The 576,716-nt window shown below is 38.4% G+C and overlaps 2 long non-coding RNA genes and 1 pseudogene across 4 annotated transcripts; 2 read left to right on the top strand and 1 right to left on the bottom strand.

The window, feature by feature from the left end:
• Positions 1-122,959: 122,959 nt before the first annotated feature.
• Positions 122,960-507,389, bottom strand: LOC309636256. 2 transcript variants are annotated; one of them, XR_014249327.1, is made up of 6 exons: positions 507,186-507,389; positions 476,310-476,413; positions 398,667-398,816; positions 349,285-349,358; positions 264,845-264,917; positions 131,498-135,775 (listed from the first exon to the last, which is right to left on the bottom strand). It is a non-coding gene; the product is annotated as an uncharacterized lncRNA (long non-coding RNA). The 2 variants fall into 2 exon arrangements; XR_014249326.1 differs by lacking the exons at positions 349,285-349,358; positions 398,667-398,816 and adding an exon at positions 122,960-123,306 and having other exon boundaries at positions 135,531-135,775.
• Positions 216,530-218,468, top strand: LOC309636244 (heterogeneous nuclear ribonucleoprotein C pseudogene; annotated as a pseudogene). Its single transcript has one exon. The product of its transcript is annotated as a heterogeneous nuclear ribonucleoprotein C pseudogene (transcript).
• LOC309636264 lies at positions 482,227-490,265 on the top strand. The gene is made up of 2 exons (XR_014249342.1): positions 482,227-489,028; positions 489,331-490,265. It is a non-coding gene; the product is annotated as an uncharacterized lncRNA (long non-coding RNA).
• Positions 507,390-576,716: the final 69,327 nt, after the last annotated feature.

Below are 576,716 nucleotides of genomic sequence, written 5' to 3'. Positions count from 1 at the left end.
TCGCGGTGCGCGGGCCTCTCACTGTCGCGGCCTCTCTTGTTGCGGAGCACAGGCTCCAGACGCGCAGGCTCAGTAGTTGTGGCTCACGGGCCTAGTTGCTCCGCGGCATGTGGGATCTTCCCAGACCAGGGCTCGAACCCGTGTTCCCTGCATTAGCAGGCAGACTCTCAACCACTGCGCCACCAGGGAAGCCCTGGCAAGTATCCTTTTGCAATAGCTACACAGGTTTGAGTAACTGAAAGGACTCACAAGATTCCATAGAGCCTATTCATGGAAGGCAAAAGTACAGTAGTAGAAGGAAGAAAGTGCAGGCACATATCAGGGTCCCAAGAGACTTCTAGGTGCAATTTCCCAGGGTCATTTCTTAGTTACAAAGGATGCATTTTGCTTCCAGATTATGAACCTCCAAGAGGTGTGTGAAAAATCTTGGTTGCAGGAATGCTAAGGCCAAACGTGCTGTTGAAGCAGTTACACCAGATGTAAATTATCCATAGATAAGCTGGCCCTGAGTGTAAGCTGAGGAGTTTTGAACTTTAAATAGTCATCATAAGTCAGTAGCCCACAGGTTCCTGGCTGAGTCAGTACCACACTGCCAGCTGTCCTGGGAGGTAAGCATAAAGTTATCCCAGTCTAGCTGTAAGATCATTTCGTCTTACACTTCTTATAACTATAAACCCACGTTAAGAAATAGCACTTTTCAGAAACATCAGGGCAGGTCCTCAAAAAATTTAAACACTGAATTACCATATGATCTAGAAATTGCACTTCTGGATCTATATCCAAAAGAATTGAAAATGGGGACTTGAACAGATATTTATACACCAGTATTCATAGCATCATTATTCACAATAGTCAAAAGGTAGAAGCAACCCAAGTGTTCATCACAGATGAATGAATAAACAAAAAGTGGTGTATACACGCACACATACACACACAGGAATATTATTCCATCTTTAAAAGAATAAAATTATGATAGATGCTACAACATGGATGAACCGTGAAGACACTGTGCTTAGTGAAATAATCCAGACATTAAAGGATGATTGCACTTATATGAGGTACCTAAAATAGTCAGATTCTTAGAGACTGAATGTAGAACGGTGGTTACCAGGGCCTGGAGGAAGGAAACATGGTGAAGTTATTGTTTAATGAGTACAGAGTTTCAGTTTGGAGTGATAAATTCTGGAGATGGATCCTGGTGATGGCTTCACGGCAGTGTGAATATACTTAATGTTACTGAACCGTGTGCTTAAAAATGGTTAAAGTCCTTGAAGTTCTTTCTTCTTTCTGAAAGTGACCAAGATGCAAACAAAAGGAAGGGTTGACTTGCTTTCAGTGCTACCTGCCTTTAAGGTGGCCATGATACACTTACGTTGTTTACTTTTTGTCTAAATTGAACAGGGTAACGAGGGGGTTATATACATTACAGTTTGTCCACTAAACGGATGCTGTGTAGTTGTTAAAAACGGTGCTAGGATCCCTGTCAGAGACATGGAAATATTAGACCACAAAATATTAAGTGACAAAAGCAAGGTACAAAACTGTATACACAGTAGTAGTTCATATTTATCAGGAAATATATGATAATGAATTAGGAAAAGGTACACACGAACAGATTGACACTAACCATCCCTACATCAGAGTTCTTTCGACTGTAGCTACGTAACAATAATGAAAACTTCTGTTTCCAGTGGGGGCATGATGAGCATTTTTAACTTACATCTCCATGACTATCTGTAATCTCCAAGTTTTCCTTATTAAATGTATTTTGCTTAATTTTTAAAAGTGCAGGGGGCTTCCCTGGTGGCGCAGTGGTTGAGAATCTGCCTGCCAATGCAGGGGACACGGGTTCGAGCCCTGGTCTGGGAAGATCCCACATGCCGCGGAGCAGCTGGGCCCGTGAGCCACAGTTACTGAGCCTGCGCGTCTGGAGCCTGTGCTCCGCAACAAGAGAGGCCGCGATAGTGAGAGGCCCACGCACCGCGATGAAGAGTGGCCCCCGCTTGCCACAACTAGAGAAAGCCCTCGCACAGAAACGAAGACCCAACACAGACATAACTAAATAAATAAATTAATTAAAAGTGCAAAAAATGAAAAGGGGGCAGCCGTAAACAGGCTTCTTTGTAATTATAGCATTCTTTGTAATGGTTTAAAAATAGCAATATCTAAAAATCTGACGGTAGGGGGAAAAGTTAAATAAAATCTGGTGTATTCATCAAAAAATGGTTAAAAGGATAAATTTTATGTATATTTTACTGAAAAAAAAAGGGACTAGTACTTTTCCAGCCACCTCAGAGAGCTTTCCATGTGCTTTGACACAATTTTAAACCCTTTGCCCCCCAAAATGAATCACAGTACTGACATTTACAGTAACTAGTAACTTAAGATTTCTTTAAGTGTGCATCCCTAGATTCTACTTTAGTCTTGACCATTTTATAAAAATCAGTGTCTATTAATTTTTTTCAGTCTATAACTGTATTTTCCTTATGTATTTGTTGAAGAACCTGGGGCATTTGACTTATAGAGTTTCCTTCAGTCTGATTTTTTTCTGTTTGAATAATTATGATTCAATTAATCAACATTTCTCCCTGTAGGAGCTGGATAAAGATAGAATAGCTGTATTATTAGCAACGTTGTTTGCCACAGATTGACAAATAGCCTTTGTAGTGAGAGAAACTGTTAATGAACTCTAAATTAATGACAAGTGCATTATACTTTTAGGCTTCAATCATGTGGTGATTCTTGTAACTGGGCACGGGCTTCCAGGGTGGCTATAAATTATGACTATAGGTTCTTACAGGACATATTGTTTCCTGTAGGGCATAAGGCTTTTAGGGCAGGCCACCTTTTGTATTTGACCAAGATGAATCTTTTACTCCCATATCTTACTGTCACTTTGGGGGGCTGTGTGGAATGCTGTATGAATTGCTGTCAGGACTACTGTCATTGATGTGGAATGTTTGACATTGTCCTGCTGACAGAACCTGTTACCAGGTGTGGCCCATGGTTGTCTTGTGAATGAATGTGAAATTGGACCTAAAAATATTCCCTGGTCTGCATGGCACCCATTCTCCTATCCTATTTTTAAGTTGATTGAAAATGCTTGTGTATGAACATATACAGCATTTGAAATTGTAAATATCAGAGCCCTAATATTGTTACATGTTTTAAATTTCTATGACATATTTATTCTTACTTTTTGCTTTGTTTTCACTATACATCTAATCGCTTTAATGATCCAAATGCAGTATTAATAGAGGGTTGTTTATATTAATATTTCTTCAGATAGTTTTATTCAAAATATAGTGACCTTGAACATGCCACTCTAGTGTAAGAATGTTTTTGTAGAGAGTATTTTTATAGACATAAACATAAGGTGACTTCTATTACTTCTAAAGGATAATTTTAGGGAAAAATCTCTCTTAAGCTTTGACATATAGTAATATACTTTAAAATATTTCTTTGAATAATTAGAAAGGGTTAATTTTTTCCCTAGAAAATAAGAGATTAATTAAAAGGTAATCTCATTATTCACTAAAGAGAATATGTATGTTGCTTTTAGAAAGTAAATATTGAAATGCCTTTTATACATCAGTAAAAATCTGTGGAATCTTCACCTCCAACTTTTGTTCTATGGTTCCGACATGCACTATAAATGTGAAATAGCTTCCCTCAAAAGTATATTTTTATCTGTGATCTAAAATATTAGATATAAATACAAGACATGATGGAAGATTAATTATAATGACTTGTTTCAGATTTGTGACAGTACAGAAATGTGTAGATATTAAACTTAATTTAAAAATCACAGAGTTCATTTTGTTTTCATAACTGATTAAGTTAGCAAGAGTTTTACTTAACTCTCTCCTTCAGTGTTTTTCTTGATATGAAAAGATTTGGATCTCACTGTATCTTTAGACAATTGTGATCTTCTGGGAAGGACTGGAAAATACATTTGTTTGCCTACAACAGGAGGATAGGCAGACATAAGGGAAGTTATGGCAGTTTTTATTGGTTCACCAGTGCTGTACATATATTGTTCTTATTAACTTGATTGGTATGGGGGTAGTGGAAGCAGGGAACACTTATAAAAGGACACCAAATATAGAAAGTGACAATGTTATTTTATAAACTGTGTTGTGAAAATAGTGTAACTGCTTCAATCACCCAGGTGTAGAAATGCCTGTACACTGGGCCATAAAGAGAAATGGAGCATATTGAAGAACTCTGTTTTCAAGTTTGGACAGCATTGATGTTGGGCAGAGATCTTTAATAAACACTTGAAGGAAGAATGTTTTCATCAGAAGAAACTTTGCATCCTGTGATGGTTTTAGTTATTCATTCAATGAGACTTTTTTAAGGCACTGATACTATATACAGTGTTAGGTACTAAGGCAATTACAAAGATGAATCGTTTTCCATAATGGCTATACCAATTTACATTCCCACCAACAGTGTACTATACTGAACACTGGAAATTTGCTAAGAGGGTAGATTTCAGGTCCTCTCATCACACACACAAGGTAACTATGTGAGGGGAAGATAATATCAATTAGGTCGACTATAGTGATCATTTCACTATGTGTATCAAATCATCATGTTCTACACCTTAAATATATACAATTTTTATCTGGAAAATTAATAAAAGATCTAATTGACAAGAAGAGGAATTGGACCTAATCTTCACCACTGAATGGTTACTGTTGAAGGAGCACAAATGAACAAGGGACTTTCAATCACAGCTGAGGAACTGATTTTTTAAAATTAATTTTTATTGGAGTAGAGTTGCTTTACAATGTTGTGTTAGTTTCAGGTGTACAGCAAAGTGAATCGGTTACACATATACATATATGTACTCCTTTTCAGATTCTTTTCCCATATAGGTCATTACAGAGTATTGAGTAGAGTTCCCTGTGCTATACAGTAGGTTCTTATTAGTTGTTCATTTTATATATAGTCGTGTGTATATGTCAATCCCAATCTCCCAATTTATCCCTCCCCCCACCCACGCTTTCCCCCTTGGTAACCATAAGTTTGTTTTCTACATCTGTGGCTCTATTTCTGTTTTGTACATAGGTTCATTTGTACCATTATTTTAGATTCCACATATAAGTGATATCATATGATATTTGTCTTTGTCTGACTTACTTCACTCAGAATGACAGTCTCTAGGTCCATCCATGTCACTGCAAATGGCATTATTTCATTATTTTTTATGGCCGAGTAATATTCTGTTGTATATATATGGCACATCTTCTTTATCAATTCCTCTGTCAAGGAACATTTGTGAGGAATTCATTAGTCCAGTTTATTAGGAAGCCTTCTGGGAAGAGGTGTCATTTGGGCTCATTAATAAAGTCTCAGGTAAATAATACACATTGATTCTATCCATTATTTCCAGACATCCCTAAAAAAAACCTCATACAGCTGTTACCAAGAATAAAATCTTTTGCAACATCTAATTCTTTTAACCCCCATGGATCTTTGTAAACAAAGAATCTCCTTCAGGTATTAGGTATTCATTTGTCAACAAAAGTTTCATTAACCACCTAACATGTTGCAGGCACCATTAAAGGTACTGGAATTACACCTTGGACCACAATAAATATTCTGTCTCCATGAAACTTATATTCTAGTGGGAGAGACAGATAATCAACCAAGAAGAAAATACATCATAATGTAATTTCAGATTCTCATAAATACTGTGAACAAGAGAAGACAGAGTAAAGAGTTGGGATCTACTTTAGCTAGGGTGATCAGGGAACCCCGTCTGAAGAGAAGGCATTTGTGAGTAAAACTGAATGGTGAGGAGACAAGGCACCTGAGGATGTGGGAAAGAATATTCCCCAGTGCACCACATATTAAAGGGTGTACTTATGCCGACTTACTTTATACTTTTGTGCTGATAGTTTTGAACTTTTAACTTTGGAATCAATTAACTTTAAAACTAGATAATTCATTAAAAAAGTTTCCTCCAAAGTCTTCCTTTTCTGGACTGGCACCTCTTCTACAAACAAAGGCAATTCTCTTTTGTACTAATTACTCTCTGTCTCTTAATCACTGACTAATTACCTCTGTTTGAAACAGAATTTTTCAGTGTTTGTGGAGAAGTCAGTAGGAGTGTTCTCTGAATTATAGATGCTGTTTTTTTTAGTGTATAACGTGCAACAGAAGAATTCAAGAAATGTCTGCCTTTCTTTTGTCCTAACTCGAGTATTTTGACAATTTTGCTTTTTATTTCTCATTTTGACTGATTCCATAATGAAACCACTAGAATAATTACATTAAAATAATTCACCTTAATTTGAAGCATGAGAGGCTAACATTGTATTTAGAATTAATGGTGACTATGTGATTTTCACAAGTTAGAAAACCAAGCTATCTGGGGAAGGGGAAATCTGATCTACAGCAGAAGAAAATGAAGAGAAATAGACAGGATTCTGTGAGTGTATTTTTTTTTTTTTTTTTTTTCTTTTTAGAGGGAGGAATTGGAGGTTGACAATGATGGGTTTTTTAAAAAAAATGTTTATATTTAATCAGGGCTTTTCCATTTGCAAGGTAAAGATGTGAATGCTCTGGATAAACAGATACCTAACCAGTAAATTATATGTAATACTTAAAATATAGATATATAAGGATTGATGATTGAAAAGAATATTAAATAGACTCAAATATGAGCAAAACACATAGCCATAGCCGTAATGATAAAATTATGAAATAATACAAATCTATGAATGAAAAAAATGTGTGGAATCATATTTTTTTTTAAATGTTTCTAATAATGAGCTTATCTTCCTTTCCTGCATCTTACAGTCTTAGAAGACTTTTTGGATTTGCAGTAGCACTAGGCTAGATCAAGACTGAAATTCTGATAGGCTGATCTGTGGGGTTATTAAAAACCACCCCTAAATCCTTTGCATTTTCTAGGAGACAAGCCAACAATAGTACCTTAGAAAAATTGAAAACTGCTAAATAAGGTGGAAGCTTCAAGAGTCCTTAAAAGAGCTACCCTGTTATATTCCCAGGACTTTCATATGATGTTTCATGAACGTTGTTCATATTTGTGATTCATTTATAAAAATCTATTTTTGATGGAAGAGAGATCCCAGAAAACAGCATTTGTTGTGGAATAATTGGGATTTAGAAGCAAATTTCCTCAAATAAGGAAAACAGTATGGCACAGCGGGTCCTACTCAGTATCATAGTTTGGAATGTTCCCTGGAAATAAACTGGGCAGCTGTGCTTAACTGTACCTTGGCCACTCCTGTTACATATGATTTAATAAGTTCCTGACCAAGTTATAGCTCATTTCTATTTTGGGGAGAGGAGAAGTTTCTGGTATATAAAAACACATACTGTCATTAGTCTCTGCCTGTTAGAAATGTTCTTGTCAGCAAACAATAGAAAAATCTGACAACAAGAAAGGGGTTATTTTCCCCACACAATGAGTAATCTGGGTGATAGAGTACAAGACTCAACCAGTGGTTCATTGATGTGTTTAGGGATCCAGGATCTTTCTATCTTTCTGCTTCTCCATCCTAGATTAAAAAAAGAAAGAAAGAAAGAAAGAAAAGAAAAAAAAATGCTAACTTGGAATTCAGAGACTTGTGGAGTCTTGGAGTGAACATTCTTGGGATTTTTGAGACTATGGTAAGACAAAAGAAGGAGGAGATTCTGGAAAAACACTTGTCTTCCTGCTAGTTGAATTCAAGAGGGCATGTTGCTTTGATATCTGAGGTATTACTAGAAATGTGGCATATTTCTGCTTGTAGATGGGTAAATCCCAGAGCATTCTGTTTCACCTGTACAGTTCATTCCCTTTTAAAATTAGTGGGTTTTTTATACCTAACAAAGAAAAAAAAATTTAAATAGGGTAAGAAACAGTCCCATTGGCAGGATTCTAACATGCAAAATGTCCCTGAAGTTTCTTGTTTTCTTGCTTTCTTCCTCTTTACCTCCACCTCCTGCTAAAACACACTTTCTGTAAAAACTTGAAAATAGAAAGCAAAAACTGCAATTACAAATCATGCAACTGAAGTTGATTACTTATAAATATGAACTTGGGATCACTGTATGGACTGCTACATTTGATTATTTATCACCTATTATTAAATAAACCGAGACAGAAAAAAAAAATTGTGTTTTTACTTAGTCTTCCATCTTTCACTAATTTTCCCTTCATATCAAAGATGTTGACATTTTTCATATGTAATGGTTATATTCCTAGAGAAGTAAAGAGAACTGCTTTAATATCGTTTCAAAAGAAGTAGAGCCAAGCACGGTGCTGTTAATATTGGCTAACATCCATTAGCACTATCATATTCCACATATTACAGTAACATGTACTTTCACGTGATCCGTGTACCAACTCTCAGAAACATATGTTATCGTTACAGTTGCTTTATAGATGAGAAAACGTAGGTTTTGAGAGACAATAGAATATGCCTTAATTATAAATCTGCCAAGGTACAGATTTGAACCCCGGCGTCTGTTCACAGAGCTCTGCCTTCTGATGTGGATGGTTAGTGTCATGCTTGTTAGATAGTTTTCCCTCTACTGCTGATACTAGTGCCCCATCTCCAGCAATTTGTAGCACACATGAGTTTCATTCTCTTTCTGTAAACCAGGGTAATTATTAGGCTCTCCATTTGCATAGCATTTTAGTTTCTACTCAGCAGCTTGTTATTTGAAATTTGTATTAACTTAATTACTACACCATTGAGTCATCCCAGTTCTTGTGTTTTATAGACAGAATGATGGATCACAAGAGCTATGCTTAGATTTAAAACATTTTACTGAGTTTTAAAGTCAGTGTTTCATATGCGATAGATACACTGCAACAGTATCTTTTATTTTTATTTTTTCCTCTTTTGCAAATACAACCAGAACAAAGATAAGGAGAGCTTTAGGTACTGCCTCAGTATAACTTTGTTACTGGGTTGTTAATTGTTTTAGTTCAAGTTGCTCTAACGAATTATCATAAACTGGATGGGTTAGGCGACAAATTTTATTTCTTGCAGTTCTAGAGGCCAGGAAGTCCAAGATCAAGGTGCCAGCAGATTTGGTGTCTAGTGAGACCTGCTTCCTGGATCCTGGGTAGATGGTGTCCTCACAAAGCAAAAAGAGAGCTAGAGAGCTCACTGGGGTCTCTATTATAAGGGCACTAATCTCATTCATCAGGGATCCACCCTCATGACTTAATTACTTCCCAAAGGCCCCACCTCCTTATACCATCACTTTGGGGATTAGGATTTCAAAATATGAATTTAGGGGAGGTTATAACTATTTAGTCCGTAACATTAGTTTTAGGGTTTCTTTAGAAAGATGGGTATTTTATTTGTAACAGTGTGATACCCAAAAAAATTAGAGTTTCATTCTTGGGACTTGGTGTATTTCTTTCAGCTAAAATTCCTATTTTTCCCTTGGCTTGAGTTACAGAGGCATAGTATTGCAATAGAAAAATATCAAGTATATAATATATGAGAAGCAGCTAGCCCAGTGGATGAGTGAACAAGTGCCAGGGTAGGGAGATTGCCTTGGTTTGATAATTGCTCAGTTTAATGGTTGCATCACCTTGGGCAAGTTTTTTAATTGCCTTGTATCTTTGACTGAGTCATTTGTAAAACAGATAAAAATGATATCTATCAAATGGATTTATGCAAAAATTAAATTATTTAATCGATGCAGAATATTTGGAGGAGCATCAGGCACAAAGTAATTGTACAATAAATGCTATCTATTATATGGAGAAAACCCAAATGTTGGCCTCTCGATAAAATTAGCCTTCCTGCCCTCTAGAGGCTTCTTGAGGTCATGTCTTAAAACAGGAGGAAATGATAGCCTTCCTGTTGGTTTATATTTTACCATGTATCCTTATGTTTCTCTTGTCCACTAATTTACTTGTCAGGAATAGTACTTACAATCCACAGTTCTCAAAGTCTTGCCTGAAATGTTCTTGGACTGCGTTCCTGTCAGAGTACAATGTGCTGGATCAAAACAAAAATCTTTCTAAGGCAAGTTGAATGAAGGGAGTGCTAGAATTCAGGCACTCTGTCTCATGCTCTCATATTGTCTTCTTCCTGCACATCTACATCTGCTTCATTCTTCTTTTTTAGTGAACTGTTTTTCTCTGGGCCTGGGGTCCCATGACAGAGGGTAGATTGTTACCAATGATTCCCGAGTTTACATGCCATATTCTGGACACGTGGTGTAACTGTAATTTTGTCTCTTACCTCAGTTCCAAATCCCCACAGGAGGCACTGATTGGCACAGCTTGGTCAGGAGCCCAATCAACTGGGTCAGGAGACGGACTCACATTGCAAAAATAAACAAAAAAACAAACAAATAAATAGTCTTCCTTGGTGGAAAGATTCAGTTTCTTTTCGGAGTTCAAGCTGAAAACAGATCTACATTGTGCAGCACCATGACACTTTCTGAATAATGTGGAAGGACAGGGACATTGCTATTTAATCAGTTTGAACCCAGTGTTTCTATGTAACACTATCAAACATCCATGCCCTGCTTTTTCCACTTTACCCTATTGAGCAGCTCAGGGGAGGCCCTATTTAATCATTGTTATGCTGAACACTGTTAGAGCAATGCAAGCATTCTCAACAGAGTTTTCCCTTGTTCAATTCCGATTGACCAGGAGATACATTTCCAGGACTGTCCTGGTGTTTATTGCTTTAGTTTATAATTGGATTATGACCTGCAGTTATGGACATATGATCGCTTGAGGATTCATTTCAGGAGTCCCAGTTGGAGGTGGATGGCTGCAAATCTCCAGGTATTATGAATGGCATATTCTACTCTATAGTCTTCTGTTGTTCTGTTATTCATTGGTGGTCACTGACTTTCTATTGATAGGAGAAATTCATGCTGCATGCTGGTCTTGTTGTTCTCTTTGGAAGAAAATGAGCACTCTTCATCATAAGATCAAGGTTAGTTTTTCATGGTCTGCTGGTCACATAGGTTGTCTTAGGTTGTTTCCTGTGACAGGTAGATTTAGTGAATTAATCAAGTACGAAGGAAAGAAGTAATCTGCAATACTTTGCTTGGATTTATAAAAGAATCAGGCTATTAAATACGAATTAACTCAATCATATTAAAATTCTATATTGGTAAATTTCCAACAATATGAAAGTCAATCATTTTTAAAACATACCATACCAATTTTTAAAAAATTAAAACATTTTTAAAAATATTTTTTCCCTTACAAAATCCTCTAGTTATCTGTGACCTCTTCTCAATCCCATTCCTCTCTTTGCTTACCCACTGGTCATGGCCCATGTGAACACACTTTCACGAATGTGATGTTTTATACCTTTACAGTTAGGGAAGTGATGTCATATTCATTGCATTCTTTGCAAGTTGTCTTTCTTTTATTTACTTTTTCAGTAACATTAAGCTTTTGAAATTAATCCGTGTTCATACATGTAGCTCTAGTTCAAGCATTTTGATTGCTATATAGTTTTCAATTGTGTCACAATTTATCCACTCTCTAATTGATAGACATTTAGTTTGTTTTCAGTCATTTCATATCTTCCTTTAAAAAACTGAGTACAATCAGTATAAAAAAAAGCATGAACAATTGTAGACACCTATGTAACCATCACTCAGATCAAGATGTAGAATATTTTTAACTGCTCAAAAGATCCTGTCATGTGTTTTTCTGGTCAGCACTCCCCCCACTCACTCACCCAGAGCAAACACGTTCTGATTTTTATCACTGTGTATTATTATTTTTTTCTATTTTAGGAATTCATGTAAGTGAATTATACTGTATGTATTCTCTGGTTTCTGGCTTCTTTTGTTAAAAATGTTTTAGACATTCATCTGTGTTACCATGTGGTATGATTCTACCGTACTTTCTTTATATCCATTCTCCTGTTGATAGACATTGGGTCGTTTCCAGTTTGGGGCTACTGGGGCCATTTTTATTTGATTATTAGTGTGTTTGTTTTTGATTTGTAGAATTATTGATATATTCTGGATCTAACTGCTTTCTCACACATATGCAAGGGGAATATTTTTCCCATTATGTGGTTTCTATGTATTTTCTAATGTGATTTCTTGATAAGCAGATCTTTTTCATGAATTCCAATTTATATATATATATATATATATATATATTTTTTTTTTTTTTTTTTTTTTTTTTTTCCTGATTAGTGCTTTTTGAGTTTGTTTCAAGAAATCTTTGTTTACATCAGGGTACTTTACTATTCTCAGAAAGCCTCAGATATTAGTAAAGTCCTCATAAAGTAGAGTTTGTAGGGAATTATGGTATTTTATCACTGCATCAGTAACTAGCTTCTTTTATTTTTTAATTTAATAAGTCTAGTTAGAGGTTTATAAATTTTAATAATTTTAACAAAACACCGCGATTGTTTTCACTGACGTTTCTCCATTATTTGTCTATTTTGTTGATTAACTAAACAATTCATTCCTACTATTTCCTTTGTCTTACTTATTTTGTTTTCTGTTCTTTTTTGGGGGGGGCTGCGTTGGGTCTTCATTGCTGTGCATGGGCTTTCTCTAGTTGTGGTGAGCAGGGGCTACTCTTCATTGCAGTGCGCGGGCTTCTCATAGCAGTGGCTTCTCTTGTTGCAGAGCATGGGCTCTAGGCATGCAGGCTTCAGTAGTTGTGGCAGGGGGCTCAGTAGTTTTGGTTCACAGACCCTAGAGCACAGGCTCTGTGCGCACAGGCTTAAGTTCCTCCGCGGCATGTGGGATCTTCCTGGACCAGGGATGGAACCTGTGTCCCCTGCATTGGCAGGTGGATTCTCAGCCACTGCACCACCAGGGAAGTCCCCTACTTACTTTGGTTTTAATTTGCTTCTCTCTAGTTTCTTGAAGTAGGAGCTTACATAGTAAATATTTACCTCTTTGGTCTTTTGTAAGTCTAAAAATGTATGTATTAAAAAGCTACATATTTCCCCCTAAGAACTTCATTAGCTGCATTCCACAAATTTTATGCTGTATTTTATTATTATTCAATTTAAAACATTTTTTAATGCTTTGTGTGTCTTCTTTTATTTATGAGTTATTTAGAAAGCTGTGGTTTAACTTCCAAATATTTGGAATTGTCTAGATATCTTATTGTTATTGATATCTAATACAGCTGTGATCAGAGAATATACACTGTATGATTTTAATATCTTAATAACTATTGACAGTATTTTATAGCTGAATATATAGTTTACCTTGGTGAATGTTTAATGAGCACTTGAAGTATGCATTGTGCAGTTGGTTATGTGTAGTGATCTATAAAAGATAATTAGTTCTAGTGCTCTAGTTAATGACAGTGTTGTCCAAATCTTTATTCTTATTGATTTTTTAAGGTATATTTATTTTATCAATTACTGAAATATATGTGCTGAAATCTCCAACTATAACTGTGGAGCTATCTACTTTTTTTAATTCTGTCAATTTTTGCTTCATATATTTGAAGTTCTGTTAGGTGCATACACATTTAGTCTTACCATGTGTTCTAGACGGATTGATTCTCCTACTATTATAAAATGTGCCTTTCTATGTCTATATCTTTATCTTAAAGTCTGTTTTGTCTTATATTAATATTACTAAGCCAGTTTTCTTCCACTTACTCTTTGCATTGTATATGTTTTTCTGCCTTCATCTTTTCAACCTGTTAAAGTCCAAATTCAGAGTATTCTTATTTTAAAACACACTTTCTAATCTAGTCTGATAGTCTTAGACTTTTAATGAGAATGTTTATTCCATTTACATTTGGTATAATTGATGTATCCATTTCAACTCCACCAGCTTGGTATTGGTTGTATATTTATCCTATTCTTTGTTTTTCTGTTCTGCTTCTTTTTGCTATTCTATTCTGTGTATTCTGCATTTTCTTGGATGTTTTGAGTACTAGTAATATGTTATTTTGTTTTCTGTATTGCTTTTTAACAATACCTCTTTGCGTATGTGTTATTTTTAAGATGTTGCTTGTATCTTTAAGTCAAAGCAGTCTACCATTAAATAATAATACACTAATGCATAAACAGCTTAGAACCTTAGAGTAGTAAGTTTCACTTACTATTTTTTCTTCTTATGTAAATAAAACCATTTGGTTTTATTTATCTTCAGACTGAAGTGGTTTTTTTAAAACCATTTTTTTAGTACAGGTCTACTGAACATGAATTCTCTCAGTTTTGTCATTCTGAGATTTTCTTTATTTCACCTTAATTTTGGAATGATATTGTCAGTGGATATAAAATTTTAGATTGACATTTTTTTCTTCTAACACTTTGAAAATTTATTTTCATTGTCTTGTCTTCTTGCCTCCATTCTTTTGGATAAATAAGTCATTGTTCATACTATTTTTCCCTTGCAGATAATATGCCATTTTCCTCTGGGTATTTTAAGTTCTACATTTTATCTTTTGTTTATGTTGTTTTTATTATCATGTACTTAAGTGAGGTTTTCTTTTTATTTGCTTTGATTAGGGTTTGCTGAGATTTTTGGATTTGAGGGTGGATACCATGTATCAATTTTTTAAAGTTGATAGACATTATCTCTTCAAATATTTCTTCTGTCACATTCTCTCTTCCTTATGCTATCTTAACTAAAAATATGTTGTTAGATTGTTTAATTTTAGGCAACAGATCTCATATCTGTATTTGATATAGCAAAAAGTAAATGACAGTAGAGATTGAAATAAATTGTATTTACCTCCAGAAAGAAGTGCACTCCTTGTATAAGTCAGGCTGCTAGACTAAAGGCTAATAAAAGATGATCTGTAGTTTAACAGCTTCTTTTAAAGGTTTGGTTTTATTTATTTCACCATTGGTTTCAAATGTTTTAAAAGTGGGATCAGGATTTTCCCATACAGAAGCTTTAGGTTCTAAGCACTGCTGAGATTCCAGAGATTGGCTTGTTCTTAACAGAGAAACTGCCAATTTTTTTGAAACTGTGGGATATCTCTCCATGTGTTGTAGCCCAGATGCCAGGTTTTTCATTTGCTGGGAGATTCTCTTTGCTTTCCCATCGTGTTCCCTTCTTTCTCCATCTCAGTGGTCTCTTTAGCACTGTTGCCACTACCTCTACATTGAGCAGGTAGTGGCCCTGTAGTCTGTAGAAACCTCAGATGCCTAACAGCAGTTTTCCTTGGTTCACTTGTCCTGTCCTAACTCTTATAGTTGAAAGCCTGGGTTTTCTCAAGGAGTTTCTCTCAAGTAGTTTCTCAGGGAGTTTCTACCAGTTCTTGGGGTGTAGCCTCTTCCACTCAGCAAAATTATTTTGAGACATCCATATTATTACATGTGTAAATGTTTTTTTATTTTTACTTATTGATTAGTATTCTGTTGTACAGAAACACCAAATTTTGTCTATACACTCTTCTGTTGCTGGAAATTTGTGTTGTCTCCAGTTTTTGATGACCACAAATAAATAAATCTGCTCTGAACATTTGTATACATATCTTTTATATCTTTGTGTAGACGTGTTGTCATTTTCTCCAATGGATACACACACACACACATACACACAAATGATGTTGAATGATGTTGAACATCTTTTCATGTGCTTATTTGCTTACTGTTTCCTTGGTAAAGTATCTTTTACTCTTTTTATCATTATTTTACATTTTCTAATTATACTGGGTTTTAGAAATTATTATATATTCTGGAAAAAAGTAATTTGGCAGATATGTGATTGGAAAATATTTTCTTCAAATTTGTTGAAGAACAAATTGTCTTAATTGTCTTAAGAGTTTGTGTTCACAAAGAGAAGTTCTTATTTTTGATTAGGTTCAATTTTTCAACTTTTTCCTTTATGGATTATACTTCAGTTGTCATATATAGGAAATTTTGGCTTATCGAAAGGTCACAATGATCTTCTCCAATATTTTCTTTCAGGAATGTTATAGTTTGGGCTATTGCATTTAGGTCTATGATTGATTTTGAATTAACTTGTGTATCTGGTGTGAGATATGGACTGAAGGTTACATTTTTGCATATTGATACCCAATTATTCCAGTACCATATGTTGAAAAGATAATCCTTTCTCCTCTTAAGTACCTTTGTACCTCTATCAAAGATCATTTGACCATATATTTGTGGTTTTATTTCTGGACTCTCTATTCTGTTCTATTTATTTATTCCTCCATCTTTACACCAATATCATACTAGTTTGATTAAAATTTATAATAGTCTTTCAACTCAGTTTTGTCTTTGGTGTTTTGGCTATTTTGGGTCCTTTCCATATAAATTTTAAATTTCCATATATTAAGTTTAGAATTAGCTTCTCAATTTCTAGGGGGGGGAAAAAAAACCCTAATGGAATGTTGACTGGGATTTCATTGTATTCATAGATGTGGAGAACTGACACCTGAACAATATTGAGTATTCTTAGCCATGAACGCATTATAGCACTCAGTTTCTTTATGTCTTCTTTAACTTCTCTTAGAAATGTTCTGTAATTTTCACTGTACAGGTCTTATATATTTTATAAGATTTTTCTTTATTTATTCAATGATTTTTTTATTCTATTGTAGACAGTAATATTTTCCACATTTTGATTTCTAATTGTTCATTGTATATAGAAATAAAATTGATTTTCATGTATTGATCTTGTATTCTCTCACATTGCTAGACTTATTGATTATTTCTTATGGCTTTTTGTAGATTCTTTAGAGTTTTCTGACCATAATGTTGTATGCCATAAATTTTATTTTTACTTCTTTTCAAGTTCAGTGGCTTTTATTGCTTTTTCTTTGTTCATTGCTTTAGTTAAGACCTTCTGTGCCATGATACATAGAATTAGTGAGAGTAGACACTTTTGCCTAGTGCTTGACTATAGGGAGAAGAATTCAGACATTCATGTTTAGGTGTGATATTAGCAATGTTTTTCATAATTGCTTTGTGTCATGTTGAGGAAGTTCCCTTTTACTCACAGTTTACTAAAAGTTTTTATCATGAATTGACATTGAATTTGTCTCAGGATTTTTATGTACATACTGAGATAACCATGTGCTTTTTCTTCTTCAGTCAGTTGATATTATAAATTACTACCTTGATTGATTTTCAAATGTTGAACCAACCTTTTGTTCCTGGAATAAACCCCACTTTGTCATTAGGTATTATAGTTTTAGATGCTTTTGGATTCCATTTGTTAATATTTTGAGAAATTTTACACCTATTCATGAGATGTATGATCTGTTGTTTTCCTTTCTCTCAGTGTCTTTTCCTGGTTTTGATCTTAGGTTAATTGTGGCCACATGAAATGAGTAGGGAAGTGTTCCGTGTTCCGTGTTCCTTTCACTTCAGTATTGTCTACTCAATTGTGTAGAATTAGTATTGATTCCTCTTAATGAATGTTTGGTAGAATTTGTCAGTGAAGTTGTTCTGAATTTTTTATGGTTAAAAGTTTTTACTTACAAAGTCTATTTCTTTCCAGTTTATCCAGTACTCTGGATGCTTTTAAGATTTTTTCTTCATTCTAAGAATTTTTCTCACTCATTATAAGGAACGTCTTTATGTTGTTCCTTATGTGATTTTCTTCATATTTCTTGGAGTTCATCAAACTGCTTCAATATATGGATTTATTGTTTTCATCAAATTTGAAAAACTTTAGCCCACTAATACAAAGATTATTTCTCTTTCTTCTCCTCCTTTTTCCTCGTATGAGGACTTCAGTAATTCAAACATTATGTCACTTGCAGAATTTATCCCACAATACACTAATGAGCTGTTCATTTTAAAGTCTTCTGTTTCATATTTGGATAGTTTACTTAGCTATGTCTTCTGACAACAAGGAACTTTGATTGATGGTACTATTATTCTTCACTAAGATGAAGAGGATAAAAAACTCAGTGTTTTGAGTTCCTAACTGCTTCAATCTCTTCAAGAATGAATGACTATACATTTTCAGGAGTGAATGACTACACATTTATTTATGCTAGGCCCAATGCTATTAATTCATTTAAATTTAATGCATCAGGAAAGAGGTTATCACAGGAAGAGCCCATTCATTCAACAGTTATTTATTGTATGTTTATTGTGTGTGAAACCTTAGGACAGGTGATTTGTGATAGACAAAAAGTGTATAATGCATCATCCTTGCTCTGTAGGAACTTATATTTAAGAAAGGGAAAAATAAATATATGTTTCAGAGGAATACACAGCAGAATGCTAAGATGTCCCTTAAGATTTCCCATCCTTTTGGTATATATGCTTTGCATAACACCTAGAATTGTTAAGTAAGTGCATTTTGCTCCCATGATTAGATTATATAATATGGTGCAGTTGAACTTAAGATGGAGTACTTACCAGGTGGGCTTGATATAATCACATGACCCCTTTAAAAGCAGCTAATTTTCTCCAACTAGTGAGAGACAAGGAGGTCAGAGATATTAGAAGAGTGAGATAGATTTGACATGAAAGAGATTCTCTTTTGCTGAGATGAAGGGGGCTGTCGTATAGGGATGTGAGTGCAGCCTCTGGAATCTGCAAGTGCTCCTGGCTAACAGACAGCAAGAAAATGAGATCTTTGGTACTAAAAATGCTGGGAACTAGACTCTAGCAGTAACGTGAATGAACTTGGAAGTGGACCCTGAGCCCCAGGCCATACCTTGACTGCCGCCTAAGCAGAGAATTCAGCCACACTGTACTGGACTTCTGACCTATAGAACTGTGACTTATGTGTGAGCGTTGTTTTGAGCTGCTAAATTCATGGTCATTTGTTATTTAGTAATAGAAAACTGTGCAGGTGGTAAATATTGAATGTCATATGAAATTAAAATGACAACTGTAAAATAGAGATTACTTTTGGCTGGAGATAATCAGGGAAGGCTTTATAGTATATATGAAAATGAGTGAGTTTTGAGATTGGCAGGGGATTAGGAAATGAAAATAAAATCTAGGCAAAAGGACTAGCATAGAAAGAGTCAGAAAAATGAAAATACATTTTTATTAGAGAAGATTGTTTTCACAAAACTTAAAAATGAGAAGACTTGGAATGAAGTTTCTCAGTGTGGTCTAGGGCCAGTTTTGTTAGAATCACTTAAAATATTTGCTAAAGTATAGATTCCCATGATCTTCACCAGACCAATTTAATGAGAATCTCTGATTCTGAGTTTTTTAAACCTCTCCAAGGTAATTCTTAGACTTTTTAAAATTTGTTTTCAATTAAGAACCTAAACTATCAGAGTGAGAATTTGGGGAAGATCTTTTTGTTTGTTTGTTCACACTTTTCTGTTCTTGATTTGTTTTCTTTTCCTCTTCTTTTTTTTTTAAATGTGAAGTTGATGTGATCAAAGGGTACTGTAAAAGTTCTGAAGTTTGTAGTTTAGACAATTGGAAGAGGAAGACAATGAACAGGTGAAAATTATAGTCTTCTGTAATAGTAAAATTAAATTGATAACAGTCTAAACATAGTGGCAGTAGAAATGGAAAGAGTAAGATACCTGTCAGCAAAATTATAGAAGAAGTATTAATAGGACTTGATGGCTAATTTGATGTTTGCCTACATGATGAGAAGAGAAAGTAAAGGAGGAGAAGCAAAATTCCTCAAGGTACAACTTTGGTGCAGTTAAGGTTAGACTGCATAGGATTGAGTGAATGAGGATTTGGTGTTTGGGAAATAAGGACTGCAACAAGATTGGAATGCAAATCGATTTTTGTTGTTTTAGAAACAGTAAATGAATTGACTGGATTTTATTTTACTCAGTTTTATTTTGGGGAGAAATGATCTTTGAAATGCTAATTCTGTGTTTCCATCATTTGTGTGTGTGTGCGTGTGTGTATTTATTGCCCCTGATAAGTATCCAAATTATTATTCATTATTTTCTTAGTGTTAACTTCAGACTTGGAACGCACACTGTAAATGTTGATTACGTGACAAAAACACTTAATCTGACTGGAATTTTTTATGGCATCAGCAATCATTTTCACATTAATTAAGTTGTTTGAAAGAAATCTCTCTTACCTTAAGGTCAATAATTAATCAATACTGTATTACATTGAGAGAGTCCTAATGGTAAAGTCTATCTTTTATTTGCTTTCTTTAGTTAGGTAAATGGGAGAATAGATGAGAGAATTGTGAGTAAAACTGAAGATATTCATTTGACATATTGATGTGTCATGTGCTGTCATATGAATTAACCAAAATTTCAATATATTTCTGCTTTTTAATGTAATTTTCTAAATGATAATCTTTAAGGAGAAACTTCTTCATCCTGCATTACTCCCCGCTGATTAATAAATATATTTTATAATTCAAGACCTGTCTGGTCAGCCACCACTGTGCTTTGGTCTACATTCTACACCTGAGGAAGCTGATCTAAACAGAGAGCTGCTCTTGCTTTTAAATGAGATGTGTGTACCAGATGTTTATGCCAGATTTACAGTCTCTATGTAAGAAGAATGGAAGGAAGGAAGGGAGGGAGAGAGAGTGAAGGAAGGGAGGGGGGGATAACAAAGGAAAAAAAGTGATTTCACATGTGCAGGCTACTACAGAAAGTACTTCTGAACTAGGTAAGAGGTCATGATGGCCACTGGTCTGGTGCTGGAGATTCAGTCCCTGTGTTTATAAGGCTAACGTTGGTGTCAGTAGCTAGGGAGTATAGAAAAGCCTGTTACTGTAAAATGCACACACAGATTGTTTCACATGAGCCTTTGAGGTGACATCAAATTGGCCCCCTAATTAAATTTCTGTGTCATTGAAGTGTATACATCTATGTCTTTTTCAATCTGTTTCAATATTAATGGTCTCTATGCAGAGCTCCATGGAGACAGAAATTACCAACAGAATAAATTAATAAATTCCAAAATTCACACACATGCAAAATCAGGAGTTACTGTATTTAACACTGAGGATATTCTATAAACCATTATTTTACAAATCTCTAAGGTTATTTGGTTATTTTTCTGATAATGTATTTTATTCTTCAACATTGTGTCAAAATCTAAAAAAAAATAAAAATCCTTTCCACAGCCCCTTATCAAAACCACCCTCAGGTTTTGTCAGTTTTTTATGTAAATGTTTCTCCCTAATCTTATTCTTTACCTGGACCGCTCTCATACTTCCAGCACATCCACCCTTCACTGCCTTCTACCAGTTCTCTGTACCACAGAGTATATTCTTTGAAACAAAAATCAAAGCATGTCACCCCCTCTGTTTCTGACCTTTTAATAGATTTTCGTTGCTCTTGAGATGAAAATAAAAAATATTGTATTTCCTTATAAGGAATTTCATGAATTTCTTCTGAATGCAGTTGTTGCATGGTATATCAAACTAGCCTTCAGGGTCCATCCTTGGACCAGGTCAGCATTGCTTGTTGGACGCCTCATGCTAACTCCTGTCCTGTGACCTATGTGCATGCCCAATGGCCTGGTGTCCTGCAGAGTTTTCTTTCTGACTCCATTTTACTCCCATCCCCCAAAACACACACATGCACAGACACACATCTAGTTAAACACTATTCATACATGTTTCATAGAACAGGTAAAATCCCCCTATCACAAGTTACCTTCACCAATTCTTCTATGCTAGTCATATCCCTGTTTATAGAACCCTGTCTTTAAGTCTTATCACAGTTTTTAAGACTTAAATGATTATTTGATTTTGTCTCCTCTTCCATTAGACAGTATACTCCATGAAGATGAAAAGAATGCCTGCTTTTCTCAATATTTTATTAGGAGCACATAATATAGGGTCTCACATAATTATCAGTTGACAGACGAATAAATGAGTAATTAATTCTGGCCATGGATTACTTTTCAGTAATGTAAGTAAGACTTGTCTTAATAAAATAAAATATATACTATCTTAAATCAAGGATATATATGTATGTATAAATATATATACTCTAATGTTGTCCTACATTTTAGTTCTTATTGTGTATTTACCTATCTATGAAGTAATTAATTATTTGTGCACTTCCTCTTTCCATAATGAAATGAAATCGCTACATTTCTGTTTTAAAAGTTTCTTATTTGTATCATAGTACACCAGATTTATTCAACTCTCTATAAGAAATATGAGGGCATGAATTTTTCATGTTTTGATGTAGCCCTTATACAGTTGGGAGTAAGTGTTCTGCAGAAGGATGAAGAAGAAAATGTAATTATGGGGATAGAAAAAAAGAAAGAAACTAGATCAGAAATGGTGGTCTCTGTTGCATTTCCTGGAAAATAGATGGTTGCAGCATTCAGGGAAACTCAGAACTAGTCTGGAGCAACTGTCTCATTTTACAGATGAAATTTTGGTGTAGAGATGTTAAGTGACAAGTTTACAGAGTGATCTAATGCAGAAACTAACTTCCAGATTTAATGCTTTCTCCACTCTACCAATTTAACAACCTGAAAAAAGTTGGTGACAGCACAAAAATAACAAAGACCTAACCAATTTATGAATTCCTTTATGGTAACAAAACAATAATGAATTCCTGAGGAATCAGCTTCACATCTCATCATTGGCAAGGCCTTGGTTTAGTGGGCTATAACAACATTACTTATTGGGAGTTAATAATAGAGTAGCGTTAGTAATAAGAACAATAATAATGAGTTAATAATAAAGAGTTAATCATAATATGTAGTTTCTTATGTGCTTTTAAATAAGCCATTATATATTTATTGAACTTCATCTTTCTTTTCAAACATTCGGGGTTAATTAAACATATATAAGCTAACATTCTGTTCACTACTAATTTTATTTTTTTAAAAAAACCTGAGGCTTTCTCACCATGCTATAAAGGAGATAAAATGAGAATGGTTTGGTTAGAAATTAGCAGAGTCCTTCATGATTTGCTTTTAAATGAAGATTAAGGAGGAAAATGAACACACAATTTTCTCACTAAGACTGTTACAATTAGCAAGAAGTTATATTCATGAGATGCGTGGAGGAATGCCGAGTCACTTCTCACTTAGGTAGGAACCTTGACATCAGCAGTCAGATGTATTACTGCTCGTGGAAGAATACTCTTCTACGGGATTCAGAGCTATAACTCTAGATACATGCTAGACACCAAGTATTTTCAGTTTTCACATACATTCCTGTTAGGGCAAAGACACAGCAAACTCATGCCACATTCATTGAAATAAAATGTCCCCTGCAACCAGGAAATACTAACAAGACTTGTAAAAACAAAAACTGGTCTATGATAAGTTAGGTTTTATGTGTTTTCAGCCATTAACATCTTGAGCTGGTTAAAGAAATCGGTGCCCAAAGTTATAACTAAAAATGGAGCTTGGATGGTGTGTGAATTATTGCAAACATATTTTTGTTTGGAAAAACACGTATCAAGAATTAAGCACCTTAATATATGAGAAACTAGGTGATGCACTATCACTCTGTGGGTAAGGATACTTGGTTAATCTAACACTTAAAACACAAAAAAGATCACAAGAGAAAGCCATTAAAAGCAGCCGATAATTGGTCACTAGTGAATTCAGCTAAGTGTTAGCTGCTCAAGTCAGCTTTAATTATTTTATTCCTTTAGTCAAAATGTAAGTTTATGTAACTAACTTTATTGAAACATGTTTTGAACTCTTAGTAGACTATGTACCTATGTACTGAGATAATTATTTGGGGGGATCTGACATTTTCTTTACCAAGGCCTCCTTATTTGAATTAAATCTGTCCAGAAAGATTGTTTTCCTATGGATTATTTCTCTAGAAAAATATCTTTTTCTAATGAGATATCTGGACACTTGTATTCTCATTAAGTATAAGATAGTGTCATACTACACCAGGAATTGCCCATACTGGAGGCTTTGTTGAATATCCAGAAAAATATGAATAAAAACAAGGTAGTTTTGACCACATGCATGTGCATTTAATGGGGAAAATAATAAGCATAATTAAGAATGTCTAAATTTAAGGTGAAGATTCCTTTAGTACTTTTTAAAAACACCCTTTAATAATGTTAGTGACAACACACTAGTTTGAGTTTATAAACTCATCCTTTATATTTTCATTTCAGGACCTAGTGTTAATAGGATGTACCATCATTATGTCCTTATTTACTGCCATCTTCGAGTAAAACATTTTGCCCTGTATGGAAAGTTATTTCCATATCATTTTAACTGTTGGCATAAAATATATTTGGATTGGAAAGATTAGGGTATTAAGCTAGCTGGGATGCATTGAAGAGTTTTCTATTCTATGAGCAAACTTCTCTTGTCTGAAGACCTTTTGAAATTCCATCTTGATTGCCTCAGGAAAAAAAGGCTTTTTCCATTATATCTCACCAATAGCTTATTATCTGTCCTAAATATCTCATGTTTGAGCAAATGTGAACCATACTTTTTGAGGTTTCTAGCTTAAGAAAGAATACCAGGAAGCAAAGACAAACAAACAAATGAAAATAAATGCCTAAGATCTATAAATAAAGCCTCGACTAGGTTAACCGGGTAGAATATAAAATGGAATACAGAAAAGGCAACTAAGGAAACTGTCAACGTAGATTTAGCACCTGGCCTCAACTGTTTAGTTGCCTGTACGTCACAGAGTAAATAAACCACTCTACTCTTCTGTGAGCTTATGCTAGGAGCTTCACTGACTTATTTAAAATAGACTCTAAAGTACATATCATAAGCATACAAAGACTTAATTCATGCTTTTTGGGTTAATGATGCTTATATAAAATCGAGTCTTTGAGAAAACAAGAGAAACTTTCCTAAATATTAATGGATTAATTTAACATCCTTGATATGTTTACAAATAATAATAACTTTTATTGAATATTTACTACCAGGCACTACAGAAACCACCCCATTAATTCTTACCATAAGATTACATGGTGATAAATACTCTTATTTTTCTACTTTATGATGAGGAAACTGTGTAGAAGCAGTACCTGCTCCATGGTATATTGGCTGGGACTGTGGATATGATAAATTTTACTCCTGTGATTAGGTTATATTGTGTGGCAAACTGACTTTGAGAAATGGAGATTCTTTAACTTCCCTCAACTATTGCTTTTATGAAAAAGTTTCCATTCTCCTCACCATTACTTTGTAAGCATTTAGATTATTTTACCTCTATTTTTGGAGAACGCAATATGTGTTCGGCATTGTGACAGTAGAATGGAGTGAACACAAAAGGCTGCTAACAGCAGAGCTATGGGTTTAGTGTACTGTGACACTTAAGCCAAACAAACAATCTAATGTGTTGAGTCTCCCTAGGGGTCTAAATCATTTTAGTAATATCTCAGCTTTTCCTTTCTGAAAGTTGTTGTCCTTTCTAGAAATTTAACAACTGTAGTAGAAATATTTTAATGATTAAGTCCCCTGGTGTGATTGCTGCTTTATACATTTTTAATAGGAGAAGAATGTCTCTCAAGGGGCAACTGTATTGATGGTGAAATTACTGGTGAAATTACTTGAGAAAAATTGGTGGTGCATATGGTCATATGGATGTGAGAAATCTAAAGAGGACAAAATGCAATAATTATATATCTATAAATGTTCCCTGTCAAAAGATAAAGGAACAAAATAAAATAAAAAAGATGATAATAATTAACAAACTTTAACATTTTTACTCTGTAGAAGGGAGAAATAGCCTGGCTTCCAAATGAGGAGATTCATGAACATAATGACATATTAAAAGGAAGGACTCTTAACTTTTTATATCTTCTTTGGACAAGAACATGAAGAAGAGGAATCTGTATAATTAAAACATAATAAAAGCCTTGCCAACTGTCTATTGTAAGAGATAGGTTAAAGAATAGTTGGAATATTTAAGCATATGAAAATTTAAAAACGATAATCATAGGAAAACCACAATGAAGTGACTTAATCATTTGTAATTGCTTTTAAAAGACTATGCAAAACTAAAGAGCTAGTAAAAACTTACAGGGTACGTCACTGAGTCCATAAAAGGTGCAAACTAAGCAAAATTACCTTATTTTTCTGCTAGCAAAGTGATAATCGAATAAAATTTATGAAAAGGAGTATCTAGAAATATAATGTAAATAAAACATTGTATAGAATTATTTAAAGTGTATATTTTACAGGTTAATCATGTCTCATTTGATTTTTAATTTTATTTATACTCAATTAGGACATAATTTGTCTCATGATGCACTTGACAAACTAATTGAATTAAACTACAATGGGATTATTATAATGTCTATAACTTAATGACTATTTGAATTACCTCTTTAATTTTCTCATTATTTAAATCTTAGCTAAATTATTTAAAATATTTTAATTTCTTATGTTTATTTAATAACTGTTTTCATCATTAAAAGATTACTAATGGAAAATAAAATATTTCTGATACTTAGACCTTATACAGTGACCCAGATATGGTTTAGGACACATGTTAATATAAACCATTCTAATCTACAGCAACTATACTCTTTTAAAGTTTGAACCACAGTATGGACTCATAAATGCAACTGTTTTACAGTTTTTGTTATCTTTTGTTTTCTTTCTGAAAAGTCTTTTAATATCATATCTATAATGATATTCAAGTAAATTTGACAAACAAGTATAAAGACTTCAGCACTATGATAGTGAAAAAGATAACTATATATCCAACAAGAGAGGACTGACTTAATAAACTATGTTGTAGTCAACTAAAGAACATGCAGTCATTAAACATGCAATCATTATTTTATAGAAAACTTGGAAATATATTAATAATTTATTGCTGTGAGAAAAGAAGCTTATCACAAAACAAATATACTATTGTGTGTGCATATATAACTATCATTATGTATATGTGTTGCTAAAAGACAATTCAAACAAAATCTAACAAAGGCACATGTAAAAATTATTAAAAATCAATTTACAAGTTTAAAAAAATACATGGTAAAAAGAAATATGAAAGATTTTTAGATTAAAAATTTGACCTGTAGTGACTAACTCTCTTTATTTTAAATGTCCTACTTTTTGATTCCAAATTTTCTAAGATCTCTAAATAATTCATTTTGAAAGAAAAAAGATAAAATATTCAGAAATTATTAATTTTGTAGGTAAAAAAGTATCCAGTTTATTAAAGGGAAGAATCATTTAATCATTATCACTTAATATATCTTAATCAAAATAAAGACTAGTGTCATTCTGCTTCTTGATGCTAAATATTTACTAATGTTTTATAAGTTTGTCCTAACTTTTGAGCAATGGGCTCAAGCTATCATTTACATAGAACTTTTTTGAAGCCAACTATATTTTTTTCTCATAATACACTTTCATAATTATTCTCATTTTATTGACATATAATTTACATGTAATAAAATTTCCCCTTTTTAGTATAATATATGGTCCTATGAGTTTGGTAAATGTATACAGCCATGCAGCCACAGCACAATCAAGATATAGATCCCATCACTTTCCCAAATTCCTTCCTATCCCTTTGCAGTGAGCACCTCCCCCCTTTCCCAGTCCCTTTCAGTCAGTGATCTGTTTTGTGTTCCTATAGTTTTATATTTTCCAGAATGTCATATGAATGGAATTATAGCATATGTAGCATTTTGAATCTACTTTTATTAAATATAATTTTTTGAGGCCAACTGTGTTGTTGCCTGTATCAGTACTTCATTCGTTTTTATTTCAGTGTAGTGTTCCATTACATGGATTTCCAGTTTGTTTATTGAGTCTCAGGTTGAAGGGCATCTGAGTAGTTTCCAGTCTTTTGTTATTATGAACAAGGCCATTGTAAATATTTTTGTACAGGTGTGTGTGTAAACATAGGTTTTCATTTCACTTGAGTAAATATTCAGGATTGAGGGTGCTGAGTCATTGGTAAGGGTATGCTTAACTTTATAAGAAAATTCCAAACTGTTTTCCAAAGTTGCTGTACAGTTTTATTTTTATTTCTATTTCCACCAATAGTGCATGAGAGTTCCAGTTGCTCGGCATCTTTGCCAGCTCTTGGTATTATCAGTTTATTCTTTCCTTTACTATAAGCCATTCTAATAGGTATGCAGTGATACCTTATTGCAGTTTTAATTTGTGCTTCCCTAATGACTAATGATTTTGATCATGCAGTTAACTTTTTTTTTCTAAGATAAGGCCTAGAAGGAACATCTTTTTTGTTTGTTTGTTTTTGTTTAATTCTCATGTATTTTGATTGTCACTTTTGTTTTTTGGTTTTTTTTTTTGACCACGCCATGAGGCATGGAGTATCTTAGTTCCCCAACCAGGGATCAAACCCGTGTTCCCTGCATTGGGAGTGCAGAGTCTTAACCACTGGACCGGCCAGGGAAGTCCCGCAATTGACTTTTAAAGCCTAAATGAAAATATTTTGAACATCACTGATTTTCATTTTAGGAATTAATTTTGTTCTGCATTTTCCCTTCCATTTTTCCCCACTCGAGAGGTTTGGTTTTATACTTTATTACTTCAAGGAAGGTATTTGATTGGGCTGAAAGCAGAAGGTAATTTTGAAAATTTACTGGCTTTCTTGCCCCAAAATTAAGCTTCTTGAGAAGAATAGGGTTTGAGAAAGAAAAGTATTTCTTCCACTTTAGAGGATTTCTCCAGGATAGGGAAAAGAGAGTTTTGTGGTATCCTGAACAGTGATGACTGTACCACTTCCCCAGAAAACATACATAGAAGATGCTTGGTTTGAAAGAAGATTGTTTCTGTGATATATTTAGAGAGCTGGTTCCATGAGTACCAGGCTTCTCAATTTTGTAAAAGATTCCAGTTTTCACAGCTTGGCATAAGTTTCTGAGCCGCTGGATCTAAAGGCACCAATATAACTTGGACCAGTGTCCTCAGCTGTACCCTGGTGACATGTATACCTGGATGACTAAGGGAAAAAAAGCCTCCTTCTCAGTGACTTGGTAATCTTTGAGATTCCAGAATCTTGACAAGACCTAGTGGGTATGGATGTGGGTGTGCTACATGAAAGAATCTTGTCGAATTTTCCATTGACTTGGAGATAAAAAAATTAAGTTTATGTATAGAAAAAAAGGTTCTTTCTAACTTGCAACTCTATACCATAATTTATAACCAAAAATATGTTATCAGTAACTAACTTATTCTTACTCTAGACAATTGTCTCAATTTTTTTCTTCCGCAGAGAAATGTGCTGATAAATTTGCTGAAATGCAGTCACAACAATATGAGCCAGGCATCCATAAATTTTTTGAAGATTATGCTTAGCATTGGTTTATTTAACATCATCTTAAATATACCTTCCTCTCCCAGTGTCAGATTTGAAACTACCAGAAATATTCACAAGAGCCAAAGACTTAAAGTGGTAGTTTCTGGTACTTAGTATGCATCTCAAAACAGTTGTTAATTATCAAAGCATGAATATTTTAGATCATGAAGATAGCTATTGAGTATAAGAAACCTTTCTGTTTTGACAGTATACATGTTTACTTTACTCTGATGAAACAGAAGTCATGCTTCTTAAATTAAAAAAAAAAAACTCTACAATATTATATTTATGCCAGCTATCCTTAAAGTATTCAACCTATGTATGAATAATAAGGTTTTTTATTGAAATTTTCACAGAATTTTGAGGAATACTTTGCATCCTAGCCTTTTACCTTACTATTTTATAAACTATAATTTTTAAATGAAAAATGTTTTAATGAAAACTTTAATTTTGCTGCAAACCTAAAACTGCTTTAAAAAGATCTATTTTAAAAAATGTCTTTGATAAATATAGAAAATGTTTCTAAATATGAATTGGATTTTACTGATAATTCATTTTGTCATTGCATGCTAATTGTTACATCAGTGCCACCTTTTATGTTATGATGCATGTATAACATTTCCACATGTAATATCCTTTTGTAGTATAATAACATGCAAACTTAAAGTTTTTACACTTACAGCAAGGTGAGTGATCAAAGTGGATCTTTATTTAACACAAATATTACTTGGACACAATAAACAAACACTGAAATGATAGATTCTATATGAATTTTGATATCTTTCTATTACAAGAGAAATATCTTATTGGAGTTTTCAACTGCCAGATCATAAGCAGGTGTCAGAGTGGCCACATAGAATAATGTAAAGAACTTGGTAAAATAAAAGATTTCTGCTCCCAGTACTTAGTAGTTGTGAGTTAGCAGGACTGGGGTTGAGGCAGGAGATAGATGGGCCCTAGGCTGAGCAGCTGCAGCTGGTCTCCTGCTGATGCTTCCAGATGGGATACCAGGAGGAGCATTGGGCCCTGATTGGGTGCATTCTTGTGCATTTCCCGGCCTGACACATGCTCAGAGAAGGCCCTTAGTCTAGGGGAAGGACAAAAGGAGGGAGAAGATGCCAGCTGGAATCCATCTTGGCTGATGCGTGCTCACACCAGGACCAAATGTGGAGATGATTGGCCAGAGACACCCCAGAAAACTGCCCCTATGTAAGCAATCTAAGCCACCCCTACTGGGTGCAACTCACTCTGAGCTCACCTGTGTGCTCTTTGACACGTATTTTGTTTTTTCCACACGTACTTTGCTTCTAATAAGCGCTTTTATCTTTTTCACAATTTTGGTCTCTTTGCTGAATTGTTTCTTCAAAGAAGACAAGAACTGAGGTCCTTCTTCCATCTTTCCACTGCCAAAATCAGTGTGAGTAATAAGAATCCCTATTTTAATAACTCTTCAGAGTTTTTAAACTCTTCAGATGATGTTAATAAATTACCTCTGTCTACTTTCTAGTCTGTATTTGTAAAGAATGCTTTAAATTAGGTAGGTTCCCAAAGGTATTTGTGATATAGAACCTACCTTGGGGGAAACCCTAAACAAAGTAAACTGTACTTTTTGCACTTGAAAATAGAACTTGTTCTTTTTTCTTTTTTATAAAAGATCAAACTTTCCTACATTTATTTGCTAGAAATTAGCTTCCTGAAAAGGTCTCTTAACTGCTTCTGAGAGTTTCACAGGTTTTGTTGATCATGTGCTACTGAACAGGTCTCTTTGGGTGTTCTCTTCAGGCTTTCCTTTTCTGTCTTACCGTCTCACAGCCACTACTGCTTCTGTGTCAGTGACTGACATTGGAGCCTTACGTTGGCTCTCCTATGGACTCTGGCTTTATTGGTTTTATCTTAGTGCTTGTTATTCAAACAGCTCTCTAGAAGACCTCACACTGCTGTCCCAGACTCTGACTTCCCCAGAGCCTCACTACTTCCATGTTGATGGTGCTTCCTCTTCTTCATCAGCACAAATCAGTGGAAGCTTGGAGCAATTGCCTGCTCCTTGCATCTCTTCAGATGGTCAGGAGCAGAAATTCTACCCTCTTGAGAATTGCTCCAGGTCTCTACCTGTCTGAGAGATCCTTCCAAAACCTACGTAGGGCATAAACTCTTCCCAGGAACATTAGCTTTGGGGATATCTATTCCTTTAGACAAAACCCCACTAATTTGACCCTGTATACTTTGTCCCAAGTCTGAGTCAATCGATCGTGACTGTGGACACCTTGTTATCCAGTAATCCAGTAATAAGGGGAAAAACACACTAAACAATGTAATATTATTTTAGTGGAAATGGCTTTAATACATTAAAGTTAATAAAAGGCTTTCAAAGAGATATTTCAGATTTAATGTAGAGTAATATATTCCAGATTTAATATGTAGTGTATATTAATGTAATGAATGTATATTAAGAACCAGAAAGAAATTATTAAAATGTGGGAATGAATGAATTAGCTGAGGAGTTCCCTGTCCTTATGGTGATGCTATGGTAAACAATAAAGTCCCTCTTAAAAATAAAATGAGAAGATGATGAAGACTGGTTTGTGATTTGAAGCATATGTATTTCAGAAGACAAGCAGGACTGTCTAAAACGCTTCATTAATGTAATTTGCTTTATGAATTTAGTAGTTCTGCAGGTTCCTTCTACTGGAAAAAGCTGATATGATAGTTGCCAAAGGTGCTAGATTTCAGATCTTGCTGTTTCCCCCACATCTGCATTGGTATCTCCCATTACATGGCACAGGAAGAGCTATAGTTCGTAACACATAATGCCTGTTGTCAGCACAGAATCTGCTTTGAAATTTCAGGAAGTCCTCTAGTCCCTTGTTATGGATTGAATGTTTGCATCCCCTCAGATTTATATATTGAAATCCTATCCCCCAATATTTGCAGATGGGGCTTTGGGGAGTTAATTTGGGTTAGATGAGATTAGGAGGATAGTGCCCTCATGATGGGATAGTTCCCTCCTAAGAAGAGAAACTAGAGAGCTTACTCTTTCTCTCCAAGTGCAGGAATTAAGAAAAGGCCATGTGAACCCAAAGCAAAAAAAAAAAAAAAATTTGCAAGCTAGGAAGAAAGACCTTAACAGAAACTTAACTCTGCCAGACCTTGATTCTGGACTTTCCAGTCTCTAGGACTGTGCAAAAAGTATATATATATATATATATATAATTTTTTTTTTTTTCTGAAATCCGATTTCAGAAAATATACTGGGAAGATGATAGTATAAATTTGGAGTTAAGTTGTTTTTTTTTTTTTTTTTTTAATTAATTTATTTATTTTTGGCTGTGTTGGGTCTTCGTTTCTGTGCGAGGGCTTTCTCTAGTTGTGGCGAGCGGGAGCCACTCTTCATCGCGGTGCACGGGCCTCCCACCATCGCGGCCTCTCTTGTTGCGGAGCATGGGCTCCAGATGCGCAGGCTCAGTAATTGTGGCTCACGGGCCCAGTTGCTCCGTGGCATGTGGGATCTTCCCAGACCAGGGCTCGAACCCGTGTCTCCTGCATTGGCAGGCAGATTCTCAACCACTGTGCCACCAGGGAAGCCCTGGAGTTAAGTTTTATTGTGTGAAGAACTGGAAAGAAAATCATAGGCAGATATTATTTAAGTAGAATTAAAACGAATCCAAAATCCTTCTACAAGACTAGAAATAAATCTTTAAAATGCTACTCTTATCTTTATGTTAGTAAGTTAGCCCCCAATTCACTATCTACTTTAGTATTTTAATGATACTTTAATAGTGCAATAACTGTTCTCCTTAATCATTTAAAACACAGTTGAGCAATTATTTAAATTGACTTCCTATTTGTAAACTTACTTTTTAAAAGATAATTGCAAATTACAGAATGATTAAAGAACTCAACAATATGCCTCAAGAAAGTTAAAAACATGGTGTCTTGGAAGGAAAAATGCAAAGAGAAAAAATCTTGATGCTTTTATCTTATTTCAAATATACATACTGCAGAATTCATAAAGATTATTTTGATAATGGGTTTAGATTAATTTTTTGCCTCCAGGAATTTTCAGTTGTTAATCTACTCCAATAGTGCTACATTGAAAAATGTTTTATTTTTAAAGAAAATTTGAAAGTGTTGACTGAAAATATTATCTGCTTCAGGAGAATGTATAAAAGTAAAACAATACCACTTTGATTGTAAAAGAATAATAAGACAATTCAGTTTTTTCCACATCAAACATCAAAACTGTCAAAGACAAAATATTACTTATTCAAATAAGGAGTTATTTGACAAACCTTATTTAAAAGGTATTTTTGATGATGTTTATTTCTTTTAGCTATTTTTATATGCTTGAACAAATGTATGCTCATGGAGCTTAATGTTACAAATTTACTTCTGTAAGAAAAAGACTTATTGAAAGGGAGTAATTATCAGAAACATGGGCTTTGGGTTAGAACTGAGATCTAATTTTGTCACACCACTCACTAGCTTGAGTCTCAGGATAACTTGTATAACCTCTCCAAGGCTTATTATCCTTAAATGACACAGTGTTGTAAGCACTGCATTGGGTAATGTATTAAAACACTTAACACAATATTTTACAAATAGCAAGCATTAGATTAGTTAGCTATTAGAATAGTTCATTTTAGGTATCTTCATTAGACAATTATGTTCTTCATGACAAGAAAATTATCTTTCTGGACAAAAAAAAGACTTTGATGAGCAGAAAAGACACTTGAAATAGTGCTCTAAAAGCTTCCCTCAAAAGAGCTAGAGTCATATGGAAAGTGAAGGTGTAACATCTGGGAAGGTGGGAGGAGCCTTGGTGCAGACCTTCCCTCTTTCTCCACCTGCCCCACTCGGCCCACCTTCTTTCCTTGTGCCCTATCTTCTCAAATCAGTACATCAAGAGCAGAAATATGGAAGTTTGAACAAACCCCTGGTGTATTTTTAAACTTGTCAACTTAACATGGATGTGACCACTTCTGCCCACTTGTAAAGACAAATTCAAAAACTTGTCCTAAGTCAGTGGCCGTTGAGTTAGCTTATTTTCCAAAGGTTATGGGAGATATTTCATTTTAAGAACTTAATAAAAGAAAGTGAATAAGGAAATATTCATATTTTCATCCTGCATATTAATAACCTTCTCTTTACTAAAGATACTTGAGACAGTTAAGTATTCATGGGTCTGATATATATTTTGGTCCCTAGGAATTTATTTCATTTGTTCTCTGGTATTTTTCACCCAAGATTCAATGTTTTTGACTAGTGAGGTTTAAAGCATTTGAATAATAATTTAAATTAAATTTATTTCCAGTGTTAACTGTTGCCATCATGCATTTTATTGCACTTGCAAACATATTTTCTTTTATTCTAAGTAAACATAATGGTCTTGTCTGTAATCTCTTCCTACCTTGGTTGTATGGCCCATGATGCAAGAAGCCTGCTTCAATAGGTGAGTGATTCTTCTACTTCAGAAACTTATTTTCACACAGAGACAGACTTGGTGCCATTTTAATTAATTAATGAATTTATTCAACCATCAACATTTTAATAATGGATTTTGCAGAGCATCATATGCCTGTCTGAAATTTTCTTTGTCAGATACATAATTTTACCTCAAAAGTGTGTATAGTTACATGTTAGGTGCCTAATTTCTTCATACACAACAGAATTAGAGGATTTACTTAACCTCTCTAAATTTCAGATTTTCTACTTGTAATAAAGAACAAATTTTGTCTGTCATGTAGGGGTTTTTACAAGGATTCAATGAGATAATGCATAGCATTTATAACTCTTTATGTAATACTTGACATATAGCAAACTCAGTAATTACGTTTAGTTAATTACCGTTATCTTAGTGTTAAGCGCCCATATCTGGGTGGCACTGAAACTTACATGTTCAAATAGGCTAAATCTTTAGGATCCTTATCTGTCAGTTCCAACATTTGAATCATTCTGGAGTCTAGTTCTGTTGACCACTTTTTCCTTGAATGTGAGTCCAATTTTCCTGTTTCTTTTCATGTCTGGCAATTTTTTATTGTACACTGGACATTGTATAGTCCATCGTAGGGAGTCTGGATTGGGTTATTCTGTACTTAGTATTGAATTATACCTGGCAGATAGTTAATTTATTGATAGATCCTTTTGTTCTTGCTGGCTCAGTTTTATTCTTTGTTAAGGTAAGGTCTGTTTTGGTTTTGAATTTGGGTTTTTTTGCATTATTTATTTTTTTTTTATTGGAGTATAATTGCTTTACAGAAAATTACAGACCAATATCACTGATGAACATATACACAAAAATCCTCAACAAAATACTAGCAAACAGAATCCAACAACACATTAAAAGGATCATACACCATGATCAAGTGGGATTTATCCCAGGAATGCAAGGATTCTTCAATATATCCAAATCAATCAATGTGATAAACCATATTAAGAAATTAAAGAATAAAAACCATGTGGTCATCTCAATAGATGCAGAGAAAGCTTTTGACAAAATTCAACACCCATTTAAGATAAAAACTCTCCAGAAAATGGGCATAGAGGGAACCTATCTCAACATAATAAAGACCATATAGTACAAACCCACAGCAAACATCATTCTCAATGGTGAAAAATTGAATTTGTTCTTAGAGTATATCCCTCACCATAGAGCATGATACTTACTCTTAAGGCTTGGCCTTTCTGAGGTCTCAGCTGAATTCTCAGTGAGGTCTCTCAGCTCTGGCTGGGCTGGAAATCCAGTTGTCTCTCAGCAGTGAATTCTAGTATTAGCTCTCAGTCCAGTAATAGAAGACCTCTCAGCCCAATGAAGTCTGGCCCTGGGCGTGTGCAAATCAGTCCTGGCCAAGAGCTCATTGTTAATGCTCATTCAGAAAATGCTCACACCCTCCCACCCCCGAATGAGAAGCTTCCAGTTCTCAGTTACACAAATTGCAGTTACTTAATTAGCTTGGAACTCTGATCTCTTCCTCCTCAGATCAGTGAGAACCACTGCTTCACTTGGGCTTCTACTAACTGCTCTCTAGAAAGAAGTGCTATTAGGAAAGAAACTGGAATGACCTTGGGTGATCATGAAACTCATCTTTTATACTGTCTTCTTCTCAAAAATCACAGTCATACCCTGCTTGCTTTTTAATATGAAAAAAGTTGACTCATTTTTTTCCCCAGCTTTATGGTTCTTTAAGAGGCAGAGAAGATGCAGTGCCAATTATTTAGTCATGGTTAGAAGCAGAAATTACATCTATGCATAGCTTTAAATAAATCATACTATTGAAACTGACATTATGACTTGTTTGAAAATTTATTCCATTTACAAATATTAATTGGCTCTCAAAATGTCTTAGAACAACTTGTTAAAGCCTCGGTAACCATTTAAGGTCTTGCTCTTACTTTTTTCTAACTTTCTAGTGAGGTATATTTCAGAGTTAGAGAGATTATAAAATGTATCATTCAATCTAGGACTCTTTTGAATGTGAAAGAGTGAAGTATTAAAATTGATATCAGAGTTACCTAGGGCAAACCATATGGTCACATCAATTAGCATCCAAAGTTTTAATATAAACTTCTTACTATATACTTGAATCTAAGTATTTCTCCAGTACCAGGTATGTTTATCCCAGAGTTTATAGAAATTCTACCAGGAATATAAAGATTTATACCACCAAAACTAAACTCTTCATTTACCTCACACCTACCCCCTACTAGAATAAACTGTCTTTTCTCTTGTTATTTCCTATTTCAGTGAGTGATCTCACTATTCATCTAGCCATCAAAATAAACTTTTCTAGAAATAATATTACATTATTTATTTCCTTATTCTCATACCTCCGCTTGGTATTCATGTTCTGTTAATTCTACAATCTAAAGATTTGAACTTTCTCTTCCCAAAGATCCTGTTATAGTCCTTAAACAAAGTCTATTTGGACTGCTCATGTGGTCTCTTAGTTGATATCTCAGTGTCCAGTTTGTAATTTTTTTGTTTCTTTTTTTTTGTTTTTTTAGAGGAGTCTTTCTCAAACATTAGTTCTATGCTTGCATCTCTTTAATGGCTTGGAATTACCTACTAAAGAATATACACATTTCTGGCTTCACAGACATGATTCTGCTTGACTTTGCTGTCTTCTTCATCTTAAATTTTTCCCTGTGACCCCTTGAATCCAACATATCAGCTATAATAAAACCTACTTCTTTATCGCTTGCTACTTTTTTATGGACTGTATTATCCTCACCCGTCAGGTACCCTTCTACATTCTTGTATTTGTACATCTAGTTCAAATAATATTTTCCCTGGGAAGCTTTTCCTGACTCATTCTAACGCAATTACCTCCCAAAGTGTATTGATAGTACTCCTTCCCTTTACAAAACTCCACACCATGCAAACTTCTATCATATTACCTACATACTATTTTAATGTTTTTTTTTTTCCTCTTACTAACCTATAAGACCTGTAAGGATAGGTTCTGTATGGCTCTCATATTTGTAATACCAAAAATTGTCAATTTTATCTAGCATATATTGACTTTAACATATTTGTTGAATGATTTCACATGTATGTTTAAAATGCAGAGTAGGCTTCTGGATTTATTTCAGATACTCAGTTGAGATTTTGGGGGTTTACATTTATAATTTAGTAGGCCTAAGACTATATATTTCACGTTATTAGTGGAACCAGCCATCATTCTGGGAAATCATTTATTTGTTCATCAAATATTTATTAAGCAATTACTGTTTTATTTTACAAGCACCACACTGTGTTTTGGGAATTTAAATTAAAAATTATGTAGTCTTCACTCTTAAGAAGTATCTAATATTAGAGACAAGTAACTTATTCTATTTTACTTAATGCCATATGTGATAGAGTGAAGCATAGGGGGTTACATGTGTGAGTGGAAAATCCAAATCAAACTGGGCTGAATCCTGAATTGAATTTTGAAAGAGTCAGATGAAGAGTAGAACATAGTAAAAAAAAATATCTTATGAATGTGTATGGAGGAAAATATAGTCTATACCTACTAAGGCAAGTATACCTATGTACCTATATATGTATTAAGTGAAAGCAAATGGCAGTTTCATATTACAACATTTTTAGTGCATATCATCTTATGAGAGTTAGTAGAGTCCCACGTAACCCAATGAAATGTAAAGTAGCATCAACTTAAAAATTACTGCTTATTTTGCTTTTAGGACAATTAGCCAGAAGTAAATCACTTTTCAGTATAATCGATTCTTCTCAGAATTCATTAGTATTTGCAGGAAGAAGAAACAGTAAAAGTAGTACATGGAAGCTAAACATACCTGCCACATAAAACAAAAACAAGACCAAAAAAATCTCCACACGTACCAAAGTATTATCTTTAGGCTTTCCCTAAGCAGAAAATGGCAGGAGAATCAAGAAGTTCTCTCTACCTTTACTGGGCATTATCCCTTCCACATGTTGAGAGTAATCAGAGCTACTTGGAAGTGAAATAGGGTTTTATGTCTGGGAAAGGATGCTTCTTATAAAAATTGGTTTAAAATCTAGACAGTATAGTATTCAACGAATTGTAGAACTGGATGAGACCTTATCAATCATTTAACGTAGCGTTTCTCAATCATGCCTAATCATAAATATTACCTGCGTCACTGATTAAAATTATGGCTACGTGGCATCTCCTCTGGAATTTAAGTTGTCATATTTGGGACGGTGCCCAGAACTTTGTGTTTTAGAACAACCTGGGTCAGTGTTTCCTAAATTTCTATGGTGATAAAATCATTTGGGATTCTCATTAACCATACAAATTTCCAAGAGCCTGAAACTCATAACATCAGAACCTCTAGGGGAGCAGGCTGTGAAGCTGCATGTTTAACAAGATTCCTAGGTTTTTATTATCAGAGAAGTTTGGGAAACATTAATATATTTAATTGGTTTATTTTATAATCTGAACAAATTGAGAGGGTTAGGGTAACACTATGAAGGAGTGGGAAAAAATCAGCATTTTATTAAGGGAGATATTTTGATTCTTATTATTTTTTTAAGATTAAGAAAATCAGCCTTAAGAGAGTTAACCAGCTTGCTAGAATAATGAAAACTAGAAAATAATGGAGTGAGAATTTGCACCCAGCCGGCCTGGTTTTGTGTTACTTATTCTTTCATAATATATCATCCTATGATGGACTTAAAAGGCATATGTTCAAAATTTTTGTTACTAATAATGTAGTACTGAATTATAATCATTATGACACTCACCATGAAACAAAGACATAGGTCTTGAGTGGGAGAAAAAGCAGGTAAAATCAGAGCTAGCAGACTGGAAATTGTGCATAAAATACTATTTGAAGGTGTGAGGAGTAAGGAGTATATTATCTTATGTTTCTCCTTCTTCCCATAAGGAAAAGGAAACTTCTTCCTCTGTACCATTCTCCATTCCATGCTTACTAGTTCCTTTTCTAGATAGGAGATGTGACACCAGTATGATTGGTCAAAGTTTGAGACATTTTATGAGCCACTTTTCACAATTGAATTGTATTTCTGCAAGGAAAGGAACTGCAAATGCGGGATATCTGTTCCAGCATGTTGTCCTCCTGCTGATTGATCAGGTAAATGGGATATTCAACCCCACAGACTCAGACTTTTTAGTCTAAATGAAAGGAGTTAGATGACTGTCTTGGTTTGTTCAGGCTGCTATAAGAGAAATACCACAGAATGGGTAGCTTAAACAATACACATTTATTTCTCACAGTTCTGGAGGCTGGGAAGTCCAAGATCAAGGCATTGGCAGGTTAGTTGTCTCCTGAGGACCAGCTTGTTTTCTTACTGTGTCCTTATATTGGCAGAAGGGGTCAGAGAGCTCTCTGGGGTCTCCTTTATAAGGGCATTGATCCCATTCATCAGGGCTTCCCTTCATGACCCAATCACCTGCCAAAGGCCTGATCACACTGAGATGTTAGGACTTCAACATAAAAATGTTTGACACAAACATTCAATCCACAACAATGACTCTGTAACCACTGGCATTTATGCCAGCACTACTCAATTGGGTTATATATATATGACATAGCTTTATCTGTATACCCCCATGTGGTATACAAATAATATAATTTTCTGAGTGCATTATAGGAGAAAATTTGTATTTGAAAATATCCAGTGATAGAAAAGTTATTGCTTCATGGAACTGTAATTCGTTTTTCAGAGAGCTTAGGCTGTTGAAAAAGTCTTTCTTTATAATATACTGAAATCTGTCTTGGCTTCCAACTTGAGCACCAGTTTTATTTTCTAGAATGTCTGTCAAATTACAGTTCTTAGCTATTAAAGCGAACATTATTAAACACATGTCATGTGTCAACATTATGCTAAAAAAATAAATGCTCATATATCACTTAATCTTTGTAACATCCTTCAGTGCATGATTTATTATTACATTTGTTCAGATAAATACACACTAAGAAATAAAGAAACTTTCTCATTGCTGTATAGCTATTAAGTGACAGATTTAGTTCTGAAACCCATGCTGGTCTAAAGTAAAGTTGTGCCCACCAAAATGGCAATTTCATGTGGTTAAATTTATTTTTACATGGACTTTTTTTATTAGGCTTAAAAAAATGCCTCATTAGAAACTAAAGATATACATTTCAAAGTGTTAAACATTCTGACTTAGCTATTAAAGCTACATGGTGAATATACACACACAAACACACACATAAATATACATTATGTAAATACTATATACACAGACATATAGATACTATATACATAGTATAGCGTACAGTATAATATATGGTATCTATATTATGTATGTAGTGTAGTATATAGGATATACTATACACTATATATAGTATAATATGTGGTTTCTATATAGTGTATATTTATTTATATATATACACACACAATTACATATATACTATCTACTATACTATATGTACTATTACATTATACTACATATATACTGCACATATGAATATACTATATAGATACTGTTTTATACACACACACACAATAAAAATGGGAAAATGGGAAAAGTAGCATTGTTAATTATGACTTTGCAAAATATATATATATATTTGGCCATATATATAATTTCTACCGGCTATCCAGGAAGTAGATGTCTTCGTCACTTCTTTATTCTTTTCTAAAAAAGATATATGGTGATTTTTCTGAATAAGAGAGTACTCATTATATATTCTTACTTGACTTAGTAATAGACTCTCCTATTTCTTCCTCATCTCTTCCATCAAGTACATTATATAAATGGAATCATATAGTATTTGTCTTTTTGTGGCTAGAATATTTCACTTAGAATAATGTCCTCAAGACTCACCCATGTTGTAGTGTATGTCAGAATCTTCTTCCTTTTTAAGGCTGAAAAATATTCTCTTGTTATGTATATACCACTTTGCTTATCCATCCATACATCAACAGACACTTGGGTTGCTTTGTGAATACATTTTAGCTTTTGTGAATAATGCTGTGATAAGCACGAGGATACAAATTCCTCTTCAAGACCCTGCTTTCAATTTTGGGGGGTATATACCCATAAGTGGAATTGCTGGATCATATGGAAATTGTATTTTTAATATTTTTAGAAACTGCCATGCTGTTTTCCACAGTCTCTATACCATTTTACATTACCACTACCAGTGACAAGGTTCCAGTTTCTCTTTATCTTCAATAATACTTGCTATTTCCTGTTTTGATTTGTTTCACAGTAGCCACCCTAATAGGTATGAAGTGGTATCTCATTGTAGTTGTGATGTGCACTTTTCTAATTAGTCATACTGATCACCTTTTCATGTACTTATTGGCCATTTGTACATCTTCTTTGGAGAAATATCTATTCAAGTCCATTGCTCATTTATTAATTGGATTGTTTATTAATTGGTGTTGAATTTTAGGAGTTCTCTGTATATGCTAGATATTAATACTTTTTCAGATATATGATTTGCAAATATTTTCTCCTATTCTGTGGGATGCATTTTCATTCTGTTGACAGTAGAAAAATTTACTTTTCATGTAAAAAATTTTTTAATTTTCATGAAGTCTAATTTGTCTATTTTTTGTCTTCTGTTGCTTGTGCCTTTGGTGTTGTATTCGAAATATCATTGCCATATCCAATGCTGTGAAGCTCTTGTGCTGTTTTCTTTTAAGAGTTTTATACTTTAGGTCTTACATTTAGGTCCTTGAATCATTTTGAGTTAATTTTTGTATGTGATGTTAGGTAAGGATCCAGCTTCATTCCTTTGTATGTGGATATCCAGTTTTCCGGCACCATTTGTTGATAAGGCTGTCCTTTCCCCGTTGAATGATCTTGAAACCCTTGTTGAAAATCATTTGACCGTATATGCAAGGGTTAATTTCTGGGTTCTCTGTTTAATTTCCATTGGTCTATATGTCTGTTTTTGTCCCAGGAACACAATGTTTTGATTACTCAAGCTTTATAGTAAGTTTTGAAATCAGTAAGTGTGAGTCCTCCAGCTTTATTCTTCTTTATGAATTTTAGATGGGTTTTTCTATTTCTGCAAAAAAAATGTCTTTGGGATTTTCATAGGGATTGTGTTTAAATTATAGAAAGATTTGGGTAGTCTTATAAGATTTCCAGGCCATGTACATGGAATATGTTTCCATTTATTTATGTCTCCTTTAATTTCTTTCAGCAATGTTTTATAGTTTTCTTTCACCTTCTCAAGTTAATTACTAACTATTTTATTCTTTTTAATGCTATTATAAATGGAATTGTTTTCTTAATTTCCTTTTTGGATTATTGATTGTTAGTGTATGAACATACAATTAATTTTTGTCTGTTGGCTTTGTATGGTGCTACTTTGCTGAATTCATTTATTAGTTCTAACAATTATTTTTGTGTGTGTGGAATCTTTGGTTTTATAAATGTGAAAGTATATCTTCTGTGAACAGAGATAATTTTACTTCTTTCTTTCCAGTTTGGATGACTTTTGTTTCTTTTTCTTGCCTAATTGCTTTGGTTAAAAGTTCTAGTACTATGTTAAATAAAAGTGACAAAAACAGGCATGCATGCCTTGTTCTCAATTTTAGAGAAAAAGCATTCCGTCTTTCAGCATTGAGTATGATGCTTGCTTTGCGCTTTTCATATATGGCTTGTGTTATGTTGAGGTGGTTCCTTCTATTCCTCCTTTGTTGAGTGTTTTATCATGAAAGGATATAAAATTTTGTCAAATGCTTTTTCTGCATCAATTGAGATGATTGTGTGTGTGGTTCTTTTTCTTCATTCTGTTAATGTGGTGTATTACATTGATTGATTTTTGTATACTGAACCATACTTGCATTCCTGTAATAAAACCCACTTGATCATGGTGTATAATTCTTTTAATATACTGCTGAATGCGGCTTGTTATTACATGATTAAGGATTTTTGCATCATTGTTCATGAGGATTATTGCTCTGTAGTTTAATTTCTTTCTTTCTTTTTTTCTGTAGTGTCTTTGTCTTTGATATCAGGATAATACTGGTCTCAAAAAATGAGTTAGGAAGTACTCTCTCCTCTTCAATTTTTGGAAAAGTTTGAGAAGTATTGATGTTCATTAAATGTTTGGTAGTATTCATCAGTGAAACCATCATGTCTAGGGCTTTTCTTTGTAGAGAGATTTTTTGATCACTGATTCAATATTTTTTCTAGTTGTAGATACATTCAGATTTCTACTCAGATCTATCCAGATCTATTTCTGTTTCTTCATGGTTTAGTCTTGGTATTTTTTGTGTCTCTTAGGTTATCAGATTTGTTGCATGCAGTTGTTCATAGTACTCTCTTATAATCCTTTTTATTTCTGTAGAATTGGTAATCATGTACCCAATCACTTTCATTTCTGATTTTGGTAATTTGAATCATCTTTCTTTTTTTCTGAGTCTATTCAGCTAAATGTTTCTTAATTTTGTTGATTTTTTTAAAAAACTAACTTGTGGTTTCAATTATTTTCTCTATTGTTTTACTATTCTCTATTTTATTTACTCTAATCTTTACTATTTATTTCTTTCTGTAGCTTTGGGTTTAATGTTTTCTTTTTTCTTGTTCCGTAAGTTATAAAGCTATGTTGTTGAGTTGATATATTTCTCGTTTTTTAATGTAAGTGTGTACAGCTATAAATTTTACCCCTTAGCAACTGCTTTTGCTGCATCTCTTATTTTGGTATGTTGTGTTTTTTTTTCATTTTCATTCATTTCTAAGTATTTTCTAATTTTCCTTGTGATTTCTTCTTTGATCCACTGGTTGTTTAAGAGCTTGTCCTTAAATTTCAAAAAATTTGTGAATTTTCCAGCTTTCCTTCTGTTACTGATTTCTGATGAAGACAATACATGAATGATGTTTATCTTTTCAAATCTATAGACACTTAATTTGTGCCCTGACATACAGTCTATCCTAGAAAATGTCTCACATGCACCCAAGAAGAATGTGTATTCTGTTTTTGTTGGGTAGAGTGTTCTATGTACGTCTCTTAGATTTAGTTGATTTATTGTGTTGTTGAAGTCCTGTACTTCCTTACTTGTCTTCTGTCTAGTTATTTTACCCAGTATTGAGAGTGGGGTATTGAAGTCTCTAACTATTTTTAGATAACTGTCAATGTCTCTTTTCAATTCTGTTCATTTTTGCTCCATATATTCTGATGGTCTGTTTTTAGGTCTGTAATATTTATACTTGTTTTATCTTCTTGCCATATTGAATCTTTTATTAATATATAATCTTCTTTGTTTTATAAACTTTTTTGATTTAAAGTCTATTTTTTCTGCTCTCTTCTGGTTATTTGTATGGAATGTGTCTTCACATCTTTTCACTTTTAACCTATTTGTGTCTTTGGATCTAAAGTGCTCTTATAGAGGGCATATTGTCAAATCATGTTTTCTTTTTATCCATCCTACCAATATTTGTCTTTTGATTGGAGAGTTTAATTGATTTACCTTTAAAGTAATCACTGATAAGGAAAGACTTAATTCTGTTATTTTGCTGGATGTTTTCCATATATCTTATAGGTTTTGTGTCCTTCATTTCCTGCATTACTATCTTCATCTGTGTTTAGTTCATTATAAAAAAATATTTAAATTTATTCATTTCGTTTTGTCTATATTCTATAAATATTTTCTTTTGTGGTACATGGGGATTACATTTAACATCCTAAAGTTATAACACTCTCATTGGAATTGATACCAAATTAATTTCAATAGTACACAAAATACTCTGCTGTTTTACAGCTTCAACCCCATCTTTGTTCAGTGTTGATATCACACAATTACAGCTTTATATATTCTATGCCCTAAAACATAAATTAATTATCTTAAATGCATTGATCTCTTAAATTATGTAGAAACAAAATGTAGAGTTACAAACTAATGTTACAATAATCCTGGCTTTCAGAATAATTTTTTTTTTTTTTTTTTACTGTGTTAGTCTCTTAAATCATATACAAAATGAAAGGTGGAGTTACATTCCATTGTCACAATACTACTAGCTTTCATAATTGCCCATATATTTAACTTCACTGAGATCTTTATTTCTTTATACAGCTTCAAATTACTGTCTAGCATTTTAACCTGAAGGACTCCCTTTAGCATTTCTTGCAAGGCAGGTCTAATGGTAACAAAGTCCCTCAACATCTGTTTGTCTTGGAATGTCTTAATTTCACCCTCACTTTCAAAGGAGAGTTTTTCTGGATATGGAGTTTTTGTTTACTAGTTTTTTGGTTTTTTGTTCTTCCTTTTAGTATTTTGAATATATTGGCCCACTGCTCTATGGCCTCCAAAGTTTCCGATAGAAAATCTGCTGATAATCTTATTGAGGATCACTTATAAGTGTTATGTCATTTCTCTCGTTGCTTTCAAGATTTTCTCATTGTCTTTCGAAAGTCTGATTTTAATATATATTGGTGTGAGTCTCTTTGGAGTTTGTTGAACTTCTTGAATGTTTATATTCATGCCTTTCGTAAAATTTGGGAAACTTTTAGCTATTATTTCTTCAGTTATTCTCTGTGTTCCTTTCTCTCTCTCTCCTCTTTCTGGGACTCCTACAATATGTATATTAGCCTAGTTGATGATGTCCCACAAGTTCCTTAAGCTCTGCTCACATTTCATCAATCTTTTTTCTTTCTGTTCCTCAGACTTGATAATTTCTATTGTTTTATCTTTGAGTTCACTGATTCTTTCATATGCCTGCTTGAAATCTTAAATCCTCTAGTGTATTTTTTTATTTCAGTTATTGTACTTTTCAGCCTCAGAATTTCTTTTTGGTTTCCTTTTAGGTTTTTTATCTCTTTGTTAATATTTTCATTATTTTCAAATATTATTTTCTTGACTTTCTGCATATCTTTCTTTAGTTCTTTGAGATCTTTATTATATCTGTTTTAAAGTCTTTGTCTAGTAGATTGCCATCAGGTTTTTTCTAGGGATGATTTCTGCTGATTTTTTTCCTTTGATTGGACTGTACTTTCCTGTTTCTTTGTATGCTTCATAACTTTTTGTTGAAACTTGATATTTGCACCTAATAGCATGATAACTCTGGAAATCTGATTCTCCCCTGTCACCAGCGTTTTCTGTTATTTGTTGTTGTTGTTGTTTTTAATTGTTGTAGGCTATCTCTGTGCCAAGTATCAGCCTAAGGGGTAAATTTCTCAGGCCTTTTCTGAGCCTGAACCTTTCTCTGGGCATAGAGAATGGCTCTCTAATGTCCTTCATAAATGTGGTTGCTTTTCAATGCCATAGTCTTTAATGTCTCCCTTCAAAAAGGAGAAAAAAGATAAAAATAAAGGGGGGAATATGGGCACCAGCCCTTTAAAAGTCCTGGAATTCACTTCAACCAAAGTAGAGTGGCTCTCAGTGATGTGGGGAGGCACAACCGTAATGACTGCCCACCTCTTTTTCTGCACTTCTAAGATCAGAAGCAGAAATCATTGATTACAACACATCTTTTTTTTATAAATCTTTGTTTCTTTTCCCATTTAGTTTATTACAGAATATTAAGTAGAGCTACCTATACTATACAGTAGGTCCTTATTGGTTATCTATTTTAAATATAGTAGTGTGTATATGTCAATCCAAACTCCCTATTTATCCGCCCGCCCGCACCAACTTTCCCCTTTGGTAACCATAAGTTTGTTTTTGAAGTCTGTGAGTCTGTTTCTGTTTTGTAAATAAGTCCATTTGCATCATTTTCTTTAGATTCCACATATAAGCCATAACATATGATATTTGTCTGATTTACTTCACTTAGTATGATAATCTCCAGGTCCATCCACGTTGCTGCAAATGGCAGTATTTCATTCCTTTTTATGGCTGAGTAATATTCCATTGTATATGTACCACATCTTCTTTATCCATTCATCTGTTGATGGACATTTAGGTTACTTCCATGTCTTAGCTATTGTAAACATTGCTGCAATGAACACTGGGGTGCATGTATCCCTTTGAACCATGGTTTTCTCTGGATATATTCCCAGAAGTGGGATTGCTGGATAATATGGTAGCTCTATTTTTAGTTTTTTTTTAAGGAACCTCCATACTGTTCTCCATAGTGGTTGTACCAATTTAAATTCCCACCAACAGTGTAGGGGGGTTCCCTTTTATCCACAGCTTCTCCAGCATTTATTGTTTGTAGACATTTTGGTGATGGTCATTCTGACTGGTATAAGATGATACCTCATTGTAGTTTTGATGTTCATTTCTCTAATAATTAGCAACATTGAGCATCTTTTCATGTGCCTCTTGGCTATCTGTATATCTTCTTTGGAGAAATGTCTTTTTAGGTCTTCTGCCCATTTTTTGATTGGCTTGTTTGTTTTTTGGATATTGAGCTGCATGAGCTGTTTGTAAATTTTGGAGATTAATCCCTTGTCAGTTGTATCATTTGCAAATATTTTCTCCCATTCTGTGGGATAGAAACCATAAACAAAAAGAAACAACACAGGTCTTTGATATTTGGAGCTCAGGATCCTTTTTGCCCACCTTGGCTGACCCAAGCTGCATGCAACCTGCTCCTAGAATGTGTGTATTGCCTCCTGCCATTGGCCTGGGGATGGAGGATGGGTAGATGCTACTATGCTAACAGCTGAAATTGACTAAAATTAATTTCAATTTACCACTGGGTTTCCCCCTGGAAGCTACAAGCCTTCAGTACACTCCGGAATTACAAAGTAGTTACATCAAAGAGATTTTGTCACTGTAATTGTTGTCTAGGTGTGAAAACAAGATTCCTAGTGCTTCCTATTCTACCTTCTTCGCAGAATCCTCTCTATCTTACTGCTTTTTAAGTAAGAGGTTTATCTACAATATATTATACTTGTAATTATAAGGTACCACTGAAATAATGAGTAAATCTGTGTTTAGTCTCTGTTTTCCTTTTTAAAAAAACATTTCTGTCTGATGATCTCTTTTAATTATCCCAAATTCACAGTGATTGAAGTACATCTTTCACATTGATTGAAGTATGCTGTAATGTCCAAAATAATTACAGAACACACAGCAAACAGTTAAATTGATGTAATGTGAATATCTTGTGATGTAATGTGGATATCTGTAATGTGGGTTTTCTTTCATATTACCAAGTTTTGTATCTTCTCTAATCTTGGGTATGGTAATTTTCTCTCAAGCAATAAAAACATCCTATTGTGGATATTTAGAATCAGCCCAAAAGAATTGATAGGTTCTAATATTCATTTCAGGAAATGTTTCCCAATAATAAAATACTATTATTATGATGTGAATTTAAAAAAAAAAAAACATTGTTACTCCTTCTGTTGAATCACTACTATTGAGAAAATCAATACTAACTTACAATTTTCTAACATAGTCAAGACTGAGTTTTCTGGTGATTAAATGTAGAGATATTTCTTACCTAGACTCACAAATAGAAAGAAATGCCAGTGGAAGAAATTTATAGCAGAAAAAAATTGGAATATCTAATATGGTAGATATTAGCATATGGTACATGTGATCACATGTACATACAATCTACTACTGGATGTTAGTATAAGTGTCTTCTGTTTCGTTGGGGTGTTTTGGTTTGTTATTTTAATTTTTTTTTTATTTTTAGGAATCCTTTCAAAATTATTATATTGTGTCTACTGTTGCTACAAAATTGTGTGTTTGTGTGTGTTGGCTGCTATTATTAATTAAGGACTATTTCAAGCATTTATTAAACAATAAGGAAATGATGTTTTGATATAGCAAAAGGTTATTAAAAATATTTTTCTTTTTCATACTCTTTGCCAATTAGACAAGTTTGTGTAGGGTTTAATCTCACAATTTTTCTATTTTCTAGGAAAAGTACAATACAGTTTTATATATTGGGCATGGGTAAGAGAGACAAATTTATGAGACTTAGGTTGGGGCTTATATAAGCGCATGGAATTTTAGAACTAAGAGATGTCAAATTCAATCCCTTTATTTTAAAGAGAAAAAATTCTGAGGCTTAGAGAGCTGAAGAGAATTGTTCTCTTATATTCAAGGTTAGGCAGTTATTAAGGCTTAAGCTGGATCTCAGAGAAAGATAGGATTTAATAACATTGGATAAGAAAAGAATATTTCAGAGATATGGAAGCCTGTGAAAAAAGGATAATGAGTATGATGTTTTTACTGGTGCCAATAGGGATAACTATAGGTAAAGGTTATAGGCAGGAAGACACTTTGAATATAAGCCTGAGAATTTATATAATTACAGAACACACAACAAACAGTTAAATTGATGTAATGTGGATAACTATCATTTGGTTTTCCTTTCCTCCTGAGATCTAGATAAAATTGCCTTCAAATACTCTCCGACTTCTTTATTGCCATGGGAAGCCCAGAGTCCACAGCAAGATTTCTGCACATACCTTGAAGGCTGAATTTCATATTATTCTCCTCGACTCTGTACTCTGGATTCCCTTTGAATTAGTTTGGGTTGTGGGTTGTCTTGCCATACATATCTCTGTGTATTGTTGTTTCCTCAGTTTCCACAAACCTACCTGCACGTTGGGAGCTTCAATTCGCTGCACCCCAAGTCTCTTTTCCAAAGGAATCCATTGGGTCATTTTTCACTGTTTCTTTAAGGACAAATATTTTCCCGTGTACATCAATTTAGATAGTATTTTGTTATTCATTCAAAAGGGATCAGGTACTCTACATAGTTCTGCATCTTGCAGTTTTCCTGTAATATCATACAGTGAAGTATTTTGTTATCAGTATACACCAAGCCGTTTAATCTGAAAATATTTTGCATATTACTCTATCTTATGTATATAGCTCAGTTTATTTACTGGGACTATATTACTGGGCAAGAGCCTTCCTGTGTGCTTATACATATGAATCCAAGTATACTTTGTATTTTTCTCTAAGTAAGTTTTTATAATTGTATCTTTAAGGTGAATTCTTGGCAGTATGGTGCTTGTTCAAAGACATTCTTATTTTTTTGACAATGCATTGTCACTAAGTTTTTAAAATTTGCACTAATTCTTTTTTTTTTTTTAAAGAAATTCATGTTCTTTTATTTATTTATTTATGACTGTGTTGAGTCTTCGTTTCTGTGCGAGGGCTTTCTCTAGTTGCGGCGAGCGGGAGCCACTCTTCATCGCGGTGCGCGGGCCTCTCACCATCGCGACCTCTCTTGTTGCGGAGCACAGGCTCCAGATGCGCAGGCTCAGTAATTGTGGCTCATGGGCCCAGTTGCTCCGTGGCATGTGGGATCCACCCAGACCAGGGCTCGAACCCGTGTCCCCTGCATTGGCAGGCAGACTCTCAACCACTGCGCCACCAGGGAAGCCCTGCACTAATTCTTGACTCCACTAAATGTGCATGAGTGCAAGCTTACACTTGAGTGATGGAAATGAGTATCATTTCAGCGCTTAGGTGAAAATAATATTCAATTTTTTGACCATTTGTATTTCTTTTTCTGTATAGTATCCCTTGTTCTATCCTTTTCCTGTTTCATAATTTGGTTATACTTTTCTAATTCATTGTATGAGTCTTTTGAAATTAGGGATGTAATCCTATTTCTGCCATATCTTTTAAAAATATTTTTCCCAGTCTAGCTCTTATATTTAGATCTTTGATCCATTTTGAGTTAATTTTTGTGTATGGTGTGATCCTTATTTATTTTTAAATGCTGACTTCTCATCAGCTGACAGTTATAATGTGCATTTTCCTATTCGTTTTCTGCTATATTGAGTTATTCTTGCATTTCTGTGATTTATGTTTTATAAATTTTATTGATTACATATTGTGATGTTTATGTATTTAAGACAGCGATGTTTGGATTAAATCCTTTATTAAGATAAAGTGAACCTTTTTGTGCCTTTTAACATTTCACACAAATTAAAGTTTGGTATTAATACCATAACTTTGTCTGAAATCTGTTAGTATTTGTCTGGCAAGTGTCCTTTCAGTATTTTCTTGTTTATTTTTTCTCAGTCACCTACCTTATACATATCTCTTTTATCAAATAAATTCCTTTTTTTCCCTTTCTTTTTATTTTTGTGATTATCTGTGCCTCTCTTTCTTTAACTGAGAATATTTGATAAGTCTTTATTGTTGCAACAGTAAACCAAGGGTCTCCAGAGAAACAGAATCCATAGGAGATATAAAAATATATAGATATTGCAGATATAGATATCACATATATGGAGATATATTATAGGAATTCACTCAAGTGATTATGGACACCAAGTCCCACAATTTGCTTTCTACAAGATGGAGAAAGCTTGTAATTCAGAGTCTGAAGGCCTGAGTACCAGGAGAGCAAATATGTAATTCCCAGTCTAAGTCCAAAGTCCCGTGAACCAGTAGTACTAATATCTGAGGGCAGGAGAAGATGGATGTCTCAGTTCAAGCAAAGAGCAAATCTGCCTTTCCTCTGCCTTTTGTTCTATTCAGGCCCTCAGTGAATTGGATGATGCCCATCTGAATTGGTGAAGGCATCTTCTTTACTCAGTCTACTGATCCAAATGCTAATTTCTTCTGGAAACATTCTCACAGACATACCCAGAAATAATGTTTTACCAACTCTCTGAGCATTTCTTAGCCCAATCAAGTTGAGACGTAAAATTAACCAACACATTGGGTGTTAATTCTGTCACCACGTACTTTATCATTTTAAAATTTACTTTTTTTCTTTGTTTTTTCACTTTGATTATGATTTGATTCCTTGATTTATTTACGTGATTTACCTTCTGGTAATATGAATTTGGCTATTTTAATTATTTTAATTGCTATCTTTTTAACTTTATAAAAACTAACTTTATATTTTACTTAACCCAGTTGATGAGCATCTTTAATGCTCATCTATTTACAACTTTGAAAAATAGAAGTTAAAACACTAATATTTCCTATTACCTCCATTACTTCCTCAACCTTCCATTTTTGTTGGTTATTTTCTTCCTTATTAAAAGTTAGCTGGTTATTATAATTATGACATTAAATCATATACTTAAATCTTTTTTTTTTTTTGGTTTATCCACCCTAATCATCCTTATCTCTTGTAAGTGTTGGTTTCCCACCCAGTATCCATTCTACTGTCTCCATTTCCTCCCTCCCTCTGCTTCCTAACAGATCTGTTTTGTACAAGTGTTTACCTTGCCCCACATAGCAATGTGGCACAGGGGATGCTGTGTCTGCACTCAGGTATTGAACCTTCTTAGTCTATATATGCCAATCAGCAAATGCCTTTCCTTTTGATGGCAATTATTAGCATAACAGTGAGCACGTGAGTTATGTCACCCCAATTTCATTGAAAGAAAGAAAGAATACTTCGTGGTTGTAGGAAAGATTTGCTCTGACTCTAGACTGTCAATGTGAGGGAGAAAAAGGGGAGTGTACATGACTTGGATTGCTACTAGAAAGCTGCTTACAATTAAAAGAAGTAGACTTAGAATTAAGCCAAAGCTGAAGATTGTGAAATAGAGAGACAAAAAGATGCTGGGTCTTTGATGACATTATTGAGGTGCTGATTGTACCGTGTTTGGAGGATTCACTAACTCTGGAATTCTAGGCATGTGAGGCAGTTAATATCCTCCTTATTTGAATGAATTTTTATGAGGCTTTGTGAAAGTCAATATGAGCATAATGAAATAAAATTATATTTATTCACATTCTTCTTCACCTTTACCTCTCAATTTAATTACATTTTAATTCTTACATTATTAAGATTTTAAACTTCAAATCTATCATTATGCTTCTTACTTCTCATAGATGTTTAGCCATAGATTTTCTTGCACATAAATTTGATGCTTACTCCCTGCTGACATTTTCCTTTTCATTTGACTGATGGAATTTCTTCCTTGAGTAGTGTTTTCAGCTTTGTTTTGTTTTTGTTTGTTTGTTTTTTAAATGAAGAAATGCTCATAGTTGCTGTACTCCTAAGAGCTTATGCCACTTTTATATTTGAATAAAATATTTATTGGAAAATTTGTCTTTTCCTTAGCACTATATAGTCATTGCTTCATTGTCATCTGGAATAACCTTGGGCTTCAAATTGTTCCTCAAATATAGAGATGCCCCTTAAGAAGACTTCACTTACTTGGGATTTTCTTCCTCTTTCCTCTTTTCCAGTGGAAGCTTCTACTTTCTTAAAGAATGAGGAAATGTGCATGAAAGGTCATTTTGGTGCGTATGTTAAAAGCTAAGAGTTAAGGCAGGGATGTCCATCAGTAATTCAGTATGTCTTGTGGCCTCCTGCCCACCTCAGTTATTTTCTCATCTGTTTCCTGTGTGGTTATATTTCTGTTTAACATTGGAGATAATGAGACAATGTTCTTACTGTTTTTCATCCCTTACTTTCCTCTAAGCAGGGAATTCTCAGTGTGTCTAATAAATACTAGCACTTGGTTTGTTTTGTTTTTTTAAAGTGGGGTTTCTTCTTCTATTGAAATTTCAGTGTGTTCTCCTCCTGCTGTTCTTTGTATAATTCTTCGAGAAAGAAATTACTGGTCAATTATTCAGGATTGTTTATTCTAACTTTTTAGTGTTCTTGTGAAGAATGTATATAGTACTATGTGAAGCTATGTCAAATTGAGCCTTGTCAAGCCACACAAAATCTCCAAGAACTATTTTATTCATTTACTTGTTGACCAGTTCCCTTTACCTCATGATTCTTGGTGTTTAATTCTTAATCATGTCAGCTGTTAGGCTTAGAAGAGTGGTGTTGGGACCTGGCTCTACTCTGTTGTCTCAAATGACAACATTAGGATTTTATAAGGAGACCAAATGTTTTGTTGAAATAACTATTCTAGCTCTGTGGAAAGAGGAAGGTATGCATCATATATGCATTTGTGCTAAAGGGTATGCAGTGGATTCTAATAAAAAAGTTTTGTTCATTTTCTCTAAAAAATTTGTGAGAATACTCAGCTGAAATGCCTGAGGAAATAGTACTTATTTTCAGCTTCTCTGGATTGTATTTCTTTTTTTATGTTCTAGAAAAGGAGAAATCTTAAATACATCATGTTTTCTTTTTTCCATGCTGGCCTTTTAGGATTATCTGCTTCCTTCTTTTTATTTTTTATCATTACTGTCATGGCAAAATTGAAATAGAAGCAAAATAACCAAGCACAATGTGTAATGTATCTAGAATGTTTAGATAATCATAGCCATAATAAATTTTGAGTGCTTAATATTGATCAGATACTATGTTCACTGATGGGTCTATTTTACATTCTTTAGTCGTCACAAAAACTCTGTAATATACAGTTATTTATGTTTCTCTTCCTAACACACAGACTATGGATTAGCAGTTTGGAACCTTGTCTGAGATAAGCAAAAATAGTTAATAGGAGAGTCATGATTTGACTCTAAGGCCATATGATTGACCCCAAACAAACAAAAGTCAAAAGAGCTGAGAAGTACTCTGGGGTAAAACATGAAAAAATAACGATTGTCTAAGAATTAAAATCCTTTTTCCCACTAGCATTTCATAGGTCTGAATAATGTGTTTGACTTAGCTACAGAGTGGGTCATGAAATCCAAATAAGTCAATCTGGGAAGCTTGGGATGGCCCATGGGGCTTTAGGAAGAAGGGTTGCATTTAATTGAGTGAGGCTGAGGGGATTTTTCTCCCTATCACCCAAGACAATGTGCGAATTTTTCTTGGGACGAGCCTAGGGAAAGGAACAAGCTATGACACTAATGAAATTTCGTGTGGTGTAGGAGCAGATGGCAATCAGCTTGTGCTGTAGAATTCTGAGAAAGCTTGGAGAGTGAATGGAAAAATGAGTGCAGCCAGAACATTGATAAGCACACTCCCAAAGGAATGAAGCGTGTGTGTCTGGGTGATACTAACGGCTTATGTAGTTCAGCTTCTGCCTCACTATGCATTCTATACCCACAATATTTATGTCAATAATTATTTTAGGTTCACTAAAATTTCTAAATATGATTTTATAATTTTTTCTGTAAATCAGATATTTAAAAGAATAGTCATTTGTAAGTGATGTGGTGGAAATGTACCACGTATAATTAATGCACAAAACCAATTACCTGGCCAAATTCATGTCAATAAATGCATTCAGCCAAGTGTTACGTAACTCTTAGTAAAAAATACTTAATTTTCGCCTCTGCAAATGCCCTAAATCCCCACTTGAAATACAGATATAACCAACTCATTTTAAAGGAAACTGTTTTCCTCTAATGTGTTTGGCACTTCCTGGCTGCCGGCATTACATATGCTTCTGGGAAAGTTTATGCCTCTCTCCTTAGACACTGCGTTAACCGTGCTTCAAATTTCTGTTAATTTGATGTTTTAACATCTGTCCTATACGCATATGATGGACACTCCTTGTTCTGGCCAAACCAGTAATATAACTGAATCACTTTGCTTTGTCCTCTTGCATTCCTCGTTGCCCCTCCGCACTCCCCGGCCCCCCGGCTCCCTTAGGTGTGCTTTTCTAATACAAACCAATCAACCCAGAGCCCACACACCAACCACTTCCTTTATTGAGCTCTCACTGGACCACAATCCAACCATCCTACTAATTACCCCAGGGCCTGTATCAGACAATCAGAGACAGTGCTATGTCCCAGAGCCTACAATAAAAGTTCTTGCCCAAGTTTCCTCCTTCTTCTCCTCCGGATGGACCTCAGTGCTTCCTGGTTTCCACTCCCCACCCGCCGCCCACCCTGGTACAGGGCGCTCCCTCTTCTTGGGTACTGTGAGTAACAAACTATGTTTTCAGTGGAAGTGTTTCCGAATCTGCTGTCCTTACTATACCTTAAATTTTCTATTAATATGCTATATTTTAAAACAGCCATGTAGTAGCTTTTTCCTCTAGACTCTCAGACATTTTTTGACTTATCTCTGTACTTTCTGCCTTGTTGGCATTTGTCTAACACATTGTAGTGAAAAGTAGAGTATGTGAACTCCATTTTGGGGGAAAACCCACACTTTTAATTGAAATTGTTATTAGTTGTAGGTTTACACAAAGTTGTGAAGAATGATACAGTGAGATCCCAGAAATCATAATCCAGTTTTCTCTAGTGGTACCATTGTGCAAAACTGTAATACAGTAGCACAGACAGTATTGACATTGATGCAGCACTCTGATATTATTTTCATTTTGTAAACACATATTTTGTGATCCTTGTCCTAGATAAAAGCAGATATCTCAATATGGATAACATGGCACTTCCTGTGAAAACAGCCACTCCCTTCACAAATGTACTTACGAACATTTTTGCAGAAGATGAGAAATATTTGTGTTTAGCGTTTGTATGTTTAATGTCTTGGCCAAAATGCACTTCTGTAATTATGGCTGAATCACAGTTGTTACTATAATATCATTGACTATTGGGATTAAATGGTCAATATGTGAATTGAACTACAATATAGAAGGGCTTAAATTTTCAAAACTGAATTCAGACATGGTTTAAATTTGTAAATTGACATTGGGGACCAATTCCAATTTTAGATATTTGTTCCCACCATCTGAATTCTTTAATTTTCAGTAAAGTGTTTAGAGATCTTAATTGAATGTCTGATTGAATCTAAACTTACTGCTGCCATAGAATTACTATTCCATGTTGCCTGTAATTCCAGGAGGAGAAGACTGATACTTAGTGAAAAAATAGAAGAAAACTCCATTTAGTGCTTTTACCCAAACTATACTCAGACTTCAGTGCTAAAAAACAAATTCCTCCTTGCTCAGAGACTTTGGGTTTTCAGTATTGTACCCTTAAACTTTGCTGCTTCTTTTCCTTTTGGGTGACTCACTCACAGTGTAGTTGGCATATCTGGTCTCACAGATTTAAGAAAATGGAAATTATCCCCATTTTAAATTGTTCTCCTTTTGGCTTAACGTAAGATATAACAATGTAAGTAAAAAATGTAAATCTACAAGCTGACATTTCCTCATGATATCAATTTTTAAAGATTATTTGTTAAAATGAGTTTTTCTTTGGTTTATATGGAACTAGCACAGGACTATCAACACTAGCAGTACTTTCCTTCCAAAAGCTGTGATAATTGCCTTTTTTCTACACTGAATGACAAATGAAAATCTATATATACTTTTTCCGTATGGCTTTCTGAGCATCTGCTTTCAAAGGTACTGAAGATATAAATTGAATATATGTAATTTTGGTGAACCGTATGCATTTTGGTAGTCTGATGTACTTATCGTTCTACTCAAAAGCTAGATCAAGGTTTTCTTTTTTTTAGTACTACCTTTGAACAGAATTGGTTATTAGCATTGTTAAATGTAAAGAAAGCAGTATCTTTCGGAAAAACAAGTAGCTAACATTATTTATCCTTCAAAGTAAATAAATACCTTGGGAAATATTCTCTTTCTGGAAAGGTTTAAAGTCAGAAAGTGCCATGTTTTACAGAGTGAAGTAAGTCAGAAAGAGAAAAACAAATACCGTATGCTAACACATATATATGGAATCTAAAAAAAAAAAAAAAAAGGTTCTGAAGAACCTAGGGGCAGGACAGGAATAAAGACACAGACATAGAGAATGAACTTGAGGACACGGGGAGGGGGAAGGGTAAGCTGGGATGAAGTGAGAGAGTGGCATGGACATATATACACTACCAAATGTAAAATAGATAGCTAGTGGGAAGCAGCCACATAGCACAGGGAGATCAGCTCAGTGCTTTGTGACCACCTAGAGGGGTGGGATAGAGAGGGTGGGAGGGAGACACAAGAGGGAGGAGATATGGGGATATATGTATATGTATAGCTGACTCACTTTGTTATACAGCAGAAACTAACACACCATTGTAAAGCAATTATACTCCAATAAAGATGTTAAAAAATAAAATAAATTTTAAAAATACTAATCACAAAATAGTCAATACTCAAAGAAAAATGTAAAAATGCAGAGAAATAGGAAAAAGAAAAAGCACTTCTTAGTTGCATCATCCAAATATAACTGTTTTCAAAAGAGTAAAAAAAAAAAAAAAAAAAAAGAAAGTGCCATGTTTTAGGTGGTTACTTCCTCTGAACTCAACCTACTATACTATTTCAGTCCCCTAGTTTTGTTTTGTGTTTTAGCCTCTTTGGGGAGTTGATAGAAACAACATCTGTAGAACCTACACATCCAAAGCCACACCTTGTAACATGCCTCATGGAAATTACCCCTGACCCGACAACACCCTGGTGCAAATCTGACTAGTGTATGTTTAATTTAGTGCCTCCTGTCAATTCAAGTGAAATGTTTTCTTAGACACATTAAGTTTGTGCAGAGGTTTTATATTACATTCATGTTGCAACTTTTCACAGTTTAGATCTTATTTATATACTGTCTTTATGCTGATAAAATTATTTTTCTATTAGGTGCTTAGAGTACTAAATATGTTCATTCATTTTCATTTAAATTAAAAAGAAATATACATTATATATATTACAATATAGTAGATATATATATATATAAATCTACTACCTACTCAGAAATTTCCTAGCTGCTACACTAGACTTCTGTGTGCTGAGCATATCTTTTGAAGTTAGTGAGCTCCTCCATATTAGTAGTTAGCTGAATTTTTTTCATGGTTAGAATATTTTGTGTAACGCTGAAAATGCCATTAAGCCACTTAGTGTTTTAAATGGAGTCATCTTAATGGATGCCTTTCAGAATATTAAAATAACTTCCCTGTTTTTGTAAAATCTTGGGTTGGGGAAGCACAATTGAATTGAGTTGTTCAAGTCATTTTAAAAGTCATTGAATGTGGATCATTTTGGCAGACAGGACAGCTTGAAATTGAACTGAAAATAAATCCCTGTTACTTGAAAGCAAGATGTTTGGTAAGTATGAGAGAACTCCTTTGTCCTAGATAAAAAGAAAGCTATATCCACCATTGAAAGTATGCTCTTCATTTAGTTCCTTTCCAAAAGGGCTAAATGGATTTAAATAGCCCAAAGTATTGCATACATTTGGAGAAGACTGCAGAGATCATGCTGATCTAATTAGCAAAATTGCATGCTTTTTATATGCCATTTTCCTTTTTATTAGCCACTTGGAAGTAATATATTATCAAAGGAAAACTCACTTTTCTTTTTTATGTAGTACTCTTCTCCTATGTTCACTAGCTCCACTGCCACAGTTCTATAATAAGCTTTTTTAATAAGGACGAGTCCCTTAATTCTTCGCTCCAGTTCACTTTCCTGGATAAAGGAGATAGCACCCCACCCTACTATTTAGTAAATTACTACTCTAAGAAACTGAATGCCACCCTAGAGCATTAAACCTCAAAGACTTAATGCACTTTCAAAGAACTAACAAAGAGTTATCTGCACACTGGAACCTTCAGGCAAGCTGAGAAAAAGATAACTAATGAAAATGCTCATAAAACACTTATATTGTAAAGTATTAGGATACTTTTATGCAGTGTTAAGTGATAACACACTCAGAGTGTTTTGGGTAATTTTACTTAAACATAAAACTTTGAAACAGTTATCTAAGACTGTTTCATTTTGACCCCTTGTTTTGGGACACTGCTTAGCACTGCTGGTGAACCATCTGTGTAATGAGCACTCTAGATCAATGGTGAGTCACGCCGATCAGATTCAACTGCCCCCTGGCACCTTTGCTTTTTTTTTGTCTCTAAATAAGTCCATTTCAAAATTTTCATATAGACTGTACTAAAACTCCTTTTACTCTCTTCCCAAATCACACTTAACAGAAAATGAGCTCACCACCTGCACTACTGAGCCTAGAGGCATCTTTCAAGTATCACACATCCTTTCTTACTTTCTTCATCTCCTTAAAAAAAGGTGTCCTGCCTTCTTTTGAAGAATAATTTGTTTTCTTCTTGGCAGTGTCCCCTCTGGTCTTTACTGGATCCTCGCTGTATCCAATATCCACTTAAAACAATTTTGACATTCGTTGCAATACCTCTCTTATGGATTTTTATCTTCCATGTAAAATATTCTCACCAAATTATTACTGAAAAACACTTCTTCATTGTGACTGTCCTCCTCACTGCACTGTGTCAGAGTTACTGCCTTCATTATGTCTCCAGTAAACAGACAAATAACCATAATTAACATGGAAGTTTCAGGTTATGGCGCACATGTGCAATCTTAATAGTGACTTAGCCTAATCCATAAATGTCATTCTTCTCATTTAGATGACATAAAGCTAGGGTAATTTCCCATTGCTGAATCTTATTAGCCAGGTGTTGTTGAATAGATAAACGAATGAATTAACAATAAACAGGTCGTGGTTTCATGAGATTTGGTCTTGTGTCATGACCACACCAAAGGAGAAAGTTTTAGCAGGTATTCCAAACCGGAGTAAGCTAGATGCATGGAGTTATTTTTGTTTATTACATTTGGTAAGTAACTTGTTCATAAAGAGCAGAGAAATTGGGTGGGTTTATTTCTCTATCATTGCAGAAATTTCCAGGTATCACTATAGAGGTCCCCTAAGAGAGCTTACCTTGTTATAGGGTGCCACTCACAGAAGTGTATATATACTTGGGATCCTATATCTAGGAGGCTATATTTCAAGTCAGCTTCAACTTAAATATTATTTTTAGACCAACTTTGCCTCACATGCAAAGTCAGCCTCTGAAATTCTGTCCTTTACTTCTGCTTAGTTTGGACTTGTAGAGCTATAAGGGCAGGAAGGGGAACTTTAAGACTCACTCATTTCGGTAGGTTGATTGCAAAAATGTCCCCAACTCTTCAACTCTTCCTCTATCTAAACCATTTCCAATGTGACTGCAGATTTTTCCATCAAGAGGTAGACTCTATCACTTCAACCGATGAATTGGGCTGATTTGTTGACTTCTTTGACCAATACAGTCTGGAATAAGTGACGACGTGCTAGGTTTGGAATACCCTTAAGAGCCCTTGCACTTCTTTACTTGTTCTCTTAAAATCATGCCATTATCATGTGAAAATCCCAGGTGGCCAGGGCCATCCGAGAAAAACCTATAGGCTGTGGATTTCGTGGATGACTTCCCCTCAATGAATATTTCTAAAGTTTAATTTTATTATCTCTGAAAATAATCTTTTTTTTTTTTTTAAACATCTTATTGAAGTATAATTGCCTTACAATGGTGTGTTAGCTTCTGCTTTATAACAAAGTTAATCAGTTATACATATACAATATGTTCCCATATCTCTTCCCTCTTGCATCTCCCTCCCTCCCACCCTCCCCATCCCACCCCTCTAGGTGGTCACAAAGCACCAAGCTGATCTCCCTGTGCTATGCGGCTGCTTCCCACTAGCTATCTATTTTACATTTGGTAGTGTATATATGTCCATGACACTCTCTCACCCTGTCACATCTCACCCCACCCCCTCCCCATATCCTCAAGTCCATTCTCTAGTAGGTCTGTGTCTTTATTCCCGTCTTGCCACTAGGTTCTTCATGGCTTTTTTTTCCCTTAGATTCCATATATATGTGTTAGCATACTGTATTTGTTTTTCTCTTTCTGACTTACTTCACTCTGTATGACAGACTCTAACTCCATCCACCTCATTACAAATACCTCCATTTCATTTCTTTTTATGGCTGAGTAATATTCCATTGTATATATGTGCCACATCTTCTTTATCCATTCATCTGTCGATGGACATTTAGGTTGCTTCCATGTCCTGGCTATTGTAAATAGAGCTGCAATGAACATTTTGGTACATGACTCTTTTTGAACTATGGTTTTCTCAGGGTATATGCCCAGTAGTGGGATTGCTGGATCGTATGGTAGTTCTATTTGTAGTTTTTTAAGGAACCTCCATACTGTTCTCCATAGTGGCTGTATCAATTTACATTCCCACCAACAGTGCAGGAGAGTTCCCTTTCCTCCACACCCTCTCCAGCATTTATTGTTTCTAGATTTTTTGATGATGGCCATTCTGACCGGTGTGAGATGATATCTCATTGTAGTTTTGATTTGCATTTCTCTAATGATTAATGATGTTGAGCATTCTTTCATGTGTCTGTAGGCCATCTGTATATCTTCTTTGGAGAAATGTCTATTTAGGTCTTCTGCCCATTTTTGGATTGGGTTGTTCGTTTTTCTGTTATTGAGCTGCATGAGCTGCTTGTAAATCTTGGAGATTAATCCTTTGTCAGTTGCTTCATTTGCAAATATTTTCTCCCATTCTGATGGTTGTCTTTTGGTCTTGTTTATGGTTTCCTTTGCTGTGCAAAAGCTTTTAAGTTTCATTAGGTCCCATTTGTTTATTTGTGTTCTTATTTCCATTTCTCTGGGAGCTGGGTCAAAAAGAATCTTGCTGTGATGTATGTCATAGAGTGTTCTGCCTATGTTTTCCTCTAAGAGTTTGATAGTGTCTGGTCTTACACTTAGGTCTTTAATCCATTTTGAGTTTATTTTTGTGCATGGTGTCAGGGAGTGTTCTAATTTCATACTTTTACATGTATCTGTCCAATTTTCCCAGCACCACTTATTGAAGAGGCTGTCTTTTCTCCACTGTATATGCTTGCCTCCTTTATCAAAGATAAGGTGACCATATGTGCGTGGGTTTATCTCTGGGCTTTCTATCCTGTTCCATTGATCTATATTTCTGTTTTTGTGCCAGTACCAAGCTGTCTTGATTACTGTAGCTTTGTAATATAGTCTGAAGTCAGGGAGCCTGATTCCCCCAGCTCCATTTTTTGTTCTCAAGATTGCTTTGGCTATTCGGGGTCTTTTGTGTTTCCATACAAATTGTGAAATTTTTTGTTCTAGTTCTGTGAAAAATGCCAGTGGTAGTTTGATAGGGATTGCATTGAATCTGTAGATTGCTTTGGGTAGTAGAGTCATTTTCACAATGTTGATTCTTCCAATCCAGGAACATGGTATATCTTTCCATCTATTTGTATCATCTTTAATTTCTTTCATCAGTGTCTTATAATTTTCTGCATACAGGTCTTTTGTCTCCTTAGGTAGGTTTATTCCTAGATATTTTATTCTTTTTGTTGCAATGGTAAACGGGAGTGTTTTCTTAATTTCACTTTCAGATTTTTCGTCATTAGTGTATAGAAATGCAAGAGATTTCTGTGCATTAATTTTGTATCCTGCTACTTTCCCAAATTCATTGATTAGCTCTAGGAGTTTTCTGGTAGCATCTTTAGGATTCTCTATGTATAGTATCATGTCATCTGCAAACAGTGACAGCTTTACTTCTTCTTTTCCGATTTGGATTCCTTTTATTTCTTTTTCTTCTCTGATTGCTGTGGCTAACACTTCCAAAACTATGTTGAATAATAGTGGTGAGAGTGGGCAACCTTGTGTTGTTCCTGATCTTAGTGGAAATGGTTTCAGTGTTTCACCATTGAGGACAATGTTGGCTGTGGGTTTGTCATATATGGCCTTTATTATGTTGAGGAAAGTTCCCTCTATGCCTACTTTCTGCAGGGCTTTTATCATAAATGGGTGTTGAATTTTGTCGAAAGCTTTCTCTGCATCTATTGAGATGATCATATGGTTTTTCTCCTTCAATTTGTTAATATGGTGTATCACATTGATTGATTTACGTATATTGAAGAATCCTTGCATTCCTGGGATAAACCCCACTTGATCATTGTGTATGATCCTTTTAATGTGCTGTTGGATTCTGTTTGCGAGTATTTTGTTGAGGATTTTTGCATCTATGTTCATCAGTGATATTGGCCTGTAGTTTTCTTTCTTTGTGACATCTTTGTCTGGTTTTGGTATCAGGGTGATGGTGGCCTCGTAGAATGAGTTTGGGAGTGTTCCTCCCTCTGCAATATTTTGGAAGAGTTTGAGAAGGATAGGTGTTAGCTCTTCTCTAAATGTTTGATAGAATTCACCTGTGAAGCCATCTGGTCCTGGGCTTTTGTTTGTTGGAAGGTTTTTAATCACAGTTTCAATTTCAGTGCTTGTGATTGGTCTGTTCATATTTTCTATTTCTTCCTGGTTCAGTCTCGGCAGTTTGTGCATTTCTAAGAATCTGTCCATTTCTTCCAGGTTGTCCATTTTATTGGCGTAGAGTTGCTTGTAGTAATCTCTCATGATCTTTTGTATTTCTGCAGTGTCAGTGGTTACTTCTCCTTTTTCATTTCTAATTCTATTGATTTGAGTCTTCTCCCTTTTTCTCTTGATGAGTCTGGCTAATGGTTTATCAATTTTGTTTATCTTCTCAAAGAACCAGCTTTTAGTTTTATTGATATTTGCTATTGTTTCCTTCATTTCTTTTTCATTTATTTCTGCCCTGATCTTTATGATTTCTTTCCTTCTGCTAGCTTTGAGGTTTTTTTGTTCTTCTTTCTCTAATTGCTTTAGGTGCAAGGTTAGGTTCTTTATTCGAGATGTTTCCTGTTTCTTGAGGTAGGCTTGTATTGCTATAAACTTCCCTCTTAGCACTGCTTTTGCTGCGTCCCATAGGTTTTGGGTCGTCGTATCTCCATTGTCATTTGTTTCTAGGTATTTTTTGATTTCCCCTTTGATTTCTTCAGTGATCACTTCGTTATTAAGTAGTGTATTGTGTAGCCTCCATGTGTTTGTATTTTTTACACATCTTTTCCTGTAATTGATATCTAGTCTCATAGCGTTGTGGTCGGAAAAGATACTTGATACGATTTCAATTTTCTTAAATTTACCAAGGCTTGATTTGTGACCCAAGATATGATCTATCCTGGAGAATGTTCCATGCGCACTTGAGAAAAATGTGTATTCTGTTGTTTTTGGGTGGAATGTCCTATAAATATCAATTAAGTCCATCTTGTTTAATGTATCATTTAAAGCTTGTGTTTCCTTATTTATTTTCATTTTGGATGATCTGTCCATTGGTGAAAGTGGGGTGTTAAAGTCCCCTACTATGATTGTGTTGCTGTCGATTTCCCCTTTTATGGCTGTTAGTATTTGCCTTATGTATTGAGGTGCTCCTATGTTGGGTGCATAAATATTTACAATTGTTATACCTTCCTCTTGGATCGATCCCTTGATCATTATATAGTGTCCTTCTTTGTCTCTTATAATATTCTTTATTTTAAAGTCTATTTTGTCTGATATGAGAATTGCTACTCCAGCTTTCTTTTGATTTCCATTTGCATGGAATATCTTTTTCCATCCCCTGACTTTCAGTCTGTATGTGTCTCTAGGTCTGAAGTGAGTCTCTTGTAGACAGCATATATATGGGTCTTGTTTTTGTATCCATTCAGCCAGCCTGTGTCTTTTGGTGGGAGCATTTAATCCATTTACATTCAAGGTAATTATCGATATGTATGTTCCTATTCCCATTTTCTTAAATGTTTTGGGTTTGTTATTGTAGGTGTTTTCCTTCTCTTGTGTTTCTTGCCTAGAGAAGTTCCTTTAGCATTTGTTGTAAAGCTGGTTTGGTGGTGCTGAACTCTCTCAGCTTTTGCTTGTCTGTAAAGGTTTTAATTTCTCCATCACATCTGAATGAGATCCTTGCTGGGTAGAGTAATCTTGGTTGTAGGTTTTTCTCCTTCATCACTTTAAGTATATCCTGCCACTCCCTTCTGGCTTGCAGAGTTTCTGCTGAAAGATCAGATGTTAACCTTATGGGGATTCCCTTGTGTGTTATTTGTTGTTTTTCCCTTGCTGCTTTTAATATGTTTTCTTTATATTTAATTTTTGACAGTTTGATTAATATGTGTCTTGGCGTGTTTCTCCTTGGGTTTATCCTGTATGGGACTCTCTGTGCTTCCAGGACTTGATTAACTATTTCCTTTCCCATATTAGGGAAGTTTTCAACTATAATCTCCTCAAATATTTTCTCAGTCCCTTTCTTTTTCTCTTCTTCTTCTGGGACCCCTATAATTCGAATGTTGGTGCGTTTAATGTTGTCCCAGAGGTCTCTGAGACTGTCCTCAGTTCTTTTCATTCTTTTTTCTTTATCCTGCTCTGCAGTAGTTATTTCCACCATTTTATCTTCCAGGTCACTTATCCTTTCTTCTGCCTCAGTTATTCTGCTATTGATCCCATCTAGAGTATTTTTAATTTCATTTATTGTGTTTTTCATTGTTGCTTGGTTCCTCTTTAGTTCTTCTACATCCTTGTTAAATGTTTCTTGCATTTTGTCTATTCTATTTCCAAGATTTTGGATCATCCTTACTATCATTATTCTGAATTCTTTTTCAGGTAGACTACCTATTTCCTCTTCATTTGTTAGGTCTGGTGTGTTTTGACCCTGCTCCTTCATCTGCTGTGTGTTTTTCTGTCGTCTCATTTTGCTTATCTTACTGTGTTTGGGGTCTCCTTTTCACAGGCTGCAGGTTCGTAGTTCCCGTTGTTTTTGGTATCTGTCCCCAGTGGGTAAGGTTGGTTCAGTGGGTTGTGTAGGCTTCCTGGTGGAGGGGACAATTGCCTGTGTTTTGGTGGATGAGGTTGAATCTTGTCTTTCTGGTGGGCACGTCCATGTCTGGTGGTGTGTTTTGGGGTGTCTGTGGCCTTATTATGATTTTAGACAGCCTCTCTGCTAATGGATGGGGCTGTGTTCCTGTCTTGCTAGTTGTTTGGCATAGGGTGTCCAGCCCTGTAGCTTGCTGGTCGTTGAGTGAAGCTGGGTCTTGATATTGAGATGGAGATCTCTGAGAGATTTTTGCCGTTTGGTATTATGTGGAGCTGGTAGGTCTCTTGTGGACCAGTGTCCTGAAGTTGGCTCTCCCACCTCAGAGGCACAGCCCTGATGCCTGGCTGGAGCACCAAGAGCCTTTCATCCACACAGCTCAGAATATAAGGGAGAAAAAAAGAGAAAGAAAAAAAGAGGATAAAATAAAATAAAATAAAGCTATTATAATAAAAAATAAGAAAAAAATTATTAAGAGTAAATGTATTCAGAAAAAATTTTTTTTTAATTTTTAAAAATAGATTTATTAATTTTTTATAGTAAAAAAAGAAAAAAATTTTTAAGAAAAAAATTTATTAAGAAAAAAATTTTAATTTTTTAAAATAAAAAATATGAAAAAACTTATTAAAAATTTTTTTAATTTCTAAAAATAGAAAATACAGAAAAAATTATTAAGAAAACATATATTAGGAAAAAAAATTTTTTTTAAGTAAAAAAAAAAAAAAATGGACGGACCTAACCCTTGGACTGATGGTGAAAGCAAAGCTATACAGACAAAATCTCACCCAGAAGCATACACATATACACTCACAAAAAAAGGAAAAGGGGAAATTAATATATCCTGCTCCTAAAGTCCACCTTTTGAATTTGGGATGATTCGTTGTCTATTCAGGTATTCAACAGATGCAGGCACATCAAGTTGTTTGTGGAGCTTTAATCCGCTGCTTCTGAGGCTGCTGGGAGAGATTTCCCTTTCTCTTCTTTGTTCATACAGCTCCCGGCGTTCAGCTTTGGATTTGGACCCGCCTCTGCATGTACGTCGCCTGAGGCCGTCCGTTCCCCGCCCAGACAGAATGGGGTTAAAGGAGCAGCTGCTTCGGGGGCTCTGGCTCACTCAGGCCGGGGGAGGGAGCGGTACGGAGGAGGCGGGGCGAGCCTGCGGCGTCAGAGGTGTCCTGATGTTGCAGCAGCCTGAGGCGCGCCATGTGTTCTCCCGGGGAAGTTGTCCCCGGATCACGGGAGCCTGGCAGTGGCGAGCTGCACTGGCTCCCGGGAGGGGCAGTGTGGAGAGTGACCTGTGCTCGCACACAGGCTTCTTGGTGGCGGCAGCAGCAGCCTTAGCGTTTCCTACCAGTCTCTGGGGTCCGCGCTGTTAGCCGCAGCTCGCGCCCGCCTCTGGAGTTCGTCTAGGCGGCGCTCTGAATCCCCTCTCCTTGCGCGCCGCGAAACAAAGAGGCAAGAAAAAGTCTCTTGCCTCTCCGGCGGCTGCAGACCTCCTCTCCGGCTCCCTCCCGGCTCGCCGCGGCAGGCCAACCCCTTCAGGCTGTGTTCACACCGCCAACCCCAGTCCTCTCCCTGCGATCCGACCGAAGCCCGCGCCTCAGCTCCCAGCCCCGCCTGCCCCAGCGGGTGAGCAGACAAGCCTCTCGGGCTGGTGAGAGCTGCTCGGCGCTGAGCCTCTGTGCGGGAATCTCTCCGTTTTTCCCTCTGCGCTCCTGTTGCTGTGGGATCCGCGCTGATAGCCGCGGCTTGCACCTGTCTCTGGATTTCGTTTAGGCAGCGCTCTGAATCCCCTCTCCTTGTGCGCCGCGAAACAAAGAGGCAAGAAAAAGTCTCTTGCCTCTTCGGCAGCTGCAGACATTTTCCCGGACTCCCTCCCGGCTAGCACCAAAGCCTGAGCCTCAGCTCCCAGCTCCCGCCCGCCCCGGTGGGTGAGCAGACAAGCCTCTCGGGCTGGTGAGTGCTGGTTGGCGCCAAGCCTCTGTGCGGGAATCTCTCCGCTTTGCCCTCCGCACCCCTGTGGCTGCGCTCTCCTCCATGGCTCCGAAGCTTCCCCCCTCTGCCACCCGCAATCTCTGCCCGCAAAGGGGCTTCCTAGTGCCTTGAAACCTTTCCTCCTTCGCGGCTCCCTCCCACTGGCGCAGGTCCCGTCCCTATTCTTTTGTCTCTGTTATTTCTTTTTTCTTTTACCCTACCCAAGTACGTGGGGATTTTCTTGCCTTTTGGGAGGTCTGACGTCTTCTGCCAGCGTTCAGTGGGTGTTCTGTAGGAGCAGTTCCACGTGTAGATGTATTTCTACTGTATCTGTGGGAAGGAAGGTGATCTCCGCGTCTTACTCTTCCGCCATCTTGCCCCTACTCCTATTTTGGCTTCTTCTGCACCTTATTTGGGAACTTCGTACCCTTGGAAAGTCACTTTACCTCTCCGGGACTAATTTTCCTAGATTTCATCTTCAGAGAGAAGTGGTTTCCCCTGTCATCAACTCTGTAATTTCCAGGCTCTTACAAGGTTTTGTATTATCTGTTGTGCACCTGGCTCAAAACAAAAAGCGAGCCAGACCAAAAAGTCAAGGAACGCTGAGAGTCGAGGGAGGAGACGCCCTCACAGGCAAACTTCTGATGTGAAAATAATCTTAATGGACTTTGGTGATTAAAAAGTTTTAAAACATAAGCACTAGCCACCTAGTGGGCATTCAGCAATAATTCATGTTATGCGATGTTGCATTTTCCATTCCTATCTGAACATTTCATGTTCCAGTCCATTATTCAGTTCTGCTAAACTCAGCAAAACACGTATTGAATGCCATTGGCTGCTTCTGGGCTGAGTTCTGAGATTCCAAATATAAATTATACACAAAGCTTGTGCTCAAGAACCTTACAACCTTTAACGCAAACTATTAATTAGGTCACTGTACTGGCTACTTCACCAGGAGTATCTCGGTTTCCTTTTATTGCCAACCCTCCACTCTCTTCTCCTGTATTGTCACAAAACTATATGATCAAAAGACTAAACTGACCCAATCAATCCTCTATTAATAACAATAAAATAACAAAGAAGACAGTACTGATCTCTTGGACTTCCCTGGTGGCACAGTAGTTAAGAATCCACCTGACAGTGCAGGGAACACGGGTTCAAGCCCTGGTCCGGGAGGATCCCACATGCCGCAGAGCAACTAAGCCCATGCACCACAACTACTGAGCCTGTGCTCTAGAGCCCGCGAGCCACAACTACTGAGCCTGCATGCCACAACTACTGAAGCCCACATGCCTAGAGCCCGTGCTCTGCAACAAGAGAAGCCACCATGATGAGAAGCCCGCTCGCTGCAACTAGAGAAAGCCCGCGTGCAGCAAAGAAGACCCAACACAGCCATAAATAAATAAATAAATAAATAAATAAATTAGTTTAAAAAAAATACTGATCTCTTATTTGTTTTATGTTTCTAAAGATTAGTTTCCAAATTTCTCCCAACAGACATGGTCTTTCACAGTCTTCTAAACTATCCTCTCTTCTCTAAATCTTGGTTCCTCATCAGTAAAAGACATAAAATCTTTATACATTTCATAATTAAATATGATCAAGCTTTGAAATCACTTAGAATGTCTTATATAAGTGTTCACTAAAATGTAGGTATTTTTATTTCTATTCTAATTCTATTTGTATTATTTATCTCACCACCACTGCTATTAGTACTACTTCAGCTGACATTATTATTTGTTAATAAGGTCTTCTTTCCTCCTTAAAATTGAACTCGCCATAATCTTAACAAGTTATGCTCTTTAATGCAATCTTAAATTTTTTCACATCCTCTGAAAATGCTTTCCAACCCTTTTTCTACCTTGTGCTTTCTATTTGTTCATATTCAAGAATCAGTTCAAATATTACTTCCTTGGTGAAATGTTACTGCATTCCTTGAGGTAGAGCTAGATTTTTTTTATCTTTTATGACCCCATGGCTGTTACACTCTTATCTCTAAACATCATTTACCAGGCTATACTGAAATTTGCTTAGTTTCATATATTTGTTTGTATATATTTTAAGGACATGTACTTTTTCTCAATAATTGTATTTCCCTCTGGTCTAGGACATAATATTTATTCAACAAATACTGTGATATTTAATTAACATTGCACATTTGAGGATTATTCTAAAAAAGCACCAATGTTCTTCTATTAGTATTTTGATTAGGTTTTCTTTTTTTTTTTTCCCCCTAATTGTACATAGCAATTTCACATATATCTCATTCCTGGGTCTCCTCTATTTTAAGGAGGCACATACTCATAAAATAAATCCAAAATTATAAAATATCTCTGCTTTCTAATAGTTCAAACAAAGAACACATTCCATTAGAAATAATTCCTATTTATGTTTTAAGACTTTAAAGTGGCACATTCAATTTATTTCCTTAAAATATTGTTTTTGTGTTAATAGGCAAGTATTCATTTATTACTATGACTTTGAAATTTCCAGATTTTTAATGTAAGGGATAAACAAATATGATTAATGTACGTGACACATTCTTTGGATATAAATATCTAGTTTAGTTTTTATTTTTTAATATTTATTCATTTATTTTTGGCTGCGTTTGGTCTTAGTCGCAATACGTGGTATCTTTTGCTGTGGCGCATGGGCTTAGTTGCCCTGCGGCATGTGGGATCTTGGTTCCCCAACCAGGAATCAAACCCGCGTCCCCTGCATTGGAAGGATTCTTAACCACTGGACCACCAGGGAAGTCCCTGGTTTGGTTTTTTAGTAGGCATAGACCAAGATGGCCTTAATGTTCCCCACAGCTTGACTAAACTTCAGACTAGCTTCTCCTTGATTGTAGGCCACTGACCTCCCTCTTCTGATAGCACTTACTTTTAAAAAAACTTGCAATTATAAATTCTTTCTCTGCCCCTTTGAGATTTAAATATTCCTCCAGCCTCTTGCCAGGACTATAACCCAGGAATGAATGTCTCATGGATCTGGGGGCCATCTTTTTGAAATACAATCATCAAGAAAGATAGGGCTGCTATCTCCCACTATCTATGGGAGGATAGAAAATTAATTTCAATAAAAGCAAATTAACAAACACAGATGACCCAATCACATTGACCAACCTCCCCTAGTACTTTTCCACTAGCTCCGCCCAGTGGTTACAAACTTTCCCACCTTTTGTTTCAGTGGAGTTGGCTTTTATCTCTCTCCCCTATTATAATACTTTTGACTACTATTGCAGTAGTCTTGAATCGTCATCCTTACCTGTTTAACCTGTCTGGTGCAATTTTACTTTGATAACATTTTTCACGCATTATAAAAAAGGATATTTTAGACTTCTGTTTCACAGTGTGGTTGTACTAGTTTCCTATTGTTGCTGTAACAAATTACCACAAACTTATTGGCTTTAAACAACACAAATTTATTCTCTTATAGTTCTGAAGGTCAGAAGTCTGAAATCAGTTTGAATGAACTAAAGTCAAGGTGTTGGCAGGGATGGTTCCTTCTAGAGGATCTGTGAAGAATACCTCCTTCATTCCCTTTTCCAGCTTTTAGCACTGCTTTCCCTACATTTCTTGGCTCTGGCCCCTTCCATTTGTAAACACAGCAGCATACTATCTGCAAATCTCATTCAGCTTCCATCATTGCATTGCCTCTCCTCTCTGATCTCCTTCCTGGATCCACCTGAAAAATCCAGCATAATCTCCCCATCTCAAGATCATTAACTCAGTCATACCTGCAACACCTGTTTTTTGAGTATTTCTGGGAAAACTCATTATATAAGTAAGAGCCAGTAATATTACAAATTCAGACTTTGCTTTGTGTATTGCTCGAACACTTGCACCTGTACCTAGAAGACAAATGCACAGGTGCAAGTGTCTTTTGTGTTACCTAGGATTTTGTAATTTAGAAAATAAGCGTCTATGCTGTGTATCACCTGGGCTTGTAAAGGTTTTAGGATAAGATTACTTTCTTTTTACATGACATTGTTTGGAAATATCGATAAGAAGGGTGTTGAAATTGCAGATTACAGTTATATTTTTAACTGTCCCATCTTAATACTTACTGAGTACCTGAACGCTATTGTAATGGAGGTTGGAGTTGATAGAGCTCAGCATTTAAATTATAACCAATTTTACAACTTTTTGTTTAATTTTATACATGCCAAAGTAAAAGAAATTTTTCTAAATGAAAAGGGATTTTTGTTAAACAGTGCTTTATAATGTAAGTGCAGTAATGTGAGTCCTCTACTAAAACACTGCAGGGGCACCCCATGAAACTCAGAATAAAAGGCAAAGTTCTAAAACTACCCTACAAGGGACTTCCCTGGCGGTCCGGTGGTTAAGACTCTGTGCTTCCACTGCAGGGGGCGCAGGTTCTATCCCTGGTCAGGGAACTAAGATCCCACATGCCTCATGGCATGGCAATCAATCAATCAATCAATAAAAAAATTAAAAAAATTAAAAAATAATTAAAAAATAAAAAAAAAATTTAAAATAAAAAATAAATATAAATAAATAATAAGATAAAAATATGCTACAAGGACCTGTGTGACCTGTGCATTAACTATTCCAAGCCCACACCACTCTTGTTCTTCCCACATGCCAGGCATGTTCCTGCCTTGGGATATTTGTTCTTGCTCTCTCTACCAGAAGTCTTTCCCCAGATAGCCTCATGGCTCACTGATTCTCCCCTATTAAGTCCTTGTCAAAAATCACTTTCTTAATGAAGTCTTCCCTGATTGGACTGCATTATTTAAATTTCCACCTCACTCCCATGTTATTTACTTATTAATATATTTACATATTTACTTACATACATCTTTATTTGTTTACTTAAATGAAGTAAATTGTTCACAGTTCATCTTGTGAAATGCACAAATCTTAAATATTTCCCAGTGAAGATACACAATATATCCATCACCTGGAAATATCCTTGTTCCTCCTACCAATCAGTTACACCTCCTTCCTGCCACTGTTCTCATTTCAACCACTGTAAATTAAATTTCCCTTTTCTTGAGCTTCATGAAATAGGACCTACAGAACGTACTCTTCTGTGTCTGTTTTTTTTGTTGCTGTTGTTGTTGTTCAACATAATATTTTTGAAATATTCACCCACGTAGTCTCATATATCTGTAGGTAGTTCCTATTTATTGCTGAGAAGTATTGCATTGCATAATACTTCTACACAGTTTATCTGTTCTTGTTGTTGATTGGGTTATGGGTTATCTCCAGTTTGATGAAGTTATAGATTGTTTCCAGTTTGGGACTATTTTTAATAAAGCTCTGAAAAACACTTTTGTGTAGTCTTTTTGTAGAAATTGTTTTTGTTTCTCTTGTGTAAATACCTGTAGTAGTCACAATTCTCCAGAGAAACAAAACCAACAAGATGTGTATTTATAGAGAGAGAGGTTTGTTTTAAGGAATTGGCTCACATGATTACGGAGGCTTGGCACACTCAAAGTCTGATGCTGTAGGCCAGGAGGCCAGAGACTCAGGGAGGAGTTGCAGTTCAAATTCAAAATCAGTTTGCTGGTAGAATTCCTTCCTGCTCAGGAGAGGTCAGTCTTTGTTCTCTTAAGGCCTTCAGCTGATTGAATGAGGCCCAGTCACATCATAAAGGACAATATGCTTTATCAAAGTCCTCCACTTTCAATGTTATTATCATCCCAAAACAAAACAAAAACAAACAGACACCTTCACAGAAATATCCCGAATAATATTTGACTAAATATCTGGGCACCATGGCCCAGCCAAATTGATACATAAAATTATCCATCACAAATAGTTTTATTTCTTTCTTTCCAATCTTTATACTTTTCATTTTATTTTTTGTTACCTAGTTGCATAGATAGGGCCTTCAACCTAATATTGAATGAAAGAAGTGAGATCAGATATCCATGCTCCATTCTCTATTGTAGAAGGAAAATAATCAATGTTTTTCCATTACATATTACATTAGCAATATGCTTTTCACAGATACCCTTTATTATATTGCAGATGTAATCCTAATTTGCTGAGACTTTTTTAAAAATAATCAGTGGATATTAAATTTTGCCAAATGCTTTTTTTCCCACTGAGATGATTATATAATTTTTCTTCTTTATTCTGTTAATGTAGTGAATTGCACTGACTGATTCCAAATGTTAAAACAACTTTGCATTCCTGCACTAGACCCCAGTTGGACACCATGTATTATCTTTTTTTATACATTGCTGAATTTAATTTGTAGATGTTTTGTTTTGGCATTTATGTTGATTAACGACATTGCTCTGCAATTTTGTTTTTGTTTTTTGTAATAATTTTGAGTTAGATAATGTTCCCCCTCCTGTAGTTTTTCAGGAATGAGCCCTTTGTGATCCGATGTACCCCTCAGAATCCTCCTTTCTTTGTTGAGGAACTGAGCCAATGTAAGAAAATTGGATCTTCTCCCTAAGAATATGAAATTGGGCCTCAGAGAATAAAGAATATCGTCAGGCTCCTCAATAAGTGCTGGGAACATAAAGAATCTATATTTGTACCACTGGGGAACCCACCAGTCAGAAATGCAGATAGAATTAGAAACAAATGACTCTGAAACGGAGAGAGAGAGGGAGATGGAGAAGTTGGATACTTTCTAGTTTCAAGGATAGGTTCCTCCTGAAGAACTGTACTTTTTCTCCTTGGATTTCATAAAATTCCCCTAAAGCTTATCATAAACTTTCTTTTGTAGGAGTTTAGGGGTGGGAGAACACTACCCAAATGACCTTTGGTTGCCATTTATATATTTCTTTTCATGTCTTTTTAAAAATTGGGTTTGAATTTGGAAAATATAATTTGAAGAGTTTGAAGAAAATCCGAGGGAAGAGGAGAGGCTGGAAATAGAAATAGTGAGACTGACAAGCATTCTGGCTCTTTACAGTAATTTATTAATATTCCATTTCTTTAATCAAATAGCTCACTCATTTGATATTGTTAGGAAAGCATGGTGAAATTTTATTCACATCACTATATTATGTGCAGAGTGTGCTTTTTTATATGATACATATAAATTCAATATAACCTTTGTGTTTCATAAGTATATTTTTGTCCCTAATGGAATCTTATAACAAAATTCTTTAAGGAGCTCTGAGACTTCTGGGTATTCAAACAGATTAGGTTTAAATTAACTTAGGAATTGATTTCCACCTCAAGCAGTGTTTTACTAAATGCAAAAGTATAGATTGGACCACTTGTTCAAGGAAGAATCTTCAAATTGATAGGTCTAAATTTTACCCTTGAACACAGTTTCAACTTACAGTGTCTATACATGAAAACCTCTGCCACACCTAATTCAGTGGCAAATGCAATTACAAAGAAATTCTAAGGGAATTTCTTCACCAGCTAACAGTCAAATAGTGAAAACAGCCTCTTACTCTGGTGGCTGCTTACCACCCACATCACCTGGAACGGGTGAGGATTTGGTAAAAGAAGAAAGATTTTCTTTTTTATATCCCAGGAGAGAATCCCTAGAAAAGAATTTGAAAAAAACTGAATTGGGGGTATTTATATGTTTGAATCATGGTGGGTCTGTTCACTGTTCACTTTGCTTTCATGAATAAATGACATCTCAGTTTAGCATTGTTTCAGCAGAAAACTTATTCTAAGTCAACTTCCTTTATTTTTCTGTACACTCTTTGTACACAATTTTATATTCTCCTATGGCATTAATAGCCTCTGTCATCATAAGGACTATTGGACTGTTTAGTTTTGGATAAAAAATATATATGTATACATACATATATATATAGAGAGAGAGAGAGAAAGATTTTCTTTTGAACTTTCTTTGGAAACTAGTACTTTTTATATAATATTTTCAAAAATTCCACATATTGGTATAAAAATGCATAGAATATAATTTTCAGTCTTCTTTCTAGAATTTACTTTTTAGAAAAAATGAATGGGTAAAATGGTTGCCAGTGGATGTTCCCTAAGGGAATAATTGTTTAATCCATTTTCACTGTTGAATTTAGATGTATACTGAATATTATTTTAAAAAATCTTTTGGCTTTTCCTTAAAATTCTTTCTACTCCATATTTGAGCCCTTTTCTTGGAAGAGGGGCTGGTTACTGGGAGTTTGGATTGAAGGGCAATGGGACTTGGGGATTCTAATTCCTCTTCTCATCAAGTACAAGCAAAATATCCACTCTCTTATTTTCTTTTTTTCAGAATGAAAATGGGAGATAAGGGGTTGCATGTACCTTTTATTGGAGTGTCATACACCACACCTACTAGAGAAAAGGCTCCATCCTCTTGCCAATTTATCAGAATGCCAGCTAGGCTGAGATTGGGAATGTTTCTGGCTATGATGTCTCTGGGAAGCCTAGACACAGATGAGACACAGCTTATGTAGGGACCTTTGGTAATAGGGAAGCACAGCAGAACATTCCCAGAGGGTTGAAATTGCAGGAAGACATATGACTGGTCCCTATTTGAACTCTGGTCCATTTCCCACCCAGAAGGAATTAAGACTCTGCCTAGGTTTCTGTTTCGTCCTCCACCATGAGATGAAAAATGTGAGCGCTTTAAGTCAGAAAACAAAGATATCATATATCGAAAATTTTATTTCTTTCATCAGATAATTGTATCCTTAACGCAAGTCCCAGGGAAATTTAACATTTAAAAAATATAGATTTCAGTTCTTCACAGACCACACAAATCTTCCATACGAGTTTGTTCTTTTGGTGTGGGGGGGTAACTTTTATTTTGAACTAATTTTAAGCTTATAGAAAAGCTGCAAACATTACACAGAAAATTTTCAGTTACTGAGCATTCAGCATCCACTAATGTTAACATCTTACATAACATAATATTGTCAAACTTGGAAATTAACATTCTTTATTCAAATTTTACCAGCTTTTCCACTACTGTCTTTTTTCTGTTCCAGAAGCCTAAGATATTGTGTTGCATTTAGGGGTTTTTTTGGTAATTATTAATAAAATTTAGTTTTTACAGCAGTTGTAGGTTCACAGCAAAATCGTGTTGAGAGTACAGAGAGTTCCCATATATTCCATCCCCACGCATGCACAACCTCCCCCATTATCAATATCCCACATCAGAGTGTACATTTGTTACAACCTATGCACCTACATTGACACATCATTATCATCCAAAGTCCATAGTTTACATTAGGTCTCACTCTTGGTGTTCTACATTCTATGAATTTGGACAAATGTATAGTGACATGTATTGTACAGCATAGTTTCATTGCCCTAAAAAATCCTCTGTACTCTGCGTATTCATCCCTCTTTCCCCCTTAACTGCTGGCAACCTCTAATCTTTTTGCTATCTTCATAGCTTTTTTTCCATATCATATTCTTGGAATCATAAATTCTGTAACATTTTCAGATTGGCTTCTTTCACTCAATAATATGCATTCATGTTTCTTCCATGTCTTTTCATAGTTTGATAGCTCATCTCTTTTTAGTGATGAACAACATTCCATTGTCTGTATATACCACAGTTTATTAATCCATTCACCTACTGTAGGATATCTTGGGTACGTTCATGTTTTGGCATTTATGAATACAGCGGCTATGAACATTCACAGCAGGTTTTTGTGTGGATACGAGTTTTCAGTTCATTTACATAAATACCAAGGTGTGTGATTGCTGGATTATATGACACAAGTGTGTTCAGTTTTGTTAATAATTGCCACACTGTCTTCCAATGTGTCTGTACTATTTTGCATTCCCACCATCAGTGAATGAGGGTTCCTGTTGCTCCACATCCTTACCAGCATTTGGTGGTGTAGGTGTTACAGATTTTGGCTGTTCCAACAGGTGTGTAGTATTGCATTTAGTTTTTATTTCTCCTTAGTGTCCTCCAATTTTTAATAGTTGCTCAATCTTTCATTTTATTAATGATCTTAAAACCTTTGGAGAATTATTTTGTAGAATGTCCCTCAATTTGAATTTGTCTGATGTTTTCTCATGATTGGAATGAGATGAATTTATGCTGTTTTGACCAGAAGATCACAGAAAAACATTTGCATCCCTTTCAGTGCATTTATCAAAGAGTACGTGAGGTCAATATGATGGTCTTATTACTTGGAATGTTAAACTTGATCAATTGGTTATGTTGGCGTCTGCTGAGTTTCTCAACTATAAATTACTAAATTAATCTTCGTAGTAAAGAAATATATTTTAGGAGAATACTTTGAGGCTATTCAAGCCATGTTTCTCTTCAAACTCCTACCTAGATTTAGCATATCTATGTAGATGTATGAGTTAAACCCCAATATTATCAGTATTTATTTTGTTGATCAAATTGTTCAAGCTTTGGCCCATTATGAACTTCTTCAGGTTGACTCCTATGTTCTTTAAATAAACCCCTATCATTTTCTTTTAACCACACAATTATTTTTTGGCAGAATGACTTGTGCTGGCTCTTCTTATTTCAGTCTTTCACATTTCCTTATTGGTAATAGTGTGGAAGACAGATTGTCTGAGGAATGACAAGTATGTTTTTGTCCTGAGCAATTGTATGAATCTGAGGGGGCTTTTATTTTTACCTTACTCCTTTCATTTTTTTTTCCTGGGGAGGTGTGAGTGTAGAAAAGATTGAGAATTAAGAATTCATTTGTGGACATTGGGAATCCTTAATTTTAACTGACTGTTGAACAGTCAAAGTTGTTAAGCAGGAAGTACATTATTAATCAAATTCTCAGGAGATGTTAGGGCTGTAGATAAACCTTAGAATTATAAGCATATAAATGGTTCTAATTGTAGGACCAGATGACATCACTTAGGGAGGGAGTATTGATAGAAGAAAAGCATTGTGGATTAGGCACAGGGCAATCCAATATTTAGGAACCAGGGAGAGTAAGAGAAGGAGACAGCAAAGGATGCTGAGAAGGAGTTACACATGAAATGGGATTAAAATGAAGGATGCTTGATGTACCAGAGGCAAAGGAAGAAAGGATCTCAACAGAGAATGATTAGCTTATTTTGTCATATGCAGTTGAAATGCCCAGTAAAATGAAGGTCAGGAAGAGAGTACTGGATTTAAAAAGGTGGTGTTCATATAACCAGGATAATATACTGCAGAGCTGATTTCAACTTATTTTTACCTCTTTATGCTATCATTTTGATGGCCTGCTTCTTGAAAAGATACATAATTATATTTTTACTTTTAGCCCATTTTCTAATGGGCTCGGGGGTGTGCTGATAAGAAAACCACACCCTTGCCTCCTGGGTCTACTTTTGACAAATGTGTTTCCTGAAACCTTGCAAAGTGTTAAGTCTGCTCTTGAACATCTCCATAAACCAGATCCAATTTTCCTGCACTGGATAGCCTTTTTTCATAGGTTTTGCTTTATGCTTGTTTCAATTTCCTAGTTTCATTGAAGATTCAGCTTCCTTTTTTTTCCTCTATTTTTTTTTTTTTTTAAAGTAGGCTTCAAAGAAAAGACAGTGGCAGAGACAGCTTTTGTTTTGTTTATTGTGTCTCCACCCATATGTTAGACAAGTTACATTAAAACAAAGCTCTGTATTGTTTGTTTTGTTCCTGATTATAACACATTCCCTGAAACAGGACCTGGAACTTAGAAGTAGAAGGCCAATAAATATTTTTTTAAATGAATTAAAGAATACTTTTCTGAAAGTTCAGTTAATTTTAAACCATTTAAAAATTCCATTATCTCTAGTTACTTTAAAAAGAAAAAAGAAAACTGATATTCTTTCAAATATATGGAGTTAATTTTATTGTTTTAATTTTTAAATTCTGTTTGCTCTATAAAATATTTTTCTCGGTTTTGGTTTCTGTTTTGATTTGGTACATTTCTTTCAAGGAATTTTTTTTCCTAGATGTTTGGTGATTCAAGGCTGTCTGCGAATCTTTACGTTTAAGTTGTCCTAATCATCCATCTACCTTTTGTTTTTGTATTCTATTGGGGATTATGGGATAGATGAAGATATGCTATTTGGATGGATTTTTCTGGTTGCTTTCCTCCTAGAATGTGTGTGTCCTTCTATAACTCTTCCTTATCTCTTCAGTTACAGAGCCAGTATTCGATTATTTAATCTAAAGGCAAATACCTCTGCTTCCAGTTACTCAGACTAAATGAGGAATGTGGTGGTAGTCAACACTCTTCATTGCTCTGATTTGTTGATGAATTAATCAGCTTAATGAACACTCTTAGGCCTTTTAATCTGAGCTTGGAGTTTCACTGAACTCCTCCTAATTTTTTATTCCATTCAAGTAGAATTTCTATGCTCATTGTGTTTTATCTGTCTTCCAGAGTGTTAAGATGCATTTTCTCATAGGTGCTAATAACAAGTAGAAATAATGTTTCACAGCTAGTGACAGATATTAGAAACAACAGTGGTCGAAACAAGGTAGAAGTTGGAAATCTCTCACAAAGTCCGGTGTCTAGGAGTCCAGAATACATGTGGGACTTCCACAGTGTTACCAGTCTCAGGCTCCTCCTATCTTTCTGGTCCACTCTGCTTCACTGCACTTCTCAAGGTCCAGTGGTACAATGGAACTCCAACCATCATGCCTAGATTGCAGGCACGAAATGGGGAGGGCAGGAAGAGCGCTTGCAAATTGTCTGTTCCTCTCTTAAGTCTCACCTTATAACTTCCCTTATGATTCATTGACTACAATTAGCTGTAAGATGTTATAATCTACTCTTAAAAATTCAATAACCTATGGGCATTTTTTCTGTTCTATTGTGATATCTCGACTATGCATTTCAATTTAGTCATCACCTGTGATTCATTGTAAAGCATTCCCTATTCTGAAACATACCCCTGCCCTGAGTAAATGTGCTTGGACCTTATCAATTACATAGGCTTGTGCTCATATCCTATTTCTTGAAGTGGATTTCAGGACTCAAAGAGCAATTATACATATAACTTTTACAGATAAGGACCCTGTAAACATAGTCCACCCCATTCTATGTGACATGAAATTAGTCCCTAATGTATTGGGGCCTAATTAATGATATGCACAGCGTGAAAGGAAAGTGAAATTCAAATATCCAGGTCCTAGGAATGTGGACCTGATATCACAACAGGTAAAATGGTAATTTTATGATAGTATTGGAGAATATAGTGGGCAAACAAAGAGGATAATATCTGACAACATGAAGCACAGTCTTTTGATATCCCAAATTTACTTAGTGACAAATGTGGAATTCAAAATGGATATTTTTATAATGTAGCCTAGGGAATGATAAAAGAAACAAAAGAAAATTGCACATAGGACTGTATCATGTTCATCCTCCGCCTGATATTTTTTAATATACCACATGATGTGACAGGTCAGAGGATTTGTTAGTAACACGTGTTATTTCTAAGAGCTTTATAATATACTTTATTATTTTTTAATTTAATTTTTTTTTGTATTAGAGTATAGTTGATTTACAATGTTGTATTAATTTCAGGTGTATAGCAAAGTGATTTAGTTATACATATACATATATCCATTCTTTTTCAGATTCTTTTCCCATATAGGTTATTACAGAATATTGAGTTCCCTGTTCTATACAGTAGGTCCTTGTTGATTACCTATGTTATATATAGTAATGTGTATATGTTAATCCCAAACTCCTAATTTATCCCTCCCCACACCTTTCCCCTTTGGTAACCATAAGTTTGTTTTCAAAGTCTGTGAGTCTGTTTCCATTTTGTAAATAAGTTCATTTGTGTAATTTTTCAGATTCCACATATAAGTGATATCATATGATCTTTGTCTTTCTCTGTCTGATTTACTTCACTTAGTATGATAATCTCTAGGTCCATCCATGTTGCTGCAAATGGCATTATTACATTCTTTTTTATGGCTGAGTAATATTCCATTGTATATATGTACCACACCTTCTTTATCCATTCCTCTCTTGATGGAAATTTAGGTTGCTTCCATGTCCTGGCTATTGTAAATAATGCTACAATGAACACTAGGTGCATGTATCTTTTTGAATTATGTTTTTCTCCAGATATATGCCCAGGATTGGGATTGCTGGATCATATGGTGGCTCTTTTTTTAGTTTTTTAAGGATACAGTCACTGTTCTCCATAGTGACTGTATCAATTTACATTCCCACCAACAGTGCAAGAGAGTTCCCTTTTCTCCACACCCTCTCCAGCATTTATTGTTTGTAGATTTTTTGATGATGGCTATTCTGACCAGTGTAAGGTGATAACATTGTAGTTTTGATTTGCATTTCTCTAATAATTAATGATGTTGAGCATCTTTTCATGTGCCTCTTGGCCATCTGTATGTCTTCTATGGAGAAATGTCTATTTAGTTCTTCTGCCCATTTTTTGATTGGGTTGTTTGTTTTTTTTGACACTGAGCTGCATGAGCTGTTTGTATATTTTGGAGATTAATCGCTTGTCAGTTGCTTCATTTGCAAATATTTTCTCCCATTCTGAGGGTTGTCTTTTTGTCTTGTTTATGGTTTCCTTTGCTATGAAAAAGCTTTTAAGTTTAATTAGGTCCCATTTGTTTATTTTTGTTTTTATTTTCATTACTCTAGGAGGTGGGTCCAAAAAGATCTTCCTGTGATTTATGTCAGAGAGTGTTATGTCTATGTTTTCTTCTAAGAGTTTTATAGTATCTGGTTTTACATTTAGGTCTTTAATCCATTTTGGATTTATTTTTGTATAATATATTTTAATATCTTATAGGGAAAGGCACCCATATTCTCCTTTCTATTTTATTTTCCTCAAATTTAGTTGATATTTAGTTGATATATTTATTCTTCCAATAAAATGTTAAACTTTTCAGCTTCAAAGTAAAAGATATAAGGAAATGTTGGGTTTTGATGAAGCTCCATAAATATCATTGCTAATGGGGAAAACACATGAAGCAGATAAAGTTAAAAATATCATCTTTATTACAGGTAAAGCCTAAATGGAAAGACATGGCTCAATGTTATAAAATAATGGGTTTCCTAAATCTAGGTTCCAGATTTAGACTTACCTAGGCAGTCATTGATGGTGCTAGAATACTAGAAGTGCCCCAAGGCACAGCAAATATGCTGTTTTGCTTATTGCAGATAACACACCAGACAGGATACTCTTTAGGCAAACAGATTCCAAAGAAAGAGAAGGGGAATCTGTGGAGGCTATTTTTGCCCATTTCTTTAGCCTAAATTCACTCAAAAGAAAATGTAGTCCTCCTTCCATGGATAAGTGAGGTGGTGAATGGATAGCAAGCATGTTAAACTAATGAATATTCCTTCCACATTGAAGGACAGAAACTATGGTTTCTCTTCTAACAGCTGGAATAAAAAATAGATGTGTGCTGTATTTATATGTTAATTTGAGATGACTTTATTTCTATCCTGTTTTTCTATCAAATGAAATTATATCTCTTAATTTAGTTAAGTTCAGTGACCTTAAAAATGAGCTAGAACATGTTAAACCATTTGGGCCTGCCATCTATTTTGAGTTTCACTTTTTGAGAAATTTTGATTCTTTTATGATTAATAATGGTTTAGATTTTTTTTATTCCTCTTGAATCATTTATAAGTAAGGTTTTCCTAAACATTTCCATTCCATCCTGATAGTAAAATCTATTGGTATACAGTTGTACATAACATTTTCCATAATTCCTTTATTCTCTTCCACATCTAGATGCTATAGACTTTATTCCATTTTGAATTCCCAGTGTTTAGACCCTGGCACATGGTAGGAACTGAATAAATATGTATTGATTATATTTGCTTTCAGAACTGTATTCCAGCATCAGTTGCAGGGAATGACACAAATTTGATCTATATGTTTTGGCACTGGCAGAGTTCTCATAAAGGAAACATAAGATTTCACAGGGATTATTTATCCTACATTGTATAACTGCCAAGTACTATTGTTAAAGGCAAAAATAATTTTAGGAACAGGGATATTATATGAGAAAATGGAATTTAATAATAAAACATTTATGAAACCAATGCAATTGTGACAATACAAATAATTTATTTTGCTGTCTACTTCTTATACTGGGGACAAGTATTGAAGATAGACACTCATTGCATTTAGAACATTTTTCTCTCTATCTTCCATTAAGAATATTAAAGTAAAAGTCACCTAATATGTTATCTCAAATACACAAGTTGTTTTGTGAAATTGTAAACTATATTTACTAGGTAGGAGAGTATTTTTTCATTTTTCCCCTCCCCCTTTTTTCTTTTTGAATCTTTATTTTACTATCCACTCCTTCTTATAAACTATAATTTGGTATTCCAGGTGGTAGAAGATCAGGTTGGGAAGTGATGTAGTTAAGGTATTAGAGTGATAAAAAAGTAGAGGTAGAGAAAGGAAGTGAAAAAGCAAAATTTAGTCTTAAAAAAAAATCCCAGATAATTCAAATTTAAGCACAAAGTTTCTCCCATAAACAGATCAGTATGAAGGGCTGATCCTAAAGTACAACAGACCTGGGAGTATAGATAATATCCATAATTAACTTTAACATGGTCCAGTTATTAAGTTATTGTATCAGTATTTCAGCTCCAAACTCACCTTTTACTCTCTGCTTTCTGAGATTGGAGCTGGGGCTCTTCAATCCACATTTCCACGTGATTTGTTGGCTCTAGGTAAAACTCTACTAATAGGATAGTGGGGTGACTGCAAGGCTGGAGGAAGGAGATGGGACTTGCTTCTTCCTGTCTGTTTCCTGTGGATTACTGTTTGCCTGTGATTCCCATGAATGTCACACATCAGCAGTGCTTCTTTAGTGCAGCAACAGGGATCCTTCCCTTGGCAGTAGCTGAATTCAGGTTGCCGGTTTTCCAACAACCTCAAAGCCAGCCTCATTGTTCCCCACTCCAAGAAACCTGAACCAGTCACGAAATACTTTGCTTTCAGAGTTCTGAGTTCCAGTTGTATGGGGCCCCCTCTCCACATTCTAATAATTCCAGTCTTTTCTCTTTGTTCTCTTGACCATAGGAGTGGTTGCTGCTTCCTGCAGTGGCTACCTCCAGGACACCTTGCATTCCTTTTTCCCTTTCACAAAGCAACAGCTTTATATGCAGTTAATAATATTTATCTTAAATTCTCCCTGTTTATGTGATTGGTATGATTTCTATCCTCTTAGTGGACCCTGACTGATAGAAACACTGATCCAGCTGTCAAGAGAATTTATCTATTTGTCTTTATCATATAATGAGCTATCCTGTTCTGAAGAGTATGTGATTTCAAAGTCACGTTAAGCAGAGCTCTAACTAGGGTCCACCATCTCCTAGTAACTGACTGGGGATTTGTGACTTATGACATTTGGGGAGAGTTATTTTAATCTTTCTAAGCTTCAGTCTCCTCAACTGAAAATAACACCTACTCACAGGTTTGTAAGGATTAAAAGATAATGTTTGCAAATCATGTAGGATGTGCTCAATAAATGATGCAGATGATGATTATGATAAAAGTAGTGATAAAGGCACAGTGATAAGTTTCAGTTATTCAGCAGTGAAAGTTTTATACTTAGTTCACCTGCCTTATTTTAAGGCCTAAAATTCTGAAATCTAGACATATCAAGTGATACATCACAGTTAAAAAATTAGTGACAAATATTAAACTACTGATTATAGCTAAGGACTTTGAACATGCTCACCTACTAGAATCTCCAAAATAACGTGTCATTTCATTTAAATTTATCATTCCTTAGTGGACTCCTAACAGATAACACTGTTAAGTTAAACACCAACTGACTGAATATCAAGGATTGTGAAATTATATAGGAGAGTAACAGTCAGTGATGAAATTTATATATATATATATTTTTTTAAACATCTTTATTGAAGTATAATTGCCTTACAATGGTGTGTTAGCTTCTGCTTTATAACAAAGTTAATCAGTTATACATATACAATATGTTCCCATATCTCTTCCCTCTTGCATCTCCCTCCCTCCCACCCTCCCCATCCCACCCCTCTAGGTGGTCACAAAGCACCGAGCTGATCTCCCTGTGCTATGCGGCTGCTTCCCACTAGCTACCTATTTTACATTTGGTAGTGTATATATGTCCATGACACTCTCTCGCCCTGTCACATCTCACCCCACCCCCTCCCCATATCCTCAAGTCCATTCTCTAGTAGGTCTGTGTCTTTATTCCCGTCTTGCCACTAGGTTCTTCATGGCCTTTTTTTTTTTTTTTTTTCCTTAGATTCCGTATATATGTGTTAGCATACTGTATTTGTTTTTCTCTTTCTGACTTACTTCACTCTGTATGACAGACTCTAACTCCATCCACCTCATTACAAATACCTCCATTTCATTTCTTTTTATGGCTGAGTAATATTCCATTGTATATATGTGCCACATCTTCTTTATCCATTCATCTGTCGATGGACATTTAGGTTGCTTCCATGTCCTGGCTATTGTAAATAGAGCTGCAATGAACATTTTGGTACAAGACTCTTTTTGACCTATGGTTTTCTCAGGGTATATGCCCAGTAGTGGGATTGCTGGATCGTATGGTAGTTCTATTTGTAGTTTTTAAAGGAACCTCCATACTGTTCTCCATAGTGGCTGTATCAATTTACATTCCCACCAACAGTGCAAGAGAGTTCCCTTTCCTCCACACCCTCTCCAGCATTTATTGTTTCTAGATTTTTTGATGATGGCCATTCTGACCGGTGTGAGATGATATCTCATTGTAGTTTTGATTTGCATTTCTCTAATGATTAATGATGTTGAGCATTCTTTCATGTGTCTGTTGGCCATCTGTATATCTTCTTTGGAGAAATGTCTATTTAGGTCTTCTGCCCATTTTTGGATTGGGTTGTTCGTTTTTCTGTTATTGAGCTGCATGAGCTGCTTGTAAATCTTGGAGATTAATCCTTTGTCAGTTGCTTCATTTGCAAATATTTTCTCCCATTCTGATGGTTGTCTTTTGGTCTTGTTTATGGTTTCCTTTGCTGTGCAAAAGCTTTTAAGTTTCATTAGGTCCCATTTGTTTATTTGTGTTCTTATTTCCATTTCTCTGGGAGCTGGGTCAAAAAGAATCTTGCTGTGATGTATGTCATAGAGTGTTCTGCCTATGTTTTCCTCTAAGAGTTTGATAGTGTCTGGTCTTACACTTAGGTCTTTAATCCATTTTGAGTTTATTTTTGTGCATGGTGTCAGGGAGTGTTCTAATTTCATACTTTTACATGTATCTGTCCAATTTTCCCAGCACCACTTATTGAAGAGGCTGTCTTTTCTCCACTGTATATGCTTGCCTCCTTTATCAAAGATAAGGTGACCATATGTGCGTGGGTTTATCTCTGGGCTTTCTATCCTGTTCCATTGATCTATATTTCTGTTTTTGTGCCAGTACCAAGCTGTCTTGATTACTGTAGCTTTGTAATATAGTCTGAAGTCAGGGAGCCTGATTCCCCCAGCTCCATTTTTCGTTCTCAAGATTGCTTTGGCTATTCGGGGTCTTTTGTGTTTCCATACAAATTGTGAAATTTTTTGTTCTAGTTCTGTGAAAAATGCCAGTGGTAGTTTGATAGGGATTGCATTGAATCTGTAGATTGCTTTGGGTAGTAGAGTCATTTTCACAATGTTGATTCTTCCAATCCAGGAACATGGTATATCTTTCCATCTATTTGTATCATCTTTAATTTCTTTCATCAATGTCTTATAATTTTCTGCATACAGGTCCTTTGTCTCCTTAGGTAGGTTTATTCCTAGATATTTTATTCTTTTTGTTGCAATGGTAAACGGGAGTGTTTTCTTAATTTCACTTTCAGATTTTTCGTCATTAGTGTATAGAAATGCAAGAGATTTCTGTGCATTAATTTTGTATCCTGCTACTTTCCCAAATTCATTGATTAGCTCTAGGAGTTTTCTGGTAGCATCTTTAGGATTCTCTATGTATAGTATCATGTCATCTGCAAACAGTGACAGCTTTACTTCTTCTTTTCCGATTTGGATTCCTTTTATTTCTTTTTCTTCTCTGATTGCTGTGGCTAACACTTCCAAAACTATGTTGAATAATAGTGGTGAGAGTGGGCAACCTTGTCTTGTTCCTGATCTTAGTGGAAATGGTTTCAGTTTTTCTCCATTGAGGACAATGTTGGCTGTGGGTTTGTCATATATGGCCTTTATTATGTTGAGGAAAGTTCCCTCTATGCCTACTTTCTGCAGGGCTTTTATCATAAATGGGTGTTGAATTTTGTCGAAAGCTTTCTCTGCATCTATTGAGATGATCATATGGTTTTTCTCCTTCAATTTGTTAATATGGTGTATCACATTGATTGATTTACGTATATTGAAGAATCCTTGCATTCCTGGGATGAAATTTATATATTAAAAAAAAGTTTGCATTAAGAATAAGAAAAATTGGGCTTCCCTGGTGGCACAGTGGTTGGGAATCTGCCTGCCAATGCAGGGGACACGGGTTCGAGCCCTGGTCTGGGAGGATTCCACATGCCGCGGAGCAACTGAGCCCGTGAGCCACAACTACTGAGCCTGCGCGTCTGGAGCCTGTGCTCCGCAACAAGAGAGGCCGCGACAGTGAGAGGCCCGCGCACTGCGATGAAGAGTGGCCCCCGCTCGCCGCAACTGGAGAGAGCCCTCACACAGAAACGAAGACCCAACACAGCCAAAAATAAAAAAAAAAAAGAATAAGAAAAATTAGCCAAGAGGAAGCTTACATTCATATATAGTATGCAGATAATTCCTTCTTCAGAGAAACAGTAGGGTATGTTGTTTAGGTCATGGACTTGGCGTCAGTCGGCCTGGGCTCAGATCTAGACAATACCTTTGATAGACAACACCTATCAATCTAGACAATATCAATGTAAACTTGGACAATTTACTTGACTTCACTGTGTCTCAGTTCCCTTGTTTATAAAATAAGGGTAATAATTCCTAACTCATAGGTTTAAATGAACTATTACAAATAAAGCACTTAGAACATTGTTTTTCATGTTTGAAAAAAGTTTGCATTTTATGAACTTTAACATTCACATAGGAATATGTCACCAGAAAGATTTCAAGTTCTTACCCTTCTTTTTTGTGCTATAAAAAAGTGTAACTTTAGTTTACAGGCACTTCAGGTAATTACTTTGACTACATGTAATTTATAAAACACAAGGCTACTACCTGAAAAGCCATTGCCACTTTCCTACTATCTCCTAGCCTCACACTGTAATAACTCTGAATTATATGGGATTGTAATTATATGTGATGTTTTCATCCATAAATAAATTTTGTGGTGTAATTAAAACACATATTCAGGCTGAATTAGGGTATGAGGAATTGGCTGGTCCATTAACTTGGCCTGGTGCAAACTATTTCTTATCCTTTTTCCTTGAGATTTTTTTATGTAATGCCCTTTGGCTAAGAAGTAATCATCTCTCATAAAGAGGATATTGATCACAAATATGCTTCCACTGTGAAGAAAATACAAATGAAAACTTAGTGAATGGTGAGCTACATCATGGGGAGAATGCAACCAATTGCTTTGGCCACCAAAAATGAATTTGAACTAAATACTAACTTCTCTTTGGGAAGGTAGTTGATCTTAGCTTAATCACAAAAAGGAAAACAGTGATAAAAGAGGGGGAAGAAAAGAGCTGAGATGAGTTTTTCCAAAGCACAGAAGTAGGTAAAGTTGATTGATAGCTAGTGCTACTCTCAGTGTAAGTCTCCATCAGTATAATTAAATTAAAATGAAGAGTTGCTTTGGAATTTTCTCATCACTCCTCAAAATCACAAGGGAGTCTATTAACAAAGCTGCTTTCTTATACACCAGAAAGTTCAAGCGAATTGAAACAAATAAGGCCAGAATCATAAGAGCCAGACTATCTGGCTCTTTTGTCTTCATTATATTTCATCAAGTCTTTGATACAAAGCATGTGAGTAACAAAAGAAAGGCCACATTTCACATGAGTAAGAACTCTCAGGGTTTTTATTTGAGTTTGGATTTAACTAAAGAAATTTACATGTCAGTTCGAAATTAAACTCCCTATATTCATTCAAAAAACACTGTTCGAACACCTACTATGTTCTAGGCTAGGTACTATGGGTAGAGAATAAGACAAGAACTTTAGAATATTTGTATATTTTTAAATGAGGCCAGTTAAATTTCTTAGAAATATATGAATCTTTGCCCTTGGATATAATAAAACTATCTGTAGAAGAATAGAACTTGGAAATAAAGCAAAATGACAATATATGAGAAAAATTTATGGATATTCAATGACTATCACTAGTGTTAGTCAATGGTGGGGTGAAAGCTTCAGAAAAGTAATGTGATTTTAGAATGAGTTAAAATATCTAGAGCATATGGATAATAGTCATCTCACTGTACACTATGGGCTGAGAACACGTCCATGTTATCCATTCAATTCTATGCTTCACACTTTAAGAAGAATCATGTCAGTATATAATGTATATAATTACAACCATCATAACTGAGAAAAACTTAAGAGATTTGTGAGTGGTAAAAATGTGCGTTCTAATATTCTTGGCCTATATGGAAGAGGAATGGAGCTTTATTGGCTCGTGAGGGCAGATAAGGAACAATGCGGGGAAAGTTATAGATAGTAATGAATGTCAAGCTTTGGTATCATTTTCAGGATTGAGGCAACACTTCACCTGCTGGGAGTGATGGTGGCTCCTAGGTAGTTGTCCTCAGCTAAAGAGCTTCTTCTTGTCCAAGGACATGTACCCTCCCTGGGGAGGGCTCAAATCTAATGGCTGGTTGATGAGGGAAAGAAGAATTCTACCATCTTCCTCTGATCAAGGCAGGACCATTTAAAAGTGCCAGGTGCAGGCCTCCACTAGGGATCAACTCTTGCCACCATGATTAAACTACCCCCACTTACTTCAATTCCCCAGAAGCATTGATTTAGCATCTTGCCATAAATCTGTACACAGATCTTTATTTTGGAGTTTATTTCTGGGAATCCATCTTAAGACATAGATTTGGGTTCAACATTAGGGAGAGATTTGCCACAGAATTACCTAAAATACAGTGTTCTCTTGGTATCCGAGGGGGATTTGTTCCAGGATCCACACCCCCACCCATGCATCCTCAAGGATACCAAAATCCATGGATGCTCAAGTCCCTTTTATAAAATGGTGAAGTATTTGCATATAACCTGCGTAAATCTTCCCATATACTTTTCATTATCTTTAGATTACTTATAATACCTAATACAATATAAACGTTATGTAAATAGCTGCTGGCTCATGGCAAATCCAGGTTTTGCTTTTTGAAACTTTCTTTGCTTTTCCTGAATATTTTAGATCCACTGTTTTGACTTAGAGTATGTGCAACCTGTGGATGGGGAGGGATGATTGTAATAAGGACTACCTCTGGAAGTTGTAAGTTCTCCATTTTTGGAGACAGTCAAGCAGAGGCAAGGTGACCCTGAGCTGGACTTGGTGAAGAGGAAATACTTGTTTCATGAGGAGTCTGAGTAAACAGTTTTAAAAGCTGCCTTTAACTCTGTGTAATATGATTCTAAAATCATAGAGCCATTCTCTTTATACAATCTATGTCTAGGGTGCTTGCTTCACTTAGGCCCAGGTTACCTATTAGAGAAGATAATTCTTTACATATCTCGGTTCCCACTTGACTTCTAGAAAAACATATAATTTATAGGTTGGCCCGATGTTCCCTAAATTCACAGCACAATGCTACAGAAAGAAAATCAATTAAAAACATATAAGGGAAAAACTCAACAGTAAGAAAACAACCTGATTAAAAAGTGGGCCAAAGACCTTAACTGACACCTCACCAAAGATATACAGATGAAAATTAACCATATTGAAAAGATGATTCACATCAAATGTCATCACAGAAATGCAAATTAAAATAAGAACGAAATACCACAACACACCTGTTAGAACGGCCAAAATTCAGAACACTGACAACACCGAATGCTGACTAGGATGTACAATGATGGGAACTCTCATTTACTGCTGGAGAAATGCAAAATGGTACAGCCACCTTGGAAGATAGTCTGGCAGTTTCTTACGAAGCTAAATATACCCTTACCATATGATCCAGCAATTGTGTTCCTTGATATTTACCCAAAGAAGTTGAAAACTTATGTCTACATAAACACTGCAGCTTTATTCATAACTGCCAAAACTTGGAAGCAACTAAGATGTCCTTGAGTAGGTGAATGAATAAATAAACTATGGCACATCCAGACAATGGAATATTATTCTGTGCTAAAACAGAAAGGAGCGATAAACCCATGAAAAGACAAGGAGGAAACATAAGTGCATATTACTAAGTGAAAGAAGCCAATTTTAAAAAGCTATGTACTGTATGATTCGAATTGTATAACATTCTGGAAAAGGTGAAATTATGGAGAGAGTAAAAGGATCAGTGATTGTTGAGTGCTGTTGATCGTGGAGGAGGCTTTTTATGTGTAGGGGCAGCAGGTATATGGGAAATCTCTCTTTCTTCTCAATAATGCTGTGGATCTAAAACTGCTCTAAAAAATAAAGTCTATTAAGAACAAAAAAATACATCAGGGACAACTATTTGGTTATCCTAATCTTTTGAATTATATCCCAAGTTGTAAATAATCAACATTAGGAGACCCATAAGACTTCTTGTGTTGAGTTTACTGCTTCAACCTCACCTTTAATGGGAAATTCTCTAGTGAGAATCTTAGTTTCCTTTTGCTGCCCAGAATTTGAACCCCTTCTCATGTATAGTGATTTCAATTTATGAAACAGAGCTTGATTCCTACTTTTGAAGATATTTTAAAATGACCGATACTTGCTTTCTCAACTTCCTTTGTAGTAATATGATCATTTGGCCCCGCACCACAAATCGGATTCATCAACCCCAGACTTTGATCTAAAGCACCAGGAAGAGCCAGGCAACATGCCTATGGAAAACAGCCCCATGGAAAAACTAATTGTTCCTAGTTCTATCCAAACCCCTCTTGCTGTGTCCTAACCTATAACTAGAAACAAATCCATGGTCCAGGTATATCTCAAGAAGCAAACCTAGAAAGAACAGATCTCCCAGATCTTCCCCATTCCCAGTTACAAGATTTTACTAATTTAAAATGTGGAAAAACTTAGAGAGTACTTGTATTCATGAATTTTGATGTGTTAGACCAAGGAAGCAGCAAAGTTGAAAAGAAAGTGCATTTATCAGAAATTCTGGTTTCAATGTGCTAGCTCAGATATCTTCAAGTGGTTCTCTTTATTTTCAGTTGTTTTTTTCAAAACATGGACACAAAGGTGCCCATGAAAAATAAATTTGAAATTAAAAAAAAATCCTAATATGCTGTCAAAGGCCCAATCTTAATTGATCGTACTAATTATATTAATTAGCTGGTGTTTCCAGTTGAAACTTCTCATCAAGGTGGGGATTTAGGTACTTGTTAATATACATGCATTCCATTAAATCAGAATTAAATTTCCAGCGATTCTGAAAACAATTGCCTTAGTGAGGATTCTAGAGTTTATAGGAAAGTTAATATGTCTCATCCAAAGCAAAGTTTAGGCTGTACTGTGTTGTATCTGCTAATCATATCGAGTCATATTCCTTGGATTTTCAGAGGCACCACATATCACATTGGTAGCTTTGGTTGTTCATCAATTGACCTGAATGCCTGAGTGGGGTCTAGCAAAAGAAGGCTCTACTGGTCGTCTAGTCCACAGGACAAGCTTCTCTGCTGTGTGTCTTTCAGAATACAACTGATTCAATGGTAGTCACAGTATTTGTGGTAGATCTGGTTGTTCCATAGTGTCTTGTTGCAATTTAACAGCAGTGGCCTCTAGAAATGTGGAATAATGGCAGAGTCATACTCTTTTTGCTCAACTGTGAGGTGTTTTTTGTTTGTTTTATTTAATTTTATATTTCTATTATTGTTGCTATTGCCCCTATTAGAGACTGAAAACTTGATTATGGGACACAGTTCAACAGGCAACATGGACAAATTCTATTAGCCCCTCTAATCCCTAAAGTTGAGCATTCCCAGACAGCTCCATCATCAGGCACAGTGATTTTTAGGAGACAAAGCCCCTCTATGTCCTGAAGGGACGAGCAAGTTGCAAGAACAGGTGGCTTATACTCCTAACATATTTATATCTGACCCACATTTGAAGACTTGGGAGTTCCCTCTGAACGTTTGTCTGAGGAAGAGTGTTGAAACCTCCTTTACACATAGCTCTACACAGCACTTTGGCACCAGCCCTGGAAGAGAGGAGAGAGACATCCAAGCCCCACACAGTGGTGGCCCTGAAGAATGGTGGGAAAGGGAAATCTTTCTCGGGATCAGACCTTGAAATGGTGCTTTTTTTAAAAAAAAAAAAAAAAAAGAGAGAGAGAGAGATTTGGTCCAAATTATGGATTTACAATATTTTGTGACCAGTTATGGAATTGAAGAATGAAACACTTGTTTTACCTTTCTTCTGCTTCAAATTATACACATGTATTTAACTAATTTCCTCTCATTCTTTATCTTTCACGTGAGGTGTGTTGTCGGTTATAAAACTTAAATTTTAGCTCACATATCACAGCCTATTTTTGAGAGATTATTACATTCTTGGGTGAATTCATGGTATTACCGAGAGTTCCTGAATGTGGAGCTAGAGGCAGTCACAAACTGGATGTTGAATTGATCCTTTGGGGAAGGGGTAAGAGCATTTTTTTTTTTTTTTTTTGCATTATGTGAGATAGTTGAATCATGCTAGGTGGAATTTTTAAGTCCCAAGGTAGAAAGAATGGAGTACCGGGGAGTCAAAAGAGTATACTCTAGTGGGAATTCATTATTCTTTCTGGCTTTTTAGCTCTAATCTCATTATTTGGGGGTGTTCTCACCTTTTAACATATAGTCTGCTTTCCATCATGTCAGGCTGACATGCATGACATCTACTTTCCCAGCCTAGCTTGCAATTAAGACACAGGCAGTTAATCAAGTTTCTGACAATCGGATCCACTCTCCCAATTCTATTTTGAGAGGTAGTGAGGGGATAAAATAAGTTCCTTGTAGAACTCATTTTGGGCAGAAGGTGACGGCAGAGGTTGCAGCTACATCCAATTTGCTGGATCTGCAGTAATGTCGTAGACTGTCACTGGGTCCTGTGTCCATGTGGTAGATTGGGAGGTGCAGCCTGAAGTTTCTGATCACCAGTGATGGTGGCAATCATGTCTTCACTGGACTAGTTCTGCAGTGAGGGTTGAGGCAGTGTTTTTTTTTTTTTTTTTTTTTGAGGCAGTGTTTTTGTCCATGCAGACTCCAAGCCTGTTTATCTGTCCTTCCTAATAAATTTACTTTACATATATACAGCTTAAATTTCCCCGGGTATGTTTCAATTGTTTTCCATTTAGATCTCTGATTAGTATTCCACCAAATATTTGGAACAAACCTATAGGCATAATCTGAGGGTCATTGGTTAGCCTGTGTTACGATAAGTAAAGCAGCCTACAGTATAATGATATGAAAACTCTAGCCCAACAATTCTTTGGTGAATCCAGGAATATACACTAAGGGATGTTCTCTCCTATTCTTGTCTGGTTTCTCTCGGAAACTAGTAGTTCTATGTGAAGACATGGGTCTTTCATACAAATAAGTCCCCTTGTATGCACCGGTGAAGGAGACCAGTACTGCTATCACCTTCTTAGCAAAGAATCTCTTGATTCCTTTCTCTCTGACTAGGTGAGGTCCTTTTGTCACGTGCTTCCTTGGAACTACATTTCTCTTTCCCTGATTGTGATCATATTTGTAGCTTATTTTTAAATTTTTCTGTTTTCGTCCACCAGAATGTACAATACATGAGGGCAGAAATCTTATCTGTGGTATCTTCAGTGTCTAAAGCAAGGTCTTGCACAGAGTAGGTATGAAATAAATAGCTGCTGAGTAAATGAATAAGTGAATCTATATTTGAATTAATGTATCTCTGTTAAAGGAAAATAAAAATATTAAGAAAAAAAGATGAGGATGGAACTAACAATGAAATGAGTTCAAAAACAAATGATGAGAAAAATATAGTAGGAAAAAATATAGTAGGGCATAAAAAAACACTCTTGAAAGTACCAGATGTTATGGGGGCTGATGCTATGGACCCTATGTTCTCTATTTCAGCATCTGTCTGCTCTTAAAACTAGTCTAGCACTGAGTAGATAGAAAAATAGTTACACTGGTTGCTGCAAGAAATGAATTATTTTCATATCTAACTCTTATAATGGAAAAAAGATATAATGGATTTATGCAAAAATAGATACAGTTGGTTATGAAATGACATGTTATCTTGTAATTACTCCATCCTGTGGATGGGCTGAATATAAGAAATGTAATTGCAGTGAGATACAGAGAATGATATTACTTCTTTCTTGTTCAGCATTGCCTTTGAAGATATGTATGTGTTGCTAACAAATGACTGACTCTGGACCTGAACAATGAAAGCCACAGAATGAACGACATACCTGAGCAAGTCACACTATCAGGTACATTTATTCCATTTTCTTTTGATCACTCTGCTGTGTAATTAATGGATAAAGCTCTTAAAGCATGGGGCATAAAAATGGAAAATATTTTATGTGTATCCTAGCTTTACATGATCTCTCCCTTTTCAGAAAAATTGAGATAAAACAAAACACCCCATGTAGATTTCTTAACTTATTTAAAGCAATAGAATTGATGTTTTTCAGGAAAATCACATTTTATTTTATAATAGACTGTGATTTGGCAAATGGCTAAATCCTTCACATTTCTCAAGTAATCATTAAAAATAGGGCTGTGGCTGCCCGTATTTACTGTATGATGGAAGAGACAAACTCAAGAATGGTGATGGAAACAATAATATCCAAGAATTTTCTTCCCCCTCTTCATCCAAGGCAGGTACTTATAGAATACTTCCTATGCATATTTAGCTCTATGTGATATTTTAAAGCTCTGAAAATTTTATCTGCTACCCTGCACACTCAGTGACCCTAATATTGTTGATAAGTGCACAAGGCTGACCTTGCATGAGACTTTTCCAGTTGGGAGAAGCTTTGTCATGTTTCTATATTCAGTGCCATATTTGAAATACAAAACTTCCAAATAATTATAGAGACAATTGGAGAAAAATTCACTAATATTTAAGATCATCACTAGACAAATGTATTTAAAAATTTTACAATTTAGAGAAAATAACATTTGTTTTTCTCAAAACAAAGTCTTTCAATTACTTTGATAGTTGTATCTAGTTCTTAGACAAACAAAAGACCCTGTGCTTTTCACTTGAATAGGCCAACTCTACAATGAAGACTTGACAGTACCCTTTCTTTTCTTAGAGGCAGTGTTTACAGTACTATTTCTGGAGATGAAATCATATGTGTTAACTTCTATTTGAAGATATGCTTGAATTGAAAGTACAGAGAAGTAGAAGCTTCATTTTCTGTTTCTCAAGGATAGGATGTCTCAGTTTTCTTATTTAATTTCTGAAATTGAGATACATTTTTCAATCAGTATGTACATTTAATGTGGCAGAAGTTGTTTCTTTCTAAAACTATTATTAGATCAATAGCGTATTTTATAATTGAGGGTGTTTTAGAATCAAGGAAATGTGGTATATAGATAGCAGCCAAAAATGTACCTCATAGGGCTTCCCTGATGGCGCAGTGGTTGGGAGTCCGCCTGCCGGTTCAGGGGACATGGGTTCGGGCCCTGGTCCGGGGGGGATCTCGCGTGCTGCGGAGCGGCTGGGCCCGTGCGCCACGGCTGCTGAGCCTGCGTGCGCTCTGGAGCCCGCGGGCCGCAACTGCTGGGCCCGCGCGCCTGGAGCCTGTGCTCCGCGGCAGGAGAGGCCACCGCGGTGAGGGGCCCGAGCACCGCGGCAAGGAGTGGACCCCTCTCGCTGTGACTGGAGAGGGCCCTCGCGCAGCTGTGAGGACCCAACACAGCCAAAGATAAATAAAATAAACTTATTTTTAAAAAAATGTACCTCATATAATTGGATGATTAACCTGAAATGTTCTTTCACTCATATAATCACTTTTACTTCTGGGTTAAAGATCAATACTTAACATGGAAGGCTTATAGGGGAGTCTGAAAATCTCTGAGAATTTCACTTTCTATTCTGCTTGTGGTTAAACCTGATGGGGGTCAGGCTAGCGCACTATTGTTTGCACCATTTGTCCAAAACCAGACCCCCCCTTCCCCACTCCATCTGCATTAAATCCTGGCTTTATTCTTGATCTTCTTATGACCTGGTTCTTTTTCATGTTGTCTAAACTAATGACTTTGGAATATTAATCTTGAACTAATACCGCTGATTTCAGAATTACTGATATATCTGTTCTCCCTAGTATATAGACATCAGCTTTTCAAAGCACTATCATTAGCGTATCTGTAAAGTTTTAAAATCTGCAGTTGTGCTGGGTAGAGGTGACTCCTATCCAGCTTCAGTTCCTTACAATGCACTCTTCATCTTACTCTCTTAAGGCAAGTCCCAGGCCTTCTTGGGCTTACTGTGTTGTAAGCATATGTTTAAATTAGAGTTTAATAATAAATATTGAAAGCCCACTATTTTATTCCCCTACTAGGATCCCAAAGGCTGGCAGCCAAATATATACCTCCCTTCACTTTCCCCTCAAGTAGAAAGTTGGAGAAATCTCCCTTTGGAAACATTACCAATCCTCTAAAAAAGACTTAATGAGAGTAATACTGGGGGGTTCTTAGTGAGGTGGACCAGGTCTGGTCCTGTTAGAGTGAAGATCATAGGTATGAAAGGAGCCTATTCAAACTTAAATATGAACGAATACCCAATGATTGCTGAATTGAGGAAAGCACTTGTAATAAAAATCAGAGACATAAGCAGACAAAGAGAAAAAGATCAACTAAAATAAAAGAGACTATACCATCAGTAATATAGTCAGAAAGATAAAGGATGATATTGGCTGCATGACATTATAACAAGATGGTAGGGAGAAAAGGCCCATCCTGCAAATAAAAAAAAGAAGTTCTTGGAAATTAAATACATGAGAGCAGAAAATAAAAGCTCAATATAGTGTTTAAAGAGAAAAGTAAAGATATATCTTAAGATGAAAATATAATTAACAATAGAAAACAGAAAAGATAAGAAAATTAGAGGACCTATAGCATAGACCCAACTTCCAAATAAGAATTCCAGGAAGAGTGGTGTAATACAAATATTATCCAATTATTAATTGAAATAAATTTCTAGAGGAAGAATAATTTCCAAGTTGATAGGGCCCATTTCAATGTCTTTTAAAAATAATTAACATATATCTACAAGTAGGTATATGTTAATTACTGCATGCATTTATTAATGAAATTTTAAAACACTGAAGAAAGAGTTGCCTAAATTTCTGAAAAGGGAAAATGAAAAGATCAAGAAAAAGCAAAGCATCAGATTTCTCAACAGCAGAACTGGAAGCCAGAAGTCAATAAAAATGTTTTCAAATTTTAAGAGCATCTCTATTTTTTTAGTTCCACAGTCTCTGAGTACCTTTCTTTTTTTTTTTTTTTTTTCTTAAAGAGAATCTCATTTCTAATTAAAATGCTTTGCCCAGTCACTTTTCAAAAAGTCAAACATGAGATAGAATGAGATTGTTTTCAGACATGCAAGATCTCAACAAATTTTATAATTTAATCTCAACTTCTAATACACCTTTCGCAGGAAGCAAATGAGAAACATTCCACATCAAAAGTTGGAATAAACCAGAGAGAGAGAGAGACTCAAGCAACTAAGGAACTAGAATCCAATACTAGAAAGAGGTGAGGTGACATTTACATAGCCCACGGTGAAATGTGATCGGCCTGCCCCAGAGAAACCTATTCAGATTGGAGTAAGTCAGAAAGCTCTATTGGAGATTTCATTAAAAAATAGAGTTGACTGAAGAGAATGAGTCGGGTGATATTAAGAGGAGTTTTATAACACTGAGGGGACATAGTTCAGAATTGTTACTAAGTACGTGGAGAACAAAATAAATGCATAAAACAAAAGTATTATCTCTAGAAAAAACAACATGTGGAGGAAAGAAAGCAATCATAATATAGTGCATTTCTACATGGTTTGGATGTGAGTAGCACTCACATCACCATATTTCTGTAACTATTATGACAGATTTGGGTACTGCGTACTTGGAGCTCTATCAATGCTACTCAAATGTGATAAAAGGACTAATGCTCACCTGTGAGTTGGTTGTCATAAATTTGTAATAAGAACAAAAATTGAAGAGTAAGCACTGAAAAACTATTTATCAAGTTGACATTTCTGTGAGATCGTATTTGTGATCAGTGGATTTGTCTCACTGAATGGGGTATAGACTAGTCCAAGTGTGGTTAACTTGCCTGGTGAGTTACTTGTGACGTGTAATGCGTTTTAGTCATGCACAATAGGACTAGGAGACAAAACGTGATATTTTAAGGTTAGTTTTTCAAGAACAATTCAGTAAAAATAAGAGGAAAATGTGTGGCTATTTATTTTAAAGGTGACTCAAATTGTTATCAAACATATATTTTTTTGAAGCATGTAATTTTTTTTTAGATTTTTTTTGATGTGGACCATTTTGTAAAGTCTTTACTGAATTGGTTACAGTATTGCTTCTGTTTTATATTTTGGTGTTTTGGCTGCGAGGCATGTGGGATCTTAGCTCCCTGACCAGGGATTGAACCTGCACCCCCTGCATTGGAAGGCGAAGTCTTAACCACTGGACCACCAGGGAAGTCCCATATCAAACATATTTTAAAATTTGTAGTTTACCATTATTGGATAAATTAAGGAATCAAATTCTAACCCTAATTTGCAGATGGTAAATTTACAAGAATTTTTTTTTTGGTCAGGAAATGATACATCTTTTATTTCAGTAATAATATATCAAATGGTAATAATAGAAGTTATTTCAAGGAATGAAGAAGAAATTTTAACCCTAATTCACACATGGTAAAAGAAGAGTCACTGGACTTTTTCTGCCAAGAAATGACAACCCTTTTCTCTCAACAGTATATTAAACAATGATAATGAAATTTTCCTCAAAGAAATGAAGACCAAAAGAGGTCAAACTAGTTTACTCGGAACTATTATCCCTCATACATTAAATTTATTTTGTAGCTATAATTGGTGATGAAGTGATTAAAAGAAAAAAAAAATTGTGTTATTTGCCCAGATGAATTAGCTACTGAAGCAATTAAACCATCAAAACTTAAGTGGCGTTTACATACACAGCATAAAGAAATACATCCAAGCCCACAAGAATTCTTTGAAAGAAAGAGTATGAAATAAAAAGCTGACAGTAGCAGATGTTCAGTATTTCACATATAAACATTACTGCTTTGCAGGCATTGTATAATATAGCACTTCAGTTTCATAAGAATAAAAACACCATATACAGTTACTGAGAAGTTAATGAACAATGGTCTCAAAGCATTTATCTGGAAATGTTTCTATGGCAAAGCAGGTGACTCAAGTACCACTTTACAATAAAACTATAACTTGACATATTCAAAAATTGGCTGATGATATAGAATATCAACGTATAGGAAATAAAAGCTAGCAAAGTATTTTTACTTTGTTTAGAACTTATGCAGTTTAAACATTACAGTGATTTAATTGAAGAACCTTTTTCAGATCAATTGCTGACAAACATAATGAGCCCTGAATTGTGTAAAACTATGACATATAACATTGTGAACAAATGTAGTTTGGAATTTGAGTTGTGCGTAGGGGTATGTTCTGTGGGGTAGTCATCAGAATAAGAAGCCTGTGCCAGAATATAAATCGATGCACTACTTCTTCACGGAGAAAAGTATTGCAGAAAAAAAAAAAGTCAGTTGTCAACTACACTGTTGGTTTAGATGTGAATTATTTAAAAACTATGTGTTATATTTTAAAATATTCTTTTAATTATATGTAGTATGTTAGGTGATCATAAACAACTGGTATTACGTGTAGAAATATGTTGGTTAATTGAGAAATATGTTATATTGAGAATGTTTAAAATTTGGAACAAACTCTAAATGATTCTTCAAAACAAACTAGTTTTATCACAACTTTATAATGAAGTAAATTAGACAGCCAGACTTGCTTATCAGCCTGATATACCTGGTATTTAAAATTATTTCTTACTTTCATGAAATGGAGAAAACATATTTTCAATAACAGAAAAATCAAGAGCACCTACAAAAGTTAATATAGATTAGTATCTATAGATTGTTATAACACATTTCATAATTTAACAACAATTATAAATTAAGTGACTGAACACTGCAAACAGGTTGTCAATGAATATTTTAACCATTTGATATATAGTTTTGACTTTATTTTCCATCAAAAGGAAATCCATACATAGGAGATTCATGGATCCAGATTTCATTTCTTACATTGAAAGATTATTTTTTATTTTGTTTTTTTAAATTGAAGTAAAATTGACTTACAATGTTATGAGTTTCAGATGTACAACATAGCGATTCAATATTTTTATATATCACAAAGTGATCACCATGACAAGTCTAGTTACCAACAGTCAACATACAAACTTACTACAATATTATTGACTGTATTCCTTATGCTGTGTGTGGAATACCATGACTTATTTATTTTATATCTTGAAGGTTGTGCCTCTTAAGCCCCTTCACCTATTTCACCCATACCCCTACCTCCATTGGCCACCACCAGTTGTTATGTCTCCCAGAGGTAAGCCCTGGGGTTCAAAGCCAGATCTAAAGGGGACTTATCTTCCAAGTGCTGGTGCCCAGGGCTGGGGTCCCCACTGTGGGACTTAAAATCCTCACTTTTTAGGTAGGACCTCTGCATTTATGATGTACTGTCTGGTTTATAGGTCCCTGTGCCAAGGATATGGATCCTAATTAGATATTGTCTGTGCCCCTCCTACCCATCTTGATGTGTTTTTTTCTTCATATCCCTAGTTGTAGAAGACCCGTTTTGATAGTCTTCAGGTTGTTGTCAGAGAGAGTTTTTCTATATGTAGTTGTAGTTTTGATGTGTCTGTGGGAGAAGGTAAGCTCAGGATCTTCCTACTCTGCCCTCTTGATCCCTCCCTTCCACTGAAAGATAATTTAAATTGAACTATACAATAAACTTTATAAGATAAATTAGTGAAACTGGCTACTAATGAGAACTGAAGATAAATGTTTAAAATATCACCTGCATCATTTTGGATGAAAGTTAAAGATGAATATACTGAGCTTGCTTAAAGTTTTTAAAAATGTTTTCTTCCACTTCTATTAACCTACTTCTGCGAGACTGGTCATGAAAGCATCATTAAAACTAAACATAGATCTATTTAACTATATTAGCCTATACAAATAATGTCATCAATCCAGCCTAATTAAATAAATTAACATGTAGAAATCCAGATCCACTGTCACATCAAAAACTTAAAATATTGATATACACATTCTTAACTCAAGATGTGTATAGATATTTAATATGAGGAATTACTTTTAGTTCAAAATTTTTATGTACTTACAATAGAGGAATAATAAAAATTATAAATGTAATAGTGACTATATTAATCACCTATACATACACTTTTGATAAACAATACATGCACTGCTTATAATTATTTTCTTTCTCCCTGTGTTTTGCCTATCCTGGCTACATTTTTTAAACTGTAATTTTATGACTACTGAATCTGATAAAACAGTTAGAACATATATTATGTACGTTTTTATTTTTTATTTCACTTTTATGGTAATTTTTATTAAATTTTTACAAAATTATTGGTACCTGATGAACTGGAAGTAAAAATAACTGGCCCTTCACCACCAATAGTTTGAGAAGCACTGGGCTTCATTAATCAACCTTTCTGAGCTTCCATTTACACATTTATATAGTGAATATAACAATGCCTGTTTTTCAAGATGTAATTATGACAGCAGGAGGGAGACATAGAGTAAACTAAAGAATTTTTAGGCTGTTTTTTTTTTTTTTTTTTTTTTTCTTTACAGAGTCCAGTCCCTCTAATGCAGACACTTTTTTCCATAACCAATCTTTGTAGCTGGTCAAATAGATTCTATTACCAATGGCTTTTCCTTGATTGTCCTCCCATATAACACTCAAAACAAGGGAATCACTTCTTTATTGATATTCTAAATGTATTTTTTTCATATTAATTTAAAGTAATAGTTGCCGTTTTGACCATTTTCTAAATGCAAAATACTATAATAAATTTTGGGCGTATAATTTCATTTAATTCTTAAATTACTCCAATGAAATGCACATATTATATCACCATTTGTTAGGCAAAAATCCCTGATAATCAGAGTGATTAAGCAATTTGCCCAAAGTTGCACAGCTAGAGAAAAAAAAATAAAATTTGAATGCACATTGGTCTGACTCTAAAATTGTAATATTGTTTCATATAGTCTTCAACTTATTATCTTTAACATGTGATATAGTGGTCAGTATTATTGTTAAAGAGATACCTATAAAATACATGAATCATTCAATGAATGCAGGAATGAATACATATGATTTGAAGTAGTAGGAATTTTAGCTTTGTTTACGTATAAATATTTAAATCAAAATTGATTTTTCAATGTTATTTTCTCAAAATTAGTTTTGTTTTCATTAGGTTTCATGAACACAGAAAATTATTAACTCAAAATAAATACATATAAAGCCACAGTTAATTGAGCAATCCTGTTTTTAAAGTTCATTACTTCATGATAACATGTATGGATAAAGAAAAAATGAGAGTTTTGTAATTTGGTGGGGATGAAAATAAAAGTTATTGCAATATTCATTTAGGAGACTTTGACTTTATAATTGGAGATACTGAACCTGATGACTCTGGTCCCAATTCAGATACTTTTTCTATAAATGTGAGGGCATACACTTTATCTTGTTCATTATTGTATCCTGCATAGTGTCTAGTGTAAGGACAATTGCAAATTAAAAATAGCTTAATTCTCCCTGTTGAAAATAAGAAAAGAGATTGCTCCTCTCTCCGTTTTCTTAAAGCATTTCTTAAAGCACACTAGTTCTGTGCCCCTAAGTCAGAGGAACTGATCTAGAACCACACAATCAAAACAAATACAGATCAAATGCAAACAAAATAGTCATTTTTCTTCTCACAACCTATTTCTGAAAATATTTGTTCTAATGCTGTTTTGTCATTTAACTTTTCTAACCATTCCTGATTCTCTATGCTTCTGATACTTTACCTTATTTTCTAGTACATGACCTTGATCTGACACCTGATTCTTCTCCTATAGTGTTGGCGTTTGTTTCTCTCATTGAATAGCAGTCACGCTTGCTGTTTGGATTATATCTGTTTTCTACTGTCAGACCACCTACCCACTGGAGTAAAGATCTGTTTTGAGCCCTAGAATGTGAGTACTCTTGCAAAATTTCCAAATAAGAATCAGAAGAGCATTTTCAATAATAATTATAATTATTTATTAAGAAATAAGGAAATTTAGACTTAAATGTAAAGTCTCCCAGTTCTTGAGCAGTAAAATGATAGCTAGAAAGCAGGCTTTTCACAAGTAAAATCAATTCTTTAATTTATTTGCTTTTCAGTTTTAACTGGAAGGCATAATGTAGTTTGCAGAAGCAGACAAATATTTAGATTAAATATATATACCTTTCTAAATAGAACTTGGGCCAACTATCCCCTAAAGAGTAGGCTTGCTTATTTTCATTTAAAAAAACTTGAGTTCCTTAATAACAAAACTGAAGAAAATAAAACAAAATCACCTCTAGACACAAGTAGAAAATCAAAACAATGAAATAAGTATTAACAGAAAATATCTTTTGTGACCTTCTTCCCTCCCTCACAAGATTTATCATTAGTTTTGGAATATTTTGTTGCTACTATTTGTAGAGAGGCAGCCCTTGGCTTATGAAATAGACTTTAACTACTATAATCACAGTTTTTTTAGATTTCCTGGAAGAGCTAATTTTTTGAAAGAGATAATTGACATAGAATGCTTATTAATTGATTTTTGCTAAGTGAAGATGCTAAAAATATACGTTTAAAAAATCTGTCTTCTGTCGTAATTTTTTAAAGAAAGGACATCTCTACCACACAAACAAAAAACATAGTCTCAGTATGTAGCAGACACGTCTAATTTGGTTTAACTGTATAAAAATTTAACTATATTGTCCTTGTTTTTCAGATTAAAAAAAAAAAAAAATTAGGTCAATGAAAACTTCATCATGGGCTCCGTATAGCCCGAACAAGTAACCATCATTTCTTTCATAAACTACTCCAGTTCCTTTTCACTGATTTCCTTAGATCCCTGTTCTAAGTTATCCATTGAGACACAGCTTTAGATAACAAGCAATAAACTGGATTATCTATTTTCAATCCATAATATTAAGAAAAAAGACACTAACATAATGTTTTAGAAATGTGTTAGGGAAAAGGTAAATCGTTCCATTTCAGCAGACTATCTGGGCATAAAGGCATAGTGAGAAATAAAGCTAACAGATAAGAGCCAAGATAAGAATTTGTTCAGAGTCAATAGGAAATCTCACAAGTTTGGGGACAAAACATGCAGAGAGAACTGGAACAATAGCCAAGGAACACAACAGGATTTAGGAAGGTTGTGCTAAACATTTGTTATTTCTGACTGTCCAAAATCTAAACTCCTTCCGCTCTATTTTGGGGAATACCCCTCCTTCCACTGTGACGTTGAAGAGGCTAGGTTCTCTTTGGTCTGACTGCTCTAACAGCTATTTCTTGGCCACACGACATAACTTTGGCATATCCCAGCCAGAACTTTCACTCCTGAACAAGCACTCAAAGACAAAAGGACTGTTACTATTCATTGTAGAATAACTTTACAAGTTGTAACCACAAAATCAAATGGAGTTATGCAAAATTATGTCAATGTAAAAATTCCTTAGAGCTAGGAAGAGTCAAATACATACAGACACAACTGGATTAGTGAGTAATATTAGGGATAATTTTACTACAGTTGGATGATTTATGTGTCTTGAACCCAAGGATATGTATTCAAAGCTTACCCCCTTTGAAGAGATGGGATTTCTTGTTTATGATGTTTATAATAGGATTTGGTGTGCTCCTCCTTGTTAAGGGCAATATCTAGACCACTGACCTAGCTGGGGGTCTTTCTATCTGTTAGGAAACCAATGAAGTGGATGGGAACATCAACCTGTTTAACATAGAAGACAAAGATTTATCTTCCCCTAGTTGGTAAACATATGTTAAGTATGAGGGATATAAAATCATTGTTAGAATGATAAATCGAAATTATAGCATTATTTATTGTGTTAAGGAATAATCCATATATTTGATACTTTAAATATTTTCATGATTAAGAAAATGTGTCGTACCAAAGTGTCTAGAAAAATATATTTCTGATTTTAACTTAAAATCAATAACTGAGTGATTTAGACTTGTAGTTTTATATTTAAGTTGTTCTAAATTTATAAACAGCATTGAAACATTTAAGAAAACCTAATCAGCTTATTTATAAGTTCAGTATAAATGATTTATAAGATGTACTTTAGTGCTTGGAAAGATTTAGTTTGGTAGTCAAACAATTTAAATAATTAAAAAGAAATCAGATATATTAAATTTATGCATCATTTTATAATGTTAATTGGGTTTACTTAATTAAGTTTCACAATGAGACCAAACATTAAAGTCTCCTTAAAATTGGGTATTAAAATTCCCTTGATTTATAAGTAAAGTAATTCAATGTTTAAGTCAAAGTTTAGTTTTACCAAAAAAAACTAGATAAAAATTTTAACTTAAAAATTGAATAGTATTTTAAAATATGTGTCTAACTACTGTTTTCAGTGCACAAAACCCAACTTCAAGTACATCAGGCAGCACACACTGAACTCATTCACAGCAGCTGTGGTACCAGTGTCCTTTTACCACCTCATCTGGAACCAAGACACATCAATTTGCTTATTCAATATTTTCCATGGGAAATCCAGTCAAATTTAACAATCAGTGATTTTTTAAAGCAGAAATGGAGAGGTCCTGTTATTTACTGTGCCATCTTCTATCTTTTTAAGTCTCCTCACTTTGGTTTTTATGGTCTTTATTTTATACTCTGGTCTTTTCTATAGCCCACTTGTTAGTAATTTGATGACTCAGAATATTTCATTTTATTTTGGGAGCACAGGGGCAGACATTTGAGTTAATTGTACTTTTTACTTCAAGGCAAATTATCATCACTGCCCCATGCATGGTCCTTTTTGGTTTCATTTGTTAGTCAGAAATAGAAATTGAAAATGGTAGAGTCATATGCCATCTTTGAAAATTATGAGTGCATTTTAAAGTGGAGATTGAAATTAACAAATATAAAACCTCTTCTAATTTGGCTTTTGGACCTCCTGATATCACCTCCCTAGAATGCTATCAGTAAGTTACTTGACTCAGCACACAACTGACCCTGGTCAAAATAAGGAAGCAACACATTGAAAGAGCTTCTATTATTATTTTATCAGAACATGCACAGATAAAGAAACTGATAAAGGTTAGTTTGAATTTTTCTTTGCTATCACTAATATGTTGAGTATTGATTAGGTGTGTGTACTGTAAATGTATTATTGTGCATGAAACTAATTGGGGGGTATTTTGAGGGGCATTTATTACTCTTTTTATTTTCATCATTTTTTATTGAAGTATAGTTAATTTACAATGCTGTGTTTCAGGTGTACAGCAAAGTGATTCAGTTTTAAATATATATGTGTATATATATATATATATATATATATATATATATATATATATATATATATATATATTCTTTTTCAGATTCTTTTACATTATAGGTTATTACAGATATTGAATAAAGTTCCCTGTGCTATAGAGCAAGTCCTTGTTGTTTATTTTATATATAGTAGTGTGTATATGTTAATTCCAAACTCCTAATTTATCCCTCCTTCCCCCTTTGGTAACCATAAGTTTGTTTTCTATGTCTGTTGGTCTATTTCTGTTTTGTATATAATTTCATATGTATACTTTATTTTTAGATTGCACATATAAGTGGTATCATATGATATTTGTCCTTCTGTGGCTGACTTACTTCACTTAGTATGATAATCTCTAGGTGCATCTATGTTGCCACAAATGGCATTATTTCATTCTTTTTTATGACTAATATTCCATTGTATATATGTAGCATATTTTCTTTATCCATTCCTCTGTCAATGTAAATTTAGGTTGCTTCCATGTTTTGACTATTATAAATAGTGCTGCTATGAACATTGGGGTGCAGAAATTTAGAGTTTTATTCTAATATATGCCCTGGAGTGGGATTGCAGTATCATAAGGTAACTCTATTTTTTGTTTTTTAAGGAAGCTCCATGCTGTTCTCTATAGTGGCGGCATCAATTTACATTCCCACCAACAGTGTAGGAGGGTTCATTTTTCTCCACACCCTCTCCAGCAATTATTATTTGTGGACTTGTTAATGATGGCCATTCTGACCAGTATGAGGTGATACCTCATTGTAGTTTCAATTTGCATTTTCTAATATTTAGGGATATTGAGCATCTTTTCACGTGCCTGTTGGCCATCTGTATGTCTTCTTTGGAGAAATGTATATTTAGGTCTTCTGCCCATTTTTTGATTGGGTTGTTTGTTTTTTTGACATAGAGCTGCATGGGCTGTTTGTATATTTTGCAGATTAATCCCCTGTCAGTAGCATCATTTGCAAATATTTTCTCCCAGTCTGTAGGCTGTCTTTTCATCTTGTTTATGGTTTCCATTGCTGCACAAAACCTTTTAAGTTTTTTTAGGTCCCATTTGTTTATTTTGTTTTTATTTCCATTACTCTAGGAAATGGAGCCAAAAAGATATTGCTGCGATTTATGTCAGAGAGTGTTCTGCCTATGTTTTCCTCTAGGAGTTTTATAGTATCTGGTCTTACATTCAGCTCTTTATTCCATTTTGAGTTTATTTTTCATATATGGCATTAGAGAATGTTCTAATTTCATTCTTTTGCATGTGGCTATCCAGTTTTCCCAGCACCACTTATTGAAGAGACTGTTTTATCTGCATTGTATATTCTTGCCTCCTTTGTCATAGATTAATTGACCATAAGTGTGTGGGTTTATTTCTACACTTTCTATCTAGTTCTATTGATCTATATGTCTGTTTTTGTTCCAGTACCATACTGTTTTGTTTACTGTAGCTTCGTAATATTGTCTGAAGCCAGGAAGCCTGATTCCTACAGCTCTGTTCTTCTTGCTCAAGATTGCTTTGGCTATTCAGGATCTTTTATATTTTCATACAAATTAAAAAAATTTTTGTTCTAGTTCTGTGAAAAATGCTATTGGTAATTTGTTAGGGATTGCACTGAATCTGCAGATTGCCTTGGGTAGTATGATCATTTTAACAATATTGATTCTTCCAATCCAAGAACATGGTATACCTTTCCATCTGTTTGTGTTGTCTTCAATTTCCTTCATCAGCTTCTTAAAATTTTTGGAGTACAGGTCTTTTGCCTCCTTAGGTAGATATATTCCTAGGTATTTTATTCTTTTTGATGCAATGGTAAATGGGATTGTTTCCTTAATTTCTCTTTCTATTTCATTGCTAGTGTACAGAAATGCAACAAATTTCTGTATATTAATTTTGTATCCAGCAACTTGACCAAATTCATTGATGAGATCTACGATTGTCTATGTATAGCATCATGTCATCTACAAACAGTGACAGTTTTACTTCTTCTTTTCCAATTTGAATTCCTTTTATTTCTTTTCTCTTGTCTGATTGCTTTGTCTAGGACTTCCAAAACTATATTGAATGAAGTGGCAAGAGTGGGCATCCTTGTCTTGTTCCTGATCTTAGAAGAAAGGTTTTCAGCTTTTCACCATTGAGTATGATGTTAGCTGTGGGTTTGTCATATATGGCCTTCCTTATGGTAAAGTATGTTCGCTCTTTGCCCACTTTCTGAAGAGTTTTTATTGTAAACGGATGTTGAATTTTCTCAAAAGCTTTTTCTGCATCTATTGAGATGATCATATGATTTTTATTCTTCAATTTGTTAATGTGGTGTATCACATTGATTGATTTGTGTATATTGAAGAATCCTTGCATCCCTGGGATAAATCTCACTTGATCATGGTGTATGTTCCTTTTAATGTATTGTTGGAGTCAGTTTGCTGGTATTTTGTTGAGGATTTTTGCATGTATGTTCATCAGTGATATTGGCCTGTAATTTTCTTTTCTGTGATATCTTTGTCTGGTTTTGGTATCAGGGTAATGGTGGCCTAATAGAATGGTTTGGAAGTGTTCCTTCATCTGCAAATTTGGGGAATAGTGTTTTTGAAGGATAGTTGTTAACTATTCTCTAAATGTTTGATAGAATTCACCTCTGAAGCCACCAGATCCTGGATTTTGTTTGTTGGGAGTTTTTAAATTATTAATTCAATTTCAGTACTGGTAATTGGTCTGTTCATATTTTCTATATCTTTCTTGGTCAGTCGTGGGAAATTGTACCTTGCTAAGAATTTGTCCATTTCTTTTATTGGCATATATTTGCTAATAGTAGTCTGTTATGATCCTTTGTATTTCTGTGGAGTCAGTTACAGCTTCTTTTTCATTTCTGATTTTACTGATTCAGGCCCTCTCCCTTTTTTTCTTGATGAGTCTGGCTAAAGGCTTATCAATTTTGTTTATCTTTTCAAAGAACTAGCTTTTAGTTTCATTGATCTTTTCTATTGTTTTCTTCATCTCTATTTCATTTATTTCAGCTCTGACCTTTATGATTTCTTTCCTTCTACTAACTTTGGGTTTTGTTTTTCTTCTTTCTCTAGTTGCTTTAGGCATATGGTTAGGTTTTTTATTTGAGATTTTTCTTGTTTCCTGGGGTAAGCTTGTATCGCTATAAACTTCCCTCTTAGAACTGCTTTTGCTGTGTCCCATAGGTTTTGGATCATCATATTTTTGTTGTCATTTGTCCCTAGGTATTTTTTGATTTCCTCTTTATTCAGTGATCCATTGGTTGTTTAGTAGCATACTGTTTAGCCTCCATGTGTTTGTATTTTTGTTTTTTTTACTTCTGGTGTCTGCCCCCTGGTGGGTGACACTGGTCTAGAGGCTTGTGCAGGCTTCCTGGCAGGAGGGGCCATTGCCTGTCCACTTGTGGGTGGAGGTGGGTCTTGGCCATCTGGTGGGCAGGGCCATGTTTAGGGGCATGTCTAGAGGTGACTGTGGCTCAGGAACTCTTTAGGCAGCCTGTCTGCTGATGGGTGGGGCTGTGTCCCCACCCGCTTTGTTGTTTGGCCTGAGGTGTCCACCAGCACAGGAGCCTGAAGGCTCTTCAGTGGGGCCAGGTCTTGGGCCAAGATTTCAGCCTCCAGAAGAGGCCATGAAGATGAATGCTCCCCAGTATGTCTGCCACCAGTGTTCATGTCCCCAGAGTGAGCCACAGCTGCCCGCACCTGCCCCCCACCCCAGGAGACCCTCCAAGACCAGCAGGTAGGTCTGGCCCAGGATCCTATGAAATTACTGCTTTTGCCCTTGGTCCTGGGGTGCATGAGATTTTGCATGCACCCTTTAAGAGTGAAGTCTCTATCTCCCCCAATCCTGTGGCACTCCTTGCTGGCCTTCCAAGCCAAATGCTTTGGGGGCTCCTCTTCCTGGTGCCAGACCCACGGGCTGGGCCTGATGTGAGACTCAGAAGCCTCATTCCTTTATGTCTTTAGTTGTAGAAGATCTTTTCTGGTAGTTTCCAGTCCTTTTTTTTTTTTTTTTTTGGCTGAGTTGGGTCTTCGTTGCTGTGCACGGTTTTCTCTAAGTTGCAGTGAGCGGGTGCTACTCTTCGTTGTGGTGTGCGACCTTCTCATTGCAGTGGCTTCTCTTGTTGCTGAGCATGGGCTCTAGGCACACGGGCTTCAGCTGTTGTGGCACGTGGGCTCAGTAGTTGTGGCTCATGGGCTCTAGAGCGCAGGCTCAGTAGTTGTGGCACATGGGATTAGTTGCTCTGCAGCATGTGGGATCTTCCTGGACCAGGGATCAAACCTGGTCCCCCTTGTCCCCAGGGATTGAACCTGGTCCCCCCATCCCCTGCATTGGCAGGCAGATTCTTAACCACTGTGCAACCAGGGAAGTCCCTCCAGTCTTTTTTATCAATGGTTTTTCTGTAGTTATTTGTGATTTGGGTGTGCTCATGAGAGGAGGTGAGCTTAGGGTCCTTCTACTTCGCCATCTTGGTCACTCTCTGTTACTCTTTTTCTTTACTAAATTGATGGCTTAATACATTAAGCCTCCTATATACAAATGAGTTCCATTCCAAGAGCACATTTGTAAGTTCAATTTGTTCGTAAGTCCAATTTGTTCGTAAGTCCAACAAATTTAGCCTAGGTACCCAACTAACACAATTGGCTATATAGTACTGTACTGTACTAGGTTTATAATACTTTGCACACAAATAATACATAAAAAGCAAACAAATACAAAAGATAAAGAAAACATTTTTAATCTTATAGTACTGAACCTTGAAAAGTAAAGTAGTACAGTACAACAGCTGGCATACAGAGGCTGGCACTGAGTGAACAGGCAAGAAGAGTTACTGACTGGAGGAGGGAGAGGAGGTGGGAGATGGTAGAGCTGAAGGATCATCAGCAGTAGGAGACAGAGGGCAAGCTGAAATTTCATTTACACCTGACATTGATGGAAATGCACGTTCGCATCTTTGAAAGTTTGCATCTTAAAGGTTCATACGTAGGGGACTTAACTGTAGTAGATAATTTGCATCTAGATTATTTTATAGGTTTTAGCTTACTATTTCTCACATAAATTTTATAATTCTTGCTAGTAATACCTAGCTCTTACTATGTCATTGAAAGTTGTCTCTTTCTTCATTTCCATTCTACAAATGAATACTTAATTAGAAAGTTTTAGAAAGCTGTACTTAATGTGAATAAATAGTCCTCTATATGTTATCTCCTAAAGTGCACAGGTCCAATCCCAAGTTATTTATATCTGTGCAAATGCTAGATGATTATATTGTCTCCATTGAGCTGTGTCCATATTATCCCATTATTCTCTGTTTTTCTACTCTTCTGTATGAAAATGGGACACATTTATTATCTTTCACTATTAGGTTTTCTAGAGAAACATTTATAATAATTTGCAATTTTTAAAAAGGAAGCTATAGAATACACAGTATTGGTATCATTAGCTTTTGAAATATTAATAAAGGTAATTAAGATGAAATATGAGTAGCATTTGTAAATTACTTTATAGTTTTCAAAACCTGTACATATATTAATAAATAAGCAACTATATATATTACAAATGTGAAATAAAATAATTTCAAATGCAAGTAACAAAATCTCAGCTCATAGAAGCATAAATAAGAAAGGGCAATTATTGGAAAGATACTGACTTAGCTTCCAGAAATGAAAAAAAGCCTCAGAAACTAAGGCTTTTCTGGGGAATCACAGGACCCAAAACAATCATTAAGTGTCAGAACTGTCTCTCTATAAAGCCCTGTCTGCAGTTAATGTATATGTTCCTAGGGTTATTGTTACTCAGATTTCTTTATTTGCTACATCTTCCTTCTCTGCTGATTGGTTTATGGTGGCTCTCTGATCACAGAAGGAAAACTCAATGATTTGAATCTACAGTTGATCAACTAGTCTAGAACTTACCTTGTATAACCTTTAGTTTTGATTTTCCTATTATAAATTTATTATTATGCTAGGCTCAACAATAGCACAAAAGCCTCAAAATGTAGCTTAAGAATTATATAATCTTAGTTTTAGTTACTCTAAACCTGTGAACTGATTAATTGGTTGCCAGACCAAAATAAAGAATTGATCAATCTGTAATAACTTGAAAGTCATTTATATGTATCTGTAACTATGTACAGAATTAGGATATGAAGGCAAGCATTTCTCTCTCTGAAGTCATCATACCACCTCTTGTATTGATACAGTCTCAGACCCTCTCTCTTTGTTGCCTCAATACCTGTTATTAAACATTTCCATGAAAGAATATATGTTAATAAAACTACTTGGTTCATGATTATGTTCATTCAGTTCTACTGAATATTACATATTCACTATTACATTTGCTAAATTAAAACATTTTTTCACTTCATATTCAATTTATCACATTTTCTTTTCACAGATGAATTCTAAGCTTGTTATGGTAATAAATATGAGTACTGGTGATACAGGGAATGGTGTGTTTTGTTCACACTAAGGAAGTTTCCAGAAGGTGAGATATCATAAGTTGAATTTTCATAAACTAGATAACATTTATTTCATATTTCTTTGCCCTTTAGTCTTCATTTGGGGAAAAATTCTGAAATCTCATCCTATATCACCGTACTAACAGGATAAAAAAAAATAATTTTAAGAAATCATCTTTGGCTTAAAAAAGGGGGATCCAAGTCTGGGGAGAGGTTATACAGAGTGTGTTGATGACCATGGAAATCAATGTAAGAAGATCCAAGGATAAGAGAGCAACTACAGGGATGTGAAACCATATATAAAGCCACTTCTCTCTCTCCAGTCTTTTTGATGAATGCTCTTGTTTGGTCTAGATTCTTTTTCATTTTTTATCTTTCCTAGCTGATTGATGCAGCTACATAGATAGGTATTCGTGATTTTTAAATATTCCATAACACTAATTTATTATATTGACTTATGATCATTTGCTGTCTTTCTCCACTGTATTCAACTTTGGTTCACCATAGGTCCTTCAGATCTCATAATTGGGCAGTCCTTTGACTTTTGAAGGCTTCTAATCCTCTATTAAACTTTCGGTGGGTTATTGTGTTGTTTATCTGGGAAGTGAGGATCCAGGAGATGACTTGGTTAGCAGATATTTGACCCTGTCCAAAATGTCCATAAGACATTTGGTCCACACCAAAATGTTCTTGAAGTTTGGTTCTGTCCAAAACGTACATAAGACATTTAGTCCATGCCGAATGGTTTCAGAAAGGACCAAATATCAAGGACCTTTTGTCATGGACCAAAATCCCAAAAAGGATGGCTTTTACAATCATAAACCTATTTCTCTGCAATGACTCAGATTACTTCATCATTTATTACTAAAACTTCTTTGATGTAAAGAAGAGATTGGGCTTTTGAATTGAATATATATATATATATATATATATATATATATATATATATATATATATATATATATATATATAATAGAGGGGAATTTTAGAGATCCACTAAACTTTAGAGATCAGCTAAATAGATCCCTATTTTAGGGGTGTACATGTAGCCTGCATGTACATCCTATGTACAGACTATGTTAACAGTAGTTTGAGGCTCAGAGAGGCACAATGTGGTTGTCAAGGATGATATAGTTAAGTAGAAAGAAAGCCAGGATTAACTTTCAGAACTCCCAGGTCCCAATCCAGGACTCTTTTCACTTCTCTCTCCCTCTCTTTCTCTTTCTCTCTCTTTCTCCCCCTCCCTGACTTGAGGGATGGGAATTTGGTGCCTAGAGGCAGCAAGAAAATTGAGCACAGGTGTGTAGAACAGGATAGAAATTTTGAGACAGATTTTCTTTTCTGAAATTACCCACAAATTCTATTAAGTAAATTCTCAGTAGGATTCTTCCCTAAGACACATTATTAAAAGAAGAAGGAGCAGTGCTGTTCAAAAAACCTTTGCTCATTGCATGGTGAGTCAGTGATTTATCCCAAAGTTAATTTTTACATTCTTGTCAGGTATTTAGAAATGAGAAGAGACATTTGAAGATTATTGGAATAAACTGAATAGGGTTTATTATATTTTTTCTGCTAATTGTCAAGCACAGTCTACTGTTGGCTATCCTAAGAGCCTTATTTTGAGAATAGGCTACGTCATTTTGAGTGTACTGGGAGAAAAAAGCAAGCAAAAGATCATGCAAAAATCAATAGTTCCTTTTTTGTGTCATCTTATTTATGAGCAAGATACACATTAGAGATCAACCAAAGCAGAAATAAGATCAGTAGGTTTGCAAATTTTAATTGGGCCTTCTTTGGCTACTGCCAAAGAATACTGGTGTCCAGTCTTTTTGAAGTCAAGTGAACAAACTGTACATTTTTAGGAGGGTAGTAACTTGTCTTCCTCAGGATTGATTTTCCCCAAGCATTTTTTTTAACCTATTGAGTTTAACAGTGTGATTTATAACCGGGGTAACTTTTTATGCATTGGGTTGGTCCTCATTTCTCTTTAGAACTGGAAAAGGAAATGAGCAGATTCCTTTGTTAAGAATGGTTAATTCAATCTCACCAATATTTTTTTTTTCTATATTTCATGCTATTCTGAATCAGTACTACTCTGTGCCTATAAATAGATTTATTTTATTTATTGAGACCCTGCCCTTTTGATCTTTAGCCAAGTCCAAAATACTGACTTAGGAAGAGTTTCAGAGGCTTTGGTTGGGAAATTCTGATAATAAGAAATTGGCATTTTTAAAAAGCAACTCTACTCACCAGGATTTCCCTAGATTCTTTATATACATTATTTCAATTGATCTGGGGGGGGGGGTACCTCCCTGGGAGGTAGCTATCTTCATCTGCAGGTGTTTTACAAATGATGGGTCACTGGTAGTAAGAGGCTATGCTGACATTTAAATACACGTGTGTGTGATAACAAGGCCTATAACCTTTCCATTTTAGTAAAATTATCTAAAGTGTGTTACCTAATATGTTAATAAGTTTAACATGAAAAATGGGTTTCTATATTCCAATAAGGCTGGGCTGGAATAATCAGTTATAACGGTCTTTTTACTACTGGCCTCCTCAAAGCATTTATTTACTTGTAGTCAAAGCAAGTGTATTGTCAGGGTCTAGGTGTGCACTATTTCACAAATTTACTTGACCCCCAGAACTCTAGGAGGGACTTTTTTAGAAGTTGTCCTCCCTACTATACTTTGGAAAATACATTAGGGAAACTACGTAAGGGAGCCTCTTGGCCCCATGATTATCTCCCCCAGGCATGACAGATGTTCTCAATAGACACTGAAGCAATGCAAGTTTTTGTTTTTGTTTTTTAAGTTTTTTTTTTTTTTTGATTCAAATCATTGTCTTTACCATGTGCTGATCCATGACAATAATGTTTCTTTTTTTTTAAACTTTTAATTTTATTTTGGAGTATAGTTGATTAACAATGCTGTGCTAGCCTCAGGTGTTGAGCAAAGTGATTCAGCCACATACATACATGCATCCATTCTTTTTCAAACTCTCCTGCCATCTAGGTGCAATGCAAGTTTTTTGAATGGTTCCTCAGTACCAATCTACAAATCTCATGTACTGTGCATACAGGGATAGAATCTTTGTCATGAAACTCTCCTCGTAAAAGGTTTGTTCACAAGCTATGAGGAAAAGTTGTAATAAAACTACTTGTTTGTTTCTTAGCTATTATGAGCTGTATTTGATAAATTGGCCAAAGAAGGAAGTAATAGTCCTGAAATTATTGACCAGGGTTTTGATATTATAGACTAGGGTAATAAAGTCTAACCGAATGTCATTGAACTTAACTAATATGTTGCTAAAAAATAAATCTATAATTTTTAACATCCACATTTTAACGGTGCCAACCACAACAAGAAATAATCATTAGAAAAAAATCTCCATTCAATGTGCTCCATGGTGTTGCCTCATACATACTCAGAAATGTGCCCTTCATGTTCTTCCACTAAAGTTGGCTTATCCTGTAATCACACTACTGCCTCTGCTGCTAATTTCTCATAATGCTGCTTCTCTGCTGGGCACAGGTGTTCTCCTCTGGCAATCACTGATGCTCCCCACTTCCTCAGATTCCCTTACTGACCACCTCTCTGGGTAACTCTCAGATTAATACTACTGTACAAGACAGCTGAATTCTAACCAACAGGTTATTTGAATCACTTCCACATTTAAAAATCAGGACAAATTAAGCCCCAGAAAGGAATATATCCCCTTTTTGCTTGATTAATGTTGCCCCCAGTCCTCATTTTCTACCTTTATTATCTTCTTCCAAGAATGATGGATTGTGAAAAACTCTTCATTTAAGATGTGCGATGTGGTTTGACTCTATGAACCTGCCAAGGCGATAGGAGTAGACTAGCTTCTGGACTAATCCAACATTCAGGTTAGTCTTACCATCATGTGTAGGACATTAACAGTGTGGCTCAAATAAGAAAACACTAACACCACTACAAGATAGTTTTGCTTTTTAATGGTTTCTCTTCCACTGTGAACAGAAATTATCAGTTTTACATTACTTTTCCTGCAGTTTTAAGGGTGTCTGTTCTTAAACTCCTGTGTGTAAAAGCTTTAAAAAACTGCTTAAATAATAACACACACATATGGAAACAAGTTTCCTACAACTCAAGAAGAAGCCATGACACAGCAAAGGGATGTCTTAAACTACATACAAAGAGAAAAAAGAAGAAAAAAATTACTTCCCCAAGGCTGAATTTGAATACACAATGTTGTCTTTAAGAACTACCTATCCTTCTTATTAAACAAAAGTAAATTCTTAGGTTCCACTGACAGGGATTCTGATTTAGGAAGCACGAAGTGCTCTTTGGGGAACTGCATTTTCATGTATCACCAAGTAACTTTGAAACTGGAGATCAAGAAATCAAAGTTTAGAAAATGTGGTCTTAAAGTCAATTTCTGGAGTCCTGGATATGTTCTTAAGTAAAAGTAACAGTATTAAGGAGACCATGTAACTTTTTAATCTGAAGCACTGCTATTCAGATGACTTCACTACATTTAGGCAGGCACTCTCCACAAACAATGGATTGGTACTTGTTTCATTCACATAAGCATTTGAAGTGCCTATTCTGCTGTTTCTACAGTTTTTCCATTTTCAAAAATTAATTAACTAATGAGAAAAAAACTCTCTTCACAAATAAACCAAAAAAAAGCATTTTTAGAAAAACAGTGCTGTAATTAGAGCACTTTTATGGTATCTTAGTTGCTATGCCAACCTCACTTCTCTTTGTCATCCAGTCCATACTAAACGCATTGGTGCCAGTTTCCCACTTCAACCTCTTTGTTGGCATCCTCCATCTCAAACATTCTTAGTGAAACAGTGGCCCCACACTAAAAACAGTCTTCATTATAGCTTCTACTGATATATCCAACAATGCTTCTCGCTTTTCTCTTATATGAAAAATTCACTTTAAACAAACTGTTCTACTAATTTTCCCTTTAACGTTTCATACACATTTCTAACTATGTGTCTTTTCCTTTGCCATTTTCTGCCTGAAATATACTCCTTTTATTTAAGTTCAACCCTTCATTCAAAAGTCATTGAAAGTCTCAATATTTCTGTCTAAATATCTTTCACTGTTGATTTTTTCTTATGATTTCTTAGTTGAATTGTTTGTGTCAGCCACTTAGCATGTAGCTGATGTCATTTTATGCTGCCATTTATCATATATAAACATAAGTATATATTATGCATTCTAAATATAGGTACTATCTTCTTATCCATATTCAGTCTGTTTATTTGAGGGTAAAGTTATGCCAAACCCTTTATTTCCTTTCCTTATGCATTTTTGTATGCCAAGTACCTTTGCATAGAGTAGAAAAATGCTGTGCATTGAAAAAAATATATGAATGCGTTAATGTATGATTATAATGATTATAGAAAGGAATATGTTTTCTCTTAAATATAATACTTAGATAATATAATTCCCTTTATGGAAAAATAACATATTTTTACTTGGATGAAGACTGAATGATGATCGTTCCTAAAATCAACATAATCATCAGTGTCTTCACAGCCCAGTTGGAGATTTATAAAGGAACTATTTGTTTCAACAGCAAATGTTTTCCACTTGAGAAGTGTTAGCAGATCCTGAGGCATAAACATACACATTGGAAGCATGAAAGAAGTTTTGTCTGCAGTTTGTGTGTTACAACTGTGGGAGTTGTTATGGCAGATGACACTTTGGCTTAACAAAAGCTGTTAAATTTGCTTGGATCCACTGCAAAATTTGGCTATGTATACAATTCATTTTTATTCATATGGGGCTCTTTGGTACATTTTGAGACAGACCTTTTCTATGTGAACCACTGTAACCCACACTGAGCCAGATACATGAACTTTTAACATTCCTTGGAATATACCGAATTGGTTTCAAAATAGATCTGATTGACTTTCACTAAGCTATAGCCATTGTTCTCTAGACTGGAGTTCTGTTAGGAAGAGTACCAACAAAGTTATTCAGAGAGCAGTTACAGTGTAGTCAGATGAGCACTGATGGTAAAATACAAAGTTTGCTTTCAGTGGAACAAAGTAGCCTACAAATAGATCTATCACATGCAAGAATTTGTTATACGCTACAGGAGGCAACAGAGAACAGAAGAATTATTCTTTAAATGGCCTTGGGACAGTCTATTGGCAGTGTTGAGAAAAAATACGTTGTATAGTACAAGATACATTTTACATGGATGGTGGATGTGTGTATGGAACTACTAAAAATTATCTTCTGAAAATTTGAAAAGAGAACATCTTTCTAAATTCTGAAGAAATAAGAGACCAAAATGTAAGAGATTTGACTAAGTTAAAATAATTTGTGAAGGACAAAATGTAATAAATGCAAGTAACAAATATGTGCAATAATATTGACACTTGTTATATAAGAGCTTTACTCAATTTAAGTCCTTAAGACCTCTCTCTCTTTTTTGTTTTTAAAGGAATTCCTTTATTTATTTAGTTAGTTATTTAGTTATTTATTTTTGGCTGTGTTGGGTCTTCGTTTCTGTACAAGGGCTTTCTCTAGTTGCAGCAAGCGGGGGCCACTCTTCATCGCGGTACACGGGCTTCTCACTATCGCGGCCTCTCTTGTTGCAGAGCACAAGCTCCAGACGCGCAGGCTCAATAGTTGTGGCTCACGAGCCTAGTTGCTCCGCGGCATGTGGGATCTTCCCAGACCAGGGCTCGAACCCGTGTCCTCTGCATTGGCAGGCAGATTCTCAACCACTGCGCCACCAGGGAAGCCCTATATTTAAATTAATATAAAAACTACAATATAGCTTCTCTTTAAGAAAAAGTCAAAAAAATCACACATTTGATCCTTTCCTTAGATAAAGGAATTACATTAGACTAAAGGAAGAGTGTAAAGCAAATCTCTTGGACCTGAAAATACAAGGTCAAGGTTTGTTCCTACACGATGTTGTTAAGTATTTACTTTTGCTCCTAAGGAATGCCAGGAGATGCAGAGTCCAGGACATTGTAGGGGAGGAAAATTTGCCACTCTAAAATGTGTCTCTTTGCCATTGGATTATATTGAGCTGAAAACAATCAAGGCCCCAAAGACTCGGGAAGAATCTTTGACCTTCCTGTTAACTGCCAAAAAAACAATTAGATTAGAGTGCCTGTTCCCAGAATAGATCCATTACCAGAGACTTGTGAAAAGAACATGGGCCAGATTGGGGGGGGGGGGGGCGGGGAGCGGGCGGTGGGGTGGAAATTCAGCAGGGCCTGGAGATCAGAGCGCACTCTGTCCCATTGTCTCTGCGTGGCCTAGCAAACATACCAAACATTTGCTTTTCCATGTCCAGATGAATTGCCTTCCTCCCTTTGAAGTCCCAAACCACTACCCTAATATCCTCTTTTGTTTTTAGTTGAAAATCGTATGTAAGGTGAGGGCTTTGGCCATTTTGGCGAGTTACTCACTTTTCCTGGGTCTCTCCCTTTTATATAGATGTTATTAAACTTTTGTTTAATTTTCTTCTGTTAATCTGTGTCATGTCAACTTAATTCTTAGGCAGGAGTGAAGAACCTAGAAGGGTAGAAGGAAAATTTCTTTATCCCTGACATTTGGTATAGTCACAGGATTCAACTTTACCATCTGAACACTATCCATCCCAAGAATGCTGCAGTTAAGAGATCCAGGGAAACTGACAAAAGCTGGCGGAAAGTCAAGGTTCTTACCACGTCAGTCAGTCTCCCATATCTTTGCCTTCAGGATCAGTTTGAAATAAGAATGGTAAGAGTACCTTTTTCTATTTTCCAAAATTAGATTAGCAGGAGAAAATATTTTTGGAGCTAGTTCATTGGACTCAGCGATTCTTGGGAAATTTGGTAGAGTACTCTTAGTTTGTTGGTTCTTTTCCTCCCAGAGATGCTTATTCTTTTTGTCTGTGTTCTTTTATGTCATTTTTCATAAGGAGGAAAGCCACTGGTCTAATTAGGTTTTCCTTTCATTGTGTTCTATGTCTTGAGAATTTGGCTTGTTGACCAGTAAGAAAACTGTCTGTGGTCTCAGCCATCGGGAAAGTGGACGTAACAGTGTGCTTTTGGCAGCCCTTCGAATAGACTGGGATTATGAGCAGCTGTATCCAGTTGGTCAGAAGCACAAGTAACAACCTAGGCTTGTGACTGTCATCTCTTTGTCAGACTGGGCCAGCTCTCAGGGAAATTTGTCATAAGGAGTCCCAGTTCATAGGAGCCTTTGTCATTTCAACCTTTGCTGCTTTGCTAGTCCCCTTTTGCAAGGGAGGCCTTTACTTTCTTAGACTATTTTTGGGTGTGAACTTTCTGGATCTTGTGAGGGCTGCATCCTTTTAACTCTCATGGGATGCCACTTTCATCCATGCTTAAACCATAAAAAGGTTTATTGGTTTGAGTCACTGTTATGATCCTACTAATTTTTTTTTAACATCTTTATTGGAGTATAATTGCTTTACAATGGTGTGTTAGTTTCTGCTTTATAACAAAGTGAATCAGCTATATATATACATATGTTCCCATATCTCTTCCCTCTTGCGTCTGACTTTGGGTTTTTTTTTTTTCTTTCTTTCTTTCTCTACTTGCTTTAGGTGTAAGTTTAGCTTGTTTATTTGAGATGTTTCTTGTTTCTTAAGGTAGGATGGTATTGCTATAAACTTCCCTCCTAGAACTGCTTTTGCTGCATCCCATAGGTTTTGGGTCGTCGTGTTTTCATTGTCATTTGTTTCTAGGTATTTTTTGATTTCCTCTTTGATTTCTTCAGTGATCTCTTGGTTATTAAGTAGTGAATTGTTTAGCCTCCATGTGTTTGTATTTTTTACAGATTTTTTTCCTGTAATTGATATCTAGTCTCATAGCATTGTGGTTGGAAAAGATACTTGACACAATTTCAATTTTCTTAAATTTACCAAGGCTTGATTTGTGACCCAAGATATGATCTATCCTGGAGAATGTTCCATGAGCACTTGAGAAGAATGTGTATTCTGTTGTTTTTGGATGGAATGTCCTATAAATATCAATTAAGTCCATCTTGTTTAATGTATCATTTAAAGCTTGTGTTTCCTTATTTATTTTCACTTTGCATGATCTGTCCATTGGTGAAAGTGGGGTGTTAAAGTCCCCTACTATAATTGTGTTACTGTCTATTTCCCCTTTTATGGCTGTTAGTATTTGCCTTATGTATTGAGGTGCTCCTATGTTGGGTGCATAAATATTTACAATTGTTATATCTTCTTCTTGGATCAATCCCTTGATCATTATGTAGTGTCCTTCTTTGTCTCTTCTAATAGTCTTTATTTTAAAGTCTATTTTGTCTGAATAGAGGATTGCTACTCCAGCTTTCTTTTGATTTCCATTTGCATGGAATATCTTTTTCCATCCCCTCACTTTCAGTCTGTATGTGTCCCTAGGTCTGAAGTGGGTCTCTTGTAGACAGCATATATGTCTTGTAGACAGGTCTTCTTTTTGTATCCATTCAGCCAGTCTATGTCTTTTGGTTGGAGCATTTAATCCATTTACATTTAAGGTAATTATTGATATGTATGTTCCTATTACCATTTTCTTAATTGTTTTGGGTTTGTTATTGTAGGTCTTTTCCTTCTCTTGTGTTTCCTGCCTAGAGAAGTTCCTTTAGCATTTGTTGTAAAGCTGATTTGGTGGTGCTGAATTCTCTTAGCTTTTGCTTGTCTGTAAAGGTTTTAATTTCTCCATCAAATCTGAATGAGATCCTTGCTGGGTAGAGTAATCTTGGTTGTAGGTTTTTCTCCTTCATCACTTTAAATATGTCCTGCCACTCCCTTCTGGCTTGCAGAGTTTCTGCTGAAAGATCAGCTGTTAAACTTATGGGGATTCCTTTTTGTGTTATTTGTTGTTTTTCCCTTGCTGCTTTTAATATTTGTTCTTTGTATTCAATTTTTGATAGTTTGATTAATATGTGTCTTGGCGTGTTTCTCCTTGGATTTATCCTGTATGGGACTCTCTGTGCTTCCTGGACTTGATTAACTATTTCCTTTCCCATATTAGGGAAGTTTTTCAACTATAATCTCTTCAAATATTTTCTCAGTCCCTTTCTTTTTCTCTTCTTCTTCTGGGACCCCTATAATTCGAATGTTGGTGTGTTTAATGTTGTCCCAGAGGTCTCTGAGACTGTCCTCCATTCTTTTCATTCTTTTTTCTTTATTCTGCTCTGCAGTACTTATTTCCACTATTTTATTTTCCAGGTCACTTATCCATTCTTCTGCCTCCGTTATTCTGGTATTGATCCCTTCTAGAGAATTTTTAATTTCATTTATTATGTTTTTCATCATTGTTTGTTTGCTCTTTAGTTCTTCTAGGTCCTTGTTAAACGTTTCTTGTATTTTCTCTATTCTGTTTCCAAGATTTTGGATCATCTTTACTATCATTATTCTGAATTCTTTTTCAGGTAGACTGCCTATTTCCTCTTCATTTGTTAGGTCTGGTGGGTTTTTACCTTGCTCCTTCATCTGCTGTGTGTTTCTGTGTCTTCTCATTTTGCTTAACTTACTGTGTTTGGGGTCTCCTTTTTGCAGGCTGCAGGTTCGTAGTTCCCATTGTTTTTGGTGTCTGCCCCCAGTGGCTGAGATTGGTTCAGTGCCTTGTGTAGGCTTCCTGGAGGAGGGGCTAGTGCCTGTGTTCTGGTGGGTGAGGCTGGATCTTGTCTTTCTGGTGGACAGGTCCATGTCTGGTGGTGTGTTTTGGGGTGTCTGTGGCCTTACTATGATTTTAGGCAGCCTCTCTGCTAATGGGTGGGGTTGTGTTCCTGTCTTGCTAGTTGTTTGGCATAGGGTGTCCAGCACTGTAGCTTGCTGGTCGTTGAGTGAAGCTGGGTCTTGTCATTGAGATGGAGATCTCTGGGAGATGTTCGCTGTTTGATATTACGTGGAGCTGGGAGGTCTCTTGTGGACCAATGTCCTGAAGTTGGCTCTCCCACCTCAGAGGCACAGCCCTGATGCCTGGCTGGAGCACCAAGAGCCTTTCATCCACACAGCTCAGAATAAAAGGGAGAAAAAATACAGAGAAAGAAAGAAAGAGGATAAAATAAAATAAAATAATGTAAAATAAAACAAAATAAAATTATTAAAATAAAAAATAATTATTATGAAAAAATTTTTTTAAGTAAAAAAAAAAACGGATGGACAGAACCCTAGGACAAATGGTAAAAGCAAAGCTATACAGACAAAATCACACACAGAAACATACACCTACACACTCACAAAAAGAGAAAAAGGGGAAAAAAATATATCTTTGCTCCCAAAGTCCACCTCCTCAATTTGGTATGATTTGTTGTCTATTCAGGTATTCCACAGATGCAGGGTACATCAAGTTGACTGTGGAGATTTAATCCGCTGCTCCTGAGGATGCTGGGAGAGATTTCCCTTTCTTTTCTTTGTTCGCACAGCTCCCAGGGTTCAGCTTTGGATTTGGACCCGCCTCTGCGTGTAGGTCGCCTGAGGGCGTCTGTTCTTCACTCACACAGGACGGGGTTAAAGGAGCAGCTGCTTCGGGGGCTCTGGCTCACTCAGGTGGGGGGGAGGGAGGGGTACAGAGGAGGCGGGGCGAGCCTGCAGCGGCAGAGGCCAGCGTGACGTTGCACCAGCCTGAGGCGTGCCGTGCATTCTCCCTGGGAAGTTGTCCCTGGATCACTGGACCCTGGCAGTGGCGGGCTGCACCAGCTCCCAGGAGGGGAGGTGTGGATAGTGACCTGTGCTCGCACACAGGCTTCTTGGTGGTGGCAGCAGCAGCCTTAGCATCTCATGCTAGTCTCTGGGGTCCGTGCTGATAGCCGCGGCTCGCGCCTGTCTCTGGAGCTCGTTTAAGCGGCGCTCTGAATCCCCTCTCCTTGCGCGCCACGAAACAGAGAGGCAAGAAAAAGTCTCTCGCCTCTTCGGCAGCTCCAGACCTTTTCCCGGACTCCCTCCCGGCTAGCTGTGGTGCGCTAACCCCTTCAGGCTGTGTTCACGCAGCCAACCCCAGTCCTCTCCCTGCGAACTGACCGAAGCCCGAGCCTCAGCTCCCAGCCCCCGCCCGTCCCGGCGGCTGAGCAGACAAGCCTCTCGGGCTGGTGAGTGCTGCTCAGCGCCGAGCCTCTGTGAGGGAATCATTCCGCTTTGCCCTCCGCACCCCTGTGGCTGCGCTTTCCTCCGTGGCTCCGAAGCTTCCCCCCTCCGCCACCCTCAGTCTCCGCCCGCGAAGGGGCTTCCTAGTGTGTGGAAACCTTTCCTCCTTCACAGCTCCCTCCCACTGGTGCAGGTCCCGTCCCTATTCTTTTGTCTCTGTTTTTTCTTTTTTCTTTTGCCCTACCCAGGTACGTGGGGAGTTTCTTGCCTTTCGGGAGGTCTGACGTCTTCTGCCAGCGTTCAGTATGTGTTCTATAGGAGCAGTTTCACATGTAGATATATTTCTGATGTATGTGTGGGGAGGAAGGTGATCTCTGCGTCTTACTCTTCCGCCATCTTGAAGCTCCAATCCTACTAATTAATGACCAGATGATGCAGCCTTTGAATTGGAAAAACTTCTAAATTGGTAAATTTTTAGAGAGCTGTCATCATAAACAACTGATTTATTGGTATCTATTGAGAAACCAAACTAAAAAGTGGATACAAAGAAATATAAATGCTAACCTTAAGAATTCCTTCAATAAGGAAAAAAAAAATAATGGTTTGGGAAGCCTTACCAAATAGTGGCTTCAGGTTCCCTTCATGGGTCTTACAGATGCTAATAAAAATATTACATTAACTAACAAGATAATGGGAACAAGCTGGGGGGAAAATCAGGAAACTCTTCCCAACAAGGTGGAAATTTTTTAAAGGATTATCAAGAAATAAGATAAATAAAGCGAATATTGAAGGAGACAGAACAAAGAGGAATCATAAAGGGAAGTCATGGGACTCATCCCCAGCAGGGTAGAAATTTTTGGATGGTTAGTAAGAAATGGGATGAATAAAATGGACGTTCATAGAGTTAAAGCAAAGGTTTTGGTACAGCACTACCTATGGTTGGCTGGGCCAAAGTTACTCCCTATTGGTCCCCCAACCTTAGAGGGCCCCAAATAACTCTGCTCTATTTACCCCAGTTTGGAGAAATTTTAAAAGCTGGAAGGCAAAAATTACTGTGAGAAATCTGACCAGCAATTGCTTATGGCAACAGTTAGGCTGATTAATGAAGTTAAAGATTGACAGAAGGGCCTGGATCCCTTGACTTAATCCCTCCCTCACTGGGGACCCAAGGCCTTTTACATAGTAGTGGATAAAATGGCCAGGGGTTGGAGAGAAGTTTCTGGGACTCCTTGATGTGGGAACCCCATGAGCTGAGGTACCAAAACACATTGGAGGAAACTTGACATGGGCTACAATTAAATTGAGAAAACATAAAAGTGCAAGGGTTGATAGGATTATAAAGGTTGGAATGCTATGTGAAGAGGTTTATATCAACAGTTGCCTGAGGGTTTATGGGAATGGATGCTCTGTCTGTCTGGGAACACTTACCCTACCCAGTACTGTAAGACAGAGACTTGTTGGTGTGGTCCTAGTGGAAGGTCTTCCTCCCAATTGATGGATTTGAGGTAAAAGTTTATAAGAAAATTGGTATATTTGAATGGGTTTTAGGTAGGTGGTTGCATCTCTTTTTGCCTGATTATATTGTGGGGATGGACTTTGTGTCTCACTGGGGAATGTTTCCCCTGCCTGGTATTATAAGACAGGACACACATATCCACCCTTCAGACAGTGTTCACTGAACATGCTAAAGGGAACCAATAGGATTGCCTGAGCCCACTCAGTGTGAGGTGGAATCTGGGGTCTGGTATTGGGGCAATAGTGGAGGCTTTTTGCCCCTCAGGGGAATTGGTCTGGGGTTAAACTGTGCATTCACCACAACTTCTGCAGACTTTTTGAAGGTGTGATGCATTGAAACCTGAAGTTCTAGAACACAGAAATCTTTTGATTCCCATTTTAGTTGGAAATCTTCTCCCTGATATAAAGAATCAAAATAAAGAAAATGTAGTTGGATGGGTGGATCAGCCTTTTGATATCATTTAGTCAGCAGCCCAGTTCTTTCCCGAATTGAAAACAACTGTCTTTGTCTCACAAATCTCTACAAAATCAGGAATGTAAAACACAGTGCACAGTCTCCTGGGGCAGAGTTTGGCTAACTCAGTCAGTAGAACCTAAAAATCAAAGAAAAAAAGAAGGGAGAAGGATTTTTCCAAAATCTAACTCATAGCCTCCTTAAGATTATTTCTCAAGGGCAAATATAAATCTCTAAAGTCTTTTCCACAAACAGTAAAATTCCTTAGCCATCTGAGCAGATAATCTTAACTTATTCTGACTGTTCTTTATAAACTAGTGAGTTTTATATTTTTATACCTGATTCATGACTACAGTTTTAAAGTGAAAGCTAGGGGATCTCTGGTTTTGTGTGTTTGTATGTCCATGTGTGTATGTTATAGATAGGGTATTTTCTACTTTTGGAAGCTATTGTAAAATTGATTTGTAAAGGAGCTCTATTTACTTGGCTAAAACAAACAAGCACTTATATAAAAATTCTCAAAAGTATAATAGAAATTAGCCTTAATGTTTTTCAATTTCATATGATCTAGGATTAATCTTTAGTAAATAAAAGCAAATTTAATGCTATTGGTTTAATTAAGATAGGCATGTCTTTAGAATTATCAGCATTAAATATAAAACGTCTGTCCTACCTAGATTTACCAAAAGTCAAATAAGTTTTTGTTATTTCTGTTACAAAATTTGTCAGCAAGAAAAATAGCTTGGGATGATGGCTGACTTTGCTTAATATTTCATGAAGCTTTCATGGTTATTCTAAACATAGTTTTTGGGAACAAGTGACTTATTTTTATTTTTTAAAAATTTTATTGGCATATAGTTGAGTTACGATGTTGTACTAGTTTCAGGTGTACAACAAAGTGATTCAGTTATACATATACATATATTCATTCTTTTTCAGATTTTTTACCCATATACGTTATTACAGAATATTGAGTAGAGTTTCCTGTGCTATACAGTGGGTCCTTGTTGATTATCTGTTTTATATATAGTAGTGTGTAGTGTGTATATGTTAATCTCAAACTCCTAATTTATCCCTCCACCCCATGTTTTCCTTTTGGTAACCCTAAGTTTGTTTTCAAAGTCTGTGAGTCTGTTCCTTTTTATAAATAAGTTCATTGGTATCTTGTTTTTAGAGTCCATATATAAATGATAATATATGATATTTGTCTTTGTCTGTCTGACTTCACTGAGTGTGATAATATCTAGGTCTACCCATGTTGCTGCAAATGGCATTATTTCTTTCTTTTTTATGGCTGAGTAATAGTCCATTGTATATATGTACCACATCTTCTTTATCCATTCCTCTGTTGATGGACATTTAGGTTGGTTCCATGTTCTGGCTATTGTAAATAGTGCTGCAGTGAACATTGGGGTGCATGTATCTTTTTGAATTATGTTTTTCTACAGATATACGCCCAGGAGTGGGATTGCTGGATCATATGGTAGCTCTATTTTTAGTTTTTTAAAAGAACCTCCATACTGTTTTCCATAGTGGCTGTACCAATTTACATCCCCAACAACAACAGTGTAGGAGGGTTCCCTTTTCTCCACACCCTCTCCAGCATTTATTGATGATGGCCATTTTGACTGGTGTGAAGTGATATCTCATTGTAGTTTTGATTTGTATTTCTCTGATAATCAGCAATGTTGAGCATCTTTTTTTTTTTTTTTTTTAAATATTACTTTATTTATTTATTTATTTTTATTTTATGGCTGTGTTGGGTCTTCGTTTCTGTGTGAGGGTTTTCTCTAGTTGCGGCAAGTGGGGGCCACTCTTCATCGCGGTGCGCGGACCTCTCACCATCGTGGCCTCTCTTGTTGCGGAGCACAGGCTCCAGACGCGCAGGCTCAGCAATTGTGGCTCACGGGCCTAGTTGCTCCGCGGCATGTGGGATCTTCCCAGACCACGGCTCAAACCCGTGTCCCCTGCATTGGCAGACAGATTTCCAACCACTGCGCCATCAGGGAAGCCCCTGTTGAGCATCTTTTCATGTGCCTGTTGGCCATCTGCATGTCTTCTTTGGAGAAATGTCTGTTTAGATCTTCTGCCTACTTTTTGATTTGGGTTGTTTGGGGTTTTTTTTGACATAGAGCTGTGTGAGCTGTTTGTAGATTTTTGTAGATTAATCCTTTGTGGTCCCTTCGTTTGCAAATATTTTCTCCCATTCTGAGGGTTGTCTTTTCATTTTGTTTATGATTTCCTTTGCTGTGCAAAAGCTCTTAAGTTTAATTAGGTCCCACTTGTTTATTTTTGTTTTTATTTTCATTACTCTAGGAGTTGGATAGAAAAAGATCTTTCTGCGATTTATGCCAAAAATGTTTTGCCTATGTTTTCCTTTAAGAGTTTTATAGTGTCTGGCCTTACTTTTAGGTCTATTGATCCATTTTGAGTCTATTTTTGTGTATGGTGTTAGAGAACATTCTAATTTCATTCTTTTACTTGTAGCTGTCTAGTTTTCCCAGCACCACTTACTGAAGAGACTGTCTTTTCTCCATTGTATATTCTTGCTTCCTTTGGCTGGAATCTGTTAAAAAATGGAAGAAAACACTAGGCAGAGCTGGATATAAGCTGGAGATTTTAGGAACATGGATTTTAAAACATGAAGAAACAGAAGTAGTATTAGGACATCTTCACTGGAAAATCCACAAAGACAACTGAATAATTCATGAAGAGAGACTAGAGATAAATCTGGCTACATGCATTAAATAATCTCAATGCCACATAAAAGGTACCCCACGAACTAAAATTTTGAGAGCTCTCTCTGAGCACAAATTAACAAAAAGGGGTGGGGGTAATGGTGGAAGAAACACAAAACCAAGGTGAAGAGAAGACAATTGTATGAATCTGTACTAACAGTGCCATAGTGTCCAGAAGATTCACTAAAACCAGTCATTCATTTATTATACATTTTAAGGTGACAAGCATTGTGCTGGGCACTGGAAACACAATGTTTGACACAGCTGACAACCCCTGCTCTCAGCGAGCTTATAGCCTCCTGAGACTGACCAATATAAATAGGCCTACACATAAACATATAATCATAAATTTGTGATAAATACTGTGAAGAAAAAAACACAGGAAGCCTAGCACAAGGAGGCCATGACCTAGAATGGGGCCTCAGGGGAGAATTTTCCTGAGGCAGAGTTAACGTGTGGTGTGTATGTGTCTGTGTGTGTGTATATAGAAAGGATCCCCTAGACTGAGAGCAACATATGAAAAAGTTCTGAAATGGAAAAGTCTACAGCCCATTCAAGAAACAGCAGTGCCAGCTAAAGCAGGAAGATGGCAGGCCAGTAGGAGATGGGCAGGGGCTAGATCATGGAAAGCTCACTAGGTCATGTGATGGATTTCGGTCTTTCTCTACTGAGGTGATTTAAGCAGGAAAGTCAGTCACATGACCAGATCTGCATTTTTAAAACTCACACGGGCTACAATATGGAGAACACAGAAACAAGGCAGAGGAAAGAAAATCAGTTGTAACATGGTTGTAATAGTCCAGGCAGGAGATGATGACATTTGGGACCATGATAGTGCAGTGTCATTGGAGCAGAAAGGAGAGACTGAGAGATATTTAAGGAACAAAATCACCACATCTTAGTGGTTTAGTGATGGATTTGATGAAGGCGGTGAGGGAAAGGTTGATCAGTGATGCTATCTGAACCAACTTATATCTTTTCCTTTTGAGGGGGAGAGTGCATAGGGGATTCTTATGAGTTTTAAGTCTCTCTTATTCTATAACAGTCCCCCTTCCTTTTCTCTGCCATTTATATGTTAGTAAAGCTGAGTCTTTTGACCTATAGAGTATCAAGTATCTCATATTCTCATTTGACTGATTACTTCCTTGTACTATTGATTACCTTTTTCCTATAGCCACTGGGTTTCCTGTAAAATGATATACAGTAAGTCCCCTACATATGAACCTTCAAGTTGTGAACTTTCAAAGATGTGAACGTGCATTCGTTCACACGTCTAATGCATGTGTCTGGCATACACTGTCACGTGCATGCATCCTCTACAAGTGGTTGTACTTTTTTGTGTACTTTACCGTACAGTACTGTATAGAGTACAGTATCTTTATTTAAAGCCCAGGATGTTCGGAAGCAAGCGTAAAACAGCGGTGATGTAGCTGGCACTACTGTACTTTTCAAGGTTCTGTACTGTAAGATTAAAAATGTTTTCTTTATCTTTTGTTTGTTTTTTATGTATTATTTGTGTGAAAAGTATTATAAACCTAGTACAGTACAGTACTATATAGCCGATTGTGTTAGTTGGGTACCTAGGCTAACTTTGTTGGACTTATGAACAAATTGGACTTGCAAATGTGCTCATTGCACTTGTTTGTATGTACGGGATTTACTGTAGCTTTGAAGGCTCCATTGATTCTGGTTCAAGTTATTTTTTCCTTTTGACTAGACTACTTCATGGGTTGCACGGGACACTTACTATTACATCACATCCTGATACAACAACGTACCACTCAGAGCGCCTTTAGTGATGCTGGGATTGGGAGTGTAAGTGGGGTCAGCACGACCCTCCCATTATGAAGTTCCTCTTTCATCTTTTTAATGGTTCTAGCATCCATTGATGGTGGTCACCTCAATCTCTCCAAAACTGACTTAGATAAAAGAGAATAAAGAGATTCTCTTTTATCTAAGCACACAGACATTTTAGCAAAACATGAGTTGGACTCCATCACCCAAGGTTTTCTAATTTTCCTCCAGCTGTTTTGGGTACATCTTCTCAGTGGCTGATTTAATGCTTCTGACTCAAAATGTAAATATCAAAGTCCTATCTTCTGTCCCTTTTCTTTTCTCTCTGGTAGATTGTATCCACTCCTTGCAAACTTCTATCTGTGCAAAAATCTCATACAATCAGAACTGTAGCCTCCATCTGAGTGGCAATGTTCAGTTGCCAACTGGTCCCTTGCTCTGCCATAAATCACACTTGTCACCTTAATTTCCAAACCACCTTCAGACCCCTCTCTTTCGGTCAAGGATATCATGATTCTCTCAATCACCACTGACTCTTCCTCCCCGCCCCACCCACTGTCTACATCAGTAAGTTGACGACTCTGTGCAATCTCCCTCCAACATATCATTCTCATTTTTCTCTTTCCAAATTGCTGCCACCCCTCTAGCACAGTTCATTATCTCTTGCCTAAACTATTGCAAATAGCTTTTCAATGGCTCTACCAGCTTCAAGGCTCTGCCATGTGCACTCCACCCTGAAAGCAGGGCTGGAAAATGCTCCTGCAAAAACATCTGGAGTCATGTCATTCCCCTGCTCAAACAGCTTCACTTGCTGCCCACTAGCTACCCAAAGAAATACAAGCTGTTCAGGCCACATTCACTCTGTCTCATCTGCCTCTCCAGACATTGTTCCACCTGTGTGTTACCCAGGCCTGCACCCCTGGAAAGCTGGTCCCTGAGCCTCCTCCCAGGAGTCATGCCTACAGTCAGTCCTTCCTTCCTGATGCCCAAACCATCCTCGATTACCAGCAACCTACTCATTTTTTTTCTTCCTCACTAAGTGACATATATATTTTTATTGCCAGTTATTTGAATCACAAAGGTGTTATAATATTTTTGTAACAAGTTCCCCTTCCCTCCTCTATTTCTACCACCCTATGGGAATAACATTGTGTTTTCTTCCATAATTGTTCTTTAACCTACATAAAAATAGACGTACCTTGTTTTTTCTTGCCACCTGCCTGCTTGAGTTGGGACGTCAGTCTCCTCCTGCCCTTGGACTGGGCTTTACACCATCAGTTATACTGGTTCTCAGGCCTTTGGACAGGGACTGGAATTACACCACTGGCTTTCCTGGGTCTCCAGTTTGCAGATGGCAGATGATGTGATTCTTAGTTCCTTAATCACTCATTTTTTCTGGGCACTTAAAGCATTTTTCAATATGAGGAATATATAATCATGGTTCTAAAGATGGAGAGGAAGAAATATATAAACTTAGTCAGCCAATCTGAACAGAAAGCATTTGCTTACATGGAAACTTGACGGTTCTCATCTTACCCAATTTTAATTATTTTGAAATTGTCTGAATCTATAGAACCTAAACATGATCATAGCTTTTTATTTTGATTTCCATTGGTGAAACATATTTCAGGGGCAAATTCTATTTCCATCCCTTTTCATTATTAACATTCTTATAGATTTCCTCAGCCAGATTATTTCTTTCTTTATTTTAAATTGAAAGTCAAAGTTTCTATTCTGTTTTCCTTAGACAATTAATGCATTTTTCAACAACTAAAACTGAAAATACAAATGTGTGAAAATAAAAAGCTAACTCTCCTTTTTCTATGTCCATCCTTAAGTAAACCAGTGTTACTGACTTGGCAAATAGTTATTTGCATTTTCCTTAAATTTATAAAAACATGCAAAAATATACAGGGCCCTACAGTTTTATTCTTCTATGCATTTCTTGGACAAGCTGGAGCTTTAATCACTTAAAATACCTTTTTAGTTCAGTAGATAGAAGGCATTATTTTTTTATACTGAGCTATAATTGACATATAACATTATATTAGTTTCTAGTGTACAACATAATGACTCATCACTTGATCATTTGTATAGACTGCAGAACGATCACCGTAATTAGCCTAGTCAACCTCTGTCATCACACGCAACTACAGGATTGTTTCTTCTTCTGATGAGAACTTTAAGATTTACCATCTTAGTGACTTTCAAATCTGCGAGAGCATTATTAACTATAGTTGTAATGCTGTATATTACATCCCCATGACATTTCGTGAGAAGACATTATTTAAAATTATAACACAGTATCTCACCATAATATTCCATATTTCTGTAATATACTCAGCCATTATTAATAAATACTGGTTGTTTAGATGAATTTTATAATTATTTTCATGATTAAATAAACATTCTTTTATATGTAAAAAATATATGCACAAAGATATAATGATGAATAATTTGGTTTATAAAGGTATATTATATATACATAAAATATACATATATATTATTCTGCAACTAGCTTTTCTCATACAATTCACATAGACTCCTTTTACCTCAGTATATAGAGATTTGCTTCCTTCATATCAATAACAGCCTCAGATTCGACATTATAAGTAGTCCTTATTCTGTCATTCCCATAGATGACCATTCAGTTTGATCCCTTTTTAACTATTACACACAAGGCGGAAATAAGTATCATTGTATGTAAACCTTTATAACTTATTACTTTTTTTTCAAATCCATTCTCAGAAATGGATTCCTGGGTTGAAAGGCACTCACAATTTAAATTCTAATAGGAGACAGCTAGATTACTTTCCAAAAGTAATAATGTACTCTTATGCCAACAGTATATGAAGGGAATTATTTATTTCTCCACACCTTTTCTAATTACAATGTGTTAATTTTTTCATTTCTGTCAAATTATTACTTGAAAATTGATATCTCTGAAGTTTAGCATTCCATGCCCATTCTCTAAGACCCCATCTAAAATACCACATCCTTTATGAATCCTTTCTTCTCTCATCCTAGATATCCTCCCTTTCCTCTGGAACTTTTGTAGCATATGTTTTGTCCTTCTGTGGAACTTTTCATATTACACTTTATGCTGAATTGAGTTTTCTCATTTTACATGTCTACCACAATGTAGCTCAAAAAGGAGAGGTCACGTATCTTACCTATTCTTGTAACTTCCTTAACATTAGCACAGAAGCAGTGCATAGAAGATGCTCCACTTTCTGCCTCACAGGATCCAGCTGATCAGTCAAGGGAAATGGGAGCTCAAGGCTAGGAAATAGAAGTATATGACTCTGTGTCCTCTTGGAGGAAACTGCAAGCAGATTGCTGCCAAATTCTATCACCGACAAAACAGTTAAACAAAACAGATATACCATGTTTACTTATCAAAGCTACTGCTTGAACATCCAGGGTAGGTGAAGCCAACTGACAAGAGTATGACAGCATCACGATATTTATAAGCCAGAACTGTGGGCAGAAGCAAATCCAAAAGGAAGCACGACAACAACATGTAAGAAAAGCACTTTTTAAAAAATTTTGTAGGTACCTTATTTTAAAGTGAATTCAGATAGAAGGCTTACCAGTGGGTAAAAGATAAAAAAGAAAGATTATAGCTCAGCATACAAATGAACAACTAAAAGGCAACAGAGCTAACATGAATTGACTAAGGCTATGGACCAGTTGCCTTGCATACATTATCCCATTGCACACACACACATCCCTGTGCAGTAGATATTATTATTATCATCCACATGTCATATACGGGATTTAACTTTCCCGAGGTCATAGATGGTACTTATAAGGGAACTGAGTAGAAGACCCAGATCTGTTTGAGTCTAGGCTGTAATAACATCCCACCTGTAGAGGTACTAACACAGAGACCAGATGATTCTTTGTCAGTGGTGCCATAGAAACCATATTTTTATTAAGGGCAAACAATGGAAGGATGGGGCTTCCTTGATGGCACAGCGGTTAAGAATCCGCCTGCCCATGCAGGGGACACATGTTCGAGCCCTGGTCCAGGAAGATCCCACATGCCGCAGGGCAGCTAAGCCCGTGCACCTCAATTACTGAGCCTGCGCTCTAGAGCCTGCAAGCCACAACTACTGAGCCCATGCACCTAGACCCCATGCTCTGCAACAAGAAAAGCCACTGCAATGAGAAGCCTGCTCACCACAACTACAGAAAGCCCACGCGCAGCAACGAAGACCCAACGCAGCCAGAAAAAAGGATGACACCTAAACCTGTCCATAGAACTTATTATGCTATCAGAGAAGTAAGAATCTCCTCAGAGTCAAAAACCCAGAAGAAAAAAACAAACAAGCAGTGTTCTACTTACTGTTACTTCATAGGGACAAAGAAAGGCCCAAAGATGACGTAAGTTCATTTTTAAAATACATAAACCATACAAATATAAAGTAATGAGTAACAAAGTATACCTACCAAGTGCAAACAGCACAGTCACTTAAAACTGTGATAAAGTTCAATTTCTAAATATTTTCTTGGCTGACTGCACCTAGTCTTCTGAACCAGGGCCACCTGTCATGCAGTACAAGTGTTAAATGCCACATTAGCACTTCTTGCTCGTTGCTCAGAGCCTCAACAACTTCCTTTAAGTTCATCCAGCCTAATTCTCATTTTCCAAAGTTACCAATGTCTGGACTTCTCTTAAATATCGGCCTCTTAGTTTTCTCTCACTTTCTTCTTGAGACAAGGAGACACTGATAAAGACATCTGAATTCAATCTCTTTTAACGGGATTGAATCAGTGAAGGCCCTTCTCTGGGCAGATAGTGCCCATGAACTCTGCAGCCCAATCATGAAAGAGATTAAAATTTGTGAGATAACGAGCTATGATTCACAAAGATTCAAATTCAAATTCTCAAGCTTACTACTGTAGAACCCTGAGTAACATATTTAACCTACTTGATCCTCAGTTTTGACAGGACCAAAATGATATTGTTGGTTTCATTTGTTGTAACTCATTTGAAATAGACTTTATACTACTGAATGGATGGATCACAATGCATCAGAACAAGTTAAATCTTTCTATGTCTGGTCTGTCATTGCAATACCATATAATATTTTTCTCTATTTTAATTATACTCCTGTTTCTTGTAGTCTGATTTCTTCTGAGCCTTAGCCTCTGATCCAGGCTAACCCACTAAGTCATTGCAAGGCAATAATTTTAGAAGCGTCTTCAGGTAAACAATAGGCAGCACTCCTCTGGTATTTATACTTATGAAATCATGTTGTTGGTATATTAATCTCTCTGATTTTCCTTAAAGTGGTTAAATTAGACCACTTCCTTTATGCCACATGTGTAGGAACATTTTTGCTTTCCCTAGTCTAATAAAATTTGACTCCATCATCAAATGGAAAGCATAAGTCAATGATCAGAAGCAAGCATGTTATTATATTTTAGTTCAATTAGTGAATCTTACAGAGTAGAAGGGAGGGATGGAGGAGAGAAGGAACACCATAGTAAGCACTATGTCATCATGTAGCTCCTCACAGGGATTCCCAGAGGTCATTATTATAAGAAAATGTCAATTCAGAGAGGTTAATTATTCAGTCACACAGCAAATACCTGTCTGTTCTAGATCTTGAATTAATGTATAAATCAGGAAAAGGCATTAAGAAGCTGTCTACTCAAGAAATACACATATCAGTGGAGGTCCCTTAGCTTTTGCTTTAGCTTAGAAAATATTCAATGCAGGGAAACACTAAGCAAGTCCGAGCTGAGGAGAAAGCAGAAATATCTGAAAACCACAAGGGGGAGATCTCAAGTGAGTAGAAGAGAACAAACAGGTACAGAGAGAGAGAAAGAGAGGAGAGAGTGTGCATGTAAACTGGAAGCGGAAATCCAAGGGCCAAAAAAGAAAGAGCCACAGACAATGTAGGTTCATATCTTACAAGTGGGAGAAGACGCTCGGAACTCTAAAAGTCAAAGTCTAAAATTATGACAGCCAAGAGGAATCTAAGGAGAATGACTACTAGATGTAATGTGGTTAGGACCTAGAACAGAAAAAAGACATTAGGAAAAAACTAAGGAATTCTGAATAATGTATGGACTTAATGATAATAGATCGATTTTGTTCATCAGTTGCGACAAATGTACCATATTAATGCAAGATGTTAATATTAGGGGAAACTGGATGCAGGGTATATGGGAACTCTCTGTACTACCCTCACAATTTTTCTTTAAACCCCAAAGTATTCTAAAATAAAATGTTTATTTTTTTTTTAAAGTCAACAGTTTAGAAACAGATTTTTTTTTAATGGTAATCTTGTCCCAAGGAAAATCCTAGAAGCATAGACCCAAGCTCCCAACTCTACCCTCAGGAGGAATAAGGACCCTTAGGGACCACACATTAGTACAAGTCTTGACCCACTGAGGTATGTTTTTATTCCACATATAAATATAATCTACCAGTTAAGGTATTAAAAATACCCTGTGCCTTTTAAAAAATACACATTTTCTTAAAGGTAGAAAAAATTTTAAACTTAGCCTTGTTTAACGCTATGAAGGCAAGAAATCAAACAACCTTCTGTTTATTTAAACAAATTGCCTGGAAAATACAGTCTTAATCAGGTAATACCAATTAAGTGTCTCCTTAAGCATACTAAAATTCTGTAGCTAGAGAAAGACAAGAACATCAGACCAAAAGTAATTAGCATTTTACACTCTGTAGATGGATGACGTTGCCTCCAAAGGAAAAAAAATAAAAGGAGCTCAGTGCCACTATTATTAATTTATTTAAAAAAAGAAAACTGTAATACCACTAAGCAGAAAAGGGTCCAGTGGTAACAGAATCACTGTGCACATAGTTCACTAACCAGTTACTAAATAATACCCAAGCTACTTAACAAAGGACCCTAAAATACAAGTATAAGGAGAGAATATCCCCACATTCCATTTGGAATATCAACTTTAGCCTGCTCTTTTTCCACACCTGGAAATGTATTTCTGTCCTTCTGTAACAATCTTGCATCTCCCATCAGGCAGCTGAGCCTGAAATATTTGAAAGGGATCCAAGGCCTACTGTGGCCATTTGAGTTCACGTTAAAATCAGGACACTTTCAAAGGGATTCTACTGAATGTCAGGTTTGAGTCAAGGTTTTAATTTCACAGTAGATTTAACTGAAGAGATTTAATTTTACCAAATTAAAAATGCATGCTTGACAACAACCCCCAAGCCCTCCAGGAGTGAAGTCAGAGAAAGTTTGATCCGAGCCTCAACGAGAAAGAAAAAGGCAATGACACCAGATGCCCTAGTTTAAAACCTCTGAGGCTCAGAATGGAGGAAAATGGGAGAATTAACACTCTGTGAAAAGGATGCCATTCTTGCTGACTGGAGTCAATTTTTTTCAATCGAAGGGCATCCATCTGCCCTCAACTCACTCCTCCACGGTCCACTTTTACACCTGAGTAACACAAATTGTGTCCAACCAACTCCCAGCAATGGAGAGTAAGAGATTGGTGGCTAATACTAGTCATCAATAATATGCTAGTGTCTTCCATGACTGTGAGCATGGGTGAAATAGTAAAGGAATGCAAACCACCTGCAAAAACATAATCACGTAAAGGAAAGGAGAAGGGAGAGGAAGCAAGGGAATAGGTATCAGCTGGTGAGAAAAGCTGAGTAGAGAAGAGAGTTGTGACTAATATTAATACATCACTACCATGTAGCAGACGCTGTGATAGACTGTTGTATACATTAGCTCGTCCTCACAATGATCCTACAGTATAGATACCATTTAAATTGTAAAATGGAAAAACTGAGGGTCACTGGGGTTTAAGTAGCTTGCCCTAGAAACATTCTGAATTTCTAGGCATAAGACAAAATCCAAGGTTCTTTTAACTCTCTGGGCCTTTGTTTTTTCCACTTTATTATCCTGACTGTCCAAGGGAGAAAGTTAGTACCTGGGTAATGTAATTCATAAAGTGAGTTTCCAAAATTTCACATTTGTGCATAAACCTTAATTATCCATCTAGGTTGTCAACTCCTTAAGACAAGGACCAACAAGTTCATGTGCTTTTAAGGAAAATAATATTTTACACTTACATAAACTCAATGAATCAAAGAATACACTTCCATAAAAATTTGAGTTTGAAGGTGCTGAAGTAAGGCATTCCACCAATAAAATAAAGCCAAATAATAGTGATCTGTTACACAGTAAAAAGTTGATCTATCAGTCTGCAGATCTGTACACTTATGATAGTACATTTTACTGCATGTAAATTATAAATCAACTAAAATAATAAATAAATAGTAAAGAAAAAATGGGCAGTGATTTCCACTTCTGATTATACTGGATGTGGCAGACTTACACTCTTCTTAAGAACAACTAAAAATTCAGCTAATACTTGAAAATTCTTTAAAGAAATTGGATTGCTACTGAGAAAATGAAACTTCAGAGGTCAAAATCCAGGAGAGAATAAACTCAGCGAGATGAATCAAGTATTTTGTGTCCAGCCTCTCTCCTCATGGCATACATATTTTCTTGGTTATGGGGAGAGGTTGAGAAACCAAGAAGACGGTGGCAGCTATGAAATCATCAGAGAATTCAGAAGCTTTCAGAGCTGAAGAGATAAAAACTACAGATTTGGCTGCTGATCTAGGCAGGACTGGAGGGACCAAGTTTTCCTAAAGAAGGAAGATGCATAGAAATAAGACCAACAGTGTATTTTCCCTCAGTATATTTGCTAAATACTTAAGCTACCACAGGGCAAGAGGCTGGAAAGCCAATAAGTAGTAGCTGAAAAACAAGAGGCGCTCAAGGTTGTGGAGAAAGAGAACACTGGGCTCACCTCCCCTCATGAACACACCAAAACTGCAACCACATATAGACAGAGCAACTCCTGCTGAAATCAAAACAGCTGGGAACTAGAACAGCTTTTCTACAACCAAGGCTAAAAAGATCCACACACAGTCCGGTAAAAAGGGAGGAGAAGCAATCTGGTGGAGACCCACATCCCTAGCAGGGGACACAGAAGAGGAGGGGGTTATCACAGGCTCGGGGGACCTCCCTGGGGAATGAGGGGTTCAAGCCATATATTAGGCACACAGCACCAGGGTCTGACGCCAGGAAGGTTAGACCCCTGAGCTGGTTTGAAAACCCGTGCAGCTTACCGGAGGGCTGTAAGAAACTGAGACTCTGCTCTTCAAGATGAGAGCACAGCGTGGAGGCAGGGGACTGAACACTGCCTGAGGCTCTGGCTGGCTTGCCAGGACCCTCCTAGCGCAACCCCCAGCCCTCACCAGGCTCCTGCTCCAAAGCCTCTTGCTCGGCACTGCTCCCCACTGAGATGGAGCCTGCCCTGGCCAATAACAGTGTGTGGACCCCAGCCCTGCCTCTGCCCAGGGCCAAGGCAGCCATTGCCAGCACACACTGTGGTGCACACACTTGAAAGGGAGCAAGGCTAGCCCCAGGTTGGAGACCCCCCCAGTCCCTGGGCACACTCAGAAGGGAGCAAAGCTAGACACGGTGGAGACTTCTATCAGCCAGAGTGTGGGTCTCCGTGTGCACTTGGGAGGGAGTGGGGCCAGCTCAATCATGTGGCACCACCCCTTAAGCCCTAATCCACCCTTCTGACCAAGGCGTGTGTGCCCCAGAAGAAAAAGTGAAACCAGCACAGAAATGCAGCCCAAAGTCCTCAGGCCCCAGGCACATCCCAAACCAATGTGGAGACTGCCATCACACTCTGGAGAAACCCGACTACCTCAGGGCTCCGGTTCCAGCCCCTCAGGCCCCAACCTCACCCCTGATAGGGCAGTAACGGTCACTGAGCATAGGAGCAGCCCTGGCTCACATCTGGCTCTGGCTCTAGTCCCTCCAACTTCAGCCATACCTGCCACAAAGGCAGTGGCTGACAGCAAACCCCAGAAGATGCAGCCCATGCTCACTTCAGATCAGCTCTGCCACCAAAGTCACTGGCAGACTGCATAGGGACCCTCCCACAAAAACACACCCTTTCAAGACCAGGATCGATAACTATTCCATGTAATTTAATTGAGACAGAGAAAGTTAAACAAAAACATAAAAGAGAGGACTATGTTTCCAAAAAAAAACCAGGAAAAAAACCCTGAGAAAAACCATAATGAAACAGAAATAATTTACCTGACAGGAAGTTCAAAGCAATAGTAATAAGAATGCTAACTGATCTAGGGAAAAGAATACAGGAACACAGTGAGAATTTTAACAAAGAACTAGAAAATCAAAACCACAATGAGATATCACCTCACACCTGTCTGAATGGCTTATCATCAAAAAGACAACAAATAATAAATGTTGGTGAGGATGTGGAGAAAAGACCCTGGTTCACTGTTGGTAGGAATGGAATTTGGTATGCCACTATTGAAAACAGTATAGAGCTCCCTTTAAAAATAAAAAATGTGACTACCATATGATCCAGCAATTCCACTCCTGGGTATATATCCAACTAAACCAAAAACACTAATGTGAAAACATAAATGCACCTCAATGTTCACAGCATTAGCTACAATAGCCAAGATATGTAAACAATTTAAGTGCCACCGACAGATGACTGCATAAAGAAGATGTGGTATATCTATACAATGGAATATTACTCAGCCACAAAAAAGAATGAAATTTCACCATTTGCCACAACACAGATGGACCTGGACGGTATTATACTAAGTGGAGTAAGTCAGAGAAAGACAAATACTGTATGTTTTAACTTATATGTGGAATCTAAAAATAAAACAAAGGAATGAATATAACAAAACAGAAACAGACTCATAGATACAGAGGGAGAGGGGTGGTAGGGAGGGACAAGGTAGGGGAAGGGGATTAAAAAGTATAAACTACTAGATATAAATAAGGTACTAGGATGTAATGTACCACACAGGGAATATTATCAATACTGTATAATAACTTTAAATGGTGTATAATCTATAAAAATATCTAATTACTCCACTGTATGCTTGAAACTAATATTACATTGTAAATCAACTATAATTCAATCAAAAAGTTAATTAAAAATATAGATAGAAATACCTGAAAACAGAGTAGAGTATTTGCAGTCTTATGGTGCATAAAACTAGAAATTGGACCCTAATACCCACCAGCAAATATGGTTTCATAAAGTAACACTATATAGCAATGAGAATTTGATCCATGCAATATTATGGATGAATCTTACAAACATAATGTTGAGACAGAGAAGGTAGTTACAAAAAAAGTACATATATTTCCATTTATATAAACTTAAAGAATAGGCAGATTTTGGTCACCTAATCTATGAAAAGGGAGGCAAGAATATACAATGGAGAAAAGACAGTCTCTTCAATGAGTGGTGCTGGGAAAACTGGACAGCTATATGATATGTAAAAGAATGAAATTAGAACACTCCCTAACACCATACACAAAAATAAACTCAAAGTGGATTAAACTCCTAAATGTAAGGCCGGATACTATAAAACTCTTAGAGGAAAACACAGGCAGAACACTCTCTGACATAAATCGCAGCAAGATCTTTTTTGACCCACCTCCTAGAGTAATGAAAATAAAAATAAAAATAAACAAATGGGACCTAATGAAACTTAAAAGCTTTTGCACAGCAAAGGAAACCATAAACAAGACAAAAAGACAACCCTCAGAATGGGAGAAAATATTTGCAAATGAAGCGACCAACAAATTATTAATCTCCAAAATATACAAACAGCTCATGCAGCTCAATATCAAAAAAAAAAAAAAAAAGACAACCCAATCAAAAAGTGGGCAGAAAAAAAAAAAAAAAGTGAGCAGAAGATCTAAATAGACATTTCTCCAAAGATATATGGATTGCTAACAAACACATGAAAGGATGCTCAACGTCACTAAGTATTAGAGGAATGCAAATCAATGCATTACAATTAGGTATCGCCTCACACCAGTCAGAATGGTCATCATCAAAAAATCTACAAATGATAAATGCTGGAGAGGGTGGGGAGAAAAGGGAACCCTCATACACTTGGTTTGAATGTAAATTGATACAGCCACTATGGAGAACAGTATGAAGGTTCCTTAAAAAACTAAAAATAAAACTACCATATGATCCACCAATCCCACTCCTGGGCATATATCTGGAGAAAACCATAATTCGAAAAGATACATACACCCCAATGTCCACTGCAGCACTATTTACAATAGCCAGGACATGGAAGCAACCTAAATGTCCATTGACGGATGAATGGATAAAGAAGATGTGGTACAGATATACAATGGAAATTACTCAGCCATAAAAAGAGTAAAATAATGCCATCTGCAGCAACATGGATGGACCTAGAGATTGTCATACTGAGAACATCAAAGACAAATATCATACGATATCACTTATATGTGGAATCATAAAAAATGGTACAAATGAACATATTTACAAAACAGAAATAGAGTCACAGCTGTAGAAAACAACTTATGATTATCAGGTGGGGAAGATGAATTGGGAGACTGGGATTGACATATACACACTACTATATATAAGAAAGTAACTAATAAGGACCTACTGTATAGCACAGGCAACACTAATCAATACACTGTAATGGCCTATATGGGAAAAGAATCTAAAAAATAGTAGATATATGTATATATATAACTGATTCACTTTGCTGTACAGCAGAAGCTAATACAACATTGGAAATCAACTATACTCCAATGAAGATTTAAAAAACAAATAAATAAAAAGAATAGGAAGATTTTATTGTGATAGAAATCAAGACTTTTTATCTTTGGTAGAGTAGTGACTAAGAGGGTAAAGAGAGGCAGCTTTCTAGGTGCTAGTAAATTTCAGTTTTCAATATGGGTATGTTCATTTGAGAAAATTCAATGAAGTGTATACCTATGATTTATGTACTTCTATTAATATTTTAAAGAAATAAAATTTACTTTCACACAAGAAATCTTATATATCTACTACCTTTTCCTTTACCTGTTAACAGAAACTAAAAGATGACAAAATGAATGTACATGTAATATATACATTTTTAAACTTAGAAATACAATGTTTTTAAAATACGTTAGGCACTTAAAAGTGCAGAGATCTGAATACACATAGTATAGTCATATTTTCAGCCAGATAATGAAGTACTGGTGAGAATGCTAGATTTCATTAATAAACATTTTATAATGTCCTGCAAAGAATACCATGAAATTAAAATATTCCTATATCTGAACTCTGTACAATTTTCAATGTGCTTTCACATTTAGATATCATTTAAAGTTATCTCATTATCTCATTTAATGAGATAGCTCACTTAAAGATATTTCATTAATATCTCCATGAAAAAGGCAGAACAGAATTTTTTTCTCCATTTGACAAATGAAAAAAATAAATAATCTAGCCTCAGAGGAGTTCATCTGTTCATGTTTACATGTCTATTACATGGCTGAAGTGAATATCTATTGTTTTGGCCTGCTTGGGATCTTTCCCCTGTGTTTTAGTATCAGTACCCCCTTTCTCTTTGTCATTTTGGTACTGTAAAACAGGGTATCTCACCACCACCCCTTGCTGTGTTTGGTAGTATGATACCACATGAAGTCAATGATATTCTATCTCCTAGGAATCAGAATCTTGACTTGAGTAATATATGATTGAAAGTAGTTGGGTCTGAGAATACACTGGCAGTACCCTAAAAAAGATGGTCAATTCGTTTCTACTATCCAGATTCCTGAAGCTCTCCAGCATCTAAACTAATTTCCCATGACCTAATTGTTCAACTTTTAATTTGATTCTGTAGATTACTCAGTATTCTTTTAGATTAATTAGCCAGAGTGGGTTTCTGTTGCTTACAACCAAGAATGCTAATGAGTTCTGTGGTCTACCAATAAATTATAAGGCCAGGTCTATCCCATCCCTTCACTTGGTCAGCCCTTTCTCCAGCTCACCAAGGAACATTCCACGTGTGCCACAATGAAATACTACTGCCATTCAGTAAGATAAATTACCAAAAGTTTAGTATGAGTGCAACTGTAGATGGGGATTAATAAAGTTGAATAGAGAAATGATAATCTTGAAGGAACTTCAGAAAAATCTAATTGAGATTTTCATTCAATAATATAAGAGTTTATGTAAAATTGATAGCTAATGGGAAGCAGCCACATAGCACAGGGAGATCAGCTTGGTGCTCTGTGACCACCTACAGGGGTGGGATAGGGAGGGTTGGAGGGAGGGAGATGCAAGAGGGAAGAGATATGGGGATATATGTATATGTATAGCTGATTCACTTTGTTATAAAGCAGAAACTAATACACCATTGTAAAGCAATTATACTCCAATAAAGATGTTAAAAAATAATAATAATATCAGAGGTTTGTGATAACTCTACCGTAGAAGTCTTGGGTTTCCACAGATGATGATTTCATTATTAACTACTCTAAGATTTGCCAAAAATATGAGCAATGAAAATAACCTCCCCTCTAAAACCAAAAAATCCAATTAAACATTTTTAAGTTTAGCTTTCCAAATTAGCTGATTTTTTCCAAAAATAATGTTTTTTTATTTGATTCAAAATGATGGCCTTACCTCACCTAAATCATTATTTTTCTCAAAACTGAGAGAAAATGCAAATTGTGGAGATAATGGAATTCACATATTCCGGATGCAGAAGAAAAGAGCAGAAACACAATGTTAAGCACAAGAGGTAACAAGGAGTGAGGAAGTGATGGGTATTTTTTGTAATAAGATAAAATTTGCTAGTAAAACTAGTTTATGTCAGAAAAAAAGTCAAATATTTTTTTAAAAGAGGCAAGGTCTGAAAAAATAAAATCCTCAGTGGGAAGTAGGAAAGCTGACAACATTGTCAGTTGTGATTAATTTGAGAAGAAGCTCAAATAGGGAAAGGTGAATTTATTTTTTTGCTAAGAAAAATATGATCAATTACACAAAATATTCCAAGACACCAGCCTAAGAGACTAACAAACACTGAAGAAATCTTTTGTGGCCTTCTTTGAAGGCCACTAAGGTTCAAACCTCTAAGAGAAAAGTATTGTTAGTCTGAAACTAGTTTTCTCCATAGCAATGACTCAACAATGATTCATCTTTTCTTAAACTAATTGTTGGGCTAGCTCAAATCGTGAGCCAATAAAACAAGCTGAAGGTGACTGAAATAATTCATCAAGTAGCAGTCTTCATCTCTACAACCCTTTGACAAGAGACTCTGCAACTGATAGGAGACCAATGCTAATTCACCCAATATATTGGCCAACTCCACATAAAAGGTTGATCAGCCTTGGCTTGAAACATAAAAACACCTCAGAGAAGATGCAAAGAGAACTCTGAAGCTTTCTTGGGTAGTCTGTCACTTGTTTATTCCTACGTCTTGAAATCCTCTAGCCTGCCCAACCATAATGATAGTTCAGCCTTTCAAAGCATGAGCATGATCGAGAAACTCACAAATTCCCACTCAGCCTCAAATACTTGTTTCTTTCCTCCTTACCTACACAGGACTATACTCAAGTTATCACCCCATACTTTCCTCCCATGTCAACCTATAACATTAGGTGTATCTAAAGGTCTCTATGCAAATAAAATCATTACTTTGGGAAGGAGGCAGTCTGATATTCTCTCAAAGATCATGAAAAAAATAAGAAGTATGTCTTATGCTTGGATCACTCAGATTCTTGCCCAACAAATTTTGCTGAGCGGATTATCCTCACCCAACTCAATGATGGTTGAATAGGTCCAAATGGAGGAGACCCAAGTGGGAGGACTAAAAACTTGGAGGAGTTAGAAAGACCACATTTCACCACACCAAAAGCAGGGTAGAGGGAGAGACGAGAGAGAGACAGAGAGAGAGAGAGAGAGAGAGAGAGAGAATCATCTTAAATTTTTGAGGCAGGACCACGTATGTCTGTGATGCCATGAAGGGGGAGTTCTCTCTACTCAGTCTCTGGGAAAATATGTATTGTCCAAGTTCCTGGGGGAATAAGACTTCTGAGAGCACAGGACAAGATTGTTCCTAATTCCAATATACAAACAGCTCAACAGCAGTCATGTTAGAAGGAAGTCTATCTGATCTGGATATTAAAGTAGCCACATCCTCTCTTTCCATGCATAAAACCTTTACAGGGAGATCAAAGCTTTTAACCTGGTCTATCCTCAAACGGACTTTGCAACCCTGACATCACATTCCCTCATATCCTTACTAAGCATCAATTCTCCTATAAGTCAATGTGCAAAATTACCTGTCTATACAGACCATTTGCTTGTCCCTGGTATATGGTGATATTAATTTTCACTCAGGTTCTGAGGTTACTGGCTTCCAAAAAGAGAATTACTGTGAGTAAATTTGGGATAGAAATAGGTCATGGAATTTAAACTCAGAAGTTAGAAACCCTATCTAGACTGGATCCAACAAGAGCCAGGTAGGATGGCAGGCTCAGGAAAAAGAGATAGGAGTTTGTTATAGGCATATATATTCCATGTGAAGCAAGAAGGTATATATATTTAAAAGACAGAGAGCCTATGGGTGGGCAATGCCTCAGGATTTGGGGGAAGGAAAGGACTTTCTTCAAGAGAGAGTCCCTTTCTCTTTCCTCACTGGCATCGTGGAGGGTAGAAAGATACCTACTAACCCAAAACATTTTCTCTGCTGCATTCACCTAGTTTGTGTTAGGGTCATAAAAAACATGTCATGTGTCAGTGACCCTCTCCCTCCACTAGAAAACCCATTCCTGCCAAGCAAGGGCTCAGAGATTATTCATCTTTGTCATTTCTTTCAACCTCTCCCCAACCCTCTTTGATGGTCTGTGATGTCTCATTGTCCTTACACTTAGGGAGCACCCTGCCAGTGCCAGCTAAGAAGTCAGAATAAATAAATGTTGATTTTTACAAGCCCAATGCTCTTCTCTCTGCATCTAGCTCAACCGTTCTGTGTTTTCTGAGAACCTGCAACCTGTTTAGACCATTTCTAGGAATCTGAAAAGATTCAGAATTAGTATTTGCATCTGTCCCAAGCAAAGCTATGAGCTACATGAAGAAAGGAGCAAGACCTACACACAAATAAGAATGAATAGAAGAATTTATACAAACTCTTAGAGGTAAACATTAGTATAAGTTAGATAGGAGTTTAGGAGAAACATGTCAGTAAGGATTGCAGTTCTCAAGGAAGAATTTGTGGAGGAAGTATTTACAATTTTTCAATTCTTTTTTTAACAAGCATTATTATCACAAATGTAATACATATACTTTAAAGAATTCAAACAATGTATAAATATAAGAAAAGATAAATTTCCTCCCCAAGGTCACACTCCTCAAGAGATAATTACTGTTAGTGATATGGTTTATACTCTTATCTTTTTCTCCTCTTATTATAAATATGTACACATATCAGAATTTACTTTTACTACAATTCTTTTTTTCATGGTATACCTTGATCATGTTCCCTCACCTGGACACACAGCTGTACCTCATTTTTAAATTTTTGAACATGATATGTCATAGTAAACATATAGGAGGAAAAATGTTCGATTGAAATAGATGGTGAAAAGAGATGCTATTTCAAGTGGAAGAGACAGAAAGAACAGGACTGAGCATAGCATATTCCTGGGACAGCCAGAAAACGGTCATCAGATTAGGGGAATAGTAAATGTGAAGATGGAGAAGGTGTCAGCTTGTAAAGGGTATTGGGGACTTCCCTGGTGGGGCAGTGGTTAACAATCCTCCTGCCAATGCAGGGGACATGGTTTCAAGCCCTGGTACAGGAAGATCCCACATGCCACGGAGCAACTAAGCCCGTGTACCACAACTACTGAGCCCGCCCGCCACAACTACTGAGCCTGCGTGCTGCAACTACTGAAGCCTGCATGCCTAGAGCCCGTGCTCTGCAACAAGAGAAGCCACCGCAATAAGAAGCCTGTACACCACAACGAAGAGTAGCCCCCACTCACCACAACTAGAGAAAAGCCCGTGCACAGTAACAAAGACCCAATGCAGCCAAAAAAAAACTGAAAAAAAAGATTGTAAAGGGTATTGAAAATCAAGCAAATAATTTTGGATTTGGCTGAAAATATGAACCTTTTTAACTCTGGGGAAACTACCCTATTTTAATGTACCATGTTTCTGTGATAAAGTCAGAGGCTGAGCTGTTACCAGGGCTGGAGAACTGGACTTTGCTCCACGTACCAAAATATAGAATATCTGTTTAAAGAGTAAACAGTTTTAAAACCTGCTGCATTTACATCACAGTAGTGCAATAAAAGCAGCTGAGCCTGGCGAGTATAATTGGTTAAAACCCACAGCTAGGCATTGGATTATATGTTCTTCCATGGACTCAAGAGGAAAGTTTATTTAAAGTGTGACACTAGGGACTTCCCTGGTGGTCCAGCAGTAAAGAATCCGCCTTACAATGCAGGGGACGTGGGTTTGATCCCTGGTTGGGGAACTAAGATCCTACATGCCGGGGGGCAACTAAGCCTGCATGCCACAACTACTGAGCTCCCACGCCTCAACTAGAGAGCCCGTGTGCCACAAACTACAGAGCCCATGTGCTCTGGAACCCATGCACCACAACTAGAGAGAGAAAACCCGTGTGCCAGAACTAGAGAGAAGCCCACACACCACAACGAAAGATCCTGCACGCCTCAAGGAAGATCCCGCATGCTGCAACTAAGACCTGATGCAGCCAAAAATAAATCAAATAAATAAATAAATAATAAATAAATCTAAAAAGAAAAAATAGTGTGATGTTAGCATTGGTTCTAAAATGGTGTCATAGCCTTATCTTGATCGAACCCCTTCCTTACTGCTCATCTTTTGTGTTTTTTCCTTCACCGGTGAACTGAGGTGATACCCTGGCATGTTTCATTTAAGATCAACTAACACTGGTTAGCTTGAGTTGGTAACTGTGCTCTGGAAGATAAGAAATGGAAGTAAAAAATCTCCCAGTTCTTGCTGTGGCTCAGTACATACACTGAAAACAGACCCTCTTCAGCATCATGTTCAGCCCCCAGCAAAAATAAGAGTGGCCTAGAAGTGTAAAAAACCTTTGTAATCTATTCTGTATGGGTCTGTATAATTTGAATTTTTAAAGAGTTAATTATTCCCATATGTGTAATATAAGACATTTTAAATATTGAGATAAATTTTGAAAAGCAAAGTATTCATTCTATTTCCTAGTAGACTTTTTCTCTGCTTGTTAGTCCTGTCCCTTTTTCCTCATCATTGCAATGTCCATTTTATGAACTCTAGTTTAATGATTTGGACTGATTTTCCTAGGGAAAAATGATGAATAATTTTTTAAGTTCTCATAATAGGTGTTAAAGTCAGAGGCCATGTGTTCACTGAAATGAAGTTATTAATTTAACTAGATCAGAAAGTGAGAACAATAAAATTAATTTAATCCCTTTCCCTTCTATTGTCAGATCTTTTTTTATGCCTCTTATACTTGTTTTTGACCCATTCTCCTGCCTGATTCTATTAAGAAGTCCTCTTTGGTGACATCTACTTAATGTCATTGTATATACATTAACAATGAACTATCTAAAAAATGAAGAAAACAATCTCATTCACACTGGCATAAAAAATAAAATACTTATAAATAAATTTAACCAAGGAGGTAAAATACCTATACACTGAAAACTATAAGACACTGAAGAAAAAAACTGAGGAAGACACACACAAAAAACAAACGATATCTCATGTTCATGAACTAGAAGACTTAATATTGTTTAAATGTTCATAGGATAGTGACCTACAACTTCAATGCAATCCCCATCAAAATTCCAATTACATTTTTCACAGAAATAGAAAAAATAATCCTAAAATGTGTATGGAACCGCAAAAGAGCCCAAATAGCCAAAGCAATGTGATAAAGAGCAAGGGCAGCATCACACTTCCTGACTATATTACAAAGCTATAATAAGCAAAATATTATGGCACATAAACAGAAACATAGATCAATGGAACAGAATAGAGAGCCCACAGATAAACCCAAACACATATGGTCAATAAATATTTGACAAGGGAGCCAAGAATATTCAATTGGGAAAGTATAGTTTCTTTAATAAATGCTTCTGGGAAAACTGGATATTAACAGGCAAAAGAATGAAGTTGGACCCCTGTTTACAACACTCACAAAAATTAATCCAAAATGAATTAAAAACTTAAATGTAAGACCTGAAACCATAAAACGCCTAGAAGAAAACATAGGGGAAAAGTTCCTTGACATTGGTCTTAGCAATGATTTTTTGGATCTGACCCCTAAAGCACAAAAAACAAAAGCAAAAATCAACAAGTGGGACTACATCAGACTAAAAGGCTCTGAATTAACAGAAATTAAGCCCTAGAGATGAGCAAGACAGAAGGAATAATTGAATTTTAGGGGTCACACAGTTAATCCAGACTTTGTCTATATTTCCAGCCTTATAACCAGACACCTCCACACTTAGCATTCACTCAATTAACAAATATTTCACTAACAACAAATTTGGCATGTTGTTAAGGCCCTAAGTTCTGAGTTAGAGAACATTATAACAAGCATACCATGCTGTTACTACATCTCTATCCTTTTGCACATATTGTTTTTTCTGCCTGAAATACCCTTTCCCCCTCTGGACTACTCGGTGAATACCTATTCATATATTAAATTCCAGTTTAAATAGTCCCTTTTCTGGTAAGCCTTCTATAGATTCATTGTAGAATCCATTTGCTCAAGTTTCCTTTGTACCTTGCGCATATGTCTACTATTATATTTAACCACTCTATTTCAGTCATTTACTTATTATAAGTTGCCTCCTTCTTGGACTGTGAGTTCCTTGAAGTCAGATACTGTGTTTTGTGCATGATCAAGTGCCTCATGATTGCAAAACCCTTAGCACAGAATTGATGCCTAACAAATGTATTAGGTGAAATGATCTATCTGATTTCTAACCCACCCTTCCTTGATGGGCAGGGCCAAGTGTAATAAATGATGATGGTCACACAGGAACGTGGGAAGGTTGCAAGTTGTGGGTTATTGATTACTGCAGTTACAGACCAAGGAAAGCATATGAAGATTCATATTGGAGGCAATGTTATGACCAAAGCCAGGAATAGGATCCCCATTAGGGTCCACTGTCATATTGGCCCTGAGAATTGAGGGAACATGACAGAGCAATAAAGAGTATAATTCTGGAGAATTAACTCTGGCTGAGGCACCGGGTTAAACCTGGCTCTGACCCTTGCAGGCTGTGTAAGACTGGGCAAGTTTCTTAATCTCTCTATTCAGTTTCCTCATCTATAAAAGTGGGCATAATAATAAATAGTACTATGGTAGTTTTAAATAATATCTGTACATTATTTGACATTCCTCCCATGACAAGTTAAATCTAATCCCTCTCACCTTGCTTCTATTGAGCAGAATGTGGCAGAAATGACCTTGAATGATTGTCAAGGCTAGGTTACAAACAATGATGCAGTGATACAACTTCTCCTTGGCTCTCTCCCTCTTGAGATTTGTGCCTATGAAGCCCTGAGCTGCCATGTAAAAAGTATATAAACACTGAATCTGCCATACTGAAGAAACCAGATAAAGAGACCTCATGAGGATAGAGAGATATCTGAAGACTCTCTGGTCCTAGATATTTGAGTCCTCCCGACCCAGGTGCGTACATGTAAGTGAGCTTTCAGCTGACTCGAACCCCAGCTTTTGAGCTACCCAGCCTGACACTGAGTATAGGAAAAGTGTGGTACTCCACTAAGTTTTGCCCAAATTGCAAATTTGTGGGCAAAAATAATTTTTTTATTTTTATTTTAAGCCACTGTGTTTTGGTTTCAAAGATGGAGTCCTGCTATAATAAAATCTAAAATAAGTGGCTTAGGAACTAGATAGAGGAAGAAGCTGGAATAACTTAGACTGTTAGCCAAAGCTTGGTGAACCAAGAGGCTGTTTATGAGGGTTTAAAAAACGTTTTAAAAAATGTTATTGAAAGTTGGAGGAAAATGTGCAGTTGTTTTGTAGTGACAGGAAATTTAGCAGCATTGTTGCCTACAGTAAGTTGGAAAATAGAAAATGTACCTAATGAGGTGGATGATCAGCTAAGGGGATTCTCAGGCAAAGTATTTGAAGGTGCTACCTGACTATCTTGTGTGTGTGTGTGTGTGTGTGTGTGTGTGTGTCCTAAAGTGTGAGAGGATAGAGGTAAAGTAATGAAATAACGATTTTATATAACATATATATATGTGTGTGTGTGTGTGAATATATACATATAAGGGAGCTAGGACTTTCTGAATTTGAAAATAAAATTGTTTCTTAGTCTCCATCTCTCAGATGGCAAATGATGCTAAAATTAAGAAATGGTTTTCTAGGGACTTCCCTTGTGGTGCAGTGGTTAAGAATCCGCCTGCTAATGCAGGGGACACGGGTTTGAGGATCCTACATGCCACAGAGCAACTGGGCCCCTGCACCACAACTGCTGGACCTGCGCTCTGGAGCCCACGGGCCACAACTGCTGAGCCCTCGTGCTGCAACTACTCAAGCCCACACGCCTAGACCCCGTGCTCCACAACAAAGACAAGCCACTGCCGTGAGAAGCCTGCACACCGCAGCAAAGAGTAGTCCCCACTCACCACAACTAGAGAAAGCCTGTGCACAGCAAAGAAGACGCAACACAGCCAAAAATAAATAAATAAATTTATATATAAAAAAAGAAATGGCTTTCTAGAAACGATCAATTCTAGATGTCATAGGAAAAGTGATCAAAAGATGCAGCCAAGTGTGACTTTAGAACCTCAGGAAATTTAAGATGGGTGCCTCAAACAGAGAAATATAAAGCCCCTCCAATTATCTTAAGAACATGCTTTGTAGATCCTCTTCATAAACTAATAGGGTTTCTAATAATCTTAGGCATATTTTCCAATAGCTGCCTTACAGGAAGCCCAAGGTGGATAAGGCTTATGCCAATGAGATTTGTGGGTGTGACCTTTGTCCAATGGAGTGACTCCAACAAGATTCATAGCAGGCCCATAAAGTTCTTAAAAGAATGGCATGAACAGGCTGAGTAAACTATTCAGCTGCAAACACCAGCCATTTCCTATGGAGAAGGAAAAATGTGTCCCAGCATGCAGAACCAAAAGTTGTGGAGAATCATTCCCAGGTACTAGGACTGAGTTCTGATCGAGGAAATGACAACATGAGATGAACAGGATTTTAGACCAGGAATTCCTGTGTGCTTCCCATTCTCCTCTTTTTGAACAGGAGGGTCTACATCAGTTCAACTGTGCCTGCTCCACCAATATACGTTGAGGGTGTGGACGAAAGACAGCTTATCTCTTGAGGTCTCAGGGCTTCAGATGGAGAGGAACTCTACCTAGAGAGCTGTATTCAAGGATGTACAGACTATAAGTCTCATCTGTACCTGGATCTGATTTGGATGACCTCAGTGTTGATCCTGAAGCCACAATAGATGAGACTTCTGGGGGGTCTTGAGTGGGGGTGAGTATATTTTGATGTGGGACAAATACAAATAATTTGTGGCCAAAGGGCAAGACTGTGGTGGTTTTAAGAGCTATCTGTAAATTCTTTGACATTCCTTTCATAAAATGGTGGAATCTAATCCCCTTTCTTTTGAATAAAACTGGTCTTAGTGACTTGCTTCTGAAAAATATTGAATGAAGCTAAAGTGACATTTTGTGACTTCCAAGATTAAGTTAGAAGAGTTAAAATAGCTTTCATCTGGCTTGCTGTCTCTCTCGAGACATGCACCTTGAAGTCTAGCCATCCTAAAGCCACCAGGTTGGAGAGACCTTGTGACGAGATCATGTAAAGATAGACAGATATGCCTGAGAAGCCTCAGCTGATCAGTCCAGGCACCAGACATGTGAATGTGAAGAAGTTTTCAAGATGACCCCAGCTTCAGGCACGGACTGACCTCAACTTCATATGAGAACCTAAACCAGAATTCTTAGCTAAGAAACTTTTAAATTCCTGAACCACAGAAACCATCTCTCTCTGAGAGAGAATAAATGATTTTTGTTGTTTCAAGCCATTAAGTCTTACATGTATTGTCATGCAGCAATAGATAATTAATTCGAAATTAGCTCACTGGGTTGTTGTGAGGATTAAATTAGATTATGCAAGTAAAGGGCTTAGCATAATGCCTGAACCATAGTAAGCACTAAATAAATACTAAATAAAACTATATGCTAATACTGGATGAGGTTCTAAGCAAAAGTAAGAAGGAAAGAGAGCTGAGGATCCAGTATATCTGAAAGCAAGGAAGAGTATATAAATTGGTAGAGGTATGGCTGAATTCCAACAACGTCCTGTCACTAGTTGTGATGTAGTGCAGGTGAGTGAGTGGGAGAGTCAGGTTCATTTAAAGGAGCTCTGATAGATATTTTAGGATTCCCCTAGGTCAGTTATTTCAGAGAATCAGTCCTGAATCAGTTCAGAGAATAGCAAATGAAACTGATTTTGAAGGAAGAAAATTCTTGTCATTTTCACTTTTTTTGCACTTCCTCCCAGTGGTAGACATGATTCATAGCTGATTTAAAAGATGTAGGTGTGTGTGGAGCAGCAGGTTAGGTTCTGAATAAGCCATGTGCTTAGGGAAGTATCACTCTTACTTCTGGCTCTGATATTGTCCATTGAACACATTTTATAAAGTACCTGGGAGTTGATAAGTCCCGTGAAAACTGACGGAGCCAGAAGAAAAACACTGTATTGACTTTAAAAAGAGAGTAAAGGGCTTCCCTGGTGGCGCAGTGGTTGAGAATCTGCCTGCCAGTGCAGGGGACACGGGTTCGAGCCCTGGTCTGGGAAGATCCCACATGCTGCGGAGCAACTAGGCCCATGAGCCACAACTACTGAGCCTGAGCGTCTGGAGCCTGTGCTCCACAACAAGAGAGGCCGCGATAATGAGAGGCCCGCACACCGCGATGAAGAGTGGCCCCCGCTCGCCGCAACTAGAGAAAACCCTCGCACAGAAAAGAAAACCCAACACAGCCAAAAATAAAATAAATAAATAAATAAATTTATAAAAAAAAAGAGAGTAAAATAAAAGACTAAAATCTTAATAAAGTCAATAGATGAATACTATTTTCATTTCAGATCCATCTAGTTAGAAAAAAAGTGAGAAAGGGGAAAAAATCTATTACCAATATAGGAAGTCAACAAAGAGCAAAATCGCATTCACACAAAAAGCTCAAAGGAGACAACTAAACTTGGTTCTAAATAAAACATGGGGTCCTCACAGGCGGGCACATTAGGAAAGACCACTGATCAATTAACTAGAACCAAACACCAGAGCAAGTACATGAGTTCCCTGGTTATATCTGAATTTCAAAAATAAAAAGATGTTCTCAAGTTAAACTTAATTCAAAGTTATTTTTGAAGTTTTCATACTTTAGATAATAGCCCACTATGATTGATAAGATGAAACAATGCTTTGAAACACACATTCTTCTCTTCTTTGAAACATACTTTGATAGCACATTGCTGGAAAAGATGCATTTGAAAATCATGGAAATGGTGAGAAGATGACTCACCATTTGATGTCATTTTGTTAGCCTGTGAGGCAGGTCACATTAAGCTCTGTAAGGATCAACTTTTTTTCTCCCATATCTGCCTTGCCTTTGAGCCTAATTTTCTAAGTGCGCTAGGTAGTGCATTTCATTCTTATTCACATCATTCATAGTAATAATTACACTCTACCTTGAGACTCAGAATGTACATTCACATGTACATATAACTGAAACTAAAGTTTTATGCTGGCTATGACTCAGTAAATGGATTGTGTAACCTACTAGTGGATAGCTGACCAACACTTTAGATACCACTGTGCTAGGGATATTGCCTAGTCCTTTTGAAGTTAAATTTGTTGATTCCCCTATGAATTGCTCAAATTTTCAGTCAATAAATCCATCTGATTTGAGGTGTTATCTGTCTGGAGATTTATTTGGATTTCTATTCAAACAGTCTTTACTGTGTCAAATATGACTTTCATATATGACATATTCCAGGCATATAGGAATGAAGGATAAAATGGAAAACAAAATAAACACAGTGCTACTTTCAAGGAGTTTAAGGTTAAAAAAAATAGGAATTTAAAAAGTAACGTCATGAATATAAAATCAGAAAATTAAAATTGCTATAAAGAAAGCCTACAAGATCCAATGATAAAGAAAACAAAATAACATAAGAGACTTACTTAGATAGAGTGATCAAAGAAGGATTTTCTGTAAAGATGATATCTCTACCAGATCCTGTCTAGACTATTAGGTGCTCCTCAATAATTGGTCTCCTTCTTTTCGATTTTAATGTGGTCTTAATTAGGATGATGGTTCCCCAGCTAAATATTCTATTTCTCAGCTTCCTTGGCATCTAAGTATAACCAAGCAACTAAATTCTAGTCACTGGGATGTGAGCAGAAGCAATTTGTGCCATTTCTGGGTATTGTTCTACTATTGTTATTATTATTGTTATTATTATTGTTACTGTAAGAATACAACATGAGATCTACCTCCTTAACAAAATTTTAAGTGCACAGTACAGTGCAATTGAACATGCACACCATCTTTTTCCCCTGCCAACTAGCTGGAAGATGACACACTCTGGGACTTAGAGTCAGAAATGTAAGTCAAGTGTGAAAATTGCTGAGTTGCCTATCATACCTGGATCACCAATCTTTGGGCTCTCACATGAAAAATAAATACACTTCCATATTATTAAGCCACAGTATTACAGACTCGCTTTGTTCTGTCCCCAAAATAAAATAGTGCAAGAACTTAAAGATGACAGGAACTAGCCATTTGAAGAGTGAGGTTTATAGGTAGTGGCTGAAGGGGCAAGGGTGTTCAAGGCAGAGGGAACAGTGTATACAAAGCCCCCAAGGAAGGGAAGATTTTTCTAGTGTTCCAGAGAAGAGAGGAGGATGGCATGCCTGGAGTATAGTAGATGAATGAAGGATGGAATGATATTGAGTGAGATGGATGAAAGCAAAGCTGACCACAATGGTGTTTTGAATAGGTATGATAACAGTTATCAAGGTATGTCAAGGTGATTGAGAGAACTCCATGATGGCACCTATTAAGAATCTTGAACTGTGCCTGGTATATATTAGGTGCTTGATTCTTATCTTCCTCTCCCCTTTCTTTGGTTCACTCAGAATCTCCAATCTGCTGCTTCCTCCCTGTTTAAAGATCTAGCAGGGAATTTCTACAGCAGTTCAAACTTTGTCTAAGGACCAGTTTATCTCTGGAATTGATTAAATGATTGACTACCAAAACCACATGGCACAGATACATGTCTTTGTCCCGGATGAAGCTTAGTATTTTGCCTGATTCTACATAAAGGACAGACCCATAGAGATGCTGTAACTTTTATTTGCACTTATTTTCATAAGATGTCACATCATTGCTTCATTGATGATTTAGGATAATTAAGGTCAATGTTCATTTTTGTCTTATTGTTATGAAGTAAAATTAGTTCAACCCCAGTCAGCTCAAACCACAAACAATATAATCCAATTTCCTTTCACTCTCATAACTTATTTTAGCTGTCTTTTATGCTAAACTTGTTAGTAAATCAACTTTAATATCTGCAAGCAAAATGTTCTGCTTTTATTTTAATGTCACTATGTTCAGCTTGAATAGGTCTTTAAAATGATTTGCAGCACATCCTACTGACATGCAGAGATTTTAAAAATTTAATAATAATAAAACAAAATCTGTTTTCATTGATAGAAATTTCCAGCTGTTTTCTCAAAATCTATCAAATGTAATGAAAGAGGTATGAAGGATTTAGACATAAAGATTGCCTAATTAGCTGGAAATATTTGAAATTATACCACTAGGTTTATGGACATGAGGCAAAACAGACTGCTATTTTTAACTAGGATGAAATTCAAGGAGCGCTGTAATTTACCTTCTATTATTTTAGCCGGGGTCATATGAGAACTAACTTCAGGGATCTAATTTATCAGCACTGTAGAAAGATATTTTCACATTTTCTTTTAATATACTAACGAAAATATACAGCAAACCCATTTAGATGCACTAATAACTTCTTTGCCGGGGGGGGGGGGATGACAAAATAAAAATTATTTAGGCAATTTGGGTGGAACCTGATTCTTAAGTTTAAATAATGAACCTTATTCCACTAACCTTAAAGAAAAAACAACACAACTCCCACTTCTCTCTGACAAATCACTCAACTGAGCCACCCACTCTAAAGGTCTAACACAGCTCATAAACTCTATAAATAGGTACAGCAGGAAAAAGCAAAGATGTAGCATTTTGGATGACTGGACCATTGATTAAACCTCAAATTTAACCTCGTCACCTGAAAAAAAAAATACAGTCCACAATATTCCTCTCTAAAATAACAGCAAAGATATTTTTATGGAAATAACTTCCAGTACTAGTATTCTGCCACCTGGAACCTTCCAAAATGAATCATCTTAAATAATTGTGCTTTCCTAATAAGCTTATATCTAACACATTTGATTTTGAATTTTATGATCTCTCTTAAATAGAATGTGTAGACCAGAATTTACTCTTCACTGATGATTCAAGGCCATCATTTTGAAAAACAATCATCTTGCCCTGTTATGATACAGATATTCTCAAAGGCTATTCGGCTTGACCCCACTCTAAGTAGCATTGGATGACCCTGAGTTTTTTTATTTTTGAGTCATTGTGATTGTCACTGTGATTTCTTCGAGTCTCTTTACTTGCCAACTGGTCCTGTATTGTTTCTCTCAAAAAGAAAGTTTCATGTGGTTTTGAAGTCCTACAAAACACATTTTGAATCCTTGCTCTGTGCCTTAGTAGCAAGAGGACTTCAAACAACATCCTTACTTTTCTGGGTTGAAGTTTTCTCATATGCAAAATAGCATATTATACTCTTAATATGAAAAAATGAGATGAATACTTAGAATAGTTCTTGCTCTATAACTCGCTTTCACATTTTTACACATAGCTTCCATTGAGAACCTTTCAGTAACATGAGGTAACCAATGCTATGTCCCTGAATATTGTTATAATTGCAGCCAAAGGCAAAGAAATGTGTTTTAATTGGTCAAAGTAGTATAACAGCATATAAAATTTAATTTTAATTTAATCTCTGAAATACAAGAATATGAGGGTCAGAGAAATTAAAAAGCTTTCTTAAAGTCATACTGCTAATGGCAGAATCTACAGGTACCATGTCCTTCTAACTGAGGCAGATTCTTTAAAACTGACTCCATAGATCTGAGTTCTAGTCCTGGTTCTGCTGTTAACTCTCTGAGTGATCTAGGGTTGGGTGATGAATTTCTCTAGACTTCAATTTACTCATCAGTCATAAATGACAGCTGAATTAGATTAAAGAGACCTTTTCATATTATCAAGTAATAAAAAGGAATGAAGTACTGACATATGTGACTTTATGTGAAAACATTATGTGAAATGAAAGAGGTCAGTCACACAAAAGGCGGCATATTGTATGATTCCATTTATATTGAAATGTCTAGAAAAGGCAAATCTACAGAGATAGAAAGTAGCTAGTGTTGGGCAGGGGCTGCAGGGAGGGAAGCAATGGGGAGTGACTGCTAATAAGTATGGGATTTCTTTCGGGGAGGACAAAATATTCTAAAACTAGATTGTGGTGATAGTTATAGACTCTCTCTGTGAACATACTAAATACTGCTGAATTGTACACTTAAATGAGTGAATTGTATGGTATGTGAAATTTGTATCAATAAAGTTGTTATTTATAAAAAGAAAAAAAGGGCCCTTTCCAGCTCTGGCATCCTTTAATTTTACTGTAAGGATCCACATGCTACGGTTCCTAATTTCCATACCAATTTTCTTAATGCCTAGCTTAAGTCAGTGCCACCTGGTGAATTTTAACAATTAAACATGAATATCACATGCAACACTTCTTTGTTTATTGTCTTCAGATGACATTTGGAAAGAGAATACAGAGGATAGCATCATATTATTCGTCTAGTTATTTATGCTAAGAAAGTTGTGGGTAGGATCATGTGTTACTAAGTGTCTACTTTTGGACCTACTAAGAAGCATAATATCTAAAACAATCAAAATCTAGTACAATTCCATTTGTAAAGGAATAACGAAATTCTAATTAGGCACTTGATGTAACTCTGGAATATTCATATACTATGATTAATGAGAGAATTGATTGGTATGTTTTGTTTGATGATTACCAAGTATGTTTGCCAGAATCTATGTTTATGCATTCCATTTTTTAAAATAGAAGTATTTGAGCAGAAGTATTTATTATGTATTTGAAAATGAAGACACACACATATAGCTATAATTTGTTGGGTTTGTGTCTATCAGGAACGTGATCAACAACTATTTTATACAGGTTCTCCTCAAAAGAAATATAAGTCACAAAATAAATGGCAATATATTTAATATTTAGCTTTACTCAACTAGGAAAGTAACAAAGACTACCTAGAAACAATCGATATGTTTAAAAAAAAAAAAAAGAAATTCTGTTAGGGGATATGGCGAAGATGGCAGAGTAGGAAGATCATGAGCTCACCTCTTCCCATGGGCACACCAAAATTACAGCTATTTACAAAGCAACTATCTATGAGAGTGACCTGATAACTAACAGAAAAGATGTTCTACAACTAAAGATATAAAGAAGGAACTACAATGAGACGAGTAGGAAGGCTGGAGATGTGGTATAGTCAAGACCCACACCCCCAGGTAGGTGACCCACAAACAGAGTGTAATCACAACTGCAGAGGTTCTCCTCAAAAAGCAAGGGATCCAAGCCCCACATCAAGCTCCCTAGCCTGTGGGTCCTGCCCTGGGAAGATGAGCCCTCCAGAATACCTGGTTTTGAAGGTCAGCAGGGCTTGTGTACAAGAGAGCTCTTAAAGGGCACTCACAAAATCTTACTTGCTTGGAGTTCAAGACAGAGGCAGTACTTTCAAAGGCACCTGGGTCAGATCCACTTGCTCATCTTGGAGAGCCTCACAGACAGGCAGGAGGCAACTGGAATTCCACCTGGGCATATAGATGCTGGCAAAAACCATTTTGGAGTCCTCCCTCTAGTGTATTAGTGCAAGGGGCTTACCCATCCACCAGAGGGCTGGCACCAGATCCAGGAACTCCACCCTAGAAGGAGCCATGCAGGGACATAGTCCCCCACCAGCAGGCTGGCACCAGCCCCAACCCCTGCAGGCCCCACAACCAGCCATACCAGAATCTGACCCTGCCCACTAATAGGCTGGAGCCACGGCACAGCAGCAGGACCTGGAAGCCAACCAGGCCATGGGCTAGCTTGCCTAGCACTGTCACCACAGTGGTCTACCCACCTTAACAGAAGGGCCCTCACAGCCTACAAAGAGGGCAGCCCTAGAGCATACAGTGCTGATGACCAGAGGGGGCTATGCTACTGGGCCCCATAGGCTATCTCCAAAATGAGGCCACTTCTCCAAGATCAGGAAACATAACAAACTTACCTAAAACACAGAAATAAACACAGAGAATTAGGCAAAATGAAGAGACAGGAATATGTTCCAAATGAGGGAACAAGACAAAACCCCAAAGAAGAACTAAGGGAAGTGGAGACCAACAATCTACCTGATAAAGAGTTCAAGGTAATGATCATAAAGATGCTCAACAAACTTGAGAAAAGAATGGATGAACACAGGGAGAAGTTAACAAAGAGTTAGAAAATATAAAAAAGAACCAAAGAGAGCTGAAAAATACAATAACTGAAATAAAAAAATATATGGAATCAACAGTAGATTAGATGATACAGAGGAATAGATCAGTGAACTGAGAGAGTAGTGGAAATCACCCAAGCTAAACAGAAAAAAGCACTTTAAAAAATGATAGCAGTGTAAGAGACCTCTGGGACAACATCAAGCATACTAACATTCACATTATAGGGGTCCCAGAAGGAGAAGAGAGAGAGAGAAAGGCAAAGAACTTATTTGAAAAAAATAATAGCTGTAAAATTCCCTAACCTGGGAAAGGAAACAGACATCCAGATCCAGGAAGCACAGAGAATCCCAAACAAGATGAACTCCAACAGGTCCACCCCAAGACACATTGTAATTAAATGGCAAAAATTAAAGATAAGGAAAAAATCTTAAAACCAGCAAGGGAAAAGCAACTAGTTATGTACAAGGGAACTCCCATAAGCCTATCAGCTGACTTTTCAGCAGAAACTTTGCAGGCCAGAAGGGAGTGGCATAATATATTCAGAATGATAATAAGAAAAAACCTACAGCCAAGAATACTCTACACAACAAAGGTTATCATTCAGATTTGAAGGAGAGATAAAGAGTCTTACAAAGTAGTAAAAACTAAAAGAGTTCAACACCACTAATGCAACTGTACAAGAAATGTTAAAAGCACTTCTCTAAGTGGAAAAGACAAGACCACAACTAGAAATGTGAAACTTAAGAAAGGAAAAATCACACTGGTAAAGGCAAACATACAGTAAAGGTAATAGCTCAACCACTTATAAAGCTAGTAGGAAGATTAAAAGACAAAAGTAGTAAAATCATCTATATTCATAATAAGTAATTAAGGAATACACACAATAAAAAGATGTAAAACATGATGTCAAAAACATTCAACATGTGGGGGAGTAAAAATGCAGAATTGTTAGAATGCATTCAAACTTAAGAGGTCATCAACCTAAAAATAATCATATATATACTGCTATATATAAACTTCATGGTAACCACAAACCAAAAATCAATAATAAATAGACAAAAAAGAGAAAGGAATCCAAATATAACACTAAAGAAAGTCATCAAATCACAAGGGAAGAGAGTAAAATAAGAAGAAAGGAACAAAAAGAATTATAAAAACAACCAAAGAAGAATTAAGAAAATGGCAGTAAGTACATACCTACCAATAATTACTTTAAATGTAAATAGATTAATGCTCCAATCAAAAGACACAGAGTGGCTGAATGGATTAAAAAACAAGACCCATATATATGCTACCTACAAGAGACTCACATCAGATCTAAAGACACACACAGACTCAAATTGAGAGGATAGAAAAAGTTACTCCCAGTGAATGGAAACAAAAAGAAAGCTGAGGTAGCAACAGTTATGTCAGACAAATAGACTTTAAAACAAAGACTGGAGTCAGAAACAAAGAAGGACATTCATAATGATTAAGGGATCAATCCATCAAGAAGATATAACAATTGTAAATATATTTGCACCCAACATAGGACCACCTCAATACATAAAGCAAATAATAACAGACATAAAGGAAGAAATTGACAGTAACACAATAATAGTGGGGGACTTTAACACCCCGCTTACATCAATGGACAGATCATCTAGATAGAAAATCAATAGGAAAACACTAGCCTTAAATGACACATTAGATCAAATAAACTTAATAGATATATATAGAACATTCCATCCAAAAACAGCAGAATACACATTCTTTTCAAGTGCATGTGAAACATTCTCCAGGATAGATCACATGCTAGGCCACAAAACAAGTCTCAATCATTTAAGCAGACTGAAGTCATATCAAGGATCTTTTCTGACAACAATGGTATGAGACTAGAAAGCAACTATAAGAAAAAAAAACTGCAAAAAACACAAACACAAGGAGGCTAAACAACATGCTATTAAACAACAAATGGGTCACTGAAGAAATCAAAGAGGAAATTAAAAAATACCTAGGGACAAATGAAAAGGGAAACACAATGGTACAAAATCTAGGGGATGCAGCCAAAGCAGTTCCAAGAGGGAAGTTTATAGTGATACAAACCTACCTCAGGAAATGAGAAAAATCTCAAGCAACAATCTAACCTCACACCAAAAGTAACTAGAAAAAAAAGAACAAACAAAACTCAAAGTTAGTACAAGGAAAGAAACCATAAAGATCAAAGCAGAAATAAATGAAATAGAGACTGAAAAAAACAATAGAAAAGATCCATGAAACTAAGAGCTGGTTCTTTGAAAAGATAAACAAAATTGATAAACCCTTAGCCAGACTCAACAAGGAAAAAAGAGAGGAGGCTCAAGTAAATAAATTCATAAGTGAAAGAAGACAAGTTACAACTGACACCACAGAAATGCAAATGATCATAAGAGGTTACTATGAACAATGATAAAACAATAAGATGGACAATCTAGAAGAAATGGATACGTTCCTAGAAACACACAATCTCCCAAGACTGAATCAGGAAGAAATAGAAAATATAAATAAACTGATTACGAGTCATGAGGTTGAATCAGTAATTTTAAAAAAAACTCTCAACAAACAGAAGTCCAGGACCAGATGGCTTAACAGTTGAGTTTTACCAAACACTTAAAGAATTTATCCCTGGGATGCAAGAATGGCTCAACATATGCAAATCAATAAATGTTATACACCACATTAATATTGATACAATGAAAGATAAAAATCATATGATCAAAACTCCTAGAAAAAAACATAGGCAGTATGTTCTTTGGTATCAGTCTTAGCAATAATTTTTTTGACACGTCCCCTCAGGCAAGGGAAACAAAAGCAAAAACAAACAAATGGGACTACGTCAAACTAAAAAACTTTGCACAGCAAAAGAAACTATGAACAAATGAAAAGACCACCTACTGAATGGGACAAAACAGTTGCAAATGATATATCCAATAAGGAGTTAATATCTAAAATATACAAAGAATTCATACAACTCAACATCAAAAATAAAACAAACTTTATTAAAAAATGGGCAGAGGCCCTGAATAGACATTTTTCCAAAGAAGACATACAGATGGTCAACAGACACATGAAAAGATGCTCATCATCACTAATCCTCAGGGAAATGCAAATCAAAACCACAATGAGACATCACTTCACAACTGTCAGAATGGCTGTCATAAAATAGTCAACAAATAATAAGTGTTGGTGAGGATGTAGAGAAAAGGGAACCCTAGTATACTGTTGGTGGGAATGTACATTGGTACAGCCACTATGGAATAGTAGGGATGTTCCTCAAAAAATTAAAAATAGAGTTACCATATGATCCAGCAATTCCACTTCTGCATATATTGATATATCCAAAGAAGTGAAAACACTAATTCAAAAAGATATATGGATCTCAATGTTCATGGCATCATTATTTATTATAGCCAAGATATGGAAGCAACCTAGGTGTCCATCAACAGATGAATGGATAAAGGAAGTGTATATATACAGTAGAATATTAATCAGCCATAAAAAAAGAATAAAATTTGTCATTTGCAACAACACGGATGGACCTTGAGGATAAATACTGTATTTTTCTCTTATATACACAATCTAAAAAATAAAACAAACAAACAAACAAGCATAACAAAAGAGAAACAGATTCACAGATACAGAAAACAAATGGGTGGTTGCCAGAGGGGAGGAGAGTGGGGGGATGAGTGAAGTAGGTTAGGGAGATTAAGAGGTAAAAACTTTTAGCTATAAAATAAATAAGTCATGGGGATGTAATGTACAGCATAGGGAATATGGTCAATAATATTGTAATAATTTTTTATGGTAACTAGAATTATCATGATGATCATTTTGCAATATATAAAAATGTCAAGTTGCTATGTCATACACCTGAAACTACTATAATATTGTAAGTCAATAAAAAATTAAAAAATAAAGAAATTCTATTAAGCATGAAGTTGCAAGTTTATCTACATTGTCACCTGTTTGAAAACATTCCCGTGGGTAGTAGAAAATCAGTCACTATATTTCTTCCCTCTTTTTGAAGTTATGCTTTTATAACTTTACTAGAGAGAGACAAGAAAGACAGTGGTCCACTTGTCTTTCTTGGACAATTAATTTGATTCTATTTATGTAGTTTTGTGTTCAGTCATTTTAATTGATGTTAGAGGATACCTAATTTATAGAAGAAAGTTTTTGGAGTTGTTTTGAATTATAAATGACCAATGTAAAGAAAATTCTTTTTTTATTGAATTTAAGAATCTAATAATTGGGATCCATTTTTCAAAATATTACTTCGACATCAACAAACATAAATTAAGAGACATGGGTCAGAATGGCTTTACCTGGGTTTGAATCCCAGTTATACCACTTATGTACCAACTGGCATGAGTAAAGTTACTCATATTTCATGTGCCTCTGTTTTTCCATCTATAAAATGAGGATAATAATAATACCTACCTATAGAATTGTTGAGGGGATTAAATACAAAAATGTGCATAGCAAGATTTTAAAAGTGCCTTGAATGTTATAGTAGTAAATAAATGTAAATTGTAGTTGTTGTTATTGAGGTCTTTTGTTTGCATAACCTTGTTCTCTAGTTAAAACAAGCAATACAGCATAATGGTTAAGAGTATATTCCCTCCATCTAAATTTCTTAGGTTGAAATCTTAACTTGGCCACTTACTGGTTATGTGAAGTTGGTGAAATTCTTACCCACTCTCTATCTCAATTTCCCCATCATCCAAATGTGAATAGTAGTAATAGCATTTAGTGTCTAGTGCTGTTGTAAGGATCAAATGGTTTGTATTTCGTATATAGTAAACTTTCAGTAGGATTAGCTAGTATAATAAATATTATTCTTTGTGATTGTATAAGCAAAGTACATAGATATCTGTTTATGAAATTTGTGGATTTTGCTAGAGTTTTGATATAAAAAATTATGTCCTGTTACCCTCTTAAATGCCATGCCAGCTGTCACGATTTCCTGCTTGAAAAATATGGGCACTGCATTTCTAGTTATGGTCCACTGGGAAATAGAAGCTATCTTACAGTCACAATGTAATTGCCCAGGCAGCAATGCTCACACTAGAACTCTCTAAGAAAAAAACCCATTGACAAGCCTTCTGGACCTCCCTTGCCTGAGGAAAAGCAAGTTTGTCACTGAAATGCCAAAAGGATGTCATTCTTTCCACTGTAAGTTTGTAATGGCCCCAACTTCACTTCTCAGGGCTACTAACACCAACTTTTTAAAATCCCCTTGTAACAGAAAATTTACCAAAGCTCTGGTGAAAAAAATGACTGAAAGGTTAACTCTGTATCTCTAAGAGGAGGCTGTCTTTTCATTAGGCTGAGGAGAAACTGTAGCTCAAATGCAGTACTTAGCTAATCGTCTGACATAGGGCACATTTGACCGATAACAGGCCACAGGGTAACATGCCCCCAGGTCCAGAAAGAGAGAGATTAATGGACAGAATTTGAGGCTCTTATTTCTTGACAAACATGAGAGCTACTGATGAATCTCAAGGTCTCATGTAGGTTTCGGGAGTGAGTTTGTTGTGAAGATAAAAATGTATTTGCTGCCTCTGGAGAAGATAGCAATAAATTAACTAATTAACCTTCTTTTACCTCTAATTCTGACTGAAGGCAAATTTAATGAGCACGATTAGATTTGGGGGATTCCAGGAATTTTCTCAGAGGATTGTTTGAGATTTCTTCCAGCTAAGAACAATGTTCACTGTGCCTTCTTGACCTCACCTGCTGCTGTGGAAGGTTAGTTGTAACTGAAGGCATTTGACCTTTCTCTTGACCATACAGAGCTCTTAACCTGCTCAGCTGATCCACATTTAGAGAGCACTGCCTGATCTGAGCATTTTCTGAGACTAGCACTTGGCATCAGGTTTCCTACACCATCATCCCAGGGTCCAGAGCAAAAGTAGTGGGCCTGATTTTATCTAATCCATGCACACCCTTTGCATCTGTCTGCATCTTTCTGAGCACACAATTGGAATGTAAAGTGTTAAAACAAGATTAAAAATTTAAATTCATTCTGCTAATGTTTATTGAGCTCCTTTTGTGCGCAAAGCACTTTATACAATAGAAACCAAAATACAGTGCTTGCTGTAGAGTAAATCAGGAGTAAGACGAAAATCTTTCAGGGAGAAGTTATAATTATTTGCAGTCCTCACACTGGTTGTTAAGAAATGGCTGCCTAAGTACCAGAGAGGCTCAGAGAACATGTGCAAGCTGCTTCAACATCAAATCCTGGTTCCACCACTTATTACACATCATGTGACCATGAAGAAGCTATTTAACCTTTCTGATCCCCAGCTTCATTGCCTTAAGTCTGGGGAAAACATTATATTCTAACTCACAGGGTAACTATGAGAATTGATTGCAATAATTAATGAAAAGCACTTAGCACACATTATTATTATTGTCAGTGTTACTGTTACCTGACCAAAAGCAAGGCATATCTGACTGTTCTCAGTACCCAGCATGGATCAACCACATAACCCTAGTGTGTTTTAGCTTTCTCATCAGTCTGATGGGCTAAGGGCATTCACCAACTCTTTATCTCTCAATTTCTGTTTCTCACCATTGTAATAACATTGGGGTTTTGAAAAACCTGACCAGTATTTAAAATGAAAAGTGCTGTTTGCATAGTTTCCTTAGGATGGAAACCGAGCAAATTAACTAAATTCACATCACTGAGTACCCTAAGACACCTGCTTGTCAAACCATCCCTGATGACTTGAGAGACAGAGGTAAGATCATTACTTAGAGGAACTTGGAATGTGTTTTTCATTAACCTGCTCATTACATTTGATTAGCAAATAGGCATTGCGTTTCCCCATTATTAATGGTTGGCGGAGGACATGTGGCACCTCTGAAAGCTGCCTTTTACTATATACTGTTAACATTGCTCAGAGGGTGATGAGAAGGAAATCGAGCAGTAACATGCAGTTAACAGTCTACCCAGGCTATGAACCTAAACATATACAAAGAGCCATTTAGCTTTCATCAAATTTGAATGAAGTCAAGTCCCTTGTATGTACAGAAACCACACATCCCAGATTGTCCATAACATTCTTGATTTCAAATATTCTGTCCCATTGTTCCCATGAGGTCATTCATATTTGTCAGACAACAGAATTGACTTTCAGTTCAGAAAATATGGGAACTCTATTTCTATACAGCCTAATACACACAGAGCAACAGTCTGTCCTGTTTCATCTGCAGCCTTGAACACCAGTAATGTTCATTCACTGCTGTACAGCTGATGTCAAAAAAAATATCCACAAAGATTGAAATTTTAAGGCCTGGCCAAGCATGGATATAGCAATGGAGCAGAAACCTTTGTCGCTGTGACCTTTGGAATATGTTAAATGCATTTTCCAAAAGCTTTCTAAAGTATCTAGTGAGAGAGAAAATCAAAAAATGCAAGCTCTATGCAAGGGCTTCTGTGAAGTGGTCATCTGGGGTTCTTTTCTTGTGAACTGACTGGAGGGCAGAAGGTGACCCTTTGATTTCCTGTCAGTAGCCAGGGTTTCAAGCCTGTGTCTTCTCATGGGCAGTGATGACACCAAAAACCTGTTCAGATGTAGCACTTTGAGTTGTTAACCTCCGGATGACTCATCGGAGAGCTATTTCTTTAAGCTACCTAAAGGGACAGCTAGTCATTTTCTGAGGCAGTGGGGAATCTTGCCAAAACCTCAGCCATGACTGCATTCTGTGCACACTGACTCCAAAGACCTTGGTTCATCAAACATCAAATCAATGACAGCCATTACTCAGAGCTGAGGAAATATATTTGCTCTTAAAGACAGAAAGCTGCCTGTCATTTGAACAGATGTTGTATGCCAAGTTACAAACTATTTGGATATGGAAGAAATGTCATCATATCCTAAAGTAAGTGATTTTTGCAACTGTGATTAGGCTTCTCTGACCCACCAGTCCTTGACTTCAGGTGATCACTAATGCTCATGTCTGTTCCAAACAGCACTACTCATTCACAGAAAAATGAAGCTGTTCAGTTTCATCAACTCTTTTTTTCCATTTTTGGGAGACAGTAGGAAAAAAGACCCAATTTAGAATGACAAGACATATGTTTCTGAGTGTGTTAGAGCATATTTTAATATCTTTAAAAGTGGGACATCATTGCTTAAGAAGTTTCCTAAAAATGGAATAAGAAGTTTAGTGTTCAGGAGACTTCTGTCTGCTGAGAAAATGAGGAATTGGTGGTATTTGTGATAGAAATTTTTAAAAATTGTGTACTAAGAAGTTTGATTTTTTAAGTGATTCAAATGCTAAGGAAGCTTAAAGGAAAATCTGTGAAGATTTTTAAAGTTTAATCAAGATATTTCTAGCTTTGTTTTACATAATCCCCAATGGGACTAATTGAAAAGCTATATATCCATTTTCCTATTTTGGGGATTGGAGCAAAGAGGAAAGTCAGAATTTGTGTTAACTTGGTGGAAATTATTTGTGGAATACACAAAGGAAGAACGTCAAAGAGCCGGTTAGAATTTCTGTGCAGACTACTAGCTAAACCGTAAGCAAGTTGTTAAATCCTTTAAAAAATTTGTCTGCTTTATTTTACTCAATCTACAGCTCCCAGATCATTCATTTAGGGATTAATAATGTGGCTCACCTGCTGGAGCTGGTGGATTTTTTTTTTTTTTTTTCCATGTCCCAGGCTATTTGACAAAGTCTGTTTCTAATCTGTTAGAATGTGAAAAGAGCCTTCCTAGACCAGTAACTAGGCTTCCATTCCATTTACTACTGGTCCTATTTTGACCCTGAAGTTGAGTTCCCACAATCAGACTCCTGTTTCCTTTTTTCTGTGCCTAAAGTTATGACTTGGTTCCTGATCTGGACCCTTGTTTTTCTAAGTTAGGATTCAGTCCTGCGTTTAAAAATATAGTGGGTTCACTTATGGACCAAAAAAGATATGCCTAAGTCCTAACCACTTCCATACCTATGAATGTGAATTCATTTGGGATTAGTGTCTTTGTAGATGTATAATTAAGGATCTCAAGATGAGACAATTCTGGATTTAGGGTGGGCCCTAAATCCAATGACTGGTGTCCTTGTTATAGAAAGGGGCAGAAGATTTGAGAGACACAGGAGAAACACAGCAAGAAAAACAATGTGAAGATAGAGGCAGAGACTGGAATGATGCACCTACAAGCCAGGGAATGTGAAGGACTTCCAGTGCCATCAGAAGCTAGGAGAGAGTCATGGAGCAGGTTTTTCCTCAGAGCCTCCAAAAGCAACCAATCCTACTGACACCTTCATTTCAGACTTCTGGCCTCCAGAACCCTGAACAATTAAATTTCTATTGTTGTAAGCCACCATGTTTGTAGTAATCTGTTATGGAAGCCCTAGAAAATTAATATAACCAATCACAAGGAACACTTAAGTTTTCCCATGAACTCTTCACTTTGTAATTGGGACATGGTACCTTATGCCAGGAGCTGCCTAATAATAACCACAGTGTACATGTGTCTCTTCATATTTTCTGCTCATACACTTGGCCTGCTTACCTCCACTACACCTAACTGCTAGCCCATTCTGGGCCTCATTGACATCAATATACCCTCTGGGCATCATGTTCTGACAGACAGCCAAGATTCCTCCTGGGCCTGTTGCCCAGTGGCTCAGTCCCACCGGGGGGATAGTTTGGCCTCAAGGAAGAAAAAGAGAACCTAATTATTATATCTGAAATAAAGAATATGGTTGGTTTACTTTATGATGCTTTTCCATCCCCAGTCTGGCCAGTCATGACCAGGAGGATGAAATCAAATGAATGACTGCTCATTCAGCAGGATCCATGGGAGCAAAAATTTCAGAAGGAAGTGTGGGGCAAGAAAAGAAATTATTAACAGAGGAAATAATTGGCATCTCTACTACCTTCTCCCTGGTAAGTGTGTTGGTGCCTGACTGACTCATCTTTTCACTGATCAAATTCTCATTAGGAAAATAACCTCTAAACTAGTCCTGAAATATGTCATTTGTTTGATGGGAAAAGATGACTTCCCTTTGCTAATTTCCCCTGTGTCATGGACTTTACAATCTAGAGGAAATTACATTCATTATATATGTAATCACAGGTTTAATTTCAAAATGGAAAGTTCAGAGTCTGATGGAGGCAAATACAGGACAAATTTAACTTAGATCAGAACGTGCCAAACCCAGAGGAAAGAAAGAGTATAACATACTTGAAGAAGAGAAGACCAATATTTCTGGTCTAACTTAGTAATGGGGCTAAATAATCCCTAGAGTAAAGATTATACTAGATCTGTCCTTATGGAACTCAAAATAAGCCTGGAAAGGATCAAACTGGACCACAAGTAACCTAACCACCTAACAGAACAGAATCTAGACACACAACAACATAAAATTCACAATGTATAGCACCCAATCAAAAAATGCAAAGATGTTGGAAAATATGACACATAAACCAGGAGAAAAATTAGTAGAAACAGACTCAAAAATAATGAAGATAATGGAATTGGCAGACAAGAATGTGAAACAGCTATTAGAAAAATGTTCAAGTATTTAAGGAAAAAATGTGAACAGAGTGAGGAAGAAATGGAAGATATTTCTAGAACCAAACAGAATATCTAGAGAAATGAAAACACTGGTGGATGAAAGGAGACTAGTATGGAAGGACCACTGAGCACATGGGGAAGAGTTGTGCTGCATTTGGCTAGAGAGTTATACAGGTAACTTCTGGAAGAACTTGAAAACCATGGTATGGTTTGGAACTTAGCTCTAAAGTTTTGGGGAAGCCATGAATATTAAGAAAAATAAGGGGGCATGGTGGGGGACTGCTACTGTGGTGAGTTGAAAATGCAGTTCTTTTTAAATTGGATTTTCACCAGCCCTAGATAGAAAAGAAAATGGAGCTCTTTCTGCTTCTTTTTTTTTTATTAAGATTTATTTTTAATGTGGACCATATTTTAAAGTCTTTATTGAATTTGTTACAATATTGCTTCTGTTTTATGTTTTGGTTTTTTGGCCCCGGGGCATGTGGGATCTTAGCTACCCGACCAGGGATCAAACGCGCACCCCCTGCATTGGAAGATGAAGTCTTATCCACTGGACCTCCAGGGAAGTCCCTGCTTCATATTTTTAAATCAATAAACTGGTTCCATGTAGGAGTCTGAACTCTGAAAGAGTTCATTGACAACTGGCACTTCCACAGTACCCTGGAGTGGGAACTAGGAGGCACTCTCATAGTTGACATTCATTCAACATTTATTCAGTGTCTGATATGAGCCATGCATTTTTCTTGAACTGGAATAGAACTGTGAACAAAAATGTCTAAGGACTCTATCCTCATGGAGGTCATACTCATAACAGAAAAGAGGATGTTCACAGCTATTTTCTTAGTAAGAATTGGCTCAATAGAAGAGAACATTTCTAGCCCAGGGTACAACAGCTTGTAGAGCCTATGAAATGACGGAGCATCATTTACTTTCTTAAATATTTAGAAAACTGGTTGGTTGCATGTCAATGGAATTTTAAAGCTTTGAAATTAGTGTTACCACCTGAACTTGATAAAGCCATGTCAAAGTCACAGTTTAAGTGGTTCAGTTTTTTACATGAACACAAAGATCAGATGCATTTCAGTTTTATTCAAGCCAATTAAATTTCATCCCCCTAAAATGAAGTATCATTTTCAGTGGATCTTTGCTTTGCTTAGGCTTTTAGCTAACAGACAGTCCCTTTTGTTTGAAGGTATTGATTTTGATAATATTAAGTGACTGCAAGTATATTGTCAATAGGTTATGGTGAGAGAGGGGAATAGAAGTTTAAAATCTGTATATTTCATTTGTAGATTTCTTGAATAAGACAAATCAAGATTAGATACAAGTTTAACTATAAGATTTTTCTAAAAGAAACCATTTTGAAAACTTGCTTGCCTGTGAATCTTTTGTTTTAAAAGCATCTTTGTTTAGAGTCTAATCTGATCAATCTCAATAAAGAGTGGGCAAGTTATCCAAATTACTTAAATGCTTTCCAAACCCTTCAAATTCGTGACAGCATCTTGGAAGGGGAAGACTTATACAACTCTTAATTATTCAGGCTAATGGTGACCTGCAGTGTTCAAAATGTGATGAGGCACTCAGGCCAAGTTCAATGTCAGGCTGGTGTCAAATGCCAGATGTCGTGACTAAGAATATCTCTGGGATAAAGACAGGAGCTGAGGTACCACTGGCCATCATGAGTGAGCCACTTTCTTATTCCCTAGGCAGTCACTGATTGTTCTCTGTTGGTTAAAAAAAAGAATGATCTTTGAAATAAAAGATTCTGTTTTATTTTAAGCCCCTTTTCTGAGAAAACTCCAAAGCTCCTATGATATTTTTGCTCTAGACTTCGTCTACCAGGGAACCTCAAAATATTTGAGAATTTAAATTAAAAAAGGGTGTTTGAGTTGATGACCTGTGAGCCATCAAGGGATAAACTGATATAATAATTGGAATAGATCTATTGTATTGCTCTATTCATTTTTAATCCTAATTTACTCTAATGCTGCTGCTTAATCTAACCAATTCATGGTGGGAAAAATATCTAAAGATGCATGAAGCTTCAGAGCTTGATAAATAAATTGAGGCACAAAAGGTGCACTGCTAGAAACATGGGTAAAAGAACCCACATTTTATCTTTGGAATGCTCCATATATTCCACCAAAGAAACCCTAAGAGAGGGCAAGTAGACTGGTGGTATTATCACATAATCAGCTACAGTCTTAATATTCAACGTTTGCCCACAAACAGCATCTGTCATTGCCTGGGAGCTTATTAGAAATGCAGAACCTCAGGCCACGATCCAGATCTACTCAATCAGAATCTGCAGTTTAACAAGATCCCTAGGTGATTCTTTGCACACTGCAATTGGTGAAGCACTGATCTACTTCATATCTCTCAAGCCTGGATGCTCTCAACCTGAGGACAGTTAAAAAAAATACCAAGGCAAGGTTCCTACTCTAGAGATTCCAGCTTAATGGATCAAATACATCACTAGGTTTTTTAACTTCTGTAACTGGGTAGATGACATTTCCAGTCACCACATAGAAAATAAAGGAGAAAAAAATGCTATGTGAAGAGTTTGATTTTCACATGTTAGTTTATGATGCTTATGGAACATATACAAAAAGCTATGGTACATGAATAAATGGATAGACATATAGATGAATGAATGGAATTATTGATATGAAAATTTTCAGTAATGAACTATACAGTTTCAGTAAACAGCTATGGAGGTCTGTAATGTAAGAGAGAGGTCTAGAATATAGACATACAGATATGTAGAAGTTTTGGAATCACTGAATGTAGAGGTGATAATGAATGCATGGGAATAGATAAGAATGTGACTAGAATGAGAAAAGTAAAGATCAAGAATAGAATCTCTTGCATCATCAACTTTTAAAAAGTAGGTAGGCCAAGTAAATTGAGCTCACTAATGAGATTAAATTAGCACATCTAGAAAGAAGAGAAATCAGGAGAAAAGGGAAACACATATACCAAGGTAAGAGTTTCAAAAGAACAGATAGTGTCAAATACTGCAGGACATCAGAAACACAGGAATTCAACAGAATCCACTGGCTTTACCATCTAAGAATTAATATATAAACTTGGCAAGACAGTGAATGGGTTGAAAACCAGATTGTAATTCACTGAGGAATGAATGGAATATGAGGGAGTGGAAATACATAGTTTCTATTTCTCTTTTAAAAAGGTAGCAGTAAACGGGAATTTTTAAATATGGTGGTAGCTAGAAGAAAGTGTAGGATTTAAAACCCTAAGCTCCATTTAGGGACTCCACAAACTTTCAGAGGCTTGAGAGTTGGATCCACTAATTGCACTGTTTCTAGAGTAAACACACGTCCCTCATAACATATGTATTTTTCATTATAAATGTTTATGTTTCTAGTATATTGTTGGGGAACAAAATTGCCTATTTAAACATGTTAGATGTTGCTTTTATGTAGACACAGCTATCATGATGTTCCATACCAGAGATTAGCGCCATACTGTGGCCCCACATTTTTCAGTTCCTCTTAAATTAGGTTGCCAATTAAATATTTAGATGAAAAGAAACATGATACTCAGATACCTCTATATAAACACTGTGGTTTGGTCATAACTTTTTACTACTTACATCTGTGGGATTGGAAAACTACTATTTTGGTACAGCCTTCTCTATTGTAGGAGAAAAAATAGAAAATGAAAGGCAATAGGATATTGCTTTAAAATCAATAATTTAAAATAGTTATGTCTAATTAGTGAGCTGGATTTGTATATAAATTTTATTTTTATTAATTAGTTTTACAGCAGTCACCTGATTTTAAATGGTGCAAGAATCCAATAAGGTAGATAGAAGAGGTATTATCACCAAATTTTATGAGTTTGGAAACTGAAGAGAAGGATGACAAGTCCTAGAACACAGGTAAAAACTTCAATACTAAAAAGTCACTCCTTCCTTACTTTTAAAATAGGATCAAACATACGTGCCCTTTTAAACTCAGAATTGGTACAGTGTTCAATAAAATAATGTATATTAATGCACTATAAACTCTAAAATATTATATGAATTTAAGTCCAAGAATTCTGAGTCATATTTTCAGCACCTAAATCAGTGCCTGACAAGCACCTAAAAAAAGTTCTTGGGAATTAAATACAAAATACATAGCTCTGAAGAAAGTGCCCTGTAATATTTTGTAATGGTGGCCATTACAAAGGATCAGAGATATGTCCTAATCATTCCCTAGATTTCCCTCAACAGTCTATTATCCCTTCTTTTTATTTTCAATATGAATAACTGAGTTAGGGTAACTCAGTTCTCAGTTGCCTAGGCAAAGCCTCTTCCTAGATTAGGTTGGTTGGGACAACCTTGCCTGGAAAAGACCTTTCAGTTTCTGAAAGGAAAACACCCTCACCTGCATATAGGATTAGGACACTTTTCTGGATAGTTTTTTTTGGGTCAAGGAGTTGAACTGTGTTCAGATCCAAGTTTAGGTCTTACTCTCCAATATTACACCAGATTCTCTTCCAATGAAGTAGAAACTATCCATTGGAAAAAACATATTGAGATGCTACTATGTTACCCCTTTTTTCTGAGAGCCAGGAGACTGAGAACACTTATCCTCCATCAGCCTCCTGAGTCCCAAACCACTGAAATGGTTCTAGAAGATTTGGCTTCATGGGCAAAAGACCTATGAGCCACCACCGAAGGTTATTATCCTAGAGTCCACCTTCTCATTGACTATTCTAAAACTCATAACCCGATTTTCATTTAAAATCTTAAAATGAAGTAATTCTACTAGGTCTCACCTGTCATCAAAAATTACTACCATCTGTATTTGCTTCCTTCTCTATTCTGCTAATCTGCTTCTTCCCAAACTTATCAAAATGCGTGTGTGTGTGTGTGAGAGAGAGAGAGAGAGAGATAGAGACAGTGTTTAAGAGCTTTAACTTTAAAGTCAGATATAACTGGATTTGAATCCAGCCTCCATTACTAACTGTGACCTTGGGAAGGTTATTTAACCTCTCTGAGTCTCAGTTTCCCCATCTGAAAAACAAAAGCAATGACATTGACTTCTTGATATTTTGGTGATGATTAAATGACACAGTGCATATAGATCACATAGCACTATTCCCAAAATATACAGCCTCAGAGTCATTTTATACATGCCTTGTGGGTATGTATCAACCTCCCCACAAACCCTCCTTATACCACAGTTTTTGCTCTTCTGGAGGCTATCAATTTTTTTTTTTAATTTATTTTTTCTATACAGCAGGTTCTTACTAGTTATCCATTTTATACATATTAGTGCATATATGTCAATCCCAATCTCCCAATTCATCACACCACCACCCCCTGTCACTTTCCCACCTCGGTGTCCATACATTTGCTCTCTACACCTGTGTCTCAATTTCTGCCCTGCAAACTGGTTCATCTGTACCATTTTTCTAGGTTCCACATATATGCGTTAATATACGATATTTGCTTTTTTCTTTCTGACTTACTTCACTCTGTATGACAGTCTTTAGATCCATCCACGTCTCTACAAATGACCCAGTTTTGTTCCTTTTTATGGCTGAGTAATAGTCCATTGTATATATGTACCACAACTTCTTTATCCATTTGTCTGTCAATGGGCATTTAGGTTGCTTCCATGACCTGGCTATTGTAAATAGTGCTGCAATGAACACTGGGGTGAACATGTCTTTTTGAATTATGGTTTTCTCTGGGTATATGCCCAGTAGTGGGATTGCTGGGTCATATGGTAATTCTATTTTTAGTTTTTTAAGGAACCTCCATACTGTTCTCCATAGTGGCTGTATCAATTTTCATTCCCACCAACAGTGCAAGAGGATTCCCTTTTCTCCACACCCTATCCAGCATTTGTTGTTTGTAGATTTTCTGATGATGCCCATTCTAACTGGTATGAGGTGATACCTCACAGTAGTTTTGATTTGCATTTCTCTAATAATTAGTGATGTTGAGCAGCTTTTCATGTGCTTCTTGGCCATCTGTATGTCTTCTTTGGAGAAATGTCTATTTAGGTCTTCTGCCCATTTTTGAATTGGGTTGTTTGTTTTTTTAATACTGAGCTACATGAGCTGTTTATATATTTTGGAGATTAATCCTTTGTCTGTTGATTCGTTTACAAATATTTTCTTCCATTCTGAGGGTTGTCTTTTTGTCTTGTTTGCAGTTTCCTTTGCTTTGCAAAAGCTTTGAAGTTTCATTACGCCTCATTTGTTTATTTTTGTTTTTATTTCCATTACTCTAGGAGGTGGATCAAAGAAGATCTTGCTGTGATTTATGTCAAAGAGTGTTCTTCCTATGTTTTCCTCTAAGAGTTTTATAGTGTCCAGTCTTACATTTAGGTCTCTAATCCATTTTGAGTTTATTTCTGTGTATGGTGTTAGGGAGTGTTCTAATTTCATTCTTTTACATGTAGCTGTCCAGTTTTCCCAGCACCACTTATTGAAGAGGCTGTCTTTTCTCCAATGTATATCCTTGCCTCCTTTGTCATAGATTAGTTGACCATAGGTGCGTGGGTTTATCTCTGGGCTTTCTATCCTGTTCCATTGATCTATATTTCTGTTTTTATGCCAGTACCATACTGTCTTGATTACTGTAGCTTTGTAGTATAGTCTGAAGTCAGGGAGTCGGATTCCTCCAGCTCCGTTTTTTTCCCTCAAGACTGCTTTGGCTATTCGAGGTCTATTGTGCCTCCATACAAATTTTAAGATTTTTTGTTCTAGTTCTGTGAAAAATGTCATTGGTAGTTTGATAGGGATTGCATTGAATCTGTAGATTGCTTTGGGTAATAGAGTCATTTTCACAATATTGATTCTTCCAATCCAAGAACATGGTATATCTCTCCATCTGTTGGTATCATCTTTAATTTCTTTCATAAGTCTCTTATAGCTTTCTGCATACAGGTCTTTTGTCTCCCTAGGTAGGTTTATTCCTAGGTATTTTATTCTTTTTGTTGCAGTGGTAAATGGGAGTGTTTCCTTAATTTCCCTTTCAGATTTTTCATCATTAGTGTATAGGAATGCAAGAGATTTCTGTGCATTAATTTTGTATCCTGCAACTTTACCAAATTCATTGATTAGCTCTAGTAGTTTTCTGGTGGCATCTTTAGGATTCTCGATGTATAATATCATGTAATCTGCAAACAGTGACAGTTTTACTTCTTCTTTTCCAATTTGTATTTCTTTTTCTTCTCTGATTGCCGTGGCTAGGACTTCCAAACCTATGTTGAATAATAGTGGTGAGAGTGGACATCCTTGTCTTGTTCCTGATCTTAGAGGAAATGCTTTCAGTTTTTCACCATTGAAAATGATGTTTGCTGTGGGTTTGTCATATATGGCCTTTATAATGTTGAGGTAGGTTCCCTCTATGCCCACTTTCTGGAGAGTTTTTATCACAAATGGTGTTGAATTTTGTCAAAAGCTTTTTCTGCATCTATTGAGATGATCATATGGTTTTCCTTCTTCAGTTTGTTAATATGGAGTATCACATTGACTGATTTGTGTGTATTGAAGAATCCTTGCATCCCTGGGATAAATCCGAATTGATCATGGTGTATGATCCTTTTGATGTGTTGTTGGATTCTGTTTGCTAGTATTTTGTTGAGGATTTTTACATCTATATTCATTAGTGATATTGGTCTGTAATTTTCTTTTTTTGTAGTATCTTTTTCTGGTTTTGGTATCAGGGTGATGTTGGCCTCATAGAATGAGTTTGGGGGTGTTCCTTCCTCTGCAATTTTTTGGAAGAGTTTGATAAGGATGGGTGTTAGCTCTTCTCTAAATGTTTGATAGAATTCACCTGTGAAGCCATCTCATCCAGGACTCTTCTTTGTTGGAAGATTTTTAATCACAGCTTCAATTTCATTACTTGTGATTGGTCTGTTCATATCTTCTATTTCTTCCTGGTTCAGTCTTGGAAGGTTATACCTTTCTAAGAATTTGTTCATTTCTTCCAAGTTGTCCATTTTATTGGTATAGAGCTGCTTATAGTAGTCTCTTAGGATGCTCTGTATTTCAGCGGTGTCTGTTGTAACTTCTTCTTTTTCATTTTGAATTTTATTGATTTGAGTCCTCTCCCTCTTTTTCTTGATGAGTCTGGCTAATGGTTTATCAATTTTATTTATCTTCTTAAAGATCCAGCTTTTAGTTTTATTGATCTTTGCTATTGTTTTCTTTGTTTCTGTTTCATTTATTTCTGCTCTGATGGTTATGATTTCTTTTCTTCTGCTAAGTTTGGGTTTTGTTTGTTCTTCTTTTTCTAGTTCCTTAGGTGTAAGGTTAGATTGTTTATTTGAGATTTTTCTTGTTTCTTGAGGTAAGCTTGTATTGCTATAAACTTCCCTCTTAGAACTGCTGTTGCTGCATCCTGTAGGTTTTGGATCGTCGTGTTTTCGTTGTCATTTTTCTCTAGGTATTTTTTTGAACTCCTCTTTGATTTCTTCAGTGATCTCTTGGTTATTTAGTATCGTATTGTTTAGCCCCATGTATTTGTGCTTTTTACATTTCTTTCTATGTAACTGATTTCTAATCTCGTAGCATTGTGGTCAGAAAAGATGCTTGATATGATTTCAATTTTCTTAAATTTACTGAGGCTTGATTTGTGACCCAAGATGTGATCTATCCTGGAGAATGTTCCGTGTGCACTTGAGAAGAAAGTGTAATCTGCTGTTTTTGGAGGAAATGTCCTATAAATATCAATTAAAGCTATCTGGTCTATTGTGTCATTTAAAGCTTGTGTTTCCTTATTAATTTTCTGTCTGGATGATCTGTCCATTGTTGTAAGTGAGGTATTAAAGCCCCCCACTATTATTGTGTTACTGTCAATTTCCTCTTTTAGAGCTGTTAGCAGTTGCCTTATGTATTGAGGTGCTCCTATGTTGGTTCATATATATTTATAATTGTTATATCTTCTTCTTGGATTGACCCCTTGATCATTATGTAGTGTCCTTCCTTGTCTCTTGTAACATTCTTTATTTTAAAGTCTGTTTTTTCTGATATGAGTATAGCTACTCCAGCTTTCTTTTGATTTCCATTTGCATGGAATATCTTTTTCCATCTCCTCACTTTCAGTCTGTATGTGTTCCTAGGTCTGAAGTGGGTCTCTTTTAGACAGCATATATATGGGTCTTGTTTTTGTATCCATTCAGCAAGCCTGTGTCTTGGTTGGAGCATTTAATCCATTCACGTTTAAGGTAATTATCGATATGTATGTTCCTATTACCATTTTCTTAATTGTTTTGGGTTTGTTTTTGTAGGTCCTTTTCTTCTCTTGTGTTTCCCACTTAGAGAAGTTCCTTTAGCATTTGTTGTAGAGCTGGTTTGGTGGTGCTGAATTCTCTTAGCTTTTGCTTGTCTGTATAGCTTTTGATTTCTCCATCGAATCTGAATGAGATCCTTGCTGGGTAGAGTAATCTTGGTTGTAGGTTCTTCCCTTTCATCACTTTAAATATGTCATGCCACTCCCTTCTGGCTTGTAGAGTTTCTGCTGAGAAATCAGCTGTTAACCTTATGGGAGTTCCCTTGTATGTTATTTGTCATTTTTCCCTTGTTGCTTTCAATAATTTTTCTGTGTCTTTTTAATTTTTGTCAATTTGATTAGTATGTGTGTTGGCGTGTTTCTCCTTGGGTTTATCTTGCCTGAGACTCTCTGTGCTTCCTGGACTTGGGTGGCTATTTCCTTTCCCATGTTAGGGAAGTTTTCGACTATAATCTCTTCAAATATTTTCTCTGGTCCTTTCTCTCTCTCTTCTTCTGGGACCCCTATAATGCAAATGTTTTTGCATTTAATGTTGTCCCAGAGGTCTCTTAGGTTGTCTTCATTTCTTTTCATTCTTTTTTCTTTATTCTGTTCCGCAGCAGTGAATTCCACCGTTCTGTCTTGCAGGTTACTTCTCCGTTCTTCTGCCTCAGTTATTCTGTTATTGATTCCTTCTAGTGTATTTTTCATTTCAGTTGTTGTATTGTTCATCTCTGTTTGTTTGTTCTTTAATTCTTCTAGGTCTTTGTTAAACATTTCTTGCATCTTCTTGATCTTTGCCTCCATTCTTTTTCCGAGGTCCTGGGTCATCTTCACTATCATTATTCTGAATTATTTTTCTGGAAGGTTGCCTCCACTTCATTTAGTAGTTTTTCTGGGGTTTTATCTTATTCCTTCATCTGGTACATAGCCCTCTGCCTTTACATCTTGTCTATCTTTCTGTGAATGTGGTTTTTGTTCCACAGGCTGCAGGATTCTTCTTGCTTCTGCTGCCTGCCCTTGACTATCAATTTTTGAAGTGCCACCCAGGACTCCTAAATGAATTTTGTGTCTGACCTATAGGTTGTGTTTTAAATTGGACCATACTTAGCATCTATGTGTTTTCACAAGAGGAAGTAATAGACAGCCAGAAACTTATTTTTATTCATTTGGTTTCTCATAAACTATCTTTGGCTACTGCAGGGGTCCCTTACAGACCAATTCAGCATCACTGTAGCATTAAATTCTTTATCTCTACATCATGGCAAAACAGTTAAAAGCACAAACACTAAAGCCAGACGGCCTGGGCTGAAATCCCATTTCTGCCTTTAACTGTCTGTGCAAATTTGAGCAAGTTACTTGACCTCTCTGTGCTTCCATTTCTTCAATTGTTATATGGGATGATAGTAACAGTGCCTACTTTGCAGCCTTTTTTTGTGAGTCTAAAACAGGTTACTATATGTAAAGTACTTAGAATAGTATCTGGCACACAGTTAACATTTTATGGCTGAGTGTTCACTTTTACTAACTACTTATAAAGTAGGATGAAATTAATTAATTCTACAAACATTTGCTAATTGGTTATGTGCCAACACTATACTGAAAGCTAAAAGATGATTTTCGTCCTGATCACAAGGTGCTTGCAATAAAAAAGGTTATTATATATACATATATGTATAACACATACATATATACAACATATAATCTGGTATACATAAATACACACATATCACATATTTTAGGCTATAACAATACCTGACATTTTATAATCTGAGATTACCAATCTGTTCCCTTTGGCTTCTACCTTTTTTTGCCTTTAATCAATGATAAATGTGAATTTATATCTGGACTAACCACTTGGACCAGCCTTCTATGTGATGGATGCCAAGAAGCATACTGACTATAAGCACCTCCGATTATTGTTACCAAGGTCCCCATATCAAATCACATTTTTACTAATCAAATCATTGTATGAAAGCCAATGGTTATGGAAGCTGAAAAACTCAAATCAATTCCTAAATCTGTAAATGAAGACATAGAGTAGTATCCTCAATTTGAGTAAACAAAGAACAAAACTATGGCTGATTTGACCTGAATTGTTCAAACTATTTCTAGTTTAGAGAACACAATGGAAACAATATTTTAACCTGGATATACTTCCTTAGAACTGGATAACAACAAGTTTATGGACAAAGTTGGTGTCCATTTGTCAGATGGGAGAAAATTCTCTTTACAAGGCACCTGCCTTCCCTCTTAGCAGGTGGCTAAATCCCCACTCCTCATAGGCAGCAGTGCCTTCCACTTTCTCTCCATAATAAATCCTGACCTCACTTAGTTGGCCTTGAGGTTTAAGTTGTTCTTCTGCACTGCAAGGGTGAGGTCTTTTAAAGACCAAGAGCAACATCTGCCTCATAAGGCGTTGCCTATGAAGTAGCTGGTACCCACTGACAGTGGTTGGTCCCTGTTCCTTAGCGACAGCCTTGCTGCTTCCAGAATCAAAGGAAGCTTCTGTCGGTCCTTTAGCCTGTCTATCTTTCCCATGATTTTCTATTCTTTCTTGTCAGCAAGTGTTATCACAGTGATTAAACACTGAACTCTCCCCGAGGCCACTAACTTCATCCTTGGATTCTCCTCTCTGCAGCTGAGTTGAAGGGGTCACGTAAGTAAATGACACATAGAAGTAAATGACTTCTCAGACAGACTTAATGTGAAATACCTTCCAGAGGCATTTCAATCAGAAGTAGTCCTTTCAGGGACTGGCCATAGGTTAGTGAGATGATAATTATTTCAATATAATTATTAGTCTTTACTGAGCACCTACTATATGTCAAGCAGTTGTCTTATTTATTATATTTTATCCATAAATGACCATAAAATTAGGGATCTTTACCCCTATTTTAAAGGTGAGGAAAATGAGATTCAGAGACTCTTTTTAACTGCTAATTATCACACAGAAACTGTGTTCTTTCCTCCTCCCTGGATGATGGAGGTTTCTTTTTGCTCCTCAATCATACCAGTATCAGCAGCTTCCAACTTACCCATTAGGTAAGACTGACCCCATAGACAAGTATAATGAGCTAAGCAAAAATATTTTCACTCCTAAGTGGGAATTTCTGATCTCTAAAACCAGCATGCAAAGGAGTCAGCAGCCTGAGTCGTCCCAAATTTCATACCATTTATAAAGGGAAAGAAGAAAGCCAATTACAGTGCTAAATATAAAATGACCCACGGAACTGCGCCGTTGAAGTTGCTTTTGCTCTGCTGTCTATGGCGACCTTTAAATCGGCAAACAGGTCATTCCTTGACCATGGAATCTTTTCAAATTAATTGATTTGACAAAATAACAACAAATTAACCACTCAGTTCTGTTGCTTTTTTAAAAAAATATTCTGACAAATGACCAAAGATATGTGCCCTTTTGCCATCCTAGTTTAACTTATTAAGCAGACAGCAGGAATCCTAATCAGTTAAGACAATGCATAATACAAGTGGCATCAAATTTACACAACTAATTTGCGTACTAATGGAGTCTGTTTTCCTTTACTTGCCTGCATTGTGTCATGATATATTCTGGCAAATAGTGTCTCTTTTTGTTTTGGAATCATTCATATAGCGTTCTCTGCTAAGAAAGGATTTTCCATCTTTGTGGACATATTCCAGGCAGCTTCTCTGAAAAAAGTCATTCCCAAATAACTGTTTAAGGTCCTACATCATTAGTTGAATACTGATAGTAAACTTCAACACGGTGTTAACTTCAACATAACAAGAGGTGGTTTCAGAAATACAACTGAAAAACAATTTAATTCTAGGAAATGAGTTAATATTTTTAGTTTTCTCTCAGAACAGGTTTTAGTAACATGTGCTTTTTATGCATGATCAGAGGATAGTTACAAACATACATCTGTAAAATACTAATCCAGAAATTGTTCTTTAGTTTGGTACTAGTCCTATGTGGGTTCACATTTGAACATTCAAGGAAGAGTAGACTTTCTGGACATTTGATTTCCATTTAGTCATTCAGCATGCAATATCACATTTTAAATATAATACTACATATATGGACTTATATTCTTCAGGATGCCTTCTCAGCTTAATTCTTTCCAGCTCTGATAACAGCAGGATTCATTTATTCTCAGATATTCTTTATCTTTTTATTAAATACATTGTCCCTCTTTTATCTCACCTATGTAGATAGTACTTAGCAGTGGGCATCTCTGCTAGGAGTTACTGCTGAGTTCTGTGGGCTATATGGCGTTATATTTTTGGCTGTTACAAGGTAGGGTATTATGTTAGGGCTTTCCAGAGAACAGAACCAATAGGATTTATTTTACAAATGAATATATTTTTATATTTATATATGTATAAGTAAACATAAATGTGACTTGTTGTAAGGGATTGGCTTGTGTGAACATGGGGGCTGAGAAGTCCCACCGTCTACTGTCTTAAAGCTGTAGACCCAGGAAAGCTGGTGGTGTAAATTCTAATCCAAATGTGAAGGTCTTAGAACCAGGAGCACTTATGGTATTAAGTCCAAGAGGAGCACTTTTGGTAACTCAGTCCAAGAGCAGGAGAAGACTGATATCCCAGCTCAAACAGTCAGGTGGAGAGAGTGAATTCAACCTTCCTCTACTTTTCTGTCCTATTCAGGCCCTCAGTGGATTGGATACTGCCCATCCACACTGGGGAGGGCAAGCTACTTTACTCAGTCCACCAATTCAAATGCTGTTCCATTCTGGATGTCTTCCAGAAACATCCTCACAGACACTTCCAGAAATAATATTTAACCAGATATTTGGGCATCCCATGGCCCAGTCAAGTTGACACATGAAATTAACCATCAGAGATGTTAGTTATACATGCCATAAAATCTTTAGTGCAAAATATCAGTGGACATGTTCTATTCAGTAACACTTGAGTGTCTAGAGATCCATATGTCTGTGCTACAGAGTAAGTTCAGAGTGTCTGAAGAGAATATTGGTCGGTCTTGAGACTGTCCTCTGGTTTCCTTGGTGCAGAGGTTGGGCATGACTGGGTCAGAGGCCTTCTTTGCACCTGTTCTGTCCCAAGCTCTGAAGTATTTTAAGGAATATAGGTCTGATGACAGCTACCCTCCTGGTTCTTGGCAGGAAGTGTGATCTCAAGCCCATGGCCACTTAGTATTTGTTAAGACTTTATCAAGAGAAAAAACATTCAGCACAATTGCTTGGAGAACAAGTATCTTACCTTTCTCTAGATAGTCTAAAATATGCTCCTGAATCAGGGCCAGGTTAATACTTTAAAGACCATAAGAATTGAGAAGATTATGGTGCCTCCTCCTGCCATATGCAATTTGAAATATATCATTTTCAAAATTACATAAAACATGAATGAACACTAAAAATAACCTTTTTTCTTGATATTCTGATTAAATAAGTTCTTCAGAAATTGCCTTTTCTTTTTTAATATACATATAATTTGTTGGTGCCTTAAACACTAGCTTAGTCTGCCCCATGGGATAACCTAGCACTCTTTAGGATTTAAGCCAAACTAGCAGAGGGAAAGGTACCTAGACTGAATTACACTGGCCTCCACCATCTACCACTACCAGCGGTAGAACTGATTCTCATGAATTAATTCTTGTTAAGAGAACACTGATGTCTATCAAGGTATCATTTTAAAGAAAAGCTTATCCTCACATATATCATAATAATGTCCAGGACACGTTCATGGAGGTTATATATACTTTATGTATTTTGTATATAATGGATTCTGTGAATCATGCATTCACCCAAGTTTCTTTTCAACTCACTGGCTAGAACTCTGATATCCAAATATGTGTTTATCCATGGCGAGCATGGAGGTCATGATGGCAGATGTCCTCTTCCTCCTCCACTTGATAATCCCACCCTTATTCTTCTGTAACCACTCATTCCACTTGCTATCTTATCTTTTTATGTAATCTTCTAACATCCTAAATCCTCTATGAGACAATAGAACTTATATATAAATAGGTTTACTTCTAGTAGTTTCTTAACATAGTATATTTGTAGTTCGTATACATGGTTTCCTCTCCTATACAACTATACAAGCAGGAATCTTATGATAGTAACTTAAGTAAAATGTGCTGAATTAATTTTTAAATATCTTTTATAACTGATTTACTATAAGTGGTGATATTATGGGTAATTTTTTATTACTTCTTTCTTTATATGTTTCTGAATTTTCAAAATTTCTCTAGTAAGTATGTTTCAACCTTATAATTTGTAAAAAAATTCAGAAAAATCGTTCACAATAGGTCTATACTATATAATCATATAATAAAAACATAAAAATCCTCAATTCAGATTTGGGGAGATTAAAATAAATCAAATGTGACATTTAAATTTCAATATATATTTATCCAGTGTATTCAACATATCATACTTTCCAGTGATTCAATATAAATAACCAAACAATCTAAAAATTGTTCCTGAGATTCTACGTTTTTGATTTTAATAGACTAAAATCAAAAATGTATCATTTTTGCAATCATTTTGTAGAACCATTATCTTGCAAACTTCCAGTTTTTATAAGCATGTTTTAAGTCCTAGACATTGTTTCATGAATACTATTGATAAACTTTACTATGAAAAAAAAATCCAGTAGTCCAAGTGGGCTGTGATGCTTTGAGTACTAATCAGGGGAGCACCTTTGATTCTTAGAGATTAGATGGAAAAAGTAAATGTTATCAGTCCCCGCTGAATTCCATAATCAGTCTAGAAGATGTCAAGGCACTCAGTAAATACAAAAATGTAAAATAAATATCTTCAGACGTTCCAAAGGCTATGATCTAAATGTTTCTGAGACAGAAAAATCACACTTAAATAAACTTCAGGTTTCTGTCTGCTATAGTAAATTTTAAAATCCAGTCCACCCAATGAATGTTTCAGTTGGGGTGCAGCCACATGAATTAGCAGTCAGATAACTGACCTAGAAAGGATTCAGGCTGAATGTCAGTCTTAGCATTATGAATGCCAGATTAATGTCAGTAACCAATTAGGTTCTGAATTCCAGCTGTGAATCTGTCCTAAGAGGCAACTGACCATCTTGAGAAGCAACCTGAAGAAGAAAGAACACTGGGAGGGAGATGGAAGACCACGCTCTATGCCTTGTCCAAGTGTTTTTTACCGCTAGGAGCCTTGGTTTCCTTTTCTATACGAAGAAGAGTTTGGATTATATGATCTCTAAGGATCCTTCCAAAGCTGCAGTTCAATGAATTTCTGAACTGAAACAGTGTTCTCCCTCTCCCAGGCTTTATCCAGTAGCCATCAAATGGTCATTAACTCTGGTTACCAGTCATTGTGCTTGTACATGGAAAACTGACCTCACTGGTGTCCCCTTGGATTTAAAATTGCTGGTGATAAACTCTCCAGAAATAATTATTCCTGCTACCCTGGTGTGCAGTTCTAATTTATGGCAATTACGTACGATTAGTCATAGCTTCCTTATCCTTTTACTCTCTAGATCTTAGCATTCAGAAAGGGCAGTCGTTTCAGAAAGTCAGTGTGCATCAGAATAAATATATCTGGGCTTTCAATAGAAAATATCTCTCAGTTTTCCCTTATAATAGTGGAAAAAGGATGGGCCCTTGTTTTCTACATCACTTATAAATTTGCCCACTACTCAGGCCGGCAGAATTTTTGCCAAAAAGAGAAATAAATTGAAAGAAAATTCTAGGGGACCTTGAGATTAATTTTATGTATTTTATTTTAAAATTACCACTGATAAATAGTTCTGGGTTTTGTGGTTTCAGCTGTTATCCTAGGCTTGTCTTTCTGTTTTCATCTCAGTAGATAATTGCCTGCCTCAGGATATTGTTCTTTTTATAGAGAGAAATTTCTCGTATCCGATTTTAAGTGCTTTCTTAAATTAACTCTTGGGTTCCCACTTTGGCACAGACAAAAATCATTCTCTAGTGAAGGCCTGTGTGGGGAATGCTACAGATCCCTCCTCTTTTGCCCTTTCACCAAATATGAAGATTCATACTTTGTCCTTGATAATAATGCAGAGTTTACTAGAAAAATAAAACTGCATGCACAAAATTGAAACATGCCATTTAGCTGTACATTCTACTTATCTTTTTCCTTCCACGTATACTACCGAATCACACACAGTTAAAGTAGCAAAGAATGGGTGCTACATAAAAATCTATTGACGGGATAAATGAATGAATAAATACAGGAGAGTATTTTCGTTGACATATTTTAAGTGATGGTACAAAACACTCACCACACATGGGGCTACAACAAGAGCTATTTGGTGGGTCAATAAAATTAACACATTTAGCTTTAACTTTGAATATCCTTGCTTGGATTGTTAGAGTGCTGAATTATAAATAAATATGTAAGCTATCTGCACCTTTTCAGATTAGATATCTAAAACTTTAGAAGGTCTTGATAGGGGAAAGTACTGAAGAATATTTCAGCTAGCAGAAATAAAAAGGGATTCTACACCTGAAAGAGATTGTAGAGATAATTTTATTCAAGGAGTCCCTAACCCACTGTTCACAAGCCAAATGTGGTCCACATATACCTTTGTGTTTTAAAAATGTGATGTGAAAGCCTCTAGTCAGGGTCTGTACTTTTGGTTCTCCATGGGCCTCAGAACTTCTTGTCTTACACAAGCTGATTCCATATTCCACACTGCTGCCTTGCCCATCGACATTTGCATTTGTGACTTCTAATGTAGGACAGCGTCCTTAAGGCTGTGACAACTGAGGCCTGGAGGGCACCAAGGCAGAGTGAGGATTAGAGCAGAGCCTAGGGGTTGGACTCTAGTCTAAATATTGCTTATTTCAAATACACAATAATAGTTTGCTTTTCAAATAGCTAGAGAAGAAGAGCTAAAAACTTCTGAATTGCCCTCTGACTTTGTCCGCATGAGGTATGTACACGAGAGTCAGAAAATAGAGTTTATTTAACTGCAAAGGAAACTAGGCCCAGGGTGGCTGTGACTTGCTTAGGATCACACAGCCACCAAGGGCAGAGCCACTGAATTGTCATCAGCACTGGGTGACCCAAGAAGCATAACCAGCAATGCCCTAGGGCTGTGGTTCTCAGCTGGGGATGATTTTGCCCTCCCAGGGGACATTTTACAATTTCTGGAGACATCTGTGGTCATCACAACTGCAGGGTGTTACTAGCATCTAGTGGGTAATGGCCAGGGATGCTGCTGACCATCCAATAATGCACAAGACAGAACCCCACAACAAGGAATTATAGGCTCAAAAAGCCAACAGTGCAAGGCTGAAAGACCCCATTCTAGAAAACCAGGCAAGAAGGAACATCAAAAATTACTTTTTTGGAGGGGTGGAAAGGGCTGCAGGATGTGATAAATGAGCCTATAAAAGTCTTAATCCGTCCCAATCGCTTGATCTCTAATACATGACTTTCTATTATTCTACACTTAGCAAGTGTGTAAAGTAAAATTAATGGAAGAGAATACATATTTGGGGGACAATCAGGCAAGAGCATAGTAGGAAGGACATGGACTCTGCAGTCAGATTCCATAGGTTTAAATTCTGGCTCTACCATGTGCTAACTTGAGCAAATTACTTTCCCTTACTCATCTCAGAGCTTTCCCTCACTTTTTTCATCTGTAAAATAAGGGTAATAATAGTGCCTTCCTCATAGGAGGATTAAATGACCTACCCCATTCCAAATGCCTGACACATACATAGCATTTAGCTACGATGACTGTCCAACTTCATCTCCCCCACCTTCCTCGGAGAGAAGAGCTAGTATCCTAGTTTTATAGATGAGTTAAATGAAGCTCAGAGAATGTGTTGTAACACTGGCAGCAGCAACAACTTCAGAGTAGACCGGGGATGCTGTAGGGAGTTGGCATTCCTCAACCACCCCTCCCCAGCACACCACAATGCGGTCTCTCTCGCTTTCTTCTCGGCTCTTCTCTTTCATATACCTACACACCTCACAGGTAGAAGCCTCTGATTACAACATGAAGACTCTCTCCAGGACACCCTGCTCACAATGGGTATTTTAATTTTTTTTTCTGTTTTAATAACAAAAACCTGTAACATTTCAACTGTTTCAGGACAAAAAAAAACTTATCTTTCATAATTTGTTACTTATGTCATGCACTGTAATGTTTCACGTCCTATCAAATTTTAGTTGATAATACTTCCCCACAAGTAAGTGATTAATTCCATATGGAAACATATTCAACTTTACTGTGAAGAAACCTGGTGTACATTCCCTTAACCAAGTGATCCAAGTTAACATACCAATATTGGGACAAACACCATTTGCCTCCTGATATCATGCACTGAGGACAAACCGTCCCTTAAATTATATTCCTGCCAAACAAAGCATAAAGTATCAGGAAAACTAAAACTGGCCTGTGCTCTTCAAAAATATCAAAGTCATAAAGACAAAGAATGGAAGAGGAACTATTCCAATTTTTTTTAAAAACCAAAGAGGCATGGCAACTAAATATAATGTGTAAGCCTGGATTGGATCCTGGATCAGGATGGGCAATAGCTATAAAGGACTTTATTGCAGCCACTGATGAAATTTAATATAGACTTGGATTACATAATGGCATTATATCAGTGTTAAATTTTCTCATGTTGGTCTTTTTACCGTAGTTGGGTAAGAGAATATCATTCTTAGAGGCATGAAATATTTAGTCGTAATGCAGGTAAATGAGATTTCTGGAGAAAAAAAATCAAAACACTGGTTTGTAGTGTTTGCTTATTTCTGTGGTATAAATGTTCTCACCATGGCCAATTTCAGGCTACCAATGGGAATTCACTGAATGCAGAATTGGGAAGATATATATATCATACATATGAATATACATGTAATCTATACATGTATTAAATGAGAGAGATAAAGCAAATATGGAAAAATATTAGTAGAGAATCTAGATAAAGGGATAAATGAGAAATCTTTGCATTATACTTGAAATTTTTCTGTAAATTTAAAATTGCACCAAAATATTAAAGTTTAAAACCATTTAGATGGTTACCAAAAAAAAAAAAAAAAAAAAAAACTTCTCCATCTAGGTCAATGGAATATTTTTGCAGTGCTTAAGGGAGGATTATAACCTGCAGGAAGAGCATTTTCATGCTAAGCTTCAGAGACATTGACTAAATTACTTAAGATCACTGACATTTCATCTTATCCAGGGGGTTAAATGTTAAAGTTAAGGGATATCTTATAGAGTCAAAAACAATCTTGGTGGGGGGCGGCTTAAGGCATCCATTAAGACAGTATAGTACTGGCCTTTAGTGAGTCCAACCCAACCAGTTTTTCCTCCAGCCCTGGAGCTGTTTGCTGTTCCTTTAATAGAGCTTCAGATGGAGAAGGATAGGGACTACATTTTAATTAAAAAAAAAAAAAAATCTTCCTGACCATTTAAACACTGAGACCACACAACACTGAGCGATGGATGCTCACAGTGTGAGAGAGGACTGGGCACACATTCAGCTAAAGGGACAACAGATTTATTGCTTCCACAGTCATGGACATATACTACGGGGAGAAATGGTGAATGGAAGGGGGACACTATTTCAATCCCTCTCTCTGTCTCTCGCCCTCCCCTCTCTCCCTCTCTTACTCTCCCCTTCTCTGCAATTATAAGTTTCAGAGTCAGAATTCGTTGAACTCCTCTAACTGGAGGCTTATTCTCTTCTACTACCTCACATCTGTCTCTAGTAGATCCAGAGTTGAGGACCACCTTAGGGAGACTCTACATTTGAGCACTGGAGAAGGAGAGAGAATAATGATGGGGAAAGACCGTAGGAGACTGAGATTTGTCCAATTTGTGGGAGTTAGGAGAGCAGAAAATTTGAGAAAGTGGTAATGAATAGTAACAAATGGCATTATAAAAGACAGGAAAATGAAGACTGGAAAAAATCATAGGACTGAGCAACTAGGCAATCATTTGGTGTATGAAGAAAGACATTTAATTAATAGGAACAAAAGCCAGATTTAAGTGATGAGGAGATGATGATGAAAAGGATACAGTAAGTATCAACTGTTATTTAAAGACAGTAGAGTGTAAAAACTAGAAAATGGCTAAAGACTAAAGGAATAGCAGAGTCTTTTCCAGGTTTTTTTTTTTTTTCCTTTGGTTCTCTAACTTCAACATTCACATCACCAAAAAACTTAGTAGTTGTGTATTTATATTCACCTGGTAGTAATGCTGCTAAAATATTCTTTAAGTTATTTGGGTTCATTTGTGGTATGAAGCTGTGCTCATGTGACTCGTGACTTTGGGGAGGAATATGATTTGGAAGAAATCCAGTAGTCTGTGCAAATAATTGTATATTTATAAAATTAAAGACCACGATGTATTCCTTGTGGGTGGCCTATTTTAGTCTCTAATTGGATAAGGACAGAGCCCTCAGGACAAAGTTGGCCCATCAGATAATATCAAAGTAGCACATTTCCCCTCCACTCAATAAAATTTACTTTCATTGCCATATGGCACTTCTGCTTATGTTCATGGGACTGGCTTTTCTACATTCATCAGTGAGAATTGTTCATAAAGTACGAGGTTATTGTCGGCACATGGTGGACAGCCTTCAACCTTCTGTAAGCACTTCAACAAGTAACCTGATGAACAGTTTGATAAAAACCACCCCTACCCTCAACCCCATATTTATATAATCACGATCATTTCATTACTAAATTACTTGTTAGTACAGTTAAGATTCAGAAGTACTGTCAACAGAAGGCATTCGCTGCTCTGGCTTTAAAGCATTTGAACAAGCAAACAAAAAAAATAACAATAACTTTATCAGGTGAAGATTACAATAATATTACAGAATATATACATTTCCACTTTGGTAACTAAAACACAAAGCTAATGTTTTTAAGAAGTGGTCACTTTTAGGAAAATCCTATATCCCTCTAAAACTGCCTCTAAAACTACACTGATGGCCCATATACCACCCACTTGACAATCACCATGCCCATGATTTTTCTTCTCCACTCTGTGTCTCACCACTTTGTTGCCTCCTTAAATAGAAAACTTCCTTCCCATTGTGGAAAGTGTGACCAGATTTTTGCTTCAGAAAAATAACATAAAAATACTTGGACGCAAGCCAGCTGGTTATCAAACATCAGAACATCGTCAACTGTCAATCAGTTTGGTTCTTGCTGAAGTTTTTTGCAAACCTACATCTTATTCAAGTTTTCAATATTCGTCTTAAAACATTATCCAGTATGATAATTAAATGTTAAGGCCATTTTTCGGAAGTAGCTTTCTCTTTCTCTCTCTCCTAAGCATTATTCAGAAAATGTTATTAAGTATAATATTTGAAAAACTGGTCATGCAGTTTTGGCAATACATGGATTCTTGGTAGTCATGCTAATTTTTCTTCCCCTTTTCTTTCTAGCAATGTATTTGTATTTTGTTTTAGTTTCCTAAGACTGCCATTAACAAACTACCACCAACTGGGTTGTTTTAAACAACAGAATTTTACTTTCTAACAGTTGTGAAGGCCAGAAGTCTAAAATCAAGGTGTACGCTGGGCCATTCTCTCACACAGGCTCTAGCGGGGAATCTATTCCATGCCTTTCTCGGTTTCTGATGTCATCTATAATCTTTGGTGTTCCTTGGCTTATGGCTACAGAGCTCCAATCTCTGCCTTCATCATCATATAGAATTCTCCCTCTGTGTCTTTCTCTGTGTCCAAATTTCCCTCTTCTTATAAGGACACCAGTCACATCACTCTAATGACCTCACTTTAACTTGACTACATCCATAAAGACCCTATTTCCAAATAAGGTAACATTCGCAGGTACTGCAATACCTTTTTTTGGAGGAGACACAATTCAGTCTATAACAGATTTGTTCATCACAGTACAGTTAATTATCCTCACTAGCAGGGTCACATGATATTGCCCAGTTGAAAGTTCAAACTACTAGAGAGATCAGGTTTCTCTTTTTACACTACATGATGTCTTAGATTGGTGGACATCATGTTGCATTCAGCCACTATGTGACTATCTCAGCTATATGGACATCTTCATCCAGACATCTGGAAATACCTAGAGCCATATGCATTAATTCCATTTTTGGTCACTATGTAGACCTAACCTGTTTTATTCTATAATACTTATAAGAATTCAAAGTCACATGAGTTCATAGAAGACTAATATATATATAAAACAAAGTTATTCCTGGGACCTTTTATGAAGCTTCTGCTGCTCACCTGTTTCTTTGTTTTCACTTTTTACTTCAAAAGTAATACATATTCATTGCAATAAATCAAACAATATAGAAGTGTAAAAAAAGTTATTACTAATCTCATTCTCCCATCTTCAATCCAATGCCCTTTAGGTAAGCAATATAATCCTTCCACATCTTTGCAATGCTCATAAATAAACACAGACAAACATATACAGTTATACAGGATTTTTTCCTCATTTTTATCAATAAAAAATTGTGCTATACATATTAATTTACAGCTTGCTTTTTTTGCTTAATATATCATAATTTTCTTTCAAGATCAATATGTATATATTCACTGCATTCTTTTTAATATCAAGATAATAGTTCCTAGTATTGCTAACCTATAATTTATTCAACCATTCTTCTTAAGCTGGACATTCTTCTCAGATACATCCTATAGCAAACATTCCCATCCTTAACCTACTATTATAGTTGTAAAATAATTTTTAAAAGTTGGATTCCTGGGTCAAAGGATACATGCATTTTAAATTCTTTAAAAGATTAGGGAGTGCCACTTGACAACCTGCCTGGGCTCCTAGAAGAAGTTTCAGCTAACACCTACTGACTCCTACCCTTTACCAAGCACCTTCCTAGGAACTGTGAAGAAGAGGATGCTCTCACAATGTAACAAACAAGAAGTCAATGATTACAACACAGTGCATTTAAGCATTATAATAGAAAAATGTGCTAGTAATGACAGGTGGGAGACCTTCAAGATGGCAGAGGAGTAAGACGTGGAGATCACCTTCCTCCCCACAAATACATCAGAACTACATCTACATGGGGAACAACTCCTTCAGAACACCTGCTGAATGCTGATGGAAGACCTCAGACTTCCCAAAAGATATATATTTTTCCTTCTTCTCTTTCCGTGAGTGTGTATGTGTATGCTTCTTTGTGTGATTCTGTCTGTATAGCTTTGCTTTTACCATTTGTCCTAGGGTTCTGTCTGTCCGTTTTTTAATTTTTTTTTTTTATTTTTTAGTATAGTTTTAGCACTTGTTATCATTAGTGGATTTGTTTTTTAGTTTGGTTGCCCTTTTCTTTCTTTTTTTTTTTTACTTTTTAATTTTTTAATTTTTAATAATTTTTTTAGTTTTCATTTTAATAACTTTATTTTCTTTCTTCCTTGCTTCCTTTCTTTCTTCTTTCTTTCTTTTCTTTCTTTCTTCCTTTCCTTCTTTCTTTCTTTTTCCTTCCTTCCTTCCTTCTTTCTTTCTTTCTTTCTTGCTTTCTCTTTCTCTCTTTCTCTCTTTCTTTCTCCCTTTTCTTCTGAGTCATGTGGGTGACAGGGTCTTGTTGCTCTGCCTGGGTGTCAGGCCTGTGCATCTGAAGTGGGAGAGCCGAGTTCAGGACACTGGTCCACCAGAGACCTCCCAGCACCATGTAATATCAAACAGCAAAAGCTCTCATAGAGATCTCCATCTCAACCTTAAGACCCAGCTCTACTCAACAACCAGCAAGCTACACTGCTGGACACCCTATGCAAAACAACTAGCAAGACAGGAACACAAACCCACCCATTAGCAGAGAGGCTGCCTAAAATCATAATAAGGTCACAGACACCCCAAAACACACCAGTGGATGTGGTCCTGCCCACCAGAAAGACAAGATCCAGCCTCATCCACCAGAACACAGGCAACAGTCCCCTCCACCAGGAAGCCTACACAAGCCACTGAACCAATCTCAGCCACTGGGGGCAGACACCAAAAACAATGGGAACTACAAACCTGCAGCCTGCGAAAAGGAGACCCCAAACACAATAAGGTAAGCAAAATGAGAAGACACAGAAACACACAGCAGATGAAGGAGCAATGTAAAAACCCACCAGATCAAACAAATGAAAAGGAAATAGGCAGTCTACCCGAAAAAGAATTCAGAGTGATGATAGTAAAGATGATCCAAAATCTTGAAAATAGAATGGAGAAAACAGAAGAAACATTTAACAAGGACATAGAAGAACTAAAGAGCAAACAAACAATGATGAACAACACAATAAATGAAATTAAAAATTCTCTAGAAGGAATCAAAAGCAGAATAACTGAGGCAGAAGAACAGAGAAGTGACCTGGAAGATAAAATAGTGCATATAACTACTGCAGAGCAGAATAAAGAAGAAAAATGAAAAGAATGGAGGACAGTCTTACAGACCTCTAGGACAACATTAAATGCACCAACATTCAAATTATAGGGGTCCCAGAAGAGGAAGAGAAACAGAAAGGGACTGAGAAAATATTTGAAGAGTTATAGTTGAAAACTTCCCTAATATGGGAAAGGAAATAGTCAATCAAGTCCAGGAAGCACAGAGAGTCCCATACAGGATAAATCCAAGGAGAGACACACCAAGAAACAAATTAATCAAACTATCAAAAATTAAATATAAAGAAAACATATTAAAAGCAGCAAGGGAAAAACAACAAATAACACACAAGGGAATCCCCATAAGGTTAACAGCTGATCTCTCAGCAGAAACTCTACAAGCCAGAAGGGAGTGGCAGGACATATTTAAAGTGATGAAAGGGAAAAACCTACAACCAAGATTACTCTACCTAGCAAGGATCTCATTCAGATTCGCTGCAGAAATTAAAACCTTTACAAACAAGCAAAAGGTAAGAGAATTGAGCACCACCAAACCAGCTTTACAACAAATGCTAAAGGAACTTCTATAGGCAGGAAACACAAGAGAAGGAAAAGGCCTACAATAACAAACTCAAAACAATTAAGAAAATGGGAATAGGAACATACATATCAATAACTACTTTAAATGTAAATGGATTAAATGCTCCAATCAAAAGATGTAGACTGGCTGAATGGATACAAAAACAAGAACCATATATATGCTGTCTACAAGAGACCCACTTCAGACCTAGGGACACATACAGACTGAAAGTGAGGGGATGGAAAAACATATTCCATGCAAATGGAAATCAAAAGAAAGCTGGAGTAGCAATTCTCATATCAGACAAAATAGACTTTAAAATAAAGACTATTACAAGAGACAAAGAAGCACACTACATAATGATCAAGGGATCAATCCAAGAAGAAGATATAACAATTGTAAATATTTATGCACCCAACATAGGAGCAACTCAATAATACATAATGCAAATGCTAAGAGCCATAAAAGGAGAAATCAACAATAACACAATCATAGTAGGGGACTTTAACACTCCACTTTCACCAAAGGACAGATCATCCAAGTTGAAAATAAATAAGGAAACACAAGCTTTAAATGATATAGTAAACAAAATGGACTTAATTGATATTTATAGGACATTCCATCCAAAAACAACAGAATGCACTTTCTTCTCAAGTGCTCATGGAACATTCTCCAGGATAGATCATATCTTGAGTCACAAATCAAGCCTTGGTAAATTTAAGAAAATTGAAATCATATCAAGTATCTTTTCTGACCAGAATGCTATGAGACTAAATATCAATTACAGGAAAATATCTGTAAAATATACAAACACAAGGAGGCTAAACAATACGCTACTAAATAACCAAGAGTTCAGTGAAGAAATCAGAGGAAATCAAAAAACACCTAGAAACAAATGACAATGAAAACACGATGACCCAAGACCTATGAGATACACCAAAAGCAGTTCTAAGAGGGAAGTTTATAGCAATACAATCCTAGCTCAAGAAACAAGAAACATCTCAAATAAACAACCTAACCTTACACCTAAAGCAATTAGACAAAGAAGAACAAAAAACCCCAAAGCTAGCAGAAGGAAAGAAACCATAAAGATCAGATCAGAAATAAATGAAAAAGAAACGAAGGAAACAATTCCAAAGATCAATAAAACTAAAAGCTGGTTCTTTGAGAAGATAAACAAAATTGATAAACCATTAGCCAGACTCATTGAGAAAAAAAGGGATAAGGCTCAAATCAATAGAATTAGAAATGAAAAAGGAGAAGTAACCACTGACACTGCAGAAATACAAAGGATCATGACAGACTACTACAAGCAACTCTATGCCAATAAAATGGACAACCTGGAAGAAATGGACAAATTCTTAGAAAAGCACAACCTTCCGAGACTGAACCAGGAAGAAATAGAAAATATAAACAGACCAATCACAAGCACTGAAATTGAAACTCTGATTAAAAATCTTCCAACAAACAAAGGCCCAGGACCAGAGGACTTCACAGGTGAATTCTGTCAAACATTTAGAGAAGAGCTAACACTTATCCTTCTCAAACTCTTCCAAAATCTAGCAGGGGGAGGAACACTCCCAAACTCATTCTATGAGGCCACCATCACCCTGATACCAAAACCAGACAAAGATGTCACAAAAAGAAGAAAACTACAGGCCAATATCACTAATGAACATACATGCAAAAATCCTCAACAAAACACTAGCAAACAGAATCCAACAGCACATTAAAAGGATCCTACACCATGATCAAGTGGGGTTTATCCCAGGAATGCAAGGATTCTTCAATACACAAAAATCAATCAAAGTGATACACCATATTAACAAATTGAAGGAGAAAAACCGTATGATCATCTCAGTAGATGCAGAAAATGCTTTTGACAACATTCAACACCCATTTATGATAAAAACCCTCCAAAAAGTAGGGATAGAGTGAACTTCCCTCAACATAATAAATGCCATATATGACAACCTACAGGCAATGTCATTCTCAGTGGTGAAAAACTGAAAGCATTTCCTCTAAGATCAGGAACAAGACAAGGATGTCCACTCTCACCACTGTTATTCAACATATTTTTAGAAGTTTTAGCCACAACAATCAGAGAAGAAAAAGAAATAAAAGGAATCCAAATTGGAAAAGAAGTAAAGCTGTCACTGTTTGCAGATGACATGATACTATACATAGAGAATCCTAAAGATGCCACCAGAAAACTACTAGAGCTAATCAATGAATTTGGTAAAGTAACAGGATACAATATTAATGCACAGAAATCTCTTGCATTCCTATATACTAATGATGAAAAATCTGAAAGAGAAATTAAGGAAACACTCCCATTTACCATTTCAACAAAAAGAATAAAATACCTAGGAAAAAACCTACCTAAGGAGACAAAAGACCTGTATGCAGAAAACTATCAGACACTGATGAAAGAAATTAAAGATGATACAAACAAATGGAGAGATATAACATGTTCTTGGATTGGAAGAATTGACATTGTGAAAATGACTATACTACCCAAAGCAATCTACAGATTCAATGCAATCCCTATCAAACTACCAATGGCGTTTTTCACAGAACTAGAACAAAAAATCTTAAAACTTGTATGGAGACACAAAAGACCCCGAATAGCCAAAGCAGTCTTGAGGGAAAAAAACGGAGCTGGAGGAATCAGGCTCCCTGGCTTCAGACTATACTACAAAGCTACAGTAATCAAGACAGTATGGTACTGGCACAAAAACAGAAATATAGATCAATGGAACAGGATAGAAAGCCCAGAGGTAAACCCACGCACCTATGGTCCCCTTATTTTTGATAAAGGAGGCAAGAATGTACAATGGAGAAGAGACAGCCTCTTCAATAAGTGGTGCTGGGAAAACTGGACAGCTACATGTAAAAGAATGAAATTAGAACACTCCGTAACACCATACAAAAAAATAAACTCAAAATGGATTAAAGACCTAAATGTATGGCCAGACACCATCAAACTCTTAGAGGAAAACATAGGCAGAACACTCTATGACATAAATCACAGCAAGATTCTTTTTGACCCACCTCCTAGAGAAACGGAAATAAAAACAAAAAGAAACAAATGGGACCTAATGAAACTCAAAAGCTTTTACACAGCAAAGGAAACCATAAACAAGACAAAAAGACAACCCCCTCAGAATGGCAGAAAATATTTGCAAATGAAGCAACTGACAAAGGATTAATCTCCAAAATTTACAAGCAGCTCATGCAGCTCAATATCAAAAAAACAAAAAACCCAATCCAAAACTGGGCAGAAGACCTAAATAGACAATTCTCCAAAGAAGATATACAAATTGCCAACAAACATATGAAAGGATGTTCAACATCACTAAGTATTAGAGGAATGCAAATCAATGCATTACAATTAGGTATCACCTCACACCAGTCAGAATGGCCATCATCAAAAAATCTACAAACGATAAATGCTGGAGAGGGTGGGGAGAAAAGGGAACCCTCATACACTGTTGGTTTGAATGTAAATTGATACAGCCACTATGGAGAACAGTATGGAGGTTCCTTAAAAAACTAAAAATAGAACTACCATACGACCCAGCAATCCCACTACTGGGCATATACCCTGAGAGAACCATAATTCAAAAAGAGTCAAGTACCACAATGTTCATTGCAGCACTATTTACAATAGCCAGGACATGGATGCAATCTAAGTGTCCATCAACAGATGAATGGATAAAGAAGATGTGGCACATATATACAATGGAATATTACTCAGCCATAAAAAGAAACAAAATTGAGTTATTTGTAGTGAGGTGGGGGTACCGAGAGTCGGTCATATAGAGTGAAGTAAGTCAGAAAGAGAAAAACAAATATCGTATGCTAACACATATCTATGGAATCTAAAAAAAAGGTTCTGAAGAACCTAGGGGCAGGACAGGAAGAAAGACACAGACACAGTGAATGGACTTGAGGACACGTGGAGGGGGAAGGGTAAACTGAGACAAAGTAAGAGAGTGGCATGGACATATATACACTACCAAATGTAAAATAGATAGCTAGTGGGAAGCAGCTGTATGGCACAGGGGAACTCTGTTTTCACCTAGAGGGGTGGGATAGGGAGGGTGGGAGGGTGATGCAAGAGGGAGGGGATATGGGGATATATGTACACGTATAGCTGATTCACTTTGTTATACAGCAGAAACTAAGACAACATTGTAAAGCAATTATACTCCAATAAAGATGTTAAAAAAAAAAAAAAAGATTATAGCAATTCTCATTCCTACCAATAACAAGCCTTCTCCCCACAACCTCACCAGCACTGTAGTTACCAATATCCTTTCCTGAGTAAATGTTCTTGTATTTTATTTTTTCATTAGAGCGTTTGATATTCCATTACAGAAGTCACATTGTATGTCACACAGTGAAAACAGAAACTTTCCCCATCAGAGTTCTCTATAGAGAGAGACAAATGTTCTCTCTTATCTTTCCCCTACACATCTTCTAAACACAGGGCCTCTATTGCCCCAAGCAGTCAACTCTGGCTCCAAGCTAATTTTGCTCAGTTGCCTAAAGAAATCCTCAGTTCAAATAACCACCTATTAGAATGTAGTCACAGAAAATGACCCTCTAGAGGTTTCATGCCTTTTGGGGGTCTCACTCCACACACTTAGTAATTGCTCAAAATACTTAACCCCACAACCAGTTAGTATATTATACATATACTAATTAATACCCTGCCTTGATTCAAAAGATTTAATAGAATTTTTTAGAATACTGTCGATATTGATATGAATCCTGATAAAATGTTTAGAAATATTTCTGTTGGTCTTCATAAAAAATAAAATTATCCTTAAAAATTGAAACTCCTTTTATGGCTTTCTACTTGTCATACTCAGCAATATAAATATGCTTTGGTATATTTCCTGAAAGTGATCTTAGTGATGTACTAGAGTTTTAAATTTTTAACTAAGATTTCCAAATTTCTTAAATGATTCTAATCTGAAAAAGGTTAATTAAACATTTGCTTTTGGTGTTTAAATCAAATATAAAATAGATGTGTAAGTAGACATATTTGATGTAAATAATGTCAACTGAAAATTCTTTAAATTTTAGGGAAGTAGCATACTAAAAAGTGTGGATTTATGAGATGCCTTGAAATTAAATGAGATATTTTAAAATATAAGTGAGCTTATTAGGGTTTTTTATGTTTATGACTACAATTTCAAAGTAATTTTGCAAAGTAGCAAAGAAATCTATAACTATTTTCTAAATAAGTTCTAGAAAATCTAATGAAAACATAATTGAAATGTAAAAGTTGCATATAAATTTGGACTTTATATTTCAAAACTTACAAATATGTTGTAGAAAAGAAAAGTGCTGTTCATTTCAACTTATAACTGCCTACAAGGGCATAAAATCTATGAAAGAACTGAATACAAATGTTTCAGCATCGGTTTGACTAATTGTTAGCAGGCTAGTAATTTATAGAATATCCTCTGGTCATTTCATCAGTAATAGGATATACCAGAATTATTAAAGGAACTAGACTTTATAAAGGTATAATGTGGAATCAGACAGGAACAAAGGATTTCATATTTAGTTTTTCTATAAGAATGTAGAGCCCAAGAATAGTAAATAACCAAAGACACCATTCCCTTTATTGTGAAGTCCATACAATGATGATCTTTCCAAATAGTTTGATTTATCATGAAATATATAGATACAATACTTAAGGAGAAATCTGTTTTCTCCTCTCAGCCATTGATTTCCCCTGTGTTTTAAGGCAAAGACTTGAGTATCCAGTTTCCTCATATGTCATATGAAAAGGGTAAATTTGATGCTTTAATGAATAACTTGTGAGAATTAATTAGAGCATACAGCAATGCTTTATAGAATCAAGTGGTACATAACGTAGAGCAGAATTTATTAAGCTTTTAAAACTGCACTGCTTCCTTAAAAATGAATAATGATTTTATTCACAAACTAGATAGGGAAGAAGACAATAATAGCACCCAAAATAACAATGAGCAAGCTTAGTTCCATTGCAGACCACATTACGAAGGTATGCGGTTAAGCTTAAAAAAAAAAAAAAAAAGTTTATGACCTGCTCTCAGCTCTCAGCCCCTCTGTGAATCAGCTTTATCCTCATGTTGGCTCCCATCCAGGGAGCAGTTTGAAGCCTGACAATGATCAGACCACAGCCTACACAGAAAGAGCAAGCATCTCTCATAGAGATGGATGAGGAAAGGAAGCTCCTTTCCCAGAATTCCCAGTAAACATTTTCTTGCAACTGTTTGACCTGAATTGGGTCTCTTCACCTGTCACTGTGGCTAGGAAATGGGACTCTCCCAATGGCTTATGCTGGCCAGCCCTCACCCCTGGAATTGGCTGTACAGGCAATTCTATCCAAACTGAAAGGCTAAGACTGGGGTAGCACTGATCAGTTTGTGACAAGAATATGATTTCTGAGCTCAATACAGAATTAAATAAATATTGTCTATGGCCACTTAAAAAACATATGTATATTTACTTCTATTCTTCACTCTGTCCTTTGAATGTCTTTTTTCTCTAAAATTAACACCCTATTTGGTTAATTCTCATCTTTCCTATTTCTGAACCTTATTTTACTTTGGATGAGCTTTCATGACAGGCAGAATTCTCTCTAAGAGGAAAATATGGTGCTCCCCTCAAATTCATATGTTGGTTTTAAAGTGATTTTATTAAGAGGTGAGACCTATAGGAGGTGATTAGGTCATGAGGGTGAAGCCCACTTGAATGGCATTAATGTTCTTATTAAAGAGGCTCTGGAGAGATCTCTAGCCCCATTTACCATTGAGGACACAGGGTGAAGGCATGGGCTATGAACCAGGAAGAAGTTCATGACCAGAAAATGATCATGCTGGTACCTTGATACTGAACTTCCCAGCCTCCAGAACTGGAAGAAATAAATTTTTGTTGTTTATAAGCCACCCGGACTGTGGTATTTTGTCATAGCAGCCCGAAAGGGCTAAGGTAGATGGTATTAATAAACTTTCCAAATCAAGAAATTCACCAAAGATCCTCAGTTACACTTTGGGCACACACAAAAAAATTGTCTTGTTGAAAACAAAAATTATTTAAATTTTTGTTTTGCAAGACATAACATCATATGACTGATTATATGCCTGTGTGCCCACCTAAAGACACAAATTAGGCCCCTGTCATTGAAAAGAAATGCACTAACCTTGTTTTTCTAGTTTCTTTTAACTTTGTTTCTGTGAGAGTTTGTGTTTGGAGGAATAGTAAATTTAAAGCATCTCAATAGTTATTGAAACCTCTTTTTTGATTTTTCCAAACCTGGTACTGCTTCCTGAACTTTTGACTGCCATCTGCCACCAGGGCCCCAACAGCTGCGTCTTGCATTGTTACACAGCAGTAAAGACAAAGGTTTATGCAGCACACAATTGGCTACCATAGTGTATGCATGCAGCCCAGTTATACAGTCCATTAAAGAACTCAAACACTTACACCCATATAAGACTTAATGTCTATCATGTTCATGCCACCTCTTCCCTAGCAAAGCCCTGCTGTGATTCACTGCACCCGCCCCTCCACCCCGGAAGCCTGGCCTTTATTTACTGCTTCGCATCTGCAGCTTCATTCCTCCAGCAGCCTTCCTCATCAGGATGTCATTGTTCTGCTGGAGGAGTGTGCTGGAATGGAGACACCTTTGTGACCTTTCACTTGCTTAGAGCCAGTTAGGGAAGCTTGGGGTAGGAGCTGCTCCCAAGTCCCCAAGACTCTTCCACAAGGATTGTAAATTCCACTCCTATTTCTCAGGGGTTTGTTCATATCAACAACAATAACAAAAATGCTGGTCATAAATAGCACTGAACAAGCAGCAATGCAAGACCCAGGGTGGAACCATCTAGTAACTTATTCGTTCTCATTTAATCATCTACCCACTTGACATATGCAGGAAAATTTAATCATTTCCAGCTTGCGGCTGCTAGACAGCAGCAATGCAGACAGCGGGCAAGTCTTGAAAGCTGTGAAGCCAGTATAAATTTAACAGGTCAAAACAAATATCTTAGCACCTGTTGATCTTTAAAGGCTCTGAGCAAGCCATCCATTTTCTTCCCAAGGGACTTGAAGACAGCCGTTCCTGGATTATTTGGATTTTTCATGGTCTTTTAGCCACTATTCAACAAGTATAATAAAACACCATATCCATTTATTCTAACAGTAATAAAAATCACGGATCAGTGCCTTGTGAGACTAGAATTCCAAACAGAAATGTTTTGTATAAATTCAATACTCATAAAGCTGATTTCTACATATTGATTTTATATGAACTTCAAAGGGCATAAAAAATTACAAAGTAGAATTTTAAAGAAGATACCTACAAGGTGGTATGAACCAATTCCAAAAGATTTCAAAGACGCTTGATGTTTTTGTTTGGCTTTGTTTTGTTTTCCTGCATTCTGGGAAAACAAAGCAGGAACATTTTTACCCCATTCCAGGACCTCCCATGTGACATTTGAGTGGAACTGGACTTAAAGGACCAGGGAAAGGAAGAGTGTCTTACTAGTCACAGTAATAGGTTTCTTTCCTTTTGGGCCAGGTTTTTTCTTATCCTCATAACAGCAACAACACTAATGATGTCAACAATAGCTAAGGCGTATTGGGCACTGAGGTTCCTGCTGGGCGTCCTGCCAGCATATATATCACCTTTACGGATACCTTCTGTCTTAAATCTCATCACAACCTTGTGATGAAGTTATTTCCATTATCCTCATTTTATAGACGAGGTAATTTAGGCAAAGAGAGGTTAAATAACTTCCTCAAGTTCACAGGGCTGGTAAATGGCAGGGCTGGGATTTGGATCTAAGTCCTTCCAGCCAGCCCCACTCCTGGGTCCAGAGTGCATTTTCTTCCACTGGCAATATCCACCTTGTACTAATATTTTTGTGTCTTTTCCTGATGATGAAGTTAGCACCAGGATTATCTCCTGATATAGAGAGACTTTCTTTGGGAAGCAACAGTTTTTATTGGCAGATCTCATTATTTTCAGCTTTCCCAATGCGTCTGCTTAAAACACTCTCCAGAATATCAGAAAAAAAGCCTATATTTAAGGACTTTCTGTCGGATTAGGTATATTAAAATTAAAATGGCAAGAGTGTTTGAAAACATTCCTTTGGCATTCTTCTTGTTTTCATCTTAGGACCATCTAAAATCATTTCTAAATAAGAATAAATGAGGAAATAATTGATAATGAGCTTGTCTTTCTCCTCATAATTAGACGACAGGTTTAGTTGCTTAATACTGTGCCTGGTTCTTGATTGTAAAATGTTGTTCTCCGAGAGGAATGAAGAAGGGACACTGCTCATTTAAAGCTTCCAGTACCTTTTCCTGTTCCTGGAGATGGATTCAGAATCTTTCTTTCAACATGGCAGAGAGAGTGTAGTGGTCAAAGGCAGTGCCTGCTTAAAAGTAACCTATAATATGTTCTTAGGTTAAGTCCTTTCCTTTCCTTTAGAACAGACAACTTTGAATGAGGCATTTTAGGCATGTAGACATGTATTTTGCCCAGAGATAGAAAGTACGGGTATCCTTGGTAGAATTGGACTTTTCTGAGCCTTTTTTTTCCAACATAAATTTAGACTAATGTCCCAAACATTGCAGTCTTTAAGACTGAATGATTCAGGTTGTGGAGATTGCACTGCAAAACACAGGACACCTTACTCTACAGATGGAGTTGAGTATGCTTCTGGATGATATGCAAGTTTGTGTTCTAATGCATTCCAGGAAAACAGGAGTCCAAACTCCAAGGTGCAGTGTGGGACATGATCAAAGGGTCTCCTATAGGAGGAAGAGAAGTCAGACCTTTCTCCTAAGCCAGAGTTTAGGAGAAAGATGGCTAATAGACGACTCTTGTGGAGGTCATGGCAAATAGACCTTCGGAGGAAGTGAATTTCATGTTTTCTCGTTGCAATTGCCTTATGTTATCCTCAAGTCTTGTAATTAAGAAATGTTAAATTTGCTTCAGATTAATTTTTTTTAAAAACGTGTTTCCAAGCTTAGGTAAAGTAGAAAGAATTCCAGAAAAGTTACAAGTCAGAACTGCCTAGGGCAGTTTTCTGGGACAAGAGATGGCAAGCAACAAGTTGAAAGGGAACAGATCATTCTTGGGAATTGTCCAAATACACTTTTCCTGTATGTTACAGGTATACTATCTTCTAAGTGGCATATTTCAGATGATTCAGGGGAAAACTGGGCAGAGCTTGAAGCTGTGCTTTCCAAATGAGTTGCCCCATTCTGTAAAGGAAATCTATTGTCATCTACTCTAGATTATCTTGCTTGTGACAACAAAGCCTAAAGCTGGCTGGAGAAGAGGCCGTGAAAGGGGAAGTGAGAGTATGGTATCCTCTTTTCCAGATCTGGGATGCTCTCCTTCTACTGGTCTTAAAGGGAATTCATCAATGAGTATTAGGAACACCTTGTATTTTTATAAATTACTAAACTATAAATTTAAAAATACTAGTATTTGCTTTTGGACTTACTACGTATAGCTACTGTACTAAGTGCTTTACACAAATTATTTAAACTCCAGAGCAACCTCATGAGGTAGACACCATCATTATCCCCATTTTACAAATGGGGGAACTGAGGCTCAGAGATGTTAACTAATGTGCCCAAGGTCACACAGCCAAGAAGTAATGGAGTCAGTTTGACTCCAGAGTGTGATCTCATTCTCACTATACTACACTGCCTCTTGCTTCACAGAGCATTTCCCAACCTAGAAAATGTGTTTGATCCTCTTTCAAGGCCTGTAAAGTAAATAAGAAATATGTGGTCATTCTCCATTTTTCATAAAAGGACACTGATGTTCAGAAAACTTATATTACTTATCCTGACTTGCCTATTGAATTGTTGGCAGAGGAGGGACCAGAACCCTATTCTCTTGACTCCTGGTTCTATGTTTTTGCCATTCCTTCACAACTAAAGGCAGCAACATTAATTAGATACTTATGTAACTGTAATCATTCTGCCGGTTCATATAAAGGAGAAGTAAAGAAAACATGGTCTTGGGGCTTCCCTGGTGGCGCAGTGGTTGAGAATCTGCCTGCTAATGCAGGGGACACGGGTTCAAGCCCTGGTCTGGGAAGATCCCACATGCCACAGAGCAACTAGGCCCGTGAGCCACAACTACTGAGCCTGCGCGTCTGGAGCCTGTGCTTCGCAACGAAAGGCCACGATAGTGAAGCCCGCGCACCGCGATGAAGAGTGGCCCCCATTTGCCGCAGCTAGAGGAAGCCCTTGCACAGAAACGAAGACCCAACACAGCCAAAAATAAATAAATTAATTAATTAATTAATTAATTAATTAATTAATTAATTAAAAGGTGGGTTTAAAAAAAAAAGAAAAAAAAAGAAAACATGGTCTTGACACACAAGAAACTTAAAATCTCACCACAGATATGAAATTATCTCTTTTTCCCACAAATTTTTTTTAACATCTTTATTGGAGTATAAGTGCTTTACAATGTTGTGTTAGTTTCTGCTGTATAACAAAGTGAATCAGCTATATGCATACATATATCCCCATATCCCCTTCCTCTTGTGCCTCCCTATGAACAGTCTAATCATGCCAGACACTGTTCTAGGTGCTGGGAATAATTGATGATAAGATGCAGCTGCTTCCCTTTCAGAACTCATAGTGCAGGGAAGGAGGTGAGCATAAGAATAATTTCAATACCATGCAATAGAGACTGTAGAGAGACAGAAGTTCTTTACTCTCCCTCGCTAGTGTAGGGTACCTGGAAAATCTTCACAGGAGAGGTAATACAAGAAGCACATTTAGATTGATTACTAGGAATTTTCCAATTGAGAAAGGTGGGGAGTACATCCTATGATGGGAATTGCATCTGCGAAGGCCCAGAGGAAGACAAGAACAAGCACAGACTATTTGGAGAGTAAATCAATACTAGTCAAATATGACCTGCTTAGGACCAAATGGAAAGAGGTGGGGCTGGGAAAGGTGGACACAGGCCAGGCTCTGAAGAGCCTTCATTAACCTGTTACAAAGGTCAATGAAGAATAGCTGGTTGTCAAGAGAAAACGATGCAAATTCAAGAAAGGATGAGGTGTGTGGGGTTTGTAGGAAAGACTCCTTTCTAATATCCCCAGTATATTCCCAAAATACAAAGTTGCTAATTTTTAAAAATTGTCACCAGGCAAATCATTGCACTCTGACCAGAAACAACTGGCCAATGGGTCTGAGTCATCAGGATTGTCATAATCCACATCTATGAATGTTTTTCAGGATTATATTGTGATATCTACATTTGAACTAATTTGCTACTTCACCATCTGTTTAAAAATGATCCTCACAGGGGGCTGACTGCCAGTCAGATGCCACACATTTTCTCATGCACAATGCAAGTTGTTTTGTTTTTTTAAAAAAAGCTCTTAAGAGTGTGTATGTCTGTGTGTTTGTATAAGGAAGTGAAAATAATTATTCAAAAAAACAAGGTGGATTACTTTTATTAATATGTGTGGAATGATATGGCAGTGCAATGGTGGTAGGGGCATACGCAGGAGAAGGAGGTATGCAAGAATGTTTGCAATTAAGAAAGGACAGGTAAATTAGCATTCTGTATTCTGATTGCTACAAATGCCTTACCTACCCTCATTTTCTGCCTCAGAAAAGCAATTAGAAGCCTGGATATTAGTAGGCATTGTATTTTATTTGGCTCTTTTGTATGATGTGAAGAAATCAAGAGGTTTGTGTATGTGCATGCATATGCAAACATGCATGCAAGCATATTTATATGTGTGTGTGTGTGTGTGTGTGTGTGTGTGTGTGTGTGTGTGTGTGCAGTTAAAAGTGCTGGCCTGACATGAGAAGATGCTCAAAATTGCTAATTATTAGAGAAAAGCAAATCAAAACTACAATGAGGTACCACCTCACACCAGTCAGAATGGCCATCATTTAAAAGTCTACAAACATTGTAAATCAACTATACCTCAATAAAAATTTTTTAAAAAGTCTACGAATAGCAAATGCTGGAGAGGATGTGAAGAAAAGGGAACCCTCCTATACTGTTGGTGGGAATGTAAGTTGGTGCAGCCACTATGGAAAACAGTATGGAGGTTCCTCAGAAAACTAAAAATAGAATTACTGTACGATCCAGCAATCCCACTCCTGGGCATATATCTGGACAAAACTATAATTCAAAAAGATATATGCACCCCTATGTTCATAGCAGCACAATAGCCAAGACATAGAAAAAATCTAAATGTCTATCGACAGAAGAATAGATAAAGAAGATGTGGTACATGTATACAAAGGAATACCACTCAACCATAAAAAAGAACAAAATAATGCCATTTGCAGCAACACTGATGCAACTACAGATTATCATACTAAGTGAAGTAAATCAGACAAAGACTAATATCATATGATATCACTTATATGTGGAATCTAAAAAAAGGGTACAAATGAACCTATTTACAAAACAGAAATTGAGTCACAGATGTAGAAAACAAACTTACGGTTACCAAGGGGAAAAGGTGGGGAGGGATAAATTGGGAGATTGGGATTGACATACACACACTACTACATATAAAATAGGTAACTAATAAGAACCTACTGTATAGCACAGGGAACTCTATTCAATACTATTTTGTAATGACTTATATGGGAACAGAATCTAAAAAAGAGTGGATATATGTATATGTATAACTGACTCACTTTGCTGTAGTGCAGAAACTAACAAAACATTGTAAATCAACTATACTCCAATTAAAAAATTAATTAAAAATGTGTGGAATCTAAAATATGACACAAACGAACCTATCTATGGAACAGAAACAGACTCATGGACATAGAGAACAGAGTGGTGGTTGCCAAGGGGGAGGGGGTTCGGGGAGGGATGGAGTGGGAGGTTGGGGTGAGCAGGTGTAAGCTTTTATATAGAGAATGGATAAACAACAAGGTCCTACTGTCTAGCACAGGGAACTATATTCAATGTCCTGGGATAAGTCATAATGGAAAAGAATATTTTAAAAAGAATGTATATGTATGTATAACTGAATCACTTTGCTGTACAGCAGTAATTAACATAACATTGTAAATCAACTACACTTCAATTAAATAAATAAATAAATCCACATTACAATTAAAATAAAAAAAAAAAGCATTGGCCTGAAAATTCCACTGGTCAACAGATTTTTGTAGAATTTTTCTGCCCACCACACCAGCTAAAGACTAATTAGAATGTTGAATATAACAAAATGCTCCACTTTCACAGAAGAGGAAAGTGTATAGCAACCTAACACTTATTACAGTAGTTCTTCCTTATCTGAGGTTTTGATTTCCATGGTTTCAGTTACTTGAGGTCAACAGTGGTCTGAAAGTATTAAATGGAAAATTCCAGAAATAAACAATTCCTGAGAGGAGACTTGGGGGCCATTTTGTGAAAAGGTGAAGACTGAGCAGTTGTGGCCGCGTTGCCGACCTCGAGCAGCAGTCGGCTTCTCCATGTAGAACCCTGGAGTAAGAGATTCAGAACCGAATCTCTTCTCCTTCCCTGCTCCTGTGAGATTTTTTTGATCTTCAGCTACATTTTCAGCTTTGTGAGGCACCTTACCATCAAAGACAATGGCCAGCAATGTTACCAACAAGACAGATCCTCACTCCATGAACTCTCGTGTATTCATTGGGAATCTCAATACTCTTGTGGTCAAGAAATCTGATGTGGAGGCAATCTTCTCGAAATATGGCAAAATTGAGGGTTGCTCTGTTCATAAAGGCTTTGCCTTCGTTCAATATCTTAATGAGAGAAATGCCCGGGCTGCTGTGGCAGGAGAGGATGGCAGAATGATTGCTGGCAGGTTTTAGATATTAATCTGGCAGCAGAGCCAAAATGAACCGAGAAAAAGCAGGTGTGAAACGATCTGCAGCGGAGATGTACGGGTCAGTACCGGAACACCCTTCTCTGTCCCCTCTACTCAGCTCCCCTTTTGACTTGGACTATGACTTTCAATGGGATTATTATGACAGGATGTACAGTTACCCAGCACGTGTTCCTCCTCCTCCTCCTACTGCTTGGGCTGTAGTGCCCTCAAAATGCCAGCGTGTATCAAGAAACACCTCATGAAGGGGCAAAAGTGGCTTCAATTCTAAGAGGGGACAGCAGGGATCTTCTTCTAAGTCTGGAAAGTTAAAAGGAGATGACCTTCAGACCATTAAGAAGGAGTTGACCCAGATAAAACAAAAAGTGGATTCTCTACTGGAAAGCCTGGAAAAAATCAAAAGGAACATAGCAAACAAGGAGTAGAGATGAAGAATGATAAGTCAGTAGAGGAGGAGAGCAGCAGCTCCCTGAAGAAAGATGAGACTAAGGTGAAGATGGAGTCTGAGGGGGGTGCAGATGACTCTGCTGAGGAGGGGCACCTACTGGATGATGATGATAATGAAGATCCGGGGGATGACCAGCTGGAGTTGACCAAGGATGATGAAAAAGAGGCTGAGGAAGAAGAGGATGACAGAGACAGTGCCAATGTCGAGGATGACTCTTAAGCACATAGTGGGGTTTAGAAATCTTGTTCCATTATTTCTTTACCTAGGTGCTTTTGTAAGATCAAAATTTTCACCAGATCCTCTCCTCTAGTATCTTCAGCACATGCTCACTGTTCTCCCTATCCTTGTCCTTCCCATGTTCATTAATTCATATTGCCCTGAGCCTAGTCCCATTTTCACTTCCTTTGACGCTCCTAGTAGTTATGCTGAGTCTTACCCTGTAATTTTTGCTTTTAATTTGGATACCTCTTTATGACTTAACAATAAAAAGGATGTATGGTTTTTATCAACTGTCTCCAAAATAATCTCTTGTTATGCAGGGAGTACAGTTCTTTCCATTCATACATGAGTTCAGTAGTTGCTTCCCTAACTACCAAGGCAATCTCATAAGTTGAGTAGCACCTGAGAGCAGCTTTGAATTAGAGGTATGCATGTTATACCCCACATAAGAGTGCTGTGTGTGGCTGTTCAACACAAATGTAACAATGTATTTTTGTGAATGAGAGTTGGCATGTCAGATGCATCCTTTAGAAAAATAATCAGTGTAATAGTCTTAAGATTTGTTTGCTAAAGTTGATACTGTGGGTTTTTTGTGAACAGCCTGATGTTTGGGACGTTTTTTTCTCAAAATAAACTCTTATTAAACCAGGAATTTGGAGAAAAAATAAACACCCTTTTTTATAATTTTTGTATTTTGTAATTGTTTGCTTCAAATTCTTTGTTTCACAGCGGCCTCCACAAAACCCCTAGAATATACTAGATATATTTTTCTTTGAGTCATAATTATTATGCATACCAACATACACTACTCAAATTATGTTTCATTGGCGTGGGTGTTGAATTAAGGAGACAAGTAACTTTGATGTGAAGTGGAGATTCTTTTGCAAAAATGGCTTTTAGATCCTAATGAAAAAGTTTGGGAACTGCATTAAGCCTTTTCTTCAATGCTTTGGTCCAACTGACACCTTTTTTGAGTTTTTTTTGCTGTGTGCTGAACTGTTTCATCCTTAAATAGAAAGAGGCTCAAACATGTCAAGATTTTAGGAAAAGTGAAACAACTGGAGAATAAAACCTGTATTTTCTTCCCCCCAAAAAAAGCAATTCCTAAGTTTAAGATGTTTTGCCACTCTGAATAGCATAATGAAAGCTCATGCCCTCCTACTCCATCCCACCCTGGATATGAATCATCCCTTTGTCCACTGGATCCCACCCTTTAGTTACTTAGTAGCCATCTAGGTTATCAGATCAACTGTCATGGCATCGCAGTGCTTGTGTTCAGGTTACATTTATTTTACTTAATAATGGCTCCAAAGCACAAGAACAGTGATTCTGGCAATTTGGATATGCCAAAGAGAAGCGGTAAAATGCTTCCTTTAAGTAAAAGGGTAAAAGCTCCCTAATTTATAGGAAAGAAAAAGAAAATCATATGCTGAGGTTGCTAAGATCTACGGTAATTGTGAAGAAGGAAAAAGAAATGCATGCTAGTTTTGCTGTCCTACCTCAAACTGCAAAAGTTACAGTCACAATGCATGATAAGTGTTTAATTAAGATGGAAAAGATATTTTGAGAGAGAGAAACCACATTCACACAACTTTTATTACAGTATATTATCATAATTGTTCTATTTTATTATTGTTGTTAATCTTTCACTATGCCTAATTTATAAATTAAGTTTTATCATAAGTAGGGAAAAACGTAGTATAGATAGGGTCAGTACTAGCCACAGTTTCAGGCATCCACCGGGGAAATGTACCCCCCACAGATAAGGGGGACTACTGTATACGTAATGATTGGTAAGGGGAAAAAATGTCAGTGAAGAAATGTTATTTGGCAGAGTGAAGTACAGGAATTAGACTTGATTATTTCTGGAATGTGAACTAACCTGGGAAAGGAGACCCTATTTCCTGATTTAGGGTTTTCCATGGTCAGTCTCTCACTGTGACCTCATGGACAATAAATGATTTTTGTTTTCTTCAGAAAAGAACAAGTAGGTGGTTGCTTTAGAGGCTGTTGGACTGGTTCAATTTTCAAAACAAGTGATTTATTGTGGATCTTTCAGAATTGCTCTTTTAATAAGTTGTGTTTTGTTTTTAAGGAAAAGCAATGATAACTGGGATTTCTGGTCCTCTGGCCAAGTGGAGGAAAGTTATCAAAGGACAAGCAACACCCGCTTTCTTTATCCCATTTTTGCCTAGAAGAAGAAAAATGTTTCAAATCCTGCTGAAACCTAACAAGGACACAGAGCTGCATTGTTATTTGTTCTCGATGAAGGTCAGTCTGCAACAAGCTTGTGGCACCCAGGAAGCAATGCAATTCTGTTTAGGGATTGTATCTGGTAATTACAGTGTCCTTAAATCTATGCCTGAGTTGTAAATCGAGAAGAAAACCTTCCAGCAGCCACCCCATGATCCTTTTTAAAAAGGCAATTTCAAAAAGTTCAAGAACCTTCAAGGTGCAGGCAATTCTTTGATATTTAGGAGGATTGTGGTTAAAAGTCATTAGATTTAATTATGTGGAAATAAAGATTCTTCCTTTGAAAAAACCGAAACTAAGTAAAATCATTCATCGTGCGTACTTTGTCACGAATGTATTTGTGAATATGTATAAAACAGGGTGGCTGTACCAAATGCTTTTCCCCTACAGGCTGCTTTTCACTATTTCTTTTTATATGTATTTAATCATCTTTGGCTGCACTGGGTCTTCGCGTCCGAGCTTTCTCTAGTTGCAGTGAGCGGGGGCTACTCTTCCTTGCGGTGCATGGGCTTCTCATTGCGGTGGCTTCTCTTGTTGCAGAGCACAGGCTCTTCGCGCACGGGCTTCAGTAGTTGGGGCACTCGGGCTCAGTAGTTGTAGCTCGCGGGCTCTAGAGCACAGGCTCAGTAGTTGTGGCGCACGGGCTTAGTTGCTCCACGGCATGTGGGATCTTCCCGGACCAGGGCTCGAACCCATGTCCCCTGCATTGGCAGGCGGATTCTTAACCACTGCGCCACCAGGGAAGCCCTGCTTTTTAGTATCTTTATGAAAGAAAATGAAACCAAGTGATTTTTGGGGATAAGTAAATGCATTTAAAATTTTTTTACCTCAGGGTTTGGAAATTAAATAAGTAAATTTTATTTCAACCTCTAAATTCTTAGCAAGTGTTGAAACATATTAAGGGGAGCTATATTTAAATACCACAGGAAATAACAAAATCAAGTGTATCTTCTCAGTGGACTTTGCTCATTGAGTATTTTCTCCCAGGTACTAAAACTGCTAACATGGTACAGTGTACCAAGGATAATAAATACCTTCATGCATAACACCTCTCCCCCTTCCCTCACTCATGCAAATATTGTTAATCAGTCACAGTACTCATTTATGGTAAGTCTGGACATTACTTCGACACTCTTCTCAACAAAATATGTCAGACTGTCACTACCAAGTCACTGAAGCTAGAACTTGTGATAAAATAAATTTGCTTCTCTGTACCAGACCCTGCATGAACTTGAGTCATTTCCTCTACTGCAAGTGAATGTATATACCGTAAGTTGTAGAGACTAAAGGAAGAACTGAGAGTATTCATTTTGATGGTAAAATAGACCTTCAGATTGAGCAGCAGAATGGCTATTTTTCTGTAGGTGGTGAGCCTGTCTCTGTTCTTCGATTCCATTCCTTCCAGTACAAGCCCCTTATTTCATTAGTCACTTCTGTATCCTTCCTCTGGCCTCTCTTTACTCCACATTCTTTCCCCTTAATTGTTTACAGAAGGACTGGAATTCCAAGTTCTCCATTCCTTAGAAATATGAGTGGCCCCAGAACAAAACTGAGCAAATTAGAAAAATCATAAAAATTCCACAATTCTGTGGTCCATATTTTGTAATAATTTACTGGATGAAATTTAGAATGAAAAGTAGCTCACATTTACTTAGCATTAAAGCTTAGCTAGAGCCATTTTGTATACTTGTTGAAGTTGATAATATTGTAATATGATTTAGGGACTCGTACTTGTGTACAAAGGCAGGGGCAAGTTCCTATAACATTGTTTTCAAGATATTTTCCAATAGATATTTTATTTAACACTTTGAAGATGGAAAAACCTCTTCTAGTCAAACAGCAGGTATCTGAAAAATCGAGTTTCATACATAGGGCATCTCTAGGCTATGGAAAGGAAAGTAGCACTTCACTGGTGTCATTTATGTATTATATTGATTATCTGGTAAATTCGGCAAAATGCCTTCATCTTGAAAATCTTAAGAAAGAAGTTTTGTTTCTTCAAGTCTGTATAAGAAGAGAGTCTCTCCCCAAGAGGTTCAAAAATCCTGTGTATGCTGCCCTGACTACACTGCATGATGCAACAAGAAGAGAGAAATAGAATTGTGGCCAAAAAAATTTAGTCTCTAAAGAATTTCTAGGATATAACCAATATGGAAGACGTTGAGTTTGTTTCATTGTTTTTCCCATTATTAATTTCTGTTGAAATACAAGACTTTTTGTTAGAGCTTCAATTTTCTTCATCTCAAACCTCCTGTTTGCCTGGTCTTTTAATGTACTGTTATCATTTGTATCCATAATAACTCAAAAGAGTTTATGCATCTCCATAGATATATTACATGAAAAATTCTTTAAGCCATTTTCTTTCTTATAATTGTGCTTAAATTATTTAAAAGTAAACCAACTATTTTGGCACTTAAAAAACGAAAACAAAACTCCTTCAAGGCCAAAGGGCAACATGCAGCAATTATTCTTGAGTATAGATGAGAAAAAAACACTATTGATGCAAATACTATTTTGCCTTCAGACTGTAGGCCAGGAATGGTGAATGATAATAAGCTGTTAGTGCTCCCCAAAATAAGGAGAAATGCTGGAGTGGTCACTTAAAATTTTTCCCTGAAACAGAAGCTGAGACAAGGTTAAGTCCTTCTGTTCTAACTACATGTAGGTTTGAAAGATCCAGTAAGATAATAATGTTTGCCAATAGGTAAATTGCTGATATGATTAGGTAGTTGGCACTTAATTTCATTTGTCCCCTTGGCTCCAGTAACCAAGAAATATTTAGTGAGTTAGGGGAAAAGTGCTAAGATGAAAGGGATATTTTTCTTGTTCTCAAAGAGTTTGCAGACTTCTAGTGAACACCATTTATAACTGTATCCAGGTAAGTCTCAGAATGTTCATTTACAGATAGTTGTGGAATCATGGAAAGTGACAAAGAAACAGATAACATTTATTTGGCAGGAGTAGATGTTTATGCATTTCAGAAATTGTTCTATAATGGGAAATATATTTTAAATAAATTTAATATGCACTGTTTTTGTTTTAACCGTTAAGAGACATATAATTTTACTACTACAAATATTGCTTTTCACTAAGGGAGAAAAATAAAAACCACTGAATTTCTTCCCTATATATGGTAGCCCCAATTATTTTTGCTTGTTTGTTTATAGTGTCTGTTAAGAATTTGGCACAAATAAATGGAAAGACATCATGTGTTCATGGACTGGAAGACTTAACATATTTATGATGTCAATAATACCCAAAGCAATCTACAGATTTAATGCAATCCCTATCAAAATACCAACAATGGTTTTGGCAGAAATAGAAAACTTCATCCTAAAATTCAAATGGAATCTCAAGGTTATCCCAGATAACCAAAAGAATTTTAAAAAAGAGTAATAAAATTAGAGACGTCACACTTTCTGATTACAAAACTTATTTTAAAACTACAATAATTAAAACAGTGTGATACCATCACAAAGACAGATATAGAAACCAATGGAATACAATAGAGATCCCCAAACTATCATATATGGTCAAGTGATCTTCAACAAGGGTGCCAAGACCATTCAATGCAAGAAAGAACAGTCTCTTCAACAAATAATGCTGGTAAAATTAAATATACACATGAAAAGAATAAAGTTTAACTCTTACCTTATACCATATATGAAAATTAACTGTAAATGGAACAAAGACCTAGATGTAAGAGCTAAAACTATAAAAAACTTAGAAGAAAACATAGGGGAAAAGCTTTATGACATTGGATTTGGCAATGATATCTTGGATATGACACCAAAAGTACTGGCAACAAAAATAAAAATAGATAAATTATATCAAAATTTAAAACTTCTGTCCATCAAAGGAAAGAAGCAACAGAGTGAAAAAAAAAAAAGAATGAGAGAAAAATATCTGTGACTCACATACCTGATAAGGGGTTGATATCCAGAATATATAAAGAATCCCTACAACTCAACAACAACAACCCAATTAAAAAACAGACAAAGAACTTGAATAGATATTTCTCCAAAGAAGATACACAAATGGCTAACAAAACAAACATAAAGATGCTTAACATCACTATTAGGGAAATGCCAATCAAAACCACAATGTGATACCACCTCACCCCCACCAGAGTGGCTACTATGAAGGGGTGAGGGAAGGAAAAAGAGAGAGACAGAGAGAGGAAGGAGGGAGGGAGGGAGGAAGGAAGGAAGGAAGAGAGAGATGGTGATGATGTGGAAGAATTGAAACCCTTGGTGGAAGTGTAAAATGGTTCGGCTTCTCTGAAAAACAGTATGGCAATTCTTCAAAAAATTAAAAATAGACCTACCATAAAATCCAACAATCCTACTTCTGGGCATATATCCAAAAGAATTGAAAGCAGGATATCAAAGAGATATTTATATATCCATCAACAGTAGCCAAAAGGTGAAGGCAACCTATGTGTCCATTGACAGATGAATAAACAAAATGTGGTATATACAATAGAATATTATTCAGTCTTAAAAAGGAAAGCAATTCTGACACATGCTACAACATGGATAAACCTTGAAGACATTATACTAAGTGAAATAAGCCAGTCATAAGACAAATACCATAAGATTCCACTTACCTAAGCTATCTAGTCAAATTCATAGAGACAGAAAGTAGAAGGCATTGGGGGGAGTGGAGAATGAGGAATTGTTGTTTAATGAGTATAGTGTTTCAGTTTTGAAGATGAAAAGAGTTCTGGAAATTGGCTGCCCAATAATATAGATGAATAAATGTACACTTAAAAATGATAAAAAAAAAATAGTAAATTTTATGTTAGGTGTATTTTACTGCAACTTTAAAAAAATAATGTGAGAATCCCTTTCATAGTTAAGAATTGGATTGGGGGTTTACAGGCCAAGGATTCTTTTTCCTATCTCTTAATATGTATTCCATCTAAGACTATGGTTCCTAAAGCAACCTGCAAAAAGCAGGGTACTCACCCTGCTTCCTAGCCTCTGTTAGAGCCAAGAATGTATTCCACAAAATAGACCAAAATTAATTCCTCTTTTAATTGACAATTTAGGCTGTGAACTTTTCTCCATCCTTCCTATAGAGGTGATTGGAATGAGATAATGAGGGAGCAAAGAGAAATATAATTGATGTCAAAATGAAAATAAATTTAGAAAAGTGAAGAACTCACTTCAGCACAAAATTATGTACTTACATTATAGAAGTGATGATCACATGAAGAAGGGCCAGATAATAAGCAATGATTGTATACAATAATTTATTTCATACAGGGAGGAAAAATAAATCAGCAAGGACATGGGAACATCTTTGCCATTGCTAGCTTTTTCTTGTAATTGCATATCCTTTGCTAATATTTTATGTGTCATACCTGACACTGTCATACACACCTCAGCCACCTGCCCACCATTCACTGAATCTACTCGTGAAGCTGAACTAAGAAATGGTAGGTGCACTGTTGGTAGGAATGTAAATTGGTACAGCTGCTATGGAAAATAAAACGGAGGTTCCTTAAAAAATTAAAAATAGAGCTACCATACGATCCAGCAATCCCACTCCTAGGTATAAACCCAGAAAAGATGAAAACTCTAATTCAAAAAGATACATGCATGCCAATGTTCATAGCAGCACTGTTTACAATAGCCAAGACATGAAAACAACCCAAGTGCCCATCAACAGACAAATGGCTTAAGAAGATGTGGTATATACCCAAAATGGAATATTATTACTCAGCCATAAAAAAGAATGAAATATTGCCATTTGCAGCCACATAAATGGACCTTGAGAATATTATAGTTGGTAAAGTATTCATAAGTCAGACAGAGAAACACAAATATTATATGATATCACTTACATGTGAAATCTAAAAAATAATGCAAATGAATCTATATATAAAACAGAAACAGACTCATAGACATAGAAAACAAACTTATGGTTACCAAAGGGGAAAGGGAAGGGGGAGATAAATTAGGAGTAAGGGATTAACAGATATAAACTACTATACATAAAATAGATAAGCAATAAGCAACAAGGATTTACTGTATAGCATAGGGAACTATATTCAATATCTTATAATAACCTAAAATGGAAAATAACCTGAAAAAATATATATATATATTTGAATCACTTTGCTGTACACCTGAAATTAACACAATATTGTAAATCAACTATACTTCGACTTAAAAAATAAAAGAAATGGTAGATAGATGTTTGAATGGAGCAGAGAAGAGGAGGATGGTATATTAGAGCTCAGTGAAGCAGAACTGGGAGATACTGCTCTCTGCTCAGACAGATAATAAAATCTCACAGACACTGGACATTAGCAGATAGCTATGTTTCATCCTGCTGCCCAAAGACTTGCTCCTCATGTAGCTCATGCAGGTGATTGAAAAGTAACCAATTTATAGCACTAGGCTGAGAAATAGAAAAAAAAGTCAAAAAGGAAAATGTACTTGAGTCTAATCTCCTTTCAGAGTTTGACAAACAGAAGAAAATGTTTATACAAATCAAAGACCACCTCTCACTTCATATATTACCCTGGAGGGTTGCATATCATTTACCTCTAACCATGTCTTAGAGTATTTGTTTGGCGTATTTTCAGAGGTCAGGTCCTGACAGACCTATTACACAACAAGCAATTACATTCAGCTTGGAAATTGTACTTAGTAATTACACTATCCTTCAATAGTCACCCTGACTATAATGTAAATAATCCAGGGAATTATATGGCTTAACATACTTATACATTTAAAACAAAGTTGGCTGGGAGATTTAAAGCCAGGGATATAGGCTGATTCCCATGCCCTTCTTCTCAATAATTCTCAAAGCCCATATCCAGGCATATCAATTACTTTGGTATATATAATCTTTTAAACTCACAGTGTTGACCAGGGTTTCGGCTTCAGGATGACTCAGGGCTGCGTCCATACTGACAGGAGCTGAGTTTCCTGATGACCCATGTGACGCCGAGAAGAAAAGGAGGTGGATCAAAAAAGATCTTGCTCCCACCAGGGCAACAGCCAGCTCTATCCACCACCAGTCCCTCCCATAAGGAAACTTGCACAAGCCTCTTAGATAGCCTCATCCACCAGAGGGCAGACAGCAGAAGCAAGAACTACAATCCTGAAGCATGTGAAACAAAAACCACATTCACAGAAAGATAGACAAGATGCAAAGGCAGAGGGCTATGTACCAGATGAAGGAACAAGATAAAACCCCCCCAAAAAAACTAAATGAAGTGGAGATAGGCAACATTCCAGAAAAAGAATTCAGAATAATGATAGTGAAGATGATCCAGGAACTTGGAAAAAGACTGGAGGCAAAGATCGAGTAGATGCAAGAAATGTTTAACAAAGACCTAGAAGAATTAAAGAACAAACAAACAGATGAACAATATAATAACTGAAATGAAAAATACACTAGAAGGAATCAATAACAGAATAACTGAGGGAGAAGAACAGATAAGTGACCTGGAAGACAGAATGGTGGAATTCACTGCTGTGGAACAAAATAAAGAAAAAAAAATGAAAAGAAATGAAGACAGCCTAAGAGACCTCTGGGACAACATTAAATGCAACAACACTCGCACTCTAGGGGTCCCAGAAGGAGAAGAGAGAGAGAAAGGACCCAATAAAATATTTGAAGAGACTATAGTCGAAAACTTCCCTAACATTGGAAAGGAAATAGCCACCCAAGTCCAGGAAGCACAGAGAGTCCCATACAGGAAAAACCCAAGGAGAAACATGCCGAGACATATAGTAATCAAATTGGCAAAAATTAAAGACAAAGAAAAATTATTGAAAGCAGCAAGGCAAAAACGAGAAATAACATACAAGGAAACTCCCATAAGGTTAACAGCTGATTTCTCAGCAGAAACTCTACAAGCCAGAAGGGAGTGGCATAATATACTTAAAGTGATGAAAGGGAAGAACCTACAACCAAGATTACTGTACCCGGCAAGGATCTTATTCAGATTTGATGGAGAAATCAAAAGCTTTACAGACAAGCAAAAGCTAAGAGAATTCAGCACCACCAAACCAGCTCTACAACAAATACTAAAGGAACTTCTCTAAGTGGGAAACACAAGAGAAGAAAAGGACCTACAAAAACAAACCTAAAACAATTAAGAAAATGGTAATAGGAACATACATATCGATAATTACCTTAAACGTGAATGGATTAAATACTCCAACCAAAAGACACAGGCTCGCTGCATGGATACAAAAACAAGACCTATATATATGCTGTCTACAAGAGACCCACTTCAGACCTAGGCACACATAAAGACTGAAAGTGAGGAGATGGAAAAAGATATTCCATGCAAATGGAAATCAAAAGAAAGCTGGAGTAGCAATACTCATATCAGATAAAATAGACTTTAAAATAAAGAATGTTACAAGAGACAAGGAAGGACACTACATAATGATCAAGTGATCAATCCAAGAAGAAGATATAACAATTATAAATATATATGCACCCAACATAGGAGCACCTCAATACATAAGGCAACTGCTAACAGCTATAAAAGAGGAAATCAACAAGAGCACAATAACAGTGCGGGCCTTTAACACCTCACTTACACTAATGGACAGATCATCCAAACAGAAAATTAATAAGGAAACACAAGCTTTAAATAACACAATAGACCAGATAGATTTCATTGATATTTATAGGACATTCCATCCAAAAACAGCAGATTACACTTTGTTCTCAAGTGCGCACGGAACATTCTCCAGTATAGATCACATCGTGGGTCACAAATCAAGCCTCAGTAAATTGAAGAAAATTGAACTCATATCAAGCATCTTTTCTGACCACAACGCTATGAGATTAGAAATGAATTACAGGGAAAAAAATGTAAAAAACAGAAACACATGGAGGCTAAACAATACATTACTAAATAACCAAGAGATCACTGAAGAAATCAAAGAGGAAATTAAAAAGTACCTAGAGATAAATGATAATGAAAACACGATGATCCAAAACCTATGGGATGCAGCAACAGCAGTTCTAAGAGGGAACTTTATAGCTATACAAGCCTACCTCAAGAAACAAAAAAAAATCTCAAATAAACAATCAAACCTTACACCTAAAGGAACTAGAGAAAGAAGAACAAACAAAGCCCAAAGTTAGCAGAAGAAAAGAAATCATAAAGATCGGAGCACAAATAAATGAAACAGGAACAAAGAAAACAATAGCAAAGGTCAATAAAACTAAAAGCTGGTTCTTTGAGAAGATAAACAAAATTGATAAACCTTTAGCCAGACTCATCAAGAAAAAGAGGGAGAGGACTCAAATCAATAAATTTAGAAATGAAAAAGGAGAAGTTACAACAGACACTGCAGAAATAAAAAGCATCCTAAGAGACTACTACAAGCAACTCTATGCCAATAAAATGGACAACCTGGAAGAAATGGACAAATTCTTAGAAAGGTATAACCTTCCAAGACTGAACCAGAAAGAAACAAAATGTGAACAGACCAATCACAAGTAATGAAATTGAAACTGTGATTAAAAATCTTCCAAGAAAGAAAAGTCCAGGACCAGATGGCTTCACAGGTGAAGTCTATCAAACACTTAGAGAAGAACAAACACCCATCCTTCTCAAACTCTTTCAAAAAACTGTAGAGGAAGGAACACTCCCAAACTCATTCTATGAGGCCACCATAACCCTGACATCAATACCAGACAAAGATATTACAAAAAAAGAAAATTACAGACCAATATCACTGATGAATATAGATGCAAAAATCTTCAACAAAATACTAGCAAACAGAATCCAACAACACATTAAAAGGATCTTACACCATGATCAAGTGGGATTTATCCAAGGGATGCAAGGATTCTTCAATATATGCAAATCAATCAATGTGATACACCATATTAACAAATTGAAGAAGAAAGACCATATGATCATCTCAATAGATGCAGAAAAAGCTTTTGACAAAATTCAACACCCATTTTTGATAAAAAAAAAAAAAACGCTCCAGAAAGTGGGCATAGAGGGAACCTACCTCAACATAATAAAGGCCATATACGACAAACCCACAGCAAACATCATTCTCAAAGGTGAAAAACTGAAAGCATTTCCTCTAAGATCAGGAACAAGACAAGGATGTCCACTCTCACCATTATTATTCAACATATTCAACTTTTGGAAGTCCTAGCCATGGCAATCAGAGAAGAAAAAGAAATAAAAGGAATACAAATTGGAAAAGAAGAAGTAAAACTGTCACTGTTTGCAGATGACATGATACTATACATAGAGAATCCTAAAGATGGCACCAGAAAACTACTAGAGCTAATCAATGAATTTGGTAAGGTTGCAGGATATGAAATTAATGCACAGAAATCTCTTGCGTTCCTATATATTAATGATGAAAAATCTGAAAGAGAAATTAAGGAAACACTCCCATTTACCACTGCAACAAAAAGAATAAAATATGTAGGAATAAACCTTGTTAGGGAGACGAAAGACCTGTATGCAGAAAACTATAAGACACTGATGAAAGAAATTAAAGATGATAGCAACAGATGGAGAGATATACCATGTTCTTGGATTGGAAGAATCAGTATTGTGAAAATGACTATACTACCCAAAGCAATCTACAGATTCAATGCAATCCCTATCAAATTACCAATGGCATTTTTTACAGAACTAGAACAAAATATGTTAAAATTTGTATGGAGACACAAAAGACCCTGTATAGCCAAAGCAGTCTTGGGGGAAAAAAGCAGAGCTGGAGGAATCAGACTCCCTGACTTCAGACTATACTACAAAGCTACAGTCATCAAGACAATATGGTACTGGCACAACAACAGAAACATAGATCAATGGAACAAGATAGAAAGCCCAGAGATAAACCCACGCATCTATGGTCAACTAATCTATGACAAAGGAGGCAAGGGTATACAATGGAGAAAAGACAGCCTCTTCAATAAGTGGTCCTGGGAAAACTGGAAAGCTACATGTAAAAGAATGAAATTAGACCACTCCCTAACACCATACACAAAAATAAACTCAAAATGGATTAGAGACCTAAATGTAAGGCCAGACACTATAAAACTCTTAGAGGAAAACATAGGAAGAACACTCTTTCACATAAATCACAGCAAGATCTTTTTTGATCCACCTCCTAGAGTAATGGAAATAAAAACAAAAATAAATGGGACCTAATGAAACTTCAAAGCTTTTGCACAGCAAAGGAAACCATAAACAAGATGAAAAGACAACCCTCAGAATGGGAGAAAATATTTGCAAACAAATCAATGGACAAAGGATTAATCTCTAAAATATAAAACAGCTCATGCAGCTCAATATTAAAAAAACAAACAACCCAATCCAAAAATGGGCAGAAGACCTAAATAGACATTTCTCCAAAGAAGACATACAGATGGCCAAGAAGCATATGAAAAGCTGCTCAACATCACTAGTTATTAGAGAAATGCAAATCAAAACTACAATGAGGTATCCCCTCACACCAGTTAGAATGGGCATCATCAGAAAATCTACAAACAACAAATGCTGGCAAGGGTGTGGAGAAAAAGGAACCCTCCTGCACTGTTGGTGGGAATGTAAATTGGTACAGCCACTATGGAAAACAGTATGGAGGTTCCTTAAAAAACTAAAAATAGAACTACCATACGACCCAGCAATCCCACTACTGGGCATATACCTAGAGAAAACCATAAATCAAAAAGACACATGCACCCCAATGTTCATTGCAGCACTATTTACAATAGCCAGGTCATGGAAGCAACCTAAATGCCCACAGACAGACGAATGGATAAAGAAGATGTGGTACATACATACAATGGAATATTACTCAGCCATAAAAAGGAACGAAATTGGGTCATTTGTAGAGACATGGATGGATCTAGAGACTGTCATACAGAATGAAGTAAGTCAGAAAGAGTAAAACCAATATCGTATATTAACGCATATATGTGGAACCTAGAAAAATGGTACAGATGAACCAGTTTGCAGGGCAGAAATTGAGACACAGATGTAGAGAACAAACGTATGGACACCAAGGGGGAAAGTGGTGAGGGGGTGGGGGGTGGGGGGTGGGGGGTGGGTGATGAATTGGGAGATTGGGATTGACATGTATACACTGATGTGTACAAAAGGGATAAGTAATAAGAACCTGCTGTATAAAAAAATAAATAGAATAAAATTTAAAATTAAAAAAAAAAAAGTCACAGTGTTTACTAGCTTTTTCTTTTCAAAGTAACATTGGTTTGGGGGAATTCTATTTCGGTGCAGCTCTTCAGGCCCTCACAGGATAAAAAATAAATAAAAGATACTCTTTTTTACACAATGAATAAATATTACTTGGGCTTGATTTTAGGTTGCTTTCCAGCATCTGATATTGGTTACTTAACTACTTAAAGCCTTAGATATTTATATTCATTTGTAAAATGATGGTACACGTTCAACACCTATCTTATAGAGTTGTTGTAAAAGTTAGAGATGATGTATAAAGATATGGAGCCAGAATTCTACATTTATTACCTGGCTAGCCTTGGATGAGAAGCCTAGACGCTGCTATAACTTAGTTTTCTCATCTGTAAAAAAGGATATTATATGCTTACAGCACAGAGTTTTGTGAGAACTAGAAGAAGTTATATATATGAACATCTTAGCAAGTGCTTAGTAAATGTTAACATTGATGATGATGCGGTGATGATGATGATGAAAAGGATGATGATGGTGCCTACACATAGTAGTTGCTCAATAAATTATAGCTATTGTTGTTAATGTTATTGAATTTTAAGAAGCTTGAATAAGTTCTATGGCATGTGTATTCAGAACAGGAAAATGGGACCATGTGGTGTTATCATTGTCCATTCTGACTTAGAATGTAGCAACAAGAAAATAATCCAGGTTTATAATTTGATGAGGACCTGAATTCATTTACAAAAATGACCAGAATAAAAGGACCAATTTTCAATGGCTTGATGCAGCAATTCTCAGTCCTCGTTGTGCATTAGAATTAACTCTAAATTTTTCTAAAATGACAGCCAAAACCCTTCCCCCCTCAATAAGTGTTGGCTGTAGCAGCTCTGCAGGTGACCGTGACGTGCAGATCTTAAAAGCCACGTAGTTAGTCATTTGACATGTTTCTAGATTGTGGGCCACAGCTAGAGATCTAGTCTGAATAGAGGAAGATCTAGTCTTCAGCAAGGAAGAACAAATAGCAAATTCAAAATTCATATATCTTTCTATGCTTCACTTGTAAAATTTCTATTAACTCAAGACCCTATAACCTGATTTTAGGAAGTGGAATTGGCTGAATCTGGGTTTCTGAATAAAATGCTAACTAAGGACATTCAAATAGTTAGAGAAATATTAAAACACTGTTGTTAATTGTTCATGGATACTAATTATTTTTCAAAAGTCACATATTTTACTTAAAATAAATAAAGATTTAGCCTTGAGATAAAACTGTAGGTCATGCTCTGGCCTAAGCCAGTTGTAATCATTCAGAGCTGTAAGAATGTTTTAGGAGTTAGGACGTGAACCTTGGCCTATCTAACTTGACAGTCCATGTTTTTTTCCATGTACAATACTCCAGTGGACCCTTCTGTCTCAGGAGAATATGCCCAGAATAAAAGGGAAGAGAAGATGAGCCTCCAAAGTTTCTACCCCATATTCAACCCAACTAGCCCTAATCTTGTTGATTTTATATGTTGGCTTGCCTTTAAGGAAAAGTTGAATAGTGAAAAAGAGTTTCAAAAGTCCTAGGTAACTAATTCGTCCATTCTTCTCCTTATTATAGACTGCCAGAATTCTTACCAGTTTGTATCACAAGGCAAAATGGTGATTCTGCAATTATCTAATTAATTTGAATCATGTAAAACAATGTTTCTGGGTAAAGAGGACCAAACAAAAATATTAATTCAGTAAAATGTGCTGAAATAATCTGGTTTCACCTGAATAGATCAAGTGAACTAGGTAACTGCCAAAACCTCGCTTAGTTTGAAAGTGTGTAAACACAGCCAGAGCATGAGGTTCGCTATATTTGATTTCGCCTTCACTATAGAAAACCAAATCCTACACTAAGACTTCCAATAGAATGGTAATGACAATGGGGAATTGAAGGTTTCAACCTCTCCTTTTGGGGAGAGGGAGAGGGCCTGGGTAGGACTGCATGCCAAACATTTACTAGCTTTGAAAGAAGGGCTGATAGGAAATTGCTCCTGAGAGAAGATCAAAGGTTGGGGCTTTGTGGAGAAAGGAACGGGATGGTTTTTAAATCAGTTTTTAAATCATAATGCTTTGTCAGTCAGCTTAGCACAAAGCATCAAGGCCTCTGCAGGGTACAGAACAATTCTGACATACCGAATGAAACAGGAAAACAAGATGTGAGAGGGAAGTTTAATGAACAATTTTAAAAACTGGATTAGATTCTCTTTTTTAAAGAAAACTTTAAAAGTAAAGGATAGCCAATGATGTCAAAAGAAAAAGCAGTAGCAGTAAGACCATCCAGATATGACTGGCACATGGTACACTGGAAAAAAATGGGCTGTCAAGTCAGATAGACAGAGGTTCAAACCCTGACTCCACCACTTACTAGCCTTGCCAAGTTACTTTCGCTAACTTTGCTTCCTCATCTGTAAAGGTAGTATGAAGAGTACCTCCGATGACCAGTAGATATCGATTTCCTTATTGGAAATATAGAAGCTCAGGTCTCACCTCAAACCTACCGAATCAGCGTTTGCATTCTGAAAACATCCCTAGGTGGTCTATGTGGACACTAAAGTTTGAGAAGAACAGGTCTGACTCTATACCACCCAACAAATTGCTATGCTCTCCATTTCAAATGGTGAACAAAATGTTTAAGATTCAAATTTATTCTGAAAAAACAGGCTTAATTCTACTTTTTTTCCCCTCAGACTTAATATTTTAATCAAAAACATGAAAAATTTCAATGCCAGTATATACATAGTGTCACATTTTCTTTTTTTTTCTAATTTGCAGTGAAGACCAGTTAATTCCTACTTTTAATGTTGTTCGGATACACTTAACCCTTAGATGTTTTTGTCCACAAATGAAAGTCTTGCATGTGATTTTTATCCTTATTTTTCTATGATGGATATTATGAAGTGTTCAACCTACCAAACATTTAAAACTGTTTTTCTGTAATATTCAAAACTTAACAATTTCTCTTCTATATATGGAATAATATTTTCCATGGTACCCTAAACTTATTCAAGAAGTTTTACATAGATTAGTTTATAAGAAAGAATTTTTAAAATTTTTTGAATTGTTCAAATTGTATGAAAGGAGACTTTTTAAAATTCTATTCTTTCTTTTCTACATCTATGAGTTGACTCAAAAAACTCAAAATTTTATTAACAAATTTTTAAGAAGAAAGCTGAAGCAGAGCTACCACTAAAAAAAGCCTCATGTCTAATAAAAAGGACAAAGATCTTCCTTGCAGGGGTTTAGCATCCTGAATTTGATGTTTAGGGGAGACCTTGGGATTCTCGTTTTCCAGACCAGTGAAGCTGATGTAACACTCGAAGAATTGAAGCCAGGAAAGAAGACAACCCCTCTGTCTGGACTAAGTAGAGGCAGCACAGGGGAGTAGTTAAGAGAGTAGGATTTTAGAATAAGAAAATCCTGAGTTCTTATGCAGGCCCTCCAATGGGCTAGTTGTGTGATTCTGGGTGTGATACATACTTTTCCAAATCTCAGTATGCTCTCTATAAAATGAGGAATCACAAACCTCACTGGATTGTTGTGTGAATCAATTATATGAGTAAATATATGTAAAGTATCCAGTAGAGTACCTGGCAGGTAGCAAGAGCTCAATAAATCACAGCTATTAGTATCATTATTTGAGTGTGCAAACTAAAGGCCTTTGGTTATGGATGCAAATCACACCTCCCTCCATCAGATTCAGGTGTTTCATTCTCAAGTACTCTGCACTGTGGGAAGCTGGATATATAAGTTGCAACAAATAATCCATTGCAGTGTTTAGATTAAAAGTTACAGCACAATACTTTTTGAGCACTAATTTTGTTCCAAGAAGTTCTCTATGGGATTTACATATATTTTATGTTTTACTGTTCACAACAATATGTGTAATATTATTATGTGTCATTATCCCCATTTTATAGAATTGGAGTCTGAAGCACAGAGAGAAGAGCCTTGCCCAAGATCACACAGCAAGGTGACTATGGTAGGCAGATGTCACTTTTTTTGTCATGTCCCTGCCCAGCATCTTAAACTTATGAAATGTTTGAAGAGGGATCTTGTTATGGACATTGAATGGTGTGATGATTAAATTTATACGTCAACTTGGCTAGGCTATGGTGCCCAGTTGTTTAGTCAAACACTTGTCTAGATGTCACTGTGAAGGTATTTTTCAAATGTAATTGACATTTAATCACTAGACTTTTGAGTAAAGCAGATTACTCTCCACATTGTAAATGAACTTCATCAATCAGTTGGAGGCCTTAAGAACACAGACAAATTTCCCAAAGAAGGATTTCAGCTTCACTACTGCGACATACAAACACTGCCTGAGTTTCCAGGCTACCTGGCCTGCCCTGTGGAACTCAGATTCAAGATTGCCACATCAACTCTTACCTGAATTTCCAGGCTGCCAGCCTGCCCTACAAATTTCAGACTTTCCAGCTCCTACAATCACTTGAGCCAATTCTAAATAAAATAAAATAAGAGTATCATATTGGTTCTGTTTCTCTGCAGAGCCCTAATACAAATAGGCTCTATTTAAATTTCCTCTCCCATCCCTTGAGACTTAAAGGCACCAATCACAAAGATGGACCAAGAATTGAGAAATTACTCTCAGTAGCAGTGACATCAAGAATGTGCTGGTGGCAAATATCCAGTGGCAGTGGTACCAGTGGCAGCTCCCTCATCAGGTTGTTCCTGGGGTTTGACTTTGGCTGACTTCCCCACTGCCTGGCCTCCCCAGCTTCTGCCCATTCTCTGAGACTGGCTTTCCAGCTTTAACATAGGTTCTGTTATTCACTTTCCTTCATGCAATTTCCTTTTATGCTTAAGGAAGCCCAGTTGGTCTCTATTGCTTACAACCAGAGAATTCTGACTGTCCAGTATTGGAGCAGTGATATGAATCCGGGTGTCTAACTCCACTGCCTGCCCTTTCAGCCTACTTCCCACCACATCAGAACTTTTGATTTGGAAAGGACCTTAGCAATCAAGTCCAGTTTTATAGATAGGAAACTAAGACACTAAAAATTGATTAAAAACAAGGATTCTAAAATTCAAGGGGAATAATGACTGAAAAATGATGCCAGGTTACAAAGGATTATATACAGGAAAAGGAAAAAAAAAGGATTATACAAAGAAGTATACATATGTGTCCCACAAATCCCAGTATATCTAAACTAGGAATTGAAGCTGCAAAGAGACAAACTAAGAATGAATTAAAGATCCAAAAGAGAAATCGCTTCCTTACTTTTCAGGAATAGGAGCATTTTATACACTCTAGCAAAAGACAGAAGATTTTGTCTGAGGATAAGTTGAATCAGAGAAGCTCTAGCTGTAAACTAAGGGACACTGGCCACAAAGAAAGATGGGAGTTAAGAGCTGCACTGGAAATAAAGGCGATTACCTGAGCATCTATAAACCAAACTCTGAGCCCACCCATACCCAATCACAGCTACTTTCTCCCAGCTTAGGTCCTTGAAAACCCTGGCAGCCAAATGTATAATCTTCATGCAAGAAATTGGAGAATTCCTCTCCAGGGACCTATGATCCAAGAGAAAGAACTATAGTTGAGGTATCTGGGAGTACTCTGATAAAACAATAACGCTCCTGCCTAATCCTGATTATACTATCAGGTTCATCAGCTGACAAGCCACCCTTATGTGCACAGCACTCCCAACCAGTTTCTCAATGCCTGGCTCTTAAATATGAACAGGAAACCAAGTATCTCCAGATATTTAAGAAAAGTCTTTACCATAAAAGTCTTTACCATTGAAGCTTTAAACCTCAATAATCCAAAAGGGAACTCCCCCATAAAATTTATATAGCGTTTTAACTCCAGTAACTTCTGATGAAGACACCCAGGAAATCTTGAAATAAGTTATATCACCAACATGATGATGCCAATTGACAGACTTGAGGAAGAGAATTTCATAAGAATGATTTTAGTTATTTGGAGGTAATTAACCCGAAGATGGCCATTTAGTAATATAACCTGAATGAATTTGTGCCCAAGATTCCCTTGAAAGAGCAAAGGAAGGCCACTTTAGAAAACTGAATGCTTGCCCAGGGATTGTCATCCATATGAGCAGGCTTTGGAAATGGAATTTATTTCTGAGGTCCAACAGTCTAGTCCAAAAGTTAAACAGGCATCCTACTCAAAAAATAAATGAATAAATAAATAAATTTGGAAACTGAAGCTTGAAGAACACATTCAAAAAACAGTAATACAGGACCTCCTGACAAAAGGGTGGCCTGCAAGTTAATTCCTGGAAGTTTAGCCCCTTTCAAGTTTTGGGATATGAATCCCTCAAACTGATAATAACACATATCAGAAAAGCACTTTTAGAGTAGACCTATCAATCCAGGCAATTTAGGCTGATGAAATTGTTTCTGACTTGGAATGGGAGTGGGGAGGGAGGAAAGGAAAAATATCTGTTCAATCCCCCTGGGATTAGGCTTACTGATACAATTTTAAGAGTATGGTCATAGACTATGTGTTATAAAGTGCATTGTAATAACCCCGCTAATGAAATATTTTAATAATTCTCTTTTTATTTGACCCACTGCTAACTCTAAAGAAAAATCTAAAATGTCTCTCTTGCCTTACTTTTTTTTAAGGTATGATAATGGTATTATAGTTATGTTATTTTAGAAGACTATTTTTTGAGCAGTTTAGGTTTACAGTAAAATTGAGAGGGAGATGCAGAAATGTCCCATATAGTCCTTATTCCCACACATGCATAACCTCCTCCATTATCAACATGTACCAGAATGGTACATTATTTTACCAAGGATAAACCTATTGTAATCCCCCAAAATCCATAATTTACCTTAGGGTTCACTCTTGCTGTTGTACATTCTATGGGTTTGGACGAATGTATAATGACATGTATCAATCATTATAATGGATGGATTATTTTCACTGCCCCCAAAATCCTCTGTGATCTGACTATTCAACCCCCACTCCACCCCACTCTCACCCCTGGAGACCACCGACCTTTTTATTGTCTCTGTAATTTTGCTTTATCCGCAATGTCATATGGTTGGAATCACACAATATGTACTTTTCCCATATTGGCTTCTTTCACTTAGTAATGTGCATTTAAGTTTCCTCCATGTTTTTCATAGCTTGATAGCTCATTTCTTTTTAGTACTGTATAATATTGCATTGTATGGATGTACCATAGTTTATTTATCCATTCACCTACTAAAGAACATCTTGGTTACTTCCAAGTTCTTGACAATTATAAATAAAGCTGCTATAAGCATCCATGTGCAGATTTTCATGTGGACATAAGTTTTCAACTCCTTTGGGTAAATACTAAAGAGTATGCTTGCTGGATCATATGGTAAGAGTATGTTTAGCTTTGTCTTCTTTTCTTTAGATTCTCCAATTTTTTTATTGTCAGGGGGGCATGATATCTTTGATGATGACTTTAGATAGCTCTAAAGAACAAATCTATTACATTAGTAAAGTATTGAGAAAAGTAAATTTAATTTTCCCTAGTACTTACTTTTCAGTTTTAAGGGTAGCAATAAATATCAGCAATTAAAATATATAATAAGCATTGATTTAGATTAGAAAATAACAAAGAATGCACCAGTATTCCCACTTTTCTCTATATCATCTCTTTCTACTCATCCCACCGCTCAACCCTGGCCAAAAGCCCTAACCTTTTCCAAGGACCCAATGTGTTTACTGTAACCAGTGTTACCAAGGAAATGGAAAAGGGGAGAAGATGGCTGTTTACATCTTCTTGAAGCTGTGTAACTGGGAAGATCCAAAGTTCCGTTTCCCTACTTTAAAAAACAAGGAATGGATTGCCCATTGCTACTGACTTGAAACATGGCAAGTAAGGTAGAATGAAGACATTTTATCTTTGGATTTAAGTCACCACCCCCTCCACTTTCTAAATTGGGAGACGTTAAATTGAAGGTCCTTTTCTTCTGTTGCTCATTGGATTGAGTTTAGGTGCAACTGCCGAGGAGCGGAGGTCAGGAATAGGAATTGAAAAGAACTGAAAAGATCTTGGAGTTCCTCGGAGTGATCCATGAATGGGAGCTCATAGGGCTGAGGCAGATGAGAAGAATGTGGACAACAAGACCTCAACTAAGCAGAGTGAGAAACCAGGTCGGGGATAATCAAAAGCATTTTCAAATCTGAGTGCCTAAGGTTTCCATTGAAGTTACTCTTTTCTGCCTCACAAACACCACCTTCATGAGCACCACCACACTTATGCTAAAGCATGCTGTCTCCGCGAGTAGGTGGGGTGTATGTGTGCGTGCACGTGCGTGTGATGAAGAAGGGGCTAAGTTTAACGTCTGGGAATGCACAAGGCAGACAGATGCAGACAATGGAGAAGTAAAAGCCTGGAAGTAGAGGAGACATGGGGATATAAGCAGCTAGGCAGTTCACAAAATCTTGGAGAGTACTTTGAACTTTGAAAAAAGGATCAGAGAGTTGCTTAGACAGCTCTGACAAAAAAAAGAAAAAGAAAAAAAAAAAGTCATTTAATGAAACGGATTAAATGCAATTTCTAGTTTGACATACTGAGCTTTCATCATCCCAAAGCCCCAGACTCCTTTTTGTTTTGGGAGGAAATTGGATGGAGAAGGGAACTGTTATAGAACTAGGTGGCTTTTATTGTTCTCCTTTTAGACCACCTGAAGCAAAATTACTTCCTTCCCTTAAAAACTTGGCATCTTTAAGAAACTTATTTTTGTTGCAGCTGGGTATTTTGGAGGAGGTACTTAATATAACTTAAGAAAAATGTAGTTAAATCTGTCTAATACATTTTTGGTTTTGCATTTGCTCATCCCCTCCTGTATTTGAAAAAATTAAACAATTTAAGTATTTATTGCTATTTTGTTACATTCATGCAGATAATTCTTTTTCCTTGGAAATGCTTTACTTATTTCCTCTATCTCAATGGAGTTGGAATTCCATTTTCCTTCCCTTTTGATTTTTGAAAGTTTGTCTTTAAAAACTAAATTACTGTTTCCCCTGAACTGAAGGAAAAAAAAATATTTTCATAAGGTCATTAGTCACCCTTTATGTTTGCCTTTTCTTCTCTCCTGTCAGTACATTCCATTAAAAAAAATCTTGTTCAATAACTAGCTGGCTGAGTTCATTTTCACATAAATTTATCCATATCACAGCAGCTACCTGGCAAAGAATTCTACAAAATTCACTGACCTTAAAAACCAGATAGGTGTGAGGGATGCTCTAACGCTACATACCAAATAGAGGAATATTTACAGCATGACGGTTTTTAGATATTGGAGGTTCCAGTCTGCAAAACAGTACCATAACTGTTTATAAGGAGCACCAACTTTATTTCCTTTGGACCATGGGCTTATTATTTTGATGACAACCTGACAGTACTCATTTGCTGCAAAACTGGTGTGTGTTGCCCAGTAATATGGGCAGAGGTTCCTGAACAGATTGCTTTAGTCATTATGATCCATATGGCCAAGCACAAATGAATGGGTAAGGAAGGAGGGGATCTTACTCTATGTCACAGAGTCACTCAGCCTGTCCAAATGAGAGAGACAGGAGAGAGCCTAATCATGTGACATTTTAAGAGCAGTCCCATTTTTACCATCTGATGATTCATTGAATATCACCTCTTCAAATCTCTTCTGAGCACTTATCCTGTGCATCACACTTCTAATCTTCAAGATGATTTTAAAGAAAAAGAAACATATACTTTATAGGAAGAAAGTGAAGGAGATTCAGAAACCTTGTGGTCAAGACAATTTATGAATCCAATACAAAAGAAACAATACTGTCTTTATCACTTCTGTGCTCTTCATGGGAGCCACCATTACGATGACAAAAACTATAACTACCCTTTATCCCACAGAAATGCAGAAGGAAAAAACTCACCTGAAATTCTATGACCCTGCAATAATCACTATTAACATTTTAGTGACTATCTTTATATATACCTCCATGGGTACACACCCATAATTTTAAATAAACATGCTGATAGCCCCACAAAGTGACCATATCATGAATAGCTAGCTTTTCTTGTCTCTCTCACACACATCTCTCACCCAACAACTTGATGCATGTTTTTCTCCATGTACACATGTGCGCATACGACATACACATACATGACCCAGTTATAGTTCAGTGAACATGGTGAGGAGAAATGAAGAGTTTAATGTGAGCCAGTGCTCATATTTATCCTTGTCCTATACCCTCTCCCCACTGATTCACATCCAGATTCTTGTGAGCAAGAGCTACAATTAAAACCCTGAAGAAGTGCTTCCCTAAAAAAGCTACCAAACCCAGGGCTCAAGCAGTGCTACTTTAGAAAGCCGCCAACAGAAGGGAGGCTTTCTCCTGCTGCACCTCAGACCACAGTGCAGCTCTGGGCCAGTCAAGGCCACAGTGCCCTGTGGGAGACTACAGCGGAAGGGGCATGTGCAGTGCTGCCTGGAGAAGTCAGTCAAAAGGATGTGAAAAGCTTTAGGAAGGGAAAGGTCCATAACTACAGCAGAGACAAGAGGCGATTTAGTAAAATGGGTAAAAGCATAGATACTAGAGTCAGAGTGCCTGGGTTTGAATAATTTACCAGCTGGTAAATCACTTAATTCCTCTGTGCCTCACTTTTTTCATCTGCAAAATAGTAACAGTTAGTAGTACCTCCCTCATAGAGTATATTAATTTCTTAGGACTGCCATAACAAAGTACCAAAAACTGGATAGCTTAAACAAGAGAAATGTATTGTCTCACAATTCTGGAGGCTAGAAGTCCAAAATCAAGGTGTTGGCAGTGTTGGTTCCTTCTGGGAGCTATGAGGGAAAATCGGTTCTATGCCTCTCTCTTAGCTTCTGGTGGTTTGCAGGCCATCTTTGGCTGGTAGAGGTGTCACTCCAATCTCTGCCTTTGTCTTTACACCGTGTTCTGCCTGTGTGTCTTCATATCATCTTCCCTCTGTGCATGTCTGTCCCTGTGGCCACATTCCCCCTTTTTATAAGGATACCAGTCATAATGGATTAGAGGCCATGCTAATGACCTCATTTTAACTTGTTTACTTTTGTAAAAACCCTATTTCCAAATGAGGTCACATTCTGAGGTACTAGGGTTAGGACACCAGCATACTTTTTTGGGAGGACACAATTCAATCCACAGTATAGTGTTTTTGTGAGAAGTGAACAAGTTGATATGCATATGTGAATAACATATTGCCTGGGGAGGAGCTTCAAGATGGCGGAAGAGTAAGACGCGGAGACCACCTTCCTCCCCACAAATACATCAGAAATACATCTACATGTGGAACTGCTCCTATAGAACACCCACTGAACGCTGGCAGAAGACGTCAGACCTCCCAAAAGGCAAGAAACTCCCCACGCACCTGGGTAGGGCAAAAGAAAAAGGAAACAACAGAGACAAAAGAATAGGGACAGGACCTGCACCAGTGGGAGGGAGCCGTGAAGGAGGAAAGGTTTCCACACACGAGGAAGCCCCTTCATGGCGGAGACTGCGGGTGGCGGAGGGGGGAAGATTCGGAGCCACAGAGGAAAGCGCAGCAACAGGGGTGTGGAGGGCAAAGCGGAGAGACTCCTGCACAGAGGATCGGTGCCGAGCAGCACTCACCAGCCCGAGAGGCTTGTCTGCTCACCCTCCGGGGCGAGCAGGGGCTGGGAGCTGAGGCTCGGGCTTCAGTCGGATCCCAGGGAGAGGACTGGGGTTGGCGGCATGAACGCAGCCTGAAGGGGCTAGTGCGCCACAGCTGTCCGGGAGGGAGTCCGGGAAAAGGTCTGGAGCTTCCGAAGAGGCAAGAGTCTTTTTCTTGCCTCTTTGTTTCCTAGTGCGCAAGGAGAGGGTATTCAGAGCACCGCTTAAAGGAGCTCCAGAGACGGGCGCGAGCCGCAGCTATCAGCGCGGGCCCCAGAGACGGGCATGAGATGCTAAGGCTGCTGCTGCCACCACCAAGAAGCCTGTGTGCGAGCACAGGTCACTATCCACACGGCCCCTCCTGGGAGCCTGTGCAGCCCGCCACTGCCAGGGTCCCGTGATCCAGGGACAACTTCCCCGGGAAAACACATGGCGCGCCTCAGGCTGGTGCAAAGTCATGCCGGTCTCTGCCGCCACAGGCTCGCCCGCATCCGTACCCCTCCCTCCCCCTGGCCTGAGTGAGCCAGAGCCACCAAGTCAGCTACTCCTTTAACCCCGTCCTGTCTGAGCAAAGAACAGACACCCTCAGGGGACCTACACACAGAGGCAGGTCCAAATCCAAAGCTGAACCCCGGGAGCTGTGCAAACAAAGAAGAGAAAGGGAAATCTCTCCCAGCAGCCTCAGGAGCAGCGAATTAAATCTCCACAGTCAACTTGATGTACCCTGCACCTGCAGAATACCTGAATAGACAATGAATGATCCCAAATTGAAGAGGTGGACTTTGGGAACAACAATATATATATATATTTTTTCCCTTTTTCTCTTTTTGTGAGTGTGTATGTGTATGCTTCTGTGTGTGATTTTGTCTGTATAGCTTTGCTTTTACCATTTGTCCTGGGTTCTGTCTGTCCGTTTTTGTTTTTGTTTTTAGTATAGTTTTTAGCACTTGTTATCATTGGTGGATTTGTTTTTTGGTTTGGTTGCTCTCTTCTTTCTTTATTTCTTATTACTTAATAAATATTTTTATAACTATTTTTTATTTTAATAACTTTATTTTATCTTCTTCTTTCTTTCTTTTTTTTCTCCCTTTTATTCTGAGCCATGTGGAGGACAGGTTCTTGGTGCTCCAGCCAGGCATCAGGGCTCTGCCTCTGAGGTGGGAGAGCCAAGTTCAGGACACTGGTCCACAAGAGACCTCCCAGCTCCATGTAATATCAAATGGCAAAAATCTTCCAGAGATAACCATCTCAATGCCAAGACCCAGCTCCACTCAACAACCAGCAAGCTCCAATGCTGGACACCCTGCACCAAACAACTAGCAAAACAGGAACACAACCTCATCCATTAGCAGAGAAGCTGCCTAAAATCATAATAAGGCCACAGACACCCCAAAACACACCACCAGATGTGGACTTGCCCACCAGAAAGACAAGATCCAGCCTCATCCACCAGAACACAGGCACTAGGCCCTGCCACAAGGAAGCCTACACAACACACTGAACCAACCTTAGCCACTGGGGACAGACACCAAAAACAACAGGAACTACGAACCTGTAGCCTGTGAAAAGGAGACCCCAAACACAGTAAGTTAAGCAAAATGAGAAGACAGAGAAACTCACAGCTGATGAAAGAGCAAGGCAAAAACCAACCAGACCTAACAAATGAAGAGGAAATAGGCAGTCTACCTGAAAAAGAATTCAGAATAATGATAGTAAAGATGATCCAAAATCTTGGAAACAGAATAGAGAAAATACAAGAAACATTTAACAAGGACATAGAAGAACAAAAGAGCAAACAAACAGTCATGAACAACACAATAAATGAAATTAAAAATTCTCTAGAAGGGATCAATAGCACAATAACTGAGGCAGAAAAACGGATAAGTGACCAGGAAGATAAAATAGTAGAAATAACTACTGCAGAGCAGAATAAAGAAAAAAGAATGAAAAGAATGGAGGACAGTCTCGGAGACTTCTGGGACAACATTAAATGCATCAACATTCGAATTATAGGGGTCCCAGAAGAAGAAGAGAAAAAGAAAGGGACTGAGAAAATATATAAAGAGATTATAGTTGAAAACTTCCCTAATATGGGAAAGGAAATAGTTAATCAAGTCCAGGAAGCACAGAGAGTCTCATACAGGATAAATCCAAGGAGAAACACACTAAGACACATATTAATCAAACTATCAAAAACTGAATACGAGGAAAAAATATTAAAAGCAGCAAGGAAAAAACAACAAATAACACAAGGGAATCCCCATAAGGTTAACAGCTGATCTTTCAGCAGAAACTCTGCAAGCCAGAAGGGAGTGGCAGGACATATTTAAAGTGATGAAGGAGAAAAACCTACAACCAAGATTACTCTACCCAGCAAGGATCTCATTCAGATTTGATGGAGAAATTAAAACCTTTACAGACAAGCAAAAGCTAAGAGAATTCAGCACTACCAAACCAGCTTTACAACAAATGCTAAAGGAACTTCTCTAGGCAGAAAACACAAGAGAAGGAAAAGACTTACAAAAACAAACCCAAAACAATTAAGAAAATGGGAATAGGAACATACATGTCGATAATTACCTTAAATGTCAATGGTTTAAATGCTCCCACCAAAAGACATAGACTGCCTGAATGGATATAAAAACAAGACCCGTATATATGCTGTCTACAAGAGACCTACTTCAGACCTAGCGACACATACAGACTGAAAGTGAGGGGATGGAAAAAGATATTCCATTCAAAAGGAAATCAAAAGAAAGCTGGAGTAGCAATTCTCATATCAGACAAAATAGACTTTAAAACAAAGACTATTACAAGAGACAAAGAAGGACACTACATAATGATCAAGGGATCAATCCAAGAAGAAGATATAACAATTGTAAATATTTATGCACACAACATAGGAGGACCTCAATACATAAGGCAAATACTAACAGCCATAAAAGGGGAAATCGACAGTAACACAACCATAGTAGGGGAATTTAACACCCCATTTTCACCAATGGACAGATCATCCAAAATGAAAATAAATAAGGAAACACATGCTTTAAATGATACATTAAACAAGATAGACTTAATTGATATTTATAGGACATTCTATCTAAAAACAACAGAATACACATTCTTCTCAAGTGCTCATGGAACATTCTCCAGGATAGATCATATGTTGGGTCAGAAATCCAGCCTTGGTAAATTTAAGAAAATTGAAATCATATCAAGTATCCTTTCCGACCACAACACTATGACACTAGATATCAATTACAGGAAAAAACCTGTAAAAAATACAAACACATGGAGGCTACACAATACACTACTTAATAACCAAGAGATCACTGAGGAAATCAAAGAGGAAATCAAAAAATACCTAGAAACAAATGACAATGAAAACATGATGACTCAAAACCTATGGGATGGAACAAAAGCAGTTCTAAGAGGGAAGTTTATAGGAATACAATCCTACATCAAGAAACAAGAAGCATCTCAAATAAACCACCTAACCTTACACCTAAAGCAATTAGAGAAAGAAGAACAAAAAAAAAAAAACCCCAAAATTAGCAGAAGGAAAGAAATCATAAAGATCGAATCAGAAATAAATGAAAAAGAAATGAAGGAAACGATAGCAAAGATCAATAAAACTAAAAGCTGGTTCTTTGAGAAGATAAAATTGATAAACCATTAGCCAGACTCATCAAGAAAAAAAGGGGGAAAACTCAAATCAATAGAATTAGAAATGAAAAAGGAGAAGTAACAACTGACACTGCAGAAATACAAAGGATCAGGAGAGATTACCACAAGCAACTACATGCCAATAAAGTGGACAACCTGGAAGAAATGGACAAATTCTTAGAAATGCAGAACCTTCTGAGACTGAACCAGGAAGAAATAGAAAATATGAACAGGCCAATCACAAGCACTGAAATTGAAACTGTGATTAAAAATCTTCCAGCAAACAAAAGCCCAGGACCAGATGGCTTCACAGGTGAATTCTCTGAAACATTTAGAGAAGAGCTAACACCTATCCTTCTCAAACTCTTCCAAAATATAGCAGAGGGAGGAACACTCCCAAACTCATTCTACGAGGCCACCATCATCCTGATACCAAAACCAGACAAAGATGTCACAAAGAAAGAAAACTACAGGCTAATGTCACTGATGAACATAGATGCAAAAATCCTCAACAAAATACTAGCAAACAGAATCCAACAGCACATTAAAAGGATCATACACCATGATCAAGTGGGGTTTATCCCAGGAATACAAGGATTTTTCAATATACGCAAATCAATCAATGTGATACACCATATTAACAAATTGAAGGAGAAAAACCATATGATTATCTCAAGAGATGCAGAGAAAGCTTTTGACAAAATTCAACACCCATTTATGATAAAAAACCCTCCAGAAAGTAGGCATAGAGGGAACTTTCCTCAACAGAATAAAGGCCATATATGACAAACCCACAGCCAACATCGTCCTCAATGGTGAAAAACTGAAACCATTTCCACTAAGATCAGGAACAAGACAAGGTTGCCCACTCTCACCACTATTATTCAACATAGTTTCGGAAGTTTTAGCCACAGCAATCAGAGGAGAAAAAGAAATAAAAGGAATCCAAATCAGAAAAGAAGAAGTAAAGCTGTCACTGTTTACAGATGACATGATACTATACATAGAGAATCCTAAAGATGCTACCAGAAAACTACTAGAGCTAATCAATGAATCTGGTAAAGTAGCAGGATACAAAATTAATGCACAGAAATCTCTTGCACCCCTATACACTAATGATGAAAAATCTGAAAGGGAAATTAAGAAAATACTCCCATTTACCACTGCAACAAAAAGAATAAAATATCTATGAATAAACCTACCTAAGGAGACAAAAGACCTATATGCAGAAAAGTATAAGACACTGATGAAAGAAATTAAAAATGATACAAACAGATGAAGAGATATACCGTGTTCTTGGATTGGAAGAATCAACACTGTGAAAAGGACTATACTACCCAAAGCAATCTACAGATTCAATGCAATCCCTATCAAACTACCACTGGCATTTTTCACAGAACTAGAACAAAAAATTTCACAATTTGTATGGAAACACAGAAGATCCCGAATAGCCAAAGCAATCTTGAGAAAGAATAACGGAGCTGGAGGACTCAGGCTCCCTGACTTCAGACTATACTACAAAGCTATAGTAATCAAGACAGTATGGTACTGGCACAAAAACAGAAATATGGATCAATGGAACAGGATAGAAAGCCCAGAGATAAACCCACACACATATGGTCACCTTATCTTTGGTAAAGGAAGCAATAATATACAATGGAGAAAAGACAGCCTCTTCAATATGTGGTGCTGGGAAATATGGACAGCTATATGTAAAAGAATGAAATTAGAACACTCCCTAACACCATACACAAAAATAAACTCAAAATGGATTAAAGACCTAAATGTAAGACCAGACACTATTAAACTCTTAGAGGAAAACATAGGCAGAACACTCTATGACATAAATCACAGCAAGATCCTTTTTGACCCACCTCCTAGAGAAATGGAAATAAAAACAAAAATAGACAAATGGGGCCTAATGAAACTTAAAAGCTTTTGCACAGCAAAGGAAACCATAAACAAGACAAAAAGACAACCCTCAGAATGGCAGAAAAGATTTGCAAATGAAGCAACTGACAAAGGATTAATCTCCAAAATTTACAAGCAGCTCATGCAGCTCAATATCAAAAAAAACAAACAACCCAATCCAAAAATGGGCAGAAGACCTAAATCGACATTTCTCCAAAGAAGATATACAAATTGCCAACAAACACATGAAAGAATGCTCAACATCATTAATTATTAGAGAAACGCAAGTCAAAACTACAATGAGATATCACCTCCCACCAGTCAGAATGGGCATCATCAAAAAATCTACAAACAATAAATGCTGGAGAGGGTGTGGAAAAAAGGCAACCCTCTTGCTCTATTGGTGGGAATGTAAACTGATACAGCCACTATGGAGAACAGTATGGAGGTTCCTCAAAAAACTAAAAGTAGAACTACCATATGACCCAGCAATTCCACTACTGGGCATATACCCTGAGAGAACCATAATTCAAAAAGAGTCAAGTACCACAATGTTCATTTCAGCACTATTTACAATAGCCAGGACATGGAAGCAATCTTAGCATCCATTGACAGATGAATGGATAAAGAAGATGTGGCACATATATACAATGGAATATTACTCAGCCATAAAAAGAAATGAAATGGAGTTATTTGTAGTGAGGTGGATGGACCTACAGTCTGTCATACAGAGTGAAGTAAGTCAGAAAGAGAAAAACAAATACCATATGCTAACACGTATATATGGAATCTAAAAAAAATGGTCATGAAGAACCTAGGGGCAAGATGGGAATAAAGACGCAGGCCTACTAGAGAATGGACTTGAGGACATGGGGAGGGGGTAGGGTAAGCTGGGACAAAGTGAGAGAGTGGCATGGACATATATACACTACTAAATGTAAAATAGATAGCTAGTGGGAAGCAGCCACATAGCACAGGGAGATCAGCTCGGTGCATTGTGACCACCTAGAGGGGTGGGATAGAGAGTGTGGGAGGGAGGGAGATGCAAGAGGGAAGAGATATGGGGACATATGTATAACTGATTCACTTTTTTATAAAGCAGAAACTAACACACGATTGTAAAGCAATTATACTCCAATAAAGATGTTAAAAAAAACCATATTGCCTGGCATATAATTATTACTTCATGGCTGTTAGCTAGCATTAATAATAGTAGTGTCTTTTGTATAAATTAAGGGCCACTATATTTACTGAATGTACCTGGCAGGAGAAGCAGCTTTTTAAATGCCATATTGTAACTGGATGATTTATAAATTCACTGGAGATAGCTAGAAATTTCCTGAAGCCTTGGAAAAAAGTGAGTGAACAAGAGGGAGCAAAAGTCAGTGGAGGTTGGTCTCAGGAGATTCAGTAACACACATACAAAATACAGACTATTTAAAAATCCTTGAACTGACCTTTACTTGCACAAGAAATCGATTCAGTAGCAACTCTAGTGTTTTCTCCAGCAGGTGCTCCATAAGAATCCAGGTAGAGGCTCCTGGCTTTCTCCCAAATCACATCTTACCCCAGAAGGTCAAGGACTGGCAGGAAATCAAGACTGTGAAATCAGGACTGTACAGGGAGCTTGTAATATATATAAAGTAGAAAGCCAATGTATTCATTTTAAATTAGGATCCTATGTGTTGGTAAGGCAAATATTTACATAGTTCTGATGAGCTCACTGTGTCCCTGAAAGCAAGGCATGTGGGAAGTGAAGTTGTCTGGAGTTTTCACTGGCACTTACAATGGTAAGAGCGGAATAGGGAGAGTTAGTTCTGTGGTTTAAATGGTTAATAGCAGCAGGTTCAGAAAGAATGTTGCATCTGTCTCTATAATAAAGATATTACTGCTCAGGCACCAGGAGATGAGTCCCATGGGAGTCCTTCAGATCTCATTCTCCTATGTGGTCCCTCCCCAGCCAACTCAGACGCCTCCCTGCCATTTCCACACCACCCTCCCACCAACCCACTGACATTCTTTACACGAATGGCACGATAATATTTTGAAATGTTAGTATGTGAATTTTCCCCCAACATTCTCTGTTATCCCTTAAACCTTTCCCATTTGGGAACTTAGGTATTCTGTACTCATTGCCTCTGGGGATGGGATGACAGAGCAGACGGCCAAAGAAAAGGAGTTTTCTTGGTTTTTGAGTTTCAATAGTTTAGGCTCTGTCGAGAGAAAGAAGAATTCTGCGAAGACAATAGACTGGGAAGAATATGATGCTGTAAGAGCAGGACCTCCTGTCCTAGACACTAGATAAGCTGCTTGATCTGGGGGTAAAAGAGGAGCCATGGCATTAATCCATAAGATATTAGATGCTGGTCTGTCCCCAAACAAAGATGCCAGGGGCCTGTCCCTGTCTCCCTGGCTAAAGAAAATGACGTAGAAACCTGAACAAATTGAAATTAAATTTCTACCATTTGGGAGAAATTGGAGCTCAAATCAGAAGGCAAACAGACTTACAGGAAAACAATGACTTGTATTAGCTGCAAACATGAGTTTATAAAGAGTTCCTCATTACACATTAATACTGTCAATCGAAAAATAATCTAGTGTCTCTCATCCAGAAGCCACTGTGTCTCTGGAAGGGAACTGTCTCTCACTGTTCTGATCCATTAGTTTTCATTTGCAGTTGAAAGCTCAGAAAACAAATTTATTTCCCTTATTTTCTTTTTTTTCCTTAATTTCCAATTGACCACATTATGTTGCCTATGTCATAATCTAATAAGTACTAGTTTACCTATTGGGACAACTAAACAGAATAGTTGAAATTGGAACAATGTCAGATAATATATTATTTTTCATATTCCATATAAATATAAAACATGATAGAACAGCTATTACTTGAATGTACACATTTTTAAGTTCAGAAATTCAATCATGGTATTTTGTATATCAATTCACAAACATGTATCTGTAGACATCTATACAACTTTTGTTTGTGATTCTAAATTAACAACCAAAATATTGAATTCCCAGAAGTTTTACATTTAGATATTTCTAATTTGGCTTCAAGTAGGCATTCCATTCCAGAAAAAAAGACTCCTATGCAATGCTTTCACTGGCAGAATGCTCTCAAAATGTAAGGAGAATATTTAACATTTATATTCAGCCTCAATATTGAAATTTTAATCATTTGGTTTAAGCACAAGGGTCACTTATTTTTTAATAGGTCTCCCCCTCTTAAAATTTTTAAATGTTCACTCAGTCATCCTCAGTAACCTGAAAATAATTGAGAAAGTAATGCATATAACTTCCCAGCTGCTACCCCCTACCCTCAACCACACACACACACACACACACGAGTGCGCGCACACACTAATTAAGTATGCACAGCACAGGAACAAGTCAAGACTGAAAGGTTAAGAAACATGCTATTGATCAAAAGTCAGAAATTTTTAGCTGAGAAGAGATTTTCAGAATGTGACAGAAGACTCTAAAAATAGGAAATGTATTTCACAAGCTAAGCTGTAGCATAGGCCCACATTACATAGAGTTCTCAGAGTACACTCTTAAAGTTAACCAAAAAGTTTCAAACTGCCACCCAAGAAGTAAGAACTTAGGCCTCATGGCTGAGCAGTGGGATCCAATGATTTGAAATCATGGCAAAAATTCTGCTCGTATACACAGTTCATTTTCCTTTAAGTATTTTGGAAAAGACAAATACTGGCTTCCCTATTGCCTCAACATGTGATATGTATTTCTTTAAAATGAGAAGGTGGAGGCCTGGACTTAAGGATACAGGAGTGCTTGTTGTTTAAGGACAAATCCCTGTTGAGTTCAAAGAGAAGCTGAGACAAAAAAAAAACAAAACAACAAAAAACAGGAGGGGGTCACAAAAGCGGAGGGAAAATAAAATCTTTCTATTCTTTGTAATACATTATTCTCCGTCAAGGGAGATATAGATATTTTTTTCCTCTAAAAATCAGATTTTTCTTTACTTTGACAGGAGATAGAATTGGTTCATGAAGACTTTGTGCTGTAAAACTTTGCCTGGAGCTGAGTTTCTGTAGTACAGAAGGGTCATGACAAATCTAGATACAAAGAGAATAAAAAATGAAAAAGAAGAAACCATGTGTTCGGTACTGATGATATAACAAAAATGTTTTCCCATTTGAATGGGGTCTCAGTTAAATGGTTGAAACCTAAAACTAGCACACCCCTTCCAAACTAGAGGTCTTGGAGAATTTTGATAAATATACAGGCACCTTGCATCTAAACAATATATTCATTCTGTAGAACACACTAGTAAATATTTTATCCTTCAGTTCAGCTGCTCTGACAGTCTTCTCCAAATGCACCTTAAAAAATATCGACAGTTTTAACTATCTAGTGCTCCCTTGTATTGATTATTTTCCTTTCTTTCTCCATTTAGGGTAACCAAAATGGTCTCTAAATCAAGATTAAGAAGTGATAACCTATGTTTAAAAGAGAGTTTCCAAAAAGAAGAAAAATCTTAGTCTTTATTTTTGTAAGATTGAAATAATAACAGCTCACATTTCAATCATTATCTCATTTGCTCCTCAGGCTGAGCCTGTACGCTAAAGAGAATAGATTTTTTTTTCTTTTGGCCGCCCCGTGCAGCATGCAGGATCTTAGTTCCCCAACCAGGGATCGAACCCATGCCCCCTTCAGTAGAAGCGCAGAGTCTTAACCACTGGACCGCCAGGAAAGCCCCAGGAAAATAGATATTTGCAGCAGAAAAGAACCCTGAGCTATTAACCTAGGACTGATTCCCCACAAGGACCTCACTCTCATCGTTACTTTATATAGAACCAGATAACTCTTTTTTTTTTTTGATGTGGACCATTTTTTAAGTCTTTATTGAATTTCTTACAATATTGCTTCTGTTTTATGTTTTGGTTTTTTGGCCACAAGGCATGTGAGAATCTTAGCTTCCCAACCAGGGATCAAACCCACACTCCCTGCATTGGAAGGCGAAGTCTTAACCACTGGACCACCAGGGAAGTCCCAGAACCAGATAACTCTTTTCATGTATTAAAGATATAAGGGTCCCTTGAGATTCTAAATAGCCAAAGTTTTTGATTTACAAGAAGTTGGGCTCTTTAGCTTCAATAGGCAAAGCCTGGCATACATCATGAGTCATCAAATAAATATAAATTAAAATCACTATGAGATACGACTACCTACCCCACACAATACCTAAAATTTAAAAGACTGCCAGCATCAAAAGTTGAAGAAGATGTAGAGCAATTGGGTATAAAATTTGTACAGCAACCATGGAAAAAGTTCTAGAAGTTTCTTATAAAACCAAATTAAACTTGCCCATCAATTTCCCTCCTGGGTATTTACCCAAGAAAACAAGAACACATGTTCACAAAAAGACCTGTACAAAAATGTTCATATCAATTATACCTATAATAACCAAAATGTGAAAACAGCCTAGGTGTCCACTTACTGAAGAATGGACAAATAAATGTGGTATATTCCTGTAATGGAATACTACTAAGCAGTAAAAAAGTAACACACTACTGACAGATGCAAGAACACGATGAACTCAAAAACATTATGCTGAGAGAAGGAAGTCTTACACAAAGGAGTACATAATACATAGTTCCATTTACGTAAAGTTCTGGAAGAGGCAAAAAGTCAGAACGACGGTTACCTGGGTGAGGAGGGAGGATTTACTAGGAAGGAATAGATGAAACTTCCTGGAGTGATGGTTATATATCCCCTCTCTCCATTGGGGTTTGGATTGCACAAATTTAAGCATATCTTGGAACCAATGAAAAAATAAATGTTTGTTCATTTCATTGTGTGTTAATTTTAACTCAAAAGATAAAAGAACCATCAACAAGTATGAACTCTTATTGATAATAAGCATGCTAAAGTATTAGGAAGGGAAATGTACATTTCAAATGTATAGAAGGTTTAAAAAGATGGACTGATGGATGAATGGATGGATGGTGTATTGGTTTCTTATTGCTGCTGTAAGAAATTTAGTGGTTTAAAACAACACAAATTTATTATCTTACTGGGGATCAGAAATCTGAAATGAATTTCACTGGGGTAAAATCAAGGTGAAGGCAGGGCTGTGCTCCTTCTGGAGGCTCTGGGAGAGAATTCATTCTCTTGCCTTTTCCAGCTTCTAAATGCTGCCTGCATTCCTTGACTCACAGCCCCTTCATCTTCAAAGCCAGCAGCATAGCATCTTCAAATCTCTGACTCTGCTTTCACTGTCACATAATCTCCCCATCTCAAGTTCCTTAACAAAATCCCATCTGTAAAGTCTCTTTTGCTCTGTGAGGTAACATATTCACAGGTTTCAGGGACTAGACCATGACACATTTAAGCAGACCAGTATTCTGCCTACCACAGAGAGATAGAGAAAAGGATAGATATTTGACAAAGCAAGTATAGTAAAATGTCAGTTATAGAATCTGAGTGGTAAGGACATGAGTGTTCAGTGTGAAATCCTTTTCATTATGTTTTGCTTGTTAGAAATTCCCCATAATAAAATATTGGAGGAAAAAGCCAAAGCTTAAATTTAAACCATGAACAGTAGCTTGGCAAAACCTTTCTGTGTCCACAGAAGGTGCCAAGAGAGTGAATGGATCCAAAGGGACCTCATGGTCAAGATGAGAAGGAAGTAGGCACAGATGCCAGCATGGACTAAGAATCAGAGTGGAAGCAGACCAAGGCCGTGGAAATCTGACTGACAGTTGTCTGGATGCCAGCAACCAAGGACACACAGGATGAGCTACCACCTCACGAAAGCCAGCAGCTAGGCTCTTCCCTACTCTTCATCATGCCTAAGTGCACATAAGCACACCTACCCCACCACCAATTCTGGGAAGAGGAGGAGGAGACCTAAAACCCTAAATTCATTATCTACAAGCATACAATGACAGACACAATACCAAAGAGCTCAAGTGGCAGGATTAAATTCTCTCAACCAAGTGGTGTTGGACCTTGAAATAGCCAGTAATTTTTTTAATAGAAAAATAAAATGATAGTCTATGCATACCTGAATCTATGGTCTATAAAATTCCTATCTGGAACATTCATACCCATTCTATAGAGGAAGAAACTGAGGCCCAGAGAAGCAAACTTTTTTCTTTTTAAGTTCACGGTCCTTCTCACCAGAAAAGAGTGAAGAAAGCTGGTGAAAAAGGAGCAGAAGAGAGATTGAGAATAAAGAGAGAGCTTTTAATAACAAAGCAGGATAAACCAACCTGGTCTGCTTAAGAAAAAAGTAATGTGGGAAATTTTCCAATTTATTTTTTTCAATGTAAGATTTTATATTTCTTCTGAATATTCAAAAATTATGGCTACCCTAAATTCTTCTAAACTGCCATTAAAAGGAAATTACCTGAAATAAAACATGACTGCCTTGTATTAACAGTGGCCCAAGAGCCTTTCAAATAATTTCTATACCTTTCCTGATACAAGAAAAAATGATATACAGTCAGGGATGATATTCAAAATATGTAACATTCGCTATGGCAGGAGAATGCACCAATCAAAACAGATACAACTGTGAACTATCCACATAACTATACAAGTGCAAACCAGCCAAATATCAGTCCTATAACCAGATTATTTCATCCTCCACCATTAGGAGCCAGATACATAAACTGATTCTTACTTAATCAGTGAGAAAACATTCAAAACAATAAGGTAATGTCATGAAATAATTAGAGATTAATCATAATACTTAAACCATTTAATCTAATCTTCCATTTAAACGCTCTCCTAAACTAATCTTAAGACAATGTGCATAGTTGGAAAGGAAATTTTTTGATAAACCATACGTTGGTATAAAATACCCTTGTTTTAATGCTGTACTGTACTTACCCAGGAGTTCAATAAATAGGTATTCAATAAATACTGTTGAATGAATACAAAAAAAAAAAAAGAATGAACCAAAATACAAATTTGTTTTTACTGCCTCAAAAGGAATTCATTTAATTCACTAAATACATTCACCTTGAGAAAAACTTTTCATTGCAGCAAGGTTGCATCTTTCATACAGGTCCAAATGTGAGGTAGACAGGAAACATAGTTTTTCCTAGAATGGAATAAGCTTAAAATGTAAGAGGATTAAGTTCATTCATGCAGAGAAAGTTGATTAGCCTTCTGAGATGGCTGAAAATCTCTCCAGCACGAAAAAAGAAAACTTAAAAAAATAAAAATAAGAAGTTACCATACTGGAATATTTTCTGAAATGGAATGGTTAGGAGATAATCACAGGTTTGCAGCCTATGCCATTACTTACAAAGCTAAGTAGGATTTTGATGCTTCTGTGTTTAGTGCTTAACAAAACACAACAGCGGCCAAACATATTAATCTACTTCATTAGGTATTAAGTTAATGAAGTTATAAAATCAAATGACCTTTGTTACCACAATGTCAAGGTTCTGGTACAGTAGGATAATAAATACCCAGGGGTATCTTAGGTTTCAAAAGAAAAGCCTACTCATCTATTATCATCCTCTAAACTGCTCTGCTTATGTTTTGACAAGAGTAAAAAAAACAAGAGTCAAATAAAACCTATGGTCCTGTATTACTTCTCCACACGTTTAATACAGTACTCCCCTCCCAGTATGGGACAGGATTTGTAACAATAGTATACAATGAAAACTTTTCATTCATATTTTTTAAGGTGTAGAAGAATCAGGTTATGATACAAAACAAGAATCCAGTTCATATCTTACACACTCAGAAATTTGCCAGTATTTTGAAGTTTAACAGTTAGGTGAAAATTACCCTGATTGATACGAGGTGGGAATGGGGGGGGGGGGGTGGGGGCGCGGCGGATTTTTAGCTGTTTGGAGATTTTTGTTTTCGTTTCCTTCACGTTACTTTCAAAATTTATACATAAGACATACACACATATTTCAAGATTCAATCAATACCTTGCCATTTCCTACCTAAGTTTCCTTTGGCTTTCAATATGTCAGGTTTTAGCTGCTACTCAGCCTTTGGCTCTTTCTGGTAAACACATCTCAGGAGAACTTAACCAGCCCCTGAAGAGCAAGATATAAAACTGGGATCCAAGCAAAGTTCCAGTGTCACCAGAAATTTTGTCCAGAGCATCCCAGACACATTTTCACACTCTAGCCAGAGGTGGGAACAAAAAAAACAAGTAATCTATCCAAGTAAACTATCCCAAAACAAGTAAACTACAGGAAAGGAAGCTCCCCCTAGCCAATAGATACCTGAATCATTTATATTTATGGTGTAGTTTTTAAACTGTGTGTCCCAAGACATTAGGGATTCCATGGAGCCCTTTAGGAGTCACTGCAAGAACAGAAAGGTAAGGGGATTGTATAAGTGGGGCTACTGGACCTTCAATCCCACTCCAGACAGAGCATACTTCACTGAAACAAAGGGGGCTTCATTAAAAAAAAAAAAAGGAAGTGGCACTGGGAGTTAAATAAAAATAAGTTTGAAAACCACAGTGTCAGAATAAGGAGATAAAGAAAAAAAAAATAGGAATCTTGATTAAGCAGAGTGAAGACTTTCTTAGGTAGTTAGACCAAATAAGAAAGAATTCAGAATGCCCTTCTCTGACATAATAAGATATATATTAGTTCTCTGCCCCTGGTTCCTACCACAGAGCTCCTAGATAACTTGAAATTTCATGGGAGATAGGAGCATCTTTTATTCTAATAAGAAGACTCTTGGCGGGCTCCTGGCTGGTCACCAGAAAAACTAAGCCATGATGAGAAGCTTGGAACTTACAGCCCCACCCAATCCCATCCTCCAGGGAGGGGAGAGTGGCTGGAGATTCAGTTAATAATCCTGCCTCCATGAGGAAACTCCATGAAAAACTCTAAACTATGGGGTTGAGAGAGCTTCCAGGTTGGTGAACATACCCACATGCTGGGAGGGTGGTGCATTCCAACTACACAGGAACAGAAGCTCCTGTGCTCAGGACCGTTGTGGACTCAGCCTATGTACCCCTTCATCTGGCTGTTCCTCTGTATCCTTTGTCATATCCATTATAATAAACTGGTAAACATCAGTGTTCCCCTGAGTTCTGTGAGCTATTATAGCAAATTACTGAACCTGAGGAGGAAGTTGTAGAAACCCCCAAGTTGTAGCCACATCAGACAAAAGTGTAGGTAACCTGGGGACCCATTACTTGTGGCTGGTGTCTGTAGTGGGGGGCAGTCTTCTAGTACTGAGCCCTTAACCTATGGGTTCTGACACTAACTCCATGTTGGTAGTGTCAGAGCTGAATTAAATTGTTGGACACCCAGTTGGTGTCTGCAGAAACCTCGAAATTTCCTTGGCGTGGAAAACCCACACATTTGGTGTCATAAGTATTGCAAGTAAAGGAACAATTCTCCTTTATTTGCTCTGATAATATTAATATTTTCAGATGGTTGAGGCACTGCCTGGCTTTAAATAGGTCTTACATCTTAAGATCACTTACAAGACATGACGTTGACTGGGACTCCTTTATATGTTGTTTTCCAAGTAATACTTTTATTCTGAGAGTACAGAATTTGGGCTCTGGCTCTTTTTTTTCCTGAACTAATATCAGATTCTCTCCACCCCCTGGTGAAATAGACACTACAATTGATTCAGTTGGGTGCCACGGTTTCTCTTCAAGAAAGCCCATTATGTGGTGATCAACTGGCCAAGTCAATTCATGAAACGTTATGTAGAAGATGCAAGTCATATATTATTGACCATTTTCTTACAGAGAAAATAGAGGGAGTCTCAACAGTTGCTTTTTAAAGTTTGTCTCACTCACCTCACAGTTTCAGTTTTCAACTGAAGTTCTCTAGTTTATGCATTAGGTGAAGGTTCTAAAATTATTGCACTCAGCCTAACCAAAGGCATCTGAGTTTATATTTACTGTTGTAAATAGCAATTTAGCAGGGTGATGGTATTTATTACACACAAGTAATCTGAATTCAGTCAATTTTCTTTGCAAAATTCAGATTACAGTCGGTATTAAATTCTCCACAAGAAATCAAACAAACAGAAGCAATATGTGTTATGAAATGAAAGAAACCCAAACAAGCTCAGAGGCAGTTTGGCTTTGCCAGGTGATGTTATTGAATCTGGCATTGTGAGAAAAGGGTTCAAAGAATACAGTCATCCAAGACTATTGGATTTCAACAGAGTGAAGCTGGAAGGATTAAGAGATCTAGCCAACAAGACACAGAGGGGCAGCCCACAACTATTCTCCAGCACAAGTAGTAAGTGCTATTCCCAGCACACTGTAGAGGGCCCCCTGAGTAAAACTTCTTTGGATTGGAATTTCTCTAAAAGGAACATCAGCTTTTAGATGGATTCACCAAAGGGGGTGTTATTCAAAGACCTGGGCAGAATATTGTGCTAGCTAAAAAGAAATAAAGGTGGGGGAAGAGAGAGGGAGATGGAAGAGTTACAGTGAGAAAACAGGCAGGCAGAATACATTCTGGGAATACAGATTACAGTCTGTATACTGTATTCTGTATTCTAGGGCTGAATACATTCTGGGAAGCCAGACAAGTTCTTACAGATTTACCAGGGAAATGGGGAAAACGAACACAGGATGCAGGAGTAGGAAGCCCAGTAAATGAGTAAGAAGGTGAGGAAAATATCCAAATGAATCATACACTAAAACTGGTCTTCATTTCCTTGTTTTCTATATTCTATTCCTAATGGCCTTCCCTTGGTTCCTGAATATGACACAGTTTCTCAGCGCATGGCTGAGCCTTTACTGTTTCCTCAGCCTACAAAATTCTCCCATTCCTACTTATGAGACCAGCGAATATTATATTCTCATTCACTGGATTTTCGTTTAAATATCATTTCCTCCAGAAAGCATTCCTTGATCCCCAAGTCCACATTATCCAACAACACTTTCATTTTTTGATTCACTTAACACACTTGTAATTAATTATTCAAGAGCTGAGTTTTCTGAGAGAAAATCTGTGAGTGTAAGGTCCATGTCTACTTTACTGACCACTCTGTCCTCAGTACCTAGAAGGTGCCTGGGTGGTGTTTCATATTTTCTGGACGACTATACAGGAGAATTCATTTGACAACTGTAGTGTATTCAGGTGTATGGTAGCTATGCTCACAGCAATGCCGCGGTAGTCCTGTCTCTGCTACACATTCCTTCACTCCCCACTTCACTCTTAACACCTGGTTTAATTAATTAATGGTCGAACCTTGGCAGTCATTGTAAGGTGGCTCACATATTACCTATTTCCAAACCTCTTTTCCTCTCCCTTGCTTTCTATATTAGTCAGCATAGTTAGGTTATGCTGCAATAACAAATAACTCCACAATCCAGTGATTTAAATAAAAAAGCTTTATTTCCCACATATGCAAATGTACTACACTGCCAAGCAACTGTGCAGGGCAGCTGTCCCCCATGCTAGGGCTCAGTGATGCAGGGATGCTTTGGTCTTGTGGCAGCCCCAGAGTAAGAAGCGATTCCGGGCTTGCAGTGATGTGGGAGGGAGCATAGAGACTCACACGAGAGCCCTTGAGTGCTTTGGCCTGAAAATGACCCATGTTGTATATGCCATGTTGGGAAAAACTACCTGCATGATCACACTTAACTTCACAGGGTAGGGAAGTGTTCCTGGAGGGAGAGGAGAACTGGGTAACAGCAGACATTGGTAACATCTACATCTTCTGCCCAAGAGGCTGGAAAGTTAAATACTCATTTCTCAGCCTCTCCTGCAGCTAAGTGCAACCATGTGACACAGAGGAAATTTCTTTCTTTACACCTCACTTTCAAAAGTTCCTGGAGGACTCCAACCTGACTTGGATCAAGTACCCACGCCTGGACAAATTACTATAGTCCTTCAGTTGATCGGCTTGAGTCAGGGGCAACATCGTTTCAGCTCCAAAAGAAAAACTATTAGCAGCTCAAACAAATTTAGGAATGAATCATCAAAATGCTTTCCTTGACATCCTAGAGCTACTGCGTCAACTTTAGCAGTTGCCTATTAGCTGCAGTTCTTGTCAAGTGAGACAAATAAGCAGCTAAGTTCCTTTAAGTCTATTTTTCTGTATGGAAAGTTGAGAAGGTTGGAGTCCAGGATTTACTGGCTAATATAGTACCAATCTCACTGAGATAACCAGTCCCACAGAAAGAAAAAAGCCCACAGAAAGAAGCAAAGACTAATGATGATGATGGAGAGAAAAAAGAGAGAGAGACCTGAGAGCTTTCAAGCTCAGGGTTCTAAATGATATTGTACAGCACATTACACCCTTCAAATCACATTCCTAGCCATTGTCTGATTTCAAACAGTAATTTCAATGAGACAGGCAGGGCAGATATCATTAGTAGAGTATATGGAGGCTTGGAAACATGAGGGCTAGTACCAGATTTGTCACCCATTCATTGTTCAGGCTGAAGCATATCTGTAAAATAAGGAGTTTGAACTAGACTTGTGTGGTGAATATGAATTCAGCCTTTGACCTCAAAAACAACTTTCAAAGCCTAGCTCATCCATTCATAGGCTGTAAAATTTCTGGTAAATTTAATTAACTTACCTAAGTTTCCATTGCCTCATCCAAAAAACTGGGATGAAAACATGTTTTGCACTTTAACAATTAAACAAAACAAAGATAAAGCATCTATCACAATGCTTGACCCACAGTAGATCCTCAATAAACATTATTTCCCTGCCACTACATTTTTCTTCTCCCAAAGTTCCCTTTCAACCATGAAATTACATTCCCATTTTACAAATGATTTTATTGAGTCACCAATGGCTTAAGGACTGCTCAAATCAATCTAGCTAGCCAAGGTTTAAAATGGGACCCAGTTCTGAAATGGAATCAGAATCTATGCTTCAAGACTAACAGTCTGCTGTTATTTCCATAATGCCAAAATCCCCACAATCCCTTCAATTCATCTAGCATTTAACAAGCATGTACTTTGCAAAAGCAGATTACTCACCATCCCTAGAGGCACTACAATCCTCCCATTGCCATAATCTCCCCATAGACACGGGATGTTTATAGTATCATATAATTTGAGGATTGAAAGAGATCTTAACAGTAATTTACTTTAACTTCCAACTCAGAGCTGGAATTCCCTTTATAGCATCCCCAATCTGTGGCCAAGCTTCTGTTAGAACATTCCAACACATATGCCATTGATGATGAAAATGCAGTGGCTCTGGTGCCATGGTTTTAGAAGTCAGTCCTCTTTCGGTTGCTGGTATCAGAAATTTAACTCAAACTACTCACATGCCAAACAAACATATTTTCTCATCTACTAATTTCTGGATTTGGACTAGGCTTCAGGCATTTCTCAATCAAGGGGCTTGACTACTGCCATCAGGATCTGATCTGTTTCTTGTCCTATCTCTGAACCAGTCACAATGTCACCAGGATGCAAACCTATGATTTGCCAAACCCAAGACTCATATCCAATCCTGTTATCAGGGGTAGGCTCAGTGCTTCTAAACCCTAAGATCTGAGGGTGAGAGAGGGGCAGCTCCTCAGGAGAAATCAGGATAATATCACCAAGAAGAAGGAGAAATAGAAATTGAGCATGCAAAAACAACAAATTTCACCACAATGCCATCTAATTCCATACCCTGAGCCAGAAAAGAGAGTTAAGGACACTTTTTTCTAAAACCTTGAAAGTTAAAATAAAGCCAACAGCCGAAACATGCCTTGCATTATACTGTATCTGTTAGGAATTCTTTTGACTGCAAGTATCAAGTAACCAAATACTGGCTTAATATAAGATTCATTTTTCTTACAGAGAAGGTAGGCAATTTTTGGCCTTGATTCAGACAGAAGTTTAGCAGTGTCAGGTCTCTGGGTTGGTGACTCTCAGGTTCTCTTGGTATTTCCTGGTGGCAGTAAGGGACTCTAAGTCATACCAACTCTAAGTAACATATCCTTAAAGACAGGAAGCAGGAGGCAATGTAGAACAATTTGTGTACTTCTTTCTGATCTAGAAGAGAACTCTCCTTCCCAGAAACCTTAAAAAGAAAAACAAACTTCTCTTTACCTCTCATTGTCCAGAACTGGGTCACATGGCCATGGCCAGCAGCAGGAGATACTGACTTCTGCTTCTCTGGGCTCTAGAGTGGGAGGAAGACAACAAGAGGGGGTCATGGCTTTGAGTATCAACACTGTCTATCACAACTATGTTAGCAAATGTGTTTTTAATTCCTCTTCCTTCCACCCAAACCAAATAAAGCAACTTCACCTATTCTATCAGAAGAGAATATTTCTTGACCCCATTATCTCAGGACCTCCATAATATTCCAAAAGAGTAATTAGACCTTGTCAAAATAGCAATTGAATTATAAACTCTACAAAAAGAGAAATCAAAGCTTATGTTTATATTCCATAGAAACTGTCCTGCTCAGAGATAGCCATTTGTCTTTAATAGTCAGTATTAATCACAGATCAAAATGTATCTATTTGCTCTGCTAGTACTTTCCCTTTTAGTAGTAGCTGGTGTTAGTTCACACACAGGGAACCATTTTACTGGGTTTTGGTATGTTGGTTTGCTTGTTGTTTCTCTGTTCATCAATAAAGTGGTCTTTCACCAAAACAAATTTCATTAGCCACATGCTCTACTCCAGTGGTTCCCAAACTTTCCATGGAGACACTGTCAGAATCACCCAGGAAGTTTTTACATACAGATTCCAACTCACCAGCCTCAGAATCTCTGATGCCAGGGGTCCCAGGTGGGGCATGGTAATAGCATTTTTAAAAAGCTTCTGATTGCACCTAAATTTGCAACTACTGGACAAACCAACCAAACTAATCAGATCAAACAGACAAAAAGGATTTCTTTTCAGTCACACTTAGCAGCCTGGTAGACATTCTGTTGTCAATTGTGTGACCAGCAACCCAGTGAAGACTTTAACTATTAAGAGTCCTCAAACAGTTGAAATTCATCTAAAAAGATAGGGAGTGTCTTATTACTGGGGCCTTCTTGAGAATGTAATTTTAATGCCTTCCCTGTAGACATTAAAATTTGCCAAGTTCTGTGGCTTCCCAGAAACCAGTCCAAAGACGATTTACAAACCAAAGTCAATTACTTCTGCCTCCCCAGCAGGAATCGCTCACTCCCACTCCCTATAGACACATGATCCATATCAACAATGAGCACTAAAACATCACCTTGCCTCTATGCTCAGTCAGATACATGAAAATTCCTTTTTGGTCTTATCCACTTAGATTTAACGTTTTACCCAATTTTCCTAGTTCAATGGTCTGCAAAATCTTTGAGGTTATCCATCCCTTACAATGCTTTACCCCACCTTAAACCGCAGACCTAGTGACGCAGGATGTCAAAGGGAGCTCAGGATCACAATTTTATTCATTTATCCAGCTAACCTAAAGAATGATCTGCCTCAGGTTGCATTATTTTTTCCACCTGCCCAATAAACACAACAATGTACAGCAAAAAAAAGCAAATGTTTATTACAACATACCTCTAACCCCCTGAGCATTAAGACATAGCATTTTTTGTCTTGTCCATTTGAATAAGGCTGTTTTAATCACAGCAGAATTGTCTGTATCTAACATCTATCTCACTGAAAAGTCAGTATGTGACTCTTTCTATGAAACACACGGGATCTACAAAGAGGAACATCACCCAAGCAAGACAGGCAAATTCCCAGGTTGTCAGGGCAATAGCTTTTTCAGCCTTTGTTACTTTCTCTTGAACGGGGAAAAAAAGCAGATTGATTTCCCCATTGAACAAATGGTAGGCCTCCACCCAGGGACCCACAGTCCTGGGGAGAAGGCGACTGTCAATAGGAGGTAAATTCTGGCTCTAGAATGCTCTGTTCACTAGTTCTCCCCGCTCCCTCCCACTTTCAATAACTGGAACATCAAAAATAATAATAATTCAGCAACACAATATGGTTAGCAAAATCCAATGTAAATACTTATCTGTCTCAGAGCAAGAAAATAATCTCCCCACAGTATTTAATATTCCTCACATCTTCCTGGATATTCCTTTGGGCTACTTGTTGAAAGAATAAAGAATCTAGAGGTAAGTGAATGTAACAATTAGGGATGAGGATCTATTAAGGAAAACGGGCTCACAGTTCCATGGTTTGAAGAACCTGGGAAGTTGGGGAGATGGGGGAGGGTGACAAAATAACACTTTCTAAATATGTGAAAAGCTACCAAAGTGATATACATGGAGTTCTGAGCACAAGGAAATAAGCTGAGTTATAATAAGAGATATGGAAATTATACATTAGGAAAAATATTACAATATTAATTCATGCTAGCACAGTTATAATTGTCTGAGAAAACAGGCTCAGAGACTTCCCCGAGTTCTCACAGGTAGGTACATGATAAACTCAGGATTTGAGCCCTGGTCTGGCAGACTCCAATATAGAGATCCTGTACATAATTTCTCCTTAGAGGACTGGGCTGGTTTGCAGAGAGACATGGAAAGAAGGAGTAAAAAATGACCTCAGCTCATTCTCTTTAGTGAAATTGACACTGTGACTTTATTTTAGTCCCCACCCTCCCCCATTCAGGATGGCCATGACTTTGCCACTATTTATAACAATTAGGCTGGAATATCTAGGTCTGCTATGGCCAGGCAAAGGGAAAGTGTGATAGATTGTATTATTGTGAAAAAACATTTGCTTCTGCGACCCTGAGGTCGACCTCCTTGAAGGAAGACTATGTATCTTACTCCACTGACATTAGGTTTGGTCATGTGACTTGTGTTATCCCTTCTTGCAGGAGGTCTGTACATCCCCACCCTGTTGAACTCAGGAGTGTCAATGTGAATTTCTTTGGTCAGTGAAATGTGGGCAAAAATAATGCACATTAATTCCAAGTAAGAACTTTTAGAGCTAGCTCATGTTTACCATGTCTCATTTCTTTCTGCCACTGCCTGTCAATGACCCAAAGAGAAGCTGCTCTGTCAGCCTGAGTAGAGAAATGATGACAACATCAAGTGGAATCAGAACCAACCCATGATGGACATTCAGTGCAAGCACAAAGTAAATCTTTGTTGCTATAACCACTAAGATTTCATGGTCACTTGTTGCTGCACCATAACTTCGTGTAACCTAATAAGAAAATATGGTCCCGATTTCTGCATTCCAAGGCTTCCTGAGGGACAGTCCCAAGACCAGAGTGTATGGAGTTAATACAGGATTGTTGGCTACTTCATCATGACTTCTTCACCCAAACCCCTTGATCTAAACTACTTCATCCAAACCCCTTCCTCCCAGTCCCACAAAATGAGGTCAGGAATTAAAAACACAACTTTTTAATCCACATACAGAATGTCTCCATAGGTTCTGTTAAAAAAAAAAAACAAAACAAAAAGAAAAACTAATGAAAACACTGCCTAGAATTAGACATAGTCCTAAAAAGCAAGCCCTTTGTAATCAATCAGACATGAATTCTAATCTACCAGTTATCAGATTTGAGATTCGGGGCATATTTCCTGTCTCATATTATTTCCTGTCTCTTAAACCATAGTATGCTTATTGGTAAAACAAGGACAATAACAGTATTGTGAGGAGAGGTATTGTGACAATGTCACTCAGAATTAGAGAAATGCAAATCAAAACAACGAGTTATCACCTCACACTGCTAGGATGTCTATTACCAAAAAACAAGCGTTGGTAAGGCTGCAGAGAAAAGGGAACCCTTATACACTGTTGATGGGAATGTCAATTGGTACAGCCACTATGGAGAATAGTATGGAGGTTCCTCAAAAAATTAAAAAGAGAACTACCATATGATCCAGCAATTCTACTTCTGGGTAATTATGCAAGGAAAACTATTTCTAAGAGACATCTGCACCCCCATGTTCACTGCAGTGTTATGCACAATGGCCAAGACATGGAAACAACCAAAGTGTCCACTGATGGATGAATGGATAAAGACAATGTGATACACACACACACACACACACACATACACAACTGGATATTATTCAACCATAAAAAAGAAGGAAATCCTGCCTTTTGCAACATGGATGGACCTTGAGGGCATTATGCTAAGTGAAATAAGTCAGAGAAGACAAATACTGTATGATCCCACTTACACATGGTATCTAAAAAAAACTGAACTCATAGAAACAGAACAGATTTGTGGTTGCCATTGACAGGGGGTGGGGAGTGGGGGAAGTGGGTGAAGAGGGTCAAAGACACAAACTCTGTTTCTAAGATAAAAAATTCTGGGGATCTAATGTATAGCAGAGTGACTACAGTTAACAATACTCTATATTGAACTGTATCTATTTGAAAGTTGTTAAGGGAGTAGGTCTTAAAAGCTCTCTCTCATCATAAAAAAAAAATTTTTATAACTATGTGAGGTGATGGATATTAACTAAACTTATTGTGATAAACATTTCACAATATATCAAATCACTATGTTGTATACCTTCAACTTACACACTGTGATATGTCATTTATACCTCAATAAAAATGGAAAATTTGGGCTTCCCTTGTAGTGCAGTGGTTAAGAATCTGCCTGCCAAGGCAGGCGACACGGGTTCGAGCCCTGGTCTGGGAAGATTCCACATGCTGCAGAGCAACTAAGCCCGTGTGCCACAACTACTAAGCCTGAGCTCTAGAGCCCGCGAGCCACAACTACTGAGCACACGTGCCACAACTACTGAAGTACGTGCACCTAGAGGCCGTGCTCCACAACAAGAGAAGCCACCGCAATGAGAAGCCCACGCACCACAACGAAGAGTAGCCCCCACTCGCCGCAACTAGAGAAGGCCCGGGCGCAGTGACAAAGACCCAATGCAGCCAAAAATAAATAAATATATTAAGAAAAATTTTTTAAATGGAAAAAATTTTAAAGCTCTAAAATGAAAAGAATAAAAGGTGTGTATTGTGGGAATAAAATGAGGCAAAGTACCTAAAAGCTGTGGCCACACCTGCCACATAGTAAAAGCACTCAACAAATGTTAGTTACTTTTATGAACAAAGGCACTGCAGGGAATAAAAGGATAAATCACCGTCTAACAGGGCTGACAAAATATAATCATAAATAACAATATTAAAGGCAAAATGTTATAAATGCTGTAAAGCACCACAAATAAAGTGCTATAAAAGAACAAAGGATCAAAGAGAAAATAATTATAGCTGGAAAGGGAGGGGAAAGAAATCAAAGAAGACTCCATGGAAAAGGTGGCATTTGAATTGGGCCACTTATTCCAGATCCTTTAAATATGGATCAATGTTCTATAAATTTTTCATAGATTTAGCTGCAAGAAAATTTTCTCTTTCATTAAAATTTTCAATCCTTCAACAGGCAGTGAACTGCGACCTGTCATGCTTCTTTCTTTGCTTTTAAATATTAGAAAGATTTGGACAAATGTAATGTTTGATTTGGGAAAACATCTCAGACTGTTCTCCCCTTTCTTCCTTATGGCTTCTGATTTTTCTCTTGATCATTTTTTACTACACTGTGTAAATCTTATGCTTGTATTTTTAGCATAAGCTGCTGATGGATATGTTTTAAATAAATAAAATATATTTTTTATCTTCCTCCCAGTCTTTCTTTAGTTTTTATTTTGGTAACTTTTTCCAGGATAGAGAAATAGATTAATCATTATTTTGTGGCTTACACAGAACTTGATAGAGTGGGCAGTAAGAATAATCAAATCAGGTTGGTACCCTATACCATGGTATCAGAAATTAAAGTACTAAGTGCTGATTTTCAGGTTAGATCCAATTAGCATCATTTCTCACTTTAGCAAAAAAGAAAATCAGCATGACTGAAAGGCAGGTTACCCTTACTCAGCTGAAGAGCAGTTTTAAGTTAAATGGCATGTTTTTAGGTTGGGGGATGTACCCGTAGGAACACACCTTAGTTCTCTAAAAGAACAGCAAAGTTTTTCAAGTCAAACCAATGAAATGATCTCACATATTTCAACTACAAAACAACTTGATCTCTTTAAATAAGCGAAAACTCCGGTTTTCTTTTCTACAGAAAAGTAGGAGAGAAATCAGGAACTTACAGAAGACTGTGAGTAAGTGAAAACTCAAATGTTTTGCATTAACATATCCAGAACAAATACCAATTTCAGGATTCTCCTAAGGGACATAATTAAATTGATTTTGCATCATCTAAGTAAAATAAGTAAGGCTGTAACATATAGACACTAAACTACCATTAGCATTTTTGTCCATTGATAGAAAAGCAATTCACATAAAAACATATTATCAGCAAAACAAGAACCCAACAAACTTATTTGTATGAATTGGCCATTTGAAGCTCTGAATTATTAATTTCATTGTAGTCACTGATGTAATGCCCTTTCATAAAACCTAAAGGAAATGTCTAAGAGGCTTTTTAAATCTAAAATGGCCAACCTGCTAATCATATCTATCAGTAATCTTTAACAGAATGGCAAAATAATACATCCTTTTCAGAATTAAACTGTCATTCAAAATAAGAAATAAAGAATTGCAGAGAAAGCTTCCTGTTTATTAAAACACAACATGTTTTCTGCATAACAAGAAATTGTTCTCTGGTAAAAAGAGATTGGAAAACAGGTCACTGGTGACTTGTGGCTCAGTTTTTCAGAAATTTTTATGGAAAATAGCACATCTTTCTCACATAACTTGAGATTTGCAGTAACACAATGCCATGTCCACTTCATAATTCACCTTTGCTAATATTTGTTTATATAGACAAATAGAAAACAAAGGGGGAAATCATGAATATGTCTATCTCCCAAAGATAACTGCTGTTGACCTTTATTTTATCATCCCTGGTTTATTATTATCATCATACATACTGTTTTATAAGCTATTTAAACTATGTTCACTAAAAAAGTATTTTATGAACTGTTTCTATATCAATATATCATCATTTTCCATTACTATATGGAAATCTATTATTTAAGTTTAACATAATATATTCAATAAATCCTTTAAAAAAATATTTTGGCCACTTCACTGGTTGCTGTGACTATCGTAGTACAGTTATCTTTCCATATATAACTGCTTCCTTCTGATGATTTCCTCTAAGTGGAATTTTCTATGTCAAAGAGAAAGCACATTTTCAAGGCTTTTGATACAATTTACCAATTGTCCTAAAAAGGCTATACCCATTTACACCCTACTAGCAATATAAGAAATTATTGACATTCTCTCATGTTCTCCAGCACTGGATATTATCACTCCTTTTTAAATTTTGGTTCTTATAACACTTGGGTTTTAATTTCACTTAAAGATTTTTCACTTAAAGATTAGGGTGGATCCATACATAAGGTTCATCCAAAAATTCTCTCAGACTTAGTAGCTTATAGTGCAATCATAATTACACGTATTTTTCACAAGAGAGTGCAGTACGAGTCAATGCCCTTCATCATAAGCTTATTAACCTGACATTACTGCTAAGTTGCCTGACCCATTTCTGGGATATCTGACTACAAAGCATATCCCCTGCAGTTTGAATAGACTAGTAGCCAGATTTATGTTCTTCCAGGCCCCTAGGGTAAATTGCTGCTTCACAGAACTAAATGATACCCAGGTATCTATAATTTACTTAGCAGTATCCTGGTGTGTCAGAAGGGTTGAAGCACTCTCCAGCATAAACTGCTGTAAGGAAGAATCTTATTCACTCCTGAGATTTAGAAGAGAAGAACTTAACCTTTATGTTTAAGTACATCTGATGTATAAATTAAATGGAAACCGGTTGCAATTATAAATGAACATTGTGAAATATAAATTGTGAATGTCAGGGCTGAATACCATTTAAATCAACTATGAATATTTCCATACCTCTAAAGGTATTAACTAAACCCTTTCTTTTACCATGATTAGAGGTTATCAAGCAAAGTTATTACCTTGATTCTGTAATTCTGCAATATCAAAAAGCCCAACTAGGTTTTTGTGACAAAGAAAACAGGAAACGGGAAGTATGCCCTTTAAATACCAACTCCTAATTGCAAAGATGTGACTATGCAAATCTAATTACATACATTTAAAGATTAGGTATTAATTGAATCTGCCTTGATATAAATTACACAATCAATTCTTTTATTAGAAGTGATCATCACCTTCCATTTTGGCATTTAGTAATAACTGACAAAATATCACAGGTTCTCCCTTGCTCTGAGATTTGCCGAGACGACAATACAGCTTGCACAGAGTAAATATCTTTGTCCTGAACTCTAGAGCCATCAGAATATGTGCTAATCCTTTACTTGAAAGGAATGAAAAAGTGATCATATTAATATGACCTCTTAATCACTGGGCATTTAAATAGACTCAGGGCTACACATCCTAACTGGTTGACAAGCAGTAAGAAATGATCAGATGGCAGGAGAGGTTCTTTCATATACAACTTACAGAATGTTTTTTGGAGTCTTGTACATCTTTGCTTCTGCCTCACTGATAACACACAAGCATTTGAGACTTCTTGGCATCCTTCTGCATTCTCCTATACCTGTTCTTATAGTAAATTTTTCATACCAACTGGGATGGTTAATTTTATGTGTCAACTTGACTGGGCTAAACGAAGCCCAGATATCTGAGAAAACATTATTTCCGGGTGAGTGTAAAAGTGTTTCTAAAAGAGATAAGCATTTCAATTGGTGAGCTGAGGAAAGCAGATGGCCCTCCCCAATGTGGGTGGGCATCATCCAATCTATTGAGGGCCCAAAGAGAAAAAACAGGAGGAAGAACAAATTCACTTTCTCTCTGTTTGAACTAGAACATCCATTTTCTCTTGCCCTCGGACAGTGGCACTCCTGATTCTTGGTCCTTGGGACTTAGACTTAATTATATCAATAGCTTTCCTGTTTCTCCAGCTTGCAAATAGCAGGCTATAGGACTTCTTGGCTTCCTAATCACATGAGCCAATTCCTATAGTAATTATCTCTCTTAGATGGATAGATAGATAGATAGAGACATCCTATTGAGATACTGATATATACATATATGGAGAGGATAGATATATAGTTATAGATATAGATCCTATTGGTTCTGTTTCTCTGGAATATCCTATCCTAATATACCAACTTATTCCCAGTTCAACATAATATACTCTACCTTACAAGTAGAAAAGAGCACTCATTATACATACTCATTCTGTGGTGGAAGGTGCAGTGGAAGATGCAAAAATGTACAGGAACGTCTGGAACTTGACAGATCTGAATTTTAATTCTGGCTCTGAAATATATTAGCTGTGTGACACAGAAAGTTACTTCACCTCTCTAGCTTCATGTTCTGGTCTGTGAAGTCATAAAGCAAACACCACACGATGGGATGATCAAATAAGATACTTTATGTAAAATGTTTCAGGCACAAAAAAAGGTGTGCTAGTGACACCTTCACATTTGTTATCTTCAAGGAGCTTCGATCTGGGGGAGGTAGGATGCTAGAGGGAAAAGCTGGGAAATAAGACATGTTCTTAAGTCGAATATGATTGTACTTTAATTCAAATTACACTCAGATGTGCAAAGAGAAAAGATTCTTTGTTTTCTCTAACTGATGATCAGGGTAACATGGAAAAAAAAAGAAAAAGGAAAATAAAAGCTAAACTTGATAATTTAGAGTGTACCAATCCCTTCAGGTTTAATTTATCTCTTTGGATGACTTAGTCTCTTTCAAGCAGATGCTCCAATTTTACCCTCCCTTCTCCTCCTTACCATGATCTGGGGGTGGGACTCACATAACTTCATGGTGGTGGAGAGGAGGTGGTTGCCTCAGACCCTTCCCATATCCTTCAGATCTTTGCTGGTCTCTGTTTCAGAGTACTGGTCTACCCTGCCTCCTGGATCACTGAGACATGATTGGACCCTCCCAGCCATCTGAGCATTGTAGTGGCACCCACTCACCTTTACAGTCCTTATTCCTATCATTTACCCCAGCCATGAAATGTCCTTACCAGTAGCCTCTTTGTTCTGACTCCAGGCCTCTGCTGGTTCAGCAAACATTTCTTGGTTGACTAGCTCCCTCAGTGGAGTGTGTGGCCTTTCTGTCCCCTTGCACCCTCTTCACATGCTGTGGGGATCCAGAAGCCTCAGCTCAAGCTCATCTATATAGCCCACTCCCTCTGCCAGTGGTGTTCAGCCCTCTTTAAGACATGTTGTATGTGGCCAATAGAAGGCTTCCCCTTGAAGCTGGGAAGGAGTGTCAATAGCACATTCCCACTGATATGGCATTCATAAGGTTCTCAGGCATCTTCATAACCCCCTTTTGGATGTTATTACCCTTCCCCCCCGTACCCCTTACCCTCCCAGGTTTCCAACCTGAGAAAGAGAAAACAAGGTGACCTAATTTTGACCTCACTGCCCTACCTCTACTCTGTCTTTTCTCTTTCCAAAATCAGGAGAGAGGAAACTAGCTTTTCTTGCATCATCCTGTCTGGTAGGATCTCTTTTACATCATGTTCTCCTTTTTCCCTTTCTTTGGGAACTTAATGGTGGATGGCGTAAAGAGAGAGAAGCTGATTTGCCAATAAGGGAATGTAAATCAGAAGATATTTAGAAAATAGTTTGATGCTGCATTAGTAATAATAATAAAAAGTAAAGTGTGATAAGTGCAGTATGATAAACAGAAATTCAGAGTTCAGAAATCAGTGGTAATTATAGGCACATTGCAAACACTACAAATACAATATCACAGGTATCTAGACACATAGAGACCATCTCTGTCCAGCTTTGAAGATATGTCCTATTCAGAAAGTCCCAAGCTCTAGATATTTATTTCCTATGCCCCTCAGCCCAAACATGCCCTGGCCCACATCCACTTCTTCTGGTAGTGCAGTTTCATTGTGCTTCGATTTATTGTGCTTCCCAAATACTGAGTTTCTTACAGATTAAAAGTTTGTGGCAACCCTGCATTATTTTCCCAACAGCCTTATTTTTTAATTAAGATATGTACCTTTTTAGACATAATGCTACTACACATTGAATAGACTACAGTATAGTGTAGACATAACTTTCATATGCACTGGGAAACCAAAAATCTTTGTTTGACTCGCTCTATTGCGATATTCACTTTATTGCAGTAGTCTGGAACCAAACCCGCAATATCTCTGAGGTATGATTGCAGTTATGAACAATCTTACTTTGCCCCAATCTGCTTCCACCTCTGGTCAGGGTCTCCATTCCCTAGAGTTGCCCTGCAATTACAGCTCAGGAAAGAGTAGCTCTTGTCTGCAAACTCAGATCCTACAGTAGTTAACAACCAAGTAACTGACTACAGAGATCAACAGCTCTTTTTCTCTCCATAAGATCCTTGACTCTGTTCCCTTTTCTCTTTACCCAGCTATCTTCCATCTCCAACAGATGCCTGTGTTCCCCTATACGTCTATTAAGCTTGAATTTGCAATCATTCTCTCTAGAATTAGATAAAGGTTGATATTGTTTTGAAACGAGAAAGTCAACAACAGCTACAATATTTCACCATTCATTCCTTCATTCAACAAATAGTTATTAAGAGCCTACTCTATGCCAGGCACTGTTTTAGGCAGTTAACAATGTCCTAACCTTCCTGGAGCTTACTTTCTAGGGAAGGGAAACAGACAATAAATAAGCAGATAAATGATTGATTTATTGACTGATTGATAGATGATTAGGCAGTGGTAAGTGCCATAATGAGAAATATAGGTTAAGGAGAAAGAGAATGCCAGAGTCAGGATGGAGGTGTTGTTTGGTTTTGGACAGAGTGGTCTTGGAAGACCTTTATGATAGGGGACATTGAGCAGAGGCCTGTAAAAGGTAAGAAAACAAGTCATGTGGTTATCTTGGGGAACTATATGCCAGGGAAGGAGGAGCAGTTGCCAAGACCCTCAGGAAGAACAAGTTTGATATGTTCTAGAAAGAGAAAGGATATCAATACATCTAGAGCATGTGGAAGAAGCAGGAAAAGTGGAAGGAAATACAGTCAGAGAGATAGCTAGGGGGAAACGATGTAGGTTCTCATAGGCTATGGTAAGGATGTTATTCCAAGTTATATGTCCATTTGGAAAGTTTTGAGCAGATTTGACTTATATTTTTTTTTAATTACTCTAGTTTCCAAATTGAGAATAGAGAACCAAGAGGCTAATAGTGTAAACAAAAAGACAGTTAAGAGGCAGAGCTGGAACTGTCCAGGCAAGAGATGCTTGGGCAGAAGCAGAGCATGGAGGCAACAGTATTTGTTGATCCAGAATGCGAAAGAAAGAGAGAAGTCAAGGTGACTTCTAGGTTTTTGGCCTGAGCAACTAGAAGAGTGAGTTGTCATTTACCAAAAGGGAAGGCTGAGAGAGAAGCAGGTTGGGAAATTCATTTTTTTAGACATCTTAGTTTAAGATAACTATTTAATATGAAATGGAGATGTTGAACAGGCAGGTTGCTGATGTGCAAAGTTCAGAGGTAAAGTCAAGCCAGGATATATCTATTTGGGTGCCACAGATGGTATTTCAAGCATAAGAGTACATGAGATCACTAAAAGACATTTGAGTTAGATATACAGAAGTAGACATCAGAATTCTATGTCCAGGGGCATTACAATATTTCGAGATCTGAAAGATGAGGAGAAATTAGCAGAGGACAATGAGAAATAGTATCCAGTGAGGTATGAATAAGAGAGTGTCTTAGTATAAATAAAGAAGGTAGTATTATACCAAAAATTAGTCATGATTTTTACTATGGGTAATTACTCTGTCTGGGCTCTGTGACAACATGTAAATGAATTAGACAATGTTACTGTTCTCCAAGGCATTGAATAAATATACTAGTAAGCCCTCTAAAATGGCTACCCATGAGTCTTTCTTTCTAATGTTTACATCCTGTGTAATCCCCCTCTCCTTGAGTATGGACTGGACCTAGTGACTTGCTTCTAATGAACAAAATATGACAAAAGTAAATCTGAGATTAAGTTATAAAAGACTGAGACTTTTATCTTGCTAACCTTCTTTTTCTAGCACTCCTTACATGCTTCCCCAATGAAGAAGGCCACTTGGCAAAGAACTGAAGGTGACCTCCAGCCAACCAGCCAGTGAGGAACTAAGACCCTCAGTCCAACAGCCTCTGAGTAAACTGAATTCTTTCAACAACTATGTGAGTGAACTTGAAAGCAGATCCTTCCCTAGTCGAATTTTCAGGTAAGACCATAAATTCGAGGTCAATAGTTTGATTGCAGTCTACGAGAGACTATGAAGCAGAGGACCCAGTTAAGCCATGACTAGTTTCCTGATCCACAGAAACTATGAAATAATGTGTTGTTTTAAGCCACTAAATTCTGGGTAATTTGTTACTCAGCAATAGGTGACAAACACATTAAGGAAAATAAGATAGTACCAATCACTACAGTACAAATCAGCAATTATTGTCTCCCTTCCTCCATCCCTATTTCAGGCATCTATGATAGTCATAATAATCTTAGTTTGAATTATATTGTCATTGAGTCAACTTTTCTCTGGTATAGCTGCAGTTTGAGCCTTATCTAAAATGGAAGTTTGAAAACAATCAGTGAACAAGTCAGAAAAAAATTTTTTTGGATAAAAAGACTTTCTGGCACCTCTGAATTAACACTGCAGATGATAGCCAAAGACTCTGGCTCTGGTTTAAACACTTTAAATCGCCTCATTTGTTTTGAAACTCCTCTTTTCTCTCCTGCTGACTTTTCACCTATTCCATCCCCACCTTGGTGACATAAATCTAATTTAAGCTTCTTTCAAAACCCATTATGATTTCCACTTCACTGCCCTTGAATGCTGTTGAACTAAGATACTAGCATAATTAATGGGCCACCTTGCTAACACTATTTCCTCTTCACATCACAGAGGAAATGTCCAGTCACATTTCCTTTGGAAATCAAGACTACTAACAGAATTCACTGTCAATTATAAATTAGTTAAGAAATAACATATAGGCAGACATACAGAAACAGTTAAAAATATTTGTTCACATAATAGGTCTCTAAACAGTTTCCTTTAAAAAATATTTAAAGGGACAGTGATGGTTAATTTTATGTGTCAACTTGACTGGGCTAAGGGGTGCCCAGATAGCTGATATTCCTGGGTGTGTCTGGGAGTGTACTGCCAGAAGAGATTAGCATTCTCATCTGTTGATGGGGCATCATCCAATCCACTGAGGAACTGAATAGAGCAAAAAGGCAGAGGAAGGGTGAATTTGGTCTTTTGCTTGAGCTGGGACATTCACATTCTCCTGCCCTTGGACACTGGCACTCCAGATTCTCAGGCCTTCAGACTCATACTAAGACTTACACCACTGACTCCCCTGGCTCTCAAACTTCAGACTTGAGCTGAATTACACCACTGGCTTTCCTGGTTCTCCAGTTTGCAGATGGCAGATCATGGGACTTCTAGGCAGATCCTGATTATGTTTCTCTGCGGAACCCTGGTTAATATTTCTTGTTCCTCCAAAATAGTAGACTGATTTAATGCAACTCAATTAATCACTGGAAATGACCATAGAAATTCTGCATAAAATATAACCAAAAATTATCTTAAGCACACAGCTGAACGAATGACAAACTCCCTCCCCCACACCCTTGGTTAGAACAAGAAGGAACATAAATCCAGCCTGGAAGGGCAGCAGGTTGCTCAATTCCAGGGAGATTTTATTCTAGGTAAGTGGTACTCCTGGAATCAAACTGAGAGATAATGGCAGAAGGGATATGTGCCCGAATATAGGCCCCAGAGACTGAGGGGCTGAGATTTTAAAGCTCTAGAGAGAGCAAAAGCCATATATACTAGTTTCCTGTGGCTGCTATAACCACAAACTTGGTAGCTTAAAACAACAAAACTTTATCCTCTCACAATTCTGAAGGCCAGAAGTCTGAAATCAAGGTATCAGCAGGGCCACACTGCACTCCCTCAGGAAGCTTTACGGGAGAATCTGTTCCTTGTTTCTTCCAGCGTCTGGTGACTGCAAATTTTCCTTAGCTTATAGACACGTCATTCCAGTCTCTCCTTCCATCTTCACATTTCCTTCTCCTCTGTGTGTCTAAGTCTACTTTTCTGTGTTTCAAATCTCCCTCTGCTTCACTCTTACAAGGATACTAGTCAATCAATTTAGAGCCTACCCAGTAATCCAAGATGATCACCTCAAGATCCTCAATTTAACCACATCTGCAAAGACATTTTTCCAAAATAAGGTAATATTTACAGGTTCCAGGGATTAGGATGTATACATATCTCTAGGGCCATCATTCAGCCCATTATACTATGGTCTTAACCTACTTGAGACAGGATCTGGAAAGACAACTCTGCTTAAAGTAAGGACCCTCAAAGCGTGACCCAATCTGCAAAAAAGAAAAGAGGGATTAGAAAAATTCCCTCCAATAGGCCAAAAACCGACAAGAAAGTTTACTGTATTACTCCAGGTTCTGGGCAGGGAAGAAATAAAAGCTTTCTAAGAGAAATATGAAAAATAGAAATGCCAAAAGTACACCACATGTGGGTGAGATAGCCAAATGTATGCTAAGCAAATGGCATGAATTTCAAGCTTGGAAGTTGACATAATCTTTCCAGAACCCATGAAAACCTTGGGTCAGTACAGAAGCAAGTGTAAAATCACTCTATAAGGGCGTATCCACAACTTGGGGAACACAGAAATTATGTTACTTCAAGGAAACTGGAAGACCTAGGTTCCAGTAGCAAAGGTATGCCTGATCTATGATATTTCTAAGCAGTGTGGGCCCTAATTCCCTACTTTTATAACAGAGGTTCTACCATTCCCCCAGGAAAGGCATTCCAGGAACACAATGAGAAATTGGAAGGCTATGGGTAGAAAGATATCATTTACAGATATACAAACAAAAATACATAATACACATGATGAACAAATATCCCTGCACAGATTCCCTTTAGTCCAACATGTAAAATACAACTGTAAAAGTTGAAACATTCGTCTGAATAACTTACCCAGTTTGGATACATTCAGTCAAGAATGTTCTGTGCCAAAGGAAGCAAGGACAGCAATATAAATGTGAGCATTTGTCACCTTTAAACATCAATTGAAAAGATTTTTAATATTTAGAAACTCACTGACATTCCCCCTAGAAAGTCATCTCAAAATACCCTTTAAAAAGTGAATGTGTAATGGAAATTTTGAGTTTCCTATTCACTGCTTCATGCCACCTTGTTTCCTTACTTTTGAAAAATCAATAGAGTCTATTAATCATTTCTCTCAATACCCAGGAACTTCAGCTGCTTTAAAGGTGAACTGCAAAAGTTCAGGAGGGGTATTCAAGGAAGAACGTGCTTGCCATTGTAAAAAACTACCCCATGAGTTACAGATAACCATAGGCATTGTTAGCTATTAAATGATTATGGCCATGTGTCCTGCAGCTCCAGGTAGAGACCTCAGCCCTCAACAGTGTCACAATAAACCAAGATAACCCTCAAATAAGAGACAATGAAATAATTGCAAGCTAGACGCTTTAAATAAGGACCTTACTCTCTGAATCAGAGTCCAGGGACAGGAATATTTTAGAGTTTATTGCTGCTACCTTTAATGTTTCTCTCCTTTTTGTTTTGTTCAAATATTTATAGGTAAGGTGGCACTGTCACAGTCAGGAGGCAAGGAAAGCGCCACCAGCAGAAGAGTACTGAGGCATGAGAGGCCCTCTGACTGGGATGACTTCTTTTCCCAGAGTGAGGGGATCGGGAAGGGCCCCCACTCTTAGAGTTTCTTATTCAGTCTGTCTGGAGCAGGGCTTGATTCAGTAGGTCTGGGGTGGGGGAATGATTTACATTTCTTTCAGTTTCCCAGGTGATGATCCTGATCCAAGGACCACACTTTGAGAACCACTGGTTTAAAACAAGAAACTTATGACTAATTATAAATCATTCTTTAGAACTAATATTCCGTTTTTTTTTTCAATAAAACCACCATTTGAATAAAGACTTCAGGGGGCTCAAGCACCAAGATACTGAAGAATAAATGTAGGCAAGGATTATAAAGACAATAATAACTAACACTGTTCTTATAAACTATGCATTTTCTCTAATCCTCACAGCAACACTTTGAAGTATATATTATTTATCCCATTTTTCAGCTAAAGAAACGGAAGCTCAGATCTTTCTGAGCACAAAACCCATATTTTTTCTACTCCACTTAACTAGTAAGAAATAGCAAGATTATGACCAGTGGCCCTAGCTAAACATTTTAAAAGTCAATTTCCTATTGACAAGGTATTGTTGGTTTCCCCAAGAATAGCACAAAAAGAAATACCAGTACTATATTATACTTAACATTGACGGTTGACAGGCTAAAACAAACGGTTTGGTACCCCTGTACAAAGTTACCCGCAATATGTTGTCTTTTTTTTCCCTCTTCTAATCCTGTTAGTTTTTAAACTTCTAAAACTGCAAGCTAAAGAAGTCTCCTGGATAATACTAAAGACCCAAACAATATCACAGGCTCAGTCCTGGGGCCCTGTGAAGGATTAGCCTTGTTGGGGTAGACCCGATAATTAAGTCTTTATATAATCTGTGTCCTACAGTGCTTAGTTCTATCTGAGTCAGTTACAAAAACCTTGCTTGTCTCTATTGGAAGCAGCATCTGCAGGTTCAGGAAGTGAAGTGAAGTGAAGTCAGCTATAACCAAAGCTTAAAGCTTTTTCTTTCTTCTCACTTATGCTCATGGGCAGCAGCAATCAGAATTACTGACCTCAAGCCAGATTATGGCTGACTAACAACAGCTGTCTTTCTGCAGTGCAGTGCTAATCAGTAGACACAGATGCACCATCAGCCCAGGATCGGATGAGGCAGTTGGACACATTCTGAAGAAAATGCCACAGCACAAGTTACACACAGCACAGTGTGGAGAAGGTAGGAAAGACCACAAAGAAAATGCAAAAGGCACATGTAATAGAACTCCTGTTTGATTGGAAATTCTCTTATTAGCCTGGGCTTTGGGGGGTAACCCTTAAGACGCGGCCAGCACTGTAATGAAGCACCATCTTTTGGTAGATGAAGGAAAACAACATGAGAGCAGAAACAGACTCTCCAGTGTGAATTAATTTATTCAACTGAGAGGGAAATATCACCTCCAACTAGGGCAACTTCAAGTTGTAATTAAGAGTAACTCTCCATGCTGTAGGCTGAGTGACATCTGGTGCCTGTCCCGGAATCCAAACAAGTCATCATAAGACAATTTAATTAGTGCACAAACTCCACACTCTGTGGTGGTATTGCCTGATACCCAGAATAGGGCAAGAGGCCAGATTTTGAAGTTTGCCCCTTTCTCAAACTTAAAGAGCATGCTACTCCTCCTCCAAAAACAAACAAAAAAAAAGGTGTAATATTCCCTTTTCTCTTTGGGTAGCATGCCAGATACAGGATTTCACGTTTCAAATAGTTGTTGATCCAATTGATTTCTGCATAAAAGGAGATAAAGGCAAATTGTTAGATGGGTTTACCTCCTGCTACTTATTTGATTTGAAAATGCTTTTGCATCTAAGCCAAAACAGCTCAAGCCTGCCCTCTAGAGCCAATCTCTTCCTCCATTAAAAAAACCCACCAGTTCCCTCTGAGCCCCCATCACCCTATGCCAGAAAATGGAGACTGCTCCCTATGTCATCTGCAGGTGAACAAATTAAGGGCAAAATAATACTTTTTAGATGGAGCTGAGTCCCATTTCTAGGGAAATTTTCAGATTTAAAACTGAAGAGACACCATTAACCTGTTGAGGAAAATTACACAGGCTAGGAGTCAAGGCACTTGGGTCCTAGGGGCAGCTCTGCCACTCACTATTTACTGTAAACTAATTTATACTAAACCTGCTTTGAAAAGGATTTGAGGCAGCCGACAATAATTCACTAAATGTGTGTCTTGGACAATGCTTTTCAGCTCTCAGGGCTCAGGCTCCTTATCATTCCATGTGACCAGTTGGAGCATGCTATAAGGCATTTCCAACATTAAATCTCTATGATCATTTATCAGCATCACCAATGGTGATTTGCATATGCTCAGCAATTTGGAATTTAACTTTCACACACATCATCCCTCTGATTTGACCCTTACAACTATCCTAGGTGGCAGCCAGGACAGGTGAGAAAAGAGATCATCAAAAAAGTCAATAACAAGTTATTATTATTTGTTCTGGACTAAAATATTTTAGTGTCTCTTCCAGGTTTGCCACTGTATAAATCTATGAAACACAGAGCTAGTTATTCAGCATTAAATCAACCTCTGATGTGGTCCTTGCCTAGTGCAAAACTCCCAGTTCCTACAGATGTAGGGACCACTCTTTGCTATCAGCAGAACAGCTGTTACATCTCTCAGGGATAGACCTCCCATTGAGTCTGTGACTTACTCCTGTCACTGCCATCTCCTGAAACCAATTTGTGCCTTTTAGGAAAGGATTCTTCCATTTATCTACCTCTCTCCCTCCCCTCCCCAAGTGTCTGTGCTATACTTTCTAGGTAGCTGCCCCTCTCAACCTGACCTCCAGGCTACCGTTCAAAGCCAACTGTTCATTCCTCTACTCCTCCACCACCTAAGTATCATTTTCCGCATTTATAACCTGTGAGCTTGTTAGAGGTGGTGAAGGCCGATTTTACTATCACTATGGCAAATATGAAACCAGCAAATCCAGATGTGACCTGGCTGGTGGAACCACATAACAAATGATGGCGCTGACATTAAAGAGTGCTTCTACTGGACTTCCCTGGTGGCGCAGTGGTTAAGAATCTGCCTACCAATGCAGGGGATACGGGTTCCCTGGGCCGGGAAGATCCCACATGCCGCGGAGCAACTAAGCCCGTGCACCACAACTACTGAGCCTGTGCTCTAGAGCCCGTGAGCCACAACTACTGAGCCCGCGTGCCACAACCGCTGAAGCCTGTGTGCCTAGAGCCCGTGCTCCACAACAAAGAGAAGCCACCGCAATGAGAAGCCCACACACCGCAATGAAGAGTAGTCCCCACTTGCTGCAACTAGAGAAAGTCGGCACGCAGCAACGAAGACCCAACACAGCCAAAAATTAATTAAAATAAATAAATAAATAAAATAAGTAAATAAATAAAAATTAAAAAATAAAAAAAGAATGCTTCCATCTAATGACTAAAACTTCAGAGACTTCAGTTGCTCCAGAGAGGTCCGAGGCCTCTTCTTCGCCAATTTCTCCATTTTTCCAACAAAAGAATTTAGATAAGTTATCTGGAGGCAAGTCAAATCATTCTGGGATAAACAAAAGAGAAAAAAACAGGGTAACCAAGCCTTAAGCCTGTCCCCTATCACAATGGTGTCCCAAATGCCTGGAGCTTTGGACTTAACTGACTCTCACCCCACGAGTTTTCTGATGTTGAAAAAACAAAGCAAATACTGGGACTCTGGATTACTGAAATACTCTTTGCCAGCATTTTAGTCCTCTGAGGAAGCCCCAAATTTACCAACAAACAGGCCTACTCTTTGATGTTCACCATGTACCTACAAACACACATATACAATATTGACAACTTTTCATCAAGCCCGCAATATAAGTCACCATCATGTGCCTTGTGCACATGCAGCCATATCCAGCCACATCCTGCTAGAAACTTAGCAAGAAGACTGGGAATTGCTAGGATGTCAGGGTCTAACTTGCTCTGGCCAGGAGCAGCCCTTTCTCACCACTGGCACCTCACGTGTTCTTTGAACATCTCCCAACCAGGGACTTAAAGTGATACCAAGGCCTCAGGGTTCATTTACAACCTGAGAATAAACCTGTACTAACGTTTCCCTGGCTCAACGCTGCTTACTTTCTGAGTGGCCAGCCACATGACTACAACCACCCTTTTTAGTCCTACCTCCATAGCAATTACCTCTTCTCAAGAAAACCTGGTCCAAGCTAAGTCACAATTTTCGTGGTCTATGGTAGCAGCTTGGAGCCAGCTTGGAGCTACATCACCCACACATACGTTTAATATACTGCCGGCATGTTTCTAAAATTCAGTTCCAACCTGCCACGTCCTGCCTCAAACACTGTCAGAATCCTGTAAAATACACCCAGCCACCTCAACCTGGTATCTAATTCTGTGATCTTCCCAAACCCATCTCATCTACCACTCAATGCCCTGCTGCTTCCCAAACTCTAAACTTTGGTCATTACAGTTCTCCAGGCATAAGCCGCTCTTTCCTCGGCTCTACTTGTAAAAGCTTCCTATGGTGAAGTCTCAGCTCAAATGCCTTCTCCTCTAGGAAACCTTTCATAACTGTCATCTACCACTCTTAGTTTATACAGAATTAATACCTCCCTCTTCTGTCCACCCACACCACTTTATCTCTGTCATTTCTAAATCTCCTGTCACCTGCTGTGCACACTATAATCATTTGAGAACCTGCCATGTCACCTTTCACTAGATTTGATGATGTGTTGATATTCGCATTTTCCATGGGGTCTAGGACCGTGCCTTACCTGTCGTCCATGTTAGTGTGCTGAGTTATGCTATTTTCTCCTGGATATACTGATTTCTACAAGTTGAGCCTTATTTTTTCTCATATTAATGATGAGTTCTTGAAGAAATGGGCAACATTTTTCAAAAATAGAGGGGAGTTTGGTGCTCTTTTCATTTTATTAGGTCTTGCCAGGAAACCAGTTTCATGAACGGCTCTGAAGGAAGCACTGATGGAAATGCTTAGCACCCAAATATTATTAGTCTCCTAGTCCAACTTCTAACATAGTAGAGAGGTTTCATTTCATCATCCCTTGATATTGTCAATGATGGGACACACTACCTTATGCTGCGACTTTAGAAAGTGAAACTGTAAGTGACCTGAACAATTTTCCTTCATTAGAGGCAAAGGGTAAAAGTGGCTCCTCTCTGAACAGTTAGCCTGAGAATAATTTATGACAGTTAATTAAACCCAAGCTGATATTTTCTATTTTTAAAGGGGCAACCAATTATTTACTCATTCATTTCCCTTGATGTGCTTAGGAGCAGTTTTAAGTACACCGTCAAATGTCAAGCAGAAGTGAGTGGCAGCCTGGAATTAAAGCAGCCACTCTATGCCTTGGGCTCAGATTCTCTTGGTCTGCTGGACACAATGACTTAACAATGAAACTGTTATGCTCTAATGCTCTACATTTTTTTCAGATTTCATTTTAATAACTTTATTGACATGTCAAGGTAGACAAAGTTGTCAAAGGTGGTATCAAATGGCCAAATAAATCAAAGCTTGATCAATCCTCATTTCCCATTACTTTACTATTTCTAACACAGCCAGGGTGCGTTCACAAATCTGATGTTTTGCAAATGTCAGATGGACTTCCAGTTTCTCCTTGAAGACTCTTTCTATCAAGTTATGGAAGAGACACCTCTGTAATTTTATATCTGGGAGGCTGACTGGTGTTTAAACACTAGCCTGTAATGAAATTCATTCAATAGTTTGGCTTAGTTTCTCATGCAGTTGTGCACGGAAATTTTATAAAGTTTGGAAATGTGGATGTACGCTTTCCACTCCTACCATCATGGGACACTGCTAATTAATCACAGCCCCTATATTAGTCAGTGTTCTCTAGAGAAACAGAGCCAATAGGAGATATACATGTATAAAGAGATTTATTATAAGGAATTGGCTCACACAATTATGGAGGCAGGAAGTCCTAAGATCATAGGGTGAGACCCAGGGGAGCCAGTGGTTTAATCCCAGTATGAGTCCAAAGGCCTGAGAATCAGGAGAGGTGACGGTGTAGCTCGAGTATTAATCTGCAGACCAGGAAGAGCCAATGTTTTGTTCGAGTCCAAAACCAGGAAAAAGCTGATGTCCCAATTCAAAGGCAATCAGGCAGGAGGAATTCTCTCTTACTCAGGGGATGGTCAGCTTTTTTGTTCTACTCAGGCCTTCAACTAATTGAATGTGGTCCACTCACATTAGGGAGGCAATCCACTTTACTCAGTCTGCCAGTTTAAATGTTAATCTCATCTGAAAACACTCTCACAGAAACAGCCGGAATAATGCTTGCCCAAATATCCAGACACCCCACTGCCCAGTCAAGTTGACATATAAAATTAACCATCACAGTCTGCTTTCCCAAAGAGCCCAGACAGGCTTCAGCATTCATTAGGACTGTGCCCCAGTCAGTCACTCCCCATCAACCAGAGTTGGAACAAGAGCTAAAGCCTATTTGCTACCTCAGAGTCTAGTAAAAAGTCATATTAGGTCACCATAAAGAATCATAAGAGTGCTAGAGATGGCCAGATCTGTGGTTCATTAAGCTCAATATCCTACTATAGAGGCAACTACCAAGGAAGGACTGAGGGAGGGATCCGTGTCCTCTTTGACATCACCCTTAAAAGCTCTCTCCCCTTAGTATCTCTCATGGATCTGCAGGTCATTAAATTTACCCAAGGCCATTTTGAATTCTAGATTTCAAATGAGCAATAACTAAGCCAGCAAAAGCCTTCAGGCATCTGAAAGGGCAGGGCAGGCTCTTGGCAACTGATTGACAGACATTTCATTGAGATTTCTTAACACTTTCAGTGGTACAAGTTTGAGGCGAACGGTGCTTTCATTTTGTTTGCTTTGCATTTTTATTTACAAAACCAGTCTCTCTGCATTCATAACTCCCCTTGCAGAGCCTAGACACACATATTTTTGTTCCTTCCTAGTTAACAAACAGGTATTGAGTACCTGCTGGGGGTGACGTATGTTATTTCATTTGTTACTCCCCTGTACACACCACACTCACACACAAAACACGTGAGGCTATCTCAGGATAGCCCCGTGACTCCCTGCCGCAATTACTCTGGTCTTTAATCTTCACTAAATTGTCACGCCCCAGTGAGGACTTCTGAGTCACCATGTCTAAAAGTGCAAATCATCCCACCCATCGCTAATAATTTTTTTCCCTTTCCTGCTTTATTTTTCTCTTTAGCACCATCTAACGTGGTCTCTATTCTACTTATTTTTCTTATTTCTTGTCTTCATCCAACACTAGAATGTAGGGGGTAGGGATTTTTATCTGTTTTGTTCATTGCTGTATTTCCAGCATCTAAAACAATGTCTAGCGCATAGTAGGCATTTAGCATAATTGTAGAATAAATGAATGGATAACCACTCTGACGTAGGTATCATTATTATCATTTTACGGAGAAAGACAGGCAAGTGCAGAGAGATCAAGTAACTTGCTCAAGGTCATAAACACTTCCCCTCAAAAATGAAATGACAGGAAAAAAGAGAAAAAAATTACCCTAAAAATACTTCTATTAATTTGGGAACCGTTTCAGTTATGGACCACAGATGCCTTGTACTTTTCCTGTATCTAACAAGCATGTGGAATCTCTGTTCCTGTGCTTAGCATGTGCTCCTGGGTCTGTGTTAAATCTTTAGTGACTAGCAGTGCTATCTCTAATAGTGTGTCTTAACCAAAGGGCACCAACAAACATATTCCAGGCATGTAAAATCATATTAATTCCATTCAATTCCATAACAACAACGACTTGCATTTGTAAAGCTTTTAACTCTTTCTCATCGTGCGTTCATATAGATTTAATTTAACATCATTCTTGTGAAGTCGACTGGCCTGGTAGTATTATCTCCATTTCACAAGAGAAAACAGAAAATCAAAGCAGCCATGGCTCAAGATCACACATCAAATGACAGACAGCACTGAAGGTGGAATTGGGCAAAGCATGGACTTGAATCAGACAGGCCTGGCATCAAACCCATACCTTGCCTTTTCTAGCTGTGTGACTGAGGGAGGTTAATTAACCTCTCTGAATCTCTATTTCTTTATCTACAAAATGGGGACCCTAACCCATCACAAGGGGTTGTGGGAAGTAAATGACCTGATGTATGTAATGCAGTGAGCCCAGGGACAGGGACATAAAAGGAATGTCTCAAATGTTAACCCTCATTCCTATCCCTGCCTTGATCCCTGCTCTCCTCCCTGCCTCCTAGCCCAATGCTCTTCCAACCAGAACAATTATATAACTCTGGATGGAGATACACTTTTTATGGACTTAGTTTAAAGGCTGGTACACATTTCAATAAATTTATTAGTAACTCAGAGAATTCAAGACCCAGTAGGGTATTTCACAGTCTACATGCCAGGTGTACGTATAGGAGGCCAAAGCATGTGTGATTAGAGTCAAGAGCAGCTACTGACTTTCCCAAATAAAATCTAAGATACTGTGGTTTCACTGAAGGCCTCCTGTGAGAAGTATTTTTCACTATAAAAATGCAGTTCTTTGGTAACAAGTTACAGTACACTTAATGTGCTCCAAAAGAACTGCATCAAACAGATTCATTTTGATATTAATTGGTGTTTTCTCATCTTTTACCTACAGTGTTTATATGCACAGTATACCCCTCAATAAAACATGCTTAACAGAGATCTGGTACTACTGCATTGGTGACAATGTTTAGTTAAAAGCATGAAGTTTATTACAAGCACATAATATTATTGGGTGGTAAAAACTGAGGCCATTTTGAAAAGCTCAAAGACTCCCCTGACAGTTTCTGAACTCCAATTCCACTGCTGAATTCCAGGGCATGCCTTTTGTTATCACTATGCACACCACTAGCTACACACAGTGTATACCTGACATCCACTGACACCATCGAAAGGGGCTTTGCTATAGTTGGTAACCTTGTGGTCAACAGACATAGCTGACAAGCTAGTATTTTTACTGTTTCTGGTCACTTTAATGCATCACTCTTAATACAGCAGCATATATAACCCCAAAGGGAACAATTAGATTAAGAAAGGAAACAGAAGCCATCAATTGCTTTACGGTTAAACCTTAACTTTTGCTTATGAACAATGACAAGGCTAATCGAGCTTTGTGCTTGACATGACTTCAGGCTGGTTTGCCGAGCACAGCCAGGCTCAGAACACCCTCTCTGTCATTTCTGTGCTCCATCTCAGGTCCACACCCCACCCCATGTGCCTGACCACAACATTTCCTGCCATGACTTTCCCGTTGTTGAGCAGTTTGTTGAGCTTTAAGACCCCTCCTCTTCTCCTGGTCACCTTCCCCCGAGCCTGTGTCTGCTTATGAAAACTTACTCACCTACTTCTTCCCTGGGACTTATCTGGCTGGGGTTTTGAGTGTCTTCTTATTGCAATAACCCCCTTAATACAAGTTTTCCTTACTAATGTCCAGACTCCTTTTTTTTTTCCGCTTTGACAAGAGTAGTACCTGACTAGTGTCTCCATTCCTGATTGAAAATCTCTGATTGACAGCTTCCTCAAATACGAGCACAAAAGTGAGCGGGAGGCACTCACTGCTCTGGTGTTTGGGTTTACATCTTGGATTCACCACCAGGCTCTAAGCTGCCTGAGCACAGAAGCCACACCTGACTTTCTTCATCATTTTACCTTAGCACCTAACACAATGCCAAGCACAGCGTAAGTATTCAATGTGTGCTTGTTGAATGAATTAGCAAATTCTTTTCAATCAATAATATTTATGTATTGTTTGTCATGTATCAGGCAATGTTCTCTGTGCTTGAGATACATCATAAACCAAAGAAGTAAAAATGCCTGCCAGGGTAGAGCTCATACTATAACAAATATAATAAAGAAAATCCTGTAGTATGTTAAACGATACATCCTATGGGAGAGGAGAGAAAACAGAACGAGAAGGATCAGGAACTGGGGCATGGAGATGCAATGAGTTGCCATGTTAAACAGGGTAGCCTGGAGGAAAGAGTGACAATTAAACAAAGACTGGAAGAAGGTGAAGCAGTTAGCTATCCACAAATCTGGTGCAAAACTGCTCCAGAGAGGAGGAACTGCTGATACAAAGGTCCTAAGGCGAGAGTGTCCTTCATGTATTTGAAGAACAGGAAGGAGACTGGCTGGCATGGATGAAGCAGAGTGGGTGAGAGAGCAGTAGGAGGTGAGCCGTAACAAAAGGGTGGAACCCAGAAGGCCTCTGAGATCATTGTAAGATGACAGCTTTTACTCTGAATGAAATAGGGAGCTAGTGTAGATTTTGTGCAGACCAGTGATGTGATCTGACTTGCATTTTCAAAGGATCACCCTGGGGGCTATGTTGAGAATGAACTAGAGGTCAAAAAAAAAAAGTAAGTAGCAGCAGGAAGACTGCTTCAGGGCTCTTGCAATAACCCAAGCGAGATATGGTGTGGCTCTGGCCAAGGTGACAGCCGCAGAGGTGGAGAAATGTGGTTAGATTCTAGAAAGAGTCTGAAGACAGAAGTAGTATATTCTTAGATGCTCGCACCCACATATTAATATTTATATTAACATTGACTTAATATTTATAGATTCATGGTTATTACTGTAATGACATGCTTTTCTTTATATTTCAACTCGAGAAGAGAAAGGGATAGCATTAATTGGAAATTGCCATAAAATCATGGCTGTGCCAATGGGAATGTATTGAGCAGGTAAATATCATCCAAGATGCATGTCAGGGTGGGAGGAAAAGTTTTTACAAAGGTTGAGAACTTCACTACTGAACAATGCACTGAAGGCTCTAGGCATTTGGTCTGAGCTCAACTTCTGCTCTAGCAGCCCAATTAGGTGAGTTCCCCTAGTTAATCTCCCCGTTTGGATAGGGGTCTCAGCAGTATCCACATTTTAACAAATCAGGGGCTTAACTCCTCCTCCTTTGTCTCATTCTTGGTGGCCTCCTCTTCCTTGGGGCCCCTCAATATACTCTGAGCATTTATAATCCCTTATTTGGGATTCATGTGTTGACGTCATTTTCAGTGTTCTATATAAAGGGAGCTCCTTTGGAAAATCCAGCCATACATGTTTTAATTTAATAAATATCACAGGCAACTGGAAACACATTTGGGGTGGGGGAGTTCAATGAAATGGCCATGTGGAAGGGGAAAGTAGGAGGTTAGTACAGTAAGGAAAACGCCTTCTTTTTGATATCTCTCAAAAGGTGCCTGTATCTGGGCTATTCTGTCTTAGGCTCTATTTTGATCCATGCTCAGACCTTTCTGGGCTGGGACAGATACTGGAGAACAGCCTCATGTAGTCTATTCATTCAGGGTCTCTTCTTTAAGAAATGAGCTAAAGACACAGACATGGAGAATGGACATGAGGACACGGGGAGGGGGAAGGGTAAGCTGGGACGAAGTGAGAGAGTGTCATGGACATATATACACTACCAAATGTAAAATAGATAGTTAGTGGGAAGCAGCCACGTAGCACAGGGAGATCAGCTCGGTGCTTTGTGACCACCTAGGGGGGAGGGATAGGGAGGGTGGGAGGGAGATGCAAGAGGGAGGGGATATGGGGATATATGTATACGTATAGCTGATTCACTTTGTTATAAAGCAGAAACTAACACACCATTATAAAGCAATTATACTCCAATAAAGATGTTAAAAAAAAAAAAAGAAAGAAAGAAATGAGGCAACAGATGATCTCCAGTTCTGAGATTTATGTTGGTGGGAAATAGTAATGCATTTCAATGAGGAATGATATATCCCAAAACATCACTTTTTTCATTGCACTGAGGTACCAAGTTACTATATTTATTAGATCTTTTAAAAGCCATAAACCATTTAGGGCCATTATCTTACAGACAGATTTAGAAATGTCATACAAGGCTTTCACATGTATAAATTAATACACAGTCTTCACTTCAAATGAAACTTTTAGGCTACACAATGAGAACCAAAGTCATATTTTACCAGACCACTACATAGATTTCAAAGTGTCTTAGTTTTTGCTCACTAGAATTGCAATTTTTCACCTAGAATAAAGAATAATTCTTTGACAACAGAGAGGTAGCCAGCTTAGTCTCTCTATATACTCTTTTATAATGTATATGTGCAGTATGGCCATTTGAAATAAAAGTAAAATTGTATAAATTATAACATATTTATACAATTTTATGGTTTACAAAATACTTTCACTTGTATTGTTTCACGGAATCTTTGTGACAACTCTGTCATATAGGTATGATTACTCCCATTTTACAAGTTAAGAAACTGAGACTGAGAGAATCTGTGACTTGCTGAAGAGCACATAAGAGATAATAAGGCACTCCAGTAGAGCCAGGGTAGAACCCAGGTCTGTTGGACTCTAAACCAGTGTCATCAAGTTCTGTAAGGTGATTCAGGATTCAATACATTTATTTTTGTAATAAATATCTTGCAATACATCACGTAAAATACCTCAGCACACTTACTATGGCTACACTTGGAGCTGAGAGCCTCTAAGAGAGGGAGCAGAGTATCTTCTATTTGTCTCTCCAGATTTACTCTCCACCCTTCTCTCTGCTCTGCACCCAGGGACACTGAGCTGTGTAGACTGAATCATCAGCCTCCCTTGCCCTCTAGATTTCCACTGGCTTTGGCCAGTTGGGAGCACAAGAAACCAGAGGGAGGAAAGAGGATGTGGCTGTGTTATCTGCTCCTTTAGCTCCTTCCCTGCAGGGGTGCCAAAGATGGACTTTGTCCTTCAAATAGAGATTACAGCTCCTGTCAGGAAGCACTCACAGTCTCTAGATACTGATAACCTCTTCAACTAATAACATTTTCAAGGTTAGGGTAGGTAGAGTATTGGCAGTTACCAGTCCCAGGGTTCTGCATTACCCCTAGTAGATTCTCTACATCCTGGCCCCATTTTCTAAATAATTCCTTTATTAAACTCTCCATAAATTATCCAATTTGAGTGTGCCATCTGTTGCCTGCTGAGACCCTAACTGACACAGGGGGCTTAGCGATTTTGCGATCATAAAAGGGATTAGTGGCTAAATTCCTCTGGAAATAATTCCTAAGCAAATCCTCCATTAATGAGAAAATCAGGCTGGTGTTGATACAGAGGAAATGAAGACAAATGGAGCACAGTAATATGAGCTTCACAAATGTGGTGGATCCTGCCAGGGTTAGACTGATGGGGCGTGGTAGTCACCTATGAGATAACCAACTTTAAGAAGAGCAGAGTGACATGTAAATCCATACGTGCCTCTCTGTTTGGCCTCACTCACATGCCCAGGACAACTGGTCAATGTCTCCTATTAGGATAGGCAGAGAACCACATGGTAATAATATTTTTATGAATAATAATTACAGTAGCCCTCTCATGTACCTCATAACTAACAATTTATAGATAGGGAATTTGAGGATCAGAGAGGCTGAGTAACTCAATCATAGTCACACAGCTAGCAAGTAGAAGAGCCAGGGTGTGAGCCTACTATGAAGGTTATTAGATTGCTGATTGAGCCTGAGTGTATCCCAGAACTCTAGTTTCACAGCTTTGCTCCTGTTTAATGCTTGTTTCTGACACTGCTTCCCACTCTTGGTTGGGTTCTGGGCCCATATTCGCTACTTCCGTTCCCCTTACCTCACAATGTGGCTTCAATCCCTCTCCATTTCCATCATTAGGCCAATGATTAATCCATTAATCCACCATTTCCATGATTGGATACACTCCTCTCACTCTGCTCAGTTCTATTACAATGGCTCTGAAATACAGTACCTGCTTCCTATAGGTTTTGTTTTGGGTTTTGTTTTGTTTTGTTTTGTTTAAGTCTGCATTGTTGAAACCAAATCTCCAGGCATGAATCATAGTCTTTGAAAATCCATTTTCTTTCCAGAAATTGTCCAGGAAAGAATTATACCAAGGAGGAGTCATAGCTAGCAAACAGCTCTTTTTTTTAAATTGGGGTATAGTTGCTTTAAAATGTTGTGTTAGTTTCTGCTGTATAACAAAGTGAATCAGCTATATGTGTATATATATCCCTTACCTCTTGGACCTCCCTCCCACCCACCCCCATCCTACCCGTCTAGGTCACCACAGAGCACCGAGCAGAGCTCCCACAGCTCTTAATAGCAAAGGCCGAAGCCCTTAAAAAAGCCCAACTTAGTGGCCAGAATTTAGTTGAACTCCTTAAAAACCACCAGTCTTGAAAGTCACCTGCAATTGTTAAGTCCCAGAATTAAGAGAGTCCTGAAGATTTAGGGAAGGGTTCATATAAAAAATAAGGAAGTTCCATACTACTCAGCCATAAAAAAAAGAATGAAATAATGCCATTTGCAGCAACATGGATGCAACTAGAGATTATCATACTAAGGGAAGTAAGTCAGAAAGAGAAAGACAAATACCTTATAATATCACATGTGTGGAATCTAAAATATGGCACAAATGAACCTATCTAAAAAACAGAAACAGACTCACAGACATAGAGAACAGACTTGTGGTTGCCAAGGGGGAGGGGGTTAGCAGATGTAAGCTTTTATATAGAGAATGGATAAACAACAAGGTCCTACTATATAGCACATAGAACTATATTCAATATCCTAGGTAAACCATAATGGAAAAGAATATTTAAAAAAAGGATGTGTGTGTGTGTATGTGTGTGTGTATATATATATATATATATATATATATATATATATATATATATATATATATATGTAACTGAATCACTTTGCTGTACAGCAGAAATTAACACAATACTGTAAATCAACTATACTTCAATAAGAAAAAATTTTTTAAGGAAATTCCAAAACCATCTAAATCCAAATTATTACTTTTCTCACTAGCCTGCTTATCTCTGAAAAAGTACCATTGCTGTTCTCTTTTTTCTTTACTATTTATTTATTAATTTAATTGATTTATAGTTTACGTGCAATAATATATACAATCTGAAGTGTACAGATCTGCAAATGACAGATCAACTTTTTATTATGTAACAGAGCATCATTAGTTATTTTATTTTTTTGGTAGAATACCTCAGTTCAGCTCCATTTTTTATGGAAGTATATTTTTTGATTCATCAAGTTTATATAAGTATAAAATATTACTTTCCCTAGAAACACATGAACTTGTTGGTTCTTGTCTTAAGGAGTTTACAAGCTATATGGAAAATTAAAGTTTATACACAAACATGAGGTTTTTGGAACTCATTTTTTCTTATGAATTACTTTACCCAGGTACTAATTTTCTTCCTTGGACAAAGGGTAATATAGTTGAAAAAACAAAGGCTCAGAGAGAGTTAAACAAACCTTGGATTTTGTCTTATGCTTAGAATCTCAAAATGATTCTAGGGCAAGCTACTTAAACCCCAGTGGCCCTCTGTTTTTCCATTTTAATTTGAATGATATCTAGATTGTAGGATCATTGTGAGGATCAGATAATGTATATAATGGTCTATCACAGTGTCTGCCATATGTTAGTGATATATTAATATTAGTCAACACTCATTTTATTCTCTTCTCAGCATTCTTCTCACCAGCTGGTATCTATTCCCTTGCTTCCTCCCCCTTCTTTATTTTTTTTTTTTAATTTTTGTTTTGTATTCATTTTTATACAACTTTCAAATAACCACTGAAACTTCCAAAATTGGCAAATAATTTTCTGATATTTGTCAAATATCCTTACTGGGACCTAGAATCACTAGGACTTAGAAATTTGTAAGTGAATAATAAATCCCAGGCTCTGGGATAAATCATTGCAAAACACACTGTCTTTCTCTATCTGGCTTATTTCACTTAGCAAATGTCCTCAAGATCCAGAGAGTACAAATGTGGTAACCAGGGGTTGAGGGGCCAGGGAAATGGGGAGATGTTGGTTAAAGGGTATAAGCTTTCAGCTACAAGATGAATAAGATCTAAGGCTCTAATGTATAAAATGGTGACTGTAGTTGATAACACTATATTGTAGAGTTGAAATTTGCTAAGAAAGTAAAACTTACATGTTCTCACCAAAATAAAAGGATAAATATGTGAGGTGATGGATGTGCTAATAAAGTAGATGGGGGGAATCCTTTCACAATGTATACATATATCAAATCATCACGGTGTACACTTTAAATATCTTATAATTTCATTTGTTAATTATGCCTCAACAAAACTGAAAAAAACAGACACTGTCTGCCTCAAAGACTGCACTCCTGCACTAGAGTTAGAGTGGGACATTAACCAAAAAAATGGGGAAATAACTCCCAGGAGTTTCATACAAGAATTGTATTTTCTTATTTTGATGCTCAGATAAACACACACACACAAATTTCCAGACTCCACTCCAGGCCCTTAATCAGAATCCTTCACAGGTTACTGTAATCCCAGTCCTCTAACAACAGAGACACGACCACCTGAAGGCAAGGTGGCCATTCTCCCCAAAGATCTCCCATAATCATTTTCACTGAGAGTTCTCATAGCCTTGTTTGGCAAATCAAGCCCTAGAAAGCAGACACAAAAACATTCCACCTTGCTCCATACACCCGGGGTCTGAAAGAGAAGGTATAGTCAAAAAGTCATTATTAACAGCAGCATCTTGCATCTTTCTCTAGCTTTAACCTTTTCCTGGATCTTTCATACCTGTTATCTCACCTGAGCCTCACAATAACCCTAGCTGCCTGGGAGACATTTACACTGGAGTTTTTCCTTTGGGGATTAGATGCTAAAGTCAGAGAAGAAGACAAAAGCCACCTATAGTCAAAGTTACCCTGGAAGACACACTTGAAGAAGACACTTTGTTGAAGACCAGCATACCATCTTTCAATAAATGTGACACAGCATTAAGCTGAGCGGGAATGTGAGTGGAAGCAACCACACTATATAATTCTCTCTCCCCCATCCTTCCTCCCTCTTTCTCTCTGTAAAGTTTTAATAAACATGTATGACAGGACTCCACTATGATTCCACTTTACATGTGAGGAAACTGAGGTTATTAATGCCAAGTATTTAGCAGCTGACCTCTTACCACCAGAGAAGAGGGGTGACCATTGGTAACAGGACCACTCCTTTACCGATCTGGAAAGAGAAGACTTAGCATGGAAGAGCACTCCTATGTGCCAGGCATGTCGACATGGATTAATATGTTATCTCCTCCTCATAGCAGCTATGTGAAAACAGTGTTATTACCACCATTTCAGAGAGGAGAAAAACGGGGGTATAGAAATATGAGTGGTAGAACCAGGAGTGGAGTCCATGTCTCCCTGAGCTCCTCTGCTATGGCTGTGAATTACTGAGCCAGGAGGACCTCCTAGAAACATACTACAGCATATCTAACATCCAGGCCACTGCCTGACAAGGGTGAGGATAGTTCTGGAACTGCCAATCGGCCAGCTGAGAAGAGTTCCGCCACTATTCACTGACTGATACAAGTCCCTCATGAAATTCTGGGAGAGTCCCAGCCCAACACTAGCCATCCTCTCTATAGTTACCCCTACTGTCCAGGGAATTTAAAAATCATGGCTCCAGTCATTCCACCTAAAAAAAGGAAATGCTAAATTGCCTAACCGTGTCCCTCACTTTGAGGAGTTTCCATAGATGTGTACTCACTGAAGTTCATAAACTCATAAGTAAACCATACAGTTTTGCTCAAAGTGCGGTGTCCATACTACACAACTCATAAACGGCATTTTGACACAGTGCCAGCTTCCCAATGCTTCTCATTTTATTCTTGTGACAAAACTAAGTCATGGTCAGTCCCCTCTGATGTATTACTCCCATGAATAAAAGATGTTCCCTGACACTAATTCAACCTGCTTCTTTGACTGCCCACCATGCCCTCTGCATTTGTCTGGAGAGTGGGTGAGTTTCAGAGGAGCTATGGGGCCCCACTCCCCGAACTCTCTACTGGTCACACTGTACAGGGGCACCTCACTAAGCAGCTGGGGTTGCGTGCTAATGCAGTATCCCAGGTTTCAGCTAACGGTTGTAGACTTTTTCTTTTTCTTTCTTTTTTCTTTTTGAGAGTTTGGCAGCAGGGAATTCTGACTTGGCTCTCCCTCAAGCACAAAGCACCAAAACACCATCTCTAAGAACATTTATGTTACTAAATAAAGACTACTCACGTGAGTGAGAGAAATACATGATTCCTTTTCAGAAAGTGATTTCCCAAAGCTTGCTAATGAACCAATTAACGAAGGAAAGTTGTCACCAACTTGATTGCACTACTTCCTCTACCAAGGCTGAAAGTTCAAAAGAAGTAGTAGAAGGAGAACTGGACTGACAGTCAGGGCAACCTGGATTTCTACTCAGAGCGCCCCCCTCGAGCTGTATATCTGAGCCAAGACGCTTCATCTCTCTGGTCCTCAGTTTCCTATTTCTAAAAACAGATGGAATAATTTTCAAGTAGTCATACAATTCTATGACTTATGTTCTCTCTTGGGCTTCATCTTTATGCCATCCTTTAAAGTATTCTTGTTAAGATGGTACTGGGGGTCAAATGACACTATATCAAAATACTCTTGGTTTGAGACATATCATCTGTTCAACAACATATACTTCAAGTTGTTTAATTTCCAGCTGCATTTAAATGCACCAAAAAGCCATCCCATCACTACTGGGGCAAGATGTGGTCAGACTTTAGGTATTGACAGTTAAGGTCAGCAAGAGAATCGATTGGATGAGAAATACCTAAATACACAGAATTTTGCTAAGCATCATAACTTACTCTATAACTGAAATATTGCTGTTTTTTTATTCACTGCACTGAAAAGAGTCTTGGGAATAGAGTAAGAAATCTGTGGCATCATTACATTGGGAGGATATCTGCCTTCAAAACGTGACTCTCTATACCCTCCCATGCATCTTCTTCATCTCATAATTCCTTCCTGTTTATTTCTCCCAATTTATAGCCAATTCGCAAGAAAATTCACTGACAAGATATTTTTTTCAAGATAGCAGAGTCCCCAAATCACATAAGCAAGACATAAAATGGGCTGACAAGTCAACTAGTCCCATGCTGAGCCAAGAATGTACACTCAATAAATACTGATTGGTTGATTGATTGACCTAGTGCTGGGGATCTGCCTTTCATTCCCTGTACCACTGTTCTGAGAAGCCATGCACTTGATGTTTCCCATTCAAATGGCCTGTGTCTCTATCCCCCGAGCAGTAAAATCCAGGTGACAGCATCTGCCTCTAACACGCTCCCCAGAATTTTATAGGAACTGAAGGGCTCAGGTCTGTGAACTGTTCTGAGCGCTTCAGAAAAAGCCATACCACCCACAGAAGGCCATGTGATTGGGAAGTGTTTACGCATGCGACGGAGGGCAGCAGTTCCCAGGGACAACCTTAGGAAATTGGAGTGCCAAACATGCACATGAGCAAGAGTGCACCAGAGGAGGTTCATACATTATGTATTTCTGGCCAGTCATTAATAATATATTGCTCAAATTTTAAAATGCAATAAGTAAACTACTAGGTGCCATTAGTATTATGCATATAAATATTTTAGAAGCTCCATGTAAATATCCCATAGTTACTTCAGTTAATTGTGATCAAAAGAATATCTGTTGTCAAATCTACACTAAACCAGAGCAGGAGGTCTGGGGAAACATAGGGCTGAATGAATTGAAGAGTAATTACAAGCCATACTTGGAGTATCCCAGATCGATTGTACTATTCTAATCTAGCACTGATCTGAATGACTGCAGAAGACACTGGCTATGTTTAAATATTTTCAAAAGGAAAGAGAGAGATTATAAAAAAAGGAGAGGGCTAAATATATCAATTCAAACTCTTTAGCTTGCTCTAAACTGCTAAAGCAAGTAGGTAAAAATGTACTGTAGATCTTTAAGGGGAAAGGCCAGCAATTCCCAGAAAGCAACCATCCAGAGAGTGCCAGGTGCCACCTCCTCCATGGGTCACCAAGGAGAGGCATGGGATTGATAAATTCATCTCAGGCCTTGGTCTTACCTTCAACTTCATGATCAAAAACTTAGTTGTTAGTGTTCCAGAGATGATCAGACTCAATGTTACCAACTCAGGCTAACAAAGCTCCCAAGAAACTATTGAACACAACCAGAATGGCAACTTATAGTTTTACAATAAGAAATATACCTATCAAGCAGGCTGAACATTTGTATTGGCCTAACCAGTACATTCTACCCTTGTATGAAAAGTCAAAATAATAGAAAGTTGCTTGATGATCCAGAACAGGGGTTGGAGAACTCTTTCTGTAAAGGGCCAGAGAGTAAATATGTTAGCCTTTATGGGCTGTGATAATCTGTGTCACAGTTACTTAACTAAAAGCCAGATTTGTCCTGCAGGCAGGAGTTGGCAGACTCTTATCTAAAATAAGGAAAGTTGATGATATGATTTAATGTTAAAGAACAATAGACTCAAATAGTTTTCTATAGGGATATTACTACTGGGTAGTTTCACTCTTGGAAAAATGTTCAGATAGGCCCTGAGATATTTCTGTTTTTCTCTTCTTGGAGATATACATGGCTGGCAACTTCCTTTTGGAATGTTCTCTTCTTTCTTTAGCAACCTTAATATCCCTTATGTTGAAATTAAATTAAATAACGAACATACATTTTTTAATCTTATAAACAAAATTTTAAAACAAAGCACAAAATAAGAAATAGCTGTGATTCTCTTTACAGTTGTGATGGTATGGTACCTGGAGCCCAGGTAAACCCACACACAGGAAAATATAAAAGGCCCAAAAAAATCTTCAAACATTAAGTGCTGGAGAGGGTGTGGAGAAAAGAGAACCCTCCTACAGTGTTGGTGGGAATATAAATTGGTATAACCACTATGGAAAACAGTATGGAGGTTCCTTAAAAAACTAAAAATATAGCTACCATGTGATCCTGCAATCACACTCCTGGGCATGTATCCAGAGAAAACCATAATTCAAAATGATACATGCACCCCAATGTTCATTGCAGCACTATTTACAATAGCCAGGACATGGAAGCAACCTAAATGTCCATCAACAGAGGAATGGATGAAAGAAGATGTGGTACATGTATACAATGGAATATTACTCAGCCATAAAAAAGAATGAAATAATGCCATTTGCAGCAACATGGATGGACCTAGAGATTGTCATATGGTTGCTGGGGGTTAAGAAGGGGGAGGGATAAATTGGAAGATTGGGATTGACACATATATACTACTATATATAAAATAGATAACTAATAAGGACCTACTGTATAGCACAGAGAACTCTACTCAGTACTCTATAATGACCTATATGGGAAAATAATCTAAAAAAGAGGGGATATACGTATATGTATAACTGATTCACTTTGCTGTACAGCACTAACACAACATTGTAAATCAACTATACTCCAATAAAAATAAAAGAAAAATGAAAAAATAAAAAAATTAAAAAAATAAAAGAAAAATGAAAACGAAAATATCAAAGGCCCCAGTTATAATCTAGGAGGTGTTCACCTCAGGGTGTACCCAGCTTTACTAGGACTCAGACAACTCATTCCCTCTCATTTTACTGTGGCCCAAGTGCCAGGGAAATTCCTCCATGGTTTTCCTTCCCCCGTGTGTCAGAGCAGTCTTGTGGTTGTGAAAAAGGAACTTGGTGAATGACAAGTTACAGCAGTCTTTTATTTTGGTTTGGTTTTGGTTGCAGAAATGGGGTCACTGCTTGATCAAGCTTGTCCAGACTTCCTGGGTTTCAGGTTCCCCAGCAGTTGTGGTCCCTGGCACTGTGCTGCCTCTGGGGTCTTTGGAGCTGCCACTGTGCTTTAACCCCTATTTCTCCACCACTTCAGCATCTGTCATTGCCGAGGCACTCCATCTGCTCTCTACGCTCTCTCAGAGCTAAATGGAAGGAAGCTCTTCCTCTTTTGACATGACACCACTCTCAGTCTGGGAGTCTATAAATGGGCTATGGATGCCCTGACATTATATACCAGATTATGTTTATGTAGATGCGTAAGTGCATTTTTCTCGGGAAAAGGTAAACAGCTTTCCACAATTCTCAAAGGGGTAAAGACTTCCAAAAACTTGAAATAATGACCACACTGTAATTGATTAAAGTGGAAATGCATCAAGTACAGATTTACTTGCACAAATTCAACTATATGCACTTAGCAGAGAGAGAGAGAAACCACAATTTAAATAATCCAGGTAATCCTCGGCCTTTGTACTCAGTGAGCACATACCCGAGGCGTGAGCCTGAGATGCCGACCTAAATCTGCAGTCCTCAATTGGGAATAAATGCTCAATGAAACCATAATATTTCTTCTAAGAACTACAAGAAGTGCATTAAAGAACATTATTCAAGAAACATATTCTTTCCAAGACCATGATCATGACACTCCTGGAAAGAGGAAAATAATATACACTAGAAATATTAACTTGGCAATTCCAAAGAAAACATTGATCATATCACTCCTGGCTGGAAAATACGCAAGTTTTCTACTTTTTCTGGCCTCAGGATTAATTTACAACCTACAACTAAAAAGATGGAAGGGGGACAAGGAAGGATGGAAAGACAAGTAGCCTAAATTTGAACGTCAGCTCAAGCTCTCCATCTAGCTACCTCATACCCTTACAGAATCACCAACCCTACCCCACACAATGGCGCCTTTCACAGAACACAAAGTATCCACTCAGGCAAAACCTAAACTCCAACAGCCCAATCAAAAATAACACTTGAGTTCCGGGGGACTAGCAATGGTTAGTCACCAGAGGGAATAACTACTCTGGAATTTCTCTTCCCAGAGTCATGTCAAGGTTTTTAGATAAAAATCACTTATACTGTGATAGTTTTAATTTAAGGTAGCCTAGAATCCAAACCCTTCCATTCTCAAAGCCAAATCTAAGTCTAGTCTCTTCGATGCAGCCTTTCCTGAACCTTCTAGTCTAGACTTTTTTTTTTTTTTTCTATTCTCTGAACTCCACCAACAGAGAAAATTGGAAGTGAACAGAAGTATTGTTCTCTGAAGAAATGTAAAATTAAATGGCGCTAGCTTAGGATAAGCCAGTGGATTCCAAAGGCAAAGTGATGTCTTCTAATACCAAATTTCTCTGTAATCTTCAAGCCTCACCTCCCGACCTGGGAGGTAGAGAATTGAATGAAAAGTCAGTTGGTAAAGAAACAAACAGAGCCCCTGTCAGCTGGTCTGCTGATAATACACACTAATAATATTCCAGAGCAAAAAAGGCATGGACATAAATTTTTAATTTAAAATATATATATATATATATATATATATATATATATATATATATATATATATATATATATGTAATCTAATGAATGCCTAAGAGTGAAAAGATAATGCATTTGGATGCAGAATAACAGAGGTGATAAGTGATCAAGGGACATCTTGGTCCCCTAAAGGGTGAGGTGCAAACTCGGCAGGACCAGGCAAAGAGGAGGAGATGCTGAAATGACCCAGGTCTATAGCACGAGGCAGTCCCAGCCACCCACTATAGTGATGGAAGACTCTGAGACAACTGATAGAGCAATGAGAGCCACTGCCAGGGCAGTGAGTGGACCTTACCAATAGGACCTCAGCTGCAGAGGTGGAAGAAGTAGCAGCATGGCTAGGTTGAGAAGGGGCATGGACTTCGATGCCTTGGCTGCAGGGGGCAACATGAATGAGGCTATGAGGGACAGAACTGAGTACTCTAGTCTCACCCGCACACATGGCCAACGGAGCTCCAGGCGGAGTTTCGTATCTCCGGAATCAAGCACAATGTCTTGTTCATAGTAAGTGCTTAATAAATATTTGAGAAAGGGGAAAAGGGAGGGAGACAGACAGGGAAGGAAAGAAGGAGTTTGGCTAGTGGGGTTCAAAATTAAACAATTTGAGTGGTCATGATAGTTACCCATGAGCTCTTATTTGCCCTTCCCATGACTGCTTCAGACCAAAAAAATGCCTATTATGCTCCCATGGGCTCATAGGACCAAAAGAATTACATATAGAGAAATAAACAGCAAAAGGATAAATAAATACCGTCTTACTATGTGCAGTCATTAAAGACAGTTAACTATGTACAGTTCAACCTGATGTGGAAAATGTAGGCATAATGAATAGCAAGGAAATTGAACATCTTTGACTCAGCCCATGATGACTCACTTGATTTTTAGGAAAAAATTTCTCTCCATCAAGGAGATAGTGTCAGCCTGTTTTTAAGTTCATAGATTAGGAAAGGAAGCAGGGAAGCATGCATCAAATTATGTCACATGAGTCACCAAAGTTTTTTTTTTTTTTTCAGTGTGAGGTTTCCAAATGATAAAACTAATCCATAGTGTTTACAAGGTAATACTATACAAAGTTCTATAAAGAGGTAATCATGTCCCCAGCACCTCCATCTAACTCTCACCGCTTTTCCCAAAAAGCATAGTATTAATGCTGCTGTACACCTTTTCACACCTTTATCTTCATTCATCTCAATGCATTCGAGTGTGTGTATATATGTGTATGTATGTATGTGTGTGTGTATCTATCTATCTATCTATCTGGATTTAGTCGTTTCATTTTCCCTAAAGAGATTCATCCTCTTAATATAAAATCTGTTTTTTTCACCAAACAGTAGATCATAAGCAACTTTACACTTTAATTCTTTATCTTTTCTTCTAATTCTTTTATGTATCAATATATGTCACATACAGAGATACAATTTTACATTAATGGTAGTGGTATAAAACCTTTTCTCTCTTTTGTTCTTTTTTTTCTTTTAACCCTTGCCTCTTCCTTCTTTCCTGTTCTCCCTCACCCCACCACCATTCATGAAGACATTCCCCCCTCTCCCATGGCTCAAGGAGGAATACTTAGAGGGTGGAAAGTGGACTTTCATGTCCAGTTTACCTCTTTCATGTCAATCCTGGAACTAGAGGCCAAGTTAAAAAGCCAACCTGTCTTTCTCAGACAGGGACAAAGTCAGATAAACTCTCTGATCCTGTGAGCTGTGAAGACTTTTGTCACTGCCTGCATCAGAGGGACACACCTGTGCACAAAGTACTCAAGGGCTAGGTCAAGTCCAGTACACTAGTCTACCATTAGCTTTAGGACACACTTTGAAGTTCCAAAGGAACCTGGAAGCCACCTGGTTCATATATAAGCAATAAGGCATCATCAAAAGAAAAGGGGTTCCATGGGAGGGGGTGGTCTCCAATAATAGAAAAGGTTATTTATTTTGTTTACTCATTCAAAATTTGGCGGACATTGGTGCTGTTTTCAGTGTTGGGTGATCATGAATACAACTGCTGTGAACATTCAACTATAGATTTTTGTGTGGATATGTGTATTTGGTTCTCTTGAATGAATACCTAAGAAAGGGATTGTTGGGTCATATAGTTAGTATATGTTTTAACCATTTAAGAAACTGCCAATGTTTTCCAAACTGGATGTGCCACTTTGCATTCCTATCAGTAATGTACGAGCATTCTAGTTGTTCTGAATTCTTGTCAGCACTTGATGCTGTCAGTATTTTTTAAATTAATTGTAATAGTTCTGTAGTGGTATCCTATTGGGACTTTCATTTGCATCTCACTAATTACATTGTACATTTAATCATGTGTTTACTTGCCATTAGGATATTTCTTTACTAAAATATATTCTATATCTCTCAGTGTATAAGTCTTACAATTTTGATTAAATTTACTCTTAAGTATTTTATGTTCTTTGATGGTATTGTAAATGGAATTGTTCTCTTAAGTTCACTTTCACATTGTTCATTGCTAGGGTATAGAAATACAACTGATTCTGTATGTTGAAAAAAAAAAAAAAAAAAAAAAAAAGGTTATTGGCCCAAAATCATGAACACCTGTTTAAAAGCCAACAGCTCATTGAGGTTCCCAGACCACAAGACCACAGCCCTCTTTCACCACTTTTGGCCACAAAAATGAGACGAGAAATGATAAAGTAATGCCAATTGTAATTCAAAATGAAGATCCAATTTATCTATTACTGCAATCATTCAATCATTTCCTTATCATTAATATACCTCAAAAAGTTGTTTGAATTTCACAGAAGGTATTTCCCAAGTCTCTGCTGCCACCCACAGTTTGAGGTGGAAACAGTGGGATAAAATCCTCAGCAGCGTGCATGAAAATTATGCTCTAAATTGACCTATATGTGTATTGTTGTCCTATATTTGCATAGCTTTTAATGTATTCATATTTATCCTTACATACACACATGCATACACACACAGCCATTTGGTAGGTGATGAATAAACAGGGTAACACTTGAATTCAATTAAACCCACTCCAGGTTTGGCACTTTTCCCATAGCAAGTAAATCAGTATTGTCAAAATTGGACTTGTCGCTTAATTAAGCCTGGGCATTAGTAGTCCCATAGCCTTCAGAGACATCTTTGTGTCTCAGTGAACCAGTTTGTATTGTCAGGGTAAAGAGACAGTACTAAAGAGGATGGAGATGTTGCAAATGAGACCCAATTACAAAGGCTTCTATCTAGAATGAAAATGTTGCAATATTCTTCTCATTGCGGATGAAGATTCTTTTCAGTTGAAGATCAGACTGAAATTGAACACTCCCAATAATTCATGAGGGGGATATTATTACCACCACTTCACAGGCAGGAAATAAATTTACAAGAAATTACTTACTCACTTTTCTAAATGCTTCCCTCAACTAGCATCAACAAGCAATCATTCAGAGCTTTGTAACTGAGGTTTATTTTTTAAAAACAATAATGCTGTAAATTTTGTCAAATGATAATACCAAGGAATGATTCCTCTTACAGAATGTATTTTTATATAGAATAACTTTTTTTTGCAGGAATCTTCTTAACTCTAAGACCCTTAACTCTCTGATAGCAGGTTTCATGCAAACTAACTCATAGCAATTCCTTAATGGTCAGTGAGTTCCAACTCAGTGACTGAGCAAGCTAAAGCCAACCACCCTATCAGTCCACTTTTGCCACTCCCAAGTCACTCCAGTGAAAGAAAGACTTGTGTATCCTGTACGTCCAGTTATCACTAGTTAGGAAAATAAACAGTGTCACCCTTATATCAATAGAAAATATTCTGGGATCTCAGTCTCTAAGTTAGCAGTAAGTCCAATTCTCTCCCTGGGCCTTCCACCCCTGACAGGTTCAGGAACCCCTAGGGTTGTTTACTAATATTCTAGACCCAGGCCTGATTGTCCTTGCTACTTCCGGTGGAGCGGGAACTCAACAAGAGAAGACTCCACCATGACCATGGCCGCTTGGGGTGCTGGTTGCTCCAGACACTGGCTCCCACCAGGCTGCCCCTGCCACTTCCCTCCTTCAGTGCCTGCAGAAAGGGGCTGCTTCACAAGGCAAATGGTTCTCTGCCGGTGACCACAGCCGTTGCCATCACTTTGGCCTCAGGGAAGAAGACAATCATGTTTCCTGCTTATTTCACTCCATGTATGGTTCAGGTCCTACCCACTAGTTACCAACAACACAAAGAGAAAAACACACACAGAGAGTGTTTTACAATGACCACGCAGGTGCAGACTCATCCTGGAATCCCTCACTATACTTTCCTAAAGGCAGCTCAATCACCAACCTCAGAAATGCTCTAGGAGAAGGTTTTTTCTCATCCCTGTCTAAAGTCCCAGTGTTAACCTCGCGTTGGGCTGCCTAATACTGAGGATTTCTATTCTTTCTGGCCAACTCCTTCCTCCACCAAGGGGTACGAGGAGAAGGACAATGACAATAAGATATCTATGAGACAATCACACGGTAGTCTGACATCAGTTCTTCCCCAAAAACTGATTTATCTGGTCTTAAATGGCATCCTGTATGGGATATTTGCATCGCACACTGGGAGAGAATATACAAAACTCAGGCCAGGAATTTTTCATCCCGTCATCATTAAGGTTTCAAAAAACTGTGGAGTCCAGACTGACCCAGGTCACCAGGTTACAGCATTTCCTTAGCAAGAGAAGTCACACAATGACAGGACAATACCATGAGAGGTTCAACACAGAGACTCCAGAGCCAGTCCACCTAGGTCTAAATCCTGGCTCTGACACCTTCCTAGCTCTGTGACTTTAGGCAAATCACATAATCTCTCTGTGACTCAGTTAACCCAGCTGCTGAATGGAGAAAATAATGCCTACCTCATAGGGTAATTCTGAAGATTGAAATCAATTAACATGCTATTTTTAAGAGCCATGCCCAACACATAGTAAGCAATCTCTAGATATTAGTTATTACTATTGTTACCCAAAGGCAGTAAATTAAAAAATAATAAATACATTTTAAAAACCAGTTCTAAAACTAAGCATGGGAAATTCAGGGGGGGAAAAGTCCACAGTATGAAATTGGCTGAAATAATTTCCTGCCTTACAATAGTGGAACCCTTTTGCATTATCAAGGTTACAAGCAGGGCATGCCGAAGATAGTTCTGTGGGGAGCCAGTGCCTGCAGAAGTTGTGAAAATTGGCTCCAGCCCTGAGGAACTTAGCTTGTTGCATTCCAAGCACTGAGATTCATTGCTGTTTTTTTCCTTTAGGTTAAAATTTTAAACTGGACCATGTCATGTTAACCTAAATCAGAACCTCTACTTTAAAGTTCAGGATTCAATTAACAGGGACAAGTAATTACTTTTACCTCACTGGCAGGCAATACACTTCAGAGAGAGGAAGTTCATACTTCACCTCTGGCCATGATCCTATGATCTGTTGCTGTGGACCTTGACCCCTACACGCCTGGCCAGATGGCCAGACTGAGCCTTGGCTGGACCCCAGCTGATGCCACCTAGATGACATCTCTTTGGGGAACAGAAACACAGCTCTGTTGTCCTCAGCTCTGGGAAGATCCCCGTTTGGAATGCTGGCTAGCAAGATGTACAGAATGTCTTGCTAAGAACTTCTCCATTCAATCCTCAGTAACGATCACCCACTAAACGTTCACATCAATACCTCTGAAGGGGTGTATATGTGTATGTGTGTGTGTGTGTAGATGGTTGTGTTTGACAGCTGAGCCCTGGAGCTGTTGCAAGTGCATCAGACCTGGAGCAAGGGGTCCTGAGTGTGAATCCTGACTCTGCCACACATAACAGTGGAATCTGGAGTTACTCACTTCATTTGTGTTAGCTTTGATGTCCCCAATGTGTATATGATGCTCCCTCCTGGATGTGTTCAGTGATTAAACGAGATCAGGTATATGAGAACACTTGGGAAAGTATAAAGCTTGCTATTATTCTATAGAGTCCATTCCAAACAAATATCTAAAAGAATAATTTTTTAGACTCTGCTTATTCCCCCAACACATACACTGTATTTCAAGCTATCTGATAACAAGTAGTGCCTTTCTTCCCCACATGCCCAAATCTAGCACAGTAATTGACACATAATAAGAGCTTGATACAAGTTTGCAGAATGAATGAAAAGGCAAACAACTGACCAGAGACAAGTCCAGTCTGGGGGGGGACACCAGCAATTACATGCTTGTACCAAGATCTTGATTTGGCATCAACCAATACCTCATCCTGAAAGCATAGATAGGATGTGTCTGAGTGGAGATTAAAGAAAAAAGAAAAAGGAGCCACAGAAATGCACAATATTGAGCAAAGGGTTCATATTTAAATCTCATTTTAATATAGCAGAGTACCTAAAGGCAGTGGGGACAATGAAAAAGAGAATGTCTTGCTTTTGTTTAATATCAATCTTAAGTATTTTAGGGGCTCATTTGCCTCCCAACCCAAGGCCAACTCCATTAAAGGATAGAAACTGTGAGGCTAAGAGAGGTAAACTGCTTGTCTGATGTCACCCAACCAGATGTCTATCAGGCAGGTCTACCAGACATCAGGACTTTGGACTCTGTGCCAGTGCTCTGGGGCTAAGCGGTGCACCAGGGTGACCATGAAAGGATTCTCAGATTTAAGCTGGCACAAAGCAGCAGCTATTCAATCTGGCTTATCCCCAGCTCAGCCCAGTTGGAGACACTGATTCCTGTAGTCAGAGGACTCAAATGCCCTCAGTCTTAGGCTACTGAGAACAGAGCCTATAGTCATGGAGGGGCCCTAGTCTCACCAGCAGAGGCAGTATGGAATTCATCTACACTCCTAAGCCCAGATGACCCAAGCAATGCGGCAGCTGCATGGTCATGGAGCTGTGTTCCTCCTTACCCCACCACTGACACTCACTGTTTTGGCTTCTGCTCCAGCTCCCAGAAACTTGGTCTTGACCAGCCCCATCTCCCCAACAGACTGGACCAGCTGTCCTCAGACTGCAAAGAGCACCAGAGATGTCATGGTCTTCCCAGCCTCCAAATCAGATCATAGGAGCCCAGCTCCGTCTTGGTATGCTACTGTGGGGGACTAGAATCAAGGTGTCTTGCTTCTTAATCGTGACTTTCCCACAGTTCAGTGCAGGGGTTCCCAAGCACAGCTGCACATTGGAATCACCTGGAGAGTATTAAAAGCATCTGATATCAGGTTCCTACTCCCAAAGTTTCTGATTTAACCTATCTAGGGTGCAGCCAAGGCATCAGAAGTTTCAGAATCTCCCTGAGCCATTCTAATGAGCATCCAAGGATGTAAATGACTGGCTTAGTGCCTAACAAAAGCACCTCTAGCACTTGTTTTAAATGTAGGTTTCTCAGACCCCATATAATATGATTCCAAAAGCTTTGGCTGGGGCTTGGGAAAATACGTATTTTGGACACGCACAAGCTTCTAATGCAGGCACCAGGTACATACACACTACTCAAAGGCCCTATTAAACCAAGGGGCAGAAACTGAATTATTTTTAATACCATCTTTATAGAGAAAAGGAAAATCTAGGTCAGTCCGTGAGCTGAAGAGTACCTAACTGCCTGCAGAAAATTTCATTTGTGCAAGGCCCCACAGACTCTTTACCTGCTTCCTAAATTAAATATTAAGTTACGTTTGACTAAAAGCTAAATGTTTTGAGTAGCTATGACTACAGCAAGTCAGTACTTAAACCTTTTTAATGCTCTTACCCAGCCTCATGCCGAAATGCCCCATCTGGACCCCACTGCTCTCCGATTCCCAAGGAGAAGGGAGTTCCTCTGCAGCAGCATCATTCTCAGTTCACTCGGTGCACCTGCTGCAAAAAGCAGATAGGCCTCAGCTCCTCCTTCTGGAAGGCAGTGCTGTAGTTAAGGGGAAAATCTCAATTTCAAAGTAGCTGGGGGAAAAACCCTCTTGGTGCAGAATCTGTTCAAGAGAGATCTTCGAAAAGCTGCTGAACGTCCCCAGTTAACAAGGGGCATCATTTGGTGTAAAGCAATTGGTTAAATCTGTCTCTATATTTCCCAGTAATATGATAAATGTAGGAGAAGCAAATTTGTCTTGGTACTCCACAATGTGATAAATGACAGGAAACATAATTGTGTAATGCCAATAGCACCAGAAAATTGCAAATCTCCAAATGAAATGTTCCTTTCAATCACATAATCAAGTGACTGACAGGGCATTTGAGATATTACCTAAATTATAGCTAATTTTCTGTAGCGGCTTTTCTGTACCTTGCTTTGCTGCACTGGTGAAAGTGTAGGCAGAAATGAAAGTCATTAATTGCATAAAAAGGAGCCTCAATGGCCTGGTTTCTTTCCTATGCTTCCTATAGCATTAATTCAGCATACTGCACACGTCTGCGGCCATGGATGCTGTGTGGCCCTCACCAGGCAGGTATTATTGGGGACTCCTGGTCACCATGGAGACCGAGGCTGCGTTTGGAATGCTTTTTACCTTGAAAGCGAATAAGAGACAGTGGCATAGCTAGAAATTCTGGGCGTCTGATCAAAACTGTCAGAAAAAGACTGCCATTCCTTATTAATTTTAAAGTACAAAGATCTTCTCCTGTGAAGTACAGGAGCACTTGGGCTATACTTAAACCTATGGGAAAAAATTATTATATTAGAAAATGCATCACAAAACCCCTTAATGCTTTGATTGAAGGAAGCAAAAATCCAACTGGAGTTGGCTGAGGCACAAAATGAGAGTTTATTATAAGGATACAAGAATGTCTAAGAACCCCTAAAGGCAAAGATGCATCAGGGTCTCTGGAACTCAGAGAGCAATAGTGCATCGTTTTTACTCACTGATTCTTCTTACACATCTGTTTCTTCCTTATTTCTTAGAAGACCAACATTTTCTGCTACTCATTTGTTAATGTGGCTGGGAGAAGATCGTTGCCCTTACATCTTGGGTTTCCAAATTACACTCTCAGACAATGGAGACTGACTCTTTCATGTCCTTCTTCAAATTCCCAGGGCAGGGATTCTGAATGGTCCAGCTTGGGTTAAGTGGTTACTGTAGATCCAGTTCCTTATTTTCAAGTAGGTGTTGGGTCACATTAATCAAACATGACAGCCAGAGGCCCATTCCTGAGGATGGGGAGTTGGGGCCAGCAGTCAAGGGGGTCATTTTGAGCTGGGAAAATACCCTCATTAGTGTATTATTACACAATTATCATGTCATCTGAGCCTCACAACCACCTCTGAAAGCTCAGCTGTTATCATGCACATGTGACAGATAAGGAAATTGAGGCTCAGAGAGGGCACACAGCTAGTAACTATTAAAGCCATAGCTTGAATCTAGGTCTCCTGCTTCCAAATGTTGTGTGAAAAGAAAATAAACAAAGCCAACATTCTCTCTTCCTCTGACTTTACAGTTGGTTTATTGTACTTTTCCTGTCCAGAGTATATCCAAATCCATTCCTTCAACCAATTCTTAATAAACACATGCTTTATGCAAGGCATTAAGGGGAACACAGGGCCTGTCTTCAAGATGTTTAGAATCTATCAGATAGGATATTTAGCGAATTCATCTGCCAAGACCCTTAGGGCTGCCATATAACGCAACTCTAGGGGGCGCCGTTCACATTTGAGACTTGGGAATGGCACCTCCTAGAGTAGTAGTGCATGACTGCACCCTAACCCACCATTTTCCACAGCTAAACTCACTTGTTCCTTCCAAAATGCCCCTTAGTAGTTGGTTAATTTCTACAGTTTAGAGTCTAACTGAAATAGAAATTGTAATTTTAGCATTTTCCAGAACTTGGGAGGTCTCTAACACTAAGAATCCCTGTCTCAGTCTGTTCAGGCTGCTATAAAAAAAAACACAGAGTAGGTGCCTTATAAACAACAGAAACATATTCCTCACAGGTCTGGAGGCTGGAAGTCCAAGATCAAGTTGCCAGTATGATCACATTCTGGTAAAGGTCTCTTCCTGGTTCATAACCAGTGCCTTCTTGCTGTGTCTTCACAGGGTAGAAGAGGCTAGGGATCTCTCTGGAGCCTCTTTTATAAGCCACTAATCCCATTCCACCTTCATGACCTAATCACCTCCCCAAGGCCCCACCTCCTTATACCATCATCTTTGGGGATTAGGATTTCAACATATGAATTTGGGAGGGACACAGACATTCAGACCATAGCAATCCCTCACTGAAGTAGCTGCATTTCTAAGGGAAAAAACAACCTGCAATAAAAGGGTGCAAATCTCAGCTGTAATCTCTAGATTGAGTTCTGGGAAGCTCCAAAGTCTGGGGGACATGTCCAGTCTTCCAGAAGTTTCCTGAACAGTAACTAGCCCTGTGGGGAGGAAATCATTAGGGTTGACTGGGATAGCTAGCTAGAGTTGTGGAAAGGGTGAAAAATTAGAATTGTCAGAAGATTATTTGCAGATCTAGGAGCTAAAGGAACCAGATACAGAGCAAGACAAGGAGGGCATGAGAGCAATAAAAGGCAAGAATGCAGCTGAAGACCACTCCATAGGGCAGGCCTGGGCAGAGGGCAGGGCCTGTGCTGCAGGTCAAATGGGGAAAGAGGACAGAAAAAGAGACTCCACCTTTTACTCCCTCTCTCAGTGTCTCATGGTCTGACCACTGATGTTTCAGTCTAGCATAAAGCAGATGGATCCTTGTGTTTTAACATCACTTTTTCCAATGCCTTTTTCTCATTTTCTTAATAACCACCCTATGAGTAAATTACCTTAGTAAAAAATTGTCCCAAAAGAACCGCTTTTACACAAGAAGCTTTATAGAGCATTTGCCCAAGTACATCCCCAGCCATATGATTATCCAAACAGACACTAATCAAATCTAACAAACATTTCCAAGGTTGCAAGGGATTAACTGGTCTTTTCCACTACATGTTGAAAATCAGACTACAATTTGCACCTGCTTCACATACAACCCAAACTACCAAGACTGACACTGAGTATCAAGGCAAGGAAAGGTCTCCTTGAGATTACATTTGAACTTCATATCAAACTGCCTGCAGACACTCAAGGAGGAACAGCCTTCCTCAAGCAGAGCACAACAGCAAACCTCTCATTTTATAGTTTTCCCGTGAAAAAGGAAAACTGAAGGCGCTTAACTCAAGCCCCAAAGTGCACAGCTAAGGAACACCTGGCACCATGAATAAATTGCAAAATGTGTCTGTTTTCCTAAAAAAAGAAAAATTTCATTAGATGGTGCACTTCCGAATGTACTGCTAGTAACGACTGCCTTGCTTAAGACCAACAGCGCTCATTACCAGGCAGTCTGAGAGCCCAAGGGAAGAGAATGAATTGGTTTTTCAAACCATTGACAGTCTCTAGAAAGTCTGCAATGTTTGCTACTTTAAAATTAAACATCTGGTTGAAAGATCTGTTATTTTATGATTTTTATAACAATTCAAAAGTCAGGTTTAAGTTTATTCTTTCTCCATTAGAGTTTCAAGTTAACTTTACTTTTGATCACAGTAACTCCATAAGCCTTGGGCTCAGAAAGAAAAAGAAAAAAATTCCCCCTTAGAATATTCATGGGTCAGTTCAGCCCTTACCTTATAAAACTCCTCCTAGGGCTTCCCTGGTGGCGCAGTGGTTGAGAATCTGCCTGCCAATGCAGGGGACACGGGTTCGAGCCCTGGTCTGGGAAGATCCCACATGCCACGGAGCAACTGGGCCCGTGAGCCACAATTACTGAGCCTGCGCGTCTGGAGCCTGTGCTCTGCAACAAGAGAGGCCGCGATGGTGAGAGGCCCGCGCACCGCGATGAAGAGTGGTCCCCACTTGCCGCAACTAGAGAAAGCCCTCGCACAGAAACGAAGACCCAACACAGTCATAAATAAATAAATTAATTAATAAATTAAAAAAACTCCTCCTAGGAAGCAAAACAAACCAGTTATATGGTTTTCCTTTCTACAGTCTGTGGCAGTTGAGCATGACTGTGGGTTTATAGTGCCTCCAAAGATTAAAAACAATCCCACTTAAAATGTTCACATCAAATTCACAAGCAACCTAATGAGCTGTGAATGTAAATGTACATGCTTTACTAAGTGAGGTCCCATAGAAGAATTATGTGCCCTAAGTAATTACGTGCAGATGCTGACTCTCAGGAGTTCAGTTTAGGATGTGTCTCAGCAATGGGGTGTATTATGTTTACCCCTTAATGTCACATCCAATACTAAGAAGAGGCAACTATTTTACAGAGTAGATCACAAGCTGTTCAACGGGTGAAGCCCTTCACATCCCTGGTTCCCAACAGGGTCTTCATCACCCCATTCAAGAATCTTCCACAGAGAAAATAGTTCATCTGGGAATGCAAAGTTTAACCTCAGAGCACAGTTCCCACAGATTTGAACGGAATTGAAAATAGAGACCATCTACTGTTTCATTATCACACAATGATGATGGGAAATAGTGTTCAAAACAGGAAAATTGTGACGTCATCAGAGTTAGCAGCTCCAAACTTCACACTCAACCACCAGTGATCCCCCATTGGAGTCCCCTCTGCTCAACTGCCAATAGCCAGCCCTTTGTCCTCTTCAAGCAAACAAGAATCTTCTGTCTATAAACTTTCGTGAAAACTCTCCTTAGTGATGTCTCCTGGCACATCTATCTTTGTCAAATCTTTTAACTTTGATAAAATAATTAATGTTTATCTAAATCAAAATAATTTGCATCTCTTTGGCCAGTCTTAGGGAGACATTTGAGAGTAAAGGAGGGGCTTCTTGTCCCTTAGGTCAGTCTGCTCCTCATGTTGGTCCTAAAGGTTGACAAGCCTTAGACCATTTAGGGACTGGGTGAGAAATTATGATTGTGTGACATTTTACAGAGGATTCTCCTACTCTTCCAAGCCTAATGAACTCCAACCTACAAGTACAGAAGACCTATTTCCTGGCTACTACATCAATCAGACTTACCCATGTGTCACTGACTTTCTGTATGGTTCCTGCCAATGGACTTCCCAAACCCTGTCCATTAACTCTAGTTTCTCCCCACCAGTATCTTTACTCCAAGAATTTCGGACACTTGTTCATCAGAGCAATCACTGAGCTATTCCTTTGGTACTGAATTCACATAATTTCTTCATAGCAAGGATTTATATCTGTCCCTTGGATCATGCTGCTTTGGAAGCTTCAAGTGGTTACTTTAGTTGATACATACACACATACACACACACACAACATGGCCAGAAGTTCTCAGTTTCAGCCTCCCCCACCAGAAATGGGATTATAATCACAGTGGAAATTTCCATCATGCCCCACTATTAGCTCATTTTTCTAAAGGGAACTAGGATGTTGCTATTCTTCCTCCCCAGGAGAAGTGAAAAATGTGTGGGTGATCATTCTAGCTACCTGAGTGGTAAATTAACCCTAGAGACTTTTAAAAATTGGTATTCAAATTCTTAAAACAGCTCTCTTTCTTTCAAAACTGTTTTGGCCACTGACATAGAGCTGACTTGTCCACTCAAAAACCTTTAGTATCCCCTCCTTATGGCATTCAAATAATGTCCAAATCCTTAAACTTGTAGCCAAGATGCAATAAAATATAACTCCTGTCTCATCTACCCCTTCAATATTCCCTTTTCATTTCTCACCCACATGAATCCATTGGTCCAATGACTGATCTTTGTCCCACAGTGACATCTTTTCCATCCCTTCATTAAACAAAAATTTATTCCTACTTTTGCTTACATTTGCCCTTCCATCAGAATGCCTTCCCCAAACCATTCTACCTTCATTCAAAACACAGCCTTACTCTCACTTCCTTTCTGGAGCTTTCTTGAACATACCAACCCACGATGCTCATTCTACTAATTAAATCAGTGTGCAACATTAAACTAAGAATTAGAAGACAGAAGGCCAAACTCAGCCACTTGCCAGCTATGGGAACCAGGGCAACTCATTTATCTTCTCTAAGCCTCAGTTCTCTTCATCTAAAATAAAGGGCTTAGAACTATCTCAAAGATCCATTCCAGTTTTAATCTCAATAAAATCTTTGAACCCCATCAAAAACTTCCAGTTACCCATCCATGAATAAATTGCCAGATTTTAGCAAATAATAATCCAGGACACCCAACATGCCCCATGAAATATTTGGGACATGCCTATAATAAAAAAAAAAAAAAATTATTTGTTGTTTATCTTGGTATCTTGTATTTTATCTGGCAATCCTATGCATAAGTCCATGTTCAATAATCACCAATTGGGACTTCCCTGGTAGTCCAGCGGTTAAGACTCCGTACTTCCAATGTAAGGGGCATGGGTTCGAGCCCTGGTCGGGGAACTAAGATCCCACATGCCATGCGGTGTGGCCGAAAAAAAAAAAATCAATTAATTTAAGCTACCTGGAGATAGGGGTTTGTTTTACCTATGCCCCAAAGTTTCCGATGGCGTGCCATATATGAGTATGCTCACAAGTGCTTTGTGATAAATGAGCAGCAACTCCCTCAAACTAAAACTGACTCAGTGAGTGAAAGCTCATAAAAATTAAGTGCTTTACCCTCTTCTCAATTAAATTTCTTTAAGAATAGCCTAAACTAAGCTGTTCCTTTCCAACTGACTTAGCCCTACCTGCTGCTGCCCTTCCTTACACAGATGCCCTGTAGACAAGCTTGTAAAGAAGCTCCGAAACCAGTCCACATAAATCCCTTACTGCTTACCTTTCCCTCCAGCCATATATACACAGAGAGCAAAAGCAGCTTCTTTACTACCTGTGCTCAGTGTGTTTATGAGACTCTGTATATCTGGCACCTGTAAAAGACTCCCCGTCCCCACTCCCACACTCTTCTCTCCACTTAGTCAAATGGCATGTCCTATTTCTGCTTCCCATAAAAAGAAGCACATCTCTCCTTCTACATGGAAGGAAGAATAACACTGTTTTATTCCGTTGGGAGGGAGACCCTCTTATTTCTTAAAATTAAGTCTTGTAGGGTCCTTGTGAACATTAAATCAAAAGAGGACATCAGCAATATGTTAAGAAGGATGGCAGGTGCTGGGTGGCAAACAGAAGCTGGACCAGAAAGAACCCCACAGTAGAAGCTGGGAGGTGGGAGTTAGGCTTGGCTCTGCCACTGTTTCAGGACCTCAGTTTCCTCTTCTGAGAACAAGAAAGCCCAGCCTGATAACCTCTAAGTCCCCTTCAGCTTTAATGTTCTATGGCTTGAAGCAAGATGTACATGGATGCCGACTGAGGTTTTAAACTCGGCTAGAGGAAATGAGATAAAGACACCATTTACAGCAAATTGCTCTGATATATAATGAATGCTGCTTCCTCTACAGAGTAACGGAAAAGTACTGCAGAGTCATCCAAATCATTTTACCTCAGCAACAGCCCTGCACCAAGGAGCAGAGACTCTAATTGTATATTTATTTTTCTCTTGTTTTGATCCAAGGCTGAGGTGTGACAATTAAAATGACACAGACAGAAATAAGAGCAAGAGACTGAGGCAGAAAAGAGAGTAAACTCAGTTACTTGGTTGTAGCCTTGGCTGTTTCCCTGGAATTTTCCATTTCATGGTGTTAACTGGCTTCCTAGACAAGCCAACACCTAAGACTTATTTCAACCTGCCCTGAACCCCAGTATGTAGCTGCCACAGGAAAGCAATCCCAGACCAAGGGGTGAACGTAGTTTGACAAGTGCCAATAGAAAAGTGCTCATCAGAATCTTCTCTGGCTATAGTAAGGAAAATAATTTTTAAAAAATTAGATGGAGGACATTGCCCTGAGTTCAAAAAACAACAGCAAACCATCCATGTGCACATTTAAGGAGAGGATACGTATAGTCAAAATAACTGGATAAATGATGAAAAATTCAACCTACTATCTAAATATCCAGTCTAAACTCAAATGTCTAGATATTTGGGGACATACAGATGTAGCACAAGTTTTTCCACTTTTCACTTGGGTGCTCTGGGAGAAACCACATTAATGGGACAGCACTTGGCAAATCTTACAGGTATTAGAGTTTTCAAATAAGCATTTTATGAAGTGAGAATCAATAGGTCTCACAGCTCTCCAGAGGAGCTGTATGTCATCATCAGCTAAATATCTATTGTTATTGTTTTCGCCACTGAGCATTTGGTAAAATACATTCAATTTTCTTGCAGTTATAATGCCATCATTGAATGGCAGACAGGGACCTCTGGGAGCTTACCGTCCAACCCATTGCCCCCAGGCAAGTTCACACTTAAGCTGTTTGCAAAAACAGTTATGTCAAATCTTAACCTAAAAGATCCCTCAGTAAAGAGACACAAATTCTCAGAAATATCCACATGAAAGTACCGTATGGACTCTAGGGTCATTTGCATGGATAAATTTCTTGGTGAAAAGTGCTCCGTATACTCTGGAGTTTCTTTATGGCCAAGGACACCCTAGACTTGCATTTCCAAAAATGTGTTCCCTGCATGTTAGTAGGTATCCAGCCCAAGAAGGTTTCTAAGGACAAATAGTTTTAGGAAACATTGGTTTAAGCCAAATCAAACACATTTCTTTTACTGCTGGAACGTTTCAGAATCTTTAAAGGGTTGATGTTTCCCTTTTATCACCGTAGATTCCCTTTTACTTGCAACACAATTGACAAACTGAAGTGGTTCCAGCCACTAGCCTCCACCACCATTAACACCACCACCACTTTCCCCACCCTACCCAGATATCCTACTCAGATTTCAGATCTCACATCAAACACCTCTTCTTCAGGAAAGCCTTCCCTAACCCCTAGAGGAAGGGTTGGCAAACTCCTTATTGCCCAAGAGCCAAATACAGTCCACTGCCTGGTTTGTGTAGCCCACAAGCTAAGAATAGTTTTTACATTCTTAAGTGTTTGAAAAATATCAAGTGAAGAATAATATTTTGTGACATATAAAAATTACATGAGATTCAAATTTCAGTATCCCTAAAATTGTCCTGGGACACAGCCATGCTCATTTGTTCACATGCTGTCTGTGACTGCTTTCATACTGCAACAGCAGAATTTCCTAGTTGGATTAAAGACCATTTGGCCCACAGAACCAAAAAGATTTAGTCTGCCTCCTTACAGAAAAAAAGGTGCCAACCCCTACCCTCGACTATATGCTCTCATAGCACTTTTCATGTATGAAACTTATCTCATATGAAAATTTCACATATAATTGATCACTTTATTAAGAGCTGTCTCTTCATTAAATGGTGAGCTCCAAAAGAGGGGGGACCGTGACTGTTTTTTTTCCACCCTTTTATCCACAGTGGTTAGCACAGAACCCAGCACATAGTAAATGTTAATTATGTGTTGATGAATGAATAAATAAATACATCCTAAGATTGATATTCCACAAAACACATCTTGGGACACACTATTCTAAGTACATATCCTCCAGCTGGCAGGCAGAGTAAAGAGACACAGACTTTGCTTGCAGAATATTTCAACAAAATGATGTTACGGAAGGGGTCGAAATTAGCAAAACAAAGGCTTTTTTTTGTCTTGAGGCTGCTCCACCCTGAAGAACCTGAAGGAGCTATAGCAGCACTCATTAGAGACCTGAACGAGTCGAGTCCTTCAGAATCAAGTGAAGAAACATACCCAGAATCTCAAGGGGGTTGGAACTATCCAGGAAAGAGCTCAGCCCCTCAGGGGCAGCTGAGGAATAGAAAGTATATGAGAATAGGAAGTATATAAGAAGAGAAGACAAAGGGGAGATGAGTGAGATGAGACCCCCAGACACCCTTATGAGGTACAATTTATAAGGACTAAAAGAAAGTCAATGAGAAAAAGAGATGCGTGTTTCCTCTGGACACCATAGGTATTTGTGATTGTCCAACAGTGAAATTGTTCTATGCGGCAACGGTCTGCATTGCAGCCTGTCTAGATATAGCAGTCCTAACGGAAGAGCTATGTAATTTCCTTCACGTTCTAGAAGCTGCCCCCTGACTCCTTTCCTGTTTTGATCCAAATCACTGCTTTTCTCATCAGACACTAGTGATGAAGTTTAATGCATGGACTTGAGCATTACCAAGAGCTTAGAGACATGTGTCAGCAAGACGTTGTTTCCCTGAGTTTCAAACCAGCTGCATTCAATAGTTATCTGCTGGCCTGTCCCCCTGATTATAAATGAGAAGACAGGCCTTCCAAGGAAGTATGGAGTAAAACCACCAGTCCTTTCCTGGTTTCAGAAGAATCAGGCCCTTCTCTATTTCCTCACCAACAAAGAACATTTCTCTTCACTGATTCACTGTTGAACAAAACTGTAGTGAATGACTACTACGTACCAGACACCACTGAGCAAAATCATCCCTGAGCTGGTTGAGCTCACAGTGTAATGGAGAAAGCAGACCATAACCAGATAATCACACAAATCAATGACTATTTCCAAACTCTGATGAGAACTATAAAGGCACCCTGACTGTGTGTAATAGGGGACATGACTTAATTGGGAGGTCAGATGTGATATTAGAGCTGAGAGCTAAAGAAATCATTTCTCAAGGACCTGGCAAAATTAAAGTCTTGGGCATGAAACTCTGTGGGATTTTCACCTAGAAATCTTCAGTCATTGACATATTTTGAAGCGACTAAACTGGAAGTGAAGGCAAGCCCTAAAGTAGACTGGCAGCAATGCTCCACCTTGCTAACCCTGAGGACTGGGCTCTCTCACGTGATGACACGGCCAGAAGTGATTGGTAGAAACTGTCCCAGTCTTCTTACAAACTTACCTAGGATTGTTATGGTCCCCATTTTATAGATGGAAAAGTCAAGAAAGAAAGAGGTCAGGTTTCAGTAAAGGTTGTAATGAAATTCCTCCTTCTGAAAAGATCAGAGAGATGAGCTATTTGCTCTACAGCCATCTTAGCTGGACCTTGAATCTAGAGGAAATAGATTGGTAGATTAGTTACTTCATCATAAGGTATCAGCAAGCAAAGAGGCATCCATTTGGCTTATCTGGAGCTCCCTTTGTGCACAAAGGTCTTCTCTAAGCATTAAGGGAGGAGAAAGTGTACATTTTAAGAGAGACCCCTTTCTTTAAAGTCAACAGAATAGGACAGACGGGAAATTATAAGTAATCAGGGAGGACAGCACTCCCCATTCCAATAAGTCACCAAGAACTAAGGGGTTTATGTGCTCGATGACAGACTGTGCCCTCTGGAAGACCAAAAGTAAGTGCAGGCTTTCAGGGAATTTAATCTATTTGAGAAAATACAGCACATACACACAGACACGCACACACACACGGACACACACACACTGATCAATACAGCCACAGTGTGGATGAGACAGAAATCATAAATACCGTAAGAGAGGACAGAAAGGTACTAGAGTAGTCAGAAAAGGCTCCATGATAGCAGTTAACTTATTGGGTATTTCGTGAGCATGGACCAATAACCGCTAACCTTTACTAAGCACTAACTCACAGAGATAATGAGGGAGGCGCTGTTTGAAAGATGAAGAAACTAGGGCTTGAGAAGTCAAGTAATTTGGCCTATGTTTCTCAGCAAGTGTGTGGCAGAGCTCAGAGTAGAAGCTGAGATCCATTCTTAACCCATTAAAGACCCTCCATATCTGTAAAATTGAGTCAAAGAGACTAGTGTGCATGGTTTTCATACCTCTCAAGACAGCAAGCCTTCTTCATCTCAAGTATCACTGTAACTGTTATCAATAAAGATATTTTTCAGGGCAAAACTTGGATTCAGTCTGAACTGATACCATGGCCTATGCTTTTAACTTTCATGTTATTCTGTCTTTATAAGGAGCAGACAGAACAGTTAATACTTCGAGAGGTGTAAGAACAAAGGGAAGACATTCTCTTATGTATTCATTCATTCAACAGATATTCTGTGCCTGGAACTGTTCTCAGTGCTGCAGACACACATATGAACAAGTCTACCATAGCTCGTTTTCTTACAGAGCTTACATTCTGCTGAGGGAGACAGAAAACAAATATAAATAAATATGTAACTAAATTACACAAATAAATGACACCCCAGTGCATGATACATGCTAGATGATGAATAAAGCTGGATAAGGGAATGACAAATATGAGGGGTAGGGGCATGATCATGCCATTTTAAATAGTGTAGAAATTTAAGCAAAATATAGACAGAAAGCCTCACTAATAAGAGGGGACACCTGCATAGTGTACTAAAGGAAGTAATGAAGTCATGTGGATATCCAGAGGTCACTCCAGGCAGAAGCACTGTCATCTATGGTATTTTAATCACATTATTCACCTTACTGGAAATCTAAGGATGATCTTTCTCCATCCCTTGAAACTGGAAGAGGTCTTTGGTTGAATGTCCTGGGATGTTCCTTTTGAAGAGATGCATGTCTTTGTGACTCTGGGATAACTGAGATGTCACTATTCTTTAGACTTGCCAGGAGGAATTCCTTATATGCTCCAGATCTCCAAGGCAGCCTGCAAAATTCTTTTTGCATTCTTCCCCACAGTCACTTCAGTGCATTTTGGGAGTTCTTCTACATGACCTCCTTATAGAGCATTTTTTTGGCTCAGGGATCCCTTTGAGAAGCTTTTAGAAGCTATAGACTCTCTCCCCACACCTCCAAAAACATCATGTGACCTAGAAATTATGCATAATGCTACAGAAGGTAATTCCCTTAAACCTATCTGTGGATGCCTCCCAGGGTCTATGGACTTTAAGTTAAGAACCTCTATTACTGAACTTCTTTTGAGGGTCACTCAGCTACTCTTACTCCCAGAAAGAAAGCCCTGTGCTATCTGCAAAGTCCTCATCATTTATTAAAATGTCTTATGCCATAGGGAATTCCAGGTGGCATAGGGACAAAGCAAAATAAATGTAGCTGACATTCCTTACAGTCACATACTCAGACACCAGGCAACTCAGGAACCATCACAAACTAGAACTAAGACTCCAGAGGTGGTGACAAGGTTAAGACAGTGGCTTTCATGGTGCAACTAGCTGTCCAGGACAAACTTTTGTTACTGAAATTGTGACTTCTTATGCTATTTATGCTTCTGCCTTCTCCATAAAATGGAATTACTTGAGGGCAGGGCCTGTGCTTCATTTATCATTATATCCCAAGTGCCAGCAGATTAAAAGTCACCTCGAATTAGTGAAACACAAAAGGGAACAATATAGGCTCACATGGCCAATCCAAAGAAATTTACAAGTAGGGATGGACTTAGGAACTATCAGAATCAGGAACTTTAATGTTTCCTTCTTTCTTCATCTCTCTTTACACACGTGCACACACACACACACACACACACACACACACATGTCTTTGGGGAGGGGTGTTCCTAATTTTTGACTATTTTTTCTTAGGTCACCTGTCCCTGTGAGGTAAAAATATGGCCACAGACAGCTCTGGGCTTATATCGTAACAACTTTATATAGAGAGAGAAAAAAGGAGCTTTGCTTCTAGCTCCTGCCTGAAAAATGCCAGGAAAGGATTTTTTTTTCTTAACCAGTCTAAAGTCACATGTCCATTTGCAGCCCAAGCTCTGCAGCCAGGGAGATGTGAGATGGAGTAATATGGTTGGCCAGTTCTCCTATAACACTTGATGAGAAAAGAGAGGAGATTCTTCCTTAAGGTAGGGATACTGTTACTAGAAGAAGGAGGATAATGGATGGATGCTGAACAGATAAAAGCAATAGTTTTTGCAAATAAAAACAATATTAATAAAACCTAATTATTTCCAACCACGTGCTAGATATTGTGCTTAAATGTGTTCCATGGATTACCTCATTCATCATTCTGCAAGTAGTTGCTGACCAGGTAGCATGAGGCCAGATTATGAACAATCTTGAAATCTAGGCAAAGGAATTCAGTAACATATGGTAAGAAGTGGAGAGCCAATAAGGATTTTGAGAGAGAGAGTTACATAACAAAAACAGCATTTAAGGGTGTTAATGCAGTAGTTTTCCATCTCTGTCACCAGCTCCCAGTGGATTGAATAGGTGTTCGGGAGACAGTGTGCAAAGCCCTGAGTCTTTAAACTCTGGATGGGATCTGAGAGTTTTCGTACCAAACACCTTACTTTATGCCCAAGTTCCCTATGAAGAGTCTTCATTTTCCTGGCCATTAATCCCTAGCAAGGAAAGGGATGAACGATAGTGTTGAACTGAGCAGTATTTGGAAAACATCACCTGTTAATTCCAGGGCTCAGCTACCAGCTCAGGGGAAAGACAAACATTTCCTCTGGCAGATAACTGCAAGCTTCAAAGTAAATGTGAAAGCAGTGAGAACATTCTGTTATTTTCCCTCTTAACAAGGCTTGATGAAAGCAGTCTCCACAGAGGCTGCCTAATTGGGCAGAGAGCTCATCTCTGAGCAGCACTGGCAGAGGGGACCAAGGGCCGGGTAGTTCCTTTTGTCTGAAGGCTTCCCTTTTTTCCAAAGCCAGGGGAGCTGTTTCACCTGCAGTGCCCCCCCACCCCACACCTCCAGGGCCCTTCAGGGGACACCCATCAAATGGCTGTTCTGAATGTATTATGAACAACTGGCTCCCTACTTTATTTCACTGCACAAACTCTTTGGTTTTCTAATTTTCCTGCAGGGGAATGCACTATTTACTTACTACTCCTGAAAATACACAAGGTTTGCTTCCTGCTGATAAAATGCCCTGAGAAACCAATATCAGTAACTGTAGACCCTCTGGGCTTATGTGAGGGAGGCTCAGAGGCCAGTTGCATTGTCTGCACCCCAGGAGCACTTTTGCAGATGGGGGACTGAGGACTATGGAGCCAAATGAACTGTCCTCAGTTCTGGATTCAACCTCAGCCAGGTAACTCACCACCCTCCATTCCCCATAGCAACACACACCTCTGCTGCCCTCCTCACTGCCTTGAGATAACCCAGGTCCTCCTGAGGCAGGAGGTAGATGGGCCCCAGGCTGAGCGGCTGGAATCTGTCCCCTGTGGACAGATACTCCAAAATAAAGATAATGGCAGGGGCAGAGAGGAGCTGAGTCCTGCTTGGATAAAAGATAAAGAGACCACGTATTTCTCATTCTTGAGGTCAAGGAGACCTCCCTAACTACACATGTGCAGAAAGTCTTCTTGATGGTCAAAAGGGAGGGGGCACCACCCCATAACAAGTGTTGTTAACCTTCCCATAGGCCTCTGCGCTGGAACCCATCTTGGCTAAATGATGCACATGCATATCAGGGAAGGCCCTAGGACAGGTCAGGTGTGGAGAAAGAAGTGAGGTTATTGGCCAAAGGTAAACAAAGACCCGGAAGAACTGCCCAATATAAGTGACCTGATCACCTCTCTGGTGTGCTCATTAGGGTGGACTTCCACACTCTTTCTCTCTGGGTGTATACCTTTGCCTTGCTTCTGCCTTAACTAAATAAATTGTTTCTCTGTGTACTCTCCCACAGGTTTTGCTGTGTCTGATAATAAACTTTGTCCCTGATTTTACAGTTTTTGCCTCCTTGAAACATTCTTGCTGTCAAACGGGTCAAGAGCCAGGGGAACATTGCTTCTAGCCTCTAGCCCTTGCTGGTCTAGTGCCTAGGAGTCCTGGTTTTCATCCAGGCTACCCAGGTCCAATTCCTGGGCAGGGAACTAAGATTTCGCTTCAAGCCACTACTTACTGCTGTCTCCACAAGATCACTCCCAAAACTGACTGGCCACTACATCAACCAGGGACTTGACCAGAGGAATAAAGGGGATAATAATAATGATGATGATAATAATGCTGATGTATGTATGGGACATTTTTTGTGCCAGGTGCTTTACATAGATTATCTAATTTTATGCCCACAATAACACTGTGATTTTCCCCATTTTAGAGATGACGACCTGAGACTTAGAGAGTTTAGGAAACTTTACCTAAAGTTAACATAGCTAGGGACTTCCCTGGTGGCACAGTGGTTAAGACGCTGCAGTCCCAATGCAGGGGGCCCGGGTTCGATCCCTGGTCAGGGAACTAGATCTCACATGCATGCCACAACTAAGAGTTCGCATGCCACAACTAAGAGTTCGAGTGCCACAACTAAGGAGCCCATGTGCTGCAACCAAGGAGCTGGTGAGCTGCAACTAAGGAGCCCACCTGCTGCAACTAAGACCCGGCACAACCAAATAAATAAATAAATATTAAATTTTTTTTAAAAAAGTTAACAAAGCTAATAAGGAGCAGAGCTACTGTCTCTCTGATGGGAGGGAGGGTAGTGCACTCTCTCAACCCCTCCACTACACTGCTGCTCAGGGAGGAAAATTTGTCATCAGGGGGGCTCCACTGTTCTTTCCATCAGTTGATCACTGTTTCCTGAGAGACATCGTGATGCAAGCACTGTGCTAAAACAACATTTTTCATGCTCCCTGTTGTTCAAAAACTTCTAATCCAGCTAGGAGACCAGATGTACACACTTGACGATTTAATAAAAATACACCAAATAGCAATATAGAAGAGGTCGTCAAACAATAGAACAGGTGTGAGTTCTTACCTTGGGATTCATATGAACACAAGGACAAACTTCCTCATTTGGTCCATGAACATATCAACCCAGTCATGATGGACATACTTGAATACACAGGGTGAGGAGGCAGGAGTCATTTATGTATTATGCCTATGCCCTTGTGTCCACAGAACTGGACTCTAGGCAACTGAAATGTGGTGCTATGGGAAGTTCATAAGCCTAGGAGTCAAGGCAGCTGGCTCTCCCATTAATGAACTCTGGGGATTGAACCCCAGTTTCCTTCTCTATAAAATGCAGGCCTTGGAGTCTGTTTTAGTCTAAGTTCTACCAAAGAAACAGAACCCGTAGGAGATAGTAGTAAGAGATCCATTGCAAGGAGTTGATTTATAACAATGTGGGGGCTGGCTAGCAAGTCTGAACTCTATAGGGCAGGCCATCAAGAAAGGCAAGCTGGAACTCTCAGGCACAGGCTGAAGCTGCAGCCCATGGGAGGAATTTCTTCCTCCAGGAAATCTCAGTTTTGCCCTTAAGGCCTTTCAACTGATTGGATGAAGCCCACACAAATTATAAAGCCAAATTATTTCAAGCCAACTGATTATGAACATTAATCATATCTACAAAATACCTTCACAGCAACCCCTAGGTTGGTGTTTGCTTGAGTAACTGGGGACTGTAGCCTTGCCATGTTGACACATAAAACTGACCATCACAGACTGCACTGTGTCTCTGTTTCTTTGCAGCTTTCAGAACGTGCAGATCTAATAGTAACTATCCTGAGCAACAACTTATCATTTTAAAGCCTATATCCAGGCACAAATATTCCAAAAGAAGCTCCTCTGAGTAGTTGGCTGAGAGGTTACTAGGTTATAAGGACGCTGGCCTAAAAGGCAAGATGCAAAGATGTGGATCTGGCTATGGCCAGGGCCTCCCTCACTGCCAATCAAGAGAGATTGAGAGGAAACGCTGCTAAACTAGAGCTTTTCTTTCAAAACGTCACTGGCGAACTGTCTGTCCACCATGACTAAACACTAAGCAAGTACTTTTAATGAGCCAGTCATTTGCTTGAGAAAATCTGGGAGAAAAAAATAATATTAGTGCAGAGACCATTGTGATTCATGGCATTTATCCAGGACTTAGAATCACTGAATTTCAAGCTAGAAAAGATCTTGGAGATAACCTTGTCCTACCCACTCGTGTTACAGATGATGGGACTGAGAAGCAGAGAGATTCATGAATTGCAATGTCAAAAAGCTACTGAGCGTCATAGCCAGAACAAAAGGGTCCTAATGCCCAGCCAAAGCTCCTTCCACCACATCTCCCTCCAGCGAGCCAAGGAAATGTACACAGACCTAAAATGCAAGCCTTCTATGTCCTCAGGAAAGCCTGCTGTGGAGCTCTTTACCGCTGGCATTTACTCTGACAGATATCAGTAACTACAAAAGGATACGCTGTTAACACAAGATGACAAATTCTAAAATTGGCTTGTTTTTACAACTGTCACTTTTTAAGAGGTGAACGACCTTTCTCTGGTTCTTTAAAAACCTCTGGATTTCAGCCAGCTCAACATCCCCACACTTGCTCCCACAATCACTCGTTATGAAAGTGTCATTATTCTATTTTGAAGAAGCTAGAGCAGTTATGCTTCTTTTGTAATAACTATGTTTTCCTGAACAGGGGGGAAAAGTCATGAAAACCAGAGGTAGAAAAGCTTGCATGGATCAAACATGCTCTCATTGTGCACCAGGGGAAAATCAAACAGAAAATACAATGTCAAACCTTATGTCAAAGATGGAATCCCCCTAGCTCTGTGGCTTTATTTTGATCCAGGACTGAGAGAAATATCTTGTTACCCATTTTCAAATAGTGCATCCAACAGCCCTTCACCTGATGAACCACCTAATCTAAGGGACAGAAACAGTTTCCCCTATCCAACACCCAGCTCCAAATTCTCTTTCCTGAACCCTATTAGTTAGGAATCTTTGGTAGCAAGAAACAGAAGTCTGTGGTGAGATTAAGCAAACAAGGAGACAATATGCAGGGTTTAAATTTCAAACATCCTAAATAAGGTGACCATATATTAATCTCTGTGACAGTTTTGCCCTAAAGACAAACCAGTTATGAAAGGTATTTTATTTTTCCCCAGGAAATGACCCTGGGAAAAGAGAGAGAGAGAGAGAGAGAGAAAGGAGAAGGAAAGGGTTTCTTTTCCCCTGTTCTTGGCTTATGTAAAGGTAAAGGAACCCAGAGAAAATGTGGCCAGTCCCAGTAGCTTCAAAGCAATAAAAAGCCTCTTTGGCCAGGCACACTCCTTTGTAAGGAGTATGGCTCGTTTGCTAATGAGGCTCACTGATGACAAAGATAATCGGCAACTGTTGCAAACTGCCATCTGCTATTGGTAACAAGAAGAACTGCTGCTCTAGTTGCACCTCTTGGCACCAAGTGGCCCAGCTTTGACTATCAATGGCGTATTTAACAGAGGTAGAAGCAAGGTAATCATCTTGCCACAGATGAGGAACGATCAGTCGGTTTTTCTTTTTCATTACCTAATGCTTGTAGAGTCTCTTCTATTTAAACGTTGGCACAGCCTATCCTCTAGGTAGTAAGTCAATTGTCTTGAGACGATGCACTAAGTGAGTGAAGCAACTGAGGCAGCCACTAATAATATTCCTGTGTTGGGGGCCATTTTCAACCCATAGGCTGTGATGCCTCCCAGCAGATCCCAGTGGGGAGGCATATAGGGCAGCAGCTCAGTGCACGACATCTGGTGTCTACAGCCATACTACCTATACTGCCTGAGTTTGTGTCCAGCTCCATAAATCAATCAGGTGTGCAGCTTGTGCAAAACCTTGACCTATGGACTCCCTGGTTCTTCTTATCTGTGAAATAGGAGTAATAAGGGAACCCATCTCAGAGAGCTCTTGTGAAATTTAAATAAGATAAAGAATGCAAAGCGCACAGCAAACACTCAATAAATATTAATGATTACTCTGGGTCAGAGCTCCCTAACATTCTTCATATCATAACAGACATTTTGAAAAAAAGTTAATTATTTGTAGGGTGAATTGGGAAAAGACTAGGCTGCTCATAGCCAAAAAGGGAGTCTCCCAGGGACTGAAGGGCTCTATATGTACCACATCTGCAACCCACTACTGGCCAGCTGAGAAACTCTCCTCTCCACAACGGCTGTTTACTTCGTTTTACAGGCAACAGGTCTCTCAAGGAACTATCTCAGTCCCCAACTTAAACGCTCTACATTTGCATCCAACACTGTTTTATCTTCCTCTTAGGCAGTTACATGCCATTATGTTTTTGACTAATATAAATAGAATTCTTCTTTAAATTGTTCACCCAACACAGCAAGTCCAGGCATGGAGTCATCACAAAGTCTTATGGTTAGAATGAGGAAGAGGAGGAACAATTCTGAAGTTAAGGACTTCTATCTCAAACTCCTCCTTACCATTTTTTTTTTTTTTTTTTTTTTTGGCTGCTTTGTGTCTTCGTTGCTACGCACGGGCTGTCTCTAGTTGCGGCGAGCGAGGGCTACTCTTCACTGTGGTGCGCGGGCTTCTCATTGCTGTGGCTTCTCTTGTTGTGGAGCACGGGAACTAGGCGCATGGGCTTCAGTAGTTGTGGCACACGGTCTCAGCAGTTGTGGCTCATGGGCTCTAGAGCACAGGCTCAGTAGTTGTGGTGCACGGGCTTAGTTGCTCTGCAGATGTGGGATCTTCCCAGATCAGGGCTCAAACCCCTGTCCCCTGCAATGGCAGGCAGATTCTTAACCACTGTACCACCACGGAAGTCCCTTCCTACCATTTTAAAGTATATCAGACTGGTCAAGGGGGAGGTTGAACCCAGGAAGACCTGAAGATCAAGTTCACCTATCAAAACTCCAACCTACCTTCATTCTGCCTAGGCACTGCATCATCTCTCTTCAGACTGGCTTTCTTATCTCATCAGTCACTTGGCAAACATGGCTACCTTTCCACCTTCAAGTTCACACAATAAAGTTGCAAATCTCTCTTGATTCCAGTTCCAAATTTCAGGAGAGAGATTCTTTTTTTTTTTTTTAACATCTTTATTAGAGTATAATTGCTTTACAATGGTGTGTCTGTTCCTGCTTTAACAAGGTGAATCAGTTATACATATACATATGTCTCCATATCTCTTCCCTCTTGCATCTCCCTCCCTCCCACCCTCCCTATCCCACCCCTCTAGGTGGTCAAAAAGCACTGAGCTGATCTCCCTGTTCTATGCAGCTGCTTCCCGCTAGCTATCTATGTTATGTTTGGTAGTGTATATATGTCTATGCCACTCTATCACTTTGTCCCAGCTTACCCTTTCCCCTTCCCATGTCCTCAAGTCCATTCTCTAGTAGGTCTGCATCTTTATTTCTGTCTTGCCCCTAGGTTCTTCTGACTTTTTTTTTCTTTTTTTAGATTCCATATATATGTGTTAGCATACGGTATTTGTTTTTCTCTTTCTGACTTACTTCACTCTGTATGACAGTCTCTAGGTCCATCCACCTCACTACATATAACTCAGTTTCATTCCTTTTGATGGCTGAGTAATGTTCCATTGTATATATGTGCCACATCTTCTTTATCCATTCATCTGTTGATGGACACTTAGGTTGCTTCCATGTCCTGGTTATTGTAAAAAGAGCTACAATGAATATTTTGGTACATGACTCTTTTTGAATTATGGTTTTCTCAGGGTATATGCCCAGTAGTGGGATTGCTGGGTCATATGTAGTTCTATTTTTAGTTTTTTAAGGAAACTCCATAGTGGCTGTATCAATTTACACTCTCACCAACAGTGCAAGAGGGTTCCCTTTTCTCCACACCCTCTCCAGCATTTATTGTTTGTAGATTTTTTGATGATGGCCATTCTGACCAGTGTGAGATGATATCTCATTGCAGTTTTGATTTGCATTTCTCTGATGATTAATGATGTTGAGCATTCTTTCATTTGTTTGTTGGCAATCTGTATATCTTCCTTGGAGAAATGTCTATTTAGGTCTTCTGCCCATTTTTGGATTGAGATGATCATCTCAATAGATGCAGAGAAAGCTTTTGACAAAATTCAACACCCATTTATGATAAAAACCCTGCAGAAAGTCGGCATAGAGGGAAATTTCCTCAACATAATAAAGGCCATATATGACAAACCCACAGCCAACATCGTCTTCAATGGTGAAAAACTGAAACCATTTCCACTAAGATCAGGAACAAGACAAGGTTGCCCACTCTCACCACTATTATTTAACATAGTTTTGGAAGTGTTAGCCACAGCAATCAGAGAAGAAAAAGAAATAAAAGGAATCCAAATCAGAAAAGAAGAAGTAAAACTGTCACTGTTTGCAGATGACATGATACTATACATAGAGAATCCTAAAGATGCTACCAGAAAACTACTAGAGCTAATCAATGAATTTGGTAAAGTAGCAGGATACAAAATTAATGCACAGAAATCTCTTGCATTCCTATACACTAATGATGAAAAATCTGAAAGTGAAATTAAGAAAACACTCCCATTTACCATTGCAACAAAAAGAATAAAATATCTAGGAATAAACCTACCTAAGGAGACAAAAGACCTGTATGCAGAAAATTATAAGACACTGATGAAAGAAATTAAAGATGATACAAATAGATGGAGAGATATACCATGTTCTTGGATTGGAAGAATCAACATTGTGAAAATGACTCTACTACCCAAAGCAATCTACAGAATCAATGCAATCCCTATCAAACTACCACTGGCATTTTTCACAGAACTAGAACAAAAAATTTCACAATTTGTATGGAAACACAAAAGACCCCGAATAGCCAAAGCAATCTTGAGAACGAAAAATGGAGCTGGAGGAATCAGGCTCCCTGACTTCAGACTATACTACAAAGCTACAGTAATCAAGACAGTATGGTACTGGCACAAAAACAGAAATATAGATCAATGGAACAGGATAGAAAGCCCAGAGATAAACCCACACACATATGGTCACCTTATCTTTGATAAAGGAGGCAAGAATATACAGTGGAGAAAAGACAGCCTCTTCAATAAGCGGTGCTGGGAAAACTGGACAGCTACAGGTAAAAGAATGAAATTAGAACACTTCCTAACACCATACACAAAAATAAACTCAAAATGGATTAAGGACCTAAATGTAAGGCCAGACACTCTAAAACTCTTAGAGGAAAACATAGGCAGAACACTCTATGACATAAATCACAGCAAGATCCTTTTTGACCCACCTCCTAAAGAAATGGAAATAAAAACAAACAAATGGGACCTAATGAAAGTTAAAAGCTTTTGCACAGCAAAGGAAACCATAAACCAGATGAAAAGAGAACCCTCAGAATGGGAGAAAATATCTGCAAATGAAGCAACTGACAAAGGATTAATCTCCAAAATTTACAAGCATCTCATGCAGCTCAATATCAAAAAAACAAACAACCCAATCCAAAAATGGAGAGAGATTCTGATTGAACTAGCTGGACTCAGTTGCTCACCTGGTGTAACCAGCGTACCAAGGGAGTGGGCAAGCTTAATACAGCTTGGCAGCCAGGCCCATTCCCAGGACACAGTGCAGACTTTTGGGGAAAAGGTCAGTTCACAGAGAAAGAGAAGGTCATACACGCAAGGACCAAGTCCATTACTTTGTCCATTACATTGACCGTCCTGTCATCAGACCTGAAATTCCCACAAGTCATTCCTTTAGCACTCTAAAGTTCCTTGTTAAAAGTATATTGGTTTTTTCTAGCAGCATAATATTCTCAGATATTTTCAGTCATTCTTGACATGGAACAGAAATGTTTTGTCCGAGGTGGGGGGCCTGAATGTTTATGGAGTCAAAGGCAATGTATAGGGAGCAGTTCTCCAGTGCAGAGCCTCCTGGGAAGTTAGGAAGCTCTCTGGACACATGTAGGGAAGCTGGGAGGTAGAAAATAAAAAGAAGAGGGAGGGAGGTGACAATGAGAAAGAGACTATGAAAATGATCATGTAAACCTCTCTGATACATTTGCCCACACCAGGGCTGTTCAAGGGCCATGGGACTAAAAGGTGTTTTAAAACCAGCATTCACTAGGGACCCCAGTTCTCTCCAAAAAACTGGCTGAAGTGACAAGTTATAGCTCGGTAGAGCGTAAAACTGTTCTGTCCTGAACGATGGTGGATTTAGCTACAGGATCATAATTTCCAAATGAAAAACTAGAACACACAGTCTGACAAATAATTTTTGTGCCATTTGAGAATGAACGTGACAGTCTGAAGTATGTACTTTGGACTCAAATATTCCAAATACTCAAATATTGTAAGTTACTAGGTATTTCAGTGGTACATGGGAAAATAAACAAATTTGATATATGCAGAAGATAGAGTCAGTTTAAGAGCTGGAAAGGAAATATTGAATCTGTTCCCACTTTCAAGGAACAATATAACAAACAGCAATACATTAAGCCAGAAAAATTTTTCAAGGGACTGAATGAGGTTATGGTCTATGGAAATGGAATTCACCTCACACTATTAGTCAATGAGCCAATATTAATTAAGAGGTTATAGAGTGTTTTCCAGTGGTTTTTTTCTTTCCACTTCAATCAGACAATATTAATTTGACTTATGATGAATTAAATGAGTTGCTTTCAAGGTCTCCTTAATTTCTAACATCTTCCAACACTATATGAAGCAAGATCCATCTCCCAACAACCCCCTTCCAAAAAAAAAAAAACCCCACAAAAACTGTCATTTCACATCCACCCCCTTGAAAAACACTCACTTAACCTTTGCATTGAACTCATGGTACTCACTTTATCAGTTAAGATTTGGATGCAAGTAACATAAAACAATTTCAGTTTATTTAAGGTGGAAGCACGAAGGTAATAAGAAGCCACTGTGCTGTCTCAAAGAAGCCAATGACAGGTGCTTCAGTCCAGTACCACAAACCAGAAATCTGAAGGGAATTAAGTGTCTCTCACTCTGTCTTGCATCATTCTTCTCTTTCTGCAAATAGATTTTCCCTACAACAGGTAGAAGATGGCCACTCCACAGCTCTTATGGTTACACTCAAAAGATCTGCTCATATTGAACTAAAATATCTTAGTCCTACTTCCAAATTTCTAGGAGAGGGAACCTGATTAACCTGTCTTGACCCAACTCTGGTTCAGTCACCTGTGGCCATCTCCCAATTTTTCCTACCTCCACAGCAATCTTATCTTCTGTTTATATTTTGGGTTGTAAGTTCCTCTGATCTCCTTTTTCCATCTAGCTGACCACTCTACTTTCTATCTTTCAGAAATATCTCACAGGTGTCTGTTCCACTGATAGCATTCTTCTTTGTTATCCATTATTCTTACGGAAGTATCCCCTTTATATCAATTCAAAGGAATTCTGTTAAGAGGAAGTGAATTTGGGTAACCTGCCTGCCATCTTAACACAATCACCCTATTTTTCCCAGCTATTTCTTCTTCCACTTCTTTGTAACCCTTCTTTTAATCTAACACTATAACAAAGCATAACTTCAAGCATGTCACTTCCCAGATCAAGTCTTCAAAGACTTCCAACGGCTGAGAGTACAAATTCCTTATCCTAATGTTTAAGACCATTCATGATTTGACCCAAATGACTCTTACTGGAAAACTGACCATTTGCCTTATTGAACCTAATTCTCCCTTCTAGACGAAGTCCCCATTTGCTACTCTTCCCCAAGTGGCCACCACATTCAAGCTTTTCTGCTTCTATAACTTTGCTTGTCTCCTCTCTGCCTTATTGCTCATGCCAATTCTAAGCCCAATGATCATAATCCTACTGACTATAACATTCTGAAAAAAACTTGACATCCTCTTGAAGCCTTCTTACCCACTCAGGTCAATGTCATATCTCCTTTCTGATAAACCCATATAGCTCTGAACAAGTCTTTCTTTTGACGTTTATCTCCTCATACCTTTTCTTTTGGTGGCTGATTAACACATTATCTCTCTCACTAAACTGTAAGCAAATGATAGGGAATTTCTTATTCATCTTTTGCATCCCCTATAGCACTGACACATTATATTGTACATAGTATATACCCAAACAGAAGTCAAGAAAGATGGAAGAAGGAAATTAAGTCTTTGTTTAGACTTAATCCCTTTCTTTCTTACATTCTGTCATTATTTCTACTATATTGCATTACGAAATAACTTTATTATAAGCTGTACTTCACTAAGCTTCTTTTACATATTTGGAATCCTTATTTTAACCTTGATAAAACCAAGATCCAGGTGTTTCACTCCTAGAATAGTTGCCTATCCAAAGAAGCATAATTCAGCAACCAAAAATAATTTCAACCTCAAATCCTTGATTGCATTTCTCATAAAGCACAAAAGGGACTCAAATATGTAGTCCACAGCACCATAAAAAAAATTAAAATTCCTTTGCAGCTACTCCACAGCATCTCTGCTATAATCCCCACATCCTCTTCAAGCTCTTTCACTGCTCAGTTCAATACTGTTTTGCTTCCCTCATCTTCCTCTATCCTGAGCCAGAGGTGGGTCAAGAGGGGTTAATCAGATTCCCTCTCCTAGAAATAAGGAAGACTAAGATATATTAGTTCAATATGAGCAGATCTTTTCAATGTAAACACATTCCACCTGTCACAGGAGAAACCTATTTGACAAAAGAGAACTCTCCTCCAGTAAGAAAGAACACTTCTTCAGAAGGTGAGAAAGAAGTGAGCAGGGGAATGGATTGACAATTACAAAATTCTCCTAGCCAAGGTAGCATGAAATCTTACAACAGCATAAATCTAACATTTAAATAAGACAGCTGTCTACAAGTCTCCCTTATACGTCCTCTTCATCTTTTACCTTTTAGGATGAACTTTAAAATACATAAATAAAATAAGTAGAGAATATCAAAACATGTAAACAAGCACCAAATTTCACAGCTTGTAGATGTTTCAATGCAGGCTGATGGAGATAGGAAAAGCACCTTAAAAGAGACAGAAATGCTGATGGGTTTTAAATATTTTAAAATTTTTATATAAATTAAAAAAAAATAAAAAAGACCAGGAAACATTTCAAGTGAGTTCAGCTGGTTCACCTGAGAAGTTCTCCATGGGAAAGCCTGGTTTGTTTGTTTTTTCTTTTTTTTTTTTTTGAGTATCCCAGAGTGTCTGACTGCCTTGGTCCAGAAGCTCTGGCATTACAGACAAAGGCCTGAGATGCTATGATAAATGGCAGGGGACTGAGGTAGCCACATTCCTCCTATCCCCATGCCAGCCTTCCTCTTCCAATGTGGACTCGTCACTGCAAGAAGCCAGCCTCTCAGTCCTTGTCTGCCCTTACACAATTGACCTTTTTCAGCTCATCCAGTTGTCTAATGCACATGCTTTTTGTTTTTATTTTCATTTGAATTATTCCCCCTAAATCCTTTTCATTCTGACACTTTTTTACTTTTAGCATGTTAGTTATTTCCTGTGCTTAATTTTTAATCTCATCTATTTTGGCACTTTTAACTTTTCATCCTATCCCCTATATCTTAATCTTTTATCTCTTTTACTTTCATGATTTTAACCTTTTATCTCATTGGCCTATAGCCTTTTCTCATTTATTTTAAATCTCATCCACTTTATCTTTTTATTATTTTTTTAATGTTTAACGTTTCATCTTTATTTGGAGTTTCATTCTTTTGTATTTTTAACTTCTATTTCCTCCATCTTAATTTTCTTTTTTCTCTGATCTTACTCTCAATTTTTAAATTATGTCTTCTAAATATCTACACTTCTTCATAAAATAATAAAAGTTCCCTTTTCTTCCTCTTCCACCTTTCTATATTTAAAATTTTTATTTTCACAATGACTAGTCAGAGGTAAAGCCAAAGTGCTGTTGTCACACACAGGGAAGATCAGAGACTTTCTACTTACTCTTCAACTCCAGATCCCCCTCCCAACCTGCTCCCCACCCCCATTCCCACCCTGTGGACCCCCTAGTCCTATCTACAATGAGTCTCAGAAAATCTCACCTGGAGAAATAGAAAAACTTATGAGGTAACACTTCTTAGGGCTCTAATTTCTACCCAGTCAGTTCACTTAACTGTCAAGAACTATGTAGATTCTTGTCCCTTGATCTATCTGGGTTATATACGAGGCTCTGTAATTATTGCTGTTGTTGTTTGGTGGGGGTAGGGGAGGGACATTTGTTTGTTTTTAAATTCATGGAGATGTACAGAGAACTAAAATAGAGATATACACAGAAAATGATTGGCAGAAAGGGTGAACGGGGCAAGAAACTAGGAGAGGGTAAAAAAGCTTTATCAGATTTAGGGCAAAAACATGTCAAGAGTATGACATGAGTGAGTAGATAATGGTAAGTGAGAACCTCCCTTGGAAGAACGCACCATGCAACGCCCTGAACTGCTTCGGTGAAGCCCGGGGCCTCCAAGCTCTGAAGCCTCCTGACCAACCAATAAGCTCAGGATAAGACCCACTGGGAGGACTGGCAGGAGGCTAGCCTCAAATGAGTTATCCCCATGTTGGCCCATCTCTTATCTTAGCAAAGGCATCCAACGAGCCTCTCAGTGCACCTCCCAGGCTTCCACTTCTTCACTATGCTTATTAAGAAAAAGTTGGTCTTAGGTGACATTTTCACAAATAGGGATATTTTGTAGAAAGGGACTGTTGTTAATTTGCTAGGACCTGTATTGGGAAAACAGGTCACCCAGAATATCAAAATCTATGAGAAAAGTGAGGCCCAATTCCTCCCAGATCATGGGACTAGTGTCTTCCTCTAGAGCAAATGTTGGGGCATAAGGATATGTCTGCCATTGGACTTCAGGGACCTTTTCTCTGCTTCTTCAAGGAAGAACAGGATGCAATTCTAGAAATGATTTAACTCAATATTTAAGTCTTAATAATAATGGCAATATTCTTGATTTCATGTGTTTCTTTTCTACCAGAATTCCTGCCTTATACCCACCACTGAAGGGGAATTTTCCCATCGATGGGCCCTACCTCACTGATGCACAACCTGATTGATTATAATTTCTAACCAGCCTCATGCATTCACAACCCTAGCCCTTTCCTGAGAAACTGGATCCTCTAACCACACTTGCCAACTGCTTGACACCATTCTCCATAGCCCTTGAAAATGCTTGATTGGCTGCTTCCTTAGTAAAAAGTCTCAGTTCAGAAAACCAATAGACAACCTATTTCCAGAACCTGTTTAGGTATATTCTGCCTTGGCCAAGATGATCTTGGCTTGCCAGAGAAGCAACTTTCAGCGGTAGTATTCAGCACATGCAAAAGATGTATTTCCTTACATCTGGAGTATGTTCTATAATAACTAAAATTCACTTCCTGATCTATTGGAATCACAAGAATAGAAACACTGATGTGTTGACATTTTAGGTGTTTTAATACTATTCCCCAGGACTTCCCTGGTGGTCCAGGGGTTAAGACTCTGCGCTTCCAATGCAGGGGGCGCAGGTCTGATCCCTGGCCAGGGAACTAAGATCCCAAGTACTGCATTGCCAAACAAACAAACAAATACTATTTCCCCACAAAATATCTGGATTTCAAAACATTTATCTCCCCCATTTACTGCTTTGCAAGTTTTACCTTTCCAATTATAGGGGGAAATATTTGACAAAGTACAAGTTCAGGTGATTTGTTGAGTCCACTAATTCAAAGGATCCTAAATTTGTCTTTTCAACCTGAATTTGGTTTCCTGTCTTGAGGTTCACTATGAGATCTGGTATTTCTTTGATTAACTTTCTGATATTTACTTGACTTGACCCATTTGGGGGGATAAAGAATATCAATACTTTCAGGAAGTCCAATGAAATCCTACCAGAAGCATCAGAAAATAGATAGGTTTCCTTTAGATTTTATTTTAAAGATAGATATATCAACCTAAATGGAAAACTCCTCACCAAATATATTTATGAACAGAACCTGGTGGTACTGAATGGTGGCATATGGGTGAAAATTCACCCATCTCTACCCTAGAAGTAAGTATCACAGATGTATCAGAGTCGGTCCTCTCTATTACCACCTTTACGAATGATGCTATAACCTGAATGTCAGTTCTTAATGTAAATATCTAGAAGCCATTTGCATTTGGGTAGCAAATATGCAGGGACCTGTTCACAGCTGCCTTTATATACTTTTTCCATTGTGATCATTTTTTTTTCTTCTCTATTCCATTATTTACCTCTGTGTTTAGTATTTAATTTTATCTTGTATTATTTATGAGAAAGACGAGTCTTATCTAGAACAAGGTAGGTAGTGAATAAATAGGGAAACATTCTTTAAAAGTTATGGAAGTATCCTTAGTTGTGGTGTGTAAACACTAAGGAATCAGTAAATACTCTTGAACATGGGAGTTACAGTAGTTATGTGGTTGAAGTAGACCTTGCCATATAGTCAATTCATATGGCTGAGATAGACTGATTATAGGAATACCAGTTATGAAGTGACTGCAGTCCCATAAATAGTGGGTGATGAACAAATGAAGAATAAGGAAGGACTGAAAGAGACCACACCAAGGAAGAATCTACCATGCTTGGTGACAATACATTAGGTATACAGAAAACTGGATTATATGAATTATCAGAACTTGTTCAGTATATTTAACCCCTTAAAACCTGTTATTTCTTCATCTGCAGAATGGGAGCAACAATAGTCACTCCATAGGGTTTTCCTGAGGATTAAATCAGATAATATATGTAAGCTGCTTAGCATAGTGATTTTCATGTAGTAAATGTTAAATAAATGTTAATTATTATTTGAATATAGATAAAGGAAAGTAATGAGAGAAGGATACCTTCTGGGATTTGAGCCAGGGTGACTGAGGAAATGGTGGTGTCACTGACAAAATTAGTTACTCTGGGAAAGAGAAAATCAATATCATATTGAGATATAGTTAGCATATCCCTAGATGCTATGGGCATAAATTTTAAAATAAAATAAAAGGGAGACATTTCATAATACCTCCTGTGTCATAACCATTTCCAACCATTTCCCCCAGGATCTCCACCCGTTTCATCTGAACATCACTCTTAGATATGCTTCCCATTTGCCTTGATTTAAAAGTTACATAAGGTCCATTTCCATTGGCATCAGCCCACTTAGGTGCATCTGCCCTATTTATTTACATGCTGCTTACTTCCTTTCCCAGGTTATTAATGAAAATGTTAACTAAACCCATCCCCTGTAGCTTAACACCAGACACCTTTTCCCAAAAAGGGGTATGAGTAATTTATCATGAACCTTTTATTTTTCTCCTCTCAAGTCAGTTTCCAGAATCACAATTGGCTTTTTAAACAAAACAATTGGAACTAATTCACAGAGTACATTATAATCACATCTGCCACATCTATAAATGGCAGTTGATATGAAGTAGCTGTAAATCCCCAAATCAAAAAGACCAAGAAGGAATACGATGGTTAAAAAGGAAGTTACGGGGAAAAGTCTGGAATATTCTATACCTTTCAAATGGTGGAATAATGCCTGCATCATTCACTTAATCCCCAAATAAACCAATTAAAGTTTTTACCTCATGACACACTGTAGGTCTGTATTTTCACATATTGAATATCTTATTTCCTTTGTTTTTAGTTTTATGAAGTTTTTGTTAAACGTTTTTATTTTTCTTACTTCCAATAGTTTGTGCAAGTTAAAGATATTTGCTTAAACTAGAAATCATATATATATACACTACTATGACATATATACACTAGTATGTATAAAATAGATAACTAATTAGAACCTACTGTATAGCACAGGGACCTCTACTCAGTGCTCTGTAGTGACCTGAATGGGAAAGAAATACAAAAAAGAGGGGATATATGTATACGTATAGCTGATTCACTTCGTTGTACCGCAGAAACTAACACAACATTGTAAAGCAACTATACTCCAATAAAAATTAATTTAAAAATATATAGAAATCATCAAGTAACATCCAGGATTTGTGGATCAAGAGAGTATATACAACCACAGAGGCGTTTCCCAACTTGGGGAGGAAGAGCTGTCACACTCATAAAATATCATAAGAGGAAAAAGATTTTTACAAAGAAAATGCATGGTGTCCACTTACAAGCTCACATTTTATTAGCTCTCACCTGCTCCTAAGGATAGTTGTGGCCCCACAATTTAACTTGAACAGCTAAGGTGAGAATAAATGGCCATTTTATTCCTTCTCTAGGCATGTGTATCCTCTGATGGGTACCTCAATGCCCATCCTCAATTTGGCCTGTCCAAATCTTGTCTTCTTCTCAGATTCACAGGGTTCCACAGCTTTAACTTACTCACATTCACCACTGGAAGGTAGTAAAGTGTCAAGAATAGGCTTCCATATCTGAGCTCCATTGCTTACTGGCTCTCTGAGCCTCAACTTCCTCATCTGTAAAGTGGAAGTAATGTCTACCTGGCAATAATGTTGAAGGGATTCAGTAAGTCAACTGGCATAAGGCATACCCCAAATTAACTGATAGGGAAAACCAAAGTAAAGAGGTTGGTTATCAGATCACACCAGGAATGGTCTAAAGAAAAGAAAAGAGCCTTAACTTTTTTAAGTCATAAATTTTGATGTCCATTGTTTCAGAGTTTCAAGCGACCTGTCATAAGAAAGACTGTAATTTAGGCGGCAAGCAAAAGAGAACTGATATAATTTAAAAATGAGTCATGGGTTCCATAACTGGTGCTATCGGCTTTCACGTTATTCTAATGAGCACCTAATGACTTTCTATAACTTAGTCAGCAAGAAAGAAAGGAAGACATGCCATACCTCACACCATCAAACCTAGGTTTTAAGGGTAAAATGAAAACTTCAAATGAAACAAATATTTCTTTCCAGGACCATCAAACAGTCACTTGGTTCAGTGTCTTTTTCAGAGGAAGGCAATTGAGTTGAACTTCCTTTAGGACATTTTGCTGCAGAAAAAAAACATCTTTGGAATTTTATGCAATGAGCTCTATCAGTCAACTTGAGGAGGCATGGAGTTAGCAAAACAAGCTGTAAGAAACAGCACATTTGAAATCAGGCTCAGCTCTGCATATATTCCCCTAAATCTTGGTCCCTCTCTCACTGTAGCCCCCCTCTGTTTCTGTGGGGCATCATCTGGAAGAGGCAGAAAAATAAACAGTTTATTAGTCTTTGTACTTCAAATGAAGCTCACTTAAGTTTCTGTGTCCCATCTGTTACATATTCAACATGTCCCTTAACTTCCCTTTAAGCAATTTTGATGTTATTGTATTGCAAAAGTGACATTCCATGAACAGGAAAATAATACCTCTGAGTTAGTAATCACCTGTTACATAACCTCTAAAACAGCCATGCAGACTTTATAGATTAGGAAAAGATATGCTCCCCCACCCCATTTAAATTGCCAGTAATACACTGAAAGAGGTTCTGTTCCCAGGGAAAGAAGTATTACAAAGCTTTGACCCCTTCCTGACTACCCCAGGGTGAGAAATTACAATTTATCAACAGGGAAGATTTAAGGGGCAATAAAAGTAGGCCCTTTTCCCTCATTCTCATAGAATACACTAAAGCAAAACTAAATCTGGGGAGGGGCAGGTCCTGCTGCCAGCAAAGACTTCTGACATTTGAAGAAAGAATTCTCTTCACAGGATGAAGCTACAGAGTAGATCAAAAGCATAGTCTCAGTTCTAGCTCTAACAACATAAAAACCATTACAATAAATCATTTCTCCATGGAAGAATCTCTTGTATATATGAAGCTGTCAGAAGCCTCCCTTATATACATAAAGGGTACTACACTATACACCAAAAAGGAGTACTATAAAACTAACTCAAGAATGGGAAAGAAAAATGAACATCTACAACAGAGGCTGGGCAGTTCCTAAATAGCAAAGGTCAGGAAAAATTCCTAGAGTAGGACTTTGATTCATTTCTATTCTCTTCATGATTGTGTCCCAGTAACACCCATCGATAAATGTCCATCAGTGTTTTATGAGCAGCTCACTTTTGCTGACTTCACTTTCCATCAGTTTTTAAGATTGAATACTGACTTGTCACAGCTCCATATAATGGAGCCATGAAGCCCTTTTTGTTTTGGTGCTGGAAGCTTTTTATCTATTTATTTACTTTCAGTGTTCCACAGTTGCTACAAGCGCCTCCTTCCTGTTTGGTATATCCAATGTCTGTTCTGCTTGGGACACCACTTCATAAATCTGTAATTAAAGAAACTGCTGGAGAATGTGGTAACCCCAAGGTTGAGGTGCTTTTTGACATGGGTCATATCTCTGCTCTTTTTGCCAAATGATATTGAAATATTCATGTCAAATTAGCATAAGGCACATCCTGTTTTATGAGGAAATGTTGCAGAACCATATCCATAACTGATGCATAAGACACAAGTTTTCTATTTTTATACACAAGAACAGACTCACATATATCAAGGATCAATTACTTGAGGTTCCTCAAGTCACTGAAATTTTCCCTGTGGTATCTAGAACACAACAAACTTAAGTGTTCTGCAGTTTAAATAGTTCAGGTCTTACAATTTGTATACAATATTTCTTAAAAATCATTTTGTCATTATATAATTTGGTAAGATAGGACATTTAAAAGGGGATGCTAAAGGAATCTTAATCTACAAGGTTTTTTCTTCCCTCAGTGTTCACCAGGGTGGAGGGTAGGGTCACACAGGTAGCAGAGTTATGCAAATTGCTCAAGGTTTAGATAGTATATTTTGGCTCAGTATATATCGTGAATATAAATGGTATGTGTGATATTGTGATTTATAAGAAAAAATATATATTTGGTCTTTGTCTCAGTTCCTGGCACAGAGCTCCTAAAACTCTTGGGATTTCTTAAGCATGAGAGCAGTAAAGGTGTCTATTTTTAGGTTAATGAGGTGACCCTCAGCACAATTCTAAGGATGGAGGCTGAAGAGCCAACCTTGTGATTACAGGGTTGAAATTTCAGCTCAACCCCCTTACCTCCTGGGAGGGGAGAAGGGCTGAATCAATCACCAATGGCCAATGATTTAATCGATTGTGCCTTTGTAATGAAGCCTCCATCGAAAACAAAAAAACAGGGTTCAAGGAGCTTCCCGGTTGGTGAACCAGAACACAACCACGTGCACTGGCCAACTGTATACATCCCTTTCCAACTCCAAGTTTGGCAGCTGTCAAGTTGGGAGCTTGAAATCAGCAATGGTGAGAGTATTTACACCACAGAAATCATCAAATACTACAAATCAGGGTTTCCCTCCTCCCTCTCTCCCCTCTCCCCTGCCCCAGCCAGTTGTTAAGCACTTAGCAACACACTACCAGTTGGAGGTGACTATGAATGATCTCATCCCGAGTCCCAGACTGGCGCTGCTATGTACAGTTTGCATTTACCCTATTAGTATGGTGTCCTTGGCAAAACTCTACCACCAGGTCCCAGATCCAAATTAAGCTAAATTACACAGCCATGCTAGGAGCCATTACCTCAAGACTGTTATACGTAGGACAGCTATATACCCGTTTCCCTGTTTATGTCTGTTTCCAGTCTGATTTAGAGTTTATTCCAGAGTTTTCATCTTAGAACAAAAGTATTATCCTTAATAGCTGTATTTTTTGAAAGCTGAAATGGGTACAATAGATTTCCACTTTGTGCTTCCAGCTTCTGCCATGGACCAGTCTAGTGTGTGAGACACATATGCACTCTAGTTCTCACTCTAACAGGTGTGAAATCTGAATGATGATTTAATACAGAGATAAAACAAAAATTCATAAGCACTTTAACATTTGGTTAAATCTGAAAGCAGTGATATCTCATCTCTTTTTCTGACCCTTTCCAGACAATCCTGTTTCAGGGTTCCGGCAGAGTGCCCACTGATAAAACAAGGTGTGCTCTGTCACTAGCAACGAGGAACTGGTACCACCTTCTAGCCAAGGTGTTGGCGGGGGGAGAAGCATCTCATGCTGCTGCTGGCAATGGTTAGTCAGTGGATGGACAACTCCCACGACCTATGCTGAAGTCTGCAAGATGCACAAAGCTGCCAGGCCTTGAGAGGGAGGGTTCAATGGCAAATATGAGAAATTGTAGCTTAGATGTATGAGAAATCGATGCAAAAAATGGAGTCTAAGCAGTCCTGATATAAAGCACATGAAGTTTTCTCAAAGGTTAGTAGTACTCTTAAGATTTGAAACGTTGATTCAACAAATACAGCTACGTAAAGTATATTTACATACCACTAGGTAAATCGTGACTTTTCAAAATCAAAAATTATTTAAATTAAGTTTCTCCATTTTCTGTTTCAAATATTCTTGTGCATATAAAAAATAAGTAATGGCTGTCAATGTGTTGGCTCCATTAGCAGAAGAAAAGCTTTGCACACAAATGACACTAGCTTTATATTCGAATTATGAGGTGCTTCAAATAGAAAATCAATCAACTTAGTTCCATAATGGTTCTCTTTTTTTCATCCAATTCATAGTATCAAAGTAAAGCTTCTTGAAATTTCTTCTGTTGAAAGTGAAACATCTGACATTTTTGCAGATATTACTATAAACTCAGCTCAAAAGTTCATTTGAGGAAAAAAAGTATTTTGGCAGGGATGATGTAAGCACAAATTTTAGTGTAGCGTAGCATGGCAAAGACAATGTTTTTACTAAATTAAGAAACCTATAGAGCAGAGATGTTCTTGGAATTAGTTATGTTGCACAAGTAATTCATAATTGCCTCCAAATAACCTATAGTTCTACCCATCAAAATAGAAGCTGTATTGCTTCTCTTTTATATACGAAGAGTAACTGAAGTACAAATTTTTCTGATTAAACTCACGTTGAATGAAAACAAAATAAAATAAACTTCAGCATGGCAATATATATTTTTTGCTGCTCACCATCAACTGGATTTTAGAAAGCTTTGAGCTTTTATAAAACCATTTTATAATTCAAACTATGTATACTACAATGATACTGACCCTTTGTAAATAAGTCCTCTATATTTTGTACATATTTTGTCAAAATCAGTTAAAATATTTTAATAAAAAAATTAAATATTGTACATCAATTATGCTTCAATAAAAAAACTTAACAAACAGAGCTTTTACAAATTGCAACAGAGTCAGAGCTTGCAAATACGAAGATGTTAAAATGTTTTTCCTTCAAAGGTAAGGAAGAAATCTAGGAAAGCTGAAATGGAATTGATGATTTAATCTTAAAATTCTATTGTTGTCTTTTAGAATACACCATCTTCATAAGTGAAGAATACTTTGATGGCATATTTACTTCCAACTGGATAAATTTTTATTCTGCAACATATTGGAAAGAAATTGATAAGGTATATAGTTTTGCCATGTTTAAATTTGGTGAAACAACGAAAAGGATTATTGAAAGAACTTACTGATGAGGCTTTGGCCTTGTAAAAATATTCGTTAAATAAATGAGCTCTGAATGGAGATCCCCTCCAAAAAGTACCTGTAAAAATAAAAATATTCACGCTGAACTTTTTACACATTTAAACACAAAAAATTGAAGAAAAAAAAGTGAGAATGTTTACCATTGAGCTGAATTTGCTCTAGTTTCACCAGGTATCTCAGCACCTATAGAGCAATTATTTTATTTTATTGATGAAAAATATTACAGTCTATCAGGAAGAGCCCACTGAAGATAACAACAATTTCTAATTTATTAATCATAAAGTACAACTTTGAAGAATGTTGTTGGCAGTTTATGAAAAAATAAAAAAATAATAAGACTGTATTGAAAAAAATACATTCTTCAGAAAGATTACAATGACACAATATTACAGATAGATAAAGCTAAGAAACTGATCAAGATACATGCCCATGTACCAGGAATAATTAGACTGCTTATACTGTTTTTAAATATTCAGATATTTAATTAAGTATTTAATTAAAATTTTGCCTTATTATTCACATACACTTTTTTTAAAAATAGATTTTGAAAGTAGCCTTTGAATGATTCTATTCTATAGATTCACCAATAAAAACAATTCGATGATCAGTAAGTATTTTCAAAGAATATAATTTTAATGATTTTTAGCACATCTCTCACTCTTGAAAACCTCCCAGGCTTTATGATAAATTATATGGTCACTCTAACCATATCCCATCCTAGAAAAAAATAAAAGGAATTTCCTATTCTGGGACCAAGGGCAGGGCAATACAGAACTCAGACACTAGAACCATTTCCATCTTTTCCTTTCGGTGCATGCTCATACTCAGAGGATTTATTTTTCTTTTAAGCATCCAGCGTTTTGAGAGCTCAATGTGGTTGACTGTGATGGGTTAGGGTGAACTGGAAATAGGCTAAAAGTAAATTACCAAGGTTATCCATACCAACCATTCAGCAATAGCATCAGACACATTTATTGTGTCAGTCCTCGTTAAAGGCTTACTTTTATTCTTTTATCACTTTATTTTCCTTGGTGAGAGACAAAACAACTGGCTGACCACAATGTTCTCCTTTCCAAATTCCTGCCCTTGCATCTTGTATGATTAAGTATGGTGAATGATAAAGTAGCCAGGGGTTTTATTTACTCCATCGAATAACTGCTCAATTCAATGACAAATAAAAGAGGGTAAATGAGCCATGGTAATTCTCTGCTTTAATATTGCCAAAACAACCAGTGAAAGAATAAGTTCCTTTGAAAAGGTGGAAGCTCTGAGTTTCAGTTCAAAACTTGGGCAAGCTACAGAATTACAGATTATTTCTTGTTAACATTATGTTGAAATCTTAACTCCTGATACCTCAGAATGTGACCTTATTTGGAAATAGGGCCTTTGTAGATGTAATTACCTAGGTTATGAGGTCTTACTAGAGTAGGGTGGACCCTTAATCCAATATGACTGGTGTCCTTATAAGAAGAGGAAAATCTGGACACAGATACAGGTAGGGAGAAGGTCTTGTGAAGACAGAGGCAGAGACTGGAGTGATGCAGCTACAAGCCATCCCAAGAAGCTAGGGGAGAAACGTGGAACAGATTCCCCTTCAGAGCCCTTAGAAGAAACCAACTCTGCTGACGCTTTAATTTCAGACTTCTAGACCCGAAAGCTGTGAGACCATAAATTTCTATTGTTTTAAGCCACTCAGTTTGGGGTGCCTTGTTCAGCATCCCTAGGAACGAATATACTAATTTCTCTACACCTCAGTTCCCTCATGTGTATAACTAGTAAATATCCAGCACTAGTAAATATCCACTCTCAGGCTTATAGTGAAAATTAGTTAATGCTTGAGAAAAGCAGTCTGGGGACTATAGAGCACTAAACCCATGACTCAGACACATTTGAAGTTAGAGCAGTCTACAATTCCCATCCTCTGAAATCTTTCGAGGAACATCCATAACCCGCTGACCCAAAGAGGTCAATCAGATCTTCTCTCCTGGGAATTCAGTAGCTCTGGTCATTCTCTGCAGGGCACCTGACCTGAGCCACCCTTTCCCCCTGTGCACTGAGAGAAGAGAAAGGTGGTCTGCAGAAAGAAAAGACACAAGTAAAAGCAGAAGCCCCAGAGAGGCAGAGACACGAGGTCTCTCCGGAGGGAGACTGAGAGGATGCCTGCAGGCTTTCTCATTCTCGCTTCACATCCCTTCCTCTGAGCTGTGAGCAGTTCATGCCTGACACATTTCCTGTACTCCTCTGTTGCTCAGAAGAAGTCAGTATCGAGGTAAAATATAAATACATACACTGACACTATAATGACAAAACGTAAGAGACAACAATTAGAGGTGAGAGAGAGAGAAGCTAAAAGACTCGTATTTACACTTTTTTAAAAATAATTTAATGTAAGTCGTACAAACTCTGGGCTCTATCCCAATGGAATACTACCAAAGCTATAATCATTGCACGTAAGTGATATCATTCCTATTGATTTTGAAAATATAACTATATGACCTTTAGTCACAGTATTTAATTTTTCGAGATTTTAATTTCATCATCTATAAAATGGTTGAACAAACTTATACCAGTAGTTCATAAAATTGGGAAGTCTGGAGGCATAGGGGTCTTTAATATGTTCACTGTTTGGAAATAAGTAGTAAAACTTTCTAATTTATTTGTCACTAACCCTTACAAGCTAACTAGAACATAAAGTTTCTTTGCATTTAGCTACTTCTCAGTTTGGTAACAAGTTAGACTGGCAACTCTATGCCTTTGGTTAATTATTCTAGTGAATTTTTGATAGATTGAAAGATTTCAAACCATAGAGTTCTGGGTAACAATGGTTACTTCTGATAAGGGAGAAGCTAGAAACCAAAGAAAGAGATTTCTAAGCTATCTTTTGGTTTAACATCCCAAGAGTCTTAAATTTCTAAAATTTGCAAGAAGTCACTTTTGAGAAAAATAGAATAAGACCTAAGCCCTCAAATAGTGCAAAGATGGCAAAGATAAAGGAAGGGCCCAGGTGCCTACAACTCAGAGCTGAGAAATGAAAGACTCACAGTAATACAAGGTGATTATCACCAAGGAATTATACCCACTGAGAGCTTCTCAGAAGCAACACTCTCCCTCGATGAGTTTTGTATTCTCCTGGGAGCCTAGTGCAGTGTTAGGCACAAAATGTTGCTTAATGATCACTATAAAGTCAAAGGGAATTTTTACATGGAATGTAGGCTACTTGACTTATGTAACTTAATACAATGGTTGAAATTAGAACCTGTAGAGAACCAAGTAAATTTAATAAAATCCCATCTGGGCCTGTATTTCTGGTTGCCAATCCTTTCAAAGGAAGAAAAGGGAGTAGATTTGGAGTAGATAGGGACACCATTCAGTTTGGAGTCACATTCACAAAGCTCGTGAATTTTAGACATTTGATAGTATCCTCAAATGAGATTAGACATAGTCACTAGATACTCTGACAGGATAAGAAGACAGCTGCCTTGGATAATTAACAACATGTATTTATAGGGGAGGCTCTGCATGTTTGGGGGCAGAAACATATGGAAAATCTCTGTAGTTTCTGCTTAATTTTGTCATGAACCTAAAACTGCTCTTAAAAATACGGTCTATTAAAACAAACAAACAAACAAACAAAAAGAAGACAATCATCATACAATTTTTTAGGCTTGTGTTTCTTTACTGGATTGCCTAATGAGTAATATCTTTATAAATACTGTAATTATCTTAGGAATAGTCAAAAGGGTTGAAAGCAATTATATATAAACACTTCTATTGCAATACCTATGATTTCCTTAGTTGTTTCTTTTTTTTTTTTTTTTTTTTAGTATACCAGTAGCCTCTGAAAATAGTGATGGCTCTGTGAGGAGCTTCTCAAAGTCAGGAGAATCATGAAATCAAATTTGCCCAGGCCAGAGATTTGTCCACTGTATGGGCCTAGAACCTAGCACACCTACATAAAGAACATACCAAAGTGGAACAACAGCTTTTTCTCTGAACCCCCAGGGCTTGGCACAGTGCAGGTCACATAGCCACTCTGAAAGTTAGACACATCCTCAGGTCCACAGCCTCCTTCTGAGAAAAGCAGCCACAGAGATAATTTCCACAAAGGCTACCATCTGTCCTTCATAAGACCATTTCATGGCCAGAGCTGATTGGCCCAGGGGTCAGTCCGGCAAAGCCAGCAGAAGTCCATGGAGTAGCCCACAGGAGAACCTGACCAGAAGGGATGCTCTATACCAGACAGTGAGCAATTAAACCAATGAGATTCTCGGTGAGTTTGAATACTCCCAAAAGACTCTAGCAGATAAGATAAAAATCTCTATAGAAACTGTGGAAGGATGAGCTTATTCAGGAATATGGCTGAATCTGAGGCAACAAGAATAAGAGTGACTGTTAAACACTGTAGTGGGTTGAATTTTGTCATCTGAAAATTCATATGTTGAAGTGCTAACTCTCAGAACCTTGGAATGTGACCTTGATTGGATCTAGGGTCCTTACAGCGGCAATCAATTTAAAATCAGGTCATTAGTGTGGGTGTTACTCCAATATGACTGGTCTCCTCATGAAAAGGGGAAAGTTGGAAACAGACACATACACAGGGAGAAGGCCATTTGAAGATAATGGAAGAGATTGGAGTGATGTGTCTACACACCAAGGAATGCCAAAGATTGCTGGCAAAGCATCAGAAGCTAGGGGAGAGATATGGAACAGAGTCTCTCTCATGGTCCTCACAGGAAGCAACCCTGCCAATACTTTGATTTCAGACTCCTAGCCTGCAGAACTGTGAGATAATGAATTTCTATTGTTTAAGCCACCCGGTTTATGTACTTTGTTAAGGCAGTCTTAGCAAACTAACACAGACACCTAAGCTACTGTTAAATCAGAAACATCTGCTCTGCTCCTTGAGGCCAACTACTTGACTCCTGAGCAGACTTTCCATCTTCTCTCTTGCTCATTTATCACCACAATAACCCCCATCACCGTGGATAACCTGAGCTTTTCTGTTCCCTGAAACTTGAATGAATTTAGCTAACTTGGTGGGAGTTCAGCAATGTTTAGGAATGGGTAAATGAAGCAGTTGGAGGCAAGGAAGCTGCTGTTTTGGGATCCTCAAATCAGAGGATCAGGAAATTTGCAACAACTTTCAAGAGAGCTTCAGGGAGTGGCATCCAGCCAGCAACCTCAACCACTTGGCCCAGCTGGAGGATAGAAGGTGAAGTCAGGAAACCTACATCCTGACAAGCTTGCTGCTGGGGGGAGTGACCTGGTCTCTCAGCCACTGGTTGTTCTCATCCAAGCCACTCTCTGTAATAGAACAGCTCCTGAAGGAAATAACAGAGACTAATTTCTACTATTCAGGGTCTGCAGTGCAACAGATACTCAAGAAGCCAGCATTATCTCTGAGGGGAAGCCCTTTGATTACCCAAAATAGTTGCTTTTAATTCTTTTAGCCTTTGCTCTTCTCCTAAATCTCCTCTCCTACAGCCTGGATTCACTGGATGCCTGGCATGAGGAAGGAACTGGCACATGTCCTGATTCAGCCATCTGTGCCTCCTCTCCCCACCAAAGTGAGAACGCATTCAAAATAAATTATTTTGAAAGCACATTCTCTCCATTCAAGTTCCATTTCAAGATCTGACAATAGACAGCACCTCCAGGATTCTCATTCCTGGCAGCAGCTGAATGGGAATGGCTGAACAATGCTCTCAATGCTTGCTCAGAAAGAAAGGAAGACTTGGGATGAAAACAGGTGAAAGCTCTTCCAAGCTTCAGAGAGAGACTGGGCCCAGTGCCAGCACTGCCTTCTAGGTGGTCCAACTGCATTGCTCATTGGTTGCCGTGAATGGGGCAATTCCAACCCAACCCTGGACAAGTGAACATGTGAATTTAATTGCTGCTAATTCAATGTTTAAATGGAACATTTTTACATTCAAGCCAGTTTTAATTTACTTTACCTTTTACACCTTTACATTAAATAGGCTTTCCAGAGAAGCATAAGGGAAACCAATAATTTTTGGATACTTTCCTTCTGCTAGACAACATAATGGGCTCATAGTTTATCTCATTCTATCTTCACAAATTCCTATGAGGTTAAGACTTTTATCTTTATCTTAAAGAGGAGTAAACCCGCTCAGAAAGGTTAGATAGCTCAGCTAGGGTCACAGAGGTAGAAAGAAAGAGCAAGACTTTAACCTAAGCTTTTACTTTTAGACTCTCCCACAGAGGGGCTTTTCAATATCAGAAAAAACAGGTTATTTGGATGCAGTAATTAAAACATCTCCTCTGTTATTCTTTACATTTCTGAAATCAATTAGTACCACTCGTCAGAGTGTGAGGATCAATCATTTCTAGAACAATCAATAATATTGATCCCTAATTAGCATAAACCCCATATAGACTTGTAGCCAACAAACAACATTTTGGACTAAAGCCTAGGCTAAAAGGACATCTCTATAATTTCTAAATAATAGTTACAAATTTTGTATTGTTTAATTGAGATGATTAATTACAAAAATAAAGTATAAATTTAGTATGGCTTTTAAATTAATTAATCACATTTCATTAAACACAATTAGGTCTACAAACGTTCGAAAAATTAGTAGCACTTACGTACAAAGACACATTACTTATTCCATCTACACACAAGGATTGGTTCATACCTAGATTCAAGATGCCTTAGAAAAACTCCTTAGCCTCTCCAAGGGACCTCAGCCACTAGGTTAGGAAGCTCCGATCCAGACAAGCCCCCCAGGTGGAGACAGATAAGCCCAAAAGGACAAAATTATGTGCCCAAGGTCAAACAGTAACAAAGACAAGACTAAAAGCTAAATTCTCCGACTTGCATTTCAGTGCTTTTTTTCAACTTTGAAGACAGCCCACTCAGTCAATTATTCACCTTCAGTGCTTTTTCTAAAGCATTAACAGTAAGGAGAACAAATTGAGGTATGCAAAAACATAAGTTTATTTTTCTAAAACGGAACAAAATGTCTATCTTGAATCCTCATTCCATCAGGGATAACAATGTCAGTTCTGAGTACACTCAGTCAATTTAGGATTTCGTTCTTCTCTAAGAGTTGTACTGGTGCGGGGTGGAGGGGTGGGGGAGACTACACAATGTCAAGGGTTTTGAGGTGTCTGTTTTGTGTCATCCATCCATATATGCCATCCCTGAGATGTAACTCACCCCCTCAGTCCCAAGATGTAATTACCCTTCCACGCTGCATCTACTAAGGCTGGCATCTGTATTGCCACCAGGCCCCTTCATGCTGCCCACGCAGAATTCCAGTCTTACTTCCCTTTTCCCAGCCCTGAATACTCCAAGGGCCTGCTGGTTTTCCTGCAACTCTCCTATGTCTTCTCTCTAGGTCAGGGCAAAAAAATTGACTGGACCTTCATGCCTTTTCTTTCACTATTGCTCTGCCCTGGGTTCCAGAATTATATTTTGAAACTCAAGAGCAGGAAATTGCTTTTCTTTTCTTTTTCCTCTCATCATTCTTTCTGTGGCCTCTCTTCCTTAAAGTATAAGGAAGATATGCAACTGTGAAAATACACTGGTTAATACTTTGAAGATGTTGTCATGCGACATCTTTCTCTGCGGTGACTAAAGCAATTACAACTGCGTTAGTATCACCATTAAATTTTTTTCCATTTGAGTCATCACCTCTTACATTAATTACTCCCCATGACTGACATAATTTGTAACAAAAAAGAAAAAGAAAGAAAGAAAAGAAATCATGGAAGATCTCCAAGAGCAATGTATAAGCTCTGCAGTAAAAATGATTTCAAAATAAGTATCCCAGTTCCCCTCACTACAGAAGAGAATGAGACTCATATAGATGTAAACTAAGATCCAGGTGTGTAGTAGGTGTGAAAATGCACAGAATAATAAGTGCTCTCCAATTTATTTAAGTTGCAGCTTAAACTGCCTGGTTTAATTGGTTTCTAAAAGTTCTGGTCATCTAATATTCTTCCTTCTTGGGTCTGGCATGGCCTGAAATAGTCACCATCAATGGACTAGGTAATAAAAGCCAGTCATTGCTTCCCGAAGACCCCCAGCTAAATGAGATCAAATTCAAATGTCAGCAGACCTTTCTGGTCTCAGGATAAAAGCCAAGTCAAATAACCTCAATTACCCAAATTTTCTGTCCCAGTCTCTACTGCACTCAATGAAATTCTAATCCCCCTTGCCAAGCCCTCACCTCTACCCAAAAAAGAACCTCACAGGTGCTGCAATACCAATCAGCCTTACCCACCACAGTCACCAAGCACTGCCTGCTGTGATGATGAGGTCCCTCAGGAAAGAAAGCTCCCCTACACCAGCCTGATACAAGTTCCAAAATTCTTGCCATTAATCTCCTTTTGGCTAGAGCACTGAATGTCACTATATTTTAAACAAATGTATAACTGAAAGTTATAGTATTATACAAGTCATTACTAAGCTATGAAAATCCCAGGTGGAATTAAGTTGTCTAACTAACTGCAGTAAAAAAGGAAACCCCTAAATAGAAGGGAAAGAGAGGTAGTGGATCATAAAAGGTAGCAAATTAGGAGCTGCAGCAGCAGGCATGGTGGGAACACATAATTGGGAGGAAGCACAAAAGAGAAGTGCAATATTGAGAGGAAGTGGAGTGGAGAGAGAGATGAAGGAAAGATAACATAATTTGGGAATTAAATGGTCAAAAAGAAACTTGGCCTAACTCTCTTAAAAGGAAAACAAAGTGACATAACTGGCTTTTCAGGTCAAGCCCAGAGTAAGCATCTCTCTCGAGAAAGGAAGAGAATGTTCCCCCTAAATTGAAATCTATCATCAGAATCATCAACTACAAAATGATAAGCAGTTTGGATAATGTAACAAATCTGTGTTCCTGCTAATTCATTTTATCCATACCTAAGAATGAAGCTCAAACCTTTAGTGAAATGATAAAAAGATGATTGCAAAGGTACCTGAACCTAGACATAATATTTCAGGTGTGTTCATTCTGGTGCAATAAACAGCAGATCTTTTACTTTCCTTGATCTGAACACTGCACACTGATTGTCTTAGTCCATTCAGGCTGTAGTAACAAAATGCCATAGACTGGGTGGCTTATAAACAACAGAAATTGATTTGTCACAGTTCTGGAGTCTGAGAAGTCCAAGATAAAAGTGCCAGCACATTTGATGTCTGCTGAGGGCCCATTTCCTGGTTCATAGCTGGTGCCTTTTTGCTGTGTCCTCACATGGTGGAAGGGCCAAGGGAGCTCTCTGTAGTCCTTGTTATAAGGGCACTAACCCCATTCATGAGGGTTCCATCCTCAATATTTAATCACCCCAAAGGCACCACCTCCAAATACATCACATTAGGGATTAATTTTCAACATGTGAATTTTGGGGAGACACAAATATTTAGCTCATGGTAGTAGCCTAAGGTGGTATTTGCTCTCTAAAAAAAGCCTCAAGCCAGCATCTCAGACTCAACTTCTGGTCAACAAAATCCTCAAGACCTTTTCACACCAACTTCTATCTAGCTAGATATCTCCTATCCTGTAGTTAGGCAGTTTTATGTTTATTTGTCAGACTTTTCATTTGAACGTAATTCAACATACTTGCTTCGACTAAATGCAGCCTTGCCAGTTTTAGCTCATCATTTCCAACTTGAATTCTATCAGTTCTATATTTCTTAATCTTCCTACATTTGTGTCACCCTAAACTGACCAATGATGCCTTTGAAGCTTACCTAAACAGGATAAAGCGGAGGACAGAGACCAGTGGCACAACACCAAGAACATCTTTTCAGGCTGAAAATAATCAAAATTAACAAGTTAATGATAGCCCTCACTGCATTATCATCAACTATCCCCAGGTATGATGATGATGAATATAAAAGTAATGATGGAGAGAGAGGAGAAGATGGCTGAAGAGTAAGACGCGGAGATCACCCTCCTTCCCACAGATACATCAGAAATACTTCTACACGTGGAACTGCTCCTACAGAACACCCACTGAACGCTGGCAGAAGACCTCAGACCTCCCAAAAGGCAAGAAGCTCCCCACGTACCTGGGTAAGGCAAAAGAAAAAAGAAACAACAGAGACAAAAGAATAGGGACGGGAACTGCACCAGTGGGAGGGAACTGTGAAGGAGGAAAGGTCTCCACACACTAGGAAGCCCCTTTGCTGGCGGAGACTGCGGGTGGCAGAGGGGGGAAGCTTCAGAGCCATGGAGGAGAGCGCAGCCACAGGGGTGCGGAGGGCAAAGCGGAGAGATTGCCGCACGGAGGATCGGTGCCGAGCAGCACTCACCAGCCCGAGAGGCTTGTCTGCTCACCCGCCGGGGTGGGCGGGGGCTGGGAGCTGAGGCTCGGGCTTCGGAGGTCGGATCCCAGGAAGAGAACTGGGGTTGGCTGCGTGAACACAGCCTGAAGGGAATAGTGCACCACAGCTAGCCGGGAGAGAGTCCGGGAAAGGTCTGGAGATGCCGAACAGGCAAGAGATTTTTCTGGCCTCTTTGTTTCCTGGTGCCCGAGGAGAGGGTATTCAGAGCGCCGCCTAAACAAGCTCCAGAGATGGGCACGAGCCACGGCTATCAGTGCGGACCACAGAGACGGGCATGAAACGCTAAGGCTGCTGCTGCCGCCACCAAGAATCCTGTGTGCGAGCACAGGTCACTATCCACACCACTCCTCCCAGGAGCCTGTGCAGCCCGCCACTGGCAGGGTCTCGTGATCCAGGGACAACTTCCTCGGGAGAACACACGGTTCGCCTCAGGCTGGTGCAACGTCACGCTGGCCTCTGCCGCCGCAGGCCTGCCCCGCATCCGTACCCCTCCCTCCCCCCGGCCTGAGTGAGCCAGAGCCCCGAATCAGCTGCTCCTTTAACCCCGTCCTGTCTGAGCGAAGAACAGACATCCTCAGGCAACCTACACGCAGAGGCGTGTCGAAATCCAAAGCTGAACCCCGGGAGCTGTGCGAACAAAGAAGAGAAAGGGAAATTTCTCCCAGCAGCCTCAGAAGCAGAGGATTAAGGCTCCACAAACAACTTGATGTACCTGCATCTGTGGAATACCTGAATAGACAACGAATCATCCCAAATTTAGGAGGTGGACATTGGGAGCAGGATATATTATTTTCTTCCCCCTTTCCTCTTTTTGTAACTGTGTATGTGTATGCTTCCGTATGAGATTTTGTCTGTATAGCTTTGCTTTCACCATTTGTCCTAACGTTCTGTCCATCCGTTTTTTTTTTATCTTTTTCTTTTTTTCTTAATAACTATTTTTTATTCTTTATTTTAATAACATTAATTTATTTTATCTTACTTTATTTTATTTTATCCTCTTTCTTTTTTTCTTTCTACTTTTTCTCCCTTATATTCTGAGCTGTGTGGATGAAAGGCTCTTGGTGCTCCAGCCAGGCATCAGGGCTGTGCCTCTGAGGTGGGAGAGCCAACTTCAGGACACTGGTCCACAAGAGACCTCCCAGCTCCACATAATACCAAAAGGTGAAAATCTCCCAGAGATCTCCATCTTAACACAAAGACCCAGCTTCACACAACGACCACCAAGCTACAGTGCTGGACACCTTATGCCAAACAACTAGCAAGACAGGAACACAGCCCCATCCATTAGCAGAGAGGCTGTCTAAAATCATAATAAGGCCACAGACACCCCAAAACACACCACCAGACGTGGACCTGTCCACCAGAAAGACAAGATCCAGCCTCATTCACCAGAACAAAGGCACTAGTCCCCTCCACAAGGAAACCTACACAACCCACTGAACTAACCTTAGCCACTGGGGACAGACACCAAAAACAACAGGAACTACGAACCTGCAGCCTGTGAAAAGGAGACCCCAAACACAGTAAGATAAGCAAAATGAGAAGACAGAAAAACACACAGCAGATGAAGGAGCAAGGTAAAAACACACCAGACCTAACAAATGAAGAGGAAATAGGTAGTCTACCTGAAAAAGAATTCAGAATAATGATAGTAAGGATGATCCAAAATCTTGGAAATAGAATAGACAAAATGCAAGAAACATTTAACAAGGACGTAGAAGAACTAAAGAGGAATCAAGCAACGATGAACAACACAATAAATGAAATTAAAAATACTCTAGAAGGGATCAATAGCAGAATAACTGAGGCAGAAGAACGGAAAAGTGACCTGGAAGATAAAATAGTGGAAATAACTACTACAGAGCAGAATAAAGAAAAAACAATGAAAAGAACTGAGGACAGTCTCAGAGACTTCTGGGACAACATTAAATGCACCAACATTCGAGTAATAGGGGTCCCAGAAGAAGAAGAGAAAAAGAAAGGGACTGAGAAAATATTTGAAGAGATTATACTTGAAAACTTCCCTAATACGGGAAAGGAAATAGTTAATCAAGTCCAGGAAGCACAGAGAGTCCCATACAGGATAAATCCAAGGAGAAACACACCAAGACACATATTAATCAAACCATCAAAAATTAAATACAAACAAAACATATTAAAAGCAGCAAGGGAAAAACAACAAATAACATACAAGGGAATCCCCATAAGGTTAACAGCTGATTTCTCAGCAGAAACTCTGCAAGCCAGAAGGGAGTGGCATGATATACTTAAAGTGATGAAAGGGAAGAACCTACAACCAAGATTACTCTACCCGGCAAGGATCTCATTCAGATTTGATGGAGAAATTAAAACCTTTACAGACAAGCAAAAGCTGAGACAGTTCAGCACCACCAAACCAGCTTTACAACAAATGCTAAAGGAACTTCTCTAGGCAAGAAACACAAGAGAAGGAAAACACCTACAATAACAAACCCAAAACATTTAAGAAAATGGGAATAGGAATATACATATCGATAATTACCTTAAATATAAATGGATTAAATGCTGCCATCAAAAGACACAGACTGGCTGAACAGATACAAAAACAAGACCTGTATATATGCTGTCTACAAGAGACCCACTTCAGACCCAGGGACACATAGAGACTGAAAGTGAGGATGGAAAAAGATATTCCATGCAAATGGAAATCAAAAGAAAGCTGGAGTAGCAATTCTCATATCAGACAAAATAGACTTTAAAATAAAGACTATTACAAGAGACAAAGAAGGACACTATATAATGATCAAGGGATCGATCCAAGAAGAAGATATAAAAATTGTAAATATTTATGCACCCAACATAGGAGCACCTCAATACATAAGGCAAATGCTAACAGCCATAAAAGGGGAAATCAACAGTAACACAGTCACAGTAGGGGACTTTAACACCCCACTTTCACCAATGGGCAGATCATCCAAAGTGAAAATAAATAAGGAAACACAAGCTTTAAATGATACATTAAACAAGATGGACTTAATTGATATTTATAGGACATTCCACCCAAAAACAACAGAATACACATTTTTCTCAAGTGCTCATGGAACATTCTCCAGGATAGATCATATCTTGGGTCACAAATCAAGCCTTGGCAAATTTAAGAAAATTGAAATCGTATCAAGTATCTTTTCCGACCACAAAGCTATGAGACTAGATATCAATTACAGTAAAAGATCTGTAACAAATACAAACACATGGAGGCTAAACAATACACTACTTAATAATGAAGTGATCACTGAAGAAATCAAAGGGGAAATCAAAAAACACCTAGAAACAAATGACAATGGAGACACGATGACCCAAAACCTATGGGATGCAGCAAAAGTAGTTCTAAGAAGGAAGTTTATAGCAATACAAGCCTACCTCAAGAAACAGGAAACATCTCGAATAAACTACCTAACATTGCACCTAAAGCAATCAGAGAAAGAAGAACAAAAAAACCCCAAACTTAGCAGAAGGTAAGAAATCATAAAGATCAGATCAGAAATAAATGAAAAAGAAATGAAGGAAACAATAGCAAAGATCAATAAAACTAAAAGCTGGTTCTTTGAGAAGATAAATAAAATTGATAAACCATTAGCCAGGCTCATCAAGAAAAAAAGGGAGAAGACTCAAATCAATAGAATTAGAAATGAAAAAGGAGAAGTAACAACTTACACTGCAGAAATAGAAATGATCATGAGAGATAACTACAAGCAACTCTATGCCAATAAAATGGACAACCTGGAAGAAACGGACAAATTCTTAGAAATGCACAACCTGCCGAGACTGAACCAGCAAGAAATAGAAGATATGAACAGGCCAATCACAAGCACTGAAATTGAAACTGTGATTAAAAATATTCCAACAAACAAAAGCCCAGGACCAGATGGTTTCACAGGCGAATTCTATCAAACATTTAGAGAAGAGCTTATACCTATCCTTCTCAAACTCTTCCAAAATATTGCAGAGGGAAAAACACTTCCAAACTCATTCTACGAGGCCACCATCACCCTGATACCAAAACTAGAAAAAGATGTCACAAAGAAAGAAATCTACAGGCCAATATCACTGACAAACATAGATGCAAAAATCCTCAACAAAATACTAGCAAACAGAAACCAACAGCTCATTAAAAGGATCATACACCAGGATCAAGTGGGGTTCATACCAGGAATGCAAGGATTCTTCAATATATGAAAATCAATCAAAGTGATACACCATATTAACAAATTGAAGGAGAAAAACCATAGGATCATCTCAATAGATGCAGAGAAAGCTTTCGACAAAATTCAACACCCATTTATGATGAAAACCCTGCAGAAAGTCGGCATAGAGGGAACTTTCCTCAACATAATAAAGGCCATATATGACAAACCCACAGCCAACATTGTCCTCAATGGTGAAAAACTGAAACCATTTCCACTAAGATCAGGAACAAGACAAGGTTGCCCACTCTCACCACTATTATTCAACCTAGATTTGGAAGTTTTAACCACAGCAATCAGAGGAGGAAAAGAAATAAAAGGAATCCAAATCGGAAAAGAAGAAGTAAAGCTGTCACTGTTTGCAGATGACATGATACTATACATAGAGAATCCTAAAGATGCTACCAGAAAACTACTAGAGCTAATCAATGCATTTGGTAAAGTAGCAGGATACAAAATTAATGCACAGAAATCTCTTGCATTCCTATACACTAATGATGAAAAATCTGAAAGTGAAATTAAGAAAACACTCCCATTTACCATTGCAACAAAAAGAATAAAATATCTAGGAATAAACCTAGCTAAGCAGATAAAAGACTTGTATGCAGAAAATTATAAGACACTGATGAAAGAAATTAAAGATGATACAAATAGATGGAGAGATATACCATGTTCTTGGATTGGAAGAATCAACATTGTGAAAATGACTCTACTACCCAAAGCAATCTACAGATTCAATGCAATCCCTATCAAACTACCACTGGCATTTTTCACAGAACTAGAACAAAAAATTTCACAATTTGTATGGAAACACAAAAGACCCCGAATAGCCCAAGCAATCTTGAGAACGAAAAATGGAGCTGGAGGAATCAGGCTCCCTGACTTCAGACTATACTACAAAGCTACAGTAATCAAGACAGTATGGTACTGGCACAGAAACAGAAATATAGATCAATGGAACAGGATAGAAAGCCCAGAGATAAACTCACACACATATGGTCACCTTATCTTTGATAAAGGAGGCAAGCATATACAGTGCAGAAAAGACAGCCTCTTCAATAAGTGGTGCTGGGAAAATTGGACAGCTACATGTAAAAGAATGAAATTAGAACACTCCCTAACACCATACACAAAAATAAACTCAAAATGGATTAAGGACCTAAATGTAAGGCCAGACACTCTAAAACTCTTAGAGGAAAACATAGGCAGAACACTCTATGACATAAATCACAGCAAGATCCTTTTTGACCCAGCTTCTAGAGAAATGGAAATAAAAACACAAATAAACAAATGGGACCTAATGAAACTTAAAAGCTTTTGCAAAGCAAAGGAAACCATAAACAAGATGAAAAGACAACCCTCAGAATGGGAGAAAATATTTGCAAATGAAGCAACTGACAAAGGATTAATCTCCAAAATTTACAAGCAGCTCATGCAGCTCAATAACAAAAAAACAAACAACCCAATCCAAAAATGGGCAGAAGACCTAAATAGACATTTCTCCAAAGAAGATATACAGATGGCCTACAGACACATGAAAGAATGCTCAACATCATTAATCATTAGAGAAATGCACATCAAATCTACAATGAGATATCATCTCACACTGGTCAGAATGGCCATCATCAAAAAATCTAGAAACAATAAATGCTGGAGAGGGTGTGGAGAAAAGGGAACACTCTTGCACTGTTGGTGGGAATGTAAATTGATACAGCCACTATGGAGAACAGTATGGAGGTTCCTTAAAAAACTAAAAATAGAACTACCATACGACCCAGCAATCCCACTACTGGGTATATTCCCTGAGAAACCCATAATTCAAAAAGAGTCATGTACCAAAATGTTCATTGCAGCTCTGTTTACAATAGCCAGGACATGGAAGCAACCTAAGTGTCCATCATCGGATGAATGGATAAAGAAGATGTGGCACATATATACAATGGAATATTACTCAGCCATAAAAAGAAATGAAATGGAGTTATTTGTAGTGAGGTGGATGGACCTAGAGTCTGTCATACAGAGTGAAGTAAGTCAGAAAGAGAAAAACAAATACCGTATGCTAACACATATGTATGGAATCTAAGGGAAAAAAAAAGGTCATGAAGAACCTAGTGGCAAGACGGGAATAAAGACACAGACCTACTAGAGAATGGACTTGAGGATATGGGGAAGGGGAAGGGGAAGATGTGACAAAGTGAGAGAGTGGCATGGACATATATACACTACCAAATGTAAAATAGATAGCTGGTGGGAAGCAACCGCATAGCACAGCGAGATCAGCTCTGTGCTTTGTGACCACCTGGAGGGGTGGGATAGGGAGGCTGGGAGGGAGAGAGATGCAAGAGGGAGGAGATATGGGAACATATGTATATGTATGGCTGATTTACTTTGTTATAGGGCAGAAACTAGCACACCATTATAAATCAATTATACTCCAATAAAGATGTTAAAAATAAATAAAATAAAATTAAAAAAAAAATAAAATAAAAGTAATGATGATGATGATGGTAATGACTGACGATGATGATCCCTAACATTTATTGATGAGCATATGTGAAGCCCTGTGCCAACTGCTTTAAATGGAATATCTCGTTTAATTCCACAACAATTGTATTAGGTAGTTTTAAATATTATACCCATTTTACAGTTGAGGAAGTGGAAACAGTCGTAGAGGAGTTATATCACTTGCCAATGATTATACAGTTAGCAAACAATGGAGGTGGAATTTTAAAAGCCAGGCCATCTGCCTCCAGAGCCCAACTCTTAACCATGCCATCCTGCCATTCCCATGTGACACGAGGTTTTATTGGAGCCCTTCTAAAATCAAGATATAAAAGCTGAAGAGGTCAATGGTAGTAAGTAAAAAACAAATAATCTAGAAGAAAGGTCCTTACCCTCCAGTAATTTACAATCCTATTGGAAGGACAAGAGTTAGAAAATAAACTAATTTAGAAAAAAAAGTTTATTGTCTTGCTAGAAAATGTGAATCAAAACTAAGCATTCCTTTCCAGCTCAATTCTCCAACTTTAAGGTTACAGACTAGAAATGTATTAACTCATACAGAAAAGGATGAAGGAAAAAATGAATAGGCCACACCCTGTGAGGATTCAGTGAAGGAGGCTTTCTGACCTCTAGACACCCTGGCCCATGTGCTGCTGTGCTCTGCGGAAGGATGAGGGGCATAACTGAAGTCCTTAGCATCCCTCTTACTGAATGTTCACACACTGCCTGGGGATGGAGCTTCTCTCAGAAAAGTCTTGCAGTGCCAGAGTTGTTGGGTTTTCCTCGACTAATATCTGAGGTACCAGTGACTGCAATGCCCTGCCAGTGAGCCTTTAAAGACCCGATCAAGCAGAAAAAGATTCGCACTGAAGTTAGTGGCCTGAATTCTTCAAGTCAGATGCAGTAACCCCAGAATTAAATTTCATCAAATTCAAAAATCTCATTACCAACCAGATTATCAGGTATTATCTCAATGCCCAAAGATAACAAGTTATTCATGGTCTATCATCCCAATTGTTTTCAGCTATTAAATGAGAGAAAATAGCTTCAGAAAGATCCATCTCTATCTCTAATTATGTGACCTGGGGCAGTCAGCACCAGGCCATCTCCAAACTACTGTGATGGTCACGTGAGATAATGAATGGGAAATTGTCTTGTAACCTGGAAGGTATATAAACAAAGTTATTACTCTCATTAGATGTTCAGGAACAAATTATTACCGATATTAGAAATAACCCCATACAGTATGCAAAGTGCTCCAAAATCAAACCATCCACTTCATGGACCTCAGGGATACCATCTCATTCCCACCTCACTTACACTCCCAACACTCCATATCCACATATCCCCCAGGGTACCCAGTGCTTTTTTATGCCTCTGTTCCTTTGTATTAACAAAGACATGCTACTAAAGAGGCCAAATATTACTCTTAAAGAAATTTAATATTAAAACACACAGGAAACTTTTGGTTTTCATTCATTTCTCATTATCTGACTTTATTCCCTCTAGGCAGAATATCTTAATAACCAAACATTTGCATAATGCCTTTCTTTTTATGTCCTTGATTCCAACCAACTGCTTTCGAATATTTCCCCATCCCTCTAACAGCATCAAATCCAATTAATTGATATGTTAATTTTAGGTAACTTGGGATATTCAGAGCACTTTGCTGAACTATTATAAATCATAAACTAGCAAAGAGGATAAGGTCTCTGTACAAGAAAACAGTTGATATTTTCTCCTGCTCCTTTCATTAGGAGAGTTATTACAGTAATGGGAGGAGTTGGATTGAGAAAATAATCATTTGGGGGTTTAGGAAATGTTTGTAAAACTCTCTGAACTAGGCTTAGCAGCTCTGTCTAACTTCCTTGGTCTGGTAGATGTCATGTGTTTAATAAAATCTCCCAGTTCTTTGAGCCAGAGATCCTTGACGTCTTTTAATATATCCCAGATTCCAAAAAGTCATGACAATTTAAAAGGGCCCTGTACCAGCACATCCTGTCTCTACTGCCTGCAAAGCCTGCTACCCTCTTCTCTACTTGGGAACTCCCATTCTCCCTTGAAGAAGCACCTGAACCATGGCAACTCTCCTGACACAGCATCATACAGACAGAGCTCGGGCTTCAGTGGCACTGCAACAATTAGAATATTTATCTATTACAGTGCTTATAAAATTGTAACTATTTGTATAAATGAATTTTCCACAAGAGTTTGGATGTTGTTTACTCATCTTTCAGCCCAAAGCTTCTAGCAGAGTGCCTGGCAACTAACAGCTCAAAAAAAAAAAAAAAAATTTGTTCACATGTTGGAAAGAATGTTTACTAGGCTCTTGAAAAAGGATTATCCTGAGGCATATCTCTGATTCCAAAGACTACACGAGCTTGAAAATTTTTAAATGGTAGTCTCATTATTGTTTCAGTATGCCATGCCCTTTTCATGGTAAAATTCCTAGATGCCCTGAAGGCATGGAAAGATTCCTAAACCCTATGTTTTATCACCTACCTGCATTTTCCTCTGCATATTGTGATGGCTTGGTGGAGATGAAATTGATGAAAAGAAAAAGAGGCAATTGACTGAGTAAAATTACCACTAAAAAGTAAGCCTTGAGGATATACTGCAGCACAGCTCTCTTATTCATTGTTAGAGTAAATTAATCATCTCAAGCTGTTTACAGGCTCCAGATATTGCCCTGAAATGGCCAGTTCTCCACTTTTGTCACTCACCGGTACATGGGCCAATTGAGTTTCAGAAAAAAAAAAAAAAAAATTGTATATATGTAGGTGTATATATATGCATGCGCATGTGTGTGTGTGTGTTTGTGTGTTTTTTCCAAGAGAATCCTTTTTCTACCTCCACCCACTGATGTGTATCGTTAGCACAGGAATAGTTAATAAATTATACTCATCAGATTTAAAAGCTGACAGGCTCACAAAGCCATTCACATACTGTAATTATTGGTTTGTAATTATTGGTTTGCCCTTCAATTGTCTTCCTAGACTGGGGGCTCTTTGAAGGCAAAAATCAGTGGTGCTAATCTTTACATCCTTTCTGAACACTTTGCCCTGACATACTAAGCCCTTAGAAAATGTACCTGAATAAATTAGAATGTATCTATGGTCAATTCTAATAATAATCGCTAACTTTATTAACAGGTATCTGTTCTGAGACGTAATTTCATTCAATTCTCACAACAATCCTCTGAAGTGGGTACTGTGATTGTCTCCATTTTAGAGGTGAAGAAACTGAGAGCTAAAAAACGTTAAGTAACTGATCCAAAGCTACATAGCTATATAACAGAAATGGGACTAGACTTTACTCCAAAAAAGTCTGTTGATTTCTAAGCTCAGGCATGTGTAAAACCACTCTCCCATACTACCTCTATAAATCATCCCTAAAGAGATCCAACTCCATATTTTTGTCCCGGTGTTTAGAAACTACAAAAGCCAGGCTAAGCTAACTGCTGTAGCAAACAAGAGCCATATTCCCAATGGCTTTCATAGTATAGGTTTAATGTCTGAGGCTCTCGGAGAGGGCAGAGCCACAAGATGGAAAGAGCCTTGGAGTTCTCTGCCTGACCTCCTGCATCCGGCCTGCAGACAGAGGAAGAGATTGGGGGCCATGCATCAGAAGTTGTGACCATTCAGACCAAGAAGTGATGGGCATCACTTTCACTCACATCCTATTGCCTAGAATTCGCTCATATAACCACACCTATTTATAGGGCAGCTAGGAAATGTGCTCCAGCTGTAAGCCCACGTAAAAAAGAAGGAGGCAGATATTGGTAAGCACTAATAGCCTCTACCCCAGAACACTAGGGGACTCAAGATTCAAGCCCAGGATCAGAGGACTTTAGAATCAAAGCAGTAGAGACTTTTCTCCTCAATTATCCTACAAGCTTTCCATTTTCCATTCCTTCCTCGAAACCACTCTGACCCTTTAGCAATTGCAGCTTCTCCTACTTCCCTATTCCGATGTTACCTGAAAAAATATATATATTTAAATCTCTAAAATACAGGTGTGTATCAGTTGTATTTTAAGGAAAAAATATTCAAAACGTATTTGTCCTACAGATATATTAGGACATGTCATTCCTATAACATAAAGCTGCTTCCCTTCAGGAGGAATACATTGCCAGATAACTCTTAACAGTAAATTCTCTGAACACACTTAAAATTTTAAATGACACTGTAAACCTTTTATTTACAAAAATTGTATTCACAATAAATTAGGATCATAGATTTGATAAAGCAGAGTTAATCTATAGTGTATTGAATGCCAAATACAAGCTATAGTTCATTCACTCATTCATTCAGTAAATATATACTAAACATCTAGTATATTTTGTTTCATCCTAAACCCAAGGGCCAAAGGCTTAGTCTCAATAGATACAATACAGTTATGTGTGATGGAAAGATGAGATGAGATTGCAGAAGACAACCTGGGGTCAAAAATTTGCACCTGTATTCCTTCCCAGAAAGTGTCCTCAGAACTCAGCAAATCTGGAAGAACATGTTCAAGGTGCGTTAAGTTGTGTCTGTCAGACGTGGACAGAGGGCCATTTGCTATAATCACAGGGCTTCAGAACGATGACACTAACTCACAGAAACTGACCCATTCTCTAACTTTCCTGTAGTCTACAATTGCCCCACCAGAGGTGACAACTGGTTCTTGCTTCTCTAAGATCCCCAAGACCCGCGATCAAAATTCAAGTGCATCAAGATTGCCGACAGTGTCCTCTCTCTTTCCATGAGTTATAGGTTTTAGAGTCTGCAGAGTCTGACTGCCTGTGTTCAAGTCCCAGCTTCTACCACTTACTTCCTCTTTTCAAAGCTTTGAGACAATTGAGGAATTTGAGTATGGATTAGGTATTGCTAGATAATGTTAAAGAATTACTTATCATTTTGTTAGACATAATAATAGCATGACACTTTTTTTTATGTCCTTACCCGTTAGAGAAGAAATGTTGATATTTGGGATTTGCTTTAAAATATTCTAGTTTTTTTGAAATGGGGAGGAAGGGAAAGCAGGTAAAACAAGACCGACAGCATGGTAGTAATTTTTCAAGCAGGTGACAGATACATTACACGTTACATGGTTGTTTCTACTAGTCTCTCTACCTTTGAGTAAGTTTGAAAATTCCCAAAATAAAAAATAATTTTTAAAAATTTTAGAGACTTCCCTGGTGGTCCAGTGGTTAAGACTCTGCATGCCCACTGCGGGGGGCACGGGTCTGATCCCTGGTGACGGAACTAAGATCCAGCATACTGAGTGGCACAGGCAAAAAATTAAAAACAAAAAAATTTCAGGATTATCCACAATGACTTCATTCTTAAATTCACTCTATAAATCCCACTCTTTTCCATGTAAACCTAAGCTACTGAGGAGTACGTCATTCTAGTGACTTCCAAACATTGCTGATCATCAGAATTATCTGGAACTTTATATAAATTCTATAAATTCCTCGCCCATATTCCAGATCTATTGAATCAGAATCTCTTAGACTGAGGTCTTGGAATCATGATCTTAAAGCTATCTCCCAGTTGATTCTCATGATTATACCCAGGGTTTAAGAAGCACTGCATCTTTTACACTTGCCCAATGTTGTTTGATTCTGCATTGGGTCCTGATACCCAAGACCTCACATACTTGACAATCACCCAGCTCTTCTAGGATAGATTGCTAGCTACCCTTTTCCCTCTAAGGCTTAATTCCAACCTTTTCAAAACTATTTTTCCCTTTACAAAAGTTTTACTTTGTAGCTGTTCCCTCGTAATTCCAAACCAGAGGCAAGCAGCGCTCTCATTATCGTAATCACTTTATCAGTCTACATTTTAATGGAAGCATATGTTCAAGCCCTTTTCAAAAACCGAATTAGAAAGTGGATTTTAACACAAACAAGTTAGCACTACTTTAAAACCCATTTCCAGTCATTCTCACATCCTTAGTACAAATCCTTTACAACTTCAGAAGTCATTAAGGAGCAGCGCTGAAGGTTTTTTGATTGTCAGGAAGTGCTACTGAGATGGATTTGTTGAAGAGATGCTTTATACCATTTCACAATCCTGTCAAAGTTTTATGAGATTTCTAAACCGAAGATAAATACTTTATTTTTAACCATAACAATCTGAAGCTCTAAGAGGGAAAACGAGAAAGTCAAATTGTCCTAAACCTTTGTAAAGAAGATGGAATTGCACACTTTCAAGTAGAACCGGCTGTGATTCAAATGAAGGACCTCTGAAATAAAGAGTAACAGCCTCAACTAAAACATGACAATTACATATGTAGAAGGAGCTAACCTTCCCCACTGATTGCTTGATTTAATTTCTTTACTGAGTATAGCTCCATCACATTCACTCTGTCAAAAAAAAAAAAAATCCTTCTCTTATTAACTCCTTTAATATGATCACAAACCTTGACAAGCAAGCTACTTGAGAAACAGTTTGTAAACTCTCCAAGCTGGAAAGAGCCGTAGGGATTATCTAGTCCAAACTTCTCTTTGATACAAGAATCCTTTCTCTGGTATCATTGACAAAGAGAAGCTCAACCAGATTCTGTCTCAAAGTTTTCAAGGAAATAATAAAGACTGACATTTAGAGAGCACTTTGCAGATAACAAAGCACCTTCAACCATCTTGCTTCATCTAAGTTAATATTGTAGATGATGACATGGAGATTTTGAGAGATTAAATGACTTGCTATGATGACAGAGCTAACAAATGGCTGAGCGAAGACTTGAATTAAGTCTTTGGACTACAAATCTGTATTTCTTTTCCCTGCTGTCTCCCTGTCAAGGATCAAGTGAGGTTCTGTTCTTTGCAAGGCATTCCACTACTTTGTTGGACAGCTGTGACCATTTAAAAATTCTTAAAGAGGCAAAATCTATCTCCCTATAACTTTTTAAATTTTAACAGAACGTTAAATAGTGCTTACTACATGAAAGGCACTATTTGAAGAACTTTCCAAGTAGTAACTCATTTAATTCGCATAACAATCATGTGAAATGGATACTATTATTATCACCATTTTACAGGCAAGAAAACTAGAGCTACAAGTAAATGGCAGAGATGGTATCTAAGCCAAACTAAATTTGTCTGTTTCCAGAGTTCAGACTCCATCCTGTCTCTCACTTCTATCATGAGGACATCATTCTAGTCTTTGAATCAACACAGAAGAAAAAAGCTTTTTTAGTTATATGATAGCCATGCAAACACTTGGAGACAACTGTCAGACTCCCTCCCCCAAACCTGTATCAGTCAGGGTTCTATCAGAGAAACTGAATGATATACAGAACAAGGTATTTATTACAAGTGGATGACCTTCCACAATTGTGGGAGCTAAATAGTCTCTGTAATTCTCTTGTAATTAACGCCTGATGCTTGCAGACATATACTCAAGGGTTGAGATTTGATTAAATTAATAGTTTTTTAACAAGAGCATTCATAAGTAAAACTGGCTTTAAAAAAAAAACAAACTGCAAGTCCATGGCAGTGAAAAATACAATCACCACTAGTAGAGTTTGATGCCATTCCTTTGATTTGTGCTAAGGAGCCAGAAATTTACCCACTACTGCTTTTGAGCTATCAATAGAGTACAAATATCAACACAGTACAAATATCAACACAGTGAAAAAGGAAAATAGCAGCTTAGTTTTATTATGAAAATAGTCTTGAACTTGCAGATTCCCTGAAATGGATTCAGGCACCCAAGGGATTCATGGACAATTCTTTAAGAACCCATGCTATCTAGTATATCAAGGAAGTTCTGGCATCTCAATTTAGAGTAGGCTACCCTGGGAACCACGTTCAAGTCAACCAACCAAGAACCACATACACATACATACATACACACATACACACACACGCACGCACACACACACACACACACACACACATTCAATCTTTCTTAAAACTAAAAAGATCCCCATTGCCCACATTTAATTCAATTGAGTTAGCACACAGAAACCCAATTTCAAAACAAAAGGAACTTCAAACATAGCTCTAAGTTACCTATATTTCCCCAGTGTAGACACAAAGATATTTTTAGGTGAAAGGGTATCACATCATGTAAAGGAAAAGTTATTATAAGATTAATAACCTCTATTCCCATTAGAAGACAAAACCATTCCATAGGTCCTTTGAGAAGTTTTTCCCAGTATCCTCACTATATTCTTGTTGGTTTCAGTCTATCATCTCACCTATCAAGACTATTTTTGTCTCCCAAGGCAACAGAAATAAAAACAAAATTAAACAAATGGGACCTAATCAAACTTACAAGCTTTTGTCAAGCAAAGGGAACCATAAACAAAATGAAAAGACATTTTCATTTCATTTCATTCTCATTTCAAGAAAGAGAGAAAATATTTGCAAATGATGTGACCGACAAGGGCTTACTTTCCAAAATATACAAACAGCTCATACAACTCAACAACAAAAAGACAAACAACCCTATCCAAAAATGGGCAGAAAACCTAAATAGACATTTCTCCAAAGAAGACATACAGATGGCCAACAGGCACATGAAAAGATGCTCAACATCACTAATTATTAGAGAAATGCAAATCAAAACTACAATGCGGTACCACCTCACACCAATCAGAATGGCCATCATCAAAAAGTCTACAAATAACAAATGCTGGAGAGGATGTGGAGAAAAGGGAACACTCCTACACTACTGGTGGGAATGTAAATTGGTGCAGCCACTGTGGAAAACAGTATAGAGCTCCCTCAGAAAACTAAAAATAGAATTACCATATGATCCAGCAATCCCACTCCTGGGCATACTTCTGGACAAAACTATAATTCAAAAGGATACGTGCACCCCTATGTTCATAGCAGCACTATTCACAATAGCCAAAACATGGAAACAACCTAACTGTCCATTGACAGATGAATAGATAAAGAAGATGTGATACATATATACAATGGGATACTACTCAGCCATAAAAAAGAACAAAATAATGCCATTTTCAGCAACATGGATGCAACTAGAGATTATCATACTAAGTGAAGTAAGTCAGAAAGAGAAAGACAAATACCATGTGATATCACTTATATTTGACACAAATGAACCTATCTGTGAAAAAGAAACAGAATCAGGTTTCTTTCATGTTCAACATAGAGAACAGACTGGTGGTTATAAAGGGGAAGGGGTTGGGGGAGAGATGGAGTGGGAGGTTGGGGTGAGCAGATGTAAGCTTTTACAAATAGAATGGATAAACAACAAGGTCCTACTGTAGAGCAGAGAGAACTATATTCAATATCCTAAGATAAACCATATGGAAAAGAATATTTAAAAAAAGAATGATGTATATGTATAACTGAATCACTTTGCTGTACAGCAGTAATCAACCCAACACTGTAAATCAACTATACTTCAATTTAAGAAAAATTAAAAATAAAGATGAGAAGATCAACCAAAAAAGAAAGACTATTTTTACTTTTGACTCTGCCATTCATACTTTGCTACAGAAGATTCCTGGAAATCCTGACTTATAGATTGGGGGAACTTCTTAGGCATTTTTCATGTGACAATCATTTCTTTATCTGAGGAGAAATGGGTTCAATTAATTGTCACTTGTATTTTGAGATCATGGTACCCCAAGACCTTGAACATTTCATTCCAAAAACTAATTTAATCAAAGCATTGAGAAAAAAAATTAAAGCACAAAATGCCACCCAAAATATACCTCTCTTCTATCAGAGAAACTATGCATAGTTGCTACCATAATATTTCTATCAGTGATTATAGGAAACCCATCTCTCAATGTACCCAATAAAATCAGAAACTGGCTGTCATGAGTCAATCCTTTATAAAAGAAGAGCTGCAGTTTTCGCTCTTCTTGGAAGCAGTGAGCATGTTGTGACCACGGACATTGGCTACTGACAAACCTCTCTTCTCCTGCATCTTCTGAGGTAGAGGGAGAGAGAGCACAGTATTTACCACTGTCCAAAGTTTGAAAACAAAAGGAAAATACCTCACCAGCAGAGGACTAATAAAGTGGTGTAACATCTCATTTTTACTTAATAATATGCTAAGGAAAAAATGAACAGGTATTGACTGAAAAGATGTTTTAACTGACTTTGTCTTTTAACAATCTGAAAAAAAGATCTTTGCTCAGTGCCTTATAAAATAACCAGTTATGTTATAAGGAGTCTCTTTCCATTTCTTCATGATTGACTGATGACAGCTTATAAGCCTCACCCCTCCCTCTTCTCCTTCTGACTTACATCTTGATAAACTGTTAAGAAAGCCCAGGTGTGCCAAAGGGGAAACTGAAACCATACAAATCCCTCCTTGGGCAGAAATCTCATGTTAGCCCCTTCCTCTCACCACAATAAAAACTCTGAGCTAGTCTCCTTTCCTTACTCTTGCAAGCCATTTTGGACCTGTATGGGAGTCCTGCCCTGCTCTCCCCACAGACCTCGATTGGAATAGACCTAATTCCTGGAAACTATGGATGTGATGAGATATCACTCCTATGATTCTGTCATGTTATATGGCATAAAGAGAGAGAAGAGGAGAGGAGATTTTCTAGGTGGAGCTGATCTAATCACATGAGCTTTTAAAAGCAGAGAACTCTCTCTGGCCAGTGGCAGAAGAGAAGCCACAAGGGGAAGTCAGAGATCTGAAGCACAGGGGAGATTCGACACGCCCTTGATAGCTTCAGGATGAAGAAAGCCACATGAAAAGGAATGCAGGTGGCTTCTAGTAGCTGCGAATGGCCCCCACCTGACAGCCAGCAAGGAAATGGGGACCTCAGACATACAGCTGCAAGGAACTGGATTCTGCCAACAACCTGAATGAGCTTTCCTGAGCCCCCAGGGAAGAGTCCATTTTGGCCAACGTCTTGTGAGATCATGAGCTGAGAACACAGTCAAGCTGATCCAGATTTCTGATCTATAGAACTGTGAGCTAATAAGTGGGTATTATTTTAAATAACTAAACTTGTGGTAATTAGTTATGCAGCAATAAAAATATATATAATGTGCTAAGAATTTAGAGAGAGCTTACCAAAATTGCAAACTAGAGGTTACCCCACACTTTCAAAGAGGTTAAAATCTAACAGGCAAGTATACATACTAAGAAAAAGGGAGATGTAACAGGTGCTATAATGACAGGGCAAAAATCTGCTATAGGACAGTGATTCTCAACCAGGGGTGATTTTGCCCCCCCCCCGGGGAACATTGGCAATATTTGGAAACATTGTTGGTTGTCACAACTGGGGAGGTGTTGCTGACAACTAGTAGATGGAAGCCACAAATGCTGCTAAACACTCTGCAATGCACAGGACAACCCCCTCTGTCCCCACCCCTCCACAAAAACAAAGAATTATCTGGCGCAAAATGTCAGTAATGTCAAGGTTAAGAAACCCTGCTTTAGGAATAGAGAGGAGAAACTTAACTTCAGCTGAGGGATCTGGGCCAGCTTCTTAGAGGTAATGATATTTGAGCTGGACCATGAAAGGTAAGTAGGATTTTGACAGATAGGGGTTCAGAGGGTAAGAAACTGCTCCTGGCGTCCTGGCTTGGGCTCTATTGTAAAGTACACATAGGCAGAGAAGGCCATTTTATAGAATTGACAGATAGTAAGTAGCCACATCCCCATCCCCATCCCCAGTCCCAAATCCTGACATGATTTTCATTTCAGTTGATTCCAAGTGCTCTAACTTCCTAATGTGTCACTCAACAAAAACGAAATTAATTGGGGGAACTAAGGTGCATGACATGATGTTACAATTAATGAAGGATACTGTTCTTCATAATGAGACATGATTCATGATCTCATTGTGTTGACAATCTAATAGGAGAGACATATCTATTCACAAATAAGTACAGAAAACTTAATTTTATTGAAATAAATTTGTAGTACTCTGTACTACTCCTTACACCAATTACCTCAAGGAAATTTTCCAAGGGTACTTCAGCATGCATGAGATGTGCAGGTAAATTCCTGCATGCATTTTAATATAATTCATTAATCTGGTATATTTCCCTCTCTTTAGATGCTCCATAGTCTGTCTTACAAGGTGGTCATAGGAACTCAGCCCTCCCCAAGTTGAGATCATTCATGTGCTTACTGTTCACTGTGATAGCTTTCACTACCCACCAGGTTTATTATTAATTTTGCACACCCTGGTAGTCAAGAACATAGACCTATTGTTAAGTCCAGACAGGAGGAAAACTAAAAAAAATAAAAACCCAGTCTCATCTTTGGCACTGAATATTTGTCAAAGCCATTGCCGGGGGAGAAATGAATCTGTTGCTAACAACATTTTCATTCTGGATAGCCCTAAACATGAGCAGCTGGGCTGAGATTGCCTTTTCAGAGTTCATGAGGGACTTTTACAGCTGTCACATCTAAGCAAGTATTAAAAACCATGTCTCGAAGTCAGACTTATCTGAGGCAAGCATCTGGTGACAAATGTTGAAAGAATAACAAAACCCTCTGTACTCTGGGTTTCTTGACCTTCGTGTTTATTAATGTTCAGGTTCTCTCCACCACCTAACCTCAAAACCATACCACTGGGCTCTACTTAATGCACACTGCTGGAAACAAATAACATAGAAGACACTCTATGCTTCTCTGCCTGACAAAAATCAACCCATTAGAAAGTTAACATGTCAACTGACAAAGGAATGCAAGGAACAGATTTGCTCAACTCTCGGTTGGACGGTGGGTACTTTTTAATTGAACCAAAACTCAAGCACTCTTCATTAAATCCCTTTATAATTAATTCTCTGTCAGCCAAGTAAATTATTTTCATAAATTTAAAAGAGTTCAGAACTTCCTTCACAGACAATCAAGATTCCTTTTTTAACACCAATTTGCTCTCCAGAGCTGCCTAGAGAGAAAACCAAATTCTTTGCAGAGCCTGTGAAAACTCTCCCTTTCATGGCCTGGATAGAACTGGCCAGTCCATGATTGAATATATCATTCCAGTGATTAACTTCACTTTTATAGGAGTAGCAAAAAGGAACTGACCTAGTGCCAAGAGGAGGAGGCAAAAAGAACAAGAATGGGACCCTCCTTTGAAATATGCCTTATTTATACAGAATTCCAAGACCTCTATTCATTATATACGATCTATTCTCTTCAGAAACAATTCTCAATGTTCTCCAGATGAACTTCAAGATGGCGGAGGAGTAAGACATGGAGATCACGTCTCCCCACAAATACATCAGAAATACATCTACATATGGAACAGCTCCCACAGAACACCTACTGAACGCTGGCAGAAGACCTCAGATTTCCCAAAAGGCAAGAAACTCTCCACGTACCTGGGTAGGGCAAAAGAAAAAAGAAAAAAACAGAGACAAAAGAAGAGGGATGGGACCTGCACCTCTAGGAGGGAGCTGTGAAGGAGGAAAAGTTTCCACACACTAGGAAGCCCCTTCACTGACAGAGACGGGGGATGGGCGTGGGGGGGCAGAAACTTCGGAGCCACGGAGGAGAGCGCAGCAACAGGGGTGCAGAGGGCAAAGTGGAGAGATTCCCACACAGAGGATCGATGCCGACCAGCACTCACCAGCCTGAGAGGCTTGTCTGCTCACCCGCCAGGGTGGGTAGCCAGGAAGGAGTCCGGGAAAACGTTTGGAACTGCCTAAGAGGCAAGAGACCATTGTTTCAGGGTGCGCGAGGAGAGGGGATTCAGAGCACCGTCTAAACGAGCTCCAGAGACGGGCATGAGCCGCGGCTATTAGTGCAGACCCCAGAGATGGGCATGAAACACTAAGGCTGCTGCTGCAGCCACCAAGAATCCTGTGTGCAAGCACAGGTCACTACTCACACCTCCACTCCCGGGAGCCTGTGCAGCCCGCCACTGCCAGGGTCCCATGATCCAGGGACAACTTCCCCAGGAGAACACACGGTGCACCTCAGGCTGTTGCAACATCACACCGGCCTCTGCTGTCACAGGCTCACCCCACATTCCATACCCCTCCCTACCCCAGGTCTGAGTGAGCCAGAGCCCCCTGATCAGCCGCTACTTTAGCCCCCTCCTGTCTGAGTGGGAACAGACGCCCTCAGGCGACCTACACGCAGAGGCAGGGCCAATCTAAAGCTGAACCCCAGGAGCCGTGTGAACAAAGAAGAGAAAGGGAAATTTCTCCAAGCAGCCTCAGGAGCAGTGAATTAAATCTCCACAAACAACTTGATGTACCCTGCATCTGTGGAACACCTGAATAGACAACGAATCATTCCAAAATTCAGGTGGTGGACTTTGAGAGCAACTGTAGACTTGGGGGTCTGCTTTCTGCATCTAATTTGTTTCTGATTTTAACTTTACCTTATTTTAGAATTTAGAGTTTATTATCATTGGTAGATCTGTTTATTGATTTGGTTGCTCTCTCCCTTTTTTTAATATATAGATTATTTCTTCCTTTTTCTCTTTTTGTGAGTGTGTATGTATATGCTTCTTTCTGTGATTTTGTCTGTATAGCTTTGCTTTTACCATTTGTCCTAGGGTTGGGTCTGTCCGTTTTTTGATTTTTGGGTTTTTTTAGTATAGTTTTTAGCACTTGTTATGGGTGGATTTGTTTTTTGGTTTGGCTGCTCACTTTCTTTCTTTCTTTTTATTATTTTTTAATTTTTTAATTTTTTTATTTTAATAACTTTATTTTATTTTCTTTTACTCTTTCTTTCTTTCTTTCTTTTTTTCTCCCTTTTTGTTTGACCCGTGTGGCTGACAGGGTCTTGGTGCTCTAGCCAGGTGTCAGGCCTGTACCAATGAGGTGGGAGAGCCGAGTTCAGGACATTGCTCCACCATAGACCTCCTGGCTCCATGTAATATCAAAAAGCAAAAGCTGTCCCAGAGATCTCCATCTCAATGTTAAGACCAACCTCCACTCAACAAACAGCAAGCTACAGTGCTGGACACCCTATGCCAAACAACTAGCAAAACAGGAACACAACCACACCCATTAGCAGAGAGGCTGCCTAAAATCATAATAAGGTCACAGACACCTCAAAACATACCACCAGACGCAGTCCTGCCCACCAGAAAGACAAGATCCAGCCTCATCCACCAGAACACAGGCACCAGTTCCCTCCACCAGGAAGCCTACACAGCCCACTGAACCAACCCTAGCCACTAGGGGCAGACACCAAAAACAACAGGAACTACAAACCTGCAGCCTGTGAAAAGAAGACCCTAAACACAGTAAGTTAAGCAGAATGAAAAGACAGAGAAACACACAGCAGATGAAGGAGCAAGGTAAAAACCCACCAGACCAAACAAGCAAAGAGGAAATAGGCAGTCTACCTGAAAAAGAATTCAGTGTAATGATAGTAAAGATGATCCAAATTCTTGGAAACAGAATGGAGAAAATACAAGAAACGTTTAAAAAGACCTAGAAGAACTAAAGAGCAAACAAACAATGATAAACAACACAATAAATGAAATTAAAAATTCTCTAGAAGGAATCAACAGCAGAATAACTGAGTCAGATGAACGGATAAGTGACATGGAAGAAAAAATAGTGGAAATAACTACCACAGAGCAGAATAACAAAAAAAGAATGAAAAGAATTGAGGACAGTCTCAGAGACCTCTGGGACAACATTACATGCACCAACATTCGAATTATAGGGGTCCCAGAAGAAGAAGAGAAAAAGAAACGGACTGAGAAAATATTTGAAGAGATTATATTTGAAAACTTCCCTAATATGGGAAAGGAAATAGTCGAGTCCAGGAAGTGCAGAGAGTCCCATACAGGATAAATCCAAGGAGACACATGACAAGACACATATTAATCAAACTATCAAAAATTAAATACAAAGAAAAAATATTAAAAGCAGCAAGGGAAAAACAATAAATAACATAGAAGGGAATCCCCGTAAGGTTAACAGCTGATCTTTCAGCAGAAACTCTGCAAGCCAGAAGGGAGTGGCAGGACATATTTAAAGTGATGAAAGGGAAAAAACTACAACCAAGATTACCCAGCAAGGATCTCATTCAGATTTGACAGGGAAATTAAAATCTTTACAGACAAGCAAAAGCTAAGAGAATTCAGCACCACAAAACCAGCTTTACAACAAATGCTAAAGGAACTTCTCTAGGTAGGAAACACAGGAGAAGGAAAAGACCTACAATACCAAACCCAAAACAGTTAAGAAAATGGTAATAAGAACATACATATCAATAATTACCTTAAATGTAAATGGATTAAATGCTCCAACTAAAAGACACAGACTGGCTGAATGGATACAAAAACAAGACCCGTATATATGCTGTCGACAAGAGACCCACTTCAGATCTAGGGACACATACAGACTGAAAGTGAGGGGATGAAAAAAGATATTCCATGCAAATGGAAACCAAAAGAAAGCTGGAGTAGCAATTCTCATGTCAGACAAAATAGACTTTAAAATAAAGACTATTACAAGAGACAAAGAAGGACACTATATAATGATCAAAGGATAGATCCAAGAAGAAGATATAACAATTGTAAATATTTATGTACCAAACATACGAGCACCTCAATACATAAGGCAAATGCTAACAGCCATAAAAGGGGATATTGCCAGTAACACAATCATAGTAAGGGACTTTTAACACCCCTCTTTCACCAATGAACAGATCATCCACAATGAAAATAAATAAGGAAACACAAGCTTTAAATGATACATTAAACAAGATGGACTTAATTGATATTTATAGGACATTCCATCCAAAAACAACAGAATACACTTTTTCTCAAGTGCTCCTGGAACATTCTCCAGGACAGATCATATCTTGGGTCACAAATCAAGCCTTGGTAAATTTAAGAAAATTGAAACCGTATCAAGTATCTTTTCTCACCACAATGCTATGAGACTAGATATCAATTACAGGAAAAGATCTGTAAAAAATACAAACACATGGAGGCTAAACAATACACTACTAAATAACCAAGAGATCACTAAAGAAACCAAGGAGGAAATCAAAAGATTGCTAGAAACAAATGACAATGAAAGCACGTTGACCCAAAACCTATGGGATGCAGCAAAAGCAGTTCTAGGAGGGAAGTTTATAGGAATACAATCCTACCTCAAGAAACAAGAAGCATCTCAAATAAACCACCTAACCTTACACCTAAAGCAATTAGAGAAAGAAGAACAAAAAAAACCCCAAAGTTAGCAGAAGGAAAGAAATCATAAAGATCAGAGCAGAAATAAATGAAAAAGAAATGAAGGAAACAATAACAAAGATCAATAAAACTAAATGCTGATTCTTTGAGAAGATAAACAAAATTGATAAACCATTAGCCAGACTCATCAAGAAAAAAAGGAAGAAGACTCAAATCAATAGAATTAGAAATGAAAAAGGAGAAGTAACAACTGACACTGCAGAAATACAAAGAATCAATGAGAGATTACTACAAGCAACTCTGTGCCAATAAAATGCACAACTTGGAAGAAATGGACACATTCTTAGAAATGCACAACCTTCTGAGACTGAACCAGGAAGAAACAGAAAATACTAACAGACCAATGACAAGCACTGAAATTGAGACTGTGATTAAAGCTCTTCCAAAAAACAAAAGCCCAGGACCACATGGCTTCACAGGTGAATTCTATCAAACATTTAGAGAAGAGCTAACACCTATCCTTCTCAAACTCTTCCAAAATATAACAGAGGGAGGAACACTCCCAAACTCATTCTATGAGGCCACCATCACTCTGATACCAAAATCAGACAAAGATGTCACTAAGAAAGAAAACTACAGGCCAATATCACTGATGAACATAGATGCAAAAATCCTCTACAAAATACTAGCAAACAGAAACCAACAGCCCATTAAAAAGGATCATTCACCATGATCAAGTGGGGTTTATCCCAGGAATGCAAGGATTCTTCAATATATGCAAATCAAAGAATGTGATACACCATATTAACAAACTGAAGAAGAAAACCCATATGATCATCTCAATAGATGCAGAAAAAGCTTTTGACAAAATTCAACACCCATTTATGATAAGAAGTCTCCAGAAAGTTAGCATGGAGGGAACCTACCCCAACATAATAAAAGCCATATATGACAAACCCACAGCCAACATCATTCTTAATGGTGAAAAACTGAAAGCATTTCCTCTAAGATCAGGAACAAGACAAGGGTGCCGACTCTCACCACTATTATTCAACATAGTTTTGGAAGTTTTAGTCACGGCAACAAGAGAAGAAAAAGAAATAAAAGGAATCCAAATTGGAAAAGAAGAAGTAAAACTGTCACTGTTTGCAGATAACATGATAATATAAAATCCTAATGATGCCACCAGAAAACTACTATAGCTAATCAATGAATTTGGTAAAGTAGCAGGATACAAAATTAATGCACAGAAATCTCTTGCATTCCTATACAGTAACAACGAAAACTCAGGAGAAATCAAGGAAACACTCCCATTTACCACTGCAACAAAAAGAATAAAATACCTAGGAATAAACCTACCTAAGGAGACAAAAGACCTGTATTCAGAAAACTATCAGACACTGATGAAAGACATCAAAGACGATACAAACAGATGGAGAGAGATACCATGTTCTTAGACTGGAAGAATCAACATTGTGAAAATGACTCTACTACCAAAGCAATCTACAGATTCAATGTCATCCCTATCAAACTACCAATGGCATTTTTCACTGAACTAGAAGAAAAAAATTTCACAATTTGTATGGAAACACAGAAGACCCCAAATAGCCAAAGCAGTCTTGAGAAAGAAAAACGGAGCTGGAGGAATCAGGCTCCCAGACTTCAGACTACACTACAAAGTTACAGTAATCAAGAGAGTATGGTAATGGCACAAAAACAGAAATACAGATCAATGGAACAGGATAGAAATCCCAGAGATAAACCCATGCACCTATGGTCACCTTATTTTTGATAAAGGAGGCAAGAATATACAATGAAGAAAAGACAGCCCCTTCAATAATTGGTGCTGGGAAAACTGGACAGCTACATGTAAAAGAATGAAATTAGAACACTCCCTAACACCATACAGAAAAATAAACTCAAAATGCATTAACGACCTAAATTTAAGGCCAGACACTTTAAAACTCTTAGAGGAAAACATGGGAAGAACACTCTGTGACATAAATCACCACAAGATCATTTTTGACCCACCTCCTAGAGAAATGGAAATAAAAACAAAATTAGACAAATGAGACCTAATGAAAGTTAAAAGCTTTTGCACAGCAAAGGAAACCATAAACAAGACGAAAAGACAACCCTCAGAATGGGAGAAAATATTTGCAAATGAAGCAACTGACAAAGGATTAATCTCCAAAATTTACAAGCAGCTCATGCAGCTCAATATCAACAAAACAAACAACCCAATCCAAAAATGGGCAGAAGACCTAAATAGACATTTCTCCAAAGAAGATACACAGATTGCCAACAAACACATGAAAGGATGCTCAGCATCACTAATCATGTGAGAAATGCAAATCAAAACTACAATGAGGTATCATCTCACACCGGTCAGAATGGCCATCATCAAAAAATCTACAAACAATAAATGCTGGAGAGGGTGTGGAGAAAGGGAACCCTATTGCACTGTTGGTGGGAGTGTAAATTGATACAGCCACTATGGAGAACAATAAGGAGGTTCCTTAAAAAACTAAAAATAGAACTACCATATGACCCAGCAATCCCACTACTGGGCATATACCCTGAGAAAACCATAACTCAAAAAGAGTCATGTATCACAATGTTCATTGCAGCTCTATTTACAATAGCCAGGACATGGAAGCAACCTAAGTGTCCATCAACATCAACAAATGAAGGGATAAAGAAGATGTGGCACACATATACAACAGAATATTACTCAGCCATAAAAAGGAACAAAATTGAGTTATTTGTAGTAAGGTGGATGGACCTAGAGTCTGTCATAAAGAGTGAAGTAAGTCAGAAGGAGAAAAACAAATACTGTATGCTAACACATATATATGGAATCCAAAAAAAAAAAAAAAAAAAAAGCTTCTGAAGAACCTAGGGGCAGGACAGGAATAAAGACACACACGTAGAGAATGGACTTGAGTACACAGGGAGGGGGAAGGGTAAGCTGGAACAAAGTGAGAGAGTGACATGGACATATATACACTACCAAATGTAAAATAGATAGCTAGTGGGGAGCAGCTGCATAGCACAGGGAGATCAGCTCGGTGCTTTGTGAGCACCTAGAGGGGTGGGATAGGGAAGGTAGGAGGGAGGCACAAGAGGGAGGAGATATGGGAACATATGTATATGTAGAGCTGATTCACTTTGTTATAAAGCAGAAACGAACACACCATTGTAAAGCAATTATACTACACTAAAGATGTTAAAAATAAATAAATAAATAAATAAGGGAAGGATTACAGTATATCACTACCCTTCATAATACACCCAAAGTGCAGAAACACTCAGGACTTAAACTAAGCTTATTTATTAAGGATGTAGAGGAAAGGAAGGAAGTTGTGGCACTGTCTATCCATCCAGTGGAGGACCCTTTGCCCCAAGACAATATCATCTTATGGACTGTGCTGAGGTAGCTATAACTAGCAACTGATGCAATATTAGAGAGCCCTCTTGACCCCTGACTTTACCCCAGCTGGGCTCCTCAGTAGCACTTACACAAAAGATGCAAAAAAGAAGAATGCATGTCCCTTTGATTCTCACATGTCCCTCAGACTGTAGCCTTTTCTCTGACACTTTTGTCATTAAAAGCAGAGTTCTGCCCTTCACTCATCCGTCTGCTATGTGAAACCACTACCCCCTCTTTCCTCTACAACACACAAAGACACACACACACTCTCTCAGGTAACTACATAAGAAACAGGGAAATATTCCTTATTGTTTCAACTACCTTGTCTTACGTAGTATTTTTTAAAAGTAACTTTTTTAAGTAGGAGGAAAAAGGAAAGGGGAGGGGGAAGAGGAGGAAGAGAAGGCAAAAGGAGGCGAAGAGGAAGAAGTAGAAGGAAGAGGAAGAGGAGGAGAAAAAGGAGAAAGCATCTCTGATAAGATTTTCTCCAAACACAGTCTTTGAGACCTTGGCCTTGAGGGTGAGATCTATTGGAGGCTCTACCCCAGCCGCTCTGTACAATGGGCTGCCACTCAGTGGTGTTACCATTTTCCCTCTCTACCCTTAGAGATCTGAGCCTCTCTGGAGGCTGCATTCTCCCCCCAGCGTCAGCATAAGCTGTGGGAAAGATTGCCCCCCTTTGGCTGATGGGTCTCTCTTCCTGAAGTAGGAATGCAGGGTAGTGACACTTTCTTTGTAACAGCTCCAGGGCAACAGATCAGGAGAGAACAGTGTTTGCCCAGTGCCTATAGACTCCTGTATACGTTTTGAACAAAAGTCCAATTCACTAATTAAGTTCCTCTGTTGTAACAGAGAGTTTTGCCTGAGGTTTGTTAGGAACAAAAGCTTGTAACTTAGCATTTTTATTGGAAAGTTTTATTGCTCCTTCTTCCACTTCCCATCACTAAACCCCAGAAAACAGAGAGAAGGAGAGGAAAGGGAAAACAGATGAAGAGAGCTGGAGAAAGGAAACATTCCCTGTGTCAGCAGAGTATGTGGGTCTGGCACTGGGCCAGGTCAGCAGAAGAGTGGACAGTATGGGGCTCAGGCCATCCCTAACCTCCACCGTGAGGGTTCCAGCTGACCCATCTGTGCCATGGGACCCCCAAGCCATTTTTCCTGCATTCTAGGCCCCCATACAGATGATTCTCACCTAGAACTGCAGAGTTAATTTAATTTGTACAAAGTGCTTAGAACAATGGTCAGCACACATCAATACCAAATGTAGACCTCTTGTTGTTTTGCAAAGAGTTTCATTGATTTATATTATTTGTCCCTTTTAAAATTGAGGATTTCACATTAAAATGAGGGGTCCTCACTTCAAAAAATAATTTCTACATCTTAGCTATTGTGAATAATGCTGAAGTGAACATAGGAGTGCAAGTATCTGAGATCTTGATTTCAATTCCTTTGAATAAATATCCCAAAATAGGATTGATGGATCATATAGCAGTTCCATTTTTAATTTTTTGAGTACCTTCCATACTTTTTTCCATACCATTTCCATAAAATGGTAGCTGCACCATTTTATAATTCCTCCAACAGTATTGGTTCCCTTTCCTCCACCAGTATTGGTTCCCTTTCCTCCACATCTTCACCAACTCTTTTCTTTTCTTTTTTTTAACATAATAGTTATTCTAACAGGTGTGCAGTGATAGCTCATTGTGGTTTTGACTTGCATTTCCCTGATTAATGATTTTGAGCATCTTTTTATATCCCTGTTGGCCATTTCTATGTGTTCTTTGGAGAACTGTCTACTCAAGTCCTTTACCCCTTTTAACCTAAATGTTAAATGAATGGATAAAGAAAATGTACTATATATTTACAATGGAATATTATTCAGCCTTTTTAAAAAAAATTTTGTCATTTGTAACAACATGGATGGACCTGAAGGATACTAAATGAATTAAGCCAGACACAAAGACAAACACTGTGCAATCTCACTTATATGCAGAATCTAAAATAGTCAAACTTTCAGAAGTGGCCTGCATGGGGATTCTCATTTCACATGAGATATAGTGTCATTCTTTAATTCAGGTCCTTTCCAGCATATGAACAAGGAAATAGCATCAGGGCTACTTGCCGCTGAAGTCTCTGCTGCAGCAACTGGGACTGGGGTTGCCATGGGGGAAGAGGTCACTCTATTAATCTCCTCAGAGAGTTTGAGCATTCCCAAGAGTAACCTTTCATAAAATTTGGTGTAAATAAAGAAAAGGAGAGAGTGGGGATTACACAGTATCTTGAATTTCTTCAAAGCTGTTAATTTATGCAGATAATTATTACATATTCATCATATGTCATTTTATTAATTGTTCACATGCTATTTTTCCAGCTAAATTTTAAGCCCTGGTAGTAAGAGAGCATTTTATTTTTATTCCCTGGATCCTTGCAAAATTGCAGGCACACATAAGCTCACTCAAGCCTGTCAGAATATGTAAATTAACTAACTTAATAGTTAACCACAAAGCCGTATTAGTCAGTGCTAAACAGAAGAAGGTGGCTTTGAGCCATGTTGACAACTAGTTTACCAAGAGCATCACTGTTTGACATAGAGTTTCTATAGGGTGTCCAGGGAGGAGGGTGGTGGCTCTGGAACTTTTTTGAGAGGTAGAATAATTAAAGGGAAAAAAATATGTTTAAGTGGTGAGAAGAGGGATAATTAGAAAGGGATATTAATAATGTTCACATATCTAAAGGACCTCGTCTTTACAAGCCCTATTCCAAACCACTCAAGCTGCCCAAGAATTGGACAGCCTCACAAAGCCACAGCTGTACTCACTGGGCTGGTGAGAACAGAGTCTGGAGAACCCTCTGCCAGAGGTGTCATGAGTCAGGATGGACACCCTCTAAGGACATGTCCAAATGCAAGCACCCATGATTCACAGTGGACAAGGTTCAGCATGCTCTCTACACTATGCCTCCCTTAGAATAAAGACCCCAGGAAACCAAGCCACAGAGAAGGCATACATGATGGTGAAAGTATGAATCACCCAACTAAATAGCATTAATACAACTACACTCATCAGCGAGAGAACCAGCCTCTTTTCTCAGGCAAAATTCTTTATCCCAACTAAGGGCACAGAAACACTCTGGTCACATCCAGAGCATGAAGTTTTATGCCTGGCTCGCACACACCCAGCTCATGCCTGAGGAGAAAGACCCCTCCTCTTGCCTCACCTCAGGGAACATGCCTCCCAGGCTCTCCTGGGACTCTTTCCAAGACTCCCTGTGCTTCGATTTCCAAGGGGTCTGGTCTGGTTCAAGCAATGCCCTCCATGCCAGCCTCTCATCTTACTTCTAGTAACATTTCCTGAATTGAAAACCTTTCTAGCAACTACCAAAGGCACTAGGTATGTGAGTATATTCATTTTCAAATGCTGCATGAAAATGCAGATCAAAACTACAATGAGGTATCACCTCACACCAGTCAGAATGGCCACGATAAAAATGTCTACAGACAATAAATGCTGGAGAGGGTGTGGAGAAAAGGGAACCCTGCTACGCTGTTGCTGGAAATATAAATTGGTACAGCCACTATGGAGAGCAGTATGGAGGTTCCTTAAAAAACTAAAAATAGAGCTACCATATGACCCAGCAATCCCACTCCTGGGCATATACCTTGAGAAAACCATAATTCGAAAAGATACATGCACCCCAATGTTTATTGCAGCACTATTTATAATAGCCAGGACATGGAAGCAACCTAAATGTCCATAGACAGAGGAATGGATAAAGAAGATGTGGTACATATATTCAATGGCATACTGTATATTCCACAGCCATACAGAATGAAATAATGCCATTTGCAGCAACACGGATGGACATAGAGATTGTCATATTGAGTGAAGTAAGTCAGACAGAGGAAGACAAACATCATATGATGTCACATACATGTGGAATCTAAAAAGATGATACAAATGAACTTATTTACAAAACAGAAACAGACTCACAGACTTTAAAAACAAACTTATGGTTACCAAAGGGAAAACACTGTGGGGAGGGATAAATTAGGAGGTTGGGATTAACATATACACACTACTATATGTAAAATAATCAACAAGGACCTATTGCATAGCACAGGGAACTCTACTCAATATTCTGAAATAACCTATATTGGAAAATAATCTGAAAAAGAATGGATATATGTATATGTATAACTGAATCACTTTGCCACACACCTGAAACACAACACTGTAAATCAACTATACCCCAATATAAAATAAACATTAAGTTAAAAAAATTTTTTTAATTAAAAAATTTTTTTTAATTACCACCACAAACCTAGTGGCTTAAATATTTATTTATTCATTTTTATTATGAGTTACTTTTATATTTATTATTGCATAGTTTCCATAGGTCAGAAGCCCAGGCACAGTGGAGCTGAGCTCTCTGTTCAGAGAGAGCTTTCTGTTCACAAGACTGAAATCACGGTCTAATCTGGGGCTCTGGATCCTCTCAGGTTCATTCAGATTGTTGGCTGAATTCTATTCCTTGCAGTTGTAGGACTAAGGTCACATCTTCTGGCTGAATGTCAGCTGGGGGCTGCCCTCAGTTCCTAGCCACACGGCCTCTCTAAAGGTGGTCCACAACAAGGCCGTTTGCTTTCATCCAGGCCAGCAGGAGAGTCTGCTGCAGCTTCTCCTCACTTTTAAGGACTCGCCTGATTAGGTCGGGCGACACAGGATGTCTCTTTTGCCATAAAGGGGAGCATAATCACTGAGAGTGATAAGCACATCATATTCACAGGCCCTTCTCAAGGGGAGGGGACAACCCAGGAAGTCTACACCAAGGGGTGGGAATCTTGAGACTATCTTAGAATTCTACCTACAGCAGCGAGAATATCTAAAATACACTCTGCTTTACCTTCTTTAAATGTTTCCTCATATATTTGCTCATTTTAACAAGTTAGGTAAAAATATAACAAGACAACTGTAAATCTCACTTAAAGAAGGAAAAAGGGCAGAGGTTCAGAAGTTCCCATTTGCACTTTCCTCCCTCCTTTCCATCAAGACCAAGTGCAGCTTATTTGCTGCAGAGAAATGCACATACCCAGTGATCTCACTGAACAAAATGTCATCCAGCATTTCTATTTATTATTCAATTGATACTGCAGCGTTAAACTGGTAACTTCACCTGTGAAATGATAAACTAAATCTGCAGCAGGCCTGCAGTCCCTGGAGAGAAAAGCTCAGCTCTTGGAGGTCACCCCAGCCAAGGGTGACCCTGGACCCTGAGCTGGCAATTCCCTGCTCTGCTCACTGCTGAGGTCCAGCTGCACCTCCGGGTTCAGACAGTCTTCTCACACTCCTTCCCAACCTTTCAGAGATTATTTCCACTTCAGGTTAACTCGGACTGTTCCAGCATTTCCCATATGTGGAAACATACAGGATGCATTCCTTTGTGCAAGGCTTCTTTCACTCAGCATTAAGTTTTTGTGATTGCTCCCTGTTGTTACCTGGTATCAGGATCCATTCCTTTTGAGAGCTGAGTAGGGTGAATACAGCAAAGTTTGCTTTCCTTTCTCTTATGGATGAAATATTTCTCCTTTGAATAAAGCTGCTATGAATATTTTGGTACAACAAATCTTTTTATGTACGTAAGTTTTCATTTCTCTTGAGTAAATATTTAAGGATAAAATGGTTGACTCAGGGTAGTTTCTCATGCAATTTTATGAGAAACTGCATGAACTTTTCTCCAAGTAGTTGTACCATTTTATACTCTTAACTCAGGTTTAGGAGAGTTCCAGCTGCTCCATATCTCTGCTGACATTTAAAGTTATCAGGCTTTTAAAACCCTATCCATTCTGGTGGGTGTGTAATGGCATCTCACTGTGGTTTTAATTGTCCTTTTCCTGATGACTAATGTTGAGCACTTTTTTATGTGATTATTGGACATTGGTGAATCGTCCTTATAAAAGGATTGTCAGAATGTTTTATCCATATTTTATTGAGTGGCTTGACATTCTATTACTGAGTTATAGGACTTCATATAACCCCCACACTAGTCCTGTGTTAGATACATGCTTTGCAAGTATTTTCCCAGTCTGTGCCTTGCCAATTCATTTCCTGAATGAATGAGAAATGAGAATTTCTCTCTTTCGATGAGAAGAAGTTGGAAGTCTGTCCTCTTTCTTTTAATCTTATCATTTTTAAATACAAGGTTTTTAATTTCAGTGGAGTCACTTTTCTCAGTATTTTATGATTTTTCCCAAGATTATAAATATCATCTCCTCTACTTTTTAAAAAATTATCCTAATTTTGTTTTTAACACCTGGTGTCTTAAATCTATCTAAAATCTACCATTGAGATGGTTTGAAATTAAGATCTCAGCATTTCCCCCAAATATACAGCCAAGATCTTAACCACACGTGTTGAGGAATCTGTTATCCTCCCGCTTTCCCTTTCTTAGTTTCTCCTTCTATGTATTCTCCTTCAGTCATCTGTTTCCATGGATCCAATAACCAAGTATACATTGATGAGGCCAAAATCATTCTCTAGGTTAGGATAGCAAATCCATGACCTTCTCTCCCTCACCTACACACACGCCTGTCATCCAACCTAATGGCAAATATTTCTAAATATGTACAAAATCTGACCACCATTGCTATCACTGTGTCCAAGCCATCGTTACATCTGATTTGGACTATGGCTTTAGATTCCCTACTGGTCTTCCTGCTCTACTATCATACCGGCAACCGAAACAATCCTATTAAAACTTGTCAGATCATGTCATTCTTTGCTCTAAACCCTCTAAACATTCTAAACACCAAATAAAAGACAACTTTCTTATGATAGCCTACAAAGCCCTACATAGCCTGGGAGCCCACTTTCCTCTCCATCCTCCTCTCTTCCCACTCTCCCATTTCTTGATCCCATTCCTGAGCCATTAGATTACTTTCTGCTCCTGAGACCACCAGGCATCCTTCCTCTGGGCTTTGTGGTGCCCAGTCCCAATATCTGGAATGCTTTTCCTTTGTATCTGTGTGGCTCACTCAATTGCCCAAATCCTACCTTCGCACTAAGACTTGCTTTGTCCACCCTTTTAAAAATTAAACTTGGGACTTCCCTGGTGGCACAGTGGTTAAGAACCCACCGGCCGGGGCTTCCCTGGTGGCGCAGTGGTTGGGAATCTGCCTGCCAATGCAGGGGACACGGGTTCGAGCCCTGGTCTGGGAGGATCCCACATGCCGCGGAGCCACTGGGCCCGTGAGCCACGATTGCTGAGCCTGCGCGTCTGGAGCCTGTGCTCCGCAACGAGAGAGGCCGCGATGGTGAGAGGCCCGCGCACCGCGATGAAGAGTGGCTCCCACTTGCCGCAACTGGAGAGGGCCCTCGCACAGAAACGAGGACCCAACACAGCCAAAAGTAAATAAATAAATAATTCTTTAAAAAAAAAAAAAAACCCACCGGCCAATGCAGGGGACATGGGTTCGAGCCCTGGTCCAGGAAGATCCCACATGCCACGGAGCAACTAAGCCCGCGCGCCACAACTACTGAGCCTGTGTTCTAGAGCCCGTGCACCACAACTACTGAGCCCGCGTGCCACAACTACTGAAGCCTGCATGCTCTACCACCCGTGTGCCACAACTACTGAGCCTGTGTGCCTAGAGCCCGTGCTCTGCAACAAGAGAAGGCACTATAATGAGAAGCCCGTGCACCGCAACTAAGACCCAACGCACCCAAAAATTAAAAATTTAAAAACTTTTAAAAAAAAATGAAACTTATGCTTCTCTCTACTACAATCTCAATCCCTATATACTGCTGTAAACTCCTTAGCATTTGTTATTGGCTAACCTACCAGATAATTTACTTATATTTATTGTTTATTATTCCTTCCCCTCCCAGTAGGATGTAGGCTCTACAAAGGCAGGGATTTTGCCTTTTTTTAATTGATGCTACTACCTAGAGTGGTCCTTAGCACATCCCGGATGCTTAATAAATGTGTTAAATTGATAATGACTGAATGAATTGCCTTTTGAATATCTGGATCTTCCATAGAAAGCTTGCACTATTAAAAATGTACGTATATTATTTTTGCCAAAACTGCTTGTGTCCATTTTACCCACAAAAGATGACTAGAATACAGCTAGTCTTGTTGCAGTTACCTACTTTACCTCCCTCTCCTGTTACCTCCTCAACTTCCTCACTGCCAGGTGAGGGCTTCATTGTCTTGTCTTTGCCTGGGTCACTGCAAAGCTTCCTATAAGCTTCTTTGCCTCTGCTCTGGCTCCCATTTAACTCTTCCTTCTCACACAACCACATAGATGTTTCTAAAGTCTACATATTATCTTTTTTTTTTTTTCTTTTTGACCATGCTGTGCAGCATGCAGGATCTTAGTTCCCCAACCAGGGGTCGAACCTGTGCACCCCCTTGCATTGGGAGCTTGAAGCCTTAACCACTGGACTGCCAGGGAAGTCCCTACATACAATCTTGCCCTTATTTGCTCACAATCCTTTCATGACTGTGCTTACTTTCAGGATAATAGACAAATGCCTCATCATGGTATGTTTATCCACGATCTGTCCCTCCTGAATCCTACAGCAGCAACTTCCACCCCCAGATTCAGTCACCAGCCACACCTGACTCCTGCCTGGTGCCCCACTGGCTCATGATCTCACTTTCTTCCTGGACTTTTCACATACCATTTACTTGATCTGAAAACTGCCCTTCTCCACCTGGCTGCTTCCTCTTTTTTCTTTAAGGAGCAACTCAAATTTCTTCTACTACTGACCTGGTTTTATGTCCTTCATTCCTGCTCCCATTATTCTAACACTTACCCTTCCAATTGTAATTTTTGGTGTATTCATCTGTCTTTCCATTAAATTGTAAACTCCTCTGGGGCAAGATACTTCTTTCAACTCTCTATCACTAGGGTCTAGGGCAGAGTCTAGTATAAAGTCATAACTGAATAAATGTCTAATAAAATAATATGGATGTTTCTGGGGGCAATGCTTGTACTTTTCTCCTTCTCCCATCATAAGTTAGGTTCTCCTGTTGTGGAATGCCTTAGAAAAGATTGAATTGTTAACAATTAAGTCTAGTGGAGACAGCAGGACTCTAAAGTCAGCCAGATTTGGATGAAAATGTAATTCTTGCAGTTTGATATTTTCGTTGTATAGACAAGAACCAAACTGGTTGGGCTTCCCTGGTGGTGCACTGGTTAAGAATCCGCCTGCCAATGCAGGGGACACGGGTTCGAGCCCTGGTCCAGGAAGATCCCACGTGCCATGGAGCAACTAAGCCCGTGCACCACAACTACTGAGCTTGCGCTTTAGAGCCTGAAAACCACAACTACTGAGCCCACGTGCCACAATTACTGAAGCCCGCGCGCTTAGAGCCCATGCTCCGAAACAAGAGAAGCTACCGCAATGAGAAGCCTGCGCATCACAACAAAGAGTAGTCCCCCACTCACCACAACTAGAGAAAGCCCGCACGCAGCAACGAAGATCCAACACAGCCAAAAATAAATGAATGAATGAATGAATGAATGAATGAATAAACCACACTGGTTATTCTCCCAAATAGGCCCTATCTACTTACTCCCCTGAAAAGGGATATGTTCTGATTTTTTAAGCAGTTTAACAACTATAATATGCAATATGTTTACATTTTCAATCACTGCAGAGTAGGTGTGAGCTCTTCTTGCCTTTATTCCCACAGGTCCACGAGACTAGATGCCAGGCCCATCCTTTCTGGGTAAAGTGTGATAACTGACCCAAGCCTAGATTAAAGAAAAAGACACCAAAAGAGACACTGAAACATTATTAAATGACTAAAATTGTAAAATGTGGTTTCTGAACACACATCAGCAATAGTCTCACCTAACAGTGAGGCCAGATGGTGGGATAGAAGCTCAGAGAGAAGAGGCAAGGGAAAGATACCATCTGCCTCTTTGTCCTCTGGATCTCATGTTCTCCTGGTTGCCATCCTTTACACTAGAAGCACAGAGACCAGAGAGTTCAACATCTGAAGTCATCAAATGTGGGCACGTCTACTCCCTGTTCACTGGGTTACAGAAAACTTTGCACAGTTAAGTTTGGCCAAACACATCAGCATTCATACACACCAACTCTTCCTCCAAAGTTGAGTCAAACAGCAAAGACACATGAGCAGGGAATGAATTAGCAAGAACAAAGCTTTATATACATAATCTGGGACAGAAAGATAAGGGCCCACTGAGGCAATGAGTAAGGAGAAGTGGCAGCTGTAAGAAGAAGAGGGGTGTCCTACCAGTTCCAAGATGAGATGAAAACTGACCCAGAGCTTGGGTCATTCAGGCTAAAATTCAAAGCCAGGAAGGGTTCAGTTGATACGTACAGAGCTCTCTTCTACTCTCAACAATGGGACTTGTCAAGACCTGAATGTTGACTTTTGACCAACTTTATCTGTCCCACACTGTCTGACACACACAAATACCCTGAGGTGTAGGACCTCCAGCTTGCAGTAGGAAGACGGAGAGAGGTTAAGTTTATTTGACATAACTACAAGGAACTGAGCCTCTTCCCAGCACAGCAAGTCCATTCATGGAAGCTTTTGCTTCTTAATTGCTGAGATCTGCATCTTGCACTAGGATAAAATGAAGGTTGGTGGTCCTACACTTTTGTCTCCCGCAAGTGACAAAAATGCCACAAAGGCAAAGTTGATCCTTGCTGTGACCACATCAGAGTTGAAATTGCTCTGACCAAAGGTAGGAACAAAAGTGCTTCCAAGCACAGGTACTTCCTCAGTAGTGCTGCCCCCCAAAACTCAAAGAGAATACCATGGCTGGATGACCAAGTATTCTCACTGCAGGCAAAAGTAGAAACGTCTCCCTAAAAATGTATAACATTGTCCCTCTGACTGTAACAGAACTGCTTTGACCATGAGCACCCAGAAGGTCAGAATTATAGTGGGAAGGTCCCCAAGCACAAGTTTGGTGCTGTCTTCTTCCATTGTACCACATGGGCCCCAGGTGCTCTGACTGTAGGCGGGAACATAAGGGCCTACAAGCATAGGTATGGCACTGGCTGCTGCAACGTCTAAGGATGAACTCTGGCCAGGTGTGCCTCAGGTGCTCTGATTATAAGCATGAAGAGAAGTATCTCCAGGCACAAGAATGGTGCTGATCCTGTCCATGTGCTGTGGCCAGGGGGACTCTAGGAGCTCTGACAGAAGGCGGTGAGAAAAGCACTGCCCAACATAAGTATGGTACTTGTCCCTTTCACTACAACGAATGTGTTCTGGCATGAAGAATCCCAGCTGATGTGACCACTAGGAGAAACAAAAGTGTAACCTGGCACTCATCTCTTCTCAGTGGTGCTGACTCGCCCCAGGTAGTCACAGACATGCCTTTGCAAGGCCAGCCCCAAGTGCTCTGACGACAGGCAGGAAGCAAAGTGTCTTTCAGGACAGATTTGCTCTCTGTAGAAGTGGACTCTCCATTTGCAAGTGGAGTGCTATAAGTCAGCAGAACCCTGCTGCTCAGGTCTAAGTGTCCCCAGCTTAGAGGACTAGTTTCTGCTTGGTCCTGCACCAAAGCTGAGTGCTCCAGAATGGGGGTGGGGCCTGGGCAGCCACACTCATCCCAAAGCTGCCACTACCTATAAGGGCTGCAGATCCCACAAAAGCAAATGGGTCTGCAATAGTGTTAGCTAACAGTGAGCTACTGTTCCCAGTGCTGGGCATACTGGTAGCAGCTCTAAGCCAGAAGCAGTGGCTGTGCCAGTGGGAAAAATGCCAGGGGTGTCTCCAAAGGCTGGCTGGATGCTGACAGGGATGCCAAAGGTGGAAACTGGGGATGTCAAACCCACAAACCTGGTTGAGTTGTGCTGCCACTGGATGGCTGGGCTGTGGCAGAGGTTAAATTAGGAGCTTGTACTGGGGCTGTCTGGTTTCCAAGAGCTGCCATTGGTGGCTCCAGGTGCAGTCCATCAGGATCTCCAAATGTGGGCTGAGAGGCAGTTCCTGGAACAAAAGGAGTTTGCAAGTTGCATTTGGGTTGCTGACCAACTCTGCAGGCAAGCTGGTGGAAACTGGGCCTGAGGCAATGCTGTCATTAGGTGACGTTTTCAGAACCAAGGAGCTCCATGGAAAATGGGAAGATGTTTTCACTGGAGACAGGAGACTAGAGATGACAGCCTGCGGAGGGAGCATGGTAACCATATCAATTTCATAAGAGTCAAAGGCAGGTCTCGATGCAGGGTGTGCAGAGGTGTTGACCCAGGAGTGGAGGCAACTCTAGAGACAGTGATGGGCTGGCAGGTAAAGACTGAGGACCAGTGAAGGTGATTGGATGAGGGGTCTGTATGAAAAAGGGAGGAGAATCCACACATAGGTGTAGGTGACTCATTATGTAGGAGGCAGATTGAAGGAGAGGACTGAGGGGCTAGGAGGCGTGGGAGGTCAAATCAGAAGATGCTGCAGCTATGACTGAGGGGTGGGAATGCAAGGGCCTTCTTTCTTATTACTAAGTGGAACCTCAAAAATGAGCCTGACCCTAAAAGGAGAAAGAGGGTCGGCATGAACAGCAGAAGAAGGAGAACTAGGAATTGTACATCTCATTTCACAATCAATCTGTGGCATGAGAAAAGGCAGAGGGGCACACAGGATTGGGGACCTGGCAGGTCGGACAATTCAGGAACTGGTAATGTTTTAGTAACCTGGATCTGCAAGGTGAAAGTGGCTGAGAACAGGCTGACTGGCCTCAGTTCTATCCTCCAAAGCCTTATTAAATCACTGGCTCTCAACTATCTTCTCCAAACCCAGGTCTTCAGCAATGACTGTACAAGGAAGCTGGGGAGGTGAGGTCAGCTCACCTCCACCCTACAACAGTGGCAGGAGCACAGCAGTGGCACTGGAATTTTCCATTTGCAGGGTCTACAACTGGTAGATGTGGTGAAGAAGTCCTCCTTGACAGGTCTGAAAACTTCTCTCCTTGTTGTCTTCTTGGACATCAGTGAGCTGGAGAACTGAACCTATGGCCTTCATCAAGAACTGTCTTTGACAACTTCTTGGTTAGCAGGAGCAGGATGAGGCTGGACCAGAGAGCCCTGCTGCACCTGTATCACCCCTCCAAGGAGGCGGGACACCTCCAGCAGGGCGCTGTGAGCTGGTCATGGCATGGCCTTTGATGAAGCAGCTCACAGAGGACATGAGGCTTTTCTTAATCTATTTTCTGGGGCTTGGATTGGAGGTTTCCCTTCAGAAACCCAGGACTGCACCTGAAGGGATTGACACTCCATTGGCTTTCAGAGGCCTAGATGCTGATGGTACACTCACACTGCGTGGGCCTCTTCTCTGAACATCCTGCCTTTGGTCATTAGTTGTCAGTTCTCCTTCCCTGTGCTCTCCTAGGGCCCTCAGCTCAGTCTCCTTTGCGCAAGGATCTGAGGGAAAACCGGATGGCACCAGTCTCATAAAGGTAACTAACGGCTCTTGTGGCCAGTGGTGGAGGGTCCATTTGCTCCCGGAAGGAGGGATAATTACCATTCCTGGGTGACCCCTAAGTGGAGAACATCTTGGAGACTGAGCAGACAGTATCAGCTTCTTCTGAGTGGTCACACTTGTGAGGACACAGAGAGAAGGAGACCGGGGGCCGAGTACTGAGCCTGCAGGATGGGATACCATCACTTCCGGGAGCTGTAACTGTACAACAGTGGGCGGGGGAGGTGAAAGCACAGGATTCGCGTGGAACTGCCCACGATGAGGATGGGAGGCGCCAGAGAGCAAAGAGATAGACCCCAGAGGGATGGATGGAGGGCCCAGAGACGGGATGAACTCACGGGCAATGGGTGAGCAGGGGCAAAGTTTTCGGAGGAAGTTGCCCGAGAAGAGCAGTTTGTGTGCCTTCCGCCCCTGTGACTGGAGCCAAAGTCCAGAGAGATCGCCTGGCTACCGACTCCTCGGGGCGAGGCAGGCGGCAACACGCGCGCGATGCTCATGATGCTGCGTTGGAACCCGAGTCAGAGAAAAGGCACGCTGGCGAAGGGCGCCAAAGGGCAAAGGGCGAGCCCAACCGCCCCCCACCTCTCTTCGCTGTGGCTGTTTGGGCCAAGGGGGCCCGCGCTCCGGGAGACTGTTCAAGACTACGGAGGCCCAAAGCCCACCCAGCTGGCGCTGTCCAGCCGCCTGCAGGCCCCTCGGTGCCTGGCCCGGGCAGCAGCTTTGGACATCAATGCCTGTGCATCCTCCAGCCCTTTCCTCCGAGTCACTGGGAGTCAGAGCCTGCCCAGAGCTAGAGAGCGGTCGCAACCCATCTCCTGTGCAGGTAGGAGCCGGCTCGCGGGATGGCCAGGTCCGTGGGAATGAATGCCCAGTCTCCTGCGGTGACCAGAGCGTCCAGGCGGCCAGGGATAGCTGCAGCCCAGTAAGTGCTAAGGCGGGATGGATCCCTGAGCAGCACAGGTGCAAGTGTCCTCAGGGTCTTCCTTACGAACTACCACTGAAGACAACCCCGTTTTACCCCTGCATCGCCAGCCCTGCTCTACAGTCAGGGCTCTAGACACTGCCTTCTCCAGGGAGCTCTGGAGCGCCTCTCTGTGGCGCGGAGCCAGGCGTGCTTCTGCTTGGCAGCCCTACAAAGGCGAGATCCCAAGCTTCACCAGCTGGGCTGCAAAAGTCACATATAAGAAAATACTATGGGGCCTGGGGCAAGATGGCGGAAGAGTAAGATGTGGAGATCACCTTCCTTCCCACAGATACATTAGAAATACATCTACACGTGGAACTGCTCCTACAGAACACCCACTGAACGCTGGCAGAAGACGTCAGACCTCCCAAAAGGCAAGAAACTCCCCACGTACTTGGGTAGGGCAAAAAAAAAAGAAATAACAGAGACAAAAGAATAGGGACGGCACCTGCACCAGTGGGAGGGAGCTGTGAAGGAGGAAAGATTTCCACACACTAGGAAGCCCCTTCGCGGGCAGAGACTGCGGGTGGCAGAGGGGGGAAGCTTCCGAGCCGCGGAGGAGAGCGCAGCCACAAGGGTGCGGAGGGCAAAGCGGAGAGATTCCCACACAGAGGATCGGCGCCGAGCAGCACTCACCAGCCCGAGAGGCTTGTCTGCTCACCCGCTGGGGTGGGCGGGGGCTGGGAGCTGAGGCTCTGGCTTCGGTCGGATCGCAGGGAGAGGACTGGGGTTGGCGGCGTGAACACAGCCTGAAGGGGTTAGCGCACCACAGCTAGCCGGGAGGGAGTCTGGGAAAGGTCTGGAGCTGCCGAACAGGCAAGAGACTTTTTCTTGCCTCTTTGTTTCGCGGTGCGCGAGGAGAGGGTATTCAGAGCACCGCCTAAACGAGCTCCAGAGACGGGCACGAGCCACGGCTATCAGTGCGGACCACAGAGACGGGCATGAAACGCTAAGGCTGCTGCTGCCGCCACCAAGAATCCTGTGTGCGAGCACAGGTCACTCTCCACACCGCTCCTCCCAGGAGCCCGTGCAGCCCGCCACTGCCAGCGTCCCGTGATCCAGGGACAACTTCCCCGGGAGAACGCACAGCACGCCTCAGGCTGCTGCAACGTCACGCCGGCCTCTGCCGCCTCAGGCTCGCCCCGCCTCCTCCGTACCCCTCCCTCCCCCCCACCTGAGTGAGCCAGAGCCCCCGAAGCAGCTGCTCCTTTAACCCTGTCCTGTGTGAGTGAAGAACAGACGCCCTCAGGCGACCTACACGCAGAGGCCGGTCCAAATCCAAAGCCAAAGCTGAACCCCAGGGGCTGTGCAAACAAAGAAGAGAAAGGGAAATCTCTCCCAGCAGCCTGAGAAGCAGCAGATTAAAGCTCCACAAACAACTTGATGTACCTGCATCTGTGGAATACCTGAATACACAACGAATCATCCCAAATTTAGGAGGTGGACTTTGGGAGCAGGATATATTAATTTTTCCCCTTTTCCATTTTTTGTGAGTGTATATGTGTATGCTTCTGGGTGAGATTTTGTCTGTATAGCTTTGCTTTCACCATTTGTCCTAGGGTTCGGTCCGACCGTTTTTTTTTTTTTTTTTTTTTTACTTAAACCAAGTAAACACCAAGGGGGGAAAACTGCGGTGGGGTGGGGATGGTGGTGTGCTGAATTGGGCAATTGGGATTGACACGTATACACTGATGTGTATAAAATTGATGCCTAATAAGAACCTGCAGTATAAAAAAACAAACAAACAAAACAACTAATACTAAACTTTCATTGGGTTATTTGGATGGAAATATGTTAATATAAATGTTTCAGACATTACATGAAATTTCTAAAAATCTTATATTTGTATTTGTATGGAAATATGTATGGAAATATGTTAATATAAATGTTTCAGACATTATATGAAATTTCTAAAAGTCTTATATTTGTATTTGTATGGAAATATGTATGGAAATATGTTAATATAAATGTTTCAGACATTACATGAAATTTCTAAAAATCTTATATGTTCTGGTATAATGTTATAAGTAATAATCCTAGTTATTACTTTAAAATGTATATCTCAAAAATAACTAATTTTCTTGTCAACTGCATTATTATGAACTTTCATCAAATCTTTAACCGTGGTCATTTTTAAGTCCTTTGTCATTTACAGACAGTTCTGGGTGTACTCTGATGCTTTTGCAAATATGTTCCTATAAAAGGCTTTCATCTTCAAGAAATTCATGGAAAAGACTCTGACAAGTACAGGTTTCTGGTAACTGACTGTACTGCTGAACTGAATGAATAAGCATTTTCAGAACTCTAATGAAAAACTGATGAACTCATAAAAGTGCTAACAAAAGATCAAGATGAAAAAAAAAAAAATTACATGGGACTGAGTGAACTGATGAGGATGAGTATAATTTTTGTGACTTTCTGTCTGAATTAAAAAAAAAAAAATCCCTCAAGGGAAAAAAAAAAAATTTTTTTTCTTAATAAATGTTTTCTGAATAATTTTTTCCTTATTTTCTATTTTTAAAAATTAAAAAAATTTTTTCATAATAAATTTTTTCATATTTTTTATTTTAAAAAATAAAAAAAATTTTTCTCAATAAGTTTGTTACTTAATAATTTTTTCTTATTTTTTATTATAAAAAATTAATAAATTTATTTTTAAAAGTTAAAAAAAAGGTTTTTTCTTAATAAATTTTTCTTAATAATTTTTTTCTTATTTTTTATTATAATAGCTTTATTTTATTTTATCCTCTTTCTTTCTTTCTTTCTATTTTTTCTCCCGTTTATTCTGAGCCGTGTGGATGAAAGGTTCTTGGTACTCCAGCCAGGTATCAGGGCTGTGCCTCTGAGGTGGGAGAGCAAGTTCAGGACACTGGTCCACAAGAAAACTCCCAGCTCAACGTAATACCAAATGGTGAAAATCTCTCAGAGATCTCCATCTCAACATCAAGACCCAGGTTCACTCAACGACCAGCAAGCTACAGTGCTGGACACCCTATGCCAAACAACTAGCAAGACAGGAACACAGCCCCACCTATTAGCAGAGAGGGTGCCTAAAACCATAATAAGGCCACAGACACCCCAAAACACACAACCAGATGTGGACGTGCCCACCAGAAAGACAAGATCCAGCCTCATCCACCAGAACACAGGCACTCGTCCCCTCCACCAGGAAGCCTACACAACCCACTGAACCAACCTTAGCCACTGGGGACAGATAACAAAAACAACAGGAACTACGAACCTGCAATTGGAACTGTGATTAAAAATCTTCCAACAAACAAAAGCCCAGGACCAGATGGCTTCACCGGCGAATTCTGTCAAACATTTAGAGAAGAGCTAACACCTATTTTTCTCAAACTCTTCCAAAATACAGCAGAGGGAGGAACACTCCCGAACTCATTCAATGAGGCCACCATCACCCTGATACCAAAACCAGACAAAGATGTCACAAAGAAAGAAAACTACAGGCCAATATCACTGATGAACATAGATGCAAAAATCCTCAACAAAATACTATCAAATCCAACAACACATTAAAAGGATCATACACCGTGATCAAGTGGGGTTTATTCCAGGAATGCAAGGATTCTTCAATATACGCAAGTCAATCAACGTGATACATCATATTAACAAATTGAAGGAGAAAAACCATATGATCATCTCAATAGATGCAGAGAAAGCTTTCGACAAAATTCAACACCCATTTATGAAAAAAGCCCAGCAGAAAGTAGGCATAGAGGGAACTTTCCTCAACATAATAAAGGCCATATATGACAAACCCACAGCCAACATCATTCTTAATGGTGAAAAACTGAAACCATTTCCACTAAGATCAGGAACAAGACAAGGTTGCCCACTCTCACCACTATTATTCAACCTAGATTTGGAAGTGTTAGCCACAGCAATCAGAGAAGAAAAAGAAATAAAAGGAATCCAAATCAGAAAAGAAGAAGTAAAACTGTCACTGTTTGCAGATGACATGATACTATACATAGAGAATCCTAAAGATGCCACCAGAAAATTACTAGAGCTAATCAATGAATTTGGTAAAGTAGCAGGATACAAAATTAATGCACAGAAATCTCTTGCATTCCTATACACTAATGATGGAAAATCTGAAAGTGAAATTAAGAAAACACTCCCGTTTACCACTGCTACAAAAAGAATAAAATATCTAGGAATAAACCTACCTAAGGAGATAAAAGACTTGTATGCAGAAAATTATAAGACACTGATGAAAGAAATCAAAGATGCTACAAATAGATGGAGAGATATACCATGTTCTTCGATTGGAAGAATCAACATTGTGAAAATGACTCTACTATCCAAAGCAATCTACAGATTCAATGCAATCCCTATCAAACTACCACTGGCATTTTTCACAGAACTAGAACAAAAAATTTCACAATTTGTATGGAAACACAAAAGACCCTGAATAGCCAAAGCCTTCTTGAGAACAAAAAATGGAGCTGGAGGAATCAGGCTCCCTGACTTCAGAATATATTACAAAGCTACAGTAATCAAGACAGTTTGGTACTGGCACAAAAACAGAAACATAGATCAATGGAACAGGATAGTAAGTCCAGAGATAAACCCACACACATATGGTCACCTTATCTTTGATAAAGGAAGCAAGCATATACAGTGGAGAAAAGACAGCCTCTTCAATAAGTGGTGCTGGGAAAACTGGACAGGTTCATGTAAAATATGAAATTAGAACACTCCCTAACACCATACACAAAAAGAAACTCAAAATGGATTAAAGACCTAAATGTAAGGCCAGACACTATCAAACTCTTAGAGGAAAACATAGGCAGAACACTCTATGACATAAATCACAGCAAGATCCTTTTTGACCCACCTCCTAGAGAAATGGAAATAAAAACAAAAATAGACAAATGGGGCCTAATGAAACTTAAAAGCTTTTGCACAGCAAAGGAAACCATAAACAAGACAAAAAGACAACCCTCAGAATGGCAGAAAATATTTGCAAATGAAGCAACTGACAAAGGATTAATCTCCAAGATTTACAAGCAACTCATGCAGCTCAATAACAAAAAACCAAAAAACCCAATCCAAAAATGGGCAGAAGACCTAAATAGACATTTCTCCAAAGAAGATATACAGATTGCCAACAGACACATGAAAGAATGCTCAACATCATTAATCATTAGAGAAATGCAAATCAAAACTACAATGAGATATCATCTCACACCGGTCAGAATGGCCATCATCAAAAAATCTAGAAACAATAAATGCTGGTGAGGGTGTGGAGAAAAGGGAACACTCTTGCACTGTTGGTGGGAATGTAACTTGATACAGCCACTATGGAGAACAGTATGGAGGAGTTCCTTAAAAAACTAAAAATAGAACTACCATACGACCCATCAATCCCACTACTGGGCATATACCCTGAGAAAACAATAATTCAAAAAGAGTCATGTACCAAAATGTTCATTGCAGCTCTATTTACAATAGCCAGGACATGGAAGCAACCTAAGTGTCCATCATCGGATGAATGGATAAAGAAGATGTGGCACATATATACAATGGAATATTACTCAGCCATAAAAAGAAATGAAATGGAGGTATTTGTAGTGAGGTGGATGGACCTAGAGTCTGTCATACAGAGTGAAGTAAGTCAGAAAGAGAAAAACAAATACAGTATGCTAACACATATATATGGAATCTAAGGGAAAAAAAAAAGTCATGAAGAACCTAGTGGCAAGATGGGAATAAAGACACAGACCTACTAGAGAATGGACTTGAGGATATGGGGAGGGGGAGGGGTAAGATGTGACAGGGTGAGAGAGTGGCATGGACATATATACACTACCAAATGTAAAATAGATAGCTAGTGGGAAGCAGCCACATAGCACAGGGAGATCAGCTCGGTGCTTTGTGACCACCTAGAGGGGTGGGATAAGGAGGGTGGGAGGGAGGGAGACACAAGAGGGAAGAGATATGGGAACATATGTATTACTGATTCACTTTGTTATAAAGCAGAAACTAACACACCATTGTAAAGCAATTATACTCCAATAAAGATGTTAAAAATAAATAAATAAATAAATAAATAAATAAAAGAAAATACTATGGCTTTTTATCTATTTAACTTGTATATTGCGTCCTTGCTAAATTCACCTGTTATTTCTGGTAGTTTCTTTGTAAATGCCTTAGAATTTTTTACATACACAATCATGTTTTCTGTAAATAATGAAAGTTTGACTTCTTCCTTTTCAACTTGTATGCCTTTTATTTCTTCTTACCTTCTACGTTTGCTGAAAGTGCCAGTAAAATGCTGAATACATGTTGAGACAGTGGATATCCTTTTACTGTTTCCTATCTTACGGGAAAAGCATTTAGTTATACTGTTAACTTAAGGGTTTTTGTAGAAGCTCTTCATCACATGAAGGAGATTCCCACCAATTCCTACTTTGCAGAGAGATTTTTTTGAAAAGGATGGTGTGAGAGTGGACTAGGTGAGAATGTAAAAGAGGAGGTTAAGGGAGCTTCTGTTTCTTTAAGCTGTACGGTGGATTCACGGGTGTTCATTTTTCTATTACTTTTTAAACTGTACTTATATGTGATACATTCTCTCTTTTGTATGTATATTTTACAATAAAGGAACTTTTTAAGTAGTAAGATGTAGTTGATGTGTGAGAATATTATATACTTATTTTGAAGTAACAAATATGCAATATTTCACTTATACTCTAATAATTAAACATTAGGCTTTTACAGAAACCCAGCCACACATCGTTTTCATGAGAAAAGATTTTGAATTTTAAATAAAAGCTACTGTAAGTTGATACACACATATATGCTCTTTTAATTCCTGAGAACTCTAAAGGTAAGATCAGAGTGTTACTTAGCAAACAGGAAAACATTTCTGATCAGTTAAAGAAGTCCCGTGAAATGTAAATGAATTCTATCCTACAATCACTTGGAAGAAAAAATAACTAGAAAATGGGGAAAAGAAAGCATGAAAATTATGCACAGAGGCTAGGGAGCAAAAGACATGCTTCCCTCCAAAAAACATACCAGGTTTTAAAGGTCAATTAAAAAAAAAAAAAAGCTGTGTAAAATATTTTTTAATCTCTTTGTTTGAAGGAGTCAAGCGCTACCAGGGTAGCCAAGACTTGAGGGTCTAAACCCTAGTGAGAAAGGGCAAGTGATAAGAAGTGAGTCTGATGTTAGGCACCACTTTTCCCCTTGACACATTTGCTGATCCATAAGCAGTATATGAGAAGCTAAGCAGAAAGCCATGGTGAAGAGGCAGAGGAGTGGGGCAGAGCTTTCAGCAGCATCAATGAAGAGAAAATTCTGAAATTTTTCAGGACCTACCAAAGAGGAGGGCCCTTGGTAAACACTCAAGCTTTCATTTGGGAATTCATTTGGGATTTCTTACCAGGAGTAAGAGGTTTTAGTTCAGACTACTGTAACAAATTACCATATACTGTGTGGTTTAAACAATGAGCATCTACTTCTCTCAGTTCTGGAGGCTGGAAGTCCAAGATCAGGGTGCCAGCAAGGACAGGTTCTTGCTGAAGGCCCTCTTCCTGGTTTACAGACAGCCATCTTCTTCCTGTGTCCTCACATGGCAGAAAGAGAGCTAGCTAGCTCTCTGGCCTCTTCTTATAAGGGCACCAATTTCATTTGTTAGGGCTCCATCCACGTGACCAAATTACCTCCCAAAGGCCCCACCTCCAAATACTATCATACTGGGGTTAGTGTTTCAACACAGGAATCTTGCAGGGGCACAAACATACAGTCCATTACATAAAGGTAACAGGAAACACCTAATCCTCAAAAGGAATGAAACACAGCTCCGGACTAGATCAATCTGAGACTAGAATAGGATAAGCTTCCCTATCCTAACTGCCTGCTAGTAGCAGAAGTAAATCGTTTCTGGAGGATTTACAGTATCACCAATGAATATCAAATACCCAGGAATAAATCTACTAAAGGTGTGAAAAACTGTAGGAGAATTGTAGTGACAGGTTAGACAATAAATCTTCTAGTAGATACCATTGAAAATCTTTATGATACTGGAAGTATTCCAAAACACATGTATACAAATGTTCATAGCACTATTATTTTTAATATCAAAAAACTGGGAGCGACTCAAATGTCCATAAACAATAGAATGGATAAAGTATGGCATATCCATTCAATGGCATACTGTACTGCAATATAAATGCATAAACTACTGCTATATACAACAGCCTGGATGGTTTCACAGAGTGCTGAAGGAAAGAATTCAGGCACAAAAGAATACACACTGTATGATTCCATTTGTCTGAAGTTTAAAAATAGGCAAAACTTATCTTAAGTTGTTAAAAGTTTAGAAGGAGAATGACTAAGAGTGTGAAGCAGCTTTCCAGGGTGCTAGCAATGTTTTATTTCTTAATCTGGGTGATGGTTAAATAGGTTTGCTCCTCTGAAAATTGGGAATTCTACTTACTGCTTTTATACTTCACTGTATGACTGTTATATTTAAACTGTATTAAAGGATAACTGAGAGAGAGGTGAGATATAACTCCTTGAATCAGGTAGGGCTCTATGCTACAAGTGACAGAAAAATCTAACGCAAACTGACTTAAAAACTAAAGAAACTCCAGAGAAGGTATACAGTGGCCAACAAGCACATGAAAAGTGCTCAACATCATTAGTCATTAGGGAAATGCAAATCAAACCACAGTGAGATACCACCCACGAGGATGATGATTCTTAAAAGTCAGACAATAACAAGGGTTGGTGAGAATAATGAAAAACTAGAACATTCTCATACATTGATAATGATAATTTAAAATGATGCAGCCACTTTGGAAAAGACCTTGGCAGTTTCTCAAAATGTTAAACCTAGGGTTACTATATGATCCAGCAATTCCACTCCTAGGTATGTACCTTAGAGAGATGAAAGCATATATCCAAACAAAAAAAAACTTATGCACTAATGTTCAAGCAACATTATTCATTAATAGTCAAAAGACAAATAGCACGTGATATCACTTAAATGTGGAATCTAAAAAAAAGGGTACAAATGAACTTATCTACAAAACAGAAATAGAATTACAGATGCAGAAAACAAACTTACGGTTACCATGAGATAGGGGAGGGGAGGGATAAATTGGGAGATTGGGATTGACATATACACACTGTTATATATATAAAATAGGAGACTTCTCTGGCGGTCCAGTGGTTAAGACTCCCTGCTTCCAATGCAGGGGGTGCATGTTCAATCCCTGGTCAGGGAACTAAGATCCCACATGCTGCATGGCATGGCCAAAAAATAAAAAAATAAAAAAAATAAGATCCTCATCCCCCAGAGGGCAGACAGCAGAAGCAAGAAGAACTACAATCCTGCAGCCTGTGGAACAAAAACCACATTCACAGAAAGACAGACAAGATGAAAAGACAGAGGGCTATGTACCAGATGAAGGAACAAGATAAAATCCCAGAAAAACAACTAAATGAAGTGGAGATAGGCAACCTTCCAGAAAAAGAATTCAGAATAATGATAGTGAAGATGATCCAGGACCTTGGAAAAACAATGGAGGCAAAGATCGAGAAGATGCAAGAAATGTTTAACAAAGACCTAGAAGAATTAAAGAACAAACAAACAGAGATGAACAATACAATAACTGTAATGAAAACTACACTAGAAGGAATCAATAGCAGAATAACTGAGGTAGAAGAATGGATAAGTGACCTGGAAGACAGAATGGTGGAATTCACTGCTGTGGAACAGAATAAAGAAAAAAAAGAATGAAAAGAAATGAAGACAGCATAAGAGACCTCTGGGACAACAATAAATGCAACAACATTCGCATTATAGGGGTCCCAGAAGGAGAAGAGAGAGAGAAAGGACCCGAGAGAATATTTGAAGAGATTATAGTCTAAAACTTCCCTAACATGGTAAAGGAAATAGCCACCCAAGAACAGGAAGTGCAGCGAGTCCCACACAGGATAAACCCAAGGAGAAACACGTCGATACACATAGTAATCAAATTGGCAAAAATTAAAGACAAAGAAAAATTATTGAAAACAGCAAGGGAAAAATGACAAATAACATACAAGGGAACTCCCATAAGGTTAACAGCTGATTTCTCAGCAGAAACTCTACAAGCCAGAAGGGAGTAGCATGATATACTTAAAGTGATGAAAGGGAAGAACCTACAGCCAAGATTACTCTACCCAGCAAGGATCTCATTCAGATTCGATGGAGAAATCAAAAACTTTACAGACAAGCAAAAGCTAAGAGAATTCAGCACCACCTCTACAACAAATGCTAAAGGAACTTCTCTAAGTGGGAAACACAAGAGAAGAAAAGGGCCTACAAAAACAAACCCAAAACAATTAAGAAAATGGTCATAGGAACATACATATCAATAATTACCTTACACATGAATGGATTAAATGCTCCAACCAAAAGACACAGGCTTGCTGAATGGATACAAAAACAAGACCCATATATATGCTGTCTACAAGAGACCCACTTCAGACCTAGGGAAACATACAGACTGAAAGTGAGGGGATGGAAAAAGATATTCCATGCAAATGGAAATCAAAAGAAAGCTGGAGTAGCAATACTCATGTCAGATAAAATAGACTTTAAAATAAAGAATGTTACAAGAGACAAGGAAGGACACTACTTAATGATCAAGTGATCAAGCCAAGAGGAAGATATAACAATTATAAATATATATGCACCCAACATAGGAGCACCTCAATACATAAGGCAACTGCGAACAGCTGTAAAAGAGGAAATTGACAGTAACACAATAATAGTGGGGGACTTTAACACCTCACTTACACCAATGGACAGATCATCCAAAATGAAAATAAATAAGGAAACAGAAGTTTTAAATGACACAATAGACCAGATAGCTTTAATTGATATTTATAGGACATTCCATCCAAAAACAGCAGATTACACGTTCTTCTCAAGTGCGCATGGAACATTCTCCAGGATAGATCACATCTTGGGTCACAAATCAAGCCTCAGTAAATTTAAGAAAATTGAAATCATATCAAGCATCTTTTCTGACCACAACGCTATGAGATTAGAAATGAATTACAGGGAAAAAAACGTGAAAAACACAAACACATGGAGGCTAAACAATACGTTACTAAATAATCAAGAGATCACTGAAGAAATCAAAGAGGAAATCAAAGAATACCTAGAGACAAATGACAATGAAAACACAACAATCCAAAACCTATGGGATACAGCAAAAGCAGTTCTAAGAGGGAACTTTATAGCTACACAAGTTTACCTCAAGAAACAAGAAAAATCTTATATAAATAATCTAACCTTACACCTAAAGGAACTAGAGAAAGAAGAACAAAAAAACCCCAAATTTAGCAGTAGGAAAGAAATCATAAAGATCAGAGCAGAAATAAATGTAATAGAAACAAAGAAAACAATAGCAAAGATCAATAAAACTAAAAGCTGGTTCTTTGAGAAGATAAACAAAATTGATAAACCATTAGCCAGATTCATCAAGAAAAAGAGGGAGAGGACTCAAATCAGTAAAATTAGAAATGAAAAAGGAGAAGTTACAACAGACACTGCAGAAATACAAAGCATCCTAAGAGACTACTACAAGCAACTCTATGCCAATAAAATGGACAAGCTGAAAGAAATGGACAAATTCTTAGAAAGGTCTAACCTTCCAAGACTGAACCAGGAAGAAATAGAAAATATGAACAGACCAATCACAAGCACTGAAATTGAAACTGTGATTAAAAATCTTCCAACAAACAAAAGTCCAGGACCAGATGGCTTCACAGGTGAATTCTATCAAACATTTAGAGAAGAGCTAACACCAAACCTTCTCAAACTCTTCCAAAACACTGCAGAGGAAGGAACACTCCCAAACTCATTCTATGAGGCCACCATCACCCTGATACCAAAACCAGACAAAGATACTACGAAAAAAGAAAATTAAATACCAATATCACTGATGAATATAGGTGCAAAAATCCTCAACAAAATACTAGGAAACAGAATCCAACAACACATTAAAAGGATCATACACCATGATCAAGTGGGATTTATCCCAGGGATGCAAGAATTCTTCAATAAATGCAAATCAATCAATGTGACACACCATATTAACAAATTGAAGAATAAAAACCATATGATAAAAAAAAAATAAATAAATAAAATAAAATAGATAACTAATAAGGACCTACCTTATAGCCCAGGAAACTCTACTCAATACTCTGTAATGGCCTATATGGGAAAAGAATCTAAAAAAAAGTAGATATATGTATCACTTTGCTGTAAACCTGAAACTAACACACATTGTAAATCAACTATACTCCAATAAAAATAAAAATTAAAATAAAACCGAAACAAGCCAAATGTCCATCAATATTTGGATAAGTGAAATGTGGTATATCAATACAATGGAAAATTACTTAACAATAAAAAGGAGCAAAGTCACGATGCATACTACAACATGGATGAACCTTGAAAATATTACATTCCATAAAAGAAGCGAGCTGCAAAAGACAACATATTTATATTTATATGGAAGCTCTAGAACAGGTAAATCTACAGAGAGAAAGTATATTAGTGGTCATGGTGGTCTAGGGCTGTGAGGCAGCAGGGTGTGGGATTCAGAAGGGAAATTGAGGGAGAATGGAGAGTAACTGCTAATCAAAATGGAGTTTGTTTTTGAAGTGATGAAAATGTCCTAAAATTGATTGTGGTGAAAGTTGCACAACTCTGTGAACATACTACAAACCACTGCATTGTACAACATTTTAGAACTATTTAACTATTTAAACTATTTTTTAAACATTTAAGGGTGAATTTTATGATATGTAAATTTAATCAATAAACCTGCTTTAAAAATTAATGAGAATTTAGTTCCTTATGTAATTGAAATATCTAGAGATAAGTTGCTTCAGTGAGAGTTGACCCAGCAGCCAAAATATTATCACCAATACCTGATTTCGTTCTCTCTTATATGCCTTCTGTGGTAGTGGTTTCACCCTCAGACTCCACCTTGTCAGTACCCTAGCAACTCAAGACATGCCCATCTTGTTAGCAAAAAAGCAAGAACCATTCAAGACCTCATACCCTCTTCTCATACCATCCAGAGTCGGACAAAGATTTCTCTTTCTGAGAAGCCCCAGAAAATGTCTGCGTATGTTTTATCGATGTCTCATTGATTCTGCTTGAATTATGTTCCCACTCTATGGTGGGGAAAGGGGGCAAATGGTAGCCTTAAGTCAGCCTGATGCCAGAGGCCCAGAGGTCAATCTTACCCAAACTACATGGCTGAAGGTTGTATAAGGGCAGCTTCCTAAGGGAAGTATCAGAAATTATCGGAACTAAAGTTGAGACGTTTACATCAACCCCAATAACACAAACCCAAAAAAAGGAGTCAGAGTTGTTGTGGACTAAAGAATACAAGAAACGTTTATTTACAACTTGATTTCTCTCATTTGAGTCAAGACTGAGATACTCATGTTAGTAAATATAGCACCTAATGCACAGCTGGGTCCATAATAGGTTCTCAATCGATTTTGAGTGAATTAACGAGTAAAAGAGCCAACAACAACAAATTAATAAACTAATGAATGAATAATTGGCTATTTTGGAAAAGAGCCCAGACTCTTTGGATTCTATTTTATCTCCCGCTGCCCTTTCCTTGGTCAATCTCCATTAGTCAGGTAAAGTATTCAGAAAATAGAAGGAACTGGGGAAAGGGGGGGAGAGTTTCAAATCCTTGTATGTTGGTCCTGAAAAGAGCCCTGATGATAAACATCACAGTTGAAGAATTTTGTATCATTGGCTACAGAAAGGTTGGGAGATTTTTAGTTGGTTTCAAACTCCAGGTTAACACAGGAAAGATGCTGGCACTCTGTCGAGGCAAAAATTGACTCTCTTTATAATCCCATTTCTAAAACCAATGTAGACATCAGTTCCAGGGATTCCTGATTTACAAATCGTCCCACCCTGCTTCCAAAGCCAGTCCTTAATTAGTTTCTGACCTATTCGGTACTTTGTAAGTGTAGCTGAACATTACCCTAAGTCTAAGTCACCAAGTGTATATTAAACAACATGAAAAGACAGAAGATCAGAACCATGTCTATCAGTAGAATCTAATTAAGAGTCTGTACACTTACAATTTCCATTTTGAGCTTCACCTCAAAATTGGAAGATAAATTGGACAGGTATTATTAACCTTGTTTTACAGATTAGGAAACCTAGGTCCAGGAAATTTTTGCCCTACTTTTTAATTTGTGACAAAGCAGGGCCCAGAGCGACTGCCTCCTGACCCCTTTAAATACGAGGTGTTACCACTAAACCACCATCCAGTGTGATGAACATTGAGATGTTTGCCCTAAACTCACAGATGCAATTACAATGGCCCATCCATACTTTTGCTTCATTAATAACTAAGAAACATAAAATTACATTGTAAAGATCACATCAAACATTTCTGTGTGAGAATGCTAGGCATTCAGTAACTACTGATGGATTCATTCACATCAGAAGTGATTGCAAAGTCATGAAACAGACAAAGCCAATTAGTTTCTACCTATCATTCAAATCCACGTCCTCGGACCCTGTAATACCTTCGTTTAGCCATCTGAGCTAATCCATTGTCTTTGCAGTAAAAAGACACTGAAACATTTATAAATCTACAGGTACATTTTGAGTGAACGACAAACACTGTATATGATAGATTGCTTTTTTTTTTCCTCAAGTACTGAGCAAACTTTGTATTTTTTTAAAAAACTCACTATGTTACTGATAATGGAAAATGGATTTACTTAGCTGGGTAGTTTTAATTAGTTTGCTAGTACTCCAAAGACTTTTGGGCGAATGGGATTGTTTTCTAATACCTGTAATGCATACAAGCGTTAAATCAAAATTAACTCCAGCAAAATCTAATTCTAAAAGCCCTAGAGTAAAATCAAGATAAAATAACTTACACCAAAACCACTACATCAAAATAGAAAGAAGTCTGTGAATAGTCCAATAGTGATCACCACTCTGATTATCGAAAGAAAGAAAACCAGAGTTTGAGATTTTCTAACAAATCCCACATTCATTACCCTTCTGTTGCTTTTAGCTTGTCCAAAAGGGCTCTCATTTCTAAAGCACATCAACTTAACAAGTGTATAATATAATAAAGACTAGTGAGAAACATACAAAAATTAAGAGATGCAAATCCTTGATGAAGGAATTACAGATTATTTTTCCTTTTTATATTTTTATTTAATGCTGCTATAAGATTGTTATTTAAGAAATAAAAAGCAAGAACAACTACCAGGCTTAGTTGGGGCAGTGTCTCAGCTTTGCAGTAGCACTGGATAGAGAGTTAGGACCATTGCCTTGTAGTGTCAGCTCTGCACTCACCTGTTCTTTGACCTGGGAGGGTTCTCTCCATTTCACAGGGCCTGAACATCTCTAGCAATAAAAGGATGATAAAGAAAATGACCTATCCTACTTCATATATCAGAAGAACATAAAAAGAATTAAAACAAACATGTAGTTATAGAATTCAGTGAAAGAAGGTTTGGCAAGTTGGGCTTTGCTTTTGAAAACACAAGTAAGCAAAGATGAGAGAGTAAGAGGGGTTGAACAAATTCCATCAACCTAGCTGGACATGCTCCTGTGATACCAACAGCAGGCAATATCTAGAGGCACAAATACTGATGCTCCCTCATCCCCTCCCCCGCAAAAATGCAAATATTGAAACTTGTCAAATGCCAAATGGTGTTTCTACTAGATAAATGAAAATTATATACAAGTCAAAATTAAGATTTTTAGAGATTGGAGTCAAAAGATCCTGGTTCTAGCTCCACTGCCAATTCCAGCTCTCAACTCTGCAGAATTGACAAGTCTCTCAGTTTCCCAATCTGAAAATTAAAGGTAATTATTAGTGTTACTAGCATCCACTCCCTCAATGGTCTGCATGTTCCTTAGGGTCCACAGTGGCCTGGAGAAGGCAGAGATTGTACTGATTCATCGGATGCCAAGGAAGTGTGCTAAATTCTCCTCTAAACATCACATAGAAAGGAAAACTGTCACACAGATTTCATACGTCCTAATTTTATACTTTCTTCTCAAGTCTTCACCCTTACCCCTATAATCCTATAATCATAACCAAGCCACATTCCACAGTGAAGAGAACAAAAGAATTGAGGGTGCTGAGCTTTCCGGGGGCCTCATCTCCTTGACAATCCATAGACCCAAACAATAGTTATGAGGTCATTGTATCTAACCATTCCCTATGTCCCAGAGCCTCAAAATATTTTAAATTCTTGTGTATTCTCCCAGGGTCTAGCATCAAGCATTCTAAATTGTGGATCTAGGAATACTGGGTCCCTTTCAAAAGGGTCATCAAAATACAGAATGTAGAAGATATTCTAAAGCACTTAAGAGCCTTCATCAAAGACCTTTCAAGGCTGAGGATCATGTTGAGTCTTGGTTGGAAACAAAGAAAGCGGGAGAGAGAAAAGATTTTAAAGCCTTCTATCCTCCAGTTTGAATATAAAAATCTCCTTATGAGACCATCTTATTAACAATAACATTAACCCTATGTATTTCATAAGACTGTGAGGATCAAATTAGATAATGGAGGTAAAAATTTCCCTTAACACTATTAAATTTTTTAATCATTAATTTACATTAATTAGAGAACATAAAAAACATAGAATATAAGTCACTGAGCAACTTTTCCAGTTGACAAAGGATAAAGTAATATTCTATAATTTCTATCCAGGTACAAATATATGCAAATCCTACTTTCTGGCTCTAGTAGAAAATAAAGTTCTTCCAGAGAAAATAGACTGCAAAGGCATATAGTAAGCTCTTCATCCACAAAAGAGACTATATTACTTATATTCAAACAGAATGATGTCTGGTCAAGTTGTCAGTGTAAATATGACTGCAAATAAAATATTTAATCCATCTAAGAGAAAAAATGTTATTCAAGCCTTTTCAGAAGCTCATATAAAGTACAAAAATTATTTTTACAAAAATATTTTATCAATTCCTTAGTGTAAATCATTAAAGTATCCAAAGCAAATCCACTGACATAAAAAGACTGCTATGTGAGCAAACTGGATTTATTCCAGAAATGCAATGTCGCTTACCATATTAACAGAATAAAGTAGAAAAGTCAATGATTCTCATTAGAATTGTAGAAAACACATTTGATAAAAGTCAACATCCTTCATGGTAAAAAGGAAAAAAGATTTTCAGCAAATTAGAAATAAACTTTCTTAATGTGATACACGGTATCTACAGAAAAAAATGAAGGAAGGATGGGAGGGAGAGAGGGAGGAAAAATAAAGGAAAATGAAATAATAGGTACTTTTCAAATGAGGATATCTGAATTGCCAACAACATTAATAAAAGTGTTCAACTTCATTAGTCATCAGGGAAATGCAAATTAATAACTGGTATGACATCACTACACACCCAACAATATGGCTAAAGTAAAAAGACACAGTAACACCAAGGGCTATAAGGAATGTGAAGCAACTGGAATGTTTATATGCTGGTGGTGTGAATATATAAAACTCAAAATAGGTAAAGCTTATCTATAAGCTAGAAACCTTGTTAGAAATCAGGATATGGATGCCTTTGGGGAGAAGACAGTGGGATAAAACCTGGGAAACAACCCAAGTTGGGAAGTGTGGGAGCTTTCTGGATGTAGTTCTATCTGTTGGGTAATATCATATTTCTTGGTGATCTACATGGTGATTATGTAACCGTTTGCTTTGTGATACTTCATCAAGCTGTACACTTAAGAATTGTGCATATCCCTGTAGATATACTTCAATGATTAAACATTTATTTAAAAATTGATTCAGGTGTTAAGAACTAGAGAACTGTAGTCATCAAAATCAGTCAGACTATAATGCAGGCTGACATGAATTTTCTGAAAATCTTGCAATCTTAAGGCATCATTCAAACGTTAGGACAATATCCCTTGGTTCACCAGTTACTTTAAAAGCTTATTCTTATCTTTCATAGCCAAGGCTCCCCAGAATTGTTTGGCCTTTAACAAAGCTAAGAAATTTGGCACCTGTGAAAGTCTGAAGGTCCTTTTCCTCAAATTTTCCTCCAGACTTGGAGCAGTAGAGACAACCAGTGGAGGAAGAAAGCACTGAAGGACCATTAGATCTCAGCGTGGGAAGACACCCCAGAAGTCATTAGTCTAACCTTACTCCACACACAGAGGCATCCTGCAGCATCACAGCAGGTAGTCACTTAGCCTCTGCTTAAAACATCTTCAAGGTCAGGAAGCTAAAGCAGTCTGTTTCCAGGATGAAGAGCTTTCCACGTCTGCAAATCTGTCTGTGAAAAGCTCCCAGCCTCCCTCTCTTTAACTCATACACTTTGTATACAAAATAACAAACCCTCTCCAAATAACAGTTTTTCAAATGTAAGAAGCAGATCATCATGTCCCGCACATAGTTTCTCTTCTCTATACTAAACATCTCCAGTTCCTCCCGTCCTTCTCACGCTAAATTAGACACTATCATATTGAGGGAAGAAGGTTTCTTCTTGTTCCTCGAAGCACTTTGGAATCAATTTGACTCAGTTTGTCAGAGATGCAGGTAAAGATAAAATCCAGCTATGGAAGATGATCACAGCCAAGAGCAATTTTGTGCCTAGGCAGAGCAGGCTGTTGCCTGTTCTACGTGATTTGAAAGGCAGAGAAATTTTCTGTGAATAAAATATTTTCCCCACTTGCCTGCCTTGAAACCTGAAGTTTTCATGTAAGTCACAGTTTTGCATTAAGGCATCAAATAGTACTATGAAAAAAAAATATTATGGCATGACCAAACACAAACATCAGAAAAGAAACTATCTCTTGAGATTAGATAGAAGGCTGAGGAAACACACCATGAGGCAGGTGCATTAGAGGAGAGTGAGAAGGGCAAGAAAGTACCTGGAGAACGAGACAAGCTAAGAGGACAGAGTCAGCTAGGATGCCAGAGTGCTGGGGTACCTTGGAACTTGGATTAATGAAGGTATACACACCTAAAAAGAAAACGCAACTGAAAATGGGGAAAGAAATGGATAATTTGCCAAGAAAAGCTCTTCTCACAGGCACAAGAGATATTCCTTCCATCAGAAACTCCGTGAACTAGTGGGTGACTCAGATGCAAAAGGGAACTTCTCTCTCTCTCTCTTCCCCCTATACTCCCCTTCCTTTCCTTTTTGTCTCTATGCAGTTGGCCCACCAAGAACTGTCCCTGCCAGTGAGAGGAGCCAGCGACTGGGTGAGTAAATCACACTAGCCCTAATCTGCATCAGCTGCCCTGAATTAAGTGAGAGTTGGGTGGGGGACTAGGAAGCCCCATTTGAGCTTCTGGTCTAAATGATGTCTTTCAACACCGTTACGTCAAATACATCAGGACCATTGGGAGGAAGGGGGCAATTAATAAAGCTGCATTTTGATCCCATATGACTCAGATTGTTCTTAATTGGTTATTACTCAAATACATAGCAAAGATGGGTAACTGGCACCCTTAATTTCCAACTATAGTACATTGATACGTAAAATTAGTTCTTTTACAAGCTCTTCCCACCATAAACATCGAAGCAAAAGCCTTCTGGAGACAAGCGCTGAATCCAAAGAAGAGACTTTATAAGGCAGAGATTTTAGCCTCTGTGGAAATGATTTCATAGGTAATATATATAGACAGAGAACGCCTAAAATATTTGTGATGAGGTAGGGATAGGAGTTTTGCAATGTGCTCCTGCCTTACAGACCACTGGGACTAGGCGTCCTAGCCCCACCCCTGGTGGAGATAATGTGTGCTTCAGGGCACTGAATAGTGTTATAGGAAACTATCCATTCTAATCTGTTGACATGTAAATACATAGAAATGGAAAATCTGATTCTGTTCATCCCAAAAATCCTTTGGTTTGTTACACTCACACCTGGGACCATATGCAACATATTAAATTAAGAGCAACTGTTGATTTAATGGTTGATTTGGAATTTTTTTAAATCAACCACAGCTTTCTTTAGTCAGCTCTTTTCTTAAACAGATAATTACACTTCACAATGGGAGACATTAACCACATCCCTCACCCTCAGTAATGGATTTTGAACTTTGCAAGATTTACGGTTGCTTCCTCCTACTTAAAGACATTCAGCTCAGAAGACTGCAAAGTAAAGTAGAAATGACAATTATCCATCGTTTATTTCACTGAAAGAGTTTCAAACCTGAAAAGTAATCGGAAAGGTTTTTCTTTTTTTTTTTTTTAAGAAAGCAAGAAAACTGGAGCATAAAAATCATAGAAATTCAAGGGCTTCCCTGGTGGCGCAGTGGTTGAGAATCTGCCTGCCAATGCAGGGGACACGGGTTCGAGCTCTGGTCTGGGAAGATCCCACATGCCGCGGAGCGACTGGGCCCATGAGCCACAGTTGCTGAGCCTGCGCGTCTGGAGCCTGTGCTCCGCGGCGGGAGAGGCCGCGATAGTGAGAGGCCCGCGCACCATGATGAAGAGTGGCCTCCGCTTGCCGCATCTAGAGAAAGCCCTCGCGCAGAAACGAGGACCCAACACAGCCATAAATAAATAAATAAATAAATAAAAATAAATTTAAAAACAAACAAACAAACAAAAAAATCATAGAAATTCAAAACTTTCTATATAGGACATTCAAAATAATTTTGTCACAATCCAGAGGACAAAGACCAGAATACATTACAATCAGTACTTATTATGCATTTTATATGTATTTTAATATTTACAACAACCTTATAAGTACATTTTCTAAATGAAAAAACTAGGGCTCAGAGAGGTTACATAACTCTCCTTAGGACACACAGATGGTAAGTGAAAGAGGTTGAGATTCAAACTCAGATCTTATTCCAGAGCTTTCCTAACTCCCATGCATCTTATTCCTTTCCTCCCTAACCTAAAAGACCTCAGTTACTCTCTATCATATCATCCTTCCTTCCTGGAACTTCTAATCATTTACAATTATCTTGCTTGTTATCTTGTTTGTATTCTGTATTCTCCCACTAGAATAAAAGCTCCGTGAGGGAAGAGACTTTTTTTTTTTTTAATCAGGTTCACTGCTCCTCCCCAGTCCTATCACTTACTAGTCACTCAATCAAATGTTTGTTGATTTAATAGACATTCTTGCTCAAAAAATTAGGGTAGGAAAGAGAACCAGAACCTATTGTCTCCAAGATCAGTGCTTATGAATGGGCAATATTCCCCGTTCACCTGAGACTGGAGAGTCTTTCCATACACTTTTTAAAGCCAGTGGTGCCAACATCCCATCTCTTTACATGCCTTCATAACAATGCTCCAACTCTGGCTAAACATCCTCTGTATACACAAAACTGTCCCAGGAAGAACAAGTATACAAAGAAGTATAAACTCTGGTCCCCAATCCCAAGGAGTTCACAGTCAAGCTAGAGAAACAGGAAATATGACTTTAAAAAGCAACTCCCACTGCAAAGCAGTCTATTCTAAGTATCCAGTGAGCAGCTGTTCGTGACAAAGTTTATCTTTCTGCAGCAATTTCAGTTCCAGGGAAACCTAAAGTATGGCTAAAGTGAGGAGAAAGGAAGATTCTAATTTGCCAGCTCTGATATCTTCAGCACCTGCTGTTAATCACACACCTGCACTCAGGCGTCATTTAGTGGCTCCTGTGATTGACCATTTCAATTGCTGTGTCTGTAGATCACGGTCCCAGCTGAATATACAGAGACCACATTCATCAAAAGCATAATTTGGGTGGAACGTGACTGTTTTTCCAAAGTTGGAGGGATGGCATCAGCAAGAAAAAATTGGCAGTATTTTTAAAGGAAAGTTGGTTGACTCTGAGCATACTGGACAATGATTTTTATTTTTACTATTAAAAAGAAATTATCAGTTCCTCAGGTGTGGTTACAAAAGTACTGGGATAACACTACTATACATAAAATAGATAAACAACAAGGGCCTACTATATAGCACAGGGAACTATATTCAATATCTGGTGGTAAACTATAATGGAAAAGAATCTGAAAAAGAATATATATATCCTTATATATATATTCATATATATATGAATCACTTTGCTACATATCTGAAACTAACACAACATGGCAAAATCAACTATACTTCAATTTTTTAAAGAAGTACTGGGTATGATACTCCCAGTGAAATTGGGTATGGCGGTCCAATAGTTAGGACTCTGTGCTTTCACTGCTGAGGGCCCAGGTTCAATCCCTGGTTGGGGAACTAAGATCTCACAAGCCATGTGGGATAGCCAAAAAAAAAATTTTTTTAATAAAAAAATTTTTTTTTAATTTAAAGTACTGGGTATTTAATTTTGACCACAATAAAAAAAACAACAACAACAACAAAAAAACAAGGCAAGGCACTAACCAAGAATTCAACAACTATCACCTCCGTAGGATAAAAGCATTCCCAAACCTGAAAAGTAGATCAGTGAGTCAGTGATCTACTTGATAAGTGATGCCAACCCCATCCCGCAGCCTCAAGGACTGGTCCAAGCCATGCTCATCAGAGCCCTTCTCCAGTATTTTCTCCTAGAGCAGGAAAGGAAGAATCTTCCTTCCTGCTTTGATTATGAGGTGTAGGATGTACCCCACAGCTTGCTGCAACCATGAGGAAGAGTCTGAGCAAATGAAGCCAACAGAGAGAATCTGGAATAGGAGACAGTCAATTCCCCAGTTCCAGCCACAGAAGTTTCCAGAGCTGCCTCTCTCTGTAGGTCTTATGTGAGTGACCCAAGATCCAATAATTTCTTCCTCCTCCTTTTTTTTTCCCTTAGGCTACTTACACTTGAGTTTCTCTCACTAGCAATACAAAGATTACTAATTACTATAGAAATTAGTATTAAATGTAGACTGGGTTTAGTTGATATGAGGTAGAGGAAGTGAGAATAACACTACTCCCAGCTGGAAAGATGGTAATTCTTACATGAAAACAAAGTAGATATTAACTATTACCTGCTGTACCTTGGCAGACAGACAATAATATTTTGGTGGCTTGGTAGAAAAATAATAAACAAGACTCAGCCATAAAAAAGACTGAAATCGGGCTTCCCTGGTGGCGCAGTGGTTGAGAGTCTGCCTGCCGATGAAGGGGACACGGGTTCGAGCCCTGGTCTGGGAGGATCCCACATGCCGTGGAGCGACTGGGCCCGTGAGCCACAACTGCTGAGCCTGCGCGTCTGGAGCTTGTGCTCCGCAACAAGAGAGGCCACGACAGTGAGAGGCCCGCGCACTGCGACGAAGAGTGGCCCCCACTTGCCACGGCTGGAGAAAGCCCTCGCACAGAAACGAAGACCCAACACAGCCAAAACTAACTAACTAAATAAATAAATAATAAAAATAAAGGAATTCCTTAAAAAAAAAAAAAAAAAGACTGAAATCTTGCCCTTTGCAACAACATGGAGAGACCTGAAGGGTATTATGCTTTAATGGAAGAAGTCAGACAGAGAAAGACAAATACTGTGTGATATCACTTATACATGGAATCTGAAAAATAAACAAATGGATGAAAATAACAAAACAGAAACAGACTCAGAGACATAGAAAACAAACTAGTGGTTACCAGTAAGGAAGGGGGCAAGATAGAGGTAGGGGATTAAGAAGTACAAACCACTATGTATAAAATAAATAAGCAGCAAGGATATATGGTACAGCACAAGGAAATATAATCAATATTTTAAAATAAATTTAAATGGATAAAAATCTATAAAATTTAAAATTTTTTTAAATTAAAACTTTTTTAAATCTATAAAAATATTGAATACTATTGTATACACCTTAAACTAATATGATATTATAAATCAACTATACTTCAATTTAAAAAACTTTAAAACTAGAATGTATCGATAGAACACTGACAGGAGGTCAAGAGATGTTATGGGGACTTTGTTTATATCTATACCAGAAAAATGACTGATAAAACAATTGCTTTAATAAATGATTAAAATTTGAAAGGAAAAAAAAAAAAAAGAAACAAGAGCACACTGGATACTTCTTATGGCCTTTGGTAAGGTCCCTTAAAAGGAAAGTAAGCCTCAATCCAAGCTGGCATTTCTTAAAATGGATAGGAAATAAGGAGATAGATATATAGTGCTGTTAAAACAGAGCCCTTATCTATATGTAGCTACTGATCCAAAGCTGCTAAGGATCAGAAAACCATGCTGCCTGCAAAACTGTTAGAGATGAATTCTGTGTCCTACAGTGGAGTTATTTCACCATCAAGGAGAGGGGATACCCAAGAGTAACCTAGAAATGGGAAAGGCCTGACCACTCAGACTTTTCCAAAACAGCTCCTGCTGTGAACTTGCCCCAAAGAAAAGGCAGTAATTTTTCCCATCATAAAGTGCAAATAGTTGGGAAGCAACGAGGGGCCAGAGGGCAGAAGAGCTCTGTTTCACCAACGCAGCCTATTGCTTCAGTTGCCCTGAGGCAGGGGCCAAGGGAGAAGTTATTAAACAGAGGCCACAGGAGGACTGTCAAAGTCCTATGGGTATGTTTCTAGAAGACATAAATTTCAAAGGCAGAGTCTAGAGCCAAATATTATGAATCAACAAAACTGCTGGTTGGTTATAAGTCAACAGAGCCCATCAAAATGAACTCAACATTGACAGCCAACTAGCTCTTTAAAAGATGTGCTTTGTTAAAGAAATTCTTCAATTAGAAGCCTGCAATTCCTCCATCTCTAAGGCAATTCCTGTGTCTCTGTACAACAAAGATAGCAACTGGGCTTCTTGAAGAATATAACCTTCCACGAGCTGTCCTCCTGTTTACTGTGGCCATGAAGGGAAATGATCAAGGCAAAGCTTCCTGGGGACAGAATGCCAAAGACCTAACAGCAGCCAAGGCAGTGAGTGAAAAATGGATATGCCTTACTAGTCCTATTCAGTGGAGTATGGCATATCCTCTGGAGTTGTCCCACTCATGTTGCTTATCCTTCTCCTTCTTTTCCAAACTTGAATTCTTATTGTGGCTACTTTCTTTTTCCTGTACTATTGTATCTTAGATGGGTTGGAAATGGTTAAATTAGTCCCAATGCCCACAGCGTTCAGAACCTTGAGGAGCCATGTCTCCCAAACACCCTGAACTTGTTAGTAAATGCAGTAGTTGGTGATACTTTGAAATACCTCTCTTGAAAGAGTTGGGGGTGGGGAGTATACTTGTGATTACATATGGATTCACTGCCTAATGTAGGCAGCAGTGGAATTTTATATATAGAAAGAAGAGTGTTTCCACAGGGAAAATTGTAATGTCTAAAGGGGTCAATCATGAACCACTCCCAACCACAGATATTGATTCAAGATGGAGCCCAAGCCAAATCCACCAAAGTTATTGTCTAGGTTCTTTCTGTTATGGGGAAGGTTTTTCTTTTTTCTTTGGTTATAATCAGGAAAAGCATGATCTCAGAAAGACAAGGTCCCCACTACCCACTAAGGCACCTTTGTGCAAATAGAGAAATGTACCTCTTCCTCAAATCATTTTACTGCTTTTGTTAGAAAAGACACTTGAGTGCCATCTGCTGGAAATTTGCCACAATAAACATACAAATCTTGGATTTCTAAGATATGATTAGTAACCCTTAGATGGAGCAGAATTGTACACTGCATGCAATACATGGCAGCCCTACTGGCAACCATGTCCCCTACTACATGGGGAGGTTTGACCCAGTGATGTCAGTACCCCAAAAGAAACAGCTATGAGACGGACTAAAAAATTCCTGCAGGCTTCAGATCTCAGTTTCTACTTCTCAAAGTCTCCAGAGTTGACCTGATTCTATAACTCTTTCTTCTGGTCTGTAAACAAGTCCAAACTCTTTGCAGTATATTCCTTTCTATTAAGCTAGTAGCTGGTTCAAATTGATATTTTTTGTTCCTTACAACCAGAGGAGTCCAAGGAAATATACCCAGTTTCACTCATTATCTAGCCATATGAACTTAGCTAAGACATTTGGCCTCTGTAAGCCTCAGATTCCTCAGCTATAAATGGGGTAACTATTGCAAGAGAAGCATACGAGATAAACACATGTGAAAGGGCTTTTAAAGTACAATATGCCAAGATGGCATTGAAAAGAAGGCGATGATGATAATTCAGACAGACCAAAAGAAGATGCAAAATCTATTCCCATTACTTTTCTACTTTCCTGTCTTTCTTCACAGCATAGGGGAGAATTTTTTTTAATGGAGAAGGAAAGAAAAAGAAGACATAGAGTAGAACTTCACTAATTTAAGTTGGAATCAATAGGCATAGGAGAAAGATTGATTTGTGACCCTCTGAACCAGAGGCTCAGGATTCTGTCCTGCCTTCTTCCACCAGAAAGAATTGAAGAGAGATGATTGTGGAGATAACAAGCATGGTCTGTAGCCATGAACATTAGTCCCCATCTAAAATCAGTAAATTAAAAGATAAAACCTGAGACATCTTGTTTCCATCATCACAATGAGTTTAATCAGCTACCTATTACAGGTGGTCCTTGGCATCTCAACAAATTGATGAAAAACAGCAATTCCTCTCAGAAACAAAAGACTAAATACAAGTAACACCTGTTACAAACCCAGGCCAAAGACCTTCACCTATGCTAACCAAAGACTTTTAACGGAGACAAAAATCGTCAGCTAAACAAGCAATCAGGTTGAAAATAGAGGTCTCGATATAGGGCATTATCTACTAATTTGTTGACCACCGAACAACTTTAAAGGAAACTAAAAGGAAAGGTGGGGGGAATGGATAAATTAAGATTAGGGTTACCATATGTATACAAATACATATTAAATACATACAAAAATCAAAAAGACCGACCATATAGCAAGGAAGGTCTATGGAACACTCTGTAATATTTTACAGGGGAAGAGGATCTGTACATGAATAGACATATATAATGTACAAATGAACCAGAGTGTGTACACCTAGGACAAACAATAGTCTAATCATTACCTCGATTAAAAATATTAAAACAACGAACAAGAAGTAATGAGACAAACTTATGGGGGTTTTTCCTGGCACATTCCATTCTAATTTACAACCTAGGAACACGACTTCCAGAAAGGCTCTGCTGCCCTAGTACCCAGATTTGGTAATGGAGAAATGCTGCCTCCTTGTGGCCATTTCACACAACAGTAGCTTTAAACCCACTGCTGAAGGTCACTAAATATTCACCAACTTGCAATTCTGTAAATGACACCTGCCCTCCAAATAAATCCTGGGATCAAAAATGGAGCAAAAATTTCCAAAGAGGGCAACCTTCCAAGAAGACAATTTCAAGAGCTATATTGTACTCACAGCTTTTTCTTTAAAGAGAAAAGAAAAAGGTGTGGGAAAATGATGTATTTTAGGAATTTTTAAAGACATGCAAACCCAAATTACAAAAACCTATCAGCTCACAGCAGTCAGAATGGCCATCAGCAAAAATGTTTCAAAAAATAAATGCTGAAGGGACTGTGGAGGAATGCGTACACTCGGCTCTAAGGGGGACATGGTAAGAGCCACTAATGAAAACACAATGGAAGTGCCTTGAAAAGGTAAACATTGAGCTACCCGTCAATCAGTCACACCCACTGCTGGGCCTATCTCCTGAGAAAATGAGAATCAAAACGTCACAGGCTGGCAATCCTGCACTCCAGCCATATTTACCATAGCCAACATTTGAAAGCAATGAAAATGTCCATCAACAGAGGAATGCACCAAGAAGAACTGTTCCATGTACACAATATAATATTGCTCCAATAATAAATATAAGTTAAATTTAAAAGACAAACATAAGGAAGGAGACATCAGCATTTGTGGGTTTATTCAGGCACATTCCACTCTAATTTATAACCGAGGAACACCACTGGCCGGAAGGTCTGTTTCCCTAGTACCAGCGTGGGGAACGTAGAAAGACTGCCACCCTCTGGCCGTTACCTGCAAACGCAGGTTTAAGCCTGTGCTAATGGTCACCGCAAAATGTCTTGAGGGAGGTAATGGCCAAAAAATTTTAAAATATGACACATACTTTAAGAAAACACGTTGAAGAACTAAGCTGTACACACAGCCTGAAAAATGAAAAGGACCTGCCTTAAAGTTCAGTTTTAATGGATCATGAGACACATGCAAATTCAACCACAAAGACGTATCAGCTCACACCAGTCAGAATAACCATCAGTAAAAAACTACAAAGAATAAATGCTGAAGGTGCTGTGGAGAAATGCAAACCCTCAACTTTAAGTGGGATGTAACCTGGAAAGAGCCACTCATGAGAGCAGAGTGGAGGTGCCTTTAAAAGGTAAACATTAAGCTACCGTATGATCCAGAGGCTTATTCCTGGACCTATAACCTAAAAAGACAGAACTGGAAAGAAAGAGGCAGGCAAATCTGCATTGCACAGTATTACAATAGCCAAGATATGGAAGTCACCAAAAAGTCCACCGACAGATGGGTGGACAAAGAAGAACTGCTACATGTACAGATGGATTATGAGCTAGCGATAAAATGAAACAATGCCATTTGCAGCACCATAGATGAGTCTAGAAGTAATCACGCAACTTTTAGTGACAAAGCAAAAGACACATATCCTACCATATCAGTTACAGGTGTTACCTACGAATTGATACCAACGAAGATATATCCACGGAAAAGGGCAATCACAGATTCAGTACAAAAACGTATGGTTCACCAAATGGAAAGGTGTGAGGATTGGACACGTTACTATATTGGGGTTAACAGACATATAAAAACACATGTGAAATATATAATCACCAAAGACCTACGCAATACCAAGAGAAGACTACTCAACATTGTGTCATAACCTACGTGGGAAAAGGATCCGAAGAAGAATAGATATATGTATATGTATGAAAGAACCACATCTTGCACACCTAGAACAAACAAAACATTGTAATCAAATTTGCTGTGATTAAAAACTAAAAATTAAATTAAAAATACGAACAAGAAGTAATGAGACATAACTTTAAAAGGCTTTTTCCTGGCACATTCCATTGTAATTTACAACCTAGAACACGACTTCCATTAAGGCTCTGTTGCCCTAGTGACCAGATTTGGTAAAGGAGAAATGCTGCCGCCTTGTGGCCTTTTCCCGCAAGAGCGGCTTTTAACCCACAGCTAATGGTCACTTAACAGTCACAAGGACTCAGGGCTGTAAAGACACCTGCCCTCAAAACTGTGCTGAGGTGGGGAATGGATTAAAAAATTCAAAGTAGGCAAATTTTTCAAGGAGATAGTATGAAGAGGTAAATTTTACTCACCGTCTTTTTAAAAAAAGGAAAATGGATAAAAGCTCAACCTCAGGAAGTATTAGACTCATGCAATCTAATCTAAAAAAGGTTTCAACTCACACCAGTCGACTGACCATCAGCAAAAAGTCTTCAAACAATAAATGCTGAAGGGGTTTTGGAGAACTGTGTACCCTCTAGCTGCTGGTGAGATGTAAAGTGGTTGCCAGCCAATAATGAGAACAGAAAGGAACTGCGTTTGAAAGTAAAAACTGAGGTACCATTCAATCCAGCAGGCACACCACTGGGCCTCTCACCTGAGAAGACCAGAATGAAGAAGACCCGGGCTGCAAAAGCTGCACTGCAGCCTTATTCACAATAGACAAGACAGTGAAGCAACCAAAATGTCCATCAACAGATGAAAGGATAAAGAAGAAGTGGTCCATGTACACAATGAATACTAGCCATGGAAAACAATGAAACACTGCTCTTTGAGGCACCAGAGATGAGCCTGGAGATAATCACAAAACATGAGGTAAGTCGGAAAGCAAAAGACCTATATCCTATAATATCCCTTATAGGCGTTATCTAATAACTGACACAAATGAACATATTTCCACAGAGAAAGACACTCACAGACTTAGAAAACCAACTATGCTCATCTAAAAGGAAAGGTGGGGGGAATGGATAAATGAGATTAGTGTTACTATACATATCCAAATACATATTATATACATATTTCAAAAAGACCGACCATATAGCAAGGGAGGTCTACAGAACACTCTGTAATATTTTACATGGGAAGAGGATATGTAGAGTAGACATATATAATGAACAAATGAACCAGATTGTGTACCCCTAGGACAAACAATATTCTAGTCTTTACCCCGATTAAAAAATTTAACAAAAACAAGAAGTAATGAGACCTAAACTTATGGGGGTTTCTCCTGGCACATTCCATTCTAATTTACAACCTAGGAACACGACTTCCAGAAAGGTTTTGCTGCCCTAGTAACCAGATTTGGTAAAGGAGAAATGCTGCCGCCTTGTGACCATTACACACAACAGCAGCTTTAAACCCAGTGCTAATGGTAACTAAATATTCACAATCAATGCAGGCCTGTAAATGACACCTGCTCTCAAAAAAAAATCCTGGGGTTGAAAATCGACCAAAAATTTCAAAAGAGGGCAACCTTCCAAGAAGGCAATTTCAAGAGGTATACTGTACTCACACTTTTTTCTTTTTCTTTTTTTTAACAGAAAAGAAAAAGGCGAGCAAAAATGCTGAACATTAGGAATTATTAAAGACATGCAAATCCAAATTACAAAAACCTATCACCTCACACCAGTCAGAATAGTCATCGGCAAAAATTCTGCAAACATTCAATGTTGAAGGGGTTGTGGAGAAATGTGTACCCTCGGTTCTAAGGGGGACGTGGTAAGAGCCACTAATGAAAACCCAATGGAGGTGTCTTGAAAAGGTAAACATTGAGCTACCAGTGAATCAAGCATACCCGCTGCTTGGCCTATCACCTGAGAAGATGAGAATCAAAAAGACACAGGTTGGCAATCCTGCACTCCAGCAATATTTACCATAGCCAACACCTGGAAGCAACGAAAATGTGCATCAACAGAGGAATGCACAAAGAAGAAGTGGTCCATGTACACAATGGAATATTACCCCAATAAAAAATATAAATTAAATTTCAAAAACAAACATAAGTAAGGAGACATAATCTTTTGAGTGTTTATCCGGGCACATTCCACTCTAATTTATAACCAAGGAACACCACTGGCAGGAAGGTCTGTTTCCATAGGTACCAGAGTGGGGAACGTAGAAATGCTGCTGCCCTCGGGCCATTAACTGAAACAGCAGCTTTAAAACCTGTGCTAAAGGTCACTTCATGTGCACAAGTACTGCAAAGCTGTAAACAAATCCTGCCCTCAAAATGTCCTGAGGGAGGTAATGGCCAAAAAACTCCAAAATGTGGCACATATTTCAAGAACACAATTTGAAGAGGTAAGCTGTACTAAGAGTTTGAATAATAAAAGGACATACCAGAAAGCTCAATTTCAAGGGATTATGAGACACATGCAAATAAACCACAAAGAAGTATCAGCTCACACCAGTCAGAATAACCATCAGCAAAAAAAACTACAAACAGTAAATGCTGAAGGCGTTGTGGAGAAGTGCATACCCTCAACTTTAAGTGAGACGTAACCTGGTAAGAGCCACTAATGAGAACAGAATGGAGGTGACTTTAAGAGGTAAACATTGAGCTACCACATGATCCAGCAGGCCCACTCCTGGGCCTATAACCTAAGAAGACAGAATTGGAAAGACACAGGCAGGCAAATCTGCACTGCAGCAGTATTACAATAGCCAAGACATGGAAGAAACCAAAAAGTCCATCAACAGATGTGTGCACAAAGAAAAACTGGTACATGTACAGATGGAATATTAGCCAAGGAAAAAAATGAAACAATGCCATTTACAGCACCATAGATGAGTCTAGAGGTAATCACACAACTTGTAGTAAGTAAGAAAGTGAAAGACACATATCCTATGATATCACTTATAGGTGTTACCTAAAAATTGATACAAACAAAGATATTTCCACAGAGAAAGGCAATCACAGCTTCATTAAACAAACTTATGGTTCACCAAATGGAAAGGTGTGAGGATTGGATACATTACCATATTGGGGTTAACAGAGATATACAAACACATGTGAAATATAGAATCACCAAAGACCTACCGAACACCAAGAGAAGACTACTCAACATTGTGTCATCACCTACATGGGAAAAGTATCCGAAGAAGAATAAATATATGTATATGTGTGAAAGAACCACATCTTGCACACCTAGAACAAACAAAACACTGTAATCAAATTTGCTGTGATAGAAAATAAAAATTAAATTAGAAAAACGAACAAGAAGTAATGAGCCATAAACTTATGGGGGTTCTTCCGGGCACATTCTATTCTCATTTACAATCTAGGAACATGACTTCCAGGAAGGCTCTTCTGCCCTAGTAACCAGATTTGGGAATGGAGAAATGCTGCCGCCTTGTGGCCGTTTCACAAAACAGCAGCTTTAAACCCACTGCTAATGGTCACTTAATATTCACATAATTGTGGAACTGTAAATGAAACCTGCCCTAAAAAGAATTTGTGGTGTTGAAAATCGACCAAGAAATTCCAAGGAAAGTTACCTTTCAAGAAGACAATTTCAAGAGGCATATTTTACTCACCTTTTTCCTTTTCTTTCTTTCTTTTTTTTTTTAAACAAAAAAAGGGCATGGAAAAATGCTCAACATCAGGAATTAATAAAGACATGCAAATCCAATCTACAAAAACCTTCAAATCACAACAGTCAGAATGATCATCAGCAAAAAAGTCTAGAAACGATAAATGTTGAAGGGGTCTAGAGAACTGTGTACCCTCTATGTGCTTGTGGGATGTAAACTGGTAAGAGCCAGTAGTTAGAAGAGAATGGTGGTGCGTTTAAAATTTAAAATTGACCTACCATATGATCTGGTAGCCCCACTGCTGGGCCTATCACCTGAAAACACCAGAGTCAAAAAGACACAGGCTGGCAATCCTGCACTACAGCAATATTTACCACAGCCAAGATTTGGAAGCAACCGAAATGTCCATCAACAGATGAATGCACAAAGAAGAAGTGGTCCATGTACACAATGGAATATTAGCATGGAAAAGAATGAAACAGTGCCGTTTGCACCACCATAGTAGGACTTGGAGATAATCACACAACTTGAAGTAACAAAGAAACAAAAAGACACATATCCTATGTTATCATTTATAGATGTTACCTAAAAATTGATACCCATGAACTTATTTCCAAGAAAAGGACACTCAAGGACTAAGAAAACAAAATTATGTTTAACCAAATGGAAAGGTGTGAGGAACGCATAAATTAAGATATGGAGGTTGACAGACCTATACTAATACAGATGAAATATATAATCACCAAGACCTATGAAATACCAAGAGAGGTCTACTCAACACTCTGTAATAACCCACACAGGAAAGGATCCAAAGATGAATAGATAGATACATAGATATAATGAACAAGATTCTGTACACCTAGAACAAACAAAAGATTTTTATCAAATTTGCTCTGATAATAAATAAAAATTAAATTTAAAAAACAAACAAGAGGTAAGGAGATATAAGCTCTTGGGTGCTTGCCCTGGCACAGTCCACTCTTTTTTGTAGCCTACTAACATGATTTCCAGGAAGGCTCTGTTGCCCAAAAACCCAGAGTTGGAAATGTAGAAATGCTGCCGCCTTGTGGCCGTTTCCCGCATGAGCGGCTTTAAACCCACAGCTAATGGTCACTTAATATTCACAAGGACTCATGGCTGTAAAGGACACCTGCCCTCAAAAAATGTCCTGAGCTAGGGAATGGCAAAAAAAAGCAACACACAACACACAGCAAAGTTTTCAAGAAGATCTTAAGAAAGGGTAAGTTTTCCTCACTCTTTAAAAAAAGAAAAAGGACAATGGATAAAAGCTCAACATCAGGAATTATTAGACTCATGCAAATCTAATCTACAAAAAGGTTTCAACTCATGCCACTTGGATGACCATCAGCAAAATGTCTACAAACATTAAATGCTGAATTGGTTTTAGAAAACTGTGTACTCTCTAGCTGCTGGTGAGTTGTAAAGTGGTAAAAAGCCAATAATGAGAACAGAAAGGAGCTGTGTTTAGACATAAAAATTGAGCTACCATTCGATGCAGCAGGCCCACCGCTGGGCCTATCACCTGAGAAAACCAGAATCGAGAAGACACAGACTGCCGAAGCTCCACTGCAGCAATATTCACAAGAGGCAAGACATGGAAACAACCGAAATGTCCATCAACAGATGAATGGACAAAGAGGAAGTGATCAGGGTACACAATGGAATATTAGCTATGGAAAACAATGAAATGCTGCCTCTTTGCAGCACCGTAGATGAGCCTAGAGCTATATATCAAAAAGACCGACCTTATAGCAAAGGAGGTCTGCGGAACTCTCTGTAATAATTTACATGGGAAGTTGATCTGTACATGAATATATATATGTAATGCACAAATGAACCAGACTGTGTACACCTTGCATGAACACTATTCTAATCATTACGCCAATTAAAAAAAATAAAACAACGAACAAGAAGTAATGAGACATAAACTTATGGGGGTTTTTCCTGGCACATTCCATTCTAATTTACAACCTAGGAACACAACTTCCAGAAAGGCTCTGCTGCCCTGGTAACCAGGTTTGGTAATGGGGAAATGCTGCCGCCTTGTGGCCGTTTCCCACAACAGCAGCTTTAATCCCAGTGGTAATGGTCACTAAATACTCACAATCATTGCAGGCTTGTAAATAACACCTGCCCTCAAAAAAATCCTGGGGCCGAAAATTGACCTAAACATTAAAAAGGGGGTAACTTTTCAAGAAGACAATTTCAAGAGGTATACTTTACTCACACATTTTTTCTTTTTTCTTTAACAGGAAAGAAAAAGGCATGGAAAAGTGCGGAACATTAGGAATTATCAAAGACATGCAAATCCAAATTACGAAAACCTGTCAGCTCACACCAGTCAGAATGGCCATCAGCAAAAATTCTGCAAACAATAAATTCTGAAGGGGTTGTGGAAAAATGCGTACCCTCCGTTCTAAGTGGGACGTGGTAAGAGCCACTAATGAAACCCCAATGGAGGTGCCTTGAAAAGGTAAACATTGAGCTACCATTCAATCAAGCATACCCACTGCTGGGCCTATCACCTGAGAAGACGAGAATCAAAAAGTCATAGGCCGGCAATCCCGCACTCCAGAAATATTTACCATAGCCAACACTCGGAAGCAATGAAAATGTCCATCAACAGAGGACTGCACAGAGAAGAAGTGGTCCATGTACACAATGGAATATTACTCCAATAAAAAATATAAATTAAATTTCAAAAACAAACATAAGTAAGGAGAAATAATCTTTTGAGGGTTTATCCGGGCACATTCCACTCTAATTTACAACCGAGGAACACACACTGGCAGGAAGGTCTGTTTCCCTAGTACCAGCGTGGGGAACATAGAAATGCTGCCGCCCTCTGGCCCTTAACTGCAACAGGAGCTTTAAAACCTGTGCTAATGGTCACTTCATATGAACAAGTACTGCAGGGCTGTAAATGAAACCTGCCCACAAAATGTCTTGAGGGAGGTAATGGCCAAAAGATTTTAAAATGTGGCACATACTTCAAGAAAACAATTTGAAGAGGTAAGCTGTACTCACAGTTTGAAAGAAACAAGGACATGCCTTAAAGCTCAATTTCAAGGGATTATTAGGTGTATGCAAATCCAACCACAAAGTATCAGCTCACACCAGTCAGAATAACCATCAGCAAAAAAACTACAAACAATAAATGCTGAAGGTTTTGTGGAAATTGCATACCCACAACTTTAAGTGTGCAGTAACCTGGTAAGAGCCACTGATGTGAACAGAATGGAGGTGCCTTTGAAAGGTAAACATTGAGCTACCATATGTTCCAGCAGGCCCACTCCTGGGCCTATAATCTAAGAAGACAGAATTGGAAAGACACAGGCAGGCAAATCTTCACAGCAGCAGTATTACAATAGCCAAGACATGGAAGCAACCAAAAAGTTTATCAACAGATGAGTGGACAAAGAAGAACTGGTACTTGTACAGATGGAATGTACCAGGGAGAAAAATGAAACAATGCCATTTGCAGCAGCATAGATGAGTCTAGAGGTAATCACGCAACTTTTAGTAAGTCAGAAAGTGAAAGACACATATCCTGTGGTATCACTTATAGGTGTTACCTAAAAATTGATACCAGTGAAGATATTTCCACAGAGAAAGGCAATCACAGCTTCATTAAACAAACTTATGGTTCACCAAATGGAAAGGTGTGAGGATTGGATACTTTATGATATTGGGGTGAACAGAGATATACAAACACATGTGAAATATATAATCACCAAAGACCTATGGAATACCAAGAGAAGAATACTCAACATTGTGTCATAACCTACATGGGAAAAGGATCTGAAGAAGAATAGATATATGTATATGTGTAAAAGAACCACATCTTGCACACCTAGAACAAACAAAACATTGTAATCAAACTTGCTCTGATAAAAAATAAAAATTAAATTATAAAAATGAACAAGAAGTAATGAGACATAAACTTAAGGGGCTTTTCCTTGGCACATTCCATTCTAATTTACCACCTAGAACATGACTTCCGTTAAGGCTCTGTTGCCCTAGTAACCAGATTTGGTAAGGAGAAATGCTGCCCCCTTGTGGCCGTTGCATACAACAGCAGCTTTAAACCCAGCGCTAATGGTCACTTAATATTCAAAATAATTGCAGGCCTGTAAATGACACCTGCCGTCAAAAAAAAATCCTGGGGTTGTAAATCGACCAGAAAATTCAAAAGACGTCCACATTTCAAGAAGAAAATTTCAAGAGGCATATTTTACGCACATTTTGTCTTTTCTTTAAAAGATAAAAGGGCATAGAAAAATGCTCAACATCAGGAATTAATAAAGGCATGCAAATCCAATCTACAGAAACGTTCACCTCACAGCCGTCAGAATGATCATCAACAAAAAGTCTACAAAGAATAAATGCTGAAAGGGTTTTAGATAACTGTGTACCCTCTAGCTGCTGGTGGGATGTAAACTGGAAACAGCCAGTAGTGAGAACATAATGGAGGTATGTTTTAAGGTAAAAATTGAGCTACCATGTGATCTGGTAAGCCCTTTGATGCGCCTATCACCTGAGCAGACCAGAATCAAAAAGACACAGGCTGGCAATCCTGCACTGCAGCAACATTTAACAGAGCCAAGACTTGTAAGAAACCAAAACGTCCATCAACAGAAAAATGCACAAAGAAGAAGTGGTCCATGTACGCAATGGAATATTAGCCACGGAAAAGAATGAAACAGTGCTGTTTGCATCACCACAGAAGGACCTAGAGATAATCACCTAACTTGAAGTAAGAAACAAACCGAAAGACAGATATCTTATGATATCACTTATAGGTGTTACCTAAAAATTGATACCCATGAACTTATTTCCAAGAGAAGGACACACATGGATTAAGAAAACAAAATTATGTTTAACCAATGGAAAAGTGTAAGGAATGGATGAATTAGGATATGGGGTTTAACAGACACGTACTAATACATATGAAATATATAATCACAAAATACCTACAGAATACCAAGAGAGGTCTACTCAACACTATGTAATAACCTACACGGGAAAGGATCCAAAGATGAATAGAACAGAGATGAACCAGATTCTGTACACCTAAAACAAGCACAACATTTTTATCAAATTTGCTCTCATAATAAATAAAAGTTAAATTTAAAAAACAAACAAGAAGTAAGGAGATATAAGCTCTTGGGTGCTTGCCCTGGCACAGTCCACTCTTTTTTGCAGCCTACTAACACGATTTCCAGGAAGGCTCTGTTGCCCAAAAACCCAGAGTTGGAAATGTAGAAATGCTGCCGCCTTGTGGCCGTTTCCCGCAAGAGCGGCTTTAAACCCACAGCTAATGGTCACTTAATATTCACAAGGACTCATGGCTTTAAAAGACACCTGCCCTCAAAAAATGTCCTGAGGTAGGGAATGGCCAAAAAAACTCAACACACAGCAATTTTTTCAATAAGATCCTAAAAAGCGGTAAGTTCTACTCCGTTTTTTTTTTAAAAAAGGAAAACGGATAAAAGCTCAACATCAGGAATTATTAGACTCATGCAAATCTAATCTACAAAAAGGTTTTAACTCACACCAGTCGACGGACCATCAGCAAAAAGTCCACAAAAAAAATGCTGAAGGGGTTTTAGAGAACTGTGTACCCTCTAGCTGCTGGTGAGATGTAAAGTGGTAACAGCCAATAATGAGAACACAAAGGAGCTGCGTTTAAAACTAAAAATTGAGCTACCATTCGATCCAGCACACCCACCGCTGGGCCTATCACCTGAGAAGAGCTGAATCGAGAAGACACAGGCTGGCAAACCTGCACTGCAGCTATATTCACAATAGCCAACACATGAAAGCAGCCAAAATGTCAATCAACAGATGAATGGACAAAGAAGAAGTGGTACATGTACCTAATGGAATATTATCTTTCAAAAAAAATGAACAATGCCGTTTTCATGACTACAGGTGAGTCTAGAAATAATCATATTATGTTAAGTAAGTGAAAAGTGTATGATAAATATCCTATGATATCATTTATAGATGTTATCTTAAGATTGTTACCAATGAACATATTTCCACAGAGAAAGACACTCACAGACTTATAAAACAAACTAATGGTTAACCAAAATGAAAGGTGGGAGGATGGATAAATTAGGATTATGGGGTTAACATACATACACTAATGTATGTTATATGTATATAAACATATAACATAAAATATATAAATTATATAATCACTAATACGTATAAATTGTATAATCACCAAACACCTACCAAATACTAAGGGAGGTCTACTCAACACTCTGTAATAACCTACATGGTAACAGGATCCAAAGATGAACAGATATATGTATGAATAATTGACCAGAATCGGTACACCCAGAGAATCACAACACTCTAATAAAATTTACTCTGATAAAAAATACAAATTAAATTTAAAAAACAAACATAAGTAAGGAGACATAAGCTTTTGGGGGTTTGTCCTGGAGCATTCCACTCCAATTTGCAACCTAGGAACACGACTTCCAGGAAGGCTCTGCTGCCCTTATAACCAAAGCTGGGAATGTAGAAATCTGCCACCTTGTGGCCAATTCCTGCAACAGCAGCTTTAATCCCAGTGCTATTGGTCACTTAATATTCAAAATGACTGCAGGATTTTAAATGACACCTGCCCTCAAAAAATATCCTGCGGTCAGGAATGGACATTAATATGCAAGACAGGAGAAAATCTGGAGAAGACAATTTCAAGAGGTACATTTCCTCACAGTGTTTTTTTTTTAAAGGACATGAAAAAATGTTCAACATCAAGAATTATTAGGGACATGCAAATTTAAACTACAAAAAGGTATCATCTCACCCTAGGCTGAATGGCCATCAGAAAAAAATGTCTGTAAACAGCAAATGCTGAATGGGTTTCCAAGAATGGGTACCCTCCTATGCTGTTGCTGGGATGTAAACTGGTAACAGCCACTAATCAGAACAGAATGAAGGTGCCTTTTAAAGGTAACAATTGAGCTACCATATGATCCTGCCAAACCACTAATGGGCCTGTAACCCAAGAAGACCAGAATTCAGAAAGACACAGGCACCCAAACGTGCTCTTCAGCGATACGTATAATAGCCAGACATGGATGCAACCAAAATGTGCATGTACAGATGAATGGACAAAGAAGAAGAGGTACATGTACACGATCGAATATTAGCCATGGAAAAGATGAAACAATGCCTTTTGCAGCACCACTAATGAGCCTAGGGGTAATCATACTATGTAAAGTAAGTCAGAAAAAGAAAGACAAATATCCGATTATATCATGTACTAGTGTTATCTAAAAATTGATACCCATGAACACATTTCCACAGAGAAAGACCCATACAGACTTAACAAAAGGTGAAAGGAATGGAAAAATTAGGATGTTGGGGTTAACATGCATTTAATAATTCATATAAAATATATAATCAAGAAGGACCTACTGGATGCCAAAGGAGGAACTACTCAACCTTCTCTAATGACCAACATGGGAAAGAATCTAAACCTGATTAGATATATGTATACATATGAATGAACCGGATCCTGTACACCTAGAACAAACACAACATTGTAATCAAATTTACTCTGATAAGAAATAAAAATTAAATTAAATAAGAAGTAATGTGACACAAGATTTTGGGTATTTGTCCTGGCACTTTACACTCTAATTTACAACCTAGGAAGAGGAGTTTCCACTAAGCCTCTGTTTTACTTAGCAATCAAGTTGAGTATGAATAAATTCCGCTGCCTTGTTGCCCTTTCCTGAAACTTCAACTTTAAAACCAATGCTTATGGGTACTTAATATTCACAAGGACTGTAGGGCTCTAAATGACACCCACAATCAGGAAATATCCAGGGGTAGGTAAGCAAAATAAATTCCAAAGGAACAGACTTTCAAGATCCTATTTCAATAGGTAAATTTTACACTGTTTAAAAGAAAAGCACTTGAAAAGATGTTCTAATTCATGTATTATTAGTGGCATGGAAATCAAAACTACGAGGGATCACTTCACATGAGTCAGAATAGCCATCATCAAAAAGTCTACAAACAATAAATGCTTGAGAGGTTGTAGAAAAAAGGGAACCCTCTTATGCTGCTGTTGGGATCTAAGGTGGTAACAGCCACTATAAATAACAGTATGGAGGCTCCTTTACAAGGTAAAATTAGAGGTACCATATGATCCAGCAGTCCCACTCCCAGGCGTATAACAGGAGAAAACCAGAATTGGAAAACACACATGCGCCCATATGTGCACCACAGCACAAGTTACAATGTCTAAGACATGGAAGCAACCAAAATATCCATCAGCAGATGGATGGATAAAGAAGTGGTACATGTTCACAGTGAAATATTACTCAGAAATGAAAAAGAATAAAGGAATGCCGTTTGCAGCATCATGGATGGAACTAGAGATAATCATACTAAGTCAAGTAAGTCAGAAAGAGAAAGTCAAATATCATATGATACCACTTATAGCTGTAATTTAAAAACTGACACCAATGAACTAATTTACAAGAGAGAAACAGGGACTTTCCAGGTGGTCCAATGATTAAGAATCCGAGCTTCCACTGCAGGGGGCGTGGGTTAGATCTCTGGTGTTGGGAGAACTCATATCACACATGCCTCCCAGTACAGGCAAAAAAATAAAATAAAAGAGAGAGAAACAGACTCACAGACTTAGAAAACAAACTTATGGTTACCCAATGAGAAATGTGGGCGGAAGGAATAAATCAGGAGGTTGGGAAAAATATTTACACACTAATACATGTAAAATAGATAATCAACAAGGACCTACTGTATAACAAAGGGAAGTCTACTCAACACTCTCTAATAACCTATATGGGAAAAGAATCTGAAGATGAATAGACATATGAATATATACAACTGAACAAGATTCTGTATGCCTACCTCAAACAGAATATTTTAAATCAACTTTACTCCAATAAAACAGAAAAAATTAAATTAAAACAAAAACAAGAAGTAACAAAACAGAAGATTTTGGGCATTTGTTCTGGCACAGTCCACACTAATTTACAATCCAGGAACCCATCTTCCACAGGGGGTCTGGTTACCCAAGTAACCAGAGAGGGGAATGAAGGAAATCCTACCGCTTGTGTCCATTTCCACAACAGCAACTTTAAAACATGTGCTTATGGGCACTTAATATTCACAAGGACTGCCAGGGTGTAAATGACACCTGCCCTTAACAAATGTCCTGTGAGAGTTATCAAACAAAAATTCAAAACAGTCAGCCTTTCAAAAAACCAATGTCAACTGTAACTTTTTTCACAGTGTTTAAAAAAAACACATGCAAAGATGCTCAACATCTCGAATTATTAGACACATGCAAATCAAAACTACAACAAGGTATCACCTTGCACAGTCAGAATGACCATCATCAAAATGTTTACAAGCCATAAATGCTGGAGAAGACATGGAGAAAAGGGGACCCTCCTATGCTGTTGGTGAGATGTAAGCTGGTAACGGCCACTATAAAGCACAGTATGGAGATGCCTTTAAAAAGTAAAAATAGAGCTACCATATCATCCAGCAGTCCTGCTTCTGGCCGTACATCTGCAGAAAACCAGAATTCAAAAAGACAAATGCACCCAAACCCAAACATGCACTGCAGTACTATTTACAATAGCCAAGACATGGAGGCAACCAAAATGTCCATCAACAGATGAATGGATAATGAAGTAGTGGTACATGTACACAATCAAATATTACTCAGAAATGAAAAAGCATGATCATCTCTAGGTCCATTCCTTTTGCTGCAAATGACATTATTTCATTCTAAGTGAAGTAAGTCATAGAAAAAGACAAATATCATATGATATCAGTTATAGTGGAGTCTAAAAAATGATAGAAATGAACTAATTTATAAAACAGAAACAAACCGACAGACTTCAGATATCCTTTAGGGAGAAAATTTTTTAAATCTGTTACCGATCATTAAATGTCAACCTGAAAAAATTAAGCAATAAATAACGTTGTAAAGGTATTAATTCTCCTCAAATTAACCTATACCAGGCATTAGCAAACTAAACCTGGAGATCACATCCAGCCTATCACCTTCTTTTGTAAATTAAATTTAATGAATGACCCACAAGAAGACCCATAATGAGACGTCACATCACACCTCTCAACGTGGCTATTATTCCAAAGTCTACAAATATGAAATGTTGTTCATGACATGAAGGAAGGGAATCCTAGTACACTGTTGGTGGGATTGTAAATTGGTACACCCACTATGAAAAGAATATGGAGGCCCTGAAAAAAGCTAAAAGTAAAACTATCATATTAGCCAACAATTCCACTGCTTGATATATGTCCAAAGAAAATGAAGACACCAATTTCACAAGACACATGCATCCCAATGTTCATAGCAGCATTATTTACAATTGCCAGCATATGGAAGCAAACTAAATGTCCATCAACAGATGAGTGGATAAAGAAGATGTGGTATGTATACACAATAGACTATTACTCGGCCATTAAAAAGGACCAAATTCTACCACTTGCAACAACGTGGATAGGCCTAGAATATTTATACCACCTTAAATAAGTTAGAGAAAGACAAATAATCTATGTTCTCACTTCTCTGTGGAATCTAAAAATGCAAGAAAGAAGAGTATATAACAAAATAGAAATAGACTCACAGAGAACAAATTAGTGGTTACTGGTGGGGTGAGTGAAGGGGGGAGGGAAAGACAGTAGTTTGTTTCTCTAAATCCAATACCCCTATGTATGAAATAAACAAACAAGGATATATAGTACAACACAGGGATATATAGCCATTATTTCATAATAACTTTAAGTGGAGCATGATCTATAAAAATATTCAATCCATATATTCTACCACTGAGACTAATGTAATATTGTAAATCAACTATACTTCAATTTAAATAATCCATAATGTGGCTGAAAGGATTAAAGAAAGTTCAATTATATACTGTGTACAAGAGATTCCTGTTAACTTCAAATCCATATATAGCATAAAATTGAATGATTGGAAAAAAAATACTCCATGAAAATGATACTTGCCTGACTAGTCTATTATCAGGCAAAAAAGACTTGAAGTCAAACTTCTCAAAGGAAAGAAGGTTATCATATAATGATAAATGGATAAATTCATCAAGAAATCATGACAATTATAAATATGTATGTATCCAGCTTTGGAGCCTCTCAACATATAAAGAATATATTAACCCACGTGAAGGGGAAAATTTGCAGAAATAAAATAATGGTAAGAAACATCGATACCCAACTTTCAACACTGTATAGCTCATCCGGACAGAATATCAATCAGAAAACATTGAACTTGAACACACACTTGATATCAAATGAACCTAACATACATATACAGTACATCCCACTCAACAGCAGCAAACTTTCCATTCTTCTTAAGTACACATAGAACATTTCCTAGGGTAGATCCTATGATAAGCCACAAAACAAGTCTTCAAAAATCCAAGAATATTGAAATCATATCAAGGATCATTTCCAACCACAATGGTATGAAACTGAAATTCAATATTAAACAGAATAATTGAAAATTCAAGAACATGTAGAAATTGACCAATAAGCTCCTGAATAGCCAATGCATACAGGAATAAATCAAAAGGGAAATTTAAAAGAAATCTTAAAGCAAACAAAATTGGAAACACAAAGTATCTAAATTTATGGAATACAGGAAAAAGATTGCAATTCAAAGAGTTATGTTTACAGTAATAAATGCATATATTTTCAAAGAATTCTTGAGAGGGGATCAAGATGATAGAGTAGGAAGATACTGAGCTCCCCTCCTGCCATGGACACACTCAAATTACAACAACTTACACGGAAATTATCTCTGAAGACTAGCAGCTTTGTCTATCTATTCTTCTCCTGACTTGGGTGAGCATGTGTATAACCATTACTGTCCTTCCCCAGGTTAGGAAAGTTATCAGTACACACACATCCAGGTCCAGGAAACACAAAGTCCCAAACAAGATGAAGACAAACAGGTCCACACCAAGACATATATTATAAGGTGCCAAAAATTTAAGGTAAAGAGGAATCATAGAAGCAGTGAAATAAAAGCATCTAGTTATGTTCAAGGTATTCCCATAAGACTGTCAGATGAATTTTCAGCAGAATTTGCAGACTAGGAAGGAATGACAGGATATATTCAATGGGCTAAAAGGAAAAAGTCTACAACAGGAATACTCTACCAGCAAGATTATGATTCCAAATTGAAGGAGAGGGCTTCACTGGTGGCACAGTGGTTGAGAATCTGCCTGCCAAAGCAGGGGACACGGGTTCGAGCCCTGGTCCAGGATGATCCCACATGCCGCGGTGCCACTAAGCCTGTGCACCACAACTACTGAGCCTGTGCTCTAGAGCCCATGAGCCACAACTACTGAGCCTGCAAGCCACAACTACTGAAGCCCGCACACCTAGAGACCATGCTCCACAACAAGAGGAGCCACCACAATGAGAAGCCCGTGCACTGCAACAAAGAGTAGCCTCCACTTGCCACAACTAGAGAAAAGCCCAGGCACAACAATGAAGATCCAATGCAGCCAAAAACGAATAAAAAAATAAATTTATGAAAAAAAAAAGAATTGAAGGAGAAATCAAGAGTTTCCCAGACTAGCAAAAGCTAAAAGAGTTCATCACTAATAAAGCAGCCTTATAAGCAATGCTGAAGGAATTTACTTAAGCTTAATAGAAGTCTCACTAATTATTGATAGTAAGAAGAAAACAAACAAAAGTAAAAATCTCACTGCAATAAGTATACAAAGTAAGGGTAGTAGGTCGAACACTTATTAAGCTTCTGTAAAGAATAAAAGACAATAATAGTATGATTTTTTAAAAAGAGAGGGCCCAATTAAATCAGAAATGAAAGAGATGATGTAGCAACAGACACCACGGAAATACAAAGTATTCTAAGATACAAGCCGGGTAACTCAGGGCTCAGACTGGACAGAGACCACTCTCCATTCCCCTGTACATGAGTTACAGGAGCCTCAGGAACTGAGGAGGGAGTCCCAGAGGGGAGGCACAAGCTGGAAGATTTTAGGCATTAACATGACTGCATTCATGTTAAATGGGCCTGAACTACATTCACACGAGATGGTTTTGTCCTGTATGTACATTGGCACCTCTAGTCGGAAATGCAGATCTTTGGCTTCACCACCTCCACTGACAGCCTTAGCTTCACCTGCTGTGGACCGTCTCCTATAGGATTTCTAGAACCACAAAGCATCGAAGCTTCACAGGACCCAGAGTCTGTGCGACTCCACGCAGAGTCTCAGAATCTCAACTCCACTCAGATACTCCACTCTTGGAGGGCACACACAAAGTAGTGAGCACATCAGAACCCAGGGGAAGGAGCAGTGACCCCGTAGGAGAATGACCAGAACTACCTGATAGTTTAAGAGGGTCTCCTGCAGAGGCAGGTGGTGGCTGTGGCTGTGTCTCACCGTGAGGACAATGACACTGGCAGCAGAAGTTCTGGGAAATACTCCTTGGTGTGAGCCCTCCCAGAGTTCGCCATTAGCCCCACCAAAGAGCCAGGTAGGCTCCAGTGCTGAGTCACCTCAGGCCAAACAACCAACAGGGAGGGAACCCAGTCCCATGCATCAGCAGACAAGCAGATTAAACTTTTATTGAGCTCTGCCCACCAGAGCAACACCAAGCTCTACCCACCACCAGTCCCTCCCATCAGGAAGCTTGCATATCCTCTAAGATAGACTCATACACCAGAGGGCAGACAGCAGAAGAAGAACTACAATTCTGCAGCCTGTAGAAGGAAAACCACATTCACAGAAAGATAGACAAAATGAAAAGGCAGAGGACTTTGGACCAGATGAAGGAACAAGATAAAACCCCAGAAAAACAACTAAATGAGGTGGAGATAGGCAACTTTCCAGAAAAAGAATTCGGAAAAATGATAGTGAGGATGATCCAAGACCTTGGAAAAAGAATGGAGGCAAAGGTTGAGAAGATGCAAGAAATGCTTAACAAAGACCTAGAAAAATTAAAGAACAAAGAGAGATGAACAATAAAATAACTGAAATGAAAAATACACTAGAAGGAATCAATAGCAGAATAACTGAGGCAGAAGAACGGATAAGTGACCTGGAAGAGAGAAAGGTGAAATTCACTGCCACGGAACAGAATAAAGAAAAAATAATGAAAATAAATGAAGACAGTCTAAGAGACCTCTGGGACAACATTAAATGCAACAACATTTGCATTATAGGGGTCCCAGAAGGAGAAGAGAGAGAGAAAGGACCCGAGAAAATATTTGAAGAGATTATAGTCGGAAATTTCCATAGCATGGGAAAGGAAATAGCCACCCAACTCCAGGAAGGGCAGAGAGTCCCAGGCAGGATAAACCAAAGGAGAAAAATGCGAGACACATAGTAATCAAAGTGGCAAAAATTAAAGACAAAGAAAAATTATTGAAAGCAACAAGGGAAAAATGACAAATTACATACAAGGGAACTCCCATAAGGTTAACAGCTGATTTCTCAGCAGAAACTCTACAAGCCAGAAGGGAGCGGCAAGATAAATTTAAAGTGATGAAAGGGAAGAACCTACAACCAAGAGTACTCCACCCAGCAAGGAGCTCATTCAGATTCGACGGAGAAATCCAAAGCTTTACAGACAAGCAAAAGCTAAGAGAATTCAGCACCACCAAATCAGCTCTACAACAAATGTTAAAGGAACTTCTCTAAGTGGGAAACACAAGAGAAGAAAAGGACCCACCAAAACAAACCCATAACATTTAAGAAAATAGTAATAGAAACATACATATCGATAATTACCTTAAACGTGAATGGATTAAATGCTCCAACCAAAAGACACAGGCTTGCTGAATGGATACAAAAACAAGACCCATATATATGCTGTCTACAAGAGACCCATTTCAGACCTAGGGACACATACAGACTGAAAATGAGGGGATGGAAAAATATATTCCATGCAAATGAAAATCAAAAGAAAGCTGGAGTAGCAATACTCATATCAGATAAAACAGACTTTAAAATAAATAATGTTACAAGAGACAAGGAAGGACACTACATAATGATCAAGGGATCGATCCAAGAAGAACATATAGCAATTATAGATATATATATACCCAACATAGCAGCACCTCAATATATAAGGCAACTGCTAACAGCTATAAAAGAGGAAATCGACAGTAACACAATAATAGCGGGGGACTTTAACACTATACTTACACCAATGGAGATCATCCAGACAGAAAATTAATAAGGAAACACAGCCTTTAAATAAGACACTAGACCAGATAGATTTAATTGATATTTATAGGACATTCCATTCAAAAACAGCAGATTACACGTTCTTCTCAACAGCACATGGAACATTATCCAGGACAGATCACATCTTGGGTCACAAATCAAGCCTCAGTAAATTTAAGAAAACTGAAATCATATCAAGCAGCTGTTCCGAGCACAATGCTATGAGGTTAGAAGTCAATTACAGGGAAAAAAACATAAAAAACACAATCACATGGAGGCTAAACAATACGTTACTAAATAACGAAGAGATCACTGAAGAAATAAAAGAGGAAATCAAAAACTACCTAGAGACAAATGACAACGAAAACACGGTGATCCAAAACCTATGGGATGCAGCAAAAGCAGTTCTAAGATGGAACTTTATAGCAATACAAGCCTAGCTCAAGAAACAAGAAAAGTCTCAAATAAACAATCTAACCTTACATCTAGAGGAACTAGAGAAAGAAGAACAAAACCCAAAGTTAGTAGAAGGAAAGAAATCATAAAGATCAGAGCAGAAATAAATGAAATAGAAACAAAGAAAACAATAGCAAAGATCAATAAGACTAAAAGCTAGTTCTTTGAGAAGATAAACAAAAATGATAAACCTTTAGCCAGACTCAGAAGAAGAGGGAGAGGACTCAAATCAATAAAATTAGAAATGAAAAATGAGAAGTTACAACAGACACCACAAAAATACAAAGCATCCTAAGAGACTACTACAAGCAACTCTATGCCAATAAAATGGACAACCTGGAAGAAATGGACAAAATCTTAGAAATGAATAACCTTCCAAGACTGAACCAGGAAGAAAGAGAAAATATGTACAGACCAATCACAAGTAATGAAATTGAAACTGTGATTAAAAATCTTCCAACAAACAAAAGCCCAGAACCAGATGGCCTCACAGGTGAATTCTATCAAACATGTAGAGAAGAGCTAACACCAAACCTTCTCAAACTCTTCAAAAAAATTGAAGGGGAAAGAACACTTCAAAACTCATTCTATGAGGCCACCAGCACTCTGATACCAAAACCAGACAAAGATACTACAAAAAAAGAAAATTATAGACCAATATCACTGATGAATATATATGTAAAAATCCTCAAGAAGATACTAGCAAACAGAATCGAACAACACATTAAAACGATCATACACCATGATCAAGCGGGGTTTATCCCAGGGATGCAAGGAATCTTCAATATACACAAATCAATCATTGTGATACACCATATTAACAAACTGTAGAATAAAAACCATATGATCATCTCAAAGATGCAGGAAAAGCTTTTGAGAAAATTCAACACCCATTTATGATAAAAAACTCTCCAGAAAGTGGGCAAAGAGGGAACCCACCTCAACATAATAAAGGCCATATATGACAAACCCACAGCAAACATCATTCTCAATGGTGAAAAACTGAAAGCATTTCCTCTAAGATCAGGAACGAGACAAGGATGTCCACTCTCACCACTATTATTCAACATAGTTCTGGAAGTCCTAGCCACGGCAATCAGAGAAGAAAAAGAAATAAAAGGAATCCAAATTGGAAAAGAAGAAGTAAAGCTGTCACTGTTTGCAAATGATATGACAGTATACATAGTGAATCCTAAAGATGCCACCAGAAAACTACTAGGGTTAATCAATGAATTTGGTAAAGTAGCAGGATACAATATTAATGCACAGAAATCCCTTGCATTCCTATACACTAATGATGAAAAATCTGAAAGAGAAATTATGGAAACACTCCCATTTACCATTGCAACAAAAAGAATAAAATACCTAGGAATAAACCTACCTAGGGAAATAAAAGACCTGTATGCAGAAAGCTATAAGACACTGATGAAAGAAATTAAAGATGATACCAACAGATGGAGAGATATACCATATTCTTGGATTGGAAGAATCAACATTGTGAAAATGACTATATTCCCCAAAGCAATCTACGGATTCAATGCAATCCCTATCAAATTACCAGTGGCATTTTCTACGGAACTACAACAAAAAATCTTAAAATTTGTAGGGAGACACAAAAGACCCCGGATAGCCAAAACAGTCTTGAGGGAAAAAAAAGAGCTGGAGGAATCAGACTTCCTGACTTCAGACTATACTAGAAAGTTACAGTAATCAAGACAATATGGTACTGGCACAAAAACAGAAATATAGATCAATAGAACAGGATAGAAAGCCCAGCGATAAACCCACGTACCTATGGTTAACTAATCTATGACAAAGTAGGCAAGGATAAACAATGGAGAAAAGACAGTGTCTTCAGTAAGTGGTGCTGGGAAAACTGGACAGCTACATGTAAAAGAATGAAATTAGAACACTCCCTAACACCATACACAAAAATAAACTCAAAATGGATTAGAGACCTAAATGTAAGGCCAGACACTATAAAACTCTTAGAGGAAAACATAGGAAGAACACTCTTTGACATAAATCACAGCAAGATCCTTTTTGATCCACCTCCTAGAGTAATGGAAATAAAAAAAAAATTAAAAAAATGAGACCTAATGAAACTTAAAACTTTTGCACAGCAAAGGAAAATATAAACAAGACAAAAAGACAACCCTCAGAATGGGAGAAAATATTTTCAAATGAAGCAAATGACAAAGGATTAATCTCCAAAATTTACAAGCAGCTCATGTAGCTCAATATCACAAAAACAAATAACCCAATCCAAAAATGGGCAGAAGACCTAAGTAGACATTTCTCCAAAGAAGATATACAGGTTGCCAACAAACACATGAAAGGATGCTGAACATCACTAATCATTAGACAAATGCAAATCAAAAGTACAGTGAGGTATCACCTCACACCAGTCAGAATGGCCATCATCAAAAAATCTACCAACAATAAATGCTGGAGAGGCATTTATTGGAGAAAAGGGAACCCTCTTGCACTGTTGGTGGGAATGTAAATTGATGTAGTCACTAGGGAGAATGGTATGGAAATTCCTTAAAAACTAAAGATAGAACTACCATACGACCCAGCAATCCCAGTACTGGGCATTTACCCTGAGAAAACCATAATTCAAAAAGAGTTATGTACCACAATGTTCACTGTAGCTCTATTTACAATAGCCAGGACATGGAAGCAAGCTAAGTGTCCACTGACAGATGAATGGATAAAGAAGATGTGGCACATATATACAATGGAATATTACTCAGCCATAAAAAGAAACCAAATTGAGTTATTTGTAGTGAAGTGGATGGATCTAGAGTCTGTCCTACAGAGTGAAGTAAGTCAGAAAGAGAAAAACAAATACCATATGCTAACACATATATATGGAATCTAAAAAAAAAAAAAAAGGACACAGATGTAGAGAAAGGACTTGAGGACATGGGGAGATGGGGAGGGGGAAGGGTAAGCTGGGATGAAGTGAGAGAGTGGTATGGACATATATACAATACCAAATGTAAAATTGATAGCTACTGGGAAGCAGCGACATAGCACAGGGAGATCAGCTCGGTACTTTGTGACCATCTAAAGGGTGGGCTAGGGAGGGTGAGAGGGAGATGCAAGAAGGAGGGGATATGGTGATATATGTATACGTATAGCTGATTCACTTTTTTATGCAGCAGAAACTAATACACAATTGTAAAGCAATTATACTCCAATAAAGATGCAAAAGAAAAAAAAAAAAAAAAGAAAGCCCAAAGATAAACCTACAAACCTATGGTCCACTAATCTATCACAAAGGAGGCAAAGATATACAATGGAGAAAAGACAGTCTCTTCAATAAGTGGTGCTGGGAAAAATGGACAGCTACTTGTAAAAGAATGAAATTAGAACACTCCATAACACCATACACAAAAATAAACTCAAAATGGATTAGAGACCGAAATGTAAGAACGGACACTGTAAAACTCCTATAGGAAAACATAGGAAGAATACTCTTTGACATAAATCACAGCAAGATCTTTTTTGATCCACCTCCTAGAGTAATGGAATAAAAACAAAAATAAACAAATGGGACCTAATGAAACTTCAAAGCTTTTGCACAGCAAAGGAAACCATAAACAAGATGAAAAGACAACCCTCTGAATGGGAGAAAATATTTGCAAATGAATCAACGGACAAAGGATTAATCTCCAAAATATATAAACAGCTCATTCAGCTCAATATTAAAGAAACAAACACGCCAATCCAAAAATGGGTAGAAGACCTAAATAGACATTTCTCCAAAGAAGACATACAGACGGCCATGAAGCACATGAAAAGATGCTCAGCATCACTAATTATTAGAGAAATGCAAATCAAAACTACAATGAGGTATCACCTCACACCAGTTAGAATGGACATCATCAGAATATCTACAAACAACAAATGCTGGAGAGGGTTTGGAGAAAAGGGAACCCTATTGCACTGTTGGTGGGAATGTACATTGATACAGCCACTATGGAGAACAATATGGAGGTTCCTTAAAAAACTAAAAGTAGAATTACCATATGACCCAGCAATCCCACTACTGGGCATATACCCAGAGAAAACCGTAATTCAAAAAGACACATTCACCACAATGTTCATTGCAGCACTATTTACAATAGCCAGGTCATGGAAGCAACCTAAATGCCCATAGACAGACGAATGGAAAAGATGTGGTACATATATAAAATGGAATATTACTCAGCCATATAAAGGAATGAAATTGGGTCATTTGTAGAGACGTGGATGGATCTAGAGACTGTCATACAGAGTGAAGTAAGTCAGAAAGAGAAAAACAAATATCGTATATTAACGCAGGTATGTGGAACCTAGAAAAATGGTACATATGAACCAGTTAGCAAGGCAGAAATAGAGACACAGATGTAGAGAACAAATGTATGGAAACCAAGGGGGGAAAGTGGCAGGGGGTGGTGGTGGTGGGATGAATTGGGAGATTGGGATTGACATATATACACTTATATGTATAAAACAGATAACCAATAAGAATCTGCTGTATAAAAAAATAAATAAAATAAAATTCAAAAATTAATAAATAATATTTTAAAAAATAAAACCGAAAAAAAGTTCTTTCCTTCCCATAGATGTATTTATATGAATGAATTATTTCCATGCTTATATCTATAAATACAAAAAGAGGAATAAAACCTACTTTGAACCAAAAAAGAAAAAAAAGAACCCACTAGTCATACAGAGGAAAACCCTATCAGGGCACTTGCTCCAGTGGTAAACAATTCTGAAGTTGGTCAGAGGTGGGGAATCGTCTCCCATGCAGCCAGCAGCCCCCCCGCAAGGAGCGTCCTCATTGCAAAGCTGGGGGACCGTGAGGAGGCGTCTCTGAGTAAACGTGAGCTGAGCCTCAGGCCAGCTGCTGCTGAACTTTTCCCACCCTTCCCAGGTAAAACACCTGAATGTGTGCAAAGACTTTAAAGCCTAGAGGAAGGGGCTTGGAGTCACACCAGCGACAGCACGCAGGCCGACTTGGTGCCTGCAGGCCAGCCAGGATGGTCCTGGCCCCAGGCGCTCTTCTGGAAGCTTTCCATTTCCCTGCCTGAGGTACCCCTCCTGTCCCGGCCCCCACTGCTTTTTTCCTTCCTCACCTCTGCCCGGGGAGAAATTCCAGCAGCAGGTATGGGTGACACATCCTCTTCTTTAGCAGGTGGCAGCCCGGCAACTCCTGCAGAAAGTCCAGCAGAGCCCCACTCACACGGGGCCACCCACAAAGCCGTGGGCCCTACTCCCTCCCACCAGCACAACCCCGAGACTGCTGACGGGACAGAGAATATGGCGTCAGGCACAGCTGCAGAGGCTTTTGCTGCCTGGAGGGGTGTTTATATTGACCTCAACCCAGGCACACCTGGGAAGGGCTGGCCGGTCGGGTCAGGCTGCCCAGGTCAGCCAATCCTGGCCCCTCAGGGGCTCAGAGTTGCAGAAAACGGGCCTTGCTGAACCGGCCAGGTCCAAGGAACAAGTATAGGGTCCCGAGAGCCAGGATAGACAAGGGGCGGCAGCCCTGGCTTGTTTTCCAATCATTTTATCTGGTCCATGAGTGGGAGACAACTTCAAGAAGACCCTCTCCTAATGAGAGGAACCCAGGAGTCAGGGAGAGGAGGGGTGGTGGGTGGAGACAGAGGCCTGGTGCCCCGGCTGCAGTGGAAGCCCCTGGAAGACCAGGCGGAGGGAGGCCACACAGAGAGAAGCCTAGGGTCACAGACCTGTCGGAGCTGATGTTTGTTAGTTCAAGCCCTGCTCTGAGGTGCTCTGTGTCAGCTCTGAGCGACAGGTGTGCTGGGGGTGCTCTGCAATGAGGGCTATGTGCACGGTTCCTTTGTGCCCAGCCCTGCCGGGGTACCTGTCCAGGGGACCTCCATATCCAGGGAGGGGCCTGCCCACGAGAGCCCCATGAGCTGCTGGGTACCTGCCCAGGTGAGCTCCATATCCTGGGAGGGGCCTGACCATGAGAGCCCCGTGGGCTGCTGGCTACCTGCACAGGTGAGCTCCATATCCTGGGAGGGACCTGACCACGAGAGCCCTGTGGGCTGCTGGGTACCTGGTAAAGGACGTCAGGATAGTCAATGAAGCCACCGAGGATATACATCCAGTAGTTCCTAATTCCTACACCCTGCTTGTCAATCTACCATCCACCAACACATGCTATTCTGTATTAGACTTCAATGATGCCTTCTTCTGTATTCCGTTAGTCCCAGAGTCACAAGAAATTTTGGCTGTGAGTGGCAGGACTCAACATACAACAAAAACAATACTGCTGGGCTGTCCTGCCCCAGGGGTTCAAAAATTCCCACACCATCTTTAAAAAACATTAGCTAAAGACCTAAAAGATCTACCTCTGGAGAAGGGAACCCTCCTTCAATATGCAGACGACATTCTGATCGCCAGCCCTACTAAGGAGGCTTCTGAACTACCTAGCCAATAAAAGATAGAAGGTGTCCAAGAAAAAGGCTCAAATATCAGAGACTAAGGTGACCTGCCTGGGCTTCATTCTCAGAGAAGGTCGGCGAAGCCTATCCCAGGAAAGGGAAGAAGCCATTTGCAGCCTTACCCCTTCTAAAACTAGAAGACAGCTTAGGGGTTCCTGGGGAGGCCGGGGTTTGCTGCGTCTGGATCCCTAACTACAGTCTAATAGCTGGGCCTCTATATGAAACACTGAAAGGAAAAGATGATGATCCTTTTCAATAGAATCCAGAAGCGGCCTTTCAAGAATGGAAAAAGCAGTTAACTCAGACCCTTGTCCTGGACCTCCCTAATTTAGCTAAACCCTTTGACCTTTACATTCCTGGTCGAAGGTGAATCGCCCTTGTATTAGTGCAAAATTAGTATTAGAGCAAAAACTGGGACCACTTGGAAAAACGCCAGAATGCCCTCCAGGTAGGAGAAACCACGGTCACCAAGGGCTTGGCCAGCTGCCCCATCCGGCCAGGATACTGGGATTATCTAAAAACCTGGAAATCAGCAGCCTGCAAGGCCAGCTCCCTCCTAAGGGAAAAGGACCCCACTTGGTGATCCTAACCACCAACCATGCCCTGAAGTTGCAGGGATTGCTCCGTGGGCACAATGACCTCGAGTGAGGAGGCCCTCCAACTCCAACCTCCAGAGAGACAACCTGGGGCAACGGGCACCCATGACGACTCGTGTGACCATCTCTTTGACCTTGGTCTTCTCTTCCAGAAAACAACAAGAATGTGCCCCAAAAGAGCAGACTACTGCTTGTAGGACTTACTGCACCCAGAGGAGAGCTAATAAGCTCGGCGGGGGAACCGTATATAAGGCTGTCACCATAGAAAAGCCTACAGACACCGCGGTGACGGAGACCAATTAGACCGGCTGGACTCCTAGCTACTTCAAAAGGCCGTTGACTGAGTGGACGTCATGGTCCTGGATCACCACCGCCCCTGGACTCTCTGGGAGTTGAGCAAGCAGGGCTCTGACACCTGGTGCTGTTTGTACGTTAATTCAGTGACCTAACTGAAGAAAGCGCAGACTACTGGTCAGAGCATCTAGGCTGGCAGAAACCCTCAGCCTAAGGGGGCCGAACCAATGTGGAGCAGGGTAAAACCAGCCCCCCCCCCCCAGCGTCTCTGCGCATCTCTTTCCTGGACCCTTAAAGGTCATTAGAATCTATAAAACTTCCAATGCTGGTGCTCAGGCAGACGAGCAGTGAGGGAGGAGGCCTGGGGACAATCAACCTCACCTGGAGGCTGCTGGGGAGAAGTCCTGCCCCTCCCCCCGGGTATGAGGACACCCAACTCAGCACGAAGCATTTACAGAAGAGGTGTCTGCACTCTCAGCGCCCCAAGAATGAGGAATGGGACAAAAGGCAGAGGAGGGGTTTGTCACTGGCAAAGCCCATTAAAAATTCCTGGGAGATAAAAATAAAATCTGGGCAATAAAATAAAGTCTAACCTTTTTTTCCTTTGTGCTTTGTCTAATTTCACTTGCTGCTAGGTTTCCACAGGCAGAGGTCCCACATCCAGCACTTCAGACCCGATTTCCTAGTGCAAAATGGCTGGGCCGACACCTCAGCTCGCGGGGCCCCGTGCAGACTATGAGACATAGAGCTTGAGCTCCAGCCAACCCGGCCCTCGAGAGCTCCGCCCCGTCCCTCCTGCTGACGCTGACGGGATCCCTACACAGCAGCCCGGCCCACAGCCCGCGGGGGAGCGCACGCTCTCACCTCTCCATTCTCTGATCAAAATAAAAAGTTTCCTTTGCTTCTGAACCAAAGTCAGTCTCGTTCTCTTGGCTCCAATGACACTGGGCAGGGGGACCCTTGTTGGGGCCGACTCTGCAGGATCAGTAACAGAAATTGAGACCATTGTAACTTCAATGAACAGATGTGTGAGCCAAACTGTAATTAACATAGAGCAGTGTATAAGGCTCGTGTAAGATAAGATGTTTCTAACACTTCCATTTGGTATTTCCATCAGTTTATTATAAGCAAGTTCAGTGGAGGGGTTTGTCTGATTTGTCAGGTCAAGTTTAGAGAAATTAAGTTATTTTTTTTCCAAGGATGTACATCTAATGATCTTGGCTGAAGCTTCAATCTTCTTTTGAATGCTTTTCCATTAAAAATGATACCACACTTTCAGCTCCCACATTTCTGAGGAATATAAAATCTTGTAACTTACTGTTATCAAAGGGGAAGGTGGGGGGAGGGATAATTTAAGATTTTGGGATTAACACATACACAACGCAATGTATAAAATACATAATCAACAGGGCCTACTGTATAGCACAGGGAACTACACTCAATATTTTGTACTAACCTATAAGGGGAAAGAATCTGAAAAAGAATAGATATCTATATCTACATCATCTATCAAGGCAAGATAAAATGTAACTTAAGAGAAGCTGAAGGTAACCGCTTCTGACCCCCAAGACTTCAATCACCTAAAGCTTGGACTCAGCCTACTGCCCAAGGCCCTTCATGAACATACATGCATGTACCCGCAGCTTAAAACTTCCCCAGTTTTGGGGTTCAGGGAGACTGATTTGGAAAGATCCCTGGTGTTATCCTTACTTGCAGGGGACCATTCCTACTGCTAAAACATGCCAGTCACACCCAGAGGGTGGTACACCGTCTGAACAGGAAGAGTTTGGAAAAGGCACCTAATCTCCTTATCTCCAGATGCTCGGGTTCCCCCCACCAGCCTCTTTCCGAAAACTCTCCCCACGTAAGGAAGTCAGCACCTTGAACATCCTGTTTGGCACAGTTTGGAATTTGTCCGGAGGATGAAGGGGAAGGGGGATAACAATGAGAGACAAGCCCTAGGTGTTTGGACAGGAAAATGCCACTCTAATTTCCGTTTAGTAAGAGGAATTGACCAAAAGCTCACCTTGCCCCAGAACCACAATAGAGCTTGAAGCAATCCTGCTGTTTTATTGTTAGTTTTCAAAGAAACAAGTTGAAAAATGGAGGTCAGGACCACTGCAATTCACAAACCTGCAGGGTTTAAATTAATACCTATTGTCGAAAAATCTCTTGAGATAAGTCAGCGAAAAGGATTTTAACGGATGGCAGAATTGCAGGAACAAGATTTCAAGGGGGAGATTGGTCTCGCCTGGAAAGCACATGGAAAGGGGCAGAACTTCAATGATGCCGTTGGCAAAAAGGGCGTATGCATTTTTCCTGAATATATTCAGGAAAAATGCATACGCCCTTTTTGACCAACCAAGCAGGCGCACCGTGCAAATCAACACTACAACGAGGTATCACTTCTCATCAGTCCGAAGGGCCATCTTCACAAAGTGTAAAAACAAGAAATGCAGGATAGGACGTGGAGAAAATGGAGGCTTTTTACACTGATTGTGGGAAGGTAAATTGCCAACGGCACTCCGCAGAAGTGTATTGTGTTTCCCCAGAAAATCTAAGAAACAAAGCTACAGAGCATATGGCACTGATGGGCATCTATCTTGGGAAAACCAAACCTCGACAGGACACAGGAACCACAACGTTTAGTGCTGGTCTGTTTACAGGAGTCTAGACTTGGATACAACCGAAATCTCCTTGGAAGGAAAACATGGATAAAGATGTGATACTTATGTACAATGGAATATTACTCAGCCATGAAATCAATGAAATAAGGCCAGTTGCAGCAACTCGGGGGTAATTAGGTACGATCATTCTCAGTGACATAAATCAGACAGAAAAAGAGACTTATCATAAGATATCAGTTTTAGGTGGAATATCAAAATTGCGACACATGAACTAAATGACAAAAGAGGCACAGAATCACAAATTAGAAAACACACTTATGACTGCTAGAATGCAAAGGTCGTTTGAGGTGAGGCATAAACCAAGAGTTTGAAATGAGTACAGATACCGTTCCATAGACCAAATAGGCAATCAACAAGGCTTACTCTAAAGCTCAAAGGACTGGACTCAGCACACTCTACACACCAGAAAAGAATATATACGACTGGTCAGAATCTGAAAAAGAATTTATCTATGTCTCTCTGTAAGTGAACCAAGTGGATGTAAAGCAGCAAGAAACACAGCACGAAAATCAGCTACACCCCATTATAAAAATAAATTACAAAAAAAAAAGACACTGAGTGAGAGATAAATTCTTACAGAATTCGTTCAGGGGCTGCGATGCAACCTGGATGGACCATCTCCACACTTGGGGAAGTCAGCACCTTCAACACCCTCTTTCGCACAGTTTGGAATTTCTCCGGAGGATGAACTGGGATGGGGGGAACAATGAGAGACAACGCCTAGGTGTTTGGACAGGCATATGCCACTGTAATTTCCAATGAGGAAGAGGCACTGACCAAAGGCTCAGCTTGCCCTTAGAACCAGCATAGGGCTTGAAGCAATCCTGCTGTTTGGTGGCCAGTTCCCAAAGAAACAAGTTGAAAAGTGTAGCTCAGGGGCACTGCAATTCAAAATCCTGCAGGATTGTAAAAGATACCTGTCGTGGAAAAATGCCTTGAGGTAAGTCACGAAAAAGGACTTGAAAGCAAGGCAGAATTGCAGGAACGGGATTTCAAGAGGGAGATTGGTCTCGCCTCGAAAGCACATGGAAAGAGGCAGAACTTCTTCAACGATGCCCTTGGCCAAAGAAGGCGTTTGCGTTTTTCCTGAATATATTCAGGCAAAACGCATATGCCCTCTTTGGCCAACCAAGCAGGCACGCGGTCCAAATTAACACTGCAAAGAGCTATCACTTCACATCAGTCCGAAGGGCCATCCTCACAAAGTGTGAAAACAAGAAATGCAGGATAGGGCGTGGAGAAAAGGGAGCCTTTTTATGCTGATTGTGGGAAGGTAAACTGCCAACGGCACTCTGCAGAAGTGTATTGTGTTTCCCAAAAAATCTAAGAAACAAAGCTACAGAGCATACGGAACTTCCACTGATGGGCATCTATCTTGGGAAAATCAAACCTCGACAGGACACAGGCACCGCAACCTTAAGTGCTGGTCTGTTTACAAGAGCCTCGACTTGGATACAACCAAAATCTCCTTGCAAAGAAACATGGATAAAGATGATGTGATATTTATGTACAATGGAATATTACTCAGCCATGAAATCAATGAAATAAGGCCAGTTGCAGCAACTTGGGAGTACTGAGGTACGATCATTCTTAGTGACATAAGTCAGACAGAAAAACAGACTTATCATACGATATCAGTTATAGGTGGAATATCAAAATTGTGACACATGAACTAAAGGACAATAGAAACACAGAATCACACAATTAGAAAACACACTTATGACTGCTAGAGTGCAAAGGTCGGTTGAAGTGAGGCATAAACCAGAAGTCTGAAATGAGCACAGATTCCGTTACATAGACCAAATAGGGAATCAACAAGACTTCCTGTAAAGCTCAAAAGACTGGACTCAGCACACTCTACACACCGGAAAAGATTACATAAGACTGGTAAGAATCTGAAAAAGAATTTATTGATGTCTGTCTGTAAGTGAATCAAGTGGATGTACAGCAACAAGAAACACAGCAGTGAAAATCAGCTACACTCCACTGTAGACATAAATTACTAAAACAAACAAACAAACAAACAAAAAACAAAGACAGTGAGTGAGAGATAAAACTTTACAGAATTCGTTCAGGGGCTGTGATGCAAACTGGATTGACCACATCTAGACACACAGCTGGATGGGACTTAAGGCTGGACACTCGAGGGGCTGAGAGGCTTGGTGAGGATGAGTCAGCAAATGCAGCCCCCTTAGAGTAATACTGCCTGGTCCCCATTCCATGGATCCAACATCTCCATTTGCAGGGGACCCTTCATACAGCTAAAACATGCATGGGACACCCAGAGGATGGTATAACGTCCGACCGGCAAGAGTTTGGAAAATGCACCTCATCTCCTCATCTCCTGGTCCTCAGGTTCTCACCTCGGGATTCTTTCCTAAAAATCTTCCCACTTCGGGAAGTCAGCTCCTTCAACACCCTGTTTCGCATAGTTTGGAATTGTTCTGGAGATGAAGCGGAAGGGGGGAAAACAGTGAGAGGCAAGACCTAGGAATTTGGACAAGCACATGCCACTTTAATTTCCAATTAGGAAGAGGAATTGACCAAAGGCTCAGCTTCCCCTCCAAACCAGAATAGGGCTTGAAGCAATCCAGCTGTTTTGTGGCCAGTTCCCAAAGAAACAAGTTGAAAAGTGTAGCTCAGGGGCACTGCAATTCACAGTCCTGCAGGGTTGTAAAAGATACCTAACATCGAAAAATGCCTTGAGGTAAGTCATGAGAAAGGTCTTGAAAGCAAGGCAGAATTGCAGGAACGAGATTTCAAGAGGTAGATTGGACTCGCTATTAAAGCACATGGAAAAGGGCAGAACTTCTCCAACTATGCCGTTGGCCAAAAAAGGTGTATGTTTTTTTCCTGAATATATTCAGGAAAAACGCATACGCCCTTTTTGGAGAACCAAACGAGCACTCAGTACAAATCAACACTACAAAGAGGTATCACTTCTCATCAGTCAGAAGGACCATCCTCACAACGTGTAAAAACCAGAAATCCAGGATAGGGCATGGAGAAAAGGGGGCCATGTACGCTGATTGTGGGAATACGAATTGCCAAGATCACTCTGGAGAAGTGTGTTGTGATTTCTAAATAGATCTAAGAAACAAAGCTACAAAGCATACGGCAATTCCACTAATGGGCGTTTTTCTTCGGAAAACCAAAACTCGACAGGACACAGGCAAACCAACGTTTCGTGCTGTTCTGTTTACAAGAGCCTCGACTTGGATACAACCGAAATTTCCTTTGAAGGAAAAGATGGATAAAGAAGATGTAATACTTACGTACAATGGAATATTACTCAGCCGTGAAATCAATGAAATAAGGCCAGTTGCAGCAACTCGGGTGGACTTAGTCCTAATCATTCTAAGTGAAATAAGTCAGACAAAAAAGAGACTTCTCATAAGATATCACTAATAGGTAGAATCTAAAAATGGCTACACATGAACTAAATTACAAAACAGAAACAAAGTCACATGTTTAGAAAACACAATTATGGCAGCTAAAGGGAAAGGTGGGGTGAGGCATAAACCAGAAGGTTGAAATTATCATAGATACCGTTCCATAGACCAAACAGGTAATTTACAAGACCTACTCTTGAACTGGAGTCAGCACACTCAAAGAACTGGAGTCAGCACACCCCAGTCACCAGAAAGAATATATATGACTGGTAAGAATCTGAAAAAGAATTTATTGATGTCTCTGTGAGTCAAGTCGATGTACAGCAGCAAGAAACACAACAATTGAAAATCAGCTATACCTCATTATAAAAATAAATTACAGAAAACAAAACAAAACAAAACTAAGACACTGAGAAAGAGAAATTCTAACAGAATTCGTTCATGGGCTGTGTTGCAACCTGGATTGACCACATCCAAACCCACAGCTAGGATGGGACCTAAGGCTAGACACTCGTCGGGCTGAGAGTCTTCGTGAAGATAGGCCAGCAAATGCAGCCCCTTGACAGTAATATGCTTGGTGCCCCTTCCATGACTCCCAAATCTCCAGGGGCAGGGGACCCGTCCTACAGCTAAAACATGCATTGGACATCCAGATCATGGTACACCATGTGACCGGGAAGAGTTTGGAAAAGGCACCTCATCTCCTCAACCCTCGGTGGTCAGCTTCCCCCCTCAAGCCTCTTTCCTAAAAATCTCCCCAATTGGGGAAATTAGCACCTTCAACATCCTGTTTCGCACAGTTTGGAATTTGTCTGGAGAATGAAGCAGAATGGGGGGAACCAATAAGGGACAAGCCCTAGGTTTTTCCACAGGCACATGCCACTCTAATTTCCAATAAGGAAGAGGATCTCACCAAAGGCTCACCTTGCCCCCGGAATCAGAGTAGGGCTTGAAGCAATGCTGCTGTTTTGTGTCCAGTTCCCCCCCCCCGCCAAAAGTTGAAAAATCCACCTCAGCGGCACTGCAATTTTCAAACCTGCAGTGTTGTCAATGATATCTATCATCAAAAAATATCTTGAGGAAAGTCATCGAAAAGGACTTGAAAGCAAGGCAGAATTGCAGGAGAGGGATTTCAAGAGGTAGATTGGACTCGCAATTAAAGCACATGAAAAGCAGCTGAACTTCGCCAATGATCCATTTGGCAAAAAAGGCGTATGCGTTTTTCCTGAATATATTCAGAAAAAACGCATACGTCCTTTTTTGTCAACCAAACAGGCGGGTGATGAAAATCAACACTTCTCATCAGTCAGATGGGCCATCCTCATAAAGTGTAAAAACCAGAAAAGCAGGACAGGGCGTGGAGAAAAGGGAGCCCTGTTTCGCTGATGGTGGGAACATAAATTGACAAGGGCCACTCTGGAGAAGTGTATTGTGTTTCCTAAAAAATCTAAAAAACAGAGCTACAGAGCATACGGCACTTCCACTCATGTGTGTATGTCTTGGGAAAAACAAAATTCGACAGGACACAGGGAACCCAAATTTTAGTGCATCTCTGTTTACAAGAGTCTCAAGTTAGATACAACCTAAATGTACTTGGAAGGAAAAATGGATAAAGAAGATGTGGTACTTATGAACAGTGGAATATTACTCAAAAATGAAATCAATGAAATAAATCCAGTTGCAGCAACTTGGGTGGACTTAGGTACGATCATTCTAAGTGACGTAAGTCAGACAGAAAAAGAGACTTATCATAAGGTATCACTTAGAGGTGTAACCTAAAAATGGCTACACATGAACTAATTAAAGAAGCGAAACAGAATCACACATTTAGGGCTTCCCTGGTGGCACAGTGGTTAAGAATTCAGCAGCCAATCAGGGGAAACAGGTTCAAGCCCTGGTCCGAAAAGATCCCACATGCCACAGAGCCACTACGCCCGTGTGCCACAAATACTGAGCCAGCGTTCTCGAGCTGGCAAGCCACAACTACTGAGGCTACGTGCCACAACTACTGAAGCCCGCACTCCTAGCACCCATGCTCTGCAACCAGAGAAGCCACCCAATGAGTAGCCTGTGCACCACAAGCAAGACCCAACGCAGCCAACTAATTAATTAATTAAAAAAAAATGTTGCCAGCTGACTTAGTGTCTGGTGAGGGCCAAATTTCTGATTTATAATGTGGGTCTTCTGGTTCTGCAATTAAATGATGTAATGGGCATACGATCTTATGTGTGCTACATTTATTAGGTCACTAATCTCATATTTGAGGTCTCTGGCCTCATGACCTAATCACCTCCCAAAAGCCCCACCTCCTAATACCATCAACAAGGGAGCTGGGTTTCAAAATTTGAAAATTAGAGGTACAAAAGGTTTATACCATAACAGGGACCACAGGGTTAATTTATTTTTCCTTTCATGTTAAAGGTTTTGCACATATATATTTATTATATAATCCTCAAACCCTTGTTTTTTTGTAAGATCCTTTTCCCGTATAGGCCAGTACAGAGCATTGAGTAGAGTTCCCTGTGCTATACAGCAGGTCCATACCAATACTTATCTATTTTATATATAGTAGTGTGTATATGTCAGTCCCATTCTCCCAATTTATCCCTCCCCCACTTATCCCCTGGTAACCATAAGTTTGTTTTCTATATCCATGACTCTATTTCTGTTTTGAAAATAAGTTCTTTTCTACATTTTTTTTTGTACAGTCCGCATATCATATGCGATATCATATGATATCTGTCTTTCTGTGTCTGACTTGCTTCACTCAGTATAACAATCTCTAAGTCCATCCATGTTGCTGAAAACCCTTAATTGTTAAGGATAGCTCTCATTTTTTTCCAGTGTCATCAGCAATTCTTTCTGGCAGACATGTGATAACACTTTTTAAACAGGGATATTGAGACCAAGGCTCCTGACCTGCAAACAAACAAAACATCATTCATATAGTGAAAACTTTGCGCATCAAAGGATGAAAGCACATGGTCTCTATCTTTTTGCACCCACTGCTGACAGAGGGCAGAGGAGTTTGACTCACTAACCTTCCTTATGTGTATCTCTTCCTAATGGGGTATTCCACCTAAAACTTATAAGAAGCGGGAATGCATCATGGAACACACCAATCTCTACTACAGATTCTGAAGCAGCAAAAAATGAAAAAAAAAATAAAAACATGATGAAATCATCCAAAGGGTTCTGTCTACATTGTTACAGTTGTCTCCCTCCCACTGTGAACCCTTTTCAAACCCTGTCACTTGAGCCTGTTTTTATTTTTTTCAACAACAATAATGTTAATCTGGAGTCACATGCTCCAGTAATATTACACTATCCCTTGTGCAAGTATATAGGGATTTGAGGAGCTATGGGAGGCTATCATGTGAGGTTGCCTAGAGTAATTAGGACATTTCATTTAATGTTGACTCTTCTCTCTAAGATGTCTGCTATCCTCTTCTTTTTGTAGCTACTAGCATTGAGAAAGTGAGCAAGATAAGGCCCTTCTCTTTTCCTGCCCATGAATGCAGCCGTGATTAACCCCACAGACTTTGGTGCTTCCAGAATCCCCTGAACCTACTGACCCTCCATGCATGGCATGACATAGATAAGGATGGTGACGTGTATACTTGTATAAAGCATGCTATAAAATTTTCGACTCTTCCCTTCCTCACAATTCCAAAGAATAGATTTCTTTGGATTTCTGTTTAATGCTGCTTGAGTTGGTACATAAGTTGAGGGAGGTATCAGGGCACACCAAAAGAGAGGGTAGCTGGACAGAAAATACAAGCAGGTATATTTCTGTGTAGTTTCAAACAGCTTATTTGCTACATAAACCATGGTGTTATGTTGACCCTTCCTCTTTCTACTAGTAGTACAACAAACAAATATAAAGGATATTTAGGCAGCTTGTTTTATCCCAACCTCTCACAATTGATCTGCATTCACATATAGTACAATGAAGGGCCCTTACTACCATCTTACCCAATACTACAGAACCAGAGAATGTCCAAATTTTTCCAGGGATTATTTTCATATTCCCCAATCAGGCCTATGAAGGAATCTTACCTATTCTGTTTAATGAAGTCATATCTCGCATGGAACCCATCATCACCAATACTGGAAAGAAATTTGAAGGGTCTTAGATTTTACCATATTTGAAATTCCAATATTTTAGCCTGACACGTTTTTGGATTTTAGAAAAAAATATTTTAAATGAGACAAAAAATCATTTTTATGACACAAACAGACAGCGATAGTTTTCTATTTTTATCTGTTCCAATTGCACAAAAAAGTCTCATGGGGTGATGTAAAGTAGTCCTGTTGGATGCTGTGCATGTGTAAGTATGGATTAAAGCTTAGGAATCTTACGATTCAGTCACCTGAAACTTTTTTTTTTCAGGGTTCTTACATTTTTTATTACACTTATTATTAGGTATATGATGTTTTGATGATAATGTAGATGGCATTTTTTTTCACACACACACTGTATTTTATTTTTACAAGAGATAAATAGACTGACACCAAGCATTGTACATGGATGACCACAAAAAAAGCAACAATGATTGCAATTACCAAACATGAAGCACACTCATACTATGTCATAATATTGACATTCAGTGCAGTAATCCTCCTCTGTAACAGCTCCTTTACTTTGCAATGAAAATTGATTTGTATATTCTTTGCCTCTGAGTCCTTGTGGGATTTTTTTTTATTCAAACAGAAAGTCACAAAAATTATACTCATCCTCATCAGTTCACTCAGTCCAATGTAATTAATTTTTTTTCATCTTGATCTTTTGTTAGCACTTTTATGAGTTCATCAGTTTTTCATTAGAGTTCTGAAAATGCTTATTCATTCAGTTCAGCAGTACAGTCAGTTACCAGAAAACTGTACTTGTCAGAGTCTTTTCCATGAATTTCTTGAAGATGAAACCTTTTATAGGAACATATTTGCAAAAGCATCAGAGTACACCCAGAACTGTCTGTAAATGACAAAAGACTTAAAAATGACCACGGTTCAAGATTTGATGAAAGATCATAATAATGCAGTTGACAAGAAAATTAGTTATTTCTGAGATATACATTTTAAAGTAATAACTAGGATTATGACTTATAACATTATACCAGAACATATAAGATTTTTAGAAATTTCATGTAATGTCTGAAACATTTATATTAACATATTTCCATACAAATAACCCAATAAAAGTTTAGTATTAGTTGTTTGTTTGATTTTTTATACTGCAGGTTCTTATTAGTCATCAATTTTATACACATCAGTGTATACATGTCAATGCCAATTGCCCAATTCAGCACACCACCATCCCCACCCCACCGCAGTTTTTCCCCCTTGGTGTCCATATGTCTGTTCTCTACATCTGTGTCTCCACTTCTGCCCTGCAAGCCGGCTCATCTGTACCATTTTTCTAGGTTCCACATACATGCGTTAATATATGATATTTGTTTTTTTCTTTCTGACTTACTTCACTCTGTATGACAGTCTCTAGATCCCTCAACGTCTCAACAAATGACTCAATTTCGTTCCTTTTTATGGCTGAGTAATATTCCATTGTATATATATACCACAACTTCTTTATCCATTCGTCTGTTGATGGGCATTTAGGTTTCTTCTGACCTGGCTATTGTAAATAGTGCTGCAATGAACATTGTGGTGAATGTGTCTTTTTGAATTATGGTTTTCTCTGGGTATATGCCCAGTAGTGGGATTGCTGGGTCATATGGTAATTCTATTTTTAGTTTTTTAAGGAACCTCCATATTGTTCTCCATAGTGGCTGTATCAATGTACATTCCCACCAACAGTGCAATAGGGTTCCCTTTTCTCCACACCCTCTTCAGCATTTGTTGTTTGTAGATTTTCTGATGATGTCCATTCTAACTGGTGTGAGGTGATACCTCATTGTAGTTTTGATTTGTATTTCTCTAATAATTAGTGATGCTGAGCATCTTTTCATGTGCTTCGTGGCCATCTGTATGTCTTCTTTGGAGAAATGTCTATTTAGGTCTTCTGCCCATTTTTGGATTGGCATGTTTGTTTCTTTAATATTGAGCTGAATGAGCTGTTTATATATTTTGGAGATTAATCCTTTGTCCGTTGATTCGTTTGCAAATATTTTCTCCCATTCAGAGGGTTGTCTTTTCATCTTGTTTATGGTTTCCTTTGCTGTGCAAAAGCTTTGAAGTTTCATTAGGTCCCATTGGTTTATTTGTATTTTTATTTCCATTACTCTAGGAAGTGGATCAAAAAAGATCTTACTGTGATTTATGTCAGAGTGTTCTTCCTATGTTTTCCTCTAAGAGTTTTATAGTGTCCAGTCTTACATTTAGGTCACTAATCCATTTTAAGTTTATTTCTGTGTATGGTGTTAAGGAGTATTCTAATTTCATTCTTTTACATGTAGCTGTCCAGTTTTCCCAGCACCACTTATTGAAGAGACTGTCTTTTCTCCATTGTATATCTTTGCCTTTGTCATAGACTAGTTGACCATAGGTGTGTGGGTTTATCTCTGGGCTTTCTATCTTGTTCCATTGATCTATGCTTCTATTTTTGTGTCAGTACCACATTGTCTTGATTACTGTAGCTTTGTAGTATAGTCTGAAGTCAGGGAGTCTGATTCCTCCAGCTCCGTTTTTTTCCCTCAAGACTGCTGTGGCTATTCGGGGTCTTTGTGTCTCCATACAAATTTTAAGATGATTTGTTCTAGCTCTGTAAAAAATGCCACTGGTAATTTGATAGAGATTGCATTGAATCTGTAGATTGCTTTGGGTAGTATAGTCATTTTCACAATACTGCTTCTTCCAATCCAAGAACATGGTATATCTCTCCATCTGTTGGTATCATCTTTAATTTCTTTCATCAGTGTCTTATAGTTTTCTGCATTCAGGTCTTTTGTCTCCCTAGGTAGGTTTATTCCTAGGTATTTTATTCTTTTTGTTGCAATGGTAAATGGGAGTGTTTCCATAATTTCTCTTTCAGATTTTTCCTCATTAGTGTATAGGAATGCAAGAGATTTCTGTGCATTAATTTTGTATCCTGCAACGTTACCATATTCATTAATTAGCTCTAGCAGTTTTCTGGTGGCAGTTTTAGGATTCTCTATGTATAGTATCATGTCATCCGCAAACAGTGACAGTTTTACTTCTTCTTTTCCAATTTGTATTCCTTTTATTTCTTTTTCTTCTCTGATTGCCGTGGCTAGGACTTCCAGAACTATGTTGAATAATAGTGGTGAGAGTGGACATCCTTGTCTCGTTCCTGATCTTAGAGGAAATGCTTTCAGTTTTTCACCATTGAGAATGATGTTTGCTGTGGGTTTGTCATATATGGCCTTTATTATGTTGAGGTAGGTTCCCTCTATGCCCACTTTCTGGAGAGTTTTTATCATAAATGGGTGTTGAATTTTGTCAAAAGCTTTTTCTGCATCTATTGAGATGATCATATGGATTTTATTCTTCAATTTCTTAATATGGTGTATCACATTGATTGATTTGCATATATTGAAGAATCCTTGCATCCCTGGGATAAATCCCACTTGATCATGGTGTATGATCCTTTGAATGTGTTGTTGATTCTGTTTGCTAGTATTTTGTTGAGGATTTTTGCGTCTATATTCATCAGTGATATTGGTCTGGAATTTTCTTTTTTTGTAGTGTCTTTGTCTTGTTTTGGTATCAGGGTGATGGTGGCCTCATAGAATGAGTTTTGAAGTGTTCCTTACTCTGCAATTTTTTGGAAGAGTTTGAGAAGGATGGGTGTTAGTTCTTCTCTAAATGTTTGATAGAATTCACCTGTGAAGCCATCTGGTCCTGGACTTTTGTTTGATGGAAGATTTTTAATCACAGTTTCAATTTCATTACTTGTGATGGGTCTGTTCATATTTTCTATTTCTTCCTGATTCAGTCTGGGAAGGTTATACTTTTCTAAGAATTTGTCCATTTCTTCCAGGTTGTCCATTTTATTGGCATAAAGTTGCTTGTAGTAGTCTCTTAGGATGCTTTGTATTTCTGTGGTGTCTGTTGTAACTTCTCCTTTTTCATTTCTGATTTTATTGATTTGAGTCCTCTCCCTCTTTTTCTTGATGAGTCTGGCTAATGGCTTATCAGTTTTGTGTATCTTCTCAAAGAACCAGCTTTTAGTTTTATTGATCTTTGCTATTGTTTTCTTTGTTTCTATTTCATTTATTTCTGCTCTGATCTTTATAATTTCTTTCCTTCTGCTAACTTTGGGTTTTGTTTGTTCTTCTTTCTCTAGCTTCTTTAGGTATAAGGTTAGATTGTTTACTTGGGATTTTTCTTGTTTCTTTAGGTAGGCTTGTATAGTTATAAACTGCCCTCTTAGAACTGCTTTTGCTGCATCCCATAGGTTTTAGGTCGTCATGTTTTCATTGTCATTTGTCTCTAGGTATTTTTTGATTTCCTCTTTGATTGCTTCAGTGATCTCTTGGTTATTTAGTAACGTATTGTTTAGCCTTCATGTGTTTGTGTTTTTTACGTTTTTGTCCCTGTAATTCATTTCTAATCTCATAGCATTGTGGTCAGAAAAGATGCTTGATATGATTTCAATTTTCTTAAATTTACTGAGGCTTGATTTGTGACCCAAGATGTGATCTATCCTGGAGAATGTTCTGTGCGCACTTGAGAAGAACGTGTAATCTGCTGTTTTTGGATGGAATCTCCTATAAATATCATTTAAAGCTATCTGGTCTATTGTGTCATTTAAAGCTTCTGTTTCCTTATTTATTTTCATTTTGGATGATCTGTCCATTGGTGTAAGTGAAGTGTTAAAGTCCCCCACTATTATTGTGTTACTGTCAATTTCCTCTTTTATAGCTGTTAGCAGTTGCCTTATGTATTGAGATGCTCCTATGTTGGGTGCATATATAATGATAATTGTTATATCTTCTTCTTGGATTGATCCCTTGATTATTATGTAGTGTCTTTCCTTGTCTCTTGTAACGTTCTTTATTTTAAAGTCTATTTTATCTGATATGAGTAGAGCTACTCCAGCTTTCTTTTGATTTCCATTTGCATGGAATATCTTTTTCCATCCCCTCACTTTCAGTCTGTATGTGTCCCTAGGTCTAAAGTGGGTCTCTTGTAGACAGCATATATATGGGTCTTGTTTTTGTATCCATTCAGCAGGCCTGTGTCTTTTGGTTGGAGTATTTACTCCATTTACGTTTAAGGTAATTATCGATATGTATGTTCCTATGACCATTTTCTTAATTGTTTTGAGTTTGTTTTTGTAGGTCCTTTTCTTCTCTTGTGTTTCCCACTTAGAGAAGTTCCTTTAGCATTTGTTGTAGATCTGGTTTGGTGGTGCTGAATTCTCTTAGCTTTTGCTTGTCTGTAAAGCTTTTGATTTCTCCATCAAATCTAAATGAGATCATTGCCAGGTAGAGTAATCTTGGTTGTAGGTTCTTCCCTTTCATCACTTTAAGTATATCATGACACTCCCTTCTGGCTTACAGTATTTCTGCTGAGAAATCAGCTGTTAACCTTATGGCAGTTCCCTTGTATGTAATTTGTTGTTTTTCCCATGTTGCTTTCAATAATTTTTCTTTGTCTTTAATTTTTGCCACTTTGATTACTATGTGTCTCGGCATGTTTCTCCTTGGGTTTATCCTGTATGGGACTCTCTGTGCTTCCTGGACTTGGGTGGCTATTTCCTTTCCCATGTTAGGGACGTTTTCGGCTATAATCTCTTCAAATATTTTCTCTGGTCCTTTGTCTCTCTTTTCTCCTTCTGGGACCCCTAGAGTGTGAATGTTGTTGCATTTAATGTTTTCCCAGAGGTCTCTTAGGCTGTCTTCATTTCTTTTCATTCTTTTTTCTTTAGTCTGTTCCGCAGCAGTGAATTCCACCATTCTGTCTTCCAGGTCACTTATCCGTTCTTCTACCTCAGTTATTCTGCTATTGATTCCTTCTAGTGTAGTTTTCATTTCAGTTATTGTATTGGTCATCTCTGTTTGTTTGTTCTTTAATTCTTCTAGGTGTTCGTTAATCATTTCTTGCATCTTCTCAATCTTTGCCTCCATTCTTATTCCAAGGTCCTGGATCATCTTCACTATCATTATTCTGAGTTCTTTTTCTGGAAGGTTGCCTATCTCCACTTCATTTAGTTGTTTTTCTGGGTTTTTTTCTTGTTCCTTCATCTGGTGTATAGCCCTCTGCCTTTTCATCTTGTCTATCTTCCTGTAAATGTGGCTTTTGTTCCACAGGCTGCAGGATTGTAGTTTTTCTTGCTTCTGCTGTCTGCCCTCTGGTGGTTGAGGCTATCTAAGAGGCTTGATGGGAGGCTCTGGTGGTGGGTAGAGCTGACTGTTGTTGTGGTGGTCAGAGCTCCGTAAAACTTAATCCACTTGACTGTTGATGGGTGGGGCTGGGTTCCCTCCCTGTTGGTTGTTTTGCCTGAGGCAACCCAGCACTGGAGCCTACCTGGGCTCTTTGGTGGGGCTAATGGCAGACTCTGGGAGGTTGACGCCAAGGAGTAAGTCCCAGAACCTCCGCTGCCAGTGTCCTTGTACCCACGGTGAAAGAGAGCCAGCCCCCGCCTCTGCAGGAGACCCTCCAACACTAGCATGTAGGTCTGGTTCAGTCTCCCCCTGGGTCACTGCTCCTTCCCCCGGGTCCCGATGCACACACTATTCCATGTGCGCCCTCCAAGAGTGGGGTCTCTGTTTCCCCCAGTCCTGTCAAAGTCCTGCAATCAATTCCCACTAGGCTTCAAAGTCTGATTCTCTAGGAATTCCTCCTCCCATTGCCAGACCCCCAGGTTGGGAAGCCTGACGTGGGACTCAGAACCTTCACTCCAGTGGGTGGACTTCTGTGGTGTAAGTATTTGCCAGTCTGTGAGTCACCCACCCAGGAGTTATGGGATTTGATTTTACTCTGATTGCGCCCCTCCTACAGTCTTACTCTGGCTTCTCCTCTGTCCTTGGACGTGGGGTATCCTCCTTGTTGAAGTCCAGTGTCTTCCTGTCAATGATTGTCCAGCAGCCAGTTGTGATTCTGGTGCTCTCGCAAGAGGGAGTGAGAGCACGTCCTTCTACTCCGCCATCTTGGTTAATCTCCTCAGTCACCTGAAACTTTTAAAGTAGGGTGCAACAATACTGTCCAACATTTGAACAGAGTAAGATACTGTCTTTATTTTATTTGTCAGGTAATTAATCTGTCATTTGCCCCCAGGAGAGAAACAACTGGCATCTTCCATCAATGTGTTGTACAAAAATCTTTGAACAGAGAGTGCAAGCAGAGGCCAATACAGGATGTGAAAAAAAAAATGAGAGACCCTTGTGGCATTTTCTCTTAACTTATTGTAATCTCCCATTTAAAATGTGGGAATAATCAGTCTTCTGAGGAAAAAGGCCCAAGGAAGGTTTTGCTTTTGTGGAATAATGGGATTGCTAAAGATTTCAGGAGGTAAGAAGAATTGGTGAGAATGACCATGAGACATCAGAGAAAAGTCAGATCCATGGATGAAGTGATGTTTACCTCTGTGAATCAATGAGAGGTAGGAGCAAATGAAAAGAAAGTTGAATACAACATTTTATAAATAAATGTAACATTTCAGCTGTCCTAGAAAAAATTAATTTTCACTATGATACAAAATATTTAGTTTAGAACGTTAACTTAAATTTAAAGCTTAATAATTAGATTTCTTGAAGAAACGAAAACATCTTTGTAGTTTAGAATAAATAATGTTCTCTGCTACAGGTAAGAAGACTACATAAATAAATAGAAATATGACTAAATAAGTAAATAAATAAAGAGGAAAATAACAAATTAGATGTTATTAACATTAAAAACTGACAATCATCTGAAGAAAGAGAAGGAGTCACAGAAAGAGAGAAGAATTCATATCAAACATATATAAAAACCTCCTAAATAAGAAGACTTCAGATGTTAAAAAAAAAGTCTTCAATAAGAAGATAATGTAATAGCAAAAATGGGGAAAATATACCAAAATATATTTCAAAAAAGAGAGTACAGAATGTTAAGTAACCATATCAAAAGATGCTTGCCTTCTTAGTAGTGAATTAAATGCAAAAACGTTATACCTGGAATTATCACTCACCAACCAGAAAGTTCAAATGAAAATGACCGGTATTATCAAGTTTGAAAAGAATGTGTATAATCCTTGAATCTCATTCACTGCTGCTGAGGATGAAAATTCATACAAATGTTTTGAAATTATTTAGAAGTGTCTAAAAAGATAAACACATGAAAGCTATAACTCGAAAATTTTACTACTACATGTATACTGAACAATAATTTATAAACATACCACCAAAGCTCAAGTTCTAGAATTTATATACCAGTGGTATTCTCAACAGACACAAACTAAAAATCACTCATATTGTAATACACATTGTAATAAATTGATTAGTTAAATGTTTACACTATGGAATCCTATGCAACAGTGTCAATACATGATCACAACAACAGGCAACCATATAGGTATATTCACAAACAACGTAAGGAATAAAAAAGCCCTATCCAAAGTGGTTATACTGTGTCATAACATTTATATAAATACAAAATACAGGTAAAGTGATCTTTTTGTTACATACCAGAACAATAGTAATCCTTAAGGGGAGTCACTAGAATGGGACCAGGGGGCCTCTGAGTGTCTGGCATTTTCTATATCTTTATCTAGAAGCTAGGTATAGAGTGTATTCAGATTCTGAATTTTCTGATATTTGTCATTTCCTTACAAACCATGCATGTTTTTCGTTGTTTTTTATACATAACAAAAAGTAAAAAATTTGGACTGGGGAAGGTAATTATATTAGTACTTTAATATCCATGTTTTTCAAAGTAGAAGTGAAAGGTATTAAACACTTGACATTGTGATTACTTCTTAAGAGTAAGCTGAAAATTTGAGATAAATAAATAAGACATACTTCTTCATATATAATCCTCAAAGAGGAGGGGTAGAAAGGAGTATTATTTTTTTTCTTTAATACAAAATCGTTAAGATAGAAAATAATGAAAACAGACTAAGTTTAAAAAAGAGCACACTGGACTTCCTTGGTGGCACTGTGGATAAGAATTTACCTGCCAATGCAGGGGACAGGGGGCCAAATCCTGGTCTGGGAGGATCCCACATGCCGCAGAGCAACTAAGCCCATGTGCCACAACTACTGAGCCTGAGATCTAGAGCCCACAAGCCACAACTATTGAGCCTGCATGACACAACTACTGAAGCCCATGCACCTAGAGCCCATACTCCACAACAAGAGAAACCACCTCAAGGAGAAGACCGTGCACCACAATGATGAATAACCCCCACTCGACACAGCTAGAGAAAGCCCTGTGCTGCAATGAAGACTCAACACAATGAAAAGTAAATAAAATTAAATCTTTTGATTTCTGAGATGACTCTCACGTGGCTGTAGTTGGAGGCCTCAGTTCCTTGCCACATGTATCTCTCCATAGGGCTGCTTGAGTGTCCTCATGACATGGCAGCTGGCTTACCCCAGGATGAGTGATCTAGCAGAAAACAAATCAGAAGCTGCAATGTCTTTTATTATCTACCTTTGGAAGCTGCACTTTGTCATTTCTGCAATGTCTTATTAGTTAAACACTCAGCCCTTTTCAAGTGTGAGGGGTCACACAGGTGCATGATGACTGAGAGATAATTAGGGGATGATTAGAGCCATCTTGGAGGCTGGCTACCAAAGTGGCTGACTCGCCAAAGACTGAATTTTGTTTTCTTCACTTCTGGAGAGAAAATGGTTAGTGAATTGCATTGGTGGTCTTTGAGATGTACAAAAGCTACTTCTTGCTCTCACCCCCCAGCCGTGTGGCTGAAGAGTTTTGGTGCTCCGGCCACGTGTCAGGCCTGTGTCTCTGAGGTGGGAGAGCCAAGTTCAGGACGTTGGTGTACCAGAGACCCCTGGCACCATGGAATATCAAACAGCAAAAGCTCTCCCAGAGATCTCCATCTCAATGCTAAAACCCAGCTCCACTCCAAGACCAGCAAGCTCCTGTGGTGAACACCCTATAGAAAACAACTAGCAAGACAGGAACACAGCCCCACTCATTATCAGAATGGCTGCTTAAAATCATAATAAGGTCACAGACACCCCAAAACTCACCACCGGAGGCGGACCTGCCAACCAGAAAGACAAGATACAGCCCAACCCACCAGAACACAGGCACTAGTCCCTTTCACCAGGAAGCCTACACAACCCACTGAACCAAACTTAGCCACTGGGGGCAGACACCAAAAACAACAGGAACTACGAACCAGCAGCCTACAAAAAGGAGGCCCCAAACACTGTAAGTTAAGCAAAATGAAAAGACAGAGAAACACAAAGCAGATGAAGGAGTAAGGTAAAAACCCACCATACCAAACAAATGAAGAGGAAATAGGAAGTCTACCTGAAAAATAATTCAGAGTAATGATAGTAAAGATGATCCCAAATCTTGGAACTAGAATGGAGAAGATAAAAGAAACGTTTAACAAGGACCTAGAAGAACAAAAGAGCAAACAATGATGAACAACACAATAAGTGGAATTAAAAATTCTCCAGAAGGAAACAATACCAGAATAACTGAAGTAGAAGAATGGATAAATGACCTGGAAGATAAAATAGTGGAAATAAATACCGCAGAGCAGAATAAAGAAAAAACAATAAAAAGAATTGAGGACAATCTGAGACACCTCTGGGACCACATTAAACACAAAAACATTCAAATTATAGGGGTCCTAGAAGAAGAAGAGAAAAAGAAAGGGACTGAGAAAGTATTTGAAGAGATTATAGTTGAAAACTTCCCTAATATGGGAAAGAAAAGAGTTAATCAAGTCCAGGAAATGCAGAGAGTCCCATACAGGATAAATCCAAGGAGACACACGCCAAGACACGTATTAATCAAACTATCAAAAATTAAATACAAAGAAAAAATATTAAAAGCAGCAAGGGAAAAACAACAAAGAATATAGAAGGGAATCCCCATAAGGTTAACAGCTGATCTTTCAGCAGAAACTCTGCAAGCCAGAAGGGACTGGCAGGACATATTTAAAGTGATGAAAGGGAAAAACCTACAACCAGGATTACTCTACCAAGCAAGGATCTCATTCAGATTTAACAGAGAAATTAAAAACTTTATAGACAAGCAAAAGCTAAGAGAATTCAGCACCACCAAACCAATTATACAACAAATGCTAAAGGAACTTCTCTAGGCAGAAAACACAAGAGAAGGAAAATACCTGCAATAACGAACCCAAAAACATGAAGAAAATGGTAATAGGAACATACATATCAATAATTACCTTAAATGTAAATAGATTAAATGCTCCAACCAATAGACACAACTGGCTGAATGGATCTAAAAACACGACCTGTATATATGCTGTCTACAAGAGACCCACTTCAGACTGAGGGAAACATACAGTCTGAAAGTGAGGGGATTGAGAAAGATATTCCATGCAAATGGAAATCAAAAGAAAGCTGGAGTAGCAATTCTCATATCAGACAAAATAGACTTTAAAATAAAGACTGTTACCAGAGACAAACAAGAACACTACATAATGATCAAGGAATCAATGAAGAAGAAGATATAAAAATTGTAAATATTTATGCACCAAATATAGGAGCACCTCAATACATAAGGCAAATGCTTACAGCCATAAAAGGGGAAATTGACAGTAACACTATCATAGTGGGGGGCTTTAACACCTCACTTACACCAATGGACAGATCATCCAAACTGAAAATAAATAAGGAAACACAAGCTTTAAATGATACATTAAACAAGATGGACTTAATTGATATTTATAGGACATTCCATCCTAAAACAACAGAATCCACTTTCTTCTGAAGTGCTCATGGAACATTCTCCAGGATAGATCATATCTTGAGTCACAAATCAACCCTTGGTAAATTGAAGAAAATTGAAATCATATCAAGTATCTTTTCCGACCACAACGCTATGAGACTAGATATCAACTACAGGAAAAAATCTGTAAAAAAATAGAAACACATGGAAGCTAAACAATAGACTACTTAATAACCAAGAGATCACTGAAGAAATCAAAGAGGAAATAGAAAAATACCTAGAATCAAATGACAATGAAAACATGACGACCCAAAACCTATGGGATGCAGTGAAAGCAGTTCTAAGAGGGAAGTATATAGCAATATAATCCTACCTTAAGAAACAAGAAACATCTCAAATAAACAACCTAACTTTACAGCTAAAGCAATTAGAGAAAGAAGTGTAAAAAAAACCCCAAGTCAGCAGAGGAAAGAAATCGTAAATATCAGATCAGAAATAAATGAAAAAGAAATAAAGGAAACAATAGCACAGATCATTAAAACTAAAAACTGGTTCTTTGAGGAGATAAACAAAATTGATAAACCATTAGCCAGACTCATCAAGAAAAAAAGGGAGAAGACTCAAATCAATAGAATTTGAAATGAAAAAGGAGAAGTAACAACTGACACAGCAGAAATACAAAGAATCATGAGAGATTACTACAAGCAACTCTATGCCAATAAAATGGACAACTTGCAAGAAATGGACAAATTCTTAAAAACCACAATGTTCCGAGACTGAACCAGGAGGAAATAGAAAATATAAACAGACCAATCACAAGCACTGAAATTTAGACTGTGATTAAAAATCTTCCAACAAACAAAAGCCTAGAACCAGATGGCTTCAAAGGCAAATTCTATCAAACATTTAAGGAAGAGCTAACACCTATCCTTCTCAAACACTTCCAAAATATACCAGAGGGAGGAACACTCCCAAACTCATTCTATGAGACCACCATCTCCCTGATACCAAAACCAGACAAAGATGTCTCAAAGAAAGAAAACTACAACCAATATCACTGATGAACAGAGATGTAAAAATCCTCAACAAAATATTGGCAACAAGAATCCAACAGCACATTAAAAGGATCATACACCATGATCAAGTGGGATTTATCCCAGGGATGCAAAGATTCTTCAATACACGCAAAACAATGTGATACACCATATTAACAAACTGAAGGATAAAAACCATATGATCATCTCAATAGATGCAGAAAAAGCTTTGGACAAAATTAAACACTGATTTATGATAAAAATCCTCCAGAAAGTAGGCATAGAGGGAACTTTCCTCAATATAATACAGGCCATATATGACAAACCCACAGCCAACATTGTTCTCAATGGTGAAAAACTGAAATCATTTCCACCAAGATCAGTAACAAGACAAGGTTGCCCACTCTCACAACTAAAATTCAACACAGTTTTGGAAGTTTTTGCCACAGCAATCAGAGAAGAAAAAGAAATAAAAGGAATCCAAATTGGAAAAGAAGAAGTTAAGCTCTCACTGTTTGCAGATGACATGATACTATACATAGAGAATCCTAAAGAGGCTACCAGAAAACTACTAGAGCTAATCAATGAATCTGGTAAGTAGCACGATACAACATTAATGCACAGACATCTCTTTCATCCCTATACACTAAGGAAGAAAAGTTTGAAACAGAAATTATGGAAACACTCCAACTTACCACTGCAACACAAAGAATAAAATACCTAAGAATAAACCTACCTAAGGAGACAAAAGACCTGTACTCAGAAAACTATAAGACACTGATGGAAGAAATCAGATGACACTAACAGCCGGAGAGATATACCATGTTCTTGGATTGGAAGAATCAACATTGTGAAAATGACTATATTACCCAAAGCAATCTACAGATTCAATGCAATCTCTATCAAACTACCAATGGCATTTTTCAGAGAAATAGAACAAAAAAATTCATAATTTGTATGGAAACACAAAAGACCCCGAATAGTCAAAGCAATCTTGAGAAGAAAAACAAAGCTGGAGGAATCAAGCTCCCTGACTTCAGACTATACTACAAAGCTGCAGAAATCAAGACAGTAAGGTACTGGCACAAAAACAGAAATACAGATCAATGGAACAGGAGAGAAAACCCAGAGATAAACCCATGCACATATGGTCACCTTATTTTTGATAAAGGAGGGAAGAATATACAACGGAGAAAAGACAGCCTCTTCAATAAGTGGTGCTGGGAAAACTGGACAACTACATGTAAAAGAATGAAATTAGAAGATGCCCTAACACCATACACAAAAATAAACTCAAAATGGACTAAAACCTAAATGTAAGGCCAGACACTATAAAAGCCTTAGAGGAAAACATAAGAAGAACACTCTCTGACATAAATAACAGCAAGATCCTTTTTGACCCACCTCCTAGAGAAATGGAAATAAATACAAAAATAAACAAATGGGACCTAATGAAAGGTAAAAGCTTTTGCAAAGCAAAGGAAAACATAAACAAGAAGAAAAGACAACCCTCAGAATAGGAGAAAATATTTGCCAATGAAGCAACTGACAAAAGATTAATCTCCAAACTTTACAAGCAGCTCATGCAGCTCAATATCAAAAAAACAAACAACCCAATCCATAAATGGGCAGAACACCTAAATAGACGTTTCTCCAAAGAAGATATACAGATTGCCAACAAATGCATGAAAAAATGCTCAACATCACTAATCATTAGAGAAATGCAAATCAAAACTACAATGCAGTATCACCTCACACAGATAAGAATGGCCATCATGAAATAAAATCTACAAACTATAAAAGCTGCAGAGGTGTGGAGAAAAGAGAACCCTCTTGCACTGTTGGTGGGAATGTAAATTGATACAGCCACTATGGAGAACAGTATGGAGGTTCTTTAAAATCTAAAAATAGAACTACCATATGACCCAGCAATCCCACTACTGGGCATATACCTTGAGAAACCATAATTCAAAAAGAGTCATGTTCCACAATGTTTATTGCTGCTGTACTTACAATAGTCTGGACATGGAAGCCACCTAAGTGTCCATCAACAGATGAATGGATAAAGAAGATGTCGCAGATCTTCCATATACAATGGAATATTACTTAGCCATAAAAAGAAATGAAATTGAGTTATTTGTAGTGAGGTGGATGGACCTAGAGTCTGTCAAACAGAGTGAAGTAAGGCAGAAAGAGGAAAACAAATACTGTATGCTAACACATATAAATGGAATCTAAAAAAAATGAAAAGAAAATGGTTGTGAAGAAGCTAGGGGCAAGACAGGAATAAAGATGCAGACATAGAGAATGGACTTGAGGACATGTGGAGGGGGAAGGGTAAGCTGGGATGAAGTGAGCGAGTGGCTTAGACTTACATATACTACCAAATGTAAAATAGATAGCCAGTGGAAAACAGCTGCATAGCACAGGGATATCAGCTCGGTGCTTTGTCACCACCTAGAGAGGTGGGATAGGGAGGGTGGGAGGGAGAAGCAAGAGGGAGGAGATATGGGGCTATATGTATATGTATAGCTGATTCACTTTGTTATAAAGCAGAAACAAACACACCATTGTAAAGCAATTACACTCCAATAAAGACATTACAAATATATAAATAACTAATTTATTTTTTTAAAAAACTAAAATTAAATCGTTTAAAAAATAAATAAATAAAAGAGAGCACACAATAACATGGTTACTCTAAACCGAAGTATTTTCAATACTATACTAAATGTAAATGGATTAATAACTCCTATTAAAGTGTAATTTTTTATATTATGTGCAACTAATTTTTTTTACCAATATACAGGTAAAATAAAAGAATTAAATTAAAAAGGAGAATACATTCCATGTACTTAAAAACAATAAAACAATTAGCATATAGTATGCATCTTAGGTAATGTAGTCTTTAAGTTCAGAACAGTTTGTCATTATTGTAATTAGTATTATTATCACAATTTCTTGAATAATATTTCATTACTTTTTATATAAGAAAAAATATTTTAATACTTTTTTTCTTTGCTTTCTTGTGGTCTAATACATGGAAAATATTTAGGTGCTAACATAATCTTAAAATGTATGTTGTTATTTTTACAGCCGACAAAAACTGAATCAAGAAGAAATAGATAACTTGAACAGACTGATCACTAAAAGTGAAATAGAATCTGTAATTTTAAAAAACTCCCTAGCAACAAAAGTCCAGGATCATATGGTTTCAGAGGCAAATTCTATCAAATATACAAAGAAGAACTTACACTGATTCTTCTCAAACTCTTCCAGAAGATTGAAGAGTAAGGAATACTTCCAAAGACATTCTATGAAGTCACCATCACCCTGCTATCAGAACCAGATGGGGGGGACTTCCCTGGTGGCACAGTGGCTAAGAATCCACCTGCCAATGCGGGCTAAAGGTTCGAGCCCTGGTCCGTGAAGATCCCATATGCTGGTTAGCAACTAAGCCTGTGCACCACAACTACTGAGCCTGCGCCCTTGAGCCTGTGAGCCATAACTACTGAGACTGAGAGCCACAGCTACTGAAGCCCGTGCACCTAGAGCCCATGCTATGCAGCAAGAGAAGTCACCAAAATAAGAAGCCCACACACCACAACGGAGAGTAGCTCCCGCTCGCTGCAACTAGAGGAAGCTTGCACACAGCAATGAAGACCTGATGCAGCCATAAATAAATAAATAAATAAATTTATTTTAAAAAAACGAACAAAAATGAAAAACAGATGGGGAATTTTCTGGCAGTCCAGCAGTTAAGATTTCACCTTCCAGTGCAGGGGGTGCGGGTTCAATCCCTGGTCGGGAGCTAAGATCCCATATACCTCACAAACAAGAAACCAAAACATAAAACAGAAGCAATATTGTAACAAATTCAATAAAGACTTAAAACACACACACACACACACACACACACACACACACACACACACACACAGAAAGACACTACTAAAAAAGAAAATTAGGGACGAAAATCTTTGATAAATATAGATGCAAAAATTCTCAACAGAATATTAGAAAACTGAATCTGACAACATATAACAAGATCATACACCATGACCAAACGTGATTCACCACAGGGTCACAAAGTTGTTTCAACATATGCAAATCAATCACCATGATACACCCCATCAACAAAGGAAAAACAAAAAACAAATGATAATCTCAATAGATGCATGAAAAAGCATTTGAAAAACTTCAACATCCATTCATGGTAAAAAAACGCTTACCAAAGGGGGTATAGAGGGAACATATCTCAACATAATAAAAACTATTTTATGACAAACCCACAGCCAATATAATACTCAATGTTCATAAGCTGAAAGCCTTCCTGCTAAAATCTGGAACAAGACCAGGATGCCCACTCTCACCTCGTCTCTTCAACATAGGATTGGAAGTCCTAGCCACAACAATCAGACAAAAAAAGAAATAAATGCTAACCAAATTGGAAGGAAAGAGGTAAAATTGAAATTATATGGAGATGACCTGATAATATATATAAAGGAAACCCTAAGAATTCCACACAAAAACTACTAGAACTGATAAACAAATTCAGCAAAGTAGCAGGATACAAGATTAACATACAAATATTGGTTTCATTTCTTATTTTTTTCTTTTTTTTTAAATTTTATTTTGGCTGCATTGGGTCTTCATTGCTATGCATGGGCTTTCTCTAGTTGTGGCCAGTGGGTGCTATTCTTCATTGTGGTGCACGGGCTTCTCATTGCAGTGGTTTCTCTTGTTGCAGAGCACAGGCTCTATGCATGTGAGCTTCAGTAGTTGTGGCACACAGGCTCAGTAGTTGTGGCTCATGGGCGCTAGAGTGTAGGCTAAGTAGTTGTGGTGCACAGGTTTAGTTGCTCCACGGCATGTGGGATCTTCCTGGACAAGGGCTCGAATCCATGTCCCCTGTATTGGCAGGTGGATTCTCAGCGACTGAGGCACCAGGGAAGTCCCTGGTTGCATTTCTTTACACTAACAATGAAATATCAGGAAGCAAATGTAAACAAGCAATCCCTTTTAAAAAGGCATCAAAAAAATAAAACACTTAGGAGGAAACCTCACCAAGGAGGTGAAAGCCTTATATGCTGAGAACTACAAAACATTAGTAAAAGAAATTGAAAATGATTCAAAGAAATGGAAAGACATCCAACACTCTTGGAAGGCAAGATATAATAGTGTTAAAATGGCCATACTACCCAGGATAATCTACAGTTTTAATGTGATCCCTATCAAATTGCCCATGACATTTTCCCCAGAACTAGAACAAATAATCCTAAAATGTATCTGGAACCATAAAAAGCCAGAACTGTCAACACAATCCTGAGGAAAAAGAACAAAGCAGGAGCCATAACCCTCCGTGACTTCAGACAATACTACAAAGTTACAGTAAGCAAAACTGCATGGTATTGGCACAGAAAGAGATATATGGATTAATGGAATAGAATAGAGATCCCAGAAATAAACCTACACAGCTATGGTCAATTAATCTTTGACAAAGGAGGCAAGAATATAAAATGGGGGAAAGACAGCCTCTTCAACAAGTGGTGTTTTGAAAGGTGGACAGCCAACTTTCAAAACAGTGAAGTCAGAACATATCCTCACAGCATACACAAAAATAAACTCAAAACGGCCTATATGCTTAAATATATGACACCTTAAAACTCCTAGAAGAGAACATAAGCAAAACATTCTCTGACATAAATCATACCAAAGTTTTCCTAGGTAGATCTCCCTCCCAGGTCAGTACAAATACAGTAAGTCACCTACATACGAACCTTTAAGTTGCAAACTTTCAAAGATGCAAACGTCCATTCACATGTCTAATCATGTAAGCTAGTTCACATGTCTGGTTGGCATACATTTTCATGTGCATGCATCCTCTATAAGTGGTTTTGCTTTTGTGTAGTTTACAGTACTGTGTAGTGTACAGTAGTACAGTACCTTTATTTCAAGCCCAAGATGTCTGGAAGCAAGCGTAAAAGCAGCGGTGATGTAGCTGGTACTGTTGAGAAGCGCCAAGCGATAATGATGGAAACAAAAGTGAAAATAATTCAGAGAGTGGAGCGAGGCAAAAAGATGTTAGACATCGCTCATTCTTATAACATGAATCACTCAACCATTGGCACGATTATAAAGAACAAGGACAAGATCATGGAACATGTGAAGTCTGCTGTGCCGACGATGTTGACAAAATATCAAAGAAGCATGGAAAAGTGATGGAGGAGATGGAGAAACTTCTCAGTGTATGGATGCAGGATCAACATCAGCGCTGAGTCCTGCTCAACTTAATGCTGATTCAAGAGAAAGCTAAAAGCCTTTATGAAGACTTGAAGAAGAAACACGGCAAAGAATCAGAGGGCACATCTTTTAATACCAGCCATGGCTGGTTTCATTGGTTCAAGGCTAGATCCAACCTTCACAATGTAAAAGTAAGTGGAGAAACAGCAAGTGCAGATAGGATAGCTGTCCACGAACTTCCTGAAACACTTTGAGAAAATTTTGATGATGGTGTGTATTTACCGAAGCAGGTTTTTAATGTCGATGAGACACAACTGTACTGGAAGAGGATGCCGGACCGAAGTTACGTCAGTAAGGAGGAAAAGTTGATGCCGGGCTATAAAGTAGCAAAGGATAAGCTAACTGTTGTTTGGTGGCAATGCTTCCGATGATATGAAGCTGAAGCCTCTCTTAGTTTATCATTCAGAGAACCCAAGAGCCCTCAAAAACATAGCCAAAGGCTCTCTTCCTGTTGGGTGGAGCGTGACCCCAAAGCCTGGAATACACAGGCCATTTCCCAGGACTGGTTTTTCCATCACTTTATCCCAGAGGAAGAGAAATATTGCTTGGATAAGGACGTCTCAGCAAAATATTCTTTTGCTGCTCGACAATGCTCTGGGCCACACCCCATTCATGGATAACTTTCATCCCAACGTCAAAGTAGTGCATCTGTCACCAAATACTACGTTGCTCATGCAATCTATGGACTAGGGAGTTATAGCGACTTTCAAGAAATATTATTTATGTCACACTTTTTGTCAGACAGTAAAGGTAAGTGACAAATCAGGAACAACCCAGGGACAATTTTGGAAGAACTATAACATCTATAAGGCCATAAAAAACATTGACTATGTTTGGTGTGAGGGTACGTGGTCACCATGAATGGGGTTTGGAAGAACCTTGTCCACAGTTTGTTCATGATTTTTATGGATTTGAGAAGGTAGATGAGAAGTCCAAAGAGGCCTTCAGTAACGTAGTGACCCTCAGCAAGAAGCTGGAGCTAAATCTTCAAGAGGACGATTTCATTGAACTCCTTGCTGTGCAATGTGAGGAGCTTACTAATGAAGACCTGATGGAATTGGAGGCCCAGAGAAAGGATGAAGAGGGACAAGAGGAAGAAGAAGAAGGAACTGAAGAACTGAAGAGATTCACGACACAGAAAATGGCAAGGGAATCTTCGTTATTTGAGGAAGCACTGTTAGTTTTTGAGGTACAGGACCCGAACATAGAATGGTAGCCAAAGGTGGCAGCAGCCATTCAGAATGCAATCCAGTGCTACCTTATCATCTATGAGGAGAAAAAAAGAGCTACTACCTAGACATTAAAGGATCATTTTTTCAAGAGGGTAGATAGAATTAAATCCAGCAAGGAACCAGAACCTGTGCCATCAACGTCAGGTATGAGTGAAATTGCAGCTTGCCCTCTGACTCCTACTGCTGATAATCCTTCACCTCTACCATCTCCCACCTCCTCTCCCCCCTCCAATCAGTAACTCTTCTTGCCTGTTCCCTCAATGCCAGCCCGAGTATCCCAGCTGTTGTACTGTATTACTGTACTTTTCAAGTTACTGTACTGTAAGATTAAAAAAGTTTTCTTTATTTTTGTGTTTGTTTTTTATGTATTGTTTGTGTGAAAAGTATTATGAACCCATTACGGTACAGTAACATATAGCTGACTGTGTACGTTGGGTACCTAGGCTAACTTTATTGGACTTACAAATTGGACTTACAAATGCACTCTTAGAACAGAACTTGTTCATATGTAAGGGACTTACTGTAAAGGCAAAAACCAAACAGGAACTAATCAAACTTATAAGATTTGCACAGCAAAGGAAACCATAAGCAAAATGAAAATACAAACTATGGATTGGGAGAAAATATTAGCAAATGATGAGACTGACAAGGGCTTAATTTCCAAAATATACAAACAGCTCATACAACTAAATAACAAAATAAGAAATAACTCAATGGAAAAATGGGTAGAAGACCTAAATAAACATTTCTCCAAAGAAGACATACAGAGAGCCAATAGGCACATGAAAAGATGCTCATCATCACTAATTATTAGAGAAATGCAAATCCAAATTATAATGAGGTACCACTTCACACTGATCAGAATGGCCATCATTAAAAAAATCTACAATTAACAAATGCTGGAAGGGGTGTGGAGAAAAGGGAACCCTCCTGAACTGTTAGTGGGAATGTAAACTGACACAGCCACTGTGGAGAACAGTATGGAGGTTCCTTTAAAACTAACAATAGAACTACCATATGACCCAGCAATGCCACTACTGGGCATATACCCTGAGAAAACCATAATTCAAAAAGATACATGTACCACAATATTCAGTGTAGCACTATGTACAATAGTCAGGATATAGAAGCAACCTAAATGTCCATCGACAGATGAATATATAAAGAAAATGTGGCATATATATACAATGGAATATTACTCAGCCATAAAAAGGAACAAAATTGAGTTATTCGTAGTGAGGTGGATGGACCTAGAGTCTGTTATACAGAGTGAAGTAAGTCAGAAAGAGAAAAACAAATACCGTATGCTAACACATATATATGGAATCTAGAAAAATGGTACTGACGAACCTAGTGAGAGGGCAGGAATAAAGACACAGATGTAGAGAGTGGACTTAAGGACACAGGGGTGGGAAGGGGAGACAGGGACGTAGTGAGAGAGTAGCACTGACATATATACACTACCAAATGTAAAATAGCTAGTGGTAAGCTGCCGCATAGCACAGGGAGATCAGCTCGGTGCTTTGTGTCCCCCTAGAGGGGTGGGATAGGGAGGGTGGAGGGGGGCTCAAGAGGGGGGAGATGTGGATAGTATATGTATACATAGAGCTGATTCACTTTGTTTTAAAGCAGAAACTAACACAATGTTATAAAGCAATTATACTCCAATAAATACGTATTTAAAAAACCCACAACATTGTAAATCAAATACACTTGAAAATATTTTTTAAATGCAAAAAAAATTTTTTTTATAAGTTTTATTTATTTATTTAGGCTGTGTTGGGTTTTCGTTTCTGTGCAAGGGCTTCCTCTAATTGCGGCAAGCGGGGGCCACTCTTCATCGCGGTGCGCGGGCCTCTCACTATCGCGGCCTCTCCCGTTGCGGACCACAGGCTCCAGACGCGCAGGCTCAGTAATTGTGGCTCACGGGCCTAGTTGGTCCGCGGCATGTGGGATCCTCCCAGACCAGGGCTCGAACCCGTGTCCCCTGCATTGGCAGGCAGATTCTCAACCACTGCGCCACCAGGGAAGCCCGCAAAAAATTTTTTGAATTAAGTTTTATTGTGTGTGCATACCACAGGTTCAATATATAAATTATGTCAAAATGATTACATTGTTTTTCAAAATAAAGAATTTTTGATATTTTACATCAGCTTCATAATATAAATGCAGAAAAACTATATTATTGTTTTCATAAAGTTCAGAAGTAGCCATTTTGATCATTCAGTATACTGTAAACCACTAACTTTATTAAAAACGGACTCGTGACCTCTTCCTTCCAAAGAAATATTTCTCCACTCACACAAGTTTAATAGAAGGTTCCGCCAGGAACTGACTTCCCACGTTAGAGACACGAGATTTGCATCCTGAAATCTCTTTCTTGCAAAAATGTCCAATTAGCATCCTAGCATTACAGAAAAGAAATGCTTTTTTACAGATCTCAAATTCCACGCAACTTTACTCAAGACATCAATGTATTTTTAAATTATCAACACTCACCTGAGGTCTTTAAAAATCAACAAAAAAGTAATTTTTTGCTCTCTTTCATTTATTCTGGTTCTAAGTGGTCATTCTAAACGAAAGTATTTAAGTATGTTAATGTCACCTTATAACATCGTATTTCAAATGACTACCGTCTCTCCAAAGATGAAATATGAGGAACTCATAATTAGGCTCTCCAAAGATTTACTCTCTGAATCTGTATTACCCTTCTGCTGAGCTCCACACTGTTCATTATTCTCTAAGAATATTCTTTTTCTTGTATGGCTATCTCACATGCTGTTTCATTTCATGTAGCTTTTTCCTATAATCTTATGCCTAGTTTATTTCTGAGAAAATGCATTATTTCAGATTGATAATTATAGACACAAAGACTTCTCTATAATTCCCTGATTGTTTCAAGAACTCCTTCTTTTTTTTTAATACCTAGATTCTGAAGCTCTCCACAAAGCATTACTAAAATTGCATTTACCTAAGTATCTACATATTAATCACACAATAATGCATTTACAACTGTATAATGATTTATTGCTAACTTTGGAGCATAAACGTAGCTGTCTTATTTTCCACCCTCTTGGAATTCACTTTATTATTTGCACTTAAGACTTGAAAGATAATGGATAAATAAAAACCTGAAGAATATGCAAATACAATTTGTATATTTCTCATAAAATTAGGTGATTATCAAACCTTTACCCAGAAAAAAAGAAGAGCCCAGATACTCTGCAGGCATGATACTCAGAATGTACGGTCTTTCAGCAAGAAAACATGCAGTCAGTAATCCATTTGGCAGAGTTTACCTGTGACCAGCTAGGGTTAGTGACCTATGCATTCCTTACATGCAACGTATCAACAGTGGAAAAAGGGAGTTTGTCAGTTGTGGCAATAAGTATAATGAAGTTTTGTAGCAGGTCATGCTCATATATTCAACACAGGTACAATCAAAATTATACTCAATTCTGGTAAATCTAAGACTGTATCTGTTACCTTGTCTTTAACTATGAAATGTCGGAACTGACTTACAAAAAAAACTAAGTGTTTTGTTTGTTTATTTTTTTAATTACGGTCATGGTGAGTAAGACATAGCTCAAAACAGCTAATGTGACTTAGTGATTCTCTCATCAGGAAACACAGTTTCTACTTCCTTGTTTATTCTCCACATCCTGTAGTAAATAAAGTTTCAATGAATGATAAACCTACATGGCGAAAAGAAAAGAAAACTTACATGTGTTGCTAAGATCATGTTGACAGGTTTTACCACCTATGTCAGTGTTTCTGCGGATGGACACAAGCCAGAGCTCCCTACTCGGACATTTTCACTGATGTCATTCCCCTTGATCTTCAATTTGAAAGTGGATAAAAATGTTTTCTATGTTTTCTTCTTTAAGAAATTAAATAAAGAATGCTGTCTAGACATGATCCCCTAATGATTTTCAGTCAGTGGTCATCAACAGAGGAAAAGCACGGAATCTCATCCTCACAGAAGGATGACATTCAGTCAGGTAAGAAAATTCTCCCTGAAATCAGAGCTTCATCTTTAACATGCAATCAAAGACTTTCACAGGTTCTGCATCACTCTGCAGTCAGCCCTACCATATGGGATTGGCTCTGAGAATCTCACATCAGATGACTGACAAACATGTCATAGTACACTGATCTGGTACCAGATCCTGCCTCTCTTAATGATCTCCTGCAGGGACACTGGAATATTCTAGGAGGTTTCCTGGAACCATCTACCCTATACAGGTACACTTCCAAGTAGAAACAAGCTTTGATTCTCACTGGGACCCCTGCTCTGTCCAACCAACCTCTCTAGAAATATGATGTTCTAATCTCTCCTGATTAGAACATTTCAAGGTCTCTCCCTGTGCTAATTTAGTAAAGGTAAAAGAGAAACAAGAAAGAGGCACACTAGGCAGGGAGCAATATATAAGATTCCTTTACTTAATGTATTTATCTGATATACCCAAATATTGATAAATATACATTCATTTCATAATGGTCAAGAAAAGAGGAGAAGGAACCTCCATTCCAACAGTATATATAAAATGGAATCAATATTGCATAAGCTCCTGCTTAAGCTTAACTACGAGGCACTAACTCTTCTCCTAAAGAAGCAATAGTTCTCCATCATTTGAAGCACACGGACGACTCAGACAGCTGGACACTGAGGGTATAGGCTCCTCACTCGAATTCTGTACCTGCATCACAAAGCAATGAAATATTCCCAAAGAATTATTAAGGATGAGGTGGGGAACCGAAATGAGAGATATGAATCCATAGTCTGCCCTACCATCTGTTCTGTTGGATATTACCACTATCCTGGCCCAATATGACTTTCCCACTTTTCTCTTGGCCTCGCTACTTTCCACCTCCATCTTCTCATTATATCTTACCTACACTTGGAAACAACTCTAGTTTTTCCACTTATCTGTATCAACAAGTAATCCAAATATCAACTGCGTATATAACTCTTTAGAAATCTCAAGTCTGACTCAGTAATCCATGACCTACAAAGTCCAATGCTTTCCTAATTCCCTTTATTATTTTTTTTTCTAATTTCCATGTACTTACAATCTCAGGACGTCCACTGTTCTCAAGTTCGTCTTCCCGCCAAAATCTGTCAACCTAGACATAGACTTAAGTACCAGCCTCTAATTATCTCATAGGGTATCTAGTTTTTTAAAAAGCCTCAGCAAGCCTTATGGACTTTATTAAAGACTCTTTAAGATAACCAATGGGAGAAAGCAGTACACGCATAGATATCTATATAATACACCCACAGAGTAATTTTTTTTTTTATAAAGTCGCTTCTGGCCAATGAAGACTCTCAGCTCTTCTTCTTCAAAATATGCAGTGTCTCACCCTTCTGACTACTCTCTGCTCCAACCCAGGTCCACTCCCTTTCCTGATATTACATTCTTTCGCAATTTTGTATGTTGGTAAAATCAAATAACATAAAATATAACATGCTAATTATTATAAAGTGCACCGTTCACTGATATTAAATACATTCATATTATTGGGCAACCAACATCACCATTTATTTTCTAATTTTTTTCTATCTTTTAAAACTGTAACTCAATAATCCTTCAAACATAACTTTCCTTTTTGTTCCATAACCACATGAAAAGGATCATTACCCTCTCAATTTCTATGGTTTTGACTACACTAAGTACCCCATATAATTGAAATAAGTATTTGTATTGTTATGACTCACTAAAGTCACGAAAATGGCATTTTTGGTAGCTAAATTTCCTCAAGATTCCTCCATTTTGTAGCATATTTCTAGATCCTTTTCTTCTTAAGACTGAATAATATTGTATTATATGGGTATACCACACTTTGCTTATCCAGGAACTAGTGGATGAACACTTAGGTTGCTTTCATATTTTAGTTGTTGTGATTATTACTGCTATAAACATTGGAGTACAATATTTCTTTAAGTCCCTGATTTCAATTCCTTTGGGTACACCTCATAGTACAATTTCTGGATCATGTAGTAATTCTATTTTTCAATATCTGAAAAAATTGCCATACTCTTTTGCAAAGCACCTGTATCATTATACATTCTCACTGACATAGCACAATGGTTCCAACTCCTTCACATCCTCACCAATACTTGTTTTCCGCTTGTGTATGTGTGTGTGTGTTTGTGTGTGTATACATGCACACAAATATATAAACATGTATTTAGTGATACGGAGCATCTTTTCAAGTGCTTAGTCATTTGTACATCTTTTTGAAGAAGCATCTATTCAAGTCTTTTATCCATTTTTGAATCAGGGTGTTTGCTTTTTGTTCAGTTGTAGGAGTTCTCTGTATATTCTGAATAGAAATATCTTGTCAGATATATGGCTTTCAAATATTTTCTCCCATCTTGTGGGTTGCCATTTTACTCTGTTTCCATTTCTTTGATACACATTTAAAAAAAATTATGTACTGCAAATTGCTTATTTTCTTGTTAACTGTACCTTTGTTGTTCCTTCGTTTCATATGGAGGAAACACTGCCAACTCCAACGTCATGAAGCTCTTGTCCTGTGTCTTCTTCTAAGAGTTTTTATTTTATTAGGCAATATATTTAGTTTCTTGATATATTTTCATTAATTTTTGTCTATGATGTTAGGTAAGGGTCCATCCTTCTTTTGCATGTTGACAACAAGACATCTCAGCACCATTTGTTGAATATACTATACTTTCTACTTTGAAAAGTCTTGACAACTTGTCAAAAATCATTTGGCCATATATCAGGGTTTATTTGTTGGTGTTCTATTCTATTCTATTGGTCTTGAATAAGGGAGGAAATAGTATAATCTATCCAGGTTGATGAAGAACATAAAGAAAAACCAGGACTGAGAATTAGTAGGACAATATAAAAGAGCAGGGAGTAAAAGACAGTGTGAGAGAAGATCTTGTATTTGCGAGTTCAGGGAAATATGATCATGCTAAAACCACTAAAAGCCTCACTTTGAACAATACAGTAAATTTTTTGGCAAGAAACATAACACACATCTCTGGGAAATATAGTATGGGGATAAAGATAAACTACACACAAATATGTTAAAAAGGGAAGGGTTTTCATGGTGTGGGAATATTGTGGGATTTGAAATACAATTTACTTCTGTTCTACCATTACCACTAAAATTTATCGAAGTATATATACAAGCCATTCCAATTCTGGTAATGTGCTTGACAGGTTTATATATGAACTTCAGCAGACCAGTAAATGTACATTCATAGTAGGACTGTTCCATAAACCAAAACCCAAAAAATAAACACTGGCAAGACTATAGTTCACTTTGTCAACAAACATACAGATGGAATGATGGTTAATGGTCCCAAAACAGAAGGTGAGCATGGGTGCAAGAGGTTAATCCTCAGGCTGGGGTGGGGTGCAGAGTTTGAGGGTAACAGAGGTGGAAAAGTCTTCTGTCATATCCTTGATTTTTGAGGTATGCAAATTCACAGGTCACTATCTCCATTTCAAAATAATGAATGCACTACGCAATTTTTTAAAACAGGTGAAGTAAACATGAGTGATATAACTTTCAAACTGTCACAGATCAAATAAGATACTAAGAAAAATTAAATAATATGATTTAAGAATGAAGTGGAGAGATTGTCCAAGATGGTAGCATACAAAGACGCAGAGCTTGATGCCTCTCATGGGCAGACCAAAGTCACAACTGTTTACAGAATAGCAATTGATGAAAAAGGCCTGGACCTACCATAAAAGATCTTTTACAGCTAAAGACATAAGGAAGGCACCACGACAAGACAGGAAGGAAGGGGCAAAATCTCAATATACTCAAGACCCATACCACCAGGTTGGTGGCCGAAAAATGGTACAATAATTACAATTTCAGAGGTGCTCCCAGGTAGCAAGGGGTATGAACCCAACATCAGGTGAACAAGCCCAGACATCCTGTGCTGGGAAGAAGAGTCCCTAGAAAGTTGGGCTTTGAACACCAGTAGTGCTTATTTTCCAGAGAGCCAGAGGGTTGTGGGAAATAGAGATTCGACTCTTAAAGGATGCTCACAAAATCCCACATGATCCGAGAATCAGAACAGAAGCAGGAATTTGAAAGGATCCTGGGTCACACCTACCTCCTGATCTTGGAGAGTCTCCCAGAGTGGCAAGAGGCAACTACAGCACACCCTCAGGGACACAGACACTGGCAGCAGCCATTTTGGGGAGGTCCTTCTACCTCGTGGACACTGGTAGCAGCAAGCATAATTTCAGAATCCTCCCTCTAGGTTATCAGCCTCAGGACCGAGCCCCACCCATTTCCACCAGACTACAGACACAAGTACTAGGATGCTGCAGGCCAAGCAACTAACTGAGCAGGGGCATAGCCCCATCCACCAGCAAACAGGCTGCCTTCAGATCCTCTCAGTGCACAGCTGCCCCTGGACATGGGTCCAGCCACCAAAAGCCCCAGGACCAGCCTCCACACCTCAGTGGACAGCACCAGCCCCAGAGTCCCTGGCCCCTCTGACAAGTGAGCCTGCTCTGGCCTTGGAGTCAGCCTCACCATCGGCAGGTGGTAACTGCACAGGGACTGGATGGAGCTTGGACATACCCAACAGCAAACCTGCTCTAGCAGTGGGATCAGCCTCATACACCAACAGGCACACACCAGCTCCAGGAATACCACAGCCCAGCAGCCTGTGTGACGAGAACACTCACTTGCAGGCCAGAAGCAGCCATGGACTCAGCTGGGTCCTGACCCTGCCCATCAGAATGTCAACACAAGTTTTGGGGTACCCCAGACCCTGCATATAGCTGTGTCAGGAACAGTGATCCAACACCAACTCTGTGGCTCCTGGGCCCTGCAGCCAGAACACAGAACCTGTCTCTTCCTCCCAGTAGCCAGCATAGCCCCAGGACCACTGACGGGGCACTAGCCCTGATATCACCTGGACTGCAATTCTACCCATAAGTGAACCAGCACCAGATTTGGTGTCCCCCAGAGTTGTGCAGCCAGCTGCCTTATGATTTAGTCTCACCAAGCAGCACAGACAGCCTCCATACAAGGCAGAGCCTGGCAAACAAGCATTCTGGGGGCAGCCAAGCCTACCAGACTACCCACAGTAGTCAGCCCACCACAGCAGAAGAGCCCAAGCAGCCCACATAGGGGGTACAACTTGAACATATAGTTCTAGTGACCAGGGGACAGCGGGCTGCTGGGACACATAAGACCTCTCTTACAAAAGGCCACTTCTCCAAGGTCAGGAAATGTAACGAACCTACTACATACATAGCAATAAACACAGCGAGTTAAGAAAAATGAGGTGACACAGAACCATGATCCAAATGAAGGAACAAGATAAGAACCCAGAACAAGACCTAAGTGAAGTGGAGATAACCAATCTATTCAATAAAGGGTTAAAGGTAAGGACTGTAAAGATGATCAAAGAACTCAGGAGAAGAATGGACGATCAGAGCAAGAAGTTAGAAGTTTTTTTAAAAGAGTTAGACTCTTAAAGAACAACCAAACAGAGATGAGGAATACAATAAATGAAATGAAAATTACACTAAGAGGAAACTACTGTAGACTCAATGATACAGAAGAATGGATCAGAAAACTAAAGGACATAGTACTGGCCATCACTGAAGATGAACAGTAAAACAATAGAATAAAATGAAATGAGGAAAGTTGAACAGACCTGTGAACAACATCAAGTGTACTAATATTTGCATTATACTGGTCCCAGAAGGAAACAGGAAAGAGAAAGGGGTGTAGAACATACGTGAAGACATAAAAGCTGAAAACTTCCCTAACCTGGGAAAGAGAACAGACATCCAAATCCAGTAAACACAGTAAGGCCAAAACAGGATCAACCCAAAGAGGACCACACCAAGACTCATTGTAATTAAAATAGCAAAAAATAAATATAAAAAGACACTATTAAAGGGAGCAAAGGCAAAGCAACAAGTTACAAACATGGGAACTTGCATAAAGTTATCAGCGGACTTTTCAGGATAACCTCTGCATGCCAGAAGGGAGTGGCATGTTATATTTATATATCATGGTATAAACTCATGAAAGGGAAAATCCTATAACCAAAAACACTCTACCCAGAAAGGCTCTCCTTCAGATTTGATGGTGAGATCTAAAGTTTTACAGAGAAGCAAAACTAAAAGAGCTCAGCATCGCCAAACCAGCTTTATGAGAAACCTTTAAGGGGCTTTTCTAAGTGAAAAAGAAAAGGTCACGATTGAAACATAAAAATTAGGAAAGGAAACTTACTAAAGGAAAAACCTCATTGGTTAAGGCAAATATTCAACAAAGGTAGTAAATCAACCATGGACACAGCTAATAGGAAGGATGAAAAAAACAGTAATAAAATCATCTATATTCACAATAAGAAGTTAAGGGACACACAAAACAAGTAGATGTAAAATATAAGGTCAAATTCAGTAACTGTGGGGGAGCAGAGTAACAATGCAGGGTTGTTAGTGTCCATGTGAAATTAAGAGCTCAGCAACTTAAATAATCACACACACACACACACACACACACACACACACACACACACACACAAAACTGAAAGAAATCCAAACATAATATTAAAGATAGTCCTCACATCACAGATGAAGGGAATAAAAGGGGAAGAAAGGAACACTGAAGAAATTAAAGAGGGATTCTAAAAATACCCAAGACAAATGAAAATGAACACACAATGATCCAAAATCTATGGGACACAGCCAACGCAGTTCACAGGAGGAAGTTACAGTGATACAAGCTTATTCTTAGGAATCAAGAAAAATATCAAATAAACAACCTAACATTACACCTGAAGGGATTAGAAAAAGAAGGAAAAACAAAACTCAAAGTGTCAGAAAGAAAAATTAAGAGAACTCCACCATATGCAATCACATCAAAAAGAATAAGATACCTACGTATAAACACACCTAAGCAGGTAAAAGACATGTGCTCAGAAGTCTATCAGCCATTGGTGAAAGAAGTTGAAGACAACACAAAAAGATGGGAAAATATAGCATGTGCATGGACTGGAAGAATTAATACTGTTAAAATAACCATACTACCAAAGACAATCTACAGATTTAATGCAATCCCTATCAGAATACCAAAGCATTTTCACAGAACTTGAAAAAGTAATTTTAAAATTTGTATAGAAACACAAAGACCCCAAATAGCCAAACAATCTTGAGAAAGAACACAGCTGGAGGCATCACGCACCTTGACTTCAGACTATACTTCAAAGTGACAGTAATCAAAGAGAAAGGTACCAGAGCAAAAACAGACACAAAGATCACTAGAATAGAATAGAGATCCCAGAAATAAGCCCACACACTTATATTTAATTGATTTATGACAAAGCAGGCAATATGGAGAAAAAACTGTCTCTTCAATAAGTGGTACTGGGAAAACTGGTCAGCTACATGGAAAAGAATAAAATTAGATTATTTTAGCACACCATATATAAAATAAATGCCAAACTGAATAAAGACCTAAATGTAGGACCAGAAACCATAAAACCCCTAGAGGAAAATATAGAACATTCTTCAACATAAATGATAGCAACAGTTTTAGGTTCAGTCTACTAAGGCAAATGAAACAAAAGCAAAAATAAACAAATGGGACTTCACTAAACTTAAAAGATTTTGCACAGCAAAGGAAACCAAAGACAAAATGAAAAGACAACCTGCTGAAGGAGAGACAATATTTGCACATGATAAGAGGTTAACACCAAAACGATGACCAAGCAAGGGTTCATATCTAAACTATAGAAACAACACATACAACTCAATATCAAAAAAAACACCCAAAATCTTTTTTAAGAAAATGAGAAGACCTAAATAGACATTTTTCCAAGGAAAAAATACAGATAACCAGAACTCACAAAGATGCTAAACATAGCTAATCGACAGTAAAATGCAAATCAAAACTATGAGATATCACCTCACTCTTGTCAGAATGGCTGTCATCAAAAAGATCACAAATAACAAAGGTTAGTGAGGATGTGGAGAAAAGGAAACTCTTGTACACTGTTGATGTGAATGTGAATTAGTGCAGCCACTGTGGAAAGCAGAATGAAGATTCCACAAAAAACTAAAAATAGAACTACCATAATGTCCAGGAATTTCACTCTTGGGTATATATCAGAAGAAAAGAAAAACACTATTTCAAAAAAATAACTGCACCCCAATGTTCATAACAGTGTTATTTGCCATAGCCAAGATATAGAGTCAAATTAAGCGTTCATCAATAGGTTACTGGACAAAAAAAGATTTTTTATGATGACTTCAACAAAAAAAATTTTGCCATTTGCAGGAGCATGGATGGACTTGGAGGATATTATGCTTAGTAAAATAAGTCACAGAGAAAACAAGCCTGGTATGTTATCACTTACACGTGGCATCTAAACAACTGAATACAGCAACAAAACAGATTCATAGATTAAAGTACAGACTAGTGGTTACCAGCAGGGAGAGATAGGGTGGAGGAGCAAAATAGTGGTAGGAGATTTTGAGGTATAATCCACTATGTATAAAATTAATAATCTACAATGATGTACTGTATAGCATGGGGAATATAGCCTCTCTTTTATAATAAGTATAAATGGAGAAGAACCTAAACATTTATGAATTACTATGTTATACCTCTGAAACTAATATAATAATGTAAATTAAGTATAGATCAATAAAATATAAAGTAAGAAACAATAAAGGGGAGACACAGATTATTAGATAGAAATCAATTAAATAAACACAAGTTTTGGAAATCAAGGAAATAAAAAACAACATGTAACAAATAACATTGGCATTTAAAGTGTACAATCTATTCATTTAAAAGAAATCATTTAAGTGGTAAAAAATGTTACCCATTCTCACAATTTTGTATACCTAGGGTAATTTATTATCTACAAAAATATGTTACAAATATTCACTCGAAAAGAAAGAGAAAATTTGGATTAACCAATTTTACTGTAGAAATTTAATATCAAAGACTCTAAAATTGATTTGAATAAGTTCTGTCAATGTTGAATATGTTCTGTTAGCCACTTCTAGTTTCTTTGTGATGTAAAATCTTTTAAAGCATAAAAATCAGCCTTTCTACGTTATTTCATTAGACATACATAGAAATTAAAAGAAATGAGAAGACAGAACAATCAACCAGGAAGGTGACTTTACTGAACAACAGTCATTCTTTCTCCCTCTTCCTTTTCTTTTCCTCCTTTTCCAGGTCTCTTTCGGTTCCAAGCAAGAGAAGGCTTGAGAGTTCTGAGAATATTTATTTAAGGGCTTCAAATCACCATACCTACATCCTCTGCCACAACTACACACACAGGAAAAAAACTAAACCTCTGTTATCTACTCATGTAGGGGGGATCCATGCAAAATAAACTCCTACATGGAGACCAACAGGTGAGTTTTCTACCTGTTCTTTATAATGTCCTTCCATTATAGTGAATCCCACACATTATGAGGCAGAAGCAGTTATGTGGGTTTTTCCTTGAAATCAAAAAACTTGCAGTCCTTTCAGGTACCTGGTGATCATAGGGTACAGCCAGGGAAAGTGCCATCCCCCTTGGGAGGGGTGGCAGTGAATGAGCTCCCGCACCCATGCACCTCCTGATGTACAGATTCTGGAGAAACAAAGGGCGGTCACACCGCAGTCAGCCTGTCAGGCTGTCGGGCCACTGGGCAACCCGACCAGCCTGGAAGTGCCCCATCAGTTTGCTGAAAGCAAAACCCTGACCCCCTGTGAAGCCAGGCAATTTGGGCCAGAGAGTCAGAGGAGACCGGTAATCAACTCCTCCTCTCTGCTCACCTCCTTGGGGTTACAGCAACCCCATCTCCAAACCCAAATCTGACCCTGGAGTGACAAACTGGGAGTGGCAGGTGGGCTCTGCCGGTGCTTCAGCGCCCTCTGGAGGTTGTCTGCTCTAATGGCAACTCTCAGCCCTTCCTCCTCCTCCTTCCCTAGTCCTGGGGGCTCCCTTGCTTCCTGCAGCTGCTGGCCTGATTTCATTCTTCTTTTTTCTGCAATTACAATGAAGTGTCCTACAGAGGTTTGGAATCTCTTGAAGAAGGAAGATCTTTTAGTCAATACACCTTAACCGTGAGAAGTTGGTTTCAAGAATGAACCTGATATACTGTATTTTTGGCCTGATGATTCCAAGGAGAGACAGCTCAAGTTTTCTAAACCATAAGAAAAACCAAGATAAATGGGATATTCTGAGCCAGAGATGAAAAAGCAGTTTTTAGCACCCACTCCTCATGTCATATGACTCGGATTTAAATCAAGCAGCTGCCACTGGTTTTTAAATCACATGACCCAACTTTAAATCATTCAGCTGCTTACCTGTAACTCACGTGACTTGGCTTTGAATAGTTAGAAATGCAGAGGTATAAAAACGATGTTCTGAACAATAAATGGAAAAACAACATCTTATAAAGTTTTTTTATTTTCGAATGGACCATTCATTGCATAGAAAATAAAGGATTCTCTTCTGGATTTCTTGAACCGTAAACACATACAATGTCTCCGTTGGCTTGATTGACTTTTTTTTTTTGTTTTTTTCGTTGTTGTTCTTAACAACTTTATTGGAGTATAATTGCTTTACCTTGTTGTGTTAGCTTCTGCTGTTTAACAAAGTTAATCAGCTATTCGTATATATATATATCCCCATATCCCCTCCCTCTTGCGTCTCCCTCCCACCCTCCCTATCCCACCCCTGTAGGTGGTCAAAAAGCACGAAGCTGATCTCCCTGTGCTATATGCAGCTGCTTCGCACTAGCTATCTATTTTACATTGGTAGTGTATATATGTCCATGACACTCTCTCACTTCGTCCCAGCTTACCATTCCCCCACCCCGTCTCCTCAAGTCCATTCTCTACATCTGGGTCTTTATTCCTCAGCAGCGACTCCTGCTAGGGACGGATACTTCCCTTTATGCTCAGGGGAAATCCCCTAGTTTGAATATGATTTGAGTTTGATCCTCTGAAACCATCAGAATTTCCCACCAGAGATAAATGAGGAGATTCTGGCCTTATTAGTATGCACGAAAACACAGGTGTCCTGGCTGTACTTGCCAACCCTATTTTATCCACCTATGTTTATTCACCTTCCTCCATGGGAGTACCTCTGACTAACCCTGTGCTGAGAACCCTGACCTATTAGAGTGACTTTGTCAGTCTTTCTTTAAAAATGGACAGGTAATAAAACGAATTTAACCTAGAAGCAGCAGCTCAGTAAGGGAAATAAAATCACCAGAAGTTATCTAATCACAGCCACAGCTATCCAAGGCTCAGTCTTATCTGCTGGGTCATAAGAATGGGACCTTCCTAAACTTGAAGGGCATCCAATCAAATAAGTAAAGGTCTGCTCACCTCTGGCTCTTGGAGGGATTGCTAGGCAGTATACCCAGTGTATACTAACTGCAAAACACTGTCATGGTTGTGAAACACCTATGTTCCAGGAAAACTTTTTGGGGTGCATAGGGAAGATTTTTTTTTTTTTGACATGAAGCAAAAAATAAACCACCAACCTCTTTGTGCACAGGGCTTCTTAACAGGGCAGTAGAAGGAAGGAATGGGCAGAAAAGACGATCTCCAATGAAGTGAAGGCCGTTTTTCCAAAAGAGTAGGATTTAGTCTCAGTTTAAGGAGAACACTTTTAAATAGCTGGGACAGCTCCAAAATGCAGTTTAGGGAACGAGTGCTTCAAAAGAACAGTGCTTTAAAAGTCCTGGCAAGGCAGCAAGAGGATGAAGAGTTGGTTTTGCATAGTTTTGAACACAGGAGTAAAGAAGCAGAGGCATCTCTGACTAAAAGGCCCTGAGATCCTATGGCATCAATGGGTCAATTGCAGGGGCAGGGGGTGTGGGGGCGATATTTCTCTCTCAACGTCTCCCAGGGCAGCCACCCCTCCCGACCCCACACCCCCACTCCCTTCACCCTTCCTCCCTCCACTGTTGAGTCCCCAGGGACAGCACTTCTCAAGCTGGAGCGCTCAGGCACCATCTCTGCAGTCTGGATTCTTCCTGGAGCCTGGCAAGTTCTGGGACAGGAAGGCGGGTCTGCAAGGCCGCTGCGGTGCAGTCGGACCTGGAGGCCGGGAGGGGAACTGGAGCCCTGAAGCCCACCCACGTCCTTGAAGCCGAGGGAGGAACACATCCTCCTAACAGTACTTCTCAGGGGTCAGCGTGCTCCCCACCCGACAGTGATCCATACTCACTTGAGGCAGCAAGGACTGCCTCTAACTGGCCCCCTTGATTCCGCCTTAAGGGTCCTCACACATGTGTGATAGCGCAGGCCCCGGATCTCTTTAGTCAGCTGAGGCCAGTGCTGCCGGCATCCCTCCAGTCCCATCCCCCAGCCCCTCCCTCTGGGACTGTATCTAATAGAAGAAAGAGCACAGAGGAATTGGCTGAATCAAGGGACCTGGGAGCCTGGGGATGAGTTTGAAGACCGAGAACCTAAGGCGCAATTACATATTATTGGAAACTCTTGTGGGGTGTGTGGGGGGACGTTAGGAGGCTGAGAGGCTGAGTCGACCTGGTGAGTCCAGCCCCAGGACACCACACAGCCCCGTCCCCCCTTCCCTGCCATCAGACAAGCGGTGCCGCAACTCCAGCCGGGACTCTGCACTTCCCCCTCCCTGATTCTCCAGAAGAGCAGGTGGCCCCCCTCTGAGGGCAGGGGCAAGACAACGGACCAAGTCTCCCTGCACTAAGACACTAGTGGAAGCTCTTCCTGAACAGCAGTGCTGGCTTGGAGCGAACCCGTGCACCGCCAAAGTTGGTCTCATCCTGCAGCTGAGGGACGCAGGCTTTAAGTCAGCTGCCTTGGCTTTAAATCAATCAGTCCCCCCTTTAAGTCAGGTGACCCAACTTTAAATCACTGTGTGCCCCTCAAGCCTGCCACTTCAAAAGTTGGGAACTTCACTTTGATCCCAGCACCTCACACAGCTGAATGCACACTGTAGTCACCCCCAAGCCTGGCTTACAGGCAGGATATAAGGTAAGGGGATGGGCTGCACACATGGTGAGGAGGGTGCACTTCATGTACCAGAAGGGTCCAGGTACTCTGGGTACAGCAAGCAGTGCACGATACAGCAGCTCCCTGGCAAAGCTGGTGATGCACAGGGGGAGCAGGCACACCCAGGCACGCAGAGGTTTCAGGCCGGGAGCTGGGGCACAGCCAGCCGGCAGGGTGTGAAAGCCGAGGATCTGAGCCTTCTTGAGAAAGGCAGACACAGAGGATGGATGAGAAAAAAAGACCAGGTGAAACATGGATTTGAAAAACACACCCTGCTCTTGAAATTGGGGTGGGGGCACCCCAGATTTGAGTCTGCTTACTCCCCAGTACCTAGTGCTTTGACATTTGCCCAATTACTTATAAAATGTGACTGATATATCTAACCCATAGAATACTGCATTTGGAGTGGTTTTGCGTGTTTATGTTTCTATAGTGGAATAATCTTTTCTACAAGAAAAATGTACACAATCTGAAATAAATTCAAACTCTTCTTTAAAAAGTACTATATCGGACTTCCCTGGTGGTGCAGTGGTTAAGAATCTGCCTGCCAAGGCAGGGGACATGGGTTCGAGCCCTGGTCAGGGAAAATCTCACATGCCGCAGAGCAGCTAAGCCCATGTGCCACAACTACTGAGCCTGCATGCCACAACTACTGAAGCCCGCGTTCCTAGAGCCAGTGCTCCACAACGAGAGCAACAAGAGAAGCCACCACAATGAGAAGCCCGCGCACTGCAACAAAGAATAACCCCCTCTCGCAGCAACTAGAGAAAGCCCGCATGCAGCAACGAAGACCCAACGCAGCCCAAAATAAATAAATAAATTAATTTTTTTCTAAAAAGTACTATATCCTTCTGGACAGCTTCTCTGGGAAGAACAGAGAGAAGGAGTGGGAGAGTGAAAATATCCAATACTTAGTGCACATCCCTGATTCAGGTGCTCTGCTGGCTCAGATAGTTTTATCTCCACTATTACAAAGGAGGAAATAAGCTCAGAGTGGTTTAGTAATTTTCCCAAAGCCAAAAAGCTATTGAGTGGAAGAACCAAGATCTGAACCAAGTCTTTTACCTTCAAAGCCTAAGCCCTCATCACAACAAAGCTCAATTAATATTTACATTTATCGAATTACATTGCAACCTGGGGAGTTCTTGGCACAATCCTGAATAAGAGTGAGAAAGAAAGAAATAGTATTATTCCTACAGTCAACCAAAATTTTTGGAGCAGCTGCTAGATGCCTGGCCCTGTTTGGAGTTCAGCAGTGATCAAGACAGGAAGAGTCCTGCTTTCATGAAACACGTAGTGGGGAGGAGAGATGGGTGCAACTTGGGTGAGGGATTTCACCTTCCTGGGCCTCTGTTTTCTCATCTGGAAAATGGGATGGGGTTTTTCTCATTTTCTGGGATTGTCCAGCCCTCACATTCTCTGATTCCATAGAAGCATTTGTTTTCCTATTTCTTTAAAATTCAATCAGGCCGTGAGCTGTGATGAATGTTGTTAGCTGCTCCCCAAATCACTCTATTCCCACCCTTTCCCTGTGATCAGGTCTTTCCCGAAACATGACTCACAATCAATCAAGTCACAGAACTTAAGGGGCACCCAGCAGAAGCATTCCAACCCTGGCTTCTCAGGAGCTGTGCGGTCTACCTGGCCAGGTAAACTTAACTCACCTGGCTCAAGGTGGCCATCCCTGGTTTCATATCAACATGATCTCAGGCACAAACCTCTTTGTTTTTCCATTTTGTCGTAAGTTACGTGTTGAAACAATTGCACAATTATGAAAAAGATATAAAATCAGGCATCCTCTGCCCCCAGTGCCTACTAATAAATGATTTTCTGCCACTTTAATGATAAAAATAGAACATTTCAGCATTCCGCTGCCCTTATTATTTTTCATTTTTGTTGAAATGTGTACTGAATACATCTTTCAATATATTAACAATGGAACATTTATTTAGGTTGTTCCACACACAGCCTTTAGTGGTAAAGGTTTTGTTGTTATATTTCTATTATGTTTCCTTTAAAAATCATTATCCTGTTTAAATGGATTAAGTCAATTTTATAGGCATTTATCATATGATATTGATGAAATTAATACATAGGGGGGAGTAGTACAAGTTGATTGGACTTGAGGGCCTCTATTAGCACAGTTAAATATAAATATTATATATATATAAGCCAAATTACATGCCGAGTGAGATTCTCCGACTCTTTTTCACTGTCTGCCCCTCAAGCCTGTGAGAAATGGAATATTTCTTGCCATATCAGTAAACAAAGGATGTCACAGTCTTCAGCACTTGCAGCCCTCCAATGTGAGCCGGCGGGCCCTGAGGCACTCAGGATATGCAAATACGGAATGCAGGCCCCAGAGAGCTGAGGTGCATATCAAAGGAAGGATTTCAGTGAGCCCAGGCAAAGAAAAGCGCCACATTCCTCACCTTGGGAGAGCTGGTTTTCCTTAGTTAACAATCACCTTTTGATGTTCCCCATTACCTGCGCCAGTCCCCTGCCCTGTCCCCTCCCCCCGGTACTTTAGCTCAGGGAGGAAGGAGCGCAGAGGGACTCGGCTGAATAAGGGGCCTGCGCGCCTCGGGAGGAGTTTTCAGCCGCTTTCCCCGCAGTCGGGAGGAGGGGCGCTGACGCTGCAGCCGGACCCTGCGCCTCCCTTGCCCCGTTTCCCCTCAGGACGCTCAGGCCGACCCCCTCCCCACGCCCACCAGGCCCCGCGAGCCAGGCCGAGGGCAGGGGCGGGAGGAGGGACCGAAGTTCCCGGGGACCAGACGCTGGAGGCCGCTCTTTCTGCACAGCAGCGGCGGGCGGCAGCGAACCCCTGCCCCTCAGAAGCTGGTCTTGCGCTGCCTCCCGGGCACCGGACCAGGCGGAGGGTCGGCGCCCACTTACCCGGCCCGCCGTCCCCGCGACTGTCACAGCTTTGGCCGCCGGGGCACCTCCAGAGCCGGCAGCCTCAGTGAGGTCGCCCTCCCCTCGGGCTCCTGGGCAGTTCCGTGACGGCGGAGGGAAGAGACCCCGAGCCGGGAGTTCCAGCTCTGAGGAAACGCGGGCTCTGTTCAGCGCGCAGTGGGTGGGACCGCTCTGCCCCGAGGCCTTCCGGGAGGGAGCGGGGCGGCGGGGTGGGAGCCGCCAGGAGCGCAGGGCCCCGTCGGGGGTCCTGGAGGGGCGGCCCGGCCTGGGGGCCACGCCCACTGTGGCCGCAGCCCAGGCCTTTTTCCTGGAATCCTACACGAAAAAGTTAGAAAGATACACAGTCTATAGTAAATATTCACAAATGATTGTTGCTGCTGTGCTCACTATTCTATTAAAGGTGTAAAATCCATAAAACACTTTAAGTTCAAAATTAAATATGAATTTTTACCTTTCTAATTATGTCTCTGATATTCACAGTTGTGGTTACTGAATCAGAGACTGTGGCATCACTAGTTAAAAATGAGCTTGTTAAAAAAATAGAACTCAGGCCCGCCGGACCTACTGAATCACAATCTGCAATTTTACAATCTCCCCAGTGTACTTGTGTACCCATGAATAGTTGAAAGGTACATTTCTACCCCGACATGTCTTTTCTGTCTGAGAAATACACACATTTTATCCAGTTTGATATAAATAAAACACTCAAAAATGCATATGCCTGTGTTGAAACCATCATTTTATCATTTCTTTTCCAGACAAGTATAGTCTCTATACTGGTTTTTGGATCACATGCCATACACTTTTCTTGTAGTTAGAAATAAGGTAGAGAAAGTTAGTTTATATATATATATATATATATATATATATATATATATATATGTGTGTGTGTGTGTGTGTGTGTGTGTGTGTGTGTGTGTGTGTGTATAATTGAAGACACTCTTCTAAATTAAAAACAGTTCTCTTAACTTGCTGTTTTCTTCTTGGGTCACATTATGAACTCTTCCCGTGGCCACATGGCATGTGTACTTTTAATTTCAGGGATTGCTGACATTCCAGGATGTGGCCATAGATTTCTCTCAAGAGGAGTGAGAATGCCTGGACCAAGATCAATGGGAATTGTACAGGGATGTGATGTTAGAGAAGTATAGGAACCTGCTCTCCTTGGGTGAGGATACCTTCCTTCCAGAATTCCTTATCCAACCACAGGGTTTGGAGTCCTTCATGTGTAGAATGTCTCCTGGAATCTTCTGCTTCCTACAATAGGGTTTCAGATTGCAACGTTTCAGGAAGGATTGGGAGTTTGTGGGTATAATTTTTCTTATTCTTTTAAAATTGCAGCCTCCCTTTTAATATACTTTGTAACTGCTTGGGATATGTCTATATGAACTGTGTACTATATGCTTCTGTTATAGTCCTTACAATATTTTATTGTCTTATTTTCTGTAACAATTTTCCATGGATTCTTTGGGCTTAAGGTATATTAAAAGAGAGACTGCGATTCTGGGACTTCCCTGGTGATGTTGTAGTTAAAAATTCACCTGCCAGTGCAGGGGACACGTTCGATCCCCTGTCCGGGAAGATCCCATGTGCCACGGAGCAACTAAGCCAGTGGGCCACAACTACTGAAGCCGGTGCGCCTTGAGCCCGTGCGCCATTTGTTTTTTGGAGAATAAAACCACCTCAGAGTGATTAAAATTTAAACCAGTTAGTCAAAATGCTTTATCACCTGTTCTTCTAAAACACCGATCAATGGAACAAGTTTTACTAGGGATAACAGTGTAATTGTATTCTGGAGTTCATATGGGCAATATGGTTTATGACCTTGATGCTGGATCACGACATTTCAATGGTATAACTGCTATTAATTGTCTGTTTGTTCAACGATTAAAGTCTCACGTGATCTGAGTTCAGACTGGAGTCATCCTGGTTGGTCTCTGTCTATTGCAGATTTCTTCCAGTATGAAAGGACATGAGCAATACGGCTTACTTTACAAAATGTCTTCAAACTAAATGATGATATAATCTACATTCAATTAATTTATACATACCCTACTGTAGAACAGGGTTCGTTACGGTGGCAGAGCCCGGTAATTATGTAAAACTGAAACTTTTTCTGCACTGGTTCATGTCCTCTTCCTAAGAATATGTTTATAATCAACATTCTTTCACAAATTACCCAATTTAATTCACCATAGCATTCCTCATATTAACTACATGGAAAATCCTAGGCTATATACAAATCCAGAAAGGGCCAAAAATCATCAGCCCCCATGGATGATTACAACCCATTGCTGAAGCATTCAAATTACTTATTAAAGAACCACTATGTCCATCAACATCATCAATTTATATATTATTGCCCCAATGCTAGCCTTAACCCTGGCTCTCACAACATGAATTCCTCTTCCCATATCTTATCCACTAATTAATATAAATGTAGGCGCATTATTTATATTAGCCATATCACACCTAGCCATTTATTCCATCCTCAGATCTGGATGAACTTCACATTCAAAATACTCACTTACTGGAGCTCTAGGAACAATAGCACAGACAATCATCTCATATGAAGTAATGTAGCAGTTATTCTATTCTCAGTCTTACTGATAAATGGATCATTTGCACTTTCAACAGTAATTATTACACAAGAACACCTATGACTAATTTTCTTCTGACCCCTACCCAGAATTTGATTATCTCCGCAGTAGCAGAAATCCAATGAAGCCCCACTTGATTTAACAGAAGTAGCATCAAAACCTGTATATGTCTTCAATGTAGAAAATGTAGCAGGCCCATTCACCCCATCCCTCCTAGAGAATATGTCAATTTCCCTATAATAAACATTTCCACAGCAATCTATTTTTAGGAGCATTCGACAGTCCCTAGGTGCCAGAATTATATACAGCCCAAGTCATCATTAAAACACATCTAACAATCTCCTTTCTATGAATTTGAGCCTCCTACCTACAATTTTGATATGATCAAAGCATACATCTCTTATAAAAAGTTTTTTTTACGACTAACATTAACCCTATGTATATGAGAGTTTTCACTACTTGTCATCATACCAGGCAACCCACCACAAATTTAAGAAATATGTCTGACAAAAGAGTTACTTTGATAGAGTAAATCATAGAGGTTTCAATGCTCTTATTCCTGGAATTGAATTCTTCCTAATAATTTTACATTCTCCATGCTACCTACCACATTACACCACATGCTATATAGTAAAGTTCTCTAAGTAAGCTTCAGGCCCATACCCCCAAAATATTTTTGTATATCCTTCCTGTGCTAATAAACTCTCATTGTTTTTACCATCATTCTACTGACCATTTTCTAAGGAAATATAATTGTATAACAAGCTCACACTGGTTAATGGTATCCCCATTCTAATAAAAAACATGAACCCATAAGCTACAGAAGCATCCAACAAATATTTCCTAAAACAGTCCACCACATCAATACTACTTATAATGGCTATTATCATTAATCTAATATACTCCGGTCAAAGAGCACAATGAATAACAAAAATCTTTAATCCAGCAGCACCCACCCTCATGACAATCGCCCTTGTCACAAAAGTAGGACTTTCCCCATTTCACTTCTGAGTGCCTGAAGTCACACAAGGCATCCCATGAACAGCAGACCTGATGCTATCAACATGACAAAATTGCACCCCTATCAGTTTTATACCACATGTCACCATCCATCAACCTAAATATACTATTAATCATAGTGATATTATAAATCATAGCTGGAGGCTGAGGCAGACTTTGCCATACTCACCTGGAAAATATTACACCCTCCTCATCAATTGCCCATATAGGATGAATAACAGCTATTATAATGTATATTCAGATTATAACAATCCAAAACATACTAATTTATATCATAACAACACTACCTTCTTCTTATTTATGCCCAGATCATGTACTACAAGAGTATCATTATCACACACATGAGATAAAACACCTCCCATCACAATCATTTTCCTCACCATTATAGTATCATTAGGACATCGCCCATCACTATCAGGGTTTCTACCCAAATGAATAATTATCTAAGAGATAACAAAAACGACAACATCATTCTACCAACACTAATAGCCATCATAGCAGTCCTCAGCATATATTTCTAATTGCAGCTAACATACTCCACATCACTAACTATATTCCCTTCATTAAACAACACAAACACAAAACAATTTGAACATACAAAGAAATAACCTTCCTATCATTACCAATCATAATACCCACACGATTACTACACACAACACCTATTCTATCGGTGCTGGACTAGGAATTTAGGTTAGTTCAGGCCAAGAGCTTTCAAAATCCTAAACAAGTGAAATTTACTTAATTCCTCAAAATAAGGATTGCAAGACTTTATTCTACATCAATTGAATGTAAAGCAAACACTGTATTTAAGCCAAATCTTTACAAGATTGATGAGTTTTAACCCCAGGAAACTTTAGTTAACAGGCAAATCCTCAGTCAACTGGCTTCAGTCTACTTCTCCTTCATTTGAGAAAGAAAAAAAGAAAAAAAAAAGGCAGGAAAATCACTGGCAGAATTGAAGCTGCTTCTCTGAAGTTACAATTCAATTTGTTGATTCACCACAGGGTTTGCCAGAAAGAGGGCTCAATCTCTGTCTTTAGATTTACAGTCTAATGCTAACTCAGTCATTTTACCTCTGTTCATACACTGCTGATTATTTTCAACAAATCACAAAGATATTGGCATTTTATATTTACTATTTGGTGCTTGAGCTGGAGTAGCAGGCAGCACCTTAATTATATTAATCGAGGCTGAGCTATGCTGACCTGGACCGCTACTTGGAGATGCCCAAATCTGTAATGTAGTCATAACAGTCCCTGCACTTGTAATAATTTTCTTTATAGCTGTACCCGTTATGATTGCAGGCTTTGAAAACTGACTTGGGCCACTAATAACTCGGACACATGAAGTAGCATTTCCCCCAATAAATCATATAAACTTTTGACTACTTCCCCCATCATTCTTACTCCTACTCATATCACCAATAGTAGAAGCTGGTTCTGGTACCAGTGGAACCGTGTATTCAGCTCTAGCCTACAATCTGGCCCATGCAGGAGCCTCTGTCGACCTAACTGTTTTCTCCTTACATTTAGCAGGTGTCTCCTCAATTCTTGGTATTATTACTTTTATTACTATAGTCTTTAATACAAAACCAGCAGTCATATTCCAATACCAAACACCATTATTTGTTTAATCTTCCCCAACTATAGCCATATTACTATAATTACCAATCTCAGTCCAAGCAGCCAGAATTGCCATGCTGTTAAGAGATAGAAATCTAAACACTACTTTCTTTGACCCTGCAGGAGGAGACCGAATCGTATACCAACACCTATTTTGATACTTTGCTCACCCTGAAGTCTGTATTCATGGCCTAACAGGGTTTGTTATAAACTCACATATCATTACATACTATTTAGGACAAAAATTGCCTTTCAGCTATCTGGGAATAGTATGAGTCATGTCCACTGGTTTTTTAGGAGTTCTCTTGTGGGCCCATCATATGTTTACCATAGGGATAGCTGTGGACTCAGGAGCATACTTTGCATCAGCTACCGTAATTACTTCTATCCCTACAGGAGTAAAAGTATCTAGCTGATTAGCAACTCTTTATTTAATTTTTCTTTTTCTTTTCTTTTTTTTTGTGGCTGAGTTGGGTCTTGGTTGCTGCGCATGGGCTTTCTCTGGTTGCGGTGAGCGGCAGCTACTCTTCGTTGCTGTGTGCGGCCCTTTCATTGCAGTGGCTTCTCTTGTTGCAGAGCACGGCCTCTAGGCGCGTGGGCTTCAGTAGTTGTGGCTTGCGGGCTCTAGAGGGCAGGCTCAGTAGTTGTGGCACACGGGCTTTTTGCTCCGCGGCATGTGGAATCTTCCCAGACAAGGGCTCGAACCCGTGTCCCCTGCATTGGCAGGCGAATTCTTAACCACTGCGTCACCAGGGAAGTCCCTGGTTAGCAACTGTTCACGGAGGTAATACTATATGTCCTCCCACTATATTATGAGTTTTAGGCTTTAGTTTTTCTTTTTACAGTAGGTGGTTTGACAGGAATCATCTTAGCCAACTCATCCCCAGACATTGTCCTCCAGGATACATACTATGTAGTAGCACACTTCCATGACCTAATGTCCATGGGAGCAGTCTTCACTATTATAGGAGGCTTCCTACACTGATTCCCACTATTCTCCGGTTATACAGTTAACTCAGCATGAGCAAAAAATCACTTCACAAGTATATTTGTAGTAGTAAATATGACTTCCTGCAGCACTTTCATGGCCTCTCAGGGATGTCACTACGTTAGTCTGAGTACCCTGAGGCACACACAACATGAAATATTTTGTCTTTAGGCTCATTCATCTCAGTAGCAGCAGTAATGCTAATAATCTTCATACTTTGAAAAGCATTTGTGTCTAAACAAGAAGTCTTAGCAGTGGAAATTGCTACTCCTAACCTAGAATGGTTACACGGATGTCCTCCACCATATCCTATGTTTCAAGATCCTACCTATGTAAATGTAAAATAAGGAAGGACTCAAGTCCTTTTCAACCAGTTTCAAGCCAACACCATAACAATTATGTCTTCCTCAATAAATGAGATAAAAGTAAAAAGTGATGTAGCTTTGTCAAAGTTAAATGATAGGCTAAAATCCTGTATATCACTAAGGCATATCAATTTCATCTAGGCTCTCAAGATACAACATCACTGATTATGGAAGAACTTTTACATTTTCATCATCACACATTAATAGTGATTTTTAAATTAAGTTCTCTAGTCCTCTATATCATTTCACTAATATTGACATCTAAACTCATATGCATACAATAGATGCACAGGTAGAGAAAATGTGAACGATTTACTAGCTATTATTGTAATCTTAATTGCCCTATCATCATTGTGAATCCTTTACATGATACATGAAATCAATAACTCTTCCCAAACCATAAAAAACTATGGGTCAGTAATGATACTGAAGCTACAAATACACAGATTATGAAGATTTAAAAGTTGACTCCTCTGTAATCCCCACATCAGAGCTAAAACCAGGAGAATAATGACTAATAGAAGTCAACAACCGAATAGTTAGGGATAGTCATTGAATATTAGTTTCATCTGAAATTGTTGTACACTCCGGAGTTGTTCCTTCTCAGGCCTAAAAAGAGCTGCTATCCCAGGACGCCTAACTTAAAGAATCCTTATATCAACAGGACCAGGCCTATGTTGTGGACAAGAGAGCTCGTTTTCCTGAGTTCAAAGACAGGACAGAGGGATACGGCTGAGATATAGGGTGAATCTGCAGCCCATGGGGATGCACTCTCCAAGCTCCAGTATAGGAATGGGGCCTCTAGGGTCCCAGGCCACCCACCACGCCCCCTCGAGCAGGATCTGGGCAACATTCCCTGTCAGTGATGAGGCAGCCCTAGCACTTGTCGCACCCCGATGTCGTGTCCTATGTGGGCCCCATGCTCTTGGGACCACACCCCACACTCTGCAGGTCCATGCTACAGGGTCCTTCATGCCTCAGGAGTAGAGACCACACAGCAAGCAGTTCCCTCCCCAACCAGCAGGAAGAGGGGAGGAGAGCAGGGGCACCAGGGGAATCTCACTCAGACAACAACACTCCAGCGGTGCCAGCGGGGACAGTGATGATGCAGATGAGGCACAGACCAAGAGATGGGACCAGAGGACCCAAAAGGCAGCTGGTCAGGTCCTGGCTCACCTGCACCCCGGACACCTTTGTCCCGCATACACCCCCTTCCTCATACACCCTCTCCTTAAATGCAGATTCTTCAGATGCAAACAGGCAGAGCTTCAGACTGAAAGTCAGCTCTTCCAAAATGACCCGTCAGCAAACACTGCAGGATCCCACTCCAGTGGGTGCCCTGGAGTCGACAACTCAGGGACTGAAGTGGATATCGGTGCCAGGGGCAGTGGGAGGGAATGGGGAATGAGACTTTCATGGTTGTGGAATTTTGGTCTTGCAAGATGTAAAGTTCTAGGGATGGTGGTGATACCTCCACGGGAAAGTGAATATATCTGAGGCCTCAGAAACGTGCACTTAAAATGGTGATGATGGTAAAGGGTATGTGACGTGTGTTTTATTTCACTTAAAATAAATTCTTAAAATAATGTCTTGTTAATTGAGATTCCATTTCAACTCCCCTTCATCACAAATGTCGGAGGCCCAGACACAGTCCCCTACCTTAGGGGCCATCACGGTACCCTCACAGAGCACGTGGGAGACCATTCTTAGGGGGGGGCTAGTCTGTGCTCACCTGACCTCTGTCCAGGGGGACCCAGGCAGTGGTGACCCCCATAGATTAGACATATGATATGCTATAGTATTAATATGATACCACCAAGTGTTGTCACTCACCGGAACACAGAGCAGCAACCCACTCAAACATGCCTGACCTCATATGATTGTGACAAGATGAAGAGAAGAAAAGGAACCACAGGTTAATCAGGACAACACCCTTAATGCAGAGGTTGGAAATCTCAAAGGGGACAGGACACACTGCAGGCAAAGAGCGCATATGCGGTCTCCCCATACATGTGATCCTGACCCATGCAGGTATGATGAGACCCACACAGTCCCCGCACCCTACACCTGGGGCCACACATCCACACTCACCAGGGTGACCCACCTCCCCAGACCCCTCCACCTGGGTCACATGTCCACAGTCCCAGGGTGACCTCACCTCCCCAGACCCTGCACCTGGGGTCACACGTCCCCTTGGTCAGGGCACCATGGCTCTGCAGGGGGCTCCCCCAATGTGGAAACAAGCTGGGTCCCTGGGACCTCCTGGGATGGGAAAAAGTGTCAGGTGGGTCTCCTTTCCCCACACTTGTCCCAGAGGAGTCTTCCTCTTCTCACTTTGGTTCTGTGTGATTTTAACTGTTTTTAAAGCTTTCATACTAGAGTTGAACACACGACCTTGGTGCTGGCATGCTCAGTCCTTTCTCGTCTCGCTTACATGTTGAGAAAACTCACAGGACAGCAGGGCTGAAAGCCGAGGGGCAGCTCTGGACTCTGCTGAGTAGGGACGGTAGACTGGAGGGAGAGCTCAGCAGCAGCCTCAGCTGTCACCCATCGGCCTTTTGCCCGATCTGCGTGCCCTGCAATCAATTCACCAGCTAAACCTGCTTCCCTATGCACCATGCACGTGCTGGTAAATTGGAATTATTGCCAGGTAGTCCTCCTGAGGATTCTCCATGAGCCCCAGGGAAGGTGAACCTTGCAGGGATTAAGACTAAGGCCCCGACCATAGCACTGACCCTTGGGAGGACCAGGTCACCACACTCAGAAGAGAGGCTGTTACGTAGACAAGCCCACCTCAGCTCCAGACCCCAGACATCTAAGCACTGACATTCCGATGCAGGCACGGAGCTTCCCAGTACTGAGGCCAGGCCGGGTCTCTACCCAGGTCCCCATAGTCCTAGCGTACACAGAACATGGTCAGGTCTAAATCTTCTTATTATAGACAACACATGGTCAGCTCTAAACATAATCAGTAGACAAGACATGCAGAGGTCTAAATCTACCATGTAGACACAACTTGATCATGTTTAAACTAGCTTAGGGCTGATCTCATAGGAGGTACAGATCACACACATGGGTCTCTCATCTTTGGACACCCACATCAGGAAACTGAACAAAATCTTTGTCATTAAACATTTCAACAGGCAAAACAGAAATGTTCCCAATTTCTCTGGCCACCTGATGGTCAGGATCCACGGGCGAGCCACGAACTTCTTAGAGTGCAGCCCAGTCTGCTGCCAGGACAGACAAGAAGTGGCCTGATTCCAGCCTCCCAGGCTTCCAGAAGGAGGCGGCCACACTGGAAGCCCAGGCAGGAGAGTCCTGCATGGTCCGGGCCGGGAGATCCGGTCTGTCCATTCGGCTGGCCGATTCCGGGCGGGGCGCTCAGGGCCGCTGAGAGCCCTGCACTCAGGTCCTGCTTCCCTGCAGCGTGTGCGTGTGCGTGTGCGTGTGCGTGTGTGTGTGTGTGTGTGTGTGTGTGTAGAGGGGGCGGTGGCTGACGGCTCCCATGGCTCCCGTCCCGGGCACCGCGCTGTCTTCGAGCGGAGGCACGGGGAGAGGTAGGGGCACAGAAGCCGTTGGAGAGGAGAACCCACCGCGGAACTCCTTGCACACTGGCTCGCCCCACCCGGAGACCCGCCTGCCCATCATGGGCCGCATGTCACCCCCCAGCCCCCAACCCCCGAGGGCAGGGTGCCTGCTCTTTCAACAGCACAGGGTCTCACATGAAGGAGACCCAGTGGGGACTGTCACCCCCCCCCCCACTCCTGATGCTGTGTTTGGGGAGAATGAACCCCCTTGACCGGGCGATGGGACCCTGTGTGGAAAGAGGTGGCGGCCCCATCCAAGTCGGGGCCTGGCTGAGAGATGGGAACACAGGAGCCAAGTGCAGGGCCTGGAGGCCAGGCCAACAGGAGGGGCACCCCCAGCCTTGGCCGGGCTCTCCAACGGTGACATTGTTGCTTTAGGGGACCTGGGGCAGGTGACTGAATGTAATGGGAGTCTAAACTGGACCCTGGATGGGACTTAAAGAAGGTGTGAAGGATGTTACTGAGACAGTGACAATCATTGGAAGACAAACTCTGTGTCAGGATATCCTGCTCCATCCATTTAAATCCCTGAGATCTGTGACCTTTACGTGGCTACGCAGGATTGTTAGAGCAGCTGCGTGCGGATATATGTGGGGCACAATTCAGTCTGCAACCAACTTGCAAGTGGTTCCAGCAAACACACAGGTGTGCGCACAGGCAGGCACAGCACACACACAAACATATGCACGTGCACAGCACAAATATATTCACACACTAGCATGTGAACACACATGCACGCATATGCCCATGCACACACTAATGTGTGCAAGTGCACATACCTATGCACATGCACAGCATAGGTATGCAAACAGGCACATGCACAGGCATAGCACACACACAGGGAATAAAGTGAATCCGTAAAGCATTAATTCCTGAACACAAGTGAAGCTGACATGTATTTTTCCCTTTTCTTAGCCTTGATGTTTTCCACAACAAAAAGTTTAAGAAAAAAGTTAATGGCAAATGACTTTTGATTCATAGGACTTTCTGATGTTATTCCACAAATATTATGACAGGAGAAATGAATGTAGATATTACATGTGTCCACTAATGGATGAATGGAGAAGAAAAACACGGTCCGTCAATACAAGGGGATGCTATTCAGCCTAAAAAGGAAGGCAATTCTGACACAGGCTGCAGCAGGGATGAACCTTGAGGGCATTATGCTCAGTGATGTAAGCTAGACACACACACAAAAAAAACAGTGCTTGATCCACTCATACAAGGCCCCTAGAGCAGTCGGAAACATAGAGACATAAAGTAGGATGTTGAGTGCCAGGGGCTGAGGGAGGGACAATGGGGAGTGAGTGTTTAATGGGGACTGTTTCAATTTTGCAAGATGAAAAAGTTCTGGAGGATGATGGTGGTCAGGTTTGCACAACAGTGTGAATTACTTCTTGACCCTGAAATGTGCACTTAAAAATGGTTAAGATAGTAAAATTTATGTTATGTATATCTGACCACAATTTTTAAAACTTTTTAAAAAACAACAGGAAATAGTCCATGAATACCACAAGATGCACAACTTCACTAACAACAGAGGGATTAAAGCCATAAGAAAAATACTGTGCATACACCTACCAGAATGGCAGACATGAAAGACATAGTATCAAATATCAGCAGGATGTGGAGCAATGGAAAGCCTGGTACGCAACGGGGGGATGCAACCACTTCTGAAACAATCGGGCCTCAGATAGCAAAATCCCTGCACAGAGACCCACAGTGCTCATCCCAGTTGAACACAAACCCACCAGCCCTGCACCAGGACACACGGACTTGGACTCGCAGCCACAGGAGCAAAACCTGAAAGAACCTGAAGGCCATCACAGGCGGATGCAGAAATGAACCATGCACGCTCCTATGAAGGACTATTCCACAGCAATGGAGTACATTTTGTTTAAAGGTAGTAAAACTATAAAAATTATTTTTTTTTAAAAGTATATTTACAAGATGAAAGAATCTATAATTCTGGCACCTAGGGATTGTCGAATGCTCCTAAAAATAGATTGCTGTGGAAATGTTTATTATAGGGAAATTGACATATTCTCTAGGAGGGATGGGGTGAATGGGCCTGCTACATTTTCTACATTGAAGACATATACAGGTTTGGATTCTACTTCTGTTAAATCAAGTGGGGCTTCATTGGATTTCTGCTACTGCGGAGATAATCAAATTCTGGGTAAGGGTCAGGAGAAAATTAGTCATAGGTGTTCTTGTGTAATAATTACTGTTGAAAGTGTAAATGATCCATTTATCAGTAAGACTGAGAATAGAATAACTGCTACATTACTTCATATGAGATGATTGTCTGTGCTATTGTTCCTAGAGCTCCAGTAAGTGAGTATTTTGAATGTGAAGTTCATCCAGATCTGAGGATGGAATAAATGGCTAGGTGTGATATGGCTAATATAAATAATATGCCTACATTTATATTAATTAGTGGATAAGATATGGGAAGAGGAATTCATGTTGTGAGAGCCAGGGTTAAGGCTAGCATTGGGGCAATAATATATAAATTGATGATGTTGATGGACATAGTGGTTCTTTAATAAGTAATTTGAATGCCTCAGCAATGGGTTGTAATCATCCATGGGGGCTGATGATTTTTGGCCCTTTCTGGATTTGTATATAGCCTAGGATTTTCCATGTAGTTAATATGAGGAATGCTATGGTGAATTAAATTGGGTAATTTGTGAAAGAATGTTGATTATAAACATATTCTTAGGAAGAGGACTTGAACCACTGCAGAAAAAGTTTCAGTTTTACATAATTACCGGGCTCTGCCACCGTAACGAACCCTGTTCTACAGTAGGGTATGTATAAATTAATTGAATGTAGATTATATCATCATTTAGTTTGAAGACATTTTGTAAAGTAAGCCGTATTGCTCATGTCCTTTCATACTGGAAGAAATCTGCAATAGACAGAGACCAACCAGGATGACTCCAGTCTGAACTCAGATCACGTGAGACTTTAATCGTTGAACAAACAGACAATTAATAGCAGTTATACCATTGAAATGTCGTGATCCAGCATCAAGGTCATAAACCATATTGCCCATATGAACTCCAGAATACAATTACACTGTTATCCCTAGTAAAACTTGTTCCATTGATCGGTGTTTTAGAAGAACAGGTGATAAAGCATTTTGACTAACTGGTTTAAATTTTAATCACTCTGAGGTGGTTTTATTCTCCAAAAAACAAATGGCGCACGGGCTCAAGGCGCACCGGCTTCAGTAGTTGTGGCCCACTGGCTTAGTTGCTCCGTGGCACATGGGATCTTCCCGGACAGGGGATCGAACGTGTCCCCTGCACTGGCAGGTGAATTTTTAACTACAACATCACCAGGGAAGTCCCAGAATCGCAGTCTCTCTTTTAATATACCTTAAGCCCAAAGAATCCATGGAAAATTGTTACAGAAAATAAGACAATAAAATATTGTAAGGACTATAACAGAAGCATATAGTACACAGTTCATATAGACATATCCCAAGCAGTTACAAAGTATATTAAAAGGGAGGCTGCAATTTTAAAAGAATAAGAAAAATTATACCCACAAACTCCCAATCCTTCCTGAAACGTTGCAATCTGAAACCCTATTGTAGGAAGCAGAAGATTCCAGGAGACATTCTACACATGAAGGACTCCAAACCCTGTGGTTGGATAAGGAATTCTGGAAGGAAGGTATCCTCACCCAAGGAGAGCAGGTTCCTATACTTCTCTAACATCACATCCCTGTACAATTCCCATTGATCTTGGTCCAGGCATTCTCACTCCTCTTGAGAGAAATCTATGGCCACATCCTGGAATGTCAGCAATCCCTGAAATTAAAAGTACACATGCCATGTGGCCACGGGAAGAGTTCATAATGTGACCCAAGAAGAAAACAGCAAGTTAAGAGAACTGTTTTTAATTTAGAAGAGTGTCTTCAATTATACACACACACACACACACACACACACACACACACACACACACACACACATATATATATATATATATATATATATATATATATATATATAAACTAACTTTCTCTACCTTATTTCTAACTACAAGAAAAGTGTATGGCATGTGATCCAAAAACCAGTATAGAGACTATACTTGTCTGGAAAAGAAATGATAAAATGATGGTTTCAACACAGGCATATGCATTTTTGAGTGTTTTATTTATATCAAACTGGATAAAATGTGTGTATTTCTCAGACAGAAAAGACATGTCGGGGTAGAAATGTACCTTTCAACTATTCATGGGTACACAAGTACACTGGGGAGATTGTAAAATTGCAGATTGTGATTCAGTAGGTCCGGCGGGCCTGAGTTCTATTTTTTTAACAAGCTCATTTTTAACTAGTGATGCCACAGTCTCTGATTCAGTAACCACAACTGTGAATATCAGAGACATAATTAGAAAGGTAAAAATTCATATTTAATTTTGAACTTAAAGTGTTTTATGGATTTTACACCTTTAATAGAATAGTGAGCACAGCAGCAACAATCATTTGTGAATATTTACTATAGACTGTGTATCTTTCTAACTTTTTCGTGTAGGATTCCAGGAAAAAGGCCTGGGCTGCGGCCACAGTGGGCGTGGCCCCCAGGCCGGGCCGCCCCTCCAGGACCCCCGACGGGGCCCTGCGCTCCTGGCGGCTCCCACCCCGCCGCCCCGCTCCCTCCCGGAAGGCCTCGGGGCAGAGCGGTCCCACCCACTGCGCGCTGAACAGAGCCCGCGTTTCCTCAGAGCTGGAACTCCCGGCTCGGGGTCTCTTCCCTCCGCCGTCACGGAACTGCCCAGGAGCCCGAGGGGAGGGCGACCTCACTGAGGCTGCCGGCTCTGGAGGTGCCCCGGCGGCCAAAGCTGTGACAGTCGCGGGGACGGCGGGCCGGGTAAGTGGGCGCCGACCCTCCGCCTGGTCCGGTGCCCGGGAGGCAGCGCAAGACCAGCTTCTGAGGGGCAGGGGTTCGCTGCCGCCCGCCGCTGCTGTGCAGAAAGAGCGGCCTCCAGCGTCTGGTCCCCGGGAACTTCGGTCCCTCCTCCCGCCCCTGCCCTCGGCCTGGCTCGCGGGGCCTGGTGGGCGTGGGGAGGGGGTCGGCCTGAGCGTCCTGAGGGGAAACGGGGCAAGGGAGGCGCAGGGTCCGGCTGCAGCGTCAGCGCCCCTCCTCCCGACTGCGGGGAAAGCGGCTGAAAACTCCTCCCGAGGCGCGCAGGCCCCTTATTCAGCCGAGTCCCTCTGCGCTCCTTCCTCCCTGAGCTAAAGTACCGGGGGGAGGGGACAGGGCAGGGGACTGGCGCAGGTAATGGGGAACATCAAAAGGTGATTGTTAACTAAGGAAAACCAGCTCTCCCAAGGTGAGGAATGTGGCGCTTTTCTTTGCCTGGGCTCACTGAAATCCTTCCTTTGATATGCACCTCAGCTCTCTGGGGCCTGCATTCCGTATTTGCATATCCTGAGTGCCTCAGGGCCCGCCGGCTCACATTGGAGGGCTGCAAGTGCTGAAGACTGTGACATCCTTTGTTTACTGATATGGCAAGAAATATTCCATTTCTCACAGGCTTGAGGGGCAGACAGTGAAAAAGAGTCGGAGAATCTCACTCGGCATGTAATTTGGCTTATATATATATAATATTTATATTTAACTGTGCTAATAGAGGCCCTCAAGTCCAATCAACTTGTACTACTCCCCCCTATGTATTAATTTCATCAATATCATATGATAAATGCCTATAAAATTGACTTAATCCATTTAAACAGGATAATGATTTTTAAAGGAAACATAATAGAAATATAACAACAAAACCTTTACCACTAAAGGCTGTGTGTGGAACAACCTAAATAAATGTTCCATTGTTAATATATTGAAAGATGTATTCAGTACACATTTCAACAAAAATGAAAAATAATAAGGGCAGCGGAATGCTGAAATGTTCTATTTTTATCATTAAAGTGGCAGAAAATCATTTATTAGTAGGCACTGGGGGCAGAGGATGCCTGATTTTATATCTTTTTCATAATTGTGCAATTGTTTCAACACGTAACTTACGACAAAATGGAAAAACAAAGAGGTTTGTGCCTGAGATCATGTTGATATGAAACCAGGGATGGCCACCTTGAGCCAGGTGAGTTAAGTTTACCTGGCCAGGTAGACCGCACAGCTCCTGAGAAGCCAGGGTTGGAATGCTTCTGCTGGGTGCCCCTTAAGTTCTGTGACTTGATTGATTGTGAGTCATGTTTCGGGAAAGACCTGATCACAGGGAAAGGGTGGGAATAGAGTGATTTGGGGAGCAGCTAACAACATTCATCACAGCTCACGGCCTGATTGAATTTTAAAGAAATAGGAAAACAAATGCTTCTATGGAATCAGAGAATGTGAGGGCTGGACAATCCCAGAAAATGAGAAAAACCCCATCCCATTTTCCAGATGAGAAAACAGAGGCCCAGGAAGGTGAAATCCCTCACCCAAGTTGCACCCATCTCTCCTCCCCACTACGTGTTTCATGAAAGCAGGACTCTTCCTGTCTTGATCACTGCTGAACTCCAAACAGGGCCAGGCATCTAGCAGCTGCTCCAAAAATTTTGGTTGACTGTAGGAATAATACTATTTCTTTCTTTCTCACTCTTATTCAGGATTGTGCCAAGAACTCCCCAGGTTGCAATGTAATTCGATAAATGTAAATATTAATTGAGCTTTGTTGTGATGAGGGCTTAGGCTTTGAAGGTAAAAGACTTGGTTCAGATCTTGGTTCTTCCACTCAATAGCTTTTTGGCTTTGGGAAAATTACTAAACCACTCTGAGCTTATTTCCTCCTTTGTAATAGTGGAGATAAAACTATCTGAGCCAGCAGAGCACCTGAATCAGGGATGTGCACTAAGTATTGGATATTTTCACTCTCCCACTCCTTCTCTCTGTTCTTCCCAGAGAAGCTGTCCAGAAGGATATAGTACTTTTTAGAAAAAAATTAATTTATTTATTTATTTTGGGCTGCGTTGGGTCTTCGTTGCTGCATGCGGGCTTTCTCTAGTTGCTGCGAGAGGGGGTTATTCTTTGTTGCAGTGCGCGGGCTTCTCATTGTGGTGGCTTCTCTTGTTGCTCTCGTTGTGGAGCACTGGCTCTAGGAACGCGGGCTTCAGTAGTTGTGGCATGCAGGCTCAGTAGTTGTGGCACATGGGCTTAGCTGCTCTGCGGCATGTGAGATTTTCCCTGACCAGGGCTCGAACCCATGTCCCCTGCCTTGGCAGGCAGATTCTTAACCACTGCACCACCAGGGAAGTCCGATATAGTACTTTTTAAAGAAGAGTTTGAATTTATTTCAGATTGTGTACATTTTTCTTGTAGAAAAGATTATTCCACTATAGAAACATAAACACGCAAAACCACTCCAAATGCAGTATTCTATGGGTTAGATATATCAGTCACATTTTATAAGTAATTGGGCAAATGTCAAAGCACTAGGTACTGGGGAGTAAGCAGACTCAAATCTGGGGTGCCCCCACCCCAATTTCAAGAGCAGGGTGTGTTTTTCAAATCCATGTTTCACCTGGTCTTTTTTTCTCATCCATCCTCTGTGTCTGCCTTTCTCAAGAAGGCTCAGATCCTCGGCTTTCACACCCTGCCGGCTGGCTGTGCCCCAGCTCCCGGCCTGAAACCTCTGCGTGCCTGGGTGTGCCTGCTCCCCCTGTGCATCACCAGCTTTGCCAGGGAGCTGCTGTATCGTGCACTGCTTGCTGTACCCAGAGTACCTGGACCCTTCTGGTACATGAAGTGCACCCTCCTCACCATGTGTGCAGCCCATCCCCTTACCTTATATCCTGCCTGTAAGCCAGGCTTGGGGGTGACTACAGTGTGCATTCAGCTGTGTGAGGTGCTGGGATCAAAGTGAAGTTCCCAACTTTTGAAGTGGCAGGCTTGAGGGGCACACAGTGATTTAAAGTTGGGTCACCTGACTTAAAGGGGGGACTGATTGATTTAAAGCCAAGGCAGCTGACTTAAAGCCTGCGTCCCTCAGCTGCAGGATGAGACCAACTTTGGCGGTGCACGGGTTCGCTCCAAGCCAGCACTGCTGTTCAGGAAGAGCTTCCACTAGTGTCTTAGTGCAGGGAGACTTGGTCCGTTGTCTTGCCCCTGCCCTCAGAGGGGGGCCACCTGCTCTTCTGGAGAATCAGGGAGGGGGAAGTGCAGAGTCCCGGCTGGAGTTGCGGCACCGCTTGTCTGATGGCAGGGAAGGGGGGACGGGGCTGTGTGGTGTCCTGGGGCTGGACTCACCAGGTCGACTCAGCCTCTCAGCCTCCTAACGTCCCCCCACACACCCCACAAGAGTTTCCAATAATATGTAATTGCGCCTTAGGTTCTCGGTCTTCAAACTCATCCCCAGGCTCCCAGGTCCCTTGATTCAGCCAATTCCTCTGTGCTCTTTCTTCTATTAGATACAGTCCCAGAGGGAGGGGCTGGGGGATGGGACTGGAGGGATGCCGGCAGCACTGGCCTCAGCTGACTAAAGAGATCCGGGGCCTGCGCTATCACACATGTGTGAGGACCCTTAAGGCGGAATCAAGGGGGCCAGTTAGAGGCAGTCCTTGCTGCCTCAAGTGAGTATGGATCACTGTCGGGTGGGGAGCACGCTGACCCCTGAGAAGTACTGTTAGGAGGATGTGTTCCTCCCTCGGCTTCAAGGACGTGGGTGGGCTTCAGGGCTCCAGTTCCCCTCCCGGCCTCCAGGTCCGACTGCACCGCAGCGGCCTTGCAGACCCGCCTTCCTGTCCCAGAACTTGCCAGGCTCCAGGAAGAATCCAGACTGCAGAGATGGTGCCTGAGCGCTCCAGCTTGAGAAGTGCTGTCCCTGGGGACCCAACAGTGGAGGGAGGAAGGGTGGGGGTGTGGGGTCGGGAGGGGTGGCTGCCCTGGGAGACGTTGAGAGAGAAATATCGCCCCCCACACCCCCTGCCCCTGCAACTGACCCATTGATGCCATAGGATCTCAGGGCCTTTTAGTCAGAGATGCCTCTGCTTCTTTACTCCTGTGTTCAAAACTATGCAAAACCAACTCTTCATCCTCTTGCTGCCTTGCCAGGACTTTTAAAGCACTGTTCTTTTGAAGCACTCGTTCCCTAAACTGCAGTTTGGCGCTGTCCCAGCTATGTAAAAGTGTTCTCCTTAAACTGAGACTAAATCCTACTCTTTTGGAAAAACGGCCTTCACTTCACTGGAGATCGTCTTTTCTGCCCATTCCTTCCTTCTACTGCCCTCTTAAGAACCCCTGTGCTCAAAGAGCTTGGTGATTTATTTTTTGCTTGATGTCAAAAAGAAACCTTCCCCATGCACCCCAAAAAGCTTTCCTGGAACATAGGTGTTTCACAACCATGACAGTGTTTTGCAGTTAGTATACACTGGGTAGAGTGCCTAGCAATCCCTCCAAGAGCCAGAGGTGAGCAGACCTTTACTTATTTGATTGGATGCCCTTCAAGTTTAGGAAGGTCCCATTCTTATGACCCAGCAGGTAAGACAGAGCCCTGGATGGCTGTGGCTGTGATTAGATTACTTCCGATGATTTTATTTCCCTTACTGAGCTGCTGCTTCTAGGTTAAATTCGTTTTATTACCTGTCCATTTTTAAAGAAAGGCTGACAAAGTCACTGTAATAGGTCAGGAGTCTGAACTCAGGGTTGGTCAAAGGTACTCACAGGGAGGAAGGTGGATAAAAATAGGTGGGTAAAATAAGAGGGTTGGCAAGTACAGCCAGGACACCCGTGTTCATCATGCATACTAATAAAGGCCAGAATCTCCTCATTTATCTCTGGTGGGAAGTTCTGATGGTTTCACAGGATCAAACTCAAATCATATTCAAACTAGGGGATTTCCCTGAGCATAAAAGGAAGTATCCGTCCCTAGCAGGAGTCGCTGCAGAGGAATAAAGACGTAGATGTAGAGAACGGACCTGAGGACACAGGGAGCGGGAAGGGTAAGCTGGGATGAAGTGAGAGAGTGGCGTGGACATATATACACTACCAAAGGTGAAATAGATAGCTATTGGGAAGCAGCTGCATATAGCACAGGGACATCAGCTCAGTGCTTTGTGACCACCTAGAGGGGTGGGATAGGGAAGGTGGGAGGGAGACACAAGAGGGAGAGGATATGGGGATATATGTATACGAATAGTTGATTCACTTTGTTATACAGCAGAAGCTAACACAACAAGGTAAAGCAATTATACTCCAATAAAGATGTTAACGACAACAACAACAACAAAAAAACCCAAAATCTACGTCAATCAAGCCAACGGAGACAATGTAAGTGTTTACAGTTCAAGAAATCCACAAGGGAATCCTTTATTCTGTAGGCAATGAATGGTCCATTCGAAAAGGAAAAAAAACTTTCTAAAATGTTGTCTTTCCATTTATTGTTCAGAACATCATTTTTATACCTCTGCATTTCTTACTATTCAAAGCCAAGTCACGTGAGTTACAGGGAAGCAGCTGATGGATTTAAAGTTGGGTCACTTGATTTAAAAACCAGTGGCAGTTGATTGATTTAAATCCCGGTCATATGACATGAGGAGGGGGTGCTAAAAACTGCTTTTTCATCTCTGGCTCAGAATATCCCATTTATCTTGGTTTTTCTTATGGTTTAGAAAACTTGAGCTGTCTCTCCTTGGAATCATCAGGCCAAAAATACAGTATATCAGGTTCATTCTTGAAACCAACTTCTCACGGTTAAGGTGTATTGACTAAAAGATCTTCCTTCTTCAAGAGATTCCAAACCTCTGTAGGACACTTCATTGTAATTGCAGAAAAAAGAAGAATGAAATCAGGCCAGCAGCTGCAGGAAGCAAGGGAGCCCCCAGGACTAGGGAAGGAGGAGGAGGAAGGGCTGAGAGTTGCCATTAGAGCAGACAACCTCCAGAGGGCGCTGAAGCACCGGCAGAGCCCACCTGCCACTCCCAGTTTGTCACTCCAGGGTCAGATTTGGGTTTGGAGATGGGGTTGCTGTAACCCCAAGGAGGTGAGCAGAGAGGAGGAGTTGATTACCGGTCTCCTCTGACTCTCTGGCCCAAATTGCCTGGCTTCACAGGGGGGACAGGGTTTTGCTTTCAGCAAACTGATGGGGCACTTCCAGGCTGGTCGGGTTGCCCAGTGGCCCGACAGCCTGACAGGCTGACTGCGGTGTGACCGCCCTTTGTTTCTCCAGAATCTGTACATCAGGAGGTGCATGGGTGCGGGAGCCCATTCACCGCCCCTCCCCCCAAGGGGGATGGCACCTTCCCTGGCTGTACCCTATGATCACCAGGTACTTGAAATGAATGCAAGTTTTTTGACTTCAAGGAAAAGCTCACATAACCGTTTCTTCCTCATAATGTGTGGGATTTACTATAATGGAAGGACATTAGAAACAACAGGTAGAAAACTCACCTGTTGGTCTCCATGTAGTAGTTTATTTTGCATGAATCCCTCCTACATGAGTAGATAGCAGAGGTTGATTTTTGTTCCCGTGTGTGTAGTTGTGGCAGAGGATGTAGGTATGGTGATTTGAAGCCCTCAAAGAAATATTCTCAGAACTCTCAAGATTTCTCTTGATCGGAACCGAAAGAGACCTGGAAAAGGAGGAAAAGAAAAGGAGGAGGGAGAACGAATGACTGTTTCTCAGTAAATTCACCTTCCTGGTTGATTGTTCTGTCTTCTCATTTCTTTTAACTTCTATGTATGTCTCATGGAATAATGTAGAAAGGCTGATTTTTATGCTTTAAAAGATTTTACATCACAAAGAAACTAGAAGTGGCTAACAGAACTTATTCAAATCAATTTTACATAGAGACTTTGATATTAAATTTGTATACTAAAATGGGTTTATCCCAATTTTCTCTTTCTTTTTGAGTGAATATTTGTAACATATTTTTGTAGATAATAATTTATCCTAGATATACAAAATTGTGAGAATGGGTACCATTTTTTACCACTTAAATGATTTCTTTTAAATGAATAGATTGTACACTTTAAATGCCAATGTTGTGTCTTACGTGTTGTTTTTTATTTCCTTGATTTCCAAAACTTGTGTTTATTTAATTGATTTCTATCTAATAATCTGTGTCTCCCCTTTATTGTTTCTTACTTTATATTTTATTGATCTATAGTTAATTTACATTATTATATTAGTTTCAGAGGTACAGCATAGTGATTCATAAATGTTTAGGTTCTTCTCCATTTATAGTTATTATAAAAGAGTGGCTATATTCCCCATGCTATACAGTGCATCACTGTAGATTATTGATTTTATACATAGTGGATTGTACCTCAAAATCTCCTACCACTATTTTGCTCCTCCACCCTATCTCTCCCTGCTTGTAATCACTAGTCTGTTCTTTAATCTGTGAGTCTGTTTTTTTGTTGTTGTTGTATTCAATTTTTTTAGTTGCCACGTGTAAGTGATAACACACCATGCTTGTTTTCTCATAACATACCATGCTTTTTTTCTCATAACATGCCATGCTTGTTTTCTCTGTGGCTTATTTTACTAAGCATAATACCCTCCAAATCCATCCATGTTCTTGCAAATGGCAAAATTTCATTTTTTGCTGAAGTCATCATAAAAAATCTTTTTTATCCACTAAGCTATTGATGAACATTTAGTTTGACTCTATATCTTGGCTATGGCAAATAACACTGTTATGAACATTGGTGTGCAGTTATTTTTTTTGAAATAGTGTTTTTGTTTCCTTCTGATATACCCAACAGTGAAATTGCTGGATATTATGGTAGTTCTATTTTTAGTTTTTTGTGGAACCTCCATTCTGCTTTCCACAGTAGCTGCACTACTTCACATTCACATCAAGAGTGTACAAGAGTTTCCCTTTCTCCACATCCTCACTAACCTTTGTTATTTGTGATCTTTTGGATGACAGCCATTCTGACAAGACTGAGGTGATATATCTCATAGTTTTGATTTGCATTTTACTGCCGATTAGCTATGTTTAGCATCTTTGTGAGTTCTGGCTGTCTATATGTAGTTTTTCCTTGGAAAAAATGTCTATTTAGGTCTTCTCATTTTTTTAAAAAAAGATTTTGGGTGTTTTTTTGATATTGAGTTGTATGTGCTGTTTCTGTAGTTTAGATATGAACCCTTGCTTGGTCATCTTTTTTGATGTTAACCTCTTATCATGTGCAGATATTGTCTCTCCCTCAACAGGTTGTCTTTTCATTTTGTCTTTGGTTTCCTTTGCTGTGCAAAATCTTTTAAGTTTAGTGAAGTCCCATTTGTTTATTTTTGCTTTTGTTTCATTTGCCTTAGTAGACTGAACCTAAAACTGTTGCTATCATTTATGTTGAAGAATGTTCTATATTTTCCTCTAGGGGTTTTATGGTTTCTGGTCCTACATTTAGGTCTTTATTCAGTTTGGCATTTATTTTATATATGGTGTGCTAAAATAATCTAATTTTATTCTTTTCCATGTAGCTGACCAGTTTTCCCAGTACCACTTATTGAAGAGACAGTTTTTTCTCCATATTGCCTGCTTTGTCATAAATCAATTAAATATAAGTGTGTGGGCTTATTTCTGGGATCTCTATTCTATTCCAGTGATCTTTGTGTCTGTTTTTGCTCTGGTACCTTTCTCTTTGATTACTGTCGCTTTGCAGTATAGTCTGAAGTCAAGGTGCGTGATGCCTCCAGCTGTGTTCTTTCTCAAGATTGTTTGGCTATTTGGGGTCTTTGTGTTTCTATACAAATTTTAAAATTACTTTTTCAAGTTCTGTGAAAATGCTTTGGTATTCTGATAGGGATTGCATTAAATCTGTAGATTGTCTTTGGTAGTATGGTTATTTTAACAGTATTAATTCTTCCAGTCCATGCACATGCTATATTTTTCCATCTTTTTGTGTTGTCTTCAACTTCTTTCACCAATGGCTGATAGATTTCTGAGCACATGTCTTTTACCTGCTTAGGTGTGTTTATTCCTAGGTATCTTGTTCTTTTTGATGTCATTGCATATGGTATAGTTTTCTTAATTTTTCTTTCTGACAGCTTTGAGTTTTGTTTTTTCTTCTCTTTCTAATTCCTTCAGGTGTAATGTTAGGTTGTTTATTTGATATTTTTCTTGATTCCTAAGAATAAGCTTGTATCACTATAACTTCCCCCTGTGAACTGCGTTGGCTGTGTCCCATAGATTTTGGATCATTTTGTGTTCATTTTCATTTGTCTTGGGTATTTTTAGAATCCCTCTTTAATTTCTTCAGTGTTCCTTTCTTCCCCTTTTATTCCCTTCATCTGTGATGTGAGGACTATCTTTAATATTATGTTTGGATTTCTTTCAGTTTTGTTTATGTGTGTGTGTGTGTGTGTGTGTGTGTGTGTGTGTGTGTGTGATTATTTAAGTTGCTGAGCTCTTAATTTCACATGGACACTAACAACCCTGCATTGTTACTCTGCTCCCCCACAGTTACTGAATTTGACCTTATATTTTACATCCACTTGTTTTGTGTGTCCCTTAACTTCTTATTGTGAATATAGATGATTTTATTACTGTTTTTTTTTCATCCTTCCTATTAGCTGTGTCCATGGTTGATTTACTACCTTTGTTGAATATTTGCCTTAACCAATGAGGTTTTTCCTTTAGTAAGTTTCCTTTCCTAATTTTTATATTTCAATCGTGACCTTTTCTTTTTCACTTAGAAAAGCCCCTTAAAGGTTTCTCATAAAGCTGGTTTGGTGATGCTGAGCTCTTTTAGTTTTGCTTCTCTGTAAAACTTTAGATCTCACCATCAAATCTGAAGGAGAGCCTTGCTGGGTAGAGTATTTTTGCTTATAGGCTTTTCCCTCTCATGAATTTAAATATACCATGCCACTCCCTTCTGGCATGCAGAGGTTATCGTGAAAAGTCAGCAGATAACTTTAGGCAATTTCCCATGTTTGTAACTTGTTGCTTTTTCTTTGCTCCTTTTAATAGTGTCATTTTATCTTAATTTTTTTTTCCATTTTAATTACAGTGAGTCTTGGTGTGGTCCTCTTTGGGTTGATCCTGTTTTGGCCTTACTGTGTTTACTGGACTTGGATGTCTGTTTTCTTTCCCAGGTTAGGGAAGTTTTCAACTCTTATGTCTTCAGGTATGTTCTACACTGCTTTGTCTTTCCTTTTTGCTTCTGGGACCAGTATAATGCAAATATTAGTACACTTGATGTTGTTTCACAAGTCTGTTCAACTTTCCTCATTTCATTTTAATCTATTGTTTTACCGTTCATCTTCAGTGATTGCCAGTACTCTGTCCTTCAGTTTTCTGATTCATTCCTCTGTATCATTTAGTCTACAGTAGTTTCCTTTAATGTATTTTTCATTTCAGTTTTTGTATTCCTCATCTCTGTTTTGCTGTTCTTTAATGGTCTAACTCTTTTTTAAAAAATTCTAACTTCTTGCTCTGGTCGTCCATTCTTCTCCTGAGTTCTTTGATCATCTTTACAGTCATTACCTTGAACCCTTTGTTGAGGAGATTGGCTATCTCCACTTCACTTAGATCTTCTTCTGAATTCTTATCTTGGTCCTTCATTTGGATCGTGTTTCTGTGTCACCTCATTTTTCTTAACTTCCTGTTTTTATTGCTATGTGTGTAGTAGGTTCATTACATTTCCTGACCTTGGGGAAGTGGCCTTTTGTAGGAGCTGTCCTATGGGTCCCAGCAGCCCCCTCTCCCCTGGTCACTAGAGCTATATATTCTAGGTGTACCCCCTATGTGGGCTGCTTGGGCTCTTCTGCTGTGGTGGGCTGACTACTGTGGGTAGTCTGGTAGGCTTGGCTGCCCCCAGACTGCTTGTTTGCCAGGCTCTGCCTTGTATGGAGGCTGTCTGTGCTGCTTGGTGAGACTAAATCATAAGGCAGCTGGCTGCACAACTCTGGGGGACACCAAATCTGGTGCTGGTTCACTTATGGGTAGAATTGCAGTCCAGGTGATATCAGGGCTAGTGCCCAGTCACTGGTTCTGGGGCTATGCTGGCTACTGGGAGGAAGAGACAGGTTCTGCGTTCTGGCTGCAGGGCCCAGGAGCCACAGAGTTGGTGTTGGATCACTGTTCCTGACACAGCTCTCTGCAGGGCCGGGGGTATCCCTAATCTTGTGTTGGCATTCTGATGGGCAGGGTCAGGACCCAGCTGAGTCCATGGCTGCTTCAGGCCTGCAATTAAGTGGCCTGGTTACACAGGCTGCTGGGCTGTGGTATTCCTGGAGCTGGTGTGTGCCTGTTGGTGTATGAGGCTGATCCCACTGCTAGAGCAGGTTTGCTGTTGGGTAGGTCCAAGCTCCATCCAGTCCCTGTGCAGTTACCACCTGCCGATGGTGAGGCTGACTCCAAGGCCAGAGCAGGCTCACTTGTCAGAGGGGCCAGGGACTCTGGGGCTGGTGCTGTCCACTGAGGTGTGGAGGCTGGTCCTGGGGCTTTTGGTGGCTGGATCCATGTCCAGGGGCAGCTGTGCACTGAGAGGATCTGAAGGCAGCCTGTTTGCTGGTGGATGGGGCTATGCCCCTGCTCAGTTAGTTGCTTGGCCTGCAGCATCCTAGTACTTGTGTCTGTAGTCTGGTGGAAATGGGTGGGGCTCGGTCCTGAGGCTGATAAGCTATAGGGAGGATTCTGAAATTATACTTGCTGGTACCAGCGTCCACGAGGTAGAAGGAGCTCTCGCGAATGGCTGCTGCCAGTGTCTCTGTCCCTGAGGCTGTGCTGTAGTTGCCTCTTGCCTCTCTGGGAGACTCTCCAAGATCAGGAGGTAGGTGTGACCCGGGATCCTTTCAAATGACTGCTTCTGTTCTGATTCTCAGATCATGTGGGATTTTGTGAGCATCTTTTAAGAGTGGAATCTCTATTTCCCACAACCCTCTGGCTCTCTGGAAAATAAGCACTACTGGTCTTCAAAGCCCAACTTTCTAGGAACTCTTCTTTCCAGAACAGGATCCCTGGGCTTGGGAGCCTGATGTTGGGTTCATACCCCTTGCTACCTGGGAGCACCTCTGAAATTGTAATTATCCTCCCATTTGTGGGCCACCCACTTGGTGGTATGGGTCTTGACTCTATTGAGATTTTGCCCTTCCTTTCTGTCTTGTCGAGGTGCCTTCCTTATGTCTTTAGCTGTAAAACATCTTTTATGGTAGGTCCCGGCCTTTTTCATCAATTGCTGTTTTGTAAACAGTTGTGACTTTGGTGTGCCCATGAGAGGCATCAAGCTCTGGGTCTTTGAATGCTACCATGTTGGACAATCTCTCTACTTCATTCTTAAATCATATTATTTAAGTTTTCTTAGTATCTTATTTGATTAGCGACAGTTTGAAATTTATTATCACTCATGTTTACTTCACCTGTTTAAAACAAGTGAATAGTGCATTCATTCAGTTTGAAATGAAGGTAGTGACCTGTGAATTTCCATACCTCAAAAATCAAGGATAGGACAAAAGCCTTTTCTACTTGTGTTACCCTCAAACTCTGCACCCCACCCCAGTCTGGGGATTAACCTCTTGCACCCATGCTCACCTTCTGTTTTCGGACCGTTAACCATCATTGCATCTGTATGTGTGTTGACAAAGTGAACTCCAGTCTTTGCAGTTTTTGTGTTTGTTTTTTGGTTTAGGGAACAGTCCTACTATGAATGTACATTTACTGCTCTACTGAAGTTCATATATAAACCTGTCAAGCACATTACCAGAATTGGAATTGCTTGTATATACACTTTGATAAATTTTAGAGACAATGGTAGAACAGAAGTAAATTGTATTTCAAATGCCACAATATTCTCACACCATGAAAACCCTTCCCTTTTTAATATATTTGTGTGTAGTTTATCTTTATGCCCATACTATATTTCCCAGAGATGGGTAAGTGTTATGTTTCTTGCTGGCACATTTACCGTATTGTTCAAAGTCAGGCGTTTAGTGGTTTTAGCATGATCCTATTTCCATGAACTCGCAAATGCAAGATCTTCTCTCACACTGTCTTTTACTCCCTGCTGTTTTATATTGCCCTCCTAATTCTCAGTCCTGGTCTTTCTTTATGTTCTTCATCAACCTGGATAGGTTATACTATTTTCTCCCTTATTCAAGACCAATAGAATAGAATAGAACACCCAGAAATAAACCCTGATATATGGCCAAATGATTTTTGACAAGTTGCCAAGATTTTTCTTAGTAGAAAGGATAGTATTTTCAACAAATGGTGCTGAGAAGTCTTGTGGTCAACATGCAAAAGAAGGAAGATCTACCCTTACCTAACATCATATGCAAAAATTAATGAAAACGTATCAAGAAACTAAATGTAAGACCTAATAAAATAAAAAGTCTTAGAAGAAGATACAGGACAAGAGCTTCATGATATTGGATTTGGCAGTGTTTTCCTCAATATGAAACGAAGGAACAACAAAGGTTCAGCTAACATAAAAATAAATAATTTGCAGTACATAAGTTAAAAAAAAATGTGTATCAAAGAAAGGTAACCAGAATAAAATGGCAACCCACAAGATGGGAGAAAATATTTCAGAGCCATCTATCTGACAAGAGATTTCTATTCAGAATATACAGAGAACTCCTACAACTGAACAAAAAGCAAACACCCTGATTCAAAAATGGATAAAAGACTTGAATAGATGGTTCTTCAAAAAGATGTACAAATGACTAAGCACTTGAATAGATGCTCCATATCACTAAATGCATGTTTATATATTTGTGTGCATGCATACACACACAAGCACACACACACATACACAAGCAGAAAACAACTATTGGTGAGGATGTGAGGGAGTTGGAACCATTGTGCTATGTCGGAATGCAGAATGATACAGCTGCTTTGCAAAAGAGTATGGCAATTTTTCAGATATTGAAAAATAGAATTACTACATGATCCAGGAATTTTACTACGAGGTATACCCAAAGGTATTGAAATCAGGGTCTTAAAGAAATATTTGTACTCCAGTGTTTAGAGCAGTAATAATCACAGTAGCTAAAATATGAAAGCAACCTAAGTGTTCATCCACTAGTTCCTGGATAAGCAAAGTGTGGTATACCCATATAATACAATATTATTCAGTGTTAAGAAGGAAAAGATCTAGGAATATGCTACAATATGGATGAATCTTGAGGAAATTTAGCTACCAAAAATGCCATTTTTGTGACTTTTAGTGAGTCATAACAATACAACTACTTATTTCAATTATATGGGGTACTTAGTGTAGTCAAAACCATAGAAATTGGGAGGGTAATGATGATTTTCAGGTGGTTATGGAACAAAAAGGAAAGTTATGTTTAAAGGATATAGAGTTACAGTTTTAAAACGTAGAAAAGAATTAGAAAGATAAATGGTGATGTTGAACGCCCAATAATATGAATGCACTTAATATCAGTGAACGGTGCACTTTATAATAATTAGCATGTTATATTTTATGTTATTTGATTTTACCAACATACACAATTGTGAAAGAATGTAATATCAGGAAAGGGAGTGGACCTGGGATAGAGCAGAGAGTAATCAGAAGGGTGAGACACTGCATATGTTGAAGAAGAAGCGCTGAGAGTCTTCATTGGCCAGAAGAGACTTTATAAAAAAGAAAAAAAAATATTACTCTGAGGGTGTATTAGATAGATATCTGTGGGTGTGCTGCTATCTCCCATGGGTTATCTTAAAGAGTCTTTAATAAAGTCCATAAGGCTTGCTGAGGCTTTTTAAAAAACTGGATTCCCTAGGAGATAATTAGAGGGTGGTACTTAAGTCTATGTCTAAGTTGACAGATTTTGCAGGGAAGACGAACCTGAGAACAGTGGAGGTCTTAAGAGTGTAAGTACATGGAAATTAGAAAAAAAATAATAATAAAGGGAATTAGGAAAACTTTGGACTTTGAAGGTCATGTATTATTACTGAGTCAGACCTGAGGTTTCTAAGGAGTTATATACACAGTTGCTATTTGGATTACTTGTTGATAAAGATAAGTGGAAAAACTAGAGTCGTTCCCAAGTGTAGGTAAGATATAATGAGAGGATGGAGGTGGAAAGTAGGGAGACCCAAAGAAAAGTGGGAAGGTCATATTGGGCCAAGATGGTGGTAATATCCAACAGAACAGACGGTAGGACAGACTATGGATTCATCTTTTTTATTTCGCCTCCCCCCCTCATCCTTAATAATTCTTTGGGAATATTTCACTGCTCTGTGATGCAGGTACAGAATTCGAGTGAGGAGGCTACACCTTCAGTGTCCAGCTGTCTGAGTCCTCAGTGTGCTTCAAATGATGGAGAACTATTGCTTCTTTATGAGCAGGGTTAGTACCTCGTAGCTAAGCTTAAGCTGGAGCTTATGCAATATTGATTCCATTTTATATATACTGTTGGCATGGAGGTTCCTCCTCCTCTTTTCTTGAACATTATGAAATGAATCTATATTTCTCAGTATTTGGATATATCAGATAAATACGTTAAGTAAAGGAATCTTATATATTGCTCCCTGCATAGTTTGCTCTTTCTTGTTTCTCTTTTACCTTTACTAAATTAGCACAGGGGGAGACCTTGAAATGTTCTAATCAGGAGAGATTAGAACATCATATTTCTAGAGAGGTTGGTTGGACAGAGCAGGGGTCCCAGTGAGAATCCAAGCTTCTGTTTCTACTTGGAAGTGTACCTGTGTAGAATAGAGGGCTCCAGGAAATATCCTAGAATATTCCAATGTCCCTGTGGGAGATCATTAAGAGAGGCAGGATCTGGTACCAGATCAGTGTACTATGACATGTTTGTCAGTCATCTGATGTGAGATTCTCAGAGCCAATCCCATATGGTAGGGCCGAGTGCAGAGTGATGAAGAACCTGTGAAAGCCTTTGATTGCATGTTAAAGATGAAGCTCTGATTTCGGGGAGAATTTTCTTACCTGACTGAATGTCACCCTTCTGTGGGGATGAGATTCTGTGCTTTTCCTCTGTTGATGACCACTGACTGAAAATCATTAGAGGATCATGTCTAGAAAGCATTCTTTATTTAATTTCTCAAAGAAGAAAGCATAGAAAACATTTTTATCCACTTTCAAATTGAGGATCAAGGGGAATGACATCAGTGAAAATGTCAGAGTAGGGAGCTCTGGCTTGTGTCCATCCCCAGAAACACTGACATACGTGGTAAAACCTGTCAAAATGACCCTATCAACACATGTAAGTTTTCTTTTCTTTTCACGCTGTAGATTTATCTTTCATTGAAACTTGACTTACTACAGGATGTGGAGAATAAACAGGGAAGTAGAAACTGTATTTCCTGATGAGAGAATCACTAAGTCACATTAGCTGTTCTGAACTCTGCCTTACTCACCGTGACTCTAATTAAAACAAACAAACAAACAAAACACTTTTTTTTTGTTAAGTCAGTTCTGACATTTCCTCGTTAAAGACAAGGTAACAGATACAGACTTAGATCTACCAGAATTGAGCAAACTTTTGATTGTACCTGTGTTGAACATATGAGCATGACCTGCTACAAATCTTCATTATACTTATTGCCACAACGGACAAATTCCCTTTTTCCACTCCTGATATGTTGCATGTAAGGAATGCATAGGTCACTAACCCCAGCTGGTCACAGGTAAACTCTGCCACATGGATTACTGCATGTTTTCCTGCTGGAAGACCACACATTCTCGAGGATCATGCCTGCAGAGTATCTGGGCTCTTCTTTTTTTCTGGATAAAGGTTAGATAATCACCTAATTTTATGAGAAATATATAAATTGTATTTGCATATTCTTCAGGTTTTTATTTATCCATTCTCTTTCAAGTCCTAAGTGCAAATATTAAAGTGATTTCCAAGAGGGTGGTAAATAAGACAGCTCCAAAATTAGCAGTAAATCATAATACAATTGTGAATGCATTAATGTGTGATTAATATGTAGATACTTATGTAAATGCAAGTTTAGTAATGCTTTGTGGAGAGCTTCAGAACCTAGGTATTTAAAAAAAAAAAGAAGGAGTTCTTGGAACTCTCAGGGAATTATAGAGAAGTCTTTGTGTCTATAAATATCATTCTGAAATAATGCATATTCTCAGAAATAAACTAGGCATAACATTGTAGGAAAAAACTTCATGAAATGAAAGAGCATGTGAGATGGCCATACAAGAAAAAGAATATTCTCAGAGAATAATGAACAGTGTGGAGTTCAGCAGAAGGGTCATACACATTCAGAGAACAAAACTTTGGAGAGCCTAATTGTGAGTTCCTCATATTTCATCTTTGGAGACACGGTAGTCATTTGAAATATGATGTTATAAGATGACGTTAACATACTTAAATACTTTCGTTTAGAAATGACCACTTGGAACCAGAGTAAATGAAAGAGAACACAAAATTATGTTTATGTTGATTTTTAAAGACCTCAGGTGAGTGCTGATAATTTAAAAATGCATGATGCCTTTCACTGCAAAGTAAAGGAGCTGTTACAGTGGAGGATTACTGGACTGAATGTCAATATTATGACATAGTATGAGTGTGTTTCGTGTTTGGTAATTGCAATCATTGTTGCTTTTGTTGTGGTCATCCATTTACAGTGCTTGGTGTCAGTTGATTTATCTCTTGTAAAAATAAAATACAATCTGTGTGTGTGTGAAAAAAAAACATACATGATGTCTTGACTAAAGTTGTATGGAATTTGAGATCTGGAAAAAAGCATTTCTTTTCTGTAATGCTAGGATGATAATTGGACATTTTTGCAAGAAAGAGATTTCAGGATGCAAATCTCGTGTCTCTAAGGTGGGAAGTCAGTTCATGGCGGAACATTCTATTAAACTTGTGTGAGTGGAGAAATATTTCTTTGGAAGGAAGAGGTCACGAATCCCTTTTTAATAGTTAATGGTTTATAGTATACCGAATGAGCAAAATGGCTATTTCTGAACTTTAGAAAAAAAAATATAGTTTTTCTGCATTTATGACATGAAGCTGATGTAAAATATCAAAAATTCTTTATTTTGAAAAGCAATGTAATCAATTTGACATAATTCATATATATTGAACCTGTGGTACACACACACAGTAAAACTTACATTCAGAAAATTTTTTGCACTTAAATATTTTCAAGTGTAGTTGATTTACAATGTTGTGGGTTTTAAAAATACATGTTTATTGGAGTATACTTACCTTATAACAGTGTATTAGTTTCTGGTTTACAACAAAGTGACTCAGCTATATGTATACATATATTCCCCATATCCCCCCCCTCTTGAGCCTCCCTCCCACACTCCCTATCCCACCCCTCTGGGGGACATAAAGCACCGAGCTGATCTCCCTGTGCTATGCGGCAGCTTACCACTAGCTATTTTACATTTGGTAGTGTATATATGTCAGTGCTACTCTCTCACTACGTCCCTGTCTCCCCTTCTCCCCTGTGTCCTTAAGTCCGTTCTCTACATCTGTGTCTTTATTCCTGCCCTGTCACTAGGTTCGTCAGTACCATTTTTCTAGATTCCATATATATGTGTTAGCGTACGGTATTGGTTTTTCTCTTTCTGACTTACTTCACTCTGTATGACAGACTCTAGGTCCAACCACCTCACTGCAAATAACTCAATTTTGTTCCTTTTTATGGCTGAGTAATACTCCATTGTATAGATGTGCCACATCTTCTTTATATATTCATCTGTCGATGGACATTTAGGTTGCTTCTATGTCCTGGCTATTGTAAATAGTGCTACAGTGAACATTGTGGTACATGTATCTTTTTGAATTATGGTTTTCTCCAGGTATATGCCCAGTAGTGGGATTGCTGGGTCATATGATAGTTCTATTTTTAGCTTTTAAGGAATCTCCATACTGTTCTCCATAGTGGCTGTATCAGTTTACATTCCCACCAACAGTTCAGGAGGGTTCCCTTTTCTCCACACCCTCTGTAGCCTTTATACATTGTTGTATTAAGTTCTGCTGTGCAGCAAAGTGATTCAGTTTTATATCTATCTATCTATCTATCTATCTATCTGTCTAATCTATATATCTATATCTATATATCTATATATCTATATATATTCTTTTCCATTATGGTTTATCACAGGATATTGAATATAGTTTCCTGTGCTATACAGTAGGTCTTGGTGGGTTGTCCATCCTATGTAGAATAGTTTGCTTCTGCTATTCCAAAACTCCCAATCTTTCCTTCACTCTCTCCTTGGCAACCACAACTCTCTTTTCTATATCTGTGTGTTTGTTTCTGTTTCACTGACATGTTCATTTGTGTCCTGTTTTCGATTCCACATATAAGTGATATTATATGGTATTTGTCTTTCTCTCTCTGACTTACTTCACTTAGTATCATTATCTCTAGGTCCATCCATGTTGCTGCAAATGGCATTATTTCATTCTTTTTTATGTCTGAGTAATATCTATTGTATACGTATACCACACCTTCTTTATACATTCATTTTTCAATGAACATTTAGGTTGTTTCCATGTCTTGGCTATTATAAGTAGTGCTGCTATGAACATAGGGTTTCATGTATCTTTTTGAATTATAGTTTTGTCTAGATATATGTCCACAAGTGGGATTGCTAGATCATATGGCAACTCTCTTTATAGTTTTTTTGAGGAACCTCCATACTGTTTTCCATAGTGGCTGCACCAACTTACATGGCCACCGACAGTGTAGAAGGGTTCCCTTTTCTCCATACCCCCTCCAGCATTTGTTAATTGTAGATTTTTTTTTAATGATGGCCATTCTGATCAGTGTGAAGTGATACCTCATTGTAATTTGGATTTGCGTTTATCTAATAATTAGTGATGATGAGCATCTTTTCATGTGCCTATTGGCTCTCTGTATGTCTTCTTTGGAGAAATGTTTATTTAGGTCTTCTACCCATTTTTCCATTGAGTTATTTCTTATTTTGTTATTGAGTTGTATGAGCTGTTTGTATAGTTTGGAAATTAAGCCCTTGTCAGTCTCATCATTTGCTAATATTTTCTCCCAATCCATAGGTTGTATTTTCATTTTGATTATGGTTTCCTTTGCTGTGCAAAAGCTTATAAGTTTGATTAGTTCCTGTTTCTTGTTTGCTTTTACAGTAAGTCCCCTACATATGAACAAGTTCTGTTCCAAGAGTGCGTTTGTAAGTTCAATTTGTTTGTAAGTCCAACAAAGTTCGCTTAGGTACCCAACTTACACAGTCGGCTGTATGGTATTGTACCGTAATAGGTTTATAATACTTTTCACGCAAACAATACATAGAAAACAAGCACAAAAACAAAGAAAGCATTTTTAATCTTACAGTACAGTAACTTGAAAAGTACAGTAATACAGTACAACAGCTGGGATACTCGGGCTGGCATCGAGGGAACAGGCGAGCAGAGTTACTGATTGGAGGAGGGAGGGGAGGTGGGAGATGGTAGGGGTGAAGGATTATCAGCAGTAGGAGACAGAGGGCAAGCTGCAATTTCACTCATACCTGCCGTTGATGGCAAAGGTTCTGGTTCCTTGCTGGATTTAATTCTATCTACCCTCTTGAAAGAATGATCCATTGATGTCTGGGTAGTAGCTCTTTTTTTCTCATCATAGATGACAAGGTAGCACTGGATTGCAATCTGAATGGCTGCTGCCACCTTTGGGTCCCATTCTAGGTTCGGGTCCTGTGCCTCAAAAACTAACAGTGCTTCCTCAAATAATGAAGATTCCCTTGCCATTTTCTGTGTCGTGAATCTCTTCAGTTCTTCAGTTACTTTTTCTTCCTCCTGTCCCTCTTCATCCTTTCTCTGGGCCTCCAATTTCATCAGTAAGCTCCTCATGTTGCACAGCAAGGAGTTCAGCGAAATCGTCCTCTTGCAGATCTAGCTCCAGCTTCTCGCTGAGGGTCACTACGTTGCTGAAGACCTCTTCGGACTTCTGATCTACCTTCTCAAATCCACAAAAATCATGAACAAACTGTGGGCAAAGGTTCTTCCAAACCCCATTCATCGTGACCGCCATACCCTCACACCATGCAAAGTCAATGTTTTTTATGGTCTTGTAGATGTTATAGTCCTCCCAAAGTTGTCCCTAGGTTGTTCCTGATTTGTCACTTACCTTTACTGCCTGACAAAAAGTGTGACATAAATAATATTTCTTGAAAGTCGCTATAACGCCCTGGTATATAGGTTGGATGAACAACGTAGTATTTGGTGACAGATGCAGTACTTTGACGTTGGGATGAAAGTCATCCATGAATGGGGGGTGGCCCAGAGCATAGTTCAGCAGCAAAAGAATGTTTTGCTGGAACGTCCTTCTCCAAGCAATATTTCTCTACATCTGGGATAAAGTGGTGGCAAAACCAGTCCTGGAACGTGGCCTGTGTAATCCGGGATTTGGGGTTACGCTTCCACACAACAGGAAGAGAGCCCTTGGCTATGTTTTTAAGGGTTCTTGGGTTCTGTGAATGATAAACTAAGAGAGGTTTCAGCTTCAATTCACTGGAAGCATTGCCACCAAACAACAGTTAGCCTATCCTTTGCTGTTTTACAGCCCGGCATCAACTTTTCCTCCTTACTGACGTAACTTCGGTCTGGCATCCTCTTCCAGTACAGTTGTGTCTCATCCACATTAAAAACCTGGTTGGGTAAATACACACCATCATCAATAATTTCTCAAAGTGTTTCTGGAAGTTCGTGGACAGCTATCCTATCTGCACTTGCTGTCTCTCCACTTACTTTTACATTGTGAAGGCTGGCTCTAGCCTTGAACCGATGAAACCAGCCATGGCTGGCATTAAAAGATGTGCCCTCTGATTCTTTGCCGTGTTTCTTCTTCAAGTCTTCATAAAGGCTTTTAGCTTTCTCTTGAATCAGCGTTAAGTTGAGCAGGACTCAGCGCTGATGTTGATCCTGCATCCGCACACTGAGAAGTTTCTCCATCTCCTCCATCACTTTTCCATGCTTCTTTGATATTTTGTCAACATCGTCGGCACAGCAGACTTCACATGTTCCATGATCTTGTCCTTGTTCTTTAGATTCGTGCCAATGATTGAATGATTCATGTTATAAGAATGAGCGATGTCTAACATCTTTTTGCCTCGCTCCACTCTCTCAATTACTTTCACATTTGTTTCCATCATTATCGCTTGGCGCTTCTTAACAGTACCAGCTACATCACCTCTGCTTTTACGCTTGCTTCCAGACATCTTGGGCTTGAAATAAAGGTACTGTACTACTGTACTCTATACAGTACTGTAAAGTACACAAAAGCACAACCACATATAGAGGAAGCACGCACGTGACAATGTATGCCAGACACGTGAACTAACTTACATGATTGGACATGCGAATGGACGTTTGCATCTTTGAAAGTTTGCAACTTGAAGGTTCATATGTAGGTGACTTACTGTATTTGTACTGCCTAGGGAGAACTACCTAGGAAAATTTTGGTATGACTTATGTCAGAGAATGTTTTGCTTATGTTCTCTTCTAGGAGTTATAAGGTGTCCTATCTTATATTTAAGCATATAAGCCGTTTTGAGTTTATTTTTGTGTGTGGTGTGAGGGTATGTTCTGACTTCACTGATTTGCATACGGCTCTCCAACTTTCAAAACACCACTTGCTGAAGAGACTGTCTTTTCCCCATTGTATATTCTTGCCTCCTTTGTCAAAGGTTAATTGACCATAGGTGTGTGGGTTTATTTCTTAGCTCTCTATTCTATTCCATTGATCCATGTATCTCTTTCTGTGCCAATACCATGCGGCTTTGATTACTGTAACTTTGTAGTATTTTCTGAAGTTTAGGAGGGTTATGCCTCCTGCTTTGTTCTTTTTCCTGGAGATTGTGTTCACATTTCTGACTTTTTATGGTTCCAGATACATTTTAGGATTATTTGTTCTAGTTCTGGGGAAAATGTCATGAGTAATTTGATAGGGATCACATTAAATCTGTAGATTGCTTTGGGTAGTATAGCCATTTTAACAGTATTAATTCCTCCCATCCAAGAGCGTGGGGTGTCTTTCCATTTCTTTGAATCATCTTCAGCTTCCTTTACTAAATTTTTGTAGTTCTCAGTATATAAGTCTTTCACCTCCTTGGTGAGGTTTATTCCTAAGCATTTTATTTTTTTGATGCCATTAAAAAAAGGATTGCTTGTTTACACTTCCTTTCTGATATTTCATTGTTAGTGTAAAGAAATGCAACCAGGGACTTCCCTGGTGGCTCGGTGGTTGGGAATCCACCTGCCAATACAGGGGACACGGGTTTGAGCCCTGATGCAGGAAGATCTCACATGCCGTGGAGCAACTACACCTGTGTGCCACAACTACTTAGCCTGCACTCTAGAGCCAGTGAGCCACAAATACTGAGCCCATGTGCCAAAACTACCTAAGCCTGCATGCCTAGAGCCCGTGCTCTACAACAAGAGAAGCCACTGCAATGAGAAGCCTGCGCACCACAAGAAAGTCTAGTCCCCACTGGCCACAACTAGAGAAAGCCCGTGCACAGCAATGAAGACCCAATGCAGCCAAAATAAATTTAAAAAAAAAGAAAGAAAAACCAGGAAATGCAACCAATTTATATATGTTAATCTTGTATCCTGCTACTTTGCTGAATTTGTTTATCAGTTCTAGTATTGTTTGTGTGGAATTTTTAGGGTTTCCTTTATATATATTATCATGTCATCTGCATATAATGACAACTTTACCTCTTCCCTTCCAATTTGGTTAGATTATATTTCTTTTTCTTGTCTGATTGTTGTGGCTAGGACTTCCAATACTATGTTGAAGAGAAGACGTGAGAGTGGGCATCCTTGTCTTGTTCCAGATTTTAGCGGGAAGGCTTTCAGCTTATGAACATTGAGTATTATATTGGCTGTGGGTTTGTCATAAATAGCTTTTATTATGTTGAGATATGTTTCCTCTGTACCCACGTTGGTAAGTGTTTTTACCATGAATGGATGTTGAAGCTTTTCAAATGCTTTTTCGCCATCTATTGAGATGATCGTTTGTTTCTTGTTTTTCCTTTGTCGATGGGGTGTATCATGTTGATTGATTTGCATATGTTGAAACAGCTTTGTGACACTGGGGTGAATCAAATTTGGTCATGGTGTATGATCGTCTTATGTGTTGTCGGATTTGGTTTTCTAATATTCAGTTGAGAATTTTTGCATCTATATTTATCAACGATATTGGCCTGCAGTTTTCTTTTGTGGTAGTGTCTTTCTCTGTGTTTTTTTTTAAAGTCTTTATTGAATTTGTTCCAATATTGCTTCTGTTTTATGTTTTGGTTTCTTGTTTGTGAGACATGTGGGATCTTAGCTCCAAAACCAGGGATCGAACAGGCACCCCCTGCACTGGAAGGCGAAATCTTAACTGCTGGACCACCAGAAAAGTCCCCATCTGTTTTATTTTTTTTTTTTTAAGTAAATTTCTTTCTTTATTTATTTTTGGATGCATTGGGCATTCGTTGCTGTGCTCGGGCTCTCTCTAGTTGTGGTGAGCGGGGACTACTCTTCGTTGTGGTGTGCAGGCTGTTCATTGTGGTGGCTTCTTTTGTTGCAGATCATGGGCTCTAGGTGCGTGGGCTTCAGCAGTTGTGGCTATCAGGCTCAGTAGTTGTGGCTCATGGGCTGTAGAGCGCAGGCTCAGTAGTTGTGGCACACAGGCTTAGTTGCTCCATGGCATGTGGGATCTTTCCAGACCAGGTCTCAAACCTATGTCCCCTGCAGTGGCAGACAGATTCTTAACCACTGTGCCACCAGGGAAGTCCCCCCTCCCCATCTCTTTTTGATATCAGCGTGATAGTGGCTTCATAGAATGTCTTTGGAAGTATTCCTTACTCTTCAATCTTTTCAAAGAGTTTGAGAAGAATCAGTGTAAGTTCTGCTTTTTATATTTGGTAGAATTTGCCTGTGAAACCATCTGATCCTGGACTTCTGTTGGTAGGGAGTTTTTTTAAATTACAGATTCTATTTTTTTAAAAATTCTATTTATTTATTTATTTATTTTGGCTGTGTTGGGTCTTCGTTTCTGTGCAAGGGCTTTCTCTAGTTGCAGTGAGCGTGGGCCACTCTTCATCACGGTGCGTGGGCCTCTCACTATCGTGACCTCTCTTGTTGCGGAGCACGGGCTCCAGACGCTCAGGCTCAGTAGTTGTTGCTCATGGGCCCAGTTGCTCTGCGGCATGTGGGATCTTCCCAGACCAGGGCTCGAACCCGTGTCCCCTGCATTGGCAGGCAGATTCTCAACCACCGCGCCACCAGGGAAGCCCTCCATTTTGCTTTTAGTGATCAGTATGTTCAAGTTATCTATTTCTTCTTGATTCAGTTTTGTTCGGCTCTAAAAAAACAAAATATATTTTTAAGTTATGTTAGCACCGAAATAATTACCATGTATTAGACCACAAAAGAGCGAAAAAAAAATATTAAAATATTTTTTCAAATACAACAAGTATTGAAATGTTTTAAAGAAATTGGTATAATAATACTAATTACAATAATGACAAATTGTTCTGAACTTAAAGACTACTTATATCTAAGATGCATATTATATGCTTATTGTTTTATTGTTTTTAAATACATGGAATGTTTTCTCCTTTCTAATGTAATTCTTTTATTTTACCTGTATATTGTGAAAAAAATTTAGTTGCACATAATATAAAAAATTACACTTTAATAGGAGATATTAATCCATTTACATTTACTATAGTACTGAAAATACTTAGGTTTAGCGTTCCATGTCATCCAGTGCTCTTTTTTATTTATTTATTTTTAAAAAAGATTTAATTTGGAGGGGGGACACAAATTATTTATTTATTTAATTTTAACATCTTTATTGGACTATAATTGCTTTACAATTGTGTGTTAGTCTCTGCTTTAGAACAAAGTGAATCAGCTATACATATCCATATATCCCCATATCTCCTCCCTGTTGCGTCTCCCTCCCGCCCTCCCTATCCCACCCCTCTAAGTGGTCATAAAGCACTGAGCTGATCTCCCTCTTCTATGCAGCTGTTTCCTACTAGCTAGCTATTTTACATTTGGTAGTATATATAAGTCCATGCCACTCTCTTACTTCGTCCCAGCTTACCCTTCCCCCTCCCCATGTCCTCAAGTCCATTCTCTATGTCTGCGTCTTTATTCCTGTCCTGTCCCTAGGTTCTTCCCAACCATTTCTTTTCCTTTTCTTTTTAGATTCCACATATATGTGTTAGCATACAGTATTTGTTTTTCTCTTTCTGACTTACTTCACTCTGTATGACAGACTCTAGGTCCATCCATCTCACTACAAATAACTCAATTTCATTTCTTTTTATGGCTGAGTAATATTCCATTTTATATTGAAGATGTGCAACATCTTTTTTACCCATTCATCAGTTGATGGACACTTAGGTTGCTTCCATGTCCTGGCTATTGCAAATAGAGATGCAATGAACATTGTGGAACATGACTCTTTTTGAATTATGGTTTTCTCCAGGTATATGCCCAGTAGTGGGATTGCTGTGTCATATGGTAGTTCTATTTTTAGTTTTTTAAGGAACCTCCATACCGTTCTCGACAGTGGCTGTATCAATTTACACTCCCACCAACGGTGCAAGAGGGTTCCCTTTTTTCCACACCTCTGCAGCATTTATTGTTTGTAGATTTTTTTTTAAACATCTTTATTGAAGTATAATTGCCTTACAATGGTGTGTTAGCTTCTGCTTTATAACAAAGTGAATCAGTTATACACATACAATATGTTCCCATATCTCTTCCCTCTTGCATCTCCCTCCCTCCAACACTCCCCATCCCACCCCTCTAGGTGGTCACAAAGCACCGAGCTGATCTCCCTGTGCTATGTGGCTGCTTCCCACTAGTTATCTATTTTACATTTGGTAGTGTATATATGTCCATGACACTCTCTTACCCTGTCACATCTCACCCCACCCCCTCCCCATATCCTCAAGTCCATTCTCTAGTAGGTCTGTGTCTTTATTCCCGTCTTGCCACTAGGTTCTTCATGGCTTTTTTTTTTTCCCTTAGTTTCCGTATATATGTGTTAGCATACTGTATTTGTTTTTCTCTTTCTGACTTACTTCACTCTGTATGACAGACTCTAACTCCATCCACCTCATTACAAATACCTCCATTTCATTTCTTTTTATGGCTGAGTAATATTCAATTGTATATATGTGCCACATCTTCTTTATCCATTCATCTGTCGATGGACATTTAGGTTGCTTCCATGTCCTGGCTATTGTAAATAGAGCTGCAATGAACATTTTGGTACATGACTCTTTTTGACCTATGGTTTTCTCAGGGTATATGCCCAGTAGTGGGATTGCTGGGTCGTATGGTAGTTCTATTTGTAGTTTTTTAAGGAACCTCCATACTGTTCTCCATAGTGGCTGTATCAATTTACATTCCCACCAACAGTGCAAGAGTGTTCCCTTTCCTCCACACCCTCTCCAGCATTTATTGTTTCTAGATTTTTTGATGATGGCCATTCTGACTGGTGTGAGATGATATCTCATTGTAGTTTTGATTTGCATTTCTCTAATGATTAATGATGTTGAGCATTCTTTCATGTGTCTGTTGGCCATCTGTATATCTTCTTTGGAGAAATGTCTATTTAGGTCTTCTGCCCATTTTTGGATTGGGTTGTTCGTTTTTTTTTGATATTGAGCTGCATGGGCTGCTTGTAAAGTTTGGAGATTAATCCTTTGTCAGCTGCTTCGTTGGCAAATATTTTCTCCCATTCTGAGGGTGGCCTTTTTGTCTTGTTTACGTTTTCCTTTGCTGTGCAAAAGCTTTTAAGTCTCCTTAGGTCTCATTTGTTTATATTTCTTTTTAATTTCCGTTTTCTAGGAGGTGGGTCAAAAAGGATCTTGCTGTGATTGATGTCAGAGTGTTCTGCCTATGTTTTCTTCTAAGAGTTGGATAGTGTCTGGTCTTACATTTAGGTCTTTAATCCATTTTGAGTTTATTTATTTTTTAGTTTTATTTTTTATTTTTTTAAGATTTTTAGAAATTTCATGTAATGTCTGAAACATTTATATTAACATATTTCCATACAAATAACCCAATGAAAGTTTAGTATTAGTTGTTTTGTTTGTTTGTTTTTTTATACTGCAGGTTCTTATTAGGCATCACTTTTATACACATCAGTGTATACATGTCAATCCCAATCCCCCAATTCAGCACACCACCATCCCCACCCCACTGCAGTTTTCCCCCCTTGGTGTCCATATGTCCATTCTCTACATCTGTGTCTCAACTTCTGCCCTGCAAACCGGCTCATCTGTACCATTTTTCTAGGTTCCACATACATGCATTAATATACGATATTTGTTTTTCTCTTTCTGACTTACTTCAGTCTGTATGACAGTCTCTAGATCCTTCCACTTCTCAACAAATGACTCAATTTCGTTCCTTTTTATGGCTGAGTAATATTCCATTGTATATATATACCACAACTTCTTTATCCATTCGTCTGTTGATGGGCATTTAGGTTGCTTCCATGACCTGGCTATTGTAAATAGTGCTGCAATGAACATTGTGGTGAATGTGTCTTTTTGAATTACGGTTTTCTCTGGGTATATGCCCAGTAATGGGATTGCTGGGTCATATGGTAATTCTATTTTTAGTTTTTTAAGGAACCTCCATATTGTGCTCCATAGTGGCTGTATCAATTTACATTCCCACCAACAGTGCAAGAGGGTTCCCTTTTCTCCACACCCTCTTCAGCATTTGTTGTTTGTAGATTTTCTGATGATGCCCATTCTAACAGGAGTGAGGTGATACCTCATTGCAGTTTTGATTTGCATTTCTCTAATAATTAGTGATGTTGAGCATCTTTTCATGTGCTTCATGGCCGTCTGTATGTCTTCTTTGGAGAAATGTCTATTTAGGTCTTCTGCCCATTTTTGGATTGGGGTGTTTGTTTCTTTAATATTGAGCTGAGTGAGCTGTTTATATATTTTGGAGATTAATCCTTTGTCCGTTGATTCGTTTGCAAATATTTTCTCCCATTCCGAGGCTTGTCTTTTCATCTTGTTTATGGTTTCCTTTGCTGTGCAAAAGCTTTGAAGTTTCATTAGGTCCCATTTATTTATTTTTGTTTTAATTTCCATTACTCTAGGAGGTGGATCAAAAAAGATCTTGCTGTGATTTATGTCAAAGAGTGTTCTTCCTATGTTTTCCTCTAAGAGTTTTATAGTGTCCAGTCTTATATTTAGGTCTCTAATCCATTTTAAGTTTATTTTTGTGTATGGTGTTAGGGAGTATTCTAATTTCATTCTTTTACATGTAGCTGTCCAGTTTTCCCAGCACCACGTATTGAAGAGACTGTCTTTTCTCCATTGTATACCTTTGCCTCCTTTGTCATAGATTAGTTGACCATAGGTGTGTGGGTTAATCTCTGGGCTTTCTATCTTGTTCCATTGATCTATGTTTCTGTTTTTGTGCCAGTACCATATTGTCTTGATTACTGTAGCTTTGTAGTATAGTCTGAAGTCAGGGAGTCTGATTCCTCCAGCTCCATTTTTTTGCCTCAAGACTGCTTTGGCTATTCGGGGTCTTTTGTGTCTCCATACAAATTTTAAGATGATTTGTTCTAGCTCCGTAAAAAAATGCCATTGGTAATTTGATAGGGATTGCATTGAATCTGTAGATTGCTTTGGGTAGTATAGTCATTTTCACAATACTGCTTCTTCCAATCCAAGAACATGGTATATCTCTCCATCTGTTGGTATCATCTTTAATTTCTTTCATCAGTGTCTTATAGTTTTCTGCATACAGGTCTTTTGTCTCCCTAGGTAGGTTTATTCCTAGGTATTTTATTCTTTTTGTTGCAATGGTAAATGGGAGTGTTTCCATAATTTCTCTTTCAGATTTTTCCTCATTAGTGTATAGGAATGCAAGAGATTTCTGTGCATTAATTTTGTATCCTGCAACGTTACCATATTCATTAATTAGCTCTAGCAGTTTTCTGGTGGCAGTTTTAGGATTCTCTATGTATAGTATCATGTCATCCGCAAACAGTGACAGTTTTACTTCTTCTTTTCCAATTTGTATTCCTTTTATTTCTTTTTCTTCTCTGATTGCCGTGGCTAGAACTTCCAGAACAATGTTGAATAATAGTGGTGAGAGTGGACATCCTTGTCTCGTTCCTGATCTTAGAGGAAATGCTTTCAGTTTTTCACCATTGAGAATGATGTTTGCTGTGGGTTTGTCATATATGGCCTTTATTATGTTGAGGTAGGTTCCCTCTATGCCCACTTTCTGGAGAGTTTTTATCATAAATGTGTATTGAATTTTGTCAAAAGCTTTTTCTGCATCTATTGAGATGATCATATGGTTTTTATTCTTCAATTTGTTAATATGGTGTATCACATTGATTGATTTGCATATATTGAAGAATCCTTGCATCCCTGGGATAAATCCCACTTGATCGTGGTGTATGATCCTTTTAATGTGTTGTTGGATTCTGTTTGCTAGTATTTTGTTGAGGATTTTTGCATCTATTATTCATCAGTGATATTGGTCTGTAATTTTCTTTTTTTGTAGTGTCTTTGTCTGGTTTTGGTATCAGGGTGATGGTGGCCTCATAGAACGAGTTTGGGAGTGTTCCTTCCTCTGCAATTTTTTGGAAGAGTTTGAGAAGGATAGGTGTTAGCTCTTCTCTAAATGTTTGATAGAATTCACCTGTGAAGCCATCTGGTCCTGTACTTTTGTTTGTTGGAAGATTTTTAATCACAGTTTCAATTTCATTACTTGTGATTGGTCTGTTCATATTTTCTATTTCTTCCTGGTTCAGTCTTGGAAGCTTATACCTTTCTAAAAATTTTTCCATTTCTTCCAGGTTGTCCATTTTATTGGCATAAAGTTGCTTGTAGTAGTCTCTTAGGATGCTTTGTATTTCTGCGGTGTCTGTTGTAACTTCTCCTTTTTCATTTCTGATTTTATTGATTTGACTCCTCTCCCTATTTTTCTTGATGAGTCTGGCTAATGGCTTATCAATTTTGTTTATCTTCTCAAAGAACCAGCTTTTAGTTTTATTGATCTTTGCTATTGTTTTCTTTGTTTCTATTTCATTTATTTCTGCTCTGATCTTTATGATTACTTTCCTTCTGCTAACTTTGGGTTTTGTTTGTTCTTCTTTCTCTAGTTTCTTTAGGTGTAAGATTAGATTGTTTACTTGAGATTTTTCTTGTTTCTTGAGGTAGGCTTGTATAGCTATAAACTTCCCTCTTAGAACTGCTTCTGCTGCATCCCATAGGCTTTGGGTCGTCGTGTTTTCATTGTCATTTGTCTCTAGGTATGTTTTTATTTCCTCTTTGATTTCTTCAGTGATCTCTTGGTTATTTAGTAACGTATTGTTTAGCCTCCATGTGTTTGTCTTTTTTACGTTTTTTTCCCTGTAATTCATTTCTAATCTCATAGCGTTGTGGTCAGAAAAGATGCTTGATATGATTTCAATTTTCTTAAATTTACTGAGGCTTGATTTGTGACCCAAGATGTGATCTATCCTGGAGAATGTTCCATGCGCACTTGAGAAGAACGTGTAATATGCTGTTTTTGGATGGAGTGTCCTATATATATCAATTAAATCTATCTGGTCTATTGTGTCATTTAAAGCTTCTGTTTCCTTATCTATTTTCATTTTGGATGATCTGTCCATTGGTGTAAGTGAGGTGTTAAAGCCCCCCCACTATGATAGTGTTACTGTCAATTTCCTCTTTTATAGCTGTTAGCAGTTGCCTTATGTATTGAGGTGCTCCTATGTTGGGTGCATATATATTTATAATTGTTATATCTTCTTCTTGGATTGATCCCTTGATCATTATGTAGTGTCCTTCCTTGTCTCTTGTAACATTCTTTATTTTAAAGTCTATTTTATCTGATATGAGTATAGCTACTCCAGCTTTCTTTTGATTTCCATTTGCATGGAATATCTTTTTCCATCCCCTCACTTTCAGTCTGTATGTGTCCCTAGGTCTAAAGTGGGTCTCTTGTAGACAGCATATATATGGGTCTTGTTTTTGTATCCATTCAGCCAGTCTATGTCTTTTGGTTGGGGCATTTAATCCATTCACGTTTAAGGTAATTATCGATATGTATGTTCCTATGACCATTTTCTTAATTGTTTTGGGTTTGTTTTTGTAGGTCCTTTTCTTCTCTTGTGTTTCCCACTTAGAGAAATTCCTTTAGCATTTGTTGTAGAGCTGGTTTGGAGGTGCTGAATTCTCTTAGCTTTTGCTTGTCTCTAAAGCTTTTGATTTCTCCATCAAATCTAAATGAGATCCTTGCCGGGTAGAGTAATCTTGGTTGTAGGTTCTTCCCTTTCATCACTTGAAGTATATCATGCCACTCCCTTCTGGCTTGCAGAGTTTCTGCTGAGAAATCAGCTGTTAACCTTATGGGAGTTCCCTTGTATATTTTTTGTCGTTTTTCCCTTGCTGCTTTCAATAATTTTTCTTTGTCTTTAATTTTTGCCACTTTGATTACTATGTGTCTCGGCATGTTTCTCCTTGGGTTTATCCTGTATGGGACTCTCTGCGCTTCCTGGACTTGGGTGGCTATTTCCTTTCCCATGTTAGAGAAGTTTTTGACTATAATCTCTTCAAATATTTTCTCTGGTCCTTTCTCTCTCTCTTCTCCTTCTGGGACCCCTATAATGCGAATGTTGTTGCGTTTAATGTTTTCCCAGAGGTCTCTTAGGCTGTCTTCATTTCTTTTCATTCTTTTTTCTTTAGTCTGTTCCGCAGCAGTGAATTCCACCATTCTGTCTTCCAGGTCACTTATCCGTTCTTCTGCCTCAGTTATTCTGCTATTGATTCCTTCTAGTGTAGTTTTCATTTCAGTTATTGTATTGGTCATCTCTGTTTGTTTGTTCTTTAATTCTTCTAGGTCTTTGTTAATCATTTCTTGCATCTTCTCCATCTTTGCCTCCATTCTTATGCCGAGGTCCTGGATCATCTTCACTATCATTATTCTGAATTCTTTCTCTGGAAGGTTGCCTATCTCCACTTCATTTAGTTGTTTTTCTGGGTTTTTTCTTGTTCCTTCATCTGGTACATAGCCCTCTGCCTTTTCATCTTGTCTATCTTTCTGTAACTGTGGTTTTTGGTCCACAGGCTGCAGGATTGTAGTTTTTCTTGCTTCTGCTGTCTGCCCTCTGGTGGTTGAGGCTATCTAAGAGGCTTGATGGGAGGCTCTGGTGGTGGGTAGAGCTGATTGTTGCTGTGGTGGTCAGAGCTCAGTAAAACTTTAATCCACTTGACTGTTGATGGGTGGGGCTGGGTTCCCTCCCTGTTGGTTGTTTTGCCTGAGGCAACCCAACACTGGAGCCTACCTGGGCTCTTTGGTGGGGCTAATTGCAGACTCTGGGAGGGCTCACGCCAAGGAGCACTTCCCAGAACCTCTGCTGCCAGTGTCCTTGTCCCCATGGTGAAATAGAGCCACCCCCCGTCTCTGCAGGAGACCCCCCAACACCAGCAGGTAGGTCTGGTTCAGTCTCCCCCAGGGTCACTGCTCCTTCCCCTTGGTCCCGATGCGCACACTACTTTGTGTGTGCCCTCCATGTGTGGGGTCTCTGTTTCCCCCAGTCCTGTCAAAGTCCTGCAATCAATTCCCACTAGGCTTCAAAGTCTGATTCTCTAGGAATTCCTCCTCCCGTTGCCGGACCCCCAGGTTGGGAAGCCTGACGTGGGGCTCAGAACCTTCACTCCAGTGGGTGGACTTCTGTGGTGTAAGTGTTTGCCAGTCTGTGAGTCACCCACCCAGCAGTTATGGGATTTGATTTTACTCTGATTGCGCCCCTCCTATCGTCTCACTGTGGCTTCTCCTCTGTCCTTGGACGTGGGGTATCCTCCTTGGTGAAGTCCAGGGTCTTCCTGTCAATGATTTTCCAGCAGCCAGTTGTGATTCTGGTGCTCTCGCAAGAGGGAGTGAGAGCACGTCCTTCTACTCTGCCATCTTCCATTTTGAGTTTATTTTTGTGTATGGTGTTAGGGAGTCTTCTAATTCCATTCTTTTACCTGTAGCTGTCCAGTTTTCCCAGCACCACTTATTGAAGACGCTGTGATTTCTCCATTGTATATGCTTGCCTCCTTTATCAAAAATAAGGTGACCATATGTGTATGGGTTTATGTCTGGGCTTTCTCTCCTGTTCCATTGATCTATATTTCTGTTTTTGTGCCAGTACCATACTGTCTTGACTACTGTAGCTTTGTAGTATTGTCTGAAGTCAGGGAGCCTGATTCCTCCAGCTCTGTTTTTCTTCTCAAGATTGCTTTGGCTGTTCGGGGTCTTTTGTGTTTCCATACAAATTGTGAAATTTTTTTGTTCTAGTTCTCTGAAAAAATTCCATTGGTAGTTTGATAGGGATTGCATTGAATCTGTAGATTGCTTTGGGTAGTAGAGTCATTTTCACAATGTTGATTCTTCCAATCCAAGAACATGGTATATCTCTGTATCTGTTTGTGTCATCTTTGATTTCTTTCATCAGTGTCTTATAGTTTGTTGAGTAAACGTCTTTTGTCTCCTTAGGTAGGTTTATTCCTAGGTACGTTATTCTTTGTGTTGCAGTGGTAAATGGGAGTGTTTCCTTAATTTCTCTTTCAGATTTTTCATCTTTAGTGTATAGGAATGAAAGAGATATCTGTACATTAATTTTGTATCCTACAACCTTACCAGGTTCATTGATTAACTCTAGTAGGTTTCTGGTAGCATCTTTAGGATTCTCTATGTATAGTATCATGTCATCTGCAAACAGTGAGAGCTTAACTTCTTCTTTTCCGATTTGGATTCCTTTTATTTCTTTTTCTTCTCTGATTGCTGTAGCTAAAAATTCCAAAAGTGTGTGGAATAATAGTGGTGAGAGTGGGCAACCTTGTCTTGTTCCTGATCTTGGTGGAAATGGTTTCACTTTTTCACCATTGAGAACGATGCTGGCTGTGGGTTTGTCATATATGGCCTTTATTATGTTGAGGAAAGTTCCCTCTATGCCTACTTTCTTGAGGGTTTTTATGATAAATGGGTGTTTAATATTGTCAAAAACATTTTCTGCATCTATTGTGATGACCATATGGTTTTTATCCTTCAGTTTTTTAATATGGTGTATCACATTGATTTGCCTGTATTGAAGAATCCTTGCATCCCTGGGATAAACCCCACTTGATCATGGTGTATGATCCTTTTAAGGCACTGTTGGATTCTGTTTGCTAGTATTGTGCAGTGGATTTTTGCAGCTATGTTCATCAGTGATATTGGCCTGTAGTTTTCTTTCTTTGTGACATCTTTGTCTGGTTTTGGTGTCAGGGAGATGGTGGTCTCATAGAATAAGTTTGGGAGAGTTCCCCCCTCTGCTATATTTTGGAAGAGTTTGAGAAGGATAGGTGTTAACTCTTCTCTAAATGTTTGATAGAATTTGCCTGTGATGCCATCTGGTTCTGGGCTTTTGTTTTTTGGAAGATTTTTAATCACAGTCTCAAGTTCAGTGCTTGGGATTTGTTTGTTTATAGTTTCTATTTCTTCCTGGTTCAGTTTTGGAAGGTTGTGCTTTTCTAAGAATTTGTCCATTTCTTCCAGGTTGTCCATTTTATTGGCATATAGTTGCTTGCAGTAATCTCTCATGATCCTTTGTATGTCTGCAGTGTCAGTTGTTACTTCTCCTTTTACATTTGTAATTCTATTGATTTGAGTTGTCTCCCTTTTTTTCTTGATGTGTCTGGCTAATGGTTTATCAATTTTGTTTATCTTCTCAAAGAACCAGCTTTTAGTTTTTTTGATCTTTACTGTTGTTTCCTTCATTTCTTTTTCATTTATTTCTGGCCTGATCTTTATGATGTCTTTCCTCTGCTGACTTTGGGTTCTTTTTTTCTTTCTTTCTCTAAGTACTTTAGGTGTAAGGTTAACTTGTTTATTTGAGATGTTTCTTGTTTCTTGAGGTAGGATTGTATTGCTATAAACTTCCCTCTTAGAACTGCTTTTGCTGCATCCCATAGGTGTTGGGTCTTCATGTTTTCATTGTTATTTGTTTCTAGGTATTTTTTTTATTTCCTCTTTGATTTCTTCAGTGATGTCTTGGTTATTAAGTAGTGTATTGTTTAGCGTCCACGTGTTTCTAATTTTTTACAGATTTTTTTCCTGTAATTGATATCTAGTCTGATAGCATTGTGGTCGGAAAAGATACTTGATACAATTTCAATTTTCTTATATTTACCAAGGCTTGATTTGTGACCCAAGATATGATCTATCCTGGAGAATGTTCCACGAGCACTTGAGAAACAGCGTATTCTGTTGTTTTTGGATGGAATGTCCTATAAATATCAATTAAGTCCATCTTGTTTAATGTATCATTTAAAGCTTGTGTTTCCTTATTTATTTTCATTGTGGATGATCTGTTCATTGGTGAAAGAGGGGTGCTAAAGTCCCCTACTATGATTGTGTTACTGTCGATTTCCCCTTCTATGGCTGTTAGCATTTGCCTTATGTATTGAGGTGCTCCTATGTTGGGTGCATAAATATGTACAATTGTTATATCTTCTTCTTGGATTGATCCCTTGATCATTATGTAGTGTCATTCTTTGTCTCCTGTAATAGTCTTTATTTTAAAGTCTTTTTTGTCTGATATGAGAATTGCTACACTAGCTTTCTTTTGATTTCCATTTGCATGGAATATCTTATTCCACCCCCTCACTTTCCATCTGTATGTGTCCCTATGTCTGAAGTGGGTCTCTTGTAGACCACATACATACCGGTCGTGTTTTCGGATCCATTCAGCCAGTCTATGTCTTTTGGTTGGAGCATTTAATCCATTTACATTTAAGGTAATTATTGATATGTATGTTCTTATTACCATTTTCTTAATTGTTTTGGGTTTCTTGTTGTAGGTCTTTTCCTTCTCTTGTGTTTCCTGCCTACAGAAGTTCCTTTAGCATTTGTTGTAAAGCGGGTTGGTGGTGCTGAATTCTCTTAGCTTTTGCTTGTCTCTAAAACTTTTGATTTCTCCATCAAATCTAAATGAGATCCTTGCTGGGTAGAGTAATCTTGGTTGTAGGTTCTTCCCTTTCATCACTTTAAGTATATCATGCCACTCCCTTCTGGCTTGCAGAGTTTCTGCTGAGAAATCAGCTGTTAACCTTATGGGGATTCCCTTGTATGTTATTTGTTGTTTTTCCCTTGCTGCTTTTAATATTTTTTCTTTGTATTTAATTTTTGATAGTTTGATTAATATATGTTTTGGCATGTTTCTCATTGGGTTTATCTTGTATGGGACTCTCTGCCCTTCCTGGACTTGATTAACGATTTCCTTTCCCATATTAGGGAAGTTTTCAACTATAATCTCTTTAAATATTTTCTCAGTGTCTTTCTTTTTCTCTTCTACTTCTGGGACCCCTATATTCGAATGTTGGTGCGTTTAATATTGTCCCAGAGGTGTCTCAGATTGTCCTCAATTCTTTTCATTCTTTTTTCTTTATTCTGCTTTGCAGTAGTTATTTCCAATATTTTATCTTCCAGGTCATTTATCCATTCTTCTGCCTCAGTTATTCTGCTATTGTTTCCTTCTAGAGAATTTTTAATTCCATTTATTGTGTTGTTCATCATTGTTTGTTTGCTCTTTAGTTCTTCTAGGTCCTTGTTAAATGTTTCTTGTCTATTCTCCATTCCAGTTCCAAGATTTGGGATCATCTTTACTATCATTACTCTGAATTCTTTTTCAGGTAGACTGCCTATTTCCTCTACATTTGTTTGGTCTGGTGGGTTTTTACCTTGCTCCTTCATCTGCTGTGTGTTTCTGTGTCTTCTCATTTGGCTTTGGGGACTGTGTTTGGGGTCTCCTTTTCAGAGGCTGCAGATTCGTAGTTTCCATTGTTTTTGCTGTCTGCCCCCAGTGGCTAAGGTTGGTTCAGTGGGTTGTGTAGGCTTTCTGATGGAGAGGACTGGTGCCTGTGTTCTGGTGGGTGTGTCTGCATCTTGTCTTTCTGGTGGACAGATCCTCATCTGGTGGTGTGTTTTGCGGTGTCTGTGACCTTATCGTGATTTTCGGCAGCCTCTCTGCTAATGGGTGGGCCTGCATTCCTGTCTTTCTAGTTGTTTGACATGGGATGTCCAGCACTGGATCTTGCTGGTCTCTGAGTGGAGCTGGGTCTTAGCGTTGAGATGGATATCTCTGGGAGAGCTTTTGCCATTTGATATTACAAGGTGCCAGAGGTCTCTGGTAGACCAATGTCCTGAACTCGGCTCTCCCACCTCAGAGGCAAAGGCTTGAAACCCGGCTGGAGCACCAAGACCCTGTCAGCCACACGGCTGGGGGTGAGAGCAAGAGGTAGCTTTGGTACATCTCAAAGACCAGCAGTGAGATTCACTGACCATTTTCTCTCCAGAAGTGAAGAAAACAAAATTCAGACTTTGGCTAGTCAGCCACTTTGGTAGCCAGCCTCCAAGATGGCCCTAATTATCCCCTAATTATCTCCCAGTCTTCATGTACCAGTGTGGCTCTTCGCACTTGAAAAGGGTTGACTGTTTAACTAATAAGAAATTGCAGAAATGACAAAGTGCAGCTTCCAAAGTTATAAAAGACATTGCAGCTTCTGCTTTGGTTTCTGCTAGATCACTCATCCTGGGGTAAGCCAGCTGCCATGTCATGAGGACACTCAAGCAGCCCTAAGGAGAGATCCATGTGGCAAGGAACTGAGGCCTCTTACCTACAGCCACGTGAGTGAGTCATCTCAGAAGTCAAAAGATTTAATTTTTTTTTATTTTTGGTTGCGTTGGGTCTTCGTTGCTGCACAGGGTTTCTCTAGTTGTGTCAAGCAGGGGTTACTCATCGTTGTGGTGCACGGGCTTCTCCTTGCGGTGGTTTCTCTTGTTGTGGAGTACAGGCTCTAGGTGCATGGGCTTCAGTAGTTGTGTCATGCAGGCTCAATAGTTGTTGCTTGCAGGCTCTAGAGCACAGGCTCAGTAGTTGTGGCACACGGGCTTAGTTGCTCTGCGGCATGTGGGATCTTCCCAGACCAGGGATGGAACCCCTGTTCCCTGCATTGGCAGGCAAATTCTTACCCACTGTGCCACCAGGGAAGTCCAGTGTGCTCTTTTTTAAGCCTAGTCTGTTTTCATTATTTTCTATCTTAACGATTCTGTATTAAAGAAAAAAAATAATACTCCTTTCTACCCCTCCTCTTTGAGGATTATATATGAAGAAGTATGTCTGATTTATTAACCTCAAATTTTCACCTTACTTTTAAGAAGTAATCACAATGTCAAGTATTTAATACTTTTCACTTCCACCTTGAAAAGCATGGATATTAAAGTGCTAATACAATTACCTTCCCTGGTCTATCTTTTTTAGTTTTTGTTATGTATAAAAAACAACGAAAAACATGCATGGTTTGTAAGGAAATGACAAATTTCAGAAAATTCAGCATCTGAATACACTCTAAACATAGCTTCTAGATAAAGACACAGAAAATTGCCAGATACTCAGAGGTCCCCTGGTCCCATTCTAGTGACTCCCCTTAAGGTTTAATATTGTTCTGGTATCTAACAAAAAGATAACTTTACCTGTATTTTGTATTTGATATAAATGTTATGGCACAGTAAAATCACTTTTGGATTGGGCTTTTTTATTTTATGTTGTGTGTGAATATGCCTATATGGTTGCCTGTTGTTGTGATCATGCATTGCCACTGTTGCATAGGATTCCATAGTGTAAATATTTAACTATTAATTAATTTATTCCAATGTGTATTACAATATGAGTGATTTTCAGTTTGTGTTTATTGAGAACAGCACTGGTATATAAATTCTAGAACTTGAGCTTTGGTGGTGTGTGTATAAATTATTGTTCAGTATACATGTAGTAGTAAAATTTTGAGTCATAGCTTTCTTGTGTTTATCTTTTTAGATATTTCTAAATATTTTCAAAACATTTGTATGATTTTTCATCTTCAGCAGCAGTGAATGAGATTCAAGGATTATACACATGCTTGTCAAACTTCATAATACCTGTCATTTTCATTTGACCTTTCTGGTTGGTGAGTGATAATTCCAGGTATCACGCTTTTGCATTTAATTGACTACTAAGAAGCCAAGCATCTTTTGATATGTTTACTTAACATTCTGTGCTCTGTTTTTGAAATATCTTTTGGTATATTTCCCCCATTTTGCTCTTCCATTATCTTCTTATTGAAGACTTCCTTTTTTTTTAACGTCTGAAGACTTCTTATTTAGGAGTTTTTAATACATGCTTGAGATGAGTTCTTCTCTCTTTCTGTCTCTCCTTCTCTTTCTTTAGATGAGTGTCAGTTTTTAATGTTAATAACATCTAATTTGTTATTTTCCTCTTTATTTATTTAGTCTTATTTCTATTTATTTATGTAGTCTTCTTATCTGTAGCAGAACACATTATTTATTCTAAACCACAAATATGTTTTCGTTTCTTCAATAAATGTAATTATTAAGCTTTAAATTTAAGTTAACTTTCTAAACTGAATATGTTGTATCATAGTGAGTATTAATTTTTCTATGACAGCTGAAAGGTTACATTTATTCAGAAAATGTTGTATCAGCTTTCTTTTCATTTGCTCCTACTTCTCATTGATTCACAGTGGTAAACATCACTTCATCCATGGATCTGACTTTTCTCTGATTTCTCATGGTCATTCTCACTAATTCGTCTTGCCTCCTGAAATCTTTAGCAATCCCATTATTCCACAGAAGCAAAAACCTTCCTTGGGCCTTTTTCCTCAGAAGACTGATTATTCCCACATTTTAAATGGGAGATTGCAATAAGTTAGGAGAAAATGACACAAGGGTCTCTCATTTTTTTTTCACATCCTGTATCAGCCTCTGCTTGCACTCTCTGTTCAAAGATTTTTGTGCAACACATTGACGGAAGAGGCCAGTTGTTTCTCTCCTTGGGGAAAAGACAGATTAATTACCTAACAAATAAAATAAAGAGAGTGTCTTGCTCTTTTCAAATGTTGGACAGGATTGCTTGCATCCTAATTTAAATTTTTCAGGTGACTGAAGCTTAATATTCCTAAGCTTTAATCCATACTTGCACCATGCACAGCACCCAACAGGAGAGCTTTACATAACCCCATGAGACACTTGTGTGCAAGTGGAACAGATAAAAATATAAAACTATTGCTGTCTTTTTGTGTCATAAAAATGATTTTTTGTCTCATTTAAAATATTTTTTTTCTAAAATCCAAAAATGTGTCAGGCTAAAATATTGTTATTTCAAATATGGTAAAATCGAAGACCCTTCAAATTTCTTTCCAGTTTTGTTGATGATGGGATGCCGTCAGAGATATGACTTCATTAAACACAATAGGTTAGATTCCTTCATAGGCCTGATTGGGGAATATGAAAATAATCCCCAGAAAAATCTGGACATTTTCTAGTTCTCAAATATTGGTTAAGATGGTAGAAAGGGCCCTTCCTTGTCCTATATGTTAATGCAGATCAATTGTGAGAGGTGGGGATAAAACAAGCAGCCTAAATATCCTTTATGTTTGTTGTACTACTAGTAGAAAGAGGAAGGGTCAACATGTCACCATGGTTGATATAGCAAATAAGCTGCTTGTAACTACACAGAAATGTACCTGCTTGTATTTTCTGTGCAGTTACCCTCTCTTTTGGTGTGCCCTGATACCTCCCTCAACTTATGTACCAACTCCAGCAGCATTAAGCAGAAATCCAAAGAAATCTCTTCTTTGGAATTATGAGGAAGGGAAGAGTCAAGAATTTTATAACATGCTCTATACAAGGATACACCTCACCATCCTTATCTATGTCATGCCATGCATGGAGGGTCAGTAGGTTCAGGGGATTCTGGAAGCACCAAGTTCTGTGGGGTTAATCACAGTTGCATTCATGGGCAGTAAAAGAGAAGGGCCTTATCTTGGTCACTTTCTCAATGCTAGTAGCTACAAAAAGAAGAGGATAGCAGACATCTTAGGGAGAAGAACCAACATTAAATGAAATGTCCGAATTACTCTAGGCAACCTCTCATGATGGCCTCCCATAGCTCCTCAAATCCCTACAAACTTGCACAAGGGATAGTGTAATATTACTGGAGTGTCTGACTGCAGATTACCATTATTTTTGTTGAAAAAAATAAAAATAGGTTCAAGTGATAGGGTTTGAAAAGGGTTCACAGTGCGAGGGAAACTATTGTAACAATGTGGACAGAACCCTTTGGATGGATTCTTCATTTTTTTTGTTTTTTGTTTTTTGCTGCTTCAGAATCTGTAGTAGCGATTGGTGTGTTCCATGATACATCCCCACTTCTTATAAGTTTTAGATGGAATACCCCATTAGGAAGAAGTGCACGTAAGGAAGATTAGTGAGTCAAACTCCTCTGCCCTCTGTCAGCAGTGGGTGCAAAGGGATTTAGACCAAGTGCTTTCATCCTTTGATTTGCAAAGTTTTCACTATATGAATGATGTTTTGTTTGTTGCAGGTCAGGAGCCTTGGTTTCAATATCCCTGTTTAAAAAGTGTTATCACGTGTCTACCAGAAAGAATTGCTGATGATACTGGAAAAAATTGAGAGTTATCCTTAACAACTAAGGGTTTTGTAGCAACATGGATGGACCTAGAGATTGTTATACTGAGTGAAGCAAGTCAGACACAGAAAGACAGATATCATATGATATTGCTTATATGAGGAATCTAAAAAAGAAAAAAAAAGGTACAAATGAACTTATTTACACAATAGAAATAGAATCATGGGTATAGAAAACAAACTTATGGTTACCAGGGGATAAGTGTGGAAGGGATAAATTGGGAGATTGGGACTGACTTATACACACTACTCTATATCAAATAGATAAGTATTGAAAAAGACCTGCTTTATAGCACAGGGAACTCTACTCAATGGTCTGTACTGGCGTATACGGAAAAAGAATCTTATAAAAAAAAACAAGGGTTTTGGGATTATATAACAAATATAAATGTGCAAACCTTTAACATGAAAGGAAAAATCAGTTAACTCTGTGGTCCCTGTTATGGTGTAAATATTTTGTACCTCTAATTTTAAAATTTTGAAACCCAGCTCCCATGTGGATGGTATTAGGAGGTGGGGCTTTTGGGAGGTGATTAGGTCATGAGGCCAGAGACCTCAAACATGAGATTAGTGACCTAATAAATGTAGCACACAAAAGATCTTATGCCCATTCCATGATTTCATTGCCGAACGAGAAGACCCACATTATGAACCAGAAATTGGTCCCTCGCCAGACACTAAGTCAGCTGGCAACTTGTTCTTTTTTTTAAAAAATTAATTAGATAATTAATTAATTAATTTTTTGGCTGTGTTGGGTCTTTGGTGCGGTGCGCGGGCTTCTCATTTAGTGGCTTCTCTTGTTGCGGAGCACGGGCTCTGGGCGTGTGGGTTTCAGTAGTTGTGGCTCACGGGCTCAGTAGTTGTGGCCTGTGGACTCTAGAGCACATGCTCAGTATTTGTGGTGCACGGGCTTAGTTGTTCCATGGCATGTGGGATCTTCCTGGACCAGGGCTCGAACCCTTGTCCCCTTTATTGGTAGGCAGATTCTTAACCACTGCACCTCCAGGGAAGCCCCTGGTTACTTGTTCTTGAACTTTTCAGCCTCAGCAATTATGAGAAAACAAAAATATTCTGTTGTTTATACAACACCAAGTCTCTCGTATTTTGTTTTAGCAGTCAAAGAGCTGGCTGAGGAGAAATATCTGTGAGCTTGAAGACATATCAAGAGAAACCTTTAAATCTCAAAAGAAAAGAGAAAATGGGCAGGAAAGAAATCAACAGAACAGAGTAATCAATAATTGTGGAACAATGAAAAATGCTGTGACCTATACATAATGGGTATAGCAGGAGGAGAATAAACATAATAAAGAATAGAAAATATTTTTTTAAAAATGACTGAGAATCTCCCCAAATGAATGTCTGACACTAAATCCACAACATCCAAACTTAGAAGAACATATGAATAGTAAAGAAAACTGACCAGTATCTCTCAGGAACATCAATGCAAAAATCCTCAACAAAATATTACCAAATCGAATCCAACAATATTTTGAGAGAATTTTATATCATGAATGAGAGGAAATAATCTCAGGTATGAAAGGCTGGTTCAACATTCTAGAATCAAATAATTATATCCATCATATCAACACCTTAAAGACAATCATTAGCATATCAATAGATTCAGAAGACCTTTGAAAAAAATCTAACACCCATTCTTCATAAAAACTCTCAGTTAAAGAAATAGACTGGAGCTTTCTCAAGTTGATAACAAAGATTTACAGGAAACTTTTTCTTACATCATGATTAATGGTCAAAAACATAAAGCTTTTCCACTAAGTTCAGGTAAAAGCAAGGATGTCCCCTTTCATGACTCCTTTTCCATATTTTACTCCAAGTCCTTGCTAATGCAATAAGGCATGAAAATAAATAAAACAAATACAGATTGGGTAGAAAAAAATGAAAGCAACCTAAATAAAATGTGGACCAATATACTTTATGGACACCTCACCAAAGAAAATAGACACTATGCATATAAGTATACAGAAGACTAATCCAGATTACATGCTGCCATGAAAAAGCAAATTAAAAATACAATTACATACCACTATGTAACACTTAGAATGGCTAAAATGTGAACAATGACAAGAACAAATTCTGTAGGAGATGTGGAACAATAGGAAATGTCATTTGTTATTGGTGGAAATGAAAAATAATACAGCTACTTTGGTAGTCTGATTGACACTTGCTATAATACTGAACACTCCCTTACTGTACAATCCGGCAAGTGTTCTCATGGATATTTACTGAAAGTAGTTTAAAACATACTTCCAGAGGAAAACCTGCATATGGATATTTATAGCACCTAATTCAATATTGCCAAAATGTGAATGAAACTAAGGTGTCCTCCAATAGGTGAATGAAATGATATAGTATTAATATATTCTGGGAATGGGATAATATTGAGCACTAAAAAAGTAAGCTATCAAGCCATATAAAGAGATGGGAATTCTTTTTTTTCTTTTGAAATATAGGTGATTTTCTTTATTTTGAAATTTAAATTTTATTGGAGTATAGTTGATTTACAATGTTGTGTTCATTTCAGCTGCACAGCAAGTGATTCAGTTACACATATGCATATACTCATTCTTTTTCAGATTCTTTTCTGATAAAGGTATTCCCAGAATACTGAGTAGAGCTCCCTGTGCTATAAAGTAGGTCCTTGTTGCTTATCTGTTATATATAGTAGTATTCGTATGTTTACCTCAAGTTCCTGATTTATCCCTACCCCCCACCTTTCCCCTTTGGTAACCATAAGTTTGTTTTCCAAGTCTGTGAGTCTGCTTCTGTTTTGTAAGTTAGTGCATTTGTATCAATTTTTAGCTTCCACCTAGAAGTGATATCATACAACATTTGTCTTACTCTGTCTGACTTACTTCACTTAGTACAATCATCTCTAGGTCCATCAATGTTACTGCAATTGGCATTATTTTCTTCTATTTTATGGCTGAGTCATATTCCATTATATATATGTATCACATATTCTTTACCTATATTCATATGTTGATGGACATTTTGGTTGCTTCCATGTCTTCGCTATTGTAAAGAGTGTTGCAGTGAACATTGGGGAAGATGTGTCTTTTCAATTTATGCTTTCCTCCAGATATGCACACAGGAGTGAACTTGCTGGATCACCTGGTAGCTCTATTTTATTTTATTTTATTTCATTTCATTTCAATTTCAATTTTTTTGGAGTATAGTTGATTTACAATGTTGTGTTACTTTCTGCTGCACAGCACAGTGAAGCAGTTATACATATATCCAATCCTTTTTGGATTCCCTTCCCATACAGGTCATTACAGAGTATTGAGTAGAGTTCCCTGTGCTATACAGTAAGCCCTTATTTGTTATCTCTTTTATATATAGTGGTGTGTATATGTCAATCCCAATTTCCAATTTATCCCTCTCACCTCCCCTTACTCTGGTAACCTCCATTCTGTGCTCCATAGTGGCTGTTACCAATTGGCATTGCCACCGATAGCATAGAATTGGTGGCACAGTGGTTAAGAATCTGCCTGCCAGTTCAGGGGACACAGGTTCGAGCCCTGGCCCGGGAAGATCTCACATGCCACAGAACAAGTAAGCCCGTGCACCACAACTACTCAGTCTGCTCTCTAGAGCCCACGAGCCACAACTACTGAAGCCTGTGTGCCTACAGCTTGTGCTGCACAACAAGAGAAGCCACCACAAAGAGAAGCCTTCGTACCACAACGATGAGTAGCCCCCGGTTGCTGCAACTATAGAAAAGCCACGCGCAGCAACGAAGACCCAACGCAGATTTAAAAAAAAAAAATAAGTAGTAGGTTTCTCTTTTTTCCACACCCTCTGAAGCATTTCTTGTTTGTAGACATTGTGATGATGGCTATTCTGAGTGGTTCCAGGTGATACTTCTTTGTACATCTGATTTGCATTTGTCTAACATAAAGCAATGGTGAGTATCTTCATATGTGCCTTTTTTTTTTGAACAGTGTCAGTAAAATTTAGCCCTTGAAAATGGGTTATTGAAAGGTTGCCTTGTTTTGAAGTCTATTTCGATTACCTACCCCAAGACATTTTTTGAGGGCTGTTGTCATTTACAGCTCCCCAGGCATTGTGAATATGAAGTGCGTATAAGGTCCAGTTTTAGAATTGTTGTTATGGGAAACAGAAGGCGGCAGGATTCCTACTGTCCCTCTCTGGTTACTGACACAACCTTAGATGTAGGGCAAGTCCTCTTCTTGGGCTTTAAATTATAGTGGAATGTGCCTGACCAAACATGTAAGGGCTTCTGTCCCATTCCTTCTTCCCCCTTACCCTTCATCCCCCGAACAAGTATAAACCCCTGCAAAATCACCTGTTGAGGGTGCTGTCTTGTAGAGTGGGATGACCCTTATGAAGGAGTCGGGAGGTCGGAACCCAAACACCAGGATATGTTGAGAGTGGGTGATTTTCCAAATGTCATCCAGCCCAGAGAGTCCACCATCCTTTGGGTGTCAGAGGGTTGGTTTAGTAGCATGAGGGCACACTTAGATCTGGAGATAGTGATCCCATGCAGAGGAGACCAGGTACTACATGTTCAAGGGGGGTGAATTAGCTGGCATATCCTCCCGAAGTACTCAGGCCCACAACAGTCCAGCCTTGGGACCAAATTGTGTCTGTGTCCAGGGATGTGACACTAGTACGTTCACTGCGACTAAACAAATTTAGTGATCGTTTTTCTTTTCTTTAATTTAATTTTAAATTTATAATGGAGTATATAGTTGATTTATCATGTTGTGTTCATTTTTGACATACACCAACATGATTCATTTATACAGAGATAACTATATATTCTTTTTAGAATTATTTTCCCATTGAGGTTACTAAAGGGTGTTGAGAAGAGTTCCAAGTGCTCTACAGCAGGTCCATGTTGATTACAGGTTTTCTCTCTGTAAATATGTATATACTAACTCCAACCTCATGATTTATGCCTCCAACACACCTTTCCAGTTTGGTAACCATAAGTTTGTGTTCTAAGTCTGGGACTCTGTTTCTGTGTTGTAAGATAGTACCTTTCTATCAATTTTTAGATTCCACCGATAAGTAATATCATATGATATTTTTCATTGCCTGATTTATGACACTTAGTATGAATGTATGTAGGTCCTTCTGAGTGGCCCTAAATGGCCTTATTTCATTCACTTCATGGCTGAGTAATATTCCATTGTACATATCTACCATAATTTCTTTATCCATTCTTCCTTCCAAGGACTTTTAGGTAGCTTCCGAGTAGAGGCTCTTGTAAACAGGGCTGCATAAATTTTAGAGTGCCTGGGTCCTGTCAATTTACGTTTTTTCCAAGATACAGGCCCAGGAGTGGAAGCGCCATATGCTCTGAAGCTCTGGTTTTTAGATTTTTAAGGAATCACCACCCACTTCTCCAGAGTGGCTGTTAGCAATTTACATTCCCACCATCAGCTTGTCAGGGTTCCCTTTTCTCCACTCCCTGTCCTGCATTTCAGGTTTTACAGTTTGTGAGGTTGGCCATTCTGACTGGTGCGAAGTGATATCTCTTTGTAGTATTAATTTACATTGCCCGCCTGTTTTGTTGGCCAAAAATGGAGTAAGGGTTTTTCCTGAATATATTAAGGAATAACGCATACGGCCTTTTTGGCAAACTGCATCATTGGCGATGTTCAGCAGCTTTGCAGGTGTTTTAACGACGAGTGCAAACTACCTCTTGAAATCCCTTTCCTGCAATTCTGCCTTGCTTACAAGGCCTTTACGAATACTTGGCTCAAGAAATGACTCCATTAGAGGTGTCAATTACAACCCTGCATGTTTGTGAATTGCAGTACCCCTGAGCACCGGTTTTCATCTTGTTTAGGGAAGCAGACACAAAGGGGCAGGATTTCTACAGACCCATTCCAGTTACTGGGGCACCTGAAGGATAGGGAAATTCTTCTTCCAGGTAGAAAACTAGAGTGGCATATGCCTGTTCAAACATCTAAGGCTTGTGTCTCATTCCATCCCCCCATTCCCCTTCTTCACCGGAACATTCCAAGCCGTGCAAAACCGGCTGAGTGTGCTGCCTTCCCAAAGTGGGGAGACTCTAAGGAAAGGAGCTGGGGAACCCGAATACCAGGAGACGTGGAGATGAGGTGACTTTTCCAAACTCTTCCCGATCAGACGGTGTACCATCCTCTGGATGTGCCATGCATGTTTTAGCTGTAGGAAGGGTCCCCTGCACCTGGAGATATGGGACCCATGGAATGGGGGCCAGGCAGTATTACTCTAAAAGTGCTGCATTTGCTGTCCCATCCTCACGAAGCCTCTCAGACCAACGAGTGTAGAGCCTTAGGTCCCATCCAGCTCTGTGTCTAGATGTGGTCAGTCCAGGTTGCATTACAGCCCTTGAACAAATTTTGTAAGAATTTCTCTCTCTCTCACTGTCTTTATTTTGTTCTTGTTATTTAATTTTATAATGGGGTATAGCTGATTTTCAATACTGTGTTTCTTCCTGCTCTACATCTATCCACTTGATTCACTTAAAGAGAAACATCAATAAATTATTTTACAGATTCTTACCAGTCTTATATATCCTTTTCCGGTGACAACAGTGTGCTGAGTCCAGCTCTTTGAGCTATAGAGTAGGTCTTGTTGAATAGCTATTTTGTTTATGGAACAGTATCTGTGCTAATTTCAACCTCCTGGTTTATGCATCACCCCACCCCACCCTTTCTCCTTTAGCAGCCATAAGTGTGTTTTCTAAATATGTGACTCCGTTTCTGTTTTGTAATTGCGTTCATGTGTAGACATTTTTAGATACTATCTATAAGTGATACCTTATGATAAGTCTCTTTTTATGTCTGACTTATGTCACTTAGAATGATCGTACCTCAGTCTCCACGAGTTGCTGCCACTGGCCTTATTTCGTTGATTTAATTGCTGAGTAATATTCCATTGTACATAAGCACCACATCTTCTTTATCCATTTTTTCCTTCCAAGGACATGTAAGTTGTACCCAAATCGAGGCATTTCTAAACAGAGCAGCCCTAAACTTTGCGGTGCTTGTGTCCTGTCGATTTTTTGGTTTTCCCAAGGCATACGCCCATGAGGGGAAGTGCTGTATGCTCTGTAGCTCTGTCTTTTAGATGTTTTAGGATACAGCATACACTTCTCAAGAGTGGCCGGTGGAAATTTACATCCCGCCTATCAGCATAACAAGGCGCCCTTTTCTCCATGGCCTGTCTTGCATTTCTACTTTTTACACTTTTTCAGGATGGGCCTTTTGACCAATGCGAAACATTTTTTTATTGCTCATTTGCATTGCCCGCTTGTTTAGTTGGGCAAAAAGGACGTCTGCGTTTTTTGCAGAATATATTCAGGAAAAAACGCATACGCCCTTTTCGGCCAACTGCATCATTGTCGAAGTTCTGCGGATTTTAATGTACTTTAAAGGCGAGTCCAATCTACCTGTTAAAAACTGTTTCCTGCAATTCTGTCGTGCTTTGAAATCCTCTTCGTTGCCTTACCTCAATAAATGTTTAGACGAGAGTTACCATTTTTAACTCTGCAGTTTTGTGAATTGCCGTGCTCCTGAGCTCCATTTTCCAAATTGCTTTTTTGGGAGCTGGCCGCAAATACGCAGGATTGCTTAAGGCCCTATTCTGGTTCCGGAGAGCAGGCTGAGCCTGTGGTTAATTCTTCTTCCTGATGGGAAATTAGAGTGACAAGTACATGTCCCAACATCTAGAGCTAGTCTCTCATTGGTTCCCCCTCTTCCCGTTCATTCTCCGGACAAATTGCAAACAGTTCGAAACAGGAGGCTAAAGGTGCTGATTCTCCAAGGAGGGAGATTGCTAGTAAAGCGGCTGGAATGGCGAACCGGAGCACAAGGAGATGAGAAATGAGGTGCGTTTTAGAAACCTTTCCCGATCACACGGTGTACCATCTTCTGGGTTTCTCATGCATGTTTTCGATGTAGGAAGATGCCCTTGAACCTGGAGATTTGGGACCCATGGGATGGGTACCACGCCGTATTACTTTAAAGGGTCTGCGTTAGCTCACCCAACCTCACCAAACCTCTCAGCCCCAAGAGTGTCAACGCTTATGTCTCAATCAGCTGTGGGTCTAGATATGGTCAATCCAGGTGGCATCGCAGCCCCTGAACGAATTTTGTAAGAATTTCTCTCTCTTTCACTGTCTTTGTTTCACGGGTTTTTAAAAGTAATTGATTTTTATAAGGGGGTTTAGTTGCTTTTCACTGCTGTGTTTATGCCACTTTACACCCACTTGACTCACTTACAGAGAGATATCAATACATAGGTTTTAAGATTCTTACTAGTCAGATATATTCTTGGGCGGTGAATAGGGGGTGTTGAGTCCAGTTCACTGAGCAAGGAGTAGGTCTTGTCTATTACATATTGGGTTTATGGAACGGTATCTGAGCTGATTTGAAACCCTTGTTTTATGCATCACCCCACCTCACCTTTCCCGTTAAGCAGCCATAGTGTGTTTTCTAAACGTGCGACTCTGTTCTGTTTTGTAATTCAGTTCAAGGGTAGCGGTTTTTACATTCCCTCTACAAGTGATAGCTTATGATAAGTGTCTTTTTCTGTGTGACTTATTTCACTTAGAATCGTCGTACCTAAATCCACTCATCATGCTGCTCCTAGCCTTATGACGTTGATTTCATGGCTGAGTGATATTCCATTGTACATAAGGACCACAACTTCTTTATCTATTCTTCTCTTTCCTGGGATATTTCAGGTGTAACGAAGTGGAGGTTCTTGTCAACAGAGCAGCCCTAAACTTTGGGGTGCCTGTGTCTTGCTGATCTTTAGTTTTCCCAGTTTATACGCCCATGAGTGGAAGTGCCCTATGCTGTCTAAGCTGAGTATTTTAGATGTTTCAGGACACACCGTACACTTCTCCAGAGTGGCTGTTGGTAATTTACAGCCCGCCCATCAGCGTAGCAAGGCTCCCATTTCTCCATGGCCTGTCCTGCATTTCTGGTTTTGACACTTTATTCAGCATGGCCCTTTTGACCGATGGGAAGCGAGACTTCTTTGTAGCGCTGATTTGCCTTTCCAGGTTGCTTGGTTGGCCAAAAAGGGCGTATGCGTTTTTTCCTGAATATATTCAGGAAAAAACGCATACGCCCTTTTTGGCCAGGGCATCATTGTCGAGGTTTTGCCGCTTTTCCTGTGCTTTAAAGGCGATTCGAATCTACCTCCTGAAATCTGTTTCCTCCAATTCTGCCTTGCTTTCAAATCCTCTTCGTTGCCTTCCCTCAATATATTTGTGGACGAGAGTTATCATTTCTAACTCTGCAGGTTTGTGAATTGCAGTGCCCCTAGCTCCATTTTTCAACTCGCTTTCTTGGGAGCTGGCCGCAAAAGCGCAGGATTGCTTCAGGCCCTATTCTGGCTCCGGGCGGCAGGCTGAGCCTGTGGTTAATTCTTCTTCCTGATGGGAAAATAGAGTGACCTGTGCCTGTCCCAACACCCAGAGCTAGTCTCTCATTGGTTCCCCCTCTTCCCGTTCATCCTCAGGACAAATTGCAACCTGTATGGAACAGGAGGTTAAAGGTGCTGATTCTCCAAGGAGGGAGATTGCTAGTAAAGCGGCTGGAATGGCGAACCGGAGCACAAGGAGATGAGAAACGAGGTGCGTTTTAGAAACCTTTCCCGATCACACGGTGTACCATCTTCTGGGTTTCTCATGCATGTTTTCGATGTAGGAAGATGCCCTTGAACCTGGAGATTTGGGACCCATGGGATGGGTACCACGCCGTATTACTTTAAAGGGTCTGCGTTAGCTCACCCAACCTCACCAAACCTCTCAGCCCCAAGAGTGTCAACGCTTATGTCTCAATCAGCTGTGGGTCTAGATATGGTCAATCCAGGTGGCATCGCAGCCCCTGAACGAATTTTGTAAGAATTTCTCTCTCTTTCACTGTCTTTGTTTCACGGGTTTTTAAAAGTAATTGATTTTTATAAGGGGGTTTAGTTGCTTTTCACTGCTGTGTTTATGCCACTTTACACCCACTTGACTCACTTACAGAGAGATATCAATACATAGGTTTTAAGATTCTTACTAGTCAGATATATTCTTGGGCGGTGAATAGGGGGTGTTGAGTCCAGTTCACTGAGCAAGGAGTAGGTCTTGTCTATTACATATTGGGTTTATGGAACGGTATCTGAGCTGATTTGAAACCCTTGTTTTATGCATCACCCCACCTCACCTTTCCCGTTAAGCAGCCATAGTGTGTTTTCTAAACGTGCGACTCTGTTCTGTTTTGTAATTCAGTTCAAGGGTAGCGGTTTTTACATTCCCTCTACAAGTGATAGCTTATGATAAGTGTCTTTTTCTGTGTGACTTATTTCACTTAGAATCGTCGTACCTAAATCCACTCATCATGCTGCTCCTAGCCTTATGACGTTGATTTCATGGCTGAGTGATATTCCATTGTACATAAGGACCACAACTTCTTTATCTATTCTTCTCTTTCCTGGGATATTTCAGGTGTAACGAAGTGGAGGTTCTTGTCAACAGAGCAGCCCTAAACTTTGGGGTGCCTGTGTCTTGCTGATCTTTAGTTTTCCCAGTTTATACGCCCATGAGTGGAAGTGCCCTATGCTGTCTAAGCTGAGTATTTTAGATGTTTCAGGACACACCGTACACTTCTCCAGAGTGGCTGTTGGTAATTTACAGCCCGCCCATCAGCGTAGCAAGGCTCCCATTTCTCCATGGCCTGTCCTGCATTTCTGGTTTTGACACTTTATTCAGCATGGCCCTTTTGACCGATGGGAAGCGAGACTTCTTTGTAGCGCTGATTTGCCTTTCCAGGTTGCTTGGTTGGCCAAAAAGGGCGTATGCGTTTTTTCCTGAATATATTCAGGAAAAAACGCATACGCCCTTTTTGGCCAGGGCATCATTGTCGAGGTTTTGCCGCTTTTCCTGTGCTTTAAAGGCGATTCGAATCTACCTCCTGAAATCTGTTTCCTGCAATTCTGCCTTGCTTTCACATCCTCTTCGTTGCCTTCCCTCAATATATTTGTGGACGAGAGTTATCATTTCTAACTCTGCAGGTTTGTGAATTGCAGTGCCCCTAGCTCCATTTTTCAACTCGCTTTCTTGGGATCTGGCCGCAAAAGCGCAGGATTGCTTCAGGCCCTATGCTGGCTCCGGGCGGCAGGCTGAGCCTGTGGTTAATTCTTCTTCCTGATGGGAAAATAGAGTGACCTGTGCCTGTCCCAACACCTAGAGCTAGTCTCTCATTGGTTCCCCCTCTTCCCGTTCATCCTCAGGACAAATTGCAACCTGTACGGAACAGGAGGTTAAAGGTGCTGATTCTCCAAGGAGGGAGATTGCTAGTAAAGCGGCTGGAATGGCGAACCGGAGCACAAGGAGATGAGAAATGAGGTGCGTTTTAGAAACCTTTCCTGATCACACGGTGTACCATCTTCTGGGTTTCTCATGCATGTTTTCGATGTAGGAAGATGCCCTTGAACCTGGAGATTTGGGACCCATGGGATGGGTACCACGCCGTATTACTTTAAAGGGTCTGCGTTAGCTCACCCAACCTCACCAAACCTCTCAGCCCCAAGAGTGTCCACCCTAATGTCTCAATCAGCTGTGGGTCTAGATATGGTCAATGCAGGTGGCATCACAGCCCCTGAACGAATTTTGTAAGAATTTCTCTCTCTTTCACTGTCTTTGTTTCACGGGTTTTTAAAAGTAATTGGTTTTTATAATGGGGTTTAGCTGCTTTGCACTGCTGTGTTTATGCCGCTTTACACCCACTTGACTCACTTACAGAGAGATATCAATACATAGGTTTTAAGATTCTTACTAGTCAGATATATTCTTGGGCGGTGAATAGGGGGTGTTGAGTCCAGTTCACTGAG

This window comes from Balaenoptera borealis, assembly GCF_965194805.1.
Source record: "Balaenoptera borealis genome assembly, chromosome: 10".
NCBI lineage: Eukaryota > Metazoa > Chordata > Mammalia > Artiodactyla > Balaenopteridae > Balaenoptera > Balaenoptera borealis.
The sequence above is the reverse complement of the archived record's forward strand: the minus strand, read 5'-3'. Positions and strand labels throughout refer to the sequence as shown.